The following is a 573,778-nucleotide window of genomic DNA, read 5'->3' as shown; positions in this document are numbered from 1 at the left end:
GTGCATACCCAGCAATAGATGGAGTTCTGCTGCTGCTGGTTGTTAGAAGGTGGAAGTTTAAGTCATATACATACAGAGGTATGTGTGTGTTTCCGCCCTGTACTATATCTTCTGGGTGGCTGCTTTTTATAATCTTTGAAATGTTTGCAAATTAATATACTGTTCTTGTTGTTGTTTTAAAAGAAACACTGATCTATACACTGTGAGCCACCTGGCCTGCTATTATTCGGGGGCTATTCTGTGAAAAAGCAGAACGAATGTGTGCGTTTTTTGCTTTAGACACAAATGTGCTCCAGTCTAGTGCAGGAGGACATCACTTTGGCCTTTTGCTCCAGGTGCCTTAAGTGCCAGCATTTTTAACTCCCCTTGCAAAGAAAGGCCGCTGCTTGCTGCCGTTTTTGAGTACATGCCCTCCAACAGTTCCAAGATGAAAACAGGGAGACTTGTAATCCCTCTTCTCAGTATCATTACGCGTTATACATTGCTGAAGGCTCTTCCTTGCTTGCTGCCCATTGTATTCATTTTACTCTGCCACAGCCTGTCCTGCATCAGCTTCTGAAGCAAGGTCTGGGAGCAAACTGACCAGAAGAGGTTCCTTAGCATAGTGAATCTCACAGTGGATCTGGCTGCAACTGCAACTCAGACTCAGCAGCATTTATTATATTCCGGCGTATAAGACGACTGGGCGTATAAGACAACCCCCAACTTTTGCAGTTAAAATATAGAGTTTGGGATATACTCGCCATATAAGAAATACGACCCGGCATATAAGACAACCCCCGACTTTTGAGAAGATTTTCCTGGGTTAAAAAGTAGTCTTATACGCAGGAATATACAGTACCTGGACAGGAACCTGGGGTAGGGAAATCGAAGACAAGCAAAGCTTGTTCTGCATGTATCTGCATATATGTGCACTGGAATAAAGTTGGATCATCACTCACTCAAGATATTTAGCTTCTAGAGACAATTTAGAGCACAGATGGAGAAACTGTCAGCCTCTGGCTGTTGCTGAACTCCAGACTCCCATCACCCCAGTCAGGATGGTTAATGGTCAGGGATGATTGGAGTTATAGCCCATCAGTATATTGAGTGTGGGCACAGGTTAGTCACTCCTTAGAGAGCCAACTTTAAACCTGCAAGAACTCTGGTGTTCCTTGGTGATCAGTGGAAACTTCCTTCACAGAACTAACAACAGGCTTTTTGAGGCTGAGTGGTGGTCATCAGGACCATGGTAGGGAAGGGAATGGTTAAACATGTGCAAACCTTGGCTATGATGCTAATCACCCACCCCTCTGCCTGCTTGCTGTTTATACTTTTTTTTTAAAGGTGGGGGGGATCCACGTTGTTTGCAGAGATGATATGGTGTTTGGTTTCAACAATTCTTAAAATTCATCCCTGGCAGGCAAAATAAGGACATCATTTTACAAGGGACAAATACCAATAAAAAGTGAACATCCCTGGAAAATAGGAACAGTGAAGGACCAAAATAGACCTGATATTAAATGCATCTTCACATTTAATATGCTGGTGTTTTTGTTTTTTTTTTGTTTTTTTTTTAAATGCAAATAGCTGCCATTTACAGGAGCTGACAGTTGTCAGGATTCCAGCTGGCAGGGAGGGAGAGTTTAACCCTTTCCTCCCATACTGTGGTCCTGCAGAAAATAACTCCTTTGAAGTTGCTATTTGCACTAGGAAGAAATCCCTCCATCAGCACCTTTGGGTGTCCCCCCCCCATTCAAATAACAGCCTTAAAGGAGTGCCCTTTTTGTCAGGACTGCAGCAGGAGAGGAGAAAGTGAACCCCCACCCTCTACCTATTGTGATCTTGAGAATGACTATCCCTTCTCCCTGGCCACTGCTCTTTGCATTTTTAGCTAGCATGCACATTAAATGCAAAGAGGCATTTTGCATCTTGTTTAGTTTGGTCCAGAGTATAAGTGCCCATTTCCTGGAGCAAGGACCAGATTCTAAAGTGGTTCAAACAAATACACTTTCCTTGTGAAGATGGAACCTGAAGTAGCCTGACCTTTAGGAATCGGTCAGGGGTGTGGGCCCGGCACCTTGAAAGAGGAGCCAAAGCCTCTGCTTGAAACCAGATTGTCTTGGTCCATCAGTGGCACTTGCCCAGGGCAGGATTTTTGGGCTGGCTTCATGCTCAGTGTGGGCATGAGCAGCGCTCAAGCAGCCATCCAGAATTCATGCAGCTCTCCATGCTTCAATGCCCCTGAATAGCCTCCGCTCACGCTCCTCTATTGTGCCCAGGGAGGGGGTGGTGTGGGAGCTTGGCATAGCTATTAATCCCAACAATGGGCCTTTAATTGGACTCTCCATTGCTCATACAGAAATGCTGGCACGTGCCAGTTAAGGAATGTCTGAGGCAGCGGCGAGTTCTGTGTATGCAAGGGGGAGTGGCTCCCCAGGGCTTTGAATGGCCTCTCCCTTGGGACGCAGCTGCACACCGATTCATGTTCCATTCATAAATGCAGGCCAAGCACACGTGTGTACATGCAGCTGGTGTGCACTGGAGCACATCCCTTTCACATGGGATGCACGCGGGCTTCTCTCCCTTTCAAGCATACATGCACATTTGTGCAAACACGATGTGGCCAGACAGGCACCTTGTAGGCCTGTGCAAGCTGTATCTGACTATTCCACTTAACATGCAAATTGAAATTGCCACAGGAACCCCTTTGCTCATACATTCACCCTTGCAAGCAATGCCCCCACATATTCAGCTGGATTGGGGGTATGTCTCTTTGGAGGTGGCTCCATAGTTTGGGGAAAACAGCAGATGAGGGCTTGGCAGGGTCTATTGTGCGTTCACTGGGCATAAAGTGCCACATTCTTCCACTGTGGGTGGGTGGTTGTGGAGGGGCAATGACTCAAAGAGCAGAGAGGCCTCGGCTTAGTCCGCTGCTACTGGACTCTGCAGGGTTGTGAGTCAACATTCTCAGGCCCTTTGTTGAAAGGTATTTATACCAGTTCCCTTTTGGAAGAGGAATGAAAAATCCAGATAATGTGGAGGAAAGTGTTTGCGCACAGGCCCGTGGGCTGTTCTTGTTTATGTTCTCAAGGATTGTTTGGTTTCACCCACACGGTCGCAACAACGGGGATATTGTGCTAGGCACTTCATATGTGTTATGCTTGGCAAAAGTAGGTCCCTTGTAATTGAAGTTTGCTGTCTGGGATGTGGGTAATTTGCTTCAGTGGATATGGGAGTGTAGTTTTTTGCACTGGCTTTTCTGATAAGATCTTGTTCCCCGCTTTAAGCTGTTGCGTCCTGCTCTGCAGGGCATCTACTTTCGATAATTGGTTCAAGTAAGTTAGGAGGTTGTTTTTTCCTCTCTCTTCTCCCCCCCCCCCCGTGTGTGTGTGTGTGTGTGTGTGTGAGAGAGAGAGAGAGAGAGAGAGAGAGAGAGAGAGAGAGAGAGAGAGAGATGGAGAGATTTCAGAAACTGGCCTGACTACATGGAGTTGGTTTGTGTGCATCTGTTCCATGCTTACAGGATACACTGAACACAGCAACAAGCTGTCTCTACAAATGTTTAAGTGTTTGTGTGAAAGAGTATACACTTGTTGATTTGTACAGTTGTATACACAGTTCCACACACTTCACACTCATCAAACATTCCATGTGAGTAACTGCATGAGTGTACAGATCATCTATTGTGTACACAAATTCTACACTCGTTAAACATAATGTGCAATACACACACACACCGAATGATGGGTAGTAGCTAGGAATCAGTGGCTAGAGGAAATAATACCCATTTGAAACAAATTCTGCTATTGTATTTTTATGGCTTGTTTCGTATGGTCATGATCCATGGTGGCTGCCGCCCATTGGGACTGGTAGGGTGGAAAGCAGGGAGCCCACAGTTTGTGGGTAAGAGCCAATGACAGGCAGAGCCAACTTAACTCTTGACTTGTCCCCATCCTCCCCCCTGCTGATTTCTACAAGGACTTTCCTCCCTTCCAGAGGGGAGTGACTGTGCACAGGGCCCGCCTCCCGCGTCTGCAGGGGGGGCATGGTCGGCCCCCTGCACTAGCCCCTCCCCGCCGCCGCATCATACCCCTCTGCCAGCCAATAAGGGTCACGGGGGGGGGGAGTCCAGCTCCGTTTAATCGTCACAACTTTTGGTATTGGCAGTTAGGCATTGGATTATTCAATATGTGATGTATCTGTGTTGTGTGTTGGAGGTCAGGTTAAGGCCATCACCTACCTCCTAGGGGTATCCCATTAAGGGGATCCGGCAGTCGTGGATCCCGTCCGATGCCCTACTGGGGTTAGGGCCATGGCACGACCCCCGATGACATCAGGGGAAGCTTCCAGTTGTATTTGCATCAACAAGCTCCTCCCACTGTTCGTTAACATTTAAGTGTCTCCACACCAGTCGGGTGGAGTCACGTGTTGTGTTCCCGTCCAATGCCTAAGCCAATACCACTCACGTGCTATAACCAATAAAGTTGTGGCCTTTATTTACCCATTAACCTAAAATCACATGTCCTTGTGTCTTATTTACTCCACGCGGGTGGCGGGTCATCGACGTGCAAGTACTGTTTGTAAAACTTGGCACTGCTGGGACTAAGGAGGAGGAAGCTGGCAGCCAAGGCCACCCCCAGGACTGGCTGAGGGTAGACCCAGGTGAGTGGGGCAGTGCCTCCTTCGCCCTAATGGATGACTAGCTTTCGCTAGTCATAATGGTCTGTATTGCAGTATGCTTATTTAGTTTTGTGTTTTGTTTTGCGTTTTGTGTTTCGTTTTATTTCGTTTTGTCACCCAGGGCGACAAACACATCACAGCTAAAAACAAAAAGTATTTGAAACATTTAAAAATAATTAAAAGCCTCTTAAAACAATAAAGACAGTAAAACATTAATCAAGATGAAAAACAGATTTAAAAAGAGATATAGCCAAGGCAGGGAGTTCCAGAGCACTGTCACCCTAACGCAATGACTCCTTGCAACCAAATGTGGAACGTGCATGGTGCAGCATTTGTAGAAGTTCAAGTTCTACAGACTGAGTAGATTGAGTATGTATGTGGTAAGGTGATCCCTTCAGAAAACTAGTCACAAGCCATTAAGAGATTTATGTACTGTATATTCCTGCGTATAAGACTACCTTTTAACCCAGGGAAATCTTCTCAAAAGTCGGGGGTCGTCTTATACCCCAGGTCGTATTTCTTATACGGTGAGTATATCCCAAACTCTATATTTTAACTGGAAAAGTTGGGGGTCGTCTTATACGCCCAGTCGTCTTATACACCGGAATATACGGGTACTAATAGTAACACCTTGTAGTTGAACTTGGCTTGGTAGCCAACTGGAATTCCGTGCAAATTCTTGAGCACAGATGTAGTATGCTGACAGACTCTTACACCTGTCAGCAATTGTGCTGCAGTATTCTGCAGTTTCTGCATCAAGCACAAGGGAAACCCTGCATAGAGTGCATTGCAGGAACCCAGTGCCTGAACCACTGTGGCTAGACTGTGAGGATTCCACCAAAAATGTCTGCAGTTGGCCTGCCACTACTGTCTTCACAACCTTCCCTCAAAAGCAGGTATTGGTGACTGGTTGGTAGTTAGTCCAGACTGTCGGTTCCAGAGTCGGCTTCTTTAGGAGGGCCCTTACCCCTCCTTTTTTCAAGGCAGCAGGGACCAGTCACTCACACAAGTAAGAGTTAACCATGCTCTAGACCCAACCAGTCAAACCCTGCTCTGTTAGATGTAATAAGCTGAATCTAATATGTGGCATGATTGGGGGGTGGCGGTGATATCAGAAGCTAATTTGTTAGCTACAGGGGGGGTGTTTCAGGAAGGTGCTGCATCTATGTATTGGGCAATGTGTGTGTTGTTTCTGAGCACTGGCCTGCCTACTTTCCCTTGTGAACCTGCCACAAACCCTGTGATGCAGATGGATACTCTAAAGACAAGGCCAATTCCAGTTCATTGGCCAGCACAGTGTCCCCTTTTGATGGGCTCTCCAGGGATAAAGTTGGTGCCTAGGAGCTCCGAGAGCCTGGAAGAACTCTGCCCGTCTCTCCCAGAGGGTTTGTCACCTTTCCCTTCTGATCAGAATGCTTGTCAGGCTGGCAGCATGATGGAGATGTCAGGCCCGACCTGGTGCTCCCCACCGTGGGAGAAGTCATCACCAAATGCTAATGCAAGCAGACGTTTGTTCCTAGCGGGACACAAAAGGACCTACCGGAGCCCATCTGCAAGATTGATTTAATGGAGACCAACCTCAGTCGGGTGGAACAACTGAGACGGACCTGGCAGGGCTGTCAGGCACAGGAACTCCACATGTAAGCTCGGGGCATTCCCTGTCAAGACCATGTGAGAGATGCACATTCATGTGCATGTTTGCACGCTGCAGCGCACTCTTGAGTGGCTAGCTGACGACATCAACTGGGTCTTTCCGCCACCATGTTCTCTGTGATTGTCTGTTCTGGGGCACTTTTAGTTGCTGAGTGATGGGCCTGTCAGCTTCTAGGGTGAGAACCAGCGCTTTAAGGCTGGAGCAGGTTATCTCCATAATTTGTGCTTACTTGGGCATCTCTGAAGAGCCAGTGCAGCGTGTCAGACTGAGATCGGGGAGACCTGAGTTCAAGTCCCCGTTCATCCAAAAAGCACACATGCTCACTGGGCGCCCTTGGGTCTCTTTCTCTCTCTTTTTCCTCTCTCTCCTCTCTTTCCTCTCTTTCTCTTCACATAAGGTATTGGGTTATTGTGAGGGTAAAATGGGGATAGCCCCTTGAGCTCCTCAGAGGAAGGGCAAGATACATGCATGGTAAATAAGTAAGTCTGCCACTGCTCACATGAATGGCAAGCATTTCCTCTTGGACTACTGACTTGGCCTAGTCCTGTCAGCCTGGACTAGCATATGAGCCCTCCCACTCCTCCAGCCTCTCAAGTAGAGATGCCTGGTGTTTTTCACTGAAGATTATCACTGTGACATGCAAGAGGATTGGCAAATAGTGCCTTACAAAATATTATCGTCCCTCCTGTGGTGGTGCTTCAACCTGCCTGTCCCTGCTCTACTACACCACTGGTTTCTACTGGCAAACTGAGGGCATGGTCACATTGTCGCTTATGCTGCATCCAGTGTGCTCCCACTGCTAATTTTTTAAGCATTAATGAGACATTAGCCACACTCCATATTGATCCTGTAGTTTCTTGATAAATGCTGCTGTTTGATGCACCCCCCCCCCCTTTCTCAAACCGGCTTCCATCCAGCTAGAAAACTGGATGTGGAGTAAATGGTAATCTGAATGTCTGAGGTATATAAGTGTGCATGCGCAGATCACAGCTTCATGGAGTTACAGAAGTGTTTGGTTTGCAGGGGTGAGGAAACTCAAAGGGTCCTGCACTTTGGGTGAAAGACAGCCCCACCCCTTGATGTGAACAACCCCGTGGAAATGCAGCTTGAAACACAGTGGGAGGAACTGACCTTGCTGTAGTATTTTAAGCTGCTAATGTGAACATACCCTGTATGCACTGCCCTACAGCCTTGAACTAGGGGATTCCAATGCTGGGATAAGATTATGCCTGCATGACTGGTTTGACCCCAGTGGCTCAGCCTTGGGAGGTCTGTTTAGTCATGAGCATTTATATGGTGGAGGCTTGTGCTGAGAATTTTGGCCTAAGCACATTGCAATGAAGTTGGCGGAGGATGGATGGACATCGTGCTGTGCCAGCTGCTATTTGCCTTGCAGAATGGCCACCTGCAGTGTGATCAAGGGAAGCCCAGCCAGGGTCATTTTGCAGCCACTAATTTTTCATTAATTTGATTCCATGGCAGCATCGGTTCATTAAACCCTTTGGGAGAAAATTGCTCATCATGCAGATTCACAAAAACAGCTGTTCACATCTGTGAAATGAAGCACGGATCTGGCAAAGAACAGGCTGAGGCAAAGATGCTCAATTGGTGCACTCTGCAACTTGCCTCCTCTCCCCATACACTTTTGGCCCTACCTGACCTTTAGTTGGCCTCGTCTCCTCTGAAGATGGGAAACACTTCTAAAATGGTACTGAGCTTTGTATTACACACAAGTTCCCTAGAGCACCTATCCTGAAGCCAATAACCTCTGTGCCTTAGACAACTTGCTTTAAACTTATTGTATAGTCACAAGCAGAATTTGCATCTTGTAAGTAAGGGTGAGAAGTCACAACAGAAACAGTAAAGGGCAAGGCAAGGCAAGTTGAGGAGAGCTGGCGTTTTAGATGCATTCCAAATATCACTGTCTTTCCCAGGATTGATTGCCCCAGATTGCTGCCATCATCTTGCTCTGTCCTCAAGAGTTTGCTAATGGATTAGAATCCCCAACTCCATGCTGTAGGGTGCGTTCTCAAAAATCGTTTAAATGTGGTTGCAAGGAGCAATACATAACAGTTTTATTAATTTATACATTATTAATTTGTAAATTAATGGCTTTCTGTTGCAGCTGCCTACGTCGAGGTTGACTATCAGAAAAATATGTCCCTGCTGAAAAATGTCATTGGGAGCAAGAGGCCTGGGCATGTTGTGGAACCACTTGCTTGAAGTATTATGCAAGATGCTACTGCACAATTTCTGGTGAAGCGGGGAGGGAGGTACACACACACACACCAAAAATTTTGTGATTTCCTACCTGATTGGGTTGTACTAAATGTGTGCCTAATAAACTTCCTTGATCTGTGTCTTTTTACACTACAATTGGTAATTAGGTCTAACCTCTTAAACATTAATTCCCTTTTTGTCTGAACAAACAAGGTGATCGGTGTGAGATTTCTCCACGCTTAGAAAGTGTGTAGCTTATTGTTGGTCTGCAATCCAGGACACAACTCCAGACCCTTAAGAGGCACAAGTTGCAGCAGAAACCCTGAGTCCATTCTAGCCTGCAAACTCAGTTGCTACCGACACCTGGAAATATGGTGCCAATTAATTTGGTTGCAGGGTGGGGCCTTGTCGCCTGGGAGCTTCAGTGCCTTTTCCTCATTTCAAGCACCAGAAGGGTTAATAATAGATGGCTTGTGCAGCTCTGCTTGTAATTACACCCACCCACCCACCCACACACACACACACACACACCACTGCAGAGCTGGCCCATGGAGTGTGAGACCCAGGAATTAGTTGTGACTGGGAAATTCAAGCTCCATGAGCATCCGACACCTGGTGATAAATGTGGCGGTAACATGTAGGTGGGAGGAAGAAAGAAAGAAAGAAAGAAAGAGGGGCTTCCCCATGCTTTGGGGGGGGGGAATTCTAGGAACAAGACTGCCAGTGACAGCCTTTGAGTATGACAGCACCCAGAGAGTGAGAAAGAGTCCTCTTCTTCCCTATTCTCACGTCTTTAGTGATACCTCGGTTTTAAATACTGTACCATAAATGTCCTTTATATGTCTGCATGCATCCAAATGCCTGCTGGTGGCATTAATTGCGCTGTCAAACCTGACCCAGGAGGCAGATTCGTACAGGCTCTTCAAGGGGTGCTTTCCATTCATTGTGACTTTTTAATTTGTGATCTGTGTTTGTTTGTTTCTGTTTCTGTCTCTCTCTCTGTGTGTGTGTGTGTGTGTGTAAGGAGAGAGAGAGAGAGGGAGACAAAACCCATAGTGAATATGAAGGCGATGAAAGGGTCACCTGTGTACTGACCTAAATGCTATTTTTTTGTGCATGACAACATGCAAATTTAGCACCAGAATCTGTGACAGCGTTCTTAAAAGGATGGCCGCCTCAACCTCTCGTTTGGTCTGACAAGGACATTGGGGTGAAAAATAAGCTTTCAACATGATCATGTGATTCTGCATCTGTCTTGTCCACAATGATACAAAAAAAAATCATTTATTATTTTAGTTCAGCTCAAGTCCTTGCTTCTTCATGTGGTCCTTGTTTCCTTAATCTGGAACTGGCATGCCCTCTTGATTGTTTTCTAAGGCTTTATTATTTCTGGCAGGGCTCCTGTGCTTTTAACAGCAACACAACAGACAAAAAATCAACAGGTAAAGATTATCAGCGAAAAGAGAAAAACCTGCTGACCCTCTGAATATCATTCAGCTGTTTAAAATAGACTAATCTTGCCCTGGGGTGTAGAGTTGGAGAAATGACAACTCTATTCTGGCTAACAGCAAGCGAGGTCTAAAGAAACATTAGCTCAGTTCCCTAATTTCATATCTAATTTCTTGAGAAACAGAGTTTTGATTCATCCCTCCCTTTGTATGGTAAGCCCGTACACAGACATCCATACCCCTCCCCTCCCACTAGTGTGGACAGGCAGTGGGCGACATGGAAACACATTGAGCTGTACTGCTGCCTACAATGTGCAAATGTGATTTGAAACACAGCGGGCAGGTGGAATTACCTTGCTGTGCCTCAAGCCTTAGGATACATGCACAGCCTCACTGGCCCTCAGCACTCTCTGCAGGCTGTATTCCTTTACACCCTGGAATATGTCATTGAACTCTGCGAATGCCTTTTGAATGGAGGCTGGAGAGGGGTGTACAAGGGGAGAGTGTGTGTATGCACTGTGCTTGTGAAAAGAAGGAACTGTGGCCCTGGAGTTGGAAAGAAAAGAAGTTCCCTGCCTGTGCTCCAAGGCTGCAGGAGTGGAATGAGCCACCCCATACTGTACTTTTAAAAATGTCCCACTGTTTGCACACTGACTACAACCATTGCTATCTTCACCCCCGCGTAGGGTTGCAGCCTCACAGCGCAATCTTGTACATGTCAACTCAGAGGTATACCCCATTGAGGTCAGCAGGGCTTACTTTCAGGGTTAAAACCTAAGGTTCCCGCTTGTCCGTCGGGTTTCCCCCTCGGCTGCTCCTCCTTCCTCCTCTCCCCGGGGGAATCAGCTTGCCTGAGGCCCCACGCCAGCCGGGCACCGTGCCATATGCAATCAAAACCCCCAGCCCGGAACAGTCATCAATCTTCCTTGGACGTGGGCCACACGCGGCCCTAAATAGATTTGATGGGGCAAAATATTCAAATTAATTTGGGATTGAGTGGTCGCCTCCCGAGCTGCTCCCCCCCCCCCCCGCTCCCGCTCCATGCATCACCCGGCCGCGGCCCCAATCTGAGCCTCAGAGCAGCTGGGATAAATCACCCGCCGCCTCCGTTTAGCACGGCGCTGATTGCCGGTGCTGGCTCACCGGGGAAATCAGGTGAGTGCCCCGCGCGCTCCCGCGGTCTCGCCGGCGTTTAGGCGAGATTTATTTATTTGATTTTCCTGGCGCGGGGTTGCTTCCCCCTCAAAAGGCCTCCGGGGAATGGCAGGCCTCGCAATATTAATGTCGGCTAGGACGCCGCCTCATTAAAGTGTCAGGCGGCAGTAACTCCTGTCGTGCTTATCACTCCCTCGGGAGGCCGAGCTGGCCGCCGGAGGGAGCCGCCCTGCGGGCTCTAGCCGCAAGTGGACTGACGGGCCTGCGGGAGCGAAGTTGGGGGAAACGTGGGAAACGCCACGCAGCTCGAGACAAACGCGCCGCGCCGTGGCACCCACCCATACGGGCGCCCCGTGAACTGTGGTAGGTCCATCTCTAAAAGGAAGGGTGCTGGGGTTTATCCCTGACGCTGTGCCCCTAACTCTTATACTGTACCGGATGAATAGGAACGCGTTGTGACTGAAAGGAAAGGAATGCACTCTGCACATGTTCAGAGGGCGTTCTTTATTATGACTTCGAATTAACTGGAAAGGAAAAGAAACGCCCCAGAACTGCCGCCTGGCAGCATTGATGTGAGAGGACAGGAATAAGTTGAGAGAATAAGCCGCAAAGGAGAGATGAGCCTCTCGGCCCATAGGCTACTCCCGTTAGTCACCCTTTGTGAAACTGCCCCCTTTTTTGGAATAAAGTAGCATTTCAAAGAGAGGGAGCAATTCTCCTCAAAAGGATCTCTCTGAATTTATAAGGAGGCAAAAATAGATGTTGTGCAGTTAGGACAAGGTTTACCTCAAGGAGGAAGCTGCTGCACTTTAGCGGGGGGGGGGGGAGAAGGGAGATGTTATGGACAGTCTGCACCTACCGGTAAGACCCTAAACTTGCCTGTAAGCTGTTCTTTCACTGTTTGTGCGCAAATGGGAATGATTTTAACCGTTGGGTAGAAAATGGAAGAAAGTCATTTTAAAATCAAATGTAGGTTCTGGTGAATGTATGTATTGCATTGGAATGACAAGGGAAATTCAAAAACCAAGATGCAAAAAACATCAATGACAATGGCCTATATATTATGCGTTTGTAGGCTCAAATATTAAAGACAAGAAATGCTGCAGCCTCTAGAATCTAAAATGGAGAAATGAGGTATGAACAGTGCTCCCTAACCTTTTTTGAGCCCGTGGGCACAGTTGGGATTTTGAAGCGTGTGTGCTGTCACAGAACGGCTGCCATGGGGAGAGGGGCGAGGAGGTATGACCAAAGGGTGGCTGTGATGGGCATGGTCAATTGGAAAACAGTTTCCACATAAAGCAATCTAGAGAGGGTAAAAGACAAGTAACTTGCCAAGAAATTACTATGAAGCAAAGATAGGGTCAGGACAGCCCCCAGGCACAAAAGCACTTCCTTGACTGCCCATTAATAGGAAGATTACCTACAAATCAATTCCCCCCCCCCTACACACTCTAGACTGCAAACACACACACACACACCCCAACTCGCCACACCTGAAAGTCCCATTCTCTTTACTTTCTTTCCCCACCCACCTCATTGGGTTGACCCCCCCCTTTCCTGTCCCCCAACTCCCTGGCCACTCCACCATTACCCCCACTCCCACACCCATGTTTGCCAGGCAGCAGTGAAGGAGTTTTTGAAAACAAAACAACTGCTTTGCCAGGCAGTTTGGGTGCTTGGGGCCCAGAAACATTCTGTGGAAATAAAGGTGTCAGGTGGCTTAATAAGGGAGGGAGGGAGGACCTCATGGGTACTGAGTGAGATGTCTGTAGATGCTGCATGAGGGGACCCCGGAGTCTGAGCTTTATCATGAGATGCAAGAACACTGTCACTTTTTCTGGACTGCAAACTTTTAAAGGCATATTGAATTCACCTTCCAATAGAATGTGTGCATAGACAGTCTTGCACAACTACACAACTGTTGCATTGTGTCCTTGTACTCTACTTGGCTTCATTTGCATTTCAGATTCCCACCTCACTCCCGCCTTTCTGGCTTATCTGTTGTGGGATGGTTCTGTTTTGGAGTGGCATATGTGCACAATATTGCAAGGATTAATTGTTAGAGGGGTGTTTGCTTCTATTTTAAACCAAATTCCTAATTGCTGCCGCCGCCGCCAGCTCTTGAGGAGTTTGCACAGGGGAAAATAAGCATTTCACATTCTTGGGGGCCACCAGTTTTCCAGGTGCTTCAAGCAACCAGTGTTTGGTGTTCTTTCAGCCCTTTGTAGGAAGGCCATTGGGCCCGTTATTAGGTGCTAACCAACCAGGGTTGTAAGTCTGACTCCAACAGAACTGTCTTGAGCAAGGCTGAGTTGAGTTGAGAGGCTTGTTCTCTCCCTTCTGCCCCCCACTCTCTCTGGGAGATTCACTGTATATAACCCACAGACAATACACCTTGCAGCTTGCATGAAACATGCTGTAATCATTTTTTCCCAAGGCTTTCTCCACCTCCCGTGAAGGCTTGAGATGTGTATGCGTATGATATATGTGAAAGCTGTGATTCTCAGGACTTTAGCACAAGCCCGGGAGCCACTAAAAAGTATTGGACAATAGATAGATGTCGAGAGAAATGGTTTAAAGACCCGCAGAGTGCGAGGTTGCATCCTCTGGGCTGCATGGCTAATACTAGTGCTATCTAACCAAATTTTTATGACAAAAGCCCCTACCTCACCTGCCAGCAGCAAGGGCCTTGTGGAGATATATAACTTTATTTTGTTTGTTTGCTTCTTTTTTTTTGAGCAGCTGCAGGTGGAAATTTCATCAGATGCCCTTCCCCTCCCCTCCCCTTTTGCATTTTGATTAGGTTGAGGCACACAATCTTTGTGTTTGTGTGTGTGTTTCTACTTAACTGAATATTGTTATTCAGTTAGGGAGTGTGTGTGCCTATGGACACACTATGGACACAGCTGTGCTTATGGACCAGGGGTGGGAATTATAAGCTGTGCTTATGGACCAGGGGTGGGAATGAAATGTCTGTGCTAAGGACATGGGTGTCCCCTTGTGATTTGGACATAAATTTATATCCTGGATCCTGTGCATGCTAACACACAGCTGTGTGATCCCATCACCCGCTCTGAGCTGGAGGGCTCTCTCCTACCCTGTTCCTCTCCCCCTACGCTCTGCTTCGCATTCCCTCCATCCCCCCCACCGACCAACATTCACTCCCTTGAAAAGGGCCCATTTGCATTTTGATACATTCCTGACCTGCCTTTCATTTCCTGGGCAGGCGGCTCTGATTAATCATGTTCACCGGGGCGCACAAAGCCACGTGGCGCGTCAGACCCACTTGTAGTTGGGACCTGTGATTTGGGCACAGCTTGGCAGCTCTGGCAAAACTGCACTCTTAAGAGCAACCGGAGTCAGGGTTTTCTCAAGAGGTTGACAGGATAGCAGAAACATGCAAGCTGGTGGTGCTATGATGCAAAGAGGATCTCCTCCCTCTTTTTCTCTTAAGCAGCCTAAAATGGGAAGAGCCAGTTCAGGGCCTCTATGGAACAAGGAGAATCTAGATTTTCCTGATTGGGACATGAGCAGAGGGAAAATGGCTTGGAGAGGGACAGGACAGTGCCTGTCTTAGAATCTCCTAGTTGCAGTTAAGTGAGTGTGTTATCCTCTGCTTTAACACCTGAAGTGAGTTCAGAAGTTGTCTACATACCGGTATGTCCGGGATGGGGAACTTGGGGACCTCCAGATGTTGCAGGACTGCAGACTGCAGTTCCCACCATCCCTGACCATTGGCCATGCTGGCTGGGAATGAGTTGTGAGTCCAACGATATCTGGTCATATGTTCACCATCCCTGGTGTATGTGCTCATGCATTGCCCATGGCTCTCCAGCTGTCAAAAGTAGCATTGTATGGAACAGAGGAAAAAGTGACAGGGAGGGTGTGTGGCTCAGGAGAGTGTGTGGATTGGAGAGAGCCCTGAGTGCCAGATAGAAAAGCCTGAAGGGCCACATTTGGCCCCCAATCCCTGCAGTAAGGGCACTAAGAACAACAAATGAAATCCAGTTTGTCTTGCCAGTGCTTATTGATTAACAGCTTGTGGAGATGGTGGCCCGGGTGCAGTTCCCTGCTGAAGTACAATGTCTGTACTGGCATTCTGCCATCTTTTGAAGACATGCCTGTTTACAGTGACATTCCCTTGATCTCTTGACCTGCATCTCCTTTTTTAATTATTGTGTTGTTGTTTAAAAATATTTTTATTGGTTTTTCCATGTATACATCCTCTAACAATATTTCTCTAACAATTTTCCATATTTTCCCCCTCCTCTTAATTATTGTGTTGTTTTAATGGTGTAGTTTTATTGCATGTTTTAATTATGGATGTTTATATTTTAACTCTTGTGTAATTGGTTTTTATACTTGTAAGTCAATTTTGCATAAAAGTGGTATATAAATTGATAAACAATACTAAGTTCAGTACAGCCTTACCATGAAGTAAGGACAACTGAATTTAATAGGCCTTAAACTAGGATTGCACTTTAAGGTACAGCACGTTGTAAATGTACATCGTCCAGTGCAGCAGGAGAATCGAAGGGTGCAGTTATAATCTCTTTTTGGGTAGCGAGCAAAAGGGAAATGAAGGGAATGTCGAGGGTAATGAAAAGTAGGAGGAAGAATGGAAGAGGAGACTTTTAGTTGGATCGAGGGGTTGAGTTGTCAAGAATCACTAAGGGCAAAATTCTAAAGAAGTGGGAAAGCTTCAATTTTTTTACTAACCTCACTATCAGCACATTCCCTTTTATTCCAATAACAATTTGTTCGTAATGAGGAATCCTCAAAAGTTCTATGGGGAGCCCCATGCGTGTTGATATTTTGCTGCAGTTCTTAGATGTTGGTACCTGCTGTAAATTCAAGAGACTTTGACCAAAGCATGTGTGCATGCAGTGCTTGGGTCCCCCCCCTTCCCTTTTGCTTGCTTTCTGATATTATGTGTTAAACAAATTCCCAGGTATTTTTAGTTTGAATCTAGACCGGTTGCATGCAATGTAGTCTTTTGTGGGGAGGGGGTTCACCATGGGTCTGGTTCCAGTTTCCCCAGTTTGCATTTTAAATCCAGGTTTAGTCTTTGCCAGTAGTCTCTTTAAATTTGCATAGATTTCCATGGAAAACCAGATGCAGATTTATGCAAATCGGCACCGAACATTCACATGAAATCTGTAGCTGTGGATCCATGTGGGGTGGGTGAGGAAAGGAGCAGCAGAACATTGTGTGGGAGGGAACGGGAATTCCACCAATGAATGTGGATCATCCACGGTTCCAGGCGTAGTGCGGGACCAGTTATCGTTAGTGCCAACATTATTACCATACGAATTGCATCGAATACTTTTCTGCTGCGCTGAGGAGTTAACGCTTGTGGTTGCCACATTGTTCCCTGTGCTGCGTGCTCCAATAACCCATCTGTGCGCTTTACTGCACACTTAGCTGGAAAATTATCCAGCTGCTGCATATCCTTTCCCTGCAAACCCCCTGGGAGAGGGGTTGTCATCACTGTGCAGCTGGGGGAGGTCGTAGCAACAGCAGTTAAAGAGATGGCAACAACCTGAACAGGGTTGGAAAGGTAAACAGGGGCAGCCCTGAAGAAGTAGAAGAAGAAAGGCCAAGGAAGCAAAAAGAGACTCAAACCAGTGGCTCAAGGAGTGCCTATTAAATGGAAATGCCCAATATGTTTTGACAAATATAGTTACTTCCACACTAGCCATTCTCTCTGGAAATGCCATTCCTTTCTTGCTCACCTTCTATTGAGCATCAATGATGTCTTCTCATCCCATAGCATTCCAGTGTTTTTCTGTAATGCTCAGCTGTGTTTTTTAGACCTGATTTTCTGTGTTTGGTGTGGAGGAAGGGTAACAAAATCCAATTTGAATGTGGACTAGCAAAGCATTATTAAGTTTCTTCTGGTCCCCTTTGCCTTTAGACATTTCTGGTTTGCATGTTAAAACCCCTTTTGTTGCTTCCTGATGAACATGCATGGAAGTGGGTGGGTAGGATTAGTGATAGGCCTTCGCTGTTGGGGAAAGGAATTGCTAGATTATAATGCTTATCTGGAACGCCTGTTTTTGGTTCAGCTTTCAGCAAATATTGTTTATTTAATTGTATGGATGGCATTTGTAAATTGCCCCATAACAAAGTTCTTTGGGCAGCTTACTGTAAACAAATAAGAAAACAAGACACAGAACTATAAAAGCATAAGCAAAATAAATACAAGAAAACACAACACATTGAAACCCCAAGGTTAAAAGATTTTTTAAAAGTGAGAGGCTATGTCAGTAAAAGACATAATCAGAAAAGGAATTTCCTTTGTAGGGTTAAAGGACTCAAGTGTGGAAGAGGATTCTAGTGTGGAAGCAACCTATTCTGTCTTCATGTATAACAGTTTTATATGTTCTCCTATTTCAATAGCGTGCTGTCTGAGTTGTAGTTTCCGAAAGGATTCTCTTTTATTGAGGATTCATAGACAACAGCTGCCCCAGGATGAAAGTGGGCATTTTGAATTAATTTTATCACTTGACAGCAGCCTGAAGTTCACCTTCTGTAGAGGCTCACATTTTCAATCTGTTTTGGAAGTGGGATTCGATTCCCAGACAGTTGCATCCTTCTGAGGGGTCTGTCTGCCCCTGATCTCTAAACTGCAGTCAAGTATGGCTCCATTTTACAGTCTACTTTTCCCTCCTGCTACAAGGTCCCATCATAAACCTTCCTCCAGCATCCCTCCAGCCATCTAGTCCCATTATCCATTTTCTTCCTGAGTACGTATTTGCAATGGCTCTGACAAGCTATGTTCCCATCCACACTCTCTACAATTCTGGACAGTTCCTCGTGGTATCAGGACCATGGGCGCATGGTACTCAATGAAAAAAGGTGCCTGTGCTAAATTTGGTGAATTGTGTATCATCATCATTATCATGCAGCTCTCCTGAGTTAGATAGAAAAAATGGACACACACACTCCTGCCTAGCATTTTGTAACTGTCCTCCCATCATGAGAACAAGCAACATGGAGTTGGGCCTTGCACTATAAGTCTGTTGGAGCTGTGTGAAGATTCCAATAGAGTCAAACGTTCAGCACAGCCTCTGCATGGTTGTTCTCTCCAATATTTAATCTAGATGTGCTAATTGATTATTTAATTTTTTGGGGGTGGAACCTCTTACATTTTCCACCAAACCACTTCTCTATTTTGCTATTCTTTGTGTAGGGTCACTGGAGCACACTTGAGTCCCCAAGCATTTTAGTTTCCTGCTATGGCCTCTCCTTTTCCATCTCTCTGTCTCATAAGCTCACAGCCTGATGCTAACTGTAAAACATTTGTTGTTGTTGTTGTTTAGTCGTGTCCGACTCTTCGTGACCCCGTGGACCATAGCACGCCAGGCACTCCTGTCTTCCACTGCCTCCCGCAGTTTGGTCACACTCATGGTCAAACTCTGTAAAACATAGAATGCATAATAAGACAGGAATAGCAGACATAAAAAGAGGGGCGAGTACAGCACACTGGGGAGAGGCTGGAAAAATTCACGGCTAAGGGCACATTTCAGTGCTAGGGCAAGAAGGCAATGGGAGCTGAAGCAGCATATTATCTGCTCTGGTCAGCTCAAGGCAGAAAGGAGACTTGGTCGCTAGCATGTAGCAAAGTCACTTGCAAACACCAGAGCCCTGCGCCTCATGGACAGAGGAAGGATAGGGACCCCTGTGGCTGAAAATACATCCACGTAACCTTTGACTGGTTCAGGGAGGGTTAGGGAGGTGCCCAGTTTGAGAGATCCAAGTCTTGTCTTCAACTTGAAGCGGTGACTGCCTCCCTACATAGGATGTGCAGATGTGATGGAGACCTAAGGCAGACCTCTATACATGGATATAGTCAGTTGAGCAAGGAAGTTGCCCAAATTTCTCTCTCATCTACTTTTAGAATGTGTTTTGACTGGGCTCAGAACCTTTTGATTTAAATGTCAGTGTAGGGCTCAATAGAGCTATCTGTCATCTATTTTTTCAAAGGCTTCTTGCCCTGTCAGCTTTAAGGCAGCTGTGGATCCATGTTGTCATGCACACAAGCCAAGGTGATAAGCATTTGTTAGTACTACTGGCTGCTATTGGTTTAGAGAGTGTGAAGGCATGTGCATGCCTATGCTTCCAGGCATTGCGACACTCTCTGACTGCCACACCCTTATTTACAGTCAGTCCTCAGCTGCCAGGACAATGTCATCTCTGCGCCAAGGTGAATTAACACTGTGGAACATGATACTGAACATAAATCGCACCATCTCCCAGTCCTTTGGAACGTCCAAGTGTGCTGACGTGATCCATGCTTATCTATAAACCTGTCCCTATGGGTCATTGCCACAGCCAGTAGAACTGGGGATTTGACACTTGGTCCTCCAGCAGTTATTACCCGGAACAATTTAAGGATGTCTGCTATGGCTTGGAGGCGCTCTAAGCCTCTGAGAGCAAGAAGTGGCTAATTGTGCAACTCTGAGATTCTCCTGCCCTCTGAAGTGTCAGGCATTGCCCACTCACTTCCTACCTCCCATTTCAAGTACAATGATTCCTAAAAGGTGGGTTGCTTTTTAGTTTTCCTCAGAGGACAAAATTGCCAATAATCGGGGATGATGGGAGTTGTAGTTCAGCAACATCTGGAAAGCCACACTACGTTGCCTATCCCTGCGTTAAAAGTAACTGTCAGTCATGTTCCCGAGCCATAGTGGGCAAGGCCTTGGCTGTTTCCTTTTGTTCCTCTCCCCTTGCCCACAACTGGCCACACACATGCAAAAACTGAGATCCTTGTGAGTAGCTTCCTTCCACACTCCCAGACCATAAGTGCTGTGATTCTCTGAGACCCCACTGCGTTCTCTGGGAACACGCAAACGGCACACACTGATTTTTATTCCACATTAACATAGCTCCTTAAATGTTCCAAGTGCAGTAAAAAGCACAGCTAATTTTCCCAGAGCTATTTTTTAAAGCTCCTCATTACTCTTAATTGTCCAAACTTCTTTTCTTTTCTCTCTGATTAAAAGCAGATTTTAAAAGAGCGATTCAGCACCACAGCAGTTTCAGAGTCAAATGAAGCCAGCCCCCTCCTCAGTTATTAATAACCCTAGTGCTGCTTTTCCCTCAGGTGTTGCTGGTAAAAGCTCTCAAAGAGTAGGAGGTGACAGCAGCTATCTATCCATCTACAGCGGTGCCAAAGCGTTGTCAAAAAATCCGAGGTAAAAATATGTAAAGGACACCTTTACACAAAGGAGGTCTGTTTTCAGGAGGGAAACAAAGGAGAAGTTGGAGGGAACAAACTACTTACTGCCACAAGATGCAGCCTGATCTTACCGTAGAGCCCTTGCTCTTACTGTTTAGCCTCAGGTCTGCCCGTAATGGGTAAATGCAGCTAAGGGGGGCTAAGAAGCCTGAGTGAATTGGATCTTAATCCTTTAGGGTAGCTTGCCGCTTCTTGTCATCTCTTTTTATCCAGAGTTTGATGAGATTGTTCGTATTTGCTGTATTTATGCCACACCATTCACCGGGTTACCTACAAGAATGCGAGGCGTCTGTGTGCGCCAGGGGAGGGGAACCTTTTGCAGCCTAATGGACAGCCACCTGGGGTGGGCCTGCCAGTGGTGCGTGGGCCGGAGACAAAAGTGGGCAAAGCAACCAACGCGACTCCTAAATTTGTACAGTAATCTACATTCTAAACCCACCTCCACCTCCATTCTGGCAGGCAAGAAACATGATCTTCATTCAAGGACATGTTCCAAAAGGGCAGAAGCACTTGAGGAGGGCAGGCAGTAGGACTGGTGAGTCACATTGCTTGGGAAGTCTCAAGGGCTGAATAGAGAGACCTTGGGGCAGCTTTTGGCCCACAGGCCAGAGGTTGCCCACTCCTCTGACTTTGGCCACAGCAGGATCTTTGGGTTTTCTCCCTTTTAGAAATAGGCAATAAAAACTTGTATTTTAGAGCAGTGGTGAGGGACCTGTGACCTTCCAGATAATGTTGGACAACAGCTCTTCCCATCTCTGGCCATGTTGGCAGGAGCTGAAGGGAGTTGGGAGTCCCATCACTATCTGGAAAGCCACTGGTTCTCCCATCCTTCAGAATATACACTCTGCATCACTGTAATGTGTCAAGGTTTTTGGCACCAGGGCTTAATATTTGAATTTCTAAGGCAAATGCAAAACTGTATAGGAAACAATTGCTACACACCTATACTACTTCTAGTGACAATTAATATACACAAATATTCCCTAAGCTAGAATCGTGTAACAAGCAGCATCCCAGAGAGATGTGATGTGCCTGTTATAAAAAATCTGATTTGTCCAGAACCCAGGCCTGGCCCTTAGCAAAACTTCCTATTTTTAAAATGCCTCCCCCTGCCTGGGTTGAGGGCCAGTGATAATGTAGCTTAAGAGTTTTCAACCAGTTTTTCTTGACAAAAGTGAGGTGTTTTTTTGAACTTTATCACAGGCAGTTAAGTATAACAATGATAACAGACTTCGGAATATGTATTCTCCTTCCCAGCCGAGCTTCGGCAGGGCTCAGATTGTGCAGAAGGCTTTGTACAACTTCCTCAGAAGGAACAGACTCATTAATTAGGTAATCAGCGTTCTTTCTCTGGCCATCATGAAACGCTTATCAGGCTGGCCTTTTTGTCGTTCAAGGACTTGATGCTCTCATACCAGGAAGTGGGCAATTTTCAGGAGACAAAACTCCTGGGTTGTAACAGGGTTCTCTGTGGGATGGAAGGCTACCTTTCAGATGCAGATTGTTATGCTTGGAGTTTTAATGCTCTCTTGGCTTACTGCTCTGAAAATTGCACACCTGGCCACTGAACGAAGGAAGTGCCACAGATGCTCTTCAGTTTTATAATAGTGGTTGTATATAAGAGCTCCGGAGAGGACTCTTTTATGAAGCAGGAGAAGGCGGTAGAGGAGGAAGCAGGGGCTGAGAGTGAAGCTTAGGCTACATTTCCCCAACCTGGTGCCCTCTAGGTGATTTCGGTTACAGTTCCCATCAACCCTAGCCAGCGTAGGAGTTGTAGTTCAAAGCATCTGGAGGGTACCAGGTTGGGAAAGGCAGGCCCTAGACCTTCACTGTTACAATCCAGGTCTCAATTTTCCAGGTTTACAGCCTAATCATGGGTGTTTACTCCAAAGTACACCCCATTGTGTCTCCTAAGTCGTTCTGCAGAGGATTGCAGCCTTTATTACCAGCATAACTTGCTTTTGGAGAAATGGGCAGATCCAGATTGGGGGGTGTTTGGAAAGGGGGCACTTTTCTGAGCAGAACCTGCGCAGTGGCTCGATGCAGTTAATGAGGACTTCTAACATAGGTAGGCAGAGCAAAGGGGTTGAATGGATGGCTTCTCTGAATTCTTTCTGCCCTTGAAGAACTTGACTGTTTGACATACTGGTGTCTTCTGGCTCAGGCTGAAAGAGGAGGAGGAGGGAGGCACTGGGCTCCTTTACAAAGCATATGCGCACTTGGCGGCAAGTGCTGGGGAAAGCAAGAGCTAGATTCCCTTCTGGGTAGCTTGAAGGCCTCCTGGTTTCCTGCAGGCCTCTGTTGGGACCAGCGGCATGGTGAGGCTGATTCTTTAGCAAGGCTCCTTCCATGATCCCTAGCCAGCTCTGGCTGTTATCAGCCTTGCCCAGCTGCCAGCAGCACCATAGGCTGTGCTTTGGGGGATTCACTGACGCCCTGACCTTGGGATAATCTTCAGAAGGATTAAGAGCTTATACATATCGGTGTAATTGGCGGACTCTTTCCTTTTGCCTCAGCAAAGTGGCTGGCCAGACTGCAAGCTCCCTTTGGGCAAGCCTTTTCATTCCTTCTGGGGGTGGAGGCTGCTCCCAGAAATGCACCCTTCCCCTGTGGGCACCTTGCAGCTTATGCCATGCATTTGGGGGGGGGGGAACCAAACAAAGGAATGGCTAGCAGCAGCTGCCCAAGCACAAGGCCTGAGCTTTTGAGAAGTTGGGATTGCTAGCTCCTGCAAACAGCATCCTTGTACTCCAGCACACCCCAATCCCTCAACCACAACGGCTATCTTGATCCTTTGACTTTGCAGGTTCACCAACCATTGCCCACTTGCATTTCTCCATTTAAATAGATGAGGTGTATTTGTGCATATTTCAAGGGATGGAAGGGGAAGCTCCCGCTCAATGCATTTTGATTCTGGCTGGTCCTCGCCTCCCCTTCTTCACTTCCTTTGACAAAGGAACACATGAAACTGCCTTATACCAGGTCGAGGGCTTTCATCCATCTAGGACGGTATTGTCATCACTAATGGAAAACAGCTGCCCTGGTTTTCTGGTAGGAGTCTCTCCCATGCCTACTGGGAAATGCTGGGCATTGAACTTGCAACCTTCTACATGCAAAAGAGATACTCTGTCATCCACCAAGACCCTTTCCCAAGAGACTTGGGCTTCTAACGTGGATTGGAAATATTCTGAGCAGGGAATGAATTTTGCCAGGTTCTGGTACACCACCTGTTCCCGAGGACAAAAATTACGATAGCTTTGCTAATCTGGATATATTGGCTTATTTAAATGAATGCAAATATAACCTTTTGTCCGTTGTATAACATTAAGGTTCTCATTTGTAGCTGATGCTCCAGGAGATCTCCTCCTGCCTCCACCCTCATGTCTATGCTCCTTGGAGATTGTAGGCTGTACTGGAATTACAGGAATACATTGGTGGCAGATACTATAGAATCTTTCACCCCCTTGCTTGTTGCTGCTTGTTATTCTCTGTAGGCAAAATTAGATGAGAGAGATTCCCCCCTCCAATCCCTTTTCCTGATGAAAAATCTCCTCCCCCATCTGTTGTTTACCCTAGTGGGGGGGGGACCCCTTTCTATGCCTGCATATTTTATCTTTCTCTCTTTCTTTCTCTCTCTCTCTCTCTCTCTCTCTCTGCGCGCGTGTGCGCGCTGCTCCTGTTGTACTACTTGGGGCTAAACAAATGTAAAAAAACTAGGAGGCTCGACACATTTAGAACTGGTGTACATGGAGTACTTCGCTTAATTTTGGCCTGAGTGGCTGATACATTAAGTTACCAAAGAACCGAGAAACATTGTATGTATAAATTTTTTGTTTATACATGAATTAGCCATAGGCAGCATTGCAATGAACTTGAGCTGGAGTAATTTTGTTTATTGCAACAGTCAGATGCGGGGGAAACCCTATACCTGCTGAAAGGGAAAGCATCTCACTATAGTCAGCAATGGGTCTTCCTTTGATGCAGAACAAATCATGCAGGGACCAAACTGATGCACAATCTCTGCATGGAACTTCTGCATGGAATGAATTTTGCCAGGTTCTGGTACACCACCTGTTCCCGAGGACAAAAATTACGATAGCTTTGCTAATCTGGATATATTGGCTTATTTAAATGAATGCAAATATAACCTTTTGTCCGTTGTATAACATTAAGGTTCTTATTTGTAGCTGATGCTCCAGGAGATCTCCTCCTGCCTCCACCCTCATGTCTATGCTCCTTGGAGATTGTAGGCTGTACTGGAATTACAGGAATACATTGGTGGCAGATACTATAGAATCTTTCACCCCCTAAATGTAATTGTGCCAATTCGGGTGGGATATATCCCAAATAGCAGCCAACTAGCGACTGTTTTCATGCTGAGCTGCTATCTGCTGGGGGTGAGGGGGAAAGTGACTGAATTCGTAACCCACATGTCCCCAGAGCAAAATTGTGCTGAAATGCATCAAAACAGCTCAATCTGTTATCAACCTTTGACTTATGGTTGCATGTTAAGTTAAAGTTTTTGTAGAAAAAATTGGCTTTATTTTTTAAAAATATTTTATTGACAAGGAATTCTTGATGGCCTGGGTTCTGAGTAATTATTTGGGAATCAGAGGGTTTTAACATCTAATCTAATACCCAGTTGTCAGATCAGATAACCCTGAAGTGAAAAAGCACTGGGGAAGCTTAATCTTAACTAATAGCCTGACTGTGTTCCTGCTGACTTGGAAGGAAGCCCTACTGATTTCAAAGGGACCCAACTCCCAACTAACTGTGCACAGAACAAGAGACGTAATATGGAAATCGACTTTGGAATTGCCATGGTTGTGTGCTTCAACTTGAGAACGTAGCCCAAAGGTGGGGGAAGAATGGTCATCTCCTTTAAGCCAAAGTTGATTGCTGCTGGTCTTGTTGACCATCTGGCTGAAGGCAGAGGCCATATTGTTATGGCTGCTGCTACTAGGGAGTTGTGTTTTATAAACCAAGGTAGTGGCATGTTACCAGTGTTTAGACATTGCCCTTATCTCAAAACAGACCTGTCTGGCAAGGGGAGTTTCAGATGCCTTTGGTTTGTCCTGGGGTAATTCCCATGTAGGCCTCAAATCAAGCCTCTTCTCTTTACCTGAGTGTATGAGAGTTTGCTGTCCTTTTCTATCTTTATTCCCACCTACCCACATACACACAAGCACACCTTGTCTAGCTAATGGTCCCTGACATTCCAATGAGATTTAGTGCTGAACTTGAGCACTGAATATTCATGAGGCGCCGGCCCCTGACAGACAGCTTCGTGCTGCGCCGCATTGGCCTGCTCCTACGATTCATAATTTGTTTTTCCATTTAATGTAAACCTTACCTGCACTCACTTCATGGGGGGCTTAATTCACAGCCAGGGCCTCTGCATCCCATCTTCCTAGAAAGAGAAGAGGGAGAGCCCTGGAACCCTGGCCTGGTTTGATACTCTAACCCACAAGGCCCCACTTCCTTCCCTGCCCCTACCCCAAGCTGGAAATTAAATCTCCCCAGGGTTTCTGATCCGTGGATAGAACTCTGGCATAAGAAAAGCCTTGCCAGATCTTGCCCAATTAGCCTAGCATCCTGTTCTCACAGTAGCCAAATAGATGCCCCATGGGAAGGCCACAAGCAGGAGCCAAGCACAACAGCCACCTCCCCACATGTGATGTGTGCCCTGACTCCCAATGCCAAACGAAGAACTCAACCTCCCAGCTCTATTTCTGCCAAGGGTTTTAATGCATGAATTAAATCGGTTCATTGGTACAAGTTGCAGCTAGTGGCCAGAGTCCTGGGACAGGGAAGGCAAACACACCCTCTTTTGAGTGGGGTGGATCTGTGAGGCACTGGTGTCTCCATGTCCTTGGAGACGAAGGTGGTGTTGGTGCCACTCAGCATCCAGTTTATTCTCGGTCGCCTCTGTTCAAGGAGGAGATTTCTCACTTAACTGGAGGAGGTGCCACAGGCAGCTCTACAACAGGAAGTATCTGACATGGGATGTCTGATTTCATATGGGTGGAACATTCCTCTGTCAACCTGCTTGGTCCCTCCCCTGGATCCAGCACTCTACTCCTGGACCACTGGCCTCCTCCTTGGACTTGGACAATTCTTGGAGTCCCAATTTCACCTCCCTCATCCTACTAGCTCCAAGACCCTGAGCTCTCCCCATTCCTCCTCAGGATCATCTCAATGGGGCTAAAGACAATACCTGAGTAACAGGTATACACACAGAGACAGTTGTAGTGTGTGTGGGATTGTAAACAGTAAGGTCAGAGGGAAATGAAATGCAGAAAGTAGAGAGACAGTGATAATTGTGTAATTACGGCGATCATTGTAAATGACCACTGTTAATTATATGATTGTCACTTTCTCTGTTTTCTGGATTTCATTTCCCTCTGACCTCACTGTTTAGTCTCCCGCCACCATGTGACTCAGGATAACACTTAGTGCATCTAAGTCGATCTATAGTCCACAAAAGGTTACACCAGAACACATTCGTTCATCTTTTAGAGTGCCACAAGGCTCTTGTGTTAGCTTGCTGCAGCAAAAATAACAGACAACTTCTCTGGACAATGTTTTGTGTAGACTTAAAAAAAAAGATGTTTCTACCCACACTCTTCTCCTTCCTGTAAGGGACTGAAATTTGTGTTTTTTAGGATGTGAAAGCTATAGTGGTGGTTCTGTCTCATTGTGAGTCATAATTGTTAATCTGGCCTTGGATATTCTGTTTAGTAAACATTTGTTCATTAACACATCACTTTTATTATTATGGCCTGGTAAATTTCTTTTCAAAAAGAGTCTTGGGTCACATCTGCAGGTGTTTGACAGGGAAGCCTCACCAAATAATGAAATCACAGTCCCCACCTTGTTAAACACCAGTTGTAGGTTGAGTCTTGTTTATTCCTGGGATTTGTGCACCTTTTGGGGCTGGGTGGGGGGATTATTGCTCCACTTTTCCTGCTTGGGCAAGATGGCAAAACTCTGAGTGGGTATGTTAATGTTTTTGCAAACTACACAGTATTTCTAAAGCTGGGCTGGCTGTTAGCTGATGCCTGCAGGGCTGCCATGAACTGGCTGGTTTTCTACTAGTGGGCTACAAACAGCTTATAGTCCTGTAGAGAAGCATTCAAGGGATGAATGTGTACTGTTTCTTCAAGAACCTTCTCCTCTTCCACTCCCAAACAAAGTTGTTTATAATTCCCTTTAGGCTCTCCTTTGTAATAGGGCATGTAGAGAACTTTTTGCCAGCCTTCAATGGACATTCTAGTCTATCCATGCCATTCCCCATGGACAACCTCTTTTTCACAACCAAACCCAATACTGTATAATAAGTTTGGGACTTTTAACAATAGCACACTAGGCAGAAAATTAACAGGTAATTCCTCCCCCTATCTATACAGCATGCTGAGAAGAGCAGCACCTATGTGATTTCTGACTTAATAGGCAAAGGAGCCCTTCCAAAGAAGTGGACATAATTCACTGTTTTCTCATGACTGAAGCACTGTAGGGCTCTGTAGGGCCAACTTCACTGTCTAGGCAGGTGATACAACCCTCCATCAGTAAGCTGTGCATGGACCTTTGGGGGAGTTGGCTTTTATCTTTGGTGTATGTGTGTATGTGTTTCAAGCAGGAATTCAGCTGCTGGCTTTATGACATGGAGAAGCTTGTAAGTGGGAATGTTTTTGTATGTGTGTGCGTGCATGCAATACACACACACACCCTGCCCATGCCATGTGTGAGGGAGATGAGATGCATCTCCTGTGTGCGAGTGCCACAGGGAGCCTTGGGTGGGGGTGGGGCTGTGCTGACATTTCCCATTGCGCTCGCGGTGGTGTTGCAGCTCTGGTGGTTCTGCACAAATTGCATAAATATTCATTGGGAAATGTAAAGAAATTTGACTGTCCCAAATGATTACATGCGCCTGCCCTGAAGGGCGCGATTACTCTGAGCCTTGTGACTTGGAGGGGCTGGGGCCCACCGCTGAGAGAGCTAACGCTAGGCAGGTTAATAAAAGATGCAGTCCAGGTGTGGGGAGCAAAATCTCAGCAGGGGCCCAACCTAGGCATGAACATCCCAATGAGATTGTCTTCTCTTCCCCCCCCTCCTGCCCCCCATAATCCTTATATGGGGAGGGACGGCAGTTTGGCAGCAGAGGAAGGGGAACCACTGCATAACACACTTGCATACCGATAGTGAAGGGAGTCAGGGACTCGAGTGTGTTTAAGAGAACATGGTTTTGTGTATTGTCTTCCTTACAGTACCTTTCTGTACTTGAGAATATGTTTACTAAAGATTGTATGTAATAGAGCCCTGACTTCTTTCTTTCTTTCTTTCTTTCTTTCTTTCTTTCTTTCTTTCTTTCTTTCTTTCTTTCTTTCTTTCTTTCTTTCTTTCTTGAAGGAATTTAGAAGAGAGGAGCCACAGATGGGGAGGGGTGCTTACGGTAACTCTTTTTGTCATTCTCTATTCCAGTTTGCCAAGTTCCCACCTGCCTGGAGGAAGGAGCTATTTGGGGCAGAGAGCTGACAGGTGGGGAAAGTGTTAAGCTACCTTTGCTCTCAAAGAACCTTTTATTAAGCAGCATCATTCTTCTGTTAGATGTATGTGTAGTTAGTCTGTTCACTTTGCATATGCTTTTATGTTCCTACTTGCACTACTGAGTATTTTTTTTTAGATAACAGAAGGAAATGACTATGTGCCAGAGTGCTATGCTTGCAGCATGCCATGTATGAAAGGAAACGGACTTCTCTGTGGCTGTCCCTAAGTACTCATGCACACTATGCTAACAACACACATTTTAAGGGCTTTCTTTCCCTCAGAGAATTCTGGGCACAGCCATTTACCCCTCACAGAGTTACAGTTCCCAGCAACTCTTAACTAGCTGCAGTGCCCAGAATTCTTTGAGAGGGGAAATGTGCCTTGAATGTGCTTTAAATGTATAGTGGGTGTGCAGCCTACTAGAATGTGGAACTCTTTGCCCTGGGTTGTTTGACCAGCTCCCTCTCTCATGGTACTGTGCTATGTGACAAGAATCTTCCTCTTTGTTCAGGTGTTCAATTTAATGGATAAATACATGTTTATCCAGTGCCTCTGTTTTATCTGCTGGACTTTTCTCTGTTTTTATTATGGCTGTCTGTCATGGATGCATCAGCTGAGATTCCTGCATTGCAGGGGGTTGAGCTAGATGACTCTTGGGGTCCCTTCCAACTCAATGATTCCTATTTTTTAATGTAATTTTACAGTTGGTTTTAATTATTGCTAGCTGCCCTGAGAGCAGGATATACACGTCTGTGTGTGTGTGTGTGTGTGTGTGTGTGTGTGTGTGTGTGTGAAGGATACATATGTGTAAGAGATGTGTAGAGATTTTATAAATTTCCCTTCAGAACATTCACAGGAGTTGACAAGGAAAGTCGCCCCATACTTTAAAGGGGAAATAATGGTGACTTCTGTAGGCATCCACACTTTGTTTGTGAGGCGCTCACCAGGTGAGTGTTTTGTACATTTGCACAGGATTTTTAAAAGGCATCCTTGAGACTTCCTTGCACTTTTTATTCTGTGTGTGAATTCTGCTGTTGTATGATAGATAGACCAGTAGAGAAACTGACCTCCTTGGAAGAAAGGCAAGCTAAAATGTAACAAGTCAAGATAGGGACCCCTACACCAGCTAGGTACAGTACTTGACTGTGGCCCTTTTTTTGAAGGGGGGAAACTGGTTTAGACATGCCTCTATCTATCTGTCTGTCTGTCTGTCTATCTATCTATCATCTACTTACTTACTTACTTACATACTCATTTTTATATTTCATCCTTCCTCTTACTGGAGCACAGTGGCTATCAGGCAGTCACTGCAGATTTGTAAGAATTTGCATTACAGGACTGTTTTTTGCTGCCCCGAATAATAACGTATGAGTGACATTCTGCACTAGATGTAGCCTCTGGACTTTCTTGAAGGGAAGTCCCATGTTGCATAGATTGCAGCAGTCAAAATGAGTTTATTAGAGCATGGATCCTCCATGCTCCCCAAGTGTGGTTCATGGGTGGTGCTTTGCTTGTTTGTAATTTTTCTCTGATCTGTGTTCTATCACTTATTCTTATAAAGGGAAAATGCATTAAACAGCAACATAAACACAGAGCCATTCTGGATAGGAGAGAACTGGGCTAAACAGTCCAGTCATGTGGATTACGTGATGGTCTCTTGATTCTGCAAACTGTGTACAGTACTGCCTTTTTGTTTTTTAAAGCATCTGGCATTAGCTGTGGACAGCATAGGCACTGAGACGGGAGAGAAGAAGAGAAGGGCTGGACTCTGTGGATTAATCCTAGCAAAGTTGATCAAGGTGGTGGGGGAAGGATGGAAGGGGGAGGCAGGCAGTTTCATTTATTCTTCCCTTTCTGGCTCTCATTGGCACTCGAGGTTCCCCACTGTGTCCTCAACGACCTCATGCATAATAGCAAGCCCAATCTTATTAACGCCGCCCCACCATGCACTCCCTGCTTACCGCTGCTGCTCGCCAATGCAATTTCCCCATGATATATGGGGGGAATAATTGAAGTATATTTGAAAATGTATTGAGAATTACCACATGCACAAGCCAGGATTTATTGAGGATATATATTTTGCAAACAGGCAGTGTTGAACGCCTCTGGGGATGCCAGTGATGGTGGGACTACCCTGTGTGTGTGTGTGCCAAGGCATTCACCCAGCTGTGGGTACTGTGCTTGGAGGCTAACTTTTCTGGGTGGAAGTCATTGCTCTTAGCCAGCAGCACAGTTACTCCTAGGTCATGGAAATACCCTGCAGCTAGACAAAGGGGGGACGGGGACGACAACTAGGTTCTGCAATAGATTTCTGTTCCCTTGCATAAGGCTGGGTGTCATGCTCCAATCTGTGGTCCATATTTTTAAAAGCATGTGATCCAAGTGAATAAGTGAGGCAGGTCTCAGGCACAAGAAGGCAGCCTTTTTGGCAGTGTTCAGCCTGAGCAACACACTACAGCCAAATTTCTCTTTCAAATGAGAGGAGATTCCTTGGCAAGGCCAGGAGGATCCCTGGAGTTTGGCTACCTTCTAAATGAGAGCTTAGATACAACTTCGCTACATGAACTGACAAGACAAAATCAGAATTAATTCACTTTTTATATATAACCACAGCTTAAAAAACCAAAAACAAAAAACAAACAAACTCTACCCTATTTCTTTTCTGCCTTTAGGCTCTAAAAAGAGCTTCCAAGGCTGTTTAGTTCCTAAAGGGAATTCAGTATGTATCCTCATTGTTATCATTGCTAAAGTTTAGCTTTGCTCATGTGCCCAGTTCCACCAGTCTGTTTGCAGAATCAGAGTGGAAGGAATCTTTGAAGGGCATCTAGTCCTGCCCCCTGTTTGATGCAGGGAATCCAGAACTAGAGCATCCCCAGCAGATTACTGTTTGATCTCCGCTTGAAAACTCCTAGCAAGGGAAAGCCCCACTCCAACCACTTCTCTTACCAATAAGGCCAGGGGTGGGCTAGATGCAGAGTAGCCCTTGGAACCCTCCCCAGGTCATGTGTTTTTGCCTGGCTGGAACGTACCTTTGAACTTTGATCATGCCTCTTGCTTTTCTGGGTGAAGGATAGGGATGAGTGTGTAGCAACTAGCCTATTGTGCAAAGGTAAAATTCACATTCATTGCTCCACCCTGTTTGCATCTGCCCTGCCCACTACTGGCACATTGCCCCCAAAGTTTGCCCAGAAGGGAATGCAGCTCTTGGGTGGAAAAGGGTCCCCCACCCCAGATTTAATATTTTCTTACTAATGTCCAGTCAAAACCTATCCTCCTGTGACTCAAGCTCGTTAGATTTAGTATTTATCTTCTTATGTATGGCAGTCCTGCAAGTATGCTACCATTTCTCTCCCCAGTCCTCTCTTTTCCAGGCTAAATATACCCAGTTTATTAATGTATTTATTTAAAAGCATTTATCTACTGCTCAATATTTCAAAAATCCCTAAGGTGCCTTCTACCATTTATTTATTTTTAAGACCAATTTCCCATACTAACCATCTATGTTGCCTTCCTCTAAACCTGTGCCAATTTGTCCATGTCCTGGACACAGAAACTACAAGGAAGTAAGGCTGGTGCAAATTAAAGTGGAACTTTAGACTCATGTTTTTTGTGATCAGCTACAGTCCCCAATACCTTTTTAAACCCCACTACCACCAAGCCAGGTATTTCCTATCCTGTACCTGTGCATTTGATTCCCACCCATCCACATTTGTAAAGCTTTGCATTCATCTCCGTTGAATTTCATTGCGTTAGCTTTAGCCCAATTTTCTGTTCTGTTCAGGTCATTTTACATTTTATTCCTGCCTTCTGAGGCGTTAAGTATCTCTTCCAGTTTTGTGACATTTGCAGATTTGGTAGATATTCCTTCTGCTTCATCTTACCGTAATTAGTTTTACATTTTTTTTGAAGAGTACAGGTCCCAGGACAGAGCCCTGTGGAATCTCCTTAATCCTGGTGAGAAACTATTGGTGAGCACTCTCTGCGTAAAGAGTGTCCAGCTTAGAATCTACCCAACACCTGAATCTAGTCTACATTTAATTAGCTGGCTAATCAAAATACTTGAAATCACAGAATCCCCACAATGTATCAAGCGAGTAAAATTTACAAAGATAAAAATCTGGCAAGATTTATTATTGAGAAATGCATAATGTTTGCTACTAATTGCTGCATTGTTTTTAAGATGCATATAATTTAAATCCTTGGTAGTCTGTTCTCTGGTGTAGTTTGAAATTAAACCATACAGGGGCTGTTGCACTTTGAAGTTTCAACAATTATATGATAGCCACACACAGCTCCTTGCAAGCACTTGTGATCTGCCCATTTAGTTTTCTCCAGATGTTTTCTGCACTTGAAAATATTTGTGCATGTTTTTGACATATAATGCTTTTCTTCCTTCCTTTCTGTTTTGTATCTTTTACTACATTCCAGTTATGCTCCTACCTAATTTTGCTCCCAAATGCCATGAGACCTAAGGTGAGGGTGGGAAACCTCCAGATGGCAGCCCTAATTAGGCCCACCAGGCCTTCCCATTTGACCCACCATGCCATTTTGGCCAAGCCATGTACACCTGACAACATATATGGTGTGGGACAGGTAAAGGCAGGGCTTGGACAAAAGGAGCATTGCAGGCCCTTTCAGTTGATCAGTGGTTGTTGCAAAGCTCCTTGCACTGTGCTTCCAAAGTGCTGATTATTAGGTGGTGGTTGGCACTTGGAAAGTGCTGGGCACACTTCTTTGCACATACTTTTTGATTTCAAACTGTGGAGGCAAAAATGGAATACCTGACATCATTGTGCCACCAGGTTATTGACAAGTGGGTAGCCTCCAAACAGTTGACCCATCAGATTTTGCCCATGGACATGTGTGATGAAGTTGATCTTCTGATATGACTGACAAGCAATTGATCTGCCCTGTTGGCTATGGTTCTGATAGTTGCACAAAATCAGCTGTATGAATGGGGTATAAATGTTGAAAAATCGCCACAGCAACAGCTCTGTGGTCTTCACAAAATTCTGAAAATCATCTGCCCATTCATGCCAAACTTTTTTTAAAAAGGTTTTTAAAGATAGCAAAGAGCTACCCTTCTTATGGATCCATCTTTTGTTAGTATAAGGTTTGATTTCAGCACATACTCATATTACACAGAGGTCCTCCATTGCGCTGGTAGCTCACCAAACAGAGCAAAATAACTTAATAATGCAAGTATAACAAATAGACATGCTTCCTGATTTCCCTCTGGAATCGGCAATTCTGATTTACCTTATCCTGGTCATGGAGTGGCATCAATACATTTGCTTTCTGTCATTCTTCCAAATTGGATTTTGGAAACTTGTACAGACCAGTGTGTGTGCAGTTTTCATTTCATACTGCCCTCCCCTCCAGCTACTCATGTGCATTAAAGCTTCACTCATTTGTGTGTGTCTGTGTGTTTTGAACATGTGATTGTGTGCACTATTACATCAACGCTGCTTTCCTACATTTCATTTCATTTGACCTGATCTTTCTATTGATCAACAGCTAGTCCCCATTGTCTGCTGTCTCTGGCTTGGCAGTCTCATTGTAGGTTCCCACTGCCATATCTCTCTGTCCTCCTCTATTCACACACAGTCATTGGAACACATAGAATTCCCATGCTCATTCTTCGCTTTTTGAAATTACACTTGTGTGCATATCCTTCCTTTTTGTAAAAATAAAATTTTAATGCTTCCATTTGAGGGAAAAGTTGCTTTAATTGTGCATGGTTCCCCACTGAAAGCTTTGAGCAGCTTGCTAATATTTGGTAATGGTGATGGGAACCTATAATGAGCACTTGCAAGCCCACAAAGGCCTTGAATGGGGAACTATGTAAGCATTGGCAAAATGACCAGCTGAAAGTTTGGATAAAACAGGAACTGCCAAGGAATGTTGATGTGGCTATGTGCAAGATCACATCCTCAAACACAAACGAAATGATGCAATCCATGATGTGCACAATCTTTCATTTGCATGACTTAGCTGATCATGGGGTCACTTTGGAAACCATGAGAAATGGAAGTAACTAAGCAGTGCAGGAAGAGCACACACTGTGTGCGCACCAATTCCAAAATTCATTATGGAAATTCTGTACAAGCAATTGAAAGACAGGTGGAGTGGAACATGGGGCACTGCCAGTCTGTGGAAGACTTGTGCAAAATCCACCCTTCATTTCATATCCCTGTAATCAAATAGATAATCCCGGAACCTTGAGCAGCATGTGACAGATTGTTGAAATGGCTTAAAAATCCCGATAGCTTTTCAGACCAGAGACCGATGCTCAAAAACTGGACTGTTGAGGCTGTTTCAACAGATGCAGTTAGATAGGTAAAGTCACGGCACCTTGGAGTACAGGAACTGAGCAGATGACACTTTTCCTTGAGTGCTGATTCTATGAAGGAAAGTCACATTTTGGTTGTTTAATTTCTGTATTTCTGCCTGTTGTTTTAAAGGCACAGGAGCAGGCCTGCCTAATATGTTTGCAGTCCTAATGTTTTATAGGGAATGTTTATAGGAGCTTGTTTGTTGAATTGGTGATCTCCCTCTCATGCCTGCTGGCCTTAAGATCTGTGACTCTCCCACATTTTCCCTTGCACGGTCCATATGCAGCACATTTTAAGGCAAGTATAATTTGAGAACACCTGATGTTTCGGGGATACATCAATATGCTGCTTATTTCAGGAGTTGCATGCAGTTGTGCATAACATCCAATCCCTGCAGTCAGCTCATGCCAGGTCTTCAGCCCACTCTTTTACTCCACAGCTGGTAGGGATGATCAGAGGATTAGTGTGGGCTGTGCACTTCATACAGCAAGCTTCCTACTATCAGCACGGGGTCTATGTGCACGTGTTCGAGGGGAAGTATGTACCTGCCTCTTCCAGGGCTGCTTTACGTTCTTTGCATTGTGCAGAATTTTGGAGTCCTTGCTTGAGGCTTTGCTATGTTTAATGTGAGGCAAATGTAGCCATGAAAGCCTGTGGCTGACATTAATTAACGAATTAAGTAAATGTATATCCCCTCTCCCTCCTTTCTCCCAAAGGAGCTGACGGTGGCAAACACACACAAAAAATGTACAATTAAAAATAAAACAACAAAAAGTATTTAAAGCATTCAAAAGCTGTTAAAACCACCCAAACAATTAAACACACTAGAACATTCAAAACAAATTGAAAAACAGATGTAAACTAACCATGTGCCTGGATCAGCCTGCTGAAATGGAAACGTTTTCAGCAAGTTTTCAAAAAGTGGACAGTGCCTGCCTAATGTCAATGGGCAGGGCGCTCCAAAGCACAGATGCTGCCACACTTAGCTTCAGTTCCCTGCCACAACTTGTGCTTTTAACTGGTACCTTACACCAGCTTTCATTGGAATGACACAGATGCCCTTTGATCAATGTATGGAGAACTGAGAGAGCTTCGTGCACATTAACAGTACAATCCACCTTCAGCGATATGTTGCTCACCCTCTCTTAAGACCCTGCCTTTTTTATTTTCTCTTGAGCTCCTATTGGTCAAGATTCACTCAACTGCTTTAGCTTACAGGCACACTCATGCATATATAGCCCAGCTATATTCAAGGAAATAGGGACCCAGGTAGCGCTGTGGGTTAAACCACAGAGTCTAGGGCTTGCTGATCAGATGGTTGGCGGTTCACATCCCTGCAATGGGGTGAGCTCCCGTTGCTCGGTCCCAGCTCCTGCTCACCTAGCAGTTCAAACGCACATCAAAGTGCAAGTAGATAAATAGGGACCGCTCTGGCAGGAAGGTAAACGGCGTTTCCGTGCGCTGCTCTGATTCACCAGAAGCAGCTTTGTCATGCTGGCCACATGACCCGGAAGCTGTCTGCGGACAAACACCAGCTCCCTCGGCCTATAGAGCGAGATGAGCGCCACAACCCCAGAGTCGGACACGACTGGACCTGATGCTCAGGGGCCTCTTTACCTTTATATTCAAGGAACAGAAATGCAGTCAGGGCAAACTGGGCACTGACGCTCCTTGCACCATCCTCTCTCTCTCTCTCTTTTCTCTCTGTTCCGCTGCCCCACTCCCACATACGGGACCTCTCACCAGCTGCAGGAAGCTAATTGATCCAAACTGGATCACTCCCTTCCCTTACCAGGTTTACAAATACTGGGAATAGATATTTGGGTCCTGTAGATGGTCCCAACTTCCTCCTTCACACATTTGTATCAAAGATGCCAGCATTGAGGCAGTGTGGGTTGGACTGAGGGGTCATCAGCTTGTGCCTGGGCTGGGGACACAGGATATTGAAAGCAGATGTAGCAGAGGTATAGGGAAAGTGAGGAGAGTGCTGTTGCACTCAGATTCTGTTTGTGGATATCTGGCAGGCCACTGTGAGAACAGGATGCCGGCTATGATGGGCATTGCTAACTTGGATGCTTGACAGAGCCACAGGCTCTTATTCACATTCAGCTGCTTCTTCACATGTGCTTCTTTTGATTACTTTTCACACCCACACTTGCTTAATACTGTCCCAGGTTAAGGGTTGGAGCCCCCTGGACTTTATTCTTCTCCCGTTGCCATGCTGAGCACGTTCCCCCAATGAGGGAGGTAGAGGGAGGCAGCAGGTGAGGTCACTGCTTGTAGGTGCTGTTGGAAGCATGAATCTTTCATTTCCTGTCAATATCTCTGGCTGCTATTAGATGGCGAAGAGTGGCGATGGCACTGAGGTGCAGCTGATGGCAGCTGTGATTACAGGGGTAGTGGATGGACTCAATTGATGTCTCCTGCTAGGATCATGTCTCTCTCACGTCTGTGGTGAGGAGTGACATGCCTCAAGTCTTATACTCCTAAACCCAATGTACAGGGCTGGGGTCAGAATTGAGGAGCAGCTGTGAAATGGTTCTTGCAGGAGGGCTGGGATCTGGTTGCAGTGGGGCATTCTGGGGTGATACCATTCTCCTGCACTTGAGTGTCTTTCTTAAGGATGGTGTGGGCCTGATTCCAATTATTGGAACGTCTTGTTCTCCCGTATTGACAACTGCCCACCCCATCTCATCTAGTTGGGCTTATAACATTTGGCAAAGCATCATGGGAAATCCAAAGTTAGGCTGGCAGATCTCCAAGAGCTGCTCTCCTAGGAGTGAATGTTATGCTAAGCATAGCTTTAGTCCAGCCTTTCATGCCTTGCTTCATGGTCGCAAGGTTGGCGGCGCTCCAGCTCAAGTAATCTTTTTCATCTCTCTTTCCTTATTCGTGTCTCAATTCAGTTAGCTGTGCCTTATGGACCTTGGGTATCCTGGGGCTAACGAGGGACCTGAAGTCCTTGTTCCTTGGGGAACAAGGAGTGTTTAAAAACTCAAATCTTGACCAAATGTTTTAGAATGCAAGTGTTGTATTGGTACATTTCAGATAACAAACATTGTGAATAGTAATAATAGTTAAAACAAGCACATATGGATTTCATTGTTGTTGATGTAAGGAAACTAGAATGCTCCCGTTTGATGCTGCACAGGAATATGGTTTGGAGCCCTGGAGCTATGACTGGCCTACTTGATCTCAAGAGTGATTGCATCCTGGCCTGTCACCCAGCACTAGTACTGGTAGCTGTTCATATCAGACAGCCAAAGTCTCCTTCATTCTACTGCATGGTCCTGTTTCCCAACGTAGTTACTATTAAAAAAATAAATACTTAGAAATAATTTGTCTGAACTGGAATTTTATCTTTAGCATGCAGATATGCCTTCCTAGTTTGCATGCTAAAGTATTTGGTATAAATAGTAATTTCTGTGTTTTTTATTTTAGAGAGTGATAATAATACTAATAAATAAACAATTAGATGGGTAATGATGTAAAGATGCAATTCAGAATGAGAGATGTCATCTTCAAAGGGGCTGAATGCAGAAGGGTCTGAATAAAACAATATGCGGGCTTTTGAGTTAAATGCAGACATTGCATTTCTGCTAGAAGACTTCTCCGTAACATGCACCTTTGCATATTGTCCTGTCATTAATAGGTCATTTAACAGAGGGCAGACAGTTGTTCACCAGGCCTGCTAAAGATAAGACAAGAAGAAATGGATTTAAAATTAAAGGGTGGCAGATTTATGTTCAGCATTGGAAAACAAGTGCCCAGCATTTTAAGAACAATGTTCAATAGCAGGAAAACAAGTTGCCTCTAGAGAGGTATGGCCAGTTGTGAGGAGTGATGGGAGTGGTAGTCCAACAACATCTAGTCGCCCATCCCTGGGTGTCTTAGAACAGAGGTTGCATTGCTGTAATGCTGATTTTAGTAACAAACTGGGAAGGCCACTTCCCTGGCTGGAGTTCATCTTGGTTTTGGATTGATGAACTTGGTATGATACAGATGCCACCGCCTATGTTTTATGTCCTGTTATCTCTGGTAAACGGTGTTTTTGGGTTTTCAGTGCTTCACTGTTTGACAGTAGAGAACAGTGGGGGGAAAGAAGTGTGAATGTATTATCATGATTGAGGAGGCCTCTACCATGTACCACCTTCAGATCTTCTTAACTCGGAGGATGCCACCTGTGCGAGGGTGGCCCAACCACTGCCCACTGCTTCCAAGGGTCTCCTTCCTTAAATTTCTGCCCATTTCCTCTTCCACTCTGCTCCCCTCCCCTTGTGCCACCCCTCACAGTTCTTTGCCATTCGCAACACGTCCCAGTTCTCCCTTTAATTGTCTCCACACAGCTGTTATCTTTAGTGGCAGGAATCAGATCGGAAATCAGACCGTGGCTCTGCTTCTCTTCCTCCGCCCTCCGTTTTTCTGCCATTTTTTGAAAACAGCTATAAATACCAGCTCTCACCTCTGGTGCTTGGAGCTGGGCGGGAGCAGCCAGAAACCTGGCATTGATCTTGGCACTGGGCATGCCACGCATGCGGCCCTTTGTTTGTGCTAGCGACAAAGGGATGATCACAGAGCTAGGGCTTGAAAGGGCCAAGAGGGAAGAGAGGGAGTTTGCTTCAGAGCCAGGCATGCTTCTGGGCCTTATAAGAAGGAAGGAGTTTCCAACACATGGCTCAGTTTGGCAGGTGCTCTTCTTCCCTTCTCTCACAATGCAACAGCCTTCACTTGCAGTTCTTCCCACATGGTGCCCCAGATAGGTCAGGCTATCCAGAACTGGGAAGACACAGAGTGTTTTACCATGAAGTGGTGTGATTGTGGAGGAAGAGGGGTGGCAGAAGCATGTAACCTGGTTGAAAGGGCACATCTCAAGCTATGGACAATGATTACATACACTGATAACCATTTCCATCTATTGCTACATGGGACAGTCTCCCCCAATCTGGTACCCTCCAAATGTTTTGGACTTAGAACATCTAGTCCAGTGTCCTGTTCCCACAGTTGCCAGCCAGATGCCTTTGGGAAGCCCACGAGCAGGACACAAACGCTCCCTCTTAATGTCTCCATAAACTGATATTCAGAGGCATATCTACACAGCTGCCATGACTAGTAGCCATCAATAGTCTCATCCTCTATGACTACAACTCCCAGCATTCTCAGAAAAGCATAGGCAATGGTCAGGGATGATGGGAGCTGGTCCAACAACATATGGAGGAGGCCAGGGAGGGGAACACAGCTGTGCAGGCTCCACACAGTTGCTGTAACATATGGGATGAGATGCTACCCCATGAAATGTTTCCGTGGCACTAATCCAGCAGGGAAAGGATGGGTCTGGAATGAAGGTGTCCACAAACTGAAACTGATTCACATGGTATGTCCAGAATATTGAGGCGGCAACATGGAACTGCCACTGTAAGGCAAATGAGCCACCACTTGCAGAAGGAGATACTGTATATGGCAGGATTTGACTAAGTTGTTGCATACATGGAACGAGGTCTGCTTGCTCAACCCTAAATCTACTCTGGAGGAGGAGTGGAGGGAAAGTCCCATTGCGTGAGTGGACCTTGTTCCGTGTGTGTATATCCCGTTTAGTGCTATGTCACGTTCCACCCATAGTGAGGGGGGGATTTAATGCACTTCTCTCTTGAGTCTAATGAGTCATGTTGTGCATAAAATAAGTAGGTGTGGTATTTGCCTGAAGTTGTGTGTATGTGCGTACATATGGTGCAAGTCAGCTTGCCATCTGTAAAATGGGAACATATTTGACTTAAATCTTAGAATGTTTGTGAAGAGGAATGTGATGATACAAAGCTTTCTTTGCACCAGCAGTACTCCAGAAATGATTGAAAAGAGCGCAAGAAGACCAGTACTGGTTGTTTCTCCAATATCTCTGGGAACTGGTCTTCAGTGGATTATTGTAGGTAATAGTAATAAATAATATGATTGCATTGCACTTTCAAGAGTTCAAAGCTCTTCATGTGCCTTGTTTAGTTGTAAGTTTACAACAACCTTTTGAGGTAAGTCAGCAGTATTATTATCTCTCTTGTTTCCAGGGCAGTAGAATGAGCCTGAGAGAAGATGGCTTGGCTAAGACTATCTAGGACAGTGATGGCCAAACTTGGCCCTCCAGCTGTTTTGGGACTACACTTCACATCATCCCTGACCACTGGTCCTGTTAGCTAGGCATGATGGGAGTTGTAGTCCCAAAACAGCTGGAGGGCCAAGTTCATAGCTAAGGTGATATTTGAACGAGGAACATCTTGGTTTATAGCTCTGTCCCTTCACCACTAGGGTACACCAGCTCTTTTATATACCAGCTGTATATACAAGCTTTCGTCTACTTTTCATCTGTACCCTGTATTTTAGAGGGCCTTTAAGAATGACCATTCTGTTTAACTTTGAAGTGCAACCCTCCTAGGCATGCTAACTGGATTGGAACACAGCTAGTTTCATGGTGTGTGTGTGTGAGTGAGAGATGGAACAGAGACCCAACAGAAGATGTGGGTGCAGAGCAGCATTTTCAGGTTATGGATGTGGCAAGGGTGGGGGGCCAGTGATTCCCTAAGCACCCCGAGCCTTGGCCTCCTGTTAGAGGTGTTCTTGCCAGCCCCAGGGTGCTAACAAGCTGCCTCTGGATCATACAGTCCCACAGAGGACTATCTTGCATCCTTCCATATTAAAGGGGCTTGGGGCAGGCAACAGTTCTGTTGCGGGGGTGGGGGGGTGGGAGTTCCCAGCATGCCAAGAGGTAGTTGGGCTATAAATAGCTGTGCTGGTTTGTGGGGGAAAGGAGGTGTTTGGGAAATGGCTTTGTGATTAGGACAAAGAGGCGTCGGCAGCTTTGCGCTCTCTCTTCATTAGGGAGGACTGGGCCGGATGCGCTCTTGCAGCTGCTGGTGTCACAGGCGCTAACAAAGCGGCTGGAAATAGCCCAGAGTCCCCTTTGAAATCTCAGCAGGGAAAGGGTGGGCAGGAAAGTGGGAGTGGGAGGTTGTCCACAAAGGATTGCAGCAGAAGAGAGCAGCTCTCCTCCCTAGGATGGCTGGGAGGAGAAAAGCACAGCACACTTTTCTCTGGCAAAACTGGCCCCTCTTGGCATGTGGTGGACCTGAGGAACTTACAGCACTTGCTCCACGCTGCACAGCTAAGCTAAAGCATCCTCTTTCAGTCCCCTCTGTCACACTTAGCTGACCTGCTTCAAGCTCGTGTAACTTTTTAAGACTTCTGTGCAGATGAAACCAGTTAAGTTTTTATTTCCCTTGTTGCATCTTCCAGAGGCATCATCTCCCCTACTTCCTTCACACATCTGATGTTGCATTGAGTCAGTCTCATGGGAAGGAGACTTGGGGTGGGGAGGAAACATAGCTTGATTCCCTTGAGTGGGAATCTTTCAGATGGTTGCACTCTAGCTAGGACCCCAAACTGGCAGTGGCCTTATTTTTTTGACTCACTGGCTGTGGTGCCATTACTAAGACATTCCTGTTCAGGACATCTGAAGGTCTCCTATTATTTATAGTGCAGAGTCACATTTTGAAACCCCCTTTTGCCTGATTCATGACACACTCTCTACCTTTCCTGGTTTCCTGAGTGTTTTTTTAGGTGTGGGGTGAAATCCACTGCATGAGAAATCTTCATAAGACTTACCCTTCATAAGGACACCCTGAGAGCTGTTTTAATCAATCAGTCAATGGATCAATTAATTTCTTTTATGAACACTTCCTATGAAACATGCTGAAACTAAAGCATATTAAAACAATTTCAAATCCAATACAGATCGAGCCGGGGACAAAAATTTCCACCTTTTAGGTGTGCTGAAAAAAGGAGGTCTTCAACAGGTGCTGTGGTCCCCTGGTATTGTACATGTTATAGGGGAACACGCCTGTCTAACCACTTAGAGCAGGGGTCAGTAACCTTTTTCAGCTGTGGGTCGGTCCACCGTCCCTCAGACCACGTGGTGGGCCAGACTATTTGGGGGGGGGGGCATGAACGAATTTATATGCCCCACAAATAACCCAGAGATGCATTTTAAATAAAAGCACACATTCTACTTATGCAAAAACACCAGGCAGGCCCCACAAATAACCCAGAGATGCATTTTAAATAAAAGGACACATTCTACTCATGTAAAAACATGCTGATTCCTGGACCGTCTGCGGGCCGGATTGAGAAGGCGATTGGGCCGCATCCGGCCCCTGGGCTTTAGGTTGCCTACCCCTGACTTAGTGGGCATGCACCGAGGAGCAACAACCAGTAGCCAAGTGTGGGTTTCTGAGAGCTGAGTGACCCAAGTCTCTCTGTGGTTTACATGTTCTGCCATGCAAACTCCAGTGTTCACCAACATCTAAATGTGGAGAAGCCTTGGTGATGCAGTTTATTAATTTCAGACTCCGGACTGAATGTACTGCTGGGGATGGGTGGGGGTGTTTTTTTTAGAAAGTAATACATGTTCCTTCACTCACTTCAAAATGTGGTAAGCTAGCCCGGGGGGGGGGGGGGCTTTCTGCACATTCTACTAGTGAAGCCCTGGAAGCAGTCCTCAATTCAGCCTGAGCCATTCTTTAAAGACATCCTTGACTGCCCGCCCTCCCCTCCCCTGAGGTCTCCTCTGCTCAGTAGTTCATACAAAGAATTTTTCCTAATAATTTGCTAAAATTGCCCGTTCTGCTACATAATTTCTCCTGCCCTTTTGTGTTCCTCTTGGGAAGCTGGAGAGAAAAAGATCCTAATTTTACTTGAACAAATGCTGCCTTTTCCCACTTGCTAGGCACCACCCCCACCACCCCCTTACCATCCTTCAAGTCTAGCTCTCCTCGCAGCTCTTTCTATTTAAAGCCCAGGCTGCCGGCCATCTCTTAAATCCAGGCCTTGTGACCTGCATTGTCTTCCCTGTCATATGAAGGTCTGTCATGTAGGGCATAGAGATGGCCCAATGCTGTACTTTGTAGCCAGGTTCAAAACAGGATTTGACAAGTTCATGAAGGAGAGGAATGCTGGCAGCTATGAGCTCAGGTGGCCAGAATAATGCTACCGGTCGGTACCTCCTGGCAGATTGTTTCCTAAGCCCTAAATTGCTGGAGACTTGAAGTGATCAAGAGGGATACAAATGCTTTGGGCTTTTCCTGTGTAACTTGATGCATCCATGTGTGTGGCTGCTGCTTGAGGAAAAGTGAAGACAAAAGAGGGTTGGGGCACCTCAGGCTATATCCAGTCCTGGCATTTTTTCTGTAATCCATACTTGGAGCTACAAATAATGACTTGCACAGTCCACCCTCCATTGTGTGACCACACCTCTTTCAGTTAAGTGTGTGTGTGTGTGTGTGTGTGTGTGTGTGTGTGTGTGAAAGTACTGCTCTTCTCTGCATTCCTCCTACACCAGGGGTGGGCATATTAAAGGTCACAGTCCATCACAGGAGGGAACAGCCTGTCATCTCCTGCTGGGGCAGAGACCCTTACACCAAACTCTATGAGCTCTCTGTTTGGGTACAGCATCCTTGTAGGTTTGAGCCCTCTGAGAGTTGGATATTAATTGCTGCTCTGCCCACTGAAGCATCAGACCAAAAAACACTGTGGAAATTTCTTCTGTCCAGGTCCATGCCACATGACTCCCTATGCATTCTTTCTACCACGACACACACACACAAACACTTGGCATTGTATGCCTCCCAATGCTAAAGCTGGTCCCTTTTGCCGCAGCCCCTGGAGGGTTGGCTGCAGCTTGGCACCGAGCTGCTCCATACCCCGTGAAAGTTGCATCGGCTCAGCATCGGGCGCCTGCGGGGTGGGTAATGCAGCGAGGCAGTTGGATAGGGAAATGGCTATCTCAGCTGAATGCTTGTGCATAGGGTGCACAGAGAGGCTCATTGCTGACGAGAGCAAGAGGGTGTGGGTGTGGGGAGCCCTTGCGAAGGAACAGAGAGCAGCTTCAAGGCCTGTCCTTGGGTCTTCAGTCCAGCCTGCTGCTGGTATTACAAAGCACTTTGCCATGCTCACTCTCATATTTAGCATGTGTGATACACACATATGCATACATAGGCTCTTTCTATTCACCCTCTGGCACACCCTTTCCCCCAGTCCTCCCTGTCCTTTTGACTTCAATTTACCCTTACCAATCCAAGGCCCTCAATTCCCTCTCATTCAGAATTGGTAACTTGAGACAGAAAGGAAGGATGTGAGATTGAGAGAACAAATCTTTATTTTGTTTGTTTTCTTTTCATTATGAATGCAAAACACAAAACGATGCCAGCCACACCTAAAATTAGGGGAGGGGAGGGAAGACAGTGCTCATCCTTGCCTTCCACCAGAGATGCAAGCTAATCAAAAAACGAAATGAAATGAAATGTGTGGGGCAGGAGCAAGAGGACTCCGTGAGGAGTTTCAGGGAATTAAAAAATAAGAATTGTAATCGGTGCAAGAAATACCAGACAAACAAGCTGCCCATTTTCTGAACTGGTCCAACCAGGGTGTTTACTAGGATGGGTCAGGGCAGGTATTGTGTGTCCTCAATAAGGAAGCCTCTTTTTTGTTCCTATAACTACTGAAGTAGATCATTTGTAGGCTGTGAGGGGGCTCAGGAATTCCAGAAGGACACTCAGGTTTGGAATTGGCCAAAGGGTGGGGGAACAGTAAGGACAGGAGTGGTGCCAGGGTGTTAATAGAACAGGATCTCTATGTCAGTGGGCTCCCATGCTAAAAGATACCAGGAGAGAATTTCTCCTGTGCTTTTATGAAAGGTACTTGCTTTTGTAGTCGCCCAACGCTGTTCTCAGGTGTCTGTGTGAAAGATCCAAATCTCATTCAGTTTGCCTCCTGGTTTGTACTCTCATCTGTATTTCTGAGTTGATGCTTGGTGAGATGTAAATGGTGTTGGGATAATTTTCAGGGCAGAGATTTGGTCTTGTTTGTTCCTAGCTTTGATTTGCTGTCCTGGCAACTGGAATATCATCGTGATAGATGTCACTCTAATCTTTTGCCTCCCCAAGGTTTCTGCGTCAGTTGTTATCAGCTGGGGCACATAGAAGGCTTATGCTAGACATGGTGTGTGTGTGTTTAGAGCGAAAGAAACCTGTTTTGTAAAGCCCGTCCAAGTGCAATCCAGCAGGGCTCTGGGAGGCTGTGCAAGAGGGACTGTTTTTAAGGTTGCATCCACATTCTTCTAATTTTCTCCCTGCTCACCAGAAAGGGTGTACTAACTCTGTAATGGTCAGAGTTAAGAAGCAGAACAAAGGGGATATAAGCAGGGATGTTTCTTTTCTGCACTAAAAATAAAATGAAATTCTACACCCAGAAGAACTGAATTCTGTAGCATGCATAAATTGGGTGAATTAAAACTCGTTCTGCATAATTTTCCCCCCCAAAAGGCCTTGGGGCCTATGTAATGCAAGATACTACAGCCCTGCTCCCAACCACTGGAAATCTTAAATCAGCATTTGTCTAGCTCCTGAGATTCCTACAGGCTTTGCCTATATGTTTTAACATACATTTTTGTACCCATGAGCACTAGAACATGCTTTTCAAAGAAGAGATTCTTTGGAAGCTGAATTCTGTACCCCATTTACCATCTTCAGTACCTCACTTCTGTCACAGAATATATCTCTCCCATCATGTTCAAGTGAGGAGGTGTACACTCCCAAATCTAGGGCTGGATGACTTACCTGCTTGGTGTCTATGTAGTTGTCTCAGGGTAGAAATAATAAGAAATAGGGAGGTACTGTATAGGTGATAATTGGGGGGGGGAGGGGAGCTTCTAGCCTGTGAATTCAGAGGTGGGTGTTACTTGTGGTTTGGTGCTTGCTTGAGTCACCATCCCTTCTTACTACCTTTCTGCAGGGCTTGTGTTCCTTGTGCTTAGGGCTCCCTGGGGTCTGGATAGAGTAGGTGGCACTTGAGCAAGGCCAGCAAGACACTTTGCTGGCTAATGGGGGTGGATGGTGCAGATTAGCCAAGCTCTTAAAACAACACAGCACCCGAGACAGAGAGAGGACAGCTTTGGCCCGCGGCAGGCGCGATGTGACTCGATTAAATGTTCTCCTTTTTTGTGCACATTTCAAGAGCATCGGGGAAAATGTCATATTTACATAAAAATGATACAGGCTCATTGGGAGAACGCAGGCAATTACTAGCCCATTGCGTCTCTGGTGCTCACAGGCGGTGGGCAAACGTGCCTAACCAGTTTCAGCCACTAAATCTGTGCCGATGGATTTATTTGGTAGCCATAGGTGCAAATAGCCTGAGATGAGCTTTGCTGTTTTGGTGTTATATTAGCAAGCTGCTGTAAAGGCCTAATATAGATTATTAACAGGGACATGTGACCCAGGCAGTTTGTCAGCATGGCACCTACAGACTGAAGTCACTGGTACCTCTTACGGCTCCTGCGAAAGGTCTCATTAATGTCCCCTTAAAAATCCACTGTGCATCCGAGACTGTCTGCTGTTCCTGCTCAGTTTTTATCTGCACTGACTCAGCCTTTCCTACTTAAAGCAAACCTACGTTTAATTGGTTGCCAGGATTGGATTCCCACTCTCCCTTCCATTCTAAACAGAGCAGAGGTGCAAAGATCTCCTCACTGGGTGTGGCAGTGGTTGATGTAGATGCCTTCCCCCCCCCCCCACTGGAAGGCTGGATGATAGTTGTGGGGAGGTGCTCACCCCATTTTGTGGGTCTGTCTTTTTTCTGCTCTTCAGGTACAGCAGTCATTTTTGTTAGGTCACATCCCCACAACAGCCATTTTGTGGCTGAGGCCCTTGGCACTTTCTCAAAAGATGCCCACTGCCTTATCAGCTGAAGTTCCCTGACACACATGAACAGTGAATTCTGAAAATAAATGCCAGTCATTTGTAATCCACATGTTCACCACAGGAAAAATGGTACTAGTGAAGCACCAGTACAGCCACAGCAAACACAACTGCCATCTTTATGAAGTGGGAAATACGGAACTCTTCTCCCATCTCTGGGGAAATTTTCTTAAGTAGATGTTTTCCTGATAGTACTGTTCCACCACCTATTACACCTACCTTTTTCACTCCATCAGCCCTCTCCTACTTTGGAAATACACACAGCGCAGTCCCAGGGATGGTATGCTCAGTATCCTGCTCACACTGTCCCCTTTCAGATCCCAGTGCAGTTCAAAATCATTGCAGCTAAGAGAAGCATCTAAGGTTCAGTAGGAAGAGGCCTTCTACTCTGCAAATTTTGGAACTGAAAGAGCAAGGGGAATTTTGAAGAGTGATGAAGTCGGTAAGCTGTAATGCTTCCGTGCCCCTGCTCTCCCAGCACAAGTCCCATGTGTGGCTCCAGGATTTAGAGGATGGATTACACCAGCTTGCCCGCTTGCAGTCTAATGACCCTTGCACATTCGGCGGCACTTGTGCCCAAGGGTGGGGGGTGCTTATCCTAACTCCACTCCCTTCAGAAGCAGCAAGGGGTAAAATCTGAGTTTTCTCTGTTCAGAGAAGCCCTGAAGCCAAGCAGGCAGCCAGAGCAGATGAGGCGACAGTGCATAGTTGCTGCTGGGAGAGGAACAGCAAACAACCATGTGCAACGGCTGTGTGACAGGCAGCCGAGCTGTTCGGCCATTGTGCTGGGGGGAATCTGCCTACATGTGGGAAAGAGCTGCTTGACATAGTGGGCTTAGCAACTGATGGAGACTCCCCAAAAACAAAAGCGGGACGGTCATCTCACCTCCCCACAAACAAATCAGGTTGAATGTTTATTAAGTAGTGTTGTCTAACCGCCCTGCCGAACTATTAAAAATTTTAAAAGATGATGCTGTTAAGGTGCTGCACTCAACATGCCAGCAAGTTTGGAAAACGCAGCAGTGGCCAGAGGATTGAAGAAGATCAGTCTACATCTCAATCCCAAAGAAGGGCAGTTCCAAAGAATGCTCCAACTACTGCACAATTGCACTCATTTCACACACTAGTAAGGTCATGCTTAAAATTCTACAAGGCAGGCTTAAGCAGTATGTGGACCGAGAACTCCTAGAAGTGCAAACTGGATTTCAAAGGGGCAGAGGAACCAGAGACCAAACTGCAAACATGTGCTGGATTATGGAGAAAGCTAGAGAGTTCCAGAAAAACATCTACTTCTGCTTCATTGACTACGCAAAAGCATTTGACTGTGTTGACCACAGCAAACTATGGCAAGTTCTTAAAGAAATGGGAGTACCTGATCACCTCATCTGTCTCCTGAGAAATCTCTTTGTGGGACAGGAAGCTACAGTTAGAACTGGACATGGAATAACTGATTGGTTCAAAATTGGGAAAAGAGTATGACAAGGCTGTATATTGTCTCCCTGCTTATTTAACTTATATGCAGAATTCATCATGCGAAAGGCTGGACTGGATGAATCCCAAGCCGGAATTAAGATTGCTGGAAGAAATATCAACAGCCTCAGATATGCAGATGACACGACCTTGATGGCAGAAAGTGAGAAGGAATTAAAGAACCTTTTAATGAAGGTGAAAGAGGAGAGTGCAAAATATGGTCTGAAGCTCAATATCAAAAAACTAAGATCATGGCCACTGATCCCATCACCTCCTGGCAAATAGAAGGGGAAGAAATGGGGTCACGAAGAGTTGGACATGACTAAACGACTAAACAACAACAACAACAACAACGAAACCTCCCTGCAAACAGTTCAAAATGAATGCTGAAAGCGTCCCTGGACATACCAGCTCTGTATGTCCTCTAGGGACTAATAAGCTAAAGAGAAGCACACTGGTGTCTGCCGCTGGTCAGGAGATCTAGGGCCACTGAGAAGCTAAATCACCAGCCACCCAAAAACATTGTGGCAGGAAGGGGAAGACGCAGCCTGGTCTTCATTCACCTGCCAGAGAATTAAGGTGTGTCTGTATGAGAGAGAGCTTTTTTGGGGGGGTTATTATAACAGCCTGTTGCTCGACTGAAAAGTGGGATTGTGAAACGGGGAGGTACGGTCCAGGAAAAGCTTTACCACTTGATGCCGCTGAATGCGTAAATGGGTGCTGTTAGTCATCAGTGGGTGCTTTGATTAAGTAGCAGGGACTCAAAACAGAAATCAGGAGCTCAGACTAAGCAGATTCCCTGTGAAAAATCCCCCTCAGAAACGAGGCCTGGGAGCCAATTCAGGGGTGGGGGTGTGTGGTGCCATCCTCTTGGGATCGACTGTTCGAACATTCCTCCAAACTCCTTGCCTGTGGAAGATAACCAGGTTGTGGAGGAGAAGGGATGGAAAGGGATTTAATTAAGCAGTGGGAGAAGCTACCTAGGTATGAATTTAAATATTCATTGCATTCCCCGGGGATCAAGTCAGGCCTCCCTCTTCCAAGCCCAAACAGCTTGATGGGAGTCATAACTGGAGCTCATTCTCAGGCTAAACTGAAACCAAATGAGGGTCAGGCCAGATGGCACATCTGCAATAACTTAATCAAAAGCAAGCCAGCACTTTGGCTGCTTGGACAGCAGGAAGGTTTCATGCAAACAAAGTCCCGACGCAGCAGCGTGGCCATCCGTGTGGCGCATTTTCCTGGAAGGGACCACTCTCTCCCTTCCCTCACCCCCAAGATGTTGCTGGGTCACTGGTGTGGAGAAGAGCAGGTTGCGGAGGGAGTTCCTCATCTCGCTCCTCTCCCGGCTGCCCAGGATTTATTTCCTGCCCTGCAGCTCCTTCCCTGCAGCGTTTATGGTTACATTTCTATCCGTGCATCACCCGCGATTGATGTCCCCCTGTACGCAGGCAGCAGCCGTAACTCACACCCGTGACTCGGGCTCCCGGCTCGTTACTCACAGGTTGGTGTCAGCCCTGTGAGTTACAGCCTCGCTTTGCTGAGAAAAGTGCATGGAGCAGGCCGGCAGCCGGCCGAGGGAGAGAGATGAACCAGGCCTGGACAGAGGAGAGGGGAATCCTTCTTGTCTACCCTCTTCTTGCCTTTTAGCTTTTAGCCTGGATAGCTAGAGGGCTTGGAGGAATGTTTGTGCCTGCAGGTCCTTCGGTCCTTGCCAGTGGGTCTACGATTGCCAGTTATCCCATCATTTGAAGGGGAAGTCTTTTTATTACAGGTGAAGGGTGCTTGATATAACTTAATGCCCTTATTTCAGGGTGATGTGTGTGTTGTAGCATTCCCTGGAATAAGCACTACAAGTCAGCATCTCTTGGGGAAATTTCAGTTTGGCAAACTTAGTGAGATTTTATAGCCAAATAATTTTCTCATGCAGTTGTTTAACCCTGGTAAACGAGCTACTCTAGAACAGTTAGTAATTAGGGGGGAGGTTGTAGCTCAGTGGTAGAGCACCTGCCTTGCCAGCATAAACTCCCAGGTTTAATTCCTAACATCTCTAGGTAGGGCTGGAGGAGGCCCCTTCCTGATACCCTGAGGATCCACTTCCAGTCAGTGTAGACAATACTGAGCTAGATAGAGCAATGGTCTGACTCGGTAGAAGGCAGCTTCAAAGTACCAGGCTACCCAGTGGTGGAGCTTCATGCTCCAGCACCGGGGGTGGGGCTGGCGCCCATTCTGGAGCCGTGGCGCGCCTCCCGGAGGGCCGTGGCACACGTTCCGGGGGTGGGGCGCACGTTTTGGGGGTGGGGCGGGCGCCCACGATGGCGCCCCTTGGAGCCCGCCGCTCGGAGCGGCCTGCCCCTACCGCCCCTATCTTCCTACGCCCCTGAGGCTACCCATTTTCCTGTGAACTTCTTCTCAAAGCTGACATAACTAGAACTGGCCCTACCATCAAGCCAAATGAAGCACCCACCTCAAGCAGCAATTGCTGGGGGTGGGTAGTCATGATGAAGTGTTGGAGGATAGAGCTTTGTGTGCCACTTAACATCCCATAAGTGAACCTGCTGGCCACAGGTTCAGGGCCCCATTACTAGTGTTGAAGTAAGATTCAATTAGCAGTCCAGTTAACTTCACTACTTGGAATGGTGAGGGAGGAGGGAATTTTGTCCTTTGAAATCAGTACCGTGTTTCTCATATTATAAGACATGTCTTATATTTATTTTTTCCTCAAAAAAACATACTATGGCTTATTTTCAAGGGATGTCTTATTTTTTTCCTCCTCCTCCTGCCGCAGCCGGCATTGCTGCTGTGCCTATCACTATGTCTTATTTTCGGGGTATGGCTTATATTCCTTGAATGCTTAAAAATCCTGCTATGGCTTATTTTATGGGTATGTCTTAAAATATGAGAAACAGGGTACATCAAGCTACTGGTTTTTGGAATGGAGCAGGGGCCAGAGGAGTAGAAGTGCAAAGCCGGAGTGGAGTTAGACAAAGCTTGATGGGCTCCAGGACTCATGCCTGCTAATATTTGAATACCCTAATCTGGCAGATTTTGTTCCCCCTTGCCTCTCTTCTAGTAGTCCTGCCCCACTGTTATTATACCAGTGCCTGGCAATGCTGAAAATGAAACCAAAAGTGGGGAAAAAGTGGTGTGAAGAAAACAGACTGTTGGTGTTTTCATAATTCTATTAATTCAAAAAGCTAAATAATACTATTAAAACACACCATATGGGGCTATTTTAAGACTGAAGAGTGGGCTAAGTGTTGGTGCTTTGTTTTTGTTGTGCTCAGTTTGTAACTTCTAATATTAAACAGTTTACAGCTGGCCACCTGCAAATCTTATCTTCCTTAAGTCTGCGGAGAAACACAGAGCTCTTGCACAGAGCTCTGCTTTGATCTTGCAGCCCAGGTCCTGCAAACCAGATCTTCCTCACACTAAATGATGAAATAAATGGTTAGGTAGTATGTGGATGAAATGGATGAGAGTTGAAACCAACTTCAGGATGTTAGATAAAATCCAAGAGTGGGTTGGGGAGGGTAGATTGCCCTTATCAGAGGAGACTACCCTCCATCCTAATGGAAACAGCATGTATGCAGATTGGTGGAGAAAAATGGTGTGCAGGAGGCTTGACGGAAATTGCTGAGTGCTAGATGACATCAAAGGAAGATAAAGTCAGTGCAAGATCTCAGAATGTCCACATGAAATGGCTGGTCATGGGGAAAGATGGGGTGAGCTCAGAGCTCACCTAGAACGTTCCCTTCTGGATCATTACAGTAATTTTCAGGCTAGCTCTGCTCCTATCTTACCTGGCAGCCATCAGTTATGAGGCAAGCCATCAGAGCAAGTGGCCATGTAACTCGGATTTCCCAGCACTTTACCTGGAGGGTTTTGCTACTCGTAGCACAGAGGAAGCGAGGGGTATGTGTGGAAATGCTGGCAGGCTGTTAATTACAGGTGCTGCTTGGCTGGCGCAGCGATGTCCCGTTGCTCTCCTGGCAGAGCTGCGTGGCGGGTGACAGACTCCATGATAAATTGATATCCCGTTTAGCATCAATTTTCCCTTCTCTGGTGGCAGACAGCTGCACTAATGGGAAGGGACAAGCGCAAATGAAATAACGGGCTGATGGAGCAGGTGCCCCTTTTGCGAGACAGACACAGGGGTGCCAAGAGCTCTGAGCAGCTAGCAGGAGCTGGGGAGGGCAATGGGATTTTCTTTCAGTAGTCCCTCAATTCCCGTGTCATGGGCTTGCAGAGAAGACTCTCTTCCCTGAGATTTTCGAAGCTGACCTGAATTTAGAATTTTCAGGACAGACTATACCCCAAAGATACCACCTCTAGCTTATCCCCTTCCCCATATCTACACACACGGTGGTTTCCATTTAAAAAACAACAACAGATACAGAAAGTAAGAGTTGCTCAACTATATACAGTGGAACCTCGGTTTATGAACACCTCGGTTTATGAATTTTCAGTTTATGAACGCCGTGGACCCATCTGGAACGGATTAATTCACTTTCCATTACTTTTAATGGGAAAGTTCGCTTCAGTTTATGAACGCTTCAGTTTATGAACAGACTACCGGAACCAATTACACCCATGTTTCAGTTTATGAACGCTTCAGTTTAAGTACTTCGCGGACCCGTCTGGAACGGATTAATCCACTTTCCATTACTTTCAATGGAAAAGTTCGCTTCAGTTTATGAACGGTTACTCTGCAGACCGTCTGGAACGGATTAATCCACTTTCCATTACTTTCAATGGGAAAGTTCGCTTCAGTTTATGAACGCTTCAGTTTATGAACAGACTTCAGGAACCAATTGTGTTCATAAACCGAGGTACCACTGTAGTGAATGTGTTGAACATGGATCTTGTGCAATTCGTGGATGGTCAGGAACTTCTACAATAGAACATTAGTGTTTCTTGATGACTGGAAATCTCCCTCTCTAGTCTTTGGAAGGCCAAGTGCTTCAACTAATGGGAGAGGCAGGGGGAAGTGTTGCAGTTTTGAACTGGGGGTTGGTGAGGGCGACAACCATGAGTTTGGCAGAAAGTGAATCACATTGGGATGCAATGGCAATCTGGGAATTCAATGCAGGATCAGTGGTTTTGCAGTCTGTTTAAATAGTTTATGGTGGCTTCCAGACAACCTCTTTATTGAGCATTCATCCTGATTTGTTTGCAGGGAGATTAGAAGACACTGGTTATTTATTGAGCATTCATCCTGATTTATCTGCAGGGAGGTTTTATGACATTGCCTGATGCAGTTGGCACCAACACTCTCCAGTGCATTTCCCCATCACTTGGCTTATCGCAAACAGGTCCAGTTTTGGGGGAAAGTGGGTTTGTTGCACAAGAGCTCCAAATCAACTTTAATTGTGAAACCTGAATTTGATAGTTTGTGAAAGTTTATCCCACCCCAAATGAAGTGCCCTAATGTGGCTAATATTCTTTGTTTGAATGTTTGTAAACAACTATCACACACAAATGGCAGAAGTCTGCAGTGTTCACTCTTCTGGAAGAGATTAACCCCCCCCCCTCCTGCTGCTGACTTGGGACTTTTCACCACTGGGGAAGTGGTAACCACTGAACAATACTAATTTGTCTATTTGCAATCAGGCTGAACTAACATACGCTGAAGAGGGTGGATCTTTTGCATGGGTTGGTGGTTGAAACCCCCTTTTGTGATTTGTAAGTAGAGGAAAGGAGGTTAGTAATTATTACAGAATGTGCCCAAATAAGGCTGCTGGCACACATGATGGAAAAATGTGCCTTTGAGGCTGTTTCTTGAACTGTCAGTGACCATGTGTGGATGTTGTTATTGTGGGAGAGAAAGCAGAAAAAGAGCCCTATTAAACTGAAGTGTTTAGCCACACTTACCTTTTGCCCAGCTCTTTCCAGGCACAGGCCTGTGCTTTAAAGATCCATGTCTGAGCGCTCTTACCCACCCCCACCCCCTGAGCTTTCACTGCTCTTTAAAGCTGAAGCTCAACAAATGGCAGTTCAAATGGCAGGTTTTTGCAGACTGCCGTTTGCTCTGATTTAGAGGTAAAGAATGGGTGCGGAGGAAATATAAGTGTGTACATTCCAGTTAGTACAGTTCATGCATTTGCAATACAGATGTGTGAAATGAAGAACCACCGTTGTTGTCATTTGTGAAAAGGCCATAAAAGGATGTAACGATTTTGTATCTGCATCTCGTGCGTTCTTTCTTGCTCCAGAGGGCATATTGATGCTCTGCTAAAATTCCCTTTCACATGACTGGAATTGGCAGAAACTAGTTAGCAGGGCATGTGTGAGGGTTACTTTGTACAGCGCCTCCTTGCCTAGCTTCACAGCCAGGCGGGGGCAGAGAGGTGTGGGTGTGACCACGGCTCCCGGAGGCTTAGTTAGCCCAAGCACTTGAGATTACTGTGACGGGCACTGAGCCTCTGTGGCTGCCGGCATAAAATTGAGGCTTTAATCACAGACGCGTCAGGCAACTCAAAGAGATGGTTCCCGCAGCGATGCTAACTCTGCCCCGTGTGTGCCACGATGCCTGGGTGCCTTGATTGGGCTCCGTGTGCCACTGAACTATGGCTGTTCTGGGGACCATATCTTTGAATTTCCCAGCTTGCGTACATTCAGAATCCTGGCTGTAAATGCAGCATTAATGGAGCTTTATTGTTTTGTTTTCGGGGACAGGAAGGAGTGAGTGGTGGGGGATTTGTGTCTATATGTATGTGTTAGGCATGGAGCAGCAAATGTAAAACTGGCAGGAGGCATTGTTTTTCACTGGAAGCATGTGTGCATGGTTACGTGCACACACGGCGTGCTGGCTGTGTTCCCCTGCCCTCCTTTCTTCTGCCAGAAAAGGCAAGCGGGGTCCTCCTGATCAACTCTATCTGCTCGCACTTTCTCCGATGTAGCCACTACCCCAGCAAAGTCCCCATCTGGAGTGTGGCTCACAGTCTCGCCCCTTGAGCTCCAGCATAAGAGCATCTGAGCAATTCTCCCACTGCACACACTGCCTTGTGCGCTCACGCTCTGCTGGCTCTGCTCCATCCAGCTCCTTCCCTCCTCCCCAGCCTTTCTGTAGGAGAGAAAGCAGACAATGGAACCCAGGAAGCAGCCGTAGACCAAGTCAGGCCACCTAGCTCAGTACTGTCTATACTGAACAGCTGCGTCTCTCTGGGGTTTCAGACAGGGCACATTCCCAGCCCTACCTGGTCGTGCCTGGGATTGAACCTAGGCACCCTCTGCATGTAAAGCAGGTGACATTCCACTGAGCTACAGCCTTTCCGCAGGAACTGGAAACAATAGTTCCTAGTTGGGCCTGGAGGTGGCTACAAGGGCAGCCCACAGACAGAAAGGGAGGTTTGCAGCACCCTAAAGCAGGACTTGCCTTCACCTGTTGTTGTGTTAAATTCAGGCAGTCACACAGTACAGGTGTTCAGTAGCAGGGTAGTGTAAGAGAACCAGGGAGACGTCGTTGATAAAGCAAACAGGTTTATACTGAACTCCCTGAGCCAGCTTTTCTGTTGAGTCAACATAGCAAACATCAGTGAAAAGCTATGCGAACAGCTTCTGACACCTGCTGAACAAAGGCCCAGAGTTGGCGCATCTCAGGTTCTTTGTCCAGGGACCCATTTCTGGTATTTAAAATGTATAAATGCCAAACTTGGAGCACTCTCCTGTCCTCAGTGATTTCATTTCTTTCTGGCTGTGTGGAAGTAGTAGGGATTTGTGGCGGGGATTGCCACAGGTAAATCAAAGGGCTGGCAAGGAAATGACTTTCTGGGGCTTCCCTGCCCCTCTTAGTTCTACCCTGTTCCATTCCCTCCCTTGGTGTTTATTCCGAGAGGGGAGGAGGGAGTGAACCCTCTTTCCCTCCATGCACATTCACACTGCCATCTCCCTGATGGAGTGCCCTGCTCTCCTGTCAGCTCTCCCCTCCCCGGCTGGTGACTCAGCAGGTGCATAATAAAAGATTCATGTTTCCCGTTGGTCGATTCCGTTTCTCCTCCAGGGTCTCCCTGGTCAGGCCCAACATTGCTCGGTTTATGAGTTCTGACAGGAGAGAACAGCCCGAGGTGGGTGGCTGCAGGCAGATGACCTTTCGAGGCACAGGTTTTGCAGCTGAGGGGGGACGACGACTGTTTTTGCTTGAGCCTCAACTCTCCCCACCCGCACCAGCTTGTTTTTACTCCTCTCCTCTCCTCCACAACCCCTTTGCACTCTGGGCCTGTACACCCCAAAACAGACAGAGATCCGGGGCTGGCAGACGAAGCAGTGAGGGGGGCCACTGCTCCATTGCAGCTCCCCAATCATGTATGCATTCTGGCCTGCTCCATGCTGCTGCAGTATCATTACAGAAGTTTATGGTGCTATTAGCTTTAAAGTTTTATAAAGCACTGCGCAGGTGACAAGTTGAAAAGTAGGCATCACAGAGGGAGGGGCGTGTGCCACCCGGCAGCCTGGAAAATGAGTGCTCTGGTATAAGCAGAGTTAATTGTGTGCAATTACCTGGCTGACGAGATCCAGAAGGATATGGACAACAACAACAATAGGAGATGCTTTGCGCTGAGGCTCACTTTGCACCATTAACTTTTTCTTTTAATGTACAGTACACAGAAATAGCTGGGTTTGGATGTAAATCATGTTGCTTGTGCACCCATGCTGAGCACATGCGTGCAAATGTATGCTTTGGGGTACATGCTGATGTGTCAAGTTAGGAGCTGTTGTGGTGTGAATGCACATTCACCATGTGCAATATCTTAATCTGTAGTGGTGCGACCTTACAGCAGTGGATAGTAGTGGTGGGGAGGAGACACTTACCTGACCTCCTGGCACATGAGCCACTGTTGCTTACCGGGAGGGGAAAGGCAGCAAGCAGGGTGGCATGGTGCAAACACACTTGCAGGAGCACCAGATTGGCTCCGTAGGTGCATGCTGACCTTGCTGCTGCTTTGTCCCACCCAGTAAGTAGCAGCAATACATCCAAATGGAGCTCAGAGGAGTGGTGCCACCCCACCATACTTTATGCTGCTGCTGACTAAGATGTAACTAGGTATTTAAGAAAGGGTATAGCTGAGATCTCTTTTTTTCTGTGCAAAAGGTAGGATATAAATGAAAATAAATAAATGGTTAAACTGTGCATGTTAATGTTTTAAGCTGTTCTAGATTCTCTCCCCCCCTTTTGGTGTGTGTGTGTGTGTGTGTGTGTGTGTGTGTGTGTGTGTGTGTAAAGGTGGAATATATGTTTGCATGTACATACATACCCGAAAGTGAATACTTCTCTGCTAGTATCGCCTTTTATTTTATTTATTTTTAAAGTCTCCAGTGGCATATGTAAGAATGACACGTAAGAATGATGAGATCCTGAGTATTAGGCTGAAGAGCAAGTTCAGAGGGAGCTGAACCAAACATATAAAGAAACATCAATGCTTTCCAGAAAGCCGATGACCGGATGGCCCAGTGAGGTTACAGGCGCGCGCACAGCACCAGAGTGCCATACCAAGAGCAAAACCCTGAAATGAAATATCCAACGTGTCAAGGAACATAATGGGAAATCCAGTAATGGCCCCAAATGACACCCAATTGACAATCAACTTGATTGCTCTTTTTGGAGCAGACACGAACCAACGCCACTGCTGACGTTTGAGAACTACGAAGTGGAGCCAGCAGTAAAAGCTCAAGCCATAGGTCCATAGCCCTACCATTAGGCAGCAGGAGGCAGATGCCTCAGACAGCAGGTGCACCAAGGCAAGGAGCAGTGCACCATAAACTAGCCTGCTTCCCTTCGTTGTGAAGGAGGACACTGCAGGTGTTCCTGTAAAATTCAAGTGTACATGGAATGGTGAGGGCACTATCTTGTCCTTTGCCTCATACAGTGTGTTTGGGGTCAGTCCTGTCAAACCTCCCTCCCTAGTACAAGGCTTCTAGCCTTCTCGGTAGTGGCACCCACCCTGTGGAATGCCCTCCCACTAGAGGTCAAAGAGAACAACTACCAGACCTTTAGAAGGCATCTCAAGGCAGCCCTGTTTAGGGAAGCTTTTAATGTTTGATGGATTTCTGTATTTTAGAATTTCTGTTTTGTTGGAAGCCGCCCAGAGTGGCTGGGGGAACCCGGCCAGACGGGCGGGGTATAAATAATAAATTATTATTATTATTATTATTATTATTATTATTATTATTATTATTATTATTATTCTAGGGACTCTTTGGTCATGACATTATGGCTTGACTTATGGAATTGTATCTCCTTTTTGGAACAGAGCCCATTGATTTCTATATGTTTAGGTACCGTTGATCATGATGCTAGAAAAGGTGGAAAACCCTAACCTATTTGTTAGGTAAAAAAAAAAAAACCCTCACCCAGTCCACACTGTGGGAGACATTCCACTGGGTTTTTTGTGGTTTTGTTTTGTTTTTTTGCATTAGTACAAAGATTAGCATTAGCACATGAAGATTTCCCCCTTCTCCTTTTCCCACACATTCCTCGTGCCCTCCCTGAATCTGCCCTGGAAGATTAGGTGGGGCACAGGGGGGTGAAAGGGAAAGATTGTTCTGTTTTGTATGGAAAAATCTGCTTAGAACTTCAACCCTACATATATCAAACTGCATTTGTGTATTTCCATTGATTTCCCTTTCCTTTTGCTTAATGAGCTTTACTGCTTTGTCTTGTTCCACCTACTCCTCAGCTCTGTGCCTCTAATGAAAATACTTTGCAGTCACCAACTAGTGGTATAAACCACTAGTTTGAGTCCCTACCTCAAACGATAAATGGCACAGGGTCAATCAGTGCAAGGTGCTCATGCCTTATGTTACTTCCCAGCCAGTCTCTTTTGCTTCCCAACTTGTGCCTTGGAAGCACAAACTGCAGGAGCAACTCAGCGCAGGGTACATGGTTCCTCTTTCTTATCCAGAAGCATCCAGATGTTCAGCAAGAAGAAGGGGCTGGTGATTCAGCCCCTCTTTTCCACCTACCCATTTGCTCCTCCTTCCCTGCATGGCAGCTGATTGATGGCATTTCAGCTTTCAATAGAAGGAATTCATGTATTTCCCTGCCTCCTCTTCAGCTGGGAAAGCCCTGTTGCTGGGGGGGGGGGGACAAAAACAAACCACCCACCCACCCACGACTGTTTCTTTTTCTTCCCTGTGGCATCCAGCCTTTTGTTTACAAACCACCCACACTTGTGCTTGCTCCAGCCCCGTGGAAAATGCCTGGAAAGTGCTGCAAATTTGAACTTGGCAAAATGCTACAAGGTTGGACTTGGCTTTGTTATGAATGCCTGGGTAACCTCAGAAGTGTGTCTTAAGCCAAAAAGGCAGCCCATCCAGAAGTTCCTTTTCCTTGTTTTTTTTTTCTGTGGCCACATCTCTGGGTTCATTTCCTCCTGTGGAGGAATATTTCTGTGGCCACGGATAAGCACAGAAGAGGCCATTCTGAATGGGTGATCCTGAAACCTGAAGACTCAGTGGATGTTTTCTTTGGAGTAGATACAGGCATACCTCGGATATACTGCGGGTTCAGTTCCAGGCCACAGCAATAAAGTGAATATCGCAATATAGCAAGTCACAGGTTTTTTTGGTTTTTTTGTTTCCTAGTGCATGTAAAATTTACTGCTGAAGGGGAAGGATGGGCAGTGCTGGCAGGAGGCTTCTTTCCCCTGGAAGCGACTGCAGCCTTCAGCTACATCCACATTCTCTGAAGGAACAGTATCTGCAAAACACAATAAAAAGAGTTATGTCTGTACACGTGGGGACTCCCCAGTGCCCTCTGAGCTGGCAGCATTTTTGACTGTAGAGTGGCTGGCTGCCCTACTGACCAAGGGAGGATGCACTTTTGGAGTTGGCAAAGGCAACCAATTGCAGGGTTGAAGCATGGTGGAAGATGAGAGAGAACCCCTGGCTATGGCAGCGCAGCAGCTTGAGCTGAAAAGTGAGACTATAGGTCTGAAGAGGCTGGCAACCTGCTAAAATCTCTTGATTTGTCATTGTCAATTAGAGAAAGACCAAAAGGCCAATCTAGTTGCTAGTGAGGCCAATGCTTTTTCTCGTAGCAGCAGAATTCATTCACGGCCATGCTAGCAGGTGGTGGAATGAACTGTGGAACCCAAAATTCAGTTTCTCTCGCTGCATATCTACAGCACAGGAGCAAGAGGGTACAAAGAAATCTGACCAATGCTAAAAAGAGTCCACCCCCCTTTCCCCTAATTTTAACCCAAAAGAGGAAACTACAAATATGTATTAATCACCCACAGAGGTCACTTCTGTTCCAGGAAAAGACCAGAAAAATACAGCCCCCAAATGAGACTGTGATTATGCATTGCCGTATATGAACAAACATTCCTGCTTGTGGTGCTGTATCTGGTGGCAGGCAAGAATTGATTGTTTAGTTTTATATATGTGTTTCTTTTTCCGTTCGTTTTGTATTGGGGGGGGTTACATTCATAATATGTTTTTCACAAATCTTAATAAAAAAACTGGGGTGGAATTGAAGCATAATAGGAGAAAATATATAAATGGTTTATTGTAACTGCAGTTTAGAATGAACACTTTTTTGTAATAAATGGTTTATGCAAAATAGAAATCCGACTAGGGTCCAGTAATAAACAGCACATAAACTCACATAATCAGGGGTCACAGTGGGCATGTTATAGCCTAAGTTTAGCACTTTAAAGCCCCATTGATTGCAATGGGAGAAATGTCTGTGTACTCATTAAGTTCCCTTGATTGTAATGGGAGGAGTTAACAGTGCTAGCTGTAGTCCTGATTGTGCTCAATATTCTGTACTATTTAGGGGGGAAATCTGGCAAAGAAAAAGCCCTGTTGTACGTCGGTTTGCTCTAGTCACTTTTTTGAAAATAAAATTTAAAAGTTTAAATATTATTTTATTATTATTTATAAAATTTCTATACCACCCTTCATATGGAAATCACAGGGTGGTTTACAATGTAAAAATACAAAAATACCACTGCCTCTTTCAAGCAGGCAGGGACCACCACCTCTTCAAAGGAGACATTAATCACCTCCCTGGGCCAGCCAGCTGCCCCATCTCTGCTAGTTTTTATCAGCCAAGATGGGCAAAGGTCCAAAGCACAACTGGTTGCCCTGATTGATCCCAACACCTTGACCACATCCTTGAGCGTTACTAACTGAAACTCATACAACATAACAGAACTAGACAATGCTCTGTTCGCACCTGTTGAGATTCATCTACTGTAACAGTGGAGTCAAAGTCCTGGTGGACTCAAGTGAATCTATCCTCAAAATGCTTTGCAAACAAATCAAAACACTTTACAAATGATCTACCATTGGCTCTGTCACCACCTTCAGGTCAAACTATAAAAGGCCCTAGAAAAGCTTTGCTGGACAGCACAATGACAGCATAATGAGGATGCGATATAAGCAGCAAAGTATGCCTTATATGTGTGGGATGGAACACTGGGGCAGACAAGTCACAACAGTTCCTAGAGCGTCCACTAACAGGAACTCACCTGGAAGGACACCTGACTACAGGTCAGTTCCTGTTCCCTCAGACATGCAAATGAGTTGGATTAGACAAAAGCCCTAGCCTGCAATCACTCTCTCTCTTAGCTACTTCCTCCTTCGATGGGAACACATCTCCAGAGAATCTCCAGTTAGCATGGTTCTCACTCTAGGCCTGCAGCCAAGAGTGAGACCAAATGGAGTCTTACTTTACTAAGTAGTCTCTAGATGTATATATACTTGTAACTTTTCTAAGCAAGCCTGCCTTTCTGAGATTATGCTGTAACTCAGGATGAAACTGTAAGTAAACTCTATCTTATTTTATAAACACTGTGTTGTGTATTTCTTTTAAGAGGGACAAAGGGGACCTTTGCCAGGAAGTGTAATATTGAACTATAAAGTGTAATATTGTTATAGAGATTCTAGCGAATCTAATGCACATGCTTTGCTGCGCACAAAAGGGGAATGTCACTCTGCTGATATTGGAAGCTTGCTAACACAAGCTTGGATAGGATCTATCTAATAATATATCCTAATCCACATCCCTAACATTCCCATAAAGGGTTATTACGGCCCAGGACTGCGTATTTTTGTGTATTTTTGAAGGATTGCTTTGGATTGTGATTTTGAACTGAGTAGGATTTTTTCAGTTAGAACTTCCTGGTAAGCACATGGTCTATTGTTCTCCAGTGTGCCTAGGGGATTAGCTACCCCTCCCCTCCCTCAGAGTTTACAGCACTGAGAACTCAGAGGCAGTGAAGATTATTTTGCATTTTGAGATATTTTTAGAGATTTTGATTTTGGAATTTTTGGCAAATTTTTGAATTTTGAGAAATTTTTAGAATTTTGAGATTCCAAGATGGCTTTTGCAGATTTTGATAGTGGAGTTAAGCCAGGATTCATGGCTCTAGATGATGACAATTATGTATTTTGGAAACAACGCCTGATAGCATTTTTAGATGCAAGGAATGTTTTGGATGCCATTGAAAAACCTATGCCTACTGGCACAACAGCAGAGGATTTAGCCAAGATAGCAAATTGGAAACGCATGAACAGCGAGGCCAGATACATAATTTTGAGTGGACTTCGCAACAGGCATCTAACATCAGTTAATAGCAAAGATGATGCAGCTAAAATCTTAAAAGATATTGAGCGCAGGTATGGAGCATCTACTAAGAACTCCTACAGGAATTTGATGAGCAAATTAACTGCGCTGAGGATGAATTCAAGAGAAGAATTCACTAACCATATCAGCAAATTTAGTGAAATTGTTCAGAGGATTGATCTTACTACTAAAGCCCTTGATGAAGAAACAAAGGTTTCATTTTTGATAGCATCTCTAGGACCAAGCTTCAGTTCATTCAAGAGTTGCATGGATCACAAAAAGGACCTGACTTTTGAAGAACTGATTGATCATTTGAGAGAGGAATGCAGAGATTACCTTGATTCTTTAGAAAGGAATACAGGGAGAAAGGACACTAATTATGCTTCCAAGCATTTCCAAAGGTCCAGACAAACGCCAAAGGAAATAATTTGCTTTAACTGCAATTTAAAAGGGCACATGGCAAAGGAATGCCGGGCACCTAGGAATAAATCCCGCCCCTTTCCACCAAAAGGCGAAAAGAAGGGGGGTCGTGGGCGTGCAATGATATTGCAAGAGAGAAATGTAGCTTTCCAGAGCTGTGAAGGAAAGCGCAATAAGTGGCTTCTGGACAGTGCAGCAAGCAGCCATTTCTGTTATAAAAGGGAATATTTCAATGAAATAGACAATAATAAACAGTCTGAGATTGAAATTGCTGATGGAAATGTTATAAAGTCAATAGGTGCAGGATCTTTGAACTTGAATTTCAAAGTGAACAATGAGTCTTTTGATACTACAGTGAGTAATGTTAAGTATGCACCAAAGCTGAACTGTAATCTAATAAGTGTGTCTAGCTTGGACAAGAAAGGTTTTGAAATTATATTTAAAAATGGACAATGCAATGTGATAAAAGATGGTGAAGTGTTTATTCAAGCCAAACTAATCAATGATGTGTATGAGATTGATATTTCAGAGAATGAGTCTGCAAGGGTTGCACAACCCAGCAGAAAGGATCAACCAGATCTGGAACTCTGGCACAAAAGGCTTGGACACAGGGATACCAACCTTATCCTGAAAATGCAGAAGGAAAATCTGGTAAAAGGTCTACAGGTAAAGAATTGCAGTACACCAATGCCAAACTGTACAACTTGCATAACTGAAAAGGCAGTCAAGCCTTCCTTCCCACGTTGTACAGAGAAGAGAAGCACAAAAGTCATGGACACTGTTCATACTGACCTATGTGGTCCGCTGAATGTACCTTCCCTAGGAAACAATAAGTACATTCTGATATTTATAGATGACTTCTCAAGATATTGTGTTGGATATTTTCTAGAGGAAAAGAGTCAGACACCGGAATTGTTCAAACTGTACTTAAACATGGTGAAGAACAAATTCCAGAGAGCTCCTTCCACCTTAATTTCGGATAATGGTGGAGAGTTTTGCTCACGGCAGATGAAGGCCATCATGGCACAAGAAGGCATAGCACATGTAACTACAGTTGCTTACACGCCTCAACAGAACTCCATTGCTGAGAGAAAGTTTAGGTCTATTATGGAGATGACAAGGTGCATGTTAAAAGAGGCCAACTTGTCACAGAAGCTATGGGGTGAAGCGGCGAATACGGCGATTTATTTGCAAAACAGATTGCCTACAAAGGGTGCAGAACGCACACCATTTGAACTTTGGCACGGGAGAGTCCCAAGTCTGCAGCACATACGTGTGTTTGGAAGTGTTTGTTATTACCACGTGCCCAAAGAGCGCAGACACAAGCTTGACTCCAGAGCAAAAGCAGGTATCCTGGTTGGATATGCTCCTGGAGGAAAGGGATATAGAGTTCTAGATCCAAAGAGTGGCAGAGTAGACCCATACCATGTGGTTCATTTTGATGAACTAGGAAAGTTTGATACAAAGAACACTGTTATTGACTGTTCTAGAGAGTCACCAGATGAAGAGTTTATAAGTTTTCCTTTAGCACAAGGAACTAATATACCTTCTAGTGTCACAACACCCCCTACAGGCGACACCCCAGAAGACGCAGAGGTCCAGACCCCTGGCGGCACCAGAGACGAAGAGGAGGAGCTGTACGTGGACATGCCAGCGTTGGAGGAGGATGAGGATGCTGATGCGGTTGCACAACCAGAGGTCAGATGCTCATCCAGAACTAACAAGGGCGTTCCGCCACTACGACTGTCCTACTTTGCAGGGTCGGCGTCTCCACCAGAACCTTCCACTTGGGAAGAGGTAGAGCAGATGCCAGCCACCGAAGCCAGTCTCTGGAGGAAAGCCGCGCAGGAGGAGATTGACGCACTGCACAAGAACAAGACCTGGACACTCACAGAATTACCTGCTGGTAAGAAAGCAATTGGGAGCAAATGGGTGTTCAAGGTTAAAAGGGGTTCAGAAGGGGAGGTGCAACGTTACAAAGCAAGACTAGTGGCACAAGGTTTTTCACAGCAATATGGCCACGACTATGACCAAGTCTTTGCACCGACAGTAAGATACAGTAGCGTAAGATTACTTTTAAGCATCGCAGCATCTAAAGGGATGGAGGTGAAACACATCGATATAGCTACTGCGTTTTTGCATGGGGAAATTTCTGAAGAAATTTACATGAAGCAGCCTAAAGGTTTTATAAAGCCAAATGAGGCACATTTGGTTTGCAAGCTTCAAAAGGGACTGTATGGTTTAAAACAAGCAGCCAGAGCCTGGAACTTGAAATTGCATGGAATGCTGGTGAAACTTGGGTACAAGCAAGGTGAAGCTGACAAGTGTTTGTACACTAAGCAGAGTAATGGACAATTTTCTTATATTCTTGCCTTCGTTGACGACCTTTTAATCGCAACGTCAAATGACAGGGATTATAAAAATGTAGTCCAGCACCTCAACAAGGAAGTGCAAGTGAAGGAATTAGGACCAGTTGAGTATTACCTTGGGATTCAAGTGGAAAGAGAACAGGATGGTTCATTTCTACTTAATCAGAAGCAAAAGATAATTGAACTGTTGGAGAGTATGCAATTGCAGGATGCAAAACCCGTCGACACCCCGATGGCTACAGACTTCTTAAAGAACCAAGAGGATTCGAAGCTGCTGCCAAACAACACAGAGTATCGTTCAGCAATTGGTAAACTTTTGTATTTAGTTACCACATGCAGACCTGATTTAGCCAATGCAGTAGGGATTCTCAGCAGGAAAGTGAGTAGTCCCACTGAGCATGATTGGGTTGGTGTGAAGAGGGTGGTTCGATATCTTAAGGGTACAATGGATTGTAAATTAAAGTTACCAGCTGTCAGTGACCCTAAGCTCATTGGGTACACTGATGCTGACTGGGCGGGTGATAATTCTGATTATAAATCCACAAGCGGGCATGTCTTTATGTATGGGGGCGGAGCTATCACATGGGGCAGTTATAAACAGAAATGTATAGCTTTATCGTCTACAGAATCGGAATATGTTGCGGCTACAGAAGCGTGCAGAGAGATTTCCTGGCTGGACCAACTCCTAACAGACTTTGGCGTGGAGAGAAAGGAACCTATAAGCCTGCTGGAGGACAACCAAAGCTGTCTAAAGCTGGCGCAGAATGAGAAGTTCCTAGCACGCTCAAAACACATTGGGGTCAGGTACCACTACGTTCGCCAGATGATACAAGATGGACTTGTCGAACTGTCGTACTGCTGCACATCGGAGATGACAGCAGACATCCTAACAAAACCCCTGCCAAGACAGAGTTTCCAGAACCTGCGTGTCAAGCTGGGACTCTTGGGTGGTTGAATAAAGTTGCTTATGTTTTGTTTTGTATGTAATGAATGTTGTGAATTGCCTGAGAAGGGGTTTGTGGGATGGAACACTGGGGCAGACAAGTCACAACAGTTCCTAGAGCGTCCACTAACAGGAACTCACCTGGAAGGACACCTGACTACAGGTCAGTTCCTGTTCCCTCAGACATGCAAATGAGTTGGATTAGACAAAAGCCCTAGCCTGCAATCACTCTCTCTCTTAGCTACTTCCTCCTTCGATGGGAACACATCTCCAGAGAATCTCCAGTTAGCATGGTTCTCACTCTAGGCCTGCAGCCAAGAGTGAGACCAAATGGAGTCTTACTTTACTAAGTAGTCTCTAGATGTATATATACTTGTAACTTTTCTAAGCAAGCCTGCCTTTCTGAGATTATGCTGTAACTCAGGATGAAACTGTAAGTAAACTCTATCTTATTTTATAAACACTGTGTTGTGTATTTCTTTTAAGAGGGACAAAGGGGACCTTTGCCAGGAAGTGTAATATTGAACTATAAAGTGTAATATTGTTATAGAGATTCTAGCGAATCTAACGCACATGCTTTGCTGCGCACAAAAGGGGAATGTCACTCTGCTGATATTGGAAGCTTGCTAACACAAGCTTGGATAGGATCTATCTAATAATATATCCTAATCCACATCCCTAACATTCCCATAATATGCTGTCTTCAATCACTACCACTAGGTAGGCTCAATGATGAGCCCTCACCAGTGTTTGGTTGCAGTTTTCCTCCACTCACATTCAAGTCATTTCCAGGCTTGCTTGCTTCTCCTCCCAAGCTCTGCAGTATACCAGGTAGCTAAACAAACTCCATGAAGTAAGGGAGGGTGCTCAGGAGCAATTGTGTCAATGGCCTGAGCCATTCAGATGTTCAGAGGTTGGCCAGGGCTTCAACAGGAGCACCAGTCATATCAGCCCCAGAGCCATCTGGAAACCCATTTGATCCATCAGCCTTGAGGGCCAGCCGTCATAATTGGTCCCCTGCCTCTGCACAGGGGAAGAGGTCTGAAAGTCTAAATCTCAACAGGAAGTGATTTGATCATTAAAAGGGACTGGCGTCAATACCCCCCTTCAGATCACCCTTTTCCTGCCCAGTTGAGAAAACAAGGTCCAGAGTGTGGCCTGCCACATGTGTTAGGGTGGTGACATGTTGGGGGGGGGGGCCATGATTGCCATGGCAACCATTAAGTCTTGAGCCACCCCAGAGCCAGTCATCTCAGCATGGATGCTGAAGTCTTCAACACTACCTCCAAGACTAGTTCTATCAGCTCAGGCAGGGAGGTTGCTGGGCAGTGAGGCGTGCAGTAAACCAGCAGAATCCCTAATCTGTTCTGATTGTCCAATGCCACGAACACACACTCTAGATCCAACCCCCCCCCCCATGAACAGAGCGCCATGATGCCACACCCAAGTATCCAGGTGGGCACAGCTGGGTGAGTCCAGCTCCACCCTGCTCACCCACCCAGGTCTCAGTGATAAAAAGTCATTGTTAGTGAGTTTGCTTTACTCTCTGGAAAGAACTTTTATAAAAGTGCTTTAAATATGTAATAGGTATTATTGTTCCCCTCTCTCAAATAAGCAAAACCAAACCATTCATTCCTCTGAATCTTTTGAAAACTGAACTCCCAACATCAGCAGGTTGATTTGGGTCTCAGTGACCACAAGACAGTGGCAGAAGTGCACCACTCCCCCCCCCATTCCAGAAAGTTCCTTATACCCAATTGGTGTGTGAGGGTGTGTAGAGCGGATAGAGGATAGAATGAAGAAAGTTATCAATAGCAAATTGCTGGTTCTGAAATGTGCTATGTACTTTCCCAAGGGACTTGTTTTAAAAATTCCCTTCTGTTCAGTGGTTGTTAATAGTACTCTCAATTTCTCAGAGCACATGCTTCCTTCCCTTCCCAGTTGGAGAGCAAATCAAACTCCCCCCCCCCCAAAAAAAATCACATCTAGGATTATGGAGTAATAAAGCCTTCTATCAGGATAACTCTGTCCATTGGTGGACAGTTACCTTTTACTGTTGCCTGTGCTGGTTTTGCTTCAAAATGTGCAGGGAGGACATGCCTGGGTCTGGGAGTGCCTCCTCACCAACATTTGGGGACTTACTATGATCCTTGGGCAACAAGAAATATGGGGCTTGGTGAGGGTGCTTGTAGGGGCATGGTAGATGCTATTTTGGTTTAAAACAGGTGGGGGGGATTTTTCAGTTGCTCATCACTCCCCAAGCAAACTCTCTTCTGGTTCCTCCTTGATAGACTGGGTATCATTGTCACCCAATTCTGGAGACTCAGGAGAAGAAGACTGGATACCTGCAATGTAAGATGGCCCGGCATTATTGATTGACTTTTAAAAAATATGTTGCTGGGAAGTGGAAATAGTTCACCTGGTTTAAACCATTAATTCTTCCATGTGAGACTTATCTACTACATGTCTGTCACTAGGTTTCCCCGTGGCTCTTCATATTTGACAAATGTTGTAGTTAAACCTGGGGTGCACACTTGCCATGGCAGAATTGCACACTCACTCAACACTAATATACCGTAATTGAAAACATGAACCATGTTTTCTGTAGGTTGGCAGCATTTCAACCACAAGCCTTAGGCTTTCAGTACCTTTCATGTTAATGTTGCAGTTGCCCTAAACATACCCACCTCTGCCTATTCCATCAGTCAAAGCTGACTGGTGCTTAACCTGAACATCATGTGACTTAGCAGTCATCCCAAGAATTACCCCTATGAAATGACCAGTCTGCGATCACATGTAACTTCCATAGCAGTGGAAAATAGTACTCTAATGCATTGTAGAGAAACGGTGTTGGCAAATCCAGTGATTATTGGTAGTAAAAAACATATAATACCGTAATTAAACTTTGCTTATGCCAAGTAAACAAAATGCATGTATTGTATTCAGTAATTTATGTGATCTGTTAGAAATCAACGTTAATTTGTTAAACATACTTAAATTGAGAATACAGGGGATATTGCAGAGAGACATAGAGGGGAAAGGGTGTGAGAAAAGGGTGGCAAGAAGAGAACATGGGTGGCTCAACAGAAAAAAAGTTTGACCATCTCTGACCTCAGCTGTTCTAGCTGCAGGATGCCAGAATGCTCAGAAGGGCAGTTTCTCAATTTTTGTTGCTAACTGGGAAGGTTTAAAACACAGCTTTCAAAACTTTTCATGTTGATGACACACTTTTTAGACATGCATCATTTTCGCAACACAGTAATTCAGTTTTACTAGCAAACTGGAGGTTAAACTAACCCCTTTCCAGCCCTGGGAGGAGCGCAGGAAGCATTCACGCAACACACCTACACAATGCAGCCATCACACTAATGTGTCGCGACACACAGTTTGGAAAGTTCTTGTTTAGAATCTGTGATCCAGTGGAAACTGATGTAACAGACTCAACAGTCTCTGCTTAAAGTCACAGCTCTGCACGGAAACATCTTTGGTCTCGGAGGAGAAATATTAGCATTTGCTGTCTATAGTGCTGAAGGAAATGGTGCAGCAGCAGTACAAAGGATATAGCCATGAATGTTCATAAATGGAAGAACACCATATTGTGGGATGAGCACGTGAGCCATAGCAAGAGTAGAATACGGTCCATTGTTACAATCCAGAAGTGTAGGCACAGTTGCTAACCGTAATGAACAATGGAGGGAGGGATGGGTAAACATACAAATGATGGATGAATATGTGGATACATTTATATTCCATGAGAATTCAAATGAAATTTCACTGGCTTATTATTAATTAAAATATTTCTTAACCACCCTTCATCAAAAGAAGGGTTATTTACAAAAAATGTAAACAAAACAAAACCACACAGCATGAGTACAATTTAAACCAACAAATAAGTATAACAAAATAGAACAAAAAAACACCAAAAGCTAACAAACAAATGAACCACAATTCCAAAAATTATCTATGATTAAACTACCTGGATGGAGGGTTTTTACCTGGTGCCAAAAAAAACTTACTTGCCTCCTTAGGGAGGGTATTCTAAAGACAAGGTGCTACCACAGAAAAAAGCCTTCTCCTTTGTAGAAGAAGCATAGTATACCTCTGCTAAAGGGGGAAGGGTCTTTCTGGAAGATCTGGGTCCCAAGCTGTTCAACTGAACAGTAGAGCAAGTATAAAACCAACATTCCATTGATAATCTCTATAGATGCAAAACATGCCTCTCTGGGGCATGTTGTCCCTGTGTTCAGCTTAATGATGTGAGCCGATGAAGTGCATAGATTGCAACTTTGCAATACGGTATTGGTTGTCCTACTTCTCAGGCTATGGAGCTGGGTTTGCACTGGGGTCAGAAAAACTGCACTGTCTTCTCAAAAGACAGGCAGCACACCAGGCTGCTGGGGTTGCTCATTGTTCCCTGCTACCTACATGTGTTGATGCTTTTGAATTATGCTTTTGAATTGATGCTTTTGAATTATGGTGCTGGAGGAGACTCTTGAGAGTCCCATGGACTGCAAGAAGATCAAACCTATCCATTCTGAAGGGAAATCAGCCCTGAGTGCTCCCTGGAAGGACAGATCGTGAAGCTGAGGCTCCAATACTTTGGCCACCTCATGAGAAGAGAAGAATCCTTGGAAAAGACCCTGATGTTGGGAAAGATTGAGGGCACTAGGAGAAGGGGACGACAGCGGACGAGATGGTTGGACAGTGTTCTCGAAGCTACGAACATGAGTTTGACCAAACTGCGGGAGGCAGTGCAAGACAGGAGTGCCTGGCGTGCTCTGGTCCATGGGGTCACGAAGAGTCGGACACGACTAAACGACTAAACAACAAAACAACCTACATGTGTGAAGCCAACCAGTGATCTGACTCAGATCATCTGGACCAATATTGTCCCTTCTGGTTGGTAGCAGTTCTCTAAAGCCTCAAATTATGAACTATCCCATTCCTGTTACCCAAGATGCATAAAGGGAAATGCCAGGGATTTAAATTGGGGCCTTCTGCTTGCAAAGCATATTCTCTGCCATGCAGCTATATCTCCCCTGCCCCTGGAATGAAAGAGCAAAGGTGCTGAATTTCCCTACATAATTCTGACGCCAGAATTCCGGGTGTTTCTGTACATCTATATTCTGTACATCAATACTCCTTTGTTGTGTGCTTTCACACAATACCTGACTCTAGTTTGCCCTTGCCTGGACTTCGAAAGATGGAAGGAAAGTAGAGGAAACTGGATGTTTTCCGAGAAGGAAATAGAAATATTTGAGGAAGACTGCGCTTTGAAATACCTTCCTGGAGTGAATATGACAGGCACCAACCGTGCACTCCTTTTGGCTAATATGTTTTTATTTACCCTGGATTTTGTGCAGAGGTAGTCAACACAGTATTCTCCAGAGGTTTTTGGACTCGCCTTCCCATCAGCCTCAACCATCACAGCTACCCCAATCTACAGCACCATGCTAGCTGGTTAAATAGTTTCTGGTTTTTTTTATTTTTGAACAGTTAATTATGTGGTTATGATATTTATTACTTGTTTCAATATTGTAGGGTTATTTGTCTTTTTATGTACATTGCCCTGTAATTCATATGTGTGAAAGAAGGTGCAGTTTAGCAATTTTAAATGTAAAAATACTGAGCAATATGTCTTCAGCTAATAAAAGGTTTGCAAATGTTCAAGTCTACCCATTAAGCCTATTTATTGGAAACTGCAGAGAGACTTAGGGCTTATCCAAACTTACTTTTGCCCCGTTCTTTCCAAACACAGGTCCATTCTTAAAAGTTCCTTGTCTGAGTGTTTTTGTTTTTGTTCTTTTTGCCCCAGGACTTTCCTCACGAAAACCTACTCTTTAGCACTCAGTCAGAGTAAATGTCAATTCGGGTTTGCCACAGATTTTTGTTTGCTCCGATTGAGCTTTAAAGAGCGGGTTTCCACGGGGAAAACTCTGGGACAAAAAATGTCACATTTGGACACTGAGCTTTTGAGTGCGGACCTTTCCTTGAAAGAGTGAAGGAAAGGTAAGTGTGGATAAGTTCTTACATTTAGCACACACTAGAATAAACTTTGCACCTGTTGAAAGACCTGGGAACAAGTTTTCCAGGGAAGATCTGGAGACGCATCCTCAGGATGTGTGGATGATAAAATTCAAATGAACATCTAGCCAGTGTTGTTTTAGAGTTATGCTGAGTTCTGGGTGCATGCAGGAGATGTAATTATATTTAAATAATTGGTGGACTTATTTATTTATTTATTTATTTATTTATTTATTTCCTTACTTACTTACTTACCTTATTTCATACCATGCACTTTTGATCCCAAATGACCTCCTCCCCGTGCAGCTTGCAGATGCAAGCAAGAAATAATAATAAAGCAATACAACAGTATCTAGTAAAACAGTTTAGAACAACATCACCACCACCACCATCATAACTTAAAAACATAGTGTCAGCATCCAAAAGCATCCTTAAAGAGCCAAGTTAGTGATGACTGGACCAGGTGGGCCCACCGCAGAAGAAAATTAGAAGAACCATAGCACAATAACTGAAGAGGCCCTGTCTCGTGCCACACAGAGAAGATCCTCTGACACTGAAGGCACAAAGAGACACATGTGGGATTGTGAAGTCCTTTAGATATCTTAGTTTCAAACAGGTGTCAAGGACTACACTCTGGTAATGATCCTGTAAACCTAAGCAGTGGTATGGTAGTTCCTTGGTAAGCAGCCACTATTTTTCTTTAAGGGTGTAGGGAGTAAGTAAGCTGTTGTTGCTCAGTGGACAGAAATGCACCCTGTGTATGCCCAGAGGCAATTTTATTGTAGACTCAGCTCTAGTATTAGGTTGCATTCTGGCATAAGTGAAGCCCTGGGCCGGTTCCATTTTCCTCTGTACGTACTGGATTTTTGTTGGTGAATTAACTTGGATGGAGGTAAATAGGCAAGGCTGAAGAAAGGATTGAGTACAAGAGGACACCCACAGTATGTGAGGCAACTTAACCACTGCATGTTCCCTCCCCATTTTTATTTTGCATTGAATCATGCTGGGCATGACACTTTGATTGTATCCACGTTCTTTGGAAGAGTAGCTGTGCTGTTTGTCTAGTAATGTTTGCGTGGTGTATGCGGGTTTTTGGTGTTTTTTTCCTGACTAATGTTGCATGTGGCCTGGATGTATTGGGTGCTTCCCCACCCCCTTGCCCTCTCTGCTGCCCACCCCGCCTGCCTCCCATCCCATGCTCCTTCCTCTTAGGCTTCTCTGTGCAAAGAGTTGAACAGCCTGCAGAGGAACCAACCATGATGGCTGCACCAGCCCCTCTGGCGGCACATGTATAATTAGACTGGACATCTTGTCATCCCAGATCTCCCCAAAGCGGTGCTGCCTACAGCCCTCATTGAGAGCCTGACCTGCCTGTGATAACAAGCACTACAGGAGGGACACTAACCAACCCTTCTCTCTCTCTCTCTCTCTCTCTCTCTCTCTCTCTCTCTCTCTCTCTCTCTCTCTCTCTGCCGAAGGTTCAGGAGGCTCTGCTTGGCATGAAGCAGAGAGACTCATGCTTCGACCAGCTGGGCTCTGCAGCCACATTGCCTTCAATTAGATCAAAATGAATGATAACTCCCAGATTTGAGCCCCTTTAGCCATGGGGCTGAGCATGCAGCTGGCATGGTCTGAACCAGGGCAGAAGAGGGACCTGGGAAAGGGACGTCGTTCCAGCTTCACCAGGATGGGGCCAGGATCCAGGGAGCAGGGAGCTTCCAGGGTGGCTTCTAATTCATTGCTGCTGCCACCTGCCCACAGTCATGATGGGGCAAGGATGTCACCCAGGGGAGCAGCTCTGCCTGAGTCAGCACAGGGGGAGCAGAGTTACTACCTTGTCAGGCTTAAAGCTGGGTTACTTAATATTTCCTTAAAATTAAAATAAAATTAAAATCTTTATCTGCCATCTGCATGCCTTTTCACCTGCTACTGGCTTGCTACTTCATCACTCTCAATCTCTGGGAAATGGTAAGGCACGGCTGCTATTAAAGTGGGGCATGTTTATGCTTCACAATGCCTGTTTGAGGATACTGCCTCCTCTTGCTATGGGATGCTTGGTCAGCAGGGAACGTTTAGCCCTTTTGCTGGCAAGATCCAGGGGGTGTTATTGGGTTATTGTTTTTATTTTGATTTTATATATTGTGATCTTTTCTGTGAACCACCCTGAGACCTCCAGGTACAGGGTGGTATATAAATTCAAATAATAATAATAAAATAATAATTCAGCACTAGGGGAAAGAGATGGGGCAAAGGCATAGCCACTTGGACCCATGGATCCAGTTGGACAAATGGATGTGTGGATGAACCCTAAGTGGCATCCTGCACTTCTCCCTGCTAAATTTGGGTTTTCCCAATCTCTGAATAATCTGATAGGAGGAGGATCCACTGAAGTACATAGTGTGGGTAGGCATTTTTGGGTTTGTTTTTTTACATGTGTGGTGACATTTTGCCATCTACTGTATTGTCTCACCTCCTACTTCCACCAGCCCAAAGGAAAAGATGTAGCCTGCCTTTTCCCACCAGTTGTTGCTGAAAGCACATTCCCTGTATTTTTAAATAGCTTTTTTTGTACCGAACTGCTTTTGAACAAAATAAGTGTATTAACAGCAAAATTTAAATTTTTGCTTGTGAGTACAGAAGAATCTAGACCCTCAGTCTAGACCATCGGTCTTAAACAAACAGTATTTAGTTTGTTTTTGGTTGTTAGTTTATGTAGTTGGTATTTTTGTGTGGATTCTGAGTGCTGTAATGCTTTGTGAATTTTATAATGTGACTTTTCTAGTGGTTGTGCTGCTTACCCTATTTTTTTAGTTGTTTGGTAAATAGAAGGTGATTGTTCTACTGATTTGTAGTTGTTTTACTGATGATTTGTTAATTATTTTATATGACTTAACGTTGTGATGTTTATTATGTTATTATTTACTGTTTGTTAGATGCTTTGTGACCCATCTGAGTTAAAAGCAGCATAGAAATATAATGAATAAATGAATGTGGGTTCCAAAGAAGGAAGGAAGAATTTGGGGCGGGGGTGGGGAGAGAGCAGCATGTAAAGGAGTCTGCATCACCCGTTCTTCCCGTCTACCCCCCCCCCCCCGCTTTCCAGGCAGCATCCTAGCAGTGGATGCAACCCTCACCCGAATCTTTCTGTCTTTCTTCCGTCTCTGCATTGATTAATCGCCTCTATCACCTCCTGACACCGTACTTGGCATTCACGGACTAGAATTTTCGCAAACGTTGAATGGATGGAAGAAATGCATTGTTTAACGCGGCTGTGATAAGGCAGAGTGATTAAAGAGTGCTAAGGGTTAACTCATCGGCGTTAAGGGATTCGGAGCCGGGGAGGCCAGAGAAGGGACCCCCGCCTGCTCCCCGCCTCTGAACCAGACTCTTTCTGGTTATCTGAATGTGGCCTCCAAGAAATAAACTTGAGCAGTCCGGGCAGGGGGGGGGGCGGTGCGTCCCTCCGCCCCAACGCATTGATTTAGGACCCCCGCCCTCTCCTGTTAATATTAATAGGAGGTTTCCCGCCCCGTCCCCGGTCCGTCGCCCCCGTCGCCCACTCCTCCTCCTCCCGCTGGCCTGGAGCCACCTTGGCCTTCCGCTCTGGGCATCGATCAGCGCCCGCTGCTCAGCCAGGAGAGACCTGTCCTTCCGTATTGACCCGCGGGAGGGACGTGTGTATTCCGTGCCAGTCGATTGCAGGGATCGAAGGCGTGTGAGCGTGGCGCTCCTGGGTCCGGATTTGCCCGCTGGCATCGGCCGGGCGGAGTGAAGGTCGCTGTGACCGGCTGAGCCTCGGGGCGGGGGTGGCAGTGCCGCGTGGCTTCCGACTGCGAGAGGGGCGCGTGTTTGGGTGCGAGAGTCCGCGCGGTTCCTGTCTCCTCGCAAGGCGTGCTTTCCGCCGCTGCTCGCCCCCCCCCCAAACAACAACAACATCCCTTTCTCAGGGAAGTCGGACTCGGGTTTTGCCCCAACCAAGCTGCGGGTGGTTGGGGATCACTTCCTCACAGTTGAGAGTACACGCGCTTGGCGTGCAGAAGGGTCTCCGGGAGCAACCCCCGGATCTCCCTAGCTGAGCAACTGCCAGAAGCCACCGAGAGCCGGCGGCGGCGGAGCTAAATGGGCCGATGGCCTGGCTCCGCAGCGAGCGCAGCGCGTGTAGTTCGGCTTGCGGGCAAGAACTTTGCTGGCTTGAGGCTCTCCGGAGCCCGTGTCCGCCGGCGCTTCCTCAACTGGGCAGAGTTGGCGTGTTTGTCTTTCCTGGACGCCGCCCCACCAACTAGGCCGCACTGCTCCCCGCGCTCCCCTCGCAGTCTTGTCCCGCTCTGCCTGCTGGGGGCGGCCGGGGCACCCCCAGGCCTCCTCTGCTCGGCCTTCCTGGTCCCGCGCCAGCTTCAGTTGCCGGTGGGGGTTTTCCCTGGCCCTGATTCCACTTTGCCAGGCAGAAGCGGGGAGGAGGCGGCGGCAAACAGACCCTTTTGCAAAAGCAATTAGAACTGCCTCCTAAGCAAACGGGACTGGAGGGAATCAATGGTGCAGGGAAAGCGGCTGCGCTGCAGGCTGGGTCTGGGCAGTGCCGCGGTCCCGGCTGCGCAGCCTTCATTTTCCTCCAGAAAGCACACACCACACACACACACACACCCGCTCCTCTCTACCCTGCACACCCGCGCCCCGCACGCCTGCTCCTGCCCTAATCCCCAGCAGCTGCGCTCCCTCCCTCCGATCAATAAGCCTTTCACTTTTTGCCTCTTGTTTGTTCCGTGGGGAGCGGGATCGATGGGAGGAGGGGGCGTCTCCTCGTTTCCGCTCCCCCTCTTTGGCCGCTCCTTCTCCAATTAGTCAGCCCTGGAGCCTGCGGGCGGGGGGGGGTGTATTGCGTGTGAGAGCGTGTGCGTGTAGGGGGTTGTTGTGCCGTCTCTGCCCGTTGGACCCGAGCACCAGCCGACGACGCGGGAGGAACGCAGTCCTCTTGTCGTCTTCTTCCCTCTCTCAACTTTTTCCTCCCCTCTCTCGTTTTCCTTTGCTTTCCTTTTGCATCTTTGCATCTTTAGCGAGCAGGTTTTCAGATCAGCGGAGATGGAGGAAGGTAGGAATTAGGCGGGGAGCTGTCAATGGGCAGCTGCCTTGGGCACTAGCAAGGGGTACTCACTTGGAGGAAGTGGGTGGCAGGCAGAGAGAGAGAGAGAGAAAAAACCTGCCCTGCCTGAAGAGCTTGAGCAGCCCTGAGCAGCAGCAACCCCAGCAGAGGCTGCCTTGTGCTGCCTCCTTTCCTTGGCACAGACTTTGCCAGCTTACAAGCGATTCAAACAAGTGGCTCCAGCATCACTTTGGAGTGGTGGCTCCAGAGAGCGAAGAGGCTCCCGCTGCCCGGCTCTTCCTTCCTTCCTTCCTTCCTCCTTGCCGCTTGCCTGTCTTTCGCGAGCTTCCCCCGCTTCTTCCTCCCTCCTTCTCCCTCTTTTTTTTTTTTATTTGAGGATGAAATAATGTTGACATGCCTTGAATTATTAAGTATCCCCTGGATTTTATTAGCACACGATGCCTAAATGCTGCCTGTATCTGGTGGGGTCTTAACCGGGTGTGCAGAGGAGCGGCAGCGGCACACACAGCGGTACAGGGAGCGGCGGCAGCGGCGGGCAGATCTGACAGCTGGGCTTGTGCAGATAAGCGGACGGAAGCACAAGGAGATCACTAGTGAGACAAGGCACAGAGGCAGAGCCCTCCGTCCGGGAGCTCCCAAGAGGCTGGGCCAGGCTCCCCGGTCCTGCTTCACCTCCTCAGCTGGGTTTACTAATTTAGGGGCGTCCTGCAGCAGCCAAGGGAGAGCGGCCGGTGCCGGGCACCCCAGGCTCCCGCTGCCTCCCCTCACTGGGGGGGTAGCGTGCTGCCTGGTGCCTCAGCACAGATGCCGATTGAGATTGTCTGCAAAATCAAATTTGCAGAGGAGGATGAGAAGCAGGCGGCGAAAGAGGAAGGGGACAAGGAGAGCTTGCTAGAGGAGCCCAGCCAGCCACACCACCGTGACCTGGCCGCCTTTGCCGGGGCCAGCACCCTGCACGGCCTGGGCCACATTTGCCGCCCAGGGCAGCTGGGGGTCCGCCAGGCTCTCTGGGCGCTCGCATTTGTCGCCTCCCTGGCCTTCTTCCTGTACCAGGCGGCCCGGTCAGCGCTCTTCTACCTGGAGCACCCGCACGTCACCACCCTGGACGAGGAGGCGACCCAGAAGATGATATTCCCAGCTGTGACCATCTGCAACATCAACCGCTTCCGCCACTCGGCCCTTACCGACGCCGACATCTTCCACCTGGCCAACATGACTGGGCTGCCGCCCAAGGACCGTGATGGACACAAGGCCTCTGACCTGCTCTACCCCGACCCTGACATGGCCGATATTGTCAACCGCACTGGGCACCAGCTTGAGGACATGCTCAAGAACTGCAGCTTCAGCGGTGAGAACTGCTCTGCGGGAAACTTCACGGTGGTGAGTACTCATTGTGCCTTTCCTGCGCTCTCTAGGCCCTTCCGTCAAACACTGGTTGGAATGAATGCATTGCTGGTACCCATGTTTATGCTTAGGTTGAGTTTGCGCCTCAAGTTTCGCTGTGGGAGAAAGTACAATAATATAGGAAACTGCCTTATATCCAGTTGAGACACTTGGTCTGCCTAGCTTAGTATTGTCTACACTGACAGGCAGCGGCTCTCCAGAGTTTCAGAGAGGAAGTCTTTTCCAGCCCTACCTGGAGATGGCTGAGATTGGATGTGGGACCTTTTGTGTGCAAAGCAGATGCTCTGCCACGACTGACAGTGAGCTGTGGTCCTTCCCTAAAGAGCAGATTTTGTGGCCCATGAACAGCTCTAGAGCATGGGTGATGAGACACCAGGTGCGTCAGGTAACATGCAGGCAGGGAATACAGCTGTATGTAAGACATATGAGGGAAAAAGAGGCATGGAGATAAGCAGATCGGGCACTAAAGGAAATGCCCACTTCTGGTCTGGGCAATTCTTTTTATCTTGCTAGAGTAGCATGAGACGAGGAGGAGGGGATAACCCAGTAAGTTATATGAGGGAAGCTGTAAGTCAGGGATGGGGAACCTGTGGCCCTCCAGGTGTTGGACTCCCATCATCCCTGACCATTGGCCCAGCTGGCTGGGGTGGAGGGGAGCTGGAGCCCAACAGTCTCTGGGGGTTTGCAGGTTCCCGCATGCTTGCCACAAGCTCTCCAGGTGCTTGGAGAAGATGGGAGCTCCCTGGGCAGTGCTGGCTACACTTGGTGGTTCCAAGATTTTGTCTTCTGTATCCTCAGAGATGCCATTCTTTCCCCAGTTCCAAGCAGACTGTGCCCCCAGCTTGGTGCCTATGGTGGCACTGTCACGGCCCCAGTCAGGGTGGCACAGCAACCACTCCACCTTCCTCTTCATGGCACTTTTGCTGGCATGGCTGTGCCTGCACTATCAGGGAGGCTTCCCGCCGGGTGGAATGAGCTGGCCCCGCGCTTGCTCTAATATTGAGTCTGAAAATCACAAATCCCCGCTGTGGTTTGGGGAAATAAATGTGCTGAGCGGGCGGAATACCTGATGGGACCCTTTTCAGACCATAATGACTCTGGAAATGAGCTGCTTCTCTCCTGCGGACATTGGAGGCTGCTTCGCCTTCTGATCACTCTGTGCGGAGGGGCGGGTGGGAGGGGAGGGGAGGGTGGTGCAGGGCAGGGAGAAGCTTAGAAGGTGAGGCTGAGAAGAGAGAAGCCAGGGCCATGCATGAGCACGCACGCCAAGTGGATCTAAAGACCACCTTCCTTGCCAGGGCCTGCCACAGATGTACTTTCTTGTCCCAAACACTGCTATAGGGGTGCATGTCTGGTATGGCAGACCCAGAGGAAACACACGGCTCAGGACCCAGGAGCACACCACACCTCCCCTGGGCCCTATGCGAAACCTGCCCCACAGTTGACAGGGGTTGTCTGCTGTCCTTAGTCGCATGAACCCCTTGCAGGCTGTGTCAGAATGCAAGAGACTCTCTAAGTTACAAGGGTCTGTGCTGCACTCACAGTTCAAATTTTTTTTTTGCTCAAAATCAACACTGAGAATATTCTGCAGTCTGTAAATATTGGACAAATGAAGCTGTAACCCCTGGAAATCCTGCTCTAAGTACCACTGCACACCTCTTGACTTTGTAACCTTTTTGCTGCTGCCCTTACTGGAATGTAGCTACAGAGGGCTTTTCTTTGGAGCAGCAGGATGGGGGTGTTTAATATTCCCCTTCCCTATGTTGTTTTCTTGATCCACACCTGCTGTTTGCTCCATTAAGGAAAAATGCAGGACAAACAGCAGTTCAGGAAGAAAGGATTTTTCAGCAAAAAAATGATGCAGCAAGGAAGGGTTAAGCACCCCCCTTCCCTTCCCACTGCTGAAGGAACTGGCAGTCCCCTGTGACTGCATTTTAGTAAAAAATCAAGGAAGCAAGCAAACAAATGCAAATAAATAAATGTTGGAAAACCCAGTCACAATTCTCCCACATAAGTTGTCATGGACCCCAGAATTTCACTAGAAATTGCCCACATTTTCAAACAAGATTTTTGTCTCTTCGAGGGCTAGAAACTTGCTTTTTTATTGTTAAATGGAAGCTTCGGGGAATTCCCCCCTCCAGCATGCTAAATTCTGGCCCAGTACACAGAAATGCAGGCAGTGGTGGCCCATTATGCAAGGAAGCAGGTTTTCCTGCAAGAGTGGGGAATATTGATAGATGGGGGATGCCCCTCCAGTGGGTACCCAGTGCCAAAGTCATTGCTTTGATGCGTGTGGTTTCAGGAGGGATATCCTGCGATGGCCCCTTGGGGGCAGCACACTTGAAGGGCAGCGGGGTGGGGGAACAGGACCTAAATATTCACTTTGGGGCTGGTTTTGTTAGTAGCTTGGGATAGTCCTGATCTCTGCTTTTAACCAGTTTCAGCAGTTGCAGCTCTGGATTCTGAGGAATCCACAAAAACGAAGGGAAATGGGGCGTTTGTGGGGTGGGGTGGGTGTGTAGAAATTAGGGACTAAGTGACCGTGTGGTTCAGAGGGCCCCTGAGGAGGCAAACATAGTCACAGTTCTCTTTTGGAAGGAGCTGCCACCAGCGCCTACCCTCGCTGTGGCTGCTCTCTCTCGGGCTGCTGAGCTGCCTGCCGCTCGCGTCGTTGCATCGCATGATGAATCCCCTTTAAAGATTCTGTAAGTAAGAGCCGCGCTCGGTAAATGATCTCCCTCTATTTAGCGTCACAAATCCACATTCTTTATGGGACGGCAAATTAAGGGGCCGCCGGGAAGATTCCCCAGCGTAAGCATCTCGTGTGCAGTAAAGCCCGGCAAGCGTAGTAAATCTTGGTGGGTTGTTTGCTGAGCCGCAGCAGCGAGCCTCTCCCCGCATCGGCCCCAACTCCTGGGCACCCTCTGCTCTGTTGGAGCTGGGTGGGTAGTTGGGAGGACTTGCCTTGGTGAGTGGGCTATGCACACAGGGAACGTCTTTCTCCTCCACCACCTTGCCTGCAGTGATGGCCGCTGAATGTGTGTGTGTGAACCCTGCACCTTCGGCTCAAGAACAGCCCCCCCCTTCCATCGCTTGAATTGTGCAGAGAAAATCAATTGGCTCTTTGTCCTCTGCTGGGCAGGAGATTCCCCAGCAGCCTTGTGTCCTTCCCTTGCACCAGCTGAGCAGGGTGGGTGGGAGGCAGGGATTGGCATGTTCTGCTCCAGGCCCTCTCCTTCCCCAGTGTCTGCACAGGGGGAGGGGGCGTGGAGGGGTCATCGGCACTTGCCTCTGGGCAAAAATGGGATGGGCAGTTAACTCCTTCGGCACTAGTCATCAGGCTGCAGTAGAAGCCCCCCTAACCAGCCACTTGTGCTGGACCTGACGCTTTGTGGCTCAGTTTGCCCTACCTTGGCTGTTACGAGTGGATCTGGACTCCATTGTCCATAAGCAGAGGGGGTCCTATCCTAGGGCTGCCAGGGACAGCCCCCTATTTACAGGGCAGGTGGTCTGCAGCTTCCCATCAATGCTGGCCCTAAAATTTTGGGCCCTTTCCCGCATATGTTTATGTAAAGGAGTGCAAGGTGCAAAGAGCTTTTCAAGGATAAGAGGTGCGGTTATGAAGGGAGGGCAGAAGGAAGTGATTGGGAGGGGCTTTGCTCTGTGAGGACAGGGGGGGCAATGGAAGCTTGTGCAGATCCACAGGAGGGGGATATGCTCAGGCACACCAGTGTGCACACTCAGAAGAACAATTACCCAGCTGGCACCTGCTCTGCAGGGGTTCCTCTTCCAGCACTTGGAGGGGAGGCTAATGCATTTCTAAAAAATTGGAATCGATGTCAAAGGTGGTCTTCTTCTTCTTCTTCTTCTTCTTCTTCTTCTTCTTCTTCTTCTTCTTCTTCTTCTTCTTCTTCTTCTTCTTCTTCTCCTCCTCCTCCTCCTCCTCCTCCTCCTCCTCCTCCTCCTCCTCTATTTCTTATTATTTTAAATCCCTTGCTGCCAATCTTACCATCCTTTTTTTGTGGGGAGGGGGAAGCATTCTGGGGAAGGTTCCTAAGTATTGGTTGTTTCTATTTCCCATCAGATCAAGTCTCTTTTCTTCAGTCCTGGGGAATTTGTGGGGCATTTGGAAGGCAACTCTCCATGGGAATAGCAGAGTCTCTGAGCTGTAGCCACCGGTAGGGAGATTGGAGTAGTGTGTGTGTATGTGTTTGTGGAGGGAAAGGTGACGTGGGTGTGCAGACAGTAAAAATGCTGCAGTTGTGTCTTGCAAATCATCCCAAGAATTACAGGAGGACGATGTGTGGATGAGATACCACAGGGAGAGCAGAAAGGGCTGTGATCCTGATTTAAAAGTGCTGCCTAAGAGAGGACTTTCATGCAGGTCTACATTTTCAGATGGCTTTGTGGATGTGAGGGTACTTCCTCCACTAAACTGCTTTGCTTCAGCTTCTCCAAAGTGGTTCCTTGCCTGGAACTCAGGGCGTTTAGAGGTGAGAATGAGCCCAGGGTCAGAGATTGTAGGCAGATATTGATCCTAAGGCATCCCTGTCTTTACACAGCAGGGATCCCTGCCTGGTGGACTGTGGCCTCAAAGTACAAAAGAACACATGTGTGTGTTCTCTCTCTCTCTCTCTCTCTCTCTTTCTTTCTTTCTTTCTTTCTTTCTTTCTTTCTTTCTTTCTTTCTTTCTTCCTCTCTCTCTCTCTCTCTCTCTCTCTCTCTCTCTCTCTCTCTCTCACACACACACACACACACACACCCTCCCCCAAATTGCTGTTGCTCAGCCTGGCTTTGCCGCCTCGTTCCCCAGCTGTATAATCAGTGGCACCCCGTCTCGGTGCTGGGGCTGGCGATGACCTTTCCTCCACAATCGTACTTAATAAATGTCACATTTTCCAGCCTATTTTTACTCTGGGTAAATGAGTTCCCTGCGCCGCCTCCCCCTCCACCTGCCACCTCCTGCCTCCCCATTGGTGCAGCTCCCCGGCCACCACTGTTCAGAGGCAGCCTCGCAATCCATTTCCCTAACCCCAGCCCGCACAATGGAGAGAAGTGAGAAAAGGAGGCTGCAGGCAGTCCCAAGCAGTTCCGCTAGTGTCGGTGGCTTGTAGTTGGGAGGTAGGTGGCAGAGGGGGAGAAAGAGGGGATGGACTGCTTCCTGCCAGCAGAAAGGACATGGGTCTGCCTGAGGAGGGAACAAATCCCAAAAGGATGTAAGAGTGGGCAGAGGCAAGTTCTGCTTTTTTAAACAAGCAGTTGGCTTTATGTGGCCTGTGTCATGCATTTGGAGTGGAGCTTTGGGGGGACCTGTTGGCAACCCATGCATTTTGGCGTCTTGCAGAGGGAAAAGGTAGGGCTGGGAGCTGCCTCTGCACACAGGGGCCATCCTTCCTTTCTTGAGCCCTCTTGCCTCTCCACCATCTCTTTCTCTTCACCCCCATTGCAGATTGCATCATTAGCAAATGTACTGTCCTCTGATGGCTTAAGGAGCTATCATTGCCACACTGTGCTTTGTCATGCTGGCTGCACTGCCTCTTCTCTAGAGTTCCCTTGCTAGCCCCAAAGCTGGCACAGAGTAGTGTCTGCATCTGTTGCAGATGACATCTCCATATCCCATCCAATTTGATGTTTGCTTAGCAACATAGGAAGCAGTCTTGTACCAAGTCAGTATTGTATCTTGTATCTAACTCAGTATTGCCTACACTGATTGGCAGCAGCTCTCTGGGATTCCAAGCAAGGAGACTCTCCCAACCCCATATGGAGTTGCTGGAGATTGAACCTGAGACCTTCTGAATGCAAAGCAGATGTTCTATCACTGAGCTGTGGATTTGCTTCTCTATTATGCATTCCTCCTTCCTTCCAAGGAGCTCATGGCAACATAGATGGTTCTCCTAGTCTTCCCAACCCAATTTATCCTCACGGCAACCCTGTGATGTAGGTTAGGTTGCAAGAGAGTGACTGGTTCAAGGTCACCATCTTGTCTTGTGCTAATGCTGACATATTCCTGAAGGCTCGCTGTGTTTGAGGTGTTGTAGCAAAAATGATAAATGTCGCTTTACAGACTTAACAAATTTGTTGCAGCACAATATCTGCTTCATCAGTGGCATGGAGCAAAGCACACATCTGATGAAGGGTGCTATAGGCAGACCACAAAAGCTTCTTATGCCACAATATGTCTTCAGCATGCCACAGGACTCTTCATTGCTTGTGCTCATATTGGGGCCCATAAACTGCCTGGAAATCCATGTGGATTTTAGAACCAATGATTTGTGAGTCACCCTGTTGCTCTAAGGTGAGAAGATGGGAATGTACCTCTTCCATAATGGAATGGAATAAACAATTTTATTTTGAACACCCATAAGGTCATTTGTACATCTCTGAGCTTGTTCACGCATGTAAATGTACATCATTGATTGTTCAGTCCTCGGTGATACTCAGAACATGTGAAGTCTCTTGCCTGGAAACAATTCATTCAGCCCTGTGTGATATGCAAGGTCCGTCTTCTACGATGACTTCATTCACACAAACAAGTCATATTGACTGTACAGTCAGTAAGTGATGGTCACATTTGTGTGCTGTTCTTTGGCAATATAATGACGTGTATACAAGTAGACTCCCCACGATTCCTACCCCATTCTAGTTTTACCTCCTAAGCCAAATCCCTCTACCTGTTGTGGGGTTTTCCCAAGGCCACACCAATCTGTTAACCCACATGCTCTGCTACTTTGCAACATGGAAGAGAAGGAGAGGCCACCCATCCCTGTTCCTGGGATTTGGAGGCTGTGTAACTTTTCTGTTCCAAAGCCGTTAGCTGCTCTGACATGGGGGAAAGGGGCAGCGGAAGGGATCAGAGTGGAGCTGTAGCCGCAGAAGGGTTGTTGGCCTTGGCTCTGCAGTGAGAGGAGGCCGATGCTGTGCTCCATCCATCAGAGCTGCCCGCAGGCTGGAAAATGCTAATAAGCAACCAGCAATGAGAGGGAATTTGTGTCCAAAGCATCTGAATAAGTAACCAGTCCCAGGAGCCGATGCAGCTTTTAGGCCTCTGCACCCCTTTCTCCATTCAACTGATCAATTCTGGTTCTGTGCAAAGCTACTTTCTTGGCAGGGTATGTTTGCTGCTCTGAGTCTGCCCTGGAAGATTTGGCCCTTTTTGTGACTCTACAAATTGCAGAAAGCATACCTTCTGCAGATACAATGTCCCCCAATTTTGGCGTCTCTTTGGCTTGAGTGATGCTTTCTCCGTCCTGCCAACCCAGAAGTTCTTTTGCATGTCCCTAGCACAAGCAGACTCATTGTGAAGGTACTCCAGCCAGAGATGATGAACCTGTCATTCTCCTGATATTGCTAGACTCCAGTTCCCATAATCCCTGATCAATGGCCATGCTGGCAAGGACTGATGGGAGTTGGAGCCCAACAACATCTAGAGGGCTGCAGGTTCCTCCATCCCTGCCATCAGCTCTTGGTTCAGGCTCCGCCCAGGAGAACCTGGCAATCCAAACCTCTTCTTGACTTGCGGTAAGACCAGCTAACAGAGCATCTTCAAACCTTACCTATACCTCTTGGGCAAACAAGCCCTAAAATACGAACATTGTACTGTATATGACTCTCAGTGTAAGTCACTTGGACAGGAATAGACACGTCCATTTTGTCAGGATCCAGTATACCTGGAGTAGTCTTTGGTTGGATGCAAAGCCCCCATCTGTGCTACATAAGCGTAATTTAATGGGACTGCCCTTGTTCTGTGGAATAGCACTCCTGTTGAGATACAACAGGCACCCAGTCTCTTCACTTTCTGGAAACAATGGAGGACATTTTTGTTCCAACAGCTTTCCCAACCGGATAAAGGGTTTTTTTTGCCATCAGTCTTTATTTCTGTATGGTGTCAGTTTTGTTTTAAATGTATTCCCTGACGGGTTTTATTTCTTTTTTTGCATGATTTTAACTGCTTTAAACAGTTTTTATTGTGCATTGCCTTAAGATGGTTGTATAGAAGACAATTAATAAATTAATGATCATTACCATCATTTTGGGCTTCCTTTGGTTAGATGGATTTGGATGCCGGGAAGCCAGAGGGTGACTCTCCCACTCTTTGGTTGCTTCCATAGTCTGCACTGCACATATCACAAGGCAAAGGGCAACCTAACTAGTTGTGTTTGCTGCTACAATTGGCTGAGAACCTATGCCTCTTTCTGGACCTGCAAGAGAACCGGTTGCCATGGGCAATAGGCAGAGGCTGAGTGTCACAACATCCTCAAGGCTTTGCTGGGCCCACTGAAGAGATATGATATCCTTGACCAAGCCTGGCTGGTACCCCACCCCCACCCCCCACTTCCAGTTTAGCATCAGCAAAAGCATGCTATCTGCAGGGCAGAGAGCTGTCTCTAGAGTCTGACCTTCAAGGTGTATGGGACTGGCTGGGCTCCCCTGTTCTGTCCCCCCAATCGCTGCTGAGCGAAAACTTGGCAGAGTGGCTGGCATGGACCCCACATCTCCTGACAGATATTAATTGTTTCCCAGGAGCAGTTAATTAACTGGGGCAGGAGCGCAAGCAGCCTTGGGAGAGTGGAAAGCCTCATTAACTCCTGTGGGGGTGGAGAGGAGGGCAGTGAGAGGGAAGGAAGCAGTTAGATGGAAATGCAGGGGCATTCTTCATCCAGGGTGTGTGTATGATGAGTCAAAGTAGGCCCTTTGGGCAGGAATCCAAGTCTTTATCCCTACCCACCCACCAAGAGAGATAAGATAGCATTGCTCATTGTCTCTCCCCCATCTGCTTCAGATTTCATCCCAGAATGAATAAGAAGTCAGCCACAATTGGAGAAAGTCAAGCCTGGGATAGCAAGAATGGAGTATCAGGTGGACTTGAGTCAGAAAGGGAGCAAGCAGCCCGTGAATATTAAGGGAGGCCGACAGCAACCCTGGTTCAGATAGGAGGGCCTGGTGTGGTCAGTATATGCTACTGACACCCCACTCCGCTAACAGCAGGGCTTGTGGAGGGTATCAGTGTAGAGCGACTTCGCTTGCCTGGGAATGGTGGCACAGCCCAAGAGCAGTTGCAGTTGGGAGCAGAGACGCTGTGGGGGCCAGGAGGCTCGGCACCATCGCCGTGATTGAGATCAGATTGCTGCCACGCATAAAAAAGCTATCTTCATAATTATATTTAATGAATTGACTTTAAAAGCTCTTACGCTCTTATCTGGGTTAATTTAATATTACACACTTAATAAGCCTGTCTGTAATACTGTCAGGGTATGCATGAGCGCTGGGCCCAAGGAGCATCCTTCAAGCCACTCTTCCCGCTCAGCACATGAGGGCAGCAGCTGTATGTATGCGCCTGGGTCTGCCTATCCACTGGTGCCAAGGAACAACCTAACCCTCTGGTTTTGGAGCCTTGTGCCACTGACTCTGCTTTCCTCACTGTGGCTTTGAGACTGGAGCATAGTTTCCATTTCTGTGGGCAAGCAACTCCTTCAGTTACAGGGGACAAAAGATAAGAAGGGAGGACATAGCAGCCAAAAGGAGCATGTGACCAGAAAGCGGCTGAGCCTGGGACAGCTCTGAGAAGATCCCTTGCTTGATCCCTGCTAATCTGCAGCAAGATCCCTCTCTGATGGAAAATATACTTTGGGACTTGCCCCCTGCAAGTGGTATAAACTGCTCAGAATCCTTTAGAGGCTTTTCTTTGTTGAAGTCTTAACTGTTCCCGCTCTGGGATTTTTTCTGTTGCCTGTAGAGATAGTGTTGGGCTTCCTACAGGGATATCATCAGGCTCCATCCTCTGGGTTCTTAGTGAACCAAGGAATTGGCTTAGGGCTTCTGGGCTGAGGAATCTCTTTCCTGCAATTCTTTCCGGATGGTCTTCCATTTATGGTACTTCCACTCACCCATCCTTTCCTTTGCCCTAGGAGATAGAGAGAAGGGCCACAAGTGTGCTCCCTGTCTGCTTTGAAAAACCCCTCCCTCTCTCAAGCCCTGCTATTCCCATAAAACAACAATCCTAGCAAGTCTGGAAAATGCCTCTAGGAGCCATCATCTTTATACATTGAGAGAAGTGTTCCTGCTGGGCTCTTTCAGCCCAAATAAATGCTTTGTGGAACCAAGAGTGGCCTTGGAGCAACATAAATACCCCCAGATCTCTCTCTGGATCACTTACAAGCCTGATCTTTCTTTAACGGAGCAGCATGCTTGCTCACAGACACTGGATTCTCACACAGACGGAGTCTCTTTCAAGCTGCCAGAGGAGTGCATAACTGCTCTGTTTTTCCTGGCAGCTGGGTGCTTTTCGAGGTCAGGGCTCCAGGACACAGAGACACTGTCCTTGCATCTCCTCCTTTGTCAGCTAGCACACGGCAAATGCCAGAAAAGGATGGACAGTTGTTGCAGTCTTGCTCTCTGATAATAGTGATAAATATTAAGGCAAGATCTGCTTTAAAAAAAGAAAGAAAATGCCAAGCTTTGTTGGTGTAGCAGTAGGCAAGCTTTCAAGTTACACTGAATTCATCATCAGATGAATTAGATAGCGTATTCCAAATAAAACAGAATAGCCTGCTATATAGCAAAGTGATAGCCTACTAAACAAAGCCTTAGGATTTTTTATTTTTTTATTTTAAAAAAGGAGGGAGGTCATGGTCCCTTTGAGATAGAGGCCATGCCAAACACTGTGGCTCTGGAAAGTCTACAGCTCCACTACATGCTTCCCTCCCCCGCTTTTCCTTCCTGCTCAGAAAGACACAGTGGCAAGTGCCCTGAGCATGCCCGAGGGGCCTGTCTCTGCCATATGGGGATTAGTCGCTCCGGAGCTGCCAACTTGATTGAAGAAAGAATTGTGTGCATCCTCATCAGGCTGACCAGACCTGGAAGAGCTTAGATGGGGCAGAATCCTACAACACCTCCAGCCATAAATTCCCACCCACCCTTCACTTTCATAAACTGTAAGCTGAAAGGGTTGATTCACGCATCCTTACAACTAAATGTGTGAACTGCCTCCGTTGAAGGATATAGTGTCTTGAGGCAATGTCAAGTCAGCGATATGAAAGCTTTGCCTGTGGTCGTGGTTGTTTCATGCAAGAGAGGCATCACTAGATGTTAGGTGAGGTGGAGTACGGTATCCACATGGAATGTTAGAGGTGAGGTGGAGATGTTAGAGGTGAGGTGGAGTACGGTATCCACATGGAACTGTGTTTCCTTGCATGGAATAAAGTGTGTTTCCGTGGTTGGTTTTCTTGGTTATCCTGGTAGTGTAAAACTCAACCATGACTTTGAAGTATTCTGGAGTTTGCACATTCACTTCTCCCCCCTCCCCTTCAGGGTTCCTTCCCTTTCTGGTTTGTGTCATGTCACAGTTGTCCTTTCATCCAAATCCCATTTGCACTTGTCCTGCAGTCCAGGATTGGAAACCAAGGTTTGATCTCTGATGGACGGAAAGGAAGGGAGGGCTGTGGTTTGAACCATGCCATAGAGTTAGGCTTCACTGGCTGTGGTAGACTAAGATGAAGTTGTATCTCTGTAGTTTGGAATATTACTCAAATTCCCTTTTGGTTTTAAAGCAGTGGTGGTGAGCAACTCGCATTTCCACTTGTGGCCCTCAAACACCCTTCAGTCCCAGCCAGCCAGCATGACCAATAGTCAGGGATGCTGGGAGTTGTATGCAACAACAACTGGGTTTCCTATCCCTGGTTTAAAGTAAGAATGGCAATCAACATTTAAGGACTCGGCATCAGTCACACAAATCCTTCCTGCCTGATCATTGACTGCCCAGAATGAGAGTAACCTACATTTGACCCCAGACATGTGGTGTAAGGCTTTCAAACTTTATCATAGCACTGTTGAGTAAAGCCTGCTAGAATATATAAAAGGCCCCTTTGTCAGGGACCAGTGTTGTGTTGGGATATGCATGCCCATATTGGTGTCTTGCATATGGGATATGCATGCCCATATTGGTGTCTTGCATATGATGCCTTGCATATATGTCAGGAGAAGTATTTGTGAAGAGCTGTTGTTCCCTGCTCTTGTCTTGTGGTAGAGGAGTGGTACATGATTTTGTATCACCTCATTGATCTGCCTCTAAATCCAAAATGGACTGATGGGACTTATTCAATAGCTAGGATAATAATCATACCATTACCGGTATGTACCCCAAATAAAAGAGGTGCTCGTTGTATTGGGATGCGGTGGGCACACCTTAATATAATTAATACCAGGTTTAAGTTAAAATTTAGGTGCAGAATACAAAATCTTTTAAAATATGTGTTAGAAAGCTTGGGTGGAGAAAAAGGTGTTTAGTGCTGAAAAGATGTCATTGTAAGCCCCAGGCAGGCCTCTCTCTAGGGTAGCGTCACCACTGAAAAGGTCCCTTTAGTCAAGGGTGGGGAACCTGTGGCCCTTCAGAAGTTACTGGACTCCAGCTCCCATCATCCTTGGCCAGTGACCAGTGGTGTCTAGGGCCAACTACCTTTGGAAGGCCACGAGTTCCCCATTTGCTCTAAGGGTTGATCTCCTGTTCTGCAGGAGGAGTAGCAATCTGCAGCTTACAATCCACACTTCAAAAAAAACCGGCGATTTTTTGTGACTATTACACCTCAAAAGCAGCCATAGGAAATGGCCCGGTAGGAGTTGTGTGAGCAGCCATCCCTCTTCCACCATTGCACAGAACCACCGTTGTTGTTTTTAGCAGACTGTGTGAGGGCAATAAACGTACGAAGCTGTCGCAGACTCTCATAGATGCCGAGACAGTGAAGAAGAAATAGGGAAATGGAAGGGGATTTACAGAGTTATGACCTGACGGAGAGAGGAGTGAGTAGCCTGCGTGTCACTTTTTTGGGGTGGGGAAGAATGGGCATTGAGAGATGTTCTCTGAGAGTGTATCTGTATTGGATTGGATTTGTGCCAGATGTTCCCAGCTGCAACTGTGGGCTGAATCTTTGGGCTCGGGGGTTTCCTGGCAGTACAGTCAGGGTATATTCTGGTGCCAGGTGCCACCAGTCGTCGATGTGTGGGAGGCGACCATATTTACGCGCCGGGGGTTCCCGAGCTCCCTGGAACAGGGTTTGTGTGGCAGTGCCTCTGCCATTAGGCACTCCACACGGTTTAGCGTGGAGAACAGAAGGTTTACAGAGCTGCGCTAAATGACGCAAATGGTTTGAGGGCCGTAAAGAGGGACGGTTTTATGTCAGACGACTCTATAAAGCACGGCTGCTCTGCCATTGATGAGATATTGGGCTTTATTTATAGAAGGCCCTGATTGCGCTAGAGGCCGGCGTACTCTGAACGCCAGCCAGGGCCTGGGGATAAGAGGGCGACTCATTTCCATGCAGCTGCCGTCTCCGCTTTCACACATTAAAGGGGGGAAATTAACAAGTTTGCAGCCAGTCAGGTGGAAAAAACAATAATTGTTTAAAACTGTGTTTCCCCCTTTCTAAACCGCAGACCGCCTGAGACTCCCAACATGCGTGCAGCACTGAGATAACAAAGGGCCAAAAGGTCAAGTAAGGCCTAGCAAATGAGAGAGGGAGGGAGCCTGGATTTCCCCCTTGCTGTTCTGCATTGAGCTTGTGTTGGGCTCTAAGAGTCTCTGCCTCTTTCGCAGCCCATATTTAGTGCCTCTGCAGTGGAGGGCAGTAGAGGAAGAAGCGCACGCACACAACACGTTCCTACATGTTCACAGGGCCCTAATGGCAATCATGTCTTGTGAAAGGACAACAGCTTGGGTGTACCCAGGAAACAAAAGGTCCAGCAGCAATTTGTGCATATGTTTAACAGCCTTTCCCAACCCAGTGCCCTACAGTTCTCATGATTCCAGGCCATTGACCATGCTGGCTGGGGCTGAGGGTTATGGGTTCAAGGCGCACACTGGGCAGAACATTACTGTATTTCAGGGGGTTAAACTAGATGACCCTTATGGTTCCTTCCAACTCTACAGTCCTGTAATTCTATGATTCTATGAATACCTGGAGCCTGGCCACAGGCTGCTAGGGGAGGCTTTTTTAACACGTTGCCCCTCGAACACCGATTAGAGAAGCAATACAGACAGCTCCAAGAATCAGAGTAATGGTTTTGTGTCTCCATGACCTGATTGTGACATTTACAGTCAGCTGAAGGAAGCTTTATATGTTGCAAATACTGAACAAAGAGGGCATGAGATAGAGAGGTATTATCGTTATTTATTTATACGGAAATTTCTGTCCTGCCCTTTCGGTGCCTACGCACCACTCAGCAGCTAACAACAAATGAAAATCAAACATTAAAAATTCTCTCTCTCTCTCTCTCTCTCTCTCTCTCTCTCTCTCTCTCTCTCTCTCTCTCTCTCTGTGTGTGTGTGTGTGTGTGTGTGTGTGAGAGAGAGAGAGAGAGAGAGAGAGAGAGAGAGAGAGAGAGAGAATTTTTAAAAAAATTAATGTTCGATTTTTATTTGTTGTTAGCTGCTGAGTGGTGCGATCATGTGTCTGCCTTCAGGCAATGCCCCGTTATACATATGCATTTATTTATTACATTTTTATATCACCTTTCCTACAAAGAGCTCAGAATAATACGTGGTCATTCTCACCCCCAGTTTATCTTCCCAAGAACACTATGCTGAGAGGGGTGTGTGTGAATGACTGCCCTAAGGTCACCTAGTAAGCTTCATGGCTAAGTGGGGATTTTAATCTGGATCTCCCCAGTTGTAATCCAAAATTCTAGCCACAACACCACACAAATTTTCTCATGATCTCTCTCTCTTCCCCCCCCCCTCTCCCCTCCCCACTTCTTGTGATCCTACCTGCTCAAAGGAGGGGACGAGGCAATGTGATTATGCAAATCAGGTTTACTTTTGTACATGTTACGCACTTTACTCCAGTGAGCATTTGTGTGCAGGGCACGGATGGGGAACAGGGCTGTGGAAACCGTTGGAAGCTCTATGTTAAATGTGAGCCTTTCCTGGAAGGAACTGAGAAGGCGAGGTGAAGGGAAACAGCAAGGTGGAGCAAACTCACCAGTGAAGGGGCAGGGACGTTGCTCCAGTTCCACCCAGGTTCTCCCACCTATGCAGAATGAGTGTGGGATTTGACCTTGTTGCATTAAGAAGTCTGGTCTGATAGGGAAGGAGATTGTTGTCCCAGCTCCCCAGCTTTGACCTGTAATTCCCACCTCATCTGATCCCCTAATGAACTGAACAGCAACTCAGTGACCCGTCCAGCATGTGAATGGCTTGGCTTTCATGGCTGAAGAGCTGCACAGCGCTGATGGGAATGGAAGTTGCGAGGGATATGAGCCCATACTGCAAAAACAATAATAATAATAAAATATGTAGAAACAAAATCACTTTTAGATCCATGTCTGTTCAAGCAGGTGTCCCATCTGCAACAGTGTCCAGCCTTGACATTCCCGTGTTGCTCATCAAAGCTTCCTGAGCAAATCCCTGCCCTCTCTCTGTCCCTTCCCTCCCTAAAAACAATCTCTGTCATTTGTCAGTAATCGAAACAAAATAAAAAAATTCCTTCCAGTAGCACCTTAAAAGTAAAGGGACCCCTGACCATTAGGTCCAGTCGTGACCCACTCTGGAGTTGTGGCGCACTCACCTCACGTTATTGGCCGAGGGAGCCAGTGTACAGCTTCCAGGTCATGTGGCCAGCATGACAAAGCTGCTTCTGGCAGACCAGAGCAGCACACAGAAACACCATTTACCCTCCCACTGTAGCGGTACCTATTTATCTACTTGCACTTTGACGTCCTTTCGAACTGCTAGGTTGGCAGGAGCTGGGACCGAGCAGCGGGAGCTCATGCCGTCACGGGGATTCGAACCGCCGACCTTCTGATCGGCAAGCTCTAGACTCAGTGGTTTAACCCACAGCGCCACCCGCGTCCTTAGAGCACCTTAGAGACCAACTAAGTTTGTCATTTGTATGAGCTTTTGTGTGCATGCACACTTCTTCAGATTTGTCAGTAATGTTAGTTGTCCTGTGAATGTGTTGTATCAATTGGAACTCATTCACTGGGTTTTTAAATTGTTATTCACTTCTCAAGTGAGCTTCACAGTTTGTTTGTTTGTGTGTTTGTTTGTTTGTGGTTATAGGGTTGAATGATTTCTTTATTTTTAAAGTTAAATGTGTGTGAAAATTCTTGCCTTTTGTTTCCTTTAAGACTGCCGCCGACATCGTCTCATAGCTTGCTGCCTTTTGTATTGTACAAAGTATTTCACAGCAATGGAAAACATAGAGGGGGAATCTCATTGCTTGGTTAGACCATCTGGGAGGTGTGTAGGCTCTTGGGATTAATGGAGTTCTTGCTCAAATAGAATAAAAATTAAATGAAAACTGATTACGATCATCTCAGGAATTATGAAAATTATAAAAAATATTGTGGCACCTAGAAGATTTGCATTTATTATGGCATAAGCTGGGGGCAATCTTTCTGGGCTTGGGACACATTTGGAGATCTAAGAAACAGACACATGCACCACTAAATACTAATTTCATAGTAGAGAAACTGACAATGCTCAGAGTACCTCACAAAACAACCAGGCAGAAGAGCTACACACACCCCAGAACAAATAAATTACAAATGGAAAAAACAGGGACACACACCCAACAGCAGCAACTCAAATAAATAAACAAGTCTCAATTTAAAATAGAACGGGTGGAATTGTGCCGCGCAGTGATGAATGCTCTATCTGTGCAAGCATTGCAGCTTACCACATGCAGGGTTCCCACTGATAGAGTTCCTTAGTTGAATACTGACTAAAGATTGGGAGGGGCAAGGAGCTTTGGTGGGCACTGATGGGGTGTGTGTATCAGGATGCCATACTCCCCACAAGCGTCACATTGAGGACACAAGACAAAAGCTCTTATGGACTACAGTTGCACAAAACAATCCAAATTGGAAGATACATGTGATTGCCCACTCAGGATTACACTTCCTACATCTGATGTTGTTTATTGTATGTCCTTACTATATATACCGTATATATATATATTATCTTAAGTCTTGTACCCCATTCTGGGATTGCCTGTGGTGATGAAGAGCAGGCTAAGAAATATTTTATATAATTAATAAATATGTAGTGAGAGTCTTAGGACATCTTAAAGACTAGCACTGCCAGAGGTGCCAACTTGCGCCAAAGATGGCGGGGCCCGACGTCACACGCATGATGTCACGTGTGACGCACGACGTGTTGTGTTTTGGGAGGAGCCAGAGGGTGGAGGCGAGCACTGTGGCCAGTGGCTACTCTCTCACCCTCAGCCTCTGCCATGTGCCAGGAGGAGGAGGAGGACGCAGCCCTCGCTCTCCACTTCCCACTGGTGGCAGGACACATGCAGAGGTCTCCCTCAGGGTTGGCAGATGCGGAAAGTCCGATGTTTAGGGCTGAGGAGAGGAAGGGAGATGGAGACAGGTGTTATGCAGCAGCAGCAATAGCCATCACGGAAACTACCTTCTTGTAGCCCTGCAAGGTGTCAACAGAGAGCAACTGCCTCCTTTTCCCAACTGGCCAGCCAGCCAATGGCTATTCTGCACGTGCTTGTGTGAGAGGCCCCACCTCAAAATGTATACAACATATACACAATATAAATACACAGCTTAAAACTTTAGAAGTGCAAACAGCATTTCAAACAGGCAGCTCATTAAAACAACATACTAAAAAAAAAAAACACCCAAACAATTAAACCCAGTGTTTACAAGAGCTGTGACTGAGAGCCAGTGCATCCAGCTCCCTTGGTTCATGCCCAGTCTTCCCTTAGCCCCAACAGAGCTCCAGTGGGTCGGAGGGGGAGAAAAGCTGAATAGTGTGAGCGAGTGCTGGGCGGCAGCTGTATTCCTGGTGCTTTCTTGCAGGAACAATGCCCATCAACTGAGGGGGCACCTCAAATATTGTATGTTTGGGGAGAAATATTGTATGTTTGGGGGCCTCAGCCCCTATGAGCTGGCACCTATTAACACTGCTGCTCTTCTAGAAATTATACACCTTGTATTGAATATTTTTACAATGCATGTCTTGGCACTAAAATTCAGAAACCTGGTGGATCTTGAAAATGCCAAAGTGCTTCCTTCCCTGGGTCACTGGGACACATTGTGACACCTCCATCCCTCTCTTGACTTCTTCTATTATTCCTGATTGATGTGTGCTAAAGGGTACTTAGCTGCTCCTTCCTCATTGTGTCTGAAAGATCAAAGCCTTGCCAAACTTGTTCCACTTCAAGGTACTCCTTTCCCTACTTTGTCTCCTCTGTTAATTATCTTGTAGCAGTTTCATCCTCTGTCTTTGTCTCCTTTATAATTTGATGTCCTAATATTATTATTGCATCTTCTGCGGTATGGAAATGTTGCCTCCCCTGGCTGTTTTGATTCAGCCTGTCTGTGGGCTGAATCTTTTCCAGTTCTGCTGTGTCTTTTCTTCCTACCTTTCTTTCCTCCTATTTTTGTAGGTAAGGGGTTGCCAAAACTGTGCATGGGCAACCCTTGTATGCACATGCCGTTGGCTTATATAAAAGTGCTGAAGCTTTTTTCCTGTATTATTCTTTTTTTATCCCTTTCATAATTGCTCCTAACATCTCGGCTGCTTTTTGACAACTGCAGCCCATTGATCTGATGTTTTCCGGGAGCTAGCCACAAGGACTCCCTTAAATCTCTTTCCTCAGTGGGAGCAACCTTACACTGAGCCCATCATAACTCTTAGCCCAAAAATAAGGGTTGCTTTTCCCAGGATGCTTCACTTTGCACTTGCTGGTATTAAATTTAATCTCCCATTTCATAGTACCTTTTCCCAATTTTATGGGATCCTTTGGGAAATCCTCCCAGTAGCCTGCTTTAGACTTAAATGGTATTGAGTATCAACTGCAGGCATCTCCCAACCCTGCCCAACCCTCTGCTTAAATGCCCATACTTTTTTCTCAGTTACGGCACTATTGAACACTCCATTGTTTACTTCTCTCCAGGATGAAAATCCTTGCCCTTTGTGTCTTATCTTGTAATCAGTTGCTCATCTATGAAAAGGAGCCCTGATCTTATCTCACCCAGCTACTTAATTTTCTTAAAAGCCTCCAGTTTCAGTACTTGTCTAGAGAACGTCCAAGAAAATTGCTTCTCTTGTACCCATCTTCTTATCTGTTTTCTCTCCCCCCCCCAAAAAAAACTTCACTTGGGATCTTCCACATCCCCTTTTTGCCTTCTTTTCTCTGTTAGTGGTTCTGCACACCCTACGAGTAACTGTTGCTGGTGCCACACTAGTTGCCTTGCATAGTCTTACATAGCATTGGGGAGGGGGGCACTATGTTACTGGAGTAACACTCTTCTTGTGTGCCTTGGTGCAGTCCTAGCTCAGTCATTGCAACTGATATTACTGACCTCTGTACCACTTTGCAGATGGGAGAGCTCTGGAATTCACAGAAGGATTCCAGTTTTTGCAACTATGATGAAGGCCACATTCCCTAAACTGGAACTAGTTTTTCATGTTAGGGGGAAAATCCCCGGCTTGGCTTGGCTTGGCTTGGCTTGGCTTGGCATCTCTTCTCTTCTCTTCTCTTCTCTTCTCTTCTCTTCTCTTCTCTTCTCTTCCCCACCTTTCCCCCAAAACTGGGACTCAAGGTGACTCACGAAAATTCTAACAAATGCACATAAAATGCACTTAGTTAAAACATATTAAATGTTCTTGTTAAAAAATAATTAAATTATCTTTGAAACTGAAACAACATTAAAAAACTATTTACTAAAACGCAGATTGGGGCGGGGGGGGACCCCCACCAAACACTATTAGGAGTCCTTTCCTTAAAAGCAGTCAGTTCTCAAAGCCTGCTGGAATAAAAAAAAGTCTTCACTTGCCAGCAGAAGGTCAACAAGCAGGGAGCCAGTCTAGTTTCTCTAGGAAGGGAGTTCCAAAGCCTGGGAGTAGCCACCGAGAAGGCCCTCCCCCACATCCCTACCAAGCGTGCCTGTGAAGACACTTTTAGAGGCTTTTTGTCTTGCACAATTAGGGAAGTTTAGCTCAGCTTATTTTCAGGGGTTGACAAGGGAAGGGGATAGATAGTGGAATTAGGGTTGCCGTACGTCCTTTTTTTCCAGGACACGCCCTCTTTTTCATGGGTGGTCATAGCGATCCATAGTTAAAGGTAGAAGTCGGCCAAGGGGTCCTCTTTTTTGCTTTTCAAAATATGGCAACCCTAGCTCCAGCTTTTCTATTTCCCATATCCAGGACATGCCAAGTGTGGACAAGTGGTGGTGGTTAGTGCCAGATAGGTGGGAATGCACTGTGTTCTGATATGAAAAGAGGAGCTAATCCTACTTGTCTTCAAAGAAGTGACTAGGTGTGTGATGAGGAATCCTTGATTTACAATCCTAAACAGCTTCTACCGTAGGGCTAAGCCTACCGTATGTCTGGGAGACAGGCGGAGTGAGCTCAGCACTTCTTTCCCAGTCCCATCGCATTGGAATGGGGAGGCATGTGATGCAGAGGGACTGCAGAGAGGTGTATGGGAAGAATGTCCACCAGCTTCAAGCTAAGTATGGCTTGTGACCCCTGTGACTAAAGGTAAGGCCCATTTCAACAGCTGCCAGTGCCCTTGGGAGAGAGGGGTGGCAGCAAAGTGATGTGAATGGGGCCCTGATTGATGCAACTGCTCATTATCCCCTCTCCATCCTAGGCTCTCCAGGCCACGGATGCTGTCAAAGTAGCCTCAGCAAAGGAAGCATCCCTGCTGTGACAGCAGCTTTGCAGTGGTTGTGCCCCACCATGGCCCCTGACTCCCTGCTCTCTCCCCTCCACCCTTCCTCCCCATTTGCCTGTCTGTCCACAGCCTGGGAGCTACTAATAGCCAGCTCTGTTGTGCAGGGAGCGCAAGGGTGATAAATAATCTCCAAACAGAACAATTAAGGCTGCATGTGGCGGCCTCTTGCCCCCTCCATCTCTCCCCCACACACACACACTCTTGTGCACGGCGTCCGGGACTCCTAAGGCGGTGAGAATCTCTCTTCATTAATCAAAGATCAGCTACAATTACACTCACTAATTATTTGCAAAGACTCTTTTGTATTTTCTGTCTCTCCAGCAAAATGCTGATTGGACTCTGCAGAGGCTCCACTGCCCTTGGAGACTGAGGACGGGGGAATGAGGATGTGGGTGGAGGAGCACTCCAAAAGAGCCCAATCTTTGGCCTTAACTATCTATCCAGCAACGCCACTAAGCATTTGTCCGCAGTGCCATGGGGAGATCATGTCCATGCAGTACCCAGAACCCACATGGGCTGCAAGCTAGGGTGAGATTGGGATCATAACCGGGCAGGGGTTTGGGGCATTATACAAATTAAGACAAATCTGTAGCTGTTTCTTTGGAATAATTCTTTTTCTGCTGGCTGTGCGGGCGGGGGGGGGGGCAAGTAATATGGCAGATGATCCCTTTGTCAAATGAAGGTCTTTCTCCGTCCCTTTTGGCTCCTGAAATGTCACTAGGCAGTGCACACACACTTTCAAACTTACATCCACTGTCATACAGGCTAGATAGAAGCTTCCTTGCTTATTGAAATAAAATCTGAGGCTCTTGTGGGGTGTTTGTGCACAGTGTTGCTCCATGTCTGCATACATATATGCACTGCTTATCTGTGTGTGCAGGAATGCATGTTATGTTTTTGCAACCTTTATAAACTAATTATAAATGGGTGGGAAGGGGCATCCAAAATGATCAAGAGCGCATGCACACGAAAGCTCATACCAAAATAAAAACTTAGTTGGTCTTTAAGGTGCTACTGAAGGATTTTTTTTATTCTGTGGAAAGACTAACTCAGAGGCATGGCTCATAACTGCTAGAAGCTGTGCATTCCGTGTAGTCGGCCCAAACCAGTGGAACTCACTCCTACCTGAGAGTAGACAGGCACCCTCATTGCTGAACTTCAGGAGCATGGGTAATACATTCTTGTTCCAGCATACATTTTAAGGTAGTGAGCAGTTTCATGATAAATTTTATTGTTTTGTTGTCCCATTTTCTGTGCATTGTTTTCATGTACACTAATAATGCAAATAGTTGTTATATAGGACATTCTCTCTTGGGAATATTGAGTTTGAGATGACAATGAATCATCCAGGCAGAAATATCAGAGAGGCAGTTGGAGGTTAAGGCCTGGACTGAGGGGGCTGTTCACATGCAGAGAGATCAAGTTGGAGGTCATCTGCTTGCAGCCTTGTGGGGACAGTTTGTGAGTAGGGCCATCTCCCCAGATAGGACCAAAGCTATGCGCTAACCCCTTCCTAGTGCTAGGCATGGAGAGAACTAAGGGGAATGTGGAGAAAGTTCAGTGTATCTCTTCTTCCCCTGCCCAAGTTGGAGAACCACAGATTCACATGGCAAAAGGCCCACTTTCTCCTGGCCAGTGCTTAAAATAGGAGCAGAACTGAAGATGGGGGGCTGTTTCCCATGAGATGCAGGTACACCTGGGGCAAAAGCAAAGGTCCTGGCTTCCTAACCCTCCATCGTCCCCATTTCTCACTGGATAGTTTTATGCTTGTATGTGACCCCCTCAGTGATGTACATTGTGCTCCGCGCTGGCCCTGACAGCAGCAAGGCCGTGCACTTGCTCTGTTGTCTGGGAGACTCTCCATCACTCTGGTGCTGCTGGTGCCGATCGTATCTCTCAGCGCTGAGCATTGCAAGGATGTTTCCCTAGGAGAGTTCAGCTCGGCACCATTGCCTCCTCCCTCAGCCCAGAGCCCCCCTTCCCCCTCTGCTTGCCTAGTTCCTGCTCCGACATCCTGTTCTCTTATCGCCTGACATGGCCTTAATTAACTCTGGCCTGATAACGCGCCCAGCTGCTTCTGCACAAACCCCATCCTAACACACACACAGACACTGACACACACTACTCAAGTCAATTCTGTGATTGTGCTCAGAAAGGTGAGTGTGTATGTGTACCATCATGGTAGAGTGGAAGGAGTTAGTGTGTTTAGAAGTGATGCAAATGACCCCTTCACCTATGCACAAATACAGCAAGTGCACATTTGTCAAAATTGTGTGTGTGTGTGTGTAGAATCCACATCTCCACAATTTGCAAATAATGTGCAAAATTGAAGACGTGTGACTAAAAGCCCTCATAACTGCAATTCATGGTGCAAACACACATTTTTAATTGGTGTACTAAAGCCAGCTAGTACATTTTGAGCAGGCCTCAATCTCCGAGGAAGACAGTCTGAACCTTTGTCAGTGGGTGTAACTTGGAAACCAGCATGTCTGAAGTGTATTGCATCCCTTCTGCCAGCATCGGCCTGCAAATGGCATTCCAAAACCTAGGGATCTTAGGGCAGCTGTCCATATGAGGGGGGAAACATGATTGCTGTGGGCACATTGACCTTTCCACTGCAACATGGATTATGTATGTGTCTGGGAACACCAGCCAGTGCTTAAGCATTATGCGCCTACGTATGTGTCATCCACACAGCTATGGTAATCACCATTGTAACTTCAGTGCAAACAACATTTTATTATGCAGGAGTGGAGAGGAAAAAGGGGCCCTCCAGCTGCTGATGGACTCCAACGCCCAGCATGGCCAGTGCTCAGGGATGATGTGAGTTGTAGCACAGTAACACCTGGAGGACCACATGTTCCTCACATCTGTTCTAGACAATATTGGTGAGATGAGTGGGGCTCTTTAAAGGGATTTTGTTGTGGATGCCTTTCAGAATGCTCCTAAACGCATCTGAGAGCTGGTCCTACGATTACATATAGGTGACTACCTAGGGCAGTGCTTATAGCAGCGACACACATTCAGCAAATGATGAAAGGATCTTCCCTCTCCATTTGCTGTCTAGGGATCAATGTGCTTCAGTTGCTCAGTGACAACAGGCAGTGAAGGAAGGGCAAAGCCTGAAGCTAGAGTCAGGCAACAGGGTAAGGGAAGTGGATGTGCAAGCAACCAAAGCAGCCTAGAGCTTAAGTCAGGAATGAAAAGCCTGGGGGCCTCCGGATGTTCTTCGACTACAGTTTCCATAATCCCTGACCCTTGACCTTTCTGACAGGGACTGATGGGAACTGGAGTCTAGCAACATCCAGAGGGCCACATGTTTTCCCTTCCCTGGTCTAAGGAGACAAATTGTAGCATGCAGCATGTTAGGACCTAAGGACAAGAGTTCATTCTGGGATGCCAAAGATATTGTGTGAGGCAGGGGTCACCATGGTAATAGAAACATAAGATTGTAGAGTTGGAAGGTACCCCAAGGGCCATCTATACCCCTGCAATGCAGAAATCACAGCTAAAGAATCCCTGGCAGATGGCTATCCAACCTTTGCTTAAAAACCTCCAGTGAAAGAGAGTCCACCACCTTCCAAGGTAGCCCATTCCACTGTCAAACAACTCTTAATGTCAGAAAGTTCTGGTGTTTGCTTAGAATCTCCTTTCTTCTAATTTAAATCTGTCGGCTTGAGTCATATCCTCTGTAGCAGGAGAAAACAAGCTTGCTCCATCTTCCATGTGACAGCCCTTCAGCAAAGTGGTCATCATATCACCTCTTTTCCAGGCTAAACATATCCAACACTCTCAACTGTTTCTCATAAAGCTTGGTTTACAGACCATTTATCATCTTGGTCACTTTCCTCTGTGCACACTCCAGCCTGCCAATATCCTTCTTAAAGGGTGGTGCCCAGAATTGGACAAAGTACTCCAGGTATGGTCTGACCAAGGCAGAATAGAGTGATACTTTTACTTACTTTGATTTGAACACTATGCTTCTGTTGATGCAGCCTAGAATAGCATTGTGGGTTTTTTTTGCTGCTGCATCACACTGTTGACTCATGTTAAACTTGTGGTCTGCTAAGATCCCTAGACCCTTTTCACATGTGCTACTGGCAATCCAGGTGTCCCCCATTTTATATTTATTTCTACCTTACTTTTAGAATCTTACGTTTGTCTCTATTGAAATTCATTTTGTTTCTGTTAGCTCTTCATTGGTGACAAAAGACATGCCCAATATCATTGTTCCCTTAACCAATTTCTAGGCTAGGGAAAGTGGTGGTTTGGATGAATGCCCACTTTGGGCACCTGCCTTTTGGTGGAGACCAGGGTTTATTCTGCCCCTGAGCTTTCCAGCCTTCCTTTTCCCTGTCCTCAGCGCAGTCAATTATTATATCACTGGGGTGGCAATTCAAATACATTCCTGGCAGTTCATCCGCAGCTCTTGGCAAATATTAGCCAAAGGGAGATTATTCCAGAGCAAAGTTTGCTGATGGGTATCTCTGAATGGTTGATCTCTTCAGGCTCATCCAAGTCACTCTGCCTACCCTCCTGACTCCCTCTGCTCAGTGCCAGCAGCTCCAGTACAATATGTGGGTGTTCCCTCCCCTGCATTATGGGGCACACGTAGACCTATTCCCATCTACCACTTCTACTTTCCTGGTTTGAAAACAGCAGCCATTTTTTGTGAATTTCCAAAGGCATTATAGACTAGATGCGACATTCAAATGACCAGTAAGGGGTCTCTGCTGTTGCTGTCCCTTCTACAAGAGTGAAAATGTAGGTGGCATCTTGGTTATGGTGGAGAGGTGCTGTAGGGTAATTGGCTTTTAAAATGGGGAGGTTGGGTAAATTGTGACACAGCAAAGGAGGAGATCGGTGCCCTGTACCAACAGCAATGGGAGGGGACTCCTCTGGGTCTGATGGATAATTCTTCAAAAACAATGGAAGTGGTGGGTGTTCACATTCTGCTTCGTTTATTACTGGATGGTATATACACTGTGGGGTGGGGACTTGATCGGCGCCTGAAGGGGAAACAGCTTCATGCACACCACTCTTGCACTTTCTGAAGAGCGGAATATAAATAAAATGAAAGGATAAATAAATGTTTATATCTTTACTTCAGTGCCGGAAATAGGGCAGGAGAGTGGGGGGACGGGGAGCACAAAGTAGGGCCAATTCTGACTTGCGTGCACAAGTTGTTATGGCAGTGGTACTTTGCAATGCAATGCAAGGTGTGTGTGCGTGTGTGTGCGCGAGGGCACTGGCAGAGGAACGGGGGTGCAGAGGGAGCGGACTGCCCCCGGCACCACTATTCTGGTAGGGTGCCATAATGGCGGCCCCCTGGACATGTGCTGCACAACCCCCGAAGCATGCAGCTTCGCCACTGCGTGGAGGGAGGTATTTTTCAGGTAATATTTGCTCTGCCTTGCCCCTATTGTTCTACCTGTGGCTGATCTATCTTTAGGGATGGTCAAAACCATTTTTAAATGGTTATTATTTTAATGTTTAAAAATATAGTTTGCATTAATACACACGAAGAGCACAAAACAAAGCTAAAACGATTCATAATATTTAATAGTTTCAGTATTCTTCAAACTTTGCAGAACTTCCAGAAAAAGGAAATTTTGGAAGTGTGAATCAGCTAGCAAAAACACACACACTCTCACACACACTTTGCAAAATGAATTATATCCTGGGCTTAGCCAAAGATGAGCAGCACTCAGGGGGATGCGAGTTCCTTGATGGAGACAAGCTAAGCCTCATTGCAGTCATATTCATGGACAATCCTGGCAGAAAAGTTGTCACCCATTCTTAACAGGCTAGTTTGGATAGGAGATCTCACTGCTACCGTATTGAGGTTGACCTGGAGGATCACTTCCATATTCACTTTTTTGCTATAGTACCACCCTCAATTAAATGCACACATGGTTGAATTGCAGAACTATTTTAGTGTGGTGAACAGTTGGCATGGCAAGGTCAGTGGTGAATGCTCCAAAAAACTCCATTTTAATTGCTTTATCCAATAGATAGCTCATGACTAAACACAGTTTTAGAGCTTCCCAAAGCAGTTTGAAGAATGAAGTAGCAAACAACAGTCTTGAGTGTGTGACAATGGCTGCTTTATACAGATTTGACTGCTCAGTCAGCCCGTCACCTGCACCACGATATTTAAAGTAGTGCCCCATTCACATTCAGGGCTGGCCCAAGGCGTTTTGCTGCCTGAGGTGGAGCCCTCCCCACACCCACAAGATCAGGTGCATAATATCCAATATTGGCCAAGTCTTCTTTTTTTGCGATCTCTGGCCAAGTCATTTTTGAACCTGAAGCAAATAATCCCACAAGTGCCTTTCCCCCTCCCTGGCAGGAAAAATCCAAGAACAATAATAGCTTGCCATTTGCCATCATTTCAGAGCACCCAGAATCAGCTGCTCCAGGTGCCATCTCTCTTTGCCTTATGGTAGGGCTGGCCCTGCTCACATTCTCCTGGATTAGGTTGCCAGCACCCTAGAGCTTGCCCAAGCTAGGCTTGCAGGCGCTTCTGTGGGAGTCACTGCTGCCTTGGAATGCCAGGTCCTATCATGTCTGTTTCATTGATTTAAGCACCACCGAAAGGGTTTTAATCAGCCGTTAGCTGCCTGCTTAGGCATCAAGAACAAACCCATCAGCCAAGAGAGAACCACAAAGGGCCAGGCCCAGGGCTGGAGCAGTCCCAACTCTTTAAAGATGCAAATTGGCAATCAAAGATCAAAGCCGTGAAGTTGGCATAATCTCCCTTAAAAGGGTTCCATTATTAACGAGCTGGGCTTGTAGCTCACCCTACTTCACTTGCAGCTTCTGATGAGGCTGCCAGGCTGTGCCCTCCCTCCCTCCCACTGCCTCGGCTGCAGGGGGAAGGATGAGAGGCAAAGGAGTGGGAAGGTCTTGCCCTGTTTGTTTTTCTCTCCTCTCTAATGTGTTGGTGTCAAATTCTCCTTGGCAGAAACTACAAACCCCACCCACCCCAGAATCAAACCACAGGGAGAGAGGAAGAGAGATGAGAGATACAGAGAGAGGAAAGAGTGGGGAAAGGTTCTTATATGGTGGGCTAGGTTCTCCTGCACCTTTAGCAGCTGTGTGGAAGAGAGGATTTCAGAACGGCAAGCAACACCTGCCCAAATTCCCTGTTCTATACACAAGTATTAAATATGCAGGAGAGCCTTGTTTTCTTTCACATCTCTCCACCCCACCCCCACCCCCCAATGTTAATGTGCTCCTCAGTCCCACCTTTGCTGACACCCTGGCTATCCCTTCTCTGGGCATCCTTCTCCCACAGAGACATGCATATCACCTCTCAGTTTCCCCCCCCTGATGCTCTCAGGCCCAGCCTCCCAAGAAATTTTGCTTCCTGAAGCAGAGCAGCAAAGGTGCCTCCCCTCACCCCATGCCGTCAAAGTGCATATAGCACCCAAGGCTGGGCAAGGTACCATATTTTTCCATATATAAGACACCCCCTACTTTTGGGGATCCCAAATTTAGAAAATTGGCATATGCACTATCTGTGTATAAGACACCCCCAGATTTTTAACCTTATTTTGAAGTAAAAAACCTAGTCTTATACACGGAAAAGTACGGTAGTTTGATGCCTGAGACAGAAAATCCCAAAAGGGACTTTCCCTCTCTCTGGCAAGAAACGGTATCAGCAGCATCATTATCACATTGCTGCCTTTTCATAACACCCCAAAAGCTGCTGCCTGCTTATGGCAACTGCCTCACTCTGGGAGGGCCAACCTTGTATCTTCTTGGCTTGCCTCTCCCCACTCCCTTCCTTGCTTTCCTTACGAAATGAAGGGGAACATGCCTTTCAGCCGCTGGGCTCTGGAATAAGGGACAGAAGCCATAAAAGGACGTTCACTCAAAAACACTTGGTAAGGGTTGCTTGCCCTACCGTTTAACTCGCCCATCCCTGTAATCACTAGCCATGGAGGGACCCCCACCCCACCCCTTTCTGTATTGTGTGTCTGGGCAAACAGGGGGGGTTTAATCCACAGTAATGATTTGCATGGAGCCAGGAGGTGTGGATAGTTAATTTTATGTTAATTATTTTGGAATGCAACAGGATGATTTTGTTTGTGCTGCACAAATGAGCTGTGATTGGAGACAAAACACCTGAAACGAGGGATACAATGAGAGGCAGGCACCACACTATCCAGTAACAATAAATAAATAAATAAATAAATGAGACAAATTTAATTTATGGAGAGCTGTTTATGGGAGAGTGATGTTAGGGTGTGAGTGAACTGGGTGGATAGAGATGCTCGAGGGATTTGTTCTCTCTGAATTCTGGTGTGAGCCGACCTGATCCACTTTCTCCTGGGCTATCATGGAGACCTGAACACACAGTTATCCTGCAGAGTTTGCTCTTCCTTGAATTTTGTGGTGTAGTTCTCAGCTCAAAAAGCCTACTTGTTTTTAATTGTTCTAAATTTTAAATTTATTTTTAATTGCATTGTTTAATCCCAGAAGTGTTTGCCACCCACTGGGAGAGCGAAGGGTGGGATAACCATTTAATAAATATAAATAAATAAATAATAAAGATTTTAGGGTGAAATATATTTGAAAATGCATACTTTGAGAGAAAACACATTTATAATTCTTGTATCTTATGAGAAAAAGCATTCAAATAAAGTTTTTTAATGTGTATTTAATTATGGGGGGGGGGTTGGTGCAGATTTTGTATTTAAGAAAGTTTGCAGATTAATGCAGAAATGGGGCAGAACAGGCTTATGAATGATCCTTTGCAAAAGTGGCATAGAACTGGAAATGAAGTGATGTAACCATCCCTACTGATGTGAGCTGTAAGATTGGGAGGAGTAGCTGGTGATATGCAGGCGAGGAGCTGGTCCTGAACCCATTCTGCCATCCATAGTAGATTACTGTGGCCATCATTTTTGTCTAGTGTTCCTGATGGTTCTTCCTGAATCGCTTCCTTAGCAGATCTGAGGAGGTCCCTTCAGTAGTAATGATAATTGTGGCACACAGCAAAGTAGCAGTCCTTAAGACCAGCGGTGGAGCAAGCCGATCGGATGTGTGGGGCGGCGTCTGTGCCCTGTGCCCTGTGCCCCGTGGTGCGAGCCAGGGCAGGACACTCCACGAGCCTCTGAGGAGTCTGCCTGCCTCCTCCCACTCAGCCACCCTACAGCTTGACCATGGTGAGGTGACAACACCTTGGAGGGAAAGGATTCTGGATTTTAGACACAAAAGCAGGAGTTATAAACTCATGATCACTTGCTAGGGATTTTGATTGCCCCATGTTCCATAATTTCAGGCTTGTTGCAGTGTGAATCTCACTCCCTTCTGATTCTGGTGGTAGAAAATGATGGTGAACCATTCCCACCCCCGCTGCCCTTGGTACTTGCAGAGGAAGATAGATGGGGCAAGAACAGTTGATGCCCTCTGAACTACATGGGAAATTTCCAGTTCTCTTGAACTGGAGGAAGGAATAGGTGATGTAAGTGGATTTTCATCATGAACAGGCATATGCTTTACTGCTGAACTATGACACCCATACCCAAGACACCTCTTGCCTTTCTTTCTGAGATGCTTGATATTTTTCAAAAGTCATGTATGCACACCAGGGGGGCCCTGACCAGTGGCCAGTCCCCTGGTACATGTACAGGTTATTTTAAAAAATTCAAATTTAATAATCTTCTGCACTACCACTACACATGCTTGTTGAAACCGTAGTGTGTGAAGCAGCCCTGCCAGGTCGACTCTTGCCATGCAGGATTTTCTTCTACTTCCCAGACCCAAACCATTCTCAAGATTCTTCTGTGTGGCTGTCCGGCTGGCTTTAATTTCCAAGCCACCAGGGCCCATGACGTGCCCCTGTGTCCCCCATGGAAAGCCACTTTTTCCGATGTTTCCTGCCGAGCTGACTCTGAGAGCTGCCTGCGCTGTTAACCAGGCATGGAAATTCTGGCACCATCATCTGGGAGCTGGTGTGACAATAAATCTTATCAGCAGAAGCACATCCTCTCCCGGAGAGATAGGCCCTGCTCCACACAGCCTGGAACACAAGTCTTGCATCTGCACAATGTCACCGTGAAGGATTTTGCAGATAACACCACGGCTGGGTAGGAGATGGATTCTCTACCAGCGCCCAGAAGTGCGATAGGAGATGAGGCCTTTTGTCTAGGTCTTTCCTCTTCCTTAAATCTGCGATGCAGCCGGGCTATTAGCAGGGGGATGGGACAGTGGAAAAATTAGTTTAGGAAAGCTACAAAGACACAAAAAAGACAAAGGCAAACCCCCAGAGAGCCCTGGTTCCAAACGCATAAGAAGTAAGGCTGTTGCAGGTTACTGACTTGTACAGTATCTTGCAGTGCCTGAATCTCTTAACAAAGGGTAAGGCAATGGACTAGCTTTCTTTTTTGTGCGATGGCAGAGAGAGGCTGGGCAAACTCAGGGGTCTATAAACTACTGCATGGGGGGTGGGGGCAGCTGAGAGGCAAGGAGTCCCAAATTCCCAGTGTATGCAGATGATCATGTTTGGTGTAACACGAGGCAGAGAGTGCAGAAGTCAAGTTGTTTATGTCACAAAACCTAGCTCATGCATTTGTTGGGACAGGCACAAAGACAGCCTCAGAGTATATACTGTATAACATACCTCGACTGCGTGATGAGGTTGTGCTGTGTATATTCCCTAATGCTGTAATCGCTGCTTAGAAAAGCAGAACTGGGGCTCAGGATTTTTATTTTTATTTTAGGCAAGGTACTAGTCCTTATGAGGGACCCAGGTGGTGCTGTGGTTAAACCACTGAGCCTAGGGCTTGATGATCAGAAGGTCGGCAGTTCAAATCCCTGTGACGGGGTGAGCTCCCGTTGCTTGGTCCCAGCTCCTGCCAACCTAGCAGTTCGAAAGCACGTCAAAATGCAAGTAGATGAATAGGAACCGCTACAGCGGGAAGGTAAACGGCGTTTCCGTGTGCTGCTCTGGTTTGCCAGAAGCGGCTTTGTCATGCTGGCCACATGACCTGGAAGCTATACGCCGGCTCCCTCGGCCAATAATGCGAGATGAGCGCGCAACCCCAGAGTCGGTCACGACTGGACCTAATGGTCAGGGGTCCCTTTACCTTTACTAGTCCTTATAGTTGTGAAAATAGGCTTGTCAGTCTTTCTTGCGAGAGAAGTCAGCCCAACCCCATTCACACAACCCATGTGTTTTCTGCAGCACCAGTAAGCATAAGGGGTGCTTGTGCTTTTCCCTTCCATAGCAAACGGGAGAACTCCGGCGTCTCTGGCTTAGATGCAGGCATAAAGTGTGTGTGTTTCTTTGCTAAATAGAGGCATGCAATATTTGTGCGTGTGTGTGTCCCTCCCCAGCACGAAGCGCCTGTGCCAGCGATAAGCGTGCCGAGGGCGCTGCTTTGGCCTGGCAGGCGTCCGCTGCCCCAGGCAGGTCTTAGCCGAGTTTAGTTTTATACACTTGCTCGCGCGCGCGGCCGGCGCGGTCCTGGGAGCGGTAATGAGATGGAGGCAGCAGAAGGACGGTGCGATAAGGCAGCCAGCTCTGCCCCAGCAGATTAAATGCTGGGATTAAGCAGGCGGTGCCAGCGCGGCTGGCGTTTTATCTCCGCAGCGCTCTCCCCTCTCATTCTCCCGCTTGATAGCGAACATTTTCAGAGCTGTCAAGAGAAGAAATTGCTTGTTAACCCTTTGAGGGCCGATCTTAGCCCCGGAGCGGGGACGTGCAGGGGATGGGGTGGGGTGGGGACTTATGTTCTTAGCTGTCCAGGGAAGTGACTAGAGTCCTGCAGGCTGGTCCTTTCCTCACGCCCCCCCCTCCAGCCCCTGTCCCCATGTCTTAGCAGCTGGAGGGAATCGGTCCTTTTTTCCCTCTTCCCCCCATGCAACCATCCAATTCAGGGCTGCTGCAGCAGTACCACCAATATAATTGTGACCTGGTGTGCATCTCTGGAGACTCCAAACAGTAGCATCTTGTGCAACGCCCCCCTCCAAAGGGGAAAAGAAGCTTATTTTTTCTTCACTCATGTGTCATACCAGCCCAACCCCTCCTCCTAGATCAGAAAGAAGGGTAGTTATGGCCAAAGCTTTCATGGACAAGGAGGACCCACTCCATGCACGAAGAGTTTGTATTGTAAAGACATATATTTTTGCCCAGGCTTCCCCTGACCCATGAAATGGGACTCTCTTTTTATTTGTGTGAATTCTCAGGATTCCCATTTCTACTTGTTTGTATACACAATGACTACTGCTTTACTGGATTTGTGTTGTATCTTTGTTTTAATAATATTGTCTGTTGGCTTTATGTTGTACACTACTGCAATATTTTTTTAAATACTAAGCAGCTTATAAGTGTATTATAGAAAAGAAATAAAGTGTTAGTAGATACATTTCTACATGGCAATGGGGCCCAAGGGCGTACCCACCATTCGGCAAGTTAGGGCAGCTGCCCTACTCTAGAAGCAGGGCTGGTGGGCAGAGGCGGAGCACAGCCCGGCGGAGCGCGAGTTTGCCATTCCCGCCGCACCGCGCCGCACCCTCCCTCCAGCTCCCCGGCGCGCCCTCAGGCAAGGCCAAGCGCGGCGGGGAACCAGGGAGCGCGGCGCGGCGGGCGGGAACGCTGAACTCGCGCTCCGCTGGGCTGGGCTCTGCCTCCGCCCACCAGCCCTGCTTCTAGGGAGGGGCACAGCCCTGCGGAGCGCGAGTTCGCTGTTCCCGCCCACTTTGTGGCCCCTCCCCTTCCGTGCCTTGGCCCCTCCCCTTGCCCCCCCCTAGTTTTGATCCTGGGTACGCCCATGATGGGGCCCTGAGGCCATAAAACACATGAGTTATAGCAATATAGCATGCAATATTTGTATGCAAAGCTGAAAGGCAGGCTAGATCAGTGTTTCCCAACCTTGTGCCTCCAGATGTTTTCGGACTACAATTCCCATCATTCCTGACCACTGGTCTTGCTAGCTAGGGATGATGGGAGTTGTAGTCCCAAAACATCTGGAGGCACAAGGTTGGGAAACACTGGGCTAGATGACACCTTCCCCCCCCCCCCGGCAAGCCATTAATGCTGTTAGTTCATTGCTGTCCCTCTAAAGTCTAGATGTGATACCATTCATGCAATTAGCACTTTTGTGAATGGCTCTTTTAGAGTAAGAAGCAGGATTTGGATTGGGACTGCAGAGCAGAGCAAGGAAAGGGAGCATCTTCTTTTCTCTTGAGTAGATGGTCCACACCCCATTCTCCAGGTAGCTGTTCAGAGATGACCATGATCAAAACTCTTATCTGGTGCTCTTTAAAGCGCTTCCTGTCAAGCTCTTTTCCATCCACTGTGGGCTATCCTGATCACTGCTGCTTGTTCCTTGCACTTTAATTGGCTTCCCAGTTTGATTCTTCATCCACTGCTGCTCCTTGCCAGGCAGGGCCAGGTTACCCTATCCTGTTACCTGAGAGCCAATCCTCTCTGGAGCCACACTTTTTTGAGCATTTTTGAGCATACCACTAGCTATTCCATCTGAATGTTCTCCTGTGACTTTCCCCATCTCTCTTATGGATCATTTTACCTCACATATACACAGTCCCCCCCCTTTATGCTGCTCTTCTGTCTCTGCTCCCCCCTCCCACTGCTGCCTTTTTAGATACTGGAGCAAACCTGGCCTAGAGTGGGCTCTGCTGGCATCCTTCTGTCAGGCTGAAAATGGACCATTTATCCCTGTGTTTATCCCTCCTCACTTTTCTGCCTCAGTGCCAGTTGGTGATCCATGACAAGCCTCTGCTTCTCATCTCTAGATGGCTCCATTCTCTTCACAGACTCTGCCGAGGAGAGACATTTGTCAAAGGCTTTGTTGAGAGTCCCAATAAATTCCTGTCCCCCTCTGTGCAGAAATCATTCTCCTCAGTTAAGGAGGGCATTGTTCTTTTCTTACTGGGAGCAGAAGCTCCTACAACATGCCAGGCTCAGTTGCTGTTCCTGATCTTGGTGAGGAAAGTGTTGGTGGCTGCCTTTGTGCTTCTGCACACTTTCTTTCTCCAAGATGCTTCTCTGTCTGAAGTTGCCCCTACTGTCCCTGTGGAGTGGGGTAGGGGGGAAGAAGTAGAGGAATTGTATTAACGTTAGGGTACAGCTCTATAGCAAATGTGCTGCTCTGGTTCGCCAGAAGCGGCTTTGTCATGCTGGCCACACGACCTGGAAGCTGCACGCCGGCTCCCTCGGCCAATAACGCGAGATGAGCACCGCAACCCCAGAGTCGGTCACGACTGGACCTAATGGTCAGGGGTCCCTTTACCTTTACTATGGTCCCACCTATCAAAATTGTGTTAGGAAGACATTGCCTGGCTCTCTCTTTGCTTTCTAAAATGGGCCGGAAGTCTTAAGACCATATCCCTATTGTAAACAAATGGGTTAAAAAAAACACAACTACCCAAGATTATCTCCCTGATCACTGCACATTTCCCCATAAGGCTTGGGGTCCAGTTACCAGTATTCAGGTGGGAGCAACATAAAGAAAGCCAGTTGCTCATCTAGTCCAGCATCCTGTTCTCTCAGGGGCCAACCAGATGCCAATGAGAAGCACCATCTCTTCAAAGAGACTTTGCTAAATTTCTGAAATCCTGACCTTATATATGAGGGTGCGGGGCTGGTGCCAATTGTTGGCCATCCAACCTCTGCTTAAAAACCTCCAAGGAAGGAAAGTATATCACCTCTTGTGGAAGTCTGTTCCACTGCTGAACAGCTCTTACTGTCATAAAGTTTTTTCCAAATGTCTCCTCTTTTTCAGGCTAAACGTACCCAGCTCCTTCAAAGCGCTCCTCATAAGGCTTAGTTTCCACACCCTTTATCATATTGGTTGCCCTCCTTTGCATATATTCCAGCTTGTCAGCATCCTTCTTAAATTGTGGTGCCCATAATTGGACACACTTTTCCAAGTGTGGTCTGACTATGGCAGAATAGAGTGGTACTATTACTTCCCTTGATCTGTTGATGCAGCCTAGAATAGCATTAGCTTTTTTTGCTGCTGAATCACACTGTTGTTTCACATGTACTGCTGGTAAGACAGGTGTCCCCCATCCTATATTTGTGCATCTGATTCTTCCTGCCTAAGTGCAGTACATTACATTTGTCCCTGTTGAAATTCATTTTGTTAGCTTGCACCCAGTTCTCCAATCTGTTAAGGTCATTTCGAATTCTGATTCTGTCTTCTGTGGCACTAGCTACCCCTCCCAGTTTGGTGTTATCTGCAAATTTGATTAGCATCCCCTCAATTCCTTCATTCAAGTCAGTTATAAAGAAGTTAACAACGGGCCCAGGACAGATCCTAGCACCACCCCACTTGTCACTTTTTTCCATGATGGCGAGGAATCATTAATGAGTACTCTTTGGGTTTGGTCAGTTAACCAGCTACAAATTCACCTAACAGTTACCTCATTCAACCCACATTATACCAGCTTCGTCACAGGAATATCATGGGGGACTTTGTCAAAAGCCGTTCTGAAATCAAGATACACTATGTCCACAGCATTTCCCTGATCCACTAAGTTTGTAATTTCATCAAAAAAAATCAGATTGGTCTGGCATGACTTATTTTTGAGAAACCCATGGTGTGTCTTAGTAATTACAGCATCCTTTTCTAAATGCTCAAAGACTGCCTGTTGAATTGTCTGTTCTAGGACCTTCCCTGGTATCAATGTCAAGCTCACTGGTCGGTAGTTATCTGGGTCTTCCTTTTCCCCCTTTTTGAAGATGGGGACAACATTTGCCTGCCTCCAGTCTGTAGGGATCTCACCTGTTCTCGGATTTGCTGCCTCTGTGTCAAGCTCATCTACATTTTAGCCATTAACAACATGCTTTGTGGGTCAGTAGCTTCTCTTTAGCACACTGTCATCCAATGTGCTATGATTTCTCCTGGAAAACAAAGAGGAGGGCTAACAGATGAGCTCCCTTTTCACCACTGATAAGCCAAGAGATGTAGAAGGGAGCTGCTGCATGTGAATTCCTCAAGCAAAGAATGACAAAGAAAAGTGGTCTCAGGAGAAGAAAGAGAGCTGGCACCGTGCTGTGTAAACAGTGATGAAGAGTGGACCAAAGAGATTCAGACCCCAGCTGCAGAATCTTGATTTCTTCCTTATCCCCCTACCCTGGCAAGCATATTCACATGCACAAGGTTTAGTTCTTCGAAGAAGAGATACTGGTGCTCCAAGGAGCCAAGGAGCCATGCTTTCTGACCAGGGAAGCCCTGCCTCCCATTGCCAGGTGCACCGCAGCTATCTCAGCTCTATTTTCTTAGTTATGAGGGAAAGAGTTCCATGGTGTAATGCTAAATGTTTCAAGTGCAGGAGCTCATCACAACAGTCCCCAAAGAGAGATGGCAAGCAGGTATATTGATCAGTTCACACAGATAACGTACTCCGGAGAACAGCAGTACATAGAATAATATCCAATTCCTTAGGATGAGCATGACGGCTATGCATAGTTTCCAAGGAGTAAGATGTACTTTGCTTTTTATTTGCATAGGTTCAACCTGTTAAATACATTGAGCTGTATCAAAAGACCATCATCGAGCTAAAAGGCCATCTTGAACTTTTAAATGGAAATGCAAACGATCTTGGAAAAGAACCATTGCCATTTAAACTGCTAGCTTGAAATAAGAACTCCATCAAAGGAGAGGAAAGAAGTCTCCAACTCGGCTTCATTCTCCGAGGGTTCATCCACGCTTCTGCTTGTTCCACCACTTTCTCCCAAGGAAACCTGCTCTTTACCGCCGAGTCAATGCAAACATCAATCAGGTTTTCTGGAGATTGACATTTGCTCCAATTCAGTGGTAAAGAAGCAGAGCAAACAGAAAACTGCTCAGACCCAAGCCTTGAAAGCATGGAACAAGTGGCAAACCTCTTGGATCCATGATTTTTAGGCACGGGACAAGCAAAGTGTAGACGAGTCCTTTATGCTGATTTGTCACAAACTTGACATAGCTGTTATTACCTCACTCATTTGATGACATCACCATACTTGTTCTGAAAAAAGTTCCAGAAATGTACTATGGAAGGCACCCTGCCCATTCTTGGGGGCACTTTTGTTGTTGTTCTTGCTCAGGACTAGCATTCAAAACAAGTTGAATCTCTACTCAGCTTCAGTCATGCTTCCTAAGTGCTCTGCTTCCTAAATGCATGTACACTTTCTTTTGCCAAGAATGTATCTTTGAATCAAATTAAATTAATTGTGTGCAACTCAGCAGGGTGGCTAGGGAGGATTAATTAGCATTATATCATTGGGGTACAAATTTCTTGGGATTAAGAGACAATTGCCCCAGGCTTTCATCCAAGGCTAGGCAGTGGTCCTGTTGCTCAGGCACAAAAGCCAGTAAAAGTGTTAACAAGCCCTAAAAGAAATTTCATGCAAAATTTATGTAAAAAGAATGTCACTTGGGCTCCATAGTTACATACTTCAGAAAATTAGGCAGGGTCTGCCATCCTATCCAGCCACAGCCTCTCTGCCCAGCAGAAGTTGAACGGAAACGCCATGGAACAAGAGTCCTTTATGTCATTGGACTGCAAGGTTTTTAATTGGGGGGGGGGTGAATGGCTACAGAGAGAGGAAAGAAGGCCAGCTGAAACTACCACTGATACTCTCTTTGACAATCTGGTGTGCACGAGGATGGGGAAAATCCCACCCCACCCCCAAACAGGTGAGGAGGCTCTGAAAGGGAGCAGGGAGAAGCTTTGATCAACACCACAGGTCCTCATTTAACCTTTTATTTTGTACGCCATCAGTTCTTTAAAAAAACATCCTTGACTTTTGGCCATCCAAATGGACTGAACACCACCAGTCCCTTCACTCCCTAATACCCCATTTTCCAGCTGTTCTCTCAGTGTTGCTGTTCTCTATAACACAATGCCACCAGCATTGGAACGTCAGGCATAGGAGATCTCTCTTTTTCTTTTAACTATAGCTCCAAGATCTATTAACCAGAAGAAGGTGCAAAAGATATACTCAAAGAATTAAAAGAGTTCTGAGCCCAGGAATTTGCAGTGAAGAACTGAACTAAGTTCACAATCCTTCTATACAGAAAGCCATGCCTAAAATTTCAGCAGTACAATCTAACCAGGGTGTGTGTCATTTTGCTGCTGCCAATTTTAAACAATTGGGATACAGATACCCTTGCCAATCTCTCGGAGACCTTCCATTGGATCCTGAACTACCTTCTGCCCACACCTAGCATGCAGCTAAACAAGCCAGGCAGATCGTAAACAAGCTTACTCTCAGGTAGGTGGAAGACTTCTAACCCCCCTTACTATTTGCTAGAGGAGTGAGATTACCAAATAATGTGTTATTTATTTTGGTGGAGCTCATATGTGAGGTAGGAAGGTTAAACCCCATGTACCATGGTGCCTATACTGATTGTCTTCTCCCACAGTTGTTTTTAAATAATTCCTCTTCTCCAAAAACAGATAACACTCATCTAATTCAATTTTTTTTCCCTCCCCATATTGCAAATGGTGGCAAGTTACGGTTGAAACTTGAGTGATTTCCCCAAGTTCACCCACTGAGGTGAAATCTGAACCAGGGACCCTCCAACTCACATATTATCCTCCCAGCCACTACAATATTATGCTCTCGGTCATTGCTTCTGCAGAATTAGTCCCATTCCACCCTTTCATTACCTTTCCATGCTGTCTCAATCACCTTTCTTCCACACTTCATGCACAAAGAGTTTCCCGCACTGCAGGGATTTCTGGTTCATGAATCTCAATGGGATGTCTTCTGTCCTGGTGGCAGTATGATAGGCATGGTAAAGGCTCCTAGTTCAGTTCTTTGCCAATGCAGGGGTTTGGGGGGTGGGGTGGGGGAGAGGAAAATATTTAATAGCAGGGCATGGGTGCCTTCTGATTGGGTTCTCTGGTGCCAGCAATGGACACAGTGTTATGGGTAAATCAGGGATCAGGAGGCATACTGGAGGGATGGGGTCTTTTTCGGAAACAGCTTTGGGAGCCACAATCTTAAATTGTGACTATGCTCATAGAAGCTGGTTTTAGGAAAGGCTTGTTTTAGACCCCAAATGACAAGGCTGTTCTCTCTGCCCCTTAATCACATCCAATGCTTTTAATAGAAAACCTAGCCTGGCACATGCCTGGGCTTTCAGAACCAAGCAGTACGAACCAGTGACCAGTGCAAGAGTGACACCCTTCCTATTGGTGTTGGGCCACTCTTGCCTGGTTTGGGGACCTGCCTGCCAGGGGTTCACCAGTCAGCTCCAGAGCAGTCAGCTCCAGATCAAGCAATGGGAAGCACTCTCTGTAGCAGCAGCCTGCCATGTTACAAATGGCTCAGTGGAGCAAATTCATCTGCAGTGGAGCTGCAACCACTGGCACAAGTTAACTGCAACCGGGAACAAGCAGCAGAGGAACATGTCCTGTGTGCTGTAGTCAGACGTGGCTATGGTGGCATCCCTAAGAAATGGCAAACGCCAGAGAGTGGACTGAGAGAAATGGTGAAGTGGGTGACCCTACAAGGCAGCTGCTGGTGGTAGAAGAGAACAGGAGGCCTGGAGACCCCAAGGCAAAGGCAGGAGCTGAGCCAATTCCAGCTGAGGGTTTGAAGTAGGCTGTTTGGTCTGGCAGCTGATTAAAAGCAGCAGGGGCCTGTGGATGAGAGGCTGTTGTGCCACAAGTGTAAGAGGCATGCAGTATGCAGGGGCAAGATGAAATTCAAGTTGTCTGGGAAGGGGCTGAGGAGGAGGGGGGAAAGGGAGGGGAGGGGGAAGGCAAGTGAGAGGGAGGGAAGGAGGTATCAGAAGTGAAATCCTATCCCACTGGGTCAGAAAATTGCTGCAAAATCAGGCTTGAAATGAATTGAAATTGCTGAATCCAAACAGGTCTAATATCCCAAGCCAACAGCAATAGGATGCTGGTATCTGCGCTGTGTTTCCCTCATGGAGCAAACAGGTGGAGGATGTCGGTATGCATGCTGGTGTGCATGCTGGAGGAGGGGAGGGGAGTCGCAGCTGGGAAGGAGGGGAGAAGGGAGACTTCAGGGGGAGGGGAGGGGACGACAAACTGGAAATCCATGGACTGCAACAAAGGGCATTTTATGACTATGGTGTGTGTGTGTGTGTGTGTGTGAGAGAGAGAGAGAGAGAGAGAGAGGGAGGGAGGGAGAGGGAGGGAGGGAGATGCATATGGGACAGTTGGGAAAAGCTATGACAGCTAGGAGCTCCATCTCTGCTGGACATTGACTTTGCTGAGGGAGCTGATGTCCAGGCCGTGCCCCTGCTCTGACTTTGCCACTTACAGAAGTTGAAACTTCTGCTAGTGTCCCTGTCTCCCTGGGCCGTCTCCCTTGGCAACGGGCACTTGTGTGACTCCGGCTCAGCACTCTCACTTAGCAGGCACGGCTTCTGATTTCCACGGCTGCTTTCATGGATGCTGCGTGCGCTTCCTCTTCAGCCCCCAATCTCTGTGTGGCACCTGTAGACACGTTCCTGATGCCTAGAGAACTTTTGGAGCCCTGGATAACCGGGTCAGAGGTGGTTTTAGGGTAGCACAACCAGTTCGGCTTCACTGGGCACCAGCGCCACAGGAGGTGCCGCAACAGTGATGTAGAACAGAGTGCGAGTGGCAAAGGCTGCCCCTGTAAATCAAGTTCCCTAAGTCCACCACTGACCCACAAATTCTCCCTGTGTCAACCTGCCTTTGGGAATAGGACGTAACACAGTTTGTAGGGAGGGCTATTTAGCTGCTTTAGGCTCTTTCTCCTGTGTGAAGCGTTGTAGGCCATGCAGTTCGGTTGCTGAGTTTGGTAGCCAGGTGGTGGTGAAGATGGTTGGAAGATGACTTGGAGAGAGAGGAGATCACGCAGTGAGAACTGGCAGTGAGGCCGCAGAAATACCTGGACGCCAGTGTGGTAGGAAAGACTTTTCCTCAACATCCAGGGACTGGACAAGTGGTACAGCAGCTGTAACAAAATCCTGGAAGAAACATGAACGGGTTCCAGCTTTCAGGGCTGCCAATTGAGCTAATTTGCCATGAGCTCATTTCCATGTAGGCTGGCCAGTATCTGTGCCAGGGCTGTAGGTGATACAAGTTATGAGGAGCCACAGACCTCTGGGTACCTCACAACAGCTATCTCATATGAGGCCAGGTATGGAAAAAGGGGTAGTGGTTGACCCAAAATGACCTCGCAGGCCAACCTCTGAGGCCTGACAGGGCTAACTAGGCCCATGGGCAGGAGGGTCCCTACCAGGGCTCTAATGTAAAGTGGTGACCACAACAAAACAACTTTCCCCTCTCAGTGTGACTCCCAAAACAAAGCAAAGCTACGCAGGAGTGGAGTTTTGTGGGGGGGGGGAAACCTGTGAACTCATTAAAAACAAATTCCTAGGCTCAAAATGTGATTACAGGCATCCTTTTCTTTAAATCTGTACGTCTTTTGTGCTTGGCTCTGATTGGTAGCACTTGAGGCTCCAGTTCTGTGCTACACTGTACACGCATATGCGTCAGTAAAACCCTTAAGTGCTTTGGAGCGAAACTGTCACTGAATCCACATGTACTAGTCTTTCAGGCAGCCTTTGGAAAGACAGCCTAATCACGGAGATAGCACATAAATGCTCACAGATTAATTACACCATTCAGTAGCGTGCCCCTTGGGGTGACCTCAAGGGGATTATTTTCATACATTTGAGTGAGCTCTGTATCCTCTGGCACTGCCTGTTCTCCAACTGCTCCCCTCCCCGCCCCATAGCCTTCTCATTTGTGACATGTACAAAAAGGATATGGTGAGTCCCATAAACCTATTTACTAGGGTGTCACATTTGTATCCATCCACCATGAAAGAGACATTGCTTGAGAGAGGGGGCATAGTTCAGTAGTATAGCACATGGCTTTTGAGTAGAAAACAGTGGTGAGGGGACACACACCCGTGCCACCTCAATGTTGTTGAATTCTAGCTCCCATCAGCCCCACCCAGTCAGCACAGTCCGGGTTGGGGGGTGGTGGTGGGAGTTTGCAGTCCAACAACATCTGAAGGATTACAGGTTCCCCAGCCTTGGTGTAGAAGGTCACAGGTCAATCCTTGCCACTAGCTGTTTAAAGAACATCTCAACCAGCCTAAGACTGGAGAAACACTGCCCCTCAGCACAGGTAACACTGCTAGAGGGGCCAATGGTCTGACTCAAAGGAAAATATGTAAGCTTCATATGTTAATGTTTCATTCCCTGTCAGCAGTATATAATTAAGCGTACTTAATTTAGAACAAGAATAGCCAACGTGGCGCTCTCCAAATATTTTGGACTTCAACTCCCATCAGTCCCCCAAAGCAGGGCCAAAGTTCAGGGATGGTGGGAATTGTAGCCGAAAACATCTGGAAGGCACCATGTTGATTACCCTTGATCTAGGAGCTGCCATTTCTTTTAAATTAAAGGATTTTACTTGGGTAACAGTAGTACATACAGAGGCTCTGTTTTCAAGTTGTAGAATCTTACATACAGATCTGTAGCATTTGTGGTGAAATGTTATTGTTACAAGCAATATGGGCTTGAGAGGTAAGAGAAATGGGAAGAGAGAGAGGAGGAGGAAATGGGGGAATAGTAAAATTTTATTATTTTACATAGTATTTGAGCAAAGCTTTTATGCCAGTGTCATGTGAGGGGTTACTTTATTTTTGCTGGTGATACAAGAGACTAGAGGGCTTGGTTGATTTCATTTGGTTAATTGCAGTGTGTTTTGTTTGTGTGTACTGTAGTGGGGGGGTGTTGTTGGATAAGGTTCATTCCACCTAAACATTAGGAAGAACTTCCTGACAGTAAGAGCTGTTCGGCAGTGGAATTTGCTAAAAAGGAGTGTGGTGGAGTCTCCTTCTTTGGAGGTCTTTAAGCAGAGGCTTGACAGGCATATGTCAAGAATGCTTTGATGGTGTTTTCTGCTTGGCAGGGGGTTAGACTGGATGGCCCTTGTGGTCTCTTCCAACTCTATGATTCTATGATTCTAGGTTAACCATATCAATTCATATGCTGTCGGTGGGGATTGGTCATGTCTTGTTGGCTTGCATATTTCACTTGGTGTATGTGTAGAGCTGAGATGAGGTAGGAAACAGGGAACTCTACTACTGAGGACAAACCAGTCCATTGATTCTGCATCCTCATGGAGTAACCCGAGATCAGAGAAAAAGGCCTTGGAAGTGCCAGCCTGGGTCTAGTGCTTCTAGGTAGTGCCCTTCCTCAGGCTAAGCTTCCTTTCCTCTATTCATCCAGTGAATTCACCCACTTAGGCTCGAGGCTTCCCGTGGACAAGCTGGGTGCTAGCTGTGGCAGAGAACAGTGGGGAAAGATTGCCCTGCTTGTCACATCTCAGAATGACTCAGAAGGCAGGTTTCCATGTCTCCCATTCCTTTTCATCTTCAGTGGACGCCGTCACCAGCAGAGTGGGGTTAGCAGCTCTGGAGAAAAGAAGAGAAAACCCCCGCCGGGGCTGAGAGAATGTTTGATGATGGTGTATGATATAAAAGCTGAGCTATTTCTGTCAAGGTCAGAGTGTAGCCGAGGTGGCACTGGCAGCAGCGGCTTCGTAGAGCAGGGAAATGAGGGATCTCGTCAGGAAATTACCCTGCTAATGGGGTCTCCCTGGCACACAGCAGGCGGGAATCCCAGACATTCTAGAGCTCCGATGGAAACAGAGGCAAGAGACCAGCACAGAGGTCACTGAGAAATGAGGGATTGGACTGTGAGCTGGAAAAAGAGCACAGATAAACTGAAGGGGCAGAACTGAAGGTCCCCAGGGAGAAATATTAGGGCCCACTGTTCGGTGGGTGGGTACAGCAGCCTATTCTGCTTCCATAGAGAAGGGCATATCTTAGCCTTACAGTTTCAAAAATTTAGAATGATCAGGGTTATCTGTACTTGCTTATACCAATTTGCTTTGGCCCCATCTTCACTACATAGTTAAAGCATTATCATACCACTTTAAGCAGTCTTGACTTCCCCCAAATAATCCTGGGAGCTTTGGTTTGTTAAGGCTGTTGAGAGTTGAGACCCATTCCCCTCATAGAGCTACAATTTGCAGAGTGCTTTAACAATCATTAACAATCAGTACCTCTTCTCAGGGAACTTTGGTCACAGAGATGCCAGCTAACCCTGAACACAGTGATGTCCCATTTGTGTTTCCCTCTGCATTTTGGACATACCATCCATCATCATCATCATCATCATCCTTTAGAATCAAATGAGGAACCTCTGCCCTGGGGTCTGAATATGACCCTCCAGGCCTCTTATCCATCCCTCAGAACTCCCCAGTCTACGCCCCTTACTAATCTATTCTATCCTGGCAAAAGCACTCAAGGAGGGTGTAGATTAGAGCTATTGAAGGGTGTAGCCTGGGGAGAGGGTGTGTGGTGTGGGGAGAGGGTGTGTGGCCTGCAATAAGTCCCAAGGGCCAAATAGACAGGCCTAGAGGGCCGTATTTGGCCCATGGGCCTGAGGTTCCCCACCCCTGACCTAGATCTTATTTTCCCCTCACACTCAGAGCCTCCAGGCCATTCTTTCCACGTATATCAGGCTTTCATTGACCTACTTTTCTGTCATATTCAGCTTCCCAGGCCCCTGTCCTCATACACTCAGGTGCTCTCATTTCTATTGTTGTCCCTCGCATTTGTCTTTGCTCCCCTGGGACACTTTCTAGTCCCAGGTGCCCACAGTTAGACAGTTTTTAGCCCATTCCCTCCATAGCCTGCTTTTCCTTCATGCGTCGTACCAAAGGCTTCCCCCTGGCTGTATAGGCCCCTCACCTCCACCACCTACCACACTATCCAACAACCCACTAACCCTGAGGTTTGTTTCTCCACATCCCTTGTCTCCCTTCTTCTGCCTGAGCCCCCTCCCTCTCACCTGCCAAGCTCCCTGGATCTATGGGCTGCCCTTGTCAGACATAAATTTCCCCTGGCCATTCCCTGGCCATAAATCTTCCTGCTGCGGCTCCCCAAGTGCTGCGCTTCCTGACACCTGCCCTGCCCTGGACCATCCACACCCCTTGATTTAATGCCAGGCAGATTTCATTACTGCTGCTTGCTCTCCTCCCTGGGTCGTTAATGAAGATGTTAAAGGAGAAAAGCCCTGCCCCCGACCCTGTGCCCCCACTCATGTCCTGCACTCAAGTGCATCCGCTGCAACTCATCAATCTCTGCCAGCATCCGAGCTGTTCACAATGGGTGTCACCACAAAATGTAGTGTTGTAAACCCTCCCTCTCCTCCGCCATGCTCAGGTTTCATAGACTCATCTCTCACCCATGGGCCAGCAGGCAAGCCTGTCCTAATCCCCCTGCCAGGGGATGGAAAATTGCGGGTGCCGCCCCCGATTATTCTGGTGTTGGTTTTTTTTAACAATTTTGGGGGTTTGTTTGTTTTATGGAAAATTGGTGAGGGGCTGGCTCCTCTACACACACATTTTTTCTGGTGTTTTCCAGGCCTTCACATCTCTAGCAGGTACCATGTTCTTCTTTTTCTGGGTGTGTTACTGCCTCCTCATCAGAATTCAGTTCATATATTCATATGATGTGTTTGCCTTCAACTAAGCTAGGTGCTCCCCCACTCCTCCAAAAGCAGCTTGCAGAATGAACCCTATACAAATGTGGTACCCCTGGGTGAGCTTGCAAGCTGAACGCAACACACAGGCAAGGTATAGTTGCCCACTAAACCTCCTTTCCTCCCTGCTTAGCCCCCTTATTCGCATAAAGAGGGCATCATACGAGTACACAGGGGGGGGGCACACTCCTGCCTCTGGCATCAGGTATGCCACCTGGCCCCATTTTTAGATGTCCATATATTCACATGTCATAAAGGGGGCTCTTGAGACTGCTATAGGCAGGACGGGGCTTCAGAAGCACTTGGCAGCATCTCAGTTTGGTAGTCCACAAGTTTGGAAGAACAAACTGCTGCTACTTGTTTGTATGCTTTACACACAACCTCTTTGCTGTCCCCACATGGTGCATGGCCTGTCCTTCAGTCATGCGCTTTCCAGCATATTCTGAGACCCACGGGAGAAGCTCAACTTTGTGTTCTGCTTAGTTGAAAAACAGATTAGACATGAGTTGGGGGTTTTCTGTCACGGCACATCCTGTATTCTGTGGACCTCTCTTCCTAGAGTGGCCCATCTGAACCCTTCATTAAAGGTCAAAGTGGCATTTAGACTACAAAACAGTTTTATAGAGGAGCTGGAGATCAACAGCAGAACATCTGCTTCATCCACAGTCCTGCTGGTTCACTGGCCAGAGTAGAATCATAGAATTGTAGAGTTAGGAGGTTTGGACCCCCCCCCTGGTTTTTATTATTATTATTATTCTTCCCATGGGCATTGAGGGTGGGTGGTTCCCCCCCTTTCCTGGAGAGTATCAGGGATGCTAAGCTTTGGACCCTGCAAATCCAAGATCACAGCCAACACACCCCATTGTAAAGTGTTCCACTCACACAGGACCACAGACAGAGCAGTGATGGAGGAGGAGGAGGTGGAGGAGGAGGAGGAGCTGTCCACTGTCCATGGCAACAAGAAGGTCTCCACCTATGGATCTCACTTTCCGCCTGCAGAGAGGGAAATCCACAGCATTCAATGGTCCCTTTACTGCCCTCCTCAAGATTTAGGATCACTCCCTTAATATTATTCTGATTTTATTATGTCGTTTTAGAATTATGTTTTATGGTAGGCCACCCTTGTTAAAATTTTGGGAGGTGGAAATGTGTAATGTTTGTTTGTTGGTTTGTTACTGCGTGTAATTTTTTTTATATAAAAAAAACACCATTAGCCCCCTTGATTGCCCTGGTAGAACAATGAGAATACAAATGCTTTTAAGAAAATTGTAAAAGAAAATAAATACAGTTTAAAATAAAGACATGCAAGAGCACTGATAAAAGGGAATATGGAACATGCCACAAAGCAAAGGAAATTGCTTCTCACAGTTCCATGCCCCATGGCAATGAGTGCCACCATAGAGTAGCCAGGTTGAAGCCCACCTTTCCATTTGCCGCTGCCTCTGGGGATGGGGCAGTGATGGTTTATCCTGCCTGCTTCTGCCTTCCTCCACCTGCTGTGTAGCACACCTGAAATCTTGTTCATCACAGCAGGCGAGGGGAGGCAGGGGACATGCACAACAGGGCGGTGGGAGGAACGGATAAGAGAAAATGCAGCTGCCTTGCTTCCTGCTGCTTCAGGAAATTTAAGACTGCAATTCTATGCACACTTACCTGAGTCTAAGTGCTGTTGAGCTCAGTGGGTCTTCCTTCCTGATAAACAGGCTGCACTGCGTCAGAGCAGATCTTCAGGTTGTGTCCTGACAACCCTTGTTCCACAGGCCCAGAGGGACACTGGTACCCAAGCATCACTTCCCTGGACCTGTATAAACTTGTCCCATGGGCCCCCCTTCACTCCCTCTCCCTCACAAAAGGCTTTGTCTGTTTTGAAAAACTGGAATATCATTTGGTGTTCTTTCAGGTTTGTAGGTTCCTTCTTCCCAAGGGTGAGAAGTTCCCTTTAGCCACTGCTTGATGTCTGGGGAATCTAGTGTTAGTTTGTCCATATGCTTTCTGGAGATGAGAAGCCTTACTCCTGTATGTTTTAAGGCCTGTCAATCCTCTCCACAGTACTGGCTGCCAGCGTCCATGGGATCTCCATGTCCCTGATTAATATGATGCTTGTCCTTGCTGCCGCCTTGTCAGTCAGCTGCCACACCATGTTGGCTCATCCTGCATGTGAAAAGGAAATGCAATCTCCACCCCACCCCACCCCCCCATGGTTCAGGATGTTGCTTGTTCTGTTCTAACTCTTCTACTGATTGGTTCTAAATAATCATCATCAACATCATCAGACCCCATCCATCTAGCTGGGTTTCCCCAGCCACTTTGGGTGGCTTCCAGCAAAACATAAAAAATGAAATAAAACATCCAACATTAAAAACATCCTGATACAATTTAAAGTGTTTTTTATTAAAGATTTCTTGAATTACAAAGGTGTGTGCAGTGTCTCTCATATTTTTATATGTATCATTTTTGCAAATCAGTTTCTTTTGTTAAGACACAAAGAAGAAAGAGAGAAAGGGTGGATGGGGGTGAGAGTAGGTGACGATGTTTCTGTTTTGCTTAATATATGTAGGGCTTGATGTCAGCTTTGTTTGTGTTGGTACAGTACTCCTTTATTCGCTTGTGTTCTTTTGGTGGTGAGAAAGATTGGGGTTGGTGTGGTTGTTCATTTGTTGGCTATGATGGTCTTTGTTTTCATGTGTGAGTGGGGTGGGTGGGTGTTTTGGGTCAGGTTAGCCATACTGATTTGTATGCTGGCAGTAAATTTTTGTCATTATCTTGTTGGGCTGTGTGTGTGATAAAGGGGAACCATACCGGGGTGAAGGCATCCTCTTCTATTTGTCCCCGTGCCAGTTTCAGCTTGTTGGTTAGTTTTTCTAGTAAGGCTGTTTCCCATACTATTTGGTACCATTGGTCCATGCTTACTCCTGACAGGTCTCTCCAATGTCTGGTTATGATGTTTCTGGTTGCTGAAAGTAGGTGGGTTATGAGGTCTTTGTGGTCTAAATGGGCATTATTATCTTGGAATATGTTTAGCAGGGCCAATTCTGGGGCAAATCTCCTTGACATTTGAAGGGAGGGCCTTTCACAGGTAGGGCACTCCTGCTGAGAAGGCCCTCAGCCTGGTTCCCTGTAACTTCACTTCTCACAGTGAGGGATAGGGTTGCCAGACTCAATAGAGGACAGGACTTCTGTGCCTTTAATTGCCCTGCTCTCTTTTGAGTCTGGAAACCTTAAAGAGAAACCAGCAGACCCTTTGTTTAATTTCAGTAACACTGGAAAATGAAAGTGAGCTCAAACTGGAGGCGCCATCAAAAGGAGTATTTAAGGGGTTACCATTTTATCCACAGACTTTCCTCAGACTAAGCAATGGCAAATGCATCATAGTTGGACTGCCCAGTGGCTATCTCTGAAGCATCTAGATTGGGCCCAGTCCCATGCTTTGCAGAATGACTCCCGGTGTCTATTGCTGAGCTCAGTTTGTTTCCATCCCAACACCTCTCTCTCTCTCTCTTTTTCTCTCTTTCTCTCTTTCTCTCTTTCTCCTTCTCTCTTTAATATAGACACTTTGCACAATTCCTAGGTAATTAAGGAAGGGCCTCCCCACCATTTTGGGGGAGAAAATATGCCTCTGTCTCAATATTTCAATAATCATAGGGACTTTCAACCCCAGCACGAGAGAGCAAGAATGGATACGGAGAAAGAAAATCCCCTAGTATTTGAACATCACAGAAAGGATATCAACATCTAGACAACAGCTATATAGCTGAGGGGAGGGGTAATGGGGGTTTTTTGTGGGGGGAGGTATCAAGGATTCTTGGAGCTTTCAAGGCTTATCTAAGCGCTGTACAAGCACAGAGCTGAAAGGAGGAAAATTAATTTGGAGGTTAGTCACAAGCTATGTCAACTGTCCCATCTCACACACAGTGCAGCTGACCCCTCTCCACTTGCCCCCATTGTAACTGGCCCACATTCCCCCCAGCCATGAGGCCATGTTTGGGTAGGCACGGCTGCCACAGACATTGCACACTGGCAGGGTTAAATCAACCTATTAGGCAGAAGCTCCCAGCAAAATGACATTTCCTCTCGCCCGGCAGAGCCAGGAACTACCGTCCTCAGCTGTGAGAAAAACTAATATAAAGCTGCCCTTGTGTGAAGGGCCCGATGGTATCAGGGAAGGCGCAATAAATCTCAGCAAGGAACACATTCACTGAGACGGGCACAGCCACACACATACGGCTACTCCACGCTCTCAGAGACTCACGCACGGATATCTCCTTAGGAGACCCCTGGGTCTTTCTCTGTCGCACACGACACATCACCCTACACAACAAGCACAGCCAGCTGCCATGGGCAGGAGCGTTGTTTGCCCCAGCACAGGCCCACGTAGCTGTTCCTCACACACACTGCTACCCTGCTCCCTGCCGTACTGATAACCCTCACCTACAAAACTAATATATCCTTCACCATCTGTTTGCCAGCCTTTTTGTGTGGACAGAATCCCTGTGTCTATGACAGTCACAATTCAACAAGTACAGCACAAACATGCAGTGATAAGGAAAGGCTCACCTGTTGATTTCTTGACAGCCATGCAAGTGCTTGTGACATGCAACTTGTCGACACAAAAGATGGGAACCCTCACTTAACCCTCATGCCAGAGGCATATGGCTGCCCCTTTGAGCAGACAGGCCCCAAGTATTCATCAGAGAAGGACACGATTTTAGTCTCACATTTCAATCCAGAAACAAAATGCAGCCATATACAGGTGTCTCACCAGCATGGGCACAACACTGGCCATTCACACACACACACACACACACACACACACACAAGACCACATATATACAGAAACAGAGCTATTTCTCTCAACACATAGATACATGCACTTGGGCATCACTACCACAGACATTCAGAAGCAGTACCCTATAGATACATGGGCGTACCCAGGATCAAAACTAGGGGGGGGCAAGGGGAGGGGCCAAGGCACGGAAGGGGAGGGGCCACAAAGTGGGCGGGAACAGCGAACTCGCGCTCCGCAGGGCTGTGCCCCTCCCTAGAAGCAGGGCTGGTGGGCGGAGGCAGAGCCCAGCCCAGCGGAGCGCGAGTTCAGCGTTCCCGCCCGCCGCGCCGCGCTCCCTGGTTCCCCGCCGCGCTTGGCCTTGCCTGAGGGCGCGCCGGGGAGCTGGAGGGAGGGTGCGGCGCGGTGCGGCGGGAATGGCAAACTCGCGCTCCGCCGGGCTGTGCTCCGCCTCTGCCCACCAGCCCTGCTTCTAGAGTAGGGCAGCTGCCCTAACTTGCCGAATGGTGGGTACGCCCTTGTATAGATATAAACATATCAGTGCTCCCTCTTACATATCCCTTGCAGACTGACCTCTTCTGGCATACTGCTTTTGTCCCATCTTAGACACTTCCCCCTGTGTAAGGTCAGGTACATAATTTAAAGTGCACATGAATGTAGAAAAAATCCTCAGTAAGGAGAAGTGAACCCTAGAACCAAAGAGTACTGAAATAGGAAGCAGGCCCTAAAAGACCTCATGTTTTGTCAGTGCATCCACTTATTCCAAAGAAGTTGAGACTGTTGCAAACGCTGAGGTTATTGGCGAAATGACATTTCCCCCTCCTTGAGCTCCCGGGGATTTGGCTGCAACGGTAGTGTGCACAGTGGCCCTGTCTAATTCAAGATCCTGGACTTAGTCCTCTTAGCGCCCCCTCCTCTTTAGATGGCCATGCCTTACTTCAGTTGTGAAGCACACAATATTTTCCCTCCTTGGCACCATTCTGTGCTTTGAAACAGCTTCTACATTTCTGGTACATTAGAGAGAGAGAGGGAAAAAAGCCAAATGAAAAGACCAGTTTGCCAACCCTATTATAAGAAGGAATTCTTGCAGCATGTGTAGTTGCACATTTTTTAAAACAACAACACTAAAATCCTAGCACTACAGAATAGCATGGTGCTTTTCTTCTGCTGCCTTGATGCTAAACACACTTGTTTGGGAATAAGTGCACCATTTCATTGCAAAAAGCGGTAAATTTTAAGTAAAGAAATAATTAGATGATAATCTGTAATTGTGACTGCCCCCGCCTGTACAATGTTTTTAAAAATAAAAAGAGAATGCTGTGACCAGCGTCAGCCCAGTGGGCCCCTGTATATCTATCCCAGGCTAGGTGCTGATGCGGGGCTTGTTTACTTCTGCCTCCATCAGCTGCTCTTTGGGTGGTTGTTTTGTGTGGCCCTGGACTTCAGTCGCAACGTCCAGCCCTAGCTGAACAACCAGGTGTACAGTGGCAACTGGTCAGGGATTGGTGGACATACTTCAGATAGGATCTACCAATTGGGCCCATGACTGTAGCTGAGGGCCATTTGTTATAATTTAAGAATATTCAATATGGATACATGTGGTGGACACAAGCATGTTTTAAGTGGCCATTCGTGACAGGGAGCCGCATGAATGCAGCTCCACGCAAGTGAAATAAGTGTGTGCAGCCATTTTAAAACCAGCAATTTTAAACATGACACTCCTTATACACACAATGTAAAGTCTTAATCCATGAGGGTTTGGAAGTGGGGGGGGGGGTTGGAGGGAATCTGTCCAAATCTTAGTCACTCTATAATATGTAAATAGACAGTTGCCATCTCCTTGCAAGTGCTGCCACCTGCTGACTAACTGGAAACTTGGTGCTATGAGCACAGGCTGGTTTTGCTGAACTTTGAAATAAGTTCAGCCTTGGCTGAAAATTTTGCTAATACGGGTATTCAGACCAGTAGTTTAAGGCTTCTTTGTTTTTCATGATCATGCAAGGAAGTGTCACAGCCTTCTCTGCATTCTCTCTCCCAGCCAAGTTACAGGGAACCAGGCAGAGGGCCTTCTCGGTAGTGGCACCCACCCTGTGGAATGCCCTCCCACCAGAGGTCAAAGAGAACAACAATTACCAGACCTTTAGAAGGCATCTCAAGGCAGCCCTGTTTAGGGAAGCTTTTGATTTTTGATGGATTTCTGTATTTTAATATTTTGTTGGAAGCCGCCCAGAGTGGCTGGGGGAACCCAGCCAGATGGGTGGAGTGTAAATATTATTATTATTATTATTATTATTATTATTATTATTATTATTATCCTCCCCCAATTCCCTCTTGTTTCACATGATTCACATGAACATTTGTGCTTTTATGTCAGAAATCCTTTTGTTGTTTTGGGGGCAGTGTGTGTGTGTTGGCAGCTATTGGTGAGAGATTTTGGAACATTGCCATGGGCATGAGAGGAAAGAAGTCCAACTATTTTTCCTGTGCTTGCAGCCATGGTCCAACACCAACACAGCTGGAGTTTCTAATAGCTGTGGAAAGGGAAACAGACAAGCTCAAACATTTAAGAGATTCATGGCACATTTAAAGTACTTATCTATGCTAGGGTAACAGCTTTAAGCATAGATGCATAGTTAGAAATCATTACTGGAATTTAAATAGAAATACGATGCATCTTGCCATGGTGGGGAAGGCCATTTGTGTCTGCATAGTCTGCCACTCACATGCTCACTGTTGATGGACAATTTCAGTGCCCCAGCTCGCTTCCTAGGGTTATTTAGCTTTAAACTAGGCACGGAGTAGACAACCCTTCAAACAGAGAGTGCCTTCAGAGAGAAGACTTTACAGTAGAACAAATGGCCACCCTCATGATCCATACAGGAATCCCAACAACCTCAAGTCATTGCATCTTCCAAATGTGGTACTTCTCTGCTAAAAATCCATGGCCTAACCACACTGATGTACAAATGCATGTGTAGGAACCAATATTCAGGTTAACACACACACACACACACACACACACACACACACACACACACACACAGCCAAAAAAAAATGACCTGGGAACTCATGGGACCCTACCCAAGTAAATGCCTTATGTGTGCTTAATCTATACCTACATGTGATAGATGGTTCTAAAGAACACTGGACTCAGTGAATAGATGTTATTCTGCCCATTTGGGCTTCAGCAGAGTTACTGTCAACTTCAGATTGGACCAGAGAGCAGGCCCAACCAGAGCCAGAGTGCAGTAATTACTCTAGATTGAGGTCAGAATCTGGTATTTGACCCTGAGATAATCTATCTCTTCAAACTGTTCTTAGTAGCATAGAACTATATCTTGCTATATCGGAGTATGATTTTAACAGCTGTATTTTAAAGCCTGAGAGATGTATGGTATATCAAAAGAAATGAGCAAATGTATGTTTAAGTAAACTTTCTAGTTTAATATAGAAAGCAGAAATAAAAAGTCATAGGATTAAAGAAGTGTGAAAATTAAAAATAACTACATGCAAGCTGGCTTCTGCCTCCTCCTCAGTTTAGTAGTTTACTCATGTGCCACTTTCCCATGGTGAACCATGTTCAAAGCAGCTTGCAATAGCTTCAGAAAAGTTTGCATAATAAAATACAGCCTACATTTCAGGATCATTCACTAACCTCAAAGCATTACAGTTAATAGTCATGTAAATATTAAAAGGCCAAACGTCTCCCATTAATATGCACTAAGATTAAACAACCCACTAATAATTCATACTATAGAAAGTCAAAAATGCAATCCAAACAGCAAAAAGAGTACATTTAATTCTAAACTAAATGTTGCCCCCAGCAACAGCCCCCTAACAATACATTCCAGTGGATGTTTGCTTAGAAATATATTCCACTGTGTTATGTAGTACTTTCCTAAACCAAATAAATGTGCATCGGGTTGCAACCTACGTCAGTCAATGCAGGCCCGGCTCTCCCAGGCCAGATGGAAATAAGCCAGAATGAGAAGCAAGATCCTAATGAACATTGGCAAGCGGTGACAAGGCTTGACAAGGCAGTAAGCTTCCATTGCATTGGTACAAGAGGTTACATTTTCAAAGGCCAGAAATCCAAGTCCAAAGCAGCTGCTTCCCACTTGTAGTTCCAAGTCACATCATGGATGCAAATTGATAAGTCTCTTCCAGCAAAGATCCATCATAGACAAAGCCCAAGGTCCACATAGAGATCCATATTTTTTTTCCTTTCTTTAATACAAGAACCTCCTATGTTTTTTTCTAAAGATCTCAAAATCTAGTATGAGGGGTTGCATTAAAAAGTCGTAACCAGTCACAGCCTTCATTCAGTGTAAATTCAGATTACCAGGATGTAAAACAAAAGCCGGTTTCTGAAATATCGCATTCAACAATGTTAGAATTCAAATAAGAAATCTTGCACTACCACATCAAAAAGAGTTCCCTATATCCAGTAGCTGGGATAATGTTGGGATAAAGTTCATAGTTTTGCCATTAAGGTAAATGAGCAGATCTTGTATATAGCCAGTCTGCAGTCATTCACATATGGCACAAGAAAAAGAAAATTCCACACAAAAAAGGGCCATATCCATATTAATTAAATTTACAGCCACATTTAGTGTTGATGAGCTTTCTTTTCTCAGCTATTGAACTGGGTTTCTTAAACTGGTCTGTTCTATTGTGCTTAGCATAAAGTTGAAGCATCATTAAAGAGGTACAAACCTCCCTAAGATTGGTTTGGCTAGACATCTTGTACTGTCCTACTTCATCACTTTCCCATCCCTCCTCGTTATTTTTTTACAGTGGATTTCTGTCATTGTACCTGTTTACATTCATTAACCTAGATATGACTTGATAATTTAAAAAAAAAATTAACAAAAGGTAAGCCTAGCTACTTCATGATTCTGGAGCCCAGCTAGTGTTGTCTCAAGGCATCAAATTTATAGGTGTGGTTATGAATGTTCTGGTACAAATGCACAAATTCCATGCTTGTGGTTCCAGGACAAGAAAGTAAGTAAAAATTGTAAACACAAAAACATTAGTACTTGGAAAGCTAAGGGTAATAAAATGAAAATGGAACTAAATGAGGCAGGATGCACCATGACAATTGTGCCAGTTGGCAGAGTGGGCAATAATCATGAATTGGCTAACATTAGCATAAGCTCACAGAGATGATAGATAGATAGATAGATAGATAGATAGATAGATAGATAGATAGATAGATGGAAGGATGGGAGGGAGGGAGACCACTGCTGAGCCTTGGTAGGGTCTGACTCAAGCAAAATATTAATTAGGTGGCCCAAATCTTAGGTCCAGTTCACACATTATGGAGAGGCAAACCCAAGTGTATGCTCAACAGGAAGCTGTATCCAATTGTGGGCCCTTGGCAAGTATCCTTGCATGCTACATGTGACCTTCACGCTGTACATTATTTTGTGCACACTAAGAACAGGTGTGCCTCTAAGAATGTAGTGTGCGAATGGGTCTCCTTTTAAAGGTGCTCAGAATACAGCTGTGCTTCCCATTTGATAAGGTTTCTATTCCCTATTTAGGATTCTGTGAACCGAAGTTGGGATTGTGACCTTTTGCTCCTGATATGACTACGTGGCTTTAGCAGCTACATGACAAGCTCAACAGATAAAACTGTTAAAGGCACAAGAGCTCTGTCCGAAATAAAAGTTGGCAACCCTAGCTGAAGGGCCTGAATAGTTGGCAGCCTATTAATCATAGAGCAGTTTTTCAAAGCAGCCCTGGGCATAAAAAAGTAAAAGTAAAGGGCCCCCTGACCATCAGGTCCAGTCGTGTCCGACTCTGGGGTTGCGGCGCTCATCTTGCTCTATAGGCCAAGGGAGCCGGCGTTTGTCCGCAGACAGCTTCCGGGTCATGTGGGCAGCATGACAAAGCTGCTTCTGGCGAACCAGAGCAGCGCACGGAAACGCCGTTTACCTTCCCGCCAGAACGGACCCTATTTATCTACCTGCACTTTGATGTGCTTTCGAACTGCTAGGTTGGCAGGAGCTGGGACCGAGCAACGGGAGCTCACCCCGTTGCAGGGATTCGAACCACTGACCTTCTGTTCAGCAAGCCCTAGACTCTGTGGTTTAACCCACAGCGCCACCTGGGTCCCTTCTTCTAAGTCCCTGGGCCTAATTGACTGCAAACACCATACACTCCTTGGTAAAGGTAAAGGTAAAGGGACCCCTGACCATTAGGTCCAGTCGTGACTGACTCTGGGGTTGCGGCGCTCATCTCGCGTTATTGGCCGAGGGAGCCGGCGTATAGCTTCCAGGTCATGTGGCCAGCATGACAAAGCCGCTTCTGGCGAACCAGAGCAGCACACGGAAACGCCGTTTACCTTCCCGCTGTAGTGGTACCTATTTATCTACTTGCACTTTGACGTGCTTTCAAACTGCTAGGTTGGCAGGAGCTGGGACCGAGCAACGGGAGCTGAACAAATCCCAAAGCTTCGTTTGCACCCTGGCGCCCTCCAGCCTTCAGGATGTGGGGTTTTTTTAATGCTGCCTCCCACAGCCTTGAAGGGGAAAGGAAGGTCAGAAACAGAAAAAGGCTTGTACCTCCGCAATGCTTAATTACTGAGGGAGATCAGCTCCAATTGTTGGCTGTAATCAATATTTATTAATTACCACAATTAATTGTGATGCAGAATTAGGGCGGTAATGAGTGGAGTGTGTAATCAGGAAGGGCTCGTTAGGCAACCTGCAAGCTAGACAGGGGGCAAGCTGGCAGGCAGCCACTCGAGAGCCTCTGGGAGTGACAGGAACAACTGAAACAGATAGGAAGGGCTTTGAGGGGGAGGAATAGGGCAGCACCAGCAGGCAGGTGCATAAAGAGACTGTGACAAGTGATGTTGTGGGTGCCAGTGTTCTGTGCCCTGTGGCAGGCCCAACATGCCTTCTTCATTCGTTTTGTCACCTCCTTAGCAAATGTAGATCAGGCCAGTGTCCCATCTAGCCCAGTATTCTGTTCTCACAGAGGCCAACCAGATCCCTATGGGGAGAATATGAGCAGGACTTGAGTGCAATGGCACTTGCTCCCCACTTTTGCTCCCCAGCAACTGGTACCCAGAGGCATATTGAGTGGGATTCAACTAACTAGTCCCACTAGAGGAAGCCAAGGCAAGGACCTCCGTTAGCATAGTGGGGCTTCCCCTCCCCCTGCACATACAAACACACACACAATTGGTTGGGGGGGGTCAGGAGAACCTCCAAAACTGCACATCGGGAGTGGGGAGGTTGGGGGGGGGGTGTTGTTCCATCTGACAAGCTGAAAAGCTTGCACTGAAAGAACAATTGCCATAGCGCTATGCTGAATTCCTCCCACTGTTTCCAACAGTGGAGGCATAACATAACCATCGTGGCTAGTAGCCTTATCCTCCTAAAATGGGTAACCAATACCATTTCTTGTGTGAGTGTATTCCTAAATGTAACTGCAAGTGCTGTGTGAATAAGTATTTTTTTTAATAAAAAAATTTGTTTGTCCTGAATCTTCCATCATTTAGCTTCATTTGAGGGTCTCAAGTTCTTGGAGATGACCTTGCAAGGCGAGCCATTGACATTCCTCTGGAACAGATTAATATTCATGTGTGAAGCGTTTAATAAGCAATAGGAAAGTCTTTGCCATTGTCAGATTGCTGGTGGACATTGTCTCCCTCCTCATTTGTGTGGCAAGTGGGTCTTCTGAGCCACAGACCCTTCTCTACCCAGTGGAGTAGGAAATGTCTCAGTGGTGGTGGAGGAGGGGATGCTATATTTATGGATGGAGTCAGTATGGCCAAGTTTGAGAGAAACTAGCAGTGTATTTTACCCCACACCAGAATCTGACAGTGAACTGAGCTGATGTGAACCCTCTTCACAATTAATCAATGAGGTGATACACCCTACCCCCCACCCTGGCCCCACCCTTGACGCCTACGGGTTCAGCATAGTTGCCTGAAAAGAAAAAGTATATGTATCTTTTTGGAAGCAGTACAGCTTTGTAGAAGTAAAGCTTAGTCCACAGAGGCAAGGGGCTGGGGTGGGAGGAGAGGAAGAAAAGGAAAGGGAGGAGGGGAAAACTTCACAGAATGGCATCAGAATGGGTTCAAACTGTGCTGGGTTAATGTGGTAGGGCGGCAGAGAAGGAAAGAGGCATGGAGGCATGACAGGACGGCCTCAGGCCTGTATGTTGCCATTGCCTGTCAGGCATGACCACAGAGAACTTTGATACAGCATAAAGTTTGATTCCTGTTTTTCTCAGCTGGATTTGAAAAGTGGGGTTGGGGATTTGCCGTCTGAATTATTCTGTTCCTGATACCCTTACTGCCTGTTCTGTGAGGCCAAGTGAAATGTTCTAAGTCTGAGCAAAAAAGGCCTCCCAAAATTTTCCTCCCTATTTGCTGGTGTATGTATGGAAGTGATGTATGGAAGTGAGAGCTGGACCATAAAGAAGGCTGATCGCCGAAGAATTGATGCTTTTGAATTATGGTGCTGGAGGAGACTCTTGAGAGTCCCATGGACTGCAAGAAGATCAAACCTATCCATTCTTAAGGAAATCAGCCCAGAGTGCTCACTGGAAGGACAGATCGTGAAGCTGAGGCTCCAATACTTTGGCCACCTCATGAGAAGAGAAGAATCCTTGGAAAAGACCCTGATGTTGGGAAAGATTGAGGGCACTAGGAGAAGGGGACGACAGAGGACGAGATGGTTGGACAGTGTTCTCGAAGCTACGAACATGAGTTTGACCAAACTGCGGGAGGCAGTGCAAGACAGGAGTGCCTGGCGTGCTATGGTCCATGGGGTCACGAAGAGTCGGACACGACTAAACAACAACAACAACAATTTGCTGGTAGCAAAGTTGGAGGGAAGGCATTTTGCTGAATATTCTCCCAGAGCAGAGCGGATGGGGAAGGCAGAATTCCCCAGCAGCTGAGGAAGCGCCCCCCCCCCCAAAAAAAGCAGTGGGTAAACCTGGGAAGCCAGTATTCAAGTCCTCTCTTTTAGCCAGAAAACTCACTGAGTGACCTTGAGCCAGCCATAGTCTCTCAGCCTAACTTACCTCACAGAGTTGTTTTGAGGATAAAGTGGCTATTTTGAACTCTGTGGGTGAAATAATGGAGAGAAGGACTGAAAAAAGCAAGGCCGAAGCCCACAGCTTCTTACAGTGATATGGAAACATGGTGCCATCACCTTCCATTCTCCACCTATTCATGGACGAATTGAGGTAGGGATGAGGGACATTTCATTGAATATTCCCTTGGGGGAGTATTCTCCAACAATCAATCACTCTCCTTTATTGGCATAAAAAGTGCATCATATACATGGATCAGAACACAAACACAGTTAATGAAACATAGTGTGGGCGGGGACAACCTGTAGACCTCCAGATGTTGTTGGACTACAGCTCCCTCATTCCTGACCAATGGCTATGCTGGTTGGGACTGATGGGTGTGGGAGTCCAATAATATCTGGAAGCCACCACCTTGGCTACCAATCACTGTAAGAGTGGGGTGGTACAAGCCGCTGTGTTCCCGATAGCCACACCACACACTCCTGGGCTACTCAGCTGAATGGACGGTGGAAGTTCCAGGCTCTTGACATTCATAAGGGGCCTCTAAAAACTCAGTACGCTGCTGTGCTTGATGCTGGGGAGGACACCCTGTAAAACTCTTGTCACTGCATCACACTAGCAAATGAGGCTTCTGTGCTGCCAAAGTATCTGCAGTGAAATGACAGTGGTTCCCTTTGAACGCTGTAGACAAGCTCTCCCTCCCACGTAGTGGAGGCCGTATTGATTAAATGGTCCTGTTGGCAAGTGATGCAGGAGCTTAGGATTGAGGTGGAGGAAGCATAGAATCCAGAATGTTGTGGGTTCTAAATCAAATCACAGGGAGGGGCAGATGTCAGTGGCAGACCCTGGGGTCTCACATTTCAGTGGCCCCCTTTCACCTTCAATTCTATATCATAGTTGCAGCACCTCCCAAGGCTTTGCGCTCAGTGTGACTGAACTGGTTGCAGTCCCCTAACTCTGTCTCTACAGATGTATTGGGGTTGGCTAAGGGGTCGATCGGGACGCAGGTAGCGCTGTGCTCTAAAGCACAGAGCCTAGGGCTTGCCCATCAGAAGGTTGGCGGTTTGAATCCCCGCGACGGGGTAAGCTCCCGTTGCTCAGTCCCTGCTCCTGCCAACCTAGCAGTTCGAAAGCACGTCAAAGTGAAATAGGTACCGCTCCGGCAGGAAGATAAACGGCGTTTCCGTGCATTGCTCTGGTTCGCCAGAAGCGGCTTAGTCATGCTGGCCACATGACCCGGAAGCTGTATGCCGGCTTCCTCGGCCAGTAAAGCGAGATGAGCGCTGCAACCCCAGAGTCGTCCATGATTGAACCTAACGGTCAGGGGTCCCTTTACCTTTACCTTTAAGGGGTTGATCACACTGGGTATATGCCCAAGAGATTTGATTTTGAGAGGCGGACACAGAATCCTTTGGAACTGGCAAGCAGGGGATCTGGCACACAAACCTAGCAATTTAGACACAACCCAGAGGGTAGCTTAGGCTAACAATGCCTAGGGGCAAAAGTGCTCTGTCTTGAGGAGGGGTCCTGACTAGCAGGTAATTGCTGAGTGCGCTGGCCGAACACAAGGTTACTGTAGGCAATTAAAAAAACAAATAATGTGGGGTGATGTATGCGCACACACACCCCGTCCCCAGGAGATGAGACAGCACCTTCAACCCTCTGTTACCTGAGATAGAAACGGGTGTTTGAAGTATTAAGGGCAAAGGGAGGGGTGTTGGTGCTGGGATCCACCCCTCCCTTCGCTCATCACAGAGCAGCCAGTGGCATCTGACACAATTGGCTCACTGTAGTGGAGGGGACGGGGGGCTCCCTGCAGAAAGCAAAACATTGCAGATGAGAATATTGACTTCCCTCGGGTGGAGCCCCTTGGAAGATCTAGGACACTCAGCCTCAGGGCTCCGCTCTGCCCAACGTCATCTGTTGAGCCGGGGGTTTCTCAGCTGCGGTGAAGATGCCCTTGTCCTGCTACCCAGATGGGTCCCCTCCTGTGCCCAACTTGGACGGCTCCCTGGCTCAGCTCACCTCCCGCTTCCTGCGTGCGACCAAGCTGCATGGGCTGCACTACATGGGCTCACGCCAGCAGTCCTGGGCACAGCGTCTGTTCTGGAGCGGGGCTTTCTTGACATCGCTGGGGTTGCTGTGCACATGGTCAGCCAACCGGATACATTACCTGCATGCTAAACCAGTGCACACCAGAGCCCACATGAGCTGGTCCCCCTGGATGCCGTTCCCAGCGGTCACCTTCTGCAACCATAACCCAGCACGCTTCCTCCAGCTCACCAGGCCGGATTTGTACTCAGTAGGACACTGGTTGGGGTTGACCTACAAGAACCACTCCCTGCTTCCCAGCGTCTTGGAGGAGTTGCCAGAAGAGCAGCGCCCCTGGCTTAGCCGCCTGGCCAACTACACCCGGTTCCTGCCATCACGCCTCTCTCCACACACAATGGAGAGCTTCTTCCATCGCATGGGACATCAGATTGAGGACATGCTGCTGGATTGCCACTTCCAGGGCAAACCTTGCGGAGCCCAAGACTTCACCCCTGTGAGTGGCTTCTGTTCTGCACCAGGACCTGGGGAGGAGGGGTAAAGAGGCTGAAAGGATGAATAGTCAGGAAAACAGATTACATCCTTCTTAAAACACTTGGAATCAATTTTTGTGTATATATGCAATAGGGAACAGGGAAGAGTTGGAGGATATGTTTGCTTTTTCAATGCATGTTTGAATAGCGGTGCAGCAGCTCTCATCTGCATTAGCAGCTTGAATTGGTTGGTGGTAGTCATTTGATTTTAACAAACCAATCCAGAATTAAAAGGTTTCAACTTGTGTACCCTAAGGGTGGAGATGCAAGGGAGCAAACTGCACCCTAGATAAAGATAGCAGAGCCTCCATCAGGGAAACTTGTGGTTTGACTCTGCAAAAGTCCCTGGGTTCAGTTCCTTCCTATGTTGTGGGGAGGCAACATTCATCCGTTTGCCAGAGAAATTGTCTCAATCTAGACTGTTGCTGCTTCTCTTTGATCATCAGCAATTGGCTTCAAGATTTGTGTCGCCGCGCTGCAGAACAAACATGGCACTTGCAACAGCCAGGAACTGTTGCCATGAGGGTATTTGCTCCCCTTATCCTCTTAGTCCCATTTGACTTGGCAGCTGGTCCAAAGTGACTGTGACAGACACAGGCTTCTTTTGGGATTGCCTGCACCTTGGAACATACTCCAGCATCTTCTGCAATGTGTAGGAGTTCCATGGCAGCTGCTGAGAGGTTCCATGGCAGATGAATCATTCTGGAAAATATCTCCTGCAGGGTGGAAGTCTGAAAAATACTCATCGAAGTCATACTTTGTGAATGGGTGCTAATCACAGATAGGGAAAATGGACAAGCTAGAGTCACCTGCATGTGTCAATTGTGTGAACAGAACATTGTGCAATTATTGGAGAGCAGCAGAATGTTGCTGGTCCTGCTTCTGCCATCAGGCATTCTGTTGGTTCTGCTCCGGGATGGCTGTTCATAGATATAAGCATTGAAGAAGCCTACACATGAGAAGTTGCTGGTGTGGAGGCTTCCAGGTGATTGGCACTTCCAATCAGAAAGGTGTCCCAATAATGATTATGATGATTATACCCCATCCAAGAAGGCCTTCTGCATCAATAGCACAAGTTCTCACGTGGAGGTTTCTTCAGTACAGATGTCTATGCCAACAGAAAGACTTTCAGGGGCAAGTTCAGCAGTGTACCCAATGTCAAGCAAGGGCCAGCAACAGTCCTGCTGCCTGGTTATTGTGTGATGCCCTAAGGCGGCTTAGGCTGATGGAATTTCATAAGAGGGAGGGCAGGGAGACCTCATGGGGCAGCCCAGAAGGAGGAAGAGCGAATTACACGGCTTGAGGCAGACAAGGTAAATGTTTGGTGGCAGTGGATGGTTGTTTTTCTGCTGCAAGTGAAGAGTCCCACTGCAATGGACTGAGGTACTATGAAATCTAAAGTTAGATCTAAGAATACTGGGTTTGTTGGAGGTTTTTTTTGAGGGGGGGGTGTTTGAGAAAGAAATATCGGCTATTTCAGTTTTGTTTTCCTGCCGATCAATATTGCTTCTCCCTAGTGTTTTTAACAGCATTCCTCTTGTACCTATTATCATCTCGCTTTAAAAAACTACTTGCTTGCTTTGGCACAAACTGTTAATTTCTGTGTGGTTTAAGGTGTTGACCTAGGACGGTCAAATTATTGTGTGTATCTGGACACTGTAGAAATAAACCAATCCTAAAATATTGCTGATGGATCCCAAAGGGTTCAGTACCACCAGAATAAAGGTAAAGGGTAAAGGAACCCCTGACCATTAGATCCAGTCGTGACCGACTCTGGGCTTGCAGCGCTCATCTCGCGTTATTGGCTAAGGGAGCCGGCATACAGCTTCCAGATCATGTGGCCAGCATGACAAAGCCGCTTCTGGCGAACCAGAGCAGCACACGGAACCGCCGTTTACCTTCCCACCGGAGCAGTACCTATTTATCTACTTGCACTTTGACGTGCTTTCGAACTGCTAGGTGGGCAGGAGCTGGGACCAAGCAACGGGAGCTCACCCCGCCACAGGGATTCGAACCGCTGACCTTCTGATTGGCAAGCCCTAGGCTCTGTGGTTTAACCCACAGCGCCACCTTTCACCAGAATAGTGGTGGCCAAAGAAAGAGTTAGTTGCTGCAGAGTAATTGGGGTCAGTATCCTGACCCAACCTGGTAACCACAAGGTGGGGAGTGCTTGTGTCAGAATGATTTGAGGGAGCAACTGGGCTTTTTGAGGTTCCTTAATGTGGGAGGTGGCGCCATCACAGCTTGGGACCAACAGGGGTGATGTATCAGACCCTGACCCTTGGTTATTTTCAGTCCCAAGCTTGTCCTGGGATGAAGTGGCCCTGCTGGTATATTCTTTGCCTCTGTAGCTGTATCTCCCCACCACTGTCCTGCCCCCACTTAGTCTCCAAGGGTCAAGTACCATTTATCCACTTACCGTAGTTCCTGAAATACAATGTATGCCATGAACTCACAAGAGCTCTGCTGGATAAGATCAAAGGCCTCTCTAGTCCATCATGCTGTTTCTCACAGTGGACAGCCAGGTGCCTTTGGGAAGTCTGCAAGCAGGACATGCCCTCTCTCTGAAGAACCTGACTCTCTTTTTCAGTTGTGTGTGCCTCCCTCCTTCCAGCTATATGGTGTATTGGGTTCAGGCAGGATTTTTATACCCACCTCTCTCCTGTGCCAGAGAAACTTCTCCCCCAGTACCTTGTAGGGCTTACAACTTAGGCAGGCAGATCTCATAGATCTTGTCAGGAGAAGAACTCATGGTAAAATGGAGGTAGAGGAAAGGATAAGCCAAAAGCTGGAATAGCACAGGGGTTGTTCCAATTCTGGGTCAAAGGCCTTGGCAGAGTTGAGTGGGGAAGCTTCCTGCTCCTTCTGGCTACGTTGGCATGCGCAGTATTTGTTGGGCTTCTAGGCATGGTGGGCCCTTTCTCTAATCTGCCCCTTTCTCCCCAGGTCTACACACGCTATGGGAAGTGCTACACATTCAATGGCGACCGGAACAAACCACGAGTGACTCGCCAGAGTGGGATGGGCAACGGGTTGGAGATTATGTTGGACATCCAGCAGGAGGAGTACCTGCCCATCTGGAGAGAGACCAGTAAGAGCTGGGAGAGTCCTGGGAGAGAGGAAAGGATGTAGAAACATAGGATGCTGCCCTACGACCAATTAGATAATTGTGCCGTCTGGTGCAAGGGGGGGGGTGTGCTTAGGCCTGGGGGCCAAGTGCAGCCCTCCAGGACTCTTGACTGTCCCTAGGAATTATTCCCAGGCCACATCCCTCACAGCCATGGTCCACAACCACCTTCATTTCTTTTGCCCGACTGGAATGTGTCCTTGAACTGCAATAATGTCTTTCGCTTGTCTGAATGGAGCAATGAAGGCGTAGAAACCTATGACTTGTGTGTGACTGGACTTCCATTACCCTGCCCACTGCTACCGTAGCCTGCGACACCTAGGGAAGGTTTCCCATGAGGCAACAACCATCAGGCTGAAAAAGGTTTCCCATGTCTGATACAGTTTATTGTTGCCCAGACTGAATTTCAGAAGCTCTCCAGGGTTTCAGAGGGGGGGGGGGGATATTCCCAGCCTTGCCTGGAGATGTCAGGGATTGAACCCAGTGCCTTCAGGATGCAGAACATGTGTTCTGCTACTGAGCTGAGATGATGGAGTCACTGTGCCAGCAGCTCTAATCTCCCTGCTCCCAAGCTCCCCTTCTCTCTGCCTACCTCAATCCTTACTCTCCTGATAACAGATTCCCTCTTATATGGCTCATTGATGTCACTATCTAGCCCCAAAAGCTAGTGGGAGTGAGCAGGAGGGGTTAGCTGCAGTTTTGTGAAAGTAACTAGAGGTTCACCAACATTTTTTCAAGGGAAAGAGCACCTAAAAAAACAAGTTCTACACCCTAATCAAAGAGTTAGGAAGCACAATAAGAAAATTATTTATTACAAAGATACAAACATAAAAAGCATTCATCAAACAACCAGATGCCCTAATTGCTATATATTACAATTTAAAAAATGTCACCAGGATCACCAGTTTGCACATACTATCATTTAAGACACTGATGTGCTGGCATGTTCAAATGGATGCTCCTGGCAGCACATTTGTGATAATTTTTTTAAAAAAATATAATACATAGCAGTACCAGAGCTGTTCGTTTTATTAATGCTTTTAATATTTGACAGCTAAAGGTTCCCCCCCCCCCCTTGATTAGGCGTCAAACAGCTGCTCTGCTCACAACGATTGGAAAGGACAGGGATTTATGAATGCAAAGGATAGACATGAAGATCTCATTAAATTACATGGCTAAATTTATTCAGCTAAGGTCTAGCAAAACCTTCCTTAACCATAGCCTCATTCCTTCTCCTTGCAGATGAGACATCATTTGAAGCCGGAATTCGAGTACAGATCCACAGCCAAGATGAGCCACCCTACATCCACCAATTGGGGTTTGGAGTCTCTCCAGGTTTCCAGACCTTTGTGTCCTGCCAGGAGCAGAGGGTAAAGACCATGAGACAAGGGGAGATGAGTGCAGGGTGGGTGGGTGGGGTGGGAGGAGAAAAGGGCTCCAGCTTTTTGGGGAAAGGGAGACTGGAGATTGTGTGGGGGTCTGATAACAGTAAGGGGGCATGGAATATATGCCTCTGATAGTGGCAGGGACAGGTAGATGCAAAGTGTCATAGCCACATTGAGCAAAGAGGATTAAGCATTGCTCCCAGTCAGTGAATGTTTATCCCTAGAACCTCCCTATGAGCTGTTAGAGAGGAGGACTAAGCAGTGGCTTTAATGACATGCTAGTCAAACATCCCAAAAGAATCTGGTCTTGAATGTCCCTGCAACAGGCATTTGATAGCCTAGGACCCAGGACTCTTACCTGGTCTGGTTCATTCAGGCTAGTTGGAATGAGGAAAATTGGACAACCTCAACATCTCTCCCACCAGACTCTAGCCTGTAGATAGCAACCAGATGTGATGTTGTTACAGTGACCTCCACTTAACAGGCTGGACCATGGGTCAACCAGGATTTTTTAAAAAATCAGATCATTGCTTGCAGAGAAGTTAAATATAAATGATAGGTCTGCTTGCTGACATCTGAAAAAAAAAACAACCCAGCAGCACAGCACATCTTAATGCTATTCAGCAAACTCCACAGCTTCTCAGTTAACTCCAATGCAGTTTGAATGAAGACACTGAAGTGTTTACAGATCTTTTGCAGGGATTGTTTTGCGCTTTCTAACGAGGAGAAGCAAATCTATACACTTAAACTGGTTTAATGGTTATTCCATCTTTCCAGGGAACCGTGACATTTGTAATTCAATAGAATAATAAGGATCTTAGGAGAGAGAAAAAAATCTCAGCACCTAACCAAACTACAATTCTTAGGTTTCTTTGGGGGAGCCATTAAAGTTAATATGACATAAAAAGCAATATAAATCTGTAGTGTAAATACAAGGTGCTGATTTTCTCACTGCTCCAGGAAGAAATGCCTAAATCAGGAGGGGGCAGCCTTTTTGGCTCATCAGGCCAGATCTTTATCTCCCCCCTCCCAACCAGCAATCTTTGTCAGGTGGGCAGGACCACCCACATATCAACCATATGATGTCATATGATTGACATATGGATTGTCCTGCCCACCTGTCAAAATTGGCCTGCAGGGTTGGGGGAAGATAGCGACCAGGCAGGATTGAACTCCCTGTGCCTCAGTCAATGTGTGATGAATTTAGTCCTGCTTTCTGCAGGGTTTGGGTGCACCATTGAGTTTCCTACCCTAAATGATTGTTTCTTCACAGCCATTGGAATCAGAGGGAAAATCTGAAATGGCAAAACACAGTTCCCATAATCAGAATGAATTGTAGAAGCTTATTTCAGACCCCAAAAAATGCAAGACAGCTGCCATCCTTTTAGAAGCATTCCTTTATCAGACGTTACATTAATTGCATTGAACTGTGTCAATTTAGTGCCTCATTTCCTTCCTCCACCATGTTCAAATTAAACTCTACCTAGCTTTGTTTTAATTTTAGCTCAGCTTCAGCACAAGGCAGCGAGCAGTTTAAAATTTTTCATACATATCAATGAATTGGCATATGCAGATGAGCAATCCTTGTTCCATCTAGCCGGGTGGCAACTCTGATTATTCATCAAAGAATTCCACAGCATTACAATGAAAGAAAGAAAAAATCACCGTAAAAAAGTGTTAAATCAACATTTGTCATTTGAAGGCTCATTTCTTTGCATTCTGTCAGCATCTGCCAGAAAGAAGTTGATCACATCACATCATGTAGGCTTTCTCATTAGATATTGATCTGGAAATACCACCCCCCCTCATACAACAATCACCTGCCTTTGTAGGGCTAATGCTTAGTATTTATATAGCACCTTTCAAATATTCAAGGTACATGTTATTGATAATGTAGTACAAGGTACTACGTACTTTATCTCACTAACCCTTACACAACATTCCTGTAAGTTGGGCTGGTGTCTTAATAGAGCACATTGGAAGGGGAAAGAGTGCAGAGGCTATGAGGGCAATGACTTCCTTACGGGAGCTTGTTGTTGATTTGAGATTTGAACTGCAGACTTCCTTAGCCACTGCACTAGATCTGTATGAAGAACTGCCCTTTTCCAAGGCTCAAATGAAAACTGTGTTAGATTCATTCTGCAGATCTGTAGTGAGAGTACAAAGCGTGCACACTCTGAAATGTCAAGCAAATCTGTAAAATCTGGTGCAACTGTATTCCCATTAATACAGAGCTCACTAGTGGTGCCTCATGCGTGGGTTTGAACTTCCAGGCTGATGGGGTGCAAAAACCAAGCACCACTAGGATTATTTACAGCAGAGCTTGTGGGACATTGAGGGTAGATGGGGACTGGAGAGCTGAGCTGGGAAATGGGCTTAAGTGAGAGCAAAACTCCCTGCCCCAGAGCTGCATTGAGAGGCAATTTCGGTCCCCCAGCTGGCCAGGGCGCCACTTTCTCTTGGCTCTTAGCCTGCCCGCCTTCTCCTGCAGTTGACGTACCTGCCCCAGCCCTGGGGCAGCTGCCGGGCCAGCGTGAAGGGGGAACAGGTTCTGCCCGGCTACGAGAGCTACAGTATTGCTGCTTGCAGGCTGCAGTGTGAGAAGGAGGCTGTGGTGCGGAACTGCCAGTGCCGCATGGTGCACATGCCAGGTAAGGTGACCCACCACCACCCCTCCCCTTAAGTCCCACGGACTCCAGGACTCTCTCCTTTTGCCGCCTCGTTGATGTGCTGGAATATGAATTCATTTCTGCCATGTGCTATTTTGACACGGTTGTCATTTTCCTGGACTGCTCTTGTTCCTTTAATGGAGCAGCCAGACATTTGGCAGCCAAGCAAGTGAAGCTTTCCCCATAATCCATTTGTGTGCCAGGAATTTTGTGTGTGTGTTATACAGTTTTTAAAGAGACAGGAGCTGGGGGGGAGTGGGGACATAGAGGCAGCACTCCCACATACTCTCTATGGGCCCACCCTGCTCTCAGCCTTCTTGCACTGCCATATTCTATGCCTTCTTGGGTATTAGGATCCCTGACACACTCAAGTTACTTGTGGGAGAAGAGACTGTCTTGCATAAGCCTCTAGTAATTGTGACTCAACTTGCCCATAGCGCAGATCTTTGCCTTGAGCCCTCCCTACAGGAGCAGAAGTGTGACTTTCCATAGTGCCTCCATGCAGGCATGTGAGCACCTTAGGAAAAGATCATTCAAATTATGTCTCCTCTGACCCAGCCCCTGGAATGTGTTGGGCTGTCTGTAGCTCTTCCTTGCCTACCACACCAACAGCTGTTCTGCCTCCTTCAGTTTCCATTCCCCCCACAGCCATCTGCCGTCTTCCAGGGCATCTCAGTACCCACATCACATGAAGTGGACTGAAGTCCACAAACCCCCATGCCACAGTAGATCTAGAGAGCGATCAATCTGACAATGAAGTCCTGGGAGGACTTGGGTATGTATGTTTAACGTGGAGAAGAGATGATTAAGAGCTGATACACTAGCCATCTTCAATTATTTGAAGGGCTGTCACATACCGATGATGGAGCAGATTTGTTCCCTGTTGCTCCAGAGGGCAAGACCCCAATCAGATTACAAGAAAGGGGATTTCAACTAAATGCTAGGAAAAACTTCCTGGCTGTACACACTGTTTGAGAGTGGAACAGACTGCCTTGGAAGGCGTGAGGAGAGGGGCTTTCCTTCATTAGAGGCTTTTAAACTGAGGTTGGAAGGTCACCTACAAGGGATGTCATAGCAGCGGATTTCCTGTATCCAATGAAGAGTTGGACTAGGTGGCCACTGAGGTCCCATCCAACTCTAGAACATCTTATCAGTACAGGAAATTTACTACTACTACAATGTCCCTGTTAAGTTTCAGTCCATCCTCAGCTCAGGACTCATCCAGACTTCCTTTTGTGCTGCATTTCTAGGCACAGGTCCAGGCTTTAAAGCTCTGTGTCCGAGTGGTTTTGTTTTGTTTTGTGTGTCTGCACTTTCCCTGGGAAAACCCTCGTTTTACTGCTGAATCAGAGCAAATGTCAATCTGCAAGGGGGAAGCCCTTCCATGAGCAACCCTAGGCAATTGCCTATAATTGCCTAATAAAGTCACCAACCTTCTCTTTAACACCACCGAGTAACAGCATGAGCTTGAATTGGGGTGAGGAGAGGACCCAACTCTGTATCTCACTAACCAGGTCCTTCTCCATCAGGTAACGAGACCATCTGCTCGCCCAACGTTTACATTGAATGTGCGGACCATACACTAGGTAGGTGCTTCAGCAGATCCTGAGCAGCCCTTTGAGGGACCTGGGGGGAGAGGATCTGGCCAGTCAGTGGAGCGGAAGGGGAACCCCTATTAATTTTTGTGGACACAGCTGGGTGTTTGATGGCTTAAGCCATTAAGTGATAAGGCTGAACAGTTTTTGTTTGTTTTGTTGTTTGTTTTACAGCGTCTATAGTGTGCTCTTCATGGAATATTTTCGATCCCAGAGCAGGAAAGAAAGTAATAAACAGAGGGGGGACATAATAATATACAACATTAAAAAACTGGTCCAATAAAAGCAAATTAACAGTTCTATCATAGGGCAAACTAGTTTAGTATGGTGGTTTTTGAGGAAAAGTCAGGGAGGCTAATACCACATTCCCTCAGCTGGGGTCTAGTGAGCTGGTACAGAGGAGAGGAGGGCAGCTGTTACTCTGGGGTGTGATGGAGAGGCATGATGTTGTTAGGCTGTGTCGAGGCCTCCACTGACCCTCTCAGACACGTGCTCTTATCCCAACAGGAGTCCCAAGAGGACCATGAGACATTGCCTCAATAGGCTGTGGGTCTTTTGCCATGTCAGGGATGAGCAGGCAATGGCTCGTTTGATTGTTGTTCCAAAGTGCTCCTATCCTGCCTGACATGCGGCTCTCTGCTCACAGATACAGCAGTTGAGGATTCCCAGGAGCGCTGTGTCTGCCCCACGCCCTGCAACTTGACTCGCTATGGCAAGGAGATCTCCATGGTGCGCATGCCCAACAAGGGCTCGGCCCGGTACCTTGCTCGCAAGTATAACCGCAATGAGACCTACATCCGGTGAGTGCCCTGTTGCTGATGCACAACCCACAGGCTGTGGGAGAAGCACCAGAACATTATAAACAAAAATTGGCTAGGAGGGAACTGGGTTGGAGGAATATATGAGCCGGCTCAGCCTCTGAATCCTTTCTCTCCCCTCCCCAACTCCCCTTAGGGAGAACTTCTTGGTGCTGGACATTTTCTTTGAGGCACTGAACTATGAGGCGATTGAGCAGAAGAGGGCATACAACCTGGCAGGGCTTCTCGGTGAGTGAATCTGCCCCTCTACCTGCCACCTTCCTTTGGTTAGGGCTAGTGCTCTCGAGGCAAAGCAAGCTTCGAGAAGGAAGCTACACAGGCAGGCAGGCAGGCAAATGGGCAAGAACCTTAGTTTGTGATTCTCACCTTATGTTGCTGAGATGGAGACATGGCGTGGGCTCAGCAAAATCCTAAGGTTTTATGGCAACACAGGTGTCACCTCGTTGGTTTTTCCCTGTCATCTGACAGCATCTCTGGCTGTTTGCTGCAATACTGACTTCTGGACTCCATCACTGGTGGTGCCAGCAATTCACAGGCCCAACAGCAGTTCCCTCTTTTGACAGGCTGGTTTGGGCTTTATAGAACCCCACCCCCCTTCTCCCTGACACACCACACTTTAGAGGCCTGTGCTGCCTTACTCCTTGCTGGGCACCCAACCAGGGTGCAGGGAGGTACTGCTCCCATAGCAGCTGTGTTCCCACACCTACTTCATCCTCTCCATGAGGTCTTCCTCCAACCTCTTCCAGTGCTAGAAGGACCCTGGTGCCCATTGCTTTCAATAGGAGCAGGAAGCTAACCCTGAAGGAAAGCAAAGTCACCCCAATGCTCCTGCTGCTCACCCTCTTGCCTTTCCCCAGGCCACTGCATTCAGTCACCATTTCTCCCCCTCCCATTCCCTGATAATCAAAGCAGCAGGAATCCTTCCTGAGGCCCTGTCACCCTCCTCCCCGCAGAGGCCTTCCCAGTGCTCAGGGTCCAGTAGATGACTTGCTTTCCACCAACGTCTCCCTTGCCCTAACTGCCTCCTTTTCTGCCAGGGGACATTGGAGGCCAAATGGGCCTGTTCATCGGGGCCAGCGTCCTCACTGTCCTGGAAATCTTGGACTACATCTATGAGGTGAGGGCCCACCTAGGGTCTTGTGTTGCATTAGCTGTGACTGTACTGGGCTGAGCTTAGAGGTTGCATCGAGGGGGAACCTATAGCTCTGGCACCCCCACTAAGATAGTGCTGTACGGTTAACTGCTGCTGACACCTTACACAGAGCTGGCGAACTCCCCATGTTGTCCTAAATTCAACGAGTTTACCTGCCGTCAGCACAGGCTATGCTACCCCCCCCCCCCAAGGTGGTAATAACCAGTACCTGGACCACTTCTAGTGCAAGGATGAGGAACAAGGGATATTTGGAGCTGGAGTCAAACAGCTAGGGAGCCACAAGTCTTCCCTGCCTCCAGTACTACAGAACAAGCTGGTAACATCTGCATCTGGACGGCTTCAGTGAACTCCAGCCACAGTCTGTATGATAGGTGCTTGCTATGGTCCATGTAGGATGCCTGGCTGTTCATGGCTACCTGCCTGCAGGACTTAGGGCCTCTAAAGTTGTTTTCCAGGAAGAAATCTAGCTTGATGACATCATAGGGTGAAGTGGGAATAGAGCAAAATGCAAGTTGGCAGGAGTTGCCGTGTGTATATGACACACGTTTCCTACCACAAAGTGATATGGGAGTTTAAACACACATGCAGCTGCTGCTCTTTGCCTTTTGCTGTGCCCCAGGTGATCCGTGACAAGGTGGCCCATGGCCTACGACGCCCCAAGCCCCCTCTGAAGAAGCCTTCAGGCAGCATTGCCACCCTGGGACTGGAGGAGATCAAGGAGCAGGTACACTTGTTTCCCTTGCCACCCAGACTATCTCCTGCAGCTGCCATAAAATGGGGAGTGGGTGGGTCGATGGAAGGAAGCGAGGTGCAATTCTTTGGCTTTCCCAGCTTTGAACCTGGTCAGCTAGAGAGTGGGATGGGGAGGGTAAGAGAGAACAAGATTCTGTCTCTTTGCATATTTGTATTGGGTAGATCCACACAATGGCCACCGATATGAAAAATGATGCTGGAGAGTTTGTGTCATTTAAGTACGAGAGCCTTGTTTTGTTTGTGGACTACTGCATGCTTTGGGCCATGTGGGCTGCATGTGATGTGTGTCTGTATTTCTTAACAGCATTGGCTGGAAGAGATGCACATTAATGTGTCAGCTGCTGTGCGAATTCTGTGTATATATTTATGAGATGATTTACAAACTGCTAACTGATAGAATACATCAAGGCGGTGTACAAAAAAAGAATTAGAAAACTATAAAATTATAAAACCGTAACATAAAAAACTCAGGGATGGCTCAGTTGGTAGAGCATGAGACCCTAAATCTCAGGGTTGTGGGTTTGAGCACCATGTTGGGCAAATGGTTCCTGCACTGCAAGGGGTTGGACTAGAGGACCCTTGTGGTCCCTTCCAACTCTGTGATTCTAAAACAAATAGCCAGCACTGAATCAAATTAATTCTCTTAGAAATGCTTGGGAAAACAAAATGTTTCCAAAATTGTCTGTGCCTGTTTGAATTTAACAGGAACAGTGTTGCAAGTTACTGGTGCCGCTATGCTAAAAGCTTTAGTTTGTATAGAAATTAAACAAATATGAAATAACTATGAGACAGTTGGTAGGGCTTCTCCAGAAGGTCACGGTTTTCTGGCCAGTTTATAAAGTACAAGGTGGTCCTTCAGGTAACTTCAGGTTAGGGCTTTATACACTGACAGTAATACCTTGAACTTTGTTTGGTAATATGCTGGCACACAGTGCAAAGCTTTCCACAACAAAATGCTGATGCGGAGCTGCTCTGGCCAAAAACTAGACCACAGCATTCTGAATTTGCTGCAATTTCTGAACCACCCTCAAGGGTAATCCAGTGCAGGTAACACCGCAGCAGTCCAGTCTAGAGGTCCCCCAGGCATGCAACAGCATGGCCCATGTATCCCTGTCCAGGAATGGCTGCAGAAGGCATACAAGCCCAAGCTGGAAAATGCATTCAGTCACCAAGCACCCAGTGACAGTGATGGTTCCAAGAGTACTCCCATTCTATGTACCTGTACCTTCAGGGAGAGTGCAACTCTATCAAGAAAAGGCAATTTCTGAAACTGCCCATTTCTGAAACTTGGGAACTGCATACCCACAAAGCATCCGTCTTACCAAGCTTCAGTGTGTATCTGGACCTGCTAAACAGTGCATCACCATTGCCATATATTAAAGTGCCTCAATGCTGGGTGTGGTGTTGTGTAGTAAGCAACAAACGTTGCTTGAAGTCTTACAGTTCTGTTTGTCTTTTTTGTGCTCTGGATCATGAGAAGAGCCCTGCAGGATCAGACCAAGGTCCATCTGGTCCAGCAACTTTTTCCCACCGTGTCAAGCTGGATATCCCTGGAAGCTTATAGGCAGGACATAGATTTGATGGCTATCTAGTGTTGAAGTTTCATCCTGCTGAAGTTTCATTTAGCTATTATGTTGACAGACCAACATGCTGAGTTCTCATGTGCAACACATGGCTATGCTGCTGCAAGCAGTAATGTGGACATGCTCCTATGAGTATATTTTTATATATTTGTGAGAGCCCATTGTGATCTGGGTAGACAGCACCTATATACCAGTACATACATGTGTGCATGAATGTGTACATATGCACATACATATGTTTCTGTTTGTTTGTACATAAAAGAGGCAAGACTGCTTGTGTGATGCCCACAGAGAAGGCTTTGGCTCCATCTGTGAACCTGTCGTAGTTAAAACTGGGGATTTACTACAAAAAAAGCATCCTGGGCAATAAGTGTTTTACAGTATATAAACCCAGAGAGCAGTCAGTGGATGAAAACACCTCCTAGCTCAGCTTGAGCATCTGTTCACTCTGCGTCTCTCAAGTGCAGCAGATTCAGTGTGGCCAGACAAGTGACAGCTCCTCCCTGCTTTCCTCTTGCTGCATCCCACCTGACATGGAAAACCTACAACAGGGACCAGTATATGGAAAGCGAAGAATATGAGTTATTGCCTAGTGAAATTGACAAGTGTACTTTCCAAAGGGTCTGAGAGCTGAAGGAGATGTTAGGCCTGACTTTTAGAAAATGAGGTCCCTAATCTAAGCCAGAGAAGGCAAGTTGTGCTTCTAAAGAAACCAGTCTCCAATCAGGAATGCTTTCCAGAAGTTTGTTTGTGATGTTTATAGGTGTCCCTCTAGGCAGTTGAGGAGTGTGAGATGGTTCCTCCACTTAGGGCGATTCCTCCACTGCAGATTCCTCCACTTAGGGAGATGGAAACCCGTGCCTTGACCCACCACCTCTTGCAGCAGGGGAGGGGAATCTCCAGCCCTTCCAGATATTGTTGGACTCCCAACTCTGCTCAGCCCTAGCCACCATGGCCAACAGTCAAGGATAAGAGTTGCATTCCAGAGACAGAATGTCTTGCTGGCCCAGGAATTTACAAAGATAGCCTTTAGATAGCAAATCTTGCCTCCTTGGCAAATAAATAATAATCCTAAAGAGAGTAGAGAGCACTTTCACAGCCTTGATAAAGAGACAAAAGAAAATCAAAGATGCACACTGTTGGTTTTTTCAGGAATAGTTTCTGCAAAAGAATTGACCTACTTTGCTAACGGTTAATGAAGCAAATTGGTAGGGAGAGGAAAGATGGCAGAATATAACTGAACAAAGAAATCTAATCTATAATAGTAACTATTTGAAAAACAAAAGATGTGACCTGGCACTGTACCACAATGACTCTATTTAGCTTTAAATCAGGGAGTTAAGTAGTGTAAACATTCAAAAACCAACATTGCACCTGTGAAGAAAGAGAGGCCCTGATATCTGCCGGCTGTTTGCTCACCTATGGAAATGAATTATTTAGAAAATGTGTATCTAACAAGATGCTGATAAATCTCAGACCCCAAGCAGGAAGAATTTGATAAGGCCATTCAGCTGCAGAAACAATTGACTGGGAATACTGTATATTCCTGCGTATAAGACTACTTTTTAAGCCCCAAAAATCTTCTCAAAATTGGGGGGTTGTCTTATACGCCGGGTCCCCCGTTAACCGAGCTACCCCTCGCCTAACTCTATATTTAAAATAGAAAATTGGGGGGGGGTCGTCTTATACGCCCAGTCGCCTTGTAAGCCAGAATATATGGTACATAAGATGTAAATGCAAGCTAAAGTTGCATCAAATAAGGATCCAGACTACGTGTATTTTAAGAACTCCTCCGAATCAATAAACCTGACCCAGTGACAGTATTCCACCCACAGAAACAGGCTTTCACACCCAGATCAGCTGCAATGCACACTCAACAGGCTGCCATTTGGAAGGAAAAGATGGTGCCCAGAATGAGATGGCTGAAAATAGAACTGATTGAATTACCCCCTCCAGATCCCTATGCTGAAGCAATTTCTGAGTAGCTGTGAGTGCAGCTCTGTGCAGATTTATGTAAAGATCCTGGTGTCACAGATCAGGGTAAAGCGGTATAAGAAATGGTCTTTGCATTTTTCGCTTTTCTAAAAGGTTATACGTATGAATTTGAAGGCAAAATCATTGTTTGCCTCTGTTATTTTATTGCACAAACAACAATAAAGATGTCAATTAAATCAACCAAAGGCCTGGTTAAAAAGGAATGTTTCTGCCTGGCGCCTAAAGGTGTATAATGAAGGTGCCAGGTGAGCCTCCCTGGGGAACCACTGCAGAAAAGGCTCATTCTCATGTTGCCACCCTCTGGACCTCTTGAGGAGGCGGCACACAAAGAAGGGCCTCAGAATATGATTTCAGGGTCCAGGCAGGTTCATATGGAAAGAGACAGCCCTTGAGGTATTGCAGTCTTGAGCCGTTTAAGGCTTTATAGGTCAAAACCAACACTTTGAATGTGGGCCTGGAAACTAATTGGTAGCCAGTGCAGTCAGACCAGGATTGGTATAATATGATCAAACCATCCTGCTACAGTAAGCAACCTGGCCACTGAATTCTGCACTAGCTGAAGTTGCCTGTCCTCAGAGGCAGTATAACGCATTGCAGTAATCTAACCTTGAGATTACCAGAGCATAGACATAGTAGTTAGGCTCTCCCTGTCCAGTTAGGAGCATAGCTGGGCCACCAGCCAAAGCTGATGGAAGGCACTCCGGGCCATTGAAGCCACCTGGGCCTTGAGGAACAGCAAAGGATCCAGGAGTACCCCAAGCTACAAACCTTCTCGTTCAGAGGAAGCGTAACCCCATCAAGAGCAGGTGACCTCCCACCCATCTGGTATAGGGAACCGCCCACTAACAGTGCTTCAGTCTTATCTGGATTGAGTTTCAGTTTGTTGGCTCTTATCCAGTCCATTACCAAGGCAAGACACTGGCCCAGCACTTCCACGGCCTCGCCTGCAGATGTAAAGGAGAAATAGAGCTGAGTGTCATCAACATACTGCTGACAACTTTCTCTGAACCTCCGGATAACCCTGCCCAGTGGTTAAACAACATAGACATCAACAGTGAACATAGAATCCTGTTTTTTCTTTTTAAATGAAAAGTGGGCATCTCAAGACTTCCTCATATGGTATAATAATGGTACTGTGCCTTCCTGGGCCTGTTAACTATTATCATTAAAAAGAAACAAGTTTTAACATACCTGCCCCCAAGTGTGGAAAGGAAATGCTACCAAAAATTGAAGAGGGCTCAGGCCTAGTTACCCTTGGTCAAGTCCAGCACTTTAGTTTTCACAGAGGTGTAAGAAAGACCAGTACCATTTTTCTAGACTATGCAGAGGCTCCTGCTCCTGTGAACCACAGAAAACACCTACTGAAAGGAGTGAGAAAATATCTAAGACCTACCAGATTGTTTGGTTAATGGCCTCATTACTGCATATCGACATTTTTTCACCGAGATGAATGGGAAGAGAAATAGATGGCAGAGATGGAGAATGAGGATCCATTCGCGGATTTAGGCACCAAGGATTTTTTTAAAAAATAATTTCTTTTTCCTGCCTCCACAGAAGTATCTTTGTCCTGATAACCTCTGCACTGTTAGTCAAGAAAAGGAATGCTTCAGATCTGTTGAGTAGGAAAAGGTGTGCTGCCGCCGGAAATAAAACCTCTTAATACATTACTCCAGGGTAATGGTCTACCTGGAAATCACACTAGGCTGCTCTTTCTTGCTCAGGGCACAAATCCCCAAACCAGGGAGGAAAACCAACAGCATAGTGTGGTTGGGCTTCAGAAGCTGGCAAACGTGAAATGGGACACAGATGCACAAATGTAGCCGCTCTGGCTCTGCTGACTGTTGATTCCCTGCCTTGTACTGCCCAGCCCATGCAAGGAAGATCAATGTGGAACTAAATTGTATCTGCTGTATCATTAGTGGGACCCTGAGACCAACACAGATGCGCAGTTCTTTGTACCAACTTGGAAGCACTGCCCCACCATCAATCCACTGCAAAGTAGCATGTCATCGAGGACGTTGGAAACAGATGGAGGATCCAGGTCACCCTTTGTTTAGACATGAATGGATGGCTCGGAGGCTGAGATTCAGGAACAGATTCAAGGACACAGAACCCGGAGAGGAGAAAATTAAGAGACACGTGGAGGACTGGGAAGGTGGAGGAGAGTGGAACAGCCCTCTCCAGGCACAAGCTACACAAGAAGGCAGCGATAACATGGACGAAGCGTACTGAGAGCTGCTCGTGCCAGGCATGGAGAAGCAAGGAATAATCAGTGGTGGCTACCAAAGAAAGGCATCTGCCCGTAGGGTGAATTCATGCAGACTGCATGAGATCATATGTCAGCATTGGAATACAAACAGGTGGCTTTCTAAATGATGGGCTGGTGCCCTTACCTAAGCACATAAGAAGGGTCTGCTGGATCAGGCCAAAGACCCATTAGATCCAGCATCTTGTTCTCACAGTGGCCAGCCAGGTGCCTAGGGGGAGCTTGTTTCACAGGACTTGAACACAACAGCACTTGTGGTAAGCCACTCAAAGATGCAAAGTGGAGGAAGACTGGGACAGCACTTCTATTCTGGGTGCCATTTCCCATGCAGTCTGTTGGTTCCTCCTTCTGATCCAGCCTGGATACAGATAATTCCAAGTCAGGGCTAAGTCTTTTATTGCGGACAACAGCCCTCCCACTCTGTGTTTTCCAGCCTACGTTCCCTGCTTCCGCTGCTTGGCCTTTGGAAAGCTGGAACAGCTTAAAGGCCACAGGTTCCCTCTCTCTCTCCTTTAAGCATTAATCCTTGGTGGCTTTCCTGTGGTGCTAGAATGATATAAGATTTGGAGCCCTGTGGACCCCCCCCACACACACACACACACAAATGGGTGTTCCTGCTGAAATGGTCCCTTTCACAGTTGCCTCCTACCTAACCAACCTCTAAAGGCAGGAACCACCTGGAGAAAGGTCACAGAGGGTGATCTTAACATTCAGGCAGGTCTGCATGGTCATGCGTATACAGCAATATAGTGTAATCAGAGCAAGCTGGAATGGTGCAGTTGGGCATTTCCTGGGGCCCCAAGGCCAGCAAGCGACTTGCTGCCTCAACAGTAGTGCCATTCTCATGTTACATGGAGGATTCAAGAAGATCAGAGGCAGCATGACTTGGATTCTAGGTTGGCATGTCCAATAACATCTAGGCTCAAATGCTCCCCAAATCCTGGAGCTGGCACTGAATTGTTTGTGTGCATGTGTGAGCGAGCATGAGAGATAGGGAGAGCTGCATTGCCTGCCTCTAATCTTATGTGAGCATAATGGTGAGCGAGTGAGTGAGTGACATATACCTCATGCCTGTATTACAGCATGAGCGGGAGCCGTTCCGCTGGTGCATTCAATATCCCAGGAGCCCTGATGTTATATAAAGATAAAACACAGGAGGCAGAGCCAGGGAAAGCCCATCAAACATGCCGATTTTTGGCTGGCTCTGGAGCCTTTGGACAAGGAATAACTAATTAGCAGCTGAGTTTACTTTAATTTCCTGCTGCTGCCAACATTTAAGTCAATAGAAGCTAGGGATCCTTGAAATTCAACCTGGCTGCAGCAAAGGGCTGTAAATAAAGGTGCAGACAGAGAACTACCCAGACTGGTCTTTGTTCCGTGGCAGTTCCAATGCCGCCCCTGATGAGTTGGCCAGAAGGGCACTGAAGGCAAAAGAGGCCCATGTGGCTGCAGCAGGACCTATGGGCATCACCCCGGCAAAGCTGTGCTCATTCCTAGTACACCAGCCAAGATGAAAGCAGCATTTTGTATTCCACTTGAGTGGTTGTGGATTTACAAGCTTAACTCTGGACCCAACCCCCTGAAGGAAGTCCTTTGTTCTCATCTTGGCTTTCAGGACATGAAAGTTGCAATCCTGAGCCATTAAAATCAATGAGGGTGTTGCTGTTGATGTCTCAGGATTGCAGGCAAACATCCCAGGGTTACTCCTGGCATGGGATATATATCTTTACTGCAGTAGACTCAGTACTGTCCACTGCACACTGGCACACTCCATGTGGCTCAGGGTTGAATTTGGACATTGGCTCCTTAACAGCATTGTTTGTTGGCACAGAGATGAGCTATTCTGGGCCGAATCAGCTGTGATTTCTCGGTTCCTTCACTTTCTCCTTTTTATGTTTTTGATTTAATCTCTCCTGTAATAACCGTGCAGTTGCATATTACTTCGCTTTTTATCACAGAGATGCACAATTTCACACATCAAGAGGATGTGCCTTAGTTACAATGCAAAGCCTACGGAGAGCCTACCAGGTCAGACCAAAGGCACATCTATCCCAGCATCCTGTTCTCACATTGGTCAGCCAGATGCTCAGGGAAAGCCCACAAGCAGCACCTGCATTCAGCAGCACTCTCCCCTCAGTTGCAACTGTGCTGGGAGAGTCCTTTGCCTGACACCCTGGAGAGCCGCTTCCATTGAGAGCGGGCAGCCCTGAGCTAGATGATGGCCCTGTGTTCCCATCTAGTGCAAGGCAGCTCCTTGTAACCTAAACTAGCTGCATAGGAGAGACTGCCCACACCTGTTGTTTGGCCTTAAACCCAGGTGGGCTGTGGGAGGGCAACAAGTGGAATGGGTAGAAGGGGTCTTATAAACAGCAGAGAACACCAAGAAGGAGTGCTTACAGGATAGAGGAAGATTACAGTGGTGGAAGAGTAGCAGGAAAAATACCAGAGAAGGAAGATTCCTAGTGCCAGCTGGTTTGCAGGAGGGATAGGCGCTCACTCGTAGGATGAGCTGGGGCTCTTTGGTCCAAGAGCAGAAACTACGAGAGCAGATCTAAGCCCTGTCCTCTGACATAAGAGGGGATTGAGAAGAATCTGAAAGGACTTGTGAAGAACACCACACTGTTTTTCCAACTTCTCACAGTGGAAACCTTTATGAGAAAGTGTTGATCTCTATTGTAGGGGATGGATTAGAATCTCCCCCCCCCACCTCTAAAAAAATGGGAGGGGGGGGGGTCTAATGCTGAACACATTTTCAGCCACAGAAGCAGTGGAGCAACATACACCTTTAGGACATGCCACTGCTTCAGCATAGGGTCTATCTAAGCAGAAGCAGGAGAGATGGATGTTGTTCGTGGTCCCTCCAGGTTAGATGCACGCAACAGATGCCTCCAATCAATACTTATCTGTGGCAAACAGCTAGTGCAAAATAAGCTCCAGCATACTGGAGTTGATTAGCTGTGTTGCCACAGCACCACCTTGTGGACAGAATCATTTTTTTTCCTGAGCAAGTACCGTATGTACTGTAGTGACAGTTCATCCTTTCCTGCTCAAGCGCCTGGAGGCCTTGTCTTCAGGAAGGATGGTGGCAAGTCCAGTAATATTATCATGTGGTCAAGGGAGGCAGCCTTTTCTCTAGGAATGTCCAGCTTTGCCAGGCATAACATGTACCCAGCAGTGGCACAGTTAGGTCACCTCTGTGCTGGTAATTTAATTAGCACATGGAGGGTGCTATTCAGCTAAGTTTTACTCAGCGAAGACCCATGAAATTAACAAGCATGACTAAGATAGATCTGTTCTGAGTAAAATTTAGTTGAACACGATTTAAACACACACACACCTCATTCAAGCCGTTCTATCTGTATCCACATTCCATGAAGTGCATGCTTGCTTGCCTAATGTTTCTTGGAGATGCTGTATTTGAAATGCAAGCTTTTGTGTGTTTTTGACATGCTAACTCTGTTTTTCCTGTTTGTGAAAGGCATTTCATGCTGTGCACAGGCTATGCTTTCTGAAGACCCATGGATGCAACTTCCACCTTAACCTATAATCCTGATACAACAATGGCAGCTTTATAGTGCAGCAAAAACATTATCCATGGGGTGTAGAACCTCGCTGGAGAGAGTGGGAACCTTTTTCTTGTTTCATAATTGCAGCCATGTCTGCCCTGGTCCCTTACTAAGGGAATATTGCAGTGAAATGGATTAGACCAGGGGAATGTATATTGAATGAAAACAGAACATGTAGTTTAGGCAATGATATTCCCACATAGCAGCTCCATGCCACTGAAGAAATATCATCTGTGTGCAGCCTCAGCTCTGTGCATTAAAATTGCTAATGCACCTAGAGACCTCCGATGTTAAGGACCTGAAATAAGTTTCCTGCCCGGGAATTCCACATTTTATTAACATTGGAATTACTACTTAATCAACATGAATTGTTCCCCTTCACCTTATTTATACATGCAGCAGCTAAGAATCATCTCTCTGGTCCATTTAAGAATGAGATTGGACATTCTAATCTCTCTCATAATTTTCTCTTTGAATAATATCCACCCTAAAGCATGATTCCTGAGCTCACAGAGCCTCTCTGAATTTGATGGTGTGAAGTATACCATGTTACAGCTTTGCCCTCGGGAGCTATCATTTCATCTCATTCGCTAAATCACACAGGGCAATGCATGTGTCTAACAGTTTTATACCCACAGCTGTAATTATATTTAGAGTCTTGATCTCATTGACATGGTTGAGTGTGGCATCCCCCCAAGTGTAGATTCCTATTCCATGGGGTGAGATTCCCACCCACCCCACCCACACACATCCCACCTTTAAGGGTGTGGGAGATTAGGCAGGGGGTCAAAAGTAGAGCAGGCTCAAGAACTTGCACTGGGAAGGAGTTATATTGCTGTCCAGTAGTGGAAATGGGGGACCAGACAAAAAAGGCAGGTGACTGTCAAGTAGGTAGGGACTGCCTAAACCTGGCTTGGTACATGGGATGCCTGGAGAGAGTGAGGTTGTCAGAAGGTGATAGAGCTGTTTAAGGAAAAGCTGAACAGGCAAAGCCTGTGATAGAGCATTCTGAAGGCCCATCTCAGAGAACAAAATTTAGGAGAGGAAGAATATTGCCATTCTGTGCCATAATCTTAACAGCTGCAGCCTTTTGCTACCAGAGGAAAATAGGTCCTGCTGTTCCATGTTTCTTCATCCTGCCTCTTTCTCGTTTCTGGATGCAGCAGACAGTGTAATGTCATCACCAGGGCCAGGGCTAGGCTAATGGCGTCCTAGGCAAGGCTAGTTACTCACACAACACCCCCCAAAAATAGCTAACTTAAAATTTCAAGAACAGATGTCCTGCAGAAATACAATTCTCCAAAATATTATCAGAAATGTTTAAGGTATATCAAAAAATAATCTGAATAAAGCTGCCCCTCAAAGGTCAGTCCTGCACTCCTCTGAGTCCTGGGCACTAGACAGCTGCCTAGTTGCACTGCCCCTGGTCATCACACTGTGGAGCTGGAAGGGGCAGAGCAAGGCTTAGATAGCATGCTGGTGTTAAATCACTTTGCAAGAAAGCAGAGATGTCTCTCCATCACTTCTTGTCACATGCAGCCTTCCTGGAGGAGGTCTTCCTCTAGGAAACTTCAGCACAATGCTCATAGAGCTACGTACCACCCACCCACCCAGAGGTACCAGCTGCTGTGCTGACCATGTTTCTTCTCTCTCTTTCTTTCTCAGAGCTCCTGTGAGAGCCTGGGCCACCACAACGAGGGCAGCTACCCCACAGGACTTCTGCCCAACCACCACCACCGCCACCACTACTCGGGCCAAGGGGTCTTCGAAGACTTTGCTTGCTAAGCCAGCTCGTGCGCTGCTCCCCCCAAACAGCAGCAGTGCCTCTGGAGCAGCTTGGGGCACCGCAGGCTCCAGCCTGCACCAAGAAGCCTTTTCCAAGTGGCTAGGCCAGGCCTTCCTCCAAAGGCTTTCAAAAAGCACCGTGATGCTTTTATAGCCCCCTCCCTCCTGTAACTAACCCGCTTCCCCAGTCCAGCTGGTCCTGCCCCTGCCCTCCAGGGCTCAGCACCCCCATCCCCCAACAAACCTTCCCCATACTGAAGCACAGAGAAAGACCGAGGATCAGCTGCCAAGAACAGGGAGGTGGAATGGACTCTAAACTGCTCCACTGATAGGAAGCAAGGCTTGACTGAGGCAGGCAGCCTGCCTGGAATTTCACAAAGTGGGAGGAAGGGGGACATGGAGCATTCAAGGGAGCAAAGAGGGCGTCAAAAAAGGTAGAGGCAACTCTCTCTCCCAGGGCCCAGTCTATAACACAGTAGCACCACACAACCAGCTACTCACACAGCCCCACGTGGCAGCCTCTGCCACAGACTCTGAGTAGCAGGAGCCATGTTCCCTCCAACACCTCTCACTTTGTCCTGTCTTATCATTACTGTTCCTACTTACACCTCTTCCCTCAGCCTCCTTACAAACATACATTTCCATGTACCACTATTTTACATGCACACAGGGGTATCTCAGGGCAGGAAAGAGGTCCTGCATCCCATTGGCTGCTGCTGTTGGGCAGTGAGTGCCATGAGGTATCCCATTGCTTACTTGCTGCTGCCCCCCACACTGAGGCTGTGCCCACAAGGAGGTTCAAAGACCTGCCATCCTGCCCACGATGTGCCCCTTTACCATATGGGTACGTGCCCCTCACCCTCATGGTTGGCCAGCTGTCACCCATCCCTTCTTCCCTCAGAACTGTATATTTGTACATAACTGTTTTGGGTCTGTGGTTTTTAGCCGGCTACACTCAGTCTTTCGTTGCTGCAGCTGGCCCCTGCCGGCATTGCTAAAAACTGCTGGTAAGGCTGGACACCACAACATCGACGTCCAATCTCAGGTTCCCTCCCAGCTCAAGTGCAGAGGCCGATGCTGCAGGAGGCTGCTGGCACCAACAAAGCCAGAGTTCCCCTGGGGCAGCCCCTTCCCAGATTTACAGACGCCCGCCCCCCCTTCCCCACATCTTCCACCCTCCTCCAGCAGTATTCAGGGTCCAAGCCACACAAAAACACCCCACCCTCAGGAGAAAGAGCCTTACGGGTCCCACACAATGTCAAGGGGAGGATAAGGAGCCCAGGCAGCTTCCCCAGGACTCAGATCCGTAGGCTGAAGCACTTAGTAGCAGACTTGCCCAGTACATCTGTGGGGGGGGGGGGAGTGGGGGTGCGATGACTCCTCAAGGGCAGCAAGGGAAAATGTCAACTTTCTCTTTGCAGCAGGGCCCTAAGTAAAGCTACAACAGGAAAAAGCCAACCAACCTACCTTGTGCTGTCTTGACAGGACAAGGGAATACCCCAGAACCCAGCTGTGGTCCTCAGCCCTCCATGTAGCAAACCAGAGGGGGCTCCAGCATGCACCGTCGAGACACCTCATGGTGTCATGCCCCACACTTAGGGAATTGTGCCTGTACTCCTGGGGGTGCATTTTCAGGAGGAAAGGTGGCACAGGAATATGCTGCAAATGCTCCCCCTCCTCCTCCAGTGACACCACCAAACTCTAGCATACACCACCTCCAAAAGCCAAGAGCAGTCAAGGCAATTGACTGCTACAGAGGGAGTAGGATATTGCAGATGAAATCCACCTGCCTGCTGCATATGTGTGTGACTCCAAGGGTGCAGGCTGCAGGAGACACTCAACTGGGACCCAGCCAGGGATCTTCCCAGGAGGGGGTCTGTTAATCCCATGACTTTACTGAGCGCAAGTCGCTGTTTTACAAATGTACAAGTTTCTCCCAATAAAGAGGCACAAGTAGAACTCCAGCCTTGTTTCTTGTGTCATCAGTGATTCTACCCCACTAATATCTAGAGCTTCATCCTTCCTTGGTTTCTTTCCAGATCTGGTCCTATCAGGAAAGGGGTGGGGAAAGGCACTGGAACATGTGAGATAACACTTGCATTGAGGCAATGTCCCCTAGCCTCCCTGCCAAGAAGTCCAAATGAATGCTCATTAAATAGCCAATATTGTCTAATCACAAACAACTCAGGTTGAATGCTCATCTGCAGGCAATCAAAATGACACCATCCCTGGCTGCTGGAGGCAGGCAATCCTTACACTCATGTAGCCAGCAGACCAAACTAGAAGAAATGGTGGGAAGGAGATCCCATAACTGGTTTTCTTACTGGTCGGTTGGTTGTAGTGCAGGGAGTTGGACAAAGCAGCCATGGAAGAACCCCAATTGAGTGGGGTAAACAGAGCTGGGGAAAGGTATGTTAAATTCTTTCTCCCATATATGCAAGCTGCCCAGTAATAAGTCCATAATAGGCTAAATCCTGTACAAGCATATGTTAGCTGCGATTCTTGCATTGCAGGGGATTGGACTATATGGCCCTTTGGGTCCCTTCCAACTCTACAATTCTCTGATTTTACAAGCATAAAATGTGTTTGAGGTCTTCATCAACTGCCTAATATAAAACTAAAAGAAATTAAGTATCATGAATCAACAAGCTTTACCTCACATACTCACAAGAGGCTTCAAGTCTGGAAAAAGATGATAAATTTGTATGGCGGCGGCTGGTTATATTAATTGGCCCAGGAAAGTTTGCTTTGATGAACAACAATTCATTTATCCAGAATGGCTATTTACACTGGAGATGTGAAGTAATTGTTTCGCCTTCCTCCTACAAAGTTTAACATCCAAGAGTCAAAGCTTATTGATTTGCTATGTTTATGGTTTCATTTCATTCATGTTATATTAAAGTACTGCTAAACAGTTTGGGGGGGGTGCAACCCCACTGAAGAACTGGGACAGATAGGATTCAAAATTACTATATCTTACAGAGTCTTGAATGTGTGTGGGTGCGTGATTTCAGATGGTGTAAAGCTTAATAGCATAAAGCTTTCTGTGCGGGTGGACACTCTCATTCCTTATTCTTTTCTACATATTTTGGCTATTATTGACAGCAGCCTGGTCCCAAGGGAAAGATGATTCAACACCATATTGCAAAGAACACAATCCCGGACATTGGGCCCATCATTTGGGGTGGTCCAAAGCTAACTGTGGGGTGCACCCTTCCAGTTGCTCCTTTGTAATTGTCGTCTGGGCTCACCACATATGACTGGCCATTGTCCCAAAACTATGGCTTTGACTGGAGGACAATTATTGCCCATCTTGAAGAAGACGGTCACCCAGTCATGATGTGCACATACGGTATAATATGGGACAGACTAAAGCTTGTTTGGGGGTTCAGGGGCATATAAACTTTAGGTCCCTTATTAATAGTTCTGACTGAGCTATGTTTTGAACATTCAATGCAAACAGGGAACTAGTAACAAAGTTCAAGATCAATCCAGTCAGTCTCCTTGTCCACTGGGCCAAACAAGGATCTGCAACCCCACACCCAAAAAGAAAGAAAGAAAAAAGAACAAGAAAAGGGGATGAATTGACACTACTCTTTGTACATATTAAAGGCAGTGTGATAGATTTCAGATTTGCCTGTGGTGAACAATTTGGGTGAATATGTGCACAGTGCAAGTACTCGGAGAACTCAAGTTCACACAATGAAGCCAAATGCCATTCTGCACTACCCAAGCCCTCCCAAGTGGTCCTGGATACAGAACCATTGGTACAAGCTTGGCTGCATACAGAGCAGCCAGCAATAGCTGCCAGTTTGGTGCTTTAGGTTTCTTAACCAGTATTCTGGAGCATGTGACTCTATTGTTGTACCATCAGTTTCTAAGCTCAGCATAAAGTGAGCTTGTCAGGAAGGACAAGAGAGATGGTGGGGAAGAAAAATTGGGAAAACACTGCTCTTTCTTAAAAGGCAATATTTCTTTCGAGCTACAGGCAAATAGACACAACAAAATGTTAAACGTGCAAGTTAAACAAAAGCTTCCCTTTTCTCGGCTGATAATTGAGCTGGGCCACTTCAGCCAAGGCATTTATCTTCCCAGCCTACGTTCTGATAACCCATTTTAAACAAATCCACCCTAACTCAGCACTGCTAGATAAAAAGTTGGGTGGAATGTATGGGAAGTCTTATCAACAAAAATAAACAAAGTTGACAATAATATGCTAAAAAATCTCTGCCTATATAAATGCTGCTGCTAGCACCTAGGACCTTTTTTCAGCCAGAACTCAGTTCCGGCACCTCTCAGGTGAGTGCCATTGCCATTATAAGAGAACAAGGGAGGCATTCATGGTGAGTTCCAGCACCTCTTTTTCTAGAAAAATAGTGCTGCTGGCACCCATTAGTAATCTGTACTCCTCATTCACCTCCAGGGATTGCCCACCTTTTTTACACCTGGAAGAAGCATAAACCAAGTAACAAGGCTTTCAAAAGCTAGAACACGTCGCCAAGTTATAGTAGCAACAGGTGAGTACAAAATCTGGCTCAATGTGTTTACGCTCCCAGGAAGCAACAAAATGGTGGGTTGACTTGCTTTCTTTTGTCCTAGAATCTGATTTGCAAAAGAGAGTAGGGCTCCAATGAATTAATCACATCAATCTTATTAGCTGCTCACTATAAATAAAAATCGAAGTGATGTACAAAAGCATTCAGAGCTGAAATGTCGTAAGGCATGTATAGATTTAATTTGCTAGCACTGTGGTCACTGTTCCCAGCTAGTTGGGTCAACAACACTTACACCAAGCAAGTGTAAGTGCACTCCCAAGTGCATTTAAGATTAAGTCCAGAGTTGTTGCTCCTCTGGTCAGTTCCATAACCAATTGTTCTAGGGCACAGTCAATCAGAGTATCTAGACCTCTTTGTCATGACCAGATCACACGTGTACACAGGTCTGTGTGAGGGTAACTGAAATTACACATCACTATGGCACTTCCTCCTTTGGATGCTTCCTTGATTTCATTCTCCATCTAAAGATCACCTGGGCATTTTGGTCAGGGAGACAATAGTACGTTCCCAGTACTAAATTACTCTTGGGGTCCAGTATCTCCAACCACAGCAATTCTGTGGAAGAGTCTGCTTCTTTGGGGATTTCTCCACCTCTGGTATACCGCTGCTGATCCTTCCTATGTAGCCTGTATCCAGAGATGGCCATGTCCCATTCCATTCTACCATCTCTCCATTCCACCAGGTTTTGATTATGCCCACTGTGCTCTCCTTTGAGTTGAAGCCCTCAAGCTTGCCCAGCTTGACTCAGAGGCTTCTAGTCTGGGCATACTACAATTATGTACTGAGTTTCTTACACACCCTTCACTACAAGTTCCGAGGAAAGTTACAACATGATACCAAAAACAAACAAAAAAATAGACACAGTTACAAGATGTTACTACAATCAGATGAGCTGGGTGGATCCTAAAGTCTATAAATCTCAGGTATCAAAAGACCAGAGTGAAGAGGCATGCCTTCAGCATATGAAGAAACGTATAGAAGGGAGGGGCCACACAACCATTAGTGAGGAGAAAATTCCATAGGTTGGGGCTGCCACAGGTAAGCCCATCTCTTTGACCTCCCCCCTCAAACCCACAATTGCCCCACCTGTTGAAATGTTGCCCCTGCTTCTGAGTGATGGCTGAATCAGGAGAAGTGAAGCACCTCGCAGATTTACTGAATTCCTTCCCAGACTCCTCTGTGAGCAACCCTATTAGCAAGGACAACATTTTCTTGGTTAGACATCTCTGGGATACCAGGTGAAGGTCCCAGTCCACCCTTTGCAAATCAGTTTTGTGATATAGAGCCCAAATTGTATTAACTTATTAATCTGCATTAAACGATTGCAATTTTATCGTGTTCTAATTTAAACAAATTAAGCAATTTAAATAAATCATAGTAAAGTTTTAATTTAAACAAAGTGTAGGAGGACCCAGCTCAACATCGGGGAGACTTTTCTGAGCTGTTTGACAGTGGAAAAGACTCTCTCAGAAGGTGGTGGACTCTCTTTCCTTGGAAGATTTTAAGCAAAGGTTGGCTGAACATCTGTCATTTATGACCTAGTTGAGACTGCTACATTGCAGGGGTTTGGACTAGATGACCCCCGGGGGCCCTTCCAACTCTACAATTCTGATTCTATGACCCAGCATCAGGCATATGAAAGGAAATCATAGTTTTAATTTAGTTTTCATTCTTGCTTGCATTGCCCTCTAGCAAACTGATTTCTCTCTATCTTTAACCATTAAACTGTGCTTTGTTGACTGCAAGTTCCTAATTCTCTAGCCTTTTTAAATCTTCAGTTGTTTGTCAACACACATCAAAGTGTCCTTATATATTTCAGAAAGGATTAGGAGGAAGGACACGGGCTGGATTAGAAGGGGTGAGAAACGGATGTTCATTAGCAAGCAATCATCTTCTGGAAAGAAAAAAATGCTTATGATTAAATGAACAGAATTTGAAGAAGTTAATTTTAAATCTAGCTCAGGAGCGCAAACGGATCAAAGGAGGGAATGTAAATACTTCCCTTAGGCCACGACTTGTTTTGGAAATTCAGAATAACCTATATCAGTGGTTCCCAACAGGTGGTCCGGGGACCCCCAGGGGTCCGCGAGCTATGCCAGAGGGGTCCTCAAGATCCTATTAGAATAAAAAATATATTAAATATATTTCGTATGATAACAGATTTTTTGTTTTGGCCACTTCCTGCATGAGCAGTCTAGCGCAAAACTAGAATTAGATAGAGGCAGTAGTTCTGCTGTATGCCGCAAGGACTACAAGAAACTTGGAGATAAGGCAATGAAAAAGATCCTTCCATTTGCAACCACATATCGGTGTGAGCAAGCATTTTCTTCCATGTGTTTCATGAAAAACAAATATAGGAATCGGCTCGACATGCGGTCGGATTTCAGAGTGAAAGTTTCAAGTTTGGAACCTAATATTTCAGAAATAATGGACTCAAAGGACAGATTTAACTCATCTCATTAAGAACTGAAAATTAAAACTAACTGTATACTGATGGAGCACTCTGTTGTAACTGTAAAAACGTATAAATGTAAAATATAGAAAGACTCTTAATTTGGCTCTCACTTTTTAATTTTAGGATTAGGAATTAATGGGGGTCCTTGTCACAATAGCGGCTCGATGAGGGGTCCTCGAGAAAATTTTGTTGGGAACCCCTGGATTATGCCATTTCTGGTGGAGTAGTGAATTTGTAATAGAGGAAATTATTAGGCACATTTTACAAACCAATCCAATATTGCTCCTCTTATGAATCTATGAGGCGGTCCTGGAGCCCTTATTGTATCCTGCATGCCATCAACTCCAGCCAAGACGGCTGCATAAAGACTCCACAATGTTGCTATTGGTTGCAGCCAGTCAGGAAACAGGCCTGTACTGCAACACATCTACAGCGTGCTCCATAAAACTACCATGGAGAATTGCTTTAGCTGGGAAGCGCACTCAACAAAGTAATCTTTCCGAGGGGCAAAGCAAGAGTGAGACATGGCAACTGGGGTCCACCCCCACCCCCCCGCTTTACAAACTAATGTGAAAATCATGTCTGTCACACATATTGTGTGAATCTTTACAGAAAGACATTCTGGAGTCTTCTTCTTCATCCCTCGATAGCATTTTATTTCTTACCTTCAACAACGGTGCTCTTGATTTTTTTCTCTTTCATGTGTTGCATCCATCAGCCTCCAGAGTGAAACATACCATTTTGACATTTTCTGGTATCTTTCCTATGGCTCTGATTACTGATTTGTATCCTGTAAAAACACACACTGCATTTTTTGTTCCCAATTTGTAATCGCAATAATAAATAAAGCTGTTCTTATGTGTGTGGTCCAAGAGCAAAAAGAATAGCATTGATTTATATTTCACTTGCCCTTTTTCTCCTGGTGCATAACAATCACATATTACATGCATTTAACTTATGTGATATCAACTATATGCAGTTGAATTCCCACAAGTTATAAGCGGAGTTGGTGCGTGGAGAGGACCTTGCTTGAGAAGCAACACAGTGAGCTTAAAAAGCTTACTGCACCACATTTTCCTGGAGCAAAATTTAAACTCTCTACTTTTGTTTCCTGAGCAAGGCTCCCACAAGATCTCATAGGCACTTGTGAGAGCATCCTGGGTTCTGCTGGAGCTCGCACAGGGGTTCGGTTCTAAGGGTTTGGGTATTATGCATTTTTGCATATACACAGAACCCTTGGAATAGAACTCTTTATAAGATACAATCATACTGTATTATGTGCTGTCCCACCTACCCCAGACCATGTTTTCTTCTGAGTTGTAAACATGTGGCGTGTCCTGCCCCTCAGCATCAAGGAAGATTTACATTTCTAAAAATACGGACCATTCTTTTAAACAAAACAGAACACTGACTGCTTAGGTGTTCACAAACATCGGCCACCACAGAAAACACTCACAAAAAGTAAGGATCTGTTTGCTCTCAGGGTTAAAAGGATCACTCTGTTAAGGGGTCTCTGCATCATTTCTTTACATGACGTATATGCCAACACTCACCATTCATGGTTAGAGAAAACTGGCCAGAATCTGACCCACTTTTTTATCTGGGCTGGCTTTTGAGCATGCACAGAAGTGAGAATTTTAATGTTATGATTATCTATGGTGTTTAAATGTTATGCCGTTTTAAGTGGCTGGCTTTTTACACTTTTCTTGAACACCACTTCCTGTCCATTACATGTATGGGGACAATTTTATGGGTGCTGCTCCCACACCCCTACTTCCATTTTTTTCTATCAACCAAAAGGAAAGGGTGCACTTTTCCCACCAGTTGGTGCTGAAGGCATGTTCACAGTGCAGAAGTACTCTTGCCAAAAATAAATAAATAAATAAAACAAAATTTGCCATTGCAAGTACAGGAAGCAGGAAAGGAAAAGGGAAGGAATGCTTGGCTTCCAAAAAAGGAAGGAATGAATGAAGGAAGGAAGGAAGGAAGGAAGGAAGGAAGGAAGGAAGGAAGGAAGACCGGTCTTTTGTACAAATTGGCATATCAGAAAAACTGTATTTCAAAAATACTGTTTCTAAAAAAAGGTGTGCATGCACAAGTAAACAATCTTTGTCTCCACACCCACAACAGATATCAGAGTTGCTGATGTATTATTTTTTTGCAGCTTTTTTATGCAAGTCTCATAGATAGCTAGTATTTTTTTAAAAAAAAACAACAACTTGTTTTAAGGTGCATGCACACAGGTAAACATACCAAGGTGCATGCCCACAAAAGATCTCTGGCTCCTGGAACTTATGGTGTGTAGGGTGCACTCATTGTGCAAATGGAAGAACAACAACACATAGTGCTACTATATCCCTTCAAACATCATCCACTAGCATGAATGGGAAACAGACAGGTTTTGGAGGCATAAAATTGAAAGCACTCGTGTGTGGAGGAAAACACACATGCACATTAGCACCCTAGTGTGGACACAGCTACCTAACTACTTGTACCACATTCCTTGAAATACACATCACTGCTTTCTTTTCGTCTCCAGGGAATCACAAGTTCCAATACATAAATTAACTTCTTATCGATTCCACAATCTCTCTCCATCATACAAACCAGGCATGCATGCATGCAGCGTAGAACAGAAAAATCATAACCAAACACTTTATGCTTCGCTCCAGTTTATTAAAATGCAAAACAACATTTTAGTCGCCAACCCGCCCCAAACCCAAGTTAAATATAAACCCACTGGAGAGCCAAGCTCCAACTCCTTCGCACACGTGCACACACACACCTGCACGCTTTCTGGCCCTTGCCCTGGTCCCAGCGCCAGGCTGTTCGGCGCAACCTGCTCTGCTGAACAGTTCTGGGCCAACCACACATGGCAGCAAGATGGGCAAAATCTACGTACCTTCAGCCCAGCAGGTGGCAAAAGAGAGGGCAGGCAGCCCCAGAAATACTGTTCACCCCCACCGTGCCAGAGCCAGCCTGGCATCAGGGGGCTGCTTGACTCTCCCACTGAAAGCACTTACCAGGTCTGTGCCACCCTCTTGCCCCTACCACTCCTAATCTGAGGCTAAAGCAGCCCGAGTCACCGTTTCCAAAAGGAGCAACACCAGACAAAGAGAAAAAAATAACCAACCAGAATCCCTCTGCCCCTCCCACCCACAGAAGATTATCCTGCACCTACACCTGGAGTGTCCATTAAGTTAACATCCAAACTGCAGCAACGGGACCAAGCAGTGCTCCTGAGGGGGCAGTTTCTTTCCTTCCTGCCTCTATTGCCCCAGAATCCAGAAACCCCAAGCTAGCCTCCTTGGCTTTAGCCCACCCCTCACACAGAAGCCTCTTCTAAAAGCCCTGGTGCCACCAAGGCGGCAGCCAGATTTTCGAGGCAGAAGTCCCACAGCAGGCCCTGCCTGCCCTTGTAGCTGTTAATCCTGCAGCCCGGGGGGAGGATCTGGGCCTACATGAGGGGAGCAGAGCAAGGCAAAAGTGGGACTGGATCCTGACCACCCGCCAATGCCCGCTTTTGGTCCACAAGGCAACTTGGACAGCCAAGCAGAACCGCTCCCTTGTGGCCCAGCCTGAGCCATCCTGGGCCGCCGTCCTCTGCCGCTACAGGGAAGACGCGCAGGGGGAGAGGGGAGGTGGCAGGCTGGCCCCGGCCCTGTGCTCATGTGCTGTTGCCCTGCTCCTGTTCAAAGAGCACCATGGCCAGCTGTGCCCGGGAGCCCAGGCCCTCCAGGCTGCTCTGCACACAGCGGTGGTACTGCTCCTCGCTCAGGCGCGGGTTGCAGCCGTGTGGCCTGTAGCGCTGCAGGAGGGCCGGCTCGACCGCCCGGAAGACGTGCAGGTTGGAGTACTTGACAAACAGGTCGTAGATGTCCAGCGTCTCCAGGATGTCCTCGTTGTCCTGGGCGTCGGTCGCCATGCGTGTGCGTGCCGCCATGTAGTCAGCATTGTAGAAGCAGGCTTCGCTGAAGGCATCGCGGTCAAAGTGGCCGGCATCCCGCACCAGGTCCAGGCCGGACAGAGGCGGGGGCTGGTTGTGGAAGGCGATGGTGGGGTTGTAGCCCTGGAAGTGGATGGGGAAGAAGACCTGCCAGCTGTTGATGGTGTTCATGCGGCAGCGGTTGAGGAACTCGGCCGTGACCTCGGTGCCCACACCAGCCACGAAGAAGAGGGTGTCCACGGGGTGCTTCTTGGAAATGATGTCCATCACCTTGATCTGGGAGGGAGCATCCGTCTTGACACTGATCCAGGGGATCTTCACCTGCGCATAGCGCCGCTCGTACTCCGCAATGCGCGCCTTCACCGCCCGGAAGACGTCATTCTGGGCCACTTGCTGAGCCTCAAAGGGGTCGTAGATGAAGAGGAAGGTCAGCACGGCGTTCTCTGCATTCTCAAAGGCGGCCGCAGCATAGACCTCCAGGAAGCGCGCAGCATAGTCTCGCTCCGGGGCTGTCAGGGGCAGGATGACGTTGACCCGGCTGGCCTCTGTCACGTAGGGCATCGGGATGATCTCCACCTCGCTGAGAGGGCGTAGCAGGTGCACCCGCTTGGCCAGCGACCGGCTGTGCCCCTTCTGCGTCACCACTTCCAGCTGCAGGTCCAGGGTGTACTCCATGCCCCGGGTCGGGTCAAAGCGGCGGTAGCCATTCAGCAGCTGCTGCTTCCGGACGTGCAGCACCGGCTGGTACCGGCGGTTCAGCTCTTCCACTGCTGCAGCCACCACATCGGCCACGTCAGCTGTGTCTGCGCCATGCAGCTCGCACTTGGGAGCTCCATCCACACAAGAGAAAGCCGCCTCTTCTGTGAAGTAATCCCAGCGAAGCACCTCAAAGCGGGTTTTGGGCTGGAAAGGGGGAGCGATGCCAATGGGCCAGGTGGCACTCAGGTCGCCATCTGCAGACAGGCTGCTGGTGTTCTGGATCTCGAGCTGCAAGGAGAGGGTGCAGGCAGAGTCAATGTAGGCTCAGAATTTAGTTTTTCAGAACTCCCAGCAGTTCCAAATGAATTAAGAGGCACACACAGAAACACACAAACACACTTAAGGCAAACTTTCCATATTTACTTGGATATTAGCCCTTCTTTCTTTCCCTCCCTTCCTTTCTTTCCCTCCCTTCCTTTCTCTCTCTCTCTCTCTCTCTCTCTCTCTCTCTCTCTCTCTCTTTTGCACACACCCCTCTACCTTCCAGGTAAATCTTCATTCAGAGGATATGTGGTTCTCCAGATGCAACTGACTCCAGTTCCCAACATCCCTGAGCACTGGCCACAGTGGCTGTGGCTCATGGGAACTGGAGTCGAACCACATCTAGAGAACCACAGCTTCTCCATCCCTGCACTACAGTCAGGTCAGGCCCGTCTCTTTACGATGCCTGACTGGAATACATGACTAGGCGTCCATGAACACTTCAAAAAGCTAAGTACTTGCACCCCTCCAATGCTCCCCAAATAGACAAAGCATCCATTACGTGCTTGATGACCATTAAGTTTGACCACCCCTCCAGCATAGCTACCCCGGAGCAGCAGCAGAAGAGTTTGGATTTGATATCCTGCTTTATCACTACCCTAAGTGGTTAACATTCTCCTTTCCTTTCCTCCCCCACAACAAACACTCTGTGAGGTGAGTGGGCCTGAGAGACTTCAGAGAAGTGTGACTAGCCCAAGGTCACCCAGCAGCTGCATGTGGAGAAGCAGAGACGCAAACCTAGTTCACCAGATTATGAGTCTACCGCTCTTAACCACTACACCACACTGGCTCTCACTGGGGCACTGCCAGCTAGACCACAAGAAGTGGCGAGCCTGTGACAAACTGCATTGGGGTACCAGACACCTCTCCATATGAGCCCAGATGAACTTCTGGCCAATCCAAAGAGTAGCGCATTAAACAAGAGCAGGATCAGCAACCAGCAGGGTGTGCCAAGTTATACCATCCAGCCACCTGGTGGCAGTGTGGTCCCATGCTATGAGCCCAGCTCTGGGGCTAGCTTACCTGCACTGTTTTGCCCCATGAAGTAAAAAATAAAACAGTATTGTGGTGAAAGATGGGCCACGTGGTTCAAAGCAGCCTGTATTTATGCCAGTCTCCTCACATGCGCCTGTATATCTCACCACACCCGAATACTGAATCCCATTCTTCAACATTTATTGCATTAAATTAGGCCACATTAATTAAATTAACACACTCTTTCGGTTTATATATTGATCCCTTTAGAAAATTCTCCATAAACTATTTCCAATTTTACTTCTGGCTTTCAGTCAGGAAATAAAGTGTTGGGTCTGCCTTGCCCAATGTGTCTGCTGTATTGTGTTACAGTGGAACCTCAGTTCTTGAAAATACAGTGGTAGCTCTGCACTAACCCAGAAATAGTACCTCAGGTTACCATTCGGAACCGTTCGGCTCCCGAGGCGCATTTGAAAACTGAAGCAATTACTTCCGGGTTTTTGGCGTTAAGGTTCCGAATTGTTTGGCTTCCAAGATACATTGTACTTTCTTAAACTTTTGGGTTGACCTGTTAGTCTAGGCCAGGGGTGCCCAAACTTTTTTCAAAAAGGGCCCGATTTGATGAAGTGAACATGCGTGAGGGCTTTTTTTAGGATTGAAGTTGCTGAGCTTTTTTATGATTATATCCCAAAGTTGTTGAGCTTTATTTAGGGTTGAAGTTGTTGAGCTTCTTTTGGGATTCCCCCCCCCCAAAGTTGTTGAGCTTTCTTTAGGATTGAACTTGGTGAGTTTTTTGAAGGATTTGACCCCAATAAAGAAACTGCCACGAGGGGCCAGATTAGGCCCCCAAAACGGACTTCGGACGTGCCTGGTCTAGGCTCTTGGACCATAAATTAACTCTGGGATTCAACAGTCCTGTTATCACATTGTTTGAATATACTGTTTCAGTGCTGCCATTTTTAGATACTTTAATTATTGAATGCATTTCTTTTATGTTGCGCTCTCTTCTGAAGACGAGAGGTAGAAAAACGAAGTTTAATTAATTAATTAAAATCGGAACAGACATCACAAAGCCCCTAAAGTGGCTGGTAACCGCATCACCCCCGAGTCTGCGAGAGCCTTCAGCCCAGCTCTCCCCACTGCTAGATGACGATCAGAGTCTAAATTAGGTGGAAAAGGCAGCTCCCCTCAGTTTAGGTCCCAGTCTATAACAATCAGGAGATGGTTTCGCAAAGGAAGCAAGTGAATTTTAAAAACATATAATTACAATTTTACCACCCTTTAAAATGTTTTCATTTGGTTATGGAAAAGGTTTCATTGCCCTTTATTTATTTATTTTTGTGTCCAGTTTAATATACTGCCATTATTCATGAAAAGTTCCATTAATTCATAGCAGATTGCAATGGATTAAATATAGTTCGCCTGGTCAAATCATAATTACCCTAATTAATCTCTCTCTCTATTGTTTATCTGTACTCAGACACCACCTGCTGCTAAAAAAAACACGACACCTTATGCTGGTGGGCAAATGAGCAAAACACTTTACATTTGCTTCCTCTCCAGGGAGAGCTCTTTGCCCTTCAGGGGCTCCACACTCTCTTCCCCTCCAAGCACGGCATGCTCTCTCTGCATTATTCCCTCTTCCCCTTAAAAAAAGCCCCCAATTACATTTGCTGTTTTTGTCATCAAGTCCTCCAGGATCCATGGGGGAGAATTGACCGTCATGTCATTTCCCCACCACCAAAATATATGCTTTTTCTTTCCTCCCCTTTCTCTCTTTTTTAAAAAAAGTTATTTTAAAATGGATTTTCATTTTTTATTACACACATTACTGCATATTACTTTCATGCCATAGTCCCCAAGTGCCAACTGGTAGGGGCACTATATAAATAAATCACTTTAAAACTTATTATAACCTAAGGCAATAGACTCAAATATTAATTTACAGCAGCACAAAGAAAAGGAAAATCCAATGTGCAATAGCAATCAATGTAATTTAATGTAGCTCCTGAGCACCTGTATACATTTTCAGTCCCATATTTTACAATTTTTCAAGTATGTTTTCATACATCTCGATATTCTGCCAATTTTATTACATGAACCAAAAAGCTAATAGCGGAACCTATGAAGGCATCAATAATGCCACCCAGTTCCCGGCTTATAGCACGCAGAGTTGCAGCCTATGAGTCAAGGTCCATCGTGGTAGCCAGTGCTGTGCTCAGCAATGAGATTAAGAAGCAGACAGCTGTCTGGACTGGTCTGGCCTTTCCCCAAAGGCAAACCTTCACTTTGGAATCTAGGAATTGCCCTTCTTGGCTGAACAAACATGCAAGCTTGCTGCCTAAACCTCCAAACTTAGGACTTGGGTTAAGACCTTCATTGAAGGAAACCCACTGCAACAATGCACACTAAGATTTAGCTTGAGGTTATCTGGAATGCATATACAGTGGTACCTCGGTTTAAGAGCAGCCCTGCTTACGAACGATTCAGCTTACGAACTCCGCAAAACCAGAAGTAGTGTCCTGGTTTGCGAACTTTAGCTTGGTCTAAGAACGGAAGCCGAATGGTGAAAGGGCACTGGCGGCAGGAGGCCTCATTAGGGAAAGCGTGCCTCAGTTCAAGAACGGTTTTGGTTTAAGAACGGACTTCCAGAACAGATTAAGTTTGTAAACCGAGGTACCAATGTGTGTGTGTGTGTGTGTGTGTGTGTGTGTGTGTGTGTATATTTAAAAAAAACCTATTAACCAAAAATTCTATATATTTTTCAGTTTCACTAGTGCACTCTTTATTTTCCCAGTAAAAAGTGGTAGTTAATAGCTCAGCGAATTGAGGGGTTGGAACTGCAGCTGGAGGAAATGGGTTTGGAATGAGAGAAGCAGTGGGTGGGGAAAAGGTTAAGTGTGCATGGAAGCAAGCCAGCACACGCACACACACACACACCATCACCACTTCAAATTCAGCCCTGCCCCCTCCCCAGCCAATTTCCAGTGGTGAAGCTACAGCCAGGGGTCAGAGCTCAGCATGTGCTGCCAAATATGGAGATTTCAGAAACTGCCAACGTGAGGGTTGCCACAGTTAAGCCCAAATCCTTGGGGGGGAAAGGAAAGGTCTATCTTCAGATTTAAACATCCCCAACGACTGGAGTGTCTAACAAAATCCAGAGCGCCCCAGGTCCCCCATCTCCGCCCTAGAATACATCAGATGTGAAATCTTTAATAAAAAATACTTCAAAAAGGAAAAAAGGAAAAAGAAGAAGTGAAATGGGCTCAGTTACTTTCTACAGCTGAGCTACACTGGAGAAAGCCAGTGTGGTGCAGTGGTCAGTGTTGGATTAGGGCCTGGGAGACCAAGTTTCAAATCCTGACTCAGCCATGAAGCTCACTTAGTGATCTTTTGCCAGTCAAAGTCCCTCAACCTAACCTACCTCACAGGGTTGTTGTAAGGATGGAATTGGGATTGGGAAGAGGAGGATACGACAATCTTGAGCTCCTTGAAGGAAAAGGTGCGACATAAATGTAAAAATAAACAAAACATGGCTGACTTTCCTCTAGCTCAGGGGTTCCCAACAAAATTTTCTCGAGGACCCCTCATCGAGCCGCTATTGTGACAAGGACCCCCATTAATTCTAATCCTAAAATTAAAAAGTGAGAGCCAAATTAAGAGTCTTTTTATATTTTATATTTATACGTTTTTTTTACAGTTACAACAGAGTACTCCATCAGTATACAGTTAGTTTTAATTTTCAGTTCTTAATGAGATGAGTTAAATCTGTCCTTTGAGTCCATTATTTCTGAAATATTAGGTTCCAAACTTGAAACTTTCACTCTGAAATCCGACCGCATGTCGAGCCGATTCCTATACAGTATTTGTTTTTCATGAAACACATGGAAGAAAATGCTTGCTCACACCGATATGTGGTTGCAAATGGAAGGATCTTTTTCATTGCCTTATCTCCAAGTTTCTTGTAGTCCTTGCGGCATACAGCAGAACTACTGCCTTTATCTAATTCTTATCTAATCCTGCTCATGCAGGAAGCGGCCAAAACAAAAAATCTGTTATCATACGAAATATATTTAATATATTTTTTATTCTAATAGGATCTTGAGGACCCCTCTGGCATAGCTCGCGGACCCCTGGGGGTCCCCGGACCACCTGTTGGGAACCACTGCTCTAGCTGGTAAGCAAATATAGTGCCACAATGGAAACAGAGTCCCCCACTCCGCTCAGCCAGTTACAGACCCAGATCCAATATCCTCCCCGCCTTACCTGCAGCTGCTGGATTTCCTGGTATGTGTGCTCCAGTTCCACACGCGCAAAATGTCTGTGCAGCCGGTACATCTGGACAGGGTCCAGCACAGGGTGAACAGTGAAGGCCGTGTTGAATCGCGGGTCGCTCTCTCTCTCAGGGTCAGCGTTCTTTCCAAGTTCAAAATACTGGTAATGCAGGCCCTGGTGGGGAGAAGGAACAAGAGAAGCACATCTGATGGAGAAATCCAGGCCATCCATGTTAGTACATATAACCATGACATACAACCAGCCGGTATTTCCCTCCAGTTGTAAGGAAACAAAAGCATGTCTGAAGAGGAAGCTCAGCTTTCAACTGGGATCAAGAATTCATCCTGTAATATTGAGTGTTTGGTTCCTCCCCCTAATCTTTGAAACACATGATCATGTTCATTCCACATTTGCAAGGATATCAGTCCCTTAGCATAGTAGCACCTACACTGCAACTCCCTGCCCCTTCATATTAGGCAGGTGCCTCCGCCATATATTTTTTTGGCACCTGCCAAAACCCTTTTCGTTTAGGTACATTAACCCAGATGTGTAAAGTTGGCCTGTATATCAACAGGTAGTGAAATTTTTAAATTGTTACCTGCTTATTTTACTAGGCCAACTTGTTTTTAACTTTTTACTTGTACCAATAACATTTGCAGATATTGTACGTAAACCGCTTAGAGGTTTTTTAAAAATGATTCAGTAGTATATACAAAATAAGTAAAATAAATGAACATAGGGGAGGGACATTACTGTGCAGCTGGCCCTCCTTACCTCACGCTCTGCCACACAATCTACCCCAGTGTAGTCGATGATGCAGCGTCCCAGCCACTCATCAGGATGGGCACTTAGGATGTCGTTCCGGCAGCTTTCCAGGTGAGGCTGCAACCGCAGAAGAAGGGCCCGGGAAAGCAGGTAGCCGAAGCCGCCATAGCAGTAGCGCCCTTGTGTGTCCCCACCAATGAACTCCTCTGGCCGGCCCATGTAGAGCAGAGTGTCAATGCTGAGGTGAGAGGCCAAGCGGTTCACACGATGGGCCTCGGTGTAGGTGTCATCCTGCACCAGGAAAACCCAGTCGAAGTCAGCCACGTAATGGTCTAGCACATACTTGACAGTCTGGTACATGTTCCAGATGGGCCTCTCATCGCCGTGCGTCACCACTGTCATGCCGTGAGGGACCTTGCGCCCCCGGGTGCCCGTGAAGTAGACCAATCGCTCCAGCCGGTGTCCCAAGGTGCGGTTCACCGCCACTGCAAGGGAGTGCAAGGTGTTCTTCGAGGTCAGCACTCCCACAAAGAGGCGCTGGCGCATGCCCAGCTCCGTGCTGATGTACCGGGTCCTTTGGGGGAATGGAAAGGGCAGACAGAAAGAGAGAAGGTGAGGCAGTGAAGGAGGGGAAGAGGAGCCTCCAATTCTCCACCACCAACATCCCCTGCCGACTGAGGAAGCATCATCTCAGCCCTGCGTTCCTGAGCATATTTGCAAACACCTTCTGGAGCATTTGAAGAACGGGCTCTGCTGAGAAAAGGCTTTGCGCTGCAAGCAGCAAACAGTCATGACTCCTCAAGCCCCACTTTCCCCATAAAATGACCACAGCGCTTGCCCCACTCGCACATGCCAGCACTGGTGCAGGAGCTGCTTCCTTGTGGTGCAATCCCATGCAGCTGCTGTGTGTGCAAATGTGAGAATGCAAGTGTTGCATGACTGGGCCTCATGACATAAGCCTTCACTTAGCCAGGAATGAAAATTACAAAGGGGTAGGAATGGCCCATGAGGTTCCAATATTCACACACACACACACACACCACAGCCACATGGGACTATAACACGCTAGACGGCCCCCTGAGGAGCTAATCATAACCCCCAACTGAAGAAGGAGGAGCAATAGTGTAAGGCTCAAGAGTGTGAAGAGAAGGGAAGGGTGTCAAGACTAGAATCCAACCGCCTAGGGAATTCAGCTTCCCACCATAATTTGACTACTGCCAATTGTGAATCTGGAGGGGGCGGAAAGACTCTGACATCTCCCGGTTAGGTCGGGGCTGCATTAAGAAAATGGGGAGCCGGGTATCTTGCTCCCTGTGACATTACAGTTGGTGTTAGGATGCAGGTGGCCTGTCTCTTACAATAAGTTTCAGGTTTTAATTATTCAAATGCAGCAGGAAACCATTCCTTCCTTCCTCCCTACCCACCCACCCCCATTCCACTCACACAGTGGGCTCATTCAGCCCCTCCGTTTCCTGCCCACCCCACCCACTCTCACTCACTCACTCCTGGGGACAACACAGCTCATTCAGTCCCTCGTCCCTGGGCCCCCAACCCCTAGCATTGATCTCACCCGTTTTTGAGTTGAGGGCACGCAGGAGAAAGGAAGAGAGAGCTAATCCTGGTGCCAGGGATCAAAGGGGGAGAAACAAAGCAGAGTTTGTCGCCACCCCCCGCATCATGACTGGGAAGGGGATGGGGAACAGGGATGAGAGGTGCTCATGGGGCTCACTTAGACAAGCAATGCTCCCAAGGCTGGGAAGGTGAGATATAGAGGGGCCAACGCACACTGCAGAGAGAGGCAGGCAAGGAAGGAGTGGTGGTGGGAGAGAAAGCAAACACAGAAGATCCGGCACAGAGATGCTGAAGATAAAGGCTTGACATAGTTAAACCTTGTAAGGAACAGGACAATTCCCCAAAAAGGAGGGATGGTGGGAGGCAAAACAGTCTTCTGGACTGCCAGCAGGCAGTACTAACCACCAGTAACCTGCAGTAAACACAGACACACACATGCACACATGGAGAGTGGGGAGCAGGTGTCACTATAAATTGTCAGAATAAATGACACTCTTAACTAAAAAAAGCAATGAACTGGGCAAGCAGCAAACAGAATGTGTGACTATAGGAGCAGCAGTCTCCTGGTTCCCTTTCCTGGAAACACACAAATGCATGCACAGACACACACACATACACACACACACCCCTCATTCCCATCTCTGGGGAAACAGTGGCCAGTTATGCATGATCAATTCCTACCCTTAAGTAAGCCAGGTTAGGTATGAGGTTTGTGCAACTGCACACACCCTCTGAGTGCCCACATTGCTTCTCCCTTTCATGCAAGCAGCGAAACAAACTAGGAAGCTACAGTGAGTCCACCATGATTTAAAGTAGAGCTCTAAATCTTGTCTTGTTTGGAAGCCCTTAAACACATTTCCCAGTATGCAAATCCTGGGAAGGCATGGTTAACTGCAGCTTTCTGGCTTGATTCTGCACTTGCACAAAGGGAGAAATGAAGAGAAAAATGGCTGCATTTGAGAGCACAAAGCCTGTGTATCCTGGCTCATTAAGCTAGGCTCTGATAGTCTAAGGCAGGCCAGAAACTTTAGAATGTGGTTCTTTGTCATTGTTAAAGCTCACTATGCCTGTGCCTTTGGGCTCTCAGCACTCCAGACCCAAAGGGAGAAAGTGTTCCCTGCCCACATGGAAATATCTGCATGCCTCTGTTTTCCAGAACTGGGCCTGTATCCTACCGGGTTACACAGTTAATGGGGCCACTACAAGACTATACAGGCTGCAGAGGCTGCGGTTCTTTGCACCTGGAGCATCAGAGGTGGGTGGGTGGAATGGACCTCTTTCTGAGGGATACTTTCTACACTCCATTTTGTGTGCTGCAGAACTCAATGATGCTCATGGAAAGCTGCAGGAAGGATGTTCCCGGAATTGGACACGGCTGATCACAGACCATGCAGAATGACCTCAATCTTCCCAGAAGCAAATTCAGATAAGGCAAGGAGTGACAAGAAGAGGCTCCAGCAGCTGAACCAAGAGATAAGTGGTAAAAAGCCCATCATCTAAGGGGGGGAAACTGCCATGCTCCCTTAAAAACCTATTCTCCTGACCCTGAACCCACATACTTAAACCATTAGCCTCCTCCTTCATTTCAGCTGTTATTAAATAATAATACTGCACAGAGTGCTGTGCTTGTTTTGTTTTAAATTGCGTGGATTTGTTATAATCTTGCAAGTTGAGAAAGACATCAAAGAAGTGTAACAAATAATTATTATTCACAGATCACTACCAAGCATTAGGGAGCTGCCCCTCTTGCTTTTCTTTCACCTCCTTCTGCACTCACCAGCACATCCTCCTTGAACCAAAGAGAGGAGCAGAAAAATCTGCCACAAGATGATGAGCACATAAATGAACACCCACCCATGTCATCCTTGGACCTGCGAGGCCAAGGGGAGAGAGTCAAGCTATCAAAACATGAGTCTGCACATGTTTTTCCTTAAAGGCCAGTATGTATACAGCCCCATCATGGCGTTATCATCCTAGCTCTCATTCCCCTTGTCACAACCAAGCGGTGGTGGTTGATGCCCACTGGTAGGATGGCAAGCAAGGAGACCAACAGAGCCAGGGCCAGAGCCAATGACAGTCAGTCAGCTAATTCTTATTTTGTCCCCTGATGAGCACCTCTAGGGCAACAAACTGCACAGTAGTTTGTTAAAGGGTGCTAAAAGTTGTTAGAAGCCCACTATTCCATGGACTGGGGGTGGGGAGTTGATTTGGTGTTATTTTGGGGTTTTTTATGTCTGTATTGCTGTAAAATGGAAAGTGATACATTTTCTCAGTATCAAAAACTTGAGTAGCTTGGTGTGTGATGTGACTTCTAGCAGACACACAGCAGTGCCATGTCCTTTGCCACTCCACTCATATGTTCTGCTAGGGTCAACCATTACTAACACTTGGTGAGCAGCAAGTTACAAGGACAAAATTAACTAAGTATTAAAGTGCAACCAGGGTGTGTGCCCAGACTTCAGCTGCCAGCACTGCTGGCTGCATATTTTGGAATAAACTGGAAATGTGGAAAGAAGGATCCACAATAGTACAAAGCTATGCAATGATATCCTGTATCATCTCCGGTAAACACAGAAAGCTAATACTTCCCTGGTCAGCAATTTGGACTAAGGGAACATTCCACCCAGGGAGAAGGAAAACCTTATATCAGGGGCCCCCAAACTAAGGCCCAGGGGCCAGATGCGGCCCAATCACCTTCTAAATCCGGCCCGCGGACAGTCCGGCAATCAGCATGTTTTTACATGAGTAGAATGTTTCCTTTTATTTAAAATGCATCTCTGGGTTATTTGTGGGGCATAGGAATTTGTTCGGTTTTTTTTTTCAAAATATAGTCCGGCTCCCCACAAGGTCTGAGCGACAGTGGACCGGCCCCCTGCTGAAAAAGTTTGCTGACCCCTGCCTTATATGGTGTGCAGGACTCAAACAATCAACATGCCAAACAATGGCAAATCATTTATGGACATACCTAAAGGTCAACTTACCCGATCACATTTTGGGGCTTTTATACCATCCACACTATTTTTGTCATTCTGGATTAAATAGATTTGTACCGATACAAATATTCAAGTGGCCCACCATCAATGAGGACCCTTATAGGAAATATTTGAATGCATGCTGACCTATCAATATGTGTTGACTATTCACACGCATGGACAAAGGGAGCTACAGGAGTTTTCTGAAGCATAGCACCCAGCCCTTTCCTGGAAATAACTTGTTTGGAAGAATCGCCCACTCAGAAAGCCATAGACTTTGGAGAACACAAAAACAAAACTACCTTTTCTACACAACTGCAAATTAAGTTTGTGTGGGCATTGTAAATCAGGATCTGAGCATATGGTAGAGCACTTAGAAGACGCCACCATGCTCTCAGCTTATTTGGGCTGCAAAATAATAATAGATAGGGTAGAAACCATTTTTTGCCTTTGTGGGATATTCCTAGATGGAGCACTGTGCAGTCCATAAATAATGGACATTGCTGCAAGAAAGGAGGTCACTTTTTTTTAAAGGAAATAAGCACTTCTGTGCTAGAAAAGTGGGATTTGAAGTATAAAAAGGGTTTTTTTAAAAAAAATCTTCAAATTGCAAGGCATTGCTAAAAGCAGGCAGAGATGAACAGTCTTTCTATAATTCTGTTGCCCCAAAATATTCATGCCGTGGGAAATTGCAGTCAAACAAAACTAGAAACATAGGGCTAATTACCGTATTTTTCTGTGTATAAGATGCCCCCATGTATAAGACCCCCCCCATTTTGGGGGACTCCAAATTAAGAAAACACCCCTCAGCACTACCCGTGTATAAGATGAGGCCCAATTTTAAACCTATTTTTTTGGTTAAAACATCTAGTCTTATACACGGAAAAACACGGTAATGCATGAAGATGTTAAGACTACAGTTCTATTGCTAACCTCAGCTAGAGCACACCCCCTCACCTTTGGTGAGGAAGTGAAGCTTCTTTCCTTTCCTTTCCTCACACTATATTTGTGCCATGTAATCTACCAGGAAGGGCATGTCTGAACTTGCTCAGACTGGGTGTTTGAAGCTAATTATCTGTATTTTCTACTCAAGAGTATTCTACCTGTGTTCTCCTTGCTGCTGCATGGAATAATGCATGAATCTGACATTTAGGTTTTGTTAGTACAGTAAAGCTTTTAAACGAGTGTGGTTTGCTCATTGACAGAGTGGTAGAGAGAGGGGCAAGTGCTGTAAGCAGATTAAACAGGATATGAAAAGGGGTCTAACAACCTATATTCCCATGCTATACTGCAGCTTAACTCTACGACTGTTTTAAATTTTGCTGGAGGTTCTCCTCCGATGGAGTGTGTGCAAAGTCCCGTGTTTTGAATCCAGGCATCCAGCTGGTTCTTTTATTAATTAACCCACACAAGGGCCACAGATCTTATTTTCCTCCCACAAATGCAAGTACTCCTTTCTTTTACAATTACAGGAGAGTGCAGAGTCTCCAATATATTTTACACATTGTTTTTTGAGAAACACACAGAGAAAATTCATTAGTCAGTGCAACATGTGGTAGATGGTGAAGGGAAATGCACTTTCCCAGTGAAAAAAATAGTGTCTTTTGGAGAACTAGAAAAGTCCAGATCCCACCTTTATTCCATGGAATTCAAGGTGGTAGACATATAAATGCAATACCCCAAGAACAGGAGGACTTTCATAAACGAAAGTGCCAAATTCACGCAATAAGCTGTACAGAGATCTGTAGTATAACAGCTAAGAGAATGAACTATGAATCCTTGGTTTGAATCTTACCTCTACAATGAACTTAGGTCATTACTTTTTGAAAATAGGCCTTGGGACACTTTCAGGCGAGCCTCAGAACCACAGACTGCTTAGTGCCTCCTCATTTGCCTGTCCAGCCCCCTAACCATGCCATAGCCTTTCAGTTGGACCACTATCAGCACAAGCAACTCCTTTTGCAAGATGAGTAATGGTGACAAGGCAAGAGAGAAGTTCAGGAAGAGTTGGAGGAAAGGAAGTTCTTCCTCTGAAGGAAAAGGGACAGGGGAGGTGATAAAGGGAAATGAGATAAAAGATTAATATTTTTTATCAGTGGTAATAGAAAATAATAAACGAACAAACTGGATAAAGAAAGGAAGGTTATATGAGATGAAAGTTTAAGGAGGAAGAAGTGAATGTAAAAAGACAATAGAGGAGGTAGGAAAGAAACTGGTTGGGGGGGCAGGGGAGTAAGTTGAGTATGGAAGGAGAATGGATGAAGAAATTACTGGAGATGGGCAGGAAGCCTGAGAAGGGGGAAATATAAAAGAAAAAGCTTTCTCCACTTTGTCTCTGGATCAACAAATTCTTCCTTAAATGGGGGGACTGCCATAATACCTCCAGAGCAAATGTCTGTACTTCGCTTGAGGAAAGCTGAAATATCAAACTCCGTATCACAAAGAAAATTCTGCAAAGAATGCAATTTCCAAAGATAGGTTAGATATGATATCAATAATTGGCAACTACCTGTAATGCCAAATTATGCCTATCTGCCACCATTTTGTGCCTATACTCGGAGAGCCAGTGTGGTGTAATGGTTAGGGTGCTGGTCTGGAAGCTAGGAGACCAGAGTTTGAATCTCCACTCAGCCATGAAGCTCAGTGTGTGATACTGAGCCCGTCACTGTCTCTCAGCCTAACCTATCTCACAGAGTTGTTGTGAGAGTAAAATGGGGAGGAAAATAATAATGCACCCCACACCGAGCTCCTTGGAGGGAATGGTGGTATACAAATGTAATAAAAATAATAATGCACCACTATTTTTTGACTGGTGGGCCTCAGTAATTTTCAGCCACTTCAAGCAGGTCCTGGGGTAGTATATGTGAAATCTCCTGCGCTAGGTAGCCTTAGGTACAGTACTTCATTTATCTCATTCTCTGCCCACCTGCCAAATCTGGGGGATAATAATACTGACTTCGCTTAAAAGGTTATAGTAAGGATTACAGACAGATAAAATAAATGAAATATTTTGAACATCTAAAGTGCTATAAAAATATAAAAATATTACATTTATTAAGGAAGGAGAAACAACTGTGTTGAAAGGTTCTGCAGAAGCCCAAGATATACCCTGTTGTTTGATTAAGCCCTCATTCAGCTACCTCTGGAACAGCAATAACCATCATTGCTTTTCTTTACTCAAGCCCAGTGCTTTTTTTCTAGAAAAATAGGTGCTGGCACTCACCATGAAGTAGTTACAGTAAGTGCCACACTTTTTAACAACAAAAAAAAGAGGTGCCGGTACTGTGTACCCTTGCATACCCCCTGAAAAAAGCACTGCTCAAGGCCATTTCCTTTCAGAGGAAACTATTTGTACCGAAAGACTTCCTGAATAGGAAGAACACAGCCCCAAGCTTTCCTGTGGGATGTCATAAAAAAGGAGGGCAGCAGTCTGAATGAAGGAGGCAGAAAGAAGGGGGCTCAGAGAACCATAGCACTCCATGCCCACGATCAGGGATTGGCTCTATTGGACCATGGCCCTCCATAGCTTTTTCATCCAGGGCCAGGTCTTCTCAAAAAGCCTTGCAGAATATCTTCAGGAGAAGAAAAGGCAAAGGAATAAACACTTAGGTTGCTTGGCATCTTGTATGCCTCCTTCCAGCAACTCCTGAAGCCAAGTTGGTGCCAAACATATTGCTCTGCTTCCTTGGACCACATCAGTCTGGACAGCCCAGGACCTCCCATACATACTGCCCAGGCTTGTGCCCCTGGGAGGTCACTTCAGTGATGCCAACACAGTGGTTCGACTTCACCCATGGAGGCACACCTCTATGTCACTTGAGGTGAATGCCAACAACAAAGCTCTCCCCCAGCCCACAGAGCCGTGAAGACCCTTAACCAATCTCTGACTGGAACCACCACAGGAAAACAGCCCATGAATCTGCACGTTTGTTCTGAACATTGGCCCACTATGGATGCACTTACCACATCTGGATAGGCATATAGGTGTTGCACATCGGAGGCATGGATTAAAGTCCCACCTATATCAGGGTTTAACTGTGTGGCCTTGGGCCAGTCACAAGTCCCCAGTCATCTACTTCCACAGGGCTGCTGTGAGGGTGAACACTATATTGATCGAACGTTATACTGGTTTCATTCAGCATTATGAAAGGATTGCTGACATACAAGTATTTATGTCTACAGGCCAGCAGCTACATGGAACCACTAATGCAGGCACCCTCAAACTTCGGCCCTCCAGGTGTTTTGGACTACAATTCCCATCTTCCCCGACCACTGGTCCTGTTGGCTAGGGATCATGGGAGTTGTAGGCCAAAACATCTGGAGGGCCGCAGTTTGGGGATGCCTGCACTAATGGGTCACATGTGGCATATTCCCTTCACACGACCCACGCAGTATAACAGAGGGCGCAAATTACACCTACCTGTGAGCCTCTAAAGTCCACAGGAACCAAAACACTGCCCAGATTACCTTGAGATTACATTTGGGCCAAAGCCCATTTTCCTGCTCCCTTTTCCATACGCACCCTTTGCTCCCCCAAGCCACCCCATTTCCTACCCCCCCCCCAATACCTGATAGTTTTCTTGGCAGCCTTGCCCGGGTTGGGAGGCTTGTAGGGCAGGACGCGGGGCTCCCAGCTCTGCTCAGGCTCCGTGCCCATTCCAGCAGGGACTGAGTTGGGCTTGCGGGCGGCGTTCCCCTGCCCGCCTTGGTGCTGCTGCTGCTCCATGCCCCCATCTCGGAGGCTGCCTTGGCTGGGGCCGCAGGGCTCCTCCACCCAGGTGACGCTGAGCAGGCTGAGGGTGAAGCCCAGGGACACCCCGACCACCACAGGCCCCACAGGGCGCAGGAGGGACAGCACCAGGGAGAAGCGCATGGCGCCAGTGCGCTGGGGAGAGGGTGGGGCACCTGGGCACAAGCAGGGCAGCGTGGCGGAGTGGGGGGGGCTGTCTCGAGTTGAAGGGGACACCGGGAGGGGCGCCTCGGTGGCCAAACAGGGGAGGGGGCTCAAGGGCGTGCCTTTAAATCTCCTGAGGAGAAGGGGGAAGCTGTGGGGAGTCCTGAGGCTAAGGAGCCCGGGGGCTCTTCCCCACGAAGGTCACCAGGGGGCCTCACCAGGGGGCCTCTCCGGCAGCCCCAGGGGTCATGGGGGTCGGTGGCTCCTGCCAGGAAGGGCCGCTCCGACGAGGCGCCGGAGCAAGCGGGGGGGAGCGAACCGGGTCCCGGCTTCGGGTCCTGGAAAGGGGGAGGGGCCGCCGCTGCCAAGCAACGGAGGGGGCGGGGCGGCCAAATTCTGGAACACTTGCGGGATCCGGAGTCTTATTGGTCTAGAGCCGCCCCATCCCGACCCGCGAGGGAGCACGGTGGGGAGCAGAAGGGCGGAAGGAGCGAGGGGCGGTGGGCAGAGGAGGCGCCGCTCCTGGGTTGTCTCGCAGGAGATCCGCCGCCGGCGCCGTCCGACGTGTCACCCCCGCGCAATCCCCGCCCCCTCCGCTCGACGTCACTGGGCCGGCCGCACCCCCAGCCAATGCCCGCCCGAAGATGCGCGCTCGTCAAAGCCCGCCTTAGGTTTTCTGAACCGTTGATTGAAAGAAGGTGCGGCGAGAGCGGGCGGGGGGTCCGCGAGCCCAGCTGTCCCGCGTGAGCCAGGCAAACTTCCGCTGCTGCAGCTTGTGATGCTGCTGCAGGGAGGGAACTGGAGCGCAACCCGTTCTCAAAGCTGGAGAGAAGAAGCGAGCAGCGGAAAGTGTCGCCTGCGGTGCAAAGCTGGATTTATGCTTGCAGCAGAATAAGTGGCAAAGTCCTGAATGGGTTGCTGCACTTCCGGCTGCTACTAGAGGTGGAGGCCTCGCGGGGCTCCCAGACCTCGGAGGCGTGCAGTTTTGTGTAGTTTACTTTTTGTTATATCTTGTGAATTTCTAACAATATTTTCTCAAAGCTCAAACTTACAAAAACTTGCATACGCTCAACAGTGTTTGCAAAAGAGACTTGTTGGCTTGGCAACCATATCAACTGAGCATGCCCAAGCATCACTTGACCTGAAAGATTTGGTGGCAAAATTTGCAAAGGAGTGGGATTTTGATGTGCCTGAGACTGAAACTTTTAAGAGACTTAAAATTTAACATCACTCTTCACAAGATCGTTCAAAATGATTTGTGTGGCAAAACATTTGAGAAAAAATAATGAAACATATTATTATTGCAATTTAAAATAAATAACAGTTTCAAGTTTTGTGTTTTTCATTTTTCCCCACAATACATTATCCATTTTCGCGGGTGCAAAATAGCACTGCATAGCAAACAAAATAAGGCCCTGTCCCCATGCAAGCAGAAAACTAGTGGAGCAGGGAGGCACCTTTTGTGCTAGTTACAGGGTTGCAGCCTACTGTTGTTGTTTAGTCGTGTCCGACTCTTCGTGACCCCATGGACCAGAGCACGCCAGGCACTCCTGTCTTGCACTGCCTCCCGCAGTTTGGTCAGACTCATGTTGGTGGCTTCGAGAACACTCTCCAACCATGTCGTCCCCTTGTGCCCTCAATCTTTCCCAACATCAGGGTCTTTTCCAGGGAGTCTTCTCTTCTCATGAGGTGGCCAAAGTATTGGAGCCTCAGCTTCAGGATCTGTCCTTCCAGTGAGCACTCGGGGCTGATTTCCTTAAGAATGGATAGGTTTGATCTTCTTGAAGTCCATGGGACTCTCAAGAATCTCCTCCAGCACCATAATTCAAAAGCATCAATTCATGTTGATGTGTATATAAAACCAATAAAAATCATTTTAAAAAAACACAAAAGCATCAATTCTTTGGCGATCAGCCTTCTTTATGGTCCAGCTCTCACTTCCATACATCACTACTAGGAAAACCATAGCTTGAACTATATGGACCTTTGTCAGCAAGGTGATGTCTCTGCTTTTTAAGATGCTGTCTAGGTTTGTCATTGCTTTTCTCCCAAGAAGCAGGCCTCTTAATTTAGTGACTGCTGTCACCATCTGCAGTAATCATGGAACCCAAGAAAGTAAAATCTCTCACTGCCTCCATTTCTTCCCCTTCTATTTGCCAGGAGGTGCTGGGACCAGTGGCCATGACCTTAGGTTTTTTTTATGTTGAGCTTCAGACCATATTTTGCATTCTCCTCTTTCACCCTCATTAAAAGGTTCTTTAATTCCTCCTCACTTTCTGCCATCAAGGTTGTGTCATCTGCATATCTGAGGTTGTTGATATTTCTTCTGGCAATCTTAATTCCGGTTTGGGATTCATCCAGTCCAGCCTTTCGCATGATGAATTCTGCATATAAGTTAAATAAGCAGGGAGACAATATACAGCCTTGTCGTACTCCTTTCCCAATTTTGAACCAATCAGTTGTTCCATATCCAGTTCTAACTAGCTTCTTGTCCCACATAGAGATTTCTCAGAAGACAGATGAGGTGATCAGGCCTACTAGCCTACTAGTTACACTCTACAGACAGGAGTTTATTTGTATACGGGGCAGGATTCAAATGCAGTCATTTCAGGGTCAGCCCAATAGGTGAAAGGCAAAATGGTGCCCGCTGCCCATACGGAAGCATGCAAGCCTGGCAGCAGAATCTTACTTCAACAACTAGGGATTAGGTCCTCTGCTGTATCTAAGCCAGTTTAGAGAGGACAGGAGGGGTAGTACTGAAGCATCTGTCATCCAACAAAGGGGAATAGATGGGAGACCTGAGAGGAACAGCCAGGGAGCTGCCATTGTTGCCCCCTGCCCAGCCCCAGCTGTTCACCTTAGTTTGCCTAATCTTAGGGCTGGCTTTGTTTACATCATATCACAACAGGTCTTTACTACCATATTCTGGTGTATGTATAGATTAGACCTTATACATGTTGGGGAAGCCAGTTCACATACTGTGGGCTCCTCCAGACAACCTGTTTATTTAGCATTTGTCCTGATTTGCTTGTAGAGTTTTTATTCGCCTTCTTGTTAGCCATTACCCTCTCTTCAGTGCATTTCCATGTCACCTTCCAAACTGCAAAGTCTTAATTCTTTTTTTAAGTGGATTTGTTGCACTAGGGCAATGGAGCCCATGTGGGGGGGGCAGCTGCCCCCCTAAATCAAGTAAATAAATAAAAATACTTAACTGACCAATTGCATGGCAGATAACCTGGTTCTCCCACCCCAACAAAAAGCCTGCCCCCCTAAAATAAATCCTGGTAATCCCATGATGGAGCCCTTCAATGGACCAGCAAATCTAAAGTTCAAGCATACACTTGTATCCCACCCACAAAATAGTGACAGTCAGGAGGCATCCCTTGTGGCACACTTTGTGGCATGAAAAGTTACAGGATTTTAGCAGGAAACTACATGATGGCCAAAACATTTTGCAGGCACAAATTGTTATGAAAGCATGATTGTGTATAATCGCCCCAGAAGATCACGAGCATAAAGAATGATGAATGCTTAATAAAAATGATGCCTGAAGGGGGCTCGTCATTTAAGGAACAACTTTCAAGGAAGGTGATCTCACAGCTTGTACTCGTCAGGAAACTAATTTCATTAGCCTAAATCTGATGCACTTAATTTGACTCACTTGCAGCTTGTTTTGAAAATGAACTCAGCTGCAGAAGAAAATAATATGGCCTGTAGGTAAAATGATTTTGTTGAGCCAAGGCAGATAGGATCAAGCTATCTAGCATTCCCATTTTAGTGTTTTTCTTACCAGTGCACAGAGCCTTATTTTTGGCTTTGTATAATTTTTATCATGGTCATTACAATGCTCAAAATTATTCATGCATTAATCCATTAATTACTTTTGATTAAAAACTAATTCTTCACCTCATTTACAGCTGCTTCCGTTGTGTCACCTGAAAGTTAGCTGCAAAGTCTATTTATTTTATCTAGTCATTAATGAATATATTCAGGGTTGTGACATCTAGGGCACTCTTCTCAGCTCCAATTTTGAACTTGATTTATTGTTGCATTTAAACCCTACTTAAAAGCAATTGGCTTTTCATTACAGAGCCTCAGCTAAAACCATGTAACATGCACACACAATATATATATATATCTACAGTATTACTTTTACATTTTTCATTTAAAACCCTAGTATCAGAACATGTGATCCAAGTACCTTCCATATCATTTTTCAGAGGGATTGCAGGGTTGCACAACTTTAGGCAGATCCACACCATCCACTTAGAGCAGAGCTTTTCAAACATTTCATGTCGGTGACATACTTTTTAGACATGCATCATTTCATGACACAGTAATTCAGTTTTACTAGCAAACCAAAGGTTAAACTAACCCTTTCCTGCCCCGGGAGGAGTGCGGAGAGCATTCGTACCACCACTGCAGCCAACACACTAACGTGTCATGACACACACTTCGGAAAGCTCTAATTTAGAATATATCCAACTGACATTTAAATCACATGGCACCCCCCAAAGAATCCAGGAAGCTGTACTTTTCCTCACAAAGTTACAATTCCCAGAATCCTTTACAAACTACAGTTCCCAGGATTCTTTGGGGGGAAATCATGTCCTTTAAATATGTGTTGGATATGCTTTAAATGTACAACAAACAAACACAAAGCTATAACTGCCAGGTGGAAAAGAGCACAGGGTTACTGCAGCTTTAACAGCCACACAGAAGAAAGCATGCTATTAAGTGTACATTGCATGACAAGCAACACCTGCTGAAATTCCCTTTTCCACATAAGGTGGAGGAGCCCCATTATTTCCAGCTGGCCAGACTACATAAAAATTTTTTATTTTTATTCCCCTCCTACATCATCTTTACAGTGTGCCATCCCTAGAATCAGTATTAGCCTCAAGCCACTAGCATTTCATGTAGCAGGTCTTTAATGAATCAGACTGCAATCTTAAACACACTTAACTAGGAAACACACTTACTAGGGAGTAAGCTCCATTAGATGTAGTGGGACTTACTTCTGAGTAAACATGCATAGGATTGCACTATCACTCATTGACACACAAAGGCTATCTATTCTATACCCAAATAACACCACCCCAAAAACCCTCTCTTTTACACACACACACCTTCAAGCACATTATATTAAAGTTTCATTAGAATCCAAAAACAATTCTGAGTCTGATATTCATTTAGCCTTATTATTTTTCTCAGACTCACAAAACTGGTTTAATGTGAAAAGCCTGGTGTTTTGCTTTAGAACTCGCACACAGCCTTGCATTTGAGCTGTTGTGTGGTAGGCATAGGCAACAAGTAACTGCAAGCAGGCAAAGGTTTGGGCTGGTGGAGAAGGGGTACCCCATCCCTTTTCTGATGCCAGCAGAGAAACCAAGTGGGCTGCTGCATGGGGATAGAAGCCCCACCACCATCTTTGTGAGCAGCATATAAATGCAGCAGGCTGCTGGAGAAGGGACCAAGCTCATTGTCCTTCATCTGCCAACCTTCACAGGCAAGTAAACAGACCACCCTGTCTCCTTTGCAGACTAGTAACTTTTATGGTGCTAGAGGACTAGTAACTTTTGAATTATGGTGCTGGAGGAGACTCTTGAGAGTCCCATGGACTGCAAGAAGATCAAACCTAACCATTCTGAAGGAAATCAGCCCTGAGTGCTCACTGGAAGGACAGATCGTGAAGCTGAGGCTCCAATACTTTGGCCACCTCATGAGAAGAGAAGAAATAGAATCCTTGGAAAAGACCCAGATGTTGGAAAAGATTGAGGGCACAAGGAGAAGGGGACGGCAGAGGAGGAGATGGTTGGACAGTGTTCTTGAAGCTACGAACATGAGTTTGACCAAACTGCGGGAGGCAGTGCAAGACAGGAGTGCCTGGCGTGCTATGGTCCATGGGGTCATGAAGAGTCGGACACGACTAAACGACTAAACAACAACAACAAAACTTTTATGGGCTTATTTTCAGGGTGGTTGTAACTACGGTATGTATACTTTGCAGCTATGGTGGGCAAAGATAATAGCATTTATTCCTTTGCTATTAATTGGCTTTCTCTCAGGCCACTTACCCTTGACCTCCCCCCCAAAAAATTCCTTTGATATATGTATACTTGGTGTTTACTGCACTTGGATTTGTGCCGTATACTTCAAAGAGGCAGGCTGGTCTGAGCTGAAACTCAGTAGGCCTTGTGCTTTAAGGCAGCAGGAATATGACTAAGAAAGGTTTAGTGCATCAGCTGCTTATCCCCATCCAGATAAGTGTAAAGCTGGTGACAGGCTAAGAAGACTGCTTTACAGGCCAGAGCGACTGGGATTAGGGTTCTGATGCCCAGACAATAAAAAATAAATTTAAAAAAATGGTCTGATGTGCTGACAATACATGGGTGACATCACCAAGTCTTATACAACCACATAACCTTTAGAGGTGGATATGCATCCATATGCATTCCTGCTTGACTATATTACTAAGAAGACCTTTAAATAAAGGTTTCTCTAGGCTACAGGCCAGAGCTAATCACCTGGCACAGCAGAGGAGGATCTAAACTGTCTTAGCTGCTAAAGGCTGAGAGTGGGAAGGGAGGAGATGGCAGTAGGAGCAGCAGTGCCTCATCATCATTCCCACACATCCTCCTCCTTCTCATGACACAGGGAGCTCAGCAGATGGTAAGTGGGATTCAGCCTTGAGCAGTTTCAATGACGTGCCTAAGCCAGTGGAATGACTGACCTCTGGGGTTCAGGGATATCTGGCTTCCCTGCCAAGCTCATATCCCTCCTCCTGTAATCCAAATGCAACTGATTTGGCTACTGTCCTACATGTGAGGGGCAGCATATAAAAATCCAGCCCTGCAGTTCCTGGACCACATGGCAACGAGAGCTAGAGATTTCTGTGCATATGGTCAGGCCACATTAAGAGTTTAAGCTACGGGTCCCCAGATGTTTTTGGACTACAACTCCCATCATTCCTAGTTACAAGACTAGTGGTCAGGGTGATGGGAGTTGTAGCCCAATAGCATGTATATTGTAATAGATATTTGCAGCAGCAATGTGTATTTTGGAACTCCCTCCCTATCAACATTAAGGAAGTGCCATCAACTGCTCCTTGGGACACCTGCTGGAAACTTTTGTGTTTCAGCAGAGATATCCAGACACATCATTTGGTGTTAGCTGTTCTTAAATTCACTTCAAATGTTTTATTGTATTTTATCCATGGTGGTAGGAATGCAGGCCCACAGACAAAAGTGGATGGAGCAATGGAAGTGATTCTTAACTTTCTTCAGCAGGGTTACATTCCAAAAAAAGCAAGTGTGAGATGTCTCTACACACCCCAACCCCCATCTTTTCCTCTTCCAAACAAACAAGTAAGTGTAGAACCACACACAAAGAGGCATTATCAGACAGAGTTCAAATACCCATTCAAACTGGAGGGGGGCACAGAGCAGGGCTGATGAGGGGGTATGGCCTTAGGAGAGCCTTAGACCTGAGGCAAGTCAAGGCAGAGACTCCAAGGTGGTGGGGCTGCATTCACCCCAGACTCCAGTGGGGTGTCTCGGCACATAAAACATTATTTACATGGTGTGTCTCTGCAAGTAAAAACCTTTTCCTAGACAAAAAAACCAAAACAAAAGAATTCTTTTTTCTGAATGTTTTCTAACAGTTACCTGCAAGACTAAATGCAATGGAGTGTTTTTGTTTTTACATTACAGCAGGGCTGGGAAATGCACTGCACTGGAGCGGGAGCCATGCAAACAATACAGTTGCAATCCAGCCAGAGGTAGACCATCGAAGCCGCTGGAGCAATGCAGTTGGGGGCGGGGCAGAAGTGGACAGTCTCACAAGGTGCCATATGGCGAAGGAGCCAGCGTAGGCTGTCCGGCAAGCGGGATTGCACAGTGGTGGTGCACAAACATAGTACGGATGGCAGGTAGTGCGGAGCGCGGGGGCGGGGGAAAAAAACAAAATTCGAAGCGCGAGGCGGGGGGCGGGGAGGGGGGTAGAGAGATCCACCAAGGCGGCGATTGATGCAGTGCAATGACAATAGGGAAGCGCCAAGGGCCGGCCGACGCAACGCACTGGAAGCGGGGGGCGGGGGGGAATGAATGCCTAACAAGGGCATCTCCCGCCCGCGCTCCTTCGGAAAGGGAGCGGATAGGATCCTGTGGAGGAGGCTCTGCGGGTGTGCGTGCCTGTGTGACACACGCTCGCCTGTGCGGAGCCCCCGCTACCACCACCGCGCGCTCCAGGCCCTAAGCGGCGCGGGGGATGAGGAGGGTTGGGGGCGGACGGCGAGGGAGGAGCTGGAAGGGGAACGGAAGGAAGAAGCAGCGGCGGCGGCAGCAGCCTATTTGTTGTGTCCGTGGCGCGCGCCTGGCTGCATCCGCTCCAGGCAACCTTTCTCGGCCGTCGCGCGCGCGAGGACCGGCGGAGGGAGGGGGGCGGCCGAGGGAGAGGAGGAGAGGAGCTGGGCGCTGACGTCACGCGGAGCTGTCCCTCAGCACCGGGCCGAGCCGGGCGGGCTCTGGCGGGCCGGGTTCGAGGCCGGGCCGAGCAGGTAGGGGGAACCGCCACGGGAAAGAGGAGGAGAGGGTTGCTGGCTGGGTCTGCTGCTCCTTTGCAGCGCCCCTTGCCGGAGGAGGAAGGGAGACGGAAGGAAAGAGGGGGGGGGAGAGACGTCGCCGCCACCGCTCCTGGGTTGGGAAAAGGGAAGGAGGGCTCGATCGCGGAGAATTAAATGAACGGGATTGTTGGAGAAGGAGAGCAAAAAAGAAAAAAGGGGGGGGGAAGGCGGCGCTGAATGACTGGGAAGCGCACAAAGAGCGAGCTGGGCGCCTCGGCAGCGCTGGGTAAATGCCAGCGGGAGGAAAGCCATGGATGGTCGTGCCTCGCTGTCTCTCCTGCCCGGGGGCAGCAGGCAGTGGGAAGAAGTTGGAGAGGCAGCGGGGTTGAGTTCACGTGGACGCCCGTCACCCGCGCAGCCATGGCGAAGCAGCCCTGAAGGCCGCCGAGCGAGGGGAGAGATGGCCATGAAGCGGGTAGCAGACGGGTACTATTCCAGACTGTCCCTCACACATACCCAACAGGCTTCGCTCGTCCAGTGCTGCGGTGAGCTACACATCACACTTTAGCCAGGCTCAGGGATCATCAGCATTCCCTTACCCCGCTGGAAGGATAGTTCCAAAAAGTGTGTCTGCCTGAAGCTCCTATTACTTCTGGCTTGTGTTGCTTATATGTGATTCCCCGCAGGGAGAACAATAAAAGCCCAGCCTTCTATTTCTAGTTATTAATTAGCATAAACCTATGTCAACAAAGGCTGAGTTTAAAAGAAACAAAAGCAAAATCCTCGATTGGCTGGATAGAAACAATGCCTCCTGCTTCAAAAAGAGAACCATTGTATCCTAAGTCAAGATAGCTATCTGTAGGCATCTATGGGTCCACCAGCCCAGGATCCCCTGGGGACTCCCCTCTTTCCAAACAAAGGGAGTCTGGTGGGCTCCCCAGAAGTCTTTGCAGCTCTGTATCCTAGCAACTCTGCAGCTTCCCTTATACCGGTAGGATCTGCCAGTCCCAAACAAGAATGAAACCTGGTCCAGCTTGTACTAGTGGCAGGAACAAGCTGATAAGTAGAGGAGCAGGCTGAGGTGTAAATGGATGAACAAAGCCAGGTATGTGTCGGGCAGGCAGAGGAGAGAGATGGAATGCAGGCTGGTGGAGCTAATCTACACCAGCCACCATAATGCCAACACAGGAACTACTTCAGAAAAGTTGTGCTTCCTAGAGAGGGGTATGAGTGTGGCTACCTAATTTGGAGCTATCACTGCAGCATCACATTTTCCAGTCCTGCTTTCCATTTGAATTGATAGCAGTCAACATAGGGATTGGGTGTTTTCATCATACTCAATACTTGCAAAACAAAATAAGGAACCCTTTCAAGAAACACCTGCAAGTCCACGGTTGGATGGGCAAGCTTTGTGCTTGGGGATAGAAAAGGTCAGCATGTCTTGCTATGGAATGGGATGGAGTCTGTCAACCAGATTGCAGCATAGGGCTGGCACTGCATGGAGCCAGGCAATGTGAAGAGAGGGTATGGTACGATCATGTGATATTTGCAAGGAACAGGAAAGCATCAGGTTCTTGCAACCTGGCTATGCCCCAGTAAAGTGCATTTCTCCTTTGAACCTGCCCCAATGCCCCATGCTTGATATCCTTCAGACACTCTAGCTACAGGCACAAAACAGCTATCTTATGCTAGGGCCCTCCGTCGGCCACTGAGAGGAGCATAGACAGGAAGATCCTGAGCTAGTCCTTCTCTGGAATCAGAAACTCTTAGGTGCAGGCCACAGGCTCTGGGTAGGGTGTATTTATGTGTGTGTGTGATGCTTGCAGCTGACTTTTGTACCAAGTGTGGTTGATTTGGGTGCTTTCCAATACAAGTGTTACAAAAGCCTTTTTTAAAAAAAATCCTTCCTAGAACTTTATTGCCACCTCTGTGAAAACTCTGCACAGTGTTTCCTTATAGTGCAACTAGTGCAACTAGAAGTACCGGTACCTGCAGGACAGGGCCCTGTCCTGCAGATACTCCTCAAAGTACTACCACTCCCCTGGGTTACTCCCAGGTTAATAGGATTCTCTCATTAGGAGCTTTTCAGAAAGCTGTCACAGTAATCCCAGTGGCAGGAAGAGGATAAGGCGCCAAGGATTCCCTTCCTTATTGCACACAGATCCTATCAGAGTAGGTGTGCCTAACCCTAGCCCAGAAGAAAAGTTCCTAGCTAGTATAACATTGTGCTCTGGCACTTTCCCCTAAAATAAGAACAGCTTGGTTATTCTTGTTTATGCATCCTGCAGCAAAAGGTGAGGCAGTGTCTTCCTAGTCCTTCCACAACTATCCTTACCCCACTCCTACTGAGTAAGAATCCACAACATGCTCAGTCTCATGCCCTCCTCATAGTGTCTTCTGTTGGTATAGACCTGTCTTTCTTTCCTAAAACTTCACATGCAGAGTCTACATTGTCACAACCTTTTCTGATCATCTCCCTTGCTGAGAGAACCTAGGATTGCAGTATTGGGCACAGCTCCTTTGTGGAGTGACCTGGTTTCCAGGACTATCCCAGACATACTCCAATCAGGTTTCCAGGAAGTGGTATGAAGAAAGTTCCTCTGCCTCCCTATTCCTCTTCTCTATGAAATAATCAAGATTACATTTGTATGAAAAGGTCAGTCTCCTTGCTCTAGTTGAGGGCGAAAAGGTTGCGTAGGTTGATGTATCACATGAAGAGAGCCTGTAGGAAAGTGGGCACTCTTGCCCTCAATCACTGTGGAAGAGGATTCATCCAGTTCCTGGACTGCAGTTGAGCCAGTTGGCCTGGAACCCACAGCAGGGTCATGATTCTCCTCTAGCTGCCTTGTGGGTGGGGAGCAACACTCAAATATATTAAACACTAAAAAGTATCAAGATTTGAGTTTCCCGGCTCCCGCAGAGGAGAGGAAAGGACACATGCTGTGGTACCTGGTGTCAGCCTGGGCAGAACCTTGTTTGTTCAGATACACACTTCTTAACAGGGTTTATAGATCGAGAGCCACTCCTTACAGAACAGGTATCTGTGTCTGTATCAGAGCCACTTCTGGGCCCATAGCAGGCATTAGCTAGCTGTGAACTGCATTGGCCTTTCTTCCTCCCTAGGCAACAGGACCACGTGGAAAGAGGGAGATTAGAGTAACTGCCAGGGATTTGGTGCGGAGTGGGGGGGGGAGCTGGAAAGACTCTGCCACAGAGAAAAACAAATTGGAGCTTGTCTAGAGATAAACTGTTAAGGGCTGGATTTTCCACATTTAGGTTTGGAACGATTTTGGCAGATAGCTGCTGGCATGATGCCAAGTGTTGCTGTTTGGGAACAAGAGCATGACAGTTTGTTTGTGTCAACTCCATGGATCTGTGTGATTTTCAGAGATATAAACTAGGTGAGTGGTTTCTTTTGACTGAGTCTTGTTATGGTAGAAATGTGGAGGTTCACCAAGCTTCAACTATGCAAGCTTCCATGTTATACAGATATGACTAGTTCAACATCTTGCATATTGATATACCAACAAAAAGTTGGTTAGCATTGGACTAGATGATTCTCAGGAATCCCTTTCCCACTCTACAATTCTATGATTCTACTTTGCATTTTAGTAGCAATTTTTTTGCTCTGAGACCCACATGGTGGCAACACATTATTGATTTTAAAGTTGCTATCTCATGTGCACTTACTTGAATTAAATGGGCTTTCTAAGTAAACACTCATTAGAGTGGACCAGAATTCCAATCCAGGAGCAAAGTGCTCAACAAGAGATCCTGGCATAAACCATGTACACAAACCAAGCATTCTGCTCCCACTTTTCCTAAACCAGCTTACATGTTCAGTGGCAGCATACCTCTGAACACACTTTAAAAGAAGATTAGACAAATTCATGGAGGATAAGGCTATCAGTGGGTTATAGCCATGATGGCTATGTTTTTCCTCCACTGTTGGAGGCAGTATGCCTCTGAATATGTCACCAGGGAGCACAAATAAAGAGGGCACTGTTGTACTCAGGTACTGCTTGCAGGCTTCCCTGGGGCATTTGGTTGGCCACTGTGAGAACAGGATGCTGGAATTGATGGGCCTATGGTCTGATCCAGCAGGACTGCTCTTACATTCTTAAATGCTAAGAATAAACAACAGGAAAGGGCTGCTGCCCTCCAGTTCTGCTTTGGGGCTTCTTGCAAGCATTGGCTGGCCACAGGATGCTGGGATACTGTAGATGGAGCTTTGGTTTAATCCGCCATATGTCTTATGGTCTTACATTTTCAATTATATTTAGAAACTGTTTTTAATGACATGGACTACAGAAGTTTGTAGGAGGAACTACATTGGCCACAGTTGTGGGCCACCTAGGATGCCTGGATTACCTGGCTCAGTTACACTGTTTATCATGGACCATTCCTGATTGTGGGGCAGGTGAATGTATAGCAACCCCCCTACAGATCAGTCAGTTTCCCACTGATGTCACTTGATGGAAAATCCTACATGGCACCTGGGATTCTGAAGATGTTGGGAATGAGCCCAGCACACCCCTAATTTAAATCCCAATGTGTGGCTATTAACTCCGCATTTGTTAAGAGCCTGCCTCAATTTTGCCCATTTCACTACTGTCAGGCAGCCCTCTGTTTTCTGCAGGGACAAGTGTGAAAGCAACTTTCTGTTAGTTTTGATTATCACTTCCCTTTGAATGGTATACAGTATTTACTTTGCATCTCTTGATCCAGCTTGTCTGAATACTGTGTGACATGATTCATTGATCATGGGGTGGTGATCAACCAGATAGTGATGATACAGGGGGAATACAGATGGCTGTGTAACAATTTGCCTTGCCAGTCATCTGTGATCTTCTACCAGGGGGTGAGGAGGGTCCATTATTCCCATTGCTTCCCTAGATTTCTGACAGGGAATGGATGTGGGGGGAGTTGTCTTCATTGCTAGCATAAGAACATAATAGTCCTGCTGGATCAGGTCAATGGCCCATCTGGTCTAGCATCCTGTTCTCACTGTGGCTGATCAGACGCCCATGGAAAGTCCACAAACAGGAGCTGGCTACAATAGTACCTTCCCCACTTGCGATTCCCAGTGACTGGGATTCAAAGGCATATTGTCTCCGACACTGGAGACATAACATGAAGCCAGAAGCCACTGATATCTTCCATGGATCTGTCTAATACCCTTTTAAAGCCTATAGCAGGACGTTATGGATGACCAGCTTGTCAAATGGTTACATGCCTACCGTAGTAAAGCTTCCATTGGCAAATGACTGGCTACGTTCTCCATACAGTGGGCAGCTTTGACTTGAGGTGACAACAGAAATTGAAGTTGCTTTGTCTCTGTGTGTTGAGCTGTGGAGGGGGAAAGTCCAAAGTTCTTAGTGTCAGCCGTTCTCGGTGTAACCCACATACCTAGAAGATTTACTTGCTGACATCAAATATTGTATATGTTGTTGTTGTTGTTTGAATGAAAGTAAACCTTAGATCCTCCTAAGAATAAGAACTGGGTTAGCACAGTCCTCCTCAGGCAGTGCCATTCTCTGGATCTGTAGCTCCCTTTCCATGTCACAAGGGTCACCAGCTCCTGCCAAGCCAGGAGCCACTTGGGAGTGGGAAGCGCTAGGATGAGCTGTTCTGTCCTGTGACACAAGTTGTGTCTGTGGTTGCACTAATAGTGTGTGCATCGTAGCCCCTTTTTTATCTCTGCCAATGGTAATGTGGGGGTTTCAGAGGATGTTTGAGGGCTATCAAGTGTCTGGGGAGCCAGCAGGGAGGACACATATTTGGAATAAGGGCCATTGACACACGGCTTTTTGGGGGGGGGCAGGGGGTTGCAGGTGGGATAAAAACTGAAGAGAATCGGGGGGGGGGGGTGAGAGAGAAGTAAAATCACATTCCAAGAGCGGGCGGGGCTTCGTGAGGAAAAAGCCGAGTTGCTGAAACAAAGCGAAAAAGATATAGCCGAGGAGAAGGCCGGCGTTTGGTAATTTCTCAGCATCCAATGGGGAAATGACTTGTTTTCCTTAGCAACAGAGAGTGCACCAATCCGTAGGCAGCATGCTTTCAGTACTAGCGGCCATTGGCGTTGGCGGCAGCGGGGAAGGGGGAATGGGAGACAGACAGACATGCAGACAGAGGCGGCGGGGAGAGGGGGACGCGCGCACATTGGGGTGAGATTTCCCAGGCTCCTGACCTGCTTGTGGTTAACATGGAAGTGCGGCGGAGAGGCCAAGCCGGTCTCCAGCCACGCTTTCATCAAGTCTCCTCACCATCCCCATGCCACTGAGCCGCTACCCTGCAAACACGGTTCTTCTGTGCTGGAGTGTGTGAAAGGGGGCATTAGCTACAATGCTTCCGAAAACCTTACCTGTCTGGAAGTGGGTCCAGAAACACCCCACCCCAAACCTCAGCTGCATCATTAGAGTGTCCTGCCCTGTCTTACTTGGGGGCTGCTGGAGTGGGGAGGGCTCGGCTCGTGCTGGACGGATCTGAGCACGTGTGAGCAAAAGAGAACGAACACAAAAGGCTTTTCTCTGTTGTGCCTGCCAGCCTGCAATCCATCAGAAATGAGGAAATGGGGAGGGGTTGGGGTGCGGACAGTGTTCTAGCCTACAACAGCACCCAGGGACTCTCTAATCCGCATTTGCAGCTGCTTTCCAAGGCTGAACATCGGAGGTAAAGGGGAAGGAAGATGCTTCAGCCGACTAAGCAGTCCTCCTTTGTCTTCAGAGCTGCTCTCAGCCAGCCATCCCGCACACAGGGTTAATGAAACTCAAATCTCTGGCAGATGCTTTCCCGAAGTGCTACATCTCCCTCTTTGGTGACTCATTCTCCTACCCCACAGGTTCTTTGAGGAAGAAGGTGGGGTGGGGGTGTTTTTGGAAGTGGGGGAGCATGTGCGTTGTTAAAAGTATCATCTGTTCTTTGCTCGGTTGCCGTGGAGACCATACGGTGGCGATTCTCTTTATAGCCACACACACACCCCACCGCCCCGCTTTTCCATTTTGGAAAGTTGTTGTCCTATCCCTTGCTCAGCGCCCTCCTCTTCCCCCCAGCATTGCTTTGATTCCATTCCCGACATGGAATATGCTGCTAAGCTCCCTGGCAGGCTGAGGCTGGGGTGACTCAGTGAGATTGGTACTCCTGGGACAGAGGTGGAGAAAGATCAACGGGAATCCTAGAGGCCCAGCTAGGATGCTTGGCCTGCTCTGCCCCTTGCATAATATATTGCCAACACTCAAACCATCTTTTTGCCTGCCAGGAATGACTAGTTGGACTTGGCTTGGGGCCCAGGGAGTTGGTGGGTGTTCCAATCTCTAATCTCGTCACTTTTTAAAAAAAACCTCATTGCAGCCTCCAGAAAAGTGGGAGTTGTTTCTTAATGAGTGGAACAGCCCTGCAGAGTGCGGAAGACATTATGCCTTCAGGTCTCACCTTTTTTGTCCCATCCGCCCTCAATTTCTCTCTCTCTCTCTCTCCACAGATGGAAACAATGCCATGAGACAGCATCCCCCGCAGGTGACGGGGAGGGAGTGGGGAGCCTGACATTGCCCCAGGAGACCCTGAAGAGCCATGACGTCAACGGTACAGACCCTGCGTTTCCCGCTGCTGCCGCACGTGCCAAACCAAGACGAGACATACAACTGTGAGGAGGAGATTGAGCGGCGCTACCAAGTGGTACCCTCGGTGGTCTGCGCCATGTGCTGCCTCTTTGGGATCATCTACTGCTTCTTTGGTGAGAGGGGGTTTGGGTGGGTCTGTTCTAGGTGCCTGGAGGACAGTTTGAGCTGAGGCATGGGGGCAAAGGAGATCAATTAACTCAATGCCCTTATGAGGCCCAGGGAGCCCATTCCACCCAAAACCAGCCCTGTGTCACAGTATGTCTGTAACAGGCATGAAGTGGGACTCATGCTCATGAAATACTCTCAGTAATAATCCGTTGAGCTTGCACTCAAAACTATGGGGGGCATTTTTGAATATGCATGTTTAGGATGAGGCTTCTAGGGAGATGGAAAAGGCAGGTTCCCAATTTTTGTAGCCTCCCGCTAGCTTGTTCTATTAGTCCTCCCCGTTCAACACCTAATGCACTAAACAAGTGAGGGGGTTGATTTATATTTTGATCATTATAATTTTGATATGCAATATGCTAACAGTTTGAATATTGGGGGGGTTGGGAAATAAACCTAATGTAATTCCAAGCTGTTCCAACAGCAGAGAGCTGTGTTAATGCTTTTGATTCTACAGAAGACACCCAAGTGGGTGCTTTAGCCTGCATGGGTCCTTGCCAGTCCATGTGACTTATAGGAACTAGTATTGGTTTTCCAGACTGCAGCAGCGTCCCAGGAGAAAAAGCTAGCACTGGCTTTCCCTGAGATACTGTTGTGCACCCACTTATGCATTAAACAGATCAGTTGGGAGTGTGGGGAATGTTCATGTAAGGCAGCATGCTCTTTGAAGCCCTGGATATTAGGACTCCCCAACCTCCACTAGATATCCCTTTGTGATATAAGCACAGAATATCTTTCTCTGTGTGTAAGTGTAGGGCATTCCGAAGGTATTCTGCATAAGCCTCCTAAGTCAGAGGCCAAGACTTTCAGTGCAGGTGGCTCAAAGGAATGTGGATAGCCTGTCCTGCTCAATCAAACAGATGGGCAACCCGTCCTGTGTCCCTGACTGCAGCAACAGCCGCTAGCAACCATTTCTTCCTTTCCTCAGGGTACCGATGCTTCAAGGCGGTGATGTTCCTGACAGGACTGATGTTTGGCTCCGTGATCATCTTCATGCTGTGCTACAAAGAGCGGGTGCTGGACACCCAGCTGAGTGTTGAGGCCTCCGTGGGCATTGGGCTGGGCATCGGGGTGCTCTGTGGGCTGGTGACCATGCTTGTGCGCAGTGTTGGGCTCTTCATGGTTGGGCTGCTGCTGGGGCTGCTGCTGGCGGTGGCTGCGCTGGTGGTGATGGAGCAGTTCTACCACCCACCTACTGTCTGGATCCCCATCGGTTTGCTGCTTGGCATGGGCATGCTGTGTGCGGTGCTCACCTTGCAGTGGCAGCGCCTCTTCACCACGCTCTCCACGGCTGTCTTCGGCAGTGCCGTCATGACCGCCACCGCCGACTACTTTGTCGAGCTCTTCCTGCTGCTGCAGTACGTCTACGAGCGCGTCAAGGTAGCTCCTGCCCGCCCCATCTGCTGGTACAGCTGGGTCATCTTGGGCACTTGGCCAGTCCTGGCATTGTTGGGCGTCCTGGTGCAGTGGAAAGTCACGGCAGAGGGATATTCCCACACGGAAGGTGAGTGCAGTGCAACAGGGTGGATAGGAAGGGGGGTGGACATTGGCGTAAAATTTGAACTGTCATCTTCACTTGCCTGTGGTTCTTCTTGCCAGAAGGAAAACCTTAGTGATTTCAGCCAGGAAGACAGGTTGTGTCCCAGCTGTGGTTATAAACTGGGAGCCATCTTGAAGTTCCCTTTTCCACAAATTTGGCTGAGGGAGAGGGGAAAAGACACACAAGTCTGCCCCCTAACAATTAAATTGAGGGTTATTTTTTTATCTTTTGTTAAGGATTTAGCAGAAATTAACCAATTAATGCTTTGAACCCTTATTCTGAGTTACAGAGGGTACATCTTTTCTCTGAGGGCTAAACTACATAATGCATCCAAAGAGATATACAGTAGTTGCAACAAGCCTGTTAGCAGGTGATGCCTTGTATGAAAAGCATGAATCATGCTCAGCCACCTTGAGACTCCTGCTGTAGTGAAAGGAGGCTAGTTCCCTTAGGTAGCAAATGCTGCTATATGTGCTGGCACCTCATTTATCTCAGTGGCAGCTCCCTGGAATAAAAATGGTTTGGAACTTTGCACCTTGAGGCTACAGGTGCATTCCCCAGTCACCACACCTAATACTTCATGTTGGCTCTGCCAATTATGAATTTACCTGGTTATGGGAGGTGGTATCTCAACTCTGCTTTTGGCTTTCACTTCATCCCACAGCAAAGCATTCCAGTAGTGGCATCTGCTTGGTACCTTGGGCCACCCCTTCTGACCACACTCCCTTCTCTTCTCTCTCCTGCCCCACCTCCCCACCCCACAGTGATTATCAGTCGGCAGCAGCGGCGTGTTCAGCTGATGCGGATCAAGCAACGAGAAGAGCGCAAGGAGAAAAAGAAGAAGAGGCGACCACACCCCCACCCACATGTGCAACACAAGGCCCACCCACCGGAGCCTGCCTACCGTCGCAAGCCTAATCCTGTGCGCCGATTTGATGGGGATGTGCTCTCCCCAGTGAGTCAATGCCAGTGCCCTCCTGCACAGGGCTAGGGGGTGGGGGTGGGACTGTATGTATTACACTGCAAAGAATCAAGCTCCCTAGGGGTAAAGACTGATGGGAGTCAACTTGCTCCCAGTTCTATTCCTCCAGGCTTTCCTGCTTTGTTTCCTTTGCTTTTGGATCATCAGTGACACACTTCCGCCTTAAGAGCCAGCCCTGTCAGTCATGCGTCCCACATTCAGAAACCCATCTGTATAGGACAGAAGTGTTTCTGCCTTCTGCACCCTTTGCTTCCCACACTCCATACGGACTATCTGTATGGAATTCCCATAGAGAGAGGAGCAGGGAAACAGTTCGGTGGGACTCCCAGCACTGTTGGCCACTCCCACCCACCCCATTGATGCCTCTATATGCAGGAAGCCCAGTGCGAGACAAGAACACCATGGCATAACATATATGGAGGGGAAATGGGTAGAGAAAATTTGTCCAAGTTCTGCTTTTTGCTCTACATTTGGCAGTTTCAGTTGGGAACCAAAAACAGAGCTCTGTGTCTCTTAACATTTTCTTTGTGTGTCTCTGGAAGTTCTCCTCAACCCATGGAGGATTCTCTGCCTAGTACAAATAGTGTTGTCAGGTGGTCCTTGGGGAGCTTTGCTAATTGATGTGGGGGAAAGGTAGTGACTTTCTCATGACATAGCAGAATAACAGGGTGATCTTTAAATGAAAGTGAACATGCTTAACTATGCCAGCCAATGCATACACCCAGTAAGTCTCTTATCAATTCATTCACAAAGTCTTCCCAAGTACAAATAGCTCAGGACAAGCTGTGCTCTGTTGTGGCACTCTTCCTGTACTAGGGTGTTGAGCTTTGTAGAAAACTAAGGTATTGTGATCTGTTCAAAATTGCAAGGTAACAGGGCTCTGGCAGTGTCCCAGTATGGCCAAGATGGAACGTGTGAATGGCAGACACGCATTCTTAAACTTTTATGGACAGGCACCATAGAATATTGAATGGCTGTCTGGGGCTTCAGGACATATGCAGATTATCTGTCTAATAATGCACATCTGCTGTTCACACTTTTACGGTTCACACCTCACTGTGAAGCAGCCCTTAGTTTTCCTGGTCACAGCACAGAGAGGCAAACCTCAGCCTCCCTACCAGTCATTTCCAGCAGGACCAGAAGCTCCTCCTACCCGTACCCCAGGAAGCACTATGAGCCCTTTCCAGTAGATGGGGGAGAAAATAAATCCTATTACATCTCAAGGCGTTGTGTGGAAGAACAGCTGGTTCTTGGTTACTTGCAAAGAGAGGGTGATATGGCAGCCATTAGGAAGGGCCTTGTCCCAGGAATTGAGGTAGGAAGAGGCTGGACCTGCCCAAAGCATTCAGGAGCAAGTCACAGGCAAGTCCTTCCACACAGGGAAGTTTCAATCACAGATGGGGGATGGAGGCAGCACCCTCATCTTCTGCTTTCCTCCTCCTTGTAGAGCTACATACAGAGCTTCCGGGAGCGGCAGACGGGATCCTCTCTCAACAGCCTTCTGGCCAACGCTCATGCCGCCATTGACATTGACTATGACTGTGGCTCCACCGTGCCCCTGACAACGGGCTCTGGCCCTGCAATGCGGGTATAGTGCAGCACCTCCCGCCAGGTCACAAGGACGCTGCCCTCTCATGGTCACACAGGTCAGGCCATGTGGGCTTAGCCTAGCGCCTGTGTTCCCGTGAGGACTTGCAGATACTCTTTGCTGGCATTCATAGACCTGGCCTGGACATGCAGTTGTAGCCCAGTTTCTCTCACACTGCAAGGATATGCGGAATTCTCCCCAGTGCAACTCTGGCTCCGGCTAAGCCGCCCTGCAACAAGGGGCAAGGAAAGCGTACATGAGCACGTGCTTGGGGCAAAGGGCTGAAGAGAGACCTGGTTGCTAACCCACCCGAGCCAGGACTGCAGAATGCAGTGAAGGGTGGAAAGGAAAGAGCCAATCGCCTGCATGAAAATGACAAGTAACTGTCAACATTCCCCACCCACCACTGTTGGAGTGACTCATAGATGGAGGGGCCAACGGGGTGTTCCTGTGCTGTTGTCTTGCCACACGATGGACCCACTCCTTGTCCTGGAGTTTTGTCTTTACCTGAACTGACCCCCTGCAAGGACTATTTCAGGGCACAAGTGGTAGGATTTGACTCAGTTCACTCTAGTCTGGCTGGGGCAGCCAGCTCAGGGAAATGGGGTCCTCTGTGCCCTGGGCCCCTTGCCCATACCAGTGCCTGGCATACTGTTTGAATGGGCAACTCAAGGAGGGAAGGGAGGAGGGAGGGGTGGGCATCTGGGCCACCTGGGCTGGGCTGTCTGACTGTTGAAGTGTGCAAGTGTGAGTGTGTGAGCGTGTGTGTGTGTGTGTGGTGGAGCTGGAGCAAGTATGGGGCATTCGGCTGGTATCCAGGCAATGAGCCTTTTCGATACCCCCCTCCTACTTCCCCTTCCCCCTGTTCCTCATTCTGGAGTGAGGGTCAGGATAGTCAGGGGACTGGGGGGGATCATCCATGTACATATTCTTGTTGCAGTTATTTGTATTAATTTATTATTGACAAAGAGCTGGGCCTGAAGAGCTCTGCTGGACCCTGGGTTGGGGGGCAGGGTCCTGCGGTCTTCTTATCTTTCCATTCAGGCCCATGCCTGGGGATGGGTGTCACCTTTTTTTACCCTACCTAGCCTCAAAGAGCTGGGGTGGGAGTGTCCCCCTGCACAGAAGCCTGTCAAAGTGTGGTGGTCCCCACATTTGGAGCTTGTCTCGTTACCTATCGTGTGGGAGGTGGGGGCTGTGAGTCTCTCAGTGTCTCCATCTTTAAGGGGACAGGAGCAGGGAAGATTCACCATCTGTTTCAGGATGGGAGCAAGAGAGGGTCCAGCATAGCTCAGAAAAGCCTCTCCTTCATGGAGAAACTGCATGTTTCTGTCACCAATCGCCACTGTTGTCACCACAGAAACCTTGCACTCTCGTTTTTCTTTGTTTTGTCCTCTCTTTCTCTTTCTCTTTGTATATGTGCCAAACGCTGCCGGGCTGCGGCTGCGCAAGTAAAAAAAAAAAAGCCTTTCAGAGTAGCCTCTCCATGAATGAAATGGGCCACAAGTGTTGGACTGCGGCACAAACACTACCACACATGCATGAGCTTGGATCTTGGATATGGGCATGCGGCAAGCCTGGACTGGGCACAGAAGGAGAATGAGGGTGAGGAATGGGGTCCACAACTTGAGGCAGCATGCGCAGCAGACCTTGAACCAGAAGAGATCCTGAGCCGCCACTTCTTTCTGCATGGCAGTAGCATGGCAAACAATGGGTCTGTGTACATGGTGGTGGTAGGGGGGCATGAGCAGAACCTTGTTTGGAGGAAAGAGACAAGAGGAACAGAGGTCCCACTTGCAGAAAATTGGTCCATCTAGCTCAGTACTGTCTGCACTGATTAGCAGCAGCTCTCCAGAGTTTCAGGCAGGAAGTTCTTTCAATCCTACTTGTGGACGCTAAAGCTTGAACCTGAGTCCATCTGCACATAGAGCAGATGCTCTACCACTAGGCCCTTTCCCTGTGCTGTGCTGGCTGGGACTGATGAGAGTTGTTGTCCAAAACATGGACGGCATTCTATTGGGGAAGGCTGCTCCAGAGCAGGGAGGCAAATGTTAAACCATAGTTTTAGTTACAACCCAGACCATCCCTTCTATGCACCCCCATCTGTGGGCTTTCTTCACAGCCCATGGCCATTCCTTCCTCGTCTTGGACTTCAGGTTTTCCCAGAGGGGTGGGGCTTAGAGATACATATGCACACACCTATCTATGCTGCCCATTGTATGCGCCCTGGCACAGGGCTCTTCCCACCTCTTTCATGAAGCCGGGTGTTGCCTCAGCCTCTCTTCTGCAATGGGGCATTGAGAGGAGGAAACAGCAGTTGCCTGTCACAGCAACACACCCACCTACTCGCCTGTGTTTTCTGGATACTGTGGGGGAGCTGTCTCTGCAGTTTAAAAAGCCTTACACTGGAGCGTGCTGAAGGGTGTGCTGAGGCACAGGTGGCACCTCACCATCCTTCTGCTTGTCTAGGCAACTGATGAGACCTCCCGCCCAGAAGAGCCATCTCACCTACCAAAGAGTACCAGCATAACAACAATAATAAACAAATCAGGAATCAAGAGCATTTAATAAAAGCAGATCTTGCTTCCCTTGTCAAGCAGAAGAGGGAGACAGGAAGAGGAATTCTCTCTCTGTGTGTCCATTCTTCAGGCTGTCCATGCAAGTGTCAAACATGCTGTCTCCACCTTCCCCTGGTAGCCTCAGGGGTTTCCATGCTCACACGTGGCTCTTTTGCTCATAGGGTCTCCCTGATGCTAGCGCTCTGTGGAGAGAATAAGGAATTAGAGAGAAATGCTATCAAGGCAGAGGCACCGTTCAACCACCTCTCCTTCCCTCAGTGATACTGCTTAGACCAGGGATAGGGGACCTGTGGCCCTCCAGGTGCTCAGTCCCAGCCAATGGGGCCAGTGATGAGGGCTGATGGGAGATGGAGTCCCAACAGCAACTGGGGGGCACCACACTGGCTACCCATGGCGTACACAGCCTCTTGTTGAACCCAAGCACACAACCCAGCTTTCCCTTCTTCATTTTGTCACCTAGCACCAATGTGTCATCTCACTGTCGTGTTGTGACCCAGCTAGGTCTATCTACAGCAGCACCCAAGATCATGCAGAAGGGCTGGTCTTTTTCTCCCATGGTTCTTTCTACAGCACAAGGGTTCGCCATTCCGCCATTTTAGGATGGAAAACGGCTTGCACTTTTATGTCCTGGAACACACAAACACACATACCTTCTTGCAATTTCTTCCCTGCCACCAACCCATTCTGCTGCCAGGCACACGTACCTCGGACTGTGAGGTGGGCTTTAGAACGGGCCTTGCCAATAGTAACTTTCACCATCCCACTCATGCCAGGGCTTGTCTGGCAGAGCCTCAGCCTGTGGATATGCCCCATGCTCTCCATGCGCACTTGTGAGCCAGGCTGCAAGTCTTCTCCATTGAGACTCCACTGCGGGCTGCATGCCGGGGGAGCAGAGATTTCGCACTCAAACCGAGCCTCTGCGGGAGCCACCACATCTACATTCTGCAATGCTCGCACCACCTGGATCCCATCAGCTGCAGGGGCAGAGAACAACACCAGTTTCCCATGTGACACACAGCAGCCTGCCTGTCCGCCTACAGTGGCTCTGCCTGCTCTTCATTATTATCCCCTCTACCCCTGGCTGGCAGACAACTTCATGCCAAACCCACAGTACTGTTTGCCAGCTCCCCTCTGGGCCCACCCATCTCCGCCCCTCTGTAGTTCTTCATGGTACTTGCATGTTCCCCCTGACCTTCCACCAGCAGACGGGCCGTGGAGCGGTCATCCAGTGCATCGCAGGTATACAGGCCCTCATCTGCAGGCTCAACGCTGTGGATAACGAGGGTTCGGTAGCAGTCCAAGTTGCAGATTTCGTATTTGTGGCCAGCAAAGATCTCTGTGTCCTCACGGAACCAGCGCACTCGGCCACGAGACTGAGACACTGTGCATTCCAGCGTGGCTTTGTGCCGTGCGAGCACAGTCTTGTCCCTCAGCGGCTTCACAATGCGGATGGGCAGCGCTATGGAAGCAGCAGACACATGCACAAGTTCCAGTCCCTCCAGAGATGGTTGGATCAAAGGCAACCTCCAAAGAGGCTCAAGCTGGCTAGGGATGGAGCCTCAAACCCCACACAGGCACTGACCTTTGTCTTTTGCTAGATACGATACATGCCCAGCAACCTCCTAACATGCAATCCTACCATTCATCAACACACAAGTTGTGTGTTCCCGTAAGTTGATACCAACTCATACATCCATCCATACATCCATAGATCTTCCTAGATACAGGCCTGCATACCCAGACTCCCCACATCACATACACACTTTCCTACCACATCTGCTAATCCCAGCCCATTCTTCCCACCTGCCTATATTTAGAGTTCTTTATTCCATTTATGTTGCAGAGTATATAGGCTGAAAAATGTAGAAGATGTGGCAGAAAGTATCTTATGGTTGGTCAGGTTGAGATTATGCTCATAACCACGTGTAATGGAAATCTCTCTATATAATAGTACAGGCAGTGACCCAGAGTAACAGAGACCTCCATTTATCAAAACACTGTGAATCCATAACATGCATTGAGTGGCCACACACTTCTCCTGCAATGGTAAATCACATCGATCCATGCCTATCATTGCAATCCATTCTCACATGATAGCTGAGGGCCAATGATGAAGCAGCTCCCTTACCCTCCACTTCCAGGCGGGCTTCAGAAGCAGCTGCCTTCGCCACAAAGCGGACCTGGCCCGAATCCTCAGGACGGACACAGCACAGGAGCAGAAAGTGCCGGGTTCCTGTCAAAGACATGAGGAATGCCAACATTCTTAAGGGGGCAGGAGGGTTTCTGCTGCCAGCCCCAGGGAGGACAGGTGTGTGTTGCAATGGTGGTAACTGGAACTCCAGATGCTACACATATCAGCTGTGCTGCTTATTGAGGTAACTACTGGTATGTGTGTGATCCTATACTCAAGATCTGCAGGCTGATGTGCTTTAGAAAGTGGTGGAAGCTTCCAAGGTGTGTTTCTCAATTTTCCCCACTGAACTTGCTGACAGCCCTTTGATCCTTGGTTTCCAAACGTTTTGGGAGTTGAATGGACTTCCGGAATGGATTACGTTGAAAAACCAAGGTTCCACTGTACTCCTACCACAGCCAGGCCAACACCCTTGGCTGCACAACGTCACATTAGTCTCAGGCTGTAAGGGATTTCCTTTCCATGGACTTCAAGTGTGACAAGGGAGGGGAATAGCTGCCCAGCCCCACACACCTCCTGCCCCACCCATGTTGGTGTGGCAGTACACAGGATACAATGTAAGCCTGCAGCCTGTCCCACCACCACCAGTATATAAATGTCATGCAGGCAGACAACAGCTCAAATGAGCCTAGGCATGTCTTTTTCTAGCCTCATGTCATGCACAATTAGAGCTTCCCAGAAGGAACTCTGGGGCTAGGAAACACTCTGATAGGGTCTTCAATTCTGCCCCACCCATGTCCTTTGTCACATGTCATATCTGAACTGTCCAGTTCTGACACCCTTCTCCTCCGTGTCTTCCACACAGCTGGAGGCACCCACTCCCACATTTAGGTAAGCATTCTGTCGGCAAAGGCCAGGCAATTCACTCTAACCATTGCAAACACTGATCAAACACTCCTGAGCACTTTTTCCTTGGTGTCTCATGTTACGACAGTTACATAGCTCATTCGGGAAGAGAATCAGCATGCATGGGGAAGGTGGTTGCCCGCAGAGAGCTATGGAGTGGAATGGAAGCAAACTTCAGTCAAGAAATTGGCTCATGGTAAGCAGACAGGAAGGCCTGTACGGATGGCAAAAATGCCTCTCGCTGCCTGGACTCTGCAATGTGGGGAGCAAAAATGCTGACAAGGCCTTAGTCAAGCTAAGACAGTACGCCAGTCCAGAGGAGATACAAAGATTTGTTACTCCATTTGGCTAGCAGCACTAGACGACCTTCACAATTCTCCCTTGAGAATACATCAGTCCCATAAAACAATGGTAAACTGTTTCTGCAGATGTCTGCCCTGTGACTTGCCAGTTATGAATACAGAAGAGATTTTTTTTGTGAGGAAAAAGTGAGGTGATAACAAACAATAAATCAAAAGGCAGAACATTTGGGGTGTCAATGGTGGATCAAAAAGAGATTGTGCTTAGTGCTACAGCTCACTTCTTTATTTTATTTTGTTATACTTCATTTCATTTCAATTTATGTTTAGCTTAGCACCAGTTTGCTAATATGCCTTTGCTTATTCTGGGGCCTTGGGAACCCAGTTTACCCTCTCGCCTTCTCTTTGAGAGAAGAAAGGATTTCTTACTTTGAACTGTCCCTTCTTCAGTTTTGAAGAAATATTATACTGTAATAATATTCCCCTAAACTAGCCCTTTGGGTCTGGATTTCTGGCTCACAAGCAATCTTGAGCAGATTTAATTTTTAGCAGTTTTTAATATACAGTTTTCTTATTTAATTTTTCCTTGTTTCCTGGTGAGGGTTAAATGTCAGAATTTTGTTCCTCAGTCTTTCCCCTCCACTTAGATTCTTCTGAATCCTACCAATCGGATCCATCTTCCAAATCTCCCCTAAGCCCACAGTAACTTGTTCCTTTGAGGCCCTGCTTGGATAGGTAGATATACTTTCATTTCTCTTTTCTTAACACAGTATGTAGGCCGTAAGTACTAGGTAACAGCATTAGCTTGAACTGGTCTGGTGAGAGTTTTAGGTGACAAATCAAAGTAGAGTTGATTTAAGTTTTACATGCCACAATTTTTGTTTGCCATAGTTGTTCCATCAGATTTTTAAATATATTTTTCTTCTGTCTAAGTAGAGCTAAATTTAAAAGGTAAATTTTTATTAATCCTAACACAACATAGAACAATTATTTCACTTTGGGGCTTCAGACTGCATATTCATATCCTTCCCCCCCCCCCCATGTAATCATTGTATTTTATTGTATTGTATTGCATTGTTTACACTGTTCTTTATATTATCCTTTCCTTCTCAAGGTTCATTAATATATTATGTGCTTTTAATTTCTCTTTAATATTCTTTATGCTTACACATTCTGCTGATGCACTTCAAATACATTTCCTGGACTCATTTCAGGCTCTGGTATCTGGCCACAACCTTTTTGCCAACTGGGGCAAATTAAGGACTCTGCTTTCAGAAAGCAGCACAGATGCATGAAGCGGAACAAGCTGTCGCTATACACAGAGTTCCACTGCTACCCCCAAAGGGGCTTAAAGTCAGGATGCGCTCTTTCTCTCCTCCAGTGGTGGGGAGGCTGAGGCATGATCGCTGCCTGGGCACTCAAGTGGCACCACTCTCTTAACTGCTCACAAGCAACACATGGAGACCCTGAGACTATGTCCTCCAGTCATTGCTATCTTCTTGGGCCACCCTTTACTCTCAACGGGCTGTTTTCCTATTGCTAAAGGATCTTTCCCACACACCCTGAATTTGAACCAGGAACCTCCAACCTGTTAAACATGAGCTGTTCCACCTAGCTAGGGCTCCTCCTGCAGCTCTTGCACTCGTGGTACCTAGGAACGGGTGTGAGGTCTGGAGGAATGCAAGTGCTGCATGATGTGTCCAATTGCTGCATCATGGTTAGGAAGCTGTTCTTTGTTGTCTGGGTTTGAGTGCCAGGAATTCCCTCTCTGATATATTTTGTTTTAAACCGATGAAGATATACATTCTATGGGTGGAACTCAATGTTGCGCTAATACAATTGTTCCATCAGTAGAAGCACTGCAGCTTGCCAGACAGAATAAGTTCCCTCCCTGCCTCCTGCTCTACCAATTTGGGGTGGGGGTCAGCAGGGGGTGGAGAGGAAACATCATGGCACTAGTGGGACTCATTGGCTTGGCTCCTGCTGGCACAGCTGTTTAGTTGAATCTGGCCATAAGTGTCTCCCAGGAATATTGTATGCAACAAACAAGAGACCCAAGTAGTGCAATCCAAATGGTATCAGTATATTTCCTAATACAAATATACATCCATATGTGCTTGTGGAGTGAATACTGACAACTCATATGTCTTATAGAAGCAGAGTTGGTGACAAGATGACACAGTGAGCTTGAAGAAGTGCACCTGATGTAACTATCTTGCAAAGACTAGTGCTTAGCAGTAATTCAAGCTGGAATTTGACAAAGAACTTTCTGCCAAGGAATTAGAGCCGTCAATTATTCACAGGGGCGTCATTGAAACAGACTTTTTAGCCATGTTCTGTTGTGAGGAGTCATAGTATTAATTTAGTTAGACTCTTTTACATGGTCATATGCCTGCATTAGGTAAAATACAGATGCAATCTGGATATACTACTCAGTTGTTATATACAGTAGATTTGCTTTTAAAACCAGGCATCCTAAAGCTGAGTGGGGATAAGTTGCTCCCTTCCCCTTGCTGGGGCTCAAAAATCCCTTCTGGTTCCAAAACTTTTGCCCTCTAGAGTGAGCCCATGGAAGGATGCTCTGGCATGTCTGTGTGTGATGATGCAGGAGGTGGACCAGGGGTATGCCTGGATCACCATGAGTCCTTTGGCTCCTTTGTGTCCAGATGAACAGTGGGTGTCATTGCTGGCACAGTCCCTGACTGGTATATCGTGCTAGTGTTTCCAGCAATGCTGGCAACATGCCTGTTGTTCTCCCACTGGTTTTCTATTTCCTTTTTTAGTATTTCCCCCTTACACTTCTCAGGCAGAGTGCATGTAGGATTCAGTGACTGGTCCAACAGCACAGCAACTATGTATGTACAGGCTCGGCATGAAGTAAGTTTATGTCAGGGACTGGCAGGGCTCTGGTGAGTGTGTGGTGGAGGCAGGAGGCCCAGGGATTAATCCAGAAGAGGAGACCAGAGATTTATGAGGTTTGGCGCTGGCCGTGAGGCAGGACCAAGGACAGGGAGAAGAGGAATAGAGATAGGCACGCAGGACATGTTGGAGGAAGAGTCTGTTCAAGTAAGGTAGGGACCAGCTGAATCCCCACCATCCCCTGCTCTGCTGCCTCTTAGAACCAGGAGAGGCTTGAAGAGGGAACAGCAGTGGCAGCTTCTGTGTAGGAGAAGCCTCAGGCTGCTCACCCCCCCCATCAGATAAGGATACATAAGCTGGGCTGGGGGGGATGTCCCACTGTTGCTGCAACTGCTCCACATGGCACAGACCTGGGGACAGATGCCTAGAGACTAGAAGCATGTGTGCATGTGCATCCAAGGCACAGTGGGAGTTGCTATAAGTGCATGTGCCTTCCTTGGCTAGGGGTCCCTAGGACAGTACAGGATTGCTTAGCCCAGGCCTTTCGACATTTGTGTGTCGGTTTGCATAAGAAATAAACGGCTGTTGCCTGGGAGCTGAACATATTTTGGAAAGCGGAGTGTCTGTTTCAATTTCCCAATTGTTAAACCACAAGATTCAGAGGCTGCAGGGGAAATTATTTCCTCCATCCCTATCTATTGCAGGGGTGCAGAACTGGATCTGCCCACCGGGTCAGATCCTGAACTCCACCACCGACCATGGGCCACTGTGACAGCGGGGACCTATCAATCAATCAATCAATCAATCACTACATCGGGTGATAAAGCTTCAAATGTAATAAGGGGGAGTATTCCTGGTTCTTCCTCTCCTCCTTTGCTGATGTGGTTTGATTTCAAGCCACACATTCAAAGGAAGATTTTTGAAATCTAGCTGTGGATGCAAAGGAAGAACATTCAGGGTAACAGAGAAAAAGGCACCAAATTCGAAAAGTGCTGACTTTTGGCTCCAAAGGACGTGCTTTGAGTGCTCTCCCAGTTCTTCCTTTTAGCTACAGCTTGAAGTTTCCCACTCCTGTCTTCATGACATCAGGTCAGGGAAAAGTAGGTGTGGTTTCCCAAAATGGCCTTGTAAGACCAACCTCTAAACGTGATAGGCATAATTAGGCCCATGGGCTAGAGGTTCCCCACAAGTGATCTGTTGCAGTGACAAATACTTTGTGGAGTATAGCTGCACAGGTGATTGGATAATGCCCACGACAAGTGACTCAGGCTCCCCCACCCCAGGCATCCTGTATTCTTTTGAAAGCGGGGCACCAATTGCTCCAACAGCCTTTCTGTACAAATAGTGCAAATCCAGCTACATGCCCCAGTTATCAATGTGCTTAAATCTGCCATTAAAATCAATGGAACAGAAATGCACTTTACATTAGTGGCAAATGCACATCTACAAATTTATCGGAGGAACACAGAAAGTTGCATTATTGCTGCATCTGGTCCGGTGTTGCTACACTGACTGGCAGCAGCTCTCCAAGGCTTCAGGCAGGGTTCTCTCCTAGCCCCACCTGGAGATACCTGAAATTGAACCTGAGACTTTTTGCATGCAAACTGTTTGTTCTGCCACAGAGCTGCAGCTTTCCCACAGATTCCTCTCACATCTCCTTTCTCTTGTGCTGGAGCACACATCTCTTCTGAAGAGGATATTCTTCTGTAGCAAAGCTATTTTATTATTAGCAAGGCTGCCACATCTTCAGGCATTACAATAGGATGGGATACTATGTGTCACTGGTGCTGGATTTGGGCTAGCATGACTTCCACATGCAGACCAAGGACCACATAGATGTCACTTTTCACAGCAGCAACCATGAGTGCTTTAACCATGGTGTGAATCTACCTTTGCAACTTGCATTACAGCTTTACTTCTCCTAGTAAGCTGAACACGGGATCAGCCATCAGGCTTGCTTCTACCCTCACCTTCCAGGGCGACTCAGATGCCATAATAAACCACAGGTATATTGTGATGGGAATGAGCCCACCCCACAGCTCTCCTCCTCCAGTGTGACAAATTATGATTAATTTTAACTATGGTTTGTTTTTGAAACAAGCCCATTTCAAATTATGGGTTCTGAAGCTAGTCTGCTTCAAGAAAACCATAGTTAAGATTAGTCAATTTAGGGTTGGGATGCAGTGCTAAATTACTGTAGTTAATTGAAATGGGAAGGAAAAACTTTCAATCTCTTCCTTGAGGCTGCGCTCGAGGAGGAGGGAATGGAGAGAGTGGCTTGTCCCCATCACAATAAACTATGGTTTATCATAAAGTCCGAATGCAGCCATTGTCTCACAATTTGACTTGTCATCAGTTGTCCCTGAGCAGCTGCAATTCTTGTTTGCCTCAACCCAAAGTTAGAGGGGATCACATCCCAGCACCACCACAAGATGGAAGGGGTTCACTTACCTTCCTGCCGTATTTTCACAATGCTGCTGACTTTGATTCTCTCCCCATCCCGGAACCATTCGCCTTTCACCTCCTCGAGTGACACCTCACACATGAAGACAGCATTCTCGTTCTCTCGCACACGCACATCCTCCAGCTCCCGCAGAATCTGAACCTGGCGTTCTACAGAGGGGGAGAAAGCCATGAAGGTGGGGCTGAGGAGCGCCTCCTACTGGGTGTCATCTGGGCTTACAGGGGTCCACAGAAAACACTGCATCTGACCTATTTCCACCCCTAACCATGGGGCTCCTTCTGGTTATTACTGGCCCAGAAAGACAGATCTTATCCAAGCAAACTTCCTTTTCATTTTCTTATCTGAAGAAGTGTGCATGCACACAAAAGCTCATACATATGACAAACTTAGTTGGTCTCTAAGGTGCTACTGGAAGGATTTTTTTTATTTTTTTATTTCGACCACGTCAGACCAACACGGCTACCTACCTGTACCTGTTCCTTTTTCATGAATTGGGTAATTTGATGAGAATCAGTAAATACATTCTCTCAGACTATAAAAAAGAGCTGGATTAGACAGAGTGCCTCCTTAGTCCAGCATCTTGCTTCCCACAATGGCCGGTCAAATGCCTTCAACAGCAGCCTCTGATCAGGGATTTTCCATTTAGTGCTGCCCTCCTGAACATCTCCCCTTGGATATACCTGCCCTTAGGTCATCATTGGAGGTCCTCCTCTTAGTGCCCCCTCCAGTCAAAGCACAGAGAAAGGCTGCAGGAGAAAGGGTCTTTTCAGTGGTGGCTCCCTGACTAGGGAATGTACTCCCCAGGGAAACCTGCCTGGCAACAACTGAGCCAATCTGATTTGGGAAATCCCATGGCACAAATCCCATAAGGGCTTGCATGTGGGACCAAATTTTTAAAAAGTTCCATATGCAAGCTGCACTTGTAGAAGAACAATTAGAAATGTGCTTTAAGGCTCCCAGTTGTTCTTTTGCAGCTGCATCTTTACCTGCCGTCATCTAATATCTAGTGTGGGACAGCTAGCCATGGCTGGGGAAAAATAGCCCCACAAGCCCAATTAGGATCCTGACAGCCCTAATTTGGCCTGTGGGCCATATTTTCCTCATGTTCTGACTTAAAGAATTCACCATTAATATTCACTTCCTCTTCCTCTACTTGGATCAAAGAGCTTACAAGTGCCTAAGGAGCTTAAGATACTACCAGGGTTTCCTAGTCTCCTAAGGGATATTTACACTCCAGACAAACTGGTTTTACATCAGTTTAATGTTCATAATGTTCATAATTTCCTCCAAAGAATCCTGGGAACTGTAGTTTTGTGAAGTGGATTGAAATTATCCCTCATTCTCTTCCCCATCGTAGAACTGGGGTTCCTGGGGTTCTCTGAGAGAATGGTTTTTAGAATCAATTTAAGTCTACGTAACTCCAGTCGTTAACTTTTCTGGCAGGAGCTGCAGTACTTAACTAGTCAGTCAAGGGTCAGGTATGCCTGGAAATTATACTGTCTGAATTAGTTGTGTGTGTGTGTGTGTGTGTGTGGCTTCCTCATTCCGGTTGTGCATGAAAAAGCTGACTGTCCTTTCTCAGGGATAAAGGACAGCACTCTGTGCTTGCCCAGAGACATCTCTATCATTATTATGGCGTCTTGAATTTCAAGAGATATCCTGACATTAAAACAGCTTTCAAAGCTGAGCCCTGCTCAGATTAAAACTTGAGAAGCTAGAGTCCCATCCTCCCCACTAATCCCCTCCAGACTCTCCTGCACAGCTTGCTTTCTACCGCAGAGCTGGGAGACATCATCACCCAACAAGTCATTCCACTTCCAGCCCAGTCCCCAGTCCTAAGAAGGGATATCCTATGCTTTTAAAGCAACCTTGACATGAGGCTGTCAAACATTTTCTTAACAAAATAAAAAAATTCCTTCCAGCAGCACCTTAAAGACCAACTAAGTTTTTTATTTTGGTATGAGCTTTCGTGTGCATGCACACCTCTTCAGAAGTTTTCTTGAAAGCTTTTAAGGAAGTAAGATTCCTCTCCTGGGCATGCTCTTCCATTGCTGAAATCCTATTATAAGTTAGAAAGATTTCCCTACAAACCCAGCACTGAATGTTTATCCTTAAGCCCGGCTTCCTGTACAAGCTGTACAAGCTTCAGGAACAAGACTCTGAGTCACCACGGTGTAGCCGATCCCAAGTCTACCTCCAAGGCACAAGAGAGGCAGCTGCCAGGAAGACGCTGCAGGGGGGTGAGTCTACAGCATATGGCAAAAGGGAACAGCAGACAACTCCCCACCCAGAGAATGTGGAGTTAGAGGGCACTTTGTATAGCCCAACCCTCTTCCTCGACCTCTGATCCCATATGCAGCCCAGGCCATTCATACCAAAGACCCTCAGCTTGGCAGAGGCACGGCAGTCACCAGCATCGCATGTGTACTCGCCCGCGTCTTCAAGGCCGCAGTGGCTGAGCTGTAGGAGGCGCCGGCGTCCCACTGAATACATGCGGCAGTTTTGCCCTGTCTGGATCTCCTCCCCATCCTAGGGCAGCCGGGGACACAGAAAAGAGAGGCTGGTTAAAGTCTGAGCAAGGCAGCGAGAAGGATGATGCCAGAGAGCAGGGATTGGGTGCTGCTCTCGGGTTCACTAAGGGCACAGTGGGGAGATGTGGAAGCGGGCATCACAGAAGCACTGGCTCACCCTGCCACAAGCCACGCTCTTCGGAAGGAAAGCCACTGCTCTTGGGAGCTCCGGGGAGCTCCAGGAGAGTTAAAGGAGGGGGCAATGCTAGAGATAGCACCCTCACCTTGTACCATTTCACCTCAGCCAGGGGCCGGGACAGCTCACACTCAAAGGTGGCTGAGCCTGTCTCAGGGATGCCCATATCCTGGGGAAAGCGCAGCATAGTAACTGGCGGCTCTGCAAGGACAGAGACAAAGGCGGGTGCAGGTGGCACAAAGATGCATTGACTTGGAGACGGAAAAGATTATTGAGACAGCATAACACTCTGCTTAGTCAAGGCAGGGCACTCCCTGCAGCCATTAACCCAAGTTCAGTGTGGAAGGCACACACTCATCCAGCTTCCTTACCTCTTGCCTCCACCACTCCCAACCTGACCCCACAGTTAGGTGCTTCGCACTTGACACAGCCCTGCAGAAACAAGGAGCTTTGGCCATTGCTCCATAGGAACATGTAAGAAGAGACCTGCTGGATCAGATGGCAAAGGCTTATCTTGCCAGCACCCCACCTCCCACATTGACCAACCAGATGCCTCTGGGAAGCCCACAAGCAGGAAATGAGGGTAACCATCCTCTCCTGCTGCCATTCCCAGCAACTGATATTCAGAGGCAAGGTGCCTCCGATACTGGAGGCAGTACGCAGCCATCATGACTAGAAGCCACTGATAGCCTCACCGCAGATGAGCTTGCCATTTTAATGCTGTCTAAGCTAGTAGTGATCACCACATATTGTGCCAGCAAATTCTGTAAGTATCAACTGAGAAGTTTAGTGTAACTGCAAGTGCTGTATTGAGTGTAAAGCAGCTCAAAGCAGTGACAGGTTGAGTGTCTTGTAGGACTAGTGCAGGGATGGGGAATCTCAGGCCCTTGAGACTCTCTCCAGGCCACCCACCCACCCACCCCTGCCACATCTCTCACAGGCCCTGCTTGGCACCTTCCTTGAATGTTCTTGCTTGGCTGGAATGTGCCCTTGAGAACTCTGATAATACCTTTTGCTTGCCTGGATGGAGGATAGAAATGGGTGTGTGAGTATGTACAGAAACTGGCCCATTATGCAGAGGCACAATTAACCCTAACTGCTCTGCCCATCTTTTTCCCTGGCTCCACCCACCACTGTCATGTGACCCCCCCCCCAAGAAGGCTACCCAGAACAGAATGCACATGGCTGAATGGAAATGATCCCCCATCCCTGAACTAGTGCATGTTGTGGTCAATGAAGGGGAGAGGTGCACATCTCCTAAAACACAGTGGATGTGCCCCAGGGGCTGTGGGAGCTGCAGCCCAAAAAATGCATTTGCTGCTTGCAGAAGAGAATATTAAACACAGTATTCTATGTGAGTTGGCACTTCTGTGTTGGTGCCGAGGATAGTGGCATTGGATGCATTTTGTTTCTGCTTTGCTTAGCTACTGAAAAGCCCAGACCCAGGGGCCCAACTGGGCAGCAAGAAGCATCATTACTGCAGTTCCAACCCCAGACAGCTGCACATGGGAAGGAAGGAAGGAAGGAAGGAAGGAAGGAAGGAAGGAAGGAAGGAAGGAAGGAAGGAAGGAAGGAAGGAAGGAAGGAAGGAAGGAAGGGGCATGCTTTCCTCACCTCAGGGGCATTCCAGGCACTATCCCTATTCACATCTCCTTCCCACTGCTTCCCCTTGACTGCCCATTCCTGCTGAACGTATTAGGTGGGGCTCATCTAGCACAAGACAATTCTGCCCTTTGCGCATGGACTGCCTTGCCCCAGTACCTTGGACAGTAAGGCGGGCACTACTTCGCACGTTGTCAGCGGTGAAGGCCACGGTCCCTGAGTCGTCCAGTGTGAGCCCCAGCAGTGTCAGGCTGTGCACAAAGCCCGTGGCGCTCACTCGGCAGGTGGAGCTTGGCTTCACACGGATGCCATCGCGTGTCCAGACCCCGGCCACGTTGGCGTGGGAGAGCTCCAGCTCAAATGTCACGGTCTCCTTTTCAAAAGTCTCCACATCCAACAGAGGTTTCCTCACCATCACCCTCCGGGCTGAAGTAGTGGGGAAAGAAGGTTAAGAGATTAGTGTAAGTTCCATTTTGGTTTTGTCAAGAAAGCAGCCTGCTCCCCAAGAATAATGGCAGCTGGCTAGGAATATTATTGATTTATTGCATTAATTCAAATGTATTTCTAAACTGCTTAATTAAAAAAAAACTACACACTACATACAATATTTTAAAAAATCCATTAAAACAAAACTACAGCCTAAAATCAATAAAACGGTATTTTAAAAACATATAAAACAGATTCAGGGGATTCATACACACAAAGTGGGCTCCAATCTTATGAGTTTTAGGGATGCCTCGGCCAAAAGGTAAGTCCTTACAAGTCGTCCTAAGCAACTGATGGTTGCTGCTTCATATATGGCAACGGTAAGGACATTTCACAGAACAGGGGCAAGAGCTGAAAATGCCTGACACAAAACAAACCTCCTCCAACAGACGTACATGCAGAGGAGCCTCCTCTGAAGATCTTAAGGTATGGTAGGTTGGTAGGGGGAGGGATGCTCCTTCAGATATTTGGGTCCGAAGCCGTTTAGGACATTAAAGGTAAGCTCCTTATATTGGGCTCAGAAACGAATAGGCAACCAATGTAACTCCTTCAGCAGCAGTGAATTATGATTCTATCTGGCTGCACCAGTTAAAATTCTGGCAGCTGCAGATAACCTACAGCCAAGATCAGAGAGACAAAATAAGGGTGGGGAAGAAGTCAGAGGTTGGCACCTACGTTCCACACTCAGCCTGGCTTGGGTGCGGTCATGCAGACTCTCACAGCGGTAGGTGCCTCGATCTGCAAGCTCAATGTTGTGGATGGTAAGGGTCCGCTGAGACCCACATGCCTCCATGGAGTATTTGGTGTTCTGCTGCAGAAGGATGCCTTGCTTCATCCATTGCACTTCCGCACTCTCCAAGCTCAGCTCCACTTCCAAGCAGACGTCTTGCCCTTCCTCAGCCATCAAGTCACGCAGTGTCTGCACAAATATCACCTGAGCCTCTGCAGGAAGAAGTCAAAGATTAGTCAACTACAGTTTCATATCCTATCCCGACATGTTACCAGGCCACACCCCCTGCCTCTCTATCAGGAGAGATCCATGAATCTGTAAGCGCCAAATTCTAACCATCAAGGTCCAGGTGTGTTTGGCATGCTGATTGGAACAGAATTTTGTACTGGCTACAGAATCCAGCACCCTGAGAATCTCAGCTTTCGCTTCTTGAAAGTGCAAGGACCTATAGAGCTACAGGGGATTTTTTTTAAAAAAAAATGAATTGTGCAGCTGCAGGCAAAATCTCATAAGACAAGGGGTGAGGGTGAGGTTTAGCAGAACTTCCAACAAAGCTTCTATTGCCAGTACTGCAGGGCTAAAGAAGAAAACTATATCATGCCAAATAAGCAAAGACGGGCAATCGTTCTTAATTTGTTTACTTTATTTAGATAGCAGAATTTGCATTTCCTTAACGCACAATTCAGAAGCAGGGTGGGGCACATGATAGATAGGGTAAATACAGGTGTCCCTACTCCTGCTTACTAACAATACGTGCCACTGCCTGGCTACTTAGATGCTCCTTTGATCCATCCCAAAACCACACACTAGTATCGCCTTTCTTCTTACCTTGCACACTGAGCCTGGCTGAACTCACCAGACCTTCTGCGTGGACAGTGACTATGCCAGTATCACTCAGCCGGCACTGCTGTATGGTGAGGGTGTGGCACAGCCCAACCCTGGTGGTGGCGAACCGCTCACTGGGCACTATATCTTGGCCATGGTGCTGCCACTTGAGAGCCACATCATCTGGAGACACCACAACCTTGAAGGTGGCATCATCCCCCTCAAGCACAGTTAAGTTGTGGAGCTCGGAAATGATTTCCACTGATCTAGGGACTGGAGAAGAAAGTGTTGAGAGTCAGGGATGGCTAGGCCTGTGTTGGGGAGCCCCTGGCTACCACAGAAGCCTATTGATACACAGTATCTTGTCAGTCCAGTAAGAGTATCCCAGCACCCAGCCCTCATAGCATCTCAGTGGCCCACAATAAAAATATATGTAGGATTATGGACACAGGTTATTGGAACCAGAGCAAGTTGTTCCATGGGAAATAATATAGGTAGCTGCCTTATATTGAGTCAGGCCATTGGTATATCCCGTTCAGAACCGTCTACACCGACTGGCAGCAGCTCTCCAGAAATTTGAAAGGCGTTTTTCCCCATCACAGTCCTATCTGGAGGTGCTGGGGATGGAACGTGGGACATTTGGCATGCAAAACATTGAATGCAAAACCACTGAGCTCACACCCTTCCCCAAAGGACTCACTCTGCACTGTGAGGATGGCTAGGGTGCGGTCATCCTTGCTTTCACACGAGTATTCGCCAGCATCCTCAGGCCCTACGTGTCTCAGGGTCAAGGAACGTTCCCGCCCCTCTGCTCGGATCTCCTGGTGTTCATTGGCTTCCAGCTCCTGCCCATCCTTCAGCCAGAGGACATCGCCTTTGGTTTTGCACAGCTCACACCAGAACAACACCGTCTCCCCCTGCAGTGCCAGCACATCTGAGAGACCCCGAACAAACTTCACTGGCAGCTCTGAGGAGGACAAGGAATAGTACCACTGAGGTGAGAAGGCAAAAGGCAGAACACATGCTGTCTTACATACTGTGAGTGGTGGTGGTTATCTGGAAACCTGCAGAAAATCCTGATCATTCATGCAGGAACTCATATCTTTTGCAGAAGCCTAAGACCCACAATTCTTTCTAAATTTCCAACCTTCATGAAAACAAATAAATATTTGCGGACATAATTTGCTGAAGAAACCCAAAAGATTGAGGAACGGCTTTCACTAAGATCAGAAGGAAAGGCTTCTGAAGTAGCACTCTTCACTCTTCCAAATTGCTGAATAAATAAGGAACTTATGTGAACACATGCAAACATGCATTATTTATGCCAATCACAGATTTTGAGCACAGGGAACTGGGCTCCCTGTTTTCCAATCTTGGCTACAATAGGGCTGGACTGTTCCAAGCTCTACACCAAGCCAAAAATGCCAGTTGCTGAACCAAGGAACAGAAAATTTTGCGTAAATATAATATGGCAGAGAAGTGATTTTAGTTTTTTATGTAGAAAGTACAAGCTGCTTTCATAAAAGTGGGGGCAGGGGTTGGAGAAAAAAACAAAAATCCTTTATATATGAAGTTGCCTTATAAATTATACAGTACCCACCCGCCATTGAACCCAAAGTGTTTTGACTATACATGATTTTAGCTTTAAGCGCCATCTCCAGAAAGTAACCCCTGTATAAGCTGTGGGCTTACTGTACTGAGTCAGGCCAGCGTTGTTTCCTCTGCTTAACAAACCAAAGTTTCATGCACTAGCTTTCCTAGACCTCCACTCTAGAATCCCTTTAACTGGAGATGCCAATGACTGAGTCAATAATCCCATGCTCCACCACTGGGCTCGGGGCCCTTCAAAGCAAAGTCAACCCTACAATCTCTAAAGTGCAAACCCAGATTAGGGGGATCAAAGTGGGGATCCAAAGAAGAGTACATAAGCATGCAGAAGAGGCCTGTGTGCTAGAGCTTTGGTTGCTACTTATGGTCATAAACCATAAACCAGGCATCCCCAAACTGTGGCCCTCCAGATGTTTTGGCCTACAACTCCCATGATCCCTAGCTAACAGGACAAGTGGTCAGAGATGATGGGAATTGTAGTCCAAAACATCTGGAGGGCCGAAGTTTGGGGATGCCTGCCATAAACCATAAAACTGCCTTGTTGGATCAGAGCAGAGCCCCTTCTCACCCCATATTGTTTTCAACAGCGGCCAGGCAGATGCCTCTGGAATTATACAAGAGCATTGCAATGGCGATCATCTCACTGTTTGCCCCAAGCACCTGGGAATTAGGTCAATATTGCCTCTATGAATAGAGGCAATCCATTTAACTATCAGTTCTAATAGCCACTGATTGTTCTCAGTGTGTGGAGGAAAAAATACAGGCTATTTCTGAAACTGGCCGGAGGTCTGTCTCTTCTATATCAAGAGCTACCAAACAGATAACACCAAGCAAAGCTTCCACTCCACCTGCAGTTCTCTCCTGCTGACTGCCCCTCTCCTTCACTACATGAACAACAGAGCATAGCTTTATAAAAGTGAGCTTTTAGGCTATCATGTGGCAGGGAGAGGCACATGGTTTTGTGCTTGCCACATCCCCTTGTAAAGAAAACCATCAGGTTTGGAGTAAGACTAAACTAGCATTTGCTCCAGGCCAGCCTTCTCCAATGTCATCCAGATGTTTCAGACTACATTTCCCATCAACCCCAGACAGCATGGGAATTGTAGTCCAAAACATCTGGAGAATATCAGGCTGGCGAAGGCTGGGCTAGCCAGTAAAGGTGCAAGGCTCACTGGGAATAGATACACGCTCACTGGAAATACAGGGACTTTGGTGAAGCAGGCTCCCTTGACCATTGTGTAGAAGGGAGAATTTCAATCCATGTGGCTTATCCCAGTGTGGTAGAAGCAGGCACACCTGCCATAATTCTCCCTTTAACAAAATCATTTGATGCATGCTTCCCTGTGTAGTGGCGTCCAGCTGAGGCTGATGGGAGTTGTAGTCCAAAGCATCTGGAGGCCACTATGTGGGAGAAGCATTAAATCAGGTATCCCCAAACTGCGGCCCTCCAGATGTTTTGGCCTACAACTCCCATGATCCCTAGCTAACAGGGCCAGTGGTCGGGGAAGATGGGAATTGTAGTGCAAAACATCTGGAGGGCCGAAGTTTGGGGATGCCTGCATTAAATTAACAAAATATCCTCACTCCATTTTGAGTCTCACAAGCCATCCTAATGCGACTTGCTTCCTTTTCGTTCAGTCCATCCCACAGAGCCCCAAAGTGCTGCCAGTCTCATATGGGATCGCCTCCCATGTTCCCCAGCACAGACCTCTCACCTTTGACACTCAGCTCAAAGTGCAGCTGGTCATGATGGGAGTGGCATATGTACTCGCCAGCATCTGCTTTCCCCACGTTGCTCAACAGAAGGCTGTGGACCCGGCCCTCCCTGCGCAGCTGGCACTGGTCGCTCGCCACCAAGGCCCCTCGAGGTCCTTCCCACCTCACCATAGCTTGCTCCTTGGAGACGATGGCAGAGAGCACTGCACTGCCACCCTCAAGCACCAACACCTTCTCAGGATGCTCTGGCTTGGGCACAAACAGCACAGGGGCCTCTGGCGGAAGAAGAGGATTAAAGAGGGTAGAAAAGATGGTCAAAATGGTCTCCAATATCTGCCCAGCTGAGCCAAGTGGTTCCTTCAAATCCACCCCCCTACACCTTGCCCATTGGTGCAGCTAACTCCACTTCTGGCTTTTCTCTTTAGTTGTTCTATGAGCGTCACTCCAACTCTCCCTTGCTATTGGGGAACACAGGAGACTTCCATCAGACCTTGATGTTTGGTCCATGAGTTCCCCCCTTGCCCCACACCACCACCAGGGAGGAAATACCTTTGCAAGGAGGATATTGCAGGTTGATAGTTCACAAGCTGCACGTGGGACCAACCTACAGCTCCTAGCACCATACACATGCTCCTCCTGTCACAGCGCCTTGTGACACCACACACTTTTCCAGTGCTCCTCCCACTGCCAATGTCACAGAATGGAACTGCCATAATGGCTGCCACAGGCTTCCAGAAACATAAGGAAGATGGAGGAGGAGGGGAAACTCGGTTCTGGAAGCTTCTCCTTGCTACTGTTGCCCCATCAGGCCTGGAAAGGGAACTGGTGGGCCCATCTTACCTTGCACAGATGCTGTGAAATGCACTTCATCGTCGCCAGTGTCACAGGTATAGGTGCCGCTGTCACCTGGCTCAGCTTGCCTGATGGTGAGGCTGCGCACGGCCCCCTCGCTGCTCACCACCAGGCGTGGCCCAGGATAAAGGGGCCGCATGTTTTTCAGCCACCGGACAGAAGCTTTCTCTTGGGAGAGACGGGCAACGAGGGTCATGTTCTCTCCTTCCTGGACTTCCAAAGGCACATGGGCATCGTTCTTGTTCACAATGTGCACAGGGGGTGCTGGTAACAAGAGATAGAAGACCTCCCTCTTAATCAAGGCAGGGGACATTTTGCTGCCCTGTGAAAACATAGCCAACCCCACTGCAAAGCAGGCAGGCTGGTGAAAGGAGGTGGCCTTGGACTTGTGCCATTAAAGGGCAGGAAATTGTCAAGGGTTGCTGTTTTTCTTTTTTTTTAAGCTGTAGCTCTACAGCTACAGGGGTTGTATTTTACATAAACCCCAACTAGCATATTTTCTCCTGGATCATTTATTTTGTGATAGCACTTTAGTACATAATTAAGATTGCCTGGCACAAATTCAGCATTTCTAGACAACAACATATGTGGCTTCCTTCTATTAAGTATTAACATTTTGTTTGCAGAAAAGATCCTAGACAAGAGAGGTCCAGCCTCTCAAATTATAATAATCAAATACAACAGCATTGCTGGGAAGTGCAGTTTGGATTTTCTACCTCAGGAGTCAAAATTCCTGACATCCACTGTGTATAATTTTCTGTTTGGTGAAAAACAGAATATCACCAGCTTTCATTTTACAAATATATGTAATAAACCAAGTTTCTACTTCATCCTTTTTGTGACAGCATTTTGTGACAGATTTGTGAGTACATAGGCTAGGCTTGACATACGTCAGGAAAATTCCTGACATGTCCTGGTTTTGGGGTGTAAAAATGGTGTCAGGGGGAATTTTGCCGAAGTGGCAAAATGTCAGGGAAAACCCGGACGTATGGCAATGTGATGGAAAAAGCAGTGGAAACAGCTCCAAAAGCTTAATGTCACTATTTTGGGGGGAGGTTTCCCCCAAAAGCTCAATAATTTGGGTTTGTTCCCCAAAAAGCTCAATATTTTGGGGGTCTCAACAACTTTGTGGGTGTCAGGATTTTTACTTTTTGAAATATGGCAACCCTAACATTGCCAATGTCAGGGAACACTTAATCCAGATGAAAACTAAGTAGGACTCAATAGTCAGTAGCAAGACTCAATGGCTGCTTTTGTTGCTCCCACCCCTTCTTAAAGGTAAAGGGACCCCTGACCATTAGGTCCAGTCATGATCGACTCTGGGGTTTGTGACGCTCATCTCGCTTTATTGGCCAAGGGAGCAGGCGTACAGCTTCCAGGTCATGTGGCCAGCATGACAAAGCCGCTTCTGGCGAACCAGAGCAGCACACGGAAACACCATTTACCTTCCCGCTGTAGCGGTACCTATTTATCAACTTACACTTTGATGTGCTTTCGAACTGCTAGGTTGGCAGGAGCAGGGACCGAACAACGGGAGCTCACCCCGTTGTCGCAGGGATTCGAACCACCGACCTGATCGGCAAGCCCTAGGCTCTGTGGTTTGACCCACAGCGCCACCCGCGTCCCAGCCTACCCCTTCTTACTCATACCCATTTCATGAAATAAATTAAATCATGCAGGGTAAGTGCATGTCAGCAAACTTGCTTTGTTTACACATGGTAGCAAAATTTCACTGCTTTTGGTGAGCATTTGTATGTTCAGAGTCCTGAACTGCCCTAGCAGTGGGTGCCATAATGAATGGAGCTGAGCGTTTGCCACTCTAGAAATGTGTCCTGCTGCTCCCAGCACTTGTTTTTGCTCTTTGGCTTCCTCTTCTCCCAAAAAGGCACGGTGCCCAGTCCCAGATGCTGGAAAGGCCACTGCTCCTGCCTGCTGGCACCCTCCCTTCTTGGCAGAGGCTGCTGGGATTACTTCCCTGCCTCTCCTCAAAGCACCTGTCCTGGTAGGGGCAACCCTTGCCAACTCTCTCCCCCCTCAAACTTAAGAAAAGGAAAACAACCTCCAGTCAATAAGGCCCCCCTTGCTTTCAAGGAGGGCAGCATTTGTTGGCAGAAGGTGCAGAAGTAGCGGCGCCTGGGAATCAGCCGAAGTTAAATTTAACCCCCTCACTGGCAGAGTGCAGATAGAGAAGCAGCCTGAACCCTTCACTTGTCACCTGCCGCATTCCGTTACTAAGATCCTTTGAGCCTGAAGGTGGGAGCACAACTCCGGCTCCCTGTACTAACCCCCCAAATGCTATCCATGAAGCAGGGGTCACCACTGTGGCACCCAAGGGCATGCATGTACCCCCAGAGGCCTTCCCTGGTGCCCACAGGGTCCCCTCCTGTTGAATTTAGGCTTGAGAGAAGCATTCTTTGTAGCCAGTAGAATAGGTTATGGTGTGTGCTTGGCTGTGAATGGGTGTGTATGGTGCCTACAACATGCTCATGGATCCAGAAAGGTTGGCAACCCCTGCCACAAAGCAATGAAACCAGGCAAGGCTGGCACAACCACTGGGCAGAGTGAGGCAGCTAAGGCAGCAGACTTTGGGTGTCATGAAAGGGCAGCAATTGGTTAGCTTGCTTTTTGACTACCTCTGGTCTAAGCCACTGCATGACACCAGTTCCTGAGTTCTCCATCCAGTGAAGAAGGAATGGGATGGGCAACATTTCTGAGCTGCCCACCTCTCTGTACCCCCGACTTTCAACCCCAGTCATGGCTTGCCAGTTTTCTCGCTCTCTCTGAGGACGCCTCACCTGCCACTTTAACTGTGGACTCCATTCGGTCAGTGCCTGCATCGCACACATAGGAGCCTGAGTCTCCCGGCTTGGCTCCAAGGATGGTGAGTTGGCGTTGTTTCCCATGGGCTTCAATGCGCACACGCTTGCTGGGTACCAGCTCCTCCCCATTACACAGCCAGCGCACAGCAGCACTAGGCGAAGACACCTTGCAAGCCAATACCAGAGCCTCTCCGGACACCAGCGAGTGGTGCTCTGGAACCCCTGTGTTTCCCACAATGGAGATGGGAGGTTCTTAGGAAACAGAGAAAGAGATGAGGTGTCACAGTGCAGGGCACAGGCAGGGCCTGCTGGTCTAGAGAAAGAAAGGCACACACAACCATCTGCCACCCGGTCAGAGGCGGAGCGGCGCACATGCTGTGCACCCAGGGGCAGGGCCATGGAGGCGGGGCGAGTGTCCCAGGGGATGAGATGCCCATGGAGGTGGAGTGAGCCTCCCATGGCAAGCTGCTTCCTGGGCGGGGGGGTGGGGTGGAGCCATGCCGCTTTGCCAGCAGCCCTCCCTCCTTCCCTCTTCCTTTTGACAGCTCGGGGGAGGCTCCACCCCCAGGAAGCAGCCCAGGAGTGGGGGGCAACAGCATGACTCCCAAGCCTCCCCCGAGCTGTCAAAACGAAGGGGGAAGGAGGGAAGGCCACCAGCAAGGTGGTACAGCTCCACCCCTTCCCCCGACAGCTCAGGGTAGGCTTGGAAGTCATGGGCAGGTGGTGAGCTGAATGTCACTCCACTCAGTGATGGCACCCAGGGTGGACTGCCCCCACCAGCCGCTTCCTCTGCCCCTGCACCCGGTAGTCATAAAGAGCCCCCAGAAGGTGAACATAGGCACCAACACAGATAAGATGGAGCAGAGGGGGCACAAAGGAATACCACACAAAATGGTGGAGAACATTGTGCTTTTCTGACCCAACAAAGGACGAGGCAGCAAATTTCAACCCTATCTCACTTCCCTTCCATCATGAAGCAGGCCCAGGTCTGGGGGAGGGGAAAACTAGAGAGTCCTTTAAATGAGCAGAACCTTAAAAACTCAGTGTATTCACATGAGACTGATTTCAGAGGACACATGAAGGACTGATAGGTAGTTTGCTATGAAATATCAAACACCAGCACATTAGAGCTCATACACTGTGGTGTTCTCACTGCCCACCACTTGCAGTCCTCTCACTATCCAGTGGGGCCTGTCATGCTGCCCAAAGATGGAGTGATTTCCTTGGGTCTCTTTCCTGGGTGGCAGCTGTAACAACACAAGAGGGGTCCTGCTAGGTCACACCAAAGACTTCTCTAGTGCAGCATTCTGCTCTCACAATGGCCAGCCAGATGCCCAAGCAAAACACAGGTGCAATAGCCCTCTTCCCACTTGTGATTCCCAGAAACTAGCATTCAGAAGCAGACCGTATGAAATATACTGGAGGTAATACACAGTGATCAGGATTAGCAGCCACCAGTAGCTTTATGACCTGTTCCAGGTCACTTCCAGACAACCTGCTTATAGAGCATGTTTGCACCAAGTCTGTGGGGAGGTTGTTTATTGAGCATTCATTCTAATTCTTGGGGAGATTATACGATTCTGCATGAAGCAGTTGTTATCTGACCTTTTCCAGTGAATTTTCCCATCACCTTCCTTACCACAAAAGGTCCAGTTTTTGGGGAAAGTGGTTTTGTTGCAGGACAGCACCAAATCAACTTGCATTGCGTAAAAATGATACAGCGGTATCTAAATATTTTTATATATAAATATGTTCTCAACAGCAGTTAGATATGAGGTGCTAGTTCTCTCCAAAACCACCAGCATTCTTGAAAATAAGCAAATAGATATCCATTTGCTTGGTTTTCATAAGTAATTCATGTAGAATACAGCTTTTTTGGTACTGAATGTTGATTGTTGTTAGGCTGCTGGGTTTTTTTTAAAAGCACCAAATATCCACAACCCTCATTATTACGGTAAACATCAATAAGAACAAGTTTTAACTCATAAAATCACTATGGATGATGGGAGATTATTTGTTGCAGAGATCCCACTTAATATGTGCTTTGAAGGATAAATGTTACAAGATGTTATATCAGTGGCATTTCAGATAGAAGTTGGAGATGCAACTATGAAGGCAAGCTAATTACATGCATGTTGGTGGCGAGGAGAAGAAACTGAATGTTATTGGCATAAAGAGGCCGAGGCAATAAATTACAGGATATGAATTTCCCACTCTTTCTTTTCCTAACATTATGAGGATCCCTCCGAGATTCTATTCAAGAGACACTGAGAATTTGTGGGCAACATTGCAATAGCAGCCAGAACTGTAGTTGCTGGAAACACGAAACAAAAGGTAATGACTGTGAATAAGTTGACCTTTTGCAAATGTACGTGGGAGGACAAATTCCCATCGAAACCTTTTTCTCCCTTACTGAATTTAGATTACTGAAATAATATTGAAGCAATCTGTACGCTGGTACATGATGCTCTTTCTGCTGTGAGACTGCATTCTTGCCTTGAAAGAAATGATTTTTTTTTTTTAAGGTTCTCAAAAGCGGCCTTTAATCCCCCCCTCTCCTTCCAGGCCCAGACCTTACCCTCTACTGTGACGTAGAAGATGAGGCTGTCATCGCCACTGTCACACAGATACTCCCCTGCATCACAGCGCTCGGCTCCCAGAATCACCAGCGAATGGCACGCGCCATCCTGCTCCAGACACACACGGTCTGTGTCCTGCAGCTTCTCTCCATCCTTGTACCACTTCACCTCTCCTTTAGGGCAAGACAGCGTCACAGACAGGGTCAGGTCCTCCGAGGTCAGGCAGCGGTGCTGAGTCTGCAGCTCATCACGCCCTACAATCCGCACTGGGGGGTCTGCCAGCATAAACAAAAGTTCTGTTAACTTTCCACTTCTTCTCAATCCAGTAAACATTTTCATAGCACTCTTACTGTGCAAAGCATTCTGCAATCCATATTGTGTTCATCCTAACAACAGCCTCCCTACCCAAGAGACCATTTTTTTCCTGGTTGTACATAAAATGCATCCTAAGTGCTGTGTCGTTTAAGAGAACTGGAATAAAATGAAGTGTATCACTTGGGGCACCTGAATTCCATGGGTTTAACCAATGTTATATCATTCATTTAAGCACTAGGAAGGCTTGCTCACAACAGTGTCAAAGAGCAAAGAGTCCTGGGCACAGCAAAGAATATAACAACGGTTACTTTCATTTTCCCTATAAAAATGTGTCTGTATACTGTTTTGGGCATTTTGAGCCAATGGGCAGGTTTACAATGTTAAAGGAGATTAAGATCAATTGAAATAAACTGGGCATAGGAGTTTAAGTGCACGTGATATGGCGGGCATTGCCATTTTCACATGTCAAGTTTAAATGGACTTTAAGCCGCCTGTCTCAAACTAGCTATGCAATATCCAATCATTGCTCATGCAGAAGAAAAGTAGAGGAGAGGCACTGGTCAATGCAAATGACGTGAGCATCCAGGAAACTGTAGGCTTTATATGCCCAACTGAAGCAACATGTGAAAACATATCCTATCCTCCTCTTACAGAAGCCTCCCAGGGATCTCTCATCCAAGAGGCCTAGCATTGTCTACACATACACCTTCAGCAGCATCACATACGTGTGCGTGTGTTGGGAGGCACTTAAGATGCTCAATTGCCTTGGAATTTTGCTCCTTTTGTTTCCTTGCCTTCATAAGAAAATCTTTTTGGCTTGTGAGACAAATTCCCATATCAAATGTGCATCAGGGCTAAGTTTTCCTTAGCTGTGTGTGACCAACACGCTTCTCGTGGGCCATGCAATCTTTCTCCATCTCAAGTTTATTAATTGACAGAGTTTTCCTTTGGGGCTGCTTACTTGATTCTTTACTTACTCCCCCTCCCCCCTGCCAAAAAAGTCAAAGAACATCCTGTCTCCTGGCCTCCGTCCCGTCATTTGGATATGAGTTCTGAGAAATTGTCTGATAATCACTTACGTGCTGATTCTACTGAAAACAAATCCACTGCCAAGACTACATGCCACTGCCACAAATGCAGTGCCACCTAGAGGCCAAAACTACAAAGCACAGCAAACATTTCCCTCCACTCAAGACTCCTTTTGTTCTCACCAGCACACGGGGCTGTGTACACACTCCCATTGACTCTGAAATCCAGGGCACACCCACCACTGGTCTGGGAAGCTGTGCACACATGACATTAGCCACAATCTACATCTATCCTGCAGTTTATTGAGAAATACTGAGTTTTGATGTGTTTTCCCCCAAATGAGCTTCAATGCAATTTGAAAACATAAGTCATATTAAGACTTCCGTGCCCCCCCTCTGCCCACTGGCGTGGACAGACAACAGGCAACCTGGAATCACATCCAGCTGTAATGATGTGTATGACAACATGCAAATATGATTTGAAATGCAGCAGGGAGGAGACCTTGCTGCATTTTAACCAGTACTGTAATGTGTTTGCAGCCCGGCTCACTTTTAATCAGTTCTCATCTGATTAAAGTGTTAGGGGTGCTAATGTACTTTATGGAATGGCCATGTTATAAGAATTTTAAGGTTCATAACTGTATATATAAAACCACATGTTTAAAACCCCACAGTTTAGCTCCTGAATGAATTGACCTCAATATTTCTCTGAAAGGTCAAAGTGGGAAATCTGCCCTTGGTCTCTTTCCTCACAAAATCCTGTCCTCACAAATCCTGTCTTAAAGGCACATTCAAGATATGAACAGGGTGTGAGCCTGAGACCTGTGACCTAGATTCAGGAATTACCGGTAAGTAGTTATAATAACAAAAGAGTGGCCAAACCAGATAATGCAATCGGGTAACTTGCCAAAACAACGCACTCAGATTTCTGCTGGAGACCGCTTTTTGTGATGTATCTATGATGTTTCTGGGGGTGGTCTTGGACTCTGGGGTGGGAATTTAAATTGTCTATATAAGGGCTTGGGATGCGGGTGGCGCTGTGGGTTAAACCACAGAGCCTAGTGCCTGCCGATCAGAAGGTTGTCAGTTGAAATCCCCGTGACGGGGTGAGCTCCCGTTGTTCGGTTCGGTCCCAGCTCCTGCCCACCTACCGGTAGCAGTTCGAAAGCACGTCAAAGTGCAAGTAGATAAATAGGTACCGCTACAGTGGGAAGGTAAATGGCGTTTCCGTGCGCTGCTCTGGTTCGCCAGAAGTGGCTTTGTCATGCTGGCCACGTGACCTGGAAGCTGTACGCCGGCTCCCTCGGCCAATAATGCGAGATGAGTGCCGCAACCCCAGAGTCGGTCACGACTGGATCTAATGGTCAGGGGTCCCTTTACCTTTACCTACCGTATATAAGGGCTTGCACACATGGCTCTGGGTCTCTGGGTTGCAACAGCTTTTAATAAAGATCAGGTTTAACTAGCTGCCTTGCTTTCCATTAGAACTCTGGTCTGGTCTCTGTTACTTTTGTGCCGACAGTGGTTTCAAGTAACGTCCTGCCAGGGTTCAGGATTTCACCCTGAATCGGACCCTTTATCTAGATAATTCTCTTAAATTCTTACAACAGCCATGTGTCTTGTTTTGCAGACAGCATTCCTCTTTTTGAAGGAGTTCTTTGTCTGAAGGGTTGTCCAATCCAAGTAATGTTTAAAAATACCAAACCCTGAGAAGGGAGAGCAGCAGGAGGGTCGGGCGGGGGTCTTGACTTTGCCCATCAACAGTGAACACCTGAACAACAGACTGAGCAGGCTCATAGTCACCCTGTGGAACGTCCTCCAATCAGATGTCAAGGAGATAAATAAGTATACAACTTTTAGAAGACATCTGAAGGCAGCCCTGTAAGGGGAAGTTTTTTATGTTTGGTGTTACCGGTATATTATGCTTTTATTTCTTGGAAGCTGCCTAGAGTGGCTGGGACAACCCAGTCAGATGGGCAGGATACAAATAAAATCATCATCATCATCACATGCAAATCTCTGCCCTCTTTTAGGCGGCCCCTCTGCTAACACCGCTGTTAATTACTCCAGCCTCTATGGTGGCTGATAACATTCCTGTGGCTAAGCATTCCCATTTCCCCTGGGTTTCTGCTCAAAACATACAGGATCAGGATGTCAAAAAATGTGTTGCAGCTGTCCTCAATTCTTCGTTTTCCTATGTGGAATTTGCATTTCCCTGCCACCCCCAATACTGTAACTATAAAGCCCAGCTTGGAGAATTGGCTGTGACGAACCAATAATGAGGGAAAGGCACTTTCTTCATGATTGGCAGGAGAGAACAGAGAAAGCCTTGTGCCAAAAAAACCCGGCAACTGTTCCTCTATACTCCTATGACCAGAAGTACCATTTAATTAGGTACTTCCTGTTGAGCTGCCTGTTTGCAAGCTACTGTTGCTTATTGGTGTGATGCGGGCTGGAAAACATTTTTGGCACCAAGAAGCCACTAGACTAGAGGGTTCTATCTGAGAAGAAAATGACCCCTCAATCCATGCTATTCATTATTGTCTTGCATTAACCCACCTTAATCGTGCCAGATGCACTCATAAAAAGTTTTCATTTTACAAAGCTGGCAACAGTCCTATTAAGAATACCCTTCTTTAAGCAAAGCAGCAAGGGGATGGGATCCAATTTTCAATCTCAAGGAAGTGCAGAACAAATACTGTTCATCTCCTTCACATTATGAACCTCTACTTCACTGGTAAATCATAAAGAACATCATACACTCCTACTGAGCAGCTGCTACCTATCTAATAATATTTCAGAGTACCGTAATCAAGTCTTAGGGGTTGGACAAGACTAAAAGTCTTCTTCAGCTTCTCCTCTGTGGCTGAAATGCATCTACAGCACATAGCAACCTCTTCCCCCGCAGTTTTAACCTTTCACATAACTAAGAGAGTGCATCACAATCAGAGAACAAGTCTCACACCAAAAGATAACAGCATGTAAAGAGTAGATTGCTACTTTTGCAATGGGCCTTCAATGGCCACAGCAGCTACATGACAAGAAAAACTTCACCTGTTGGTTTCAGCCTGCCATTCCACTACTATAGGCATACAACCTCTGTTGGTAAAATACTGTGGCAATCCTTAAAACCAGACAGTTAAAGCAAAAGAAATGGTCCACTCAGGAACATCCATAGATCTGAACTGGTATCAGGAAGAAGCAGAGTTTCAAATCCCCTCCCAACCCCAACACAGCAGTTCTTTGGACTGGGTAGGAGAAACCTCGGTATCTGGGCCATATTAGAACCCTCCTACGATATCTACAATGTTCCAGGGAACCAGAGAGCATTTTTATTCAGTTCAGCTACATTTTTTATGGGTTGTCCATTTAAAAAATTGAGTTCTAGGGCATTTACCGTATTTTGACAAGCAAGCATAGCAAGTAAAAATAAGTTTCTTCCATTCATCAAAGTGATCTCACCACTGCTCTGCACATGCTTTAAATAAGTTGATGGTGATGATGGAGCAAGAGGGAATATTGTGTGCTTGAGGAAGAGTATTTTCAAATCATATGGATGAGATGGAACACATTGTTTCTGTGCACAGAACTCCATGAACCTGACAGCAGTGAGCATTTGTGGTTTTGTGTCTTCAGCCTTGAGTGTGAAGCCAACTTCAAACCCCAAGTCTCCTGAGCCTAAATCCTCACCTCGCCACACACAACATGCATTTCTCTGGTTGTGGCCATCTCTGGAGCCTCAGAGAAAGAAAGGAAAAGGGCAGCACAAGTCACTTTTGTGCCAGATGTAGGAAATGCAAATGGTGCTCCCCATAGAAATGGGGGGCAGGACCCATACCCATGAAGAAGAGGAGCCTTTTTACTGGTGGTGCTCCAGCTTTGAAATTCCAACATTGTATTTTATATTTTGGCTCCAGGTTAAGATTTTCTTATTATTTGCCCTGGCTTTTTAAATGTACTGTATTATTATTTTCTGTATAGCTGGCTGCATAGGTTTGGGTTTGTTCATTTTGATCTTGCACATAACAAATAACTGGGATTAGCAATAACCCAAAATCTGCCACTAATGATAGGGCTGCATTTGTAGTACATGGAGTGCTTATGAACTCATGCTCAGAGCAACATGCACAAGCTCTCTCTGGACAATGAATGATGTGCAAACATAGTAGCGGGAACGACGGCATCAAGCGGTACAAGAATGCAGAAAACACAAAGAAAAGCCAGCGCACACTTCTAGGCAAGCCAAGGAACCAGAAATCCAGGGCAGAAGATCACAAAAAGCCAATGTTTAGAGCAACACTTCCCGTGGACTTTGATGGTCAGGGGTGTTTGTTATTTGTCTACTGGCAAAGAATGCTACCAAAGTCATACAAGACAAGATTGCAGGCTCAGTTCTTTGGGAAATAATACTGTTATGCCTCTGCTTTCATTACCAAATTAGAACTTGTCTGGATTTAGGAGATAAAGTCATGCTGATGCCCAGAGCACCGGCTCTGGTGAATCATGTACAGCCAGTCCTCATTAATAAGCTCCAGGACATTTTTGCTCAAGCTCTGTACAGAAGGCAGTGCAAGGAATGTGGCCCACAATGAGAGTGTCTGGGGTCTGGAATGGATCAGTATATGAAATCCATCCCACCAACATTGGCTTGGAATTCCAACACCCCCCTGCCCAAACTACCACCCACCCACACTCTTATCTCAACTCCCTTCCCTGGTGCTACCAGGGTCCCTGAGCGCTGCACTCACCAGACACCTGGACGGCGAAGGCCATGGTATCATCAACAGCGTTGCAGGTGTACTTCCCAGAATGCTCTGGGCCAGCTGCAGGGATGACCAGACACCGCCGGGCACCCTCTTCCTCCAGGATGAGGCCGCTGTTAGCCTCAAGCGTGACACCGTCCTTAACCCAGCGGACTGGCGCATTCCCATGAGAGAGAACACAGGTCAGGGTCACTGTCTCCCCCGTTGAGGCCTTCAGGACAGAGGGAGTCCTGCGGGGCTGCACGATCTTCACAGGGGGCTCTGGAAGGAGAGGGCAGGCAGCCCAGATATGAAGCGGCCACAGGCAACACTGCTATTGCTGGGCCACACCCACAAATTTTTCACTGGAGGGGCATGTGGGAGAAACACTGAGGAAACCCTAAGTGTAACTGAGTATCTCATACAGTTTGGCCTGACTTCCCCAAACAGAGGACATTCCAACAGTTCTCCAACTTCCCTCTCCAGGAATTATTTTAAAGCCATACTTTTAAAAGGGCTGCTAGAACTCAAAGCAATGCTGGAGGGTGTCTGCACGGTTAACAGTAGTTCCTACAAATACACCTGGGGGTGGTATTAGGCCTTTTTGCTGCAACACCATGCTAGCAGCGTACGCCCAAACATTTGTAGCTGGAGTCCTCTGTGCAGAATTCAACTCCTTCTACAGGCTTGCCAAATTTATATACTGGTCAGAATAAATGTTTGAGAGCTGTTTGAAGTGCAGCCATAGAAGGATGCACTCATGCAAATAGCATTGTTGGATCCCCAAACAACAAGAGAGATTCCCTATTTAGGTAGATTGCCGATTTACTTACTTACTTACTTACTTACTTACTTACTTACTTACTTACTTACTTACTGCTTCCTTACCGGTAGAAACACATTTAGCAAAGCTCTGGCATTTCCACAGTACGCAAAGCCAAAGCTTTGGCCAGTAAAAGCTCATACAATGCATTGTAAACAAATGTTGGTCTAAATAAGAGTTATTATTTAACTGACCCTGTGAATTTTGGCCAGTGGGGATTCCCAAACCACCACTAGCACTATGGAGGCCAATCCCTAAGAGATGGGATCTCATGGCGACCACATAACATGCATGCACGGAATGACAATCCCTCCTTTGTATTGATTATTTGAGCTCTCTCAAGGTTTGCCTGCAAGAGCACAATAAGTTTATCTATAAAGTAAAAGGTACAGTGTTTAGGGCTTTGTAGTTCAGAAAAAAGGTGAGAAAGGGGGACGTGATAGAAGTGCATACAATTATGCATGGTGTGGAAAAAGCAGACAGAGAGAAGTTTTTCTCCTTCTTATCATACTAGAACCTAGGGTGATCCAGGGAAGCTGAACGTTGGAAGATTCAGGAGGACAGACAAAAGTAAATACTTCTTCATGTAATGAAACTATGTAATTCACTACCAGAAGATGTAGTAATGGCCACCAACTTGGGCAGCTTTAAGATGGGTTTAGGATAAGGCTACACATCATGATGGCTGTGTACTACCTCCAGTGTCAGAGGTAGGGTGTCTCTGAATCCCAAGCACTGGGAATCCCAAGCAGGGAGAGTTCTGTTGCAGACATGCCTGATTTGTGGGGCTCCCCACAGGCATCTGGTTGGTCACTGCGAGGACAGGATGCCAGACTAAAAAGGCCTTTGGTCTGATCCAACAGGCCTCTTATGTTCTCATTAGAGAACACTGTAATAATCTGCTGGTGTAGATTTAGTCGGCATCACACTTGCAGCATCTATTCTATACTGAGCATTTTTGGGCATCAGTGTAGGTACTTCCAAGAATATGTTCCAATTGCACTGTACTGAAGAGGGATGAGCCCCTGCTAAAATTTTAAAGGGCATACATGTGTGTGAAGGCCAGACATTGTCTGATGGGGGTGGAAGACCCACAGCACAATGACACTTTCTTTGGATCACCTTACAAGAAAAGAGTATAAAGAGACACAGCATAATGGCACCTCTGTGTCTCTTGTACTATTCCATTTGTCCCTGGCATTAATTCCGTTTCCAGAGATTTTATGGGTATCATATACATTGTGAGTGCTTTAATAATAATTCTGTGCCCACATCTATACACTAATATGTGTTTATGGCTGGGACAAGACCAGGGCGAAAAACAAGTGACCCTTCGCCTACTGGTACTGTTGGGACTCCACTAGCATGGCCAATGTCAGAGGCCACAGGTTCCCCATCCCTGGACTAGAACAGGAGAGACTTCATTTACAGATTACCCAGTTGGAACTCAGTCTGGGCTGTGTTGGGACTGGTGTTCTTAGAATTTAAGTTTCTGAGCTGGTTTAAAGTTGGAACTGAGTTAGAGCTTTGGGTGCTTTTTCTCCTTCTTCTTCTCAGAACTGCAAGTTCAAGATCAGAGTGCTCACCTGAAACTCTGACATCAAAGGAGACAGACTCATCCTTGGTCTCACAGATGTATTCACCAGCATCTTCAGCACTTGCCTGCAGGACAACTAGGCGACGCTCAGCACCTTCCATTTGAAGCAACAAGTTGTTTGTCTCATCCACTTCCAGGCCGTCCTTGAACCAGCGCACAGGGGCATTGGGAATGGACACCTCGCAGCTCAGCTCCAAGCACTCAAATGCCTGTATATGCTTCTCTAGTGAACGCTCCACTGGGTGCAAAATCTGCACGGGTGGCTCTGCAAGACAAATGTAGGAATATATGAGGCTTCATCCCCTATGTGAGATGACTTAGAGCCACTTCGTTCCAGGAAGTTCTGAGATAGAACAGAAGGATAGGAAGCAGAAATCTCAAATCTGGCTTCCTTTAATTAGTGAAGAATGAACATCTTGGTTAGTAGCAAGAGACAGAAATCCATACCTAAGTCAAAGAGGAAGGGTGAATTTGGGCACAAGATCACTGGGACTGAACGCTAGAGACTTGCTTACCTGTGACAGTGACATTGAAGAAGACCATGTCGCCCCCAGTGCCACATGCAAACTCCCCTGTGTCCTGAACCTGGGCCGCAATAATAACCAGACGGCGATGAGGCCCTTCACTCTCCAACAGGAGGCCATCCTTTTCTTCCACCTCCTCTCCGTCCTTGTACCAGCACACAATGGCATCAGAGCAGGACAACTCACAATCCAGCACTACACGCTCTGAGACCTGATAGGCATGGGCTGCATCTGCATTGGAGTGCAGAACTCGGACAGGCAGCTCTGCAGGGGAGAAATTTATTTATTTATTATTGCATTCATATCCCACCTTTTCTCCAAGGTGGTCCCTCCCCTCCGTCTTATCCTCATATCAACCTTGTGAGGTTGGTTAGGCTGAGAGACGGTGATTGGCCCAAGATCACCCAGGGAGAATCATGGTTGATCGGAGATTTGAACCTTGTTGTGCCAGGTCTTAGCCATTACACCACACTGGATCTCCATCATAATACCACCATAGCCTAGAAATGTCATAAAAGCATAGACTAGAGAGTGAGGGCATCATTTGAGTTGTGGCTCAGTGCTGTGCATTCCACTGGTGCAGGAGATAGTGAAAGGGACCTATTGGATGAGGTACAGGTGGGAAGCAGAGATCTTGGTGCTTGCAGCATGCCTGCCATTTTAGAGGAGACTGGCGCTGCCGAGGTTATTTACAATCAGTTAGATATGGCACCTATAAATTACACAAAACGGCAATGAAATAATGAGAGCATGAAGAAAGGCAGAGGTATGGGTGGCCTCAAGTAGATAAACTTGGTTCAGGTCCTAAAAGGGCAATGAAGAGAGAGAGAGAGAGAGAGAGAGAGAGAGAGAGAGAGAGAGAGAGAGAGAGAGAGAGAGAGAGAGAGAGAGACTGGGCAGCTGTTCTGAGAAGTTGTCACCAGCTCCTGAGTTTCTTCAGCCAGGAACAGCACTTTAGGTCTAATAGCATTTTTGATCTTCAGCGACCCTAAAAAAGGTCATGACCTAACATAAGGTATGTTGCACCACCATACAACTAGATGGTGCTAGGGATAAATGGGTCCATATGAGTTAAAAATGCGTCTCAGGTTTGGAAAAGCTGAAGACTATTGCTTTAGGGCTTGCCTCATGCACTCCTTTGACATTTCTTTGACTCAACTCACCATCCACCATCACAGTGAAGTCCACAGTGTCATCAGCTGTGTCACATGTATACGTCCCAGAATCCAAGGGGCAGGCCGAATGAAGCAACAGCCTCCGAATGCAGCCCTCTGATTGCACCTTGAAGATGTCATGGTCCACAGGATTTCCATCCTTGAACCACCGGACAGTAGCATCAGAGGCAGAGACTTCACACTCCAGGAGGAGAGGCATCCCAGTCAGGATTGTCTGGAGACACTGAGCCTCTGACACTGGAGCGATGCGCACCTTGGGAGCTGAAGAGAGACATTGTGAATGGGTGGAGCACCTTTGTGCTGCTGTGGCCACATGAAGGAGGACACATGATCTCAAATTGACCTAAAGGCAATCTGTGCTATGCAACAAAATATCCTATCTCAGTTGCCCCTTTAATTTATAGAAAGGGCTCAGTTTCTGAAAGGAGAGGTGGGCTCAAGAATAACTAAATGTCATATCCTCTGACCTGCAATGCCAAATGAAAGGGCCTGGTAATTGCTCAGAGATGTGGGTGCAGGGAGACACTTGGCACACGCTCAGAGGCACGTTGTTTTCCTGCTTCCTAGAGTTCAAAACAGGGCCCTGGTTATGAGCACAGGTGAAACAGAAAGCCTTCCAAGGGGTCCCAGCCCCCTGGCACTTTAATTGGCACTTCCCGTTTTCAACTGAGTATAATCACTTGTATTGCAACCAATGGCAGACAAACAGGATATTACTCTGGACTCATGTGTGAGCAAGCAACTTCCCCCATCATAGTTCTAGTTCTGCTTCTCAAATAGTGGCTTTCAAACAGGGAGCAGGAAGTGAACTCTGTATGTTACTCTTGTCTTTTTCTCTTCCCCTGTTTCAACAGGCTCAACTTATACCAGAGGTGTAGTTGAGTGGGATGTGTCTCAAGTTACAGCAATTTGTAATGTTGAACCAAGACTTTTCTCTGAATTGTGCCTTGGAAAAGATCCAGAGCTGAACTCCAGTTCCCTGATGAGGGGCTTATTGGAGTGCCCATGAATCTGACAGACAACCAAAGAAGTTTAAATTAACTTTACTGAGAAGTTAAAATGAAAGCACAATATGTAATTGAATCGGTATTGAATGAAGAATTGATATTCAGAGGGGTATGCAGAAGGTAATTCAATTTACAACCAGCGATAGTAACTTTTAGGTGAGCTGTAATTCTCTTCTCTGACTTGATCGCCCATTGGGAAAGAATTTGCTTTGATCATTATTTTAGATTTTGCTTTTATAGTTTATTATAGCTATTGGTAGTTTACTGCATATATTCATTATATAAAATATATGTGGGTGTATGTGCGTATATAATAATGTTGGAAACTGTGAAAAATTGCAGAGAGCATTAGGTGGGTGGGAGAGAGAAGGACATCATCAATCAGCAGGCCACTGTAGCCCTGTTAATGTTTCCAGTGCAAGGCTAGCCTCATCCAACAGATTTGGAAGAGGATGGATTCCCACAGGGGTCCATAAAGTTGTTGGGTAAACACTACAGTCAGTGGAAGCATTTCTGCCTGTCGGGTGAAACTATCTCCCCTCTCTTCCCCTCTCATGCTATTCCAGGGGATCTTCTGACCCTGCTGGGTGGATCTGGGGAGGGAGGGAACACATGGGGAAGGAGTGGGGGAGCACGGTGGAGGGGTTGATGGAGGAAAATCCTATTGCACTAATAGGAGCCCTTCCATTGGCTTCTGCTAACACAGTATCTGGCCCAGTATCTTGAATCTGGCCCAGTATCTTGAATACAGACGGGCAAAATTTTCAAGTGTGAAAACCACTGCTCTAGTAGGCAGCTAGTGGGCAGGTTTGCTGGGCAGCAAAAATCAGCAGAGGAAGAGGATAGGAGTGTGAGCATCTGTGATAGTCAGGAGGGATGGAGCAAAATCTTGGTTTGTTGAGGTGTGTGTGGGGGGGAACCCTGCCTCTACCCAAACCAGCAGAAATCACAAGGGGGTGAAGGCCATGTTGCTTTCATGATGCCAGCAAACATTGATAAGGGAGAGCAGTGTAGAGCTACAAGCCCTCAGCCTCTGGAGCCAGGATTTAGGGTGAAAAGGGAAGATAAAGGCTGGCCTGCCACATGCTCCCTTCCCATCTCACCTCCAGCTTTGTGCCAGACAACAGCACTTTTAGTTGCATGGATCCCCACTGGATCCCCAAAGCTGCAATGAGAACTTGGTTCTCTCACACAAGACTGCAGGAGCGTGGGGAGAAAAAAATGGTCTTTTTAAGATAGTGAGAAAACTCCACCCACTGGGTCATGATGCAGTTGAAGCTGGAGAGTGGTTTGCTGCAGCCATCCTCTACGCCAGGGGTGAGGTTCCCCACCTCAAGCCCAAGAGCCAAATGTCACTCTCTAGTCTCTCTATGTGCCTCTTGGGGTTGTCCCCAGCTACACAGCCTCTTCCCAGGCCACTACACCGTTCACTGGCCCTGGCCTGTTCTGCATCCTTCTCAAGTGTTTATGCCTGGCTGGGACTGCAACCTTGAGAATTCTAATAATGACTCTTGCTTCTCTGGATGGAGGACAAAGAGGGTTCTTTGAGTGTGTGCAGAAACCAGCCTACTGCACAAAGGTGAATTTTGCATTCACTGCTCTGCCCACTTTTCCTTCTGCCCACCACTGGCATGTGGCCCCCTGTAGGTTGCTTAGAAAGGAGTGTGGCCCTTAGGCTGGAAAAAGCTTGCCCTGCCCTGCCCTAAGGCCAAGACACACCTCCACAAAGATCCAGGGCTTAAGCGGGAGAAGCAAACCCACAGACACATACCTTTGGCCCACAAAGCCATGACAGGATCTCCACAGCTACTGCAGCCCCTGGCTCTAGAATTGGGAAGGGCCTAGCTTGAGCACAGAAGCTGCAGTAGCGCTCATAGGGCTCAGCACCATGGTTTGGCATTGGGAAAAGCTATGGCTGGCACAGCCCCTCCTAACTAAAGCCAGACACTCACATATGATGCAAATGTGCAGCATGGCGCAGGATCCGTGTTATGCAGCAAAACCAAGGGTTGGATTGGGATCTAGGAGAGACATTTCTGTTCAGTTCTCTAGGTATCTTATAACTCTCTCTGAGCCCACTCAGATATGGTAGGAAAGACAATATATACAAACTGTATTGCTTTTCACTATTTTCAGTGTTTCTTAATTTCATTTTCTCATGAACATCTATTCCTCTTTCAATATATATTCAATTACGTATTGTACTTTCATTTAAACTTCTTAGTAAATATCATTTAAATATCTCTACCTGCCTCTAAGGCTCAGGGGTGGCCAATGGGGGGGGGACTAGAGTTGACTTCTGTCTCCTCCCCACCCTTTCCAATACGTAAATCAATTACCGGTAATAGAAATCTGAATCCAGGCCTATTAACCTCCACTTTCAAAAGCACCCACTGGTGCACTGAACCTATATAGCTCTGTGGTAGAGCATACGTTTCACATCCTAGGTTCAATCACCAGTGTGTCCAGGTAGGGCTTGAGGAAAAAAACTGTGTCAAACCCTGAACAGCTGCTGCCAGTCAGTGTTGGCAACACTGAGCTAGATGGACAGGTTGTCTGGCTCAATATACGGCAACTTCCTTAGAGTTTTTTTCAAGACGTAGCACAGGAAAAACTCAAACTGGCATTATCTCTGCCATATGGCTCCACAGTGAAGTGCAATACAGATTATAGAAGCTAAATGCAAATCTGATCCCTGGAATTTGAGCACAGGTGCCCATGACCGTGGAACATATGAAGCTATCTTATACCAGGTCACGCAACTTGTTGGTCTAGCTCAGCTTGGGGAACCTTCAGCCTGCCAGCCAAATTAGGCCTGTGTTGCAAAATATGACTCAGCAATATCGAAACCAACACGATAGCCAGAAACAAGTACAGTATAGGAAACATTATGGAATAATGAAAACATCAAAATGATCAAACTGAAGATCAAGCTTGTAAAGCTTTGTATAATCGACAAATGTCCAATAATCGCATGAGCAGTGTTCCAGAGTATTTTTCATTCTAATGTATATTATATCAATTCAAAAAAAGATTGGTTAATGAAGAAATTGCACATCTTTCTACTTATGAGTGTTGTTGAACTAACTGGCTGATGAAGAACTGAACGAAACAATAGTTGCTATCCGGAAACACTGTTTAGCAGAGTTCAGAGTTGGACATCACAATTGGACATTTGCCGATTATACAAAGCTTTACAAGCTTGATCTCCACTGGGTAAAGTCTGGCACCGTGACTTATTCAAGGACTTTCAGAGACTTCAGTTTGATAGTTTTGATGTTTTGCATTATTCCATAAAGTTTCCTATACTGTAATTGTTTCTGGCCATCGTGTTGCTTTTGATATTGCTGAGCCAAATTAGGCCTGGCAGAAGTCCTTATTTTCCCCCTGCCACACCCTCCCTCTTACAGCTGACATCCGTGGGTAAAACTGAGGTTACTAAGCTGGCTTTAAGGCTCCCAGTTGTTCCACTGCAAGTGGGGCTTCCTTTCAGTGCCTTCTAAATTCTCAAGCAGAGTCAGTCCCTGCTGCAACTGGAGCTTACCGTACATTTGCTGATGATGAATTTAAATTCAGTGCCGAATGCCAGCCTGCAGGAATTAGCTCCAACAGTGAATTCAAGCTGGTGTGCAAAGTGAAATATTTCACCTGACGGCATGCTGACATGCTCAGTATTGTCTACTCTGACAGAAGCTTAGCAATGGGCTTCAAAGTGGGACTCTGAGGAAATACAGTATATGGCATGTATTAGAGTGGTTAGGGGAGTAGTCCTAAGGAAGGCGCCACTGTACATTTACTAACCTGCAACTGTAACCACAAAGAAGGCAGAGTCAGTCCCAGTGTCGCACACAAACTCGCCTGAATCTTGCACCTGGGCTGAGGCAAGGACAAGGCGTCGGACGGGCCCTTCGTTCTCCAGCAGCAAGCGCTCTCCCTCTTCCACTTCCTCCCCATCCTTGTACCAGCGGACAGGAGCACTGGAGCAGGACAGCACACAGGACAGCACCACACGTTCGGAGGCCTGGTAAGAATGGGACGCGTCTGCGTTGGAGTGCAGAATCTGCACAGGTGGCTCTACAGGGTGTGTGTGTGTGTGTGTGTGTGTGTGAGAGAGAGAGAGAGAGAGAGAGAGAGAGAGAGAGAGAGAGAGAGAGAGAAGAGAGAGAGAGCAGTAAGTTTCAGGAATTAGAAGCAGATTTGGAGACTGTTGAGGGCAGTAGTGTAGTAGCAAAATCAGAAGTGCAAGGTCCCTTCACAGTTATGTGTCACAGCAACACACCCTCATAGATATGGTATGCAACTTTCTAAGACTAGACAATAATCTTATAATTATACAATAGTAAAATTAAAGATACATTGCAATGATCAATGCAGATCTTCATTTTAGTTAGATTTACTATTTTCTGCATACATACATGGAAAATGATTTGGAGTGCTTCAATATCTTCTTTCAGGGTAACAGCACACCATTCTCCTGAAACTGAAGCACCTTGTGTTTTCAGTGTTCCTAAATGCTCCACGTTGGATCACAAAGTGGCTAAAAAGCTGATTGGGTGGTTCTAGGAGACTGGAGACCCTGCAGGAACCCTGCTGCAGAAATACTGTAGTAGTGGGGTCAACAACCTGGGAAGGTAGCCCATCTAAGAGAAGATCCTAAACCTCCACTGCCTCACAGCTATACTCATTCAGAAAGGTTTCAGGAGTAAATCCTGAGGAACAATCTGTACCTGCTGCCTTGCAGGACATCTTTGGGAGAAGAAAAGTCTAAGGAGTAAACCCTATACAAATCTGGACAGGAGTCCCTAAGGTGGTTGGATGGCATCTTGTATGTCTCCTTCCAGCACCTCCTGCTGGTGCCAAATGTATTGCTTTGCTTTGGATCACACCAGTGAGTCTGAGAGTGGTGGTCTTGTCATCTGGGCAGCCCAGGACCTCCATACAGACTGCGTAGGCTTGCGCCCCGAGAAGGTCACTTTGGTGCTGCAAAAGCCGCAAAAACAACATGGGAGGCAGCAATTACAAGTTATAAGCTCAACCTGATTGGAATCAGGTATAAATGCTATGGGTTGCCTTCGCCAGTGGGAGAAATCATTGTGTCCACTACTGTCAACTACTGTCTGCCTCATAGCCAGATAGCCCCTGAACAGTAAAGTTGTTGTTGTTTAGTCGTTTAGTCGTGTCCGACTCTTCGTGACCCCATGGACCATAGCACGCCAGGCACTCCTGTCTTGCGCTGCCTCCCGCAGTTTGGTCAAACTCATGTTCGTAGCTTCGAGAACACTGTCCAACCATCTTGTCCTCTGACGTCCCCTTCTCCTAGTGCCCTCAATCTTTCCCAACATCAGGGTCTTTTCCAAGGATTCTTCTCTTCTCATGAGGTGGCCAAAGTATTGGAGCCTCAGCTTCACGATCTGTCCTTCCAGGGAGCACTCAGGGCTGATTTCCTTAAGAATGGATAGGTTTGATCTTCTTGCAGTCCATGGGACTCTCAAGAGTCTCCTCCAGCACCACAATTCAAAAGCATCAATTCTTCGGCGATCAGCCTTCTTTATGGTCCAGCTCTCACTTCCATACATCACTACTGGGAAAACCATAGCTTTAACTATACAGACCTTTGTCGGCAAGGCGATGTCTCTGCTTTTTAAGATGCTGTCTAGGTTTGTCATTGCTTTTCTCCCAAGAAGCAGGCGTCTTTTAATTTCGTGACTGCTGTCACCATCTGCAGTGATCAAGTAGCCCAAGAAGGTGAAATCTCTCACTACCTCCATTTCTTCCCCTTCTATTTGCCAGGAGGTGATGGGACCAGTGGCCATGATCTTGGTTTTTTTGATGTTGAGCTTCAGACCATATTTTGCGCTCTCCTCTTTCACCCTCATTAAAAGGTTCTTTAATTCCTCCTCGCTTTCTGCCATCAAGGTTGTGTCATCTGCATATCTGAGGTTGTTGATATTTCTTCCGGCAATCTTAATTCCGGCTTGGGATTCATCTAGTCCAGCCTTTCGCATGATGAATTCTGCATATAAGTTAAATAAGCAGGGAGACAATATACAACCTTGTCGTACTCCTTTCCCAATTTTGAACCACTCAGTTGTTCCATATCCAGTTCTAACTGTAGCTTCTTGTCCCACATAGAGATTTCTCAGGAGACAGATGAGGTGATCAGGCACTCCCATTTCTTTAAGAACTTGCCATAGTTTGCTGTGGTCGACACAGTCAAAGGCTTTTGCATAGTCAATGAAGCAGAAGTAGACGTTTTTCTGGAACTCTCTAGCTTTCTCCATAATCCAGCGCATGTTTGCTATTTGGTCTCTCGTTCCTCTGCCCTTTCGAAATCCAGCTTGAACAGTAAAGTGCTGACCTGCAACTGCCTGCCTGCTTCAATGGGAACTCAAAGTATCACATGACAAGCAGAGTGAACTTCTTCAAATCCATCCGCCACCAGCACTCCCCACCCCCAACCTCAGACCTCTACACCACTGGTTGGGGGAGGGTGCTTGGCAGGTTGCCTTTTTTTCTAACCAAAGTGAAAAGCAGTGGATCAGGAACCAGATAGGAAAGTGAAGGGGGCAAGAGAAACCAATGTGTCATGGGAAGCATAAGTGTGGGGACAGACTGCATGTGAAAGAGAGAGGGAAAGCTTATTGAAAATGTCATCTCAGCGTGCTGCCACATTTTTGTTTATTGGAAGGCAAATGCCGTGCTAGGAATTTTTGAGAAAGTGCCTGAAAGTAAAGTAGCAAATAACACAACTTCTTTATATAAACGTGTGATGAACCCACATTTATAACAACAGTTGTGCATGCCTGGATTGAGAACGTTCAGGGGTGAAGTGAATGAGGACTGGCTGAAGCTCTGTTTCCTTTCTAAGGAGGTCACTGGAAGCTTACTGGAATTTATAAATATTTGCAGATTTACAGGTTGAACATAAGTGGCAATTCACAACACCGCTCCTCACTTAGGTTATTGGAAGGCAGCTCCCAGGATCTTCAGAGCTCCCCATAAAGCATATAGGTCTGACCTTTTTCTCAAATTGACTCAGTCTGAATTCAAAGCTCCAAGCTTAGCTCCATTTGCCCTTGACATTTGGCACTGATCTTAATATTGCCATATTTGAAGGAATGAATTACAAAAAGAGGCTCCAGCCTGAAACTGCTGAATTACAATTAATCAAGGCCATCAATTCTATTCAATTGTTTCACTTCCCACTTCAGATATTAATTAACTCAGCACTGTCAACCTGATTATCACCTATCACTGCTTTGTAAAGGGTCACTGTGCTTATTTTGCATATATTTCAGCTCTAATTGTCATTATCTGTCCTTTTTGCATTTCATCTGTCTCTGACCTCACTGCTTATAAATTCCCCTCTTACAAATCTCTGTGTGTGCGTCTCTACATATCTACATACATACATACACCTGCACCTGAGGATTACACTTCATTAATCTGATGAAGCGGACTGTAGCTCACAAACACCTGTGCCATAACTTTGTTAGTTTTTAAGGTGTCACAAGATTCTTTGTTGTTTTTGCTGCATCAGACTAACACAGCTACTCCTCTGGAAGTAGCAGAGCAAATGATGGCAGAAAAAGGCAACTAAAAGAATTCAGGAGATCAAGTATCTTTCTTGTAAATGAAGTAGTTTGATTTTATTTATTTAGCTTAAAAAGAAGAAAGACCAATGTCTTCTGAACAGAATTCACTAACGGCATGAAAAAGACTGAATAGGAAAATATTATTCACTCCCACTCAAGATGCATGCTGTAAACTAATCCACTGAAATGGATAAGAAGTGGGAGGTTTCAGACAAACAAAAGAAAGAACCTCTTTGCACAAGGTATAATCAGCTTAGGATACTGACCGACACAGGATGTTGTGACGACAACCAAACAAATGGAGGATAGAGTGGCTTACTAATCAGAACAGCCCAAAGTGCAACTCCTGTGTTTATTTGGAGTCAGTAGACCTCAAACCACCAGATACTATCAACAGTGAACATGAACTTCCTTCAGGCATCTGTCTGATGATTGTTCATAAAAACAGCACAAAGCAAGATGGGCCAGTACAGTTTATGCAGCATGGCAGTTATGTTCCTCTCCCTGTTGGTTCTGACCAAAGTAGGTACATCAATGAGGCCTTTGAAGCACCATGGACTGCAGCACAGAGAAGAGCAAAGGACATGGGTTTGGGAGGGGATGTATCTCTACGAAGATAAACTGATTAGTTCTCTTACCAGTAACCGTGATGTTGAAGAAAACAGAATCACTGCCTGCATCGCACACAAACTCCCCTGCGTCCTTCATCTGCACTGAAGGAATGACCAGCCGTCGGTGGGGTCCATCGCTCTCCAGCAGGAGGCAATCACTTTCTTCCACCTCTTCCCCATCCTTGTACCAGCACACGGGAGCATCAGGGCGGGACAGCTCACAGGCCAGCACCACATGCTCTGCAACCTTGTAGGTATGGGCCTCCTCAGCATTGGAGCGAAGAGCCCTCACAGGAGGTTCTGTGGCAAGAAGAGACATTCTATAGATGGGGATCAGTAGAAAGAAACACCACACCAAAACCTTGGGAAGTAGAACAAAACCATATAAAATAGGGCTGGGGGACTCTGGGCCCTTCAGATATTGTTGGACACCAAGACTGTGTACACACACCATACATTTAACACACACTGCTTCCTCAAAAGAATAATGGGAACTGTAGTTTACCTCTCAGAGGTACAGTTCCCAGGATTCTTTGGGAGAACTCGTGTTCTCATCAAACCCTTTGCCAACTCTGTAATTTATACTGGACATATAATCTAGATTGCCTTTAAAACTGAGAAATTGTCAACAAAGTGTTTTGGAGGAGAAGCCATGTTTTTCTGCTGTAGCAAAATCCACCAAGTTTTTGGGCGCTGAAGAGAACTGATAATTAACAAAGTGAAGTCTCCCTAGATGACAAGATATATTCACTCAAGAGTTCTGAATCTGAAGTGGCTGAATTGCTTGCATTAAAGCTATTCAGCAAAGACCTTCAACAAATTTCAGTACAGGGCATGAAAGTGTCATGGAACAGCCACAGAGAAGAGAGGTTCAGAAGAAATAACCAATGCTTACAAAGGAGAGAGATAAATAAGAAGTTCTCAACTACATGCTCAGACACAATCGCTAATGACAAATATAGGGGGCAGACTGAATCCTCTTTTGGTATCATTTAACTCAACTTAGCCAACTCAAAATGGCTATGAAAAGTTACAAAAAGGCTGCATTGTCTTGGGTTTTAGAAGTGAAAGGCTCTCTAGCCTAAAGACTGCTGACCATTATTGGCCTTAAAATGCATGCCTGAGGAAAACAACAAATCTCACACTGACCTGTAACAGTAATACTGAAGAAAACAGAGTCGCCACCTGCATCACACACAAACTCTCCTGTGTCCTGCACACAAGCGGAGGCGATGACCAGCCGGTGGTGGGATCCTTCACTCTCTAGCCGAAGTCCCTCACTCTCTTCCACCTCTTCCCCATCTTTGTACCAGCGCACAGGAGCATCAGGGCGGGACAACTCACAGGACAATGTCACACATTCCAAGATCTGATAGGTATGATCTTCTTCCGCGTTGGAACGCACAACGTGCACAGGTGGCTCTGTGACAAAAAGGAAGTGTCACTTTCCTTGGAGGTTTATATGCAGTGGTTGGGTGCTTCAGTTGAGATTCCAGCATTGCTGGGGGATGGACTAGATGACCCTAGGGTTCCCCTCCAACTCTACAATTCTGTGGTTCTATGATTCTAGAGAAGGGCCTTAGCTCTGTGGTAAAGCACATGCTTTGCATGCAGAAAGTGCCAGGTAGAACTGAAGAAGAACCTAGCACTAAACTCTGGAGAGCAGCCACCAGTCAGTTAGGCAAGCTCATGTGAGAATCTCTAATAATAATAATAATAATAATAATAATAATAATATATTATTTATACCCCACCCATCTGGCTGGGTTTCCCCAGCCACTCTGGGCAGCTTCCAGCAGAATATTAAAATACAATGATTCATCCAGTATTAAAAGCTTCCCTAAACAGGGCTGCCTTCAAATGTCTTCTAAAAGTCAGATAGTTGTTTATTTCTTTGACATCTGATGGGAGGGCGTTCCACAGGGCGGGCGCCACTACCAAGAAGGCCCTCTGCCTGGTTCCCTGTAACCTCACTTCTTGCAGTGAGGGAACTGCCAGAAGACCTTGGGAGCTGGACCTCAGTGTCCAGGCAGAACGATGGGGGTGGAGATGCTACTTCAGGTATACAGACGCCAGAGGTGCAAAGGGGAAGGATGGGGAGACTTGGAAAGCCCTCTGCAATCCTCCTGCAACCCTCCTTTCCACCCACAATGTCAGAGGTACAAAGCATGGGGAGGATTGCACAGGGTGTTGTAAGTCTTTCTGAGGGGCTCCTTTTGCCCTCCTATGTCAGAGGTGCAAAAGGAGCTGCACAGGGCACCTTCAAGGAGCAGTGCTGAGGAAGACCGGGTCTCCCTCAAATGGTAACCACTTCTCCCTCCCTGAGCAAGTACCCCTTGGCTGTCAAGCAGACAAGATACAGAGGAAATAAATAATATACATATATAAAAAGTGGGGAAGGACAGGGGACAGCTCTCACCTGTGATGGTGATGTTGAAGAAGGCAGAGTCACCGCCTGCATCACATACAAACTCCCCTGTATCATGGATTTGTGCAGAGGCAATGACAAGGCGGCGGTGTGAGCCCTCACTCTCCAGCAGGAGGCGCTCACTTTCTTCCACCTCTTCCCCATCCTTGTACCAGCGCACGGGAGCATCAGGGCGGGACAGCTGGCAGGCCAGCACCACACGTTCAGAGATTCGGTAGGCATGGGTCTCCTCAGCGCTGGAGTGCAGGATCCTTACAGGAGGGTCTGGGGGTGGGAGGGAGAACCGCACCATGAAAAGTCTATTACTGACCCAGAGCCTGTTGCACCCCCATTCTAGAATTGGAAACGGAGCTTTATGGAAACAAGAACCAGTGTTAGGGAGAAAAGATGGTGCAGTGGTCAAAGTGTTACACTGGGACGTGGGAGACCCGTCACTGCCTCTCCGTCTCACCTGCCTCGCAAGGTTGCTGTGAGGATAAAGTGGAGAGAACTATGCATATCACCTTGGAGGAAAGGAAGGGTGTAACAAGGAGGCCTGCTTTCAGTGACAGAACCTCATGCCATCATATTTCCCGTTACTAAGAGGTCAGCTGGTTTAGAAGACAGAAAGATGAATTTGTATTTGGAAGACTTGGATTTCAAACGTCACCTTTGCCACAGACTTTTTGTTTGGCCTCGAGCAAGCCACTATTTGTCAACTTCAGTTCTCCCATCTACACACAACAGAGATAACAGTGACCAATCTTGCAGGGTTGTTATGGAATGGGAATTTGCTCACTTAGCAAACAGTTAAAGTACTTTAGAAATTATAAATGCCATTAACATGTAGGGTTTGGACACAGAATGGCCCACATACAGATTCTGACTTTGCCATGAAACTCAAACTGCCCAGCCATTGGGCAAGTCTCCCTCTCTCAATGAGAGAGAGTCCTTGAAAAAGTGTGAGAAGCTGCCAGCTCTGCGGGCAAACTGGGTGACATAACTGGGCTCCTGAGCCCCATGGGGTGCCGCAGAAAGAATGTAGTTGGTAAAGGGAGTAATGGACTCAAAAAGGTTGAAATCCTCTGCTTAGGTCATTCACAACAGCTACTTCACTCAAGCTTCATTCCTAAGCCTTTGGGCCAACAATGCTGTTGAACAGGTTTCTTTTCTCTTTTTTGGAATGGTGACACCAGTAGCATAGCTGAGAAAAAACAAAAGGGGAGGGGTGTGTTTGAAATACCCTCTGAAAATCTAATTGCGTGTTTGGAACAATGAAGCACCAGTAGACAATTTCAAAAAAGCTCAGCATTTCAGGTTTATAAAACAGTGAGGGAGTGGTTAATTCAAGAGTGTGAGTGCTCTTCACGATAGCCCCACAGCTATGCCCCTTCCCAGATTATACATTTTTAAAATGTATTTCCCCCCTCATATGACACATGCCATCTCTTTTGCTTAACATTCAGCCTGATTAAGACTTTTGTGGACTCAAAAGCTTGCTCACTATTTTGTAACATTTTGGTTAAAGGAACTTCAAGTTTGTTTTCAAAATAAAAGATCCACTTTCAGCCTTTGTCATGCACACTAATGTAGCCTACACCTTTGTTATAAGAATTTTGAGGTCATATATATATATATATAATAATTGTTCATAAAACATGTACATGAATGTACAGAAACATGTCTGAAGCAGCACAGGAAAACAGGCCTGACTGACACCATTTTGACTCTCTCTGACCAGGTGTTCCTCTGCAAGGAAGAAGTGGGGTGGGGGGAACCTTCTCATTGTCTCAGGAATTAAAGTGATAATCCCTGGCATCCTGATACCTGACTGCCAGACAAAAGGGTGTGATTAACTTGGCTGGGAAACAGGGAAATGTAAATATCTCTCAATTTTGTTGATTAGGTTTTGGGGGCAGGGGGCAGGGTCCAGGATGCTCAGATTACTGCCACCAGACCTCCCCTTTCATGATGTACCTATGATGAATCTAGGGAGAGGGGTCTTGGGCTACACCCCTTCTGTGACACATGGATGATGCTTCTGGGGGGTGGGCTGAAACCAATTTCAAATTTCTTTTTAAGGGCAAGACATCTTTGTTTGGGGTTCCTTCCTTGTTCTCCTGTGTGAGAGGAAGGACCCTGTTGCAACAGCAAAAATAAAGGCTTTGCTTCTCAAACTTCTCTGGTTGGCCTCTGTTATATTCTCCAACCGATGGAGAACCCAATAAGGGAATAAAGACAGATTTTTGCCTATATCACCTTCCTCAGCTTAACTTATTTAGTGAGTTTCTCTTGGTGAGAGGCCTTATTTATTTGACATGAGAAGGACTGACAAATAGTGCCCCAAGAGATGACATTATTATTAATATTAATATTTCTTACCCTCCTTTCACTATAAGGTTGTAGGGTGAATTAGAAAGCAATTTTAAAACACAATATTAAAAATGGCTTTAAAAAAAACAACAGTCACAATAATAGGGTGTGTCTCCTGAAAATATCTCTCTCTCAGGGCAGGACAATGAGGTGCATCTTCAGCATACAATGAAAACTACATAATGAAAGTGCCAGACACACCTCTGTGCGCTATTGATTCCTGGTCTGCTACACCACTGTTGTAAAATCTTCTGCAACTTAGGTGCCAGAGTCCAGATGGCTGAGAAGAATGCTCCTACTCCAAAGGAAAAAGGAGCTATGTAGTCTGTTGCAGAGAAAAAATTAAAACCCTACCCCAAACTGAAACATGTGGCACCTTAAAGACAAGCTACTTAATTTTGTCATGAGATTTGATAGACAAGAGTCTATTTCATCAGAATCAGAATTAAAAATGGATATCCACCATCTTCATTGTCCATGCATTGGATGAAGCAGGCCTTTCTCCATGAATGCAGATATATATTCCTGTATTGTTTTTAAGTGCCACAAGTTTACTTGTCATTTGTCCCCTTATCTGCACCAGAAAAAAGGTTGTTAGCTACCTGATTCTTTGTACCAAGCTATCATGGACTGAGCAGTGAGGACATGTTCGGATTGTGGTGGCCCTTCATTAGGGGGAAATTACTGACCTGTAACAGTGACGTTGAAGAGCACAGAATTTCCACCTATGTCACACACAAATTCCCCTGCATCCTTCACCTGTGCTGCAGGAATGACCAGGTGGTGGTGGGGGCCCTCACTCTCCAGCAAGAAGCTCTCATTTTCTTTCACTGCCTCCCCATCCTTGTACCAGCGCACGGGAGCATCGGGGTGGGACACCTCACAGGTTAGCACCACACGCTCTGTAACCTGGTAGATATGGGCCTCCTCAGCATTGGAGTGAACAACTCTCACAGGAGGTTCTGCAACAGCAAAGAGTTACTATAATGGCAGAAAAGGTGGAAAATATTCAGAGGATGGAGCACATTTTCTGAATTGGAGGTGGAAAAGATTGGGCTGCAGGCCAAACTCCTGCTGGGACCGGATGGCAGAAATCTCACATGTGCCCCTTATTTTAAGGGACCCCTTTATTTTAATAGGTTAGACCTTATTCTAAGACCTTATGTTTGCAAGGCTTGAATAACTTTTTTTAGACCTATGGGCACATTTGGGTTGTTGAGCAAATGTTGTGGGTGCCACCCATTCTGGTCTCTTTTCCCTCCTCTCCCCTGGACTATTCCTCCTCCTTGCCCTGAGACAGAAGGAGAGAAGGTGCACACACACACACAGTTATGTTTTCAAAGGGATCTTGGTAAAAGTCTGATCCCTTGGTAAAAGTCTGGTCTCTGAGCCTTGATAAGCACATAGAGTTGACAGAGGAAGTGGGAAAGAGTATCAGTCTCCCAATTTCCTCCTTCAGCTCTATGTAATTCACTTTTCAAGGAAGGAACAATTAACTATCCTAACCCCCCATGGCCAAGGTGAAAGTGAGTGTGTTGCCTCAGAGGGTTCACAGGTGTCAGGGAAAGACATCAATGACACCCTTTTGCCCACAGCAATGGCTCCATTGGTGACCCCAGTAGAACTTACACTAGCTGATCCTCAAAACTAGGCCAACTTCTTTTTCCTCCACTTACCATCTACGGTCACAGTGAAGCTGATAGCATCATCGCCTGCATCGCATGTATATGTCCCAGAGTCCAAAGAGCTGACAGAGGAAATCAACAACCTGTGGATACGGCCTTCAGTTTGGACACTGAAGCGACTATCATCCAAGGCCACAGGATTCCCTTCTTTAAACCAGTTGATGGGGGTGTCAGGTATAGAGACTTCACACTCCAGGAGTAGAGGCATGCCAGCTGTGAGTGTTCTGAGTCGCCTGGCCTCAGGCACTGGGGTGATATGTACCTGTGGGGCTGGGGAGGAGGAAGAAGAAGAAGAAGAAGAAGAAGAAGAAGAAGAAGAAGAAGAAGAAGAAGAAGAAGAAGAAGAAGAAGAAGAAGAAGAAGAAGAAGAAGAAGAAGAGTTTGGATTTGATATCCCGCTTTATCACTACCCTAAGGAGTCTCAAAGTGGCTAACAATCTCCTTTCCCTTCCTCCCCCACAACAAACACTCTGTGAGGTGAGTGGGGCTGAGAGACTTCAGAGAAGTGTGACTAGCTCAAGGTCACCCAGCAGCTGCATGTGGAGGAGCGGAGACGCGAACCCGGTTCCCCAGATTACGAGTCCACCGCTCTTAACCACTACACCACAATGGCTCTCACAGCATGTGAAGCCTATGCAAAATGAAACATTAATTTCACAGACCGAACAGGTGAAGCCACTTGAAAACACAAGGTACACCTGTGAGAGTAAACCTCTGTCCAGTGTCACATGTGAAAAGCCCAGAGGTGACTAACTTGTGGTAATAACTTGTGGTGATAACCACAAGAAAAGGGTGGGATGGAAGAATCATCAGGATATCTGTATTTACACACAACTCTGAGTGAAAGATACAAGCTTGTGTTGATTTGTTCCATCTTTCAACACAGTTGGTGCCAAGGTAATGGATCCAAAGGCTTAATCCAACTGTTCATAATCTCCTTTACTCAGAAGATTTTTTGTGACAGTTCCTGCTTTAGTAACAGTGATTCAGATTAAAAGCCTTCCTTGGGTAATCCTTGTAAATAACTAAAATGCAATGGAAAGACCCTTTAATCATGTCACGCCTCATACATATATTATACAACAGCAGGTATGTTTATATCTATTTATGTACAATGAATTGTAGCTTTTATAGTATAGAAAAACATTTTTAAAGGGCAATAAAAATTAAAATGTACAGACAAGGCAAACAAGAAGACAAGCTTCCCATTTATTTTAATTGCTTAAACTGTCTCTACCTCTGTTTATCCGATTTTTTTGTTTTGTTTTTTAGATTGCTGTTTTACTTGTTATGCAATTGCAACAGATGTATTTTATGTTCAGTTATATTTATGCATGCATTTATGCATTTTAGCTTTCCTATATGTTTTTAATCATATAGGAGAGATGCCTTGGAGGGCACAGAGATCTTGGAAATTAAATAAATACATAAGACAACATAAATTATGACTGAAATTACAGATTGGCTGAAATGCAACATGTGCAGGAGGAAATCTTATTTACTAGTTTCGGCAGAACTGGATTGTGTCAATTTCATAGCTGTCAAGTTTTCCCTTTTCTCACGAGGAAGTCTATTCAGCATAAGGGAATTTCCCTTTAAAAAGGGAGAAGTTGACAGCTATGGTCAGTTTGGCTTTGGTTTGTGCAAAGACTAGTGCAAATCACAGAAACTCAAAATAAGCAAACGCAATTCAGAGTAAACTGTCAGAGGGGAGTTTCAAAGAGATCGGATGCAAGTGCCTTGAAGCCAGTTGTTGTCATTTACAGCTATAAATATTCCAGCTGCAAGGAAATCCAAGCAGAATAACAGCTGGCAGCTTGGAGGGCTAGACCACATATGGCACAGGAAATTCATGATCTGCTATATATTTTTGTTTTACTTGAAAATAATTGCAAATGGGGCTCTGGTTTTGACTGGAACAGCAACACTTATGGAAGAGGTTTTTAAACCTTAACTTCCATGCCATTATGTCCATCTAAATTCCATCTAAACTATTATTCTCACAGCAGAACAACCCATCGGCCCAACCTCTGTTCTTCTGCCATGGGTCCGTATATGTTGTTGGACTATAATCCAAAGCAGGCCTACCCAAAGGTCAGGGATAAAGTCCAACAACATCTGGGGACCCAAGGTTGAACACTGTTGTATGTTATGGGCAAAGCACTGCTCTTTTCATGGGATGCTTGCTTGCATGTAATCATTTTAGGTACAGTCGACTGATTCCTGGCCCACTACCTAGATCCAATCAAAGGCTCACCTTGTACACATAATGCAGCACATTCATTCACACCATTAGCTTCAAATTGCACCTCAGACCCATTGGCTGCTAGCTGCACTCCTTTGAACCGCAAACCATGGTCCAACCCGCTGTGTGTGATTTGGTACTGCTGGCCTTCTTCCCCCTCCTCCTCTTCCAGCCTTTTCCCATTGAAGAACCAGCAACCGCTCTGAGAGGCTGAAAGCTGAACTGAAAAAGTAGCATCCTCTCCGGCATGAACCTTCACATCTTGCAGTCCTTTTTGTATACGAGCCCTGGGCACTACAGACAGAGATGAAGGAATTCAGCTCAAAATGGGAAGGAAGGAGTTCAGATTGTGGAAGAAAAGGAATAGGAGGAATTCAACTGTCTGAGGGTACTTCCAGGTGGAAAGTTTTTGTGGAATTGGTGCTGCTCACATCTGAAGGTGGGTTTTTTTGGGGGGGGAGCATCCATATGATGTCACCATCATCAAAATGATAGCCTGTATTTTTATATATTTAATTTAGATTTCTGCACACTGTGATGAATCCAATAAGTGAAAACAATCCATTGTATATCACTGTTGTGAAAACTTGTTAGCACATTTCTCATGGTGGGTGGCTTGTCACATCTGTGGTGATGCTTCAGTGGGTGGCTTGTATTGCCAGATTCCACTACTGCAGTTTGCTCCTCACCTGAGCACAACCTAGCCATTTTGTTTACAGAGGCCCCAGTACCAGACAAAAGGCATCTACTTCCACAGATATGCCACATGCTGGAAGCATGCCTGGTTTGAAGGAGATACTGTCACAAGATTGCCACACAGTATATTGTGAATTGCCTAGGATGGAGATACCGGTAGTAATCACAGCACATACATTGAGCTTTAAAATAAAAAAGAATAGGGAGGTCTCAGGCAAGACCTCTTTCTCACTCTTACATATTTGTGCAGATCTCCATATTGGAAGACAAAGGAAACAAGCATTCCTACCCCCCAAAAAAAGAAAGAAAAAGAAAACCACACGCTTCCAAAGCTGACTGCAGGAAAAACATAGTGATGCTAAAGATACTGGTTAGTTAGTAAGAAATAGCCTATCTAATTTAGGTGCCCTGCTGAGCAAATGTAAGCAGAAGGTAGCTGGACAGAGTAGTGCTCCTTCCCTTTAAATGGTAAGGGTAGTCTAGCAGGCAGGTGGATCATCATGGCCCAGGAAAGCAAGGAAGTGGCAACACTTATAGTGTTTCCACAGCTGCAGAGGCCAATGGCAAAGGACAGTGGAAGAAGAGAGTGCCCAGTGGTTCAATAATAAAAGGTCATAGATCCTTGCAATGTCCATGCTTGAGTAAGGGACAGTGTCCAGTCACTATTAGGGGGCAGAGAGGCTTACCAAGGTGCACAGTGCCTGGGAATTCCACATGGCCACTACATCCATACTGATTGGCAGAACACACACGGAAACGGTAGTCAGCCTCCTGCGGCACACCATCGCCTGGAACTTCAACCATGCTGGCAACATCAGTGGTGAGGCAAGGCACCCACTCAGCTTCTCCTACTGCCTGCCTCTCAAGAATGTAACTACTTGGTGGGCTGCGGTGAACATCAGGTGGTGGGCACCAAGTTAGGAGGGCAGCATTGTTGCGTGATATGCACATCCTTGCTGCCACGGGTGCACTTGGTGGGATCCTCTTGGCACCTAGAGAAAATAATTCAATTCTATCAATTTTCCATCTTATTAACCTGGGGCAAAATCCAGAGCATGGATAACTCTGGCCAGCATCTATCTATCTGCCTGCCTGCCTGCCTATCTATCTATCTATCTATCTATCTATCTATCTATCTATCTATCTATCTATCTATCTATCTATCTATGGCCACAGTTAGTGCACTAGCTTAAAATGATGCAAGGCACTCCTGTCAGATGGCATTATTCAACCAGCACATCCTGTTAGTACAACAGGACCCCCTCTTCCTCCTGCACTCTCCCTGAATCTGCTCCAAGTTATTGGGGAAGCCCCTAGAACAGAGTTAGGGCCTGGAGGAAGAAGAGAGGAAGGGAGAGGAGAAGAATACATGGTTCTCCAGTCACAAAGCTTGTGAGTTTGTCGAAACTACAAACTTGATCCTTAAGTTTAGAGGGGTCACAAGCCCATTCAGAACAGATTGAATACCATGAAGCCTCTTAGATAAACTATTTAACCTCCATCTTGTTAGGATTGAGTTTCAGCTCTAGCCCCCATCCAGGCCATTACTGGTTACTGGCAATGTGTGTGCAGCAAATAGCAACAGTCATCTACAGCTTTTCATCACATGTGCACATGGCAGAATAGACACTTCAATGTGATTTTGCCAACAGCATGTACATTTCCACAAATTCAGTTTACACTCTTAAAACCCAAAAAGTGATGTCTTGGGAGGGAAGAGAATCCTCAATCGGCATATCTGCTTGATAGACCTAGGGCCAAAATACACATTAAACAAAGTTGTGTGTCCTTTCCACAAAGTATGATTTTGTGTTTGTTAGTTTTCTCTGCTTTAAACAGAAAAGCAGTTCTGAGGCTGCAATCAAGAGTGGAAGAGTGATAGGGTGGCTTATTTAACCCTTGTCCTCCCTCCCCCATTCCAGAGCATGGGAATGAAGCTTGAGGGAATGGGAGAGGAACAAACACTTAGATACTGTAAAATATTAAGCAGCCCTTGCCCATTCCAGCTACTTTTGCATGATCAATTGCAGGCTCTGAAACTGTTAGCAAAACAAACCATCAAGGCAAAGAAACACACAATTGGGGCATACGTCAGGGAGCAGGGAGCAGCTTAGATTGTTGGACAGCAAGAAAAACAGAAAACAAAAACAGCTGCTGTCAGCAAAGCCTTCTAAGTATGATTAATTTTGTTCCTGAGACATTTCAAGTACAATAACTCTTTATCAAGGTTTATTCATAGATTTCAGCTGTAAAGTCTCACAAGTAGCTAGTTTGTAGCTTAGCTGCAATTTCTTTCTCTTGTGATTCTACAACAATTTGATCCTCATTCTGGCATAGAGATGCTCAGGGTTCCTCTAGACAACTTATTTATTGAGCATTCATCCTGATTTGCTTGCACAAAGCTTACATGGAGGTTAGATCATATCTGGTCTTTATTTAACATTCATTCTAAAATGTTGGCAGGGTCGTTATACAACAATGAACATTGATCCTCCATTCATCCTGATTTGCTTGCAGGGTGTTTACTATACAACTTTCCATTAATCATTCATTCATTCCACCTGCTTCAATGCAATTTCCTGCCACTTTCCTAACACAAAAAGTCCATTTCTTTTTTTAAAGTGGGTTTGTTGCACTCTGGTGACATAGCACTTTAACCTACTTTAATTGCACAAACCTAAATTTCATGATATGTGCTTGCATCCCTCCTGCAAAATATTGGCAGCCTGGTGACACTCTCTGAAAGGCAGTGTGACCTGTGAAGGGCTTTCATAGGAGAATGGATAAAACACAGCACGAAACCAGAATCTGAGGCCAAAAGAGGGGTTGAAATGTGTTAGTCATTATTAGAATATTGATTTAAATTTCTGTGACAATTCAGCTATGACCTGACTCCACGTCATTCAGGGCAGTCTCAATCAGGCTGGATCCAGACCTGGCCTACCAACTAGAACACTACAGCATATTCTTGCATTGCAGGGGGTTGGACTAGATGGTCCTCAGGGTCCCTTTCAACTTTATAATTCTATGATTTTATTATTCTTTATAGTTTGGCTCTAGGGTGGGATATGTCAAACCTCTTTTCTGTGGGATATCAATTCCAATCCAGTCCAGGATGAAAGACAGGAAATAAGAAACTTTTCCTTTAGTGAGAAAACTAACAATTGGGGTCTGTGTCAACAGCCAAATGTAATGGGTTTTGTGGCTAGTTGAATGCTCCTTCTCCTCCTGCAACTAGCCCCATCTCTCCTCTCCACTCACATTTGACACGGAGCTGTGCTGAGGTCTGCGACTCGCCCGCTGTGAAAGTGATGACCCCAGCATCGTGTCGTGTTACGTGCACCAGGACCAGAAGATGGGTTTTGCCAAAGCTTCTGATGAGGGTATGTGGTGCCTCCACCAGTTCCTGACCATTACGGCCCCAACTCGGTGCCTCCACAGGTTCCCGCGTCTCCACATAGAAGGCGGCATTCTCCCCTTCTATCACATCCAGCTTCCGCGGCAACCGCTTCACAATCAGACCTGAAGAAAGAGTTTAGGCAGTTAGCACAGGAAGAAGAGCCTCTATCATAGCCACACATGACTCCAAAACTCTCCTCACCTTGCACGGAGAGTTCCCCAACGCTGCGGCCCTTGCCCTCCATCTCACACAGGTAAATGCCATCGTCGTCGGCCCGGGCATCCCGCACTGTCAGCCGCCGCAACAGGCCCTGTTCCTCCATCAGGTACTTGGGGCTGGGCTGCAGGCGCTTGTCTTCAAGATACCATGCTGTAGGGATGGTCTCCAGAGGGACTTGGCACTCTAAGACTGCATCCTGGCGCTCCAGCACTTCCACATCCACCAATGGTGCCTGGAACCGCAGTCGGGGTTCTGTGAGAAAGAGATAAAGATGGACCTGAATGTATGTGGAAACCTGAACGTAAGAAAAGGCCCATCTCCACAGAGACAGCTGAAATCTTCAGGGTCCCAGAGCTGAGGAAAAGGGTCAGGGTGCTGGGATCCAGAAAATATCACTCTTCTCCCTCACAAAGGTCCATTCCTTTGTTGTTACCACAACCTTCCTGCCTCAGCCCTCTGGCTTCCTTGTGTTTTGTTTCACAACCAACACAACTGATATTTTCCCCTCTCCATTTGGCTGGGATCCTACTTCAACCATCAAGCACATTTGCAGCCCAGAAACCCCTATCTGGTTCTTCTTTCTAGAGCTTGGGAACACCAAAGAGCTGAGCACCACTCCACATTTTCTTGGTGTCGTCACACCCACTGACACCCCCCCCCCAATCCATCATGAGAAAGTGTCAGTAACTAGTTAAACTCTTTGGGGCTTTGCCACATGGAATAATCAGTAAGATGAGCAGAGGCGTTAATGAATACTGAATCTCAACATTTACAAATGCACACAAGGCAGTTTTAACAAACATGATGGCAATCTCCCCGGCCTATGTTCTTTCTAGAATATTTTGTCATCAAACCTTGAAAGGGAATATGAATGTAAGGGTTGAAACATAATTGTTTTAACAAGCACTAGTGGTTATCTCCTGCCCACATTCTTTCTGGAATGTTTTGCCATCAAACTGAAAAAGGGACTAGATAAACATGAAAGGTTTAACTCAATTGTTTGCAAAGCTGCTGTGGGGCACTGAAGAACAGTATTGAGGAATATTCAGCTAGTACCTGCCCTTCCTTTGCCTGCAGAATCGGGAAGCAGAATTGGAAGGTGGACTTGGGAGGCAGAATCGGGGGGGGGGGAAGGGCAGCCAGATTCTCCTACCAAGAGTTATTCTGAGAAGTGGCAGAGTGCTAAGTGGGTGGCATGTGGTATCTATCGCACTCAACCTCTTCGCTGTCAACTATCTGGGTCCCAGTGCAAAGGGACACCTGCCACCCACACAGCAGCCCAAGGGAATGCAACACAGAGATGGAAATGTGGGAAACAGCAAGGGCAAATTGCTCTGGGAAGAACAGGCAGGGGTTGCTTTGATGGCACAGCTGAGCTCAGTGATTAATTTCAGGACAAAAAGACGCCAGGCTCAAGTCAGTCTGGAAATAATATCCTTTTTGTCTGGAAGTCCTTCCCCTTAATCTCCAATGCATGGGGTTTCTATAAGGTTACTCAGTGATAAGATTAATATACTTTGCACCCAACTGGTAAGAAGTTTATCTTCTCTCATAGCCGCACTGGATTTGGCGCATTGCGGGCAGTTCCCTTGCACAGGGCGCCAAGCCGAGGAGGCGCATAATAATAATAATAATAATAATAATAATAATAATAATAATAATAATATTGAGAAGATCTATTTAAAAAGTAACTGTAGCAAAAGGAACTATTGTGAAAAGAAGAATTACCTGTATTTGGGAGGGGGTGCCAAAATTTGTCCTTGCTCAGGATACCATATTACCAAAGTCCACCCCTGCTCATAGCTCAGTGGAAATGTATGTGCCTTCATCCTGAAGGCCTCCGACTCAATCACCCAGAATCTCCATGGAGATACCCCTGTCCAGTGCTCTTTTTTTAAAAAATGTGCCAGAACTCACCATGAACGCCTGTCTTGTTCTCTTATAATGGCAAAGGCCCCACCTGAGAGGTGTTGGAACTGAGTTCCGGCAAGTTCCAGCTGAAACAAAGGCCTGCCCCTGTTTGAAATCCTGGAGAACTGGTTCTAGTTAGGGCAGACTAAATGGACCAATGGCCTGTCTCTGTATAAGGCAGCACCCTATATTCTTATTCTTATTTATTAAATTGGTATATCGCCCTTCATCCAAAGATCTCAGAACTGAGAATAGATGTCAGCAGGACTGAGGCCTAGCACAGATTAAGCCCTGGATGAGAAGACATTAAGACAGATAACAACAAATATTCATTTAAAATATCTGCCATGTTTTAAAGGGAATTCCCCCTAGAAATAATGTTCTGGTTGGTCCAGGTCAACACAAGCAGTGAGGTGGTGAAACTTATCCTGATTGAGCCACTTCAGTCGAGCAAACCCCCACCCTTCCCACACCCAAAGAAAGCTAGCATTTCAGGGGAAATGCCAGGCTGTAACACTTATCTATCATGTCCCATTTTCTATGAGCAAAAAGTGCTTCATATAGTTTTTATGGTTTTATTGTATGGTTTTATGGTTTTATTGCTGTAAACTGCTTTGATTTTTTTTAACGATATAGCAGTATGCAATTTTAATTGATAATAATGATGATGATAAAATAAACATTTAATTCAATCTGAAGGGGTACAGTCAGGGAACAGTTGTACTCCCTCATCTACTATTTGCTTAATCCAGGCTTTAAACAAACTGTATTCTGTTTCCCTTCTGTTGACCAGCATGCCACAATAACTTATTCAACTTATTCTTAATGGGCCACAGTTGGCCCACTCAGTTCCTTTGTCCAACTAGCCATCTCTCTTTCTCTGCTTCTTCTGAGGGGATTTTTTCTTTCCATCCTTTATCCACTCAGGCTCCTGTCCTGACAGATGTTTCAACTATTTAAAAACAAAAAAACAACAACACGAATGTAGGCACTTCAAACTCTCTGGGTAACATGGCTATTCTTATGGACAGAAAAACCTTCCTGGTATTCAATCTCTCTCCCCCTCCTACTCTCCCCCCCCCTCTTGTAAAGCCAGTTTCTCCTCTTGCCTGACCCTAAGTAGGTTCAGAGAACAGTTGGTTCATTTCTTATTAAGGACAGCCTTTGACGTATAACTGAAGCCTGTTATCATGCATCCACCTCCCAGATTCTGCTCTCCAGGCTAAACAAAAGTGCACAACTCAGCAAAGCCTTTATCATCATCTCCCTTGATCTCCTTGGAACCCTCTTCAAAATTAAGGGCTTCAAGCCATCAAAGAATGGGTCTGTCCATAAGTGCTGTCAAATTCCGAAAAACTTTTTTTAAAGCACACCCTCCCTTTCTCTCCCCTTGTCACACTTTGCCCTCATTTTAGCCAATATGACATCCATTAGTATGAAGGGTCCCATACCAATCCACAAAAGCCCAGGGGTGGGCCAGCAGCTTCTACAAGGAATTCTTACTTCTGCTCCGGCAGCACCAAGAACTGTGGGCAGCCCAAGGCCAAACAAGCTCTTTCATAGCCCAATTTCCAGGTCTGACAAAGAACGGGCTATTGTTGACCCTGGCACAGGCAGACCCTTCCCTTCAGCATTCTTTTAGAGGCAGAGCAAAACAGTAGGGCAAAACAGTAAAAACCACTTCAAACCGCAGGTGGCTAAATGCTAAATGCTCACAGCACCAGATTAAACCCTGTGGGGAGTTGAAGGGGGGGGCACAAATTGTGTCCTAATGCGTTTTTGTAATTTCCTTTCAAAATCAAACCAATATAATTTTGATCCATTGTCGCGGGGGGCCCTAAAAGGTGTAGGGCCCATAGGCCAGTGCCTACTTGGTAATCCGGCACCGAATGCTCATCCATTTTTATTTTTTAAACAGATTTAGGAGCAAACTGGACAATAATTTCTCAGCTTGACATCTAGGGTTGCATGCGCAATAGAGGAGGACTCAGTCCTGCAATCTCCACCTTCAATCCAGGAGTATTTCCACCTCATCTGCCGTTGTGTAACTAGGCCTCACTTATCCTGCTAGCCAGCAAACAAAATTTCCTTCCTTCAGTTCTCTGAGCCACAAGAGCCCCCTTCACTCAACAGACTGAGTAGACTCCATGGGTAAAAGAGGGGATTGTGCCCATCGCCTTCACACACACTCAACTTCTATGTGTTGATCAGTAATTCTGGAGAGAAATCCCATGGGCTTATAGTTTGTAGGCACATACAGTAACTCAGAAGACTTGTCAATGTGCAGTTGTTAAATGAGCAGGCACAAAAGCTGCAGATATTATCCTACCCCCCCCCCCCCCCCGCCTACACACACCTCTTGATTACTTGAGTAATTTCTGCACACATTCATTGTATGTGTAAAAAAAGCTATAGTTCTTCTTGCAAGATGGAAGAATATCCTGCCAATATATGTTCTAGGACCACTATCTCACATGCCATGTCTCCTCCTTCCGGATGGGAAATATTTCATGTTCAGCCCTGCACTTGGCATCTGACCTGGTCTCTCTGGCTACTACCCAAACTACTCAGCACTTCATAGGCAAGGCTTCCAGGAATGTGCCAGAAGGGTCACCCAGACACCTCAGCATAAAAGCAAACAACAAGCAGGGAGCAGTACCCACCACCCTTACAGTGGCCTTTGAGTATGCTGCTGTCTCTCAGGCCCCAAAAGAGAAGGCCATATGAGTTCCATATGAGATCGTTTTGGCTCCAGGCCTATGAACTACCTACTCTGGAGCTTGTACTTCTTTTTTGCATCACGGTTCTTATTTTACATAATAAGCTGTCTGTACACTCCAGCCTGGAGCAATTGGCTGCTTGGTTCATCAATCCCATTAGGACAAGGGTGGATCGGAGGTCATGCAGGCATAATTGGTTCCATAATCTAAGAACAGACCCTCCAAGTGTCTCTATTTTCCAGAGACATTCCCCGATTTACAGAAACCGTTCCAATTTCTAATTTGATCCCAGAATGTCCCACTTTTCCTTAGGATGCCCCTATTTTCATCAAAGAAATGTAGGAGGGTATGGAGATATGTGATCCCCATAGGCAGTCCTGTACTGTATAGGGAAGGTTTTTTTTAATGATTTATGTTTTATTATGCTTTTATATATGTTGGCAGCTCCTCAGAGTGATGGGCCGGAGATAGGCGGAGATAGGCGGGGAATAATAATAATAATATAATAATAATAATAATAATAATAATAATAATAGAATAGGACATCCCTATTTTCATCAGAGAAATGTTGAAGGGTGTGTAAGAGGAAGGGTTTACTTTTAACTCAAAACTCATAATTTATGCTGTAACACCCACCACTCCACCCTGTCTCTGCTTTTCTACACCCTCAAGGGGTTGTCCTACCTCTAATACTTTAATCCTGTTGAAAACAGGCTCCCCTGTTTTCAACTAGATCAACTCCTTCTTATGTCCTTAGAGGCACCCATAATTGTTCAGGCTTTGCCCTCCCACATGCCAAGCGCCCTTCTTGTTCTGACTCATGGACTCAGACACCCACCCCTCTGTCCCCCCTCCCTACAATGTACGCACCTTTGACATGGAGGTTCACAGCGCTGAGTGTCTGGCCAGCAGTGTTGCAGGCTGTGCATACATAGAGGCCACAATCCCGAGCTGTGCAGTATAGCACCTTGAGGATAAAGTAGCCCTCCCTGTCCTCGTAGAGCAGGTGTCTCCTTCCGGGGGACAGGACCACCCCATCCTTCTGCCAGACGATCTCCGGCTTGGGCTTCCCGGTTACATAGCAGCGGAACTTGGCGTGCTTCCCTTCATTGACGGTAAAGGCCTTTGGCGTGGGTGGGCTAGGAAGCACTTCTCCATTTTGCCTGGATTCTGACAACACCTTTTGCCCAGGATGATGCCACCTCCACTTTTCATCTTGTGCCTCCGGCTGCTTCTTGAAATGGTTGTTTTGGGGTGTAAATGCATCACTGTGGGGATCACATGCTACAGAATCCACCAGGAGGACAGCTGCAGCCATGGTCTCTCCAAAACTGTTCTGTGCCCGGCATACATAAACACCGGCATCTGGGAGACGGGTGTTATAGATGTGCAGAGAGTGCCAGTCACCAGACGCTCTGCCCACTTTGTAATGGCTGCTCTCAAAGATGTCTGACAGTTTCCACCCATCCTTTTCCCACTCAAGCTCCCCCGAGACCCTGCAGGCAAAGGTCACATCCTCTCCCCTGGTCACGCGTGCAGAGACCGGCCTATTCAGGAAGACCGGAGGTTGAGTGTTGATCTCTCCTTTGGGTCTCAGCTCTGCTGCCTCCACTTTGAGAGTAGCAGCCGCATAGGTTTCGCCCACACTGTTCTTAGCTTTGCACACATAGCGCCCACTGTCCGCCGGGCCAGCCTGATACACCAGCAGGCTGTACGCATCCCCGTCAGCCTCTACCAACATCCGCCCTGATGGCAGGTCCAGCACAGAGCCGTCCTTCTCCCAGGCGACGCTGGGACGTGGCTCACCCGCTACCTGCCATTTCAGGACCGCATTGGTGCCACTTGGCACAGTAAAAGTACGTGGGTAGGTGAGAAATCGGGGAGCTCCCCCAAAGGCATCCATACTTGGCACACTTGGGATACAGCTGAGGCCAGGGACCTACAGAGATCAAGAAAGAACCATTGCTGGAGAAGCTGGGGTGAAGGACGGGGAAGGAGACGATTCCCTGCGATTCAGTTCACTCAACCCAAGGTGATGTTTAAGTGGATCAGAGCTCAGTTTGTTATGCAGGCACATGGCCATACGGTCACTTATGCTACCCATATTTTTATCGCACTGCTATCCAACCTTTCTTCAGCAGCCAGTGAAGCTATCACATGGCAGATGGAGGCCAAAGCCATTCAACCCACCCATGCTGCTCTCACCACCACAGGCTTCCTTTGGTTGTGCCTCCAGGCCAATCCCGCCAGATAATCCCACTTTGTACCAACCTGCTTCAGTGACGCTGGCCCGTTTGTGCCCTGTGCTAGGCCTGTATGGTTTAGGTTAGGCTGTAGGGGATTAATGAGCAGAAGGTTTCTGCTGTATGTAGGACAGGGTACTAGACTACCTTCTGGCCCCTATGATCCCGTGGGCAGGTCCTCTGGACAAAATAGGATATCAACAAATGCGCTTTAGGCAGGCGGAGTCCATCAAATTCTCCCTTTGCCCTAATCTCAGCAGCTGCTTCATGCTGGCAGCAGGCCAAGGTCAGGGGCAGACACATGGTCTCGGTGTGCAATTCTACGCCTCCTGAAGAGGTGATCCTTTTTCCTTTCTGCAATTGCACCCACCATGAAGTGCTGTCCCATCATACTTTTATTCTTCTCTCTCTTTGGACATCTCAAGATAGTTCACACATGCAGTATAATGTATACGTGTCAATCAGACGGGAATGAATGGAGAGAGAGGGCTACATTGCACCTTCATTTTGTGGGCATTCATAGAAATCTGGGAAGAAGCATCATGTATATAGGCAACTTTTTTCTGCCCACTCCCCCATGACCCCAAGACACACAAGTCATGGGAGGGAAGACCCAGGATTCCCCACTCTGGGCCAGGACAGTTCCAACTGATGAGACAGTTCCAAGACCACCAGTTCACGAAGATGGGGATAATCACGTTAAATGAGGCTGATTATTCCTTCACCCAACATATCTCTAGTGTTTGAAGTGCTTTTGCCATCCACCAACTATAAAGTAGGTCAGTATTATCATCCACACAGTGTGGGAGGGGAGGGGGTGGAACTGAGGCTAAGAGGGTAGTGGATTCTCAAGGACCACTTAGAAACAGCATAGAGTCTGAGGCGAGATTTGAACTGGGCACCTCACAGCTTGCTTTCTGTGCCCAAATGCCACACCAGCCCCCAGAGGGCCTGCAGCCGCAATATGCATTCCTGCCCTATCCTGTTCTGTGTAATGCTTCACTGATAACAGGCTGACATCCCATGGAGCAGGAGGGAGGGAGAACATTCCAGAGAGCCTTCTTTTTTCCTCCAGCTCTCACTCAAAAGGCTCCAGTTTTCTGTGTGAACTCCTCACACAGAAGGAGCTGGGGGATGAGAAGAGAATGTCTGTGTGCTGTGTACTTGAGTCAGTGGCAGGGACAGGATGGAGAGAAAGGGTTTGCTTCAGAGCAAGGTTCTGGGTTATTATCCTCACCTTGTGCGGCATGCACACAAACCACCACCACCACCTCCAGGCTTCAGATTAGCCAGGCTCTTGGTGCTGCGGTTTCTGCTGGTATCCCAAAGCCAGCCCCAATACTTTCTCATCTGATTCATCCCTCAGTGACTAGGATCTTGGAGAGCCATCACCACTCACAGCAGCTCCAGAGTACCACTGCCGCCGCCATAACTTTGCCTCCCTCCAGCTCCTTCCCCTTTATCCCCAGCATGACACTTACCTCGTAAGGGGCGGTGAGGGGACCGGCCTTCCTTCCTCCCGGCATTCACTAACCTCAAGCCACCTTGTGCATCCACTTTACGACTGCCCCACTCTGTCAATCGATCAGCTCCTCCTCCTCCTCCTCCAGTCAGACGATTTCCACTTGCCCATCCATCCATCTATCCTCATGCCAGCTGCTCTCCTTCGTTGTTCTCTCTCTCTGTGTACCACAGTGCCCCAGACTGGGCATCCCTGCTGCCGGTCTGCCAATCCTGCACCACTTCCCCACGCACTTACCCTCTGCCCCTCACATAATGTGGGTCCCTGGCCTCCTCCTCCTCTCCTCTGCCCCGCTCACCAGGCGTCTGAGAGCAGGGACTCGACGTTACAAATGCCTGCAGCTGCTGTCCCCAAAAATACCCTCTGATGACATGGCTGGGCTGATAAGCGGGGGCTGGGGCTTGGCTAAGTATAGAGCCCAGCAGGGAGGAGCACAAAGGCATCCCTCAGCCCTGGAGCTGCCTCAGGCAGAACCCACCTCAGGGGACGGGGAGAAAAGGGTCACCATGGCCTCAAAGCAGGGTAAACCACCCCTCAGGATAACCCCCTCCCCCACAGGCTGCCTGAAATTCTGGTTCTTGTCACATCGCAAGGGTGACTGGCTTAAAACGCTGGACGGGAGGTCTGGCATCAGCACCTGGTACTTGAGGGCAGCTGCTGGGACCCCAGAGCCCTTATAGGGCCCGCCAGCATCAACACCTGTCCTCCACGTGGGGCAGCTGGGTCTGCCAGCCTCCATCTTAATTTCCCCAATGCACCAAGGTAACACTATGTTGGACATTCCGGGGCATTGTGGGAATTGGTAAGGCTTGAAGCCTGAAGGAGCCTATCAGCAAAAAGCGGGTGGGGGCACAAGAGGACACTTTGACTGGGGACCCCTTTAACCTGGAGCCATCTCTGCTGCTGGATACTACTTTGGAAGTAAAATCAGAAACGAGGCTACAGCGCTAGAAAGTATTTTATCACTGAAGACTGGAATGGGGAGGTGACAAAGGATATGGCAACATTAGCCAAAAGAGAAGCAGAAGGTCACAGGAAAACTCAATATTCTCTCACTGCCACCATTTCAACAAGTACTGAGCTGTTTTCTCCCCATAAACTGCATTCTTCATTTGCTTTCCATGTTACAAACATTATCAACAAACAATACTGGTGCCATTTAAACGCATGCCTCATTTTCAGGATAATTTGCAACTTTCCCCATTTCCCAAGAGACTGGCTTCTTTCCCAGGAGGGAACAACTGGCAGCCTACTCTTAGCTGAGAGGTTAAAAAAGAAAAGAATGGAATCCAGGGTGGGGGCCTGAGAAGGAAGGCGCCGTAGATCCTCAATGAGGAACACATAGCGGTGGTGGAGAGGTCAGTTTACAGCAGCCTCTGCCAACCTGGTGCCCTCCAGATGTGCTGGCTGGGGCTGATGGGAGTTGTAGTCCAGAACATCTGGAAGACGTCAGGTTTGTAAAAGCTGGCTTATGCATTCAACAGAATTAAAGGGGAAACTCCCACCCCCCTGAACTGTGCTATGAAAGGCTTAAGTTTGGGGCTTACATGTCATAATGCAATTCAAAAAATGAACCAATCCCCATACTTTTTTTTTTACACCCGTCAGCATACTGCTAAGCTGTAACAGAGATGGGGATGAATTCATTAGCTTGCTCAGAATGCCTTGGGATGTGGCAGACCCTCCTTCCTTAGAGGTTTTAAAGCAGAGACTGGGAAAACAGCTGTCAGGGATGAGGCAGTGGCTTTCCTGGATTGGCTGAGGGTTGGTCTAGATTATCGCTGAGGTCCCAACTACATGATTCTAATACCTACCTGTATACTTAGAAGTGAGACACTCTTTATTCTGCTTCATGTAAACTGTTTCAACTGATGCTGTTTTGTTGAGCACTGGGAAATTAGGCCTGTACAGGGCAGCAAGGGTCTTCCCTGGATTTCTAAAGAAGGTGGGAGGGTGTTGTGATACAAATCCTAGATGACCCCTGGGCTGTTTGAACATGAATACTGCCAAGGGATTGAACTACTTATTCTATAACACAGCATGACGCCCACACACCCATTTCAGTTGCCACCCTCTTTCATAGAGGCAGATGGGCATACATCACATGGGCATACAAAGTTAGATGAGATGGCACTGGCAGCAGTTTCACCCCACCCCAGAAAATGTCCAGGCCAGGCTTACTTCCTTATCCTTTGGGTCCAGGAATCATCCCCACCAAATCCCTGCTGCCAGTGCGAACCGGATCGCACCACAGTTTGAGAGTGCGTTGAAATTTAACCTCAACCAGCAGATGCCGGAGCAGCAAGATGTTCTGAATTCTTTGATACATGCTTGAAAAATTACATTCTTTGTAGTCTCTCCCTCAATCCATGAACTATTTGTCTGCGTTTGGGTTCCAGTCACCACTTCACACATTCTGCGCCGCCCCCAACCCTGGGATGTAGGGAAGGGTTGAGTTTAGCACTATGAGCAGAAATCTGTGGTGTTGGTTCCCGATTCAATCGACTGACCAGCTCTAGCTGGGACAGGGCCATAGCTCAGCAGTAGACCACATGCTTGGCATACTGAAGGTCCCATGTTCAATCCATGGCATCTCCAGTGAAAGGGATCCCTCTTCACCAAGCAGAACAGGAGTTTGAGAGCTCCTGCCAGGCAGAGCAGATGGCACCAAGTGAGATAGACCAAGAGTTCAATTCATTGCAAAGGCAGCATTGTATGGTTCACTGGTCTAAGAATTTGTTCCAGGTCAGAAGGGGCAGGGGCAGCTATGGATTTAGTCTCTTTAGGATTAAAAGCCTTGTAACCAGGCAGGTTGGGATCTGGCAAGCCCATCTCCGAAATGCGATCCAGGACCAAGGAGCAGGGAGCAGTGGGTGGAGCATCCTTCCAGGTGGGGACATTGTTTAATCATCCCACAGTACTCACAACTAACTAAGCAAAATGTGATTAGTTACTCCTTCTCACCACCCATACTGTCTGTAATAAAAGGGTGCGACTGTAAAAAAAACATTTTAAATGCATGTTTAAATGTCATTTTAATCCACTCCAATTATTCTAACACATCCTTTTGGAGACCTCAATCCACTTCAGCACCTGTGAATACTGAACCAGCGAGTTGCAAGGTGCAATGCGGTTGTGCTCTTTTGTGTGCAATATCCATGCAAGCTGCCTAGTGAGGCCTTTAGGAATGCAGGATTCTGGGTTGCACAGCAATATTACAGTGCAATCCAGTACCTGGCCACCCAGAAGTAAGTCCCACTGAGCTCAAGGGAGCTAAATCCCAGGCTAGTGGGAATCGGATTGTAGCCTGAATCTCCCTAATGATTCCTGGGATTGGTCAGATTGACTAGCTCTGATTTTAGTAACTCAAGAACCAACACGGATCTCCAGCCTGTTATTGAGGGGAGGAGGAGAAAAACTAGGAAGCATTTGCCCTCTTGGTCTCTGCTGTGCCCCACTGCTGCCACCCCAGCCCTCGATGGCCTCCCTCTCTCCCTCAGAGTACCCTACCCTAAAGCCCTGTCCCCAGGGCAGCACTGTCCTTGCATTCCAGACGTCTCCTGTGTTTTGCTGCCCAGGAGATAATATTCATGGCTGGCAGACACTTGCGTCAGTGTCAGATACAGTCTCAATGCCATCCTACTCCAGCAAGGAAGTCAGGAGGCAGAAGGAGCCTGGCAAGTTAGACACACAGGAGGGAACGGAGGAGCAAGACCACATCACAGAACGCATAGGACCTCTGTGCACGCACAAACACACACGCACCCCTTGGACCACAAACCAGCTCCTGGCCACAGAGACTCAGCCCGCACTCTTACATCCATCTAGCAGCAATTTTGCATACCCTGCACACCCTATTTGCACATGCTGGATCAGAGCTCTCTGTGCACACGGACCCTCATCAGCTCCATGCTGGTCCTGCTGCTGGCTCCGGGTGCCGTGGCTGGCTGCAGCAGCGGGGAGGTTGACAGGCAGCTCATCCTGGAGAAAGTCAGGGCACATTTCCTGGAGTCCTTGGGTCCTGCTTTTCAAGGTGAAAGGGTCCAGGTGGGACGAAGAGGGATCCGCCGGCGCCATGCCTCGGACACACCAGCTGCTCAGAGGTGGGAGGAAGAGGACACATCCCAGGTGATCACCTTCCCCTCCAGAGGTAAGCAAGCCCATTACTTGAGGGCTTACTATGGAAGTTAAGCCACACACAAAGTAGCAATTGTGTGACATCTTAAAAATTGACTGATTTCTCATGGAAGAAATTTCAGTCACCTAGCACCCACTGCCTCGGATGAAGCCTTCCCCAATCTGGTGCCCCCCCAGATGCTTTAGAGTACCAACTTCCATCTGCTCCAGTTAGCAGACTTTACACCTGACATATTTGCTTCCCCCAGCTAAAGCGTTCCTCTCCAGCTCTGGAAATCCAAAACCTTCCCCAAAAAACCAGAGTCCTTTTTGTTGGGGATAACCCAGACTGAAATTCCCAGGTGCCAGAAAAGGTTATTTATGTATGCAACAACAACTGCGGTCTGTGTTTTGTTAGCCCCAAAATGGAAAGTGAGCAAGGTCCCAACTAAAGAGGATTGGTAACTTAAGTTGACATAATATGCATAACTTGCAGATTTAACATATAGAATAAGAGAACAAGAAGAACATATGTTTAAAGAAGATTGGAGAACATTTATTGAATATATGGAAAATAACTGTATACAGCTGAAAATGCTGGCAGTATTAAGATATATTCAGCAAATAATTTTTGATGGATGTAAAAGTGGAAAATTAATTTGAATGGTTATAATAAAATATGCAGGGATGTATTATATGTAAAAATGAACCATGGAAAGAGAAAGGAAGTGATTGGATATTTTAAAGTTTGTAAAATGTTGATTTGAAATTTTAAAATTAATACAAAAAATTATACATATACCGTATATATATATGTATAGAAATCCACAACCTGCAAATGCTGCTGAGCCTTAAGTGCTTACCTCTGTTCCTCCAGTCCAAACTGGGACTCCCACTGAAGTTCAGTATCATCTGAACATCCCTTCCCTCTTGTAGCTGTGCAGCCCAGTTCTGAGTTTGGATACCCAACTGAGTTTAAAGAGACTTTGCAGTGCAAAGTATGCAATATTTCCTGGAAGTAAGTGAATTCAACAGGGCATACTTCTGTGCAGACACACCTAAGGCTGCATTTCCGGTGGGGCTGCAACCTTGCAGCCCAACCTAGCACATATTAACTTAGAAGCAAGCCCCATTGTTTCCAGGGTGCTTCACTGGCATTGTGCATAGGACTGCAGTGTTTACTGAGCATTCTTTGAGAGAGAAATGGACATTCCCCATTCAGGATTAGCAGACTGGGAAGTTTCCAGTTGTGCATGAAATGGGATGTACATAAGAAAAATGGGAAATTGGTAATTTAAATTCTACGAAAAATGGTAATTATTTACAGGAGGTAGGGAGGGGACTTAAAAAATTATGTTGTTTTTTATGGCTTGACTAGCTCTTCTGTAGCAACTTAGTCTTCGCATACAGATGCTGGCATGTTAAGAGAAACAAAAATAAGTCAGCAGTCTTTTATTGGACCCAACTTCCGCTGGCGCAAGGACATGCAGGCTCTCATGTGACACTTGAGTGTTTGCTTACCCTTATCCCAACCAAAGTTAATTGGTCTAATAAAAGAGAACACCTGACTGAATTTTGTACCACTTTCCCAAGTATGTCTGTATAAATATATGCACCTATGACATTTGCCAGGATGTAGCTAGGCATGCAGGAGACAGGATTGCATGCATACCTAGGGCAGGGTGGAAGCAGCCAACTGGATTTCCAAAGGAAGGGTCAGGAGGTAGCACACTGGGGTGGCATTCAGTGTGTCCCATAAAGGAAAATCCAGTCCAGCCACTAGGGGGGGGGCTGCTCAAGATACGGTATGCAAATACAAGCACATTTTGCTGTGGCATGTGAGTATAATCTTGACCCAGGTATACTCCAAGTCTCTAGCAACAGATGTGATAACGGTGATGAGAATTATCTCCAAGCTACATCACAGGCACATTTACTTTAAGTGGGCAAATTGTAGGCAGATTCAGTACAACAGGTACAAACATTAAAGCTGGAACTAGGAAATGCAAGCCCAACATAAGCATGCTAATTCCAGCTCTTTCAAGCTCTTCAAAGCCAGTGTTCCATTTTAAAATCCTAGCCCACGGTTGCAGGGTGAACATTAAAATGAGGACCCCACACTTTTGCTGCTGGGAGGAGGAAAAGCAAAAGCAGACAGGGTCTGGGGACCAAGATCTCATGCTTTTAAAAATCTGTTTAGAGCATGAAACAGGCAGAAAGTGTGTGGGGGTGTGTGTGGGGGACAAGCCAGATGCTGGGAGCTATTATGAAGATTCAAAAAATAGCAACCAGAAGGGAGCTCTGGAAACCAGCACTTGACTTTTCTGCCTATAGGCCTATATTAGGGGTGGGGAACATCTACTCCTCCCCCCAATGTTATCAGACTCCCAACTCCCTTCATGGCCAACGATCAGTTATGATGGGAATTGTAGCCCAGCACCTTTGGGGAGGCCACAAGTTCTCCATGGCTGGTCTATACTGTTTTCTGTTGCCTTTCCAAGTTTGGGCCTGCATGGCAAACAAAGACCCTGCTGACTTCTCTTGTCCTTTGCAGACGTGCCATGTGGGCCACCTCAGCCTGATGAGCTCCCGGAGGATGCGGGAGTTTTCACCTACATCTTCCAGTCCTCCGCCCACACCCTGAGTCGTGTGGTGACTTCGGCCCAGCTGTGGTTCTACACAGGCCCCGTGACCATTCAGAGCAGCAACCTCTCATCAGCAGCAGCATCAAATGGCTCTGAGCCACAGGTAGAGATACTCAAGCTCTCTGACCAAGGCCGGGTCCCTGTGGCTACTATGGCAGTGCCAGCCCCCGAGGGCTGGACCGTCTTCCACTTTGGGGACTCCTTCTTGCCGTACGTTTCCCAGAAGATATTTGTGCTGTTTGTCCGTTGCCCTGGCTGCCCTTGCTTGGCGGATGCCGAGAAGATACCCTTCCTCGTCACAGCAACCAAGCCCAGAGGACGTGACCGGGCCCGGCGTTCGTCCGTGGTGCCCGGGACACCAGCCGCTTTCAAGTTACTTAACGAACCTTCAGGTGGCGACTGCCATCGGGCCTCCGTCAACATTTCCTTTGAAGAGCTGGGCTGGGACAAGTGGATCGTGCACCCCAGCAGCTTCATATTCCACTACTGCCACGGGACCTGCTCCGATGCCCAAATGTTCACCCATAAGCCCAACTTGCAAATGTGCTGTGCAGCCTTGCCAGGTACCATGCGCTCCCTGCGGGTCCGCACTACTTCAGACGGTGGCTACTCTTTCAAGTATGAGACATTACCCAACATCCTCACCCAGGACTGCGCCTGCATGTAGCAAGGACCTGTCTTCAGAAGAACTCCTCCAACCCCTCCCCATGCACCTTAAGCTTTTGAGCAAGTTTCCTTTCTGGTTGGACCTGTGACTGACCCCATCTGTCCAAACCCAAGCCGATTCCCTTTTAAGTGTCGTGTTTTTAATGTTGTTTTAATGTGTTTTGTTTTAATGTGTTGTGTTTAATGCTGTTTATAATGTGTTGCAATGCTGGGACTGTAGAGTGATGGGAGGGTAAAATAGTAATAGTAATAATGATCTTTACCTACCCACTGTAAAGGTTCTCCAGCCAGCCATTGGGCTGGCAGGGGGTGGGGAGGGTTCAACAGATCTCATGCAGCTGAGGTTTTCGTCCCATGTTTATTTATTTTACTGAAGAGCATCTTTTGATGTTACAACCAAGAATGGGAAAAGCAGGTGTTGGGCAGAGATGCTGCTTAATAGTTTCCTTTCCTGCTTCCCTCCTGTCAAAAAGGCATCCCATCTAATTTCCCTCGCAGAAGGAAAAGCAAAGTTTTGGGGAGGAATTTAGAGCAGATAGGCAACGAGAAGGGGAAATGATTAAACAAACCCTCGCCCTGCCCCTTGCGTTTTTTTTGATGGTAGCCGCCAAGGCTGCTTTTCAGCAACCATGGAAATTAGATTCCTGTGGGGAAACAGATAGTTCTGGATCTATTTCTCTTCCTAGAGCCAGAAACAGAGCCTTGTTTCCCAATGCCAGAGCACTATTTAGGGCAGGGATGGAGAACCTGAAGTTGCTGACCGTTTGGCCCAGCTGGGTTAGCACTGCAAGTACAGACCACTTCTGTCACAAGAGGCATCAGGCTGGGACAGCTCTTTGGATCTGCAATAGGGTTCCCGCCTGAAAATATAAGCAGAGGCTTGTTTAGCCTGCCAAGCCTGCTCTTCCCTCACACAGGTGATCAATCTGCCCCTTGTAACCAACTTGCCCAGCACGTTTTCTGGCCTCCAGGATTCTTCATAACTTGGCCTCGCCCCAACAAAAACCATGTCAGGAGATCTTTTTAGTCCAGTCTGAGCAATCCGAAGTCTATCCATTTTGGTTAACAGTCCTCAATCCCAATATGTTGCCCTCCTGCTACCCCAGATCTTTCTATTGCAGCATCCTTCAATATCTAGCCACATTGCAGAATCATAGCAACATAGAATTGTGGAGATGGGAGGCACCCCCAAGGATCATCTAGTCCAACCCCATGTAATGTTTGCCCAGGGTGATTGAACCTGCAACCTTGGCCTTATCAGCACCACATTCTAACAGAGTTGCCTTCTCTACGGGGATCAGGAGGCATGGGCAGCCCAGTCCTTAACCTAAGCAATCCAAGTTCAGGGCCTTCCTTTTTAAGTGCCGAGATGTACCTGGAAGCAGCACAGGGCGGAGGGGAAGGTGAGGGGTATACTGCACTGTGGGATCAGCAGGGTTTTCTACCCAGCCTGTAGATTCCTTATAGATCCTATCAAGAGGAATGCTCAAGGGAGCAGGAAAGTAGGACCTAGAAAACAAAAAAACTTATCCGGAACACAGCCCCAAACAGCAATTAGCATAGTCCTGCCTGCTCGAAGATTGGGGATGGCTCTTGGGCTGACATCGACAACCAGTGTTTAAGCTCCACTATTAGAACTGCTGCAATAAGGGGAAAGCGACTTAGCTCCTCCTCTTGCTGGCCAGAGCACCTGGGGGTGGGAGCAGAAGGCAACCCAGAAATTTCCAAGTCCTGCTGCCTGCAGCTGTTGGATGCTTGTAATCAGAACACTGCGTGACAGCCAAAGTGTGGGAGTCTCCTTGCTTTGTTGAACTTTGTATTTTAACATCAGCAGTTCAGCTGTAAAAAAGGCTATTTAGATGTTTCTGAGACTGTGCAAGATAAATAAAACTTATTAATAAAAATTCTGCCTGAAACCTCAGTGTTATCTTACACCTTTAAGAGATGTTTATCTTGGGACACCCTGGACTCACCCACTTTGCTGAACAGACTGAATAAACAGTATAGTGGGGAAAGGAAATGATTCACTCTTGGTTTCACTGATGTGCTTGTAAATAACTTTTTGCAAGTGGTGTAATGTACATAGCAGCTAGGTAGAGGACCAGGTTGGTCTCCAAATTAGCACAGGCAGGGTGAGAGCTAGCAGCTGTGTGAAAACAATCTCTCTCCACACCACACAAACCACATACTGTACCATACTTAGTAATTTCTGACTGTAACACAATGTTTTGATCAGCAGAGGGCAGCAAAATACTCAAGAACATGGCCAGGGCTTGCTTACTTTCAGTCTGAGATTGACTTTCACCTCTCCTTGAAGGACTTCCAAGAAGAGAGGCAAGGCTGACTGCTTGCATTGAATTGTTCAGAAATGTTGAGGGAGGAGAAAGGAAAATTCTTTCCCCCTTCCTCTGTGTTTTCACACACTAGAGCAGGCATCCCCAAACTTCGGCCCTCCAGATGTTTTGGACCACAATTCCCATCATCCCTGACCACTGGTCCTGTTAGCTAGGGATCATGGGAGTTGTAGGCCAAAACATCTGGAGAGCCACAGTTTGGGGGTGCCTGCACTAGAGTCATTACACAGATTTGAAGAGGCCTCTCTGTGTGTTCCTTAAAAGGGTAGCTGGCAGGCAAGGAGCGTTTATATTCCATTTATCAAGGTGCAGGGGTCAGTACGAAGGGGTTGGAGAAGCCCAGTAGCACAGTAAGCAAAGGCATACCAACCAACCAACCAAGCCCTTAGCCATCCTCACCACTGTCCACTCCAACCACCAGAGACTTTCTGCTGCATATGGTCAGAATGAGATGCTCCCTTACCATGAGCACTAAGCAGCACCCAGAACTCATTTCCTTTCAGTACCCTGGTTCAGCTCTATTCAGGCCCAATGTGGGTCATTGCAACACAAATTTTATTAATTCAGAAGTCTACCCCACTCTTCAGAGAAGCTTTCTCAGGGGTGCTTTACAAGATGGGGATATCTCAGGGGTTCAGCATCTAGGCTTTGCATAAGGATTCAATCCTGGGCACACCTTCAAGAAGGGCTAGGAGACTCCTCTGAAAACCTGGGAGAGCTGCTTGCTGCCAGTGAGTGTATAACAATAAAACAATGAACAGGGTGGTGATACAATGACTACTGCAATCAACCCAAGATAATATCCTCCTGATAGAAACATGCAGATAGGGACAGGTAAGTTTCTACAGAGATTTTTTGTATTAGTGGGACTGGGGGTATTAACTATGTATGTGCGAATAGACTATCTTTATTCTTGTAGATGTATCCCTGCTTTAAGTCATTTACAAAGGTATGTCTTAATTATGCACTCTCAACGTATTTTTAATTTTCCTTATTCTACTTGTTAATTCAGTGCAATTCTGTTACAATTGATTTTGACAGCTCGATGATTAAGCTCTTTAGCGGAACGATGTCTGAGCACTGAACCACTGATATATCACAAGTGAACTCTTTATTTACTGCGTTTGCAATTAAGATAAAACCTATTTTGGAAAGAAACTACTTTTGCTAATGGGGGGGGGGGCTTTATTGCTTCTGTACAGATAGCAGCCTTGGTGATATTATCTTGTGTCAATTGCACAGCCAGTCATTGTAGGCAATAGAGCTACAGTGCTGTTCCTAGAGTGGACCAAGCCTGCAATCCTCTCATTCTTGCCTTGCCTGCACAACCCAAGTTCACCAACCCAACCCATTTCTGAGGATGTGAGGATAGACTGTTCAAACAATCCTTCACAGGAGAAGCCAGTGCTATAGAACACAGCATGAATCAGAACAGTGTTAATCTCTTGGGGCTTGGCTGAGCTTACAAACCACACAAGTACAACAGGATGTGTTACTGGAGAGGCAGGGGAGAGACAAGAGGCCACAGTAATGTTGCAGAGCAGTCAAGGTGGGAGTATATGCTCTGCCATGTACAGTGGTGCCTCGCTAGACAAAATTAATTCATCCCACGGGTCTTTTCTTATAGCAAAAAATTCGTCTAGCGAATCCCATAGGAATGCATTGAATTTTTTCTTGAATTTTTTTTGCCCATAGGAACGCATTAATTGAATTTCAATGCATTCCTATGGGAAACCGCGATTAGCTAGACGGATTTTTCATAAAACGCATTCGTCTAGCGAGGCAAGCTCCGCTTGAAAAATCCTTTCCGTTAAGCGGAAATTTCATTAAGCAGGGCATTCGTTAAGCGAGGCACCACTGTATACAGTTCCCCAGTTCAGCTGAGGAACCCTTGGCCTTCCAGATGTTGCTGGACTAAACCATCCACCATCTCTGCCCATTGGCCATGCTGGCTGGGGCTGATGGGAGTTGTGACTGGAGAGTCACAGCTTCCCCAGCCCTGGTATAATCCCTCCCCCACATACAAATGTGTAGGAGAGTCTTCCACAACCGGGTGCCCTCCAAATGTTTGGACTACAGCTCCCACCAGCCCCAGCTAGCCAGTACGGTCAATGGGCAGGAATGATGGGAGATGCCATTCAAAAACATCTAGAGGGAATCTGGTTGGGGAAAGTTGGTGTACTGAATGTGTATCCAACATCTGAACCCTCCACCTTCAGCCTGAGGTGGTACAAACCAGCAGCAAGGCTGGAAAGAAACCCCTGTGATAGACCTGAGGTGTTGCTGCCTGTGGGGATGTGGTGAAAGGGCTTCCTAGCGACTGTAGGGGGTTCAGCCTGGACTTCCTGCTCAGAGGTCAGCTTGAGGGATTAATTTTTTCCCTTCCCTTCCTACCCAGTCTGGCCACCTCTAGCCTTTTAATGCTTGCCTTTCAACCAACACCCACGTCCTACTTCCTTCTCAGTGTTCCATAGTCCTGCAAGTTAACAACAGTGGGGGGAAAAGAGAACTGAGAAGGAAGTAGGACATGGGTGTTGGCTGAAAGGCAAGCATTAAAAGGATGCCCCAGTGAGAAATTTCCTGTGATTGGCAGAAACACAAGTGAACACACCCATGGTTGTCATGCCAACAGGGTGACTGGTTCCTGCCTCTTCTTAATGGCCTGGTCTTTCCCTGCCTTGGCTCCAAGGCCAGTCATCCAGCGAGACACCCAGAGTGCTGAATTGATCCCTTCCCATCCAACTCACCCAGTCTTTGTTTCATGTGGTCAGTGAGGTTTTTAAGACTGCAGTGAAGGATTCATACAGGCACATCACTGTCCAAACCTCCCTCCCCTCCATGGACACACAAACAAAGAGTCAGGAACTCAGGATTCCTATAAAACAAATCTCCTGATTTATACCAAATATATATATATATATATTCATATAAAAGAGCAAAAAACACACAATTTCATTAACTATTTCCGCAAATTATAAAAAAGACAAAAAATACAAACACAATTCATGTTGATCGCTGAGATGATCAAAACGTGACTGGGGCCCCGTTGCAATTCATTGGGGAACCCAGCACGGCACCCCATAGAGGGCAGGAAGGCAGATGCCGTTTAGAAACTGGCATCTTGGAATGTAGTACAATTATCTTTGGCCCAACCACCAACTGCTTGCAAAATCTGGTGTCGGGGGAGAGGGAAAGAGAAAGAGATGACCAGGCTGTGTGCGGCTGTGTAGAGAAGACAAGAAAGTTGTGGACATCTCATTCCTCTTTCTGCTCTCCCCCCCTATACAGTAAACCCCAACAAAAACAGTGAATGCTGCTACATAGCTGCCTATCCCTGTCCCACTAGTGCAGCCTTCGTCACTTGGGGAGTCTTCCAGATGTTTTGGACTATCAACTTCCATGGCCGTGCTAGCTGGGGGCTGATGGGAGTTGGTAGTCCAAAATACATGGAAGACTCCAGGTTGATGAAGGCTTGACTAGAGAAAACATGAAAATCCCTCCTAAGAGGAGACAATCAGCAGAGGAAGAGAACAAAATAGTACCTTTACCACATGTATAAAAGTAAAAAAAAATAAGTGTCCCTTTTAGAACCTTCTTTAAAAAAAGACACTCGCACATACATACACTCGCATACATACACGGAGCTAGACTTCCAAATGTTCCCCTCAGAAGGCTTCCATCATTTCCCTTCCTTGCCCTCAACCCAACAAAAATCAGAGAACATCCTCGTCCCTCCACCCACTCTGTCCAGGCGTTTCCAAACTTCAGGCTAGGAGCAGACATTCACACACTGCCAATTCTCCACAGATACTTCCTGTTGTCATCTGTGCAGCTGCCCAGTGAGGCCCAGTACTTCAGAGGCCTGGAAAAAGGAAGGAAAAACATGTTAGTTTCTCAGTCCAAACCTGCACTTCACAAATGTGTTTGCATCCCAGGAAGGGTGGCTGAGGTCCATCAGTGAAGAAAGCTGTGAGCTGGAGAATGGACAGTGGGCTTAGTTCAGTTCTTAGAATTCTTTAATACTGTGTGGATGTGTTTTGTACCTGCCTCCAGGTAGTGGATCTTGGAAGTTCTAGCAAAAAAAAAAGGTGTGGGTGCAGTTGGTCTGTTTTAGGGAATTCCCCAATTGTTCCCTGAGTGTCAAATTTCCTACACCTGAATGGTAATCACCAACTTTCACTTTAATCCAACCTATTTTCTGGTTGTCTCTCTCAAACACATTGCCACATGGTAGCATCCTTAACGATATTGCACTTGGATGTTATCCTTCGCAAGGCTCACCTCAGAACCTAAAAGTGGCAGCATTCCATTCTACACTAGCAGCTCTTTCAAGCTTAACCAGTCAGCACCAGCTAGACGGCATCATGATTCTGGCTCTTCCAGGCTGCAACAGACAGCCTTTGCTGGCACCCTAGGAAAGTCTAACCCAGGCTTCACTTACCAGTCGGTCGCTCACAGGCTGCACCTTCTTTCTCATGGGCTGAGTTGAGGCGGTTCTGTTCTGCAGCCAGCCCATTGGACTCGGGGCTACTGCTACGAGAGGGGCTGGCCGTGTCCTCCGGCTGCAGGTGGAAGGCCATTTCTAGGTGCTCCTGTGCCATCCGGAGGTGTTTGCGCAGTCGCTCCAACTCATGGCTCGGGACGTTCGGTGCGACAGCATAGCGGTTGGCGGCCAGCCCAGCCAAGCTCTCTCCACCGTAGCCCAGCTTGTCTTTGGCTAGCTGTCTCTTGGAGGTCTCCTTCTTGAGAGAAAGGTAGGTTGGGGGTGCACTGGGATGCTTCTGGACATACTGGGACCGGGTGGTGTCACCACCATCCTTACTATCATGGCCGCGCAGGGCATCCCGAATCCCGCCGAAGCCCAGGTGAAACAGCTCACAGATGCTGAGCAGGAGACAAAGGCCGCTCACGGCGTACATGATGAGGAGGAAGATGGTTTTCTCCGTGGGGCGGGAGACAAAGCAATCCACTGTGTGAGGGCAGGGGCTGCGGGTGCAGACGTACGAGGGCATGACCTCGAAACGGTACAGCACGTACTGCCCCAGCAGGAAGCCCACCTCAAAAGTTGAGCGGCACAGCAGCTGTAGCACGTACGCAGTCATCAGCCCATCTTTTTTGATGCGCCGGCGGCCGTCGTGCTTCTGGCTCTCAGGCTCCTTCACTTCCCTCTCGGGCTCCACCTCCTCAAAGATCATGGGGTCCTCCTCACCATTGTCCTCGGCCTCCTCGTAGTCGCGGCCGGCGCCGCGGTGCACCACGGGGGCGCGGCTTTTCCGAGGTGGCTGGCGTGAGAGGCGGTGCAACGCAAAGCCCAGGTACATCACTGAGGGTGTGGCTATCATGATGATCTGGAAGATCCAGAAGCGGACGTGCGAAAGTGGGGCAAAGGCGTCGTAACATACGTTTTCGCAGCCCGGCTGTTGCGTGTTACACACAAACTTGCTCTGCTCATCGTAGTAGATGGACTCGCCTCCCACCGCCGTCAGGACAATGCGGAAGACAATCAGCACAGTCAGCCACACCTTCCCCACAAAGGTCGAGTGCTGGTTGATCTCCTCAAGGAGGCGGGTGAGGAAACTCCAGCTCATCTTGGCTCAGCACACACCTGCAGTCAACAAGCACAGTAGGCAGAAGGTTAAACTGAAGTAATTTCATCTGATTTCCCCACAAGCTTCCAAGTGAACTCCCCCAAGGAGGAACTCTGTCCCACAAGATGTCAAAGTTTGCTTTTTTTGTTTTTTGTTTTAAAGGGAAGTCATGGGAGGGAACCACCATTTCTGGTGGTGATGAGAATTGGAAGTTTTGGGGGAAACTAATAGACAGACAAATCTAAAGCTTCCTGTTCTCAACTTTCCCTTTTATCCCCATGGACTTCAGGAGGTTTGCAGGGATTGGGGCGGGTTGGGGGGGGGAACCCTCTACTGTTTCACTTGTTAGCTTTGTTCTTGACCTGGCACAAATTTTCTCAAAGACAAATCAAGTTTAGTTTAGTTTTTTTTAAACCCTTTGCAAATACTCCACTCTTCATTCTAAAAGAGAAAATATATATTAAGGGTTTTTCCTGGGGTTATTGCAAATTTTTCCACTTAAAAATTGACAAATCAGCAGGCAGGGGAGAAATGGGGGGGGGGGGTTCCCTCCCATTTTCCCATGTAATTATGTAAGAATGAGCTCCACAAAAACCTTGGAGCAGGAGTGAATCATAGCTTAATTCCACTCAATACAAAACGACATGACTTTTGCCATCATACCCATGGTGACCTCCAACTGATAATCACATAGCACCTACAGTCATACCTCGGTTTAAGTCCACTGCTGTTTGAGTACTCTGTGGACCCGGAAGTGTTTACTTCCAGGTTCCGCGGCACGCGCATGCGCAGAAGCTATCTGCACAGCGCACACATGCACAGAAGCAATCTGTGCGGCACGGACATGCGCAGAAGTGCTCTATCGGCGCTCCGTTTAAGTACTTTTCAGGGAGCATACGGCTCCCCGGAACCAATTGTGTACTTAAACCGAGGTACCACTGTACAAAAAGCAACAAATGAGTACCACTCAATAAACTGCTCTTTTAAAGATGTAGATGCCAACTATTTTATCTATATACATACCCAGCATGTGTGCAACAAACACATACTTGTAAACACATGGATTATACAGGTAAACAGGCAAGAAAACTCAAGTTTGGCGATGGGTTCTTGCCACATTTAATACCCATATATTCTGGCGTATAAGACGACCCCCAACTTTTGAAAAGATTTTCCTGGGTTAAAAAGTAGTCTTATATGCAGGAATATACAGTACATACACTTTCCGCTTACTATTAGAAAGCCAACCAGTGACTCACAGCCCAATCTTTCCATACCCAAAAAGCACAACACAAGCTTCTAAGATACTTGATACTCCCCCTCCCATCTCCGGAGTCAACTCAGGAGCAAACTAGACTCATGTCCGAGAAGCGTGAGTGCAACTCCCAAACAAATTTTTTTGTGAGTGTGCTAGGCCAAAAGCAGCCACAGGGGAGACCATTTGGATTTGAAATGCAACATAGGCAGAGGGAGGGAATAACCCTTTCCCTACACAGTGGCCTTGATCCAAACCACTCACCGCCAGAACAATTAGCTGAAAAAGGAAAATGCAGGGGCAACACAGGTGTGTCTGTATGTTCCACCTGGGGTGGGTGGGTGTATACTCACAAAATCGCCCCCCCGCTACATTTTTTAGCCATACCTCATATAAAGTGATGAATTTTACAGCTTGCTGACATCACATGTGCTTTGACCCTCTTCCTGAGAGGAAACCCATTTCTGCTTGACTCATCTCATACACATATTATAACAATGACGCACATGCACGCACATACACACACACACACACACACACACACACACACACACACAGAGTGACATGGCTGAACGGAGATGAGGGCTGGCAAGGGATACGAAGCCAAGTATCTGCCTGTACTACTCATGGGGAGGGTTTATTCTCCCCTGCCTCCTAGGAACACTCCCTCGCTGTCAACTTAGCCCAGAGATCAGTGCAGGAAATTTGGCAGAGCAGCTGCTTCTGGGAGTCAACTCAAAAGGCTTGCCTCAACCTTTGGATGGATGCCACGTCCTGGTGCGCCTGGGGCGGGTGTGACGCCCCAATGCTCACATACAATAAGCATCCTGGAGTAAAGAAGGCACCCCAGCCAGCCCCCGGGGTAGAAGTTTGTGCTATGCTCAGCTTCTCCAGGGCAAAAGTTTAAGGGTGCTGAATCACCTCTGCTTCCTATTCCCATCACCATGCCAGGGCTCAGCTAGCGAGGTCCTCCTCTCCCTCTCTTAGCTATCTGAACAGTACATGCACAACACACCCAAAGGTGCTGAGGCTGAAGTCATGCAAAGAGAAGCAAAAGTGTTTTATTTCTCCAGCATTCACATGCATGCAGGGGAATAGAATATTGTTTCCCCTCCCAAGCAGAAGATTGCATCAGTGATGCTGACAAGGGAATGAAGATTCCCACCCACCCACTTTGCTCTGCTTCCTACACCTGCTATCTCCATTCAGAGGTGGGTATTACTGGAAGGAAAAAAGCAGAAGATACTCCAATAGCATTCTTCAATCTAACATATGTGGCAGGCATTTGTTGTGATCAAGGAAATAGCCTGCAATCCCAAACTTTGAGCTGCAAGGGTAATGCTTCTTAACTAACCACCAGTACTTTAAAAGTTGTTAGAACTGCAACCTGCAGAACAGCCTTGTAAGGGTAGACATCCTTCTCAGTTATCCCAAAAGGTGTTCTCTGAACATAGTCAAGAGTTCAAAAACCATGACTGCCACAAATAGCAATATGGGGAAGAAAAAGTTTCCTTGGTTTTCTTTTCCTGCAGGAAATTTCCCATTTCCCAATTTCATTAGTAGCAATAACTCAATGTGAACTGGAAATAAATATTAGGAAACCATGGCAATTTCAAGGTTTTTAGCAGGTGTATACAAGGGAAACAAAACATGCTACATTAGATCACTTCCTAACAGATCAGAAAATTTCCCAAGCCAAACTGAAAATTTCCCAATGCAAATTTCCTTAATTTCCATAGGTTTTCAGAGAACTTTTTCCAGCTCACAATTTTCACTGACCACAAACATTAGTTTGTTTTCTACTTACAGGTATATAAAGGAAAAAATTGTGATTTGCACACTAGCATCTTGTACTCAGTTGACTAAACTGACATAAAAAAGACATGAGAAACAGCCACTAGTGTGCACTGTAAAGCAGTTTTAGAGCACCAGTCAGGACAGCGTTACTTCAGTTTAACAACCTTACTCAATCTCCAACCTGCCTAACACACACACTTCAGAGGCTGATAAACTTTAAAGGAGACCTGTGCTCAAGGGAGCGCTGCCATCAAGTCAATTCTTTGCAGCTGAGAGGACTGAATACTTTGCAAGATCCGAAGGTCCACATCCTAGGGAAGGTGGCATGCAGTTATCGCTCAGGTGAAAGCAGCCTAGACCAGTCTTCTCCAACCTGGAGCCCTCCAGATCTTGGAGACAAATCCCATCAGCCTCAACCAGCTAGACAGATTATGGAATATTTTCACCCTTATCTCTAAAATTACCCCTTTATACACATTGCTTGCTAACAGCAGAATGCCACGAGGGCACAGTACATTCACAACTTACACACATTTAACTTGTGCGCATTCAGTTTTATGCGCTTAGCAAAAAACAAACAAACGAAAAAAACCATTTTTTAAAGGGAGTGGAAAGGGGACAGATGTCTCGGAAAAAGAACTTGGGCAATCCCACCCACCACTGCACCTAGTGTGTTTTGACTATGCACAATTTTGGCTGTAGGCAGTATCCCAGGAAAATCCCCACTCCTTGAGGGCTTACTGTAGTAATCTTAAAACTGAATGGAGGCAGCCTAATCGCGTGTTTGTGTGTGTGTGTGTTTTGGAGGAGTGATTTAACAGTTGTAATAGTAGACAACCACACCATACCCGTTCAAAGGTTTGCAAATAAATTGACAAAAATTACTAATCCATAATATACTCGTCTAGCCTTTCCCTTCCATGTAAGAATATTTCTGGCACAACATACTGAAATGGGGGTGGGGTGGAGGACAATTTTCTTCCAACTTACAAAGGCTTTCTTATCTGGTTTCGAGAATGCCATAGGTGACAGAAATTTACAAGTCTGTATTCAAAGGGAGTGATAAGAGCAGTTAGAAGGTATGTGCCGAAAATGGGGGAATTACTTAGTTCTTCTGGGTTGGTTCATTTGAATTCTACTGTAATGCAATGTGAGTAGCAATGCAACTGAGCACCCAAGAACAAAGTTTTGCTACCTAAAACCATAGAAGTTATTTATTTCTAACATGTCATTTTTGACTTGGGTTATAAGAATTCTAAGGTCTCAAATATAGAATGGCCATAAATGCACAAGGCAAACACATACGTAAGTATACAAACCACGTGTCTGAAATAGTACAGTAGAGCAATCCTGAAGCCATGTTGACTCTCCCAAATTGACCTGAAATATTTCTCTGCAAGGAGGAAGGAAATGGGAAAAGCTTTCCAATTGTCTTTGGACTGTAGGGGCTTACACGTTCCTACAAATACAGTCTGGCAAGTATCTGTTAAACTGAGCAAGCTATCAATATGTGTAAGAGATTTAGGAACTAAAGTATTTACTATCTCAAAGAAATGGCCAGGCTACCCAGAAAATGCAATGAAGAAAGGCATTATCAGGTATCCTGGCAGACAGGAGAGAAGCAAAACTCTCAAATTTCTGCTGGAGACCGCCTCCTTCTGTGATTTATGAATGATTTTATTGGGGGGGAGGGTCTTGCGGTACAGGGTGGCCAATTTCAAAAGTCTTCATAGGGGCTTGGACACAATTTTTTCTGGGTTTCTCCCAATATCCATGCAAAGCAGGGGAGCCAACTCTGTTGCAACAGAAAAATAAAGACCTGCCTTGCTTTCTATGGATTTTGCCTCCATCCATTCATCTCTGACCAATCATGGACTAAGGGGACTCAGTCCCTTGAGGAGTTGGGCAGCAAAAGCCAAACCCCTTATTTTTTCTGTAACACTTGTCAGAGAGATAACCGCAAAGCTCAATTACACACTAGTTTTGGCACCTCTACAAACAGTGGAAAAGTTGTGGAACTCCCTTGAACTGGAAACAAGACTTCCCCCCTCATTACCTGCATTTTGCTGCCAAATAAACAAGTTTTTCTTCTAACACTGAGAGGGCGGATTAGTTAAGAACTGCTTATTCATTGTGGTTGTAAACACTGAAGTTAGAATTTTTATGGCTATATATTTATTAGTTGTATATCTCTCTCACCTAAAATTTATACGATGCTTGTTTTTTTAAAAACAACCCTCAAAGCGGTTTACAAAAAGATAAGACAATAAAACCAAGAGGAAGAAAAATAAAACTTTAAAACATACAAAATTTAAAATACTATACACACACAGTGTTATATTTTACAGGTGATTGTACTCCACTCTGGGATCCTTGGGATGAAGTGAGCTTTATTATATAATACATATAATACAATAATGATGGACTAATGCTACCAGAACTCCAAGCAAACAGAGCACCAGGATTGCCTTTTGCTTAGTTACAATTTTCAACACTGGCCATGTGCCTGGAGCCCACATGCAGCACAAATCAGGGAGCCAGGCTGACTTTGATGCTACTCAAAGGAGAATGGACAATGGAGGAATTCACAGGACAAGCCCTACCAAAGAAGAGTCTGCTAGACAAATCCCTTGTTGGGAGTTTGATGTTTGGGTCTATGTCCACCCCCACCCCTCCATGTTACACACCGACCAATACAAAGCCTGTTCTTTTCAAAGGACTACTGACCACAAAACTACTTGGCACAAATGCGTGTTTACCAGCAAATGAACATTTCCTGGTTAATTGGGACAAGTATCAGCTGCCCAACGAGCACACCTGAATAAAGCTTGAGCACATAGGGTCCTTTAAAATATCATGGCCGGCCCTAGACCCCCAGGGTGTGTTATCCCTCCTTCAGTTAAGTACTGTACTTTTGTCCCTGTATTATGCCTCAAAACCAACTTTTGCCTCAAAGGGGGCAACTGGAACAAAAAATGCGAGTCACAAGCCCGCACGGCCATATGGAGATGCCCCCTTGGCTCAAAACTCTTCTACTTCGCTAATCTGGGTTATATGCCCCAAATCACTCAACACGGTCCTCGCTATACACTCAACCAGGTCGACCTGAAAATGGACCCCCTCTCCTTTTTTTGTCTATTATGGGTATACCATGTAAATCACGGCGCGGTTCATTAATCCGCAATCAAGACAGAGTGCTCTTGCGGGCAGCGCAGCGATAAGCTATAGGTGCCCGGAACAATGGGCAGCTCCTGGAGTAAAAAAAATAGCATTACCTATCACAAAGAAACCAAATTCCTCGAAATGCATAACGTGAGAATCTACTCTTTGCTCTTCCTCCCTCGCCGGGGCTTGCTTGGAAAACGCTCACACCCAGAAGCTTAGGAATAGGAGGGAAGGCCATGAAGCGAGGATGCTTGCCCTCCTGGCCCTGCGAAACCCTTCGTGTGCCCCCCTCAAATTCCAGCTGCCCCCAGCCCAAGCCAGTCACCCAATCACCGAGCCATTTCTCCATTAGCTTCAGAGGGTTTCCGAAGGCTTCACGCGACCTGGAGGAGCTCGCCGGGGAAGACGCGCGCCCAAGGCATAAGAGCCCCCAGCCCCAAGCAGCCTCCCCGCCACCCCAGCCCCTCACTTACTGTACTCTCGTCCGGCGGAGCTCACAAAAGACTCCCGCCCCGCTGCAATCGCTCCTCTCCCGCCCGTCCGAACAAAGGGGCCCCAGACCGTCGCCGCCCCCCGCCCCCTTCGGCCACGCCTTGGGAGGGACCCCCGCCCCTTTCCCCTCCTCCTCCTCCTCCCGCCTCCCTGCCGGGGGGAAAAACCCAACGCTGACTAATGAGAGACTGGGGCTGGCGGGCAAAGAGCCCGCGTGTCCGAACGTGTGCATTCCACGTCGACACCCATTCTCCTCCCCGGCTGGGGGCGAGGCGGCACACGGTCCGCCTGCCTGCCTGCCTTTCCCCTGCCAGTGGCGCGGAGGAAAACAAACTTTCAGCGCTAGGAGCAGGTCTTCCGAGTTTGGCGGAGCCGAGAGAGAGTTAAAGACACGGATCCGCGGCCCGATCCCAGGCACGTGTTTTCTCGGGAGAAAACTCCGCTTACTTCATATATTCGTAGAATCCCTGCAATGGAACTTAAGTTCCAAGGAGAACGAAAGAAAACATGGATGTGAATCATACCAGCCGCTCGCCGGTACGGACTAAATCATTACCCTTGGGCGGGCGTCACAGGACGAGGAGTCATTGCAACAATCAGTGAAAGTCCTCCCGAGACATTAATCAGAGGAAATTCGTCTATCATCGGCAAAAAGCTTGTACGGTCTGGGCGTCTGTCGGTGGTTCCCCGCAAAGCCTTAGGAATCCCTTTCTACTAAAAAAAAAAAGCACTGTAAAGTGGTGTGGCTCGGGGCCTTTTGTTCCCCACCCTCCCCGATTCATTGGTTTGCTTGCCGCCCGTTACATTTCCTTACTATTTAGGCAGATGCGATCCCTTTTGTATTGCGCGCTGCCCTATGATCGATAGCCGCCTCGCATCTTAATGGGTGGAACCTGCGCCCAAGCTATTGCTTGGAATGTAGTGATGTGGTCGGGCCTTGAACCTTTAGGCCTGCCTGCTTCTCTGGCACAGCGGGAAGGGAAAATGAGAGCACCCAAACCCCGGTCTGGGTTACTTGCAAGGGTTAATTTGAGGCGGGGTTCAGTCCCCACCCTTTTCCAAATGCAGAGTTTGGTTCTGAAATGTATAACAATAAAAATGCCTCTCTGGCCATGTACAGAGTGCATCCTACTGGCTCTGCATACCTGCAGCTGCTCAGATCCATGCATCTAGGGCAACCATTTCAAGCAGATTTGAACTCCTAGACTCACCACCACCACCACACTTTGTAAATTGACCGCTGGTTACTTAAGTGTTACTCATCCCTCAGACAGCCTGGAAATTAAAAGTAATTTATCAACATTCCCTCAAATAAATCCATCTAACACCTTCCTTAAAGGGGCCACAGATTTATTAAGAAACATGAGGGAGCCTGAGGGTGTGACTCTTACACCTTAGTAAGCCGCAAAACCTGATGCCCAGGGTCAAAAGCAACTTCTGGGGACTCGTGGTGACACAGTTATGTGGGCTCAAAGAAACAAGCCTGTGTGATCAGGGCCTCAGGTTGTCTCCATAAATGCCAAAGGATACCGAGGCACTCCACTCAATTCACAGAGGCCACTGGGTGCAGTCCTACCTTTCATTTGGTATAAGGCCTTGCACTTCTGCAAGGAAGGTCATCACATAAGGGTGGTGAAATTGAGAATTTAGGTCTAGAGCAAGTTCAGTTCTGCCTTTCAACAGCAGCACACAAGCAAAAACCATCTGTCAGCTGAAAAGGCATGTGTGCATTGCATCAATGAACCCTGTGCATGTTGACTCAGATGCACGTTACCCGAGTCCACTATAGCTGACTCTGAAATAAGTTTGCATGGGCATGCAGTAACTTTGACTTACTTTTCTCCCTTGCGAGACCCTGAGAAAGTGTACTTTGCAATCTAGAAAACCAAGTTGTTCAATGATATTCTACAGTTTTCATTACAGTACTGCTTGCATGCATATTCAAAGACTGCCTTCTCCCCTCCCCCCAGTGCAAACTGACATATTTCAAATTCAAAGCTCTCAGTTTGTAAACATTAGCAATTTCCCACATAAGTGTGCAAGACTGTTAAACTATTGCCTCACAATGGCCTGGAAAAGTACAGAGCTAAAAAAGAGACAAGACAAAACTGTAAAATTGTGCTCAGTTGAACTGCTTGACAGTGGGATTGACTCCTCGGGAGATTGTTGGCTCTCTCATATTGGAGGTTTTTAAGTACTGTAGAGGATGGGTGGCCATCTGTCATGGATGCTTTAGCTAAGATTCTTGCATTACAGGCGGTTGGACTAGATGACCCTCAGAGGCCCTTCTGACTACGATTCTATGAATATGTGAGGTCCCCTTCATTCACGCTTGAACACAACACTGGCCTAGAACATGGTTATGGCAGTGGTTAAAAGCACTTGATTATTTAATGCGCTTATAAAACCAAGGTTGACCCCACTTTTTGATAAAATTACTGTAGTTTGTCCCAGCTGAGAAGCAGGGGCAGAAACGGCCCTTTACCTGCAGCAATCCTAAACACGGTGCAATGAGATTTACTCTGCAATAAGAGTAGAGCTGCATAAAATTATGTATGGGATGAAAACAACAGACAGAAGTTGTTTTTTTTCTTCTTTTTCATGCTAGAACCCAAAGCCACCCAGTGAAGCTGAATGCTGTGAGATTCAGGGCAACCAAAAGAGAATGCTTCTGATCAGACTTTCAAATTTGCTACCATGAGGGGATTAGACAAGTTATTGGAGGATAGCTCTCAATGGCTATTAGGAATGAGAGGTATGTACCGGTAGTATAAGGTTACCAGATTTTTTTCCAATGAATCCAGGGACACTTTTCAACTTCAATGGATTTTGTATGGGGACTTGTTATGTACTGGTTTAATATGTGTACATCAGTTTCACTGCTAGTTCTGTAACTACGGTACCTTTCCCGCTCCAGGGTGATTCAAACGGGTGCGGTGACAGTTGCTATTGGTTAACTTCTTAGCACAATTTGGATCCTTGCTCTGATTAGGTCCCGCCAAAATCTGAATGTATCCTTCCACAACTCCTGTTCCTGAGAGTATAAAAGGAGCTCGCCCTTTCCCTCCAGTCAGTCAAGTTCCTACTGCAATAAAGGAGATTGTTCTTGTTAGACTTGACTCCTAGAATATCCTTGCTAGCATGCTGAATCACTACCCAGAGCTGATTACACGAAGAGCTGAAATCGTATAGGCACTGCACCCATGACATAACAGGACTGATTTGTAAATCCAGGGACTGTCCTCGGGGAAAAGGGAACATCTGGTAACCTAGATGCATGTAACCCTCAGCATCAGAAGTGGTAAACCCTCCCACACCAGTGGAAGAGAGCTATTGCACTCAGGCCTTGCTTGCAAGATGCCCCTAAGCATTTGGTTGGCCACCGTGAGAATAAGATACTGGACTAAATAGCCTTTGATGTGATCACTGGGTAGTGTTTTTTGTTTTGTTGGTTGTTTTATAATCTTACAGAATTAAGCTGCCAATATAGAGATCTTTAATTTTATTTCCACGCCTTGATTTTTGATGTGTTTTATTTGTTTTGCACTTGTGAACTTTTAGCTATATTTTCAGATGATTTGATTTGGGGTGGGGAGGACATTCAGCAGTACTCCTTCCACAGTATCCTGCAGCTATTTGAGACAATAGGCCGGATTTCTTCTTTGATACCAGATTATTCTCCTTTCTTTTTCCATCCATCTGTGTTTTGTTATTTAAATTTATATTGTTATTTAAATTAAAACCCAGGAGCAGGTTTTAATGTTATCACTGCAAGGCTTCCTGCTCTCCTACCGGTAGTTACTAAGGAAAGCAAATAACAATAAAGTCACAGCTCACCATAGTTAAATGCCTGCTGCAATGCTTGCCACAGCAAGGGACAAGTTACTACGAAAAAACACCTTGATATAATAGGCAATTGTCATTGCCTTTCCTATGAGATATTCTGAGCTTAAGTATTTGTAAGAAGTAGGAACAAAACAAGACCACTGTTGAATCTTTCTACCCTTTAAAATCATTCTGTTGCCCCTGGGAAGATTTATGCATTACCTGCACCTATAATGAAAGCTATAAACCAGACATTGGCTAGAATGCACATTCAATTCTAAAAAGGCTTTTTTCTGTTTTCAACACTACATTAACATTCACATGTACACAAATACGGTAGTACAGGCAAATCTGAAAGCAATCTTTCCAGCAATGTGCCACTTTCTATTTTTTTTATGCTAGGAACATATTGCCCCTAAATTCTAACAGGGTAGTTAGGTCTACCCGGGACGCGGGTGGCACTGTGGGTTAAACCACTGAGCCTAGGGCTTGCTGATGAGAAGGTCGGTGGTTTGAATCCCCGTGACAGGGTGAGCTCCTGTTGCTTGGTCCCAGCTCCTGCCAATCTAGCAGTTCGAAAGCACGTCAAAGTGCAAGTAGATAAATAGGTACCATTCTGGCGGCGTTTCCGTGCGCTGCTCTGGTTCGTCAGAAGCGCTTTGTCATGCTGGCCACATGACCCAGAAGCTGTACGCCGGCTCCCTCGGCCAATAATGCGAGATGAGCGCCGCAACCCCACAGTCGGTCACGACTGGACCTAATGGTCAGGGGTCCCTTTATCTTTACCTTAGTTGGGTCTAACCTGCAGATATAAAACAAACCCAGCATGGCTTATAACATTATTTTTCTTTATTTGTGGCATGGAGTTATGGGTAACAGCCCATCTTCATTAAGTCTCCCCCCACCCTTGCTTCAATTTCCATTCTATTCAAATAAGAGAAAATGTTCTATTTCTGACCCCTTTATTTGAGCATTAAAACAGGTCATTTAAACACCTTGTTAAAGGGTTAAGGTTTTTCTTTGACGAATCCTGTGCAGAGGTGCTGTCTAACACCCAAGATTTGGAGTGGGTGGGTGTGTGACATCATATGTGCGACTTGAGGGTGTCACTATTTGAACCCATTTTGTATGCAAAACATATGCTCCACCAGAAGATAGTAATAGTAAAATAAAAATAAATACGGTAATACATTGAGCGTTCCACACATCTTTGGTTATATCATTGTTTGCAGGTAGCGACCAGAAATCGAAAAATGGAAAAACTGGTTGCTATCAGAAACTGGATACTGGGCTAACAGATCTTTTATCTAATCTCATTAGGTGACAACCAAGTAAATCATGTTCGGAGTAGGCCCATTTAAATCAATAGGCATTTTATTTATTTAAGTCTATGGCAAATGTTGGCTATCACCTATTAACAGTTTATTTTTATTTTTTCAGTTAAATATAAAGCTTTTCTATATTAAAAAAGGTCTTTGAAGATAGCCTTTTAAGAGCTTACAATTGTATCCTGAATTCTTCAGGATGGTTGCAAGGAACAATAACACAACGAATGCAGGGGAGGGATGAGAAAAGGCATTCTTCAAGGTAGGAGAGATTTGCCAAGGTGTGGGTGGGGTAGGGTTGCCTGCGTTTATTTTTATTGTCATCATTGAGACTGCACAGGACCAAATAGGGTGCAAATACACCCTGCAAAACAGGATAAGCACATACAAGAATTCCCCAAATAAGACATTATAATCTTACTACTGATAACTTAGCACACCCTGTGCTTATATTAAGCCTCTTAAGTTAAAGTAAGTGTGTGTCTTTGACACGAACTGGTAGGACTTGTGCTGTTTGCCCTCAGTAATGTCTTAATAGGACACAGTGCAGGCATTCATGCTATGACATTCCAAATGACTTAAAAGTGCTATTTATGAGTTGGCCACAGTCAAACGTGTTTTCACATGTAGAGAGTGAGGAGGCCATTTAGGTGCTCCAGCACCAGATGTATGAACTGAAGGGAATACATTTGGCTCTCCACAACTTAATAGCGATAGAGCACTTTCTGAAGAGGCCCAAATAGCCTTTGAAATTCTGAAAGCAACCTAGTTCCCACCCATCACGCCAGCATTTTAGTCATGGGTCTGTGTTGCCCAGTCATCATGGCAAGTGTGTGTGTGTGTGTGTGTGTGAGTGTGTGTGTAAATAAATAAATAAATAAATAAGGACTGTAACCTTAGGAGAAAGTATCCATTCCTCATTTCCGATGGTTGCATTGTGGCAAACCCCTCACTGTTGTTCACAACAAAACGTCTGCTTCTTTAGGCTGCCTGACAGCTGCTTCCAGCTGTTTGACACTGAAAGCTGAGCCCCAGAAGTGTGGACGCCATTTTGTCTGTAACCAACTTTGCCTCTGTCCTTTTAAGATCAAGGCTTGGATCAAAGAGCTTCACCTCTAGCCCAAATCAGTTCAGAATTGAAGCCCTTGGCAACCTGGCAATAAAGATTACCGTAGCTCTTGAAGATTTAAAAAGGATTGTGAATCTGGTCAGGCAAAGGGCTCTTCTCCTTTTTAGTATTAGAAAGCACCAGAGAAGCCCACAAGGACTTTGTTATAAGAATTTTAAGGTCTTAGATATGTAATAGATGTTCATAAATGTACCAAGCAAACACCTACATAAATATATAAGCCACATGTCTGAAACCCCACAGAAAAAGTCCTGAAACCATTTTGTCCCTCCCAAATTGACCTCAAATATTTCTCTGCAAGGTCGAAGGAAAATCCTGTCTTAAGGATCCTGTCTGTGTATGAATAGGGTGACCCTGTGACCTGGCTCAGGAACTAAGTATTTATCATTACAAAAAGACTGGCCAGGCAATCCAATCAAGTGGCCATTAACATGTAACCTGCCAGATAGGAGATAAACAACGCACTCCGCCTCTTCTGTGATGTATGTATGATGTATGGAGGGGTGGTCTTGAGCTCCAGGGCAGGGAATTTCGAAATGTCTATATAAGGGCAGGCACACCTTTGTTTTGGGTCCTCCTCTCCCCTCCTGCATGTGAGGAGAGCACCCTGTTGCAACAGCTTTAAAAAAGATCAGGCTTACTAGCTGCTTTGCTTCTCAATATTCTCTGGTTGGCCTCTGCTATTTTCTCCTACCGATGGAGAACCTACAAAGGACTCTGTAAGGGCTCTTGTGTACCCCATAAGGGAATAAGGGCAAATTTTGTTTACAACAACTTCAAGAGCAGAGTCAAGGAAAGGCCAAAGGGAAGCCTGTTCTCAACCTGGTGTTCTTCTGAGGAAACATTTAAGGGCAGGGATGTTGTTCTCCAGTTGCTGTACACAGGGAAGAGAGGACATTCCTACAAAAAACTCAAGACTGACAAGGCCACAGATAGCTTGCTTCTTGGTAAAAACTTGGCAGCTGTTGTGGTCAGATACAATGGCAACACAAGTCTGTGATGCCGCGTAGGCAAGGCCTGAGGAAGGAAGTGCTTTTCCACAAAACCTCTCCTGTGGGGCTGGATGAAAAGGAAGCAGCTTTTGAGGGTGGGGGGAGTGGAAATTTTTAAAACAGGCATAGAAAGAATGATAGGTCTGTTCTGACAGAAGAGAGATGTACAATAAAGGAATGGGAGAGGGGCAGGAGGGGAAAAACACCATATGCTGAAAGGGGAAGTGGCTTCCTCATTGCTTATCTCCCAGAATCCTGTTCCCACAGGCACATTATATACAGTGCAGTACTCAAATTCTGCCTGAATGGGATGGTAGCAGAGCTGCGTGTTATCACAGGAGTGGAGTGGAGTGTTTTTTTGTTTTTGTTATAAGCCTAATACTGTAGCAATAGGGAAGAAGGAGGTGGCAGCCCCTCTTTGCCTGCCATATTTGACCTCTGCACACAGCTTCTCACCCTCAGTTTGTTCTTCTTGACTGGGGTGAAGTGGGAAATATGCCCCATACAGAGAAATAGGATGGGGTTGAGGCTGTTTCAGGACAAAAGCGGTGGGGCAAGGAAAGGATTATCCTGCTTAGGCCTCTTCTGTTTTAAAATCACGCTACCCCCATCTCCTACTTTACAGCTGTGTGTGGCGTAAGCCATGTTCTAAGACACAGGTCATGCGTCCATTCTCGACTAGCCAGGACTTCACTCAGGGCAGAACTATTGTGTAGTAGTTCAGCAATGGATTCTCCCCTCATTGCCCCAGGGTTTTCCATTATGTAAAGCAGCTGCAGATGGCTTTAGATTAAGGAGGGAAAGGCAGATACTGTGTAACCCCTTCATTCCCAACAGCTGCTTTTGTCTTCAGAGGTAACAATAATAGAATACAGATCCCAATACCTGGTGATTTGCCTGAGCAGACCTGATGCCATCTGAGCAAAACATCACACTTGGGACAAAATATTCTGTTAGTGGTTCATATAGTTGACTACCTGCCCTAAAGGTATTAGGTAGCAAAGTGCTTACTCAAATGCTCTATACTGTTGAAATCCCTGGGGCTCTGACCAAACTGCGGGAGGCAGTGCAAGACAGGAGTGCCTGGCGTGCTATGGTCCATGGGGTCACGAAGAGTCGGACACGACTAAACGACTAAACAACAACAACAAACTTTTGGAAACTAGAATAATTATCTGCAGATTATACTCTCTACCATCAGGAATATCAGCAGCTCTTTGCACAGAATCAAAGTGGCCAACAATTAAGGGAAGAGCAGACTGCTATTTGGCATTGTCATGTACCAGGGGTCAGCAAAATTTTTGTGGCTTGGGTCGGTTCATGGTGCCGCAGTGGGCCGGAGTGTGCGCACGCATGCACAAATGCTATTTCCAGTGCGGAGGAGGCATGTGCAGCTTCCCATTGGCTGCAGGAGCTGCTTGCAGCCAATGGGAAAGTGGCCAGTGTCGCAGAAGGCGGCCCTCGCTCTGCTCCGCACCAGTTTAGTGCGGCGCATGGGAGCCGACCCCTGTATAATATACTGTGCACTATGTGGTTTGGGTGATAAACAACTCTGGAAAGCAACTTTTCAATATGTTTTTAGACTGTTATTATTTTCCAGAACTGAGCTCTGCTTTGACCTTTAATAAGTGTCAACTAAGGGATTGACTCTTCTGGATAGAATCCAGAAGGCACCTACAACTAATCAGAAACACAAAATTTTCCCTTTGGTATCCACTCTTGAGAAGAGAGCATTTTAGAGCTAGTTATTTATTGAGCTGCATTTCCAAGTGATGCCCATTGCATTCTTGGATGGTGTATTCTTATAACAATGGCCACTACAACAAGGTCCCATATGTAGACAGATTTTGCATTTGTGCTCAGCCTCAGGTGGAAGACATCTTCTTTATTAGCCTGCCCCTGATATGGAGATTGCTTTCTGAAACCACCTGCACCCATCTCACTCTTGCGCAATTAGGGTCTTTCATTTGTCTCTGTTTAATTTTCATTTGTGGCAGCTCCTGTTTGATGACATTTCTCTTCTGAAGTAGAGGTGGGTTTAGCCACGGTGTTGCTAGGCACTCACAAAACAAGAAAAAGTTGATGTGGGCCCATGACAAATTGCCTTTGGGAAAATTAGGAAGTGGGTGGCAAATGTCTCACCACCACTGCTTTGCAGTGTATCCAGCTGTTTATTTTTTATTTTTTTAAAAAAAACATGGTTAAAGTGGGAGAGGGGAGGGGACCGGTGATGCAGGGCTCACTGCAAAAAAATAATTTGGGGCTCTGGCCCCAGCAAACCACCAGATCATCCCTGGAGTTCACCAAATGAATGGAGAGGTGTCTCCACTAGCATTAAAAATGGGAACAAATGTAGATTTCATTCCATTGCATCGCGTAATATAACAGTGCAGAGGCACCACCCTCAGACAGGAGCCACCCTTGTTGCCTCATGAGATGGAGGCTGTGTGTCATCAACATCCAAGACCCCACTGTGTTCTCTTGAGTATGAGTAATTTCCGGTCACAATTCTGATTATGTTTCCGAGCACAATTCAAAGAGTTTGTGCTGATCTTTAAAGCCCTAAACAACTTCAGCCCTGTATACCTGAAGGAATGTCTCCACCCCCCTTGTCCAGCCCAGACACTGAGGTCCTGCTCCAAGGGCCTTCTGGCGGTTCCCTCACTGCAAGAAGTTAGAGGGAACCAGAACCAGGCAGAGGGCCTTCTCAGCAGTGGCACCCTCCCTGTGGAACGCCCTCCCATCAGATGTCAAGGTGATAAAGAACTATACAACTTTTAGAAGACATCAGGAAGTTTTTAGTGTTTGATATTTTACTGTGTTTGATGTTTTCATTTGTTGGAAGTTGCCTAGAGGAGCTGGGGCAACCCAGTCGGATGGACTGCATATAAATAAATTATCACCATCATCATCACCACCACAGACATAAAGCTTGTTGAGGGAGAATGAGTTCAGCTGAAAGAGTTCCTATTTTTCTGGTTTTGAGAAGGTATCAGGCAGCAAGCACTGAACTGAGATTTCCCTTCATTATGTGCAGTCCCTTGAATTGGTAATATTAATGTTCATTAGTCCACCCCACCTGTCCCCACATATACCAATAAAATACATGTCACACTTGTGGTAGATGAAACTTTTTTACACCTTTACATTTACCTTGGTTAGGATTATTATGTTCTGTTATAAACTTAGTATGCTATTCTCTCATAGGCTGGGTAGTAATAATAACTGAACCCCAAATAACAACAAAAAACCACACACACACACACACACACAGCATACTCTAATCTTGAGGCAGTTCCAGCCATTCCTTCATGTGACAAGGAAGTAATAGTTGGCTGCCGTTAACCAGAAAATCCTGTGGTTAACTTTAACAGAACAAGACTACATGAACACAAGCTTATGAAAGCAGAACTACTGGACCACACCAATTCCGCTTTAGCTATCTTTCCAATTAAGCAATTATCTGGAAAAAATGCTGTCGTCAATAGTAATTTATGCATGCACACTAGACCAGAGTGGTTCTCAAACTTTTCCTCCCCATGCACCATTTGGAAATTGCTGGGGTGGGGGGTTCTTGGAAGACAAGTGATAAACATTCCCTTGTTTTATACACCCACCCACCCCATTTATGTGTGTGGCATGGAAAACACAAAAGTGGTGGTGGGGGAGAGCCCTGAAGAGCCTCAACAAATCCCTGCTGAACTTCTGACTCATGAGGAGGCCCTCCCTGAAACCCAAAGGGACATCGTCTTCAGGCTCTGGTGAGGTCTCCTCATAAGCTTTGCTGAGGCTCTTCAGCCACTGAGCTCAGGAAAGTGGTTGCTACTGCTGCACTTTCCCTTGTGTCAGCTGTTAGCCAGAAACATAGCTGCCAAGTTTTCCCTTTTCTCGTGAGGAAGCCTATTCAGCATAAGGGGAAATCCCTTAAAAAAAGGGATAACTTGGCAGCTATGGCCAGAAAGCCCTCTGGCTCACGAGCAGGCGCTCCCTGGAGCCTGAAGAGGATGTCCTTCTTGGGTTCTGGTGAGGGTCTCCTCACGAGTTGGAGGCTTGTTGAGGTTTGCTCAGCTGATGCATGGGGAAGCTTTTCTGTGTATCAGCTGCATGGCTGAATGAAGTGTGGTGAAACTTTCCCATGTGTTAGCTGAGCAGCCTCGACAGGCCTCTGGCTCGTGAAGAGACCCTCCCCAGATCCCAAAGTGTATGTCCCCTTTGGACTCTGGGGAAGGTCTCCTCACAAGCTGGAGGCACAGTGGGGTGCTCCCCATTTATGCATATTTCACTTATGTGTGCAGGGGGGCAGAATGTAACCCCCATGTAAATGGGGAGTTACCTGTATAAGTTTCAGTAGGTTGAGAATGTGAGATAACCAGGCTCATATACACAACATGCTTGAATCTAATTAATGCATGAAGGGGTTAAGACCATAGCTTAAGCCAGGCTTCCTCAAACTCGGCCCTCCAGATGTTTTGAAACTACAATTCCCATCATCCCTGACTACTGGTCCAGCTAGCTAGAAATCATGGGAGTTGTAGGCCAAAAACATCTGGAGGGCTGAGTTTGAGGAAGCCTGGAGTAAGCCGTCCTGCCAGGCTTAACTCACCTAGGGAGGGACTAGGTCAGGGATCAGCAAACTTTTTAAGCAGGGGGCCGGTCCACTGTTCCTCAGACCTTGTGGGGGGGGCAGACTATATTTTTTTTGGGGGGGGAGAACAAATTCCTATGCCCCACAAATAACCCAGAGATGCATTTTAAATAAAAGCACACATTCTACTCATGTAAAAACACGCTGATTCCCGGACTGTCCGCAGGCCGGATTGAGAAGGTGATTAGTTTGCCTGAGAAGTTCAATGTGTGAGGAGGTCTAAGCTGTAGTTACAGGTAGGTAGCCGTGTTGGTCTGAGCCGAAGCAAAAATTAAAAAATTCCTTCAGTAGCACCTTAAAGACCAACTAAGTTTTTATTTTGGTATGAGCTTTCGTGTGCATGCACGAGGAAGTGTGCATGCACACGAAAGCTCATACCAAAATATCTGAGGAAGTGTGCATGCACACGAAAGCTCATACCAAAATAAAAACTTAGTTGGTCTTTAAGGTGCTACTGAAGGAATTTTTTTTTTTTTGCTGAGGTCTAAGCTGGTTACTCAAAGCTCAAACCACATGGCTTTCAAAAGCCACTCGAGTTCTTTTACCAGTAATTTAGAAACTTTTACCACTTTGCAGCTAAGCCCAAGTTTTACTGCCTGTGCAACTCTTGAATGCTGTATGGAAAAGTACATGAATCTGATATTTGTAGAGGTTGTAAGTAAACAATTTTTAAATTACCAAATGTGCGGTCTTTTTCTATGCTAGGGGAAGTGGGGAATTTTGGGAGGAGCACACAAGGGCTTATTTTAAAGGCCTAACAGCCTATATTTCCACACTTACTTTGCCACGTATTTTGTGATTTATAAATCTTTGCTGGGGTTCTTTCACCAATGAGTACTTGCCCTTAACCTGAACTTTGGCATCCAGGGAATTATCCTTTCTGTATACAGTATATATTTTTTCCCTCCTGTACCAACAGAGAGGACCTCCATCCACAGTAGTACCATAAAGCAAATGTACAAATATGCATACCTTTTGTTAAGAAAAGAGGGCAATAGACCTGTTTGTAACACATGCTTTCCGAAAGAAGAGTTTGCTTCCTGCCCAGGAAAGCCTGTGCCACAAGAAAAGGCTTCTTTAATTCCCAGACAAATCTCAATTGTTTGCCTTGGTTTTTTTAAATAAAAAAAATCATATCCTGTATCTATAAATTAGAGGGAAACAATTGGTGTTTCTTATAAACTTCTGGAGGAGGGGTAAGAGGGTATGTTGCCCAGAGCCTGACCTCTGCAACTCAATAGTTTTGGACGGCAAACCAATATGTCAAGACATCATAACAGGGAACAAGAAGAGTTAGATTTATTAAGGAAGCATTCTTACATAAGCAGCCAAGGGGAATCAGCCCAAAGTGGAGTTCCAGATAGCCGATCAGGTTCTCTGGATAAAGAGATGCACTCCAGATGTTGCAAGTAAATTCCATTTCTACTGAATTCCTTATTTTATTCTTGGAGTCACAGAAAGTTTGGAAATACATGAGCCTTCCTGACTTCTGAGCATTTTCCTATGCAATAAACACTAGGAGAAACTCTTTAAATCGAAGCACAGTAACCAAAGTTAAAATAGAAGCTTCTGCAGACTATCAATCTTCAGACACCTTTAAAAAGGGCTTTTTTTTTTGGAAGGCAGTAAACGCCTGTCTGTGTGATGCAGCTTCCAAGCAATATATTTTGATTTAATAATGAATTGACAAAAAAAGTCCTGCATTTTCCTATAAATGGGAAAGCCCAAATGCTTCTGGCTTAGGACAGCCAGGTTAAAAGGGAGGAATCACAAACATTTTATATCAAACACAATCCAGAGCCATACTCCAGCTTTCTCTGTTGTTTACCCATTTTCTATTGCATATGCAACAGAACTGCAATAGTAATGATATGAGTTTGTGAGTGCCAGACCCCTCTAATTAATCCCTGGATCCAGCAAGTGTTAAAATCTAATCAAGCCAATCTACTGTAGCTTCCCTGAGGTGATAGCCTTGGTTATGAGCTGTTAAGGAGCATTAAGGGGCTCATTTGAAAAACAGCAAATGGGTGGGTGGGACCCTCCTGGGACCCTCCCTCAACAGATAAAGCCAGAATAAAAAAATTCCTTCAGTAGCTCCTTAAAGACCAACTAAGTTTTTTATTTTGGTATGAGCTTTCGTGTGCATGCACACTTCTTCAGATAAAGCCAGAGTTTAAGAGTAGAGAGTTTACTGTGTGTGGTGTGACCTAGAAGCAAATTAGCAAGTAGAGGGTCAGAGAGCAATGTTTGATTTCTGTTTCAGAACAAGGCTGCAGCTCTGGGAGAAGTACAACTCTTTTGGTATGTTGATGCTGTGACCCTCTCCACCACAGGCTCAGGTTGTATATATGTGTAAATAAACCATGTATCATAAACACACCACAGTCTCTGCTGTGCCTCATTTCCAATAACATTCGGTAAGCGCATGGAATCCTTGGAATCTCTCACCTCTCAGAGATTGGGGTGGCTTGCAACAGTAAGGTATCTACTAAGAGTGGGGTCCGCAAGCTTTCTAGGCCCAGGGGACATTTGGAAACAGGCAATGTTCTCTCTCTCTCTCTCTCTCTCTCTCTCTCACACACACACACACACCATAAGTAGGCAAAACATCTACATATACCCCAAAACAGACAAAAACAGGCAACCAACCAGCCCCCCTGGCAAACAAACAAACAAAAAAAACAATTGCAAGGGGCGGAGGAGTTGGCAGGCACCAAGGGTATGTGTCAGAGAGCACTATAGTGCTCACATGTACTGCATTGTGGACGCCAGCACTAAAGAGGTCAGGAATATACCATTACTAGAACAGGGATTCTCAAACCTTTCTATCCTGTGAACCCATGTGAGAGGACTGAAAATTACTGAGACCCACAAAATGGTAATGAAAGGACAAGGCTAGTCACAAAACGGTGGCACGTGGAGGCAGAATTTGGCATAGTCAGTTGGTAATTACAGTTATTTTCCAGTCATATTTCTCACTGTAAAATACTAAATTCTTTGCCGCAGCACTTCGCTTATGACAAGGAGTTCCATTGTTCAGCTTTTCTCAAGCCAAGTACCAGGCATTAGTTCTGCAAGCGTTATGATAGCATCCCAGTTTTAGGCATAAAGTTGGCATTTGAAAGATTTGAATAGATCTATTTTCCCTCCCACCATATTTCATATTCCTACCCAGTTGCTGTCATTTCTCCTCCCCTACCCCTTTCTTACCCTATTCCCACCCCAGTCTGTCAGCTTATTTCATCCATGCGACTTTTTACATTCAGTTCTTCCTCCTATAACAGCTTTCCTCCATGACGTTTTAAATTTATTACATAATTATTATCCTATTGATATTTTTTTTCTCATTCTTTCCTTCAACGCTTCCTTTGACACCTCCAAGGCTGAAGACCTCTCTTCCTGAAATACTGCCTCTTGGCCACCTTTAGCATGTGAGGAATTTCTGGTGCTGGCTGGCATTCATTCAACCAACCAAAAGGCTAGGCATAGGCAAGGAGTGGGGCAGGCGAGTGGAAGCGGTACTGGGTGGGTTGTGGCACTGTAGTGCGCTGAGGCCATCCTTTGAGAAGCACTGCTCAAGAGAGTTTGGGCTAACTGTGCCTCACGTCCTAGTGGGGTGTTCATCATAAGTGCACACAAAAGCCATGCCTATGTACGTCATTCATGCCGATTAGAAAGCAGAGATCAATGGTGTTTAAGTCTGTTCCTTTGTTAGCATGCTGGTTCAGGAGGTATATGATCTTTGATACCAAAATATGCCATGTTAAAGTCCACGGCAACTATTTGGCTGATTATTTCCAGAGAAAGCCTAGCACGGTACAAGCAGAATTCCTCCTCCTACAAAGAACAGGAGGAGGAGGAGGATCAGAACATCACCCCCAATCCATGAAGTACAATACCAGGAAACAACTCCACTTATCAGAGGACAGAGGGCAGAGGCAGACCGTAAAACTCTCCCAAGACACTCCGTTACCTTTGTATACAAAAGTATGCATTTTTCCACTTTCCTTTGAAACACCAGTACTTCCTCTCACAAATAACTTGTGCATTTTATTTTCACTTAATATGGTAAACACATTATGAAAACAAAAAAATAAAAAAATTCCTTCCAGTAGCACCTTAGAGACCATCTAAGTTTGTCATAGGTATGAGCTTTCATGTGCATGCACACTTCTTCAGATACACTGAAACAGAAGTCACCAGACCCTTATGTATAGTCAGAGGGTGGGGAGGGGTATTACTCAGAAGGGTGGTGGGAATGGGTGATTGGCTGATAGGAGTAGTAAACAGGTTTGACGACTGTTAACGATTGTTAACGACTGATTTATATGTTTATATATATGATACGGTATATATACAAGATACAGTGTAAGATTCCCATCTGATTTGAACACAAAACCAATTTTAAAGTTCAAGCTATTTTTTTAAAAATGCCATCCTAGAGCCCTCCAGATGTTTTGAACCACAACTCCCATCAGGTGTGCTGGCTAGGACTGTGTGATGTCCTGGTTGGGCATTTGACTATGCCTGGAGAGTGCCATGTTGGAATCCCCACTTAGTCCGGCATTTCATTGGGTTGTCTTAGGCCAGTGACTACCTCAGAGGGTTGCATTGATAAAAGTGGAGGAGGGGGAAAGACCTCCATATACCACCCTGAGCTCATTAAAAGAAAGATTTTCCACCCTGGGCTCATTTGAGAGGAAGGGCAGGATATAAATTTAACTAATAACAATATATTCATTTACTAGTTGGAACATAACTGTTACATCATGGAATAATGTGGTTCAGGACTTTAGCTATTCCATTTCATTGTCCCTGCCCCTCCCCATTTTTTGCTCCAACAACAAGTCAGCATTCTGTGTCCAGGTTCCAACTTTAGGCTTGTTGTTTGTACTTTTGCAAACTTTGGGGTAGCCCTCAGCTTGCCCATACCTCACCTTTTGCACTGTGGGTGGTGTCATTTTGGATATACTGTATAAGCAATGATACCCAAAGCTTGAACAATAGAAATGCATAGCATCATCTGTATGAGCCATAATGATGGCACAAAGGGGGGGGGGTGTAGTAGGAGAGCAGCAAAGGGACGGCCAGTTTGAGTCCTGTTTCATGTCAGGTCTCACCTTCCATCCTACTACAGCGAAACAGCTGCTATAAGTAAATACACACCATAGAGCAGAGGTAGTCAGCAAGATGCCTTTCTGATGCTGTTGGATTTCACCTCCCATCAGCCCCAACTAGTATGGCCAATTTTGAGGGATGATGAGACCTGAAGTCTTTCAACACCTGGAGGGCACCATACTGGCTGCTCCATCCATATTGGAAATGAATAACCTACGACTATGAGTTATCTATAAGCTGCCTTGAGTCCTGTCAGGGGAAAAGGTGGGGTATAAAACAACAACAACAACAACAACAACAACAACAACAACAAACAGTTCCTAGGAGTTTAGTCTTGGCCACACTGAAAGACAGGAGATAGTAGATGTGGGGAACCTGTGACCCTCTAAATGTTGCTGAACCTCAACTCCCATCTGCCCCAGTAAGCATGACCAATGCTCAGGGATCATTGGAGTTGTAGTCCAGCAACATCTGGACAGCCAAAGATTCCTTGCAGCCGGGATACAGACTTATTCAATAGACAACCCTTACCCAGATTCAGGAGTATAACCCACAGCAAGGAAGCAGCTTACATGGGAAGAACATTGACATGAGCTATTATCACTCTACCCCCATGTCTTTGGAGCAAGGAGCATATGTGAGTTTGTACTAATAATCAGATGCTGCATCACCAAATGCTTCATTTGAATAAACAGCCAACAGCTGGTGGAGGGGGTGGGGAAGAAGGCCAAATGAAGAATCGTCTTCTTAGGCTCTCTTACAGATAAATATTTTTTTCACTGGAGGAAGTTTGTTTACAGACCAATGTACAGGCAATGAAACAGCATTTCCGTGGAACTTGGGTGCATGCAGAAGATATTTCAGCATGTAATGGTAAGGAAGCAGCAATATATTGCAGGACTTGCAAGTGCTTTCTGCGGAAGGGAGGTGGCAGGCCCAGGGCATAATCCAAGTCAAAAGTCCAGTTAGTGAATACTGAGAAAGAGAGACCAAGGCAGAGTATGTCTCTCCTTGCGAAGGGGCCTGTTGTCGTCTGCTGATTGCAGCCTCCAGTTGTGGGTCCTTGGCAGCTGGAGTGCTTCTCTGGGACAAGGAGGTCCTCCAAATGTGTCTCTGTGGTGATTGCTAGCATGTCCGGCATATGGCAGTGGAAGATGTGTTGCAATGTCACACATAGCAGTTCCCAGAGTACAAGGTTACATACAATAATAAAAGAAAATGTGACATTTTAGATAAGTGGGGAAGGGTGGGGGTAAGAAGCAAGTTGTTTTCTAGGCTTTGTGTTGCTTGGTCCAAAGTTGATAATTTGAATTTGTGACTGGAAAGCAGCGGTATGTCCCAGAATATTTCTGTGAGTGGTGGCTGCTCATTTTCTGGAGGTATCTGAGCTGTCTGGGTTGTCATCGCTCTCAGGTCTCCAATAGATCTTGGCATCCACCTGTGGGGAAACTCACTGGGCTTGTTGGTAGCATGGTATTGCCTCTGGCCCTAACACCATTGGAGGAAGGCCAAGAAGCTGGGGCTTCCCACTCATGGAGGAGGAGGGGGGGGACCTGTTTGTGGCTCACCTGCTTTGGGTATAGTGGAGTGAGCCTGTGGTGGCTCCCCTCTTCTGGGTTAGGAGGGCAGGCTGTTTATTCAGAGTCTTCATGGTCTCTCCCCACAGGGATTGTGGGGGATAAACCATTTGTGGTTCCTCCCATTCTAGGGTTAGAGGGGCAAGCCAGCAGCTCGTACTGATGGTGGCCTATAATGTGTTTGATGTATATGTCTCAGAACAACCAGTTGGCGACTGATATCATCAGCTTGGTATAGCGTTTGCACACATCACAAGCTAACAATACAGGCTCCTTGTCAGGGTCCCAGCCTCCAGAGTATGGAGATGTTGGGGGTGGCAGGAGAGGATATATTGATTATTAATATCCTTCCTAACCTTATGGTTTCTATATTTGGACATTTGATCTTAAAACTAGCAATTATTAGAATTGGATGGGCTATTTTTATTAATGTGAGCAGATGTTGTTTCTTTTTCTTTCCAATAAATTTGCTATATATTAAACCCAAAACCGAGGTACACATCAAAGAAAGAGAGAGGAGAGGGAAAAGCTCAAGGGAGAGTTCTACTGCAGCTTCCTGTATTGGATGGGTGAGTTTTGTCTTAATTACTACTGCATTCCCTTCTTCAATAGATGTGTCACCCAGTGCAGACTTCATGGGGAGCTAGTCTGAAGCATGCACAATGGAAAAGCAGCCTCTCTCAAGTACACATCCACCAGCCCTCTAACCTTAATGAGCGTCATGTCACCAGACTTATCAAGGTGCACCTGCTACCCCTCACTCATTATAAATCTCATCTCCCAAGATGTGCAGAGGCAAAGGTTTCCCACAATACCATACAGAGGCAAAGGTTTGCCACAATACCATACAGACTACAAGTAGGCCCTCCAGCAGCAATGACCAACAGCAATTAGTGCTGGGGGAAAGGTTGCCACTTTTTTTGTTTTTGTTTCAGCAGGCAATAAATTAAAATAAAACTCCACTATGCACTGTTGCTCTTTGAATCCTGTCCTGTTCCCATAAAACCAGACCGGGAGAGGGCAAAGTAGGTGCTTGCTCCAGGCTGCAATCAGATACTTGCCCATAAAATGGTTTAGAAGTTGAGTGTATGCCAATAGCACATTAGAAGCAAGAATATAAGAGCACACCTTTAAAGGCACCTACACTCCACTTCTAGGAGGCACAGGCTTTCCAAAACACATGCTTAGATTTCTGCTGTATATCAAGTTCTCTCTCTATACTATATTTTTGTACAAAAAATTATCATGCTGCAGTTCACAGGGCTGCCAACAGACGGCCATGCCAGCTGCAGCGTGACAACAGAGCAGCGAGCAGCGTGGATGGCAGACAGCCCAGGCAAGCTGCTGAGGAAGGAGCAATGTTCAAAGGAGGGTAGAAGGCGGTCCAGAGAGCAGTTTACTCTCTGAGCCCCCCACTTGCATTAAACATTACTGGAGCAACATTCAAGGGAGGGGTGGGGGCACTTCAGAAAGTGGTTTGGAAAACTGCTCTCTGAAGTGCCCAACTGTTTGTTAAACAGTTTAATGGGGGGGAGGAGGTTGGCCAAGCTGTGATGGGCAGGGTAGGTGTGGGTTGGGCAGGTGTAACAGGAAGAGGTTTCCAGGAGTGGGAGCAAGGGGGTGGGGCATTGGCGTAACCAGGGTTTTTGTTAGTGGGGGGGGCTAGGCCTTTTGTTAGGGGGGGCATAACCTCAGTTTGCTATGTATTTTTATTGATTTGTGGGGGCAGCTGGCCCTCCCTGCCTCACCTGGGTGGGAGATGGCAAGGGGAGCAAGAAGAGACAGCAGCCCCTAGCTTGATAAAAATTATGTACTGATTGATTGTAAGACAATCTCTAAGCGGTTTGCAAAAACATAAAACATGGAACATGGATTAAAAAAAAACAGGTATAGAATAACCAATCTTTGCTAGATTATGTTTGGAAATCTATCTACATTGATATCTCACTTAGATAATGTAACCATGCTTTCTTCTTCCAACTCTCTATTCTCACTTCTGCCACAAGTTCATTTATAAAATTCTCTGGTTCTTATGGGTCATTCACCTAACACAGGCAAGCTCCTTGTCTCCGCTTGTTTTATTGTCTGCTTCCACGAAGCTCGAACTCTGGAGAGTTTCTGCCTTTACAGCAGGGGTGGGGCACCTGTGACCTTCTGGCTGTTGCGACACTACAACTGCCATCAGCCCTAGCCAGCCAGTGTGGCCAATGGTTGGCAGTGATGGGAGCTTTAGTCCCCTAACAACAGACTCCCTACCCATTCCTGTGTTGCATATTCGCACCAACCATTTCAACAATGCACATACCATAGTCAATCCAAGAAAGCTACTCCGAAAAGATGAGATGAGCAACCACTAGCTTCTTTCCCAGATCACAGTATACTAATTTACTGTGCCCTCTGACAACAAAGTGAATGCCTTGCTTTCCAATCCCTAAAGGCCGTCACATTCCTGTTTCTGAACAGGTACTTGCATGCCCTTCACACAAAGTATTTGGCTGGAGCGTCCCTTTTCTAATTGTCTTAAAGAAGCCCTCTCTCAGTTGATTCAGCCCCAGAAGTGCCTCTTAATGGAACCTAATTTCTCCCTAATCCAAACTCTCCAGACTGAAGTGGCAGATGGGCCTACAAAGGTCACACATACACATGTGCCTAAAAACTGGGGAGGGGGAGGTCTTAAGCTAGTGGCTTCTTCTCTACTAACAACGAATCAGCCCATTAGTAGGCCAGGGAGGCAGCTTCGTCCTCTTCATTTTTTCCTTATAGTAAATACATTTCATTGTTTTCCCCCCCACCCCAACATAGCACCAACTATTCCACATGGTATGCAAGAGTCAGCTTGGCCGCTGCCAAGACCTTCAAAGCTAGGAATGTGCTTACACAGAAGCACAGCACACATCCCAAGAATAGGGGAGGATTAAAGGAAAGGGAGCAGAGAGGTGTTCTCTGCGCCCCTGTTGCCCTGCCTGCTAAGCACAAGGCTCCAACATACCATTTAATATGCAATTTTTAGAATGAAGTGCCCTTGGCTGATCATTGTTCTTTGAGGTTGAAAACTTCACTTGCTTTAATTGTTGCGGACTGGCCAGGTTTCAGTTATTCCCCCCCCCTCCCCAAAGTATTTACATAAGATGGCATGTGTTAATGCTGCTGCAGCACAGAACCACAAACCACAGAAAAATCTAAAGAATAAGTACCGGTATTTGCTGTGCAGTGTGTGGGGGGTGGGGAGAGACCTCTGTTTTTAAACTGTAGGGAATACAGATCCCCCTGAAACAAGTGCCTTCATCCTGCACCTTCCAAGGCAGGGGTAGCTCAAGCACCGTCTGGCAATCCATGACTCTTTACACTCGGTGGCTGACCCCCTGCTTGGCAGGGGGTTGGACTGGATGGCCCTTGTGGTCTCTTCCAACTCTATGATTCTATATATGCACCTGAGGAACTCTCTGCATTCAACTGTTATAAGCAAAAATCTGCCCTTATTCCCTTATGGAGTACACAAGAGCCCTTATTGGGTTCTCCATCGGTCGGAAAATATAACAGAGGCCAACCAGAGAATTTTGAGAAGCAAAGCCTTTCTTTTTGCTGTTGCAACAGGGTCCTTCCCCTCACGCAGGAGAACAAGGAAGGAACCCCAAACAAAGGTGTTGTTATAAAATCATATTTGGGGGGAACAGGACACCATTATTAATGAACAGAGAGGGGTGACTGAATTTGACAGCTGCAATACCCAGAATCCTGTTCAACGCCATCTTCCCCGTCTCCGCTCTGCTTCAAAGACCCTCACCCCTCCCGCTTGGACTCAACCCTGCCTTAAGGAAAGCTTAAGGATCAGCATATGCACACATTTCCACATGACTAGTAACTTGGGAGCCATAATTCCCTGTCAATGGTATCTCATTCACAATGGAAGACTCCTCTGAACAAAAGACAGTGATCAACTCTTACGAAAATGTTAATTTCTCTTTGTGTTTAGGAATTCACACCTGGGAGGGGTGATAGGAGGACTAGGAGAGGTGTCAAAAGTGCTCAGGTTTCTACCTTGAACCCTCCTTTTTTGTGAGGTATTGATTACATAGCTGTGATGTAGGAATGATGTATTGGGGGTGTTTCTTGGTGATGGGAAAACTGATAAAAGTGGAGGTTCTCTTTTGTTCTGGGTTCCTTCCTTGTTCTCCTGCGTGAGGGGAAGGACCCTGTTGCAACAGCAAATAAAGGCTTTGCTTCTCAAACTTCTCTGGTTGGCCTCTGTTATATATTCTCCGACCGATGCAGAACCCAATAAGGCTCTTGTGTACCCCATAAGGGAATAAGAGCAGATTTTTGCTTAGAACAGTGTCCTGCCCTTAAATAGAAATTTGAAATTGGTTTCAGCCCACCCCCCAGAAGCATCACCCATACGTCACAGAAGGGGTCAAAATAAAAATAAAAAATCCTTCCAGTAGCACCTTAGAGAGCAACAAAGTTTGTCGTAGGTATGAGCTTTCGTGTGCATAGTCAGAGGGTGGCGGGGGTGTGTGTGTGATGGGAATGGGTGATGGGCTGATAATCTCAGGAACAACCCAGACATTATAATTAAAGAGGCGGACAAGGGTGGAGCTGTCGTCATCATGAACAAAACTGATTACATCCAGGAGGCTCACAGACAACTTTCCTTTCACATGAAATTGGACTCAGACCCCACACAAGAATACAAAAAAGAACTGAACAAGATTTTTAAGGCGCTACCCCCACACATCCAAGAACAGATCCTCACAAACACACCAGCGGAACCTCAACCAGGAACTTTCTATCTTCTACCTAAAATACACAAACCAGGAAATCCAGGACGCCCCATCATCTCAGGTATTGGCACTACAGTATTACAGTGGGTGTTTCTGGCTATATGGACTCTGTTCTGAAACCATATGCCATCAGTGCTGCAGAGCTACGTACGTGACACTACAGATTTTCTGAGGAAAATACAATATTTGAACAATCTTCCTAACGACACTATACTAGCCACTATGGATGTGGAATCTCTGTATACCAACATCCCACACAACGATGGTTTACAAGCCATAAGGAACACCATTTCAGACAAAATCACAGCGGACTTTGCTACCAAACTCTGCCATTTTGTCCTTACCCACAACCACTTCAAATTTGGTGATGACCTGTTCCTCCAGATCAGCGGCACAGCAATGGGCACCCGCATGGCCCCACAGTATGCCAACATCTTCATGGTGGATTTAGAACGTTTCCTAAACTCCTACCCACTCAAATCTCTCTTGTACCTGCGATACATTGACGATATTTTTATTATCTGGACACATGGTCAACAGACCCTGGACACCTTCCACCAGATATTCAATGAATTTCACCCCACCATCAACCTAACAATGAACCAATCTATGCAAGAAATACACTTTTTGGACACAACTATAAAAATACAGGATGGTCGTATAGGCACCACCCTATACCGAAAACCAACTGACCGACAAACATATCTACATGCTTCTAGCTACCATCCCAAACATACCAAACAATCCATTGTATACAGCCAGGCCCTACGTTACAGCCGCATCTATTCCAACTCTACAGACCTCTACAGACCTAAGAGATCTACAGCAAACCTTTTTAGAACTAAAATATCCACCCGATGAAGTTAAACAACAGATCAACAGAGCCAGACTGATACCCAGAGACAACTTGCTGCAAGACAGACCCAAAAGAGAAAATAACAGAACACCACTAGTAATCACATACAGCTCCCAAGCTAAAACAGTACAGCACATCATCAGAGATCTACAACCTCTCCTAGACAATGACAGTTCTCTTTCTCAAGCTCTGGGAGGAAGACCTTTCATTCTTATCTCATTATACATGATCAAGCTTTCTTTAGCACCTCAGCCCTTGCTTTTTCCTGCAAGACCAATTGCAGTCATTAACAGTCCTTAACAGTCTGGAGTCATCAACAGGTTTACCACTCCTATCAGTTGGTCTCTAAGGTGCTACTGGAAGGATTTTTTATTTTTGACTGCGTCAGACCAACACGGCTACCTACCTGTAACTAGTCACAGAAGGGGTGTAGCCCAAGACCGCCCTCCCTAAATTCATCATAGATACATCATGAAAGGGGAGGTCTGGTGGCAGTAATCTGAGCATCCTGGACCCTGCCCCCAAAACCTAATCAAGTAAAAAAAAAAAGAGAGATTTACATTTCCCTGTTTCCCAGCCAAGTTTGTTGTTGTTTAGTCGTTTAGTCGTGTCCGACTCTTCGTGACCCCATGGACCAGAGCACGCCAGGCACTCCTGTCTTGCACTGCCTCCCGCAGTTTGGTCAAACTCATGTTCGTAGATTCGAGAACACTGTCCAACCATCTTGTCCTCTGTCGTCCCCTTCTCCTAGTGCCCTCAATCTTTCCCAACATCAGGGTCTTTTCCAAGGATTCTTCTCTTCTCATGAGGTGGCCAAAGTATTGGAGCCTCAGCTTCACGATCTGTCCTTCCAGGGAGCACTCAGGACTGATTTTCTTAAGAATGGATAGGTTTGATCTTCTTGCAGTCCATGGGACTCTCAAGAGTCTCCTCCAGCACCATAATTCAAAAGCATCAATTCTTCGGCGATCAGCCTTCTTTATGGTCCAGCTCTCACTTCCATACATCACTACTGGGAAAACCATAGCTTTAACTATACGGACCTTTGTCGGCAAGGTGATGTCTCTGCTTTTTAAGATGCTGTCTAGGTTTGTAATTGCTTTTCTCCCAAGAAGCAGGCGTCTTTTAATTTCGTGACTGCTGTCACCATCTGCAGTGATCAAGGAGCCCAAGAAAGTAAAATCTCTCACTGCCTCCATTTCTTCCCCTTCTATTTGCCAAGTTTATCACACCCTTTTGTCTGGCACTCAGGTATCAGGATCCAGGGATTATCACTTTAATTCCTGAGACAATGAGAAGGTTTTCCCCACCCCCCTTCTTCCTTGCAGAGGAACACCTGGTCAGAGAGAGTCAAAATGGTGTCAGTCAGGCCTGTCTTCCTGTGCTGCTTCAGACGTGTGCCAATACATTCAAGTACATGTTTATGAACAATTATAATATTTATAACCTTAAAATTCTTACAACACAACTGTGAAATAGATTATGAGGGTTAGTGCTGGATTGGGAGCCCCAAGAGTTAGCATAAGGACAGGGGGACAGAGTTGAAAATGCTTTTGAAACAAATGGGTGTGGGGAGGAGAGAACAGAGCTAGAGAATTGGTGGCCCTCCAGATATTGCTGCTGAACCACAAACCCCCAGCACCCCTGAGCATTGGCCATGCTGGCTGTGGCTGGAGTTGAGATTCAAGCTGTCAACTTAATTAATTAATTCATATTGTTATTGTGCGCAGGTGCGCAGCCTGGGAGTCATTTTGGACTCACAGCTGTCCATGGAGGCGCAGGTCAATTCTGTGTCCAGGGCGGCTGTCTACCAGCTCCATCTGGTACGCAGGTTGAGACCCTACCTGTCTGCAGACTGTCTCACCAGAGTGGTGCATGCTCTAGTTGTCTCCCGCTTGGACTACTGCAATGCGCTCTACGTGGGGCTACCTTTGAAGGTGACTCGGAAACTACAACTAATCCATAATGCAGCAGCTAGACTGGTGACTGGGAGCGGCCGCCGAAAGATCTACATTGGCTCCCAGTATGTTTCCGAGCACTATTCAAAGTGTTGGTGCTGACCTTTAAAGCCCTAAATGGCCTCGGTCCAGTATACCTGAAGGAGCGTCTTCACCTCCATCATTCTGCCCGGACACTGAGGTCCAGCACCGAGGGCCTTCTGGTGGTTCCCTCGCTGCGAGAAGCCAAGTTGCAGGGAACTAGACAGAGGGCCTTCTCTTTTTTTATATAATATTTTTTATTAAGTTTTTCAGAATACAGAAAAAACAAAAAAAGAACAAAAAAGCATTACAGAAAAAGATAAAAAATACAAAACTGAAGAAAAGGAAAAATACAGAATAAAAAGAAAAACATCTGACAAATTCTTTGGATATTAACATTGCATATGTGGACCCCCTCGAGATCCCTTCCTCTGTGGTTCTTAATCACATATCTACTTTAGCAAATTCTAACCCATTTTAATCACCTTGTATAATCTAGTTTTAATTCTCAATTTCACATATTCAACTTTTCCACAGTTTATTTACAACCTAATTCTGCTCTTAATATATCACTTTTCCATATTTTGTTAAATATAACAAAGTCTTTCCATTCTTCCTCCACCGCTTCCTCTCCCCGGTTGCGGATTCTCCCGGTCATCTCAGCCAATTCCATAAACTCCATCATCTTCATCTGCCAATCGTCGATCGTTGGTAGTTTCTAGTTCTTTGCAAATAAAATTCTTGCTGCCGTCATTGCATCCATAAAAAAGACACATTTTTCTTTGGTATCTCATTTCCAATGATGCCCACTAGGAATGCTTCTGGTTTTTTAACAAATGTGTTTTTCAACACGTTCTTGAGTTCATTATAAATCTTATTCCAGAAGTCACTTACTAGTGGACATGTCCACCACATGTGGTAAAAGGAACCTTCTTCTTTCTTACATCTCCAACATTTATTATCATGGTTGTGATAAATCTTAGCCAATTTTACTGGTGTAAGATACCATCTATACATAATCTTCATTATATTTTCCCTTAATAGACTACACACAGTAAATTTAATATTTTCATGCCACAGTTTTTCCCAATCCTTTATCATAATATTATGTCCCACATCCTTTGCCCACAAAAGGCAGAGGGCCTTCTCGGTGGTGGCGCCTGCCCTTTGGAACGCCCTCCCAACAGATGTCAAAAAGGAAAACAACTACCAGACTTTTCAGGGAGGCTTTTAATGTTTAATAGATTATTGTGTTTTATTTTTCTGTTGTAAGCCGCCCAGAGTGGTTGGGGAGACCCGGCCAGATGGGCAGGGTATAAAAAATAAATTATTATTATTATTATTATTATTATTATTATTATTATTATTATTATTATATGGATTTGTTTTCTGCATCTATTGACATTATGATTCTTTTCAATTGTTCTTAATTTGTTTTTTTATTTGTTTTTTGTTATCGTTCCATGTTGTGAGCTACTCTGAGCACCACTGTGGATAAGTGACAGACAACCAATGATGATGAACACCTGGAGGGGCATAGTTTCCTCACCGTCAATTTAGATAATCAGTTTCCGGTGCACATTGCCACAATTACTATGGAAATTTTAGAAAGAACATGGGGCTAAGGAAGGCAGCGCTGCTTTTCTGTGGTCAACAGAGCACCCAGTGTGGCAGGAAGGTCATTAACATTCAAGTTGGGTATTTGGAAAGCCCCAGATTTCTTGTTAGCTCTGAAGTTTACTGAATAGCTTTGAGAAAGCCACTCTAAATCTAACTTGCTTTAGTTTCCACAGCCTGTATGAGTTTTTAAAAAGCTTTGCGCTTTTTGGTGGGAGGGCAGGATGCCAATATAGCAAACAAAGCAGACTCATTCATCACTCAACTAGGAAGGAGTTTGTTTTTGCAGTGTTCCATTTGCTTTCCTCAAGCAGCCAGCCTCCTAGCAGAAGGCTTAGAATGAGGTTAACCTGAGCCATTGTAGAACAATGGTAAGTGGGTATTGGGTGAGGAAGAATTAGCTTTGCACCCAGGCCAGCATTTAAGCCACTTTACTCAAGTCAAGAGTCAGGTGGAGAACTTGAGGAATAGTAAAGATTGAGTAAAAGGTCCGATCTCTTGCCCTCTATGGCACCTGAATGAGCCAGGTCTGTACTCCAATCAAAGTCTTGAATCAAAAAGGACAGGCTAGATTTGTGTGACAGGAAATTTGAGAAACCCCGCTGGGAATTTACACCAGCAGTAGCCATCTTCACCTGCCCCCAGGGGTCATCTGCCATCTCCCCAGCTCTCAGAAAGGGGCCATACTGGTAACCTGGCAAGCATGACCTGTGCTCTGATTGGTTGGGGGTGGGGAAAGCCCACTTAACCCAATGTAGGTGGAAAACCCCTTAAAATGGGCTGTGGATATGCAGTTTTCACCCCACACCAACCATCAGAAAACCACCTGTGCTGGGTTGCTCAAGAGATTAGAAGCCCATTTGTAAATAGCAAGGTTAGGTTAGATAGATTTGAACAAACAGGTTCAATTTATTTTCTAGATCTTGCTTTGTCTATCTGCCTTCCTTTTCATCTTATATATACAGTCGTACCTCGGGTTACGACCACCTCGGTTTGCGAACAGTTCGGGTTACGAACTGCGCAAATCCAGAAGTGTTTTCGCCGCACGCGGGCGGCTGCGCAATCTGCGCATGTTTAAAATGGCGGCGCCCATCGCGTTCGGGTTACGAACTATTCGGGTTACAAACTGCGATCCGGAACGGATCGCGTTCGTAACCCGAGGTATTACTGTATAAAAATGTAAAAACCGTGAAATTCCGCTTGAGACTTTTCTCTGTAACCGCTTGACCGATCGTCCTGAAATTTTGACACAACGATCCAGGCCACTCCTAGAGCATTGTTGGGGGCAAAAATCCCTCAAATCGCACACCTGCCCAGGCGCAGACCTGCTTTTCCACCAAGTCAAACAGCGCCCTCAAGTGGCGTAGTACCCTCCTCCACCCCTCCCTTCCTGTGAAATCTAAGCCACACCCACAAACCAAATGACATCATCATCAACCAAGCAAATCAAACCTCCAAAGTGGCCATTATCACACCACTAGGCTTTCTTTTATGTAGGCCCCTGACAGGCCGGGGGGGGGGAACCCACAGCAAACCAAGGCTTCCACTAGGGTTTTCTTTTATGTAGGCCCCTTACAGGCGGGGGGGGGGGACCACCACTAGGCTTTTCTTTTATGTAGGCCCCTGACAGGCCGGGGGGGGGGGAACCCACAGCAAACCAAGGCTTCCACTAGGGTTTTCTTTTATGTAGGCCCCTTACAGGCGCGCGGGGGGGGGCATAGCTGCCAAGTATCCCGTATCCGCCGGGAAAACCTCTTTTTTCTTACCGTTTCCCGGCGGTCTCCCGTTTAGCGGAAAATCCCGGTATTGTCCCTTAAATCGGGATACTTGGCAGCTATGCAGTGGAGGAGAATGCAAGTGTTACCCGGCCATTTTTCTGGTGCCGCTTGCCCTTCTATGGGCACCAGAAAATGGCGCCGGCGGCGCCGGAAGTCGTTTCTGCGCATGACCGGAAGTTGCGTGATGCGACTTCCGGTGGCACTTTGCCCTTCTATGGGCATCAGAAAATGGCGGCGCCGGCGCCGGAAGTCACTTTACGTGTTTCCGGTCATGCGCGGAAGCGACTTCCGGCGCTGGCGCTGCCATTTTCTGGTGCCCATAGAAGGGCGAAGCGCCACCGGAAGTTGCGTCACGCAACTTCCGGTCATGCACGCGCTGCCGATCCCGGATATTTACGGCCCGGACTTGGCAGGTATGGGGGGGGGAACCACCACTAGGCTTTTCTTTTATGTAGGCCCCTGACAGGCCGGGGGGGTAACCCACAGCAAACCAAGGCTTCCACTAGGGTTTTCTTTTATGTAGGCCCCTTATTACAATTCTGTGGATTATACCTAGAATCTGATTGCTTCTCACATGGACAACTATATGTTGCATACTCAAGAGTCGGCAAACCAGATAATCTCTACATCTTCACAACAAATGGAACAACTAAAAATATTGTCTACCCACAAGTAGTAGCACATTAAAAATTTTTTAAACAAACCCAACCCATAAACTATCAGTTCCTTCTCCAATGGTGGGGGCCAAGGTATGGAGATACATGGAGGACGGGCCAACACTCCCCAGGGACAACAGAGGAAAGGCTATCCTACCGAAACACAGGAATGAGCCGGGGTGGAGGGAGGAGGGGCAGGATACGTCATGGATCGGGGCAGGATTGGGGGGGGGATCACAGGAAAAAACCACAGCAACGCGTGGCCGGGTCAGCTAGTTCTTCATAAAAATGCACATAATATGGCTGTGGGGTCTAAAGGGTGTTTATATGAGGGTTTTTTTTGTAATCTCCCACATGCCTAGTTGCTGAGTGCATACTACTGGGATTGAAAATGTGGGATTTCACAGGGGAAAGAAGGAATTGCACTGAACACCAAGGGGGGAAGGCAACTAGATGCCAACTCTGCTGTTCCTGATGAATTGAGAGAGATCTGAGAAATGCAGGGTGTGCCGACTCAAGCTACCTTTGGCAGCAATTGCTTTGACCTCCTAGACCAGGCATCCCCAAACTGCGGCCCTCCAGATGTTTTGGCCTACAACTCCCATGATCCCTAGCTAACAGGACCAGTGGTCGGGGAAGATGGGAATTGTAGTCCAAAACATCTGGAGGGCCGAAGTTTGGGGATGCCTGTCCTAGACTTCACTCCACATAGTTGTCAAGATTTACCAGGAAGTGTAGTGGTAGTAATTGCTGGATAGTTTTGGCATTGGCACTGGCTTCCTTTGCAAGGCTATTGTGAAAGGAAGGATGTACAAAGCAGGGACCTAGCCCCCCGCTTCTGTTAAACTTAGTAAGGTGGTGGTGTTGTTTTTGGTAAAGATATAAAAAGAGGTTCTGGCTCTCAAGGCACTGGGTGTGTCCCCCACCCAGGCCTCCTCCCTAGCAGCTGGCCTTTTTGCAATGCTGTCACAGAATCCACAAAAACCTCAATTATTGCGATATAACTGCCTCTGCTTCAGTCCCTTGTTAGTGTAGGACTGCTGATCAAGGCACGCTTTGTTCTTCGGAACGCAGGTCAGCTAACTGGTCATGCAACATACCCCAGTCATTTCTGTGCTCCAGGGCACCCTGGAAGAAGAACAGATCACTGTTGCCAGGAATGTCCCTGGACTGATTCTGGAAGAAACTAGGCTCTCAGCTAGCTTGGCATGCATGGAAAGGATCAGAACCACCATGAAAAAAGAGGAACAAGGGGAGATGAAACTGGGGACGGAGATTGCATAATTCCCAAGGAGGATGTTAATTTGTTTATGTATGCCACCACAGCTGCTAGGATTCTAATAGCAAAATACTGGAAAAAAGAGGAACTGCCTTCGATGCAGGAATGGCAAATGAAAATGATGGACTATATGGAATTGGCAGAATTGACAGGAAGACTCCGGGACCAAACAAATGACAAAGTTTTAAAAGATTGGAAGAAATTTAAAATATATATAGGGAATGTATTTGACAACTAGACTTTGAACATCCAGGAAAATAAAGAAGTTAAGGCAATAGGGAGATAATAGAAGATTGAAAGTGAGAAATTTTGGAAGACGATATAAAGATGAAATGTTGAAGTGTTAAAGGGATTATATGATGGGTAAGAAAGATGACTTAGAAACTGCTACAGAAGTTTATAAAAATGAAAATCAGATAGTAGGGAATTGGGGAAGCCTGAAGACAATGAATACTAAAATGGATTGGAGATGATATGTTTTTTTTGTTATATGTTGTTTGATTTTTGTATTTCTGTATTTTGATGTTTTTCTTTTGTATCTGTATTTTTGTATTTTGTATTTTTTCCTTGATGTGTGTTGATAAAACGTTTAATAAAAAATATATTGAAAAAAAAAAAACTGGGGACGGAGATTGCATAATTTCCCTGGTCTGCTCAGCACAGCGTCCCCTACACGTCTCCTCAGATTTCAGCCACCTAGTAGAAGGGGAGCCCCCAAAGAAGGGGGCAGCAAGCCTTGACAGATTAACATGCCTCTGTAGAAGGTTTCATCAATGACTATGGAAACATAATTTAAAAATTCATTCAGTAGCACCTTAAAGACCAACTAGGTTTTTATTTTGGTATGAGCTTTCGTGTGCATGCACACTTCTTCAGATAGTTACTCGAGGTCTCCTGGGGACACAAAGATCACCACCAGACTTGCTGCAACACTCCCAATGTTGTTTCTGGAGTACCAGGCAAAACTGTAGACCCTGCACTTTAATCTCCCTGCACTCCCCAGAGTCTAAAACTGAAGCACTTTTATTAGACCAGTGTTTCTCAAACTCGGGTTTCCACTTGTTGTTCGACTACAACTCCCATCATCCCTAGCTAGCAGGACCAGTGGTCACAGTGTTAGAAACTGAGTTATGAAAGCTAGGAGCTAAATGGCACCTTAAGCCTAGGTTATGGGTGCAACAACGGAATGCCTAGATGCGCTTTTTTATAACAAGAATATAAAGCTGAAAATATATGAACTGCAGCTAAAATATTATCGTTTTCAACATGGTCTAGTCCTTCCCTGGCCCATCCCCCTAATATTCTTAAGAGGGTCTCTTCTCCAGTCTTCAGAGAACAGCTAGAAGTGGAGGCACAGAAAAAGATCCTCCTTTCCTTCCACTCTGCAGTTTTAATCTGAAATCTTAGGAACAGTACTGCATCCAAAGCTCAGAAACTACTCGCACTAATGAAACTCCCTGTTGCAAAATGTGCCTAAAAGGCTGGGAGTTTCAAACACTGGTCAGGGATGATGGGATTTTTATTCCAGCAAAAGTGGAGAGCTAAGTTTGAGAACCCCTGTTAGACTGTGAAGCCACAGCCCACCTTAAAGCTCAGTATTTTCCGTGGCGCAATTCTCAGAAGAACAGCAGCTTCAGTTACTTGCAAAATCGAAGCCAATTAGGAATTTGCATCATCTCAGCAAGGAAGAACCAAAAGAAGTTAATAAAACGATTTTTATTAAACACCAAAAAATAAAAGTTTCACAGTTAAAATTGTCCCAGGGAAGACAGTAGCTTCCAGTGTGTCATACCCTGAGTGCCAAAATATCTCCACATCCACAAAGTGTAGGAGAGAGTTCTCATATCCTTGTGCCCATAGCTAAGGCAACCCTTAGGAATGTTCTACCAGCACAGGGACAGATTGCAGCATATTCATCTGGTCAGTCTGGAAAGTGAGGCCTACATAGCTAAGCAAAGAAGGTCAGATAATTTCCCAGGATCTTCAGTGAGAGTGCCAGGCCAGTACCTGGATCCTGGGAACAGTCAAGTTTTGTGTAGAATCCAGGAGAGTTAGGAGAGTTAGGATCTCCAGTAGCTGCTACCCAAGAGAAAGTGACGCGTGTGCATGGAACGGCTGTGGAAAGTTTTGTTTTGGCTTTGAGGCCACCCTGAAGCTTCTTCCAGTCTAACAGGAAGTAATATGTGGTCAGTCTGCGGCTGGCTCACCTCTTGGCCCTGCAGGAAGCGACCTACACAGCCACCAAGAGGCCTTGCAACTGACCAGGATTCTGCACTGTCAAAACAGAAGACAGATGCAAGCTTTCCGGTTACAGTTCCCAGATGCCGCTGGGATTTCCAACAGCCGCGAAGTTCAAAATGGTGTCATGCACCACATTCTAGGAAGTGGCTCAAAAAAGAACTTGTCCTTCCAATCCAACAGGGACAGAAACATATTAGTCAGAGCTTCTTTGGTTCAGTCCAACACCTCAAGCACAGTCTTCTGGAGAGCAATGGAGAACATCTCTTCCCAGGGCACACGCAGCCATTCTACCAGATCAGCCAGCAGGTCTGGACATTCTGTTCGCAAATGCCAACTGCTCTCCACCTTCAGGACCTGCAGAGGAAGAAGGCACAGTTCAGATGATCAGGGAATGGGCAAACCCAGCAGTAAGCCCGTGGACTGAATTCAGCTTGCAGTACAGTACTAAGTATTGCTAGGTCTGAGTTATACCTCCTGACCAAGCAGAACTGCCCTTCCTTCCTCAGACCAGAGATGGTCACCTGCCTTTGCAAGGAGCCAGTCAATTTAGCTACGAGCAAGAGCGCAGTCCTGCAATAATGCTCACCTTTCCCAAGGAAGCATTTACCCCCTTCCATACAAGCATTTTAGTATCCTGGAAAGAAGCGCTGATGCTGTTACTTGTACCTCATCGTAAAGTTGCAGCTTCATGTCACAAGGGGAGAAACGGTAAAGTATAACACCACAGATGCTGCTGATTGGTTCACTCCCTTTCAGCCGGGAGCATTTCTTTGCCTGCTTCTCAGCGCCAGTGTCGGAGGCAGCAGAGGGTGGGATGTTTTGCCACTGGTGATCTTCTTCCACCAGGAAGATTTTTTTACGGGTGCTGAGCACAGTCACAGGAAAGGCAGAAGCCCCTGGGAAAAAAAAGAGGTTGGGCAGTCAGCTTATGCAACAGAGTTATATCAAGCCACAGAAGGGGCTTGTTGAGGCTAAAAATGACTCCAGGAACAGCACATCCATACCTTGAATGAGGTATGCTAACAGGTAGAAGAAGGGTCTGGCCAAGCCATGTGCAGCTTCTCTTGCTAGGTCCTTTTCAATAAATGGCCTACAACACAGACACAACATGATTGAGGCAAGTCCTCCACCAAATTCACTTTCCATTGTTGCTCCTATCCTAGCCAACCACTATACCTTGCCTGCATAACTTACAACTTCCCACTTTGTGTCCTTGTCACACCAGCACCACCTGTAGGCTAAAACCTCATTTACACTGTACAATGGCAATAGGAATCTTACCACAATGGATGCTGTGGATTCATTTCCTCCACAGTAACTTCTGGGATTTTCCTCCTGATTTTGGCCGGCAATTCCTGTGTGAGATCTGGAGAGGACATTGAGGGAAGTTATTATGCAATTGTGATACTTGGGCGGTTTCAAGGTAAATTTCCAGGGCAAAGGTCTAAGCCAGCAAGGGCCAATTCTCAAGACTAAATTTTGCTGTGTCAGTGAAGAGAGCGTCCTCCTTCACATAGGGCTTGGATGGATGGGTGGGAAACCATAGCTCACACAGCAGCAAGCAGGGAGAAGTCAAGTAGCTAGTGTTGGCTCTCTAAGACCATCTGAGCAAAGGCTACAAGGCAGTTAAGCCAAACCCAAAATAAGAGGAATTCTATTGTACCACATTGCATTCGCCTCTAGTCAAAAGGCTTAGCGGAACTGCACTAACCACAGCACTTGTTTGGGATTCAAACCACCATTTTTCTGGTTACTTTTATTCCCTGTCAGCGCAGAGACAAGATCAGGGAAGCTTGTACAAATGCACACATAGCCCCATATATCCTCTTACATGTCAGGCACTGGAGGAATCTTCTGCAGTGACTCTGGTTGCGAAGCAGCAGGTTATAGGAGGCGCAGGGATTCGCAAACTCCATATGCAAGCTTTGATGGCACAGTCCCACCTCCAGGCAAGAGAGGTGAGACAGGCAGTGATTGTCCCCCTTCTTCAGCCAAGCAGATGGCTGTCCCCTGGTGCAGAAGAACCAAATGTGTCAAGTCAACGCAAGGTAGGGCCCACCTTATCCAGCAAGCTCAAGAAGGGTTGTTGTTTTTGGCAGAGACTAACACTAAGAAGGGATAAGAGTTTTCTCAGTCAGGAGCACAGCGCTCAGGAGAGGAGCACGTTTTGGGTGAATGAATATCCCAGGTTAAATCCCAGGAATCTCTAGCTGAAGCTTTCCAGGAAACAGGCGATGGGGGAAGACCTCTGCCTGGGACCTCAAATGCCCATTTCCTAGTTAGGGACCCAGATAACATGGGTTGAAGGCGTTATATGATTTTAATAGAGGTCTTTCTTTATTTGGGAGGCTCTCTTTGCTCTAGCCATATCAAGTGGATGTCAAGACAGGAAACAGAACACAAATGAGAACTGCTCCAATAATAGCCTGTCTCACCTAATCCGTCCTGTAATCTCCAGCATGTGGAACTGGGTGTCTGAAGCCACCAGGAGGGCCAAGAATTCCCCAGGTCGGCCATTCTTCACAACAGCCACCTAGAACATGGCAGAAGGCAGGATCTTATGAGCCTCAGGAAAAAGCACCAACCTACATGACTGTCAATGCCTAAGTTAAATACAAATGTGTTCCCACCCACCTTAAATGGTCAGTATTGCAGAAAGCTGCCTTTCTTACCTTCAGAAAGCACTTGAACTCCTCCACCCTGTCAAAGACCTCCATGTCCAAATAAAGCTTGAGCCGATGATCCACAGAGGAGAAGTCCTGCATGCCCATAATACTGTGGGTGGCTGAGGGGGCAACAGAGTTTTTAAAAAGAAGAAAAAAAGGGGTTGAGCATTTTAACTCTGCAACCAGGTAGTCATTGGTGCCCGTATCAAGCTAGAGCTATTACCGCAGCCAGACTGGGTTTATTTCAATCACAAGGTCATACCTGAATCAGGCACAGAGTTTAGAATCCATCAAAATAGGGATTGTTAGGCCCATCTCTTTTGAAGGCAATCCTCCCTCTGCTAGACTGTGTTTATCATCTGACTAGGTCCCAAGCTAGATAGATCAATGGAAATGTGGACCACATGCCCTTCTGTGCCATGTAGCTTTCACCCAGACAATATTATGGTCTATGAAACTCAGCTCTAATAGAAAGCCTCTCATGGCTCTTCTACAGTTGAAGTAGGGAAAAGGCACAGATTAGAACCAGGATGGAAAACCTGTGCTGTTAGGAGCACAACCTCTGACCATTGGCCATGCTGAGATATGATAGCCAAATATCGAAAGGGCTGTCACATGGAAGATGGAGCAAGCTTGTTTTCTCCAGCACTGGAGGGGATGACCTGAATCAATGGATTCAAGTTACAAGAAAGGATATTCTAACTAAACATCAGGAAGAACAGTGGTACATACTACTATGAGAGGTGGTGGACTCTCCTTCCTTGGAGGTTTATAAGCAGAGGTTGGATGGCCCTCTGTCAAGGATGCTTTAGTTGAGATTCCTGCATTGCAGGGGGTTGGACTAGATGACCCTAGGGATCCGTTCCAACTCTCCAATTCTGTAATTCTATGATAGACAAGTTCAGGGTCACTGATGCTCCTACACAGAGATGGGAGTAAGTTGGCAGCAATGGAGGTTGTTTGGCAGCACCCCACCCCAAAGAGCTCCATCCCCAGCCACTCAACTTATGCAGGCCTAAATTAAAGCAATCTGCCTGCTGTCACCTTCCTTTGGCACTACCAATCCAAATGCAGTCACCACTAAACCTTTAGCAGACATTTACACAGACATTAGCAAGCCACCTGCTCTTAGCTGCATTCAAATTGCAGCTAAAAATGAAACATTTCAAATAAATAGACACACAGTGCTCTTAACAATCAGCAGGTGGAGCTCCTGCTTCACTTCTGCAGGAAAAACACAACAACACTATAGGAATACCAGCCTGGGCAGTGTGGCAGGAGTTAAGGCAGTTTCAAGGATATGCTCTAAGGTTAATATGGAGTCTTGGGGCAGAAGATGACATTTCTTTTAGTATACCTCTACCCACTCTGTGCAGAATTCAGCGCTCCCTTTTGCAGACCCACTCCTACCAGGTTGCCAGCACTCACGGGGGCTCAGATTCCAGTGTTCCTCCTGCTCCGAGCTCAGGGAGAGCTGGGAAGGGGTGGGCCCAGGGGAAGGGCCATACTGATAGCTCCCCAACAGGCCCCCGCCATTGGTATCCGTGTGGCTGAGGAAGGAGGAGCGGCCCCTGGAGCTCAAGCCACTCTTGCTGCCACTGCCGTCCGCCCCTTCCGAACTGCGGGAGCTGGAATGGGCAGCGCTGCCTTGGTCACTGCTCAGCTGGGTACTGGAGCCGGTTCCCGTTTCAGAGGTAGTCTCTTCGCCAGTGTAGAACTTTCCAGACTCAACCTCCTGCTGGCTTTCCCCAGGAAGCAATGGAGTGCTGGAACGCCCCTCGCAGGGCAAGAGGACCACATGGTCGCTGGAGCAGCTGGGGCAGATGGTGGGCTCACTGAGAGCAGTGGCACCTGAAGAGGAAGAAGAGGAACATAGCAGAATCTGGTCTGGGAGCCGCAGTCCTAGTTGCAAACTAATCAAGCACCAGGCTCTACTCTCAGGGACCCAAAGTCTAACATGTTAGTACCCCTGGCCGCCCTGCCTTCTCCTTAAGGGAGTTTCCATGTTCATCCCTTGATGCTCTGGTCTTGCTGGCTAATTATTCATCTCTCATAATCAACCTCGAAAAAATTAACTAAAGCAAAAGTTGAATACTACGTCAATGCATTTCCCCATGCCAAAGGAATTCATCCAAATAGCTAAGACAATGACCTATGGTCAAATAACACAACACTCTCACAAAGATGGAAAGCTAACTAGAGAAAAAAAATCAATACAATTCATAGCATTATAGAGAAATTTAACAGCTGGGCAGCAAAAGTCCTACCATAGAAACATGCAGATGTAGCAGAGGACTAAACACATCTAGGAAGAAGGCAAAGTAGCTGCAGTAGCCAATTTACTCATTCAAAGGCTCCAAATCCCCTAGACACAGGTTCAGAAAGTGATGTGACAACCAAGTCCCAAAGAGAGCCCAGCCTACTAATCCATTTTAGATCTCTCTTCTTCAAGGGAGAACAAATCAGATTATAAGTGGTCAACCACAGTGTTTTCACATGCCAATGAGTGCTTTGAACTTATACGGCTTTAGCACAACCCAGTAGGTATGACCCCCATTTTGCAAATAGGGATATACCCTGTTCATCCCATACCTTGTTCAGAGAAAGCTGAAGTGTCTATAGTGGAGCCTGGATTCTGCCGTCCAAGTGACAAGCATCCAGCAAATTCCTGTTTGCATTTTAGACACTGGAGCTTTGAACTTCCCTCAGCCTTCTTCCAGTTTTCCTCCAGGGTGGGTTCCAGCAGCCGGAGCAAATCCTTTAAAAAAGAGAGAGAGCAAGAAGTGGGCAGAACAGCTGCAGAAGAATGCGAGGGCAGCTGAGATACCACTGCCTCCCTTTACACCAGAGTGAATATCACAACTAGCACCTTTCTTAGCCTTGGACAGAGAGGGCGGGAGGCCAGGAACACCAGAGGAAGCACCACACTTCTCTCCAAGCTGACTAGCAGCTGATTTAGGACAGATAAGGTGAAATGCAAAATTTATAGAATTTGTTGCCACAAGATGCGGTGGCTCAGAAGACTTTAAAAGGGGATTAGACCTTTCGTTCCTGAATTTGTCCAACTCAAGTGGCTATTAGTCTTGGCAGCATTTTGAAACTCAGGGTTTGGAAGCCATATGTCACGGAATGCCAGTATCTGGGGAGCAGGAAATGATCATCAACTTCCATGCCCTGCATTTGGGTTTCCCACACTCATCTGGTGGCGACTGAGGGAAACAGGATGGTAGACTAGATGGGACCATTGACCTGTTCAGACAGGGCTGCTCTTGTGTCCTTAGGAGTCAAGCTGACCCCACCTCAGAGACAACACCCCCTCTAAATTTGGGAAGCTAAGGTTCTGCAGGGGCACCCTCCCCTTCCACTCCAATCTGAGCTGTGTCCAAGCACCTCCTCACCTACCTGCACACACAGCTCAGGGTTGTTATCCAACACTACGTATCGGCGCTTCCGACGGTCCTTGCGGATATAGCTGAAGTGCAGTGTGAGAACAGGAAACACCCGCTCAAGGTCCTGCCAGGAAGAGATAGGTTTCTGGTCAGAACAAGCTTCCCCAATGAAAAGAAACCTGCCCTGCTCGCACTCTCTTCACAAGCACTGCAATGGAGACCGCTTTGTGCTGCCCCTTTAACTTGGACCAACCGGCAACTGCAGCCACTTGCTGATCCTAGCACAGGTTGTGTGCCTCTGCATTAGGAGTTCCTCAAAAACCTCTCTGGCAAGGTAACCCAATAATTTGCATCCTCCCCGTTCTGTTAGCCAATGGGGGAGGGGAGAGACAAGGAAGAGCTACAGAGGACACTGAACTGCTCACCTGCTGCTGCTACTAGTCATGACTATGATCTACCTCCACAGTTGGGAGGCTTCTGAATACCAGTTGCTGGAAACCACAGGAGAGGAGAGATAACTAGCAACTAAATGGCCTCAGTCCAGTATACCTGAAGAAGCGTCTCCACCCCCATCATTCTGCCCGGACACTGAGGGCCTTCTGCCGGTTCCCTCAATGCGAGAAGCCAAGTTGCAGGGAACCAGACAGAGGGCCTTCTCAGTAGTGGCGCCCGCCCTGTGGAACGCCCTCCCATCAGATGTGAAAGAGAAAAACAGCTACCAGATTTTTAGAAGACATCTGAAGGCAGGCCTGTTTAGGGAGGCTTTTAATGTTTAATCGATTATTTTATTGTATTTTTCTGCAGGGCCGTCTCAAGCATGTCGGGCGCCTGGGCGCCGTGGTGCGGAGATCGCTCCTGCGCCCCCGCCCTGGTGGGCGGGCAGGCGCAGCGTGCAGCACGGCTTCCATGCCGGCCCGGCGCCCTGGCGCCCCACGCCACCCAGCCTACCCCTAGAGCAGGCCCTATTTTTCTGCTGGAAGCCGCCCAGAGTGGCTAGGGAAACCCAGCCAGATGAGCGGGGTGTATAAATAAATTCTTATTCTTAACAACTTGTTTGCTCCAGATGGGGAGGAGGAAGGTTTATCAAGACGCTGAATTCTGCAACCAATGTCAGACTATGTTTGCATGGCTGAAACCAATTATGGAATGTAAAACAGCTGTAGTGAAGTGAATATAGGGAACCCACTATACCCCAGAATGCCTCCTTTGAAGAAACTGACAGAGCAGACCCCAAATACACAGTGAGGAGAGAGACATGGACAGAGCCCACCACAAGGCTCTCCTGGATACCTACGATATATCCCAGTGCAACGCTACTGTGAATAGGGTGGTTTCCTCCTCTCAGTGAGATTAACTGAATATTGGGCAAAAGTACTGTTGAGGTGCCCTCTCTACATGCACTGCCAGGTACTGGTGCTCCTATTTCTGTATGATCTGAAGGCAACCAAGCAGGCCCAAGCTACCACAAAACCTTAGATGCTTAAAAACAAGGCTGAGACTGTCGTTCATTAAGTTGTTGGGAAATAAGAAGAAAGCTGGACCCAGGGCCAGCAGCTAGTGAGAGAAAGGACTGGTTTTGTCTGGAGCTTTCAAATTTCTGCAGCCTTAAATGCAGAAACTGTGCAAAATGGTGCCAGCACCAGCTTCCGCTCACCCAGCTGTTATGTGATCATGTGCTTTATAGTAGCAGTAGTAGTTGGGGGGGGGTAAAGAACTGGATTTGAAGCAGTGGGTATGGACTAGAGTAAGCAACTCTGTTTCAGGGAAAGAAAAGAATGTACTAAGTTTCCTATTGACAAGAATCCTCACTTGCCTGATAGATCTGCCAAGCCTGATCGACTGCTCTACACCATATGTCACGCCCAAAATAATCTAATATGCCTATGCACTGCCTAAAGGAAAGCTCATTGGAAAGAGCCAGCTAATTCTTGCACACAATCATTAGACAATGCTATACTGGAGTTCATGGTGGTCAGTTTACTGTAAACCCTGTCCCCCACAAAAGCAACTGGAACTCACCATCCTTCTCCAGTGCATCTCTGAGGTTTCTATTTTCCGAAGACTTTTCAGCTCCAGCTTGCGCAAAACCTTGCCTTTTCTCAGCTCCACCTCCATTATGTGTCGGGAAGTGATCCGCAAAAAGATCCAGTCTGGTTCTGGGTCACAGCCATCTTCTATCTGGCTTACCAGCACAGGCTGGTAGAGCTCCACTGCCAAGATAAATGAGAGCATTAGTCCCTACCTATTTCAGCACCCAGAGTCCCAGCAACAATGAAAGTCTGCAATTCCCCCACATATTCAAAGACTGCCTACGGTAACTGCAGGGTTGCAAAGCCCACTGAAAGCAAGAGACAAGTTATGCTAATGCTTTAACTAAAGCAGGAATGAAATTGAGGGCACTGCATGATGCAAGCAAAGTAATTTTCTTGGAAGAATCTTGTCACATAATGTAGTCTGCCCTAGGGCTGTGGCTCCATGGGCTTTCACATGCCCATCATTCTCAGCCAATGATACCTCTCCGTCTGTGAGGACTTAATGTCACTCTGAACTCCTTTTGAAAAAGGAATGCTATGTGTCTTACTGTCAGGCACAGAGGGAGCCTGGATTCCCAATTTGTGTATGGTATGACGAGATTTGTCAACACTGAACAGAAAGTATTCCCCTTATGAAAGATCACAGTGAGTCAGACATTTTACACTCAAGTTTATTAAATATATGGGATATGGTTGGTATTCAGTGGTAGAAAGTAAACACAGAGTTATGAATTGTCAACTGTTAACAAGCAAATAGCTTTCAGCACCCCAATTCAAGGTGTTATTTCGCCGCTGGCGCCACAGCAGGTGGGTGGGTGGGGAGATTCAGCTTCACAGAGAAAGAAAGGGTTTGCTCTGTAAAAGTTATCCAGAAGGTAAATAAAGGTCAAGCCCAAGCAATTTGGGATCTTCTTTTTCCATCAGTAACATGCCAAGGGCTTGCTAGCTTAGAATGGCATTACCTTTTTGCACTTTCTAGGAAGAAGAATCATTTACTTAAATTGGGGTTGGGGAAACCTGTGGCCCTCCAGATATTGTTGGCCTCCAGCACCCATCAGCCACAGCCAGCATGGTCAACAGTCAGGGCTGATGGGAGTTGGAGGCCAACAGCATCGGCAAGGTCACACATTTCCCACTGTTGATATGAATGAAGTGTACTTGTCAATGTGTATCCACACCACAAATACGGTATCACAATACCCAGATTTTGAGGCAAGACAAACTTGCATGTTTTCTTGTCATTCAACTGGTTTTTAATTTTAGGTTTTTTTGGCAACATTAGGAATTCTGCCACCACAGATTAGGGATGTAACAGAAGCTAGGACTGAGCACATTTAGTATTAATTAAGGGGGTCCAGGCAGGGCCTCTGCACATTGAGACAGACTTGATTTTATTTATTGCTTTATTGCTTTATTGCTTTATTTATTTATTTATTTATTTCTGGACTCTGCACAAAGCATTGTCATGCACTGTGCTCTACTCGCACCTATGCAGAGTCCAAGGCCATTCAATAAGCTGCATATGAACAGGTTCTAGAATAGGGGCAGCCAACCTCCGCCTCATAGGCCTAATTAGGCCCAACTGGTCTCTCCATAAGGCAGTTTTATCGAAGCCACTGTCCTATATTATGTCAGATATGGGGCAGGTAAAGACACAAAAGGGGCTTGTAGGCAGTGGACAGGTGAATGGCTCCTCCTACCTATCCTATTTGGCCCACAGGCAGTGGGGGAGATCAAGATCTGGCCCACATTGGCCAGCTCCGATTCTCGTTCCCTGTACTGGAGGGTTTACTGAGTCCCCCAGTTCCAACAGGAAAAGGGCTACATGTGGGCATATTCACAGCTTAAGGCCTTGCAGAACACAATGCTTTAGCCAGGGATAGAACGCAAGCAAAGACATGGGCAAAGGGTATGAGACATGACAGAAGTCAGACAGGAGGGAAAAAAGAAAATATAAATACTATAGATATCTTGCACCGTGGTAGCATATTTTGAGATTTCAGCACTAACCGTATACCAGCCTAAATGCCCACTGCCTCTCACCTACCTATGGAAGTGGACAGTGAGCTATGAGCAGAAGCATTTACCTTCTGGTTTTTCCTCCTGGCCTTTATCTTCTTTAACTGGCATCTTCTCAGTTTCCACTACTGCCTGGGGGCCTTCTGCCAGGATTTCAGGCATAGGCAGCTCTGGTTCCTTTTCCTCTGTGGCCTCAGGAACTTTTTGCTCCTCCACAGAGTTCTTGCTTTGTTGGGAAGCCTCGCCTGAGCCGGCCAGATATTCTACTGTGGGGCTGCCAGAAGGGGTGATGGTTGCTGCCTGTCCATCTGCTTCCAGGTGTCGCCTGTACTGGAGCCAGCGGGTACCAAAGCGATCCCGGAAACTGTCCATACGCTCCATCTCTGCCTGGTGCTGCCGAACTATACCTGTGGGACGACAGACAGCCTCCCAAGTTTGCAACGGTGTCTTGCACACACCCAGCCCCTGGTCACAGCCCCATTGCCGTGTGCCTCACCTGCTGAGACGGGCAGGCTTCTGTACTCATGTTCAGTATCGCTGGGCTCTGAAATGCTGGCCCTACGCACTTTCACTTGCCCCTGAAGGAGAGACAAACTGTTAAGTTTAGGCTGGAAATGGCTCTCTCACATTCCTTAACGGCAGCATTACAGTACCTTAATATTATCGTTAATTGCTTCACGCCTTTGGAAAGAAGGCTTTTTTAGAAGTGTATAATTGTGTTTTTGCTGAAAATCTTAAAGTGTTTTCTTGGCAACTATCCCCCCACCTTTCAAACAATGCAAAACAAAGAGCTTAGGATGCTGCACAAAGTTACTAGATTAGTGTTTCTCAAACTTGAGTCTTCAGCTGTTAGCTTGGGATGATGTGAGTTCTAGTCTAACAACAGATGGAGACCCATGTTTGAGGAGCACTGTAGATGGATATTTGAGATCTTCTTCCATACTGGACTGGTTCAGACATAATGCTGAAGGATGGGGAGCCTGCAATTCTCCAAATGTTGAACTACAGCTCCATCAGCCCCTATCTGCATGGCCAATGGTCAGAGATGATAGCTGTAGGAGTCCAACAGCATGTATAGGGCTACAGGTTCCCTCATCCCTGTGCTAAAACATAGTTTATTGTTACAAGGATGAACCTAGCCTCCCCCTGCAAGCTGCTGCACTCCCTCCTCCTCCTCTGGCATGGTCATGAGTTCCATTTTGGATCAATAATGCTGCATCATCTAACCCTGGACAATCCATGTTTAATCTAAACTATAGCCAGTGGAAACAAGTCAACCTCAAACCATGGTTAACGAAGCTGGCTCGTTTTCAATAGTCATACCGGTAGTTAAGGTTATCCATAGTTTAGGGAATTAATGAAACACTGAACTGCAGTTGATCCAAGAATGGAAGCAGAAGCTTATTACCTTTGTGTGGCTGCACTGGAATAGTAGTAGGAGGGCATTCAAACCCTAGGGAGGCTAGCCTCATTCTCATAATGGTAAACCACATCCAAAGCATTGCTATTGTTTATGTTCCTGCAACTCCTCCTGAACAAGTTAATGTGAGTGATCACGTGGTACACAAATCACCAGTAGATGAACAGTCTCCCCTCTCCTCTCCTCCCACAATTTCTGAACACTCCAAGCAGCAAGAACACCTTATTTCTTTTCCGAGGGGGTAATAGGGGTGGTCTGCTCTCTGCAGGGGACTGGCTGTCACTTTGGTCTGCAGCACATGAACTTTCCAGGGCACTGCGGTCTGTCGGGGCCCTCTCTGAGACTGAGGTGAAGATTGATTGGACAGCAGCCTGATCCAGCTTTGAGAGGTGCTGAAAGAGACAGAATGAACCCAAGAGAAGTAAGAACAGTGGGTTTGAAGACTTCTCTCTTCTTTTACCCTCTACCCTCCTCTTTGAGAAGTGGCTAGCCTGTGCTGTTTTAGTAGCCTTACATGACGATACATAGCCATCCTTCAGGAGAGAGGCTTCTGGATAAGCAATAGCATCTGAGCCAACAATACCATTATTGGCTTCCCATTATTCTGAAGGATCAAGATATTCTAGATCACACTGAGGATGAGACAGTTCCCAGCAGCAAGAAGTTCTGCACCCCACCCCCTCTTCTTTCCACCACAACACCTGGAAAAGTAATACTTGTATACCCTACTCACCCTCAGGTCAAAAGCAGACAGCGGCTCTTCATCAAGAAGGAACTGTTATTAGAACAAAACATGGCAGTTAAGACACCAATAACCCCATTTCCTAGTCACTCACATAACCAATAAATCAGAAAACCCTTTCCTACAAATGGACATGCTGTAGCAAAACAAAGCAAAACAAAAAAAAAATCCTTCCAGTAGCACCTTAGAGACCAACTATATTTGTCATAGGCATGAGCTTTTGTGTGCATGCACACTTCTTCAGATACGAAAGCTCATACCTATGACAAACTTAGTTGGTCTCTAAGGTGCTACTGGAAGGATTTTTTTTGTTTTGTTTTGACTACGTCAGACCAACACGGCTACCTACCTGTAACTAAATTAAACAAAGGAAAGAGTTAATAAATGTCCTTGAATGCAAATAAAACATATGAACAAATGGGCTTTCTTTACCAGGCATTAAACAGGTTAGTCAGATGGTATATCTTATTCTAATTGCCCCAGCTAAAAAAACTGCCATGTTTGCTGCAGATAGACATGAAATTCTCAGGCTCATTCCGGGTATCTTTACCAAAAGTGTGTGTGAAGTCAGGAACAGGAAATTGAGCTTCTGGGCTCAGCAAATGGCTAAATCAACATTACCCCTAGTTGGAGAGCAGGAGATGGCTTCTCTTTGTACAACAGGCCCAAGTGGTTGACACCTCCTGTGGTGGAAATGCAAGTCCTGCATCCTTTTATATGGGACTGAGTAGCCAGGGTAGCCAACAAGGATTTCTGGAGGTACAGACCCCAACTTCAGTTCACAGATGGAGAAGAACATTTTGGCAAAAAGTGGGGGGGGGCGCAACCTTTTTTGGTACACAGTTTACATACTAGTGTGTAAACACACACACAGGGTTTGTTTCCCATACGAAAGTATTTAAATAGGAGTAGACCACAGGCCAGTGTCTACTATGCTATGCCATCTTTGCATCTGAGTTGGGGTGAACTGCAGTGCACACCACATATACTCACATTGCTGGAGATAGATCTAGGAGACAAGTGACTTATGGTAGCAGGCCGGTGGTTCTGATGGAACCCTAAAGGATTCCCCTCCAGATGCAGCTGTGGGGGGTGGGGTAAGGAGAAAAAGAACAGTTATGTTTCATTTAACAAAACAACACTACTAACTGCCAGAACTTTGTCTTCCTCACCATGGATGTAGCCATGATTTATGGGGGCAGAACCTCAGTTAGTTAAGTATTTATTATTGATTTACTTGATGGGGAGGAAGCTGCCCCCAGGCTATGCCCATGTACCTCACTGCCTTTCCCCTGCACTCTTGCTAGGGAAATTTGTATTCTACTTTCCAGCTTCCTTCACGGAGTTCCTTGACCCCTTTTATCTTATAAAACAACCCTATGGAGGTAGGTGAAGCCAAGGAGATGGCAACTGGCCTGAGATTGCTTAGCCCTGAAGAGTTCGCTAGAATTTGTACTCAAGTTTTCTTAGTCCTGTACCCCAACCATTATACCACACAGGTATTCAGAACAATTCCCTCCCCACAAGACAGGGAACCCATTGTAAGTTGGAGACCTACCGGTATATGTTAGGAGTGTCATAGGCATCTACTATACTTAAATAACAAGGCCTCCTTCCTCAAACAAAAGACAGTCTTAAGATGTTGTCTTACTCAATGCCCAAACCACTAAACAGACACTAATAATCTGACCACCAATCAGAACCAGTGAAGTGCCGTGGTTATAGCGTTGGGGAGAGGCCTGAGACACCAGAGTCCGAATCCCCACTCAGCCATGAAGCTCATTGAATGACCTTTGGCCAGTCACCCACAGTCAGCCTAGCCTACCTCACAGGGCTCTGGGGATGAAATGGGGAAGGGAAGAAACACGTGCATTGCCTTGGGTTCCTTGGTGGAAAGTTAGGATACAAATGCAATAAATAACCAATCAGGTTGATTGCTCACTCTTCTCAGGTTGTGTAGCGATGACAGCGGTGCCAACGCAGTGTGTTCCAACAGCAGGTTATAGGCAATGTCCAAGTGCTGAAGGCTGGGAAGCTTTTCCACACCTATGGAAAAGGAAGTAGAGTAATGCCGGAAGAGAACCCTTCTCCCCAATACTGTGCCACCCTGTGGGCCTCCATTCTTCAGTCTGGTACAATGCAGCATGACCTAGTTTCCAGGCTACCCCTCATATCAGTCTTACCATTAATGTTATCAAGCTGGTTGTACCGCAGGATCAAGGTCACCAGTTTAGCCTGGCTGTGCAGCCCAAGTTCAGGCATCTTGGGCAAGAGGTTATAAGCCACATTTAAATATTCCAGCTCTGTCAGCACCTGTAAAGAAAATCAGGCAGTTCTCAACATTGCTCATCCATGTTCTCGTCCTCCCTGCCACACTGGTGAACCCTCAGCCCCGAGAACATGTTGTTAACGCGAGGTACACATGGCGGATCAAAAGAGCAGAACCCAACACACTCAGGCTCATGACAGCAGAAAGATTAGAGAGTTCTTGGCAGAGGGCTTCTTTCACTTAAAACTGTTCAGGAAATCTGCCAGGGCTGCACATGATCTCAACTCTGCTCTTGCTCAGACAGACACATGTGGCACTTGGGGGGTAGGAGAGGCAGCAGCATCACAGTAGGAGGAGGAAGCCAGCACCCAAGGAGGACTGGCAGTTCTCCCAACACAGACACAGCTACCCATTTGAGAAGAACTTGCTGTTAATTGCTACTAATTTAGGTTGTTATACCATTTGCATTTTTATGCTGAAGCCGCCTTCAGTTTCTAGTAGGAAGGCAGGATCCAGGCTTTACGCAGAAACAAAATCTATCATGGAAGGAACACTTGGGAACTAGAAGGCATCTATTCCAGCCCTGGCAGAGGGGAAGGCTCTGCCACATAAACAGCCCCTCAAAGACTAATAGTATGAAAAAAGAAAAAGAAAAAAGCCAGGAGGTGGTGGAATGAGTGCACAGGGTCCAAGATTCCTACCATAAGAAGATTTATATAGCATAAATAAAACAGCCTCACGTTTTACTATAGAAACACATCGGAAGGTGAAGCCTCCTCTCAGGCTCACAAGTGTGTTTGACTTCAAGGGGGGGGGGGAAATGCGACTCAAGTACAGTGGTACCTCAGGTTACAGACGCTTCAGGTTACAGACGCTTCAGGTTACAGACTCTGCTAACCCAGAAATAGTACCTCGGGTTAAGAACTTTGCTTCAGGATGAGAACACAAATCGCGTGCCGGCGGTGCAGCAGCAGCGGGAGGCCCCATTAGCTAAAGTGATACCTCAGGTTAAAAACAGTTTCAGGTTAAGAATGGACCTCCAGAACGAATTAAGTTCTTAACCTGAGGTGGTTTTGTTAAACACAAAGTAGGAAATCTCCCTTCCTCTTACTACCACATCCATAGTTCTCCAATATATGTTACTAAGGCTTGAAAAGAGTCAACCCAGCAATGAAGGAAGAAGAAAGGAAGTAGTTGCTAACTGCTCATAATGGAATTCAAAAGGGTGGTATTGAGCCCTCTGCCAGATACTTACTGTCAGGTAGCACTCACAGTCCTGGATGAGATTATGACTGATATCCAGGGCCTTCAGGGCATTCAACAATTGCTTATCAGAAACAAGAAAGAAGGGATAGGAGGTTAGTGATGGCAACTGAGTCAATCCCATAAAGCAGGCATGGCCAAACTTGGCCCTCCAGCTGTTTTGGGACTACAGCTCCCATCATCCCTAGCTAACAGGACCAGTGGTCAAGGATTATGGGAGTTGTAGTCCCAAAACAGCTGGAGGGCCAAGTTTGGCAAACACTGCCATAGAGCAAGCAGCCTCAAAACTAGGTGGCTAGTTATGGCACAGCGATCCAGAAGCCCAAGTCCTACCAGACCTACTCAGAAGGAGAAACACTAACAAGAGGACTGTCAGAATGAGAAACCCAAGCTGCCAGAAAACAATTGTACAATTGTCCTCTGTCTCAGTATTCCATTAAGAAAAATGCCATTCTCATCACCTACTACATCTCCCCCAATTCTCAATTCTCCAGCATACCAGTGAATCATCCAAGGCTACAATAGAGTTGTAGCTGAAGTTGACAGTCTGTAGTTCTAGCCATGGAAGGGCAGAACTGAGGTCCCCGCCACATGCAGAGATGATCTCCTGCAGGATAAAACACAAGTTGACAAGGAAGAAGCATCTGGCCTACCATCTTATGAACTAGCCCCTGGAGCAAGGTCTAGAATAGCAGTTTCAGCTACAGCAACTAACAGATGTGCAAGCCTCCCTCGATGCCATGAAGAGCGTCAAAAGCTAATTCTTGCACCTCAAGAGCAAGCCAGCTGGCAACTCTACCTGGCTAGCATACTCCACAGGAAATTTTGAGGTATAACAACAACAACAACTTATTATTTATACCCCACCCATCTGGCTAGGCTTCCCCAGTCACTCTGGGCGGCTTCCAACAAAATATTAAAATACAGTAAACCATCAAACATTAAAAGCTTCCCTAAACAGGTTTAGGGAACAGGTTAAATCCCTAAACAGATTTAACTAGTTTTAGTTAAATCACTCCTGACCTGAGATTTAACACAGCATAGAGTTTTCAAGGGTAGAGGAGACATAAAAATCTTTGGAAGCACATTCATGCAACTGAGCAGCATGCACAGTGTGAGTCTGTGACAGCCTCCCTTGGAAACAGCTCTAGCACTTTCCCTCCTGAGGTAGAAAGCAATCAAGTTAGGCATCTTCACTCACCTTCAGAGAGTTCACACATTTGGAACAGGTTAAAGCCTCCAACTGAGAATAGACATACCGCAGGCCCCGCAGATAGTGCAAAGGAACACACTTCAGCTAAGGCAAGGGAGAAAACCGGGAGTCAGGAGAAGAGGGCAAAACACATAAAAAGTCACATAGGCCTAAGGGCTCTTCTACAGAAAAGCGCACTCATTATTTCCCCCTTGAGACATTATCCCATGCATTCCTTTCCTTAACCAAAGACTTCCCTCGCCTGGCTAAATTCAGCATGGCTAAATTCAGTCTTGATTCCTATAAAGGCAATTTCTCTAAATCAAATACTGTATTTTGATTCTAGATTTAGAAAGTCTTACTTTAGTCCAAAGTGCAGGAAAATAAAATTGCTTGGCTACTGTGAGAAACTATGGAACTCCCACTCTAATCCCACCCACCATTCTGTGCATGCTATGGACAGCACAGCTTCTCAGCCCACAGCAGCCACCAGAAATAGGCCAAGCCACCATCTAGCCCCTATTCCAGAGGCTCCTCACCTCAGCATCTGGGACTCACCTCTAAACGTCGCAAAGACTTGAAGGGGAAAATCTTCACATCAACTGGCAGAGCATAATCAGGAACATGAACAAGCTAAAGCAGGAGGAGTGGGGGAGAGTGATAATGAAGAAAGGAGTCACCCAGTAGCAACAGACGTCACCTCTACAAGTCCATTGCCCCACTCCGCAGTATGGTAAAAGGGAAAGGACCCCTGGACGGTAAGTCCAGTCAAAAGCGACTATTGGGTGCAGCACTCATCTCGCTTTTCAGGCCGAGGGAGCCAGTATTTGTCCACAGACAGCTTTCCGGGTCATGTGGCCAGCATGACTAAACTGCTTCTGGTGCAACGAACACCGTGACGGAAACCAGAGCGCGTGGAAATGCTGTTTGCCTTCCTGTTGCAGCGGTACCTGTTTATCTACTTGCACTGGTATGCTTTCAAACTGCTAAGTTGGCAGAAGCTGGGACAGAGCAATGGGAGCTCACCCTGTCCTGCAGATTGGAACTGCCAACCTTCCAATCAAAAGACCAAGAGGCTCAGTGGTTTAGACCACAGCGCCACCCGCGTCCCTGCAGAATGGAGCGCCCATCCCACACCCCAAGATTCATGATGCCCAACCCACAACTTCAGAATATAACATCTCTGAAGTTAATCCCCATGCTCTACAAAAGTGGCAAATGAAGCAGTGAACAGGCACCAGGGTAATGTTCTATTATATATATAACTTTGCACCCAACACAAAAAAACTACCAAAGTTCAGATACTGAGTGGCCACAGTCTGACAGCATGCCACATGCTATTTAAGGGCATGAGAAAGCAAGTCTTGTAAGGAGATTGCTTTTCTCATAGAGATTAGTCTATCTCACAGAGAACAGTGCTTAGGTAAGCAATAGAACATAAACTAGACTCGTTCTATACTTTCGTGACACTCTAAGATTGGTGATAGCTAAATGTGGTGCCCATCAGATGTTGTAGCGTAACCAATCATGATACCCTCCAGATATGAGAGTACAGCTCCTGTCACCCTTGACAACCACAGACCATGCTGGCTGGAGCTAATGAGGGCTGTCATCCACAGCATCTGCAGGACACTACTGTATATTGGCTGCTGGTGCTCTAGATTCACACTTATTCAGACCATAGACACCAACTCTCAAACGACAAGCCTTGGATATCTGAAGCTCAGGAACAATGGTTTTAAGGAGCATTGTGTTTTATGTCTAGATTTATACCCCACCTTTTATCATTTCTTTCTTTCCTTTATATACTAAAGAAGTATATCCAAGGAGACAAGAAAGAAATGGAAGGTTAGCATTCATCTACACTTCCTCCTGGATTCTCCAAACAGAAAATTGCACCTAGCAGAAGATGTGCAGCTAACAACTATTCCCCATCACACATCAGCACAAAGCCCACCCATGCCATCCCCACCCTTGTTGCAGGGGCTTTGCCTGTTAGCAGCTGCTGCTTCAGAAGGAGTTCCAGGAGCGTTGTCCCAGAAGCTTGATGGATGCACCTGTCTCTTCCCACCCCGACCCACAATTCAGTTAACTGAATTTAACAGGAGGATCAGAATCATTCTGGCAACAGTGCAAAATAATAGATGAAGTGTCAGACTTGGAACAGGGAAGCCTAGTTTTGAGTCCCTGCTGAGCTACGTGGCTCACTAAGGGCCAAACTGGACTATATGCCAGAGAGCCGCAATCAGATGGTACATCTCTTAAAACTTTTTGTTAAAATCAACTGCAGAAGATTGGGACCTCAGTGCTGAGGGAATAGGGTAACCTTTCCCAATTAAAATTGCCTCCAAAAGTCACTATTTGCCTATTAGAATAGAAAAGAAGCAAGGTGGGTGGGTATCTCCCAGCAGCTGCTTTGTAGAAAAAGAAAATCAAGACAGCAGATTTGATCATGGATCTCTAATGTCTCTGCTTAACCATCACCCAGAATGACTGCAACAATAAAATGGAGGTAAGGAACCATATGTTGTGCTCTGAGCTCCCTGAAGGAAAAGGATTGAAAAAATAAAACACACAATCTTGTCAGCATGGTCAGAGTAAATGACAACTGATTCTCCCACATGGCCTCACCAATCTCCCTGTTCCTCATCCTCCCCAAAGTAACCCGCTACTGTTCCCTTCACTGTAGAATCACTATTATTAAACCAAATGCAACTGCAATCTAATTCACTATAACGGTGAAATTCAAGAATTGATATCAGCTAAGGATGTGGGCCTTTTGCCCAGATTGCTAACCAAAGCCCACATTAAAAATAGAACAAAGCAGGCTATTGCACTAGTAGATCACATCATAGTAGCATGTGTGAAGATAGTGAAAAGCTAACCAGTAACAACAGCCACAAGGCAGAAGCTAGAGAGGTTCAAAGTCACTCTGAAGTCAAACAAATCACAGTGCAGGCTGTGCAAGGAACAAAGCGAAGCATAAAATCACCTTTAAATACTAAGTTGATTTAAAGTGTCTCAACACAAAGGGCCCTATGGGTCACATATAAGGATGGACCTATACAGTATAATCATCTTCATCAAAATGTGTTATCTGGCAGTGTTGGGTAATTACAAACGTCAGAGTTGACACTAGATTAGGGAGGAGGAAAAGGCATGCAGATCAGATACTGTAGTGATGATAGGCTGTCACGAGGGCTTCAGATACAAATAACAGATCTGTGGTTGTATCTGGTGCGTAGGGCTAAGTAAGTCTCCCATCACTGCAAGGATTTTCACTTGCACAACAGGAGCCCTCCTTTCCCAATATGCAGGCTTTCCCCGACCCTCTGGAGCAGATGTGGCGAGGGAGGAAGAGTCCTGTTCTGCAAGTGGAAATCCTGGCACTGACAGGATGTGTTTGTTGGATACTGCCCATGGCCCCAGTGGGAATTCTATACCTGACAGATATCAATGACCCTTCTTGTTGGCTTGAGAAACATCCTACCAACAGGAACAAATCTGAGACCCTGCTCAATATACAGGCTTCATGTGTTCTCACAGACCATCTGTTGGGAATGAGACTGCACCAGCAGCTTCCATGTAGATGCTTTAAAGAACTCTCATATCCCTTTTTATATAAAAGGTTAATCTGGAACTTGGATTTTCCAAACTTCAACACAAAATATCCATCCAGGTGAAGAGATTTAATTTATTGCACTAACCCATGCAAACACCAGAGGCCTACAGCATAGATGACTAAATTGGCAAGCACATTTCAATCCATATCTGTGTGTCATTGCTGCTCTGGCTAAAAACCTCATGACCAGCAGAGCAAACATACCCAACGGAAACAACCTGAACAATGACCCTAGAGATAAAACCCAATATACACAACTCACCTTGAAGGGTAAAAGTCACAAACTAATGAAGTTGGTTACTGAGTGATACAAATCTTATTTCACAGAAGGAAGATTCTACACAGCACCAGATTCTTATTAGCATCTATTATTGACACAAATCTGACTCTGCCACATCCTTTGCCCTTCTTTCCTGCAGCAGAATATCACTTGCTAACTATTACATCATGCATTTTTCAATAATATTTATGACATTTCAATGATATTTTGTAATTATGTTTCATTTTGATGTATATTTATATATTTTGATGTTTTGTACACAATTGATTTTTGTGATTCTTAGATGTTATACTTTATATATATTGGTTAGAGAGATTTAATTTGATGTTACTTACAATGTGAAATTGATAATTAGGAGGAAGAATATATGCAATTTGTATTGCATTTCTTACATAGATTCCTTTCTGTAGGTATTTATAAACTGCTTAGAGATTTCTGTGGGCATATGAAGCAGTATGTAAATTAACTAAATAAAATAAATATATATAAACTGGCTGTCGGCTATGCAAATAAAGTTGATTGATTGATATATAAACTGGTGTGCATACTGAGTGATTATATAGAAAAGTTAGTACTATCACACACACACAAACAGAGAGAGAGCGCGCTACACTGAAGGGATGTAGGTGGTACCACGTTTGGTTGAACTGTTTTCAGACTTCCTGCCTCCTTCCAAGTCTTTGCCCTTCAGAATGCCACATATTCCATCAGAGAACAAGGAGTATACAAAGATGTTGTCCCTTCCCTCTGCTCTGCCACTAACCCCTGTGAATAAGGAGAAAGGTGGGGAACAGGAATATCCTGCACCATCAGAATAAATCTCCAAGTTCAGGAAATGGATACAAATATTCCTACTTAAATAATTGATGCAAGCAGACCTGAAATTTGTAATGCAGATCAGCTGAAGACTTCCTGTCTCCACACTTTAACTTCAGTTTATCAGCTAGATTACTTTTCATATTGCCTTACCTCTACCACTACTGTACATATCTCCTCAGTTATTTTAAGACTAAATTACTGAGCATTCTTGAACAGCAACCACAGTTCATCCCAACTCCCTCAATCTGTTTTTTGTCTGCTTGAACAGATGGCACGAATATACATTTACAGCCAAGAGGAAGCTAGTTCCTTTTCCATTCTTCCACCACCCCCTCAGCCTTATGCCAGTCAGTCCTGGCTGATTCTGCTATTGCCTACACCCTAATCTCCAGACAAAGAGTAGAGAACACTCGAAGACATTATGTGATTTTTAAAAAATGGGAATATCAGCATCTTCCATACTTTTTGTTCTGGTTGGTTAAACAAACTCATCTGGAGGCAATATATTATATTTTTCTTATCAGAGCTGTACTGAATCATGCAAAACTTATTAAGCACACCACCAGGCACAAAATGCTGGAGGATACTGAAAGTATGTGCTGCTTCTGTACCAAATCACATGGCTGCCAGTATCCTAAAGAGGTAAGAATGCCAGTTTAGTGATGAACTAAGCCATAACTCAACTGGGTTTGGCATCAATTGAGAAAAAGCAAGTTTCCCAATTAAGACAGACTCTGAACAAGGAATAATGTAAAACATTAACAGCATTGGGGGTTCAGCAGAATAGTGGGGAGGGGCCATAGGTCAGCAGTCAAACTAATGTGTTGCATGTACTAAGGTGCAAGTTTGATCCTGAGCATCTCAACTTAAAAGCATCTGAGACACCATGCTTTCTGGAGCTCTTGGGGAGCTGGTGCCAGTCAGTACTGGGCTACATGGACCAATGGTCCAATTCAGGCCAAGGACAGCGCATTTTAAAAAACGATGCCTTATAATCATATTTTATTTATTTATTTTTATTTCGAATACTTTTCTGCTACCTTTCAGGACAAGTCCTCCCAATGTGACCGATGAAATAAAATACATCTAAAATAATTTTCAAAACTATCATCTGTATAAAAAAGTGAGAAATATAGCTACATCGACACCAGTATCCTCACTGCAAGATAGGCAAGAAGCATAGACCCGCTGCTCCCAGACTCCTACTTTGGCACATACCTTCAGAGAGAGCGTCTTTTGCAAGACATCAAAGAGAAACTGGGCTTGAAGGATGGCAGATGTTTCAGCAGGGTGTGAGGAGAGTGCAATGAAGCCATGGTTCTGGTTTCGTGGTAATAGGTGCTGCTCAAAGATCTGAGTGAGAATCTGCAGTGTGGAGGTGAATAAGGTCAAAGTGCTAGTACCATCCAGAATCAAGTCTCCTGAAGAAAAAGAATAATTAGCATTAATAAATCCATATGTACTCCCTACCATCACAAACCACACAAAGAAAGGTTCATAAGAACATAAGAGCCCTGCTGAATCAGACCAAAGGCCGATGTAATCCAGAGTCCTATTTACTATAGTGGTCAATGAGACACCTACAAGAAGACTACAATGACTGGAATTTAGAGGTCTGCCTGTATGTGGCACCAAATTCTGTAGTTTAACCATGTGAAGCAATACCTTGTTGATGCAGCCCTGAGTCTTCCACTGTTCAGTTTCACTGGATGACCCCAAGTTCCAGTATTACAAGAGAGGCAAATGTCTCTGTCTACACCAAGCATAATTTTGTACATCTCTAATGTGTCCTCCCCAACTTGCCTTTTTTTTCTAAACTAAAAAGCCCCGAATGTTATAACATTTCCTCATAGGCAAATTGCTCCAGCCCCCTTATTGTATGTCTGCCACCATAACTCCACAGCCTTATCACACCTATTGAATGTGAACGAAGTCCTACACGTTAAAGGTAAAGGTACCCCTGGCCGTTAGGTCAAGTCACAGACGACTCTGGGGTTGCGCGCTCATCTCGCTCTATAGGCTGAGGGAGCCGGTGTTTGTCCTCAGACAGCTTCCAGGTCATGTGGCCAGCATGACTAAGCCGCTTCTGGCGAAACCAGAGCAGCGCACAGAAACGCCGTTCACCTTCCCGCCGGAGCGGTACCTATTTATTTACTTGCACACTTTGACATGCTTTCGAACTGCTAGGTGGGCAGGAGCTGGGACCGAACAACGGGAACTCACCCCGTTGCGGGGATTCAAACCGCCAACCTTCTGATTGGCAAGCCCTAGGCTCTGTGGTTTAGACCACAATGCCACTTGTGCCCCTACTACATGTTACAGTATAGTTATTTCTGAAGTAGCTGTCTTAGTTCTGTGCTCATCGCATAATCTTTAAGTACTGGACATTCTTGACTTTCCTGAACCATCACTACCTCTCACACAGACAGAAAATTCCGGTTCAGTGGAACAATATGAAGGGCTTCCTAGACTACTCTCCTAGGCTACTCCACCCACATGCCAATGACTTGCAAATCTCCGAATACAGTTTACAATAAAAAGGAAGGACATCAATAAAGAGCTGGTTCCTAGATTGGAATTACAACCATCTTTCTTTACTTGGACAAGAGTCTTAGGACAGGCTGGAACCCTGCCCTACTAGAGTAATAACCTTGTAACCAACCACAAGAATGGAAGTATGATTTCTCTGAAGAACTTCCCTCAGTGAATACAGGTTAAAGAACATCCAGAATTTGTCCAGTAGTGGAAATTATCCAAATAAAAGTGGCAACATCAAGCACCATTTTTCACTACATACACATGCTGTGTTTTATGCACACATGTTTAAGATATTAACATGGCGCTTTACTGCGTATGTTAAAGGTATTAGCACATGCCAATGAATGCCCCCCATTTAACCTGGTATATGCAACAGGAAATTGGATTAGCTGCATTACCCACCATAAGCATGCGCTGTGAGTAAACTGATGCAGACAAACAAGATGTGAAATGGCTCTAAGGCATTACTGAATAATGTCTGTTAATAAAACTGTGGCATATTGTTTATTCCTCCTTAAAAAGCATAATCATGTCTACTGCAGTTCATCCCATGTAGTTCCTATATTACCACCAACTCTGGCCCCAAACCCAAGGTCACACCCACACCATACATTTAAACCATATGGCTTTCTTCAAAGAATCCTGGGAACCATAGCTGGAAATTCTAGCTCTGTGAGGTGTAAACTACAGTTCCAAGGATTCTTTGCAGGAAAATCATGTGCTTTATGGTGTAGATGTGACCCCAATGTATGGCCATTACATTACCACCTAGAACAAAACGAAGAGCACACTTTGATGTGGAGATGCTTCAAACCACCAGAACCTCACCAGACTCTTGCAGTAAATCGGCTAAGCTCTGGAGCATTATTTCCTTTGGTTTGCCAGGAGCCATCTGCAAACAAAAAGATGAGAATCATCACTTGGGAACCCAAGAGCCCATATCACAGTTACAAGTATCTCAAGGTGCTGCAAATAACTCACTAGTTCACCAGCCAACCAAAATTCCTGCTTAAGAGTCTGAGCCCACTGGGCATAGAGATTTTTACACTAACCTCCCAGTGCTGTGATTTTTTAGAGCCACAAGTTCTCCGGCCAACCTAGTGCAGACCCTCGCAAAGTCAGCAGCTGCGGTGCTTGCACACAGGCACGTGACAGTGACAGGAATTGCCCTTATTTCAGAAAGAGGCAGCCCTTATTCCACACAACGCCGCCCCGCCTCCGACGGTCCAAGGGGCCTTCTCGGAAGCCCACCGGAGAGAGGCGAGGCAGGGGGGGGGGGAGATGACCTACCCCAAGCTGGTCACCAAACCCCAGAGACTACCCTATGGGGCAGGAAAAAGCAAGCAGCAGGTACATGATACAGGGGAGCGCCTGCCTGGAAGGAAGGCAGTAACCATAGCAACGCCCACGCAGCCTCTCGTACCAGACAACACCCCCCCACACACACATATACACACACACACACACACACACACACCACACACCCGCCCTTACCTGGAATGCCGGCGGCCGGTTTCTTACACAGCGTCCCAACCATAGACGCAAGACAAGCTCCCGAATGTTTTACTCACTTCCGCGTTACAATAGAGTATTTAAAGACATACGAGCTAGAGCGTCCTCGGCTGGCTTAATAAGAGAGCCGGTGCCGCGCCTTCAAAGCTCCGCCCTCTCTTTCTACGGCGTCGCGCTTCGCCATCTCCTTCACTAGGTTGCAGAAAGCCCTTCCTTTTAGGGAGTGCAGTGTGGCAGATCTCATGATTTATTAGCAAGCAGGGCTCCCGAAAGCAGGGATCCTACGCTTCGGAGTTGAGGAAACCTGTCGCTGCAGGTATCCTTGGACTCCAGCTCCCATCAGCCTCCGCCAGCATAGGCGACGGCCAGGGGTGGTTGGAGTTATAACCGACAACATTTGGAGAGCTGCAAGTTCTCCTTCCCCTGCTCTACGCTTTCTGGTCACACCTGTCTTTTCTTTCAATTTTATATTGAATCAGACCTCCAGCTGCAGTATCCACAGATTGAACTGGGGACCTGCTGTTGCACTTTTCCTACAGAGCCAATATAATGGTGGGAAATGATTATTTGCAGGAGTCGATGAGAAGCTGAGGGATATCGTACTTTACAATGTTTTGATGGTCAAGCTTGAATCTTGAGGCTCTCTAGTGACTACCGTAGGGGTGGGGGAACTTTGCCTCTCCAGAAGTCGCTGGACAACAACTCCCATCATTTCTGACCATTGACTATGCTGGTTGATGGGAACATCCAGAGGGCCAGAATTCCCCATTCTTCTGTGGATCACTGTGCTTCAGGTCTTAATAATGAGTACTGTGTAATAATTTATTTGAGGCAGGGTTGTTGGTAGCCTACTCAGTACCACCTTCTGTTTTCAGAAGGGCCTAAACCCTGGGAATTTTGGATCAGGACAGAAATAAATGCACAGCCATGTTTCTTGGATCTTTTGCCAGTTTCCAGAGAAGTTTTACTGAAAATTTCTTCTGTCTTTTGTTTCTGACAATCTGTGCGGAGTAGCCAGGATAGCGCCAGCACAATAGATGTGGGAGATAATACAAAAACATCCCATCCAGAAACTTAGCTGTGACTAAGGACTCATCCACACTAACTGCTCAGACCCATGTTTTCTAGGCACAGCACAAGCAGAAGTGTGGATGAGCCCTCAGCTATGTTTCTTGATAAAAATCCTTCCATTGCTCATTTGGGAATAACTCGCTGCAAAGTACAAATGTTCGGTGGAACTAAGAGTTTTAGGTACTGTAGTCACCTGCAACTCACTTAAAATTATTTAACCCACTGAGGTCAGTTAGATGACTTAACTGCTCCTACTCCATTCTAAGTACAGTTGTTTGTGAATTGTTCCAATAAGTGTGTATGTATGTATGTATGTATGTATGTATGTATAAATAAACAAATGAATAAATAAATGACCAGCTTTGGGTGTGGGAACTCCTGCTTGGTCCATAGAGCATTCAGAATATTTAACACACAAGCAAAAATTATTAATTGAACAGATCTCTCTCCTCTCTGGGAGATAAATTCTCAGTTTTCATGTCAAAGCTTTCCCTTATGAAAGAATTATAATAGGGCACCAACAGTTGCTCCTGTCATTCATGTTAACACACTTTTGAGAAAATAGTTGAAGGTCAAATAATCAGGTCTAATTTGGGTGGGAGCAGAACTACTTTTTGTGTCCTATATTATAGCGCAGGGACAAGGAATACTTTTGATGTATGGTTTATTGAGTTGACAAGATTAGCAAGCAGCTGATTGTGCATAGATCTTAAACAAACAAAAAATCATAGCATGCACCTGTGAATATATGATCTGTGTAGTGTCTCTTTATAAATAATACACTTTTAACATGGCTTCAGGTATGGCTGCTTTAAATTTTTACACACACACACACACAGAGAGAGAGAGAATTTCCTGTCAATATATTTTTGTTCACACAACATGTGTGATAATTTATTTATTTGTTTGCTTGGTTATTCATGGGGCACCTCTCAGCTAAAGCACCCAAGGTAACTTAAAACTGGCACAAAAATTTGCACAGGAATGAAAATAGTTGAAATTTGTATAGCATTTGCAAGTATTCAAAGCACTTTTCTTGCATTGTCAGAGTTGGCCCCATCATTAAGGAGAATGAGGCAGCCTGGGTATAATGGCAGGAAATATTTTTTAATTTGTTGTTAATGTGTTATTTATTTTTCAGAGAGTGGTGCTGCTTGTGGGATTTTTTGTCTTAGACCCTATGCACCTTGACTTGGGAGGTGAGGCACATTTGCTGCTGTGCCTCAGGCACCACAAAGTCTGCCCTGCCATGCCGGCACCGCGTGATTTCTGTTCTCATCCTGAAGCAAAGTTCTTAACCCAAGGTACTATTTCTGGGTTAGCGGAGTCTGTAACCTGAAGCGTCTGTAACTCGAGGTACCACTGTAATCTCACAACAACCCTGTAAGGTACATCTGAGAAAGAGTGGCTTGCCTAAGTGAGTTCATAACAGTGCTGAGCATAGCTGCCAAGTTATCCCTTTTTTAAAGGGATTTTCCCTTATGCTGAATAGGCTTCCTCGCGAGAAAAGGGAAAACTTGGCAGCTATGGTGCTGAGATTCAAAGTGGGAGCTCTTTGATGATTTATTTATTATTACCGGTATGCTGCCCCATAACTGAAATTCTCTGGGCAGCGTGCATTTTTAAAAAAGGTTAAGATTCATGATAAACAATTTTTAGAAATACAGCTGCAATATAAAACATGGATTAAGAATTCAGTCTTTACAGTTTAAAAAGCCAAAACCTCAAAACTCATCAAGAAGCCCCAGGAGGGCTGAGTCTCTTAGCCACTGGTATTATTCTCAATTTGGTGTGTGCAATCCTTTGGAATAGCAATGCATCATGCAAGTTGGTATGTAGAGATGACATAGGAGCCAACTCCTTGGGGCTGGTGATGTCCCTTCGGTTCCCCCAATAAAATATTTGAGGGAGCTGGGGTCCTCAAAGTTGAAGGGCATTGCTGTTCAAATGGTGTGTGTGTTCTGCGTCTTGTGATCAATTATGTTGGGCAGGGCTTACCTCTCCCTACCCCAATATTTTATTTGTTGGCACCTCTGAGAGATGGAAGATTGTGTGCAGGCATCAAATCAAGTGGCTTTGCCCCAGTGCCATGCTCCTTGGGTGTGGAGGTGCCAGTGAGGCTGTCATAGCAAGGGAGGTGACTTGGCGTCCCTCCTTCCTTCCCACCATCCTGTGACTCTCCAGAATAGCCACGCGGCTCAGCTGCCTGCTGCCTGCTTCGGCGAAAAGCAGGGAGTGACTCATAGCCTGAGCGGCTCGCCACACAGAATTTTAAATAAGGGAGCCAGAGCAGCCAATGTGCAGCTCGTCTCCAAGCAGAGCCAGTAACAGCGGATGGCTGCCTGCAGGAGGAGCAGGAAGCTGCTGCTGCTGCTGCACTGAAGAGGAGGAGGCAGAGGTGGTGGTGGAGAAGAGGAGGTGTCTCAAACAGCCGCCCTACCTGAGCCACTAGCAGGGAAATGGACACATGTTGAGTGATCTCCAGCAGCAGCAGCAGGAGGGAGGGCAAGAAGAGGCCAGTCACAGCAGCGTGAATTCGGTGGACCCCTGGCTGGAGGCAGGCAGCTCTCCTTCTCATCAGCAGCGAGGTACAGTATAGCCTCTTTCCCCACCCCCACTCCTGCCTTCATTCATCCCATCCTGGTCCAGCATCCTCATGTCCCTGACATTGCCAGGTGCAGGGCAGAGAGAGAGAGTCTTCCGCAGGGAGCAAAGCTGTGGATCTCATAGCAGTACTGTTTTAGATGGGCTTGCCTTCGCCTCTCTTGTGCTTGGCACACAGGTTTGGGGCTTTCTTTCTCCGGAGTGTCAAGTCCTTGCTGCAAAAAAATTAAATAAAAGGAAATAAAGGGGGGTGAGGGCTCCCAGGGCAGCAGAGGAGACGGCAGGGTATGTGCATGCTTTGTGAGTTGTTTGGAGAGCAGAAGAAGGAAAAAGGGGAGGGGGGGCATTTCAGAACAGGCCGTGTATGTGTCTGCATTCTCACCGCCCAGCATGCCCACATTTGGGCATGCCCACAGAAGATGCCAGTGATGCTTGGGAAATCTGGAGCCTCCTGAACATGACAAGTGGCAATGCAAGCCCCCTCCCCCAGTGCACAATCTAGTGCAATAAATCAGCAATCCTTTGATGAGAGAGAGAGAGAGAAGTAATATGAGCTGAGACTTAGCTCTAGGGAACAGGTCTCAGTTTGGGAAAATTTGAAGCAATGCAGATGAGAGTGCCTCTGAGCATGTGTAGAGTACTTCCCCTCACAAAACTCTATGCTTGTGGGATCAGTTGCCAGGGCTTCCAGGTCAGAGGGTGTGGCTGTCAGTTAGGTGCAAGCTCCAGCACTGCTCACACACATAAATTAACCACCACTGCGATCCCCCCAAAATATGCATATGCCAAAGTAGTCCTGGCATAGACATTCTCATTTGTGTGTCTGTGCTTTTGTACGTGTCATGCCTTCAGTTCAGTCCCATCTACTGCACATTATTATCTCAGTGCATGCTCTATGTCTCCAGTTGCTCATCATATTCAAAGGTTCCTTCCTCCTCAGGCAGGGGTTTGAACTTTGGGCATGCGCTAAGTGAGATTTTGAGCCCTTGTCTCCTGCTCTGTTGCGCAGGGCACTGCATCTTGTCCCTCTCTTGGTCCTCCTTTGGCGCCAACAGCCTATCATTTGGGAGTGACGTGCATCTCTCTAATCAAATCTGTCCTTTTCTTCCTCCTCTTGCTTCTCTTGTTTATTGCCATGGGTCTAACAAGGTTCAGGTATGAGCCATGCCCTGACCACGCTCAGCAGTGTATAAATACATGGCCTCAAAGCCCCCTTAGTCTGAATGTAAAAGTGGGCTCAGCTAGGCAGATAGACAAGGGAGTCCAAGTAAAATGATACTGGCTTGTATGAGAGAAAGATACATTATTGGCAAGGCTATAAAAGGTCGTAAGAATTAAGAGCTGCTTTAATCGGCAGCACCAGTGGCCCATCTGGCCTATTAACATCAGCCTTTAAAGGAAGTGTCCACAGCACATGGCTTTAATAGATTAATGTCCTTGTCAATCACTCCCAGTAAGACTTGCTGACTCTTTAACAGCTGTTTGAGCAGCAGAAATGCAGTAGGAGCAGGACTAGCGTGCAGGTACAGTGGTGGGAGGAGTTCCACTTTCTTCCAGCTTCTGGTAAAGAGAAGACAAAAGTTTCCTTGCCAACGGAGAGCATCATGCAAAAATCTGGTTGACATCACAGCCTCTGTCACTGTTTTCCTTCCTCCCCCACTTCTCTTCTGCTTCCAGCTGTTCCTAGCCATGCAGCTGCCCCTTCCCTGCCTCCTCCACTCTGGGCCGCAGTCCCACGGAATGTCTGTTTTGGGCTTTCCACAGAGCCATGTCCTGCTACTGTTACGGACATATACTTTTCTCAAGTTCCCTCCTCCGCCTTAGCCTCTCGAGCACTCCCAGTCCTAGTATGTAGCCAACAGAATGGAGTGGGCGAGGGCAAATGTCAAATGCAAATGATCCCGTTCTTGCATTGCTGCAGTCTTGAACTGCCACTCTTTTCTCTGAGTATGGTCTTGGCGGGGGAAACCCTTGTGAAGAGGATGGGGTGCATGCTCAGTCTCAATCCCTGGCATTTCCAGTTAAAATCATCAGGTAGCAGATAAAGAGGAAGTCCTCTGTTGCAAACCCTAGGAGAACTACTTGCCAGTCAGCATAAAAAATACTGGGTTAAATGGGACCGATGATCTGTCAAGTATAAGGCAACTTCATATGTCCATCTGTGATAACAGAAACGTAATTACATGGTGTGTGTTCCCTTTTATCCTCACAACCACCATTTGAAGTAGGTTGGGCTAAGAGAGAGGGAAAGTGATTCAGTCACCCAATGAGCTTCATGGTTGGATGGAAAGTCAAACTTAGACGTCCTAGGTCATTGTTGAATACTCAACCCCACAAACTATGTTTCTATTTTGGAGTCAGCCCACTTTCTCAGTCCCTTCTCATGGCATTCTGTACATTTTGAAAGGGGGAATTCTTTCATTTTTACGTTCTAAATAAATATTGTGACTCATGACTATTGAGCCTGCATGGAAAGTAACACTCTACAACCCAGAGGTCCACCAAGCATCCCTTATTCATGGCATCATAGACACATACATTAATGAATGGACGAACCCAAGCTCAGTGTTAGATAGGAGAAGGAAGATGTTTCATATGCAGAAAGTCTCCGGTTCAATTTCTGGCAACTCTGGTTAAAAGCAAAGCAAAACAAAAATAAAATGGTATGCAGGTGTTATAGGCAGATATACTTGGTGCTGCATGTGTATGTAACTTAGCTAGAATCACCTACATGCATAGGAGATCCTAATTCGTTTTTAGACAATACCAGCAGCAGTCTTAACAAGCTGCTTGCTCTGGAGGCACCTCATTTAAGTTTACAAAACTTATTTTGGGACTATTCAGGAGGAAATGTTTGTCAAGATCAGCCCAAGCCAACACAAAATACAATGAGTTGAAAGTTACAGAGGCAAATTAAAGCAAGAAATAAAGTGCATGTTTATAATTGCAATTAGCAAAAGCAGAAGATTCACTATTACAGAGGAGGGTGTTGGTCATCAAAGCTACACAATAGCTATTATCACTCAAGGAGCAGTATTTTGACATTCAGGGACAATTAGATGTTGATGCAACAGCAGGCTCCAGCTCAGTGATTGCAGAGGCATTCCTTGTCTCAGAAATCAATTACTGTCTTAATTATGGTTGGTTTTAGTCAAATTCTTAGCCCAACATTTAACAGAATTTCTGCAAGCCTGCACCAGTATGTTTCTGACACTCTTCTGTGCTGAAATGTTGTTTTCAAGAGAACTGTTTGCAATGCTTTTCCAGGAGCTCTAACTATGTAGGACTAACTGAGGTGTATTTATTGCATGTCATTATTTCCTCAATTTGTACACTAAGAGCAATCCTATACACGTCTGCTCAGAAGTAAGTCCTATTAAGCTCAATGGGACTTACTCCCAGATAAATATGTATAGCAGGGGTGGCCAACTCTGAAGAGACTGCGATCTACTCACAGAGTTAAAAACTGGCAGTGATCTACCCCCCTTTGGGGTGTTCAGGTCAAAGTTGTTAAGCTTTTTTTAGGGAGGAGGAAAGCCTGGTTTTTTAGGGGTTCAGGTCAGAGTTGTTGAGCTTTTCTGAGGCGGGAAAGCCCTGTTTTGGGGGGGTGAAGGGCTAAAATGTTGAGCATTTTTTAGGGGAGCCAACGTTGTTGAGCTTCTTTGAGGGGAGCCAGTGATCTACCAGTGATCTACCACAGACATCCAGTGATCTACCGGTAGATCACGATCTACCTGTTGGACGTGCCTGGTGTATAGGATTGCAGCCTAGATCCACAAAAGCAGTTTAATGTTACCTGCAATCCTATTGCTTAGAGACTTTTGCAATTCCTGTCCCAGAGGAGAGTTTACCGGTACTTCCTCTCCCAGACAAAACAACCATTTGTATGCTTTAATGTACAGAGACATACACATCTTGAAAGCTGACCAGCACCTAAAACTGAAATGGAGCTCTTTTTAAAAAACCTAGCCAGATGGGAGGGGGGACCCTCTCATGAGTCCTATTTAAATCCAGCCGGGAAGCAATGTGTCACAGTGGCCGGAGTGGACTACTTCAGAGTAACGACGCTACGCAGCTCTGCATTTTATTCTTTTATTGGTGCTGCGTATTTACAGTGCTCAAGTCATTGCTATTTACACGGAGCGATGTTGTCAGTCGGTTTCAGAACCTCCTAATGGCTTTTGGCGCGTCTTTCTCCAACACAAAAGCTTTGGCAGACCCATCCTCTTGCCCCTCCTCTTCCTGCGTAATTCTGGAGTTGGGGGGATGGGTCTTCCCCCCTTACTTGCCCCTTCCTGTCCCACCTGGGACCCTGGCTCCTCTACCTTGCCTGAGCCTCGGACACGACTTCCTGCTTCCCCACTGGAATCGGAACTCTCCCTGCTTTCCCCTTTGCTCGGGGACGGGCTTGAACTCAGGAGGGGAGGGACTTCGCGATATCCCCTGTCCCTCACATCCACCCCCCTCCCAAGCTCTCCTTCACCCCTCCCCAGGCCCCCCCCATGTGTCGGTGACGACTGGAAGCCTAAAAACTCGGTGCTCTCCGAGCCCGTTGGTGTGAACACCTCCCCCCAGTCCTGCGAGCCCCCCCCTTCCGCCTGGGAGGACGGGAATCCCAAAAAGTCCGTGGCGTCAGAGCTGGTGGGGGTAAAAATGTTTTGCCAATCTGCTCCTTCCTCTGACTGGGTGGATCTTGGCGACACCCATACCTCATCCTCCGGTTCCTCAAACTCCGCTTCCCAGCGCCATGGTGAGCTGTTCTCCCGTGCCTCCTCCTCCTCCCCCTCCCTTTCCATGTGCCAGGGCTTGGGTCTGTGGGGAAAGAGGGCGTGAAATTCTTCCACCAAGAATTCCTCCTGTATCTGAGTGGCGGGAACCCATTCATTCTGGGACGGTGGAGCATCCTCCCATGCCATGAGGTACTCCAGGCCCCCCACCCCCCACCTTGAATCCAGGATGGCCGTGGCCTCATTGAGTTGCTCCCTGCTTTCCCTCTCCCCCCCTCCCTCGGGGGTTTGTTCGCTGTCTCTGAGCCTGCTGCTTTCCCTGTACGGCGACAGCAGCGATCTATGAAACACTGGATGCACCCTCATGTCCTCTGGCAGTGCCAGCCTGTATGCCACCGGGTTGACCTGTTGCGTGACCGTGAAGGGGCCCAGCCATTTGGGTGCCAGCTTTTTGCACCTCCCTCTGGTGGGAAGGCCCTCCGAGGACAACCACACCTTGTCCCCCACCCTGATGACCTCCCCTTGTCGCCTGTGGCGATCTGCCCCCTTTTTGTACGCTTCCTTGGCCCTCTCCAAGTGTTCTCTGAGCTGCTGGTGCACCGTCTCCAGTTCCTCTGCCCAATCCTCAGCCTGTGGGCCCTCCTCCTCCTCCTCCCTCTCCCTCTCTGGGAAAGATCTGAGGTCGCGCCCGTAATTGGCCTTAAAGGGCGACACCCCTGTGGAGACGTGCACTGCATTGTTGTAGGCAAATTCTGCTAGTGGCAAGCGATCCACCCAGTCCGTTTGCCGCTGGCTGACGTAGCATCTCAGGTACTGCTGCAGAATGGCGTTGACCCTCTCCGCTTGTCCGTTGGTCTGCGGGTGTCTAGCCGTCGACAAGCTGACCTCCACCTGCAGGAGGTTCATGAGCCGCCGCCAGAACCTGGAAACAAATTGGCGGCCACGATCCGAAATAACCCTTAAAGGTAATCCATGCAGTCTGAAAATGTGATCAACAAACAGTTTGGCTGTCTCTTCTGCCGAGACTGCCCTGGCACACGGTATAAAGTGACACATTTTGGACATGAGGTCCACCACCACCAACACTGCAGTCTTACCCCTGGACGAAGGCAGATCTGTGATGAAGTCCATGGACACCACTTCCCACGGCCTGTGTGGTGTGGCTAAGGGCTCCAGCAACCCTGGTGGCGCTGCTCTGACCACCTTCGCCCGCTGGCAGGTGGTACAGCCCCTTACATAGTCTCGAACATCTTCCCTCACCCCTGGCCACCAGAAGTGTCTCATGACTAGGTGAGTGGTCTTGTCCCTTCCAAAATGCCCCGCTGTAGGGTTGTCGTGCATCTGCTTGAGGACCGTACGTCGAAGCTGGGTGGTGGGTAGGTACAGCGCACCCTTGTAGAAAAGCAGCCCTCTGCGTTCTGCAAAGTCTTTTGCCTGCTCCCTCCCCCCTCTCAGTTCTCTGAAGATGCGGTTGGCAAATTCATCCGCTGCCGTCAGTGCTGTGAGTTCTGCCTCGCTCACCACTGCTGCTCCGCAGGACCATGCCGACGGGGGGAAAATGTGCCTTGGGGCTGGTGGCGCCTCCTCCTCCATGTACTCTGGCTTGCGGGAGAGGGCATCCGCCCTGACATTCTGCTCTCCTGGGATGTAGTGTATGGAGAAGTTGAAGTTCGAGAAGAACTCCGCCCACCGTATCTGCCGCTGGTTGAGCACCCTGGCAGTTCTCCAGAACTCCAGGTTCTTGTGGTCTGTGCACACCTGGATGGGGTGCTTGGCGCCCACCAGGAAGTGTCTCCAGTGCTGGAACGCCGCGTGGATCGCAAGAAGTTCCCGATCAAAAACTGTGTAGTTTCGCTCGGGCTGGGTCAACTTCCTGGAGAAGAAGGCACAGGGTCTCCACTCTCTGTTGGCGTCCAGTTGCAACAAAATGGCGCCCACAGCCTTATCAGAAGCATCTGTTTCAATGCGTAGGGGCGCGTCCTGAACCACGTGGAACAGGTTCTGGTCTGAGGCGAACACCCTCTTGAGGCTTTCGAACGCTGCTTGCGCCTCTGGTGTCCACCTGAACTTCTGCTTGCCTCTCAGGCAGTCAGTGATGGGAGCCGTAACTCGAGAGAAGTTCTTGATGAACTTCCTGTAGAAGTTGGCAAAGCCTAGTAGGCGTTGGGCATCTTTGCGCGTCCTGGGGCTGTGCCAGTCCAGGATGGTCTGCACCTTGTCCTTGTCCATTGCCAGCCCCTTGTCTGACAGCTTGTAGCCCAGGAAGTCCACCTCCTTGGTGTGAAACTTGCACTTCTCCAGCTTCACATACAGGTGGTTCTCCTTCAGGCGCTGTAACACCTCCCTGACGTCCTTCACGTGCTGCACTGGGTCGTTGGAGTAAATAAGGATGTCATCCAGAAAGACCAAGCATTTCCTGAAGAGTAGGGACCCCAGGACGTGGTGCATGAAGGCCTGGAAGCATGCTGAGCCCCCTTGCAACCCGAAGGGCATCACCAGATATTCAAAAGAGCCCAGAGGCGTGAACATCGTGGTTTTCCACTCATCGCCTTCCCGGATCCTGATCAAGTTGTACGCCCCCCTCAGGTCTAGCTTGGTGAAAATCTTGCCTCTGCGTGCCGCTGTCAGGAGATCATCCACTCTGGGCATGGGGAAAGCCACTGGCTCTGTCACCGAATTCAGCCGTCTAAAATCCACCACAAGACGGCGCTGTTGCGTGTCTTTCTTGTCCACCCAGAAGACCGGGCTGCCCCCTGCTGCCTTGCTTTCTCTGATGAACCCCCGCTTGAGGTTCTTGTCGATAAAAGCGCGCAGATCCTCCAGTTCCTGGTCTGACATGGCGTACAGCTTGGCTGGGGGTATAGTTGCCCCAGGCACCAGGTTGATCTGGCAGTCAAAAGGCCTGTGTGGGGGCAGGTGGTCGGACTCCGCTTCACTGAAGACCTCCTGCAGGTCCCAGTATGGTTTGGGTATCGCCTCACCCCCTTTGACGTGCATGGTGGCCACCGTGGCTATCGGAGGCCCCTCCCCTGGTTGGTGCTGCATGCAATGTTCCAGGCAAAAGTCCGATCCAAAAGTGATGCATCTCTGATGCCAACTTATGGAGGGGTCGTGGCGCGCCAGCCAGCTCATGCCCAAAACGATTGGGGGGTCTGAGATGGTGGTGACGTTGAATGCCAGTGTCTCTGAGTGCCTTCCAACCGTCATTCTCATGGGGGGGGTTTGATGAGTGATGGCCCCTCCCAGCAGCTCTCTGCCGTCAATGGTTGCCACGTGCAGAGGAAAATCCAGCTGCAGAAGCTGGATCTGGTGCTCTTCTGCAAAGTTTCTCGAGAAGAAGTTGGCTGAGGCACCACTGTCAATTAGGGCGAGGACCGTCAATGGATAGCCATTTGGGAGCGTGAGCGTCACTTCTAGAACCACTCCTGCTCTGGGAGGGGTGGGCTGGCTCTGCTCCTCTCTGTGCGGGTGGGTGGGCTGGGGCTGTTGTCTGCTGACTGTGCCTGGCTGCCGCCCCTTGTCTCCTGCAGCCAGGCTTTCCCGTTTCCCTGCTGTGGTGCTGCGTCAGTGGGGGAGGGCACAACCGTTCCCGCCTTTCCTTGCCACTCCCTGCGATGTGGGCAGTCTCTGACGAGATGCTGGGGGGAGTTGCAGAGAAAGCAATTCCCACCCCTTCCCTCCTTGCGTCTTGGCGCCGCTGGGGTTTGAAAAGCCCGCGCGCGCGCGCTATCAATCTGCATGGGTTCCTGGTCCTGACTGGCCCCAGGCGTGGCTTGAAAGGGTTGTTGAGGGAGTGGCTTCTCCTGCGACCGTGGGAACCAAGCCCGCTTTGCGCGCGTTGCTTGCTTGTCGCTCCATCTGGATTCCTGCCTCACCCCCACCGCCAGAGCCGCTTTGCTCAGTTGATCCATATTACTGGGCTTTGGACCTCTCGAGAGCTCATCCTTCACCTCCTCATGCAACCCCAAGTAAAACGCCGCTTGCATTGGGGCAGACTCCAGATCCCACCCCAATCTGTGCACCAGCATGGTGAATTTCGCCCAATACGCGCGAACTGTCATATTTCCTTGGCGTAAATTATGAAGTTCCTCCTTAGTCTGGTCCATATGACTATCGGACGAATACATCGTTTTCAAACCTTCTAGAAATAGTTTGACATTCTTCATGCAAGGATTCCTTGTTGCAATTAACGGTCTTAGCCACTCCCTGGCCGCCCCTGTAAGGTGCTCCACAATAAACGCTACTCTGTGCTCATCATCAGGGAACTCATCGTGGTGCAGCTCAAGAGCATACACAATCTCAGTCTCAAAGCCCTGAAACTCCTTCGGGTCTCCATTGAACTTGCTTACTAGGGTCCCGGCTCTCCTTCCTGGCAGCACTTGGACTTGGGGTGCCCCTCCCGCCTTGTTTTTCTCTGCATCCAGCTTGTTTTGGAGGTCTACCGCCACCGCCCTTAAATGCTGCTCTTTTTCCTGGAGCTCTCTCACCTGTTCCGCAAGTTGTAGCCGGTCGTCCTGGACCTTCTTAGTCTCCTCTTTAGCTGCCTTCAATTCTCCCTGCGCCTGCAGCGACAGCTGTTGCAGTTCTAGCTGGGCTTGCTCAGCGATCTGCCGCCACTTCTCCGCCTCTGACACGCTCATCCCGGCAACTCCAAAGTAGCCCAAAAATGATTAGGAGGTTGCTGTCACAGTGGCCGGAGTGGACTACTTCAGAGTAACGACGCTACGCAGCTCTGCATTTTATTCTTTTATTGGTGCTGCGTATTTACAGTGCTCAAGTCATTGCTATTTACACGGAGCGATGTTGTCAGTCGGTTTCAGAACCTCCTAATGGCTTTTGGCGCGTCTTTCTCCAACACAAAAGCTTTGGCAGACCCATCCTCTTGCCCCTCCTCTTCCTGCGTAATTCTGGAGTTGGGGGGATGGGTCTTCCCCCCTTACTTGCCCCTTCCTGTCCCACCTGGGACCCTGGCTCCTCTACCTTGCCTGAGCCTCGGACACGACTTCCTGCTTCCCCACTGGAATCGGAACTCTCCCTGCTTTCCCCTTTGCTCGGGGACGGGCTTGAACTCAGGAGGGGAGGGACTTCGCGATATCCCCTGTCCCTCACACAATGCTATCCACAGTCTACTTTGTCCAACTATTTTGAAGAGAAGACAGAAAATCCCCAGAGGGCTATTAAGAGACCAAGTCTCTGCTCAGTGAAACCCAGTACCTACGTAGGGCTTACGCAAACAGAGGGATTACTCAGCTATGCTTCCTTGATTAGCTATAAATTACTGCCTTTTAACCCTTGCAATCCTTTTCCTTTGCTTTGCTGTTTATTATTTACAAACATCTGTTGTGTCATCTCAAGCTGTTTGCCTGTGCTCTCAAAGTCCTCTTTCTATCCCCATAAAGAGGCTTTTCCTCCACATAACCCAGTACACAGCACACTCCCCACCCCCATTTCTTTATGAGATTGGTGACTGGAATGGCACATGACTCTCCAGAGGAGGACATCATTAGACTATCATTATTATTATGCCACACGACATTCCTTTTACATCCTGACACTTAGCGGCATGCAATCTGAGCCAAGCAAGTTGTTGAGCTGTCCATAGCAATATCCAGGTCACTTTTCTGAGTGCTTATAATTCATTTAGAACTCAGTGTCTTGCATGAGGTGTCACATGATTCTGAGCCGTGGCTCTTAACTTTCCATTAGCTCTTATTCATCACAAATATAGCTACACACCCTTGCCATTTCTCTGGTCCAGATGTCCATGTGTTCTATCCTTTCTCCACAGGTTATGCCACGCCTCAGACTTACTGGTTGCCTGCTAATGAAAGAGAAGGGTTGATATTTGCCCAAACATTGCATGACGGTCCATAGATCTTAAACCAAGATGGCTGATGGAAAAAATGCTCCTTTGGGAGGCATCTTCACTACAGTGCAGCAGGTGATTTTGAAATATATATATATATATATATAATAGATTTGCTTTTCAAGCACTGGTACAACGTTTTTGCTGTGGAAAATGAGATTAGTGTACAAATTACTGCAGTTCTTTTGACTGAAGTTCTTTGGCTATGAGCCCTGCTCAGAGTCTTCTCAGTTCACACATTATTGTGGGAAAATCTATACCCTAACTGGTTCACTGGTCTCAAGAAGAAAAAGCATAACAGATTTGCACAGCCAGTGAAAACAAGTCTTATAGCACTTAAGACTAACCAAATTTATTTATATGATTCCATTTATGAATTGCTGCCCATAAATATCTCTAAGCAACTTTACCACAAATACACAGACAATAAAAACAACTTTAAACAATTCCGTTATCTAAAAACAAAAACAATTTCACATTAAAAAATTTTCAGATCCTATACAGATTGGGATAAATTGTGACAGAGCTCTTTAAATCTTTAAGGTGTCACAAGACTTGCTTTTTCTGCAGCAGGGTTTAATCTTTGAGGTTTGGTATTCCAGAAGTGATAGCTCAAAGCATTTCCCCTCTTTAATGAGTTTTAAAAGACATTGGCTTTGATCCTGAGTTAAGTTAACTCAAGGGAGGTCATGGAATAAAAGTGTCCAGTTCCCTTACTTCTTCCTGAAGTAAACTTCACGTCACAAAAGCCTCTCCAAAGGGTGAAGGCCTGTATGAATAATGTGCAATGGGGGCACAGGAGGTTTCTGGGGAAGGGGAAAACGGACCAAAAGAGGGCAGGCCTCCACCTAATTTTGGGCAATCCCCCCTGATATGTTTTTCAGTGGGTGGGGGTAGCTGCAGGGGCAACAACAGGAAACTTTAATTCCATAGCTTTAAAAAACTTAATTCTCTTGAGATCCAAGCTCTCCTATTTTTAATATATATTTGTGGACTGGGCTTTCCTAGTGATGTTCAAGAGAACAGAAAAAGCCTCTGTCTGTCTACAGATTGGTTGCATAGGATCAACTTTTTCTATATGGATCAGTGATACTAATCAGCCAGTCATTTTGCAATATTATAGAATATATCAGTATAGCACTATTTATGATATGGTGCTTTACAAAGAATGAGAGGGCAATGTGACATAGATTTGTTGCTAATATGACGTAATAACCCATAGCCTTTATCAGGCTAGTGAAAGCTAGAGTTATCTGATAGGAATCTAGAAATACTGAATGTAAGATTTTGGAGGTGGAGTCGCTCATTCTGCAACTATTGTTACAAGGTTGTCCCAGGTGATCAGGTACTCACTATATCACTGGTATTCACTACTGTATATAACAGTGTTTCTCAACCTTTTTTGGGCAAAGGCACACTTGTTTCATGAAAAAAATCACGAGGCACACCACCATTAGAAAATGTTAAAAAAATTAACTCTGTGCCTATATTGACTATATATAAAGTAATTCTCCCACGGCACACCAGGCAACATCTCGCGGCACACTAGTGTGCCGCGGAACAGTGGTTGAGAAACACTGGTATATAACGTGGATCAAAAGAACCATGAACCAAATAATTGTGGACTTGAGCAACTGACTTGTGTGATTTTGTGATATTATGAAATATTCATGTCTGTAAGAAATGACCAATCTTTACTTTGTTTTCATTCTCCATGTGAAGTCCTCTGAATAAAGCCATTTAAAAATTATTATTTTCTTACATTTGAAGTGTCTATATCACAATATGTCTGCAACTTTGATTCCCTATATGGAGGGGATCTAGTAATATATTCTCTGCCCTGCACCTTAGACCAGGCTCCTTCAAGATCCACCAGAAATGATGCTTCAAAGTAATCCTTAATGTCTAAAATGATAGGTGCAGGGCTTCAGGCCTTTAAAATCCTTTATCATACTTTCTGCTGTGTAAGTTCAGCTGTGATCACTCCATGTTGAGTGAAATGTGCTTCCTTCACAACCTTGCAGGTACTCTTTAAATGCACCAGGAATTAGTCCTGTAGCTGAAAGCAAATTCCAGGGCTGAGCCCTGTCTCAAATTAAGCCCTTGTGCAGGGGGCCCCTGCCTTTCCAGGAGCAATGGCAGCACTGTATATATACAGAGGCACAGTAGCACAGATATTGTAGCTTTTCTTGACTGCTTATCTAGGGGTGGGTGTTGGGAGCTGTTCATCGGTTTTACTTCCTGTTGTGTATTGAGTCAAAGGATTTTATATCTGTATTATTATTGTCTGTATTTGCATTAGGATAAAGTAACTGCCTTTTGGTTCCAGAGGGTACAGCTACTATTGGTTCATTTAAGCTGCTGTATTTGGATCCTCTGTCTTATTGGTTTCCTCCAAAAGGCAGCACTGTGATTGCTTGATATTGTTCCCTCCAAAATGTATCCCTTCCTAGCTAGTCCCCTGTCCCTATAAATGTAGCTTTCCTCTCCTCAGTCTTCAGTCTTGTTCACTTTAATAAAGAGCTGTTACTAGAGAACTGTCTCCAGCATGTTATGTCAAGAGAGCTGAAATCACAAACCCCACGTCACAACAACTGGCGACGAAGGTGGGATCCGGAATGCTGAGGAGCGGTTAAACACAACCCTGCCTCAGAGTCCGGATTGCAGCTGAGAACAAGACTCACTGGCCAGCTGAGAAGACGACCCTGCCCGCTAGGACAATGGAGAGTCCAAGGGTATTGGAGCCCTTCCAGCCATCAGAGCCCCACACCTGGGAAGACTACGTCGAACGCTTCGAGTTCTTTGCAGTGGCTCAAGGGATCACCAACGCCAGCAAAAGAAGGGCCACATTCCTGAGCTACTGTGGGCCCGAGACCTTCAAGCTGGCCAAGGCATTACTTGCTCCAGCGAAGCTGAGTGAGACATCTCTCAAAGATATTCTTGCCTGCCTAACAAGCCACTTGGCGCCTACTGAGACCAAGATGGCCCGGCGGATGGAGTTCCATAAGAGGCAGCAGCATGCTGGGGAGTCTGTATCCACATTTCTGGCTGAACTCCGGAAGCTCGCTCAGCACTGCGGCTTCCAAAATCTGGAAGAGACTCTCCTGGATCGGTTTATTGGTGGTCTGAGCAGCAAGAAAGCCAGAAGACGCATCGTGGCTAAAGAAGAGGTTACCCTTGCTTCAGCCTTGAAGGAGGCCACCGCCACGGAGAATTATGAAAGAGAGGAGCTTGATGCCAGTCGCAAGGCCACTAAGCCACAGATAGAAGTTGCGCATGCCATGGACGAGCTAGAGGCTACTCCGAGCCAGAGCCCAGTCCGTGGGGTCGAGTTGGTGCGTCAGGCCTGCACAGTGCACAAAGATCGCCGAGGCAGTTGCCCAGGTTGTGGCGGAAACCATGAGCGGAAGAGTTGTCGTTTCAGGGATGCTATGTGCCGGACGTGCGGAAAGACGGGTCACATCACCAGGGTCTGTAGATCGGCGGCGTCGGGAGCAACAGGAGCACCTAGACTGGAGCATCGCAGACCGCCCACAGCAACTCGTTTTCTAAAGGACTGCCACTACGTAACGGAGATCAACGGGAGGGCCGTGCAGTTTCCAGCGCAAGGCAAGGCACACGTCAAGGTGAAGATTGAGGGTCAGCAGTGCGACATGGAGGTGGACTCCGGATCTGCATTCACCATCGTGTCGGACCAGACCGCGAAGACATTCTTCCCCAGGGGTAAGTTGCCCCCTCTGGAGCCCTTCCCGGCAACCTTGCAGTCGTACTCAGCAGGCCGCATCCATGTTATGGGAATGTGTGCCGTGAGAGTACAGTTCCGGGACAAACAGGCTGTACTCAAACTGGTGATTGCGAAGGGCAGTCGCCCCAGTCTCCTGGGCACTGACTGGTTCCCTGCCCTGGGACTGAGTATCTCAGGGCTTAATTCAATCCAAACCTGCCCTGAGATGAGCGAGGTATTATGCAAGGAATTTGCTGGTCTCTTTAATGGAAAACTGGGTTGTTATAAAGGGCCCCCAGTTGACTTCGAGTTGGACCCCGGGGTGGCTCCAATCCGACTCAAACCAAGGCGAGTGCCATTTGCACTGCAACCCAAGATCGAGGCAGAGCTGGATAAATTGGTCAAGCAGGGAGTTCTCTCACCCGTGGACTCTGCTAAGTGGGAGACTCCAATCGTCACACCCCTTAAAGCAAATGGGGAAGTCAGGATATGTGCAGATTACAAATGTACTATCAATAAGGCACTCAGGGGAAACTCATACCCCATTCCAGTCGTATCACATCTGTTGGCTAAACTGGCTGGGGGCAAGGTGTTCGCCAAAATTGACCTGGCACAAGCTTACCAACAGCTGCCAGTAACCCCACAATCAGCGGAAGCACAGACTATTGTCACACATAAAGGGGCGTTCAGAGTTAACAGATTACAGTTCGGAGTTTGTGTGGCCCCAGGGATTTTTCAAGGGCTCATGGAACGCCTGTTAAGAGGTCTGCCGGGGGTCTTGCCATTTTTTGATGATGTTTTGATTGCTGGAAAAGACCCACAGGAACTGGTTGCGCGTGTCCGTGCAGTGTTGCTCAAGTTCAAGGAGGTGGGGTTGCAACTGAAAAAAGAAAAATGCAGTTTTGGGGTGCCAACTGTGGATTTCTTGGGGTTTAAAATTGATGCATCAGGCATCCACCCCACAGATGCTAAGATTAAGGCCATCATCGAGGCACCACGACCACAGAACAAGACGGAGTTGCAGTCATTCCTGGAACTTATTAACTTTTATCATTCGTTCTTACCCCAGAAAGCTTCGGTAGCTGAACCATTACATAGACTATTGCAGAAAAAGAATGTGTGGCGATGGGGGCGGGAGCAGCAGAAGGCTTTTGACTCCTTGCGAGGAATGCTGAGTAGCAGGAGCGTCCTTGCTCATTATGATGAGTCAAAGCCGCTGGTCCTGGCATGTGATGCCTCTCAATACGGTCTGGGGGCTGTGCTGAGTCATAGGGAACCGGATGGGTCGGAAAAGCCCATCTCTTTCTATTCCCGTACGTTGTCGCCCACAGAGCGCAACTATGCTCAAATTGATAAAGAGGCACTGGCTATTGTGTCCGGAATCAAAAGGTTCTATGATTATTTGTACGGTCGCCATTTCTCCATTGAAACGGACCACAAACCACTGTTAGGGTTGTTCAACCCAAACAAACAAACGCCACAAATTCTCTCCCCCAGAATGTTGTGTTGGTCAATATTCCTGAATGGGTTCCAGTACACCTTGACCCATGTGCCGGGGAAACAGTTGTGCCATGCTGATGCGCTGAGTCGATTGCCCCTTCCTGGCGGGAGCAATGAGGATCCTGCTCCGGCGGAGCACATTATGATGCTAGAAACACTTCCGGGGGCTCCTGTAACAGCTACGGATATAGCTGAGAAAACTAGGAAAGATGCTGTTCTCTCCCGTGTGCTCACTTGGGTGGGGAGGGGGTGGCCAGGTGGTCCGCATGAAGAAAAATTCAGGCCTTATGCGACAAGGCAGCACGAATTGTCCATGCATAAGGGTTGTCTCCTATGGGGAGATAGGGTGATAATCCCAGCACCACTGAGAAACAGGGTTCTTGAGACGCTTCACATGGGACACCCGGGAATGGTCAGGATGAAGTCGCTAGCCCGATGTTATGTGTGGTGGCCTGGAATGGACCAGAACATAGAACAATGGGTACGAACATGCAAGGCATGCCAAGAGGTGCGGCCAGAAGTGGCCAGAGCACCAGTCCACTGGTGGGAGCAGTCCAGGACTCCCTGGAGCCGGCTGCACATAGATTTTGCTGGGCCATTCCAAGGGAAGGTCTTTTTGGTTATCGTTGATGCATATTCCAAATGGTTAGAAGTGGCGATGGTCCCTAGCATGGCATCAGCTGCCGTAATCAAGGTGTTGAGGCAGCTGTTTGCTACCCACGGGTTACCTGAGACCATTGTATCAGATAATGGGGCAGCTTTTGTATCCCAAGAATTCAGGGCATTCTTGGCTGATAACTTTATAAGAGGGGTCACATCCGCGCCCTTTCACCCATCCTCCAATGGGCAGGCTGAGCGCATGGTAAGAACAGCCAAAGAATCCATTGCGCGCTTAATGGAGGGTAACTGGTCGGCTCGCATTGCGCGAATGTTATTTTTGCAGCATGCGACGCCGTGTACTGCGACGGGCAAGTCGCCAGCCGAGCTGCTCTTAGGTAGAAGACTGGTAACGGTGCTGGATTATGTCCACCCAGATAAAATGCCAAACCGTAATTCAAGAGCAACCCCCCAGGCTGAGACTGACACAACAAGGTATCTCGCCCCTGAAGATCTGGTCTGGGTGAGGAACTATTCACGAGGTCCGCGGTGGGTGGCCGGTGTGATCACCCGGGCTAGTGGACCTGTGTCCTATTATGTGACCTTGGAAAATGGGCAAGTTTGGAAGAGACATATAGATCAGCTGAGGCGCCGGGCGCTCAGCAGGGAGGAGTCAGATAATTCATCCCTGGCTAATGACGCACAGCTGCAAGACCAGAGTGAAAATGGTCCAGAGGTACAGTCACCAGGGGCTTCAGCAAATGAACCAGGGTCTGCTAGTCCTCATGATGACGAGGTACAGGTCGGGGACCCTGAGATGTCTGGGACTCCATCTGTTCCTGATGAAACCCCTATAGCAGCCCCTCCACCACAGGTAACACCCAATCCAGAACCTGCAACACCTGTTGTCAGGAGATCAGGTAGAAGTTGTAGGACCCCACAGTACCTGAGGGATTACGTCTGCTGTGCTCACTAGGGGGGGAGGGGTGTTGTGTATTGAGTCAAAGGATTTTATATCTGTATTATTATTGTCTGTATTTGCATTAGGATAAAGTAACTGCCTTTTGGTTCCAGAGGGTACAGCTACTATTGGTTCATTTAAGCTGCTGTATTTGGATCCTCTGTCTTATTGGTTTCCTCCAAAAGGCAGCACTGTGATTGCTTGATATTGTTCCCTCCAAAATGTATCCCTTCCTAGCTAGTCCCCTGTCCCTATAAATGTAGCTTTCCTCTCCTCAGTCTTCAGTCTTGTTCACTTTAATAAAGAGCTGTTACTAGAGAACTGTCTCCAGCATGTTATGTCAAGAGAGCTGAAATCACAAACCCCACGTCACAACACTTCCTATTCTGGTTCAGCAAGGACCTGTCACTGCTGGGCCTACTGTGTTGCCATGGTGACCGAGGAGTCCACAACAGCCTGGCACCAGCATTTCAGGCTAAATTGACAGGAATTCTTTTTCTTTTAACCAGTGTCTGCAGCTGAGGATTGGTAAGGGGTAAAACTGACAGAGTTCATAGCTGCAGGATTGAACTGTGGCGTTTGGAAAAGGCACAGAAAGGACTGAAATGGATCCAGAAAGAAAGGGGAGGTATCCAGAGCTGTACAGTAAAGTGACCATAACAGATATTCCAAAGTGGAAGAATGTGACGGAGAGCGTGGCATAGGGTCAGAGCCTGTGGTAAAGACTCAGGATAGAAGAAGGCAAGATGGAAGGAAAAGACCAGAGGATTAGATGGGAGGGGAGGGAGACTGGGATTACACAGATGTGCTCTGCAGGCAACCAATAGGAAACATCAGACAACTGTGACATGGGCTAGCCAATATTGGATCTCTAGATCCAAGCCTTTGTCGTGTATTTCCTGTTCTACCTGTCTCCTGAGGTGAATCGCCATTTATCCAATCTCTTTTTGGCTTTGCTCCTCCCGCCCCTCAAATAAACTGGAGACCAAGGGATCTTCTCCTTTCTGGAATGCAGGAGGGGATGAGAAAGAACTCGACAGTTAAAATATCAGATTGTGAGAGACACTGATCATAGAGGAGTGGAGAGAGAACAAGAGGAGAGAGGATAAAGGATGGTCTTGAACGGATGGATTTGGACACTGTCTGTTGTTCACCTTCTGGATATCTAAAATTGTACAGTGCACACGACAATAAACTTCACAGTCCCAATCTGGGGAAGAAGGCAGACAGGATTAGGAAGGCAAGTTCGATTTAAATGGATATCTGGGTGGACAACCCTACCAAGTATTTTGCTTTCTGTTGTTTTGAGGGCTCTTGTGACCCCATCGTTGTGAAATGTTAATGTGGGTAGTATTGGGGAAGTAGACTGGGAACAGGGAAAAGGGGTTAGCATTTTTCTATGCCTCTCTGTATTAAGAGACTGTTTTCAGGCACTGTGTGATTGATCAGTTCTGTGGATTTCTATGCAGGATGGTGAGGATGCTGAGACGGCCTTTCCTGGCACGGAGGATGAGGAGGATTTGGACAAGACCTTGGCTATCAAACGGTTCGGAGACTTGATCAGCAAGTCTGTGCTAAGAGACCAGGAGAAGCTAGGTCGCAGCTACAGCGAGAGCGACTTTGAATGTACGTATGTCTTATAAACAAACTGGCCACAGCTTACAATCAGAGCACAGACCAAGCACAGCCTTCAGGTAGGAACCATCTTTAATGATATGGAAGGCCTGCTTACAATAGCCTATTTTTGGGTTGCCATATTTCAAAAAGTGAAAATCCGGACACAAGTTGTTGGGCTTTTTTTTTTGCAATATCGCGCGCCCCCCCAAAAATTGCGTTTTGGAGCTTTTTTAAAAAAATATATCTGGATTTCCCCAGGAATTGTAACCGATTTATGAATGTTCTGCCCGGCTGCTATTTTCGGCAGATGAAACCTGGGTATGTCCGGGAAATTCCGGACGTATGGCAGCCCAGTATGTGTAAAACATTTATGGTCTTTCCATACCATCAAGCTGGGAAGTACTAGAGTTTACCCAATCCAACTAGAACTGAAACAAATGGAAATGATATTTTAAGAAGTGAACTTTAGATTCTGCTTTTCAAAAAGTTATTCTCAACTTTTGCAACATTGTTTGGAGAATTTGGTGAAACAAGTGTGTATATGTCAGTAGTAACATTTCAGTGGCATAACTCAACATTTTCAAACTGAAATCTGATATCTAGGGAGGAAAGGATTCACAAATAAAAGTTTCAATTATTTGACTTCAAAAAATGCCATTAATTCCAAATATAGACAATATATCATATTGATGAGTCACTGTACAAATTATCCATTTGTCTCTCTGACTGGTGGCAATTGATTTTGAGTAGCTAATATCCCCTCATTCTCCCCTTAAGTTTATTGTGAACTTTCACTACAAAACCTTATTGGAGGTTGCTTCATGGAAGCCAAACTGGCTATAGACAAGCAGCTTTTTCTGTTGCTGCCTAGAATTTATCAAAGAAATTAGTCTCACATATTCATCCAGCTGAAGTCCCAGATATCAGGCTTCAACCAAATTATTAACTTTGTTTATTTCTGTACTGGTTACAGGTAGGTAGCCGTGTTGGTCTGGGTCGAAGTAAAATAAAAAAATTCCTTCAGTAGCACCTTAAAGACCAACTAAGTTTTTATTTTGGTATGAGCTTTCGTGTGCATGCACACTTCTTCAGATACAGTGAAATAGAAGTCCCCAGGCACTTATGTAGAGAAGGGGTGGGGAGGGGTGGGGATGGGGAGGGGAGATCACTCAGAAGGGTGGTGGAAGTGGGTGATTGACTGACTGATAGCTGTTGATGACCGAAAACGACTGCAAATGGTTTTGCATGAAAAAGCAAGGGTTGAGATGGCTGAAGATCGCTTATCATGTATAATGAGATAAGAATCCGATATCTCTGTTCAAACCAGGTCCCTCCATGGTTTTGAGCTTGGTGATAAGTTGTAATTCAGCAACTTCTCTTTCCAGTCTATTTCTGAAATTCTTTTGTAGTAAGACAGCTACTTTGAGATCTTGTATAGAATGTCCTGGGAGATTGAAGTGTTCTCCTACTGGTTTTTCTGTCTTCTGGTTCCTGATGTCAGATTTATGTCCATTTATCCTTTGGCGTAGGGTTTGGCCTGTTTGTCCAATATAGAGAGCTGAAGGGCACTGTTGGCATTTGATGGCATACACAATGTTAGAAGATGAGCAATTAAATAGTCCTGAGATGGTATGTTGGATGTTGTTGGGGCCAGTAATGATGTTGTCCGGGTGTATGTGGCAGCAAAGTTGGCATCTGGGTTTATTGCAGGCTCTGGTACCAGTGTCCATGTTAAGTCTGGTGGTTGTGTTATTGTGGGTGAGGAGTTGTTTAAGATTGGGTGGCTGTCTGTAGGCAATGAAAGGTCTTCCTCCCAGAGCTTGAGAAAGGGAGCTGTCATTGTCCAGGAGAGGCTGTAGATCTCTGATGATGCGTTGTACTGTTTTAACTTGGGAGCTGTATGTGATGACTAGTGGTGTTCTGTTATTTTCTTTTTTGGGTCTGTCTTGCAGCAGGTTCTCTCTAGGTATCAGTCTGGCTCTGTTGATCTGTTGTTTAACTTCATCAGGTGGCTATTTTAGTTCTTAAAAGGTTTGCTGTAGATCTCTTAGGTGAGATTCTCTGTCTGTAGAGTTGGAACAGATGCGGTTGTAACGTAGGGCCTGGCTGTATACGATGGATTGTTTGGTATGTTTGGGATGGTAGCTAGAAGCATGTAGATATGTTTGTCGGTCAGTTGGTTTTCTGTATAAGGTGGTGTCTATACATCCATCCTGTATTTTTATAGTAGTGTCCAAAAAATGTATTTCTTGCATAGATTGGTTCATTGTTAGGTTGATGGTGGGGTGAAAGGCATTGAATGTCTGGTGGAAGGTTTCCAGGGTCTGTTGTCCATGTGTCCAGATAATAAAAATATCGTCAATGTATCGCAGGTACAAGAGAGGTTTGAGTGGGTAGGAGTTTAGGAAACGTTGTTCTAAATCTGCCATGAAGATGTTGGCATACTGTGGGGCCATGCGGGTGTTATTTCTGTACTGTTAGGAAAAATAGAGGGGGGCAGTGGGAGATGACAAAGTTTCTTTGTGCTTGCAGGTGAGGCATATTTTCCTTGTTCATCTATCCTGAGAGAGAAAGGAAGCAGCAGCATCTTTTTTTTCTTGTGTAGAGGGTACTGTGGATACACTTATTCACAGTATATGGTAATATTTTTAGAACAAGGCGGCTGACCTGGAAGCACTCTCACTGGTTTCATTCTGAATGTAACTTTCCATTCCATAGCTGACTTCTTAAGATTTTTTTTTTTTGCAAGTTTGAGGTGGAAGTTTGTCAGTGTGATTTGCTACTAGATACATGCAATATCATCAAGAACCCACCCCCCACCCCAAAAGTAGTTTTGTACTTAAAAATATAAGTACCGATAATAAGGCTATCAATCTTATACACATATACAAAAATGTAAAAGGTCCATGTTTGTGTTTCATGACCTTTCTCCAAAACCGCTTGACTGATTGAGTTAAAATTTGGACACAACGTTCCAGTGCAATATGTGAGTGTTTCCATAAACTTAGATTACACAGATGTGACACCTGTCACAGGTAAAAACATGGATTTGTTAAAAAATAGCTCCCTCCAGTGGACAGCAAAGGAACAGATGCCATTTCTGTACTGGCGCCACACCCCACCCGCCCCCTCCTCCTCCTACCTCACCACCACCTGCCCCCTACTCCTACTCCTCCTACCTCACCAGGCCGCTCCAGAGCCAGGCTGGGCCCACAGCTCCCCTCCGCCGCCTCCACCGACGGCAGGAGACACAGGCCTGGTCCTGCCGCCATGCCGGGCCCCAATCCCACATCCACCATCACAGACGCCACCTCCACAGCCAGGCCGGACCCACAAGTCCCCTCCGTCGACTCCACCGACGGCAGGAGAGACAGGCCCAGTCCCACTGCCAGACCATGCCCCGAAACCACCTCCACCACGGGGGAAATGGGAGACCCTCTCCAACATTACCTACAGGTACCCCCCCTACCCCCTCACCCACCAGGATCCATTGCCCTGATGGATGACCTGTATCAGGAGAGGGACAGGTGGATTGTGACCTTGTTACCCTTACTTTTTCTCTCAGTGACCTTTGATACAATTGACCATGATATCCTCCTGGATTGACTGAGTGGGGTGGACATTGGAGGCACTGTACTACAGTTGTGCTGTTCCTACCTGTGTGGTTGAGTCCAAAGAGCAACACTGGGTGGTGCACTTCAAGCCCCTGACACTTGTGCTGCGGTGTTCCACATTGTTTCCAATGTTATTTAACATCTATATGAAGCCGCTAGGAAGATTAGGGCAAAAAAAAACCTAGATAAACTAGTTATCAACTGCAAAGGGGACTTGGAGATTTGTACATTTTGTATGAGAACTATCTTTTATTTATATAACAAAGAATTTTAGTTGATTTGACTATGGTTTTACTGTATATGTAGTGGCTGTTGGTGTTTTTGGATGATGCCATGGCCTTTGGCTAGTGCAATAAAAGTTTATGAAATTTATATGAAGCCGTTGGGAGCAGTCATTTGGAGTTTTGGAGCATGTTGCCATCAGTACCCTGATGACACACAGCTCTTTCTCCATAGTATCTGAAACAGGAGAGGGCATGCAAGCCCTGGTAGACTGGACGGTGGTCAATGAAATGCGTTTGAATCCTGGGAAGTTGGAGGCCATGTGGGTGGGTGGTTCCTCCTGTGTGTGTAAGATAAGCCAATGATTTTCATAGTACATATCATTCCTTCCTCATTTCCCACCAATTAAACATTTCTGACCAACATTTATTCTGCTTGCCCCAAAATGCTGGCTTTTGCAGTTCATGATTTTCTGTTTCCAAAGACATGCTTGGTTTGTTTACAAGCAAATGACAGCCCTTGCACATGCTAACATGTTTAACTGCATGTGCAGTTTTGGTGCTGATGGGGACTAATTCTATGTTATGTTGCTAAGCTGCACAGAGCATCCTTCAGCTTCATTGCTAAATTCCAAATTAAATGCTGTCAAACTCCATCAGATCTTTGACCTCAGACATGCAGGGGTGCCTGGTAACATCCCCCAAACCAGAGTGCTCTGAGCTGTGAACTCAAAGCATTTCATTTCTATTTTAACACCGCTGTCCTTACCCTCCACAGACTAAATACTATAATATGCTATATTAAGACTCAGCCGCTTTATAGAAGTAGAGAGGAATGTGGTGTAGACAAACCTATTTTAGAATAAATCCTGAGCAAAGCTTTGATATGCCTTACCCAAAAGGAATATTTATTTTAGAAGAACACAATGGTCAAATTCTTATTGTTGTTTTTTAAATTGCCCTAGGAGGTCATAATAATTGCCACAGTTCTAGATCCATTTCCAGCATGACTTACTCTCTTGGCCTAGACAGTAAAACACAAGTCTGAGCCTATGTTTGGTAGGCAGTATCTAGGTATAGTAACAGAGGTGTAGGTTAATGCTAAAGCTAAAAGAATATAGCTTAGGACACACCTTTTGTATAAGCCATGGTGTAATTTGGTATGATTGTCATAATCAAATCCATGTCATTCTAGGCCAATTGTATTGCAGTTCCCATGGAGACAGTGCTTGAGCTAATTTCCTTCAGCATCAAAGCTATAATAAACTAGCAAATAAGTAAAGCATTGAAAGGAAAAACATAAAACACAATGAAAAAAAACCACAGGGATATTGATGGAATCTGATCCATCAAGTTATGATCCATCAAGTTATTTGGGGGCTTTGCTTGGCAACATGTAGGAACTTGGGAGCAGCCGCCGAGACCACATAACACCGGTCTTGAAAGACCTACTGTGGCTCCCAGTACGTTTCTGTAAGGGGAAGAGAGTATAGAGAACCTTCCCCCCTCATCAGAAGCAGTTCCTCCCCAAGCAGCAATGGCAGCGAGGACGCTGAGGAAAGCAGTCAGGAAGTGGGGAGAGAGGGCCAGGGTTCTGGCAGCACTGGAGAGCCCCTGCTACACAGGAGGGAGGAAGAGAGAGGGGGGAAAGGGGGGAGACGGAAAACATGGAGCGTAGACCCTTCCCTCCGGTTCTGGAATTACGGAGGGGAAGGAGGTTTGCTGTCCCAAGACTCTTATGTTGGAGGAAGTCAAGGGGCGGTTCAGTGCCGGATTCTGCATCGGACTGAGCAGACATGTTGTATATACCCAGCTCACTGTAAATAGCCTGCACTAATAAAAACTGCTGAAAGACAAGCATAGCTGCCAAGTTTTCCCTTTTCTCACGAGGAAGCCTATTCAGCATAAGGGAATTTCCCTTAAAAAAAGGGAGAACTTGGCAGCTATGAAGACAAGCATGCGGAGCGTCGTTACTCTAGAGTAGTCACAAGAACCTCTGACAGTTTCCGAGCACAATTCAAAGTGTTGGTGCTGACCTTTAAAGCCGTAAGCGGCCTCGGTCCAGTATACCTGAAGGAGCGTCTCCACCCCCATCGTTCTGCCTGGACACTGAGGTCCGGCGCCGAGGGCCTTCTGGTGGTTCTCTCACTGCGAGAAGCAAAGCTACAGGGAACCAGGCAGAGGGCCTTCTCGTGGCACCCGCCCTGTGGAATACCCTCCCATCAGAGGTCAGAGAGATAAACAACTACCTGACATTTAGAAAATACCTAAAGGCAGCCCTGTTTATGGAAGTTTTTAATCTGTGATATTTGATGTATTTTAATGTTTGTTGGAAGCCGCCCAGAGTGGCAGAGGAAGCCCAGCCAGATGGGCGGGGTATAAATAATAAATTATTATTATTATTATTATTATTATTATTATTATTATTATTATTATTTATTGTAGATGTTATGGTACTTCTTTTCCATGTATGATGATGGTAGTTTAGGATGTTTTATACATGCTGGATCCTTCAGGTTGTCTTGTCACTTTTTGATGGAGGATATTAGTCAGGAGTATAGCTATGATACATAATATAATTTTTATATGATATCTGCATGTATTGATGAAAATTACAAGTATGCATTTTCACAGTCTTTGAGGAAGTTGTTGTTGTTTGGCTGTAAGAAGTTCAAGCTTCCTACTTGTGGCACACACCGTTGTTTAGACCACATAGCCTGATTAACAAACACTACTAATTCAGATCCAGAGACTATGGCTTACTGACAATAGAAATACTTTATTGTCACTGTACCACTTCTTTACAGTGAGATTAAACAAAAGGGAGACAAAGTGAATGCTAAAAAGGACTGGTAAAATTCAGGGTTGTTTCTTACTTACAGGATTAGACTGATAGACCTGGAAGCAAGATGGCAGCTTTGGATGGTGAACAGAGTTGTATGGTGCACTGTTTGAGGGAAATATCAATACTGTTTCTTGGATTGTTTTACGGACATCTGATGATTTCTTTGTATTTGGGGCTTCTCAGCAGTGCTCATTCATGTGGATGCTTCCACTATCACAGTCATGAACTCTACTGCATTATTTTACAAGGCAGGTCTGACTTTGGACAACTAACTACATCAGGGAGAGTAGTACTCCAGAGAGTACTACTCCACAGCTGAGCCCAGGAACAAGAACAATCAAGATTCTTCTTTCACAAAGCATCTCTTCTTTATAAGCATGGCTTCACTCTGAAGGCAGCCCCCTCATCAGTATCAGACCACGTCTAAGGGGAAAACAACATATTACACATAAATGTGGGCAATGACACAATGGTGTCATTTAAAAGAAAAAGAAAAACAAGTTGTTGTTTTTTAATGAAAAAGAGGCTGCAGATTTGATAGAGTTGATGAGGAGGAGAGGGTATTTTTTAAAATCTTTCCCTCCTGCTGTCTTCCCCTGATTCGTTTATCTTTTTCCCCCATGGGGGGAAAAGCAGCTTGATTGGAAAACGGCTAGTGGGAAAGGATTAAGCACCCTTTTCTCACCACTCCTCCAGTCAAATTTGTGACTTCCTGGGGATGGTTTTTCATCAATAATAAAATGATTATGACTTTGTGATTTGTGTGTAAAGTGTAATTTGCCTGGTAGAAAGTTGAGCATCCTAGACAAAACATTAAAGCTAATTCCTATTGCTTCCTTAAAAGATATTCTGGAACTCTTCTGAGCCTTGCAGCCATTTCTCATACATTTTGCTTTGGTTTGATAGGACTACTGTGGCCACGAGCCCTACTTTACAGAGAAGAGTTCTCTATTTGAAGGGCTATCCGGTAAAACTCCAGTTTAAGGATAAAGAACTATGGGAATGGAGAGCAGGGGCCTTGAAGTTGCCCATCACCAGTTAACACCTGCTCAGCAGACTGCAAGCATGCAGTTCACCTTGCCCAAGTCTTCCCACTATGGTGAAATCTATTGTACTTCTGTTTAAATGATACCGGTAGCCTCAGGTGTCGCTATGATAGTCATTCTGTGCCCACCCGCAAATAATTTATCTCTACATATAAATCTGTTCCCTCTTTTCTTTTGGGTGATATGTTTCCTCTTTTTTTGACAATGTGTAAGTGGCTACCCTAGATGAAGCAGTGAAATCCGCACACCCAGGACTAGTTGGAGTCCCTGCCTCTTCACTGTGCCAGTAAGCTGTAGTTTCTAGAGTCCATTGGCCGGCTGCTGCTACTTACTCAGTGAAATTCGTTGTTTTTGTCCCTTTATATAGCATTCATCTGTTGCTTTAGCAAAAGTCTTGCCCTAGGCTGCCACCTACAGCCATGTTGTGGTAAAGCTGATCCTGACTCAATTTTCTTCTTTTTCTTAAAATAGATCCTGGTAATGCTTAATGGTTGAGATAGAGTTACAGAGTTTTGCAAAGTTAGATTGAGGGGAAATACTGAATCCAAGCAGGATCGAGTGGCTTTCTGATAATTGCAGTTTACTGATGTATGCCTGATTTCATTTTCAAATCGCTTTCCATGTTAAAGACTGAGAATGGCTAATCTGTGAGGTCCACTGCTTAAATAGGATATTATATTTGGTGGGAACACACATGCACACACACACTTTACTGAAGAAAACTGGAAATGCTGTATCATGGAGGCAACAGGAACTGAGTTTGGGCTCAGGACAGATAAAATATGCAATTCTGAGATATTTTTGGGGTGCCTTAGGGGTTGTAAGACTTCTCTTAGAAAGGGACACGGGAGCGCTGTGGTCTAAACCACTGAGCTTCTTGGGCTTGCCAATCGGAAGGTCAGCGGTTTGAATCTGTGTGATGGTGGTGAGCTCCCATTGCTCTGTCCCATCTTCTGCCAACCTTGCAGTTCGAAAGCACACCAGTGTAAGTAGATAAATAGGTACTGCTGTAGTGGGAAGGTAAACAGCTGTTTCCGTGTGCTCTGGCACTCATCACGGTGTCCTGTGCACTAGTAGCGGTTTAGTCATGCTGGCCACATAACCCGGAAAGCTGTCTATGGACAAATGCCAGCATGGGCGTAGCCAAGGGGGGCAGCTGTCTTCTCTAGATCAAGTAAAACAATCAAAATAGTTAACGAACTGATGAATCACATTGGTTCTGCCCCCACTAACAAAGGTCCTGCACCTCTAACAAAGTCCTGCCCTCCCTAACAAAAATCCTGTCTACACCCATGAATGCCAGCTCTCTCGGCTTGAAAAATGAGATGAGCGCCGCACCGCATAGTCACCTTTGACTGGACTTAACCGTCCAGGGGTCCTTTACCTTTGCCTTTACCTCTTAGAAAGTTTAAAGCCATATGAAGCTGATGATGTAGTTTCTTTCTTACAGTGACTGAGAAAGAAATGCCTGTGTTGCTGGAGGGGGGCATTGCTCAGTGGTAAAGCACATGCTTTGCATACACTAGGTCCCATATTCAATCCTCAGCATCTCCAGCCAGATCTGCAGAGTCACTGCCAGTCTATATAGATAGTACTGAGCTAGATGGACCAGTGGTCTGACTCAGTATAAAGCAGCTTCCTGAGTTCTTTGCGTGTGTTGCAGTGGGAATCCTAGCAGGGACAAGAAAAGGTTGCTAAAATGGAGTGTAGGTCTTTTCTGTCTTTTCTTCCCCAATCCCCATCCTGCAGGATGATTTCCTGCCCTCTCTTCATGATGCAATCCCTCCCTCTGTTTCTTTCCCACAGTCCATCGCCAGACATCCCACCACATCCATCACCCCCTCTCCACCCACCTGCCTCTCCCCTACAAGAAGAGACTTCCCCACTCTGACAGAAAGAAGAAGAAAAAGAAAAAACCTAGAAAGACCTCTGTACCTCCCTCTGATGTCACCCCCACCATCCAGGAGGTGGAGGAAGAGGAAGAAGAGGAGGAGGAAGAAGAGGAAGCAGAATCTGAAGGGGAGGAGGTTCTAGAGAAGGATGCCTCGGCAGAGTCTGACCTTGAAGCCTCTCCCAAAGGAGAGTCTCATGGCAAACCAAAAGCAGGGCTGGCAGAAGGAAGCATTGAGGTGAGAGATTTCCTGCTCACGCAGCAACAAGGGCCATTGGCTTGGAGATGCATATACAAGAATTAGGTACGGTGGAAACAAGGTTGAAAGATTTCCAGTACCCCCTGTGTTACGATGAGGCAGTGCAGATATTTTGTAGTGCTGGCTGACCCAACCATTAGTCAAAGTGTGGGTGTTACCTCAGGCAGCTGGTTTTTAGCATCATGAAAAGATAGCAAAGTATTAGTTATTTCATGTATTATTGTATATTTATTTATTTATAGAGGAGGTGGTTTTGACCTTTTCTGTTTCAGACGCCAAAAGAACTTGGCCAGCCTTGACTTGGGTATGTGTGTGTCCCATTTGTTGTTCTGCCATAGGCAGCAAGTTTTTTGGGGCCAGCCCTGATTGTATGTGATTGTGTGCATGTGCATTATCTGTTAAAGACTGGTGGAATAATCACATACAGTGGTACCTTGATTTAAGAACAGCTTAGTTTATGAAGAACTTGGATTAAGAACGCGGAAGTAGGTGTTTTGGTTTGTGAACTTTGCCTTGGAATAAGAACATGTTTCGCTTCCCGTTGAGTGTGTTCCATTTGTAAATTGAGTCCCCTGCTGCTATGGGAAAGCACGCCTTGGTTTAAGAACACTTTGGTTTAAGAACAGACTTCCAGAATGGATTAAGTTCATAAACCAAGGTACCACTGTAGTATGAAACAGCTGGATAGAATGAAGCATATGGCATTTTTTTGGCGTGAATGGCAGTTTTCCAAATGATAAAGACTCACAGCCTTCCTTCTTTTTGTCAGTCTTAGCCAGGGCAATAGGAGTTGCATTTCTCTGGCTTCCTGACTGCTGTGCCAGATAGGCTCTTTGCTTTGCTTCATTACAGTTTATCATTGGGAGTGATGAAGAGGAGGAGGAGAAGAAAGCCTGTGGCAGCCCATGCCCTTTGCCATTTCATGTGGCAGAGGAATGCAGTCACCTCTCTCCACTCCCTTATCTCTCCGATCTGCTGCCAGAGAAGGGACCTATTTCTTCCAAAAGGTAAGCGAGCTCAGGTCTTTACATGGTTTGGGCTTCAGATGGGATGCAGATGTTGTGGGTAGTGAAAGAAAGATGCTTGTATGTACCCAATTCATGACCAAAATATTATTCTGAAGACCCAAACATAGATGGGACTGGGCTTAATTTGAGTCACATGTAATCCAAGTTTAGTTCTAGAACCTATTTCCAATTTTCAAGTTCAGTCCTGGAATTTGTAAATAGCTAGGTGGATCTTTCTTTTCATAACTGAGAAACATGTGTGATGCCATCAGTGTGCTATATGCTTCTGGGCTTGAATAAGGGAGGTATAAGCTCAAATCTCTGCTTTGCCTTGAAGCCCTCTGGGTGACCTTGGCCCATCTCCGATTGTCCTATCACTGAGGGTATGTTGTGAGGATATTATGCAATAACCCCCATGTACAGCGCCCTGAGCTCTTTGAAGAACATGTTACAAATGTGATTGTTAACAATCATCACAACAGGCCCTCATGCACCTGAGATTAGAGGTCAGTTTTCCCAGGCAGAAGACCTGCTTTCCAAGCAAGCTTAAGCAGTGAGCAGCTTTGGTTTTTAGAAGTGCAATTCTAAAAAAGGAACATGAGAGCTACCAGCTCTGATGTAACAAGATACTCCATCAATTGGATGGAGAGGGTTCGTTTGCAGGTTTCATCCTTCCCGCTAGGAAATAGCTTGTTTCTGCTGAGGCAACATTCTCCCTTGCTTCCAGGATTGTTTAGGAGAGATCAAAAGTACGTAGCCAGTCTCATTCCCTGGCTCGTATCCCTTCTAGGAACAACTTTTCCTATTGTAATACCTGTGCCAACATCACACCCTCTGTTGCTGGTCTCCACAGTTTCCCTGGATATAAAGATAACAGAGTTTGGGACAAGCGCAAACTTTGGAGTCAGGTGCCAAGTGGGCAACGGGCAAGCTACGACCTGAAGGAGAGGGTGTGTATCGGCAGCATGACCGCCATGGAGAGTGCCACCTACCAGCGAATTCCCACAGATGAAGCTGAGGCTCAGATGCTGGCTTCTGCTGACCTTGATGATATGAAAAGTGAGGTTCCGATTGGGTCCCTGGTGATGGGGGTGGGGGTGATAGTGATGGTGTCTGTCTGCCAATATTCTCTCCTAGTGCAGCACTGAATGAATATGGGAGGCTTATAAATGCATAAATATTGCTATGCTGCATAGAACAATAGCCCTTTGTACTAAAAGTCGGCAATTAGATTGCGCAGTAGCTTTCACAAGAAAGATACAATGAAGGTATATGTACCTTTTGTTTATCCCTCATATATTAGGTACTTAGATGGATACCGCCTCTAAAAGAGGTTGTGTTTTTGGCTATCACAACATGCTCATTTATATTAATGGCTATTATAATATCTTCTAGCAATTCCTTAGGCTTCCATAGGTTAATTATGCATTGTGTGAAGAACAGGTTCTTTGTTTGTCTTTAAGCCTACTGTTTCTCTGTATTGATCAATAACCACAAGCTTTTGCATTTGCGAAGATTTATGGTCCAATCCTCCACATATTTACTCAGAAATAAGCCTCTGAGTTCAATGGGACTTAAGTAACTCTTAAGCAAATATGCATAGGATTGTAAGCAGAGAATAATTGTTCCTGTTTTCTCTGTCCGCCCCAGTCATGATTCTGCCAACCACTGTTTGTACCTCCTCTGACCACCTTTTTTATGAAGAGGTAAAAACCTAACTGGTTCCCTATACCCCAATGAATCCCTCTACTCTCTGAGATCAGCACAAAGAAGTCCTACTTGCACCTACTCTGGTGTCAAATTGTTTACCCAAGCCACACAAAAATAATTCCTCTTGAGCTACTGTAAGAACTGCCTCCATTTTCCAGGCAGAAATAGGCACACAAAATAGCAACCCTGCTGGATCAGACCAAAGGCCTATGTTGTCCAACATCCTGTTTTTCACAGGGATGAACGAGATGCCATTGCCTATGGAAGACCCACAAAAGCCCTTTCCCACTGTTCTCCAGTAAATGGCATTCAGAGGCATGCTGCCTTTGCTTCAGAAGGTAGTATGTGTAGCCATCATGACTAGCAGCCTCCATGAATTTGTCTAAATAATTTTTAAAGCTTGTCCAAATTGGTGGCCATTCCCACAGCTTGTGGTAGCAAATTCCATATGTGATGATGTGTGAATAAGTAATTCATTTTGTCTGTCTGGAATCTCCCACCATTCAGTTTCTTTGGATGATCTCTAGGCAATAGCAGACAGTGTGGTTGGGCAGTGATGCTCACCTGACCTCCCAACAGCTGAGTTACTGCTGCTAAATGGGAAAGGAGGGGAGTGGGGGAGCAGTAGGAGATTCAGTATAGTGTGGCAGATTAGCTCCATCAGTAGATTTGTGCTTTGCCGGACTTCCCACTGCCTCTCCCCCTCCTTCCTGGTAAGCAGTAGGGACTCAGCTATTGGGAGGTCAGGCAAGTGCTGCCACCCTGCCATGCCTTCCACTACTGCCCCCAAGTTCAAATATTACTGGTATATGAAATTATATGACATATTCCTTTTTGAATATGTCAAAAATATCCTAAATGTTGCTGTAAGTCATTAGATAGTCTCAGTGTATAAACACTGCCTTAAAGGTTTATTTAAAGTGTACAATGACTTTACTGAAAGGAAAACAACAACAACAACAGCAACAGCAACAACAACAACAACAACAACAACTTAGTATTTATACCCCGCCCATCTGGCTGGGTTTCCCCAGCCACTCTGGGTGGCTTCCAACAGACATTAAAATACAATAATCTATTAACCATTAAAAAGCTTCCCTAAACAGGGTTGCCTTCAGATGTCTCCTAAAAGTCTGGTAGTTGTTTATCTCTTTGACATCTGGTGGGAGGGCATACCACAAGGTGGGTGCCACTACCAAGAAGGCCCTCTGCCTGGTTCCCTGTAGCTTGGCTTCTCATAGCGAGGAAACCGCCAGAAGGCCCTCAGCGCTGGACCTCAGTGTCCGGGCAGAATGATGGGGGTGGAGACGCTCCTTCAGGTATACTAGACCGAGGCTATTTAGGGCTTTAAAGGTCAGCACCAACACTTTGAATTGTGCTCGGAAACGTACTGGGAGCCAATGTAAGTCTTTTAAGACCGGTGTTACGTGGTCTTGGCGGCCGCTCCCAGTCACTAGTCTAGCCCCCGCATTCTGGATTAATTGCAGTTTCCGGGTCACCTTCAAAGGTAGCCCCACATAAAGCGCATTTCAGTAGTCCAAGCGGGAGATAACCAGAGCATGCACCACTCTGGCAAGACAGTCTGCGGGCAGGTAGGGTCTCAGCCTATGTACCAGATGGAGCTGGTAAACAGCTGCCCTGGACACAGAATTGACCTGCGCCTCCATGGACAGCTATCCCAGGCTGCGCACCTGGTCCTTCAGGGGCACAGTTACCTCATTCAGGATCAGGGAGTCCTCCACACCTGCCCGACTCCTATCCCCCAAGAACAGTACTTCTGTCTTGTCAGGATTCAACCTCAATCTGTTAAGGTGGGAGAGTCTGGAATAGAGGTAAGAAAAAGAACTGTGCTGAAATAAAATAATGGGAACTTAGCTTATATTTTGAAATTAACTCGTAGGATACCCTTGTGAGGCTTAAATAAATTTGTGCTGAAAATCTATGATATGAATGTAAAACCTAGTTCTTCTTTGGTGATGTATCTCATGCTAACAACATTCATATGTAACACAAATGCCACATGGAATGAGTAAGTGGCAGGGAAGCAGGAGAGCAAGATCTGGTAAAGTCTCTTGACAAATTATTCAGGCATGGAAGGGAAAAACTAGAACTTGCAAGGAAAACACAGAATTCTCAAAATAACAGTAATGTGGGGAGGGGGGACATTTGCGGGGGAGAATCAGCAGGCAGGGTGGGAGTGTGTAGCCTTCCACCTGCTGATTCTCCCCTGGAAGTGTCCTTCCCTTGGACTGATGAATTCCCTTCCCTGGAGCTAAAAACTGAAAACTGGAAACTAGCCTAATTGGGGGGGGGGATAGCTACATAGGGGCATTTTCAGAGGATAATCAGCAGGAAAGGGATGGTTTGAACACTGCTTTCTTCCACCCACAGATCCTTCTCTGTGAGTGCCAAGCACTGCCATTACCTCTGCAAAGGTGAAGTTGGGTGCTTGCTTTTGACAACATAACCTCTAGTGTGGCCCAAAGCCAGGAAGGAAGCAGACTGAAATAGGTTGTGTGGGAAGATTGATGGATATGAATCATCTGACTTAAGCCTACAGGCATCTATCTGTGACTGCTTGTAAAGTGAACCTTACGTTAGTACCACGCTATACCCTAGTTTGCAATCAGTGAGAGATTTGTGCCCAGTGCAAATAGCATCTTTAGAAAAGGGATTTTTCTCAGGACCACAGCAGGGAAGCAAATGGTTAAATTTCCTCTCAGGGCTGGATGGGATAATCATTACATGTTAAATGCAAAGACACATTTAGCGTCATGTGTAGTTTTGCCCTTACACAGGTAGTGCAGTGTGTCACGCTCCCAACTTTATCTCCCCAAAATCAAGTGTTTAGAACCCCTTCCGCATTTCCTCTCCACTCTGGGAATATTTTCCCCTTCCTTCCCCCTCCTCTCCTGTCCCCATATTAAACATGGTTTTGCATTATTGTGTGCTGACACAAATCATAGCTAAATCAAACAAGGTTCCCTTATAACTCTTGTTTACAAATCCACTTCCTTTTCAGGATTTGATTCCTGCATAATATCCTGTTCATACCAGAGTGAGGTGGGTTAATGGCAATGGAAAGTAGTTCTGTAATATCTGCTGTATCCTCTTGCCAGCCCAAAACTACCAGGGCAAATAATTTCTGAGCTGTTTCTTTCAACAATACTTTAAGGAAACACCACTGTAATCACTAGGGCCACAAAAATGCATGTTCAGTGTCTACATGGAACTTTGCCATTCATTCTTCAGCTTAGTTCACACCTACACTCCCAACACTGTATTCAGAATCCACTGGTGAGGATTCTCTAGGCCTTAGTGCACTAGAGAAAAAGTCTTGAAATACTTAACTTCCTTTCTATCTCTGGCCAGTGACCCACAGTCTAGATGTGGTCTTCTGTTGCCAAGGGCTCAGTTTTGATTTATGAGTTTATGTCTTAAGATGCTGTCCATCCATAATTAACTGGATGGAATTCTAAGATGGTCAGGCAGGCCCTGTATCTTCCCAGGGCTTTTATTTTCCCTACTGACTTTCTTGGCTCAGAGTTATCAGCAACCTTTTGTCTTCTGAGAGATCTATGCATTTTATCTCCTGAAGGGAGCGGCCACATTCGATCCAGTTTCCTGCTCAGAGGGTTTAGTGTTGTTGCAATTGCTGAAAAGTTTCAAAGCCATTAGGATTCAGTTTATGTACATGTACATGTACGGGCTGTGCTCTATGGCATGTCCCTCCCCATATGCTGGTTCTTTCTATGTGAGAGCACAGAATAGACGTCATGGAAATGCCAGCTCTGAGCCCCAGGACACAGAAAAGCCAATAGGCTGCTTTCCAGGCTTCAGTGGGAGGAGACACCAAAAGAGTATAAGGGGGCACAACAGGCAGTGCCACAAGCCAAGGAACCACTTCCAGCAGCACATGTATTGGATCTCCTACAGCAAACTTCCTGCTGAGCTGTGGCAGCAAGCAAGGATACATATATGCTCCCTTTGACTCCAAGCAAGCTGGGGAAGTCTTTACACTTTTCACTTGCCTAGATGATGTATACTGGCATTTCCTCTCAAATCCTGTCAGAAGAAATCCTGAATACTGGACCTAGCAGCTTCCTGGATTGTGTGCTGCCTGAAGAGCTTCAGTCAGAAAAAGGGTCCACCTGCTAAGTCCTGCTCCTTGCCAATGTTGTGATTGTCACATGCCCCTCGACTCCCACCTTCTTAAGGACATAGCAATGGCTGTTCCAGACAGAGAGGATGCAGTGAAGGAGACAGGAGTAGGAGACAGCTCGGAAGTAGGGATAGCCATCTGTGTCCATAACTCTTTTGGCTATGAGGACTTTGAGGAGTTTGCACTCAACTTTGAAGACTATGACCTATGGGAGGCCATCCAGAACCACTTGGGCTATCCTAACTTGGACCCCACCCGTAAGTACCTGCTGAAACTTATACGCGGACATATGCACATTCCCTCACACAACCTGATCTCAACTTTGCTTAGAGTCTAGTCTTGATTGGGTGACCAGGTTCAAAAGAGGCCAGGACCTTTAATTAATTTAAAAAGATTGTGCAGACAATCTCATCCCTGTGTGACAATTAGCAAAAAAAGAAAAGGAAAAAAAGAATTCCTTCTACAGAATTATTAAAGGTACAGGAATGTTGTCCTTCTTTGCATCTGGTCACTCTGGGTACATATAGAGCACAGGGAAGTTATACCTTGCCCTATCCCATAAACATACTTTCAGGCATTTGTGTTATTTTGGCATGGAGTCTATCTGTACAAATCTACATGAAACAAACACATAAAAACTAAACCAAACCAAATCAGGGTTGGCATGGGATGTTACATTCACAAGAAGAAATCATAAATCTGTTTATCCTGATATATGAGCATAATGTTATAACATATATTATAAAGTGCAACTTATGCTGATTCTACTGAAGACACACAGTGAAACATACATCTTGTAATCCTACTCATATGCAGTAAAACCATATTGTGGCACAGAAAACCCTGGGTCTTAATATATCACCCAGAAGTTCCTATTATTAGTGCTGGACAGAACCACATAGTGTACTTGCTAGAATTGAGGCAGCTAAGGCTGAGAAGCAGAGTGGGGGCTTGCAGTGTTTATTTAGCCAAAGACTTTCCTTTGGGGCCCACAGCCTCCCAGGTCAATTTCCATCACGAATACATAGTGAGAGAAATAAGTGAGCAGCTCTGATCTTGGGGTGTACAGGAGGAATGTTTTCTACGCTGCTCATTGGAGTTCTGGCTGATCTAGAGCATGTCTAAATACTACAATTTAAAGCTGCTATCGGCCCTTTTTGTGGGGCGGAATATACTTTCACCGTGTGGTGCTAGTGGCAGAAGGGTTTAAAACAGCACTGGGGGAAGAGAGTTAAATCTCCTTTCCCCCACAACTGCTGCAATCAGAATTGCAGCTACCAAATGCCATTTAATTTTTTTTAAAGAAGGCAGGAGATCTTATTATGGATCTCTCACATCAGATCTGTTTGTTCTTGAAGCACCAAACTCAACTTCTGTCTGCACTGCTTAGTCCCTCTCCAAGGGGATGTCAAGCATGGGAGGGGGACACAGATGTATGTGGCTGACATGTGAGTAGGCTAATATTATTCTCTATGTTTATAATGCAGTCAAACAATCACACCTGACATGCTTTATACATTTTACACAAGTACACGAGTCATACACCCGAATCGCACATATATTTGCCCTCAGATGTTATTTCTGTCTCCAGATGAACTGTACAACTTGCCTGTAGAAATTATGAGCACTACATATAATATGCCCCCAGAATAGCAGCTCCAAGCAGCTAGAGTGCATTAGTATTGATGAGCACTTATTGGTTTTTGTCACTCTTGTGTAGCTGTAAATGGAATGATGTGGTATCCAGCTGTCAACAGGCCTCAAATCAGGCGCACAGCCAGTGGGAGGAAAAACCCTCCAGCAATGTATAGATTTTGTTTATATTTAATTTACAGTGCAATTTGTATTTGTCTACTCAGAAGCAAGCTTCCTTAAGTTCAATGGAACTTACACTGAGGTAAGCATGCATAGAATTGCAGTGTTAGTGACCCAGATTCCCAAGGTGTCAGGCTGTAAAATGGTCCTTCCCATGAGAATGTGGAACAGGGGAGTGAATCCTAGCATTGCAGAGGAGACTGAGAGGAAATATGATGACCATCTTCAAATATCTAAAGGACTGTCACGTGGAACAAACTTGCTTTCTCCTGCTCCAGAGGTTGGACCTGAACCAATCAATTCAAATTACAAGAAAGGAGACACAACATCAGGAAGAGCTTTCTGACAGTGAAACAGACTCCCATGAGAGGTAGTGGACTCTCCTTCCTTGGAAGTTTTTATGCAGAGGTTGGATTGCCATCTGTCATGGATGCTTTGGTTGAGATTCCTGCATTGCAGGCCGTTGGGACGACATGACCCTTGGGGTCCCTTCCAACCCTATGATTCTATGATTCTACTGCATGCCATACTCCCAAGATTTATTAAAAGCAGGTGAAGAATAGAAAGAGGGCATGGATAGCTGAACTATCCTGAGAACACTTGGGCAATACTGTCCAGAAGTGCTATATTGCTCATAATTTATGCTACCTTTCAGTAATTCCACTGCTGTTGGGGAAAAATGAGAACCCCTGAACAGTTGCCCTTGGCATGAACCATTAACTTAATCAACCCGTCTCAGCTGTTTTCTGATAGAGACCACATCACAGCTCCCATTTTAGGTCAGAGAAGCCCTCAAGTATAGCATTTGAACCGATGGCATGAGAATGTCTGTCCTGGTGTTAGCTCCCAAGGCCTGTCTAGACATTGGCAGACACTACCTTAAACACTGCCTGCTTTTTGATGTGGGAGAACAGGAAGGCAGAAAAAATGTTGCTTTTTAATTTGTTCATAAATGATCTGGAATGAAGAGTGAGCAGTGTGGTGACACCAAATTGTCCAGGGTGGTAAAAGCAAAAAGGAGTTGGGAGGAGCTCCAAAAGCTCCACACTGGACATGGGTAAAATAGCAAATGAGGCTTAGTTTCAGCAAGTGTCAAGTGATGCACATTAGGCTATTTCCCCCACCCTAACTTCTAGGGTCTGAACTGACAGTGACTAACCAGAAAAGAGATCCCGAGGTCACGGTGCAGAGCTCAATTAAAATGGCAACCCAATGTGCAGCAACTGGAAAAAAGGCAATTCCATGTTAGAGATCATTAGGAAAGAGATTGAAAATGAAACTTCCAGTTTGATAATGCTGTTACAATACTCTGTGGTGCAACTGCGCCTGGAGTACTGTATAATCTAGTCACCTCACCTCAAAAAAGGATGTTGTAGAGCTGCAAAAAGAGCAGAAAAAGATAACCAAATGATCAAGGAGGGGAGAGCGGTGATGAAGAACTCCCTTTAGAGGAGAGGTTACGTTTGAGGCTTTTTAGTTGGGGAAAAGGTAAGTAATAGGGAACATGATAGAGGTATAGTCATGGTGAGGAGAAAGTGGATCGGATGCAGAAAAGTTTTTCTCTCCATCTCAAAGTACTGCAAATGAGGCTAAATGTGGGGAGGTTCTTCACATAGCTATCCTGTGGAGTTTGCTGCCATCCAATATAAAGACAGCCAGCAACTTGGACAGGGGTTTAGGCAAATTAATGATGAGGCTATCAGTGGCTACTAGTTATGATCGCTGTGTGCTGTCTTCAGTATCGGCATGCCTTTCAGTACCATTTGCTGGAGAACGTGAGGTGAGAGAGCTCATGTTGTACTTGTGGGTTTCCCATAGGCATCTGGCAGCCCCCCTGAGAGCAGGATGCTGGATTAGGTGGGCCTTTGGTCTCATCCTGCAGGGCTTTTGCATTCTTAACCTTTGATAGATTATGCCCTATTTATTTATGTGATGGAACCACAAAGCAAAACAGAATAAAGTTTGCTCTCTAACATCTCATCTTGTGAAACCAAGTTCAGCCTTGTGTATTCTAAACTATGCAGTTATATGAATGATTTTGTCACTATGTGATAATATGCAAATAGAACACATATGTATGTGAATATTTAGTTCTTCTAAAATTTGGACTGTTTTCCAAAAACATGCTGATCAGAGGGGGCAAATTATAATATTCAAAAGCATGACAATCAGATGTCAAGATGTTTGTTGTGGGGAGAGTCAGCCTGGTATAGTGTTGGACTAGGACTAGGACTAGGACAACCCAGGTTCAAATGCCAACTCAGCTACAAAGCTCACTAGGTGACCATGGGGCAGTCACACGCTGCCTTATCTGCCTCACAAGGTTGTGGTGAGGATAAAATGGGAGCAGGAGAATACTGTGTACTGCCAGAGCTTCTTGGAGGAGATGATGATAAAAAATGTAATGGATAAAATAATAAAGAGTGTGCCTATATAGCTGTGATACAATAAAATTCCCTTCCTATACTGTCTCGTACAAAGCCCTGAAAACCCTTCTCCCCACTCCCTCACAGCCACAGATAAGCACATTATGTGCCCCCACTGCCTTGACATTGTTCCTGCAGCTCCCAGAAAACAAACAGCAGCAACAAATTGTAGCTGAGCAGAGGTTTTGCCATGCTTCATGAAGTATATCATAGTAGTCATCTGTGTCTCTCTTGAGATAGAGATCTATTGCATAAGCACCTGCACCTGCTCAAGAAGAGTGTTCAGGAACAAATGTGTGGGAATAAAAGCTTCTGTTTCCTGGCTGTGTTGCAGACTGCTTCACAGTCAGAATGTAGAGCAAGACAAGGACAGAGAGGGGCCATTGCTCAGTGTTGGGCATTTGTTTTGCATGCAGAAAACCCCAGGTTCAGCATCCAGCATCTCCTGTTAGAAGCATCTTGGGTATAAGGGCTGGAGAGCTGCTGTCTTTTGGAGTAAACAGTACTGATCAAGAGAGATCAATGGCCTGGCTCCTTGTGGGACATTTTCATAGCTACCTTGAGACCACAGCAATCCTGAAAAGAGAAGGGCTGTGTATGCTCTACTTTAAAAAGGAAACATAACACCCCTGGTCCATGCCCAGGTTATCCAAGCTATGCACTAAGAAAAGCTCAATTCTGTGTTTTGTATAAATTAAGCAAATTAGAATGAATAGGCTCATTTTTCATATTTTTTCCTGCTTCTTATAGACATGCTGGGGAAGGAAGGAGCTATGCAGAATGCTGCCTCCATGCCCCAGCCTGAGCAAGCAGAAATTCTGCTCATCCCTCTTCTGACTGCTAAGTTTTCACCTAGTATTGCTTACCCATCTCAGGGCTAGAAACATGGGGCTGAAAGCTGAGCTGCTCAGATTTCTGACTATGCTCTCATGGTTGTAGTCATGGCATACATACTACTGCTTGCCCTTGCTCCTGCCCTGCCTTTTTTCTAGGCCACCGTTTTGAAGATAATCCAGGAGTAAGAAGACATCTGGTTAAGAAACCCTCCCGGAGTCAGACTACCAGAAGCAGCAAGAAGTCTTTGACTTCACAGTCTGTCAAAAAAAAGAAGAAGAAGAAGAAGCTTGACAGGAAACCCCACGAGGTAATGGCCCTGCCTTGTGGAGACCTCACAATCTGCAGGCAAAATTGGCAGCTTCAATCAGGCGCTGGCCATGTTGCCTGTTGGTGAATTGTTTCCCACAGAGGCAGTAATCATAGTCATTATAAGACTGTGTGACCCAAAAGTGGGGCTGAAGCAGTGTCTACAGAGTTCATGGCAAGTAGGTAAGTATAGGTAAGTAGTCTTATCCTAATCTGTGCTCTTTGGGTCTCCCTTGATACAAGATGCCCTATTTTGAGAGGGGAAATGGCTGGCCTGGAAGGGGAAACTAAGGGCTCATCCACATTTTCCCTGAGTAATTTTCCCTGAGGGAAAGCAGAAGTGTGGATGAGCCCTAAATCTTTAGTGACAGTTGAGATGATATGAATCTAGACCTCCTCCAGTTATATTCTTTGTGTACTCTTTGCCCACAGGCTATATCAGATCCACAGGATGAAGGCAGGCATATATTTCCTCTGAAGTTCTCTCATAGCAGATCTTAAGCATTCTGTCATCAACAGGGATCTCTGGTGCTAAGAGGACAGAGCTAAAGAGCACCACCCTATGACAGCAATAGGTGCTAGGTAGGCTATTCTCATGAAAGAACTTGGACAGAGGAAGCAACTGCAGTTCAGTTCCCTTTCTTTCCTCTGACAGGTATTTGTGGAGTTGAATGAATTAGTGGTGGAGAAGAACCAGGACATGCACTGGAAGGAGACAGCGCGCTGGATCAAATTTGAGGAAGATGTGGAGGAGGACACAGCACGATGGGGGAAGCCTCATGTGGCTTCACTGTCCTTTCGCAGCCTTCTGGAGCTCAGGAAGACTATTGCCCATGGTGAGTAATCAAGGTGGGGCTGGGCTTTTGTCCTGAGATGTATGTTGACAAGACCTTGATAAAAGCTACCGTATATCCCAACCTGCAAACAAAAGACACAAATCAACAAGATCTCTCATGATTCAGACTCTCTCAAGGGAAAGAGAGAGAATGGTAGACAATTGTGGGTTGTCTTCTGATTGCCAGGATATCTTTTCCATCATTCATGGCAGCCTGGTCCTGCAGCTGAATGTGCAACACTGAAGTCTTGGGCTAAGAAGGAGGCCACCAAAAAGGTTTGCTTTTTCTCACAAGAGGTTCGGATCCAATTGAAGATTTAGGGCAGGATTCAACTAAGTTGTTGCGTGCAAAGAATGAGGTCCACTCGCACAATGGGACTTCCCTCCTCTTGCTCCTGTGCACTCCCTATGCCCCCTAAATCTGCTCTGGATGGTTGAGGGAGCCCCTAGAACAGGTTTAGGATGTGGGGTGGGAAGGTGAGGGGGGAAGTCCTGTTGAGGGAGAAATACCCCTGGGAGATTCTGAGGAGATTAAGTGATGTGTGAAATCCCATGCAGTGGGGTACAGATACATTTTTGTGAGTGAGCAACATAATGCCCTGAGTCATTGAGATACTGTTATTGCTGTCAGAAGCAAAGTGGTATGAGCTAAAATTTCCTTTGCACAGGAAAAATGATAGGAGACAACAGTCTGAGATACTTTGTGCCTGGGAAATCTCTTCAATGATCTTAAATGACCTAAACCTATTGGTCTTCCTGATCCCAGGAGCTGTTCTGTTGGACCTGGAGCAAACAACATTACCTGGCATTGCTCACCTGGTGGTAGAGACCATGATAATATCAGACCAGATCAAGGCCGAAGACAGAGCCAATGTCCTCAGGGCCCTGCTGCTCAAGCACAGGTAAGTAATGTGCTGGCATTAGAAAGACCGCAGGTTGGGCTTTGAGTGGCAGGGTCACAGCTGCTGAATGTTAAGGGAAAGTGAACAGTGGCATGATACATAAAAGACTGCACAAAAAGGCCAGGAATGGCAAGAGGGAGTTGGGTGAGAACAAGATAATTTTTCAGTGTGGAGATGATGAGGTTCCTGAGGTCCTCTTAGGAACTAGACATACATAAAGATGTTGGCTGTCTTGGGGCAGTGAAATGGATATCTCTAAGTGAAGTTGTGAGCTCATAGCTTAAGATATATATGGGCAGGGAGACCAGGACTTTGGGGTATATAAAAGTCAGGAAAATGGGGGTAGGGAAGCAGGGAAATAGATGAGCAGGGATTTGTTGCTGTGGACACAACAGGAATAAATGATGTGAAAGGTATATTTTCATTTTGGTCAAGCTCTGAGCTGCAATAAACTTTAGCAAAGAAAGTTGGCCACTGTCCTGTACTTCCTTTAACATCTGCATTATTTCTTCAGCCACCCTAATGATGAAAAGGAGGTATTCTTTCCCCGGAACCATTCCAACTCCAGCATGAACTCTATGGTAGGAAACCACCATCACCACCACAACCATGCAGTTGACACATGCATGCCATTGATGGGGGAAGAGCGCATTGAGATGACAGAGCCCAGAATCCATGACCCTGATTATAGAGAGGTGAGTGAGGAACAGGCATGGAGAGCTGAATTGTTCTGAAAAGTACCATATTTTTCTGTGTATAACATGCCCCCATGTATAAGATGCTCCCTATTTTGGGGGACTTAAAATTAAGAAAATGGGGGGGGGGGAGATTGCCCCTGTGTATAAGACTACCCCCTTTAAACATTTTTTAAAGTTTTTTTTTAAAAAAAAAACCCTAGTCTTATGCACAGAAAAGTACAGTAAGTAGAGTGAAATCTGTGTGTGAGTTAAAGAAAACACTGAGACCTTCATTACTAACTGGGCCTTACTAAGAAATAATGAATTACAAGCAAGGTGCAGAGATTTCAATGTTTTCCACAGCTTACTTTATTTCTGCTGGTCACAGGGAAGGAACAAGGAAAAGTAAGATAAATGGCACTGGTCAAGAGGTGGGGGGAAATAGTTGTGGGAGTCATTGGCCTAAAGGCTTAGGAACTCTCTGAATTTTCTTCATTTTTATTACGATGTATATATATCACTTGATTGTAAAAAAACAACAACTTCAAAGCAAGCAAGCAAGTGAATGAATGAATGTTATGATATGCCAAAACAATCAATTTCTAAATTTGCCTTAAATGAGCATTTAGAATCACAGAGAGCAGCAGGAAAACTATTGGACTTCAGCAACCAGAATGCAGCCTGCCTTTTTATGGTCCTTTCATTTAGAGAGCGAAGTGGTGCTCCAACAGTGTGGGGAGTAAATGTTTTCATAGGGAGCCCTGGCTAATGAGAACCTTTGTTGTTGAGACAGAAAAACATGCACCTTCACAGCTCTGAGGGACATCGTGGCAAATATCTCAAGCTGATGGAGAAGATTCCCGATGATGCAGAAGCCACTGTAGTGCTTGTTGGTAAGGAGACCTGGGCCAAAATCTAGTATTGAGGCCTTGATGAGGTCTCATCAGGAGACCTGTGATTTTAACAACAGTAACATTCTTCCTTTTGCTGGCATTGTCTCATGAGGAGTTCAGGGGTTCGGTGCTGCTGCTGTACTGGCGGTGCAGCCATCTTAACCTACACACTCCCAGGCCAAGTGGGGGGGAGGGGTTCAAACCCCACCATGGGCTAAGAGAAATAATATGGCTTCACTCACCTTTCATATGCCTGGCTGAAAACTGTCTTGGCAAAGGCAAAAAATGTATTGCCTAGCATATTTGAAGCGTTCTGCTGCAAAAGTAGGGAATAGGGCAGTAACCTCAAACTCTGTGTGCTCAGATATTGCGTCCTGTGCTACTCACACTGCCCACTGTTAGCAGGTGTGTAGAGAGGGCACTGCCAGGTGGAACTTGCAGCTAAGGGCTCATCCACACCTCTGTCTGCCCCACCACTTTCTTCTGGGAAAACCCACAGTTTACCTCCAAATTGGACCAAAAAGAAATTGGGTTTTCTGTAGACTGCTATTTGTTCCAGTTCAGCCATAAAAAGCATATTTTCCAGGGGAAAGCTGTGGGTCAAATACAAAACCACTTGCAACCATGCCTAGAAATCATGGGAGAAACCATGCCTAGAAATCATGGGAGAAGGGGAAGTGTGGACAAGTCCTAAATGTGTTCATATGTGTCATTTTGCCAAGACTCCCTAAACCTGGAGCATGCTTCCTGATCTCAGAAGCTTGTTGCTTCCACACTGATCATCATGGTCTTATGCTTCCCTTCCTGAAAGGTTGTGTTCAGTTCCTTGAGCAACCAACGATGGCTTTTGTCCGTTTGAATGAGGCTGTGTTCTTGGAATCAGTCCTGGAAGTCCCAATTCCTGTTCGCTTCATCTTTGTCTTGCTGGGGCCAAGCCAGTCCAACATGGACTACCATGAGATCGGACGTTCCATCTCAACTCTCATGTCAGACAAGGTGAGGAGGAGCTGAGTGTTGGTTCAGGCTGGAGAAGACACGAGAAGGGTAGCAGCAAGGGTGCTGAAAGATGCATTAGAAAGGGAACATCATGAAGACGCAGCACAATGCCAAGGGAGCACAAGTCAGGAAGGGTTTGTAGACTTGTTCTATGCCTAGAAAACACAGGTCTGAGTGGTTTTCTGCTTGTTATGCTCCTTTCCCAGGGAAAACCCACTCTTTAGTGCTAAACTAGAGCAAATGTCAATCAGGAGAACACCCAAATTGCTATTTGCTCTGATTGAGTAGTTTTCTGGAGGGCGGGGAGGGCAGGGAAGCAGCAGGACAAAAGGAAGCATAGATAAGCATGGTGGGGGTAGGTTGGGAGGCAGGGGGTGTTTGCTCCTATCTGGCACCACCTTTGTCAGGCAATTGATCCAGTAATTCTGCACCACAGACTGCTCTGTGTATGAACCCTCTTCCCTTTGCCTCCAGCCATTTTCCTCCTTTGGTTGAATATTCTGCTAATGATTTATGCATGCCCACACACCCCCTGACTTGCCAGCATGGGGGATGTGGGGAACTGTAAATATGGATGGGCTATGCAGTCTGCACAGAGGAAGGAATGCTCCCTTGGGAAAACTTCTGATGCACATTAAAGCATAGAACCCAGGGAAGAGGAATGTGTTGGGTGGACATGCCCTTTCAGATGCCCCAAATAGCTCAACTGGTGCATTCCTTCACCATGCTGTCCAAACACACTCTTCTAAGTGTGAAGGCTCTTCCCCACTTGCTAGAAGTTGTTTTTATTTGCTCTGAAATACTCTGTCCTGAATTGGTTTCTGAAGAAGGTATGCTAGCAAACTGACCATAGCAATTTCCTTAAAAAAAAACAAACCAATGTTTTTACAATTTTTAATTTTACAGTACATCCCACTGTTCAAGGGTGGAATAGGTGCAAGTCAAATACATTCAACAATATTGCACACTTGGATAAATCATTAGTAAGGGAATAGAAGGGAAATTGTATACTTTTGTGCGTAGACAACCAAGAAAAAATACATGGATATCCACTGAATAAAAAATTCATTAGATTTAGTGAACAGCAAAATAGACATAAAATAGTGATGATGATATGCCAGGACAGGAATCAAATGAACAGGGATAAGTGGAGCATATGCTGTTGCCATGACACTGGATTAATACAGCTGTCAATCTGAGAAGAGAGTTATAGGGTCCTTTGATGATACTGAGATAATATTGGCTTTGAAAGTAGATTGATGAGCTCGTCTTGGGTCCGAGACAGCATCACCAAGCAATGTTATACTGGAGGACAGAGGATAAGTGATGGGCTGCTCTTTGCCTGACTGACCATCTTCCCTTGTTGGCTGACAGCATTTCCATGAAGCTGCTTACATGGCAGATGACCGCCAAGACCTGCTCAATGCCATCAATGAGTTCCTCGACTGTAGCATTGTCATCCCTCCATCAGAAGTGGAAGGGAAGGATTTGCTCAAGTCAATTGCCACCTTCCAGAAAGAGCTGCTGAGGAAGAGGAAAGAGCGGGACCAGAAGAAGTCCACTAAAGAAGGGAATGTTCAGGAAGCCAAAGGTCTCTTCTCTCCTTGCCTTTTGTACCTTACTATTCTGCTTCATGGCCTGGGTAGGGTGGGTGAGGAAGGATTAGCACAGTTCATGTCTTGCCTCTGCATCAGCTCAAAAGAGACACAGCACAGTTTAGTTGATGCTGAGGGAGGGGGGACTTTCTGAAAGTTGGAGTAGGCAGGTATGAGGAACTGAGTCCGCCCTGTCTAGGGATGCTGGAGGCTGGCACTGGGTGTGAGGTATCTTGCGTCTATTTCCCTCTCCCTTCCCCTCACCCCCACCATGCTGTTCATGTCTTTCCAGAGATCTGTGAGGTAAAAGCTGAGGAGGAGGAAGGCGGCGAGGAGGAGGATGACCCTCTGAAGCGCACTGGCATTGTCTTTGGTGGTTTGGTGCGGGACATAAAGCGCAGGTACCCCAAGTATCTGAGTGACCTCAAAGATGCCCTGCACAGCCAGTGCCTCGCAGCTGTGCTATTCATCTACTTCGCTGCTCTCTCCCCCGCCATCACCTTTGGGGGACTGCTAGGTAACGAGTCCACCCTCCTCTTCCTTCCTCACCTCAGCTCCCCTGTCCCACCCTAGTTCCTTGCTCAAGCTGGTTCCTGTTCAGCTAGGCTGCCCAAGAGATTGAGCACATTAGTTCAATTTTTGCCTGTGCTTACACTGGCTAAGTGGCTGGGATTGGTTCATCTGTGCCTGTGCCCTTGCTAGGCAAGTGGGTGGGCTCAGTTGGCTCTTGCTATGTTCAGATGGGTTTGGCTCTGTCCCATTGCACTCTTGCCTGGCTCTGGGGCTTTCCAGTCTATGCATGTTCCTTTCTTGTTCTCTATGGTAACAATAAAAGCATTCTTCTACTCTTAATAGTCACTCCCCAATATTGCTAATTTGCACACAACCCAGAGTCCTACATTGGATGGGCAGAGGCCTGTGTAGGACAGGAGAGGGTCTGAACAAATCTCTGCAGAGAAACATCAGTAAGGGTCAAGATGGCCTCCTGCAAGCCACCAAAATGTTGGGGGCCAAGGCTTGCACATGGCATTGCTCTCATATCCCTGAAAGCAAATAACAGTGCACAGACACTAGCCCTTAACTATTGGGGTTAGGAGAAAGAATTTGTTTAATGGTGAGAAGAATTGTCCCTTTGTTATTGAACAGATTGGGGGTATCTTAAGCCCAATTACCCACAACCCATTCTTCTATACGTGTTCATGGGCGCCAATGTATTTATTACTTCTTAAGCACTTGATGCTACAATATTGCTAAAGCAAAGTAGGTCTGATTTTGATTAGTTGCTGGATGGGACACTCTGCTTGCGAACTCTATGTATGCTGCCTTAAGTTCCATTATGGAAGAAAGGTGGGATATAAATGTAAAGAAATAAATGATTTTTAAAGGTGTCATATAATATAAAAAATAATAATAACTGTAGGTAAAGGTAAAGGGACCCCTGACCATTAGGTCCAGTCGTGACCGACTCTGGGGTTGCGGAGCTCATCTCACGTTATTGGCCGAGGGAGCCAGCATACAGCTTCCAGGTCATGTGACCAGCATGACAAAGCCGCTTCTGGCAAAGAAGAGCAGCACACGGAAATGCCATTTACCTTCCCGCTGTAGCGGTACCTATTTATCTACTTGCACTTTGACGCGCTTTTGAACTGCTATGTTGGCAGGAGCTGAGACCAAACAATGGGAGCACACCCCGTCGCGGGGATTCGAACTGCCAACCTTCTGATTGGCAAGCCCACAGCACTACCCACATCCCATAATAACTGTAACAGAGTCATATATCCATTGGCTTACATTCTGCACTTTCCTCTCATATTAGAGGTAGATCCAGACATCAGTTTACCCTGTTCCAACAGGGTGGGTACCATTCTCCCTAGGACACTTACTCTTCAGAAAACTGTGTTCCTTTCCCCCCATGTTTATGGGTAGGGACCAGTGCAAACACTCCCAAGAAGGTAACTGAAATAAGCAGAGGATTCAAAATCTCTGCAGCTAGAATATATCTCACATCACTTGCTGGACTCTCTAACAAGGGTGCATTTCTGTACAGGAAATTATCTGTTAGAATGTAATATGAGGGAATTTGTTCATGTTGAGGTTCCTTGGCCTAACTGTTCCACCAAACAGTAGCATATCCGTGCATGGAGGGACTCATTGGCAGTGGCAATTGAGAGAAAGGGCTATGAGTTTTCTCCTGTGGTGAGCCCCACCCACCAGGGGGAGCTGGGCACATGTTTCTGTCTGCCACTCTGCAGTTTGTCCCAGAGACATTGCTCTTTCTCTACAGGTGAGAAGACAGAAGGTCTCATGGGCGTTTCGGAGTTGATCATCTCCACCTCAGTGCTGGGCATACTCTTTTCTCTGCTGAGTGCCCAGCCTCTCCTTGTCATTGGCTTCTCAGGGCCCCTGCTGGTCTTTGAAGAAGCTTTTTACAAGGTACCTGTAAACTGGTGTCTTCCTTGGTTCTACATTGCCACTTTCACATGCAGATGTCCCACATACCGCATGCTGCTGTGCACTGCTTATGAAGTGCCCATATAGGACACTATAAGACTTAAATCTGGCCTAATTCACACATTACTTGAGTGGCGAGGGTGTCACCAAAATCCCAAATGACATGGGGGCAGAACTGTGTGCGAAACTGTTTTTGTTAACTTATTTTCACCTATATGGATGGGGCTTTAACTACCTCAGTGGAATCACCTGAAAATGAGAGGTTTGTGCTCCCAGCTCCATGGGAGTCACTGTACACAAATGGATTTATTTCCTGCTTACATGCTGATCCCACACTGCTTAGGTAATATCATAATTTAGTGACTTCAAGGCTGGAATTGACTCCATGCTGAGAGGTGACTCCTCTCAAATAATCCCCATCATCTTCTGCACCCTCTCAAATAATCACAATAACCTTCTTCAGCCTGCGAATAGGGCTATTTGGTTTATTAAACAACATTATCCTTGTTGAGGATATGCTATGCCCATACCAGAGAGCGCCACTGCACAGGATAGGAGCATGTGCTCTCAATTTAATGATACAGGATGCATGCATTGCTTTAACCAAGGAGGCCCAACTGCCTCAATCTGCCATGGTGGGCTGAAAGAGTAGTTATTGGCCAACACTGCTGCTATTTCTGTTGCTTTGGGCATTTCTGATCTTTGCTTGCATGGGAATTTGCCCACAGAGTGTCCCTGAGTTACTTCAAGAGGGTTTGGCAATTATGGTGGGGCAAGACTCGAGCACAAATTTCAAAAGTGTTTGGTGATGGGTATGCAGTACAGTGTTTATGGTGAATAATAGTCAAATGTGCCTCAAAATAGCCTGGTAACATTTTGGTAGCACAAGACACTGGATGCTGATGACCATGTAACTGAACAGAGAATGAAGCCTGATGATTTCCTTTTCTTGCTGGGTTGTTTGGCACCTCCCCTCCATCAAACCAGGAGGGGTTTATAATGCCTCAACTGCAGGCTTGCATACTTCCCAGAGGGGTTGCACTAAAGCTCTATTTGTGTTGCTCTCCTGGGACTGCAAACACAGTGAGCTTGTCAAATACGTGCCAGTCTGCAAAATTTAGCAGGCCACATGTTGTGCAGACTTGCTCTTCAAAATGAGCCAAGGTACAAAGACTAGAAGGGAAACATGCTGAAGTCAGTTCCCTTATTTCTGTCACCTCTGTTTCTTTTTTTGGCAGTTCTGCCAGAGCCAGGGCATCGAGTATCTGACAGGCCGGGTGTGGATTGGCCTCTGGCTTATTGTCTTCATTTTCATCATTGTGGCCGCTGAGGGCAGCTTCCTGGTGCGATACATCTCCCCCTTTACCCAGGAGATCTTTGCCTTCCTCATCTCCCTCATCTTTATTTATGAAACATTCTACAAACTTTACAAGGTGAGCTTTGGATCTGGATCTGCCTGGCTGACCTGCTGGTATCAACTCTGTGCCAGCATTATGAGACAAACTGTGGGTTATTGATGACTTCTCGCACACCACCCTTGAGTAGGAAGATTTACAACTCTTCCGTCTTTCATGGGTGTCTGTAAGTGTCCTCTTTTCTGACACTATATTCGCAGGTATTTACAGAGCACCCACTACTGAGGTTCTACCCACCAAATTTTCCAAGAGATCTAAATGGCAGCACATTGCCTCCCGATTCCATGGCTCTTGACACTCAGATGCAGCCCAACACTGCCCTGCTGTCCCTCATCCTCATGTTGGGAACCTTCTTCATTGCCTTCTTCATGCGCAAGTTTAAGAACAGCCGTTTCCTAGGAGGAAAGGTGAGGCTCCTTCCTAGGAGGAAAGGTGAGGCTAAGGTCTAAGGTAGCAAGAAGTGTGGTGGTGTTTCCCCATACACATTTTGGTGGGGCACCTAGTCTTTCCATTCTACATGTTCAGTGAAGCAGGGTTTTTTTTCCTGTGCTAAGAGCAATAATAGGTGGAAATATTGTTTTGATCCCCTTCCATGGATAGCTTTTTATAGAGAGAGCTCTAGTCAATACCACGGAGGCCAAAGGTACAGTACTTCCCCCAGGATGCTGAAGTTCAACCACAGAAATGCAGAGCCTCAGCTGGCCACTCCACAGGGCACCTTTCCTCAACAAAGTGCTCTTCAGATGTTTTGGACTCCAACTCTTACCAGCCTTGGGCTCCATGGCTAACGGTAAGAGATATTGGTAGTTCTAGCCCAAAGCATATGGAGGGCACCAGGTTGGGGAAGGCTGCTCTGGGGCATGCCCAAATGTTATCCAGATACCATTTTGAATCTGGCTGGCATCCCCATATGATTGACATATAAGGTGACCAGGGACTGGCAGTGTAGAGGTGGAGAGAAGGGTCAGACATCTTAGCATCATCTTTAAGAACTTTATTCTACTATACCAAACCTCATCACCAAGCATTTTCAGGCAGAGTCATATTCTTTGTGCAATGGTGAGAAATTCTTCAGTGGATGAAAGACCAAATAGGGTCTTTTGGGCTCAGCGCCCGGCAACATCTCCAGCATGCCCTGTGCTTACTTTCATCTTGGTCTGTAGGCCCGGCGAATCATTGGAGATTTTGGAATCCCTATCTCCATCCTGGTCATGGTTCTGGTGGACTACACCATCACTGATACATATACCCAGGTAGGTACTGCCTGTTCCAACTCTTCACCACCCAGCGGGTATGAGGGACATGTGTTTTTCGATGAGTTTGGACTTTAATCTGAGACTTCCATTGTCTATGTGGGTGCCAGCATCTGTGTCTTCTCAATCAGTGTAAATTTCACATGAAAGCAAGACTTCTAAACAGGAAACAAATCCAGTTCAGGCCATTCTGTGAGTTACATTATTGAATGTGTCCCTGTTACCTCTAGCTGGATCGTCTGTGGAATGTATGGTCACCTAAAGACAGAATGCATGTCTAGCTGGGCTTCCGAATAGTGTCAGATGCTATATTGGCCTAGGGTGTTCAGGTTGGCTGTGGTGGCTGTGCTGAGAGAGGCATACATGTCTTTTATGTGCATACAAGCTGTAGTTTAGAATTGCTATCTACAACTGGTAGTTTTATCATGTTAGGCTGGGATTCCTTCTAATCTGCAGTAACTTCAAAATGGGGTTGTGTTTAGGACCATCAGTCTTTGTTGAGGACCACCAAGAAAAGATGCAAAATCTGCCATGTGAAAACTCTTGTGATCCCTGATCAGTGTTCTAAACTAGAAATAGAGCAAGGGAAGTGGGATATTACAAAGCAATGCGGATGTTTTGCATCCCAGCCACAGTTCCCCTGTGTGACTGCACAGCCCATCATTATATACATATAGAGAAGTAGAGCCCACTGCAGACAGTGCACAGGTGAATGCAAGCTCAGTGAATGCATCTGAGACCCATTAAGACATACACCCATACGCCAGTACAGGCATGTCCAATTAACGTGACTTTGACATAGATGCCAAAATAGAACAGCACATTCCAAGCTTTCTGTGCCATTCCTAATGGAACTGGGACCTACTGGTGAAGGGTGGGTAATAAAGTTCTTGTTGATTATGATATCTATTCCATGCAGAAAACAAGACTGATGTCTTTTCCTCCATGTTTTATGCTGTCACCACAGAAGCTGAATGTTCCCTCAGTGCTGTCAGTCACAACCCCCAACAAGCGTGGCTGGTTCATCCATCCCTTAGGAAGCAACCAGGTGTTTCCCATGTGGATGATGTTTGCTTCTGCCATCCCTGCACTTCTGGTCTTCATCCTTATCTTTATGGAAACCCAGATCACCACGTAAGTGCCAGGCCTCCACACTGGGGGCCAGCTCATTTTGTACCTATCACCCTGTAGAAATGCTAAATAAAGGTAAAGGTAAAGGGACCCCTGACCATTAGGTCCAGTCGTGACCGACTCTGGGGTTGCAGCGCTCATCTTGTGTTATTGGCTGAGGGAGCCGGCGTATAGCTTTCAGGTCATGTGGCCAGCATGACAAAGCCACTTCTGGCGAACCAGAGCAACACACGGAAATGCCGTTTACCTTCCCACTGTAGCAATACCTATTTATCTACTTGCACTTTGACATGCTTTTGAACTGCTAGGTTGGCAGGAGCTGGGACTGAGCAGCAGGAGCTCACCCCGTCGCAGGGATTCAAACCGCCAACCTTCTGATCGGCAAGCCCTAGGCTCTGTGGTTTAACCCACAGTGCCACCTGGGTGGCTAAGTAAAATTAAATAATTGCAGCAGCTATAATTGGAATTGGTGTTGGGTGGGAAGAGAATTCAGAATCAAGGGGATGCACAGAGGTACCCCTTCTGAGAGGATGTGACAACAGGCTACTAATTTCATTTGTCCTTGCTGTCTACATTGAATAAGGGAATACTGTTTCCATAGCTCCCAGGAGGTCTTTTCTATAGTGTGATGCATGTTATTTGTCTTGTATGCTCCCTTTGCTGACCACATGCCTTGATTCTTCCAAGTCTCCCAATTTGAAAGAGCTGCTGCAAAAATAATAACAATAAATTCAAAATACCGTGTGCCACTGCTCCCCTTGCTGGAGCAAAAATCTGTTACATTGGTCACTGAAACTCATGTTTGTTCTGTCCCCCCTCCCTTCCTATCTCCTTTGCAGCCTTATTGTCAGCAAGAAGGAGCGGAAGTTGATAAAGGGATCGGGCTTCCACCTTGATTTGCTGCTCATTGGTACAATGGGAGGGCTCTGTGCCCTTTTTGGGCTGCCTTGGCTCACAGCTGCCACGGTCCGCTCAGTCACCCATGTCAACGCCCTCACAGTCATGAGCAAGGCCATTGCACCTGGTGAGAAGCCAAAGATTGAGGAAGTGAAGGAGCAGCGTGTGACAGGAGTGCTCATCGCTGGCCTTGTTGGTGAGGTCCATACAGAGAAGCTTGTTTTCTGAGGTGGTTGTGTGCATCTTAGATCATTTGAGCAACCTGAATTTGTTCTGCAGGCATTCATTCCCCTGTGTTGTAGTGACACTCTCTTCTTGTGGCATACTGTGGTGGTGGTGGGGTGGAGCTTGTGGGAACATGGCTCTGTGAAGCTAGTGGATACATACAGCAAATCTCCTTGTTCTTTCTAATCATAGTTCTGTGTCTCTATATAAGCACCAGGCCTATTCAGTATATATCCAGGGGTGTACATGTGTGTCAATGTCAGGCATTGCCCCATGTTCTGATCGTGAAGTATGGGTGTACCTGTGTGTAGAAAGAGAATGCAACACTGTATCCTGCTCTTCAGGCCTGTCCATCGTGATGGGGAATGTCCTACGCAAGATCCCATTGGCTGTGCTGTTTGGGATTTTCCTATATATGGGTGTGACGTCACTGACTGGCATCCAGCTCTATGAGCGGCTCCTCCTTATCTTCATGCCATCCAAGCACCACCCTGATCATGTCTATGTTGTCAAGGTAGGTGCACTGGGGGAGTGGGGAGTGGTGAAAGGGGTGGCAAGTTCAGTGGGTGGCAAGTTGAGATGGGCCTGTAAATAAAGATGGGGAAAGACATGCAGCGGCTGGCTTGACTGGCATGGGGAGGAAACCACTTACTGAGTGGTACCAGCACAGCTTTATGAGAGATAACCCTTCCATAGAAGGGAATGGAGTATTACACTGAAGGTCTGGTACTTTGTCAAGTGCTAAAAAATAGAGCTGCCCAAAGAAGGTGCATCATCTGGCTGGCTTACCTTTAGGTGAAGACCTGGAGAATGAACCTGTTCACATGCATCCAGCTAGCCTGCATTGTGCTGCTGTGGGTGGTGAAATCCACTGTGGCATCGCTGGCTTTCCCATTTGTCCTGATCATGACAGTCCCCCTGCGACGATTCCTGCTGCCACGTTTCTTCCATGAGAGAGAACTCAAAGCGGTAAGCAAATGCCATTGCCTGTTATGGGAGTCCCAGTCCTTATTCAGCCATTGGTCTAAAGTGTATGCATCAGATTGGTTAAATGGTCAATATCATATCATAACTAAAAAACTTTTCATGGCATCATGATATAATGTTTGAAGCTGGAGAACAATACTGTCCTGCAGTACTGTATTGGAGAACCAGTTTGGGGGGGCACACATTGTGAATTTTCCCAGAGACAACCCAAACCTGCCTGTAGACTCACTGTGCTCTGAGGTCTCTACTCTGAAAAAGATGGCCTTGGACCACCTTGTATTTGAATGGCTGCTTAACTCTTTTCTTCTGTCCTTCCCTCCCACTTGCAGCTGGATTCCGAGGATGCAGAACCAAACTTTGATGAAGATGGGCAGGATGAGTACAATGAGCTTCACATGCCTGTGTGAGAAGTTGGCATGTGTCTACTGGCCCTGGTACTCCCTTGGCTTCATGGGATAAGCCTTCTTTCCTTGAGCTTTCCTTGAACAACCACCAACCCGAAGTGGCTTTGAAATGATTGTGGGCCTGGACCAACTGGCAGCTGTGTCATAGCCCTTCAAGGAAGCTCCAGGCCACAAAGGAAGTTTGGGCCAAGCAGCGCAAGAGATGCTGCCTTCTGGACAGACACAGAGTATTGGGCCAGCACCACCACCCCCGATTTCCCCCAAGCAGAGCTTGCTGGTGTTTGTGCTGTGCCATGCGTAGGCCAGAGTAGGTACCTTAGCCAGCTCTCATTAGCCTCCTCCCCTCAGAAGAGAAGTAGACTGCACTGTTTTGCTAAGGGGAGAACAGCAGCAGGCCGGCAAAGGAAAAGAGCAGCTAGGTCCTGCCAAAAATGCCAAGCCTGATAGCATTCAGGCAGAGCCAACAGATTCCTGGGGTGGGAGATTTCACATGCACCAACTGGTCTCTCCATGCGAAACCATTGCTATTCAGTCCCATGACTGTGCCCATGAACATTCAACAGCCTGTGGTCCACCTGCCATTCTGTATGATGTCCTTAGCTAAGATTTCCTGCCCACAGAAGACTCTCAACCTCTTCCATTTGAGGAATGGCAGTGATGATTGCTGAAGCCAGTAAACTGCTGGGTGAGTGAGCAAGGGCCTTATGCACCCTGATTTGCTCTGCAAGTATAATGCAGGTACTTGTGCAATATCCATGTGCACATGCGTCTGCTTGTGCACGGTGATGTGCCTGTTCTCACCATCTCTCAGGACAGCCGTAAAGGTTGCCCAGAGTGTAGACAGTGATTTGTGAAGTAGATCTCCACCCCTCAGACAGGAAAAGGAAGTGCGGGTAAAACTTGCCAACATAACCTGGAGACCAGGAAACAGCTAACCTAATGATTGAATGAAGACTATGATCATCTCACGGTCAGGAAATCATCACACAGATTTGACACCACTCTTGTGGCTCACTGCCCTCTTCAGGCCCAGTGGAAAACAGGAACTCCCAACATAGTGTAGTAGGCAAGCGGCAAAAAGCCACACCAGGTATAAACACTGGCACCTTGGCCTTTGCCTGATCACATAACAGAACCTCTTACCTATTGTACTAGACTTTGTGCTTCAGACTACAACTCCTTCAGTATTTCCAGCTTCATCTTGTTTCTTGCTGTAGCCTCTTCCTCACAGCTCCTGCTCTATTCTCCATCCTCTGCGCAGCTATTGCATTTCTCACCTTGTTCTTGCCGTGTAGTGGCCCCAGCTTAAGCAAGATTCACTACCAGATCCAAGTCTCCAGGAGGCCACCCCCTAGCCTGGCCTTGGCAACTGGAATGGGGATGGCTCTGAGGAAGGTTGAGGTACTCTGTCACTGTGGCATTGAGCCATTGCATTGTATGAGCCCTCTGTAGCAGTTGGGGCTTTTCTTCATTCATCCCTTGACGTTTCCAAGTTGATGGCTCCCCATTCCTGGCTCCTCCTCAGCCCCTCACAACCACTCCCCCAACACCATCATCAGCTGCTTTCTTGTACTCTTAAAACCTGCTATTTTCATATTTCCCTTCAGCTGCCATATAAAGAAAATTCAGATTATTGTGATAGGACTAAATTGCAGAGATATATGCATTTGTTTCAGTCACCGAATCTGATTTTTAGAAACAGAATACTGTGCTCCCTTGTACTTCATTGGTGAATGTCGTGTATCTAGTCCTGGGCACTACACAGGTGGTGTGTTCCTTGCGGTTGAGCACATGCACAAACACCATCAGTGCAAGGTTTCAAAGATCTGCTCTCCCACTGGGCCATCACATGGGGACTCTACACTGTGATGTCCTGTAGCTAAATCTGTTCTGTTAGATTACGTATATGGAATAATGGGCTGTGCAAATGTGCCAGCTGTGACTCCTGCCGTGGCCACTCATAAAACCATGAGGCTTAAGAGTTTGGCTCATGGAACTACTCCGGGCCGTTGCTTGCTCCCTGTCTATAAAATGGAGGCTGTCCCTCCCCACCTACCTCAGGGGCTGCCTGCTGATGGCTGGATAGTTATGAGGCCATGTTTTCCTCTACTCATTCCCAGCTGGCTGCCAGCCTGCCCCACCCATAGACAGTGACCTCCATTGTGCCCTGCATAGCCAGGATTAGGAAACTTGAACTGTTGGGGGCAAAGTCCCTGGTACTCTGCCTGTGCATTACGACTCCTCTGAATGTAATAGGAATGGATATGCACCAATAAACCCTTCACTGGAGCATTGCGCCTGGGTTCTTGATCTGCGCACCAGAAACAGACAACTCAGGAATAGCCACTGAAGCAGGATCATAGGAACAAACTGGAGTATGGTAGCCCCTTCCTAGCATGACATAGATGCATGTATTCTTAACATAAGGCAACATCATTTGTCAATATGCTGGTCTGAGGCTTCAGAAACCTGAGAGATTCCAGCAATAAGGCCGTGTGGAGGCATAGCTTGCTAACTAGGTCTGTTTCTAGAAAATGCACATCCCTGTGCATACATTCCTGTTGCTGGAATCTCTCATGTTTCTGAAGCCTCTGTCAAGCATATTAACAAATTGACGTTTGGCTGGCAGTGTCTCTTCAAGGTCTATCAAGCTCATGATATTGAGGCAAAAACTAACATCAAATCATCCCTCCGCTTAAATTGCACATTTAAAGGTGGATTTTCCTTTACATTGCATAGAGAGGCATGTAACAAAGGAAAACAGCCTGCTTGTAAGGAAAGAGAGGGGAAGCACACATCTGGAACCCTGCAAGTGTGTTTTGTGGAGCAGCGTGAAAGCAGGAGGTCCAGCAGAAAAGAAGTGGGCAAGGGAAGGGTAAAGAGCCCCTTCTGAACTGCTTCTCCACTCCAAATCATCCTTTCTCAAAGCTGCTTTCCCCTAACAGAAGTAGCCACTCTAGCTTTGTTAAATATGGTTGTAAAGTGCAGTTCCACTCTAAACAAGGAGCTTTTCACAGCCTTCATGAATGCCTGCAGGAATAACATTCTGTAGGCAATTTCCCTCCAAACACCTGGGCTGTGCCAGGAATGGCCCTTCTCTGATGCCTTCTCAGAAGGAATGAATTCTGGTGAAAATCGAGGCTTTCTCAGATGACCTTGGTAGCAGAGGCTGGTCAAAGAGGTCTCAGGCTATCATCAAGGGAAAATTTAATAACATACAGTTGTACCATGGCTCCCAAATGCCTTGGGAGTTGAACGTTCCAGATCCTGAACGATCGAAAACAGGGAGTGTCCCAGTTACAGGTAGGTAGCCGTGTTGGTCTGAGTCGAAGCAAAATAAAAAAATTCCTTCAGTAGCACCTTAAAGACCAACTAAGTTTATATTTTGGTATGAGCTTTCGTGTGCATGCACACTTCTTCAGATACACTAGAAACAGAAGTGTCAGACCCTATATATATACAGAGGGTGGTGGGGGTGGGTGGGAATGGGAGATGGGCTGATGGGAGTGGTAAACCTGTAGATGGGTGTTAATGGCTGCTGATGGCTGCAATTAGTCCTGGGCTGAGGTGCTAAAGAAAGCTTGATCATGCATAATGAGATAAGAATCCGATATCTCTATTCATCCCAGGTGCTTCCATGGTTTTAAGCTTGGTAATGATTTCCAATTCAGCAACTTCCCTTTCCAGTCTGTTCCTGAAATTTCTCTGTAATAAAACAGCTGCTTTGAGATCTTGTATAGAATGTCCTGGGAGATTGAAGTGTTCTCCTACTGGTTTTTCAGTCTTATGGTTCCTGATGTCAGATTTATGTCCATTTATCCTTTGGCGTAGGGTTTGGCCTGTTTGTCCAATATAGAGAGCTGAAGGGCACCGTTGGCATTTGATGGCATACACAATGTTAGAAGATGAGCAATTAAATAGTCCTGAGATGGTATGTTGGATGTTGTTGGGGCCAGTAATGATGTTGTCCGGGTGTATGTGGCAGCAAAGTTGGCATCTGGGTTTATTGCAGGCTCTGGTACCAGTGTCCATGTTAAGTCTGGTGGTTGTATTATTGTGGGTGAGGAGTTGTTTAAGATTGGGTGGCTGTCTGTAGGCAATGAAAGGTCTTCCTCCCAGAGCTTGAGAAAGGGAGCTGTCATTGTCCAGGAGAGGCTGTAGATCTCTGATGATGCGTTGTACTGTTTTAACTTGGGAGCTGTATGTGATGACTAGTGGTGTTCTGTTATTTTCTTTTTTGGGTCTGTCTTGCAGCAGGTTCTCCCTAGGTATCAGTCTGGCTCTGTTGATCTGTTGTTTAACTTCATCAGGTGGATATTTTAGTTCTAAAAAGGTTTGCTGTAGATCTCTTAGGTGAGATTCTCTGTCTGTAGAGTTGGAACAGATACGGTTGTAACGTAGGGCCTGGCTGTATACGATGGATTGTTTGGTATGTTTGGGATGGTAGCTAGAAGCATGTAGATATGTTTGTCGGTCAGTTGGTTTTCTGTATAAGGTGGTGTCTATACGTCCATCCTGTATTTTTATAGTAGTGTCCAAAAAATGTATTTCTTGCATAGATTGGTTCATTGTTAGGTTGATGGTGGGGTGAAAGTCATTGAATGTCTGGTGGAAGGTTTCCAGGGTCTGTTGTCCATGTGTCCAGATAATAAAAATATCTTTTGGAATTCTTTTGGAATTCTTTTCCAAAATTCTTTTGGAAGTCGAACATCCGATGGGGCTTCCAATTGGCTGCAGGAGCTTCCTGCAGCCAATCAGAAGCCATGCTTTGGAAGTCAAACATTTCAGAAGTCGAAAGGACTTCTGGAACGGATTCTGTTCAACTTCCAAGGTACGACTGTATTTGTTTTAAAGTTATAACACCACTTTGCATGTATATGGTGCTTTTTCAAGTTATCAAAGCCTTTCCCATACATTACATTGTTACCACAGCCTTGTAAGATGTCAATAGGGACGCTAGGGCTTGCCAAGCAGAAGGTCGGCGGTTCAAATCCCTGCAATGGGGTGAGCTCTCGTTGTTCGGTCCCAGCTCCTGCCCACCTAGCAGTTCGAAAGCACGTCAAAGTGCAAGTAGATAAATAGGTACCGCGACAGTGGGAAGGTGAACAGCGTTTCCATGCACTTCTCTGGTTCGCCAGAAGTGGCTTAGTCATGCTTGCCACAAGCTCCGGAAGCTGTCTGCGGACAAACGCCGAATCCCTCGGCCTATAGAGCGAGATAAGCGCGCAACCCCAGAGTCGTCCGCAACTGGACCTAACGGTCACGGGTACTTTTACCTTAAGATGTCAATAATACCACCTCCATAGTATAGACTGGAAGCTGTAGGTAAGCTGTGGCTCTCCAGACCACTAATGAGGAACCTGTGGCCTTCTACAACTACAACTTCCACCATCCCTAACCATTGGCCATGCTGGCTGGGGTTAATGAGAGTTGGAGTCCAACAACATCTGGAGAGCCACTTGTTTCCCCCATCCCTGGACTTGCCTGAAGCTACATCCTGTTACTTGGGTGGGATTTGAACCAGGGTTTTCTCTGGTCAAATTCTCAGCTACTGCGCATCAGAACTCTCATTTATTGTACAGTAATGGCAAGGTCTAATTGCAACAGAAAGGGTGGTAGCCTTCTCAGGGTAGTAAAAAGCACTTCTGGCCTCCACCACACTCTTAAACGAGTTCAAGGTGCAGCAGTAGCTGCAGGAGCACCCCAGGTCACAAACTTGAGTAGCCAGCGGTGGCTGAACTCCATCAGCAACATGTGTCCCCGTTTCCCCCCATCATGCAGTCCACTGACTATCATGACTTCAAGTCATGATTGATTTCATCACCACCACAGACTGGTTCTCATTTGGAATTTGGTCAGCTTCCCCACCCAGATTCTGGTTCCTGTTTTGCTTCCCTTTACTTTATCGGAAAACTTCTTGGTGGCTGATACTCTGGGGAAATACTTGTCACCAAGTTCTAGTTCTGTTTTATAAACAGCTGCATGCGCCGAGTGTATGGAAACCCAGACAAGTGAACAAGGAATACGCCATGTTGAGCTACTAACAGTCTCTGTGTGTGTGTGTTAAAAACAGCATCTCAGCAAAATATACACATTGTGTACTCGCTACACTACAGTGGAACAAGGTCCTGTGCTGTGCAAGCAAGAGCTATCCAAACCCATACAGAAGCTAGCAATTCTCACTTGCATCCTACCTTGCACAACTGTAGCTATTACTAGAAACTGGAATTAAAGCTGCTGCTACTAGATGCTAGACTAGAGGATGGGTTTGGGAAGGGTGTTCTTTGCAGGTTATGGACATTCCAGGGGCAACAACAGATCTACCTGAACAGTTTTCACCAACAAAAGAGACACCATGCCGAATTGTTTTATTTAGCAATCAATATATATAACCTACCCCATCCCAAACTAGAACACCAACTGGTGTAAAAAAATATATATGTTAAAAATCCAAACTCTCTACCACATGTTGTTGGATTCCCAACTCTGACTCTCAAAGCCAATGATTAGTAATGATGGGTGCTGGGAGTCTTCTGGAGGGCTGCAGATTTCCCACCCTTGCTCTACCAGCTTAAATCACGCCTCCCCAAGCTACCTCATTCAAAAAGGCTTCACAGTGCTTCCAAATAACTGTTCAAGCTTTGGTTTCACTGACTCTGCAACAAGACAGAGTTCCATAATTGTTGTGCAACCTTTAGGTATGTTGGCCCCAAGTCATTTAGAACGTTACAGGTTAAAACTAACAGCCCAAATTGCGCCCAGACGATCACAGAAAGCCGTTACCAATGTTAGAGCAGTGGTTTAAAATGCTCCCTGTGACAGGAGATGGATCACTGTGTCTCACACTGAATGGAGCTTCTGGATAGTCATGAATGGCAGCCCAAAGTAAAATACATTGCAGTGATCAACCTAACGAAAGCTAGGCTTGGGGTGGTATATATTAAGTGATGCACCCAGAGGCAAGTCGACCTTCATTTGAGAGGCAGGCAACCAAGCAGAAGGGAGAGTCTCTGTTTCATTGGCACGCTGAAGATCCAGGGGAACCTCTTCCCTACCCTGCAATAGCTGTGCAAGCCCCTGGCAGCGTTCCTGCAGCTGGAAGAAAGATAAAAGGACACACATTTCATCTCTCAAAGGGGACTGAATTTTTCCATCCTTTGTCCCAAGATTGCTATTCTCCCTTTTGAATCCCTGCGTTCATCGCCCTTTGGTTCCACCCGAGACCCAGTTCCATGCAGCCACAGGCCCACCACCTTCCAGCTGCAAAGGATCTAGCCCACTCTGTTTCTGGGCTGGCAGCATACTGCCCACCTTTGGGTCCCACAATCGGTTAACTTCCTAGCTTCTTACTGTATTTATTGGTCGCATAAGGACTGGCCTGACCTCCAACTCTAGCAGCCAGTCACCTTGCAGGATGCTCTTGCGGTATTCTTCCAGCCTCAGCTGCCTCCCCAAGGCATCCAGCTCACAGAGAACAGCCTGGCGCTGTGGGCAGGGCACACTCAAATGTTCTTTCTCCAGTTGCTGCTCAAGGGCTTCCAGTTCCCTTTCCTTAGCCACCTGGTGATGCCGCAGGTTGGAAATACTCTGGTTTACCTCCTGAATCTCTGCTTCCAAGCTCAGAGAACGTTCCTCCCGCCACAGCAGGGACATGAGTTCCCCACGGATCTCGTGCAGCTCGTTCCTTCCCTGGCTGGCACTTGTCAGGCAGGTGCCCCTCTCGTTGCTGCACCTGCTGCTGCTGGCTTTCGGTGGCAGCCAAAACTCCAAGCAATCATGTTGGGCTTGAGGTAACCCAGGTTGGCAAAGGGAACTGTTGTACCCATGGTGTTCCGAGCTGTCTGCAGCCAGTCCTTTGCCTCTCTTGGTTGAGCCTAGATCTGAGGGCACTGGGCGGGTGCCGTGGCTGCTGGCATGGCGCTCCACCCACAGCCTGGCAAGCTGGGCAGTAGCCAAGCCCTTGTGAAAGAGGTCAGGAACCAACCTCAGGACCTTCCCAAAGGGACAGGCATTGCCAAAGCCCTGCACATCAAGCCAGCTTTGGGGGCTGAAAAACTGCGCATCAATTGTGTCCCCTTTCAGGAGCAAAGCCCATTTTCTCCTGGCAGAGAACAACTGCTTGGCTGTGCGTGCAACGGATGCTGGGGCATGAAGGCCATGTCCTCTCCTGTGTCCAAAGGTCAATGCATCAAGCGAGTCATCATTAACGTACAGGTTTTCACACAATGGAAACACAACCTTGGTGTCAAACGACCCTTTCAAGGAGCCCAGGTACCGCACATAGGAGACAAACCAGGAGATGTAACTGGCAATGTCACACTTATCACAGCCAGCTGTGATCCTCACTCTATCCTGTCCATCCTGCTCCCTGGACTCAACAAGCTGTTCCAGCTGTTCGAGGCTCTGGATATCTGCAGCAGGGGACAGCAGCAGCAACACATTGTAAAGGGTGTCAATGTCAAAAGCTTGCTGGCAGCTTCTTATGTGTTCCTCAAAGGACTGGATCTGATCTTGCAGAGCAGTATACAGGGCTTCCATCGATGCCATTAGCAGCCTGAGAAAGTAGAATGGGGAAAGGTTAAGTAAGTTGTGAAAAGCAACTTGGCAGGCAAAGCTTTCCCTGTCACTGCAGTTGTTAAAGACACAGGATTGTGATCAGAAGAAAGCAACCCTCAAAATAGAGGTGTGTAAACAGTGGAGTCAAACGGCAACGAAATGCAAAAAAATTGCAGCCTGTGACAATTCACTATTTACAAAATCTCTTCATACCTTTGTGCAGATCCACTTAATACCAACTAAGGACAACACCTCAAGCATCTGATATGGTGGGCCCTGGGCCACCAAAATTCAGTGCTTCTGTTGCTCTTGTTTTCCACTGGAAGCTATAACCCTCATGTTAGAGTGACAATGCAACCAGAGTAAGTATTGAGACACAAAGGTGTCTGTGGTCCAAAGAGGTGCCACCCCCACCCCCCCTGTATGAAAAGTATACCCAGTTCCCCCTTATCTCAAACTCCTCCACGGCCCCCAACACTCTCTGCAGTTGGGAACTTACCTCCTCCAGGAACAGCAATCGCCTGCAGAAAGAAGAACCAGGTTATGTCTCACTGCACAGAGGGACAAATAAACACCCTTTGCCATGGACACAACATGTTCGGACACGCTTTCAGCAGTGCAACAGGGGAACTCAGTCCTTACAACTTTAGCTGTAATCAGTGGGGCAAAACCTGCAGTTGGCATAAGCCAGCCACGCTAGCAAGGGAGTACTTGTAATAAGGGAAATTCCTGTGCCACAACTAACAGGGTCAAAGGACCGGATGCCAAGGAAGACAATGCTCCTTTAGCATTAAAAGTGAGCTTTTCCTCATCCCTGTGGAACAAGCCGAACATGTACTCCTAAGGCAGCAGTGCCACACAGAAACTTACTTCTTTTCTTTACCTAGTGACCCTGTTGCCAAGGTCTGCTTTCCCTGGTCAGAATGGATGTAAAAAAAAAAAAGGTAAAGAAGCCCTGGATGGTTAAGTGCAGTCAAAAGAGACTATGGGGTGCAGCGCTCATCTCGCTTCAGGCTGAGGGAGCTGGCCTCTGTCCACAGACAGCTTTTTTACGGAAATTTCCTAAACTGGAATCTTTTCTCCACAACACGCATCTGAATAGCCTACACCTGTCCTTTTCTCATTTCACTTCCACTGCCCCCCCCCCCCGCTGCCTTGGACCCCACGTCATCTTCCTTTTGCCTAGTGCTTAACAAAGAGTCACCTGGAGAGAGAGAAATGTTCAGGTTTAGAAGACGGACATGCAAATGAAGAAATGTTCCCCTGGCGGTTGGTAACAGGGAAGTGATCAGATGCCTGGATTTCTGGGGGGAAAAAGAGGAACTGTTCTCTCTGTGTTAGAATCAACATCCTAGCACAGCGACACAGCAGAGGCCCTGTGGAATGAGGATTTGTTGCCTTCTTGGAGAAACAAGAGGGAAGGCTTAGCCAGGAAGAACCACCAGAGCAGGCTCTCTGGCAAAATATGCACATAGTGTGTTCTTTGGGAGAGACACCGTCCAGGGATAGTGAAGGGTCTTGCACTGATTAGTGCTTATAACAGGGGTGGGGAAACCTTTCCAACCCAAGGGACACATTACTTCACACGCAACCATTTTTCTACAGTGGGCTTCATTCCAGCCGCACAAATGTTAGAGGGCTCAACACACACACACACACACACACACACACACACACACACACCAGGCACAGCTCCCATCCTGCATCTATGTAAGCAAGAGGTTTGGGCACAGTTCGAAGACACATGCCAGCCAGGCAAAAGCACACGGGGAGGAGGGCATGGTAGAGGGGAGAGGCGAGCAGGGTGGCCTGAGGAAAGTTCCAAGGGTTTGAAGGTCTGCGTTAGACTCCTGGGCCTGAGTTTCTTCACCCTTAGTCTTTTTAGGTGGGCATCATAAAAGTTGTGGTAAGGATCCCTGTTTCTCTAGCATAAGCACTGGATCCCTAATTGAGAACCAGGATCCTTTTTCTCCCCCATCCCAATTTGTGTAACATCTTTCCTGATTAAGAGTTCTGCAGAGTGCAGACCTCAAAACTTGCCATGATTTTGTGGCCTTTGGGTTGATCCCCCAAAGAGGAACTGTCCAGCTGTGGATTTTGGATTGTGCTTATGAACCAAAACAGCTACCTTTATTTTTATGTAATTCTTGTGAATTTCCCTAGGAGGCAGCAGAGTGCCAGAGCTGGCTCTAGTAGCATAATCTTGGGGAAAGATGCAGGCCTGGATGAGGGGCAGGGGGAGTGTTTAGGTAACTTGCAATTACCCTACACACGCACTGAGGAATATAATGTTTATTTCACTTCGGTGGTTCTTAAGTGTCACAAGGAACCACATTATCTCTTACCTTTAGTGACTGGAAAATCCTCTTTTTAGCACAGTGCTGCCAATTTATGAAGCATGGCGCAGGGCCAGGCAATAACTAGTTAATTCCACACCATGATTCCAAGAAGGTGAATGGGCACTTTACTATTTAGTATAAATAATGGGCAATCTCCACGCAGGCAGTATGAGGCTTCAAAAGCAGGTTTGCCCATTGATCCTTCCATCCTAGGGCTTACTGTGCTTCAGAGCTGCTGTTAGTGGGGTGGGGGTGGGGGTAAACAGCAACTACAATGCAGGGAGGCCAATGAAGGAGATGGTTGTGAAATGTCCCAGGTGAAATGAAGATGTTGCAGAAGCACAAAAGATGTATAGCCCTGGCCAAGAAAGGCACTACAAATTACTGAAAAGGTGGTGGTGATTTCAGCTGGATGTCCTGCCTAACCTTCTGCAGTGGAAGTGCGTTCTGACAGCCCAGGAATGGAAAACATGTGGCCCTCCAGATGTTGTTGGAGTCTCAGCTCACTTCAGCCCTGCTGTAGTCCAGGGGTGGGGAACCTTAGGCCTGCAAGATACCGCTGGACTACAACTCCCATCATTCCTTGCTCAACAACATTCATAGGGCCACAGGTTCCTCATCCCTGCTAGTTGTAGGAAGGACAGAAATGTTTCCTAGGTCAACCCAAACTATTTATTCTGCAACTGCAATTGCAACAAGAATGTGGTATCTACTCCATGCACAAACACACACACTATGCATGACCCACATCAGCCATTACATCACCAACTCATTTCTGCTTCCCTTTCTGAGTATGAACTTATGCAGCCAAACAACAATGCCAAGCCAGGAAGAGTTAATATGTACCAGAGACAGACACATTTAATCCAAGCTGGCTTGAAGAGGTGGAAAATATGCCAAACTTTGGGAGATACATTGCTTCATAAAGAATACAATTTCAGCAGTGCATATTTTATTTATTTATTTTTTTGCCACTTGTAAACCTGGTTCCTCTCTATGCACCCTAAGCCAAATATTAGCATATGGTGAAACTGGAGAATCTTTTCCGATAGACCTTCTGCACACTGAGTTTACAGGGACACAAGCAGATGTTCAGCCCCGCTAGGTAAAAGCAAGGATAACCCGGAAATGTGTGTTCTGGTTTTTGAACGATTTTCGGAAGCCAAATGTCCGAAGCGGCTTCCAATTGGCTGCAGGAGCCGCACTTTGGTTTCTGAACGTTTTGGAAGTCGAACAGATTTGAACAGATTCCGTTTGACTTCCAAGGCATGACCGTATATTTAAAATAATATTATTAGGAACAAGCTGAAATATATCATCTCATAATGAAGGGTATGCAACTGAAGCACGTTCTCACCAAAGCTCATCAGCCATCGCAAATGGAAACTGGAAGGAACAAAACCCCATCCTACGCCCAAACCAAAAGAGTAAAGGCTTAGCATTCAACACAACCGAGGAGACCACACTTTCTTCCACACCCCTCCTCCAATAAGGGGAAGTGTGTACAAGATATTTCCTCAAACAGTCTTATGATTAGCAAAATGTCTCATAAAAATGGGGTGTGGAGGAGTAATTAATAACCCTGTGCGAACAAAGCACGTTTGCAGCTTGTGCATTGCTGAGTGAAACGATTGTGAACTGAGGATGGTCTGGACGATTTTGGACGGGACAAGCTTATAACTATGGAGACAGGTGATGGCACTAAGCAGTTTGTCTTCCCTATAAAGTTAACATTTAAAGTTAACATTTAATAATAAACAAGCAAACCATGGTCTAACGCCATCATTAACATTGCTGCTGCTGCTGCTGTTTTTATTGTTGTGGTTGAAGTTAGAGCTCCTTAAGAGCTAGGAGGGTCCTAGAGATACTAGGGTCTAAATGATATCCACTTAGGGCAGACCACATCTACAGTGGTACCTCTACTTACAAATAACTCTACTTACGAATTTTTCTACTTACAAATGGAGCTCCGTCCGCCATCTTGGATGCGGTTTAGATAGGATTTTTTCTACTTACGAATTTTTAGATAGGGTTGCTTCGACTTACGAATTTTTTCTCCCAATGCATTCCTATGGGATTCGACTTACAATTTTTTTTCGACTTACAAATGTGTGTTCGGAACACATTAAATTCATAAGTAGAGGTACCACTGTACTACAAAGTCAGCAGCCACTGCCCAAGCTATTGGAAGAGGCAGCTATTGCATTGCATTGTCCTTGCCTGTTCTCGGCTTGCAGTCAGAAACATTTTACATTCGGAATGTCAGCCACTGGGCAGCTTTGACTGGGATAGCAATGCCCTTTAGGCAACCCCCTTCTCTTCTGGTGGGAGCAGGTGTTACAGGTCCCCAGTGTGATCCTGTGAAAGCCTCTCACACCCCCTTAATCTCATTCCACCGGAGCAAGGGCACAGCTGGTGTGAACACGATCCTATCTCAAGGGAGCCAGGCCTAATTCCTACAAAAGCAACACAGAGAGGGGGCAGAAGCAAGTCCAGAAAAGGTCACCGATTGAAAATGCAGAAGACCAGAGCTGAGCAATGCCCAAGCCTCTCTCTCTCTTCCAGCACTGTCAGAGCAATGCAGCACACGTTTGTAGCCAGACAATGTGTCCAGTAATGTTGACATGTGTTTTAATCTGGTTTTTAGCATACTTTTAAGTTTATTATTTTTGAATGTTCTTAACGTAGTTGTTTCTAACTGGGTTTGGTTAAAAAAAAAACACCCTAATAATTTTATTATTTTATTTTTATTTTTGGAAATCTCTTTGAGGTTATATTGCAATGAAGCAGTGTAGAAATCCTGTGAAACAAAAAGACAATAGTTTCCAACTGGTTTTTGTTGAACCCAACACATTTTTATTGCTTTTATTCATAAGAAGAGCACTACCCTGTTTCTCCGAAAATAAGACGTAGCCATAAAATAAGCTGTAGCAGGATTTTTTTTTACCATTCAAGGAATATAAGCCATACTCTGAAAATGTACAAAAGCAAACCAGCAAATCACAGAAGTCTCTAGCATAAGTAACAGTTGTTACAGGAACATCAGCAGAGGACTGCAGAACTGTTCTGGTTGTGAAATTATTTCTTTCCTGCATAGGCATTCCTTCACATTCATTTCTACCACAAACACACGCTCCTGGGGCAGATAAGAAAGATTTGCAGGATCTGTTTATCCTGAGGTCCAAATCTGAAGATTGGCTCGAGCCTATCTCATGACACACATTCAGGCAGATGTCCTTTGAGCAAGCAGAGAGCACATTCACAACCCACCATGAAGAGAGCGGACACATTGCAACAAGGAGCAACAGCTAAATAAAACCTCTCTTGCACAACAAATCCACTCCCTCCTGCCTGCCCTGGCAAAGAAAAAAGTCAAATTTTTGAGGGGTAAGAAAAGAGACAGAAAACTACACTGGAAAAGCAAAAGATAGCAGCACCTTGACGGCAACATCGTATAACCTTCACACAACTCTTATGGAAGCAAATCAGGCAGATTGCCCAATGTACGCTTGGTCTGGAAGAAACCAGAATTCATCTTCACATTGGAGATTTATGAGCTGACACATTTTAATAGCCATGCAAGCCGATCAACATGAATACAGTAAGCCTGAAACTTGCATGCATTTAACTTGTGTGCATTCAGCTTTACGTGCATGGAGGGAAAGTTGAATAAATAAGAAAGGGGAACAGAAAAGGGAGGGGTTCTGGGAAAAAAATGTATTTGGCAATCCCTACTCATCATTGAACCCAATGGGTTTTGACTACAGTATACCCAGTCCCCAGAATGTAACACCTGTGTAAGTTGTGGGCCTATCGTAAAATATTAACCTCCCCAAACTTCCTTTCCCTGCATTAGTTTCCACGCGCGGCTCTTGAGGGAAACAACTGAGTGTTGGGTTCATATCAACCCATTTCTCATTACAAGAAATATGTTGGGCGATGAACAAGCCCAACAACTGCAGTTGATTAATAAAATATTGAAGCAAATCTTACTCAAAGTAACACGACTGCCATGGAATATGTCTGAGATTATGACAAGGATGGGGAACTAGATGTTGCTGGATTTCAGCTCTCATGTCCTCAGCTAGCATCGCCAAACGCCAGAAATGATGAGAAATGTGGCCTAGCAGCATCTGCAGTGTTGTAAGTTCCATGTCTCTGGATTGTGAGATGACTCAGATAAGTTGTATTCCTTTGCTACAGCTGTGCACGCAGAGATCTATCTTATTTGTGCAGAGCTGTAGAGCAACAGCTGCAAAGCAAAACTATATGCCGCAGATGTTAACCATCCAGAGGACAATCCTCTGTTTTGAGGAGTCACCTCAACTAAAGCAACCACAATTACGTGCATTGCTAAGCGCTAAAAGATCAAAACCTAAACCCAAAGGAAATTCAATCCACTCTTATGCATCATTACCATGCAAGGCTAGATAACCTCCTGATTTGCTGAGACAGGCGAGAAACACACAAAAATGAGTTCCCCACCACAGCTAACTAAGGCAGATTCATCAAAGCATACATTCCGGAGGGGTATCCCTGTTAAGTCTTCTGGTAGCAAAAACAGCAAAGCGTTTTGCGTCACCTTAAAGCCTTATCGTGGCATAAGATTTCATGGGTTAGAGAGTTCACAGCTGATGTTGTGGGCTTTAGTCCAAAAAAGCTTAAGCCACAATAAATCTACAATCTTCTAGATGCCACAAGACTCTTGGTTGTTCTTTCATAACAGTACAGATGTGGACTGTAGGAGTTACAATCGGAAACCATTAGAAAAACTGGAAGAATCGTGATCGTGTTGTAAAAATTTACAGAGCTACACGGTCCTAGAATTAAGTGGATCCTTGACCCAGGAAGAGTCCAGGTATCCTGGCAGGCAGACGAAGTTTGAGCGTCTCCTGCCTACCAAATAACAGAGGCCAAACCAGGACGTACGAAGCAAGGTACTTTATTTATTAAATAATAAAGCTATTGCAATAGCGATCCGTCCACACAAGCAAGTTGAAGTGAAGGGACCCCGAACAAAGGAAGCTTCACAAATTTATAGGTTTCATTTCCAATAGTACAGAATTGCATAAAAGGTGGGGAAATGGGTTCTGGGAGGGGGTAATCGCGAGAGGACAAAGGGGTTGATGGAATTCTTGATGTAAGATATCATGGTGATAGTCCAGGTAATGATTATGCATGTCTCCTTATTGTTTGACAGGAAGACTCTGCGGATGTGGGAAGATTGTTGATAACACCTGTTTATCAAATAAAATTGTTGTTCTCACTGAAAGTGTGTATTTGAGTCGTGCTCTTTTAGACTGGCTAGGTGGCAGTGTGGTATCAAGAAACAGTGGAAACAGTCCGTAAAATATGTTGTGCCACAGAGGTGCCTATTAACTTGCAACAAAGTTTATACAAATATTCAACGTTTGCAATAGAGAGAAAGGACTACACTTAAAGTTAAAGAAGAAGAAGATATTATACAGTAACTAATAATACACAGAGAGGATACAATTCTAACAGCGGTAAAACGTTCACAGTTCAGAGCGATGTTTGACAGCTTATAACATTTTATCAAGGACAACGAACTAAAAGCTTAGAAGGGTGCATAAGTGGAAACCTTTGCAAATAGTAGAGTCAAACAATTAATTCTTCAGGATGGCAGGATTTTTTAAACAGGTACAATTTGATAGAAAGGTTCAAGGTATCAGTGCAAGGTTATATTATTGCGGTTTCGTAAATAGATACAGTTTCATACAGAGTAGAGAATAGGGAGATGCATCGGGTAACATGATAGAGGACACCATAACATTACTAAAGGAACAACGGAATAGTTTATTAGGGATAAATATATATATCTTAAAAAGGTCCATGGTTCAGCTGAATCTGGGTCATGAAAAGTACAAGGGAGGGCACCTCAGGCGGGGATTTGGGAGGGTGGAAGTTCCGAGAATGGGTGATCGTTATCGTTTTTGGTTATCTAGCTGGAGGTGCGATTATGCAAGTTTCCATGTGGGTGTGAGACAGGATTTAGCGATGGCTTATGTAAAAGGGTGCGTGTGTTTTCCAAGAGGTCTGGAGGAACTGTCTGGGTCAGCAGGGGATTAATTTACCTTGATACGGCAGAATAGGCTTCTCTTGACTTTTGAACCATGAAGTCAAGAAAATGGCTTCTCTCTGGCTAAACTGTCCCCTCTCTGTACATTGGTAGTCTCGTAATGCATGGGGGCAAATTCCTCTTACCCTGCCCCTTATAACATTTCCCCTCTCTGCGGATTAATTTTTAAGTAATTAAAAATTATTTCCGCACACCGGGGTAATGTACTCCCCACTCCCAAGGTGGAACATCGGTACTATCTCGGGGAACTCAGGGGAAGGACATAACGGAGCTTGAAAGGAGGTTGGGGAGGGCTTTTGTCTGCGGGGAGTTAACATAGCCGGGAAACATTGGAGGCAACAGCAAAGGGAGGTAAGGAGGAGGATCAAAGATAGAGCTAGAAAAAGGGTGCCTTTCACGATTTCCCTGAGCCAGGAGGCATTGGGAAGCCACGACCAGATATCCCAGTCTGAGACCCCTTCATTCTGCACCTCGTGGAGATCTTTTGTTAGGGAATCGATGGCTCGGAGGTGTGCTGTTATATTCAGGGTCTGATCGGATACATACATACAGCACTCCGCCCCGATGAGCTTACAGGTCCCGCCCTGCGCTGACAGGAGGAGATCAAGAGCCAAGCGGTTCTGAATAGAGAGGGATCGGACCTGAGTGAGTTCTGTTAACACTGCTAGCGTGGCGGCCTCAGATTCATTGATGAACCGCAACAAAATATCCGTTAGTTTTAAGATGTCCATATGGTTCGAGAAAGCCCCATAGGCTGGGAACACTGCGCGGAGCCAGGTCTCTGCCTTTGCCTTAGGTTTTAACGGGGTAGTCGGGGACCTCCTGTTTCTCAAGCGGCCGGTAGGTAAGTCCTGGGTTACCCGGAACCCTGGGTGTATGTGGCCGAGGAAGCAGGATCCTCTCATGTGAATACTGACCCACGTATAACCTCGGGAGGAACAGAGCCAGAATAGCCCGCTGAGGGGTTTCCCAATTCGTCCGGTGCTAAAGGCTTCTATGAGACCGTCAATGGGTGATTCTTGAATGAACGGGAACAAGACGGCTGTCAGGGCAGACTTGAGATCAGGGTAAGAACGGGAATGCGTGTGATTCCTGACTAAGGTGAGGTCCTCTCCGGGGTTTATTAAGATCGTAACGGGGCATTTGCTAGAACCCACATGGCTTCCAGTTCCTGTAAATTCTCTACAAATGGGTCCTTGGGACTCACCACTCAGGTATATATACTGTGAAGTGGGCTTTAAGAAAGTAAGGTTCCGGTTCAGGAGGTAGGTACTCTTATACTGTTGGAGGGTTAGGGGGTTTGCAACGAAAGGCACTCCCTGCTCTATGTGGGATGGGATATGGGTGCAGATCCAGCAGTCAGTTAAATTCGTGGCATGGGCGGCCCGCTGAAGGAGCTGGACGTACGTATTACTTTGCCATGCAGAGATATCGGAAATGCGCGGGGGCAAGGGAAGTCCTGTAAGGTTGACGTTTCTAGGGGCAGTGCCGAGGGGCTGTAAAGGGTCCTGTCGGTGGAGTAAGTGTAGGTCAGTTGAGACTCCCCCGCATCTCTGGGGTCCTACATGGTCCCATTCCGTACTAGCCCCACCTCCAACTGAGTGTAACCATCCCTCGACATACCTATTTCCTTCCCAGGTTGATGCCGTCCCTATGTCCCATATACAACAAAATTTTCGAACGCAGATACCTTGAATGGTCGTAGCAGTGGATGGATTGGTACACATGAATCCATAAGTCCAAAAGTCATAATGCATAGAGTCCGTGTATTCCCCCCAAAGTCCTTGTCCTTGTTCTGCAGGGTCAAAAGTCTTAATAGTGGTGCCCCATTGGGTCTGATGAGAAGTTCCATTGTGGCAAGTTAACCGGTTCCAGGAATGGTCAAGGGTAAAGAAAGCACGTCCCAATATAGAGAAGGAGGCAGACCTTATAAGTAATTCCCAGGTTTGGGTGCCTCGCAGTTGGGGTCGAAAGGCATGTGGTAGCCACCTCTTAGTTCCGGGAAGGCAGAATTTGAAGTCTCCAAGGTTGTTCAAGGAAGTAGGGTCAGAGGAGTCGACGGTCCGATGATCCAGGAAGAAGAACTCAGAAGGAATTTCTCCACAATTGAGCTGCTGGGCTGCGACGTAGGTGATGAAGGCGAGACAGTATCCCAGGAGCAGGGTCCGGTCCATCTCACGGGTTGGCAGAGGCGAAAATCTGTATAAAAATAAAGAAAGAAACTCGACAGACACGATACAGTTAGGGAAGGGAGGGGGTGGTGGTTTTTGGGTTTGAGAAAGATAAGGGAGGAGGGTGGGAAAACTGGGTTGGGTTTTGGGAAGGTGGTATGAGAAAGGGAAGGTAAAACAAAAACTGGGGTTTCAGGTCCCGCTCCCGGTGTCGTGGCATTTCTGTTTCCGGAACTGCATTCGTATGGGTGGATGATCTGGGTCGTCTGGTTCAGGTACTACAAGGATCTTTGACATCCACTTCTCCAGGTCTCCTTGGTCACCTTCCTTGGCCGTTATTGGGATCGAGGTGGGTTCCTCGGGAGGGTCTTGGGGGGATTCGATGGCTGGCGCGGGATTGTCGAGTGGGACGGTGTCTTCGGTGGAGTTGATGGAAGATGGGGAGGTCCTTGCAACGTCACCCAGGTCGTTGGGGTTTGGTGCGGACTTACAGAAGGTGTGATGAATCCAGGCAGAACGTTCAGAGACCTTGATTGCAGTTGGGGTCGTCAGGAGAATCTGGTAGGGTCCTTCCCACTGGGGTTGTAAGGTGGCTCGCCTGTAAGTTTTAACCCAAATCCACTGTCCAGGCGTGAAGGAGTGAGCATCGACATCAAGGGGAACATTCTGACAGGTCGCTGCATAATGGTGTAGTTTCTTTAGTTGTCGTTGTAATTGTGTAACATATACAGTCAGTTCGTTTTCCCCAGTCTCTAGCTCAGAGACGGGGAGTTGGGTGGTATGAGTCGGGGAGGGTCTGGCGAACAGGAGTTCATAGGGAGATAGTTTCAAGAGTCCTCTCGGCTGGCTACGAATATTATGTAGGACTAACGGAAGAGCATTTATCCATTTTAGCCCGGTAGCCTTACAGATTTTTCCCAATTGGGTTTTTATAAGTCCATTCATCCGCTCCGTCTGACCTGAAGAGGCCGGATGGTACGGGGTGTGGAGTTCCCATTTAATTCCAAATGCCTTGGTGACAGACTGAACTACCTCTGCAGCGAAATGTGTCCCACGGTCAGAGTCTAATCGACGTGGAACTCCGTATCTGGGAATTATTTCCTGCATGAGGATTTTGGCAACGGTTTGAGCATTTGCTCGTTTGCATGGAAAAGCTTCTGGCCAACCTGAAAGTCGGTCTGTTATGACAAGTAATTGTTTAAACCCCATACAGTTCGGGAGTTCTGCAAAATCTAGTTGTAGGCTTTCAAAGGGTATATATGCCCAAGGTCTAGACCCTGGTGGTTTGCGTGGTTCTTGTTTTGGGTTGAATCCGGCGCAGATGGTGCAATTTTTGGATACTGCCTTCGCAAATTGGTGTGCACCTGGGGCATACCAATGCCTAAGGATGCTGTCTGCTAGGCGGTTTGCTCCCCAGTGTGTGAAATTGTGTAAAACCCGGAGGTGGCGGGGTACCCAGGCTTTAGGCATTGCTAGACGTCCGTCCGGCAAAACCCACGCATTGTCCCTTTGGTGTGCCCCCAGTTGTTGCCATGAGCTTATTTCTTCTACACTAGCGGTGCGATACATTCGATTGAAGTCTACATCGGCTGGAACTAAGATGGCTTGAAATTCATTTTCATACATTTCCCCTCTCATGGCCGCTGCCTTCTGGGCAGCGGCGTCCGCAATACTATTCCCTAAGGAGACAAAGTCCGTGCCATTTGTGTGTGCTTTGCAGTGTATTACTGAGATGGCCTTCGGGAAATGTATGGAGTCCATTAGTCTTTTCACTAGCGGTGCGTGAGAGATTTGTGTTCCTGCAGCTGTTAGGAATCCCCTCTGTTTCCAGAGGGTACCCGTAGCGTGTACCAGTCCGAAACAATATTTGGAATCAGTATAGATATTTACGCGCTTGCCTTCACTCAATTCGCAAGCTCTGATAAGGGCAATAAGCTCAGCTGCCTGCGCACTGTAGCGCGGGTTTATAGGTGCAGCTTCTAGGATGGTGTCGTGTGTTACCACAGCGTACCCAGTTTGTCTTGTTCCAGCCACGACCTTGGAACTTCCATCTGTAAAGATTGAGATATCTGGGTTTTCCAAGGGAAGGTGGTCTAAATCTTCCCGTGGCCTTTCGGCCAAGCGGACTGCTAAGGTGCAATCGTGATGGGGGGTCCCGTCGTCGGGCAGAGGCAGTAGGGTGGCTGGATTTAGGGTATTGACTCTTTTAATGCGCACGTTGGATGGTGTGAGCAGGGCAGCTTCGTACTGATTTAGTCGTTCGTTACTAAAATGTTGACAGTTTCGTAAGTTTAACAAGGTGGCTACAGCATGTGGTACATTTAGGATTAGTTCTTGATTTTGAACGATTTCTAGGGCTCTGTCCACTAATTCCGCAGCGGCAGCAATCGCCCTGAGGCAACCTACAGTCCCCTTAGCTACCGGGTCTAATTGAATACTGTAGTAGGCGACAGGACGTTCCTGGCCTCTGAAGGTTTGTGTCAGAACTCCGGAGGCTACCCCTTTCTGTTCATGCACGAACAGCGAAAAGGGGAGACGGTAGTCTGGCAATCCTAAGGCTGGAGCGGACCTCAGTTCCCTTTTGATAGTTTCAAAATTTTGTAGGCTTTCTTTGGACCATTCAAGGGGTTCTGGTTCGTCCTTATTAGTCATCTTTACAAGGGGTTTGGTTAATTCTCCATACCCTGGGATCCATGACCTGCAAAATCCGCTCATTCCTAGAAACCCGCGGAGCTGTTTCTTGGTCTTTGGCAGGGGAACCTTAGCTATAGCATCTACTCTTTCAGTTGTCAAAGCTCTTGTTCCGTGGCCAATTATGTGGCCCAAGTATTTTACTTCAGTTTGGCAATATTGTAGTTTTTTTGGTGAGACCTTGTGGCCCTTGTCGGCAAGGGCGGTTAGTAGATGGACGGTGTCCATGTGGCAATTAGTTGCGGAGGTGGAGCAAATTATCAAGTCATCTACATATATTAAAAGGGAGGAGCCAGCAGGAAAGGAGAGGTCTTGTAGGTCCCTATGCAATGCACAAGCAAAAATTGTTGGGCTCTCTACATATCCCTGTGGGAGTCTAGTCCAAGTCAGCTGTCCTTTTTCCCACGTAAAGGCGAACAGAAATTGGCTTTTCTCATGCACTCTTATGGAAAAGAAGGCGGAGCATAAATCAATGACACTGAAATATGTACTATCTGGTGGGATTCCGGTCAAAATTGTATTAGGGTTGGCGGTGATGGCGTGGCGGGGTATCACAAAGTTGTTGATAATTCTGAGGTCTTGGACAAGCCTGTATTTAACTGGGGCACCCGGGGGTGATGGCTTGCGTACCGGCAGGAGTGGACTATTGCATGGGCTGACGCAGGGAACAAGGATGCCTTGATCCATAAAATCCTGTATCATTGGCCTCAATCCTTCTATTGCCTCCTGCGGCAAGGGGTACTGTTTGATGGAGGGGTATGGGACATCGGTGCGGTATTTAATAACAACGGGATCTGCCGATTTTAAGAGTCCCACAGAGGTATTAGTATTTCCCCATAGGTGAACTGGTACCTTGTCAATCAGAGGGGTTGGTATTTCTAAATCAGTCAGGTTTTCTTCCTTTAAAATGCCTTGAAAGGAGACTGCCGCCTCTTCTGGCATGTGGAGGTAGATACCCTCAGTGCTGCAAGTTATAGTTGCCTGTAATTTACATAGTAGGTCTCGCCCTAGTAGGTTGACAGGGCTCGGGGTCAGTAGAAATGAGTGCTCAGCAGTCAGGGGCCCTATCGTTACTTTCGCTGGCTCTGAAAGAGCGCATGTCCTGGGGATCCCATCAATGCCCATTATACGTTGTTTTTGCTGACTGGACCTCAGATGACTGTCGTTTAAAGTTGAGAAAGTTGCCCCAGTATCTAGTAAACACTGATACTCATGGCCATCTATGGTGATTGTGCATATGGGGTCATGGGCTGATAATGCAATTGTCGGGCATACCAGGGCAAGGTTCAAAGGATCCCCGTTTAATTGTCATTGGTTAGTCTCTGAATTAAGAGTGGGTTGCATTTGCTCCTGGTTAAATTCTAGCGGTAGTTGGAATGGGCGCTGATTCTGGAAAGGGTTTGGCGCTATCGGGTTTGGGTTTTGCGCTGCATTGGATCCCATCCCTAGAGCTGGTTTTGGTGCCACGGTATTTAAGAATAATGGACAATTTCGCTTGAAATGCCCTATTTGATTGCAGAAAAAGCATTGAGAGGTGGTCTCTCGATGCTGGACATTGTTAGCCCTTTGGTAAGGAGAGGCTTGTCGATTTGCATGTGCGTTCATCCCTCTAGGTTGTGTGGGAGCCTTTGAATTTCTGAAGGGGTAACTAGGTTGGGGGTTATATGCGGTACTGGCTGCACTCAAAGCCAAGGCGAGGACTCTAGCATCGTCCTCCTTTTCCTTCCTTGCCTCCTTTTTCTTTTTCTCATCCCTTCCATCATAAATGGTTTTCGCAAGCCCGAGGATCTCACTCATGGGTTTCCCTTCATAGGCTACTTGGAGGGAGAGGAATTTTCTGATGTCCGGGCAAGCTTGATCTTTAAAGAAGCTTTTTACCACTACTTGGTTATCTGGGGTATCGGGATCTATTCCCCCCCATGTCCGGAAAGCGGTTATTAGCCTGGTATAGAAAGCGGTGGGAGTTTCATCAGGTTCCTGGGTGACCTCCCTGATTTTAGTCCAATTTGTTGATTTTTTTCCTGCAAGCCTTATCCCATGTAAAATGGCTTTGCGAAACGCCTTCAGATACCAAATCCCGGAGGAGGTGTTATAGTCCCATTCTGGTTCGGTTCTAAGTTGGGCTGCAGTGAGTGGCTCAATCCCTACAGGTTTGTTGAGCTGGACATCGGGCAATTTTAGTGCTTCTGTTGCTTTTTCCAATATTTCCTCCCTTTCAGGTTCATTAAAGAGGCCATTTAAAAGCATATGCACATCCGCCCAGGAGGGGTTATGAGTAGAGAAAATAATGGCGATTTTACGATAGCACATGTCAGGATTATCTTTCAAGGTTGACATTTGCTGAGCCCAATTCAATAAGTCCGAAGTTAGGAAGGGAATATGGGAGTAGACAAAGCTTGTCCCATCTGAAACTGGGACTGATCTTAGAGGATATTGTCCCGGGGCCTTTTCGGCTGTCTCTGGTTCCTTCTCTGCGGGGTCCTTTATTTCGGCGGACGGTCCTTTTAACTCTGCCAATACTGTTACTAGTTGTTTTACTAGATTAATTTCAGGATCGTGACTGCGAGTCCTATTAGCGACGGGACTGAGCTGGGGTGGCATTTCAGCAGGGCTTTGAACTTCAAGGTCCTCGTGGGGTGCTGGACTTAGGTTAGGCATGGCGGGGGTCGCAGACCTGCCCTCCGCTGCATTTAAGGGGTTTTGGACCTCCGCCCCCCGACGTTCATTTGGATTTCGAGGTGGCGGTGCCGAGGCTTCGGCAGGGCTGCAGAGCTGGTCTACCGGTTCCTCTATTATTGTTTCCTGATAAGGTGGGGGCTTCGGGTTTCTTTCCATTATCACTGGCATTTGTGGGGCAGTCGGACCTTCAGTCTTTTTAAGAAGGATTTTTGCCTTTTCAAATAAGTTTAGGTATCGAATTTGCAAGGGGTATTGGTCTTCCAGTGTTATTCTTAGTGCAGAGATTCGCTGGGCATTAAGGGAACCTCTCGGGATCCATTTTTCCCCCTCTGGATGGTCCGCAGTGACGCGGATCCAGTCTTTCTGACAGAGTCTTTTTAGCCGATTTTTGTCAAGTTTTTCCACCCCAGGTAATTCATGCCAATGTTCGAATATGAATTGTAATGGGCTTTCATCCTCAGAGTCCCCACTTTGGCGAAGCTTCCATTGAGCTTTGCCACGGCTGGGAGTCTGGGACAGGAATTCCTTTGAATTATGCGCACCCATGTTTATTCTGGCTCTTTATACTGCAGTTCTGGGTCCCCGACCCTGTTCCTGGACACTCTTAACTTCCCGAGTCTATGACTCACCCCCACGTCCTTGTGGTGTTCCTGCCTGCCGTTCGCGTGCACTAACTACTAGGCGGCCTGGTGCAGCTAGATACCTAAGGACCCCCTTCTGGTCATCAATTGCCTAGGGTCCTGCAGCAACTTTCCTGCCTCTTACAATCTAATAGAAAGACTACCTGCCCTGGACGCTTGCCCACGCAATGCCGGGTGGTTAGCCTTGGAAGGAAGGTTTTTTTTGAAAAGAACGGGTGACCTTGCGATCTAGAACAACCCCGTCACTTCCCGGTGGGGATCGGGGGTGTCTAGGGGCGGCTTCACCCGAAGATTAAGAGCAGAGGAATACGGAAAAAAGGTTGGGTAGATTGCTCAGAACTCCTGCGCCGATTGGCAGGAGCGAGCTGGGTCCGTCCTTCTGGGTATTTCGTTTAACGAAAGGACGGATCCCAAAGGCTCTAATTCTTCTTTATCCCTTATGCCTTTACAGCTTAGCTGCAACTAGAGCCCAAGATAAGAAACAGAAAAGGAGAGAACAGTGAAGAGTGAAGTTTTAGAATTTTAGTTGCTGCAGTAATCAGCCCACCGCGTGTCCCCTTTTAATACTCACGACCGATCCTTTCAGTCGAATCCCGTTGTCTCCAGCTTCCCACTGGTTCCTGAAGAAAAAACAGCCTTGTCCCTTTAAACGTTGCTTCGTCCTGGGGGTCCCGCTTGGACTCTCAATTACTACCAAGCGCCTCGGGTCCTGAGGTTGGTTTACCCCCCTGCAAAAGAGGCAAGGGCGCGCTGGGCTCCCCTTCCTCAGTGAACCCGGAGCTCAAGGCAAAACTGGGTCCCCGAAGTGGTCGCCAAACTGTTGTAAAAATTTACAGAGCTACACGGTCCTAGAATTAAGTGGATCCTTGACCCAGGAAGAGTCCAGGTATCCTGGCAGGCAGACGAAGTTTGAGCGTCTCCTGCCTACCAAATAACAGAGGCCAAACCAGGACGTACGAAGCAAGGTACTTTATTTATTAAATAATAAAGCTATTGCAATAGCGATCCGTCCACACAAGCAAGTTGAAGTGAAGGGACCCCGAACAAAGGAAGCTTCACAAATTTATAGGTTTCATTTCCAATAGTACAGAATTGCATAAAAGGTGGGGAAATGGGTTCTGGGAGGGGGTAATCGCGAGAGGACAAAGGGGTTGATGGAATTCTTGATGTAAGATATCATGGTGATAGTCCAGGTAATGATTATGCATGTCTCCTTATTGTTTGACAGGAAGACTCTGCGGATGTGGGAAGATTGTTGATAACACCTGTTTATCAAATAAAATTGTTGTTCTCACTGAAAGTGTGTATTTGAGTCGTGCTCTTTTAGACTGGCTAGGTGGCAGTGTGGTATCAAGAAACAGTGGAAACAGTCCGTAAAATATGTTGTGCCACAGAGGTGCCTATTAACTTGCAACAAAGTTTATACAAATATTCAACGTTTGCAATAGAGAGAAAGGACTACACTTAAAGTTAAAGAAGAAGAAGATATTATACAGTAACTAATAATACACAGAGAGGATACAATTCTAACAGCGGTAAAACGTTCACAGTTCAGAGCGATGTTTGACAGCTTATAACATTTTATCAAGGACAACGAACTAAAAGCTTAGAAGGGTGCATAAGTGGAAACCTTTGCAAATAGTAGAGTCAAACAATTAATTCTTCAGGATGGCAGGATTTTTTAAACAGGTACAATTTGATAGAAAGGTTCAAGGTATCAGTGCAAGGTTATATTATTGCGGTTTCGTAAATAGATACAGTTTCATACAGAGTAGAGAATAGGGAGATGCATCGGGTAACATGATAGAGGACACCATAACATTACTAAAGGAACAACGGAATAGTTTATTAGGGATAAATATATATATCTTAAAAAGGTCCATGGTTCAGCTGAATCTGGGTCATGAAAAGTACAAGGGAGGGCACCTCAGGCGGGGATTTGGGAGGGTGGAAGTTCCGAGAATGGGTGATCGTTATCGTTTTTGGTTATCTAGCTGGAGGTGCGATTATGCAAGTTTCCATGTGGGTGTGAGACAGGATTTAGCGATGGCTTATGTAAAAGGGTGCGTGTGTTTTCCAAGAGGTCTGGAGGAACTGTCTGGGTCAGCAGGGGATTAATTTACCTTGATACGGCAGAATAGGCTTCTCTTGACTTTTGAACCATGAAGTCAAGAAAATGGCTTCTCTCTGGCTAAACTGTCCCCTCTCTGTACATTGGTAGTCTCGTAATGCATGGGGGCAAATTCCTCTTACCCTGCCCCTTATAACATTTGGATATAGGGATTTGTAAATATAGCTATGGGCATGGAAAGAGTTGGCATTTTTCATTTATCTCAGACTTCATATACATTTTGCAAAATCCCAGTGAAACAGTACTGAACTTAGTTACATAAAAATATTATCACTATGCTCAGGATGTCAGACTGCAGAGGCCTTGGGTTCAAATCCCCACTCAACCATGAAGCTTACTGAATGGCCTTATGCCAAACCTACCTGTCAGGGTTGTTGCGAGGATAAAATGGAAACGGGGACAACTATGTAAGCCACCTGGAATTCCTTGGAAATCTGGGAAATATATGCAAGAAACCAACAAAACAAACCATAGGAGAAAGTGTATGACTTGGTTAGTGTGCCAAAAAGAAAGAAAGAAAAATAGGCAGAGGGATAAATCTTTTGTTCAGAGATCTCCAAAGTTAGGAATTTCAAGATTGGACAACTTCTCCCAAGGACCAGAAAAGGAGGTCTGCAGTTCAAAGGGCACAGCACCTCCCATGGATGCAAAAGGTCCCAGGTTCAGTTGCCAGCACCTCCAGATAGGCCTGGGGACAGCTCGGCTGAAATCCCCGAAAGCTGCTGCCAGTTGGTGCAGACAACATTGAGGTAGATGGAATAATGGCACAACTCACTACAAAACCATTCCCTATGTTCTAAGTGAAAGGAGATACGGGAGAGCTAGCAAAAACTGGGAGAGCCTCACATTGTGATACTAAAATGATCCCAGACTGGGAATAGGATGAACAATCTACCTAGAGGCAATCATAGAATAGTAGAATTGTGCATCTGGGGAGATCCCACCCCAAATATGGCGCATGAAGCCATCATGAGTAAGGTAGGTGTCGCCCGCAGGCAGAAGCTCCTGTCTATTTATATTTTGATAAAGCAGGTCTGACTCATATGGAGCTAATGACATCATTGAATTGAAGTTGTTCATTCAGGGCATGTCTCATCTGCTGGCAAGCTTACACACCTTGAGATATGGGTTGGCTATGCACAGACATGGTACCCATTTCCTGCTGCAGCCCCCAGCAGAATGGGAAATTCCCTCTCGGCTGCTTCCTGCTAAGGGGGAGGGAGCATAGGTGCTGTCCTATGGTGGGGGATTGCAGGGGTGTGTGCATTTGGATTGAGATGCAAAAAGTCCATGAGTGCCTCTCAGTGATCCAGAGCAGGCAAATCCCTCTTCTCTCCTCTCCTCTCCCTTGCCTCCCCCTCCCCTTCTTGAATGACCTCATCTAAGGAGCTGCAGCAGGGAGGCAGGAAATGGGCGCTCACCAGACCCTCCTTTGATGTGCTGATAGGTCTGTGTCAGTGACCAGGCGCATCTCCAGGCCCTTGCCAATCCCAGGCAGACAGGATGGCTCCCTCCCTGCAACAGGAGAGCATCCTAGATAGGGATCGCACACTTGTCATTCAAAATGCTTGATAAGGAGGGGGCTCCCAGAAGGAAGAAAAAGCTAACCTAGGCAGGAATTGGGAAATAATGACACAGGATCCAACAGAGTCCTGGATGATCCTGCCTCTTGCCCAAAGCCCAGCTGTTAACCTCTCCCAGCTTTGTCAGTTCTTCAGTCTCCTCTGCATCCGATTTCTACTCTCTGAGGCTTAGGTTTCCCATCCCTGGCTCTTGATGGTGCATCTAGCTGCCCTCCTCCCCGCCATGCCATCCCTGAGCTCTTTTCCCCATCGTCGTCCCTCCCTCCATTTTATTTGCTTCAAATCTCTCCTCAAAACCCACCTATTTATTAGAACTCTGGCAGAACCATGGGCAACACCAGGCGGGGGGGAAAGTACCTCCCCCCCCCAAAAAAAGGAGCTCACCCTCCAATTTGTAGACTGTTATTAACATACACTGATATATTTCTTTCAGAGTTCTTAATATGTGGAACACAACTCACCCACATACCATAGAAATATATTTTGCCCCTTCTATTCCCACCCATCCGCCCATTTTTTTCTGGTGCCACCACAGGGCGCAACTCCTTCGCTGGCATACCCTACTATAATTCTGTAATTTAAGCCTAAACACAACTAACTGAAACAATCACTTATTGCTTTCCTAATCACTGTCCCCCCCCCCTTCCCAGCTTTCCTTTTCTTGGCCATTTCCTTGCTTCCTAGCAGATCCACAGCACCCATTCAAAGCACATTCAATGCACATGAGTTCCTGCAAAGAATCCTGGGAGCTGTGGCTTCCTCCTCACAATTCCCAGTGCCCTTAATTTTTAGATTGTAAGCCCCTGAAAGCAGGGACCTTCCCTCTTATGCTCAGTAAGGCATCACACGCCCTGATGTGCTATGTGTCTGATTTTCACAATGATTCAGTGATGAAAGTTCCAGTCACAGGAAAAGAGTCAAGAGAAACAGAATGAGTTTCAGTGTTTCAGGTTACAGACAGTGGAAATGGCCTTGGATGGGAGCCACTATTTTGCCACCAGGCACTTAGACTGAGGTCCTCTTGGCTACCTCTAGTTGTGGCTTTGTGGCTGCCCTTCATGGAGGAAGTGGGAATCGCCTCATCAATGACTGTAACACTCCAGTTCTTTCACTATGGTGTGCCCCACCCTCTCATTCATGGGCATTTGGCACTTGAAGGAAATACCAAGGGGGTAAACAGCCCATTTTTCTCTTTACAGACCAGAAGAGAGATAAAGAGAGAGGGGAGGGATCATGTTTCCCTTTTTGGGTTTTGTAGTTTATGTCCTTATCCATCTAAAGCTGCAATCTGACATACTACGAGCCTCTGCACCTAGCGCAGATTCCAGATAGAAGTCTCAGCTCTGTGGAATGAGGGACAAAGGGAACAGGATGTTTCCGTTCTTTTCCAGAGCTGGCAAAGCAAGTGACAGGAATCCCAGCAGCAGTGTTTTCTGTTCACTCCTTTGGCACACAAACCTCTCCATACCTGCTGAAAGACATCTGTGCCAGAGCCTCATTCCTGGCGTTCTGAGGAACTGCATCACAGTCTGGAGGGTTTTTCTGGAAGCAAAACTCCTCTGAAATAACTAGAATCATGTGCCAAATTTTGCAGCCAGATCCTAAACTAACTATGCTCTCAATCCAAGGGACCCAATAGAAATTTACACCTCTCAAAGACGCCTTTCTTATCACTGCAGACATAGAGAGTTATTTGAAGAACTGGTGTTCAAAAGGTTGTGGCACTTACGTAGCTCTTTCTGAAGAACTGACCCACTGGGGTCAGAGTGAGTGCTCAGGGATGCTGCCAGAAAGGACTACTGTAATTCTATGAGACTTCCTAGCATTCATCATGCATCACCATGAGTGTTAACAGAGGCGCACTGGGGGAATCTCCAGTATCTCATGTGCACTCTCATCTGATTGCACAAAGCCACTCTGTTCTCATCTACACAAATATATAGCCTGGAGTCAGTATTGCTCTAATATAACATTTGTTCTCCTATTTTGCTGTATGCTGGGGGTGGGAAACCGTGGCTCTCCAGATGTTTTGGACAGCAACTTTCATCATCTTTGCCACTGCCCATGTTGGCTGGGACTGATGGGAGAAGGGAGCCCAACATCTGGAGGGCCACTGTTTTGTTATCCCTCCAGCATATGTAAATATCTTTATTCTGTTGCGGAACCTATTTTCTCAACAAAATGTGTGTTTGTTTTTTAAACAAAACAAATCTTGGCATTCTGCATTCAATTTTGGGAACTTTCTACATTTACCTTCCATGTTGCTGGCATTCCTTTTTGGATTTACTCCAACCAAAGTACAGGTAGAGACTACATGGGAGCCTGAAAAGGAAGTACTTCAAGGTAGCAATTCCTCCTGGGTAAAGGAGCTGAACTACCATATATGATAGGTGCCACATGGGTTAATCCACTTGGATTGCAAATGATCGGCATGGGACTTCTCGACAACCTAAGAAGAGCATGTTGGATTGGTCTAGGGGCCCATCTAGTTCAGCATCCTCTTCTCACAGTGGCCAACCAGATGCCTTTGGAAAACCTGCAAGCAGGACCAGAAACACAGAACACTCCCCCCTCCTGCGATTTCCAGCGATTGGTATTCAGAAGCATACTGCCTCTGACCATGGAGGTGGAATGAGGAATCAGGCTTAGTAGGCATTGACAGCTTTATCATCTTAAGAATTTGTCTAACCCTCATTTATACCCATCCAAGTCTGCGGTGATCACTGACTCTTGTGGGTGCAAATTCCATCATTGAACTATATGTTGTTTGAAGAAGTACTTTATTTTGGATGTCCAGAATCTTCCAACATTCAGCTTCACTGGATGTCCCCAAACACCAGTTGGTAAGAGCATGGTGCTGACAATGCCAAGGTTGCAGCTTTGATTCCCGTATGGGACTTTGGCCACCTCATGAGAAGAGAAGAATCCTTGGAAAAGACCCTGATGTTGGGAAAGATTGAGGGCACTAGGAGAAGGGGACGTCAGAGGACAAGATGGTTGGACAGTGTTCTCGAAGATACGGACATGAGTTTGACCAAACTGCGGGAGGCAGTGCAAGACAGGAGTGCCTGGCGTGCTATGGTCCATGGGGTCACGAAGAGTCGGACACGACTAAACGACTAAACAACAACAACATGGGACAGCTGCATATTCATTCCTGCAATGCAGGGGGTTGGACGAGCTGGTTCTTAGGGTCCCTTCCAACTCGATAGTTCTATGATTCTAGTGTTATGAGAGATGGGAGAAAAACTTTCTCCACACTAGGCATAATTCTATACACTTTTCTCATGCGGCTTTTCATGTGGCGTGTCAGTGTCATGTATAGTGTGAGTTGTACTTGTTGCTCACAAACATTACCTTGAGGAACCATCCATCCATCTTCATCTCATATACAAAGAACAACTGACACATTATAAGGGATGAAATAAGTAAGACAGAGGTTACAGAAAGGGAAAGCATTACCATTTCCCACTGGGTATTGTGAATGTCTTGAACTGGAGGACTCCTGCCGCAAAATTTCCCGCAGAGACCCTAAAACCCCACTAATGGGTTTACCACATGACTAGCGGCTATGGACAATCACTTCCCGGCTCTGATACAGACACCAAGCAGCAAGCTTTGCATCTCTTTTCATCCTTTCTTTCACCAGAACAAAAAGGAGTTCTTGTGGCAGATACATTTTGGCAGGCGCTTTTCATGGACTTGCAACCCACTCATCAGGTACACGAAGCACCCATCTTCTTGCTCAGCACAACCACCCAAACATGAGTTGCAACACTGAGTCAATTAATAGATTAATTGGTTTAAAATATGGGGAGGAAATTTGTAAATGTTTTCAAACAGCCAGTACTTTAAAAAAGATTGCGGTGTAAATGCCTGCTGAGAATAGGTGTCCCCTCCTCAGAGTAGGGAGGCTGCATTTTTGAAAAGCATGCCCCACGCAGGTAGCAACATCAAACAATGGGTGCCTTGCAAAAATCAGAATTGTTTTTCTTCTTATAGGCAAACATATTCAATTGAAATTGATGAACGTATTGCTTAACTAAACAAAACTCAAAATGATTAATCAAATCAGTCTCCTTTAACATGCAACAGCTGCAATATAGACATAGCTGCCAAGTTTTCCCTTTTCTCACGAGGAAGCCTATTCAGCATAAGGGAATTTCCCTTAAAAAAAGGGATAACTTGGCAGCTATGAATATAGATGCAAACCTCTCTCTGAGTTATGGCATATTGTTGGTGTTTCAATGCCTACCGAAAACTCTTTTATTACCCGAAACCTTTGTTGGCAATTATTATCCGCCTGTTTTTAATCTTTTTGCACTGGATTACTAGTAACTATAATTGTTGTTATTACAATACAGGTTGTGGTTTTGTGGTAGTTTTTATATTCTGCTGTACACTGCTTTGTGATTTTTAAATAAAAAGGGGTATAAAAACATTTTTAAATAAATGCATACTAATGCACACACACATATACAGTATGTCCCAACTGTCCCTAATTATAAGAGTCAGTCCTTTTTTATAGTCCCCACCCCCAATAAAGAACAATCTTTATTTTATCCCTATTTTTTTTGTCTTTGGGAGATGCCTACTTAAACATTTGGTAACTAGTGTGAGCTAACTCCCTTATAATAAATAATAACAACAATACTAATTTATTACTTATACCCCGCCCATCTGGCTGGGCCTCCCCAGTCACTCTGGGCCTTGCCCATTTTTCATGGTTCCACTTCTTCCCTTGCTGACTTCCAGATATTTTGGACTACAACTCCCAGCATCCCTGTTCACTGGCCATGCTGGCAGGAACTAATTGGAGTTGTAGTCCAAAAAAAAAAAAATCAGGCAGGTGGGGAAGAGTGTCCCAGGGCCTCTATTCCATTTCTGAGTGGGTGTGTGACTGTTTCTTCTTTTCTAAGAGCACATGCAATGCACTTGAACACTATGCCGCCATGCGGTGCACAACCTGTCATTTCACACACTACATCTGCTAGTGGATATTTTAAACGCTGAAAACATACTGAAGGGCAATTAACACACATACCCCACATATATTTAACCAAAATATTAGAATCCTCTTGTATTGAATTCAGTGGAGACAAGCTGTTGCAGAATAAAGAAATACAACAGGCACATACCCTCCAACATTTCTCCATTGAAAATAGGGACGTCCCTTTCCATAATTATAATTTTACTATTTATCATGCATACATATTACTGGTTTGCCCCAGCCACTCTGGGCAGCTTCCAACATATATAAAAACATAATAAAACATTAAACATTAAAAAATACTTCCCTATGCAGGATTGCCTTCAGACGGCTTGGGGGCTGGATAATTCCATACCCTCCAACATTTCTCCAGCAAAAATAGGGACACCTAAGGAAAAGTGGGACATTGCAGGATCAAATCAGGAACAGGGTCGGCTTCTCTAAATCAGGGATGTTCCTTGAAAATAGGGGCACTTGGAGGGTCTACAGAGCTCACAACAGTGTGTAACAGGTACAACGAACCTGTGGCCTTCCAGGTATTTTTGGAGACTATAATCCCTGGTTTTTGCCTAGGCTGACAGAGACTAAATAAGAGAACTAGAGAACCCTATCAGACACCTTAAGATCCTTGGGAGGAAATACAGTAACAGAATCAGAGTTGGAAGGGATCACGAGGGTCATCTAGTCCAACCCCCCGCAATGCAGGAATCTTTTGCTTGAACCCACGACCCTGAGATTAAGAGCCTCGTGCTCATATACGATACAAATGTGAAAATAAATAAAAATTACCAGCCTGCGCGTCGCTATGTCCAACTTAGCACTTCAGAATCACCCATGGAACATATACTCGGCGCTAAGCACGAACAAGAGAGCTTCTGAGCAAGTGCAAAGTGCTTTCCCGCTATCCACAAGGGGGCAGGCCTTCCAGGCCAGCGTTCCTCGGAGTGACCTCCCTGAGCCCTCCGCGCCTGGAGGCGGGCGGAGGCGAAGGTGGGGCAACTGGCCGGCGCTGGCGCGAAGCAGGCGCCACCCAAGGCGCTCTCGGGCTCCAATCAAGCGTCGGGGCGGAGCCGAGGTTGGAGCCGGCCACTGGGCTCGCTCTGCCTGCGGGATGCTCGTGCTGCGGCTCTTGCTACCGAGCGCGCCGGGGAGGCGCTGAAGATTTGGAGCGAGGGCGCCGCCGCCACCACCGCCGCCTCACCAGGCCAGGTGGACGCCTATGAGGGAGAAGCGCCACCGCCTTTGGAATCGGCGTTGCCTTCGGAGCAGATGGACCCCCAGCTGCAGGAGGTGAGAGCGCGGCGGGGACGAGCCTGAGGGCACAGTCCCGCCCCCTCCAAGCTTCTAGTCCCTCGACACTAGGACTCTTCTTCTCTTGCCTTTGCGCCCCTCGCCTTCCTTCAGGCGCGGCGGCGGGCGCGCGGGATGGCTTTCCACCCGGCCAAAGAGGAGGAGACGCCCCCCGGTCCCCAGGCGCCCCTGCTAGGCTCGGCTGGGCTGCCGTCAAACGGCTGAGCGAGACTGCCCGGGCGGGGTGGGTGTGGGTGTGCCGGGGGTCGGGTATCGTTTTGATCTGTGGCGGAGGGTCGAGGCTGAGGCCCCCTATAGATCCAAGGAGCAGTGGGGGGCTTCTCTGCCCATGAAAGGTGAAGGAGGGGCACCTCGTTTCTCTCACCATCCTCACACTTAACCCTGGCATTGGGAAGAAGAGGGAGGGGGGAAGCTGCAGGGTCTCCAGCGGAAAACAGAACCGGGTCCGGTGGGGACCTTTTGGGAGCAAGGGGTGATGATCCGTTTGTTAGACCGGGGCTATGCTTGTCAAGCTTCGCTGGAGCAGGAGTTTCCTTCTGGGAGGGGAAGGCGGGCGTGAGACAATCTGGTTGCTGTGGGTGATCCTTAAAACTGGCCCCGAGAATCTCCCACCCTTCAGCTACGTAGTCTGTACAGTCTATTGGTGTCCAAGCCTCTCCAGTGATGACAATGGAGGCTTTGAACCTTGACTTGTTGGGATCCAGGGGGCAGATTTGGCACATCTGATTTCCTCCTTTGCTTCTGTGAGGATGGGTGCCTCCTACTGTGTGTGAATGAGTAATATACCCCAACAGACGCATTAAATCCACAACTCATTCTGAAATGGATGAGCCATTTGGGGATTTTATGTCTGTCTGTGTTACTAATTCGAGCGCTGGATTTTTGCTATGCTCATGTAGCATCTCTGGGGAGAGGAGATGACAGGGTGCTCCCTTGATTGAAAGTGGCACTCAGCTGCTGTTGTGTGTGGGTTTTTTGTTTTGGTTTTTTTTTAAGCAAAAACAGTCACCTTACCCTCCTCCAAATGAGCAAATTCGGGCTCTGTGCCCAAGGAATTCCCGTCAATACAGTTGAAGAGGGCTGGTGTGCGCGCGCATGTGCACATGCATATTTCCACATGTCCTTATTCAGGATGCTGGACACAGGCACCACCAGAAAAAGAAATACCGGGGAGAGGAGGGGAAAAGGGAGAGCAAAGCAGGTAAATTTTTTAGTCATGAATAGTCTTGCCTCTTGATTCCTGAAAGAGAAATAACTGTACATTTCACATTAACAGTCTCCAATATTTCCTCCAAAGTCAGTCTTGTTGACTTTGATGGAGTAAACTTTCAAGTTTTAGGAATCCATACTTATTTCATGTGCCAGTTTGTTATTCAATTATAATTTATACAGTACTGTATGTGAAAGGACCTTTTCTTTAAGTAACCACCAGGGGTCCAGCAACAGTTTGTGTATGTTAGATGAGGGGGGGGGGGTGAAGCTATTTGTCTGGAAAACACTTGCTGCCTCACTTGGCTTCTACTATTGCCTATGTGTATTTGAGCTTGGACTTTGTAACCCAGAACACTTACTCTAAGCACCATTGGTGGCTGCTGCTAAGTCATACCAGGGGCAACTTGGCCTGTTGCAGCCTGCCTTCAGGAGATGGAACCCAAAGCCCTAGTTTTCCCCTGACCATTGTAACCTGTATACCCCTCTCTTCCCAAGAGCTGCAGCTGCACAGACACCTGGCAGGTATCTTGTTAATGCAGCAATGGGCTACTGCTATGCAAACAAGAGTGCCTTCTTACTCAGGCCTAGAAGTGCCCAATGAAACTAAGGGCTGACAGTGGCCTTGATGTGAACAGTGATGCTGCGTGCTGCACGGTTGTCGCTGCCCTTTCCTGAAGCAGCACCAGATGACTGAGCAGTAAATGGCTAGCCATGGCAGTCCTAATTCTGTTTTACAGGACCAGAGTGCGGAAGAGTTGTGTGGGAGCACAGCTAAGCTGTGGCTTGGACTGGGGGGTTGACAGTCTTTGGGCCACTTTGGCCTTTGGCTTTCCCCTTGACTGATGCTAGAGGTTTTCCCACCCTCTGTTAGTTTCTGGGCCATTAAGCTCAGTGTCTGAGCTGTCCAGGCACTAAGGGAGCAGGAGCAGATAATGGGTTTAAGGGGCTCCATCTTGCCCCCACCCTCTCTTTGTTTTCTTTATCTGAACAGATGTTTTTATGGATTCCACCCTCCTCTCCCCTCCTCACACAGCAGGCTGTGTCTGCTGTTCCCTCCCCCAATTCTCCTTGCACAGAATGTGGCAGGGAGCTGCTGTTGCACCCTTTAACTGATTAACCTAATGCTGTGCAGAGCGTCTGGTGCCTGGCTGTAATTGTAGGGAACCCCATTAGCTCGGAAAGGAGCATCTTGCCCCCTCAACCCTCTGCGCCCCAGCCAGTATGGAAAGGACTTGAAATGCAGGCAGAACAAAGTACCAGCCCTCCTTTTACACCCGTGACAGTTCTTTGCAGCCCTTCACCCTAACACACACACAGACACACAGACACACACTGCTCAGTAGAAGAATGGCTCTATAGGGCAGACATTGCAGGGAACAGGGCTTTTCTCAATAGTCTTCAAGCATAGTTGCAGGTACCGTACCTCCAGTGGGTAGTCAGGTAGCCAAAAAGGATCTGCATAGGAAGATAGAAAACTGTCTTATTCTGAGTCAGACCATTGGTCCATCTAGCTCAGTAATGTCTCCAATGACTGGCAATGGGTCTCCAGGATTTCAGATAGGAGGACATTGCCAGTCCTCCCTGGTGACCTGGGATCTTCTACATGCAAAGCAGCGTGTAGCTGCCCTTGGCTGGAATGCCTAAGTTTATGATTCTTTTTTATATAAAAAAAAAATACAGAAGGGCACTCTAGACCTGGTTAGAGGCACTTTCCAAATTATTTATTTATGCATCTATTTTTACATTATCCAAGAGCTACGCTTGTTACTGGAACAGATTCTGGCAGCCCAGCACAAATGCAAGACACAGCAACCAACAGGCTAAGTTTGCTCCTTTGCTTTTAAATTATAGCCTACTTTTCTGTTGAACAACTTTCCCTGCATGTCTGTGGGCAGGAAGTGGGTGACACAGAGGATGTGATTCTCTGTCTTGTCTGCCTTTTTGGACTGTGGCTCTTTGGGATGAGTAGGGAGGTCTGGGTCAAGCTCTGAGAAGCTGATTCTCTTTCGACATCCATTTCTGGTTTGAGTGGCTCATCTAAAGCGGTGAGTAAAATCAAACCTAAATACAGGCATTTCCCATTTTTAAAATATAACTAAACAGAAGGGTGGGGGGGAAAGAAGAGCAGAAACAGAAATGAGGCATAGCAGACCAAACAACAACTACAGTACTGTAATCCTCTTCTGAACTCCTCTAAAACACAAGAGTTTGCTTCTACCACAGTGATGGAAGGTCAGGAAAGAGGTGGGCATCTCCCTCTCCCCACCTCCACTGGGGAAGAGGGCTCCCAAGGCCTGTTGGGTGTGCAGTGGCTAAAAAGGTGTCATGTTATCTACCTAACCTTCAAAGATGCCCCTCAACAGTGAGAGCAGATAGCCTTATATGGAGGAAGATTAGAGAGGGATACAAATCCCAAAGGAAATGCTTCCTTTGGTTAGGGAGAGGGAGGAGGAGAGCATGTACAAAGTCAAGACTGAGAAAAGCAATTTGGTGGATGGATGGAGGCTGAGATGAGGAAGTCGACTGTGGCAAGAGGGACAGAGTGTGAACTGAGTGGGATATGTGGGCATGGGACTGCTCATATTTGCTTGCCCTCTTGCCCAGCTGGCTGCCACTTCTGTGCTTGGCATGATAACTTGGCTTCAAGCAGTAGCTCCGTACTGTGTCTTGCGTTTATGAAACAAAAGAAAACCACACAGCAACACTCAGAATGGGCTCAATGGCTTGAAGGGCATCCCCTGTGGTGTTGTGGAAGTCCTGGGTGGCACAGAGCCCATTGTGCCTTTTAGTGCCTCTGCATGTACGGTGGGCAGGCTGCCCTGCTTTCTGGAGAAGCCTGCCAGCAGGCCCGGGCACTTCCCTTTGCAGGCTGAAAACCAGAGCAAACGTTTGAATGGTTGCCTTGATCTCCCTTCCCCCTCTGATCACGGAGAAGCCAAATCTTCCACAGTGGTCTAGTCACCCTGATCTGGACATATAGCCAGAAGCACAGCTCAGCAAGGGAGAGGGAGAGGTGGAATGCAGGAAGGAAGATGGCTGCAGCTCTGTGCCAGGAGGAAAGTGGCTTGCAATCCCAATGAAAACACCTGCACAGCTGGATGTGTGTGTGTGTGAGAGAACCGGGTGGTCGGGGAGAGAAAATGGTGGCATGGGGTGTCTAAAGGGAGTTGTGACTATGACAGTGTTTTCCCTGTACAGTAGTACCTCGTGTTACAAACACTTAAGGTTACAGACTCCGCTAACCCAGAAGTAGTACCTCAGGTTAAGAACTTTGCTTCAGGATGAGAACAGAAATCGCGTGGTGGCGGCGTGGCAGCAGCAGGAGGCCCCATTAGCTAAAGTGGTACCTCAGGTTAAGAACGGTTTCAGGTTAAGAACGGACCTCCAGAACGAATTAAGTTTGTAACCAGAGGTACCACTGTATATCTGTGGGCAGGAAGTGGGTGACCACAGAGGATGTGATCTGCCTCTTGCTCTCTGCCTTTTTTGTGCCAGGGCCTTTTTGGGATGAATGGCACAGAGGCCTGAGAAGTTGCTCCTCTGCTTTCGTCATCCATTTCTGGTCTGGATGCTTTGTCTAAATGTTCCAAAACTTTTTGCCTCACTTAGCTCTCTGAGGAGTTAGGTGGCTGCATTTTTCCTTACGCCATCATCTTCCCAAGTGACTATTGTTTGGCTGAGAAGATGGTGGAGCCACAGAGCATGGAACAACCTGTGTCTAAAACCCCTTTGTTGACTCCTTTGGCTCCCGAACAAGTAGCTTGCCACCATAGAAGGAAATAAAGCATGTTCAGCATAAGTGAAGGTTGGATTATTGTAGATGGGGCATGTTTGACCAGGGAGATGTTTGCCTCACTGCTCTCTTCCTGAAAGACAGGGGTGATTGATTGATTGATTGTGTGTGTGTTAGGGGTAGGAGATGTAGTACCCTCCAGATGTTTTGGTCTATGACTCTCATCAGCCCTAGCCAGCATGGTCATGGATGATGGGAGTTGTAGTCTAGCAACATTTTGAGGGCACCACACAACCCCGCTGAAATCGGGAGGCGAGTGTGGCACTGACTGCCTTTATCTGACTGGCCATTTTTTTGATGTAAGAGTGCTGAACCAGATGTTGGTCTGATCTCACAAGACTAATTATTTTTTGTTTGCTTATTACAACCCAGTCCTTTCTTCCAGAGAGTATAGGGTTTTCCGTTTTATACTAACAACAACCCTGGAAGGTAAACTAGACTAAGAGAGAGAGTGATAGGCCCAAGGTCACCCTGTGCAGTTCATGGCTGAGAACCTCCTTGGTCTTAGCCAGCACTAACCAGTATATCTCACTAGAACTGAATTGTTATGTTCAAGACACACACCTTTCTGGATATATGGCAGGGAAGATAACATGGGCCAGAAACAAAAGCCTCAGGAGTGGTGATCAAAGAGGTTCCCTATGGGAACTTGAAGGATATTAAAGGTGATAAGGAGGCATACAGTGTGATTGGCTGAGCAATTGAACTTGCCTTCAGAAGTTGGTGTACAATCTAATGTACAATCCAAGGCTGAGTGCTATTGCGCTCAAGTCCTGCTTTCAGGCTCCTCTAGCTGGCTGCTGTATATGCAGGATATATGGAGTAGATAGGCCAGTGGCCTAATCCTGCAGGGATTTTCTTGTGTTCCTATTTCACACGTGTGTGTTTTTCACTTGTGTGCAACATCAACATTTTCCTGTGTAAAATGCCCCTTGTGGTTCATAAGAGAGCTTTCATATTGTCAGACACCAGCTCAATACACAAATTGGCAAGTTAATGAGTGTTGAGTATTTGGCTGGGGAGAAAGCGAAGTGAATCAGCTCCTAAGAATTTCTAACTCCTTCCCCACACCCTTTTAAAGATACCAGTGTGTCATTCATTGTAAGGCTACTTAACCATTCTGAAAAAATAAGTTTCCAATTAAATAATAATAATAATAATAATAATAATAATAATAATTTATTATTTATACCCCGCCCAACTGGCTGGGTTTCCCCAGCCACTCTGGGCGGCTTAGGGCTGCCTTCAGATGTCTTCTAAAAATCTGGTAGCTGTTTTTTCTTTGACATCTGATGGGAGGGTGTTCCACAGGGCGGGCGCCACCACCGAGAAGGCCCTCTGCCTGGTTCCCTGCAACTTGGCTTCTTGCAACGAGGGAACCACCAGAAGGCCCTCGGTACTGGACCTCAGTGTCCAGGCAGAACAATGGGGGTGAAATATCACTTCAAGAACACAGGGTAGGTGTTGGGAATGCTTTTTTAAAAAAATGTAAGGTGCTGTTGCATTCCATTGCTTTCTATGCCACCTCTGTCTGTTAACACTCGGGTTAATTGCAAGGTGGGGTAGTACGTTTAGTTATTACACTGTGAATCCAACACCATCACATTAGCAGTAAACAATTAGCAAATATAGTGGACCGCAGTTTTTGTTAGGAAGAAACAACTAGCAGCCCAGGATCTCACACTGGCCTCCGTAGCATCTGATCCCTGGGATGTCCTCTCATTATTATGCACTTTCGCAGCCCCTCTTTCTGAGGCAAACCAACTGAAGCCTTGTCCACAGCTTGCGTCTTCTCACCTTCAGAGGCTCTTCCAGAGTTCATGCAAACACAACTGAGATGCTGAGTTGCATAAGGGAGAGAATTTTAGCAGAGTTTCTGTGGCTGTTCATGACAAAAAGGGATATAAATAACGAGCCTTTTGCTAGTGACTTGGACTAAGATGCTGATGTTCATCAGGAGGAGACATGAGAAGATCATAAGTAGAGCTTGCTTGCTGGATCAGGCCAATGGCCCATCTAGTCCAGCACCCTGTTCTCGCAGTGGCTAACCAGGCTGCCTGATAGTTTTTCCAGAGCCTGCTCACCCTGGCAGGGAGAGGGTTAATAAACCCTTGTCTGTGTTTTGACATGTAAGTGAACCCATATTTTAAAAAGTAATAGCTGATCATGAATCTAGGTCCCTTGTTTGTTCCTATCCCCTACCTAATCACCCACACACCGATGTACATTTGGATTTTTTAAAACCTTGGAGGCTGGGATGGGTAGGTTTCTGTCCAACATCTACTGCTTTCATTTCCTTTGGATTTATTTTTCCCCATTATAGAGAGCTCCAGTGCTTGAATTTTGTCAAGGTCATTCTTGAATTTCATTTGTGTCCTCTTCCAGCATTTGTGATTCCCTGGGGGACAAGAGGGAGAATGAACCTTGCATCTATTCTTAGGCAAGGGAGAAAGGAGGATCCAACAAATCATGAACCTGTTTGGTCCCAGCCTTTTTGCTAGAATGAATCGTAAAACCATCCGTCTTGAGGACGGAGCTGATGTCACCCTGGAGGGTAACGTTGTGGTGTTTAAAACAACAGCAGCCAGCACAGCTCTGATGAGGATGGAGGATGCTTCATGCCAACCGGCCAACCGGCATGCGCTCCCTCCTCTTTCGAAAATGTGACTGGCCTGATCTATGCGAGGAGATGGGGGAGGGATGCAGTTTGCAAATGCACCTTGTCTTTCAGTAAAGCACTTTGGCACAGCTCCATACGATGTGCTCATGCAGAAGCTCAGAAATGTGTGGCTGCCTCGCAGCAGCTCCACCAAGCCCACGTTTACCTCTATAACCCAGCTCCCTGCTAATGCTTATCATTCTAATAGTCTCCTATAAAAATAACAGCTGGAACATTCACCCAAATCTTATTTTGTTGTGCCCAGAGCATCCTAGTATGGAGAGAGAGAGAGAGAGAGAGAGAGAGAGAGAGAGAGAGAGAGAGAGAGAGAGAGAGAGAGAGAGAGAGAACTCTTGGAATGATGAACGTCCCATAAGATCAAAGTCAAAATGCTACTCTTTGATTGTAACAGAAATGGAGGAAAATGTGTAGTGCATGACTGGTTCATAGCCACAAAGAAAGAGAGTGGAACGGGGCTCTGGGTGGGATTTAGAGAACACTTGCGCCATTTTTAACCAGACATGTGGATTCATCGAAAGCTCCTTTGACATGCCAGTGTTGCAAAAGAAAGTAGGTGTTCAGCCTCTTCATCAGAAGGTGAAGGTTCTAGAAGCACAAACAATAAAACATTAAATAATAAAATTCCAGAGAGCTGTTTTTTGAGAATTTGATAGTTTTCCATAGAAACACATGCCATTTTTGGATCCAGATATCTGTTTTCACTTCAATCAGTGCAATGCCAGTGACACACACTGTTCTGCTTTTTCTGATTTTGCCCCACTTCTATTCTACTAGCTGTTTGTACGGCTGAGAAAGGTTCAGATACAATTCTTTTTGGCAAGCGTGGAAAAAAGAAGCAGCAGTTTAAGCTGAACGAAACTGGAATAAAAGACCTATAAGTCTGAAGTGGGCAAAAATAATTCTGTCACATCTGCAATGGGATCTGAGTCTGACCCAAATCTGAAAAACATTCATTTTAAAAAAGGGAGAAAGGAAGGGGGGCACTGAACAGACTATTGATTAAACTGCTGACCTTCTTTCACTTGTGTGTTAACAAAGGAAACTAGTAGTGAATAGATGTTTTAAGAAATATAAAGCTAGGAAGCCTTGTAGTTCTAATACTCTATTGGCTTTGAAGCAAAAAAGCAGCTGTTAAACATTTCCAACGTTTAGGAAAAAAAACACCCTCATCCTTCAGACATGGCCAGGTGAGCTGGTTGGTGCAAAACTCTGATGTTGGCGATGTGTTCAATGGATTGCCCAAAGACATGAATGCACCTGCCACAGATCAGTGGATGCAGCAATCTTCCCCAACTCAGGCAATGCCTTATGGTGACTTGCTATGCACAGTTCTAGGAAAAGGCTGTGGCAGACGGCGCCATTGACTCCAGCACTAACCTTGTAGGGTAGCCTGGAAGCAACTGGGTGCCACGTCGTATTTCTCTCTCTGTTAGCTACCACCCACATATGCGCCCATTTATTTTATTTTATTTATTACATTTATATACCACCTTTATCTTCAGGAGCTGAAGGTGGTGTACATGGTTCTCCTCTTGCCCATTTCACCCTCGCAACAATCCTGTGAGGGGGGTTAGGCTAAGAGATGGTGACTGTCCCAAGGCCACCCAATAAGCTTCATGGCTGAGTGGGGATTTGAACTCTGGCCCTTGACCCCTGTGAGTTCTGACTGACAGACGACTTTGTCCAGTCAATAGGAGGAGTGGCACCCAGCCAGGAAAATGGCCAAGGGTCTAGATTGAAGATGAAGCAAGCAAGGTGGTTACAGCAGGGCTGTCCAGGTGTTAGACATCAACCTTTCCTCTGAGTGTTTATTGGGGAGTTGGTGGGAGTGGCCTGAACCTTTCCACCAAAGGGAGGATGCTGGGCAGTATGCCTTTGCCTTCATCCTGGATTGTCTGTACCAGGGGATGTTGTTCTACTGAACAGGACATTGATCTTTTTTTTAAAAAAAAATATATTTTTATTAATTTTCCAATTAAAACCAATTATATCACATTCATTATTTCAAATTATACACATATATATATCAATCAAACCGAATGTTATGCCAAATCGTCTAGAGAATTTTTTATTTGGGTTCCCATGCTTCAAGAAATTGGGGATTCCTCGCAACCGTCCACTGCCGTCTTTTTTCTAAAATTCAAATCGTCCTCCAAATTCATAATAATCCAGATCTTCCCCTTACAGTCACATAGATGTTTTCCACTTTCAACCGATTGTTTCCCAGCTGCTGAGATAAATATCAAACAAGGTTTCACAAATGTTCTTTCTCCTGTGTGGGTTAATCAGTCCAGCCTCCCCATAAATCTTCTTAGTCTGGAGCTCCCTGTTGCGTCGAAGCAGCGCCATCTTAAAAAGCTCAAATCACTTTCGTTTTCTCTCATAGCCATGAAGAATAACGATCTTTATAAAATTTACAGCTTTTCCAGGCAGAAGACCCAAACATCAAACCATAAACTCTTGGTAAATTAATGGATCTCCTTGCCCTATAGCTGAACTTAGCTTCAGGTCGCTGCTCCAATTCAAAGTGCGTCACAGCTCATAAATCCTCCGAACGCGTCCAGGACTCCTTCCGTCCGACTAGGGGGGGGGCTTTTCTCATCGGCAACTCCACATCTTTAAAAAATATGCTCAGTAACAACAGTTTATAAAGTTCAACTCACACAGTCTTTTGCTTCTCTTTCACTCCAAACAAGCCAGGACATCGCGTCTGGGAAGGTACGAAGTAACTCATATGAAGAAAAATAAAAAAAAAACTCAATTCCCTTATCGCTCCGTCCCCATCAATCCTTCTTCCAGATGATATACAGCCTTTGACTCCTCTCCCTCAGCAGCATAAATTTCTCAGCAGTAAACAGCGCTTCTTCCCCTCCTTCTGAAGTATGTCCATAGATTTAAGCCTAATTATCTTCTTTAACCATGGAAATCCCCGCCATGCAGATTAGCGTCCGGGAGTCCTGGCCCTCGTAAGTGCTTTTCAGCCCAAGCTCCCCCCACTCCATAAACAGTCGGAGTGGGTCTGGGGGCATCGCGGGCCAGCGGCCCCTCTCCGTAACCCCCGGAGAGGGTAGGGGGTTGCCATTTACTCCCCTAGCAACCGCCAAATTCCTTACGAAGGTCAGAGGGATGGAAAACAGGTCCGCCATTCCTGCCGGCGGAAACCGGAACCTCTGAACAGGACATTGATCAAATACCCAGTTTCAGACAACTCCCTATATTCTGAAGATTGACATTTTTGCAAGAGCTTGCAGGATGAGGTATTTGAACAAAATGGAAAGAGTTTGGGTCACAGAATACAAATTTAACAGGTGTCTATATAATGACACAAGTTCACACATGCATGGCATTCTAGTCACTTAATTATTTAATGCTTGTAGTACTGTTCCTTTGACCAGCCTGTGAAGTTTGAGTTTGTATATTAGGGCATTTGGATTGCAACTGCAAACCCCACCCATTCAGTTGGTTGCATGACTACATTATTTGTACACATGTAGGGTTTATGTGCATGATGAGGGATCCCATAAAAAGCAACCAATCAAATGGATTCAGGGTGAGGGAGAGATTCCCCCCCCAATCCTATTCTCTCTCCCTGTTCTCCCCAATTTATTCTATCCTGATTGGTCATGTGGACAGTGCTATTTGTTTAAACTGGTTTGTGCTTCAAGTTGTACAGTATATACATGCTGCCTGTACTGTTTGATGCCTGTAACGACTTATTCATGCATGCAGGCCACCAGCTGATGTAGAGATAATCACACAACGAACATTCATGTGTCAACTATTCTTAAAACGGACATGGTTCGATATTGACACAGTTCATTATTCAAAGACACAATCAACAGTTGGGGAGCATCTGATGGGCCAGGAGAGAGCTGTCATTTGTGTCTGTGTAGATGGAAGCAAATATCTGTACATTCTCCTCATTTTCAGTGATGGAACAACTGCTTGGTGTAGCTCAGCGTAGGAATTAGAATAAATTATACATATTAGAATTCTACCAAAGGGCCTTTGAAAGTAGCATCAAGCACCGGGTGTCTTAATACCTTGCTGCTGAGTAGTCTCCACAGTCATGATCATCAAGGAAGTCTGGATGATCGTGGAAGGAATTTCAGCCTCCCTTACCAGACCTTTGAGTACAGTACAGTAAGCTGAATTCTCACCTCTTCTATATTATGGAGAGGTAATGCGGAAGAAAAGTTCAGAGGGAGTCATCAGTGTGGAGATGAGGACTCCTTTCCAAACAGGCTACCTCTTGCAATCCACTCATCAGAGAATTTGTGTGTATGTAAGAAGATGGCAATGGTTTTACTTTGATTTTGTTGATGCTGAGCCCATGCGACATGCTGTCGCTGTAGATAACAGTGAGGAGTGCATTTGCACGTTAATTGCTGTGAGGTGACTGAATAGATGTTGCTCTGTGTTTTCTTTTTTTGAGAGAGAGCAAAGCAATTGCAGAGTTTGTGTGGAAGCAGAGTGGAATTTAATGTCAAAGGTAACCCTGAACGCTCACTCTTCAGCAAAAAAACCTCCCTAGTTTCTTTGCTCCAGCAAACCTTGTTTCTTTGATGCACGATGAACATGCAGTGTTGCTCAGCAAGGTGCAAACACTTGGTGGATCTGGGCAGAAGGGTGATACGGGAGCTCACCTGCAGCGCTTTAAGATCCCAGAAACGGGAACACTAAGCAATTTCCCATATTGCCATTTGTGGGAAGAGCAGCTGCAGCTGCTACTACAGTTGAGGACACTTTTGAACCAGTGGACCAGGGCGCTGGAAATTAGATTAGTCTAAAGGCATTGCTTGATTCCTGTTCCCTGGGCGGTGAGTCTCCAGCCAGATCTCGCTGCCTGTGACCTTGCATGGATTTGCAAGCTAAGCACAGCTGAGGAGAGTGGGTGGGTCTCTGTGCTGCAGGGAAGACCTCCAAGAAAGGAAGGGCGGTGTCAGCTGATTCGCCCTGACCTGCAGCCACTGATGGCGCAGCCTGAGTTTGAGTTTCTCATCTCCCTTGTTATTTCCTTGCTGCTTGCTGACAGGGCAGCATCCCTTTTTTCATATCAATTGCTCTTTTAGGCAGGTATGTTGTCTCATTCTTGACTTTTTTTAAAAAAATAATAATGAAGAAGGTATGTCACCTCACGATTTAGTCTTGCAAACTGGGAATTGCTGCAGTCCCCTGCAACCCACCTTTCTCTACCGTGAAAAAAATGACACTGACAGAGAGGAGCAGGATAATTTGTACTTGGTTTCCCTACTGTCCCATAAACCTAGTTTATGCATGGCAGTATCACATATATAATTACAATTGGGTGTATATAGTGTGAGCAGAACTAGTAGGTTCCACTTAAAAGATGTAAAGGGATAAATTCTACCAGGTAAATGCTGGAAAAAAGAGTATCTGAACATGTCAGGCTAACAGGTGGAGCTAACATTTTTAAAAATACAGAAAATAAAAATGAATGTGAAACTGAAGATAATCATGAATAAGCATACAGGTATTGACTATTGCTCTGCCATCATCATGAATTCAGTGTCTCTTATGAATGCCAACTTAGTATCTGTTTCAGCACAAGTCTTATTCTTAGGCTAAAAACAAGTAGCTGTCATCCACAAACAAAAAATAGTGCTGTCATTTACCATGAGTCAGTTCTAACTCTTGTACACTCTTGTATCTCCCTCTCTCAAAGCAACTCTAGAGAGCCATAGCAGAAGATTTTTTCGACACAATAAAACATTGAAGTGGTTATGAAATGCAGTATTCACACAATAGAAGTGCCAAGCAAATGGATAAAACCTGTATACTGTATTCATTACCGCTTTTTCTTCTGCAGGGTTCAAAATGTGTTTGCAAGGGCACCCTTTTATTGCAAAACCGACCACTTAAGAAGTCTCCTAAGCATTATTGCCTTGAAGCTTATACAGTGGTGCCTCAACTTATGAATTTAATCTGTTCTGAAGGAACCTTTGTAAGTCGAAAAATTCGTAAGTCAAAATACGCCATTGGAAATGCGATTTCCCATAGGAATGCATTGAAAACGAAAAAATTCGTAAGTTGAAGCAACCCTATCTAAAACCGCCACGGTTTTTTTTCTGTATGTCGAGACATTCATTACCCCCATTCGTAAGTCGAAAAATTCAGTTGTCGAGTCGTTCGTAAGTCGAGGTACCACTGTATTAAGTTTCTAGCTAGCCCTTACTTTTGGAGCGCTTCATCTCCTGCTGATTTGCCTCCTACCTCTATATCCCTTCTTTCCATTTTGCAAAAGCTCATCATCCTGGCCCATTCACCAACCTGCTTCCTCTGGTCAACTCTGGTCAATGCTCTCTTGTCACACTATTAACTGTTTTGAATGGTGCGTCTGACCCTAGGTAGGACAGTAGGGAGCATTCTAAAGGCCGAGGACAAGCTCTGATTGGTATGGAGAGAGGCAACAGGTCTCCAGCCTAAGAGGGAAGGCATGCTTGCTGAGGTTTAGAAATGGTGTTACTAGCAAAGGGGAAGGTGTTGGCTCTTCTGGTGGGGAAGACCAGAAAGCAAGATGATGATGATGGTGGTGGTGGTGGTGGGTGTGAGATCAGTGGAAGCGCAATGCTGTTCGAGAAGTATAAACTAAAGTCCCCATCTACGATCCTTGTGGTGTGGCCTCCTTTTCTGAAAGCCATTATTGATTCCCTCCTCTCCAAACCTTCCTTGGGGACTGATCAGATAACCTTTTTTTCTCTTGTGGGTATAGTGGATGCTCTTCCCCCTGGCAGTGCTCTTACTCCTGCTTCCATTAGCTAATTTCTGTTTATATGTATCCATCACTTATTCATGATCCATTGGATCAATCAGAAGATGCATTTGTTGAAACCTGATTCAAGCCTCATGTGGAGACTGTAGGCCTCCCCCAATGCTGAGGCCAGGAGGATAGGTTAGTTTTTTTGATAAAAAGTCTTGTAATGTGGCCATCAAACCACAGGGCAGGAACTTGGTTCTTGGCCAACTGTAGTGGCTCAAAAAGCTCTTTCTCCCCAAGAGATGCACCATAATGCCCAGGGGGTTAGACTTCTACTAACAAAGACAGCAGGACAGGGATCTATCCCCTGCTTCAGATAGTGTACCCCCAGGTGAGTCTTTCACTGTACATATTCTACTATGGGTGAACCATAGTCGAGAGAAGGACCACCATTCACTTGTAAAGCACACAGAAGGTCCCACATTTAATTGTTGGTGTTTCTGGTTAAAATAATTGAGCAGCAGATAATGGGTTCTGCCTGAGCTCTGGAGAGCCTCTGCTAGCCATGTTAGCCAAGACTGCCAAGACTGAGTGACTCCACACTGTATCCTGATTTGTCATCTTATTGTTGTGACTTAACACATCTCAACAAATAAAAAAGCACAGCGCTTACCATTGAAATGTGATACAAAAAAGCACACAAGAGAGTACCATCACCTCTCGAGTCACAGACCAGAAACCAAATTGAAGGCCGTTGTGGTTTTTTTTAATGAAAAATCCCAACATTCCCCACCCTTTTCATCTTCTGGTGTTTGAGCTTTTCAAGTACACTGTGCATCATGGGCATAAGCTGACACATTTTTAGCTCTTGAGTCAGGATCCTATGAAACTCCGGAATTTTGCAAGACGCTGAGGTGTCTTCAGGAGAAAGGTTCCTCTGGTACATCTTGTCATGCAGCTCATCTGCAACCAAGAACAAACATGAGCTAAATCACCATGGAGAGGCATAAAGGAAGCAGGCTCCCTGCATTCATTGCCATAGCTTGCATTGTAGCATCTTGGCTCTCGACCAGCCCCACACCCAGGCTGCCCTTCTGCTGATAACCACAGCAGCTTTGCAATCAATCCTTCCTCTGTAGGTTTCCCATAAACCACCTTGCCTCATGCTGAAATCTCTTTTGAGGTGGTGCAGAGCTAGACATGATTTGAATGTTGATATTCATCAAACTGGATATTAAATCTCTTTTGCTAGACACTTTTTAAAAGACAAAAATGCTGTAAAGATATTCATATGTAGGTCATACTCTCTCCCTATAACATTTCTGTGAAGCCACACAATTTGGTAGCGACGAGGAGTGGAAAAATGGAGGGGTTGCCTAACCTCTTCACTGATTTGCTGCATCTGTGCTCCAAGCTGCCCTTGTGAGTTGCATTTTCTCCTGCGGGGTTGCAGAACATATTGCTCAGTGCTTTTTTCCCTTAAAAAATGTTTAGGGGTACTCTCATTTTCCTACTCATATTGAAATACTGCCCCTCAATGAAGCCAAACTTGTTTAGGGGTATGGGTACCCTTGCGTCGTCACCCCCCCCCCCAAGAAAAAAAAACACTGATGGCTACATTGTATTATTGCAAAACTGTTAAAATTCACTGAATACCCTTTAGAAGTAAGAATTTGCTTGTTCTGGTTTTGCACACTTGGTTTAAATCAATATTTCCTGCTACTGTAACTCTAGTCATGTCTGACCTCGGAGGGAAGAGCAAAAGTCCCAGCTCCGATGCGTGAACTGTTTCATAGGGGGACATTTGCTGCTTTTATTAGTAGCAAATTAGGAAACACGTTTCTGAGTGTGTATATCAAGTGGTATCTTTTGGAGGTCAGGGGAAGCCCTCAATTTGGTTTCACACACACACACCCGCCCCAGTTTGGCCTTGTTTCCCATTTCTGCTCAATTTCCTCATTTCAAGAAGATGATAAAATATATGCCATTTAAAAGGAGGATCTGGGACAAGTATTTAGTGGAGACCACCTGTGTGTTCACAGAGCTCTTCCCTCCTAAACCTGGTCGATCCTCACCTGTCCTTGGCCAAGCAGGGTCCTGTGTTTCCTATGGGAAGGTGTACTGTATTGAACTGGTGGTGCTCCGCTGCAACCAGCAGCCATTTCTACAATTGTCACAGCACCTTCCCCAGTCACTGTGTGAACGTAAGAATCGTTGCTGACTACCTACACACTGCCGGTTTTGTTATCTGTTTCTCCACACAAATGTCTGCCTGAGGATCATCAAAGCCGCATGTAGGAAGATGGTGGTGAGGGAAGTATTTTTTAAATATTGCAGTTGGATCCCACCTCCTGCCAAGAAGGTAATAGTGGCCTTTTCACCTCACATGAGACCCTGTGAAGTACATTGGGAGGGAAACAATGTAGGGGCAGTTACAGGTAGGTAGCCGTGTTGGTCTAGCGTAGTCGAAACAAAATAAAAAAATTCCTTCCAGTAGCACCTTAGAGACCAACTAAGTTTGTCATTGGTATGAGCTTTCGTGTGCATGGTATTTGAAGAAGTGTGCATGCACACGAAAGCTCATACCAATGACAAACTCAGTTGGTCTCTAAGGTGCTACTGGAAGGATTTTTTTAATTTTGTTTCGAATGTAGGGGCAGTTGAAGGTGGAGTGGGGATTTGAATTTGCATTTCCTACACTAGCCAAAGGTCACAGCTGTGTAAGAGATGTGATTGGGAGAGAGGAAGGGCTGCATGTGGGGATGGGAGAGGTCTCATTTAGGTCTCATTTTAAGTCAAATCTGTCTGCATTTTATGAAATGATACACAGACTGAAGCACAGCTATCCTTTGAAATTCACACTTATCCAAATGTTGCTATGAAGTTTCCCAACTGAACAATGTTTACAAAAATGCAGGTATGAAGGGAATGTGTACGTGGGTAGGTTCTCCTATTCATTTATTAGTTTTCATTGGCAGTGGGAGTTTGGTGGGTCCTGGGAAGACCTGATATATGTAGACTGCAGCAACGGGAGTAACTGAAGCCCTGTTTACTGACTAGGTCTCAGCATTCATCACATGTGTGGGCCTGTCTGCAGTGGGCCTGCAGGTGTATGCTTGAAGGTGCATTGGAGGCATGTATAATGGGTGGGGTACAGGGCCTGGCCCCCAAATCTCCCCCTTCTTGCATTAATTGAACATGGGAGCTACACTTCTGGACATTAAAGTCAGCCAGTAAAGTTTCACACACTATATTTTCACAGCTTGCTACAGAAATGTAAACAAAAAAGAAAAACCCACCACAAGGCACCATGTTCACTGTGATCATGCAGTTGGCTCCTCCACACCAGTCATGGCTAACTGGTGCAGTCATTCAGAGATGCCCATGTGTGAACCAGCCCACAGGCTTCATTTCTGGAAGGGAGTCTGCTTCCGCTGATGGTTGAGGGCAACTGCAGGAAGCAACATTAGGGGTAGATATGCTCACGAGTGAACAGATAAGTGTGGTCAGGTGTAGAGCGTATGGCTTAAATCCTGCTATGATTGGTTGCAGGGAACACGTGTGTGGCTGCAGGAGCAGGACCGGCTGCAGCCCTGCACAGTTGGCTCTTGTGTCGATGGATCCGTGCTCTTCACTTCAGACTATGGCGAGGTAAGTGAAATGGGAACGCAGCATTTTCATGAGCCACCAAAGGAAACCCTTCCAGGTCATTCCCTTGCACATTTGGGCTAAATAAAAGCTGATGGCTCAGGAGAATCTCTTTTTTTCCCCCTGGGGCCATAATATGCAGCACCTTTAAGGTTGCCAAGTTACAAAGAAAAAACCTTCTTTGCATTCCTCCCTAGGAGGCTTTGGCAGGTATGATTTTCTTAAGGCTTTGTCCTCCTTTTCTTAAGGTTTGCAAATTGGTTTTTCCTTGAATTATCGCTGCTTGTTGACATTGCCACAAAGCACTTAGATGCTCAGGAGAGGCGTCTGCAAAAGCCAGACAAACTGAAGGCTTTGGAAGCAGCTGTATGCAAGCAATTCACACCTCTTAGCATTTCTAAAAGTGGCTGCCTCTGAAATTGGTGATAATCCCTGTAGTGATGTGGAGTCCACTTCCACCTCCCTTTCTCCTATAATCTCTTTGGTTTATGTAAGGAAGGGAGATTGGCACCTTTTTCAGACCCTCCCGTACCATATAAAACAAAATGACTTCATGAAGATCAGTTATTTTTATAGTGTTACTTCCAACTATTGGGGCCTGTTAACAGAGTGGCAGAAGGGTGGGGTTTCTTCCAAGCCATTAGCTATCAAACTTTCCAGGTGACGAAAATTTGTATTCTGATTCCCCTTCTGATATAGGTAACTATAGATATAGATAATTGGTATACACCTAAAAGTGCAAAGTGTGAGCCCAGTGTCCAGATGAGAGGACTCATTCATCGAATCCTGCTCAATGTGTATAAATCATGTAGGATGGCATTCAGCTTAAGTTTTACTCAAGAGTAGACTTGTTGAAATGAAAGGACCGAACTTAGTCATGCCTAGTAATTTCAGTGGCACTACTCTTGAGTAAAACTTGGTTGACTACCACCCATGGTTTTATTTTATTTCTTATTGTAGAAATAAAAGTTTAAAATAGATGTGAAAGGACAAGGTAAATACAGGAGAGGGGTTGACCCATCCCATTTCCTGTTCCTTACCTCTCTACACTTTAGTTTCTTTTCAGCCTCTGGAACTGAACTGGGAACAGTGAAAAATGGTTGGGGGAAATGAACAGAGGGGATGTTAAGACATGGGAGAGGAGAGGGTTCAGTGCCCCTCCCCCTTGCATTCCTTTCACTGTCAAGCCCACCCACTTAATAATAATAATAATAATAATAATAATAATATATTTATACCCTGCCCATCTGGCTGGGTTTCCCCAGCCACTAAATAAACAGGGCAAGAAACATGCCGGCGGCCATCATTGCATTTTGTTCAGCCCGAAGGCACAGAAGAGAGTCAACTGGATCAACTGCCGGGAGTTACAGCCCCCAACAGAATCCTGCATCTCTACATGCACCATCTTTTCCTTCCCTCCAGGTGTTCTGCTACCCGTGGGCCTCTGTGCCCAGAGAGAAAGTCCTGCCGATGCATCGGTCGAGTATGGAGGGGGTGGAGGACATGTCCCTGCTGGGGGACCTGCACGAAGCGGCCATTTTGCTCAATCTGCACCAACGCTACCAGCAGGACCACATCTATGTGAGTGTCCAAAGCAGGCAGATTCTTTGCTAGCCCACCAACAGGTTGCCAGAGCAGAAGCGGTCTGAAAAGAAAGCTCAGCTGCACGACTGTCCTTTACCCCATCCCACCCAATTTGGAGGCCTCTTAACCATGGCTTGGACAGGAATCCGTGTCTCCTCCTGGTTGTGCTGAATCCAGTTAGTATTCCTGGGTCACTTTGCACACATTTGGAACACAGCATCACAAGGGGATTTTATGCTGAGTATAAGGCACAGCTAAGGCCCTGTCTACACATGCAGATTTTTATGTGTGTGTGTGTGTGTGTGTGTGTAATAGACTATACCATTTCAGATTGCAGGTGGGGAGTGATACACACACACACACACACACACACGTATATAAATATGGGAGTGCTGTTTTTAAGGCTTCCCTATAGTAAAAAGAAAAGTTTGGGAAAAGACCCACCCAAAATTAGCACACCAGTTTTTACCCTAGCCTGTTCTGTAGGCACTAGTTTTCTACTTGCAAGGGGCATTTTTACAAAAGGGAGAATTCAAAAATGCTATCCCATCATCTGCATTCCAGAGTGATATACTCTATTTTGCCATTTCGGAAACTACCTCGTTCTGTTGAATGCCTAGTCTAGGCTTGAGTGTCCAGGAGTAGCTACTGGGCTACTGCAGATGAGAAATGCAGTCATGTTTTGCCATGCCATCAGTGGTTGGTTCTCTTTGCAAGAGGATTCTTAGCAGGTGGCATTGAAGATGCTCCAGATGTTTCTTCCTGGAGCAGGTTTCCTAGGTTGAATGACGGACATGTGCACCAGAGGCAGTAAACGTCTCTTTCATCCCACTTCAGGAGCCGTGCAGCGAGATGCAGGGGGCTTGGTGCCATTTATGGTGTTTGCGTGATTACCTGGGACTGTGAGAAGGGCCATGAGGCATGCTCCTCCTTCTTTCTTACCTGTGTGCAAGCCCGTTCAAATTCTGATATTGAAATGTGGATCTTAGGCTGTGTTGCATAGCAACAGTTACTAAGGCAACAGGACCGTATGCATCTTGTATTCCAGTAAATGATCAATTAAGTGACCCGGTTTCTGGGAAGCATCTTCTCCATTTTGGGCAGACAAGGAAGTTGCAAAGTCTGTTTTGCATAGTAATGAATCTTTGCTGTCTTCTGATGGACATGCCTTCTCTTTCTGCTCTCTTGACCCAGGTCTATCTCCATCCTGCAACCTCTCAAGTGTTCCCTGTTTAAACAGCTCTTTACTGCCCAGACCTTAACAATCGGATCTTACCCTCTTGAACATCCCTTTGACAACTGCCTACCTTAATTTCCTCAGTTTGCTACTTCTTCCCTCCCTCCCCCATCTCTCTTTTTGCTGTAGGGAAATAGAATAATAATGATAATAATTAGCATTTACATATATGTTTAAATGATCAGAGAGTATTTTGCAGACACTGTATTGGGGCCATCCTAGAACTTGTATGAGACGCGGCGCCGTGGCTGCTCCTGCTCTCTGTTTCTTGTAATATCTAAGACAGATAGTACGTGACACGATGTCATTGCACTGTTCATTTCCCCATCCCTGCCAAGCAGTGATGCGAGGTACAGGCAGCACACAACACACACACACACACACACACACACACACACACACACACTGCAATGATACCCCCACCATACGTGGTTTATGTTGGATTTTTCCAAGGAGGGGAGAGTGTGAAGAGACTCAGAAGCAGTAGCTCAGAGTCTCTTGTAAAATCTGGTTTCAGTAATTCAGTGACAACCCTGTACATTCAGTGTTATTATCCCCATTTTGTAGATGGTGGGCTGAGAGAAGATTTAGGCAGGAGGATGTACGCCTGTGGATACTTTTTTAAAATCCCAGGAGGCGCTTAAAGATTTATTGTGAGAGACAGTAAGTCCTGACACATTTCAGACCCATAGTTCTACCTTGGGGCAAAAGAGATTATAGAAAATTAAACTGATCTTTTCTTTTTTAAAAAATAAAAAACCCTTCATTTTGCTGCCAGAGGAGGAACAGGAGAGGGGTGCACAAGAAGGAAGCTAGCCTTGTTCCCACAATGCTAAACTATATTTTTTGACATCAAAACGAGGCCAGCTCCTGCCGTGCTACTGAAAAACAAGACACCAATTGCCTTTAGTGTTATGTCATGGTTTGCCTCCCTCAAACAAACCATGAGCCAAGAACAAACCTTGGTTAGAGTTCATTGCTTATTTGGAGTGAGGCAAATCAGAAGCCTGGATTTGGATGTAACATTGGCTTAGCTCTCAGCAGCATTGCGGCAGGAGATGAAGTAGATTTTCTCAATGTGCTCCAGCATTGTTGCTTGTTTAATTAACCAGGCCGAGTGACTTAAAGACTACTGAGCAGTCCCCACCACCACCATGAAACATAACCCCAGCTTGCTTGCTTTTTTCAAGAAGAGTACATCTCTAGCATCTTGTAGAACCTGACATATGAGGCAACATGTACAGGCAATGTTCTTGTTTTCTGAGAAACTATCCTGCTTCCTCCTTTCGGCGTTTTTCTTTGCCCACCCAACTCCCAGAAACATCCCGGCAGACTCCCATTCAGCCAAGCCTGCACAGTAGTGCCCTGCTTCTTCAAAGCATGCTCAAGGAAAGAAAGGAATGGGAGAGAGGCCAGCCAAGGATGATTCCCTTCCTAATCCTTACAGAGATGAGGCTTCCCATCAGCCCAAGGCCATGACTTGTCAAGAAACTCTTAAGAATCTCATAGAGGTTTCCTTGCTACGTGAGCACTATAGTATTGTCCATCTAATGTCCCATCTCCAGTTGTGGTCATCTCCACCTCTGAGGAAGGATTTGGGGGGGGCACTAAATAGGAGGAGAACATTCTTCCTCCACCCTGGTAGGCTCCAGTGAAACTTCAGGTACATCATTTAGCATCCCTAAAATGTCCTTAGCTCCATAAAAAAAAACTAATAAAAAATTCTTCATTGCTGAAGGCCCCCTAGGGAGATTCTTCCCAAATATGAATTCTTCTGACCATTAGAATGCATCCTGCATTTTGTTGAATGGGCAGCTTATATAGTAGTTTCTTCTTGTTCTCAGTAATGTCCTGTACCCTAAATTAGCATGACTCCCTCTACATTAATAGCTACCTCCCTCCAATTATTTTTAGAGAGCTGTAATGTACCCTCTTAGCTTCCCTTTTTTTCTTTTCTTTTTTCGGCTGGGCTGAAGAGGCTCAGTCCTTTTAAGCCTTCTTTCAAGACCTGGCCTCCACTTAAAACCATTGATTTCTGTCCTGTGAATGATGGTTCCTTTCCACCCTCAGGTATATAATAGCCTTTGGTGTTCCTTATCCTCTCCAGAAGGATATCAGTGAGCCCAAAGTAGGTCTGAGGGCCAAACTGTGCGATAGGTGGGAGATTTGTGATTGTTGATCTTACAAGATCTGTGCTTGTGTCTCTTTTTGAAAGGCCTCTGGCTGGCCTGAACACAAACGGAACATATTAGCATATGAGCAGTGTCAGATTTTATGGGTTCAAAGTGCCCAGAGGGAGGTAGAATGTTGCCCTCTTGTGGCAAACGGTGAGTGGCGGCTCTTACACATGCGTACAAATGTATGGAGTTGGTCCCTAGCAGCTCACTAAAACCGCTTGTTTATTTTGCTGTTCATCCCACATTATTCTCCAGACAAACATCGGCTCCATCTTGGTCTCTGTGAATCCCTACAAGCCCATCACTGGATTGTATGATGCTGAAGCCATTGACCTGTACCGCCAGCACTGTCTGGGTGAGCTGCCACCCCACATCTTTGCCACAGCCAGCGAGTGCTACAGCTGCCTGTGGAGGCGACATGACAGCCAATGCGTCCTCATCAGGTGAGGGAGGCACTTTGGATCAGGAGGGAAGACGAATCAAAGCACTCCCCCCCCTCCCCATAGCATATAGTTAAACAATGGAGGATGTAGTGATGGCCACCATCTTTAAAAGGGATCGGGCAAATTCACAGAGGATAAGGCTCTCAGTGTCGTACCTCCATTCTTGAAGGCCGTATGCCTCTGAATACCAGTTGTTGAACCAGGGTGGACAGCTGGCCTGCTGCACCAGGGCTCTCCTGATCTTTTTATGCTCATTGCAGCAAACATCTCCCCAACCATTAGTCGGGATATTTTTGGGGGGAGTGCCATTCTTTCTGACCTGCCATTGAGGCTGGCATTCCCTTTGCTGGTGCTGTCCTGAGCAGGTTGTTTTTGGCTGTCCATTTAACAGTGGCGAAAGTGGAGCTGGAAAGACAGAGAGCACCAAGCTGCTGCTGAAGTTCCTATCAGCCATGAGCCAGACCTCCCTGGGCGGCCCTGCGTCAGAGAAGAGCACACATGTGGAGGAGGCCATCATGGAGAGCAGGTACAAGCCCACACAGCACAGGGCTGGCTTGAGTGTGCGATTTGGAGGTGTCTCCTCTCAGGGGAGCCATGGGCAAGGGGTTGGACTGGCACTGCAGCTTCCCAACTATCTGCCTTCTAGATATGGCCTGCAAACTTCAGCTAGGGGGCTGTATTGCATAGAGAGAGTCCAGCAAAAGTCCTTATTCCTTGGGATATTTCCGCACTTGATATGGAGAATCCATCTGCCTGACTTTCTCCAGGTACCCTTCAGAGGTCAGAGGTCTGTGCTGCTTTGAACCAGGGGAGCAAAGACGGGAAATCGATAATGCCTGCCATGCTCATTCCTGGTGGCTGTTTCCACGTCCATTTCCTCAGGTGTCCGACATGTATAAGTGGGACTGCTTGGGGCACTAAGAAAAGCAGGGTTGTGCAGCATGTATAAGCTGCATTAATTGAAAATGTTTGCATATATTTGGTTGATTCTGCTTCTGCTGCTCAAGGGGGAGGAGCAAGTTGCAGTAAACACAGACTTTGGAAATATCAAGTCTGTCATTGCAGACATGAGGGCTAGAAACATGAAAGGTTGTGTTTTTTGGAGGGTGTGGTTGTTTTTGTTAAGAGAGAGCTCAGTTCCTCAAAATTTGAAAGGTCTCCACAGTAAACTTATGCCTAGAGTTAAAGAAAGTGCATAGTCTACCCTTATTATACATCCCAAACATCACTACTAATATTCTTCCTTCCTACCTTCCTTCCTAGCCCAGTACTGGAGGCTTTTGGAAATGCCAAGACAGTCTACAACAACAATTCTAGTCGCTTTGGCAAGTTCATCCAGCTGCACTTTTCCCAGCATGGGCATATCCAGGGTGGGAGAGTCACTGACTGTATCCTTCTTTTTGGTGGTTTTATCACTGATTACCTTAGCGCACACCCAAGGCCAAGCGGAACTGGTGAGCTGGTTATTTCTCCACTGCTGTCTTAGCAGGGTATAATCATGTCAGGCAAGGGGACATTCCTCCCCATTTTCCAGCTCATTTCCAATTCTGTGTTGAGTTTTCCTTTGCAAAAAAGGGTAGCTCTCTAAACATTTAGAATCCAGGAGCGAAACAATCCTGGCCCATATAAGCTGGGGACACTGTTCTTTGCAGCCAGATTCCCATGTCATTGACAGATTATTTGCCAGACATTGGGAAGTCTTTCTAGGAGTCATCGTACCATTGCTTCCTCCTTAACTCATTGCTCAGATTTATTGGAGAAGGTAAGTAAAGTTTTTTTGTGTGTTTTTTTAAAAAAAATTATTCAATTTTGAGATACAATAAGAATAAAGATAGAAAAAAATGAAAAAATAAAAATAAATAACAGGACATTAAGAAATTAAACAATTATCAAACATTAATAACATAAAATAATCATCAAAACAAAACAGAACATAGGAACATAAAGGATAGTCCCCCTTACCCCCCCCACCTTGTGATACCTTCCAGCCTTTTCTCTATTCCGGTTTCTGTTTCCAAATTCTTTTGTATACCTTTTTTCTCGTTCTCTTCCATTACTGTTTACATTTTCTTGAGCCCTTCACCTATCTGCTAAGATATCAACATTTTCTACAATTTTTGCTTTGTATTCGTTAAATTTTTCCCAATCCTTATCAATTTTCTGTTGTAATATCCCATTGGCTTCTCCTAATTTCCTCTCCATGTTCTGATATCTTATCATTTTAGTTTGCTAATCCTCTATTTTTAAAATTAAATCATTTTTCCAATTTTTTGCGATAAGAAGTCTTGCGGGTGCAGTTGCATACATTACTAGACATCTGTCTTTTTCCTCAATTTCCCCACTTAACATTCCCAGCAAGAACATTTCTTGAACTTTTTTAAACAAGCATTTCATAATTTTTTTCATCTCTATATAAATCTTTTCCCAATTTTTTTTATTACTTTGCAGTGCCACCATATATGAATGTATGAGCCCACCTCCTCATGACACCTCCAACACTTATGATCACTCCCTTTATATATTTTCGCCAACTTCGCCGGGGTCAGATGCCACCTATATTGCATTTTCATTATATTTTCTTTTAGGTCATAATTTGGTGTGAAATTTATATCTCTTGAAGTAAAGTTTATTTTGATGATATGGAGATGCTATGATGGCTACTCCTGGGTAGGGTACTGCCTCGACACCACAAAAACTTCTGCTCAGTTGAAACTCCGGTGTGTCCGCACTGCATTAAGCTATATTCCCCCCCCCTCCTTTTTGGTTACAGTTCATTAAAACCCTTCACTGTCTCAGAAAGAACCACGAGTTTCTCATAATACATATGTTTCCGAATCCTTGAACATCTATGTTATTAATAAATGTTCTGTTTTGCGCAGTTGCATCTGTGCAATTGCACTAATGGACCCACACACGCTACCGTACTGAAAAGAGAGGAGTGAGGCTGATTTGCTTTGCTAGGGAAAAGGGAGCAGTCAGATTCTGAGACTGTGAAGTAGGCAAATGAGCAACGTGTCCCGGTGGGAAAATGCATGGATGAAATGGTGCTAAATTAACCAAAAAGAAACAAGGGAGAGAGGCTCCAGTAGTAGTGAAGGAGCAGCAACAAGAAAATGGCAGTGAAGGAAGACAGCACAAGACCTCAATCCTCAGTAATCACTCAAGAAGCCCCACTCAAGGAGGGATATAATTTGGTGCGTGGAAATGCAGATTAAAAGGTGACTGGTTATGGGTTTTGGTGTGGACTTCCCTTATTTTTGCATAGAACCCAGGACCAATTGCATGTAAAACTGTATGCGGCGACACACACCTACCTGGATTCTTTTAATGTTCTTGATGTAACAGAAACAGGGCTAAGCACAGTGGCTGTCCTTCCTCCTATGTCGAGCACACATTTCATTGCCAGGAGCTCTGCTAGTTTGTGTGTGCCGTTGGGGTCACACCCTTCATTCTTCTTTGTTTCAGAACAGAGTTGTCCATCAGAACCCAGAGGAACGTAATTATCATATCTTCTATGCCTTGTTAGCGGGCGTCAGCGAGGAACACAAAGGTAATGAGGTTTCCCAAAGTTGCTTTCCCTCATTCAACAAGAAGAGCAATGCTCTCACAGTCAGGCAGCGGTGGGGAACCTTTTCGGGCCAGATCCTTATTAGGGCTCCTCACGGGCCAAACTTGACAGGTGGGTGGGGCCATTCACCAGTCAAAATCCTTTTGGCACTGAACTTAAACCAAGGGAGGGAGGCTTGCAAAGGATTGGAACTCTGTGCAATTCTCCTGTGGGCAGCGGCAGCAGCCAAGCAAAGGACAAGAGCCTCTCCCCATCTCCCCCTTGTTGTCACCCTCCTGCTCATGGGAGAAGAAGCCCCCATGGTCTCATTTCAGCTGAAACTGGACCAGGGGTTTCTCTTGATGTGCTTCTCAAAAGTGCTGCTTCTCCTGTGAGCTGGTGCTCGGTGGCACAGGGGAGGGTGGGGTAGACTCTTCTCCCCCTCCCCTTGCTTCTGCTGCTGGCTAGAGAAGCACAGGAGCTGCAATTTTGAGAAGGCTTTAATTTCCGCCCATCAGCTGATAAGTGGAGATTAAATCTTGCTGCCGTTTGCTGTGTGATAGTGTTCCCTGCTGGAAACAGGGCATGCGGGCAGGCAGTGCAGGATTAAACCTTGTCCTCCCGCCCATCTGCTGACGTCACCACTGCTGACAGCTGATGGATGAGTGGGTGTGGTTTGGCCTTGCAGACCAAACTGAAGCCCCTGGAGGGCCAAGATTGCCCATGTGGGCTGGAGGATCCCCACTCTTGCAGAGTGGCTCAGAGGATAGGCTAATACCCCAGTTTTCAGAGGAGGAACAGACTCAGAATCAGAATCTTAAGAATAAAAATCTACACCAGGGTGGGAATTTTTTGTCAGCCCAAGGGCCACGTTCCTTTCCAGTCAACGCTCTGAGGGCCACATGCCAGCGGTGGGTGGAGCCAGAGGCAAAGGCAAGTCGAAGAGCAGGTGTAAATTTGTACCTTTATACAGTAGGCCAGTTTTCACACAAACACCCTTCTATCTTCCATCCAGGCAAGTGAGAGGCGCTGTCAGGACTCATTCTAGACCAGGGGTAGGCAGCCTAAGGCCCGTGGGCCGGATGCGGCCCCATTGCCTTCTTAAAATGGCCCACAGATGGTCTGAGAATCAGCGTGTTTTTACATGAGCAGAATGTGTCCTTTTATTTAAAATGCATCTCTGGGTTTTTTTGTGGGGCCTGTCTGGTGTTTTTACATGAGTAGAATGTATGCTTTTATTTAAAATGCATCTCTGGATTATTTGTGGGGCATAGGAATTCGTTCATTCCCCCCCCCCAAAAAAAAATATAATCCAGCCCACCACATGGTCTGAGGGACAGTGGACCGGCCCATGGCTGAAAAAGGTTGCTGACCCCTGTTCTAGACAGAAACACTTTAGGGACCAGTGAGGAGCTGGGTATGGTCTGAGGAGAGTGCCAAAGAGTAGACAGAGAGGCCTAGAGGGCTGGATTTGGCCTCTGACGCACCCTTGCTTTGTACAAATTAACGGTGGAGTCCTGAACGCAGAATTCCAGTTTGTGAATGGCATTTCTCCTACAACTTCAAGGAAGGATATCATATATCAAGTCCACTCTGAGACGATGTATTTAAATAATGGCTTGTATTTCCTGTTTAGGGCCTACTCGTCCCTCTTGTAGGAGTGCAGAAGAGAGCAGGGAGACACCTGTGTTGCCCACAGAATCAGTAGCCCAATTTCTTTACTTAACCATGCCCTTGGACAGTTAACAGAGGCATGTTTTTCACGAGGGCTGGTCAGTGCATTGCTCTCTTCCTTCCACCAGCCCTTTTTGCATCTCCCAGCCCACCATGCTGTTTGCAGCTCCCTGTGCCTTACCGCTGATCAGATTCAACTTCCCCTCCCTCCTGCCACAGGAAGACTTGCATATTTCCCCCAGAACCCCCTTCTTCCTTTGAGGGATTGTCCGTGACCTAAATCAGTTGAATTAGCAATGGCTAGTTTTCCATGTTACATGCCACCACATTAACCGTTGCCACAAATTCAAAGCTGGGGGTGGGGAACCATACACTAGAAGCAAGAAAACTTTGGTTGAATTGTTTGAGGAAAATGCCTCAGGGGTTTATGTCCCAGAAATCCCACAATGAATGTGGGGCACTACAAAAAGCAAGGCTGAAATTGGAATTAGCCATGAAAAATTTGCATTGGAGACGCATCTCAGACTTCCTTGGGCCATTCTCTGCTTGGGTTGTTTTGGAGGGAGTGGCCTTTATTTCTGATGCAGTCGGCCTAGTTTAAGAGGGAAAGGGTGTAGCTGCTGATACAGAGACCAAGCTTTGGTACACTCTTAAATAATACTTTTATCAGGATCCTAGTGAGCCTGGGAATGGAGCTGAAAACCCCCTGACCTCAGATTCCAGTGAGTGGAATTTGTGGTATTTCTTCTGTGGTGTGTCTGCAACTGGGCCAAACTCCGCTTCCTAAAAAAAGTTCAACAACTTTCGGGGTGTCCTGGTTTTTACTTTTCGAAATATGACAACCCTATATCTCAGATTGGCAGAGAGGGAATTTGCAGTGGCATCCAGGAATGTCCCTAGCAGAGTAATATGGTACCTTCACACACTTTAGCAGTCCCTGGGCTGGAGAAGGGGGAATTTCTGCCAGCAACCACAGGAAGGTATATCTATTTGGCACAATTGCTGCTGTACTTACTGATGCACCAATAACTGGGTTTAGAAGTCTTCTGCATTTAGATGCCTGGGAATTGGTTGTTTAGTTCCCAGTATTTTGAGCGTTGGGGCAAACTAGACATTACAGGTTACTTCCTAGCAAGTTTATTTGAAAAGAAGAGAAAAACAGCATTGGGTGTCTCTAATTTTGAACAGAGCAGCAGCAAAAGGAGGGTATACTTAAACCGCTTAACCCACTTGCTCTTTTCCAACTCTAAACCACCCATCCAGGCTGCTTTCACTACAGGTTGGCCACTTTGGGAAGCTGAATACTGGACTAGATAGGCCTTTAAACTGATCCAGCAGGATCCTCCTTATATTTTTACCTCATGGATTAAGTAGCCCTCTCACTTGCCATTCAAAACCGCAAGTTGCCAGGGCTGCTTACAATTTAAAAATGCCTTATTTCTGCTGTGGACAAGGCAGCTACAGGCTAGTGTTGGCTCCCCACAACTTATTTTACAATATATTGTCCTTGAGTTGTTGTTGTTTTGGGGGGTAGACTTTGCCATGCTGTGGTTTGGTCCTATGATGTTGAACTGGGAGTGCTGTCTAGACAACACCAGAGAAAGGAGCAAGTGGAAGAAGAGTTGGTTGCTTTCTGGATGTCCCTGGTTCATCTCTCCCTGTTTGTTTGCCTCTTCTCTCCCCCCACCCTCCTACCCTGACCTCCAATATGTTTGCTTCTCCTTTGGGGAGCTGCCTCGCTACAGAAGCCCTGGTCCTGCTGGAGCCCAAGAGCTATCGTTACTTAAACCAGTCTGGCTGTGTAACCAATGAGAACCTGGACGACAAAGAGATGTTCAGCAAGGTCATGGTGAGTCTTCCTTTTGACTCCAGGTAAGACTTTAGGCTAGGTGTGGGTAAGCTGTGGCCCTCCAGATGTTTCGGAACTACAACTCCCATCAGCCCTAGCAAGCATGGCCAATGGCCAGGGATGATGCATGTTGTAGTTCAGCAATATCTGGGGGATACAATGGTTTCACACACCTGCATTAGGCAATGATGCGAGGGGAGGGGGTTCACACTGTGTGTGTGTGTGTGTGTGTGTGTGTGTGTAAAGGGAAGGGTGTGTCTGTTCCTTCCTTTGATGAAGACTAAATTGCAAAATAATTGAATGCAAGAGGATCATTTTTCACTCTCGATGGCCTGTCTGCACGTGGTGCCTGCTAATTGTGTGCTTTGTTTGATAGCAATTTAGAGAGGCTGCTTAGACTAAAGTAACAGACACTTATCATTGTCTTCCCACTAGCGTATTCCCCCCCCCCCCCCTGTTTCTTGCCATTCTGTACTACTACATTTGTTCCCATCACTTTAAAAAAAGGAGCTGGGGGAAGGATTTTGCCTGCAAAAATATGGGCACTGATTTGTAATGTAGAAGTAGGGAAAAGATGTGAGGGTGCTATAGGAATCATATTTATTATTTATAAAGCACTTTTGAATCAGAGTGCTGTATAGGAGATAAAATCGAAAGGCAGGCGGTAGAATAACGGCAAGGAAAGGGCATGCTAGAAAAAGAGCAGAAGAGGATTCGCTTAAGGAAAAGCCTGGAAGTACAAGAGGGTCTTCTTGTAGCTTAGGGATAGAGATCCTGTGGCCCTCCAAATTTTTCTGGACAGTGTTAGCCAATGTGGACACTGCTGATAGATCATGGGAGCTGTAGTCCAGCAACAGCTGGAAGGTCACAGGATCTCTGCCCCTGTTGTGGATCCTCTTGCATATTGGGTCTGACTGCCACCAGGATATAAGGTGCAAGGCTAACTGAAACCAGGCTCAACTTATTACCGAGAGCATTCTTGGCTCTGTGTTCATTGTGGCAAAAATCACAGCTGCAATATGGAATCAAGGAAACAGGAGAGTCCATGAAACAGTCTCTCCAAAGGACTGAACTAGGACGATCCCAGCAGGTTTACTCAGAAGTAAGTTCCATGGACCTCTGTAGAGCTGCTTCATAGTGAGTGTGTTTAGGATGCTAGCCTTAGAAAGCAAAATCTCACAGAGGGATGTGTTAACTGGTTTGTGTGTGCTGATGTGTAAGGATTGCTTTATATCAAGTCTAAGATTGGCCCGATGGTGGTGGGTGACAGTGGAATTAACCTAACTCCAATGTGTTTTGAGCAGACTGCCCTCGAAGTGATGGGATTCGGTTCTGAAGAGATCAGAGACATTTTCAAACTCCTGTCTGGCATCCTGCAACTTGGAAACATTGAGTTTATGACGGCCGGAGGAGCTCAGATTACAACAAAAACTGGTAAGCGGCACCCTTCTGTGAAGGCGTCCCCACCTGGAATCTGCTTCTCCTCCCTCATCGTTTTGGTGATCATGCTGATCCACTTGGCAGGCTTTGTTGCCTTTCTGCTACTGCACACAGGACAAAATGGATGCCCAGGAGCTGTAGGAGTTGGGAGACAATTCCAAGTCTAGTTCTTCCTAATATGAGACACTGCTATATTCACAGTAGATTTTTAACCCCCCAATTCAAGTTAGGTTTTGAGTGGGCGAATGGGCTTGAACATGCACACACCATATTGTGAAACTATAGTTTCGTGCTTACAAATCCTCTACCCTAGTTGTCATGCTAGCTTGCCAGAGATAGCTTTGCCACGTTTTGGAATGTCATGGTTAATGTGTTTCTGTTGTTTTCACGCCTTCCCCCTGGGCCTATCAGTGGAGTCTTGGGGGATCAGGAGTTGCCAGCAAGATCTCTCCAAACGCCTATCCTGCCTCTTGATTGTATTGGCTTCCTGTCCCTTTTTGAGGAGTGGCCCCCTCCCTCATCAATCACTTCCACATAATAAGAACACATTATCGCAAGCATTATTGTACTGCCATCTCTCTTTTATCATCCTCTCTCCTAGTGCTGAACAATGTCAGCGAGCTGCTTGGCTTGGATGCCTTCCAGTTGTCTGAGGTGCTCACCCAGAGATCCATGTTCCTACGGGGAGAGGAGATCAGCTCTCCCCTCACTGTGGAGCAGGTGAGTGAGTAGCCAACAACTTTGTACTAAGCATGGTGGTTGGCGCCTGGCTATGAAGGGCACTTGCCCCTAGGTGGCAGCACTCACATAGTTGTCAAGGGGAAATAGCGGTTGAGGGATGCCTCGGATTTGAACATTACATACTCCCCCCACCCCCAACCCTTGAGGAGGGCTTCCCAGAATGTGCACTGTGGCTCAGGAATTTGAGTGAGCTGGGATGTAGGGAAGCCATTTGCAAGGCAGGGAGAGTGGGTGAATCAGCCTTGTTAACAACTGTACCGCTGTAGAGCTGGGTTGGGGAATCTTTTTCAGCTGCCATCTGAGGGCCACATGCTGGCACCAAGTGGGACCAAAGGTACAGTAACTGGGGACAAAGCGATGAATGTGACACTTGTACAGTAGGGTACCTTCTGCATGGAGTCTCACACTTCTCTGTATCTTCAACCAGATGAGCAAGAGGTATTCTCAGAGTTCAGGGACATATTCCAGCTGGGCAAAATTCTCAAGGAGGGTGCAGAGCAGGGGCCAGTAAGGTGTGTGGTCTAGGTAGAGACCTGTGGGTCAGGTAGAGTGGCTTAGAGGGCTGCATTTGCCCCCAGGCCTGAGTCATCATACCCCCCTCCCCCCATTCTCTGCTGCAGATGCTGCATAATGTGAGCTGGGTGTCTCTGGAGAGGCAACAAGCAAATAAATGGATTCTCTTGTAGATAAGTGCAGCAAGAGGATGAAGCCCAGTTGCATCAGGCCAAAGGCCCACTCAGTCCAGCACTCTTCCCACAGTGACAAATCAGATGCCTATTGGAAACCTGCAAGCAGAACATGAGGGCACTGTGGCACACTTCTCAATAGCCCTTCCTCACTAGTTAGACTTCCTGCTGCCAAATGCCCACTTTCCGCATCCCAGCCTGCTAGGAATGCCAGCCAACTATTGCCAGATGCATGAGAGACTCTGATGCCAGTCAGTTTGCAGAGTACGCAGAGCTAATTATAATGCCAAGCACTGGCATTTTCCAGTGCGTTAGACAGAAGGAGCTGAGGCTAGTCAATGGGGCCTTTGACAGAACGCACGTGTCTGTGTGCCGCCCACCCCTGCTTTTGTCCTAGTCCTGGGTGCGTTGAGTCAAGCACCCGTTCCTGGAAGATGTTGCAGAGATGTTGAATTACCAGGCGGTCTGGCCACTTGAATTCCGCTCCTCCCTGTCTGTGCTTCACTAAGCGCAGTTGGCTCCAGCCCAAACTATACAATACAGGGAATGTGTAGCTGTTGCCCACCTGCATCTTTCCATCATGTCTTTTCGGCCCTGTTTAGTTAAATACCATTTGAGAGGGCATCATTGTGCCCAGAGTTTCCTTTCCCCCTGCAAGCAGCAGCCAGTGATGCAGAGCAGGGGCAGGGAAAGTCTCAGTGTGCTGGCATCATGCATCTTCCTTGACTAAATATTACTGAGGAGATGCAAGGAGGCAGCCACCAAGTATTCTTTGTAATGTGTGATTTAGGCCTCAGGCTTCCTAAAGGACAGTGGTGGTCACTGAGCCAAAGGAGAGACCTTGTGGATCTCCTGCCTTTTGATCTATAGTTTCCTGTGAGCAGCACTGTCTTAGCATATGCGCCGCCGGGGTCAAAGATCCGCCCAGCGCCCCCAAATTTAGTTTAGTCCCCAAATTAACTTTTATTATGCTTATGTCAGACACCACGCTTATGCCTTATCTCTTGTTTACAAAAGAAGGGAGGAAAAAGAAATGAAACTTTTTTTATTTGTTCATTTATTTACAATACACTTATACAACACCACCACACCTAAACTTATAAGTATTGTTTAGGCACCTACTTAGGAGAAACATGAGTCGTGTCAAAGATGCCGCTGACCCTGCTGCCGCATAGTAGCTCAATACAATATGTAACATAATATTTTGATGTAAGAGTTAATTTCACGTGCACGGCACTGTTGTGAATGACAAGCGCTGTCATTGAGTCTGACAAGCGCCGCTGGCGTGGCACGTCTTTGGTAAATGAGCGCACAAAGTCAAAAGTCCTTTAGCGAAACAGTAGGTATACATTTTGGTAGTACCTAGGTATATATGTATTTTGTTTTTCTAGCTTGATCAGAATTATTTATTATTTCATAACAGGTAAATAGTTAAGAGCTCAAGTGGCTTCAGCAATGGGCGCCCCCCCAAATTCAGCACCCAGGTGCCCCGCACCCCTTGCATCCCCGGGTAAAGACGGCCTGTGAGAAGCGAAAACACTTGGTAGTGTGAGGCAGCTGATGGAGGAAAGCAAAGGGGCTTCTTTAGGCACCCTCCTAGAGGAGGAAGCTTGGACTGACAAGGGCCTAATTCTCACAAAGAGTAACCAAGGCAATGAAACTACATGTCTCCACTGGACTTTTTCAGATTCCTCTTCATGGAAGGCTTGCATGCCATGTAAAAGACTATGCTAAACCCTTTTCTTCAAAACATGTCTATGTATATAGTATGTACGTCCCCCACTTGCAGTCCAGACCCAGGTTTATACCTCATTTTCTCATGGTGACAACAAGGCCTAGTTTGGCACAGATGGAGCTGGTAGGCATGCTTGATAGCAGTCATCCCATCCTTGACAAATTCAGGCACCTGAGTTTCAGCTGCAGTTTCTCTGCTGTTCTACACTTAAAATTAGTTCCCCAGGGATAATGTTCATTTGCCAGGCCTTTGCTGCCTCGATCTCCCCATAGTATCCTATGTTGCTCTCCAGCATATAGTGATGTTTGTTGTCCCCCCCCCAACTTCATTGCTTACTGACAAGCATTGTCTTCCTCCCTGTTTGCCCCTAGGCTGCTGACTCTAGAGACTCTCTCGCCATGGCCCTTTATTCACAGTGCTTCTCATGGATCATTGGCAAGATTAACTCAAAGATAAAAGGGAAGGAAAACTTTAAGTCTGTTGGAATCCTGGATATCTTCGGGTTTGAGAATTTCCAGGTTAGAAATTAAACTTTTGGGGATTGCTGCATGGACCAAAGAAAGTTCCTGTGCATGCAGAAAACAAGCTGAGCTGATTACCTGGAGGCAAGGTAGAGGCCTTCCAGGGTAATTTCAGCACATTGGAACATAAATTGCTTGATACCAAGCCAGTTGGGCAGGGGATGGTATTGTAATTGCCCCTTGAACCTCATTCTTGTAATTGGAAACAAAGGCAGTTGCCATACACCAAGTCAAAGTCACACACAAAAATTTGCTCATTTATTACTCCACCCTGTATATTGTTTGTTGAAATACACCAAGTCAGGCAACCAGGTCCATCTACCGGTACCTCAGTATTGTCTACACAGACTGGCAGCGACTTTCCAGGGCTCCAGACACAGGGCATTCCCAGTCATACCTGGAGAACCCAGGGATTGAACCTGGGACTTTCTGCATGCAAAGCATATGCTCTACCACTGAGCTACAGCCCTTCCCCAAACTTTGACAATGTCCGGTGAAAATTCCTTTGGTAAGGCATTTAGTCAAATTCTCTTGGCACGTATGTTACATGGGCATGCACTCCCTTGTGTCCTCCTCTCCTTTCATTATTACATTTATATCCCACCTTTTCTCCAAAGAGCTTAAGGTGGCACTGTATAATAATAATAATAATAATAATAATAATAATAATAATAATAATATTACTGATGGGTCTCAACCACACGACAACTTATCTATGCTACAACCCTGTGAGGTAGATTAGGTTGAGAGACTGCGACAGACCCAAGGTCACCCAGTGAGCTTCATTCACTGATCCTTTTCTTTATGTGCCTTGTTACACCTTGAATGGGCAGCCTTGTCATTTGCAGTCTCTGCAGTTTCTGTGCCACTGCATGCCCAGACTGGCAGCAGCCGGCAGGAGAGGCAATAACAAGCTGACCCTTGGCACTTCCGCTGACCCGCCATTGCTTCCCGCATGCACTTCCTCTTCCTTGCAGCCCTCAAGGGAAAAATGTTTTTCCCCCAGACCAAGAACATGGGTGCTAATATTGGTTTCTCTTGTCACACGCACAGGTGAATCGTTTTGAGCAGTTTAACATTAACTATGCAAATGAGAAGCTCCAGGAGTACTTCAACAAGCACATATTCTCCCTGGAGCAGCTTGAGTACAACAGGTAGTTAAAAGTGGCCTTTTCAGGAGGCAGTGGCTATTGCTTATTGGTAGTGGCCCCTGGCAACCAAGAGAGCCCATTGCTCTCAGATGGAGGAGGAAAAACTGCTAGCAGAAAAGCCGCTTTGGATTTCATCACTGACAATCCATGTGGGGGTCAAGGAAATCCTTGGGAAGCTTGATAAAAGCAAGAGTCATCCACTACTTTGCTGCCTGGGAGCAGTTTTACCTTCCTCTCTGCTTTTCCCCTCCCACGGATGATATTCTCCTTTTCTTGCACTTCTGTCCTGTCCAAAGCGTCTTACTGTTTCTTAACTCCTGCTCTCTGCAAATATGAGTGCCTGACTTGTGTTTCCCCTCTCTTTTTGTCAGAGAGGGGATAAGCTGGGAAGCCATTGATTGGATGGACAATGCAGAGTGCCTGGATCTTATTGAGAAGGTAGGCCTCTCTCCGGTGTGATGGGTTAGCATGAAGTCAAGAGTATGCTTCCTTTGTAGACTGGGGTTTTCTCTCTGACCTTGATCCCAAGTAGCAAGCCTTGTTTCTGTGCCTGAGTTTATAGCTGGTATTTTGCCTCTCCCCACCTTGGCTTCTGTTACTTTTATGGAAATGGACAGGCTTCATTCAGAAGTTGGAAGCGTTCATTGTGAAGAAAAAGAAGAAGAGTGTAAGGAAAAAGAAGAGTGTAAGGAAAAAGAAGGGGGGAGGTATGAGTGGAAATCATGGCTAGCTCAATGTGTGTGTGTGTGTGTGTGTGTGTGTGTGTATTTGCTGTCCTTACGTACATACAATTTTTACACCTCCAACCTTACTTTAGGCTGAGCAACATAACATTACATTAAATGATCACTAGTTACCTGGGTTATTAGTTCCTCATTTTCATTTTTAACGTCATTTCTTTGCTCATTCCCCTTTACAACTGCATATCTACAACTGTTTTCTAAAATACCCTGCCCTCCGCACCCCCACATCCCAGTTAGATGTCTTGCTTCCCTCTCCACCTTACATCCCACCTTGTCACCAGCGGCCATAGTCTGTTGGCTGACTACAAGTCTCTTTCTTTTTTGGCTACAGAAACTTGGTTTGCTGGCCCTGGTTAATGAAGAGAGTAGATTCCCCAAAGGCACAGACAGTACCCTTTTGGAAAAGCTGCACAACCAGCATGGGGTAAGTGAAGATGCATGTATACACAGCATTTGCATGCATTTATCTATGCATTTCTAAAATGTATATCGTAGGCTTAATAATAATAATAATATCAAAACCAATGTAAAATATTACAATCCCAATATAGTAAGCCTGATTTTAACTTGTGTGTATTCAGCTTTATTTATATAATAATAATCATCATCATCAATCAAGGGGCCAAAAGCAGACAGGCACCTGGGGAAAAAGACTTTGGCAATCCCTCCCACCACTGAACCCAATGTGTTTTGACTATGTGCAATCTCCAGAAAGTAACCTAAATTGCAGGATTGCTGTATTAACAAACCAGAAATTGGAAGGCAAACTAAATAAAGCCAACATCAGTTGCCTCCCAGCAACCAAAACACCTTTGTGGATAAAATGATTTTTAAGCACCCTTCTAAGAATCAGGAGTGAGTAGGCAGACCTTCTTAGACAAGGAGTTTGAAATATAAAATGCCATTGCAGAGACAATCCCAGATCTCATAGCCCCCAACAAGAGGGTGGTGAGTGGGAACAAAACAGGACCTTACCTGATGACCATGAAACAGAAAGGGGGAACATTTAGGGAGGAGGCATTCCTTCAAGGACCTGAAACACAAACCACTTAAGGTTTTAAAAGTAAAAACCATTACTTTGAACTGGACCTGGAAACAAATGCATTAGAATCTATTCTAAATTATTGCAGTGGTATTTGATCTGCTTGGTTGGCACTAGTTGGCAGCCTACCCTCTGCATTCTGGACCAGCTGCAGCTTCCAGACAGTATTGAGGGGCAGCCCTGTGTGGAATGCATATATTGCAGTGGGTGGTGGTATATAGCTTTGATTCATATATCTAACACACCAAAGGGATAGGTGGAGCAAGGTGCAGATTAAAGAGAAGAGAAACCTGTATGGAACCATAGTTTGATGCCCCTCAGGGATTTGTTCCATGTTCTTTTCTCCCCACCCCACCACCCCACATTAACAACACAGGATGTGTTCCCACAAACTACACTTTACATAATCTTGATATTTTAAATTTCCTCTCATGAACAAAGTAGGTGGTGCTCTGTTTGTTGTATGAAATGGGAACTTCTTCCACTGTGGATTTTTTAAAAGAAGGCCACAAAATGAGCAAGAGGAACACAGCCCACAAAGAACCAGTTATTGACACTTTTGGAACCTCTTTGGCTGAGCCTCTGCTTCATCCTTGGAAGGCTCCCATAGTGTCTTCTGATAGAAAAGGCAGACAAACTGTGAGGCCAAATTAACCCTCTTCAAAGCAAAGCAAACAGAATTGCATAATGTGTCTCTTAAGCAGATGACCCTAAGTCTCTTACCAAATGAATAGCTGCTAAGATTCAGCGGGTGGAGGTTTAAAATTAGGTTAACAATTCAGGGTAGAATAGCTTTCCTTGTTCAGTTTACTGGATAATGGCTAACAGACACAATCAGTACTCTGTGAAGAACATTGTATTTTAGCAGTTCTGGGAATTCCAGTAGGCAGACTGATCCTAGTGGCTTGTGACAAAGCTGGGATGCTTCAATCTGAGGCAGGGAATCTTTCAGAAGGAAAATTTCTGGCTCGTCAGAATGTCCGAGTTGTAGCACTGACAGAGATGTTTGCCAGGATAGTTCCCTTTTGGCTCCACCAAAATACTCTTTAACTGACTGTTGTGGTTACTGTGCGGCCATTTTGGGATCGACAGTTTATGAAGTGCAATAGTACTGCAGCAGAGTGTGGTCCTGGCCTTCAATCTTTGGCTTGGTTATGTGCAAAAAATTACTACCACTCATGATTTTTAAAAACAACTGCTGATGTGTTGCTTCAGGTGCTGGGGTAGTATAAACAGTGCTTCGCTCACTTCTGTTTCAGAGCAACCAGTACTATATGAAGCCTCGAGTAACAGATTTTCAGTTTGGAATCCAGCACTATGCCGGAGAGGTAAGTGCATTTTAGCCTGATAGCTGAGCAGCTGGCTGAGTTTGGAGCCTACAAGCCAGTGAGCAGTTAGGCCATAGCCGGAAGCTGACAAAAAAAGGCCTAAAGTGCAGAATTTTATTTCTGGAATGGACATGGGATTGAGCAGCAGCCTCTACCAAGTTTTAAAACTCTTTTAAGTTGCCAATTTGAGGTTTAGGCCTATCAAATATTTTTGTTGTTGAACCCTCCACAGATGAGACTTGTTTGGGACCAGAACACACATTACAGTTGCTGTGGTTTAGAACAGCCTACCAGTCTTGACCCACCAGAGTTTCCAATCTGGTCTGTGAGGCCATTTCCCCCCAAATCGCACCCCCCCCATCAGATGATAACACTGCTGAAACCAGATGATGGGCAGGAGGACAGGGTTTAATCCTGCATTAACTGCATGCCCTGTTCCCAGCAGGGAACAGGATGGCACAGCCAAGGCAGCAGGATTTAATCCCTGCTCTGGCTACTGGGTTGCTGTTGAGGGGAGGCTGAATTAAACTCTCTTGTTGAGAGGCAGTGGGCTGCAGAATTTATTTATCTTTGACACTTTCATCTACCTTTCTTCCAAGGGGCTCATGGTGGCATGTCTGACCCCCCCTTCCTTTGCATTATCATAACAACCCTTTAAAGTAGTCTAGGCTGAAAGGTATTGATTGGTCCAAGATCACCTGGTGAGATTAATGGCCGAGAGGGGATGTTTAGACTTGTGTTCCTAGTTGTTGTCCAAGGTTCTGGTGGCCACTACAGTACATTGATCCTGTAGCAAAGCAGAACAGGGCTCTACATATCGCCTCTGGGCTAGTTCCCAATATTAATCAATAAAGGGTTTGAGAGATGCATAAGGTATTTGGCAGCTTTGGGTGTGTGAGTTCAAGAGTTTTCCCTCCTTCTTAAATGCATCTGTGTTGTGCATTATCATGATGGCACATTTTAATGCTTATGTTGCAACCTGTTACCTGCAGGTCCTCTATGATGTGAGGGGCTTTCTGGAGAAAAACAGAGACACCTTTAGAGATGACATTTTAAACATGCTGAAAGACAGCAGGTAAGTAACTTTTTTCGAACGAAGCCCAAACTAGTTGGGAGCTACAGATGGGCATGTAGCAGAGTTGCAGAGCATATATCACATCTAAACACTTTGATTGGGGGCAGGGAAGCTGTTCCTTGGACATTCAATACTGTAGACAGAAGGATGGGGAGCTGATATGGAGTCCTAGCACATGCTTTGGACCATTTTGCAAGCCCCCAGAGGCAATTAATGGCTGTTGGAGCTTTAGCTCCAGTTTTCTTGATCAGTTCTTTGCCATGGGACTTCAGGTACCCAACCTTTCCATAAGATCCAGCATAATGCAGAACTTTCCAAGATTGCTCCAGTCAATTGGCAAAATTGCAAATACCCAAGTATAGACATTCTTTTACCTTGGCCAGATTTAATGTGTTGCCCTCTGCACTGTTGCTAGGTAGATATGAGGGTAAACCGTATGAGTCACGTGTTTGCCCATGTGGCTCATCAGAAGTGGAAACAAATTTGCATGTATTGCTACACTACAGTCTCTACGAGGATCTACGCTGGACCTTTATCGCCCCAGTCTTACAAAAGCTTAAAAATGAACCAGAATCCCAACGTTTGAGAGCCTTGGTAGAAGATAAGGTCCCTGAAATTACGATCAATGTTGCCAAATTCTGCGTAGCTGCTATTAGACGCAGGAAACAAGAGCTTTCCAATGTCAATACGCAGGCGAATGCGAATATTTAGTTTTATTTATGTCCTTTACAGTGTTGTCATGGCCTAATTTGTATTGAAATTGTCCTCTGTTTATCCCTGTGTTGTCCTTCTTTGATCAGTTGTATGAGTCGTTTTGGTCTGTGACCGTTTAATAAAATTTGATTTTGCTCCAGACTACTGTAGTTCATCAAAAGGAAGAATGAATGCATCACGCAGTTTCAGAAAGAGATAGGCAGCACCAGCCTGTTCGTTTCTGGCTTTGGAATTTGGCAGTACAGCATGATTGCATCTTGCATGCAGTTAACTTGCGTGATTTCAGCTTTACATGGTTGAAAGCCAGCCAGTTGAAATCTCACAAGCTAATTGCACATAAGGCAGAGAGCTCAAAAGCTCCTTTTGTGATGGCTTTTTCTGGCGTGGAAAGAGCTTTTAAGTTCTCAGAATTGCTTACCGGACTCTGGGATGCTCTGGCACTTGGGCAGCCCTGCAAGATCTTGCGATAGCATCCCAGTCTGAGAACTTAAAAGCTCTCTGTCTTGCTTGGAAGGTAAAGATGGTCATGTGGGCCCAGTTTCAAGGTGGTGATCTGAGTATATGTGATTTTGCATATATGTAGCACCCGCAGAACATAACCCCCACGCAAGATGTGATCAAATACATGTTTTCTCTGCCTTATGCTCCTCTTTGTCTGCAGGCTGGATTTCATCTATGATCTCTTTGAAAGAGTTGCTAGCTGCAGCAGTGAAGACACACTGAAGATGGGAACTCAGAGGCGCAGGCCGACTGTCAGCTCACAGTTCAGGGTAGGAGCAGCAGGCCCAATGAAGGGGCAGGCAGACATTCACACGTAACAGCAGAAGCCCCAATAGGGTTTTTCTTGCCTGGGATGAGCTCAGCTTCCACACTGAATTGTGCTACGAACAGGGCAGACATGCATGCCACCACTGAAGTGTTGTTTAGACCTTAGGCTTGCTACTCTCTATGCTTCACACAGACTCTCTGCCTTTTCTTTAATTTTTAAAGTGCCCTGTGTACATTTATTCATCAAAACATGCATTTTCCCCAATCTCTTTTTCTTTTTCAAAAAGTCATTAGTTGGGGATTTTTTAAGGTTATAAAACAGCTCCAGGGATTGCAGGGAGCATTAACCAGTCAGTGCTGTGCATTGCCACCAGCCACTGCAAACTAGCAAAACTGCGTTCCACTGAGCCCAGCCTGGTCAGAAAGTTGTGTGTGTGATGAGAATGTGGTGATTGTGTGCCTTCACCACAGATTCTGTGCGCATGTACACAACCTTTAAGAAATGTTGGGCCACACAAAATCCACTGTTCAGAGGTTCCTGTTTTCTCATCCTATCCACAAAGTTTTTGTATGACTGGCTGGTGGTGGGGTGGGGGCAAGGGAGAGGTCAGAATCTTAATTTTCCATAAACGTGACTCCTTTTCAGTGTTCTTTTCAGTGTTCTTTTCTTCTTCTTTTTAGGACTCCCTACACTCTTTGATGGCCACGCTCAGCACTTGCAACCCACTATTCATTCGCTGCATTAAACCCAACCAGGAAAAGGTGACTTTCTAGAGCTGCTACAGACAGTTGGGCAAGGCAGGTGGAGAGCCACCAGACCTTAAATGATATCTAGGCTAGACTGGAAAATGGCATTGGTGTTTGGGGGATTTTCTACCCTTTTCTTCAAAAGATGGTGAGCTTATAACCCACCAAAGCTGCAGGCAGAAAAAAATAGGGCCTATTGTGGTAATAGGAGAATGTTTTGTGACTCTGGTCTGGCCACATACAGGGTCCTCTCCTCTTTTGACCAGAGCTAGCACAGAAAGGAGTGGAACAAAGCATGCTGATCTGAGCCAGGACTGGATCTCTTTCAGTGGATTTTTAATGCAAGGGGTGGTGCTGTGCCATATAAGTCCACGGAGTGCCTTTCCTCTTGACACAGGGTTAGGGAGCTTGTGGTACTCCCTATGTTGTTTGCCTACATCTCCCATCCACCCCAGCCAACATGATCAGTGCTCAGGAGTGATGTGTGTTGTAGTCCAGCAACATTAGGAAGGCCACAGGTTCCCTACCCCTTCCCTAACGCATTTGAAGATGCATCCTACATAGCAACAATTCTCTCAATCCTAAAGATTTTTTTTATCTACTTGATCTCTCTGTGTGTGTATTCACAAGTGTCTGCACATTCATGTAAGTGGGGCTTGTTATACAAGATTCTGAGGTTGCCCTTCACAATGCTTAGGCCAATATAATACTTTTTATACAAGGAAATCATTTCTTTTTTTGTATCCTATCCTTGGCTTGACTGCACTCCTTGCTTTGCATAGTCTCCAAATCTCTTCAATCCAGAGGTGGTGCTGAAACAACTGCGATACTCAGGCATGCTGGAGACAGTGAAGGTCCGAAGAGCTGGCTTTCCTGTACGGTGGATCTTTCAAGATTTCCTCCTCAGGTAAATGTGGCAGTGCAACCAAGAGGGTGGAATTTTGCTGCCAAATGTGGCCTTCAGTGCTTTGGGACTGCGTGTGTGTTTGGGTGGGTGTGAAATAAATGACTGGATGTGGATGTTTTGCTTGTGGATAAGAGGAAAGCTAGGAGACCTGCTTTTGAGCAAAAAGCGCAAGGTGAGTCTGGGCAGGTTGTCTCTTTGTCTCATATAAAATTTGACAATGATTGCAGGCTACTGCTTTTGTTTTTGTTGTCTGAACAAAGAGACTTGCACGTCCATAACCATTTGAGATGGCTGATTGGAAGGGAAAGGACAAAAAATAAACATTTCCCAAGTGAAGTATATTTCACTTGTTAAGCTGCAGTTCAGGACCTGGGTTAAACTACATTTTCTAAGTTTTAATGTTTGGGGCGTTTGATTACTCTTAAGAGTTATTGCACTTCTGTAGTTGGATGCCAGTTGCTTGTGCTTTCAGACTGGCTGGAAAAGACAGTGAAGAGCAGCCAGTTACCAGCTGTTAAGAGCTTCTAACCTGTCAGCACTCAGAAGCAAAAGGAGAGAGTGGAATAGCCCCTCACAGGGGCAGGAAGCTTTGCTGAGGGAAAGAAATTGCTTTGTACCTTAACTCCTGGTCAAGAGCTTTTATTTGGTTCTCTCAGGTACAAGATGCTCTTGAAGAACTGGGGGAATCCTGACGGTGCAAAAGCCACTTGTGCCTCCTTTCTGCAGACATATGACAGCACCCAGAGAGAATGGAAGCTGGGGAAAACCAAGGTATGCCCTTTGTGTGCAAAAGAGCACGTGGAGCAACGCTCTGTGCTAAGGAATCTTTCCAGAGGTAGGCTGGGTACAAGATTGATGTGGCTACTAGAAGCTTCTGTGCCCACCTCTGCATAGATCATTGACCTCTGCTGCACTATGACTAGGCTTACTGAAACACACCCACCCCATCCTACTCCCAGCAACTCCATTCAGAAGTATAGTACACCCTCATTGCTAAGCCACAGGCTGTATCTTCTCAGGAGGTTCCTGTGTCACTGCTTCGGCATTTTGACACTGAAAAGAGAACACAAGAAAATGTCTCAGAAGATGCTGTGAAAATGTTACCTGTTTTTTGGGGGGGAGGGGGGAATCTGTGTTGATACGCCACTCCTTTATTCTTGCATACTGTATCTTCCTACGATCTCTGCAGCCCTCTCCTTCCACCCCATCCTGCATTGCAAATGAGGAAGGGACTCATGGGTTGGATGTAGACACAGTTGAACTGAGTGGGGTCAGGTGTGCATCAAACACCCCCCCCCAAAGGTCCATGCTGATTTGTTCTCCCAAGATTGGAAGAAGAGTTTGCGGTGCATGCTGTGTGCCATTGGGAATGATGGAATCCCCAGTGAGGCCTGGGCTATAAAATCTTGGTGGAAGCATGCATGCTTTGCATTTAAAAGGTCCCAGCTCCATAGAATTGGAAGGGATCTGAACCCCCAGTTTAATATATGGCACCTGCAGTTAAAAGAATATACAGATAAAGGAATTGGGGAAAGACCCTTCCTTGAGACCTTGAGGAGCTGGTGCCACAGCACAGTGCTGGAGTGGATGTTTCTAGGATCTGGTTCAGTACAAAGCGGCTCCTTGTGTGTGCTGGCCTCATGCCAGCGTTTCTTAAGCAACAAGGCAGATATTAGTGTTGCAGTCATCTGGGGTACAGATGGGCGCGGGGTAGCTTCTGATGCATAACTAGGCTGCAAATATGTGCTTATGCAAACCCAGCTGAATGAAACAGAAGTGGCTTGGGGGTTTGTTTTTGTTTTGTTCTTAAAAGAAAAGGGACCCACGATTCCTCCACCCCGGCCCCTTTCCAAATGTCCAAATCAACAGACTGTAATTACAGGCCTGATGTAATTTCATTGCTAGGCACGCAGCCAACAAGGAACTTTGACAATGAGCATGCCTCTATAGCAATGTGTAGAAGATAATGGATATTAACATCACTATAGTGTATATCAAATGGGTAAAATAGAAATTTGGGTGATACATTTGGAGTGATTGTAATTCTGCATACTGAGCAAACATGGAATTTGGCATTGGGTGTGTCACGTTTAGAATCTAGTCCAGGATGTCAAATCTGTTACTTATTTATTTAAAAGCAAGTTTTTAGCACTTAAGGCTGGACAGATAGACTCTAAAGCAAATGAGTGGTGCTTGATGAATTCCCATGTTTGTTGCCATCTGCCACAATAAATTGGGATTGAATGGAAACAAATACAGTACATCCTGTTTGCAAATTCTCAGTAGTGGTGCTTCTCTGTGTGCTTCTCTGCTTCCATAATGCAGGAGAACAAGAACAGTGTCTATGTAGATTTGGAGAAGGGACCTATTAAATATATTTTATTTAGAAAATATATAGAAAACCAAACACTACCCAAGTGATGTACAAATAAAATTGAAGATTAAACACAGCAGAAATCCACAAAAAAACATGTAAAAACATAATTAAAAACAAATACATATATGTATAAAAAGTATGTAAAACCATAATAATTAGAAATAAAGATAAAAGCAATAAAACTTTTAAAACAGATATACAAGTGACTAAATTACATATCTGGGTAGGCTTCCTGAAATAAAAAAAAGTTTCCAGCAAGCATCTAAAGCAATGCAGTAAGAGGGCCCCCTGCCATTAAGGTGCAACCACCAGCATTGCTGTCTCTTCTTCACCCAAGGGGTCTGCACCAGATTTGCTTTGTGTCTTTGTTAGGAATAAATTAGATGTTCTGAGTTAATAACGCCGCTAGGGAGCACAGTTGCTTGGGACAGCAATTCAAGTAGTAGTCCGGCAGGTCACAAATGTGCCTTCCTTAAAAGGCACGTGGGGGGGGGGATATGGGGAGCCATAGACTCTTACTGATTAGGCAAGGGCAACCAGTCACAATTGCCAGCTGCATTTAGAGCCCCTGCATTTAGAGCATGCCAAATTCAGGGTGAAGTAACTGGTCCCAGCCAGGACGTTTTAGGCTGCTGTGTGATTCTTTTCTGCAGCTTATCTTTCATGTGTCATTGGCTTACCATTTCCCAGTGACAGGATGTACAGTCTATGCATTGTATTAATGTTCTGCAGCTTGTGCTGCCTTAAACGAAACTGGGGAGGGAGGAAAGCTCAGGCATCAGTCCTCGAGCAAGGCAGACCAAAGGCGGCTTGCCACTAGCAAGAGAGGAGAAAGGAAACTGCTGTCTCTCTGCATACCAAGCACTTGGAGTTAATAAATCAACCTTGGAGCCATTAAAGAGAACAGGCTCTAAGTGACTGGTGCAGCAGACAACTGACCTTTGACCCCACCAAGAACAATAGAACTTTCCCTCTCTCCTCACTCTGAGTTGCTGGTCCATCTGAGAAGGGACCGGCTGCCTCACTGCCCTTTGCTTGGTGTTCAGGGCCACTTGGGGCAGTGCTCGAGCTCTTTGAAGTCTTCGCTTCTCAGGATGAGCAGGGAAGAAGGGCAACAGGGTGGGTTGAAGAGGTTCTGCCAGATGGGATTGATTTCAGAGGCAGAAGATAAGGGAGGATGGCCACCTTTATGAAAGACATTGGAGGAGCGAGGAAAGAGTCACATCCCTGATAAGTGGAAAGGCAGCTAATGAATCATGCTAAAGCAGATGAGAATTGTTGGGGGACACAGACCACTTTTAAAAATTACTGTGAGCCACAAGTTGGAAATGACAAGGAAGGAGAGAAACCATTGGAAGTAGGAGGTAGGTCAAATTTAAGCTACAAATTTTTCTGGTATCCAAATAAAATGGTGGATTTTTTTGTTTTTTGTTTACCTTTGTTATTAAGGTAAAGGTTATTAACACCCATCTACTGCAATTATTGCTGATGACACCACCATAATGGGTTTAATTACAGGCGGAGACGAATCTGCGTACAGGAGAGAGGTTCAAAAGATATCCACATGGTGCTCAGAGAACAATCTGCACCTAAACATTGGCAAGACAAAGGAGATGGTGTTGGACTTTTGGAGGAAGAGAGGGGAGCTAGCCCCGTTGTATATCAGGGAGGGCTGTGTGGAGAGAGTCTCTTCCTTTAAATAGCTGGGAATCCATCTTAGTGAAGACCTAACTTGGAAGGTCAATACAGCCCAGGTGGTTAGGAAGGCCCAACAGAGACTTCATTTCCTTAGGGTCTTGCGAAAGAACAAGGTTGGGCAGCAACTGATTATTTCCTTCTATCGGTCCACAATAGAAAGTGTTCTCTCATACTGCATTACAGTGTGGTATGCTGGTTTGACAGCCATGGACAGAGAGTCCCTATGGAGGGTGGTGAAGAAAGCCCACGATATCGTGGGCTGTCCCCTGAGTCCGCTAGATGTTATCGCGGGAGACCTGTGCCTCAGAAGAGCGAGGAACATTCTCAGGGATGACTCACACCCTGGCCAGCACCTTTTTAATCTCCTGTCCTCAGGCAATGCCGCACCAACAGGTTAAAGAACAGTTTCTACCCATGGGCCGTGAGGCTGCTGAACCCGCGTCCTTTAGGTACATACCTTTTAAAAAATAAATGTGGAAGTGGTAGGAGGAATCTGTACTTATGTAGGAGCACCACAAAGGTGTTAAAGAATGATAAATTTTCTAGCCTTCATCTAGAATGCTGTAATATGGTATTCTTGCACCAAGAACAGAGCTGCCTTATTTCAGTGGCCTTGTCTCTGAACTGTTCTTTTAACAGTGGCCTCACCCACAAATTAAGCTGGTGATGATGATGATGATAATAATATTTATTTATTTATTTATTTATACCCTGCCCATATGGCTGGGTTTCCCCTGCCACTCTTGGTGGCTTCCAATGGAATATTAAAAACACGATAAAACATCAAACATTAAAAACTTCCCTAAACAGGGCTGCCTTCAGATGTCTTCTAAAAGTCAGCTTTTCCTGGCGAAGTGGTGTCTCAATCTGCTGTTACATGCGCAGGAGCAGAGTGAGCAAAAACACAGGCAATCCTAGCGTTAGGCAGAGCAGACTTTCCAGTTCTGGTCACTTACAACTCTTGCTCTATAGTGGTGCAGCATCTGTAGCTATTGCTGGCAATTAGGAATGTGGGAAGTTGTGTTTCTATTGAGTCAAGCACCTTGGTCCACCTAGTTTAGTACTGTTCACATTGACCTACAGTGACTCCTCCAGTGTTTTCCAGTCCTGTCTGGAGATGCCAGGGACTGGATCTGGAACCTTCTTGCATGCAAAGCATGCGTCCCACCACAGAGCCACAGCTCTCCTTTTCCTTTGCTGCCTAGAAAACAAATAGGTCTTAAAAGAGTCATGAGTTTGCCTTGTGAGCCCAGTCCCTTTGTGCTTGTCAAGAGGCTCTGCCTCTGCGTTGAAGCATAGGGCCCCTCTTTGTCTCTGGAGGTGAGGCCGAGGTTGAGGGTTAGCGACATGTCCCTGCCCAATGAGCCTCTTTGGCCTGTTCTGCTCCTCCAGGGTGTTGCTGATGGCTTTATGAGCAACCTGGGCAGGCAAGGCTTGAGGAGTCCCTGCACCCACACGTGAGTGTGGATGTGGGCTTGCACATGTGCTGGGCAGGATGGGGGAAAGGAGTGGGAAGTGCTTCCTGTGCAGTATATTTCAAGGGGGGGATTTCTATACTCAGCAATTGTTTGGTGGAGGAAGGAAAAGGGCTAGTATAAGGAATTGTAGAGCACAGGAAAGGAAGGGGAAGGCAGGATGGTCTTTGTGTTTCTCATTAGGGACAGAGGGGAGCAGCTGCTGGTTGTCCACTGTGGCAGTCTGGACTTTGTCTGGATTCTTGTAGCGCAAGTTTGGGCAGGGGACAATTAGGCAGAGTAGCACTGTGCTATACTTTTTCCTTGCCAGCTTTGCCCTTCACACCAGTTCCCGCAAGCCTCCAGCTTCCTGCCTCAAGCTAGGGAGTTCTGAAAGGCATCTGTAATCTCTTCCTTTCTTTTATTTGATTTCTGCAAATGCTGCTCTACCAATTTGGAGTGAGGCCATGTGTCCAACACTTGGGGCTTTATAAGTGTGCATGTCTGCACAGGTTGCGTTCAGATGGTCTTCCCTGCCCGCCCACCTCCTTGTGGGCTGCTCATTCACATCCCGTAAGCCATGCAGCACCCTAATGTTGATGATCCCCTTGCCCTCCATATAGCTTTCTCTGCAAATATTCATGTGATCAAGAACTTTTTGTACTCCTGCTTTAGAACTTCAATGCAGAAAGGAGACTTTATTGCATTTGGCAGCCTAAGCCTTTGGTTGCATTGCCTTCACCTCATGCAAGTGTGGGAGGCTAGCCATGAATGCAGGTGATGAAAACAGATTTTCTTGGGGATGTTAATGCAATCTTCAACTACTCAAGTCCTCCAGAAGAATGCCACATTCAAAATACCAAAGGCATTTGCTACGCCAGGGATTGCTACATAATCCAGGGATTGTGCCCCAGAGTCTTTGCAGTGTTACAATGCATCCTCGGAGTCACCTTTTGGATTGTGTGTCACTTTATTGGAGTGCCAATGTTTTTGGTCCACCGACAGCCACACAGGTGGACCAGGCCTGACCCTTCCATCCTTCTGGAACCTCCCAGACAGGAATGAGTAGCAGACCAGGCCCATGGATGTTTTTCAGACCCCGCCATTGGAATTCCAAGACCTCATCATGGGGCCGCTGAAATATCTAATGGGATTGATGCAATTTCCCTGACCCATGTGCTGTCATGCACCACCCACCAGAGCCGCAAGTGTAGCCTGTTCTGAAAGCAGGCTTCATGCCCCCTGGTTTCAGGAATAGCACCCAGGTGTGTCTTTTTTATATATAAAAAAAGCAAAAGCAGAATGATCACTTGTTCTTGTGTGCATTCAGGGTGAGCCACACCTCTTGGGAAGGGTTTGATTGCAGAGAAGGCAATGAAAGTGAGAAGGAATCTTCCTGCTTGGAGACAGGCTGGCACTGAGGCAGTGATGCAAAGAAGCAGCCAGAGGGAAAATATGTGTGGATTATCTGCAGTGCAGGAAATGATATTTGGAAAGATTCTTCCTCTCCCCTCCCCCCGTCCCCCCCAGCTTCTTTTCTTGGAATGTGTGTCTTGTCATAGTTTGGCCAGTTTTTCTTCGACATTTTGCATGCAGCACCTGGAATGTTGACACACATACCAAGAGCCTCATTAGCAGGACTCGAGCAGCAGGCCCAGATAACCTTAAAAGATGTCGCTGAGCCAAAGAAAGGGTTAATAGTTAAAAGCAGTGCAGCCTCCTCCCCCCTTTTTCTCTCCCCCTTAATCCTTGAGCCTGCAGTGTGGAAGAGGGAGAGAGAGAGTGCGGGGGCTGGGCTGAGTTTGGCTCCTCTCCCTGCACAACTTTCTCCCTTGTCCATCAGCGACAGCACCCAAAGGGGAAGGGCTGGCAGAGCAGGGACTGGCTCTGGCGCAGGAGCATAAAAGGAGCCCTGTGTGCCTTGTTACGGCAGGCAGGCAGGCAGGCAGGCAGGCATGGGACCTGCTGGTGCTGCCTGGGACTTGCTGTTTCCTCTCTTTGTGTTTGATGAAACTCCTCCCCGGGGTACCAGGTTTTCCTGAAGGAGGCTCTGGAGCAAAAACTGGAGAAGACCCGGGAAGAGGAGCTGAAGAAGGTGGCAACCATCATCCGAGCCCACGTCCTGGGCTACATGGCAAGGTCAGTGCTTGAATCGCCTCCTTTGCCCAGCTGCTGGAATGCTCCTTGCTGCCAGGTCTCTCTCCTTTCCAGCTTGCTGCTTCTGGCTGGGCTTCCACTGATTTCCCCCCTTCTCTGCTCCCTCTTGAAATCCCCATGCATTTCCAATGCAGGCCACTGACTGCCAAGTTGCTTACTTGCCCTGGTCTCTGTCCCCTGCCTCTTTCCTGTTGCATCTGTAATCCTATGAAGCTGTCCTGCAGAGAAACTCCCCAGCTCTCTTGCTCTGCACTGTAGACCCTCAGCCCAATCTCTGCCTTTATTTGCCAGACCCAGGCCAGTCTTCCTCACTTATAGCCCCCCTCCAGATTCTGCTTCCCTGGTAGGCTCTTCTGGGTGCAGAGAAGAGAGTGGGGGTAGCTGTAAGCTGGCTGGCTCTGCATCCCCACCATCTATCTGTCTGCCTTTTCATCTTGCTGTTAATTGTTGTATGTTCAGTGGAGCAGGCCTCTATCTTGTCTTGTTCTGGCAAATTGCTTTGTGTGCCCATTCGGACGGTCACCTGTGCTCCGCAAGGACACTGGTGTTGCTTTGAGGAATTATTGCCTGGGCTGCCTGTATTCCAGGATCTTGCCATTAACAGCACAAGGGTTGCTACTAGACAAGGAATTCAGCACCCTGGGAATTCAGCTTCATTTTTTAAAAAAAGTTTCTAGCCTTTAAGGTTGCAAAGAGGCCTGAAAATGTGTGAGCAGCCCCTGGTGACATTTCAAACGCCATTGGCTAGGAAAGTGGAGGATGGGAGCTGAGCTGAACTGCTAGGAGGCCCGGGGTGTGTGTGTCTCCATGTGCTTTTTTCTCTTTCCTGTAGCTATCTGAATAAGACTAAATATTATGCAAATTTATATAACTAAATATGCAAATAAAACTACCATCTACCTTTCCTTAAAAAAATAAAAATGGAAAGTTCACAAAGCCCTTGGTTTAGTTTAGATTTGGGCCTAGCAAACTAGAATGTTGATTGGTGAACAGAATAATGGCAATCTAACTAGCCCCCCCCCCGGCCCGGTACTATCCAAGGGGGAGGCAGGCTGCGTTGTTCAGGCAAGGAAGTCAAAGCTGCATCTGCTGTCTACAGCAAGACTTGGCTGGACTCCAGCTGCAAACATGGATTTCCCAGGCTGTGAAAACCATCTGCATTTTGAGGGTATAATCATGAGCTAGGCCCAGGTCCAGGCCATTGCATATGAACTGGGATATTGTTGTTAATGCCCTTGTTGCCACTGCCAGTGCTGCTATCACCAGAATTCTGCACCAAAATAACCCTCTGGAATTCTGCAAACTTAAGAACCTTTGCGTACAGATTGTTTTATTTTGCACAACCTATTCTGCTTCTGTTATTCTGGGGAGCAGCATGAGCAGGGAGGCTCCTTCCACTTTACATTCCTTTGCATGCAATTGTCCCCTTCCATTCCCCACTCTATATCCATTTGATGGCAGACTGGATGAGTCTCCTGGTGTGTCTTGTTAGAACCTGAGGTTTTGCCGGGGTTTGCACACAGACTATGAATCTTATCAACTTTAAGCATGTGAGAAACTTGTTTGTTTGGGTATTTAAAAAAATAAGTTTTAATTTAAGCTTTGATTCTCAGGATGCTGAACTCAGTGTCAATATACATTTCAATTCTTGTGCAATGCAGCCACAGGCTTGCAGAGCACACACATTCCCTGTTCTTTAGCAGGATATACCTCATAGTGCCACATGGAGTGTTAAACAGTAGCAACTGCCTGACTCTTGTAAGTATATTTCCTAGATAATGCTTCTATTCCACAGAAATAATCTACTACCGTGTTTCTCCGAAAATAAGCCATACCCCGAAAATAAGCCATAGTGATAGGCAGTTTAACCTTGCAGGTTAAACTGTACCATACTTAATTAAAAAAAATAAGACATCCCCTGAAAATAAGCCACCGCGGGGTTTTTTTTGAGGAAAAATAAATATAAGACGGTGTCTTATTTTTGGAAAAAACACTGTAGTTCTTCATATTGGTCCTCAAAAAGAAAAAGAAAAGCATATAATCCATATTGGATTCATGTGGACAGGCCTTAATTGCACTAATAAAAGAACCAGACCCTCAATTCAGGTGAGGAATGTTAGGACCTAGAATTTTAGTTTTTTCCCCCAACACCTGCAGTTTAGCTACAGAGAAGGGAGATTCTGAACATGTAAAGAGTGCCCAGTCTCATTACTAAATAAAAGCCATTCCCCAACTCTAACACACACACACACACACACACACACACACTCCTCTCTCTCTCTCTCTCTCTCTCTCTCTCTCTCTCTCTCTCTCTCTCTCTCTCTTAGCTTCCATATGTGGGGTGGGTGGGTGTAAAAACTACCCATTCCTCTGTTTTAGGAGAGCATTGCATGTCTATGTGGGAGCATCTGGAAAAAAGACTGATATGCTGGAAGGCGGCCATGATATGAACCATCCCTTTATTGTTTGGAGGGATGGGGGAATCTGCCATTTTGCCTTGGGTAGGGAGGTTCCTTGCCATTGGGTAGACACCACTCAAAGTGCTTAGCAAAGCAGAGCTGGTGTAGAAACAGGAAATGAGTGGCCCCAAGTGGGAGATGCCTAAAGCATTCTCCAGAAACCAGGTGGGTGACAGATGGAGGAGAAAGGAAAGCATGGAAGGAGTGGCTTCCTGGGGAAATGTTTTTTGGAGAAAGCGGCTATGGTCATGCTGATTCATTGAATCTGGCATCTTGGTACCTCTGTGTCAGATGGTTTCTGAGGCAGATGCTGAGGAGAACCTAGTGAGCAATGGTCGTTGATTGACAGTAACCCCTAACCCCCACCTTGCTTTTGTTGACTCAGGAAGAGGTATCAAAGGGTGCTAGCCAGTGTCGTGACTATCCAAAAGAACTACCGTGCTCACTTCTGGAAGAAGTCCCTCCTGCGCCTGAAGACCTCTGCCATTGTCCTGCAGAAGCACTGGCGTGGGCAGCTGGCTCGCAGCCTCTACCGGCACCTGCTAGAGGAGGAACAGCAGCGGAAACAGGAAGCTGAGGAGCAGAGGCGTCGAGAGGAAGAGCGGATTAGAAAGGAGGAAGAGGAAAGACAATGGCAAGAAGAGAGGGAGCGTAGGAGGAAGCAGGAGGAGGAAGAGGAGAAGAAAAGGTACAAGGCAGTCTTGGTTCGTCTCCCTGGCCCAGCTTTCACAAAACTGCAACTGAAGAGGCAGACCTGTGCCCGGACTGTACCACTTCAGACTGCAGGAGTGAGAGGGACGTACATGATTTAATGTTCCTCCATTTAAGGATTCCCTGCATATAGAAAATCAGGTGTCGGGGATAACGATTTTGGCTTAACTACCTCTGGTGTTTTAGTTTTCTGTGTGGAGGACTGTGGGGTGTTTTTCACCCCTCTTGCCATTTGATCAACCCCCTGTAGCCTGAAGTGGAACAGTCCAAACAGGACTCTGTCTTTGATGTGTTTTGTATATTCAGCACCTTAAAAGAATAGTAACACAGTACCAAACTTCTATATCCAGGTGAGCCAAATTGTGCTCAGACAGACTTGAATTTGGTGACCTTTTAAAAAATGAATTATGGGAAGTAAGTCTGCATATACGGTATATGGTTCTAGTAGGGGAGGAGCCGTGCATGGCCCTGAAACATTACCCAACATCCTCTCTGCCTTTGCAGATTTTACCAGTTACTTCCTGCATTCTTTTTTGAGCCCAACCTCACTCATTTATAGCTGCAAGCTGATACTAAATTCCACGCTTAGTGAGAATTGTAGAACACACAGTGCTAATGACAGGGCTCATCTAGATGATACCACTAAGCTCAGACTTTTTCCTTTTGGGCACTCCTATACTCATTACAAGAGACTAGCTATGGAGGTTGCACAACTTACTCTGGTCAGGTGCTGGTCCCTGTGAGCCAGTTAGGCCAAGGTGGTTTGAAGCTTCCTGAATATCTAGACTCTGCAGAATTTGGAAGCCCCAAAGCAGCACACCTGGGCATGTCTTTTAGTCTATGGGCTGAAAGGATGACTAAGCACTAGGCTCTGATGTTGTCGCAGGACATCATTGCAGGTGGCTGGTTCAGGACTACAAGGGTGAGCACCACAGGTTGCAATGCAGTGGTAGTAACTGCTCCCTTTTAGCACTATGATCCTACTTTCTATAAACATAAATTTCATGAAATTAACAAATAAGGGTGTGTGGTTTCTAAACTACTTTTCATTTGAAGACATAACCTCCAAGTGGCACAACAATAGAATAACACAGCAGCAGTAGCATCTCAATAAAACATTGTGGGGGGAAACAACCTCATTAAAACTTCAGTACCATGTTTTTAATATATTTTTTGTTTGTAGTTCACCCAGGGAATATTGATTGATCAATTGCTATAGAAATTTGATTTATTATTATTATTAATGTGTACAGTTTCTCTGTCCCTGACATACACCCATTTGCAGTGAGCTTTTTTAAAAATATATATATAGGCATTGGGGTTTTTAAATTGTGTATGCGCCTAACACTGTTCCATATATGTTACCACAGTCAACAGCTCTGATAATAATGAAGTGATGATTACCAGCCAAGTTATTACTTTTACCCTTGGAAACTGATATCTGACTTTAGGGAGATGTGTATTTTTAGAAGGCTTCTTCTTTAGGGAAACTACTGCATAATACTTTTCTTTAAAAACAAAGTTTCAGAGCCCACATTATTTATTTATTCTAGAAGTCCAGCCTCCAATTCCCTTTCCTTGGCTTTGTGGTCAGTCAGGAGTCTTCAGTGTGACCTTGCCTCTATTCCACTCTGTCCAGTTTCTTAGCTTGTTCCTCAATCACAAGGGAAAGTCTTGACACAGCTGCACACTTCAAATTAAACCAAGCCTGATAGAATATGGCTGTCCTATGGGAAGAGGGTGCCTTCAGCTACCTTAAGCTTTGTTAAATTGTTGAGGCCCTCTAAGTTTGACTAAAGAGTATGTTCATATTACATTTTTTTATCCACTGTGAAGCAGCCTCCATTTCCCTCCACATGCATTCTGCATTGTGAATTGCTCCATGTGTGTTCAATAGCAGTCAGCATCTGTTCTGAAGCCTTACAAAAAAAAAAAACCCAACCAGCCTTCTGAAAACCGAAACCTTTCATTAATATAATAATGTCCCTTGGTTTAAAGGCTTTGTTACAGCTCACAAATTTTTTGATCTGGATGCAAATGACTGAGGCAGCGGTGTTATTTAAAACTTCATTGATTTCAGCAAATTTTCATGGCAAGCTGGATTGTAGATTTTATTGATGAGTTTGTTCTTTGTTTTTGAACAGAGAAAAAGAGCAACTTGAAGCAGCACTGCAGATGGCTCAGGTGTGTTCCACTATGACTCCCATCATATGCCTCTCATTTCAGAATACTAAGCAGAATACGAATACATGCTGGTGAACTTTGTTGCTTGACCTTTGCTTGACCTTTGTTGCTCTTTACAGGCTAACCCAAGATACTGTTTGCAGAATGCAGTGCTATGCTATGTTACGGTGACTCCATCCTCAGTCTAGATCAGGCATCCCCAAACTTCGGCCCTCCAGATGTTTTGGACTACAATTCCCATCACCCCTGACCGCTGGTCCTATTAGCTAGGGATCATGGGAATTGTAGGCCAAAACATCTGGAGGGGCCGCAGTTTGGGGATGCCTAGTCTAGATGATGCTCTACTCCTATAAAGTAATATAAACACCTAGGGTTGTATGCCAACAGGCATCAACTTGCACAACAGAACTTCCCTCACCTCTCCTCTTTCTTGAAGCTCACCACACATCCTCAAAATCTTCTCTAGAAGGTTTTGGAGCAGATTTTAGGGGTGTGCAAGGAGCAGATGGGGAAGTCCAATTGCACAAGTGGAGGTTTGTCGCATGAGCAGAATAACAGTGTTGGATATGTCCCTAGATGTTGAGTGTTACATGTAGCTTGATCCTAGGAATGGCGGTACAGTGTCATCTAGACTGAGGACAGTTTCAAAGTACTGTTATAAACAGAACTGCATTCTGCAAACACCGGATACAACCCATGGTTGTACAAATATAGTGGAATGTGTAAATGAGTTGCTGTGGGATCCTGATCAGGGTTAGGAATGTGGCATGTGGGGCGGTGGGTTTAACTCTTTCTTTTGTGCCAGAGTCCCATTGAAAAATACTGCCCTCCAGCTGCTCTTTGGCTCTGAATGAAAGCTTGCATTGGTCCCAGTGGAAATTCTCCCCTTGAACCAGGTAGAGGCTCAAGGGGCCCATTTTTTCCAAAATGGTGCAGGGGACTGCAGCTGAGAGGTGGAATCAGCAAAAAACACTTCCCCACTGACCCCTGTTCATTAATGAGATCTTCTGGTGGATCAAAGACACTTCCATCCAAGGCACATTTGAATCCAGCCTATTGTCACTTGGCTTGGAGATAGACCATAACCTTTTAAGAGAATTGGAAGTGGCCTGTGAGAGCCTTTGCTTCCCATGGTGTACAGTACAGATGCTTAGTTCTTTTGTCCCATGAGTACCTTGTTAAACAAGTTTGTTTGTTTAAAGCAATACAAAACAGCCAAAGACCAGTGGCAACGTGGTGTGAACATTCCCATTATAAAACAGTAAAGGGTAAAGGGACCCCTGACCATTAGGTCCAGTCGTGACCGACTCTGTGGTTGTGGCACTCATCTCGCGTTATTGGCTGAGGGAGCCGGCGTACAGCTTCCGGGTCATGTGGCCAGCATGACAAAGCCGCTTCTGGCGAACCAGAGCAGCACACAGAAACACCATTTACCTTCCCGCTGTTGCTGTACCTATTTATCTACTTGCACTTTGACGTGCTTTCGAACTGCTAGGTTGGCAGGAGCTGGGACCAAGCAACGGGAGCTCTCCCCGTCATGGGGATTCGAACCACCGACCTTCTGATCGGCAAGCCCTAGGCTCAGTGGTTTAACCCACAGCGCCACCCGCGTCCCTAACTCTCTCTTAAGCCACCTTAAACTTTATGGGGAGGACATAAAATTTTAAGTAAGCCTCATCTCCAGCCACTGTTGGAGGCTGTATGCCTCTGAATACCAGTTGCTAGGATCACAAGGGGTGAGAGAATGCTGTTGCGCTCAAGTCCTGCTTGCAGGCTTGACATGGGCATTTGGTTGGTCACTTTTGAGAGAACAAGATGCTGGATTAGATGGGCCATTGGCCTGATGCAGCCCTGATGCAGGGCTCTTCTTAGGTTCTCATGCCTTAGAACAATTAGAAGAAATGTTGCACATGCAGGGAGCAGAGGGAAGTGCCACTTGGCCGCCATGCAAGCTCCTGCTTTCTCAGATCTGTTACTGTGACTCCATTAAGGCTGATCTTTGTTTGTCATCTGTACCCCTTTGGGTGACCCTTTTTTCCAGATGGAGGCGCTAAGGACCCAAGAGGAAGACCAGCCTTTACAGGAAGAGGAGCAGCGTCAGATGGAGGAGATCCTGCGACTGGAGAGGGAGATTGAGAAGCTGCAGTGGCAGCAGAAGACTGACCACATCACCTGTGAGAACACCAAGAACGAGATAAAGCGGCAGCGGGAAGAGGAGATCCAGAGGCTGGAGAAGGAGGCGTCCAGGGTCGCGCAGGAGTTCCTGGAGCTGCTGGATTTTGGGAATTTGGATGAGAGCGTGCAAGGCTTCGAGCACTCTCTGTCCAACGAAGGGACCCTCAACATTGAATGCAGCCTTGTAGCTCCCCTGGCTGAGGAAGAAGAAGACGAGGGCTTTCCTGCAGATGAAGAGGGACCACCAGTTCCCAGCCCAAGTCTCCTGAACCAGGACAGCAGCACAAGAACCAGTGACAACTATTACTCCGAGGAAGATGCTTCTCCGAATATGCCAGTGCCTAGGAAGGGAGAGAAGGAGGAGGGCAACTCTGCAAGCCCTCAGAAGGAGCAGCCCATGGAAAGCATCTACCAGGCGGCCTCGGAAATCCTGCAGAGTGACAATGGGGACTCGGAAGAGCCAATTTACAGCTTGCCTCCAGATGTGGAGTCTGACTATGACCACGAGGAGTTTGATGGCAGTGGAGAGGCTGGCAGCACGTCCGCTGAGCCCCTGAATGGGGAGGAGGCCTTGCGCAATTCCCACAGCAATGGCATGGATTCCAACCGCGGCAGCTTGGACTCGGTAAGGGCCGTTTGCCTTGAAGCAAAAAACAGATCCTGCTCTGAAGCAGGAAGTGTTTTTTTTCCTTTTTATCTTTCCTGTGCAAGTTTGGCACCTAAGTTCTCTCTTGTGTTAACTAGTAACATGTTCCTTAGGGTTAAAAGGAAGACTGAAGAAAACATTCACAGCCATTGCATTTCATCATGATGCTTGTGAACACGTTTCTGCTCCCTCCCATCCATAGGATTGCCTAGTTTCATCTTGTATAACTGTCCAATCCTTGTGGTCTCTCATACACATCTCCCAGCTTGGTTTCATTGGAAAATTTAATCCACACTCTTCCTGTTTGCAATCCAAGTTGCAAACAAAAAAGAAAGGGGGAAATGTAGTGAATAAAATAAGTCCCAAGACTGATTCCTAAAGAACTCTGCTTTTTCTTGCAAGCTGACCTTGGAACTTTTTCAGTCTTCCCTTGTCTCAGGATGTGGTTTTGAAGGTACAGGATGCAATAGCTTGGATGAAGCCAAGCAGTTCTGGGCTTGGGCAATGCCTGGATGGGAGACATCCAGGGAACTGTGTGTGTTGCCTTGAGTTCCATCATAGAAGAAAGGCAGGATATAAATATAATGGAAGAAAGGCAGGATATAAATAATAAAATATAGGCACAGGATTTTGTTTTGTTTTTAAGTGTTAAAATCCATTGTGTTGTGTTTCCTTTAACCCAGGGGTAGCCTTTGGGCTCCAGCTCCCATTAGCCTCAGCCAGCATGGCTCAATGGTCAGGGATGCTGGAAGTTGTAGTCCAACAACATTCGGAGGAAATCACATTGACTGCATTAACCTATTGGTTACTTTACCCATTTTCTGCTGTGTTTGTATTTTTCTGTGGGATACTAAAAGCTTACTTGCACAACTAGTGTGTCTGTGCGCACATGTTTGCATATGCATCCCATATATGCACATACATTTCCCATTTGTTCTTCACATCTTCATGCACATTTGTATGTTTTTATATATGTTGGAATGTGGATTTTGTGCCTGGTGTTGGTGCATTACTTGCAGCTACAATTACTGTACAGTATGGGTGTTTGTGTCTGTCAGATTTAAAGGGGAACTTACTGGATATTGTTTGACCCGATTAATCATGTACACAACAGCCACTGTCCCCGAGAACACACTCATTGTGTGAACCTTTTGGGGGTGATCTTAAAAAGGGAATTCATGTACTTTAGAAGCTATCCCATGTAGAATGGCAGTTCACCTGTTTAATCTATTTAATGCCTTTGTGCTGCCCATAAGGGCATATTGTGTGCGTGTGTGTGGTTGTGTGTAAAGTTGTAGCTTTTCACATGATCTGCTGCAGAAGGGGGTTAGGACCCCCCCCCCGAAAGGGGATAATGAGAGAGAGACACAGAAGCTGAGATGGTCAGAATGCATTTGGCTGAACATCAGAGAAACTATTGCAATAGAAAATTGGAGGTTCTTAAAGCAGATAGTTCCAAAATGGAAATAGAGGCCAAAGTCCACATGTTGGCAACTGAGTATGGCAGGTTTTGGCCTTTGCCTTGAAATCACACACCCACTTTAGATAATTCTTGCTTCTGTATGGTTATCATACTACCTGCATAGCTGCCAAGTATCCCGTATCCGCCGGGAAAACCCCTTTTTTCTTACCGTTTCCCGGCAGTCTCCCGTTTGGCGGAAAATCCCGGCATTGTCCCTTTAATTTGCTTCTTCCCGGCGGCCATTTTTCTGGTGCCGCTTTGCCCTTCTATGGGCACCAGAAAATGGCGGCGCTGGCGTCGGAAGTCGCTTCCGCGCATGACCGGACGTTGCGTGACGCGACTTCCGGTTGCGGTTTGCCCTTCTATGGGCATCAGAAAATGGCGTCGCCGGCGTCGGAAGTCGCTTTTACGTGTTTCCGGTCATGCGCGGAAGCGACTTCCGGCGCTGGCGCCGCCATTTTCTGGTGCCCATAGAAGGGCGAAGCGCCACCGGAATTTGCGTCACGCAACTTCCGGTTATGCGCGCGCTGCCGATCCCGGATCTTTACGATCCGGACTTGGCAGCTATGTACCTGGCCAGCTCAGCACTCAGATCTGTAGTGGAAGTGCGATAGGACTTGGCAGGTTGTGCTGCTTTGTTTCTGGAGGGTAACCATTCTTTTTGCCTCCAGTTTCTAGACAGTGAGGATGAAGGGGATGCTTATATGGACACGGATGAAGAATTCTGCAGCAGCCGGGTCACTGTGCTTAATGGATCGGGGCCAGCCTATTTTCACAGCTATCTCTACATGAAAGGCAAGCAGCTTTGTCAGTCCCCTAAGCTGAGCCATTTCCCCCTGCTCTCAATCCCCTCTCATCTCCCCTCAGTATTTGCTCCCTGTTTTGCTGTTTTGTTCTTCTTCATTTCCTAGATAGTCAGTAAGGCTTTTCGTCAAGGAGGGATTAGAAGGGACCTTGGTTGCTTTGCATTGGCATCCACATAAAGGCTGTGATATCCAGTCCCAAGTGTTTGGTCTTTATGGGCATGTACAGATGATAACAGTTTTTAGAGATGGCAGAGGCCCTGTTGTGGAACATGCTTGAAGTGATCTGGCAGCACTGTGAAGCACTATTTGGGGTGGTAGTAAGGGGGTGGATAAATGAAATTAACGCTTGATGCTACAAAATTTGCATTTATAAAATAGAAAGTGGTCTTAGTGGGGAGGGAGGAGGCACCATTTGGGCCTCACTTCAGGTAACATATCTCATGCTAGTTTTGTGTGGGCTTGTGCAAGTACACACATTTACCTCCCCATTCCCAATTTTACTTTGGTAACTGGCAGACCAGGGTTTGTTTTTTTAGGGTTGTAGGGGGAGGTAGTAATACGTAGTACATTGCAGCTAATGCCACTGTGATAAAGTTGTGCATGCTTTTGCATGTTAGCATTCTGTCTCTACAGGAGGCCCTACATTTTTCAGGGAACTGTTATGACCAAGGGCAGGAAGATACACTTGCCACTGTCTTTGTCAGGTGCTTGTGGAGTGCAGGATGGGGACATTCTGGTGGTGCAGTAACTTTGACTGTGTCTCTCTTCTCTTCCTTGCAAGGGGGCCTGATGAACCCCTGGAGACGGCGCTGGTGTGTCCTGAAGAACGAGGCCTTCATGTGGTTTCGAGCCAAGCAAGAGGCCTTGAAGTCGGGCTGGCTTTACAAGAAGGGAGGAGGCATGTCCACGCTGTCTCGCCGGAATTGGAAACGGCGCTGGTTTGTGCTGAGAGAGGCCAAGCTGATGTACTTTGAGAATGACAGTGAAGAGAAGCTGAAAGGGACAATTGACATCAGGAAGGCCAAGTATGGGACACTATTATGTCTGTAAGCCCTAGGGATAAATCAATATCCCACTCCTGCCATTGTTGGTAACACAAGATGTTTGGGGAATCCTTAACAACCTGGGTCTGAGGGGAAATTGTTTGACTCCTTAAGTCCTGTGGGACATCTTTAGGCCTGAGGCTGTTAGAGAGGGTGGGGCCTTAGAGCCCCTTACCTGAGTGCAAGGGTTATTTTTAAAGCTTCAGGACCAGGCCCGTGCAGAGCTTAATTGAGGCCTGGGGCGGGAGTCTTGTTCTTGGCATGATAGCTTAAGTCTGGCAGGCCCCTGGTGGGATGCCCTAGCCGGTTTAGCCCTCTGAGGCCTGTGAAAAGTGCAATTGACTCCCACACACACACCTGCATGGGCCTATTTAGGACTAATTTGAGAATTTTCTTGTATCAAATTTTGCCCCACGTTCTTGCGCACTCCTCCTGGCCTCTTTTGTCAGTACCCTTCAACTTGAATTGGTTTAGCTCTCTCTTTGCCCACATTAAAAGTCTTTTCAGTGATGTTGCCCTTGCAGTGGATCCTTATCAACACAGCAGGCAGTGCCCTCATTCCCACACCAGCCTGTCACCTTACTTCGTCTTTGGGTGCTGTTGCTTCCTTGTTCTCGAGTATTTTCAAGAGATCGGGGAAGCGCTGAGCCTCCTTGAGACCAGGCAGGCCAATGGAGATGGATGCCAAACATAGACAAACTGCCTTTTCATCCTGGTTCTTCACACTTGTTGTTTTTCAGGGAGATTGTGGATATTCACGAAAAAGAGAATGCCCTTGATATTGTGACAAGTGATCGAATTTACCACATAGTGGCAGAATCACCAGAGGATGCCAGGTAGGGGATGCAGGGATAAATGTGTGTTTTTCTCATAAAGTTTCTGCTTTTCCCCAAGGCGAGTTGTGGGAGATCTGGAAGCAACACCACTCCCTTGATGTTGTGCTCTAAATAGAGAAGCAGTTATAATAATAGGGAAAGGCAGGAGAGTGGAAGATGAATCATGATATAGGTGTTATCAAATCATTGTTTCAGTCTTTGTATGAGGTTATCAGTATTAGTAAATATATTTAATTACTTCTATGATGCTTTGTATACAACTGCATATTAATTATAGTATTCTAGACTATTAAAAATTAACCATTTCAGTAATGAATACCCTGTTTCTCCAAAAATAAGACGTAGCCATAAAATAAGACGTAGCAGGATTTTTAAGTATTCAAGGAATATTAGCCATACCCTGAAAATAAGACATAGTGATAGGCGCAGCAGCAATGCCAGCCGCGGCAGGAGGAGGAAAAAAATAAGACATCCCCTGAAAATAAGCCATAGTGGGGGGGGGGGGTTGAGGAAAAATAAATATAGGACGGTGTCTTATTTTCGGAGAAACACGGCATATACAGGTTGTTTTTTTAAGTGTCTTCTGCTTCTGTCTTTCTTACAGTGACTGGTTTAATGTCCTGAGCCGTGCGCATAGTGCTACAGAGCAACAGCTGAGAGAGATGCAGGATGAACAAGCCAACCCAAAGAATGCTGTGGTGAGTGGTGGGTCAAGTAGAACCTTGAAACTGTCACTCTTCTGGCTGCCTAGCAGCTGATGAAGGATGTTCCTAGGCATTTGGTTGTCCACTGAGAACAAGATGCAGGACTAGATCGGCCGTTGGCCTGATCCAGCATCTGGGCTCTTCTTACATTCATCAGTAATCATGGGCACCCTTTTACAGAACTGAGTTTGAAATTAAAGGGAGGCTACCTGAAGGATTTAATGCCCTCAGCTAGTTTGATGGCAGGTATAGTGGGCAAAGGACATGTCTGGGGCAGGATTTGGGCAAAGGGATTATGATTTGGGCAAAGGGATTATGATCTTTGTGGGAAGTGGTGTGTACACCAAGTGTCATTTGGAGACCCTCCAGGACTGTCATCTTCAAAGAATTATTTAGGGGGAAGGGACATGGGAACCCCATTTTGTTAATTAAACGAGAGCAAGTATGTCTTCATTTAGGGCCTGACACCATCAAAGCCCAGGAACTGTAGCTTGCAAATGGAAGGGGAAGGTGGGCTTTTAAAATTCCACTCTTGATAGCAGCATGCTTGAAGTTGTTAGGGTGCATTTCAGGGTGATTCCAGACAGAAGGTGTTATGTTACAGATAACTGAATCAGCATATCTGACCCGTGCATGCCGTATTGGGGCTGTACTGATCACTGCTAATCGGAACAGTAGATTGGGATCTAGCAGGGTGTGTGTGGGAAACGCAGTCTAAATCTGCAACGGGAAACTATAACCACCCCATGCTAGCTGGTACTTTTTCCCTTGGAGGTATCTTCCCCGATGCTTCTTCGATTTTACAGTGTGTGTGTCTACATAAGATAAATGTATGCACACATACATAAAAGGAGAGCTCATTCACACACCAGTATAAGGACTTATGGGAAGGGGGAGTGCCATGTCTCACGTCTGGCAGAATCTTAGCATGCACACATTGAAACCTGGTTGTCCATAGAGGTCAGAGGCTTTTGATCCACACAGTCATTCATTCCTACAGGACCTCCAGATGTTGGGATTACAGTCCCATCATCTCTCATCATTGACCATGCTGTTTCAGGCCACTGGGAGTTGTAGTCCAAAGCATCTGGAGGGCAACAGGTTGAGGAAAATTGCCCTCTAGGAGAAAGTAAAGGGGTGCACTTAGGGACTCAGCATGTTCACTGCCTTCTGGTGACACCAACAATTATGAATGCGGCCTACTTCTAACTGCAGAGCCACATCGTTATTGTTATTGCTGCTGTCTTCCACAAACTTCCCAATGTGATGTACAAAAGATAATAAAAACAGCTAAAAATCAGTTTAAAACAGCAGGGGGGAAACAAGATGAATTTAAAAGCAATAGAAAGTGGATGCCTATGTGTGGATCACACTGGAATAGAACAGAATGGTAGGAACTGGATCTTGCATATATCTAGAAGTTTGTTCCATTTTGTTGTTGTTGTTTTAAAGGGAACCCTGGACGTGGGGCTCATAGACTCAGTCTGTGCTTCTGACAATCCTGACAGGTAGGCTACAGCTGAGTTCCTCTTTCTGTGTGCTTTTTCATTTTGTGATTTTCAAATATTTTTGGTGCAGCAACAATTGTGTAACGGGAAAATATTTAAACCCATCTACTGCATATTTGAGTAAATATAAATGCAACAGATAAGGAGCTACTTAAAATGCCTCCAGTCAGTATAAATATCTCCCAAATGGCTGTGTTTATTTTTAGTGACTGGCCATTGGCTCCAGAAGCTCCTTGAAGCATTTGCTTTCCTCTTAATAAAGTCTAGTTGCTGTGGCTTTGAGTTCTTGAGCTCAGGGTGTTTCATACTTCAGGAAAGTATGTGCAACTACACACTACCTGCCCTATGAGCTAAAGTTGTGCATGCTCCGCAGAGAGATGACTGCTTTTATGGCACAGTACCATCATGAGTCTGGGCAAAAAACAAACAAACAAACAAACAGATTTGTATCTGAAGAAGTGTGCATGCACACGAAAGCTCATACCAAAATAAAAACTTAGTTGGTCTTTAAGGTGCTACTGAATGAATTTTTTTTTTGTTTCAACTCAGACCAACACGGCTACCTACCTGTAACTAAAACAGATTTGTGTTGCGGCTTTGGAAAAATATTAATATTGATGATGATGATGTTGACGACGAGATACTAATTTTGATGATGGTGATTTTTCAGGCCAAACTCCTTTGTGATCATCACAGCAAATAGAGTCATTCACTGCAACAGTGACATCCCTGAAGAGATGCACCACTGGATCTCCCTCCTGCAGAAGCCCAAAGGCGAATCCCGGGTTGATGGGCAGGAGTTTCTTGTGAGAGGTATGAAGGCAAGATGAAAGAGCTGGCCAAATATATTGTGCCTGAGGCAGAACACCTAAACAGTACCCTCCTTGTCCCAGTAGTGGTAATAATACAAATAAGCCATTTGCTGGCCTTTGAGGCAGCCTATCTCACCATAGCACTAGTTGCTACAGCCATGGCACAGCTCACTCTTCCAAAGTGATAATGGCATTTCCCACTTTATAAATGGGATATGAAGCTACTGATGACCACCAGAACTGATGCAATATAGTGGCTAATAACATGCAGTGGTAAGAAAGCCTCCAGTTCAAATCTCCCCTCATCCAGGGATTCTCTAGGTGGCCATGGGCAAGTTTGCTGCTTTCTTTGCCTCAACCCCACCTGTTCATATTGGCATTGCAGGATGCTTGTAAGGATTTGCTAAGATGAAGCCACCATAGTCTTAATGTTCTAACAGCAGTGTATAAGTGTTAAGACCTGAGGAATGTATTTACACCCTTTAAGCGTGGGTTTCACTGACAAGATACCCAGGATTAGCAGTAGAGTATTTAATCTGAGGAATGAAGAAAGCAGACTGAAGTTTGAGGTAATGTGATTCATCCCAGTAATTAAATGCATTCCCATCCATCTCTCAAAATTCCCACCCACCACCCCAACCATCATTCAGCACTTTCTTCAGCTGCCCCCTCCCACTTGCTTTAACATTCTGTACCCCAAGCAGTCTCCTCCTGCCCCCTCACTTCCCTCCAAACAGAAACGCCAAACATGGTTCATTAAAAGCTCTTTATGTGGTTGAAGTGTGTTACCTAAACACTTAAGTTGTTTGTTTGCTTGCTTGCTTGCAATGCATGCTCGTGATAGTGAAGCCAGGAAGTCAGCTGGGGGACCTGAAAGTTTAGACTGAATTGTGCCTCCTCCTTCCTCTGTTCTTTAAAAGGGAACAGGAATTTGAAAGTATCCAGCAGCACCCTGTTTACAGGAGAGCAAACTCGATTTCTTGAATTTCAGTTCCATTTGGCCTTGTTGTCCCTCTTTCCCGTCAGGCTGGCTTCATAAGGAGGTCCAGAGCAGTAGCAAGACCTCTTCCCTGAAGGTGAAGAAACGCTGGTTTGTGCTGACCAACACTGCCCTTGATTACTATAAATCGTCCGAGCGCACAGCCACCAAGCTTGGGACACTGGTGCTCAACAGCCTCTGCTCAGTGGTCCAGCCTGATGAAAGGGTCTTCAAAGAAACAGGTAAGGAAGGGGAAAATATGTTCTTTGTGTGCCACTGTCCTTCTCTGGAGTGTTCATTGCCATTCTTCACCATTTTGGGCACATCTATAAATGTGTGGAATATCATTTTGGTCATTTGTAATAGGACACAGTCCTGGCAAACTATGGGGAGGGTCTGTATTTTGCATGTAGAGGGTCCCAGCTTCAATCCTCATTTCAAAGGATCCAGCATCAGCGCTTGGGAGAATCTCTGCTTGAGAGACCAGCTGCTAGTATTGGGATAGATGGGACCATGGCTGGACTTTGTATGATGCAGATCACATGTTCATATGCCTGTGTCTGTTCTGCATTCATAGCTGGTAAGGCCCGAAAAGAATTCCTGAACTGGCTCTGTTCATCCTACAAACCATAACAGTTAATTTGCTGGTTTCTTTGGAGTGAAATAGCATTTGTGTCATGGGAATGATGGCACAGAGTGAGTCCTGTGTGGTTAAGTTAGTGCTTCATGGGCTAAGCCAATCAAGTCCACAAAGGAATATCAGGGGCTTTCTGTAGACCCCTTTGGGTGCCACTGGCCAGTTTAGATCACACGGCAACTGCATCATGTCATGAGCAACTGATAAGAGCGCAGTCAACATTGCCACTAGGATCTGGCCTCTGCCACCTCACACTTTTCTCTCTTGTCGTATCATTTGTCATCTCAATTACTCCAAGATTGGGCAGTAGTTGTCTGTTTCTGTTTGTGCCTTCAGGCTACTGGAACATCACTGTGCATGGCAGAAAGCACTCGTACCGGCTCTACACAAAGCTGTTGAATGAAGCCATGCGCTGGGTCTCCGCCATCCAAGGAGTCATTGACAGCAAGGTTCCCATTGAAACACCCACGCAGCAGCTGATTCGGGACATTAGGGTAAGTGCCTCTAACTCTCAATCGCACATGAGTATGAGCTCTATAGCCAGAGTACTAAGATCCCCTTATATTCACAGGTTTAAGATATTAAGGTAAATGAGCTTTCCTTGCTCTTTTCATATACAACCTTTTAGGATTTGCTCATGTGTGTGTAAATACCCAGGTATATGAGCTTCCCTCCCATTATTTGCATCATTCTGCTCAGTTCAGAAGTAGAGATGTCCCTTGGCACTTTCCCTTTCTTCCTGCCCCTCTTCTTGGTATATGATTTCTCTCTGCACACACGTTGGAATAATCAAAAACAAGAATGTAACATTTTTTACACAAAGGACAGGGTCTATTAATTCTTTAGTAGGTCTGGATTCTACAAAGGACTCTGGTAGAATCCCTCTTTCAGTGGGAATAGGGTGTTAAGGCACATTTATATGTGCAGGATAATCCAAAGGCTGCACATTTTCATGTGAGAGTCATAGCTCAGTGGCGGATCACATTGTTTGAATACAGAACGTCCCTGGTACAATACCTGACATCTTCCATGAAAGTATCAGGGCTGAGGAAAACCTCTCAGACCTTGGAGGGCAGCTGCCGGTCAGAATAAAGAACACTGGCTGAACCAGTAGTTCGACTGTACAGAAGGCAGCTTTATGTGTTTGTATTATAGGGAACCCTCCATTCAGCTACAAAGAAGCACCTTTTGTAATGTTCTCTCTGAAGTTTGCTGTTTGGCCCCCACTTTTCAGGGAGACAGATGGAAATACATATACACTTGGTTAGATTACACACACACACACACACAAAATTAAAATAGGCAGAAGGGTGTAGATGCATATTTTATTCAACAACAACTAAAAGCAATATGATCTGTCAGAACATGGCATGTTTCTAAATATTCATAATTCCTTTTGATGAAAGGGATGTTGTTGGCCTGGGATACTCTGGATATTCTGTGGAATAAAGTGATCTACAAATCCTTCAATGGAGTTGCTTTGGCAGTGTCCCCTGTTGCTGACCAGCATGCCATTTTTGCTGTACAACTGTTGTTTTATCTCTTCTGTAATGGACTGGGAGCACTTCCATTTAATAGTGCAATTAGATGTTTGGCGGGAAAGAGTGAAGCCCTGTAAAGGTAACCTCTACTTGCCCACCCCTTCCTTTCAGGAGAACAGCGTGAACCCTGAAGTGGTAGAACAGATCTACCGGAGGAATCCTATCCTGAGATACACCCAGCACCCCTTGCACTCACCGCTTCTACCACTGCCATATGGGGATGTTGGGGTCAACTGTGAGTGACATGGTGGCTTTCGAGGATGCAATGTCAAGGGTTCAAAAGGAATAATCTTTGAGAGGATGGGATGGGACTGAGGCAGAATCTTGCCGGGATGAAGGTCATCCAGCTTTACAGTGCAACCCAATATACATGTTTCCTCAAAAGTAGGGTCAACTTCAGTGCGACTTACTTCTTAGCTGAGTGTGCACAATAATTACTCAGAAGTAAGTCTCAGTGGGCCTTACATCCTAATAAACATGCATAGAACTGCACGGTAAATCAGAGTTATTGTGTTGACTCCGGCTGAACTCTGATGCGGGAAAAAACAGTGGGAAGATGCAGTGAACTTACCCAGTGGAATGGATTTCACTAGCTGATATACAAATAATTGTGCATTAAGAAAGGAGCAGAATCATAGCCCTATCATGTAACCTTTTCTAATGGGGGGGGGATTGAATTGTCTCTCAAGTGACTTTTGAGTAGTGATAATTGTCAGAGGAGTTTCCTTTCTCCTCTGGATTGTGGGCATGAGCAAATGTGTTTCTTGGAGTGATGAACTACCAGCTGGCCAGCCCGTAGTTGGAGGACATACTGACTGCCTTCTCTTGCCTTGTTTGTTCCGCCTCCTCCCACTGCAGTGCAGCAAGAGAAAGGCTACAGCAGCCTCCAGGATGAAGCAATGAAGATCTTTAACTCCCTTCAGGAGATCGAGACAGTCTCTGACCCCATCCCCATTATCCAGGGCATTTTGCAGACCTGCCATGATCTCAGGCCCCTCCGGGACGAGGTGTACTGTCAGCTGATCAAGCAGACAAACCACGTGCCGCAGCCCAACAGCCCGGGGAACCTTCACCACTGGCAGCTGATGACCTGCATGAGCTGCACCTTCCTGCCCAGCAGAGGAATCCTCCGTTACCTCAAGTTCCACCTCAGAAGGTAAGAACCATCCTGGAGGAATTTCTCTGCAATTTTAGCTAGCTCACTGACTCCAGAGCACTGAGGAATACATTACACAGCACCATTCACTGCAGACATATAGAAACATGGGACGGCTGCTTCATATTGAGGCAGCCCATCAGTCTGACTAGCTCAGTATTATCTCCACTGAAGGGCAACAGCTCTCCAGGATTCAGTCCCAGCTGGAGATAGAACCAGGAAACTTCTGCATGCAAAACAGGAGGCCCTTTGCCTAATACGTGGATCCTTAGAGTTCATTGCAGAGGCCACACACACACACACACCCCAATTTACCTCTACCTTGCTTTGTGAAAACTCCAGTGCTTCCTGTACTACTGTCCCTCATACCTGCTTTCTACTAAGCAGCAGTGCCAAGCTGGTCCTGATCTTTTTATCAAAGGTGTAGATATTGGTCTCACAAGGCAGAAAATAGTAAATAGCCTCTGTCCAAATGAATGAAATTTGCTTATATTAAGCGATACAACATCTTCATAAGCAGTAGGTAGCCCACAGCCTCTTGAGTTGGCTTAGCCTCGCTATACAAATGACATGGTTCTAGATCAGTGTTTCTCAACCTTTTTTGGGCCACGGCACACTTGTTCCGTGAAAAAAATCACGAGGCACACCACCGTTTAAAAAGTTTAAAAAATTAACTCTGTGCCGCCCTATATTATAATTATGACTGTAAGAAACACTTGCCAAATATTGCTTTCCGGTGGGTCAGCGCTGTGTATTGGCGGCCGCCAGGCTCGTTTGCACTGAGCTTTGGGAAAGAGGAGAAATATTGCTTTCCGGCGGGTCATTGCTGTATATTGGCGGCCGCCAGGCACGTGACAATGCAAATCGCCCTTCTCGTCGCTGCACGTCGTGGCACACCAGCCAGCGTCTCGCGACACACTAGTGTGCCGCGGAACAGCAGTTGAGAAACGCTGTTCTAGATCAAAGTTTGTTTCACGACAGAATGGCAATGTTATTTACCTCTTCTCTTTCCTCACCCTCTCTCAACCAGAGTAAAAGATCTCTTCCCAGGCACTGAAATAGATCGGTATTCTCAGTTCATCACTGATTCACTGAAGAGAACCAAGAGCAGGGAGTTTGTCCCCTCCCAGGAGGAAATACAGGCCCTCATCACCCGGGAGGAAATGACCACCACTGTCTACTGCCACGGAGGAGGTTCCTGTCAAATTACCATCAATTCTCATACCAGTGCCGGAGAGGTAAGAACGAAGGCAGAATTTGCAAGGCAAAGTTGTCCAGCTTGCTTCAGATGGCCTCTACTAGCAGAAGTGGAGGGAAAATCTCTCTCTCTCTTACTCTCTCTTAGTCCAGCCTGTTTGCATCTGTCTGAGAGGTTCCTTGTGCAACCAAATCCTTTGTGGAGTGATGTGGTCTCTCTCCTCCCTTTGTAGGTGGTAGAGAAGCTGATCCGGGGGTTGGCCATGGAAGATAGTCGGAACATGTTTGCCCTCTTTGAACGCAACAAGCATGTGGACAAGGCCATAGAGAGTCGGGTGATTGTAGCTGATGTTCTGGCCAAGTTTGAGAGGTAGGTGTTTCACAGAAATAATCCTCCTGTTTAGCATTCGGGAATCTGATACTTTCTAAACAAGAAGGCCTTCTGCCATGTTGCTAGTCCTCTGTGACCTTATGGCAGGGTGCTACGGAGATGCTGTTTTCAGAGGCAGATGCTACATGTAGACCAGCTCCTCTTAACCAACGAACCAGATGGTAACCAGCTTCTTCCTCATCTCTTAGACTTGCTGGGTCCGTGGAAGAGGAGGATGAGGATGGGCACTGGCAGCTCTACTTTAAACTGTATTGTTTCTTGGATGTTGAAAATGTTCCCAAGGAAGGGGTGGAATTTGCTTTCATGTTTGAACAGGTAAGTCTTCGCATGGGAAAGAATAAGCAGGTGGGTGGCTGAGTGGGTGGCTGGGTCAAGCCAGGGTTGTGAGAATTTGCCTTCAACAGCCCGTTTCTATTAGACTGAGTTGTTCATCTTGACTTATAAGGCAATATACATAAGTTAATTATAATTCCAAAGGGGGTAACCCTAGGCATTGGAACGGTCTCTGGAAGCATACAGCCTTTGGATAAAACATATTTTAGTTAGCTAGTTATTTGCCTGCTTTTTAGTGTATCTACCTCCCAAGGCTGGTTACAATATACCAATGTACAGTATTAGAATTCCAAAGTTTTAAAGAACAATAAAATAGCAAGTAACAACATTTATAGACCCATGAATAAAATTGCTCCTTCTGCCATTCACAGGCTCATGAAAGTCTCATTGATGGCCATTTCCCTGGCCCAGAGGAGACACTGCAGCACTTGGCTGCTCTGAGGCTGCAGTACCTCTATGGAGATATTTCCAAAATCTCCTGGTCCCTGGACAACATCTATCCAGTGAAGAGGCTGAAGTCCAAAATCCTGCAGTCCATGAAGAGTAGCGGTCCCAGCAGCCATGCTCTGGAGAAAAGGCGGACCAGCTTCCTGGAGGGCACTCTGAAGCGTAGCTTTAAGGCGGGCTCAATGAAGAAGCAAAAGGTGGAAGAGGAGCAGATGATGGAGATGTGGGTGAAAGAGGAGCTGTCGGCGGCTCGGGCCAGCGTAACAGAAAAGTGGTGCAAACTGCAGGGGCTGCTCCAGCAGCAAGCCATGGTGGCCTACATGAACATCATGAAGGAGTGGTCGGGCTACGGCTCCACTGTCTTTGATGTGGAGGTGAGAGACACACAAGAAGCCTCAGTATTAATCCTCCTTCTTTTGAAAGATGCTACAGGAGGATTATGTTTATTATCTCAGTTGCACTTCATAAGAACCTTCAAATATTGTTCCATTTTATTACCCCCCACTATTACAAATTGAGGATTGTCGGGGAGGGAATTGAGGTGCAAGCTAATTGACGAATTGCTGAAGAGCCAATGTGGGTGTAGCTAAGAGCATTGAGCTAGGAGGGAGGATACCCAGGTTCAAATCCAGGGTCAGCCACAGCTAAATTACCTCACAGCATTGTTGGGAGAATAAAACAGGGAAGTAGGAGAGAACAGAGTACTCAGACCTGAACTGTCTGGAAAGGTAGGATGTAAACACAATAAATAAATAAATATTGGCTACCAAGCCTGTTCATGGTTGAGCTAAGATTTGGCAGATCCCATTAAAGAATGAAGTGGAAATCGAAATAAATAAATTAATTAAATATTTTGGGTCTTATTTTGACACCATTTTTTATTATTTGCTTTTGAGGAGGGAATCTTTACTAATTACTCTGGGGTTTCATTGGATTGCCGGGGTGGGTGGGTTGGTTTTTGACCAGGGGCTTTGAGTCTTTGGTTCAGTCATCCACTACATGCTTCCCCCCCCCCCCAAGGAACACCTTCCCTTTGCTAACTCTTCTTGTTTCTTTCCTGCAGTGTAAGGAAGGTGGCTTTCCCAACGACCTCTGGCTTAGTGTCAGCACAGAGAATGTGTCAGTGTACAAACGGGGAGACCCCAAACCCCTAGAAACGTTCCAGTATGAGCACATTGTCTTCTTTGGGGCTCCCCAGCCCAATACCTTCAAGCTGACAGTGGATGAGAGAGAGATGTACTTTGAAACCCCCCAGGTATGCTTCATGGAACACCAAGTTAGCCTGTTTTGTGAGTGACCACAAGGACTTGTGCTGAGGCAGGATTGGGTGGGCAAAAAGCATACGCTGAGAGGCTTCCTTTTTAAAGTATGCTGCGGGGGGGGGGACCCTTTTAGCTCCCCAGATTGGCTACATGGGTCAGATTTGACAGGTGGGTGGGGGTTAGGCAATCACCAGTCACAAAGCTGGCAAAGCATTTCTTTCTCCCTTCTGTTCCCTGAGCAAAGGGGGGGGGAGCAAAGAAGAAGCCTGCATTTGACAGGTTTTTGGGGCTGCCTGTTCCTCGAGCGGAATTTAAACCCCACGTGCAAGCGGGGGTTGAATTTTGCTCGGGGAACAGGTGTGCACAGCCAAAGGAAGTCTTTTCAAATGCAGGCTTATTTCTTGCATTTCCCAAAGTGATAGTAACAGTAGGGGTTGGGAGAAAGAAAGGGGATACAGAAGACCCTTTGCAATTCCCCATTCCAGTTATATTCCATTGGCTTCTGGCCTCCATCAAAAATTGCTGCTACGTAGCTGCTCAGCGCATTAAGTGATCCTGACCATCTCCTCTTATCTTATTAGGTGGGAGAGATCATTAAAATCATGAAAGCCTACATCAACATGATTGTGAAGAAATGTTGTAGCATCAAATCGGCCACCAGCCTGGATAGTCGTGCAAGTATCTGGACGAGGTGATGAGGCTTGTGGCACTGCATTGAGCCCTTGAGGAAAGATACACACTGTGTCCCAGCCAGATTTGTAGCAAAAACCCTTTTTTGTAAGAAGGAAAAAACATCTCCCTTTTTTCCTTTGCTTTGAGAGAAGGAAAAAGGGACTGATGCAGAGCACCCACAGCTGCAGGGCTTGCTCTTTAACCAAAACCACAACCCCGACTACTCTGGCTAGCTACTCAAGGCAGCTAGAGACCAGGCTCCCTCTGGCCTCACTCTTGGAGTAAAGACCTTACTGCAGATGCAAAGTGAGACCACCAGAAGCAAATGTGGCTTACCTTTCTTGAAGAGATTGAGGCGTGGAAATATTTTGTGCAATAAAAGCAGCAGAAAGGCGGGTGGGTGGGGAGTCTCAATGTTGTGCTATGATGCACCAAGCAAGATTCCCACATGCGCAAGAGATAGAGGCTCCAGTTAATTTGGCAGCCAAGCTCTCCAATGGTAAAGACTAAACTAACCCTTTGGGGGGCTGATGTTCGCTCAGGGATGAGCTGCTACTACTGAATAGACTAGTATTGGAAGCCTCTCTGCTGCGTGGGGGTGGGGGGCAGGGCGGGTTGTGTTGTGTTATCAGTATTACCATCCCCAAAGGTTTAAGGTTTAATTACTTCCAAATCACAGAGTTTTCAAAGCTACAATTGTTAAAAGGCTACCACTCTCTGTTTGACATTAGTGGAGATCCTCACAGAGGCTTGTGACTCTTGAAACAGGATCCTTATGGAAACCACCAGCTGTGTGTAAAACGACACATATTTCTTCTGGTGCTGTTCTTCCAATCCCTTTGGAGAGAAGCTATTTCTCCTGGTGCATGTTTGGAGCGTTTGCCCCTCGGTAGTATTAAAAAAAAAACCATTTCTCTGATGAGTCCAGGGGGTGAGATTTGTGGATAGATTTATGTGTATCCAGTTGCGAGAAGAACAGTCCTTTTTCCCTAATCACTTTAATGCTGCTTTCCCTTCCTTCCTGGAGTTTGGGCTGCTTTTATTCCTTATCCTTTTCTATAGGCTAGTTTTTATGCCACACAAAGCCTTGGGAGGCTACAGATAGTAAAACAGACTCAATGAATGGATTTCGAGAAGGTAAGAGGAAGGAACTGGTTGTGAAGGTGGCAGAGAAAAAACCCAACTAGAGTCAAGGTAACTGGGAACACAGAAGGCTGAAGGAATCCTCTGTGCTCGACGAGGTAGAGAAGGAACAGGGCATGGAGAGGAGTCAGAGGAGTTGGCTGTACATCTCTGAATCCCCACCTGTCAGAGGACTTGCCCCATTCTCTCCTGAAGGCCTCCAGCATGCCAACCTGGGAAGAATGAGTTTATCCTGTAAGCTGCTGAAGCCCTAGGGCAGGGATGGGAGATCTGTGGCCCTCCAGATGTTCCTGGGCTACACTTTCCTTCATCCCTGCCCATGGGCTGTGCTAGCTGGAGCTTATGGAGGGGTTCGTCCACCTGGAGACCAACAAGTTTCCACTAGGCTAAGTGCCACATTGATCCATTGTGGTTGCTTAGAAAAGCCATGTACATAAGCCCTCCAAAGTTACTAGCTTGCAGTGGGTTGGCAGATGATAGATGAAAGGCAATTAGTGCAAGATATGTCTCTTTATCCTGCTTCTGCTAGCAGTAGAGGTGGATAAAGTATTGAAGTCCAGTCCCCAAAGTGTTCAAATCTTACTCTGCCCACCTCCTGCCTTCTGAGACATCTCTGGCCATTACACAGGTATTTGTAAGCATCTTTTCATAGCCTATGGGGCTAGGGATTTAATTTTTTTAAAAAAGAAAAATACAGCCAAGATTCTCAGGACCCTGAATTCTTTGTTTACTATTCATTTCTGCATTCGTGTAATTTGAGGGGAATTATATTCAACTATGCCTTCCTGTCTAAGCACAAAGGCAGCATTTTCCCCTATTCCAGGCTATTTTGGGGTTTCCCACTTACTTTTTCAGCTAGGCAAATCAAGCTGCCAATCTGCTCTAACCTACCAATGTTGAATTTCAAATATCTTGTCCAGCCCACTCAGTAAAACCCAAAGAATCTGGAACTTTTCCTCTACAAAGGATTGTCCAATCAGGGATCTTGTTTCCACACTCCCATCCCTTTGTCCCTGGGAATGCAAAGTAAGTCACACCTGTCTGAAGAAGCCATCCAGTGATGTAATTATAATTGCTTTTTTTTATTGAAGCGGAAACACAAAAGCCACAGTTCAGGGTTTAGCAGCCACCTCTTTTCTCCTGTAAGGTGCCCACCCAAATATCCTGTGCATGTTATGTAGTTACATCAGCGAGGCTGGACAGACTATCTCACCATTCTGTAGTTTTGAAAGAGAAACATTGCCTTAAGACACCAGACTAAGTCACATTGAGAGTTCTTACCTCTTTGTTTTGACCCTCACCAGGTTGCAAAGTGGAACAAAGACGACTAGTGAACTTGATATTCCCTATTTGGTCTGATACAAACTAGAACCTTCTTAGTACACCTTCCTGCTCCCCAGTCCTTAGCCCTGAACTACTGCTCTGTCCTGGCTCATGGGTTGCTGCAGGCAGCTTAAACCCAATTAGAAGTATAACTTCCATTAATTCTATTGCAGATTTTCCTTCTGCTCTTTTTGTTTGTTTAATTTGTAACTGGCTTTACAAGATGGAAGTTTAATAAATTATTGGATTGAAATTGTTTTCTTTGTCTCAGTACGTCACTCACAGCCTCACAAGACTTTTTTTTTGTAGAATTCTTTCCCATTTTTTATTTTTTTCGAATTCCTTGGATTGTTTGTAACAGTCCATGCACGGGTGGAATGGACTTGCCATAGCAGGACTCCACCTTCCTCTCCTTCCCCCTGCAGTCTTCCCACAATTTTAGGAACCATAGGGGCTGCAGAGGTGAGGAGAAAAAGGTGGAAGACCAGTTGCGCAAGCGGATGTAAACTTGCACAACAGTGGGTTCTGTCCATTAATAGTAACAGCAGATTTAAAAAAATCGAACAGAAAAAACTGCTGCGTGAGCAAAATCTAGTTTATGGGGATCCAACCCATGAGCTAAAGCTTTTCACATTTCAGAAGTGCTCTAGTCCTTCCTGGACTGCTTTATAAAATTTCTATCCCATCACTGAGGGGAGGGATTAGGCTACAGAAAATCAACTGAACAGGGTACAATAATTTTACTTACAAGGCTGTGCCTGTGTTGATTTCCTGAGCCAACTCCTTGGTCAAGCCATTGAACAGGAGAAAAGGTACACAGATGTTTCAACTTTCCTTCATACCAAATTATTTGTTTTCATTCTTGGAAGAAAAAATTGCAATTTTCCTTATTGACAGCAATTCAGAGATAAACAGGGGTTTATCTCTGTTTTCAACCTTGGCTTCTTTTCTAGTTTCCACCAGGAGCCAAAGATGCCAGAACTGTCACCAAATTGCTTTTGAAAATGTTTAATTTTTATATAAACAAATACCATACACTTGAACCTGAAATATAGAAACACGATGATTTTAAAAAAAAATTATTTCCCAAAGATTTTGTGTTAGCCAGGCTTGTCTTCTGCAACTGATTTGCACTAGCAGTACAGATACTTTGAAGGTGTAGCATGAGACTCAAAGTTGGCCAGCAAAGCCCTACCACCTCCAAATATAGATATGGCCCAGAAAAAAAGCAGTACAACCTTTGTAGCTCAAAGACAGACAACGTACAATAATCTAACCATTAAAAAACCTAAGCAAAAACATTTTCTGGCAGTACTTTGTGGTAGAGAGAAAACTTTATTGTACAACTCTGAATTCTATACTGGTGGTTATTTAGATGACAGTTATTGAGCACAATCTACTGCCAAGTTCACCGGTGCAGGAGCCGCTGAACTGAATGGGAGCTGCACAGAAATAATAGATTGTGCCAACTGTGGCGTTCGATCCCACGTTCTCTGTTCACCCACTTTATCCCTAGGGGCATGTGCTAGGCTAAATATACATTGGGTAGCAAATTTTAAAGCCACAGAAGGATGAACAAAGTGTTCCTTTCTGCTTGGTTCATAACATTTCAATTTTGATTTGGTATGGTGTTTGGATGGTCAACCATTTTCTCTCCAAGTGCATGTAATATCAGGACAACAATGGGCTGCCCTCTGGAGTAGCAGTCGGAGTGTGCATGCACACAGTACTTTGAAAAAGCAAGGTGCCTTTTCCCCATGGGACACCTCAGTCTGCACTGTGTACAGATGTGTACTGAAGAGAGACAGCACAGACCAGCAAAACAGAATAAACTGATTTGCAAGTAAAGGTAACTGGGAAGATGTAAAAAAAAATTAAAATCATACATTATTATTGGCTCTGTAGATTTATTTGGTAGGAACACAAGTAATCCAATTTGAACTGGGTAGGTAAATGGTATCTCCCACTCTTAGGGCCAGTTTCACAGTCCAGGCAAAGACTGCAATCACATTTACCATACAAAAGGGAATCAAGGCATTATAAGAGCCCATTGTCCTGACAATTGTTCAGGTATGAACTCCACTGTTTCTGTACCCAAGATTGGCAATCCAAACATAAAACCCATTCTAATAAGCAAATAACCTTGGTGGGTTGGGGCAAAGATCCTTCCTCATGGAAGATTGCCCTGAACAAGTGTTCTTTGCATCCCAAGTCTTTCAGTGAATCTGACTGTCTTTGATTCAGTTTCTGAAATAATTAAAGAGAAAAAGTGTTTATGACAGCATGTTCACCCATCATCTTTTCCTACGCAGATGGAAGGGAAAAACACTCTCTGAGCCTTTGACATGATCCCCTTACCATTGGCTGCTACTATACTCACAGGGAAAGTTGGTGCTTATGAGGCACTGCCCTCCTGGTGTGCCCTTGGCCTTAGGTAAGTCACTGGCGCCAACAATTACCTGTGCCGCTTGATGTGGCTTAGACGTTTCAGAAGGTGGCAACAGCCACCCTTAATCAAAGTCACCCTTGGAGTTTCAGAATATGTTGCACAGTATATTGCTCAAATACTGTATATACATTCTAGCAGGGGCTGGTTGGCTGGCCTCGCCTTTTGCTGTTTGCTCCCAAGCCCCACCTCTCAGTGAAGGGAGGAAGGACTGAGGCCTGTTGCTGTGCTGCATCTGTTTGGAATATTTGCCACTGGAGGCATCAAGAAACAACATGCACAAGACTCCTCTCTCTCAGTCATGTACTAAAGGCCCAAAGAAACGAAGACTTCTTCATTTTAGCAGAAAAAAAATTGAAACTGCCTCCCTCCAACCAGCTCAAAGCACCAGGAAAAATATTGACAGCAGCTATTACATCAAGTAACAGGGAAGCTGGCATTCGGCAGAGCCTCCTAGATTGCAAAGCAGCACAGGGCATCACATGTCTATGGTTGACCTATCACACCACAACACACTTTAAAGAAGCCAAGAGTTTCCAACACAACAACCACAATGCAGTAGGTGCAGTCTCTTTTTTTCCTTTAAAAAGACCTGTTGGATGGAGCATCCAATGGTTTGGTTCCTTCTCTTACTCAGCAATACAGACACCACATAAGCTTCCCTCACAAAGGGAGATGGGGCAACCTCACCTTATAACCTGCACACTAGCCAGGATGGACTAAGTACAAGCGCAAACACATGCACTACTGCACACAGAGGGCATGGCAAGGAGGAATGGCGCTCAAAGGGAAAACTGATCACCTCCATACAACTCTCATCACAAATGGCCCATTCAGCCTGCTCTGCTCCCTAACAGCAGGAGGGGATGGCGGGATGAAGCCTTGGCCCACAACACAAAGCAAACCTCACAGTATCTCCTGGCAGCTCTCACACAAGCAAAGTTTCTCTCTTCATGAGCAACACAGGAAAAGGCACCGTGTGCAATGGAACAGGGTAAAGGGTCACTTGGAGCGATAACATAAGAGGCTCACACCTAATCTGGCAGACACATTCCTCTGGCCTGGGAAATCAGAAAGCCTTCCCTTCCCTCTCCCTCTTCCCTTTGGCAAATACTGCTATTTGCACAGAGGCAACATACTTTGCTGACAAGAAAGGGCGGCTTCCCCGATATCTGTGCAAAGGGGAGGGCCGCACTAGCCCTGAGCCAAGGAGTCAAATGGTCCATTGGCGCTGCCTGGCCCTAGAGCGCTGACAGCAAAGCCTCAGCTGTCCCAAGTGAGACAGCAGCAGGCGGCAACGTGGCTACTGGGAGAATATGCCTTTGAAACGGATCTTGTCCTCATCTTCTTTCTGACGTAAGCGGGCCTCCAGGCTACGCAGCTCCCGGGCGACCACAGGGCCCAACGACGGATCCAGCTGCAAGACCTTGGCAAAGTCAGCCTGTGCTTCGGTTGCATTCCAAACAGCAGCATGGGCCTTGGCTCGCTTGAAGTAGGCTTTGACGTTATCTGCGGGAAGATCCAGCACCTGAGTAATGCAGGCAGGCTCTGTACACTGACCAGGCCCACCCAGTGGTCTATTCCACTTTCAACCAGGGCACAATACAAAGCTCCCTCCTAAACCCCCATTAAATGAAAGGACTCACTTAATTATGTAAAATGACACATATCACACCTATCCCCCTAGGTGGTGCCCCAGGGTTCTCCCCTTCTCATTTTATCTTCACAACCCTGTGAGGTTGGATAGACTAGGAGACAGTGACTAGCATAGCACAAGGTCACCAGTGAGCTTCATGTCTGAGAGATTTGCACCCTGGTCTCCCAGGTCCTAGTCCAGCACGTTAACCACTATACCACGCTGGCTCTCTAAAACCATAGTAGGTCTCCTCTGCCCCCACATGCAGTCCCTCGCAACACAGATTAATCGAATCCCACAACTCCCTATTTTTAGAGCTGCTTCCCAGTCCCCACTAGGGCACGGTGTGACCAGCAAAATGCCTTACCTTCATACTTGTTGAGAATAGAGGAGCAGTGATCCAGCACCTCGTAATACTCCTCGCTCAACAGCTTACACTGGCAGTAATTCAGCAGCAAAGGGGTGATTTGTTGGTCCAGCTGGATCCAGTCTGGGGATCCGGGCTGCTCCTGGGGTATAGGACAAGGAAAGTAGTGTGAGGCACAGCTGGAGGATTTCAAGGGTTCCCCTATCATATGAGAACAGAGGTGCCATGATGTCTGGGCAGCACAACCAAGGGCCCTGTTGACTGAAAAGGAGTGGCATCCTGGAAGCTCTGCCATCAGAGCAAACCTTATGGAATGAAACGCAGGGGAGGAACTGCGCTGGAAGCAGGGCTGCCCTTTATGCGGTGCAAACCCTGGCTATCAATCCACACCTGCCTCTGCAGCATGATGCAAGGGAAGTGGGATTCCTGCTACATCCGGAGCTGACACACCCACCCTCTTAGCCCAGATGTGTAGACAAAAGTGAAGTTGCACTAGGGTGTGAGGAAGACACGCCCTCAGTCACCTTCATCTGCAGGTTCTTGAGGCAAGCAATGGCATCGTAGTACTTGGCAGCTGCCTCCTGCACTTTGCCTTCCTTGTAGAGCTCATTGCCTTCCTGGTGGATCAGGGGCACGGCCTTCACTTTCTCGTCATCTGACATGGCCCAAGGATCTTGCCGGTATGTGCCAGGAACTTCCACCTAAGCGGGGCACAAAGGCAGCAGGCTGGGTTAGATAGCGGAGGCAATGTGAGCAATGTAAGAGCCCACCTGACTGTGTGCCTTCCGCATCCCAGGAAACAGGTAAGAAAAACACAGTCTTTGATGAGATTTATGAAACGGGGGGGAAGTGAGATAATAGGAGGGTTCTCAGTAGAGAAAAGCTAGCAATGTACTCAGCCAAGTAAATAAAAGTGGAGACCAAGACAGATCTGTTGAGAATCAGCTTTCTCCTCCCTTTTTGCACATCCATACACCCACATACAGGAAAAACTCCAAAATACACAAGAGAGCCATCACTCTCCTGATTCTGACTGTCCCAGAGGACCTCACCTTTCCTTCCCCTCACCTTGAGCATCTCAATGGCAAAGATGAGGGGCTGGGGGTTCTGCTGCAGCTCATCAAGGTCTGGGTAACCCAGGGAGTGATGCTCATGCATCTGAGCAATGCCACAGCAATGCCGTTGTCCCTCCAGTGGATCTTTCCCAGCCGCAATGTTCCTCAAGCTCTTTGACACCATTGGGTACAAGACCACATGCTGGAGAGAAAGGGAAAAAAAGATCAGGCATAGTCCTTGATAGGAGAGAAGAACCTCTCCCAGGGAATACCATCAGCCCAAAAGATACAAGATAAAATTTTTTGCATGTGCTGAAATGGTGTATTCTCTCCAAAAAAGAGCAAATCTGGCATTCCATCACCTGTGCCAGATCCAAATACTTAGTTGTGAGTTGTGGAAGGAGAATCCTGAAAGCTGCAGCCAAGGAAACTCCAATTCTGCATCAAGAAAGCATAATTATGTGTACAATATGTTAGGGAAACTACAGGTGCCAGGGTTAGGGAAGAGGCCTCTCCTGGCCTGGTATGTCTAAGCCACTTCCCACACTAGACCAAGCTAGCTTGCAGCAGAAGTGGGGATTCTGGGTTCAAGTTAAAAATAGTTATATAGAAAGAAGAGTACCTGGATGCCAAGATCCAAAATGGAGGCAAGTACTGTTTAGTGAGAGAACCCCAGCAGATTTAAAATAACAAAATATACAGCAAAGTAAAGTGTGGAAATATACTGTAAGTTGATGGACCTTCATAATACACCCTTCCAAGCTCCTTCCAAAGTTTTGCTGCTCCCCTAACATAAAAAAGACCACACATTGGGTAAGTTAAAAATGGTTTACTTACTTCAAATGGCTTCATAAAGTTGCACAGACAGTAAAAGTTGGCTAAGTTACAAAGTGGTTAAAGTTTCTAAATTATTGGTATAGGAACTCAAAAGAGTGGTTTGTGAGAGCCATGTGGTCTGAGCTCCTTACATGCTGAGCTTCTCAGGTAGATGTGCTAGAACAATAGGCTTGAAGACCTAAGGGGAAGTGACCTAACTAAGCCTGGCAGGACAGATTATTCATGCATTAATTAGATTTAAGAATGTTGGTTGTATGCTAGCTCAGTTGGTAGAGCATGAGACTCTTAATCTCAAGGTCATGAGTTTGAACCCCACTTCATGCATTGCAGGGGATTAGACTAGATGACCCTTGTGGTCCCTTCCAACTCAACAATTCTATGAGGCTGATTATCCCACAAGGATTACCTTTGTGTCACACAAGAACTCAGCCATCTCTCCCTCTCTCATGGTGTGCAGGATAGTCTCCCAAACGGGCAGCTTGAATTTCTTGCCAATGATGAGCTCCATGGGCTTCCCTCGGGTACGGCTGTCATCCAAGACTCGCTGGTCTGGACTGCAGAGCAGTGTGCGGTAGTGGAAGGTCACCTGAAGAGAAGGGGAAGCAGAGTGGTTGGATCAAGGGACTGACGTGGTATTACGCCAACTTCTAATACGATGATGAATAAAGCTTATAGCACAGTACATTGCCCTCACTGTATACAAGTGACAGAGTTAGTGCAATCAAGCTCAGAACAGAGTATGTAGAAATTTCAGCTTATTAGCTGCTCCATTCCATGCACTGTAGGAACTGGACCCTTTAGCATTTTGGTACCTACCCTATGAAGCTCCCTTTCATGACATCAAAAGCAGGCACCAACTCTTTCATCTTTTCGGTGCCTATCAAATAACCTTCCATTTCTACAATAAGCTTTTCAAATGGAATTCCACCCCCCCCCGTCTGTATCTGTCCTTGACGTACATGTACACACATACTCACACATATGGATGTTGCTAAATCACTTTGGGATTTTATATGGGAAGCATTAAATAAATACAAATTTGATTCTCAACATCCATTTAAATAACTGGTCAAATCAACCGCAACTAGATATAGAAAGTCCTAGCCCAGGGTTGTAAATAAGCCCAGAAAAGTTACCTAGCCTGCAAAAATGTTTATTAGCCAGCTGGGGGCTGGCAAAGAAAGACTGGAGAGTTGCAGTACCAAGTTGGATGCAGAGGAAGAAAGCACTCCATTCCCTCCTCTGCTAGCCCATTCACTCACCTACATGCAAGTCCCGGCCACCTATGGCTATGATTTAAACACAAGCCTGTACCTAACCAGCCCACTCACCGTACCATACTGCTATGCGGGTGGATTGAGCAGCAGGTCTCGCAAGTTACTGGGCCAGAAGAAACTGTTATTCACGCTGTAGGGGAATTATACAGCAAATAAAAATAACTTTTATAAATGTTTCTGCCCCCCAATTTCTCAGGCAGAGAATAAAGGGAGGGGAGTTACTGCATTAGTGTAAATGGAGGAAGGGGCTTCGGCATCTTAAAAACACAGATCTGCTACTAGTTGAAGGTGGCTTAGGTGATTTTTATCACAGGAAGCTACTTTATAGCAGATCAGACTATTTGCCCCCTAGTTTAGGGTTGCATGCTCTGACTAGCAGCAGCTGCTCAACAGGGTCTCGGGAAGAGGAGGTCCTTTCCTCTCCCTTCTTATCTGTTCCTTTTAATTGGAGATGCCTGGTACAGAACCTGCATTCAAAGCACCTGTTCTGCCACTCACCTATGGCCCTTCTTAAAGGAATAAAGGTTTCTCTCACACATACTACAACTGGGAGAAGCAACACATGTCAAGTGTTTTCCCTATCCAATTATGCAGATTAATCTGTAAACTTCACAGATGTGGCTTTATCCTATTTTAATGCACATATTCAGTTTACCAAGTTCTCACTGCAAATATGATCCTATTTTGAAGGTTGATGCTTTGGGGGAAGATCCTGGGTGCTTCATAGGCATTGTCAAAGTGCTTGAGGGAAGGTGCTGAACACAAAAGTGAATGACAAGCTCCTTATTGGCTGTCACTATTCCTGTTGCACCCCACGTGAAAAGATACAAATAGGAATTATTTAAACATGACACTGGATTCCAAGCTTCAAATCACCAACAGAAATCAGATCACGCTTCACCTGTAACTAGCAAAGAAGAGAGGAAGCTCTCTGTGCACCACACTTCGTCCACCCCCCAAAGGAAACTGAGGTGCATGTAGCCATGTTGTAGATGCACCCCCAAATATAAAACCCAGGAGCCGCAGCAATAGTAGCACCATCCCTTGACCCGGAAGCTGTAGTTAGTGCAAAATGCTGTGACACAATTACTGGCAGAAGTGAGGCCTTGTCGGCATATAACACCTGTGATGGTTGCAGCTTTGTAAGGTTTTACTATTAATGTAAAAAGCCCTTAACTTGGGGGGGGGGGCAATTTACTTACGAGATTGTGTTACCCTACATGTGCCCACTCATGTAGAATTGGCACTACTGCAGGTGCCACAAAATACTTGTTCTGCATTTGTTAGGACTTGTTTAGCGTGATAGGGCCTTCACTTTGGAACTCCCTGCCTATTGACATCAAGCAGGCACATACATTCACTGTTCTCTTGTCGGTGCCTTCTAAAAGCATTCCTGTTTAGATGAGCCTACCCAGATGCTTAGAAATTGAGACAATTTTAATGTTTTAGTATTTTAATGTGCATGTATTAATGTAGTTGGACACTTTTCTTGATTTTGCTGGTTTATCTTTTCTAAACACCTTTTTGTGTATGTGTGGTGGGTTTTAAAGGTTTTTTTAGTCAAGCAGTGTATAAATTTTATTAAATAAATAAGATTTTATTAAATAAATAAATAAATAAAATAAATAAAATAAATAAATAAATAAATAAATAATCCCCCCCGGGATTAACCCGTCACATATTCGAAGTGGACTGGGAGCACAGCTCGCAAAATGCACATTTATGGGCGGGGTGGGGGAAGAACAAATCAGCCTCAAGTTAGCAAAATTCTGGATGTACTAATCCGTGGGTAACGAACTCAACTCGCAAACCCCGCACCCCACTGTCTTCCCTGCGCACGCGTATTTTAGCCTCCCCGTGCGTCATCGCCGCTCGCTTGCGCATGCGCGTTCCTCCGGCCCCGTTCCGTTATTTACCTCAGCCCCGAGAAACCGCCCTCTCTCACCTTGGTACCATCTTGGTAATCTGGTAGGGGCCCTCGGCCTTCCTGCACCAACCGCTTCTGGATGCCATCCGCCCGGAGCTGCGCGACCTGGTCCGCCATGATGGCTCCTCGCCCGAGTTTTGCTTCGAGGCAACCTTCGTGCGTCTCCGTAGCCTACGGATGAGCCGCCGAAGCCCCCTTCGGCGGATGCCGGATGTCGTCGGTTATTTCCGTATCCGGCTTCGGACGCGTCTGGCGGCAGCCGAAGTCTTTCGGAAGGACTCGGGCTCAGCCTCGGCCCGCTATACTTATTGTAAACAGAGGGGCGGGCGGCGCTGCGTTGTGCGGATCTGGGCTCTCAACTCCTGTACCAAGTAGCGTCCTGAGCCCAGTATGCGCTTGCGCGTTTTTCTTTGCGCCCCTGTTGCGTCTCCCGAGTGCGGGGAGCTCCTTGCTTTCGTACAGGAGGTACGGAGCCTGCAAATAACGTAGTAGTTATTGCATATTAGCTAATCGGCTGTTGTAATGCAAAATATGTTAATACTGCCTACAGTGGGTATAGAACAGCAGAGCAACGTTGCACACAAAATCTCAACATGCTGTTAATACCAAGGTTACAGGTTTGAATGATCCCGGTATGGGTGCATATTCCTGCATTGCAGGGGACGACTACATGAACCATGGGGTCCCTTCCAACTCTGATTCTATTATTCTCTGCTGGGCTAAATGTAAAAAAGAAATGCCATAAAGTATCCTGTTTCTGCTCTAGGTCACTAATAATATTCCCTTTCTCTCTTTTAATTGCAAAAAAATCTAAAGGAAGAAGCCTTTCTCCCCATTCCCCAACATCAGTTTTCCTTCCTATTGGTTTGCTAATCCAGAAGTTCTTTTCAATGCTTAACTGACAGCTTAGGGAGCACCAGTTTAGAAATCACCATAATAGAATATAAATGTCTTGTTGAAACTTGTTTCTAATAGCCTTGCTGCTTTTCCTTCATCATTATGAACAGCTCAGTTATTATTTTCTAGCAATCATGGACTAGTGGAATTCATTTGACTTCCCTGGTGGTGCACTAGTTGCTGTATGGAGCACAAGAGTACCGTATTTCTAATCAAACTCGGTGGTTCCCTTGGGTTACACTCAAAGGATTGCAAAGCAAAACCATTATGCATTGATTGAGAATATGTGGGTTCTTTAAAGGTGTTAATAACCAGGAAATAGAGCAAGAAGGTATTTCTCTGAATTATGGGTGGGGAACCTGTTCCCGGCCAGATGTTATGGTATCCAGTTCTCATCAGCCACAGCTAGCATAGCCAATGGTCAATAAACTGAAAATGGAGGCACCATACATAGTTATGGAAAACCATCTGTTCCAAGACAGAGTTTGAGAAACTTGGACAAGCACCAGAATCTAAGAATGTTTATTTTCTTACGTTTGTTTTTCTACCAGATTTTTTTATTTTTTGCAAATGTTTCAATATGTTTTGTATTTGTAGTAGTTGGCATCTGTCTGACTCGGGAGATGGTGAAAGAGTGCACCTTCGGGAGTGAAGTGAAACCATTGAGAGTTACAGTACCCGCTGTGGCTGTAGAGACTGATACAGGAGAGACATGTTTTATTGCATCTGGTTTTGTTGCTACAGGGGCACCATGGCGTTTCTTCTCTCTGCACTCCACCCAGCAGTCATTTCTCCTCTGATCACTGTTATGGATGCACGACACGGCTGACTCAAGGCACTGCAATGATCTGCAAGGGATTCCCACATGGCAAGGTTAGTGTTTGTAATGCACAATTGGTCTGCTAGGAGGCCTAGTGCTGGAAGCCAGATCCCCATAGAGCACATCCTTGGAGATCCTGCCATCTTCCATTCTGTGGACATGACCAAGCCAGCATAGACTTTGCTGAGAAGAAGAGCCCCTTGCATTTTACAGCAAAGTTAATTAGTTTCACGTGTGCTTGGGCTGTAAATTGTTCAGAAATTTTGGAATAAGGTACAGTAATAGTTCTATTGGGAACTCAACTACAAGATGCTATACTACTGGAAGTGAAGTAAGTGCAGCCTGATCCCATAGGAGGACCCATGTAAATCAATGAGATGCACTTCCTAGTACAGAGCTTTCCAAACGGTGTGTCGTGACAGGTTAGTGTGTTGGCTGCAGCATGTAGGTGTGTCACGTGAACGTTCCCCACGATCTTCCTGGGGTTGGAAAGGGGTTAATTTATGTCTAAAAACTCTGTCACCACCAAAGTTTGGAAAGCGCCACCCTAGTAATTGCACTTCGGATTGCATCTTTACAATGCAATCCTAGATGCTCCATTGAGTTCAATGGAAATGACTCCCAGGTACGTGTGCCTAGGCTTTGTCAATTTCCTCACAATAGCAAGATTACAAATCAAAGGGTGGTGATTAAATTATGAGTGTCTGAGTGATTACAAAAACCATGGGAAGTGAGTGAACTAAAGTCAAAATGTAATTATGTAAGAATTTTGCATATTTACATTTTACATACTATATAGTAGGATTAATTGTGTATAAAATTGATCTTTTTATATATCCACACGGCTGATATTTTCACTAGATAGATGGATAGATATAATTCAAATATATTGTTGTGCACTTTTTAAAGCAAATAAGGGTCCTTCTGAGAAGGCCTTGCTAAACATGTATGACCTGTGTAGAACACCCCCCCCCAACCTACATTGCATAATTTGCAGGCTTTGTTCTCTTTCTGATTTTGTCCTAGTCCTCGTTTGTCCTAGCTGGCTGCTGGCCATGAATTTCCCATTTCTCCAGCTACAATTTTTTCCTGCTTTGTTGTTTACATTCTCCTTCACCTTCTTAACTAGGATGTTAGGGATTTTTTTTAATAATTAACCAAAAAAACAAAACATGTTTGACAGGGACAGGATAACTGTTTCCAAGCTAGGTCAAACCATTTCCTCTGTGGGCTCAGAAAATGTGGGAATGAATCATTTGTCTGCTGCATGAGGACAATCTGGCCGAGGACTCTTCACCTTCTTGCTTCGCCCCTAACCGCCTCTGACTGTGCAGACTGACAAGAGGACTCTAGCCCTTTCCATTGTTCCAGGCAGGTAAGAGGCCCTGCTGAAGAGAATATTTCCTTCCCCTTTTGCAAGGTCCCCAGAACTGGATCCAGAAACGTCCTCATATCATTTTGCAGACGTTAAGTGCCCAATTAAGGAGGAGATGGGAGCACTACAGAGCTCCACACACCACGATTAGGTATTTTGGTGTTTTTAGTTCAGATCTAAGCTGCCTTTGTAGCACTGACAGCTGCTGCTTCTCTTGCTAGGTTTTAATATGATAAGTTATACTTCTGCTCTTTGATATAGTCAACAAGGTTGATTTCTGAATATCTGGGTCTTGCTTGGCCATTACAAAGAAATCTGATTGTGCCAAGGGTCCACATTGGAGTTAGAATCTTTTATTGACTGGTGTAGGGTTGTCAGACCCAGAGGACAAGCACCTTGTACCTGTACCTTTAACAGATGAGTAAGAGAGAATTGGGACAGATGCCATTCGTTATGGAGAGATAAGCAGAAGACGCATTGGCTGATGCACACATGCCCCAACCATGAGCAAATAGTTAAGACCCAGGACCCTAGCTCTAAGGATATTCCAAGTCCTGTGCTTGGCACTTGGGAAACATTGAACACTAGAAAGTGTGTAGTACAGCACTTCCAAAGCACTCAACAAGCAGCTGATTGTTGGATACTTAGGAAGCTCCCATTGCTCTGTCCCAGCTCCTGCAAACCTAGCAAAAGCATACCAGTGAGAGTAGATAAATAGGTGCCACTGTGACAGGAAGGTAAATGGTGTTTCCATGCGCTCTGGCACTCGTCACGGTGTCCTGTTGAGCCAGAAGCAGTTTAGGCATGCTGGCCACATGACCCGGAAAACAGTCTGCGGGAAAATGCTGGCTCCCTCAGCCTGAAGCGAGAGGAGTGCTGCACACCATAGTCAAGTTTGACTAGACTTAACCGCCCAGGGGTCCTTTACCTTTTACTTAGGTAGCACTGCAGAGGGGGCTTTGCAGGTAGAGGGTATGGCAGATGAGGGTGGCCTGCTCAAAATTATCCTGTGGGCCAAATTACAGCCAAGGGCCGTAAGTTCCCTACCCTTGTCTTAGGGCATATCTCATTACACTGTTTAAAATGTGTGGGCTCTTTCCTGAAGCATGTCAAAAAATAAATAGGAGCAAGGCACATAAAGGATTAAGGAATTACTTTCAGTACTGTCATTCCTAACTATTGCACTCTAGACTTTACATATAAAGAGATCCCAGTTTTGTTTTATTGCTTTATTCCATTTATTATGTTGCCTTTCCCATATGATAGGCTCAGTCAGCTCTCTGATGTCACCAGATCAGTGAATTGGTATTGGTTGCATGGCTGTACCCGTTTGGGCTGCCTTCGATGATAGTGCACCTGCAGAGATGCTATTCCTGCACGAATGTTGTATGACAGATGCCAGTGTAAATTAACATGAAAGGCAATCGATGAAAGACTTGAATACTGAACTTTCTCCAGAGTGATCGGGTGCTTCCTTCCTCCACTTAATACATTGTCTTCCTTTCTTCTGTTCGAGAGCACTTGGGAGAGTTTAGAAAAAAGGATGCCATTTGATTTACCCTCAATTCCAAAAGCAGTAAAGTTGGATGCAGGGTGCTACCAGCAGAGCATAGGTGTGTTGCAGAAAGGTGGGTTAATATAGAAGCAGGGGCGTAGGAAGGGGTGTGTGGAATGTCATCCCTGAGGGGGTGACAAAATGGCACACCGTGGGGGCGGCCTGCAGTGCGCCTGAGCCACACATCTCTCCTGGGAATGATGTGGTGGCTTGGGAGCCTGCACTGCCCAAAATGGCAGCGTGGGGCTTGTGTCCGCCAGGCGGACTCCGTGGGCAGTTTGCCGGCCACCCCCCTGGGTGGATCGCCATGGTGCCCCCGCCGCTCCTGGTGCAGGAGCAGGTAGCTGCACCCCTGCATTGAAGGTGATTCTCTCAAACAAATGAAGGGGAAGGCCTCAGGAACAAGCTAGCTTGCCAGATGATGTTGCAAAATGACTTAGTCAAAAGTTATTTTGCCTTGGACTTTGAATTCATCAGGGACTCCTGACACCGTTGAGACAGGACCCTGTTACTGATCAAGCTGTTACTAACCTTGAATGCACTTACTCCAAAACTTCTTGTAGGACATTGAATCACTCACTTTCCAAGTGCCCAGGTGAGTCCACCTTTAAGATTGGGGTGTGAAAGGAGGCACAGCAGTGCCATTTTGTACAGCTCATTGTCAATGTTCTATGGCATTTCCCCAGTCATATGACCCAAGTAAATCTGAGACTGGCAAAGTTCTACATCCCAGCATCATTAAAATGTGTGTTGCTTTTTCTGCCCTGGCAGATTTTTGCTGAAAGGGAAGTACAAGGGAAGGTTACATCCTTGATCCCCTGAGGATGCTGGTGTTGGTCAACAAGGATGAGCTTCGAGTGCTGAAGAAAGAGCTGTGGAGCTGCTTCCCCAAATCTCTAAAGGTGAGATGGCATCCTCCTCTGCTCTTTGCCAGGCAGATGCAGAACCTCTGCTTGGGTGATGAATCCAACCCAAAGCTTAATGTGAACACCACCAGGAGCCCAGTCTGTGACAGATACCTCTTCAATCCTAGAATCTGAGGGAAGGGAGTAGTGGTTTATTTCTTATCCTTTAGAACTGGAAATGTTAGGAGATCAAGGAACTGTACCCTGGGCACGAGGGCTTCCAGAAAATAGCAGATAAGGTTGGGCTGGCAATGTCATGACTCACTGTTGCCTTCATGGATCAACTGACCACTGACAAGGTTAACGGCAAGGCTGGCCACAAAACTGACAGGCGACATTTGAAAGAAACCAGGAACACATCTGAATTCTTGTAATGCTCCTGTTTCTGTTACGTCAAGATAGCTGAAATGGCCGTGCCCCCTCCCTCTTGTCCCACCAGGTCCATGGGGCTGTGCTGAACGTGTGTCAGGGAAACGCTTTCCATCAGGAGATACTGGTAGATTCCTGGCCCACTTTCCAGGTGGTCATTGCACGGCTCCAGAGAGAGGTATTGCTGGGATGGGACATCCAAGAGAGGGATGCTTGTCTTGGTTCTGCGAGTAGCATCAACAAAGGGCTTGAATTGTGAAGGCGAAGAAAGCTCCATCAGTGGGAACTGAAAAGTTAAGAGGCAGGCAAAGCCATACTTCCTTACCCAGTCTGGCAGAATGTGAAGCAGATAGCAATCGTTTTGCATGTTAGCCTTAACCTCAATTTAGTGCTGATAGCTTGATAACTTGTACTTATGCTCTCATAGTGTATGAGGGGTGTGGTGTATTGGTGCTGGGGCAGCAATATGTCTGCCCCATTATTTTTAAAGGGGGATGATGCACTCTTTTATCCAAGGGAGAGTACAGCCACATATAAAGATTTATAGTGGGAAAGATGGGATTGGGAGGTGGAGCATTCCTGGTGCAGGAAATTCTCTGTTGCCAGGGTGCCAACACCACCCCAACAGGTGCCTAACTCCTTTGCACAAGTACTTTCCACAGCACACTCATAAATGAGGTACAAGCTGGGGCATATTTTCCTGGCAATGAAATATTGTCAGCTGAATGCTAGGGAAATGCTGTTCTTTACATCAGATATGCTAGTCGGGGGGGGGGGGGGAGTCATTTGAGCCCCCTAAAACAGAAAAACCGCACATATTTTGCATAGTAACACTTAATTGGTTTAAAGCAAGGGTGGCAAACCCCCAACCCAGAGGCCTGCTCAGATGAAAGAACTCCCCGATATTGGGAGCAGGAGCAAAAAGAGGGGAGAAATTAAAAAATGATTAGATTGATCATCTAAGGCTGGATGCAAATTGCACCTCCATCATCTGAAGAGGGGCATTTGCCACTGATCAGATGAGCAATCTGATGTGTGCTTTCTGTGGTTGCCTATGTCTTGCAGAGGGTTTGGTATGTCCTAGGTTGGCTAGTGTGTGCAAAGGAATGACCTATTCCCATCTTTCCTGCTTGTTTTTGCCTAGAAAGTGCCTTCAGAAAGGAACTATTTTACCCAATCTTGTGCAGTTTTCTATAAGGACCTGGATGCCTATGAGAAATTGGTGAAAGAGTCTGATGCCATTGATTGGAAAAAAGAATTCTTACTTCAGGGTAAGACACCTCAACACCCAAAGCTCTGTGCATGTGCCAGTGTTACTAATTTAGAATTCTTGAAAAAGGAATATTGTATGCACAAGTTTTAAGAGTGTGTGTGTGTACTCTTCTAAACTGTTTGAGCACTGGAATATGCATTAAGAGAAGTTTTATTGTCACCTGTTCTTCATCTGTGGAAGAAAATCTTAGTTTTAGTGCTGCTGAGATCCTCTTCGCTAGTCAGAACAAGGCTTCCTTGAGGTGATCACCATTTTACCTTCCCCATAATCATATAGAGTTGTGGTCTATGCTTCTGCGACTTCTGCCCCTCTCCTCTGAGCTCCTCACTAATCCCCTCACCATTTTCCACACCCAGGTCTGCAGGATGGTGTGTATCAGACATCTCAAAACCTAGCAGCTGCCAAGCATTTCTCCACAAAGCTGGTGACTCGGACCCAGGTTTTTGTTGTGCAGAAACCCTTGAATTTGTCTTCTTTCACACCCACGTATGTCCCTCTCTATGACTCAGGGGTTGCAGGTAGCAAGCAATACAAAGCAGGAGACATTTACCAGTGCACTAGTAATTTAGAGCATGGTGCCCACTCACTGGAGACCTGTAACAGGGGAAAATATGTGCAAGAGGAAATAAACTCAATGCCAAGAGGTGTTTCTTATGCTAGGCAGTTATCTTTTCAGGAAGAAAGGACAAGGACCCTGGCAGTTGTAACTGCAGAAAGACTCCTCAATGTTTCTGATTTTTTTCATAATTCAAATGAGAGATGATTCCTGCTTCTTACCCAGGTACTCTGCACATGCCCAAGGACACAAGCAAGGTGATTAGGAGCAAGCACAAACAATGGCTGGCTAGTAAGCCAATGTTTGTGGATCTCTGTAAATCATATTTGTAGGCTTTACAAAAGGCAGATACTTAGTAATGTTCATCAAAACCACTGGATAAGTCCTCTGTAAAATGGGAAGGGGAGGGAAGGGGAGGACATTCAACTGGGCAGGCAGTGAGGTTAGAATGTAACATCACTGTTGATAAATATTACATTAAAGGATTGTGCTTTCATAGGGTTAATATTCCTGAAACATTTCATCTCTAGAGTGGGATCAACTTACCAAAAGCATAGCTGTAGTTTATACTACTATGAGTCCACTGGGCTAATAGCAGCTACACAATGTAATGAGCTCCTCTGTACTAAGTCTTTGCTGGTACTAAATCAGGCTTCCTCAAACTCGGCCCTGCAGATGTTTTTGGCCTACAACTCCCATGATCCCTAGCTAGCAGGGCCAGGGGTTAGGGATGATGGGAATTGTAGTCTCAAAACATTTGGAGGGCCAAGTTTGAGGAAGCCTGTACTAAATATTCAAGATTTAACTCTGTTGCAGCAAGTACAGGAACAGACAATACTGGTGGCATTTAATAGTCTCATAACAATGCTACTCATCATTCCCTCTTAATTAATTTTGGGGAAATGTAGCCCAAGTAAGTCAGCCAGCATAAAAACTGGGTCCCTCACTAATAATGGTAGGGAATAAATTTAATAAACTAGCTAGGGCCTCCCATTCTCCATGACTAGAGATAGAACAAGCACCACCATGTGCTCATAGATCTAGGAAAGCTACAGAGGGTTCAGTTACACCTTTTGTCTTGTTAACCTTCAGGTGGTTGCAGGGCATTCCAGCTCCATCTGCAACTTCAAGCTTCACACTTGGGTCCTGTAGCTGACTGGTTTATCATGCCTTAAGTGTTAACTTCTGAAGGTAGGCCTTAACCTTTCTTTCCTTCTTCAGGTCAGGATCAGAGCTGAAACTCTCATCCCTCAACACCACTCATGCTGCCCTGCTGAATGAGACCTGGAGTGTAGGCGGCAATGAGCAGAGTCTCTGCTATCTGACTCGGCTGATCGACTGCTTCCCTAGTAGTTGCCTTCTGGATTCTGGAGGATGTCCTATCTCTTGGGTCCTGCTGGATCAATTTGGGAGCCTGACCCATGCTTACACCATGCCAGTGCACCGTGGCAAAGGATACATTCAGCTGGTGATAGCAGCACTAGGCAGGAAGCTACAGAGCCTCAATTACCCAGTCTATGGTGATGTCCTGGAAAACAACACATCAATGCAGAGAGCCCTACAATGCCTTGAAGCCAACTTTACTAGTTGCTTTCTTTCCTATGACCTGCATACACCCATTTCTCTGCTGTGACAGGCTTTTCAAAAGCCCTGTCAGTAAAAAAATAAACCAGTGGTAGTAGAAACAGATGGTTTAAATGAGAAAATTAATATGTGTGTGTGTGTGTGTGTGTGTGTGTTGTATGAAGTTTCTCTCAAGAACTAGGTTCACATTTAATAATCTGGACACAAGCCCTACATCTAAGCTGAATCAATACCTTTCCAGCTAAAACCGATTAGATCCAGACCTCAAACAAATAGCCAGCAGATGAAGGATAGATTTGATTTTCACGATTCCATCTGTGCTCCTGGAAGAGTTGAATCTGTGGGTTGCTGGGCAATCCAGAAGCCTACAAACTCCCAGGCTTGAGCACTGTATCATAACGAATCAAAATAACTGAAGAAGTCTACTGAGAACTTTTGACAGGTTTGAAGCCTCCAGTTGGCTAACCTAACAGTGCTGCTCCCTATTTATGCCCTGACAAAACATTACAGTAGACCTCTTGTAGAGGCTCAGTAAAGTAACAGAATCATAGTCTGTAAACAGAACCTTAAATGAAATATTGGGAGAAGCTATGTGCAATCACTGCAGATAACTGTTAAGGCATGTGCTATACAATATTTGACTTTTAACACCAGAAAATTCCAATTAAAGTATATTACATTTGTAAAATGCACACTGTTTGGCCTGAGGACCAGCAGATGATACATAGGGCCAGAGTCAACTAACTGGTCCCCCATCAGAAGCAGCCCACACAGCAGTTCTGCTAGCACAATAGGGCTTTCTCCTTGTGCCAAGTGCCCCCTGAAATTGGCTCATAGGGTGGGAGGTGTTGAGAGAACCCCAAGAACAGCATATGGTGGGACGAGAGGAGATTGGTCTGTCTGACAAGCAGAAAGTGACAAGAGTGTGAAGCTCAATTCTTCCCATAGTTTTTAGTATTCAACGCAAGAGTGCACTTCCAGCAGTATGCCACAAGGGCTACTATTGGGGGCCCATTTCTCATACTGTACCTGTTGCATCATTGCTGAAGGACGGCTTCGAATAACTCAAACTTTACTGATACCAAGGAATAAAATAGCTACATTTGAGCAAGTACAAAGTATTATCTGGGGCATTAAAAACAAAAAACCCAACAACCCTATAATGATGCATTTAGCTGTTCTAGTAGCCAAGAACAAGAGGTCCTACCTAAGCTTGGGGAAACACACAAATTGTCTGGTACAATGTTAATAGTTTACTGGAAAATTGCACAGGTGTGTGTGTACTCTTAGTACTTTTGGGCAATTCTCTGCATCATCTTCACTCCTATCCTCTTTATCCATTTAGACATGTTTTTTACTCCAGACCCAAAAACATCTAGAGGGCACAACTCCCATCCACCCCAGCTAGCAAGACTAATAATCAGTGATGATGTGAGTTGTAGTCCAAAATATCTGGCGGGTACCATATTGATGAAAGCCAATTTAGGCTCTTAGAAATGTAAGTATCTTGCCTGTACTACTGGCCCCACCAGCATAGTAGATACGCAGCTGCTTTTGCATTTCATGACATTATGTTCACCTATGTTTATCACCCTAATTCATATCCATTGTTATCTATTTGGTCACATACTAGTGCAGTTTGATCCATTCGTCCTCCAAGAAATGGCGGCCTTGCTCCAATCCACAAACCAACCAACCCCTAAATGCCATCTAGAGAGTGTAAGATGAGAGCTAAGAAAGAAGAAAAACGTGGCTGGAAATATAACTGCCTTGAGTGTACAAAATACCCATCTAAAAGCTACATCTTTAGGCAGTAGACAAATAGGGCAAACCGCCACCTCCGTCCCTCACAAACCAAGCATTTTTTTTTGGAGATGGTAATGTGACGTGAGTAGCAGCAACCATGCTTTTTTTGTGAAATCATGGAAGGTCCAAGAGCGAGTAGCACAGATCAAACAGGAACGAGGACGGGGTTAACCTTTAGCTGGCTGGTTTGTATGAGAACAAAAGCCTACAGGAATTATGCCTTCTGGTTACACTGTCTACAACTTTATTAACAAAGAATGCTAATAGAGACTTTCCTAATAGCATACTGAGTTAACACGCCACATTCCACACTGCCAGTGGTTTCACGGTCATGCTTTCAAAGAGCAATTTTGCTAGGCACAGACACATAAGAACTCGCCTCTTCTAGAACCTCTTATGGCCAATAGACTGCATTTGACACATTTCAATCTTCTTGGAAAAACTTTCAGAAGACAATTGCTTTCTATTCCCCCCCCTTTGTTCAGAACCCCTGAAACAGTACCAGATGAGATGCAGGGGCTTGTTCCTCAGAGTACCCCAACACTTCGGCTGTGAAGGCCCGATTCACAAATTACTGTGACCAGAGAGAGGCCAATTTGGATCACGATAGGGCAGCCGTCATTGTGTGGAAGCCTTGTGCACACCACCTCTTAATGGTCAGACTGGGTCATTTCCACCAGAAATCTGACTGCTTGCAGTGGCTTGATTGGGTAAGGGGAAGAAGTCTGCCTAATCCACATAGTCAGCACCTGCCCGGAAACACCCCTCCATGCAATGGCCGTGTGGAACCATTTCAAGCAACCTTCTCCATGGTGGCTATCACAAGAGTGTTGCCAAGGAAATTTAGAGGCACATTCCAGATCTGCTTGGTGACAGCATACATGCTTGATTTGCCCACCACAGCTTCCATAATGCTTAACTCCCTGAACAGCCAAGCAGGGCTACCAATTTGCCAGCAATCTTTTCTGGCAAATGTTTGAAGGGGAGAAGGCTAAAGGCTAAGAGCTGTACTGTCTGGGGACAGGAGGAAAAAAAATATTGGTCCACTTTCCCCCTGCACATGGCCATATTCAACCCCACAGGCAGTTTTTGGTTGGGGGGGGCACTTTCCCAGCAACCCACAGTAGCCCTGGGATGGTACCATCAGAAGGTAGGAGCAGGGGAGAAAGATAGCATTCCCATCAACACAGACATCAGTGCTCTCTGGAAAAGGAAAAGAACTCTCCACATTCCCAACAGTGTAAGCCGTCTTTTTTTTTTTTCCTTCCTCCGGCAGGGGTAGCTTTCCTGTCATCCTTGCTCCTGCTGCCTTCCACCAATCTGAGAGATGGAAATGAAACTCCCCCCATCACACTTGTTATTAAGTCATGCTCACAGCCAGGTCCATTGCCCAATATTAATTTGATTATTTTTCTTTTTAAAAAAACTGTATAGAAATCAACACACTGCCATCATTCTGTGCATCTGGAGCGGCCGCAAGAGGCGCAGGGCTCAGTGAAATCTCTTCTCTTCCCACACATAACGCTTCCCTGCAGGCACCTTCCGGAAAAACAGGCTGTTCCCTCTGCTCATGTTGCCCTGAAAACATGAGGAAAAAGGAGGCATGAGGGGGAATGTGAATAGAAACTGAGCCTTTGGGGACAGAAGTCCAGCATCTTGCCAGAAACAAATACAGAGGGGTTTTTTTTTCTTATTGAGGGTCAAATTCTGGCAGGGGTAATTGTTTTAATTGGAGTGGGGGGCAGGGTCTCTCTCCTTTCTTGAAGAAAGAAAGCTTGGAGAGGGCTCCCCATTTCAAGGCTCTCCCAACCATAAAACTAAGTCCCAAGAGATGAAGCTTGCCCAGCCTGGAACATCAACACTTGGTGTGGCAGCTGGAATGCACCCAGAAAAGAGGTGAGGGCACCTCAAGCCACACAGTGACATCTTGGTCTGGCATCCCTGCTTGGGAGGCTGGTACAGTGGTACCTCTGGATACGAATGGGATCTGTTCTGGAGCCCCGTTTGCAACCTGAGCAGTGCGCAACCTGAAGCACCGAATCTGCACATGCTCACTGCGCAATTTGGCGCTTCTGCGCATGCGCGTGGCATCATTCAGCACTTCTGCGCATGCGCAAATCGCTGAACCCGGAAGTAACCTATTCTGGTACTTCCGGGTTCGACACATTCATATCCTGTGGTGTATGCAACCCGCAGCAAATGTAACCAGAGGTATGACTGTACACCCAAAGCCCGAAACCCCTGGAAGAATTGGAGAGAGAGAGACTCTCTATTGCCAATTATTCCTCTCCCACTCACATCAAGGGCGAGATCAGGCATCCCCAAACTGTGGCCCTCCAGATGTTTTGGCCTACAACTCCCATGATCCCCAGCTAACAGGACCAGTGGTCAGGGATGATGGGAATTGTAGCCCAAAACATCTGGAGGGCCGAAGTTTGAGGATGCCTGGGCAAGATGCTTGAACAGACAAGACAGACATACCTCCCCCTGTAGCTGGCTCCAGCAGTGTAACCAGGACGAGTAGGCTGGGGCATAAGGAGGGAGGCCACCAGCGAGCCTGAAAAACAGCAAGAGACCAGCGTAATTTACCAAAACCAACAATATCCCATGTGTAGAACATGCATTTCTAGCTTCTAGACTAGAGCAATTGCTTCCACTCCAAAGAACATTCAGGCTGAGCTTTTTTATTAAAAGAGAGAGAGAGGTTTGAATTAATGAGCAAAGTAAAAGGTCTGTTCCTTCTAGATAAAAATGCATTTGTACACCAGCAGCTCAGGCTTGCAGCCAGCTTTTTGCTGTGCTGTACAGGGCAAGGCACCCAGACAACCAAAGCCCATCTTTACTACCGTGATGGGTCAGCTCTGGTGTAAAGCAAAGCATAATTATTTGTCCGGAGAGTGTAAAAAAAAAAAAAGAGCCCAGAGGAGAATACAAGAGGAGAATACAAAATCTTGAATAATGTAGAGATAAGTGAAGAAAAATATAAACATTTCTCCCCTTCTCATAGATTTGCACTGCGGTGGGGGAGAGTAAACACAGTGAAACAAGCTGGCAGGGCATTCAGAACTAACAAATAGAAATGTTTTTTCACATAACTGATACAGTGGCTAATAGAATCCCCATGTTTAGAGGCAGACTCTGTTAATATCATATGCTGGAGACAAATGACAAGGAAGGGTTGTTGCTTTCATGCTCTTCTTGCAAGCTGTCTCTGAGAATATGACTACCTGTTGTTGGAAACAGAAATAATGATAGGCCTGACTTGCACATAGCCATAGTTAATGCTTAAAACCATGGTTTAATGCAAGTTTAACCATGGTTTATTGTGAAAGCGCAGTGGGCTTAGAAGTCCTTACTTCACTTCTCAGCTTCTGTCTGCATGGGGAGCAACAAACCACAAGTCTTGGCCTTTTGTGTCGCCTGAACCACAAGGTTTGTGGTTTGCTTCGCTTCAAACCAAGCAGTAAGCCCATAACATGCTCATTCACATTAACTATGGTTTCATGTGATGCGTGAACCAGACCTATAATTTAAGTATTTTCTCAAGAGACTCCACAGTTCTCAACATCCTGTCTCCTGGTGGCCAGAAGGTACATTCCAGTGTTTAACCCAGGCGTCCTCAACCTCGGCCCTCCAGATGTTTTTGGCCTACAACTCCCATGATCCCTAGCTGGCAGGACAAGTGGTCAGGGATGATGGGAATTGTAGTCTCAAAATATCTGGAGGGCCAAGGTTGAGGAAGCCTGGTCTAACTGATGTGTTAGACCAGACAATGAAATAACCACAATTTTCTACCCCTGTGTGATCAGACTCATTAATAAAATCAATACCCATAAACCATGTAGTAAGATAAAAATGAATAATAAAAAAGCTTGACAACCATGGGGAGAAACAGGACAGATCCCTTATTTTCTCTTGAGATTGGAAATCTATTGAATAGACCTATAGTGTCCACATGAATTTAAAAATATTTACTGGATTTTCAGATGACCACAAGATTGAAAGCCAGGTTCAAATTTTTAGAAGTCCTTAGCTGCATCTCCAGCCACAACTATTTTGAACATAGGCAGGGCGCAGTGAAGGAGATGGCTCTTTGACCACTGAACTTTTAAATGAAACCCTTAAGAGCTATTCTAGGAGACTTTCCATGTCAGATGCTTTATTTTCAAGCTCTGTGGGTTGTGGTACCTAAACACTGAAAAGCAGCTGCTGAAAATATGAAGAGAACAGATGCGAGATGTAGCACATTGCTAAAACTCTCATCGCTTCATGAAGGAAAGGGACCTGAAAAACCAAGACTAAATGAGACTGAACTGCTTGTGTTATACATTTGAAAACGCACAATCAAAAGCAAAGTTAGAGAAATCAGACTCTGCACTCACCCACAACTGTTAATGGCCATCAGGTTTGAGACGAGTACAAAGGGGTAAGTCAGCATACTGGCAAAGAACTGCAGATACAATACAGCAAAATACACCAATGAAAAGAGTCCCTCAGTTTTCCTTCACAAGCCCCACCCAGCTGATGGCCAGTTAATGGCAGAACCTTCTTAGAGCTACAGTACAGCAAATCGAACAGTCACCCTGTGGTTGCAGGGAGCATGCCTTAGGCTAGAGAGAAGCAGCTCCACAGGGCAGTGAAACGTTATTGCAGTCGCAATTCTGTTTCAGGACAGGAGTTCACAGCTATCACGAAGCAGATAAAATGAAACGGCTGGTCATTGTTCCGCTTAAGCCGAACAGTAGTTTGAGCCAAGCAACAGCACCTTACTTAAGAGCTCAGCACTAGAGTTCTAGACGGATCTCATAGGTATTGAACAGAGATCCTGAAGGGTACAGCTTGCGAGGCTTCTTGCACAGGACACCACCAGCATCACCCCCAACTTCAGGATGAAGTGCTCAAGCCTATGCTCACATCCTCAGGAGACAACCTGCCCCCTCTTCCCACAGGAAAGAGACATGAACTGTACACTCACTCCAGTGACAGCCTGAGAATAGCTTTTCATCTCAGTCATGGTGGAGACCTAGAAAGAAGAAAAACAAAGTAATTGATCCCTGTTCCTCAATGAAGAGTAGTCATTCTCAAGTCCATCATAATCCCTGCACTGGAGCAAGATCTGAAGGAGCTGCCTGAAATTACTAGACGTAATGGAGGTAGCAACATGCAACCACATTCAGAGGTTGGGGACCTCTGGTTGCGAATGGGATCTGTTCCGGAGGTCCGGCCGTATCCCAAAGTTTTCGCAACTGGAGAGACCACTTCTGCACATGCAGTGAAACATTTCTGGGTTTGCCACTTTCATAACCCAAAGTTCCACTGTATTGCTCAGGAGGATGTTGCAGCAGGACCACAATAGGGGCCTTTCAAGCTGACCAAGGCTAGGGGAGGACACCTTTCATACCTGCCTACCTGAGCTCAGCACTCCATTGTCCACACCCCATACATCACACTACTTGTAGTCTACTTACCCCATTCTCCAGTGCATAGGTATTGATGAGGTAGGCCAGCATGTTACAGAGCCACAAGGACAGGATGTCCCCAAGCAGGCGGGGAATAAGGCCCCTGGAAAAGGGGGAAAAAACTGGTAAGTGAGAAGGCCACCCACTGCCTGGAAAAAACATGTTACATGCATATGCACGCTTCCCTCCAGTGTGTGAGGCAGAAAGTCTGGCTGTATTCCCATGATGGGAGGCTGATCAACTTTAGTGCAAAGCACAATGTTACACATTCTCCCAAGAAAGATCACAATCTGGGCTGTATTAGACCAAAGTTTCAACTAGTTGAACATTCTGCCTCCCACAAGCTCTGGCCATAATTGGACTTGCCCTCTGTCCCTCCCTGTTCCCTATGTCCCCCATGAATCAACAACCATGGCAGGTACAAAAGAAAGTCCACCCCCCCCACACACAAGTACTCACGCAAAGAATCCCAAGATGCCCTCTTCCCGGTAAATGGTGACAAAGGAGCTCAACACCCCACTGAAAATTAAGAAAGAAATTCATTTACTCTCAGAAATCAAGAAACAAGTGGCTCTCTCTGACCCCCCTCCCCGTTTTCAACTTCAACAATGACAGGAAACCTCTGTGCTCACACACTAATTGCTCCCTGGCCTCTTTTTAAGTTCTCCTACAAAAAAGGCATTGGCCTTGTGGGCTAAAGTCCAAAGGAAGCCGCCTGGTCACAAATATGCACATACCTGTACTTGGTCTCTCTGCCAATGAACTGCACCATACACCTCAACGTGATCACTGAAGGACAAGGACGGAGGGAAAAGGGAAATGGCATCAGCAAGGATCGTCCCCACTCTCCTTCCCCTACTCAGGCCAACACAGGAACACACTACATCGCCATTCTCCTAATTGAACTTAGGACAGATATGTCAGACAGGACAGATATGCCCCTGGTTTGGGAACAGGGGTTCAACCACAGTTAAATGGAATAGAATGCCCCTTGAAAATTCAGGGTCATGGTAAGGAGCTATGACTTTGGATGCTCAAGTGACAGCTGTGGCCAGAATACCTTTGCCTAGCTGCCACCAACTATGCCCATTCTTGATCACGACAACACTTGCCTTATACACACCACATTTGGATTACTGCAATGCTCTCTACATTGGGCTGCTTTTGAAAGCTACAATTTGCAGAAAGCTGCAGCCAGCCTGTTAACAGGGGCTGCATAGAGGGACCACGTGACCCCCTTACTGAAACAGCTGCACTGGCTTCCAGTGTGTTTTGACTCATTTTGTTAGGAACCTCCAGCTGATTAGGAAAAATGGAGTATAAATGTCATCAGTAAATAAACACGTATCAGATAATTGATCAAAGCCAGCAGTATGCAAGATGGATACCCCAAGCACAAAAAACAATGACCATGAAGGGACCTGAATGTAGCAAGGAAGGGCTGGTGAATGACTTTCCTCTTTCTTGTTGCCAGGGAGGTAAATGTGTGCTGGCAGTGACCAAAGGGCTACTGGCCCATACTTACCATGAAAAGGGTGAGTGACTAGCGTAGCAGCAGAACGTGCAATCATCTCTTGAGAAGTCTAAGACCAAAAAGAACGGCAAAAACATCAGCGGAAAGCCAGCCAAGGAAACGACAAGATTTAAAGTGACAGCATGCTTGAAGCATTTGTGTTAAGGAGCTGCACTTTGAGGTTACAACTGAGTTTATAATTCCTCTACCAATCAAAGCTAGTTTCAGCCGAGCCACAGGTTTCAGCTTATTTAGAAACAGTGCTTTGCTCTATTATCACGCTGGGCACAGACTTTCCAAGTGCATCCTATTGCCCACTATAGCACACTGGAAGGGCTCTTTCTAGGTGCCTCATTCCTCTAGTTCTAGGACTTCTGTGCCTGGATGTACATTCCCCTTTAAACAGCTTGCAGACATCCTGTCATATTGGGTGGGATTCACCTAACAAACTCATCAGCAGAAGCCCTGCCCATGCATGTGGCGGGATGACTTCACAAATTTGTGGACCAGAAAAATCCATGCCAAATTGCTGTCCTATGAGATCTCTCCCTCTGAATTGCTCAAACTGGATCTAAATGCAGCAAAAAGGTGTATAAACCAAAGGTTGGATGATGCGGAGCTATACCAAAATTATCTAGCTGGCGGGGGAGTCTGCTCACCGTTAAATATCGGCATAACCCCTATTTACCATGCTCCGTTCTACTTAACAACGCTTACAGCCGCGTCTCATCGATATGCCTTCATTAAAGCTAGGTTCAATGTTTTTCCAACTAACGTGCTGAGACATAGATTTACTAAGGGCCAAGTCTCTTCAATGTGTGCTTGCAAAATGAAATCAACTGAATCTTTACACCATGTTATGTTTATCTGCCCTATGTACAGTTCGGCTCGTGCTAGTATATTAAACTCCATAATCCAGCCTATGGCTGACAATCCAGTTGACCTTCAGCTAGCTTGGGTTCTTCAAGATGCGGACCCTTATATTACTATACAGGTTGCTAAATTCCTAACAGCCGTCCGCTCATACAAGAGACGGAATGGAATGTTAGCTGATTATTGATAGTTACCGTATAAGAATTTTTTTTAAAAAATGACACCAGATATTGATTTTAGTTAGGCGCCTAAATTTTTAATCTTATCTTAACCCTTCAAGATATGTTTTTTTGAATTGTTAATATTTGTCCTTGTGATCTGTGAATTGTGTTATATTATCTGTGGTTTGTATGAGTCTGCGGTTTTTATTTGATTTGTTTTGTTGTGTTGTGTTTTATGATGGGCGTACAGCCGAATAAACATCTTCTCTCTCTCCTGGCCTCTGTTCACTGATATGGAACAAAACTGGCAGGCTGCAATGTGGGGCACTTCTGCAACATTGCCAGGCACCAACCAAGGGCCCCATATGCTTTAAAGGGTTCCCCACTGCCTGACTTGTCTTTGCCACCCGGTCATTCACCGCACACACCCTGCTGCTCCCCCAGCATCTTTTAGCAGTGGGTAGGTGGCAGTGCCTCTTTTGAAGGGGAGCCAAGCTTGGCTCCTATTCCTGGAGGCTGCCCATGTTAATTTATCCAAAACGCAATGCCTGATCAGTTCTGTCAGTGAACAGATTGTCACCGTTCAACCCTGACACCTGTGCATGTGAAATCCTAATACATCCCAGCTTAGCCCGTGACAAATGAATCCATCTTTTACCTCCTTAACAACTTGCTCCAAGGAGGACGCAGATTCCTTGGGGCTGATCCCTGGATCCTGGAGAGAAAAGTGAGCATCAGAAGTCATGGGGTGATGGCATTTCCAGTGCTGTCTGTAGAAGGTATCTTGTTGTGCTGTCTAATTCTGGATGGAAGATATTCTGGAGAATCCCAGAACTCCAAGAGAATGCACTACTCTACATACCATCTGATACAGACAGCAGCCACCTCCCAATATCCATGAGCTCAGGGAAGGGAAATAGAGGAGCAATCACTTGGGTGGGAAAGGGAGAAGCAAATCATGCAAACAAATAAAAGCTAAGAACCTACTTACCTCAACTTGATCAGCTTCCTGGCAGTGCTAGAAGTAGGAAAACAGAGAAAAATGAGCCCATGGTTTATCGCCTCATTCTCAGCATGTTAAGCATATGTAATTGTCCTTGCACTCACTTTCGCATTCCCACGACTGAATTGCAAGAAAAGTTGTCTAATAAATTTGTTTAATAAGAATAAGAATATTCCATGCTCCTAGATTCAGGTGTTGGTCTGATGCTGTCGAAATATAAAATAATAATAATAATAATAAATGTCCAGTAGCACCTTAGAGACCAACTAAGTTTGTTCTTGGTATAAGCCAGAACCAAGAACAAACTTAGTTGGTCTCTAAGGTGCTACTGGAATTTTTGTTTATATTTCAGTATTCCATGCTGTCTGTCTCAAAAACGTCCTCAAGATTGTTACTTGAATTATTCCCAATGAAAAAAGTACACTTTACTTCTTGTACTCTTATTGCAAGTTGGCTGGGTTTTTGGGAAAAAGTAATACATACTGTATTTTTCCGTGTATAAGACTATATTTCCCCCCAAATTTTTAAAGTTTAAAATTGGGGGTCATCTTATACACAGAATGTTTAAAATATTTATTTCTTAATTTGGGGCTGAAAAAATAGGGGTCATCTTATACATGGGGGCGTCTTATAGACGGAAAAACTACAGTGCCTCTGAAGGATTTTCATATACCTATAAAAACTTGCATGTTACTCTGCAACTATTATCCCACAACATGTTCAGTGATTTCTCCAAGATGTATTCTAAGTCAACAACACTACTTATATATCTATGAGTTATATAGGATTCTTCACAGATTAATTCTTGAAAACAATGGCCATTTGAGTCATCTGTACGAATTCCAAAACCAAGGTAACTGAAAAAGCTAGTAGGCCTTGCCAATCTAGTTCTTCTGTGTACAGTAATTAAAAGCAGAGAAACAGCCTTACAAATCAGAAACTGCTACTTATAGGTTGGCACAACCAAGTGGCCACAGTAGCAATCCAGGCAGTCCACAGAAAACAAGGCTAAACTAAATTTAGATCAAAATGGTGCATCCTATAAATAAACAGTTTTGATGCTTAGAGACCTGATTGTATGGTCAAAACCATGTGTCGTATCCAAAATAGTAGTTCTGTTAGTGCAACAGAACTTCATCTCACTCTCCTCACCCGTGCACCGTCCCCAATTCTGCTTCAGAGGATTGGGGTAACCCCCGGAATGCATGGGGAGAGGAGAAGGAAGGAAGAAGCCCTTGCACTAACAAAATACTTTCTTGGAAACCACCCCATGAAATTGTCAAGTATCTTCCCATTCACTCTCAGCATCAATCACAATAATTATTAACAGCAACCAAAAAGTCTGACTTGCAAATACCTTTATTTGGAACTGCTGTTGGCTTGGGCCATATAATGCCAAGCTATGCTTTGGTGCTCTAAGAACAAATTTTGTCTGCCAAGGCTTTATGCTAATTTACAACCCCTGCGTGAATGCTGAGTACACACCATACCCTGATTATTTGAATACAATTGGAAATTTGGGCTTACACTGAAGAGGATGTAATTTAATGAATGGGAGCACACAAGGAAAGGAGGGGAGCAGAATGTGTCACTGATTCAAGTGACACATTCCATGTGGAAACATCCCACTGTGTTTAATAAGGCTTAATCCTAGACCGTACAAACACCCTCCCCATATCTGCCATAGCAAGCATGCCTTCCAATCTCTGACAAGCCACAGAATGCAACTTGAGTCTAGGGAAGGCGGGAATAATACCTGAAGTTGCACACTGTTCTACAGGTGTTCCAAATAATGACTTTCACTGCCTTAAAAAGGCAGCTAACATCTTATTGACAGGGCTTAGGAGGGCATGGCTGACCTTATCAGATTGTGAAATGTTTAGCATTCTAATGATACTATAAAATAAAATTATATAGTACCTGTAAAACCTTACTGTGCACTATAGTGCCGATAGCTCCTGAGCAGAGTCTAGGAGTCAAACCTTTGAAGAGTCCAGCCCTTCCATCAATCTTCACAATGTGCTTAGCTGAAAACAGAAGTCAATAGAGATCATACTCAACATTGACTGCTCACCCCATTCACCCACCTGCCTAGAGGAGATTCCAGGACTCCAAAATGTGCAAAAAAAAGTTAGGGATGCAAAACTATTTAAAACTCAGCCTATCCCATGCTAGAGAAGACCGGGCCTGATGCCAAGTTAGAAACTTCAGTACAAAGGTCACAATACACAGCTGCAGGCATAATCTCCAGCACAGCAAAGCATGCTCATGTCCTATTTATTTCAGCATGCTTAACTGAACATTAGATTACACTTAAAATAATGTCAGCATGCATCAGCACCCAGCTTGCCCTTCCCAAACTCTGCCATGCTCTACAGCAAGGAGGAAAAGCCACAGATTTCCCAGATATTGGCCACTGGTTAGGAAGCTGAAAAACATCTAGAGAGTTACAGCTCCCCCATATCTGGGTTGCAGTAACAAGTTGCTTGTTAATGATCCTAAGTTTGAGCAACAGTGTGCAAGAAAGCAAGCTCAGAGCCAATAATATTATTATACAAGCCAGAGCATGAAGTGTGGCATTGGGAAATGTACGTGCATGCACAGACCAAATCATATGAAGGATACTTGAAGGGCAATAGGCTACAGGAAGAGAGAGGCTCAGACGCCCAAACATTGTACTTTCCTGCTATTCTAACTCTGTCTCACTGCATGAATTCAAAAGCTGTAGCACTGAAGCTTCTTGAGAATTGAGACTCACCACTTTACCTAGATAAACTGCCACTGTTCCAACAGTTGCAGGATCTCTAGCTAATCCTTGTACACATGAGAAGCTCTGCTTCAAAGGCATAGGCACCGCCTAGTGCAGTGCAGCAATTACAGCAATCCAATCCTGCTTTAAGTCTTTCTGGCTCATTCACAAATCTTATACATTATACACTTACCATAAGCAAAGAGACCAGGCAGCTGATAGACCTGTCGCCCAAAGATATTTCTTCCCAGAGTTGGAGGGAGGGGTTCATATCCCACCTTCAAAATAAAGAGACAGCCTGCAGCAACCTCTACAGTGTGAACAGCACCCCAGGGAATAAACTCAATATTCCCTAGTAGTGAATGACTATGGCTGTTCCACTGGACATTTGAAAACTGAACCAATTCTTTGTTCTTAGAATTCTATGGCTGTGCTACTGACTTTAAGTTTAAAGTTCTAAAACCACTATATTCAGAAGATGGTAATGGTTTGTAGCTCACATTAAATGTCTGGATGGTCTGCAGTTCAGCAGAAAGTCTGGCAGGGTCTCTGGATACCAGGTGCTACCGTGTTTCTCATATTTTAAGTCATCCCTACAAAATAAGCCATGGCAGGATTTTCCTGAGTTGAAGAAATATAAGACATACCCCAAAAATAGGCCGTAGTGGTGTGAGCAGTTCTGGATGGCGCCATGGAAGAGGAAGATGCCTGTAAGCGCCCGGAATCGGCTGCTGCTGCCCCTCCAAAATGTCCAGCAGCATGCACCGCGCCAAGCGCTGACCCGGCGGCGGGACGCAGCAAGAGCCGCAGCGTGCGCTGCTCCGAGCCCCGACCCGGCGGCGAGACCCGGCAAGAGCCTCAGCGCGCGCCGCGTGGAGCCCCGACCCGGCGGGACCCAGCAGCGTGCCCTGCTGAAGCGCCGACAACGCGCGCAGCAGCCGCCAGTTCCGGGCGCCGAGCCGCGACAGGAAGAGGAGGGACGCAGCGGGACGCAGCTACAACAACAAAAAACACCCGGCCGAGCCTTCATTGGCCGCCGCGGCTGCCACTCGCTGGTCCCTCCTCTTCCTGTCGCGCGCGCTGCAGGTCCCGCCAGTCCCGCTGCTGGGTTGGCGCTTGGCGCTGGCGCTGTGGGACGCAGCAAGAGCCTCAGCGCGCGCCGCGTGAAGCCCCGACCCGGCGGGACCCAGCAGCGTGCCCTGCTGAAGCGCCGACAACGCGCCCAGCAGCGCAGCAGCAGCCAGTTCCGGGCGCCGGACAGGGGAGGTACCATACTGTAATTTTTTTAAAAGATAATAAGACACCCCCCGAAAATAAGCCATAGGCTTATTTTCTTGAGAAAAAAAAGATTATAAGACATGACTTATAATATGAGAAACACGGTATCTCTTAGTGCTATACGTATATATGTCTTAGTAGTGATTATCATAAGATGTTCTGGGAACCTTTTTGGCTAAAGAACGGGAAATAAATACTTTAAATAAAGTTTGGAGCTACAGACCAAACATATATCCCCACAGACACCACACTATATTCCCCCACTTCTTCGCTCCAAAATGATTCCCCCCTGCATTTTTTCCAACCAGGTAGTCATTTAAAAACATTTTTCCTTGATGTGATCTAGCTGACTCTGAAGATAAGTTTGCTGTGATTAAATGTTAAACAACTAGTTGAGAACATGGAGCTAGTCATACCTCGGTTTAAGTACTTTCAGTTTAAGTACTCCGCGGACCTGTCTGGAACAGATTAATCCACTTTCCATTACTTTCAATGGGAAAGTTCGCTTCAGGTTAAGTACGGATTTCCAGAACCAATTACACTCATACTTCAGGTTAAGTACGCTTCAGGTGGAGTACTCCTTGGACCTGTCTTGAATGGATTAATCCACTTTCCATTACTTTCAATGGGAAAGTTCGCTTCAGGTTAAGTACGCTTCAGTTTAAGTACTCCGTGGACCGTCTGGAACGGATTAATCCACTTTCCATTACTTTCAATGAGAAAGTTCGCTTCAGGTTAAGTACACTTCAGGTTAAGTACAGACTTCCAGAACCAATTGTGTACTTAAACCAAGGTACCACTGCATTTTGCTTTGTATGCTGAGAATAGCCACTTGATTTGTCACAATATATCATACTAGGCAACGTGTTTTCCATAGTTTATAACTCACATTATCAAGGTCTGCAATTTAGCAAAAAGTTTTACGGACAAATTGGATACTGTGTTTCACAAGTCCAATTTACCAAAGAAGACAATGTGCTTTCTTGGCAGAGGTAGGCGGTATTTATTTTTGAGATAGATATCCCACTACATAGCTCCACATATCCTATGTGTAGTGAATCATATGAGAACCACTAGGGGCTAATAACAGGAAGCCTCACAATTGTCCTTTGTCTTAAATTCTGAACCTTACATTATAGGAATTTGTGTATCCAAACTCCAAAATGCTAATGTGCTTCCCGTTCCTGCGTTTTTTTTAGTAGAAGATGGATGTGCAGGCTGTTAAATATTGTAACAGACAGGGCTGTTGTACCTGGGGCAGCTATGCTTTTCAGCCAATGATGATAGAGTACAAAGCCACAGCTGGCCAAAAGCAACATGCAGCCAAATATACTAAAAAAAGAAGCTCTTGAGGCTGGAACTACTGGGAGTGTGTCCAAATTTGAATACGAGGCACACATAAAACCAGTGCAGAAAACTGATCTGGATTCAGAAATCAGCCAGGCTCACAAAAACATTTGAGTGAGGTAAGCAAATCTGAAACTGGTGAAAATTAAACATTGGCTTCTGCAATGAGGGTTGTTCTGTGGCTAGCACTGGCAATTTTGTTCTCTCGGGAATGCGGACACAGCAAAGGCAGCAAGCGAGAGAAACGCAGTGTCTTGGATCTGATTTTGACCCTCTGGTGTTACCGGCACCGGTTGCAAATCCCACTGCTAGGTCTCAATCTATACGGCTGCTACTGTGGAACTGGTGGTTCTGGAAGCCCCGTGGATGCAGTGGATCAGTGCTGTTTCATTCATGACTGCTGTTACCGCCACGCCAGGGTCTCCTTAAAATGTCACCGCAGGGTAAAGTGGCAGCGGTACAAACTCTCATGCAACGGTTCAGAAACGGAATGCCAGTCCACGAGTATCTGTGGTAGGATGGCATGCGAGTGTGACAAGCAGCTGGCGGAGTGCTTGACAGCAGCAAAACCCCGCAGGAAGCATTCTTTCTACAACAGGGAGGCTCTCTGCAAAGGACCCAGGGACCCTTGCCCAGCCGTTCACCGTAACTGGACTGAAATTCCACCCCGGGGAAGTCTTTCCCCTCTACCAGTCTCGAGGTGGGGCTCGTAAGTAACCATTCAACTCTGGAAGAGAACAGGCTGCGGCTGCTGATTCCCAAGGGCTCCCTTCGCCGGACCCCCCTTAACACCTGCGGTTCTAGGCAGCGCAATAAAGAAAGACTCAAAAGCGAAGTTGCACTGCAAATGACGGCGCCTGCTGTCTGGACGATGCGAAAATGAGGAAGCGCTTCCCGCGTACCTACGAGCGGCTTTCTTTTTCCTCCGCCGGAGCGGCGGCGCTGCTGCTAAGCCTCGGGGCAGGGAGGCGAACAGCCGCCGCCCTGCGAAAAAGAAGTCTGAAGCAAAGCAAGGCCCGGACACGACCAAAGGCGAAGGGCGACTCCGCTACCTCGAGGGACTACTGGCTACGCGGGGAGGGGGGCGCTGCCATGGAAACGCGTTTGGGAGAGAGGAGGCAACTTCTTCCTCAGTGAGCGACTTGGGGCTGCTTTGACCTCCTCCCACCCACCCACTCAATGCCGTCCCCTTCCTCGCCCTCACGAGCGAGGAAAACCTGCCAGGACTGAAGGCCTCACCTGCACGAGCACCTTCACGTACATGAGCGGCTGCGAGAGCACCGTGAGGCCGGAGCCCAGCAGCATCTGAGAGGCCGTGTCCGCCATGCTGCAGCCGCGCCGGGCTCCGCCGAGGGGGGTCGGGGGGGTGGAAGCAGAGGCTGCCGCGCCACCTCCACGTGACCTGCAGTAGAGGAAGATACGGCTGGAGCCGCTGCCTCCACGTCCTTTCCCTTCCCTCCCACTCCAACTACTTCCGGTTCCAGCTTGTCCGTTTCCGCCATTTCTAGAGCGCGATAGGCCTAGCCGATTTGGAGGGGGACAATATTGACAGTGACCTGCAGCCTGAACTTCCGGTTAAAACCAACCGACTCGAAAGCTATGATTCTCTATGGTCGCCCCTCTATAGCTTTGCAGCTCTGTGGTAAAAAGGGTATAGAACTGAAGTGTCAGCGAGGACTACGGTTGTACACAACTCTACACCCCCCCGCCCCATTGATTTTCTCTTGGCATTTCTCGTCGTGCTTCTTAGATCTGTTTCTGACAGCCAATAAGGAAAAAAAATAGGCTTTTGCGTCACACGGTAGGTGGGCTAAGAATTTTCTGACCTAGAGGTAGGAAATTGTAGATTTTGAATCGTGTGTATCGGAGTAGCCACTGCAGAATGAGAGGGCGGGAAGAAGCTGTCGCGAGAAGAGTAAACTGTCCCCGCCCAGGTTAAACCACAGAGCCTAGGGCTTGCCGATCAGAAGGTCGGCGGTTCGAGTGGGGTGAGCTCCCATTGCTCGGTCCCTGTTTCTGCCAACCTAGCAGTTCGAAAGCAGGTCAAAGTGCAAGTACATAAATAGGTACCGCTCCAGCGGGAAGGCAAATAGCGTTTCTCCGTGTGCTGCTCTGGTTTGCCAGAAGTAGCTTTGTCATGCTGGCCACATGACCCAGAAGCTGTACGCCGGCTCCCTCAGCCAATAAAGCGAGTCGTCCACTACTGGACCTAATGGTCAGGGGTCCCTCCCTTTACCTTTAAGTCATTGGCAGGCGCCGGGTGTGTAGTAGAGGGCATTAAAGACGGGACAGTCAACGAGTGCTTAATATAGTTTATTCGCTAATACGTCAGGTTTTCAGCAATCGTTAGGTTTTCTTCGCTCAGTGTACCATTAGATGCTTACTAGTTAAAATGTTCATGGCTAATGAAAACTAAGGGTGGTTGTTTTCCCTTCTATTGTACTGCCATGCCTTCGTGGCAGAACTCTAGTACAATTTACATTGATTGTTGTTGTTGTTTAGTCGTGTCCGACTCTTCGTGACCCCATGGACCATAGCACGC

The 573,778-nt window shown here is 46.3% G+C and overlaps 14 protein-coding genes and 1 long non-coding RNA gene across 34 annotated transcripts; 8 read left to right on the top strand and 7 right to left on the bottom strand.

Annotated features, from left to right (window-relative positions):
- Positions 1–11,045: 11,045 nt before the first annotated feature.
- Positions 11,046–49,874, top strand: LOC132592558 (uncharacterized). Its single transcript, XR_009558055.1, has 3 exons — positions 11,046–11,139; positions 12,215–12,273; positions 49,579–49,874. It is a non-coding gene; the product is annotated as an uncharacterized LOC132592558 (long non-coding RNA).
- Positions 49,875–79,755: 29,881 nt separating this feature from the next.
- On the top strand, positions 79,756–170,407 carry ASIC4 (acid sensing ion channel subunit family member 4). 2 transcript variants are annotated; one of them, XM_060277950.1, is made up of 10 exons: positions 79,756–80,332; positions 145,962–146,106; positions 147,385–147,512; positions 150,019–150,178; positions 151,726–151,782; positions 152,438–152,591; positions 152,746–152,837; positions 153,647–153,726; positions 154,382–154,486; positions 170,134–170,407. In XM_060277950.1, the coding sequence occupies exons 1-10, from the start codon at positions 79,757–79,759 to the stop codon at positions 170,287–170,289; spliced, it is 1,653 nt and encodes a 550-aa protein (XP_060133933.1). In that variant the 5' UTR covers position 79,756; the 3' UTR covers positions 170,290–170,407. The 2 variants fall into 2 exon arrangements, with proteins under 2 accessions (XP_060133933.1, XP_034982598.1); XM_035126707.2 differs by lacking the exon at positions 170,134–170,407 and adding an exon at positions 165,591–167,669.
- LOC132592557 (acid-sensing ion channel 2-like) lies at positions 141,586–145,953 on the top strand. The gene has a single exon (XM_060277956.1). The coding sequence runs from the start codon at positions 142,388–142,390 to the stop codon at positions 143,021–143,023; it is 636 nt and encodes a 211-aa protein (XP_060133939.1). The 5' UTR covers positions 141,586–142,387; the 3' UTR covers positions 143,024–145,953.
- Positions 170,408–174,931: 4,524 nt separating the features above from the next.
- Positions 174,932–193,720, bottom strand: CHPF (chondroitin polymerizing factor). Its single transcript, XM_035126671.2, has 4 exons — positions 192,815–193,720; positions 183,712–184,276; positions 182,929–183,111; positions 174,932–177,654 (listed from the first exon to the last, which is right to left on the bottom strand). The coding sequence occupies exons 1-4, from the start codon at positions 193,117–193,119 to the stop codon at positions 176,389–176,391; spliced, it is 2,319 nt and encodes a 772-aa protein (XP_034982562.1). The 5' UTR covers positions 193,120–193,720; the 3' UTR covers positions 174,932–176,388.
- Positions 193,721–200,983: 7,263 nt separating this feature from the next.
- Positions 200,984–216,087, top strand: TMEM198 (transmembrane protein 198). Of its 2 annotated transcripts, none has more exons than XM_035126660.2 (5): positions 200,984–201,070; positions 209,184–209,435; positions 210,416–210,991; positions 211,792–211,982; positions 213,457–216,087. In XM_035126660.2, the coding sequence occupies exons 2-5, from the start codon at positions 209,273–209,275 to the stop codon at positions 213,601–213,603; spliced, it is 1,077 nt and encodes a 358-aa protein (XP_034982551.1). In that variant the 5' UTR covers positions 200,984–201,070; positions 209,184–209,272; the 3' UTR covers positions 213,604–216,087. The 2 variants fall into 2 exon arrangements, with proteins under 2 accessions (XP_034982551.1, XP_034982542.1); XM_035126651.2 differs by lacking the exon at positions 200,984–201,070 and adding an exon at positions 201,320–201,697.
- A 57-nt stretch (positions 216,088–216,144) lies between these two features.
- On the bottom strand, positions 216,145–281,915 carry OBSL1 (obscurin like cytoskeletal adaptor 1). Of its 7 annotated transcripts, none has more exons than XR_004693285.2 (31): positions 281,556–281,915; positions 278,702–279,770; positions 273,183–273,452; positions 272,843–273,103; positions 270,268–270,573; positions 268,898–269,179; positions 266,632–266,910; positions 265,645–265,917; positions 262,595–262,867; positions 261,325–261,597; positions 260,203–260,475; positions 255,771–256,043; positions 250,951–251,223; positions 249,779–250,051; positions 249,253–249,528; positions 246,850–247,125; positions 240,758–241,033; positions 238,156–238,431; positions 235,349–235,624; positions 234,508–234,783; positions 231,885–232,151; positions 231,188–231,457; positions 230,305–230,571; positions 229,303–229,569; positions 227,630–227,742; positions 227,211–227,364; positions 224,823–224,984; positions 218,305–218,409; positions 217,369–217,635; positions 216,633–217,150; positions 216,145–216,358 (listed from the first exon to the last, which is right to left on the bottom strand). XR_004693285.2 is itself a non-coding variant. In XM_035126611.2 (31 exons), the coding sequence occupies exons 1-31, from the start codon at positions 281,598–281,600 to the stop codon at positions 216,351–216,353; spliced, it is 8,229 nt and encodes a 2,742-aa protein (XP_034982502.2). In that variant the 5' UTR covers positions 281,601–281,915; the 3' UTR covers positions 216,145–216,350. The 7 variants fall into 7 exon arrangements, 2 of the variants coding, with proteins under 2 accessions (XP_034982502.2, XP_034982521.2); XM_035126611.2 differs by having other exon boundaries at positions 216,881–217,150; XR_004693288.2 differs by lacking the exon at positions 238,156–238,431.
- A 3,391-nt stretch (positions 281,916–285,306) lies between these two features.
- On the top strand, positions 285,307–289,027 carry INHA (inhibin subunit alpha). The gene is made up of 2 exons (XM_035126580.2): positions 285,307–285,746; positions 288,267–289,027. Exons 1-2 carry the CDS (start codon positions 285,461–285,463, stop codon positions 289,022–289,024), a joined length of 1,044 nt encoding a protein of 347 aa, XP_034982471.1. The 5' UTR covers positions 285,307–285,460; the 3' UTR covers positions 289,025–289,027.
- A 4,881-nt stretch (positions 289,028–293,908) lies between these two features.
- On the bottom strand, positions 293,909–321,264 carry LOC118090632 (gap junction gamma-1 protein). 3 transcript variants are annotated; one of them, XM_060277930.1, is made up of 3 exons: positions 321,240–321,264; positions 295,819–296,982; positions 293,909–295,239 (listed from the first exon to the last, which is right to left on the bottom strand). In XM_060277930.1, the coding sequence occupies exons 2-3, from the start codon at positions 296,963–296,965 to the stop codon at positions 295,232–295,234; spliced, it is 1,155 nt and encodes a 384-aa protein (XP_060133913.1). In that variant the 5' UTR covers positions 296,966–296,982; positions 321,240–321,264; the 3' UTR covers positions 293,909–295,231. The 3 variants fall into 3 exon arrangements, with proteins under 3 accessions (XP_060133913.1, XP_034982460.2, XP_034982450.2); XM_035126569.2 differs by lacking the exon at positions 321,240–321,264 and adding an exon at positions 303,293–303,645; XM_035126559.2 differs by lacking the exon at positions 321,240–321,264 and adding an exon at positions 303,656–303,748 and having other exon boundaries at positions 293,910–295,239.
- Positions 321,265–335,853: 14,589 nt separating this feature from the next.
- STK11IP (serine/threonine kinase 11 interacting protein) lies at positions 335,854–363,357 on the bottom strand. 2 transcript variants are annotated; one of them, XM_035126543.2, is made up of 25 exons: positions 363,219–363,357; positions 362,553–362,616; positions 360,405–360,607; positions 355,024–355,098; positions 354,475–354,570; positions 353,773–353,880; positions 353,266–353,337; positions 351,925–352,054; positions 351,684–351,787; positions 350,735–350,824; positions 349,733–349,774; positions 349,221–349,391; positions 348,076–348,157; positions 347,648–347,986; positions 345,547–345,737; positions 343,541–343,651; positions 342,731–342,896; positions 341,567–341,989; positions 340,145–340,257; positions 339,908–340,005; positions 339,304–339,482; positions 338,754–338,838; positions 338,477–338,562; positions 338,139–338,368; positions 335,854–337,826 (listed from the first exon to the last, which is right to left on the bottom strand). In XM_035126543.2, the coding sequence occupies exons 2-25, from the start codon at positions 362,614–362,616 to the stop codon at positions 337,686–337,688; spliced, it is 3,399 nt and encodes a 1,132-aa protein (XP_034982434.2). In that variant the 5' UTR covers positions 363,219–363,357; the 3' UTR covers positions 335,854–337,685. The 2 variants fall into 2 exon arrangements, with proteins under 2 accessions (XP_034982434.2, XP_060133908.1); XM_060277925.1 differs by lacking the exon at positions 363,219–363,357 and adding an exon at positions 362,777–363,166.
- Positions 363,358–366,648: 3,291 nt separating this feature from the next.
- On the top strand, positions 366,649–425,126 carry SLC4A3 (solute carrier family 4 member 3). 2 transcript variants are annotated; one of them, XM_035126521.2, is made up of 23 exons: positions 366,650–366,895; positions 377,427–377,579; positions 385,756–385,912; positions 395,436–395,758; positions 396,632–396,786; positions 397,640–397,845; positions 407,892–408,043; positions 408,698–408,878; positions 409,644–409,779; positions 410,294–410,474; positions 411,250–411,349; positions 412,161–412,345; positions 413,720–413,936; positions 414,233–414,457; positions 416,225–416,373; positions 417,630–417,824; positions 418,007–418,213; positions 418,970–419,059; positions 420,027–420,193; positions 421,030–421,283; positions 421,657–421,826; positions 422,108–422,281; positions 422,629–425,126. In XM_035126521.2, the coding sequence occupies exons 2-23, from the start codon at positions 377,526–377,528 to the stop codon at positions 422,704–422,706; spliced, it is 3,756 nt and encodes a 1,251-aa protein (XP_034982412.2). In that variant the 5' UTR covers positions 366,650–366,895; positions 377,427–377,525; the 3' UTR covers positions 422,707–425,126. The 2 variants fall into 2 exon arrangements, with proteins under 2 accessions (XP_060133893.1, XP_034982412.2); XM_060277910.1 differs by having other exon boundaries at positions 366,649–366,895; positions 422,108–422,716.
- A 2,848-nt stretch (positions 425,127–427,974) lies between these two features.
- Positions 427,975–457,486, bottom strand: LOC118090610 (uncharacterized). 4 transcript variants are annotated; one of them, XM_060277919.1, is made up of 3 exons: positions 457,374–457,486; positions 430,054–431,257; positions 427,975–429,798 (listed from the first exon to the last, which is right to left on the bottom strand). In XM_060277919.1, the coding sequence occupies exons 2-3, from the start codon at positions 431,248–431,250 to the stop codon at positions 429,613–429,615; spliced, it is 1,383 nt and encodes a 460-aa protein (XP_060133902.1). In that variant the 5' UTR covers positions 431,251–431,257; positions 457,374–457,486; the 3' UTR covers positions 427,975–429,612. The 4 variants fall into 4 exon arrangements, with proteins under 4 accessions (XP_060133902.1, XP_060133897.1, XP_060133899.1 ...); XM_060277914.1 differs by lacking the exon at positions 457,374–457,486 and adding an exon at positions 431,759–431,891; XM_060277916.1 differs by lacking the exon at positions 457,374–457,486 and adding an exon at positions 431,759–431,891 and having other exon boundaries at positions 430,087–431,257.
- Positions 457,487–457,672: 186 nt separating this feature from the next.
- LOC118090550 (unconventional myosin-X) lies at positions 457,673–536,317 on the top strand. The gene is made up of 41 exons (XM_035126417.2): positions 457,673–457,874; positions 475,851–475,949; positions 477,369–477,527; positions 481,200–481,387; positions 481,779–481,913; positions 482,651–482,775; positions 483,136–483,149; positions 484,853–484,937; positions 488,354–488,457; positions 489,762–489,891; positions 490,499–490,617; positions 493,431–493,577; positions 494,634–494,734; positions 495,103–495,169; positions 495,806–495,898; positions 497,776–497,844; positions 498,837–498,919; positions 500,295–500,403; positions 501,083–501,163; positions 501,931–502,055; positions 502,712–502,826; positions 509,617–509,723; positions 512,586–512,888; positions 515,056–515,095; positions 517,137–517,895; positions 520,050–520,173; positions 520,966–521,209; positions 521,968–522,063; positions 522,668–522,761; positions 524,220–524,275; positions 524,946–525,088; positions 526,114–526,308; positions 527,040–527,197; positions 528,356–528,479; positions 529,103–529,400; positions 530,431–530,638; positions 530,831–530,967; positions 531,177–531,303; positions 531,693–532,142; positions 532,832–533,023; positions 533,612–536,317. The coding sequence occupies exons 1-41, from the start codon at positions 457,854–457,856 to the stop codon at positions 533,723–533,725; spliced, it is 6,138 nt and encodes a 2,045-aa protein (XP_034982308.2). The 5' UTR covers positions 457,673–457,853; the 3' UTR covers positions 533,726–536,317.
- Positions 536,318–538,810: 2,493 nt separating this feature from the next.
- On the bottom strand, positions 538,811–545,924 carry AIP (aryl hydrocarbon receptor interacting protein). Its single transcript, XM_035126470.2, has 6 exons — positions 545,732–545,924; positions 542,916–543,095; positions 541,686–541,874; positions 541,142–541,318; positions 540,618–540,759; positions 538,811–540,123 (listed from the first exon to the last, which is right to left on the bottom strand). Exons 1-6 carry the CDS (start codon positions 545,828–545,830, stop codon positions 539,918–539,920), a joined length of 993 nt encoding a protein of 330 aa, XP_034982361.2. The 5' UTR covers positions 545,831–545,924; the 3' UTR covers positions 538,811–539,917.
- Positions 545,925–546,016: 92 nt separating this feature from the next.
- On the top strand, positions 546,017–556,505 carry LOC118090598 (glycine N-acyltransferase-like protein 3). 5 transcript variants are annotated; one of them, XR_009558032.1, is made up of 7 exons: positions 546,017–546,178; positions 547,355–548,805; positions 551,132–551,262; positions 551,705–551,812; positions 552,779–552,905; positions 553,264–553,720; positions 554,685–554,810. XR_009558032.1 is itself a non-coding variant. In XM_035126480.2 (7 exons), the coding sequence occupies exons 3-7, from the start codon at positions 551,185–551,187 to the stop codon at positions 555,094–555,096; spliced, it is 855 nt and encodes a 284-aa protein (XP_034982371.2). In that variant the 5' UTR covers positions 546,017–546,178; positions 547,355–548,805; positions 551,132–551,184; the 3' UTR covers positions 555,097–556,505. The 5 variants fall into 5 exon arrangements, 4 of the variants coding, with proteins under 4 accessions (XP_034982371.2, XP_034982389.2, XP_060133887.1 ...); XM_035126480.2 differs by having other exon boundaries at positions 553,264–553,393; positions 554,685–556,505; XM_035126498.2 differs by having other exon boundaries at positions 547,355–548,956; positions 553,264–553,393; positions 554,685–556,505.
- A 1,445-nt stretch (positions 556,506–557,950) lies between these two features.
- MTCH2 (mitochondrial carrier 2) lies at positions 557,951–572,689 on the bottom strand. The gene is made up of 13 exons (XM_035126471.2): positions 572,476–572,689; positions 568,805–568,889; positions 567,783–567,889; positions 565,851–565,877; positions 565,518–565,574; positions 563,838–563,895; positions 563,050–563,101; positions 562,772–562,831; positions 562,322–562,415; positions 561,829–561,876; positions 561,236–561,303; positions 559,335–559,410; positions 557,951–558,431 (listed from the first exon to the last, which is right to left on the bottom strand). Exons 1-13 carry the CDS (start codon positions 572,560–572,562, stop codon positions 558,345–558,347), a joined length of 906 nt encoding a protein of 301 aa, XP_034982362.2. The 5' UTR covers positions 572,563–572,689; the 3' UTR covers positions 557,951–558,344.
- Positions 572,690–573,778: the final 1,089 nt, after the last annotated feature.

Source organism: Zootoca vivipara, chromosome 1, assembly GCF_963506605.1.
Source record: "Zootoca vivipara chromosome 1, rZooViv1.1, whole genome shotgun sequence".
NCBI lineage: Eukaryota > Metazoa > Chordata > Lepidosauria > Squamata > Lacertidae > Zootoca > Zootoca vivipara.
The sequence above is the reverse complement of the archived record's forward strand: the minus strand, read 5'-3'. Positions and strand labels throughout refer to the sequence as shown.

Coding starts and splice junctions, on each gene's coding strand:
- ASIC4 (XM_060277950.1), top strand. CDS start 79,757: ATGCCGATTGAGATTGTCTGCAAAATCAAATTTGCAGAGGAGGATGAG. Junction 147,513..150,018: donor TGTCCTGCCAGGAGCAGAGG/GTAAAGACCATG, acceptor CTTCTCCTGCAG/TTGACGTACCTGCCCCAGCC. Junction 152,592..152,745: donor CGCAATGAGACCTACATCCG/GTGAGTGCCCTG, acceptor AACTCCCCTTAG/GGAGAACTTCTTGGTGCTGG.
- LOC132592557 (XM_060277956.1), top strand. CDS start 142,388: ATGCCCTTGTCCTGCTACCCAGATGGGTCCCCTCCTGTGCCCAACTTG.
- CHPF (XM_035126671.2), bottom strand. CDS start 193,119: ATGCGCTTCTCCCTGGTGCTGTCCCTCCTGCGCCCTGTGGGGCCTGTG. Junction 183,112..183,711: donor ATTGTGTGGCAGAGCGTGAG/GTAAGGAGGGCC, acceptor TCTCCCCACCAG/GGCCTGCATTACCAGTATTT. Junction 177,655..182,928: donor AGGAAATCCAGCAGCTGCAG/GTAAGGCGGGGA, acceptor CTCTCCTTGCAG/CTCGAGATCCAGAACACCAG.
- TMEM198 (XM_035126660.2), top strand. CDS start 209,273: ATGACGTCAACGGTACAGACCCTGCGTTTCCCGCTGCTGCCGCACGTG. Junction 210,992..211,791: donor GGGATATTCCCACACGGAAG/GTGAGTGCAGTG, acceptor CCCACCCCACAG/TGATTATCAGTCGGCAGCAG. Junction 211,983..213,456: donor ATGGGGATGTGCTCTCCCCA/GTGAGTCAATGC, acceptor TCCTCCTTGTAG/AGCTACATACAGAGCTTCCG.
- OBSL1 (XM_035126611.2), bottom strand. CDS start 281,600: ATGCCGGGAGGAAGGAAGGCCGGTCCCCTCACCGCCCCTTACGAG. Junction 270,574..272,842: donor AGCACAGCTCCGTGTCAAAT/GTGAGTGGAGAG, acceptor TATTTTCTCTAG/GTGCCAAGAGGATCCCACCA. Junction 217,151..217,368: donor GGCCCGTCTGCTGGTGGAAG/GTCAGGGGGAAC, acceptor CTGCCCCTGCAG/CTGATGGGATCCAGGTGGTG.
- INHA (XM_035126580.2), top strand. CDS start 285,461: ATGCTGGATCAGAGCTCTCTGTGCACACGGACCCTCATCAGCTCCATG. Junction 285,747..288,266: donor GATCACCTTCCCCTCCAGAG/GTAAGCAAGCCC, acceptor TGTCCTTTGCAG/ACGTGCCATGTGGGCCACCT.
- LOC118090632 (XM_060277930.1), bottom strand. CDS start 296,965: ATGAGCTGGAGTTTCCTCACCCGCCTCCTTGAGGAGATCAACCAGCAC.
- STK11IP (XM_035126543.2), bottom strand. CDS start 362,616: ATGGCTCCTGGCAAACCAAAGGAAATAATGCTCCAGAGCTTAGCCGAT. Junction 349,392..349,732: donor TGTCTGCTTTTGACCTGAGG/GTGAGTAGGGTA, acceptor TGTCTCTTTCAG/CACCTCTCAAAGCTGGATCA. Junction 338,563..338,753: donor AATCCACAGCATCCATTGTG/GTAAGATTCCTA, acceptor TCTGTGTTGTAG/GCCATTTATTGAAAAGGACC.
- SLC4A3 (XM_060277910.1), top strand. CDS start 377,526: ATGGCTGATGGAAAAAATGCTCCTTTGGGAGGCATCTTCACTACAGTG. Junction 385,913..395,435: donor CAGCGAGAGCGACTTTGAAT/GTACGTATGTCT, acceptor TCTTTCCCACAG/TCCATCGCCAGACATCCCAC. Junction 408,044..408,697: donor TTGACAGGAAACCCCACGAG/GTAATGGCCCTG, acceptor TTCCTCTGACAG/GTATTTGTGGAGTTGAATGA.
- LOC118090610 (XM_060277914.1), bottom strand. CDS start 431,844: ATGGCAAAGGGTGTTTATTTGTCCCTCTGTGCAGTGAGACATAACCTG. Junction 431,258..431,758: donor GATTGCTGTTCCTGGAGGAG/GTAAGTTCCCAA, acceptor CTACTTTCTCAG/GCTGCTAATGGCATCGATGG. Junction 429,799..430,053: donor TTATGCGACCAATAAATACA/GTAAGAAGCTAG, acceptor TCTTTCTTCCAG/CTGCAGGAACGCTGCCAGGG.
- LOC118090550 (XM_035126417.2), top strand. CDS start 457,854: ATGGACCCCCAGCTGCAGGAG. Junction 529,401..530,430: donor CTCAAGTTCCACCTCAGAAG/GTAAGAACCATC, acceptor TCTCTCAACCAG/AGTAAAAGATCTCTTCCCAG. Junction 533,024..533,611: donor TGTACTTTGAAACCCCCCAG/GTATGCTTCATG, acceptor TTATCTTATTAG/GTGGGAGAGATCATTAAAAT.
- AIP (XM_035126470.2), bottom strand. CDS start 545,830: ATGGCGGACCAGGTCGCGCAGCTCCGGGCGGATGGCATCCAGAAGCGG. Junction 543,096..545,731: donor ATTACCAAGATGGTACCAAG/GTGAGAGAGGGC, acceptor CCTTCTCTTCAG/GTGACCTTCCACTACCGCAC. Junction 541,319..541,685: donor TTGCCATTGAGATGCTCAAG/GTGAGGGGAAGG, acceptor TGCCCCGCTTAG/GTGGAAGTTCCTGGCACATA.
- LOC118090598 (XM_035126480.2), top strand. CDS start 551,185: ATGCTGGTGTTGGTCAACAAGGATGAGCTTCGAGTGCTGAAGAAAGAG. Junction 551,813..552,778: donor TTGCACGGCTCCAGAGAGAG/GTATTGCTGGGA, acceptor GTTTTTGCCTAG/AAAGTGCCTTCAGAAAGGAA. Junction 552,906..553,263: donor AAAAGAATTCTTACTTCAGG/GTAAGACACCTC, acceptor TTCCACACCCAG/GTCTGCAGGATGGTGTGTAT.
- MTCH2 (XM_035126471.2), bottom strand. CDS start 572,562: ATGGCGGACACGGCCTCTCAGATGCTGCTGGGCTCCGGCCTCACGGTG. Junction 563,102..563,837: donor AGTCACTCACCCTTTTCATG/GTAAGTATGGGC, acceptor CTTGTCCTTCAG/TGATCACGTTGAGGTGTATG. Junction 561,304..561,828: donor ATTCTCAGGCTGTCACTGGA/GTGAGTGTACAG, acceptor TTGTATCTGCAG/TTCTTTGCCAGTATGCTGAC.